The 463,691-nt window shown below is 36.7% G+C and overlaps 7 protein-coding genes across 11 annotated transcripts; 5 read left to right on the top strand and 2 right to left on the bottom strand.

Annotated features, from left to right (window-relative positions):
• Positions 1 to 38,901: 38,901 nt before the first annotated feature.
• On the top strand, positions 38,902 to 43,644 carry LOC149779987 (uncharacterized). The gene is made up of 4 exons (XM_089936712.1): positions 38,902 to 39,274; positions 40,565 to 40,743; positions 41,186 to 41,321; positions 43,024 to 43,644. Exons 1-4 carry the CDS (start codon positions 39,150 to 39,152, stop codon positions 43,262 to 43,264), a joined length of 681 nt encoding a protein of 226 aa, XP_089792838.1. The 5' UTR covers positions 38,902 to 39,149; the 3' UTR covers positions 43,265 to 43,644.
• Positions 43,645 to 45,578: 1,934 nt separating this feature from the next.
• Positions 45,579 to 48,585, top strand: LOC149779986 (uncharacterized). The gene has a single exon (XM_089936301.1). The coding sequence runs from the start codon at positions 46,621 to 46,623 to the stop codon at positions 48,256 to 48,258; it is 1,638 nt and encodes a 545-aa protein (XP_089792427.1). The 5' UTR covers positions 45,579 to 46,620; the 3' UTR covers positions 48,259 to 48,585.
• Positions 48,586 to 54,377: 5,792 nt separating this feature from the next.
• LOC149779985 (uncharacterized) lies at positions 54,378 to 63,456 on the top strand. 2 transcript variants are annotated; one of them, XM_089936711.1, is made up of 4 exons: positions 54,378 to 54,539; positions 59,495 to 59,673; positions 61,431 to 61,563; positions 62,965 to 63,456. In XM_089936711.1, exons 1-4 carry the CDS (start codon positions 54,409 to 54,411, stop codon positions 63,203 to 63,205), a joined length of 684 nt encoding a protein of 227 aa, XP_089792837.1. In that variant the 5' UTR covers positions 54,378 to 54,408; the 3' UTR covers positions 63,206 to 63,456. The 2 variants fall into 2 exon arrangements, with proteins under 2 accessions (XP_089792837.1, XP_089792836.1); XM_089936710.1 differs by lacking the exon at positions 54,378 to 54,539 and adding an exon at positions 57,482 to 57,684.
• Positions 63,457 to 86,780: 23,324 nt separating this feature from the next.
• LOC149779984 (N-acyl-phosphatidylethanolamine-hydrolyzing phospholipase D-like) lies at positions 86,781 to 141,305 on the top strand. 3 transcript variants are annotated; one of them, XM_089936707.1, is made up of 6 exons: positions 86,781 to 86,928; positions 91,563 to 91,806; positions 124,090 to 124,590; positions 127,812 to 127,963; positions 138,906 to 139,023; positions 140,459 to 141,305. In XM_089936707.1, the coding sequence occupies exons 2-6, from the start codon at positions 91,651 to 91,653 to the stop codon at positions 140,594 to 140,596; spliced, it is 1,065 nt and encodes a 354-aa protein (XP_089792833.1). In that variant the 5' UTR covers positions 86,781 to 86,928; positions 91,563 to 91,650; the 3' UTR covers positions 140,597 to 141,305. The 3 variants fall into 3 exon arrangements, with proteins under 3 accessions (XP_089792833.1, XP_089792834.1, XP_089792835.1); XM_089936708.1 differs by having other exon boundaries at positions 86,781 to 87,554; XM_089936709.1 differs by lacking the exon at positions 86,781 to 86,928 and adding an exon at positions 87,609 to 88,311.
• Positions 141,306 to 144,287: 2,982 nt separating this feature from the next.
• On the bottom strand, positions 144,288 to 265,471 carry LOC149779983 (uncharacterized). The gene is made up of 20 exons (XM_089936706.1): positions 264,838 to 265,471; positions 260,684 to 260,761; positions 258,193 to 258,337; positions 246,737 to 246,994; positions 245,958 to 246,222; positions 244,458 to 244,702; positions 242,099 to 242,640; positions 238,327 to 238,389; positions 233,819 to 234,113; positions 214,933 to 215,043; positions 213,299 to 213,482; positions 208,652 to 208,845; positions 201,490 to 201,604; positions 195,752 to 195,908; positions 188,088 to 188,223; positions 183,410 to 183,506; positions 169,943 to 170,072; positions 159,433 to 159,557; positions 157,724 to 157,890; positions 144,288 to 146,176 (listed from the first exon to the last, which is right to left on the bottom strand). The coding sequence occupies exons 3-20, from the start codon at positions 258,245 to 258,247 to the stop codon at positions 145,881 to 145,883; spliced, it is 3,435 nt and encodes a 1,144-aa protein (XP_089792832.1). The 5' UTR covers positions 258,248 to 258,337; positions 260,684 to 260,761; positions 264,838 to 265,471; the 3' UTR covers positions 144,288 to 145,880.
• A 15,828-nt stretch (positions 265,472 to 281,299) lies between these two features.
• On the bottom strand, positions 281,300 to 373,177 carry LOC149779982 (uncharacterized). Its single transcript, XM_089937377.1, has 18 exons — positions 373,050 to 373,177; positions 368,859 to 369,298; positions 363,912 to 364,056; positions 355,360 to 355,623; positions 351,452 to 352,419; positions 350,200 to 350,262; positions 348,457 to 348,751; positions 346,449 to 346,565; positions 337,943 to 338,123; positions 330,176 to 330,369; positions 329,184 to 329,301; positions 319,055 to 319,208; positions 316,741 to 316,873; positions 310,121 to 310,253; positions 309,014 to 309,143; positions 300,880 to 301,004; positions 283,322 to 283,494; positions 281,300 to 282,083 (listed from the first exon to the last, which is right to left on the bottom strand). The coding sequence occupies exons 1-18, from the start codon at positions 373,111 to 373,113 to the stop codon at positions 281,647 to 281,649; spliced, it is 4,134 nt and encodes a 1,377-aa protein (XP_089793503.1). The 5' UTR covers positions 373,114 to 373,177; the 3' UTR covers positions 281,300 to 281,646.
• A 4,474-nt stretch (positions 373,178 to 377,651) lies between these two features.
• Positions 377,652 to 450,568, top strand: LOC149779981 (purine nucleoside phosphorylase-like). Of its 2 annotated transcripts, XM_089936704.1 has the most exons (7): positions 377,652 to 377,816; positions 382,579 to 382,605; positions 408,598 to 408,767; positions 412,787 to 412,890; positions 414,174 to 414,349; positions 416,169 to 416,359; positions 442,992 to 450,568. In XM_089936704.1, exons 1-7 carry the CDS (start codon positions 377,755 to 377,757, stop codon positions 443,192 to 443,194), a joined length of 933 nt encoding a protein of 310 aa, XP_089792830.1. In that variant the 5' UTR covers positions 377,652 to 377,754; the 3' UTR covers positions 443,195 to 450,568. The 2 variants fall into 2 exon arrangements, with proteins under 2 accessions (XP_089792830.1, XP_089792831.1); XM_089936705.1 differs by lacking the exon at positions 382,579 to 382,605.
• Positions 450,569 to 463,691: the final 13,123 nt, after the last annotated feature.

Genomic DNA, 463,691 nt, shown 5'->3' with positions numbered 1-463,691 from the left:
CAGGATGGGCCGGAACTAAAACCAGAAGGGGCCCAGGGTGTAGGGCTATCAGATTTGTTTTTAGCACTGCTGTTTTAGATGAAAGATATGTGGATTGATTGTTGCATTTTGTGGTCACTTACTCGTCCTTCTGCCTATTTTCGTAACTCACACGTTTAACTCTTTACCCAGGATTTAAAATGTCCAAAGGTATGTCTGGAACAGCTCCAACTTTTAGTCTAGGCCTAGCATTTGCGTATCTTTGAGCTGCTATTTTTTCATGATCCCTCTCGTAACATTCCTTTGAGAAATGTAACGAGCACATAGTGCTGTATGGTGTTGCTTTGAAATCGACTCGTTTGTAATAATGTACCCATTCTTTCATGATGCCTTTTTCTTTCGGAAAAAAAATAAATATGTCCACAGGCTTTTCTTAATGTTCTATTACACCCGTAAGCAACGCAAAACGGTATTGTCTTCCACTTGGGCTGCTGGAGTCGCTACTATGACGTCACATCCCGAAAGTAACCGAATAGGCGCGGAAATTTTGCATACGAGATCACGGAAATTCAGCTCCTAGAAGATAGGCCAATATTTAAATATTGGCATTACAGTCGCAGATGATAATTCAGAATAAGGTTTTCTGCTATAGTACTTTTATTATTATTCTATATTTCCATTGGTTTCTGGTCTCCTTTAAGTTTGAAAATCACGATAAATATACCTTTTCCTGCGAATCGGAACCATTTACAGGGACATAGGGAGTTTGCAAACACGGACAGCATAACACCTGTATGTTAGTCTCAGATAATACTATCGAGACTGAACATACATTATGATCGAGTACATCGTGCCGAAATTGAAACGAGGGAAGACAAATTAATTCCGATCGGGGGACCGGAAAAACGTAGATACATACTCACTTTTTCGCGCTTGCTTCCTCCGCGACATATCCCGTCATACACGTATCTCTGATACATCCGGTAGTTGTGGTAGATTAAACTTTGACAAGCTATATGTCGCCTTCACAATTATTACAATGGTCTAGATTTAAACGAGGGTAGGCACATTAATTCCGGTCGGGGTACCGGAATTAATTTTCCTTCTCTCGTTAAATTTCGGCGCGATGTTCACGAACATAGTGTCCGTTCGATATTATTTAAGACTAACATACGGGTGTAAGATTGAAATAAATAAGATATTTTGGTTCGAAAGAAAATCAAAGTCCTCATGCCTGCACAGTAATAAAGTAAATGGTCGGACCTTTTCAATGACCATATTTTAAAGAAAGGCTTAAAAAAGTCATTTATATAACGTCCCAGAGACCGTAAGTAAATCACAACCAAAGATACACATGTAAGTGAATGATACGGAACGTAAGTAAATCACAACTAAAGATACACAATGTAAGTGAATGACACGGAGCATAAGTAAATCACAGCCAAACATACACCATATTAGTGAATGATACGGAACGAACATAATTGCGCTTTTAAGGTCTCAATATTTGCAAGATTTTTATTGATGGATATATTTACGGCTACACGCAGATAAAAATTGCTAGACATTAAAAAGAGTGAGTGTGTGGTATCGTAGTTTACTTGCAAGTTCTATCTAATAACTGCTCCCCTCAGTAGCTGCAACATTAGATAGGGACTGCTCCCGGAGGCAGGGGGCGCCGCGATCCATCATGGAAGCTTATTTCGTGCACTTTAGGATCGCCACCAAACTATATGAGGAAGATGAGACAGTTCAAGTAAGTTCACTAATATATGCAATGGGGAAAGAATCCGAACAAATATTTAAATCATTTGAGTTTGCTAACGACGAATATGCCGACAAGTACGCCCCAGTTTTGCAGAAATTTGATGATTACTTCGTCCCAAGAGCAATGCAGTCCACGAAAGAGCGTGCTTTTCACCAACTTAGTCAAAAAAACAGGAGAGTGTGGATGAATTTGTAAGGAAGATGTATGAAATAGCCGATCATTGTGACTTTGGCGCACAAAAGGACGAAGCAGTATGGGATCGTCTTATAACTGGAATTCTGGATAAAGAGGTTTCGGATGAGCTACAAACGGAGGCCGACCTTACCTAAATGAAGGATAAACAAATATCGAGACAGTCAGAAGTGGTAAAAAGTCAGGTACGCGACCAAAGTCAGACGGTCAAAGATTTGAATGAAATTTCTAAACAGAATAAGGCACCAAGCACTAAACCAGGATCGACCAGCCGAAATGGACAACGTCAGTGGCGAAAACTAAATCAGATTGGTCAAATAATAGCACAACAAACATGTCACAAATACGACAGGAGGCATGGTATAGGTGAGAGATGTCCCGCTAAAGGAAAACGGTGCAGAAGTTGTAACATGTTTGACTACTTTGCCATTGTCTGTCGCTCAAAAACAGTAAATTAGGTCACATTCAATGAAACAGCAGCTATAGATTTTATGCAGAATACCAAGAAGCATTCTTCCTTGACTCAGTAACTATGTGCGATGATGATAATGAGGCATGGCGTGTGATTTTGAACGTTTGTGGAACCTCGGTTCACTTTAAAATAGACACTGAAGCAGACGCAACAGTTATGTCTGAAGCAACATACAACTCTCTTCCAACAAAACTAAAGATGAGACAATCGGAATCCAAGTTGTGCAGCCCTGGAGGGATTCTGGATTCAAGAGGCGAGTTTATGGCACATACTACCTATAAGAAAGTATCGTACCAGTTTCGGGTATTTGTCATCAAGGGACCACGTGCCAACAATCTCCTTGGACATGCAGTTGCACATTCTTGTGAAAAGAGTTGAAGAGATCAACAAAACAGCCATTGGGCACTTTCGCCTGTTGAAGTGTGAGCCAGTAAAGATCATAATCCAAGATGATGTCAGGCCATATAGTGTACCTGCACCCAGGCGTGTACCATTTCCCTTTTTGTCTAAGGTGAAAGAAGAACTGCTCCATATGCAGCAGGAAGGCATCACTGAGGAAGTAACTGAGCCCACAGAATGGTGTGCACCTATGGTTTCAGTCCCTAAGAAAAATGGCAAAGTCAGAATTTGTGTTGACTTGAAGAAGCTCAATGAGGCTGTCAGACGGGAACGATATATACTGCCTACTCTAAATGATATGTCACCGAAGCCGATAGGCTCCACTATCTTCTAGAAACCTGATGCAGAAAGTGGATTTTATCAAATACCTTTACATTCAGAAAGCGCAAAACTGACGGCCTTTATTACACCGCTGGGTCGCTTCTGGTTTAAGCGAGTCCCATTTAGTATTGCGTCGGCACCAGAGCTTTTTCAGAGAAAAATGACAGAGCTGCTGACTGGCTATAAAAGGGCAGAAGCCGTTATGGATGATATACTAATTTATGGCAGAACCTTAGAGGAGCATGACAGACGCCTAAATCTGGTACTGGAAAAGCTCAGTAGGAGTGGTCTCAAGCTCAACAAAGCAAAATGTGAATTTAGGAAGAACAAACTGGAATTCTTCGGTTACGTGATCAGCTCGGATGGCATAAACCCCAGTCCAGCAAAGGTTGCCGCAGCGAAGAGCTACCTGCTCCATTAAATATCAGTGAGCTTCGTCGCACCATTGGCATGATCATCTATCTTGGTAGATTTCTACCTGACTAGTCTACAATAATGCGACCAATTATCGACCTGCTGAAATCAGACGCAGCCTGGTATTTGGGCCCAGACCAGGATTACACCTTCACGAAAGTCAAGGAGATGGTGACATCCACACCAGTCTTAACATTGTATGACCGTGGCAAGTTAACAGTTGTCAGTGCTGATGCCAGCAGTTACTGAATTTGTGGGGCAATATTCCAACAACATGGAGAGAAACTCAAGCCAATTGCCTCTAGTTCCAGAACACTCACCTCTGCAGAGGTTAAATATACACAGAGAGGGAGTGCCTTGCATGTGTGTGGGCATGTGAGACGTTTGCACGATATCTTGTTGGACTGGACTCGTTCAGATTGCATACTGACCACAATCCTTTAGTGTCACTGATCAACACACATGATTTAAATAAAGCTCCTTTGAAGTGTCAACGAGTGTTGATGCGGTTGAGACGCTTCAACGCAAAGGCAGCCTATGTAGCTGGGAAGCTTTTGATAGTTCCGGACACCCTTTCTCTTCGCTCTCTCCTAGTCCAGGAAGCCACATACGAAGATGAAATTGAAGTTCTTATAGAGCAAATAGAGGCACGCCGATTTCTGATATGAAAATAGAACAAATAAAAGAAAGTTACAGGAGTGACCACCATCTGCAGACTGCAATGACTTTCACCAGAATTGGATGGCCGGATAGGAAAAATAGCTGTCCCCTAGATGTACATCCATACTTTGCTGTACGCAGTGAACTCTCGATTCAGAATGACCTATTTCTCTTCAGGGACAGAGTTATCATACCTACAGTCTTAAGGCCCTGAAATCTTGATGACATTCACGAGGGTCATCAGGGATTAGCCAAATGTCGTGAGAGCCCAAAGTTGTGTATAGTGGCCTGGAATCGTGAGAGAGATCCAAGACAAGATAGAGACATGTGAATTTTGTCAGATTAGGAAGTCAGCACTGAGGAGGGAACCACTGAAGACAACCTCTCTACCAGACAGACCATGACAGAATATTGCAATGGATATTTGTGAGGCCAAGCAAGAAATATACCTGGTAGCTATTTACTACTTTTCACGCTATTTAGAAATTATGCATCTAACAAAAACAACCTCTCAGCAGGTAATTGGAAAGCTAAAGAGCACATTTGCACGATGGGGAATCCCAGGAATCGTACATATCAGACAATAGGACCCAGTTCACTTCCTCAGAATTCAAGGAGCTTGCTGAGAAATACAACTTCGAACAAGTATTTACCAGTCCTCACTACCCACAAGCGAATGATGAAACAGAAAGTGGTGTCAAAATAGCAAAGTCCATACTTAAATATGATGATGTATTCCTTGCATTTATGGCTTGTAGAGCCACACCGACAGCTGGGGCAGGTGCCAGTCCAGCCCAATTGATGATGGGACGCCAGATGAGGACTACTTGCCCATTATTGAAAAGAAGTTAAACCCAAAGTGGCCAAATTTCAAAAATCATCAGGCAGAGAGACCTTAAGACTAAACAAAGATATGAATTATTTTACAACCGGCGCCACACTACACACAATTTACCAGATATTACTGAGGGAGACAGCGACAGAAGCAAATGGCATGGAAATGATAACAAGTGGTCAACACCAGGCCAAGTTATTCAAGCTGACAAAGACCGAAGTCGTTACTTGGCACAAACTCCCCAATTGATATACAGGCGCAATTGAATCCATGTACAACGGATGAAAAGCCCTGAGACTCTACTTCTAGTCAATACTAATTCGTCTACAGATATTGCAACAAAGGCCCCAAAGTGTCCTGTCAGGACGCATTTGGGGTCCATCACAAAGTCTCTCAATAACATGGAGCCCGTGCCACCATCTGATGATTCTACCACCCACCGTGATCCGGTGCAGCTGACCCACAGCAAACCAGCTGTACCCAATAGGCCCAACAGTCCGAACACTCCACTGCGGACGTTAAGTGGGAGAGGCGTCCTAAAACCAGCCAGATTCAGTGATTTTGTATTTAAGAAAGTGACTTTTATAAATGTGCCAACGCGTAGTTTAGTATTCGATTTCTGAAATATAGCAATAGAATTGGACTGTTAGGTTTCTATAGTATTAAACTCAGGACTATCCTGTGCAAGTTTACAGTAACCTATTATATAAATCAGTTCCGTCAAATTCTTTCAGTGGACAGTTCAGATACAAAGACAGTAAATTCATTGCTTACTTATTTAATGTTTTCATATTGGCGGAATTAATTCATTTTTTTTCCCTATCTAGTCATAAGCAAAATGCTATGTTCGGATATCTCAAAAGAGGGGAGATGTGTGACATCGTAGTTTACATGCTAGTTCTAATAACTGCTCCCCTTAGTAGCTGCCACATTAGATAGGGACTGCTCCCGGAGGCAGGGGGCGCCGCGCTCCATCATGGAAGCTTATTGATGTGTACTCAGAACGTGTGTGAATAAATACCGTTTGTGTAACAACTTGAAACTCTCTCGTTTTCATGACAATGAGGTAAATTGGCAATTGAACCCAGGGAATCTTGTTTAGCATCTTATCTGGCACCGACGGTTTAAGTCATGGTGGGAGTCATTACCTTAAAAAAAAAAAACAGTCCATAAACTTGCGTGGCCCCGAGTGGCAGAGTATTCTAAAGCGCCCACTGTTACGAATCATTGCCATCTCACCTCTGTCTGCGCGGGTTCGAGTCTCGTGTTCGGCCAATGTGGGTATGTGAGAAAACTTGCCAGTAACTTCTCGTGGGTCGGTGGTTCTTTCCTGGCTTATCCCAGGTTCTTCCTCCACCATTTATACCGGACGCCATGTATAGCCTATCTTGTGCTGAAAAATTGAATTAAACAATACAACAACAACCATAAACTTGCAATGTCTAAACGTTTTGAACACGAAAGTCAAGCAGAGGCTAAAATCATGTTGCACCCTTAGTTTAAGTGTAGTGATACTTTTATTAGTACTTCTTGTACACTACTAATTTCACTAACCTATATACTCCATGATTACTAATTGATTCATGAGTTTATATTCTGAGCTCGAGTTTCTTCCCGAATGTTTGAAGAAAATATACTATTTGTTTTTAGTTTGTATAAGCTATGTTCAACTTTGTATAATGTTCACCTTTTTGTAGTATTCACCTTTGTACAATGTAAAAAAGTATTTATTTTTTGTAAAGTTAACCTATTTATTATGCCCAAATTTGACGGAGTATATACAGTGAATTTGTGCTATTTTTCATGTGTTTGGTCTTCTTTCGCCTGCCTTGTAGTTTGTTGATTTACTGAAGAAGACAGCAGAATATAAAGGAATTTTCAAACAAAGTAGTTTACCGTACACACAACACAAATAGTTTTTTCTTCTAGTGCTGACAATGGATCACTTGAACAGGTCCTTTTTTCAGGTGTGGGTGGGCACTTAACATATTGGAGATGGAGCCTTATAGATCTACAGATACACCCTAAAAGCTGTCCTTAAACTGTCCATTACATGTGCATACTTATTATAGATAGATTAAGTATTAGATAGTTTAGACCTATATACCGTTCTTTTAACGTGTAATTTTATCCACAGCATTGTGGGGCACATTCCCCATGTGAGCCCCCTGCCCAATTTGGCTCTGCCTGTTTACATTATGAATGTATTTTGTGACTTTATTATTCCTGGTATGTAAGCAACAGTCAGGACAAATTGTCATGTAACGGTCTTCTCACGATCCGATGGTGATATTGGGACTACACGGGTGCAGTTTTTTTGCCTTCAATCCCAAAAATATATTTTACTTATATCAGTTTTATTTCATTCAATGTCATTTGTAGTTGTGATAGATCAGGGGTAGAGCATTAGATCTTAACAGTTTGTGACATTGTATGACACTTCATGACGTACGATTTCCAGACTCTCTACGACTCGTTGATGCATTCTTTGAGAGAGTGTATACATTGTCTACCGTTTGATCACTTTTTTAGAATGTCTTGCTATGTGTTGTTTCTTTTAGGACCATTATACAGGGTTGATGATATCGTTGTTATTATTATTATTGCTATTATTATTATTATTATTATTATTATTTTTGCTATTGCTATTATTATTATTATTATTATTACACTTTTGGGACTAATTATTCGCTTTAAGTACTCTAAGTCGTTGGAGTATAATTTCTAAGCAGATATTATGTTGATATGCTAATCCCGATAGAGACAGACGATTATATTATTTAAAAAATTGTTGTTTTTTTAAAATTATAAGTGGTATTTATTTATAATTAAATAATTTTGCATCTGTTAATTCAGCGAGTTGTGCAGCCATAGGTACTGTGAACAAGACTCTAGTTAGTTAGGATTTGAGTTTCTATGATTTACCCTGTCTACACGAGACTATAAAACTGCAATTGTTCGTTCTTCCTTGTGTCGGTCTATCACAGGTCATCCGTAAAGACAGTATAGAGGTACTGACAATATGGATTTTTTTTCTCTTCAAAATACTGCGAATAGTAATATCCCATCACCAGATCGCTAGGAGTCCACAACGTGCAAGTACATCGCTAGGAGTCCACAACGTGCAAGTACATCGCTAGGAGTCCACAACATGCAAGTACATCGCTAGGAGTCCACAACGTGCAAGTACATCGCTTGGAGTCCACAACGTGCAATTACTTGTGGTTTGGCTGTCGGTTGTATTTCTTATTAACTAGTATTTTGTAAAGTGCTTGTTCGTTCGCCTCATATAGAGGTTTCGGAATGTATTCCTGTATAATTGGAGTAAGAAGGGGAAAAAAGGAAATACTTGGGCATCAAACGTGTGACGTTTATAATTTATAATATGCATGATAGTTAGACAGAAATCTCTTCTAACAAAATACCATTATTACCTACTTTGATCAAGCATAACAACTAAGTTGCTTTTTCCCATTAGACTAAGGAACAGACCGTAAGGTCTTGCTCCGGTTATACAGGACTTCATTACAATCTTAACTCGACTATGCCTCGATTGTGTATGGACCAGATCGCAAATCTTACCTGCAGATGATTTGATCCAAAACGGTCAGGTACTTAAACTTCTACAGAAGAGCCAGTTTCGTTCCTATGAGATAAAGTAGTTGTTCATTTGCTTCATGCAGAGGTGTTCTGAATGGAGAAGTTCTATATGCTCCCAGACAAAGTTTAAGTAGTATGATAATAGGGATATTTGGTTTTTGATCCAGTTATTGGTCTACACTTTCTTGCCTCCACGTTTTGTCCTCACATCACACATGCATCGATGCGAGGACTCGCGAACTTGCGGACAAAATTAACATGAGGCGCTTCGTGCCAGAGGATAGTCATGTGGAGTAAAAAGACTTCAGACTTGATACGTAACCACAAAAAACTGCTATTATCATACTACTTGACTCTTTTGTTTCCAAGTCATTGGCTTACACGCCTGGATTATCGAAGACCTGTTCCTTTTCTGTGCGTCATTCAACCACCTTTTTCAGAATAATTACAAATGCAGATCCTGCGGAAAAAGACGCAGCCTCATTTACAACCGCGGAAGCCTCAGATTCTAACAACACTGGAATTACCACCAGGAATAGAAATATTCCACTAGTCTTTTGCATTTGTGCCACCTGTGACTTGGATAACATTAAATTCAACGACGTGTTCTTCTGTTAGGCTGCATTAAGCTGCATACGTTGTGAATGTGTCAACCATGCGGGAACGATTCCAGTTTTCCAGAAAGACTAGAAGTCACTCAGCAATCTTTTTATATTGCCCTATTGATTTTCTCCAACCGCCTTGGGCTAAGGCCAACTTGAACTTCAGGATAGGACATTATTATTTGGAAAGGTAACAGGTTTAATTACTATGTTAGGAAGTTTTTTTTATAGACGCGTCAAACAGTTCGGCCACTGTGCCTCCAACAGCAGACGACACTTAGCTGAAAGGATTACAACACTACATCTTTAACTGAGAAGAGCGGGGAAGGGGGGGGGGCAGCCAGATCATTAACTTGTGCATGAAAGAACATGTCGACCGTGGACTGTCTAAACACCTCCGGGTGTTCTAATGAAGAGTAATAAATCGGGCACAGCATATGAAAGTATTGCTGAGAAATCTGCAGGCTATCAATATTCTGTTGACAGTACATGTTCGACCACATCTTACATATGCAATTTGATTGTCTGCGAAGCTAAGCAAAATTTATCTTCTGTTGGTTCCTGATGATAGTTTAACCGCAGGAAAGCTTCAGACACTCCTAGCCGGTCAAATATCATCGCGCCATGGGTTTGATTGTTAGCCCGAGTTGAATCTTGAAACGCCACAGCACGTGTTTTAGGGTGGTAGTGTCTGAGTTAAAGTTTGTGCCGAGCGCAAGAAACGATAGCGTTGACCGGTTTCCAAACTGCATCGACGACAAGAAATAAATTTATATTGTCAGTGAAGGGTTAGTGCAATAACGAGAACGTAAATGTTTACAACTCAACTTCACTAGCAGTGATACCTCAAACACACCAAATTGCATCATTGCTGTTGCCCTTACGTATGAGCATGACTGTATGTTTGAATCTGAAAATAACGTTGCAAATATCTCAGCAAAACCCAAATTTATGATTGAGATGAATGGCACAAAAGAACGGTAATGAGTTTTCATGATTTTGTAATTGACGCTGTATAAATTAAAGGTAAAAATTGTTGTGTTTACATTTACGTTGGCGGAACCCTATTATTTCGAGGTCGTTTACGTGTGTACATTTTGCAAAACATCATAGACAATCTGGTAGACTTCGCTAATAGTCGCTGTAACAAGCGAGTTCGATAATCGTCGTGACAATGTCAAAGTTTTCGAGAATTGATTCGATTTTCTTTTAATAACATGAAATATAAAACAATGACATGATGTCATCGTTAACAAATCCAATCTTGGTTAAAGTATCGTAATCTTTATCATCGTCTTCTATCAGTTTTCCCTTAAATTCTAAGAAGGTCTAGCATGGCAGAAAATACAGAGACGTATGATATATTTGCAAATAGTTTTAATGACCTATGATAACCTTTGCCGGATACGAATAAAAGTGATAACCTTTGGACAAGCGATCTACTATCCCAGGCTCGGTATTGGGTGCATCTTGGACTTTTGTCATGGTTTTTAACTTTACATTAATAATTTCGTCTAAATTCTTTTGCGAGAAAATCTTAATCTGCTTCCCATCGCAGATTGATGATTTTACTGACCGGAGCTGGCATTGCTGCTGTCGAAAGAAATTTAACGTCTTTTTTAGGTGGTGCTAGAGTACTGATTGTTTCAATCAATCTCGAATCGATTGAACTGCTTGCGATCCTAAATTTTCTCAGCGATCCGCATATTAATGCTATCAACGACTCGCACTGTAACTTCTTTAACGATTGGTGCAGCGCATGAGGCAAGGACCGCGAGCATTTTTGATGAACCTATGAACAATCCCGGAATAACCTCACCAAAATGATTTCCGTAATTTGTCAGGTGAGTCGATTTTGCGCGTTGACAACACGCCGGAGTATTACACTTTCACGTACGACTTTGATTTCATTTAAATGTCCGGTGGATCTTTAATAAACGTGATATTGTAAAGGTTCCCCCCCCCCCCGCAGGTCCAACATGTGCCCGTCTTCATCCATACGGGTAACATGGACGATACGATTAGACAAAGCGTTTGTCATTGATATTAAATGCCTGGAAGCCTCCATCGGGGCAAACTAAAAGTAATATGTAAAACCGCGACGCTTGCACTGTTGAGGATGAGGAATAGCTATCGCCAATTGCGTCAGAGTAACCTGGATCATCGATATAATTCTGACAATGTATGGCACTAAATTGTATTACGTATTTAAGATTCGCTTGTCCTCTTGTGTCTGATGAATATCTTCGTGGAAACCAATAACTGTTCTTAGCGACGACTATGCAATATGAACATCGTATTGTGGAAATTCAGTGGAAAAGGCAGTTCTGAGCGTGGGCTTTAGTTCGCGTCTGTAAATGTTCGAATAACTCATTGTCACCAATGTCATTCTCGGTAGGATCTAATTATTTATTGATTCAATTTTACACGCACCTCTAGGAATCCCGGCAACATTTCAGATTGTGCCCAAGTCCGACGAAAACATGTGGTTATTAGCGTCGAAGCCCCCAAATGACCGCTAGGGAATATTAGGCCAAGTGCGATGGAGAAGCACTGACTCTTGTGTGATTTCGAGTGTGCGGGATTGCCTCGCGGCGATTGGTGTAGGAAAATCACATAAAATTCTGCTTTCGTTGATGAGATTGTTATCATCGAGATAACGATAGGGGTTATGTTTGCAACAACACGCTGAGTCGCTGCATTGGATTCGCGAAGAATAGCATTAACATTCATCATTGGTCTACGAGCTATGTTCGTTACATACACCATCAATGTTTTCAATAAGTTCGTGCATCAACGCACAAAATGCCCCAGGGCCCATGATGTCATTGGTGAACAACCGCGGACAAATCGATATGGACTTACTGACTTCTGATTGATTGTTATACTCACGAACCGACAACACGCGTGCTTCAAACCGATCCGCTAGATCGTGGGTTAATACAGTGTACCAAGGCATACTCCTTCCTTTGATTGTTGTTCCGCTTCTGCTATAAATTATGACTTATATGGTCATATACGTCGAACTCTTCTTTATTTGCACTATATTGGATATTGGGTGCTGGTTGTTGTTCATGTGCGGGTGCATAATGTCCGTTTGCTCCTGGGTTCGGAGTGATATTACGTCTTTGTTTGTGCATAGATAAATGTCTTTCTTCTTGTTATTCGGGCGGAGTGCAAATATTTGGGTTTGGGGTGATACACGTCTTTGTTGTTCTAAGGTTAGGGTCATACACGTTGCTATTGCTGTAGATATTACGTCTTTGTTCTGCTAGCTGTTTATTTTTTCTTGTTCTCGTAGTAATTCTTGTTGTTGCTGAAGATATTGCGTTGTTTGTCTTCTGCTTTCTTTGTTGGTGCAGATGTATGCTTGACTTGGTGTGTGGAAAACTGCATTATTGGAGATCCGTACGAGGTTTCAGGATGTGTGGTGGTCAGATCAAATCCAATAATTCTAAACATTTAGGATTGCTTGTATATATAAGCTATAGCTTTTGCTTCTCTGAACAAATAAAAGTGTTCATCAAACCTCTCCCATTGGTGTTGATTTAATCGCTAGATTAATACTGAAAGTCCTTGTTTTGATATTATGATGACCCTCGCTACATTTACTGTAGGTGTGAAACGATATACCTGTGCCGTGTATCGATACGATTCACGATACATATCGATACACCTATGAACTTTCCAGTATGCAGACTACAGATAGTCATACAGTTATCATATATTTATATGCAATTCTCATTGATGAGAAGTTAACAACGATACTTTCAAACAAATTACCTGTTGGTTGCAATGAGTTTTATCCAAAGTTTTGGGCTATTTGATTGTGGCTTCATTTAACTCCCTTTGTTTTGTACAACATGAATGATTTGAAAACGTAGTAATTCCATTTTCGTGACTCACTTACACTCGGCAGACATTACGATGTTCTTCAAGACAGAAGAAATAATGCAGTTTCCTCGTGAAAAGAAAATGTCATCTAGAACAAATCCGGGCATGGAAATAAGGCTGAATACCAACAAAACCTATCACATTATATTCTGCAGATGCAAAAGACTGCTGCAAACTATTGACTACACCCAGTCCTATTCTACAATTTTCTTGTAACTTACACAAGGTGATACAATTGAGCAGTTTGAAATCTGCCCCATGGCTCATTGAAACAAATTTCATTTAAAAAATTATTGTCATCATGACTATGATCGGCAAGTATTTGCCGAACGAAATTCTAATGAACCATGACGGGAATCAGACATTTAGGGTTTTCTAGGTAGCCCGTATTTTAAACACGCATTTTTAAACCTTTCTTCATGAATGGTTCAAACAATGCCATAATTGTTATTCCTTGGCACGTTGTTCTAATCAAATTCAGTTTCCAAACCATTCATGTCGTGCTTGAAGAACCCAGATGTAAACAGTTGCTACCCGAAAAACAGATGTCGCGTCAAGAACGGTTAAATAAAACTTGTATACTTCGCGAAGCACATTTTCAAATGTGGGACTTTCAAATAATTTGCCGGTGTTCTCGTGTTTCACTGTTTTCGAAGCGCGAATTCGTCAAAATGTTGCACGATTCGCGTAATGGCACATCCTGACAGCATCTCCGCTTAAATACTTGACATATCTTATGACTTTCCTGCGAAGTCTCTCTGTTGCTCTGCCAATACTTCCTGTTTGTCACGCAGAGAATAAGCTACATTGATTTCTGATTGGTGTTTATTTTTTAACCTTTACGGGAACAAGCAATAACCACAAACGAGAATTCAGTGTAACATATTTCAACGTGCAACACGCCGGTAGCGCAGCTTTCAAATAGCCCATTTCATGCAGACTTCGGTGAACTTCGTAATTTGCTCGGAATTTTGATCACGTGGCGGGTGGTCAGCTGACCGTAATAGGTGGTGGGCAAAATATGGCTAACGCTTCAGCATCAGCATCAAGTTATGTAACTACTTCAACATCGTTTATCGAGTTGAAAATTGCATATTCAAGAGCGATGCTGCCGCAGATATTGACGAAATTTAATATTGGAACCATCCTGTCTTATTTTCTGGAAACCAGGGCGGATTTCAAACCCATACGAGAGAGTAGCTTTGAGCTGTTTACATCTGGACATGTACATGTAAGTAAGGAAACGGTGTCGAAGTAAACAAATTTAATCCTGGCAATCAAAAAGCAAGTTGTTCAACCTATTTGTGTGCATCCGAAACGTCACTATAATAAAATGCGTTTCATATGAGTTTATCAGATTTGTTTTTGAAAGTCTGTGGATAATTTACATATAAATTTCAATCATTTAATTAATTTTATTTCTGAAATATTTCTAAACAACAATGGACGCAATTTTGTTATGTACATGTGCCCCCAGCGTTTGATTGGCTGGAGTATAAAGTTACTCGGGAGGTTATTCGGATAATTACGGAGCAACTCGGTTAAATTCGGTATGAAATGGGCTATTGATCAAAGGAGTCAAGATTTAATTCAAAGTAGAAACTTTGTGTGAAAGTGGTTATTAAATGATGAGTAAAGTACTTCATTATACATGTGAAACACATTTGGAATGTATAGTGTATGCTGAACATAACTTCTGGGTTAAGATAATTATAATGGAATGAACAATGTCACTTTGTGTTAACTGGTAGACGGCGAGTTGGTATTCTCAAATTTTCTTTGTCGTTTTTACTAATAAACATGAGTGCTTGTGACTTCAAATGATGTTTCAGATGGATTATAATTTTACAGAATGACAAGGCAACTAATGCTTAGTATTCATGACTGCTGAACACTAATATAATCCAAGTTAACAGCCAAATTTTTTTGGTACTATTTTCAGTTAGTGTAAAGTTGTCAACGTGCAATTTTAGAATGAAATGGTTTACTCACCGAACCTGTAGTGGAACAGATTGTGTATTTTTTTCCTAATATTTAGGTCAAATGCGGAGTGTTACACAGGACTTCCGTGGCAATAATTCTTTAATTTCCAATATATCAGTTATATTTAGAATGTATAATAACTTTAGTATTCGTTCCAAACGTTTCTCCAAATTTTATTACAAACTTTACCCCAACTTTCTCCCTCCCCCCCCCAAAAAAAAATGAGGTTGATGAAAAATTGTTTTACTCTGGATAGCCTACGCTGGAAAGACTAATTTTATGTCCTATGGCTCCTTCCAGCAGGGCCGAACTTTGGCCGAATGAACCGATTTGGCCCAAACAGGCCCCGTTCTCACACAGACCCTGCGCGTTATTAATTTTTAAAAAAAATTATATCCATAGAGAGAAAGTAATTTTAAAGCGATGGAAGAACATTTTAATTTCAATATCATATAAAATTTGTTTAAAAGTTTATTTCCAAATGCCGTGCTCACAGGGGGCCCCGCGCGTAAATCCCGGAGGTCCATCCAAAATGATTCAAATCGGTCCCCTACGTACAATGGGAATTAGCATTACAGGGAACCCTGGGCCACTCTACGTACAAGGGAAATTTAACATGGCGAAAAATCGTGGGCCACTCTACGTACAAGGGGAATTGAACATGGCGAAAAATCGTGGGTCACTCTACGTACAAGGGGAATTTAACATGGGGGAATAGAGTTTGGGCTTGTCTAGGGACAATGGGAAATTTAACATGGGGAATAGATCGTGGGACTGTCTAGGGACAATGGGAAATTTAACATTTCGGAAACCCCTGGGGGATATAGCCTCAAGGGAATTTAACATATGGAAATTGAACATGGTGGATCTGTATAGCGTCAAGGGGAATTGAACATGGTGGGACTATCTAGGGACAATGATGGTAGAGGGTCAAACACAACAGAGACAGAAACATACAAACACTAATACAAGCGTGGGATTTATATATAAAGCGTTACCAAGACCTGAAATCTTGCTGGGGTGTTCAAAAATTTGCATAATTGTAATGATGCTATAAATAGCTATAATCAAGGAAATGCTCAACGACAAAATGGATGTGACTAAAAGTAACGTTAAAATGACGAAATTGTCCCAGAATTTAAAGGAAAATAAACATATCCCCTAAAATTAAGTTACAATGGTTTAGACTAAAATGGATAAAATTAGTAACTACTTACAATATCAACTTCTGTGACGATCGTGGATAAATACCTATGTATCTATAATCACCTGAAATTCCTATGAAATCCCACTATCTATTTATAGCTCCAACTTGTGGGTTTTTCCTTTGGAAAATCCCACTATCTTTTTATAGCCTCAGCTTGAGTGACGTTCCTGTTTATGAATTCTAGTATATATGTATAGCTACAAAATGTGGAAATCCCCAAGTCGATATTTATAGTCTCAAAATTTCCAGCGTCAGTGACGTCACTGTACTGAACACTAGGGGATAAATGGCAACAGTGTTGCAAGTGGCTGACCTGAATACGCGCTACTGTAGGTAGGTAGGTAGAGTGCATCTGATAGGGATAAAGTGAGTTTTATAGGGACAAACAGAGACCAATACACACACACACACACACACACAACATACGCGCGCAGACAGACTCACACATACACACAGAGGGAAGAGGAAAAAACAAACCCCAAATATACTATCCACACTCGGGAGGAAGAAAAAAAAAACAAAAAAACAACCAAATATACGATCTACACAACTGACGCTAACACACACACACACACACACACACACACACGCACACCACAGAGGGAAGAAGAAAACCATTATACACTATCCACACGGAGGGAAGAAATAACCCTTTATATATATATATATATATATATATATACTATCAACAGAGAGTGAAGAAAATAACCCATTATATTCCATCAACACAGAGTGAAGAAGAAAAAGTTTTTTTGAAAGCACCTAAGCCCTCGCCTGCAATGACCAACTCTGCCAAACACCTACACCCCACCCCACCCCCACTCCCAACACTACAAAACCCATTTAACCCGTTATTTTATGGCATCAGTGTGTGCTTTAGGAAACATCAAGACACAAAATGATGGATGAATAGACTGACTATTGTTTACGGACCTGCATGCCTAAAGAGCGTGCGTGAAGGAAAACATCCTTCCATTTCAATTCTAACTAAAACATGATCCAGAGGGATAGAGAGAGGTGAAAGAGCAAAATTTCATAAAGTGTGAGTAAAAACCAAAACACGCCATCCTTATTATACAATGTCAAGACCAAGAGACACTTACGTTTTCTTTCTGGTCTATTCTCTTTTAGAAGGTAGTATAAAATTTCACATCAGGGCCAACGCATCGGCTCACATTGTCAATTATTCCATTTCGATGTCTTTACTGGCGCAAGTTCTTCATCATCTTCAATTTCTTCTTCTTCTGAATCCCTCTTCTCTGTTTCGTCTTGTTTTTGTTTCTTCTCTTTTCTCGTAGGGCACTCTGAATTCCAGTGTCCTTTCTCCTGACAACGATATTAGGTATCTTGACTTTTGTCTCTCTTTCTTAGACGAAGCAGGTATTTTGGAGATAAATACCCATTTACCTTTGCAGATATAGCAAACTTCATTAGCACTTACACACTTTCGTATGATTCTCATCAAATCAACGACCAAAAGAGTAAGTTTTGTTGCCACTTTCGCCTGTGAATTATGTTTTCGTATGACTTTTAGCAAATATTTGACCAGCAGGTCGATCTGTGCTGACTCTTCCATCTTCTTGATCGTTTGAGAGTGGGATGAATACTCTGACGCTAAGACACTCTCCTTATATACAGGGACCTGCTGCGTATGAAACCTAGTCAAATGTAATTTTGCAATAAGATGAAACGATTTCAATGAGGAAGTAAAAGGCAATGATGTACCGTATCGCCTCACACAAAACCTGAAGTGTTAGCTCAGATCCGTGTCAGCGATTTCGAAGACGACATAACTGAGCTTTCATCAATACTCTCCATTTATGCAACAAAACCACGAGTCCTGATTCACGCCAAAAGAAATTTCGTTCGGTCCATAAAAAATAGTATCACATCTGAGAAACGCAAAAACGAACTTCCAGAAAACTGAGAACGACGGCTTTCACCTACAATGTGAAATGTATGAGTTCAAGTAGTGCGTAAAACTTAGTCAAATTAAATTTTTATAGTCAAGACGAAACGATCTCTTTTCGAAGAAGAAAGCAGACACCAAGCGACAATGGCGATCTGTGTCACACAACACTTTTCAAAATGTATATGATCAGAGGTTTGTTCTAGCGATCTGCACGGTTAAATTAAATGTTGATGTATTTTGTAATAAGACGGACACAATTTCCATGGGATCGCCCATGGAACAATTGTTCGTGCATTAGTTTAATTTTTTAAAATATTTTTTTAATATAAATCGCCTATAGGATAGACCCAGTAAAGCATGGCCATTCTCGTCACTGTGTGAATAGCTACTCAAGTCAATTCGAAGTGAACGCGGTAAGAAAATAAGTATAGCCAATGAAATGGCTTACAACGGGTGATGCATTGTTTTTTTCTAGGACTGTGGCATAATAATCCCTATGTTCTTGCGTTGTTACCATTACAGTGCAGACAGACTGAAATGTGAACTTACAAGCCCTCTTTGTGTGTGTTGTACCATTTCTTCTTACCACATCAAAATACTGAGCGTCACAGTATTGGTTCGCGTTTTCAAGCTGACCATTTTTTAATATCTCACTTAAACATTTTAACATAAACACTCACACTCACATCGGTAGAGTCAGAACAGACGTGTTACAGTACTGAGGGGCATGTTATCGTTTTTTTTTTGCTTGTTTGTTTTTTTTTTTTTTTTTTTTTTTTTTAAACTAATAAATTTGGGGTTTGTATGAAGTAAAGAACCGAAAGTACAGTGAAACTCAAGGATGATGACCCAATCTGTCTGTCTATTGATGCGTGTATTTACTTAAGAAGAAATATGACCTCTAAAACACAAAGAGATACGGCAAGCATGATTAGAATGAACACAACGATGTTTTCCTTCACGCCCGTGTTATTTAGAGCTTCAATCCTCTTTGAAGACAAACTTGGTCTCCTTTTGTAGGGCTTGAAATAATAAAAAAACCTGAAAAAATCTTAAGCACTTTGCTATAGATAATTTCATCAACAGACTAAACAACATAAATACCGTTACAACACTAGAAAGCCTTAAATCTTCTATCAAAAAGAAATGCATGAAAAAATTAAAGATTAACGATAACTAACCAATGAAACCGAATTTAACAAAGACAATGACATGTGAAGAAATGGCTCTCACTTTGGAAAGGTAGGCGAATGTACTCTGTCATGCACCATCAACTTGAAAAAAAATTATAAACAGAGAGAAACCTGAATTCAAAATTCAGTTGTTTTTTTTCAAAATTATTTCGTTTCTTTTTTTCTTTCTTTTTTTGCAACAAATCTAAGCACTAATATAGAGTGGAAAAGGGAAAATGCACATACAAGCTTTGATATTTCTGAAAAAATGAGGGGATATTCCTAACGTTCATAACCACATATGGACTTGGACTTGTCTGTGACTTATCCACAAAACAAGATGTACATATTTCTGGTCCAGCTGCAAGTGTGTGCGTGTTTTTGAAAATGGTAAAAATTGGATATACAATTTTCTCGTGACACTTATAAAGTGCAGAGTCTGTGCAAGTGTCAAAAGCCAAAGTCATATAAGTTTTGTATTTTGTACGGCTTGTAAAGATTTCCACTTTAGAAAATGTGAAGTATCACAAGTTATTATCACAAACAGAAGTGGAACATAGGGGCTTGCAAGAAAGAAAATAACCCAGACAGTTGGTGTCATCAAGAGTGCTAGAGACGGTACCCGAACTTGCTTGCTTGCTTACTTGAATTAAAGTGATTTTCGCTCTAATGGAGCATATATCACTGGTTTAATAACGCACCGCGTGATTTTTAATTACTCCTGGGGAAGGAAAGAGAGCCTCATCCCCCAGGCTTTTATGTACTCACAGACTACTTTTAAATTTAGCCACTCAGGTGTAGGACTAACTAGTCCTTAACAACCTGACTGAGTGGGAATAGTCTCACCACGCACTCATTTTTCTGTCCGAGCGTGGTGAAGGAGGAAAAAGGTGCTCAGCTAGACAGCCATGGATGTTAAGTACTCAACAAAACGCTAGCCCGTACTTATTTCAAATCAAGTCCCGTTTTTTGCTAATGGACAGTAAAAAGTACCAATAATGTGTTAACCACTTGTGCAATTAGTTCAAATCTAACGAGTCTGTTAAATTTCCTACTTCGTAACATATCTATCTAATATTAGTACTTAGTGTACATAAAAATAGCCATACTGATCTTATTTAAATTATTATGTCTAAGAGACATATACCAGTTTGGTCACTGTTAGGTTTAAAAAGTTAAGTTTGTTGCGGTGTTCCAATGGGTCAAGTTTGTTTCGAGAATAGTTTAGTCAAGGAGGGATACCAAGCCAAATATGGTTCCCTAGTTAATAAAAAGCAATCTTTTGGAGCCCTAAAAAAGGCTGTTTTTTTCTGTTAGAAGGTAACACGTCTCTCTTTTGCTTTCACGTTCTTTCCCGCACTCCGTGTCTCATGAGTCTTGATATCAGGAAATGCGTAGCCATGATGGGCGGCAATGTAAGCAGCGGCTTCTACCAGTTGACTGAGGGGGTATCCAGTGTAGGTTTGTCTGTAGAATTGGGGAAGAACTCTGACCCTAATCCCCATTGAGAAGGTCTTGGTTTAAAGGTGTCTAGAGATTTGTAGGCAACGTATTGTATGGCTCTAATAAACTATCCTACTTTGTTGACGTCATACAATGCTTGATCTAGTCCCATTTCGGTGTACTTCTCAACGAGGGTCAGCGTCCCCCTCCTCCTCCTCAACCGCCTCAATTTCCTCTTCCGGTTCTGATACTAATTCTTTAGTTGAGGTAGATAGTTTCAAATCCGCTGTTATGGTGTCTGTCGCTGTTATTGTTGATGTGGTTGTTCTTTCAGCTGAGATTGCCTGTAGTATCGGAGTGAGAAAAGAACGTTGTTGTTGTTGTAGGGTTTAACGCCATTTTTCAGCACGCGATAGGCTATACATGGCGGCCAGTATTAATGGTGGAGGAAGAACCCGGGAAAAACCCGGAAAGAACCACCGACCCACGAGAAGCTACTGGCAAGCTTTCTCACATACCCACGTTAGCCGAATCCGAGACTCAAACCCACGCAGACAAAGGTGAGATGACAGTGATCCGTAACGGAGAGCGCTTTAGACCACTTGTCCACTCGGGGCCCCAGAAAAGAACGTAGTGCCTCCGATAATTACATTTGAGTTGGCCTTACCGTTTGTCTAACATAATTGGCCCTTTGTTTTTGCCACCACTCTTTCCGGGGCAGGTTGTTTGTTAGGTATAGTCGGATGTTGACTAGATGTTATTTGTGTTCTCGAGGTGGGTGGAGTGCTAACTAGCTAGGTCTGCATTTCTTGCTCCCGCTACTGCTGTTGCGTATATTTCTTCCCTCCACACCGAGTTCTGGGCCTAATTCTTTTAATTTCGTTGTACCCGAACTTACATTATCAATATTATCACCAACAAAAAAACCCGCACAAACCTAAAAGAAACACTCACTCACTTTTTTACCGAACATTACTATTTTTAAAATTTTGGTAAGCGACGGAAACGAAGGACTTAGAGTCACACTTTCTAACCAAGATAAAGAAATCATGTGCTGATAGACTCTTCTGTATTTTTTCTTCTAACTGACTAACATATCATAGGCAATGGAATGTTATTTCTTTTCGAGAGTATGGGGTAGCCCTGAATTTTTTTTTTTGGAACTTGAAGCTATGGCGGTCGCTTAGGTTATAAGATGGCGACCTCCTCTGACGACAGGCTTTCTCACAGGATAAGGTCTGCTTCTTCGGAAAAGAGAAGAAGAACTCTTTGGTGTCGATACAACTGTTGACAAAGCCTCTGTCAGGTTCATGCTGCTGCTGTTGCTGCTCTCTCTGCTGTTTATGAAGTCGGTACTTCTCCATCCATTCTTCTTTCTCCTTCTTGAATTCCTCCTTGAAGAGCTCTTCCTTCAGGTCTTCAGTGACTTTTAGCATTCTCACATTTTCTATCTCTTCTGGCTTCGGTATCAGACTGTGTCTGACCCTATGCAAATTCACGTAGGCTTCGTTTAGCTTAGCTAGTTTGGAGCACATCTTCGTAGGAGGATAAGTTAACAATGGATGGGCAGACTGGAAACTTCCCCCGGTTCTTAAAGTCAAAGCGCGGACGTGAAGGAAAACATTACTACACGGTTTTCTAGCCGGAACGTTCAAATAGTGTTATGGGAGGGATAGAGAGAAGTCAAAGAGCATGAATCAACATTCCTATAGCCAAACAAACCACAAAGGCATTTTTTTCTTCAAAACACAACATTTTTTATTCATACTAACAAACAACTCTAACATTTTTTTTAACAATAATCCAATACTATAACATCAAACATTTTTTTCAAATACCAAACATTTTTTCAATTCACACTCTACTTTAAACAGGGCTGACAACGTTGTGTATGAAATTGTGATTTCCACTGTTGGAAATCATAAGGCCATTGATGGACACTACGTTTCCTAGCTTGAGACAAAAGATAAGCATAATGGTCACAAAACCATCGATCTACTTTCACATCGTTTCTCGAAGAAGAACCAGGATCAAAATGAGTCACTAAATGTTCTAAGGAATAACCCTGGCTGCGATGATGCAGAAAATACACACAATATTGTCCACACACCAAGGAATATGTGCCTTGTTATTTCACATTATTGAATCGTGTGGTCTGAGCATTTCTTCTCATAAAGTCAATGATATCGTCTTCCAAAGGGGGCAGTCCATAGGAATCAAAATATTCCACACATCCTTCTTGAGGAAAGTAGACGGCTACCCAGTGGGTTCCTGGGAGATGACTGTCGTCCGTGTTGATCACGTAAGCTTGATGGTTTTGAGGTGTGCAATGAGGGAGTTCATCTTTAGCACAGACGACAGGATTCCAAGAAGCAGTGTACAAACTGTGGTTCAAAAGGTAATAAAGTTCTCAGGTATCCATTTTTTGTTTTTTCTTTCTTCTTCACAGGTAATGATACGTGATCAATTCGATCCTGACTTTTTTGCTTGAAAATGTCTGACAAGTAACCGTTTCTTCGCCTTGTCTCCCAACTCTGATCCAACAGAGCTTCGATGCGATGGATCTCTTGAGTTGTTAATGGAGGACAATAATGTTCACGCAAGCCTTTATACCACTGTTGTAACACGTCTTCTTCCGAGATGAGACTCCAAGCTTCGTCCAGATATTCGTCCAATTGTTTCTTCTTGACTCAGCATCAGGCATTTATCGTGTTGAATTTCACTGGGATGATCGTTATGACATCCATAGCAATCTTTCTTGATCAATTCCTTATTTTTTTCTGTCAAGACTATAGCATAACAGGAAACTAAATGTGATTCTTGTTCTGGCCATCTAGACTTCATCATGATGACTTCTTCGTCTTTGTCTTGGGGCTCTCCTTCCTCATGATCTTCACATTCCATGTCCAAAGAATCCCTACTATACAAACATTGATAAAAGTCTTCCATGACTTCTAATAGTCAGGAATGACTTCTCTCAAACTGTTGGTTTATATCGTATGGTCCAATTCAGCATACAGGATGACGTTCACCGTATTATCTGCGCGTAGATTTTCTGCAAACTGAAATTCCACACGCATCTGGCCGGATTTTATAGGGTGAAAATGTCCCTCCTCGCTGTCTTGACTTACAATTCGTTAGAGAACCGTTTTCGAAAATGGAGTTTCACTGTAACTTTCCCTTTGGAGAATGGAATATTTTGTCCCAGATCTCCTTTTATAGCAATGTTGACAGTGTCTAAATACGACTTACTGACGAGCATATAGTGAGGATGTACAAATTCACGGTGTACGTGATAGGTGTTTGCACCTTCCTGGTCATTGTTTGTGGTACTATCCACTTTGAACGGAATGACACGCAGTAACGGAACATAGGTGTGTCCCACCACGTTGTACTCCACCACATCGGAATACACAAAGATCAAATTAAGTCCTTGGTTCAGTTCTACCGGGTTTCCAAAAGCTCTGTAAAAATCCATATTACTTTTGATATTGGGGCTCATATTGTTTGCGACCATTTCTGCATGTCCACCCAAAATTTCAAACAAACTACCATTGAACCTGAGGGACAATGTGTCCGTATCTTGAAATTTGATCACGAGACGATGAGCCACTTTATGGTACTCAATCTTCACACTTTTTTGGGCTCTGTTCAGTGCTTTGCCAAAGGCTAAGTTGAACCTGTCCGCAATAGTGTCCACCAAATGTTCACCACTAAAATAATAACCTGAAGGAATTTTCAAGGTGTAGATAATGAAGGCTGGATTGCTGGCTGGTCTTGTGTCCCCTAAAAACCCGATTTTGTTGATTTCTTCCTCCAATTGGGCATTCAGGATTTCCACCTCGAAAGTGTTTTGCTTTTCGGTGATGTTTTTGATTTGTGTTGGGTGAATGATTTCCACTAAAGCCACTTCCCAATGGGCTTCGTGATCTAACTGGATGGCCTGAGGTAATTTGACCGTGTAACAGCACAACGTGTTGTTGGGAAACACCTCCATGGAACTGTCACTGGGTAAGGTTAAGTAAAAATGGTTGTTATTGCTCATAATTCCAGAGTTTTGTGGCTCTCCGAGGCGATACTGGAAGTTAGAGGAGTGTCTCCGCCCAAAATGGGGTTGTTGTTGTTGTTGTGATTGTTGTTGTTCGACTGGTGACTGGCACTGGCACTGGACACTAGGTTCCCGTGGTACCCGTTCGAGGAGAATTTCAGGGAGGGATTAGGAAGCAGGTAACCGATGTAACTGCTCAATACAATGGTTCACACGTGTTTGTCTCCTTGTTGCAAACTCAAATTGGCAATGGATGCACCGATGACACAATACACCACGAAGGTTTGGCAGAAAAAGACGATTTGCGTTTTAGGCACACGTTTTCCATACCACACCCACAAGGGTTGTGTTTGTAAATCTTGCAGACAAGAATTGGGTGAAGGAGTGATCGCAGTAGCTGAATCTGTGTGAAAGGGCATGATGGTCACTTCTTTTTATAGTGCGAAGCGTCGATGCAAGAATCAAAACTGGGTGGATATCCTTTCCAACGTACTTTGACTTCTTTGACACGTCGTTTGCCCACTTTACGGTTTCTGCGTTTGACAATGCCTTTGATGTCGTACACGTCGTTTTTTTTGGTGACACGACTTGATTTGAAATAAGTACGGGCTAGCGTTTTGTTGAGTACTTAACACCCATGGCTGTCTTTTTGAGCACCTTTTTCCTCCTTCACCACGCTCGGACAGAAAAATGAGTGTGTGGTAAGACTATTCCCACTCATGTTTAAAGCCTTTCAGTCAGGTTGTTAAGGACTAGTTAGTCCTACACCTGAGTGGCTAAATTTAAAAGTAGTCTGTGAGTACATAAAAGCCTGGGGGATGAGGCTCTCTTTCCTTCCCCAGGAGTAATTAAAAATCACGCGGTGCGTTATTAAACCAGTGATATATGCTCCATTAGAGCGAAAATCACTTTAATTCAAGTAAGCAAGCAAGCAAGTTCGGGTACCGTCTCTAGCACTCTTGATGACACCAACTGTCTGGGTTATTTTCTTTCTTGCAAGCCCCTATGTTCCACTTCTGTTTGTGATAATAACTTGTGATACTTCACATTTTCTAAAGTGGAAATCTTTACAAGCCGTACAAAATACAAAACTTATATGACTTTGGCTTTTGACACTTGCACAGACTCTGCACTTTATAAGTGTCACGAGAAAATTGTATATCTAATTTTTACCATTTTCAAAAACACGCACACACTTGCAGCTGGACCAGAAATATGTACATCTTGTTTTGTGGATAAGTCACAGACAAGTCCAAGTCCATAGGTGGTTATGAACGTTAGGAATATCCCCTCATTTTTTCAGAAATATCAAAGCTTGTATGTGCATTTTCCCTTTTCCACTCTATATTAGTGCTTAGATTTGTTGCAAAAAAAGAAAGAAAAAAAGAAACGAAATAATTTTGAAAAAAAAACAACTGAATTTTGAATTCAGGTTTCTCTCTGTTTATAATTTTTTTTCAAGTTGATGGTGCATGACAGAGTACATTCGCCTACCTTTCCAAAGTGAGAGCCACTTCTTCACATGTCATTGCCTTTGTTAAATTCGGTTTCATTGGTTAGTTATCGTTAATCTTTAATTTTTTCATGCATTTCTTTTTGATAGAAGATTTAAGGCTTTCTAGTGTTGTAACGGTATTTATGTTGTTTAGTCTGTTGATGAAATTATCTATAGCAAAGTGCTTAAGATTTTTTCAGGGTTTTTTATTATTTCAAGCCCTACAAAAGGAGACCAAGTTTGTCTTCAAAGAGGATTGAAGCTCTAAATTACACGGGAGTGAAGGAAAACATCGTTGTGTTCATTCTAATCATGCTTGCCGTATCTCTTTGTGTTTTAGAGGTCATATTTCTTCTTAAGTAAATACACGCATCAATAGACAGACAGATTGGGTCATCATCCTTGAGTTTCACTGTACTTTCGGTTCTTTACTTCATACAAACCCCAAATTTATTAGTTTAAAAAAAAAAAAAAAAAAAAAAAAAAAAAAAACAAACAAACAAAAAAAAAAACGATAACATGCCCCTCAGTACTGTAACACGTCTGTTCTGACTCTACCGATGTGAGTGTGAGTGTTTATGTTAAAATGTTTAAGTGAGATATAAAAAAATGGTCAGCTTGAAAACGCGAACCAATACTGTGACGCTCAGTATTTTGATGTGGTAAGAAGAAATGGTACAACACACACAAAGAGGGCTTGTAAGTTCACATTTCAGTCTGTCTGCACTGTAATGGTAACAACGCAAGAACATAGGGATTATTATGCCACAGTCCTAGAACAAAACAATGCATCACCCGTTGTAAGCCATTTCATTGGCTATACTTATTTTCTTACCGCGTTCACTTCGAATTGACTTGAGTAGCTATTCACACAGTGACGAGAATGGCCATGCTTTACTGGGTCTATCCTATAGGCGATTTATATTAAAAAAATATTTTAAAAAATTAAACTAATGCACGAACAATTGTTCCATGGGCGATCCCATGGAAATTGTGTCCGTCTTATTACAAAATACATCAACATTTAATTTAACCGTGCAGATCGCTAGAACAAACCTCTGATCATATACATTTTGAAAAGTGTTGTGTGACACAGATCGCCATTGTCGCTTGGTGTCTGCTTTCTTCTTCGAAAAGAGATCGTTTCGTCTTGACTATAAAAATTTAATTTGACTAAGTTTTACGCACTACTTGAACTCATACATTTCACATTGTAGGTGAAAGCCGTCGTTCTCAGTTTTCTGGAAGTTCGTTTTTGCGTTTCTCAGATGTGATACTATTTTTTATGGACCGAACGAAATTTCTTTTGGCGTGAATCAGGACTCGTGGTTTTGTTGCATAAATGGAGAGCATTGATGAAAGCTCAGTTATGTCGTCTTCGAAATCGCTGACACGGATCTGAGCTAACACTTCAGGTTTTGTGTGAGGCGATACGGTACATCATTGCCTTTTACTTCCTCAATGAAATCGTTTCATCTTATTGCAAAATTACATTTGACTAGGTTTCATACGCAGCAGGTCCCTGTATATAAGGAGAGTGTCTTAGCGTCAGAGTATTCATCCCACTCTCAAACGATCAAGAAGATGGAAGAGTCAGCACAGATCGACCTGCTGGTCAAATATTTGCTAAAAGTCATACGAAAGCATAATTCACAGGCGAAAGTGGCAACAAAACTTACTCTTTTGGTCGTTGATTTGATGAGAGTCATACGAAAGTGTGTAAGTGCTAATGAAGTTTGCTATATCTGCAAAGGTAAATGAGTATTTGTCTCCAAAATACCTGCTTCGTCTAAGAAAGAGAGACAAAAGTCAAGATACCTAATATCGTTGTCAGGAGAAAGGACACTGGAATTCAGAGTGCCCTACGAGAAAAGAGAAGAAACAAAAACAAGACGAAACAGAGAAGAGGGATTCAGAAGAAGAAGAAATTGAAGATGATGAAGAACTTGCGCCAGTAAAGACATCGAAATGGAAAAATTGACAATGTGAGCCGATGCGTTGGCCCTGATGTGAAATTTCATACTACCTTCTAAAAGAGAATAGACCAGAAAGAAAACGTAAGTGTCTCTTGGTCTTGACATTGTATAATAAGGATGGCGTGTTTTGGTTTTTACTCACACTTTATGAAATTGTGCTCTTTCACCTCTCTCTATCCCTCTGGATCATGTTTTAGTTAGAATTGAAATGGAAGGATGTTTTCCTTCACGCACGCTCTTTAGGCATGCAAGTCCGTAAACAATAGTCAGTCTATTCATCCATCATTTTGTGTCTTGATGTTTCCTAAAGCACACACTGATGCCATAAAATAACGGGTTAAATGGGTTTTGTAGTGTTGGGAGTGGGGGTGGGGTGGGGTGTAGGTGTTTGGCAGAGTTGGTCATTGCAGGTGAGGGCTTAGGTGCTTTCAAAAAAACTTTTTCTTCTTCACTCTGTGTTGATGGAATATAATGGGTTATTTTCTTCACTCTCTGTTGATAGTATATATATATATATAAAGGGTTATTTCTTCCCTCCGTGTGGATAGTGTATAATGGTTTTCTTCTTCCCTCTGTGGTGTGCGCGTGTGTGTGTGTGTGTGTGTGTGTGTGTGTTAGCGTCAGTTGTGTAGATCGTATATTTGGTTGTTTTTTTTTTGTTTTTTTTCTTCCTCCCGAGTGTGGATAGTATATTTGGGGTTTGTTTTTTCCTCTTCCCTCTGTGTGTGTGTGTGAGTCTGTCTGCGCGCGTATGTTGTGTGTGTGTGTGTGTGTGTGTGTGTGTGTGTGTGTGTGTATTGGTCTCTGTTTGTCCCTATAAAACTCACTTTATCCCTATCAGATACACTCTACCTACCTACCTACAGTAGCGCGTATTCAGGTCAGCCACTTGCAACACTGTTGCCATTTATCCCCTAGTGTTCAGTACTGTGACGTCACTGACGCTGGAAATTTTGAGACTATAAATATCGACTTGGGGATTTCCACATTTTGTAGCTATACATATATACTAGAATTCATAAACAGGAACGTCACTCAAGCTGAGGCTATAAAAAGATAGTGGGATTTTCCAAAGGAAAAACCCACAAGTTGGAGCTATAAATAGATAGTGGGATTTCATAGGAATTTCAGGTGATTATAGATACATAGGTATTTATCCACGATCGTCACAGAAGTTGATATTGTAAGTAGTTACTAATTTTATCCATTTTAGTCAAAACCATTGTAACTTAATTTTCGGGGATATGTTTATTTTCCTTTAAATTCTGGGACAATTTCGTCATTTTAACGTTACTTTTAGTCACATCCATTTTGTCGTTGAGCATTTCCTTGATTATAGCTATTTATAGCATCATTACAATTATGCAAATTTTTGAACACCCCAGCAAGATTTCAGGTCTTGGTAACGCTTTATATATAAATCCCACGCTTGTATTAGTGTTTGTATGTTTCTGTCTCTGTTGTGTTTGACCCTCTACCATCATTGTCCCTAGATAGTCCCACCATGTTCAATTCCCCTTGACGCTATACAGATCCACCATGTTCAATTTCCATATGTTAAATTCCCTTGAGGCTATATCCCCCAGGGGTTTCCGTAATGTTAAATTTCCCATTGTCCCTAGACAGTCCCACGATCTATTCCCCATGTTAAATTTCCCATTGTCCCTAGACAAGCCCAAACTCTATTCCCCCATGTTAAATTCCCCTTGTACGTAGAGTGACCCACGATTTTTCGCCATGTTCAATTCCCCTTGTACGTAGAGTGGCCCACGATTTTTCGCCATGTTAAATTTCCCTTGTACGTAGAGTGGCCCAGGGTTCCCTGTAATGCTAATTCCCATTGTACGTAGGGTGGCCCCATTGACTACTAGCCACACTGCAGACATCGTAGCGATATGTTGTTGTTGTTGTTGTTTTCGGGTTTAACGCCATTTTTCAGCACACGATAGGCTATACATGGCGGCCAGTATTAATGGTGGAGGAAGAACCCGGGAAAACCACAGAAAGAACCACCAACCCACGAGAAGCTGCTGGCAAGCTTTCTCACATACCCACATTAGCCGAATCCGAGACTCCAACCCACGCAGACAGAGGTGATATGTGATAATGGCAGTGATCCGTAACGGTAAGCGCATTAGACCACTCGGCCACTCGGGCGCCCCCGTAGCGATATGACTGAAAAATTGTTAAAGCTACGTTAAATCTCTCTCTCTCTCTCTCTCTCTCTCTCTCTCTCTATATATATATATATATATATATATATATATATATATATATATATATATATATATATATATACCTGCATGCATACACACATACATACATATATACTGGCTTATTGCCAAACTAATATCCTCTTTAAATGAAACATAACTACATTTTGATTCCAAATTATTTCACAGATCCGGGTTTTGGTACTTCGATATGGCAACTGACTGTCATATCTTGTTTCTTATATCTCCTAGTATTGTTTGAAACACTGCATGGTTTAATTTGGAAAATTTTGACTTTTGTCCTAAAGAAGGTGTAGCTTCCCGGGATGACAACCTTTTGCCTGTGTATTTATTGTCAGTTTTGCGTTTTCTTATGTCAATGAGATCTCGAAGAGTAGACAAGATTATATAACATTTTTCCAACAGTGATGCTACATTCATAAGTATAAGCTAAACAGTGGTGGTGCAGACTTTAACCTGATGAGAATATGCGCAGACCACAATTATAACTCCCTGACATGGTTATACAATGTCCAGTAGGTTATGTCATGCGTTTGATGGGATGCATGGTTATCACACCTGAATACGTCAGCATATGGCTGCTTTGTCGAGTAGTTTGATGCTAAGAAAACGAGTGATCACACAGGTATAATGGCTGCTGTGTCGAGTTGTATTGATGCTTAGAAAAGGAGTGATCACATAGAGTTTAGTAAACTCAAATGTTTGTCCATAACGAGGTCAGACTTTGAATTTTAAAGCTGAACCAAAGGGTTCAAAGATTACATTGATCAGACAGACATAAATACAGACAGACAGGCATACACACATATACATACATGCATGCATGCATACCTACCTACCTACCTACCTACCTACATACATGTGTGCGTAATTTTCGGTTAACTTTCAATCATAGGCGATATGAAAATTAGGGCTCATCTGCGTAGTTCCAGATTTTGACTCACCCTGTATATAGACATGTGACGAGACAACCTAATCTGAATATCATGAGCAAACTGGTTGGTAAGAGTTAACGCTATTAACTTACTACAAGGGCAATGTTTCATACTCGCCCTATTTTCTGTAATAACAAGAATAAACCAGGACTACAGACAACAGATGATCATTCAAATTACACGCTTTCCAACGAAGACACCGATCAATATTACAAGCTCCCTCGGGGGCTAATGCTTCCTCTGCGTTATTCACTAGCCAGGCCCCTAGAGATTCCCTTTGCTGAGGCATTCCATCAATGATAACATGTTTGTAATAAAACTCCTCTTCAGAGACAGCATTTTGATTAGGCATTCGGTACATGACAACCCGAGGGAAAACTAAAATCTGGAATTCAATTATATTCTTGACTCTTTTCTCTGAATATATATTACTGGAAACAGTTTGTAACAGAAGAAATTTTGTAATGTATTTGTCTGGGGGAACGATATATATGAAAATGACGCTGGTTCGAATCTTGAAACTAATCATCAGGTCAGCTACTACGGTAATTGCCCATCCAATTAAGTAACCTGCTGGTATTGCTGTGCAATAAAACACGAAAACAAACCAAATCAAACTTCTATTACTACAATCTGATATATAAGAAAAAATAAATCGCTATAGGGTCATCACCCACCTCACCCAATTCCCCACACGTTTTTTTCTTGAAATGAGGAATTTTTAAAGGTTACGAAAATCGACGTAGGAATATTGAAAGTAAATTGAATGTGTAAAGTTTAGAATGAAATTATTACGGGCGACAAAAGAACAAGCCATTGGCTTCTGTATGTGTCTTTCTACTTTAATGTCCATAATTTATTTGTTGAAAATCATCTCACATGTTTAATTTATTTATAACAGTCTCATATCTTGTTATTTGTTAAAAAAACAAACGATTGTCAGGAATCGAGACGCAAGATACAATATTTTATTTTAATAAAATCCTCATTCGTGTCTATAAGGATAAAGACATGTATCCAAAGTAAACTACTACAATCCATTATTCGGAATAGCATGCAAAGATCAGCTCAGCAATGGTGTATGTTTTTCACGAAAAAATACTCGATAACCGCAACAGCAAGAAGAAAAAATAAACACACACACACACACACACACACACACGATAAATTACATAAACAAGATTTATGCTTTCATGGTACAAGAGGAAAGACCTCTGGTACATCTATCAGACTCATACATATTGTAGATTTTAGCATTAATAGTAGGTCTACCTGCAGCATGATGAAATACAATTATTTATACAAGTTCTTGTGTTAAGCATTTCATTATAATCTTTAGACAAAAATGGTTATTTTGTATTCGACGTATTAGGTCTATTGTATGTTTAGACTACAATAGTTCTTTTTGTATTTGAGCTTATTAGGTCTAATTGTGTATTTAGACTGAAACAGTTCTTTTGTATTCGAGCTGACTGTGTCTAGTCGTGTATTTAGACTGAGATCGTTCTTCTGTGTTCGAGCATATTATGTCTAATTGTGTATATAGACTGAAATAGTATTCGAGCTGACTGTGTCTGATCGTGTATTTAGAATCAGATCGTTCTTTTGTGTTCGAGCATATTATGTCAGATTGTGTATTTAGACTGAAATAGTTCTTTTGTATCCGAGTTGACTGTGTCTATTCGTGTATTTAGACTGAGATCGTTCTTTTTTGCTCGAGTATATTGGTCTAATTTTGTGTTTAGACTGAAATAGTTCTTTTGTATCCGAGTTGACTGTTTCTTATCGTATATTTAGGCTGAGATCGTTCTTTTGTGTTCGAGCATGTTAGGTCTAATTTTGTATTTAGACTGAAATAGTTCTTTTGTATCCGAGTTGACTGTTTCTTATCGTGTATTTAGGCTGAGATCGTTCTTTTGTGTTCGAGCATATTAGGTCTAATTTTGTATTTAGACTGAAATAGTTATTCTGTATTCGAATGTATTATGTTAGTTACGACTCTGCGGTACTAAACTAAACATCAGAAAGAAGCAGAGCCATCAAGTTTTGCCAAACTTAAAAAATAATTTATTCTCTAAGTTATAAAATGAAAGTCCCAGAGTAACTTACAGTATTCTGAATTATGTCCAAAAATTCCTAAAATGTTCTATAACAAGTCCAAAAAGTAGAGCATTCCGAATGAAGTCCGGGTCTCGAATGTGCTGATATACAAGTATCCTTGAATTTGCTAAAGAGCCAACAGTCCTGTTGTAACATAACCGCATTGTCCAAAACTCCACTGAATAAATTCACAAAAATCTCGAAATGTTGCTTTAGTACAGTCAACGAGCACTTTATCATTCCAATACATAGTATACAAAAAAAAAAAAAGAAAAAAAAGAAAAAAAAAGTTTCTCTCTAAAATTAAATATAAACGCATTATTAAATACATATGTAGACTGATAGTAATACAAGAACATAGAAAATAGGAATTAAATAATTATACACCTTTACAACCTATATACACTCTGCGACTCTACGCTGCAATATTCTCCTACTCGATCTATTTTTGCAATGCATCCCACGTGACATATTTCACAACACATCCCCACATCGCAACAGAAACCACTGACTTAATCATCCAATGGGAAATTACCCCAAACTTGTATACAGGTTCATTATTAAGACTGATGTTAAGACTGGAAAACACATATTAATAGCTCATTGCAATCTACAGTCATGCACCAAAAGTAAAGACAATGTAGATATGCATAACAGGTCTATTGTGTACTTAGGCTGAAACCGTTCTTTTGTTTTCCAGGGTATTAGGTCTAATTTGTATAAATTCTATTGATTCTTCTCGAACTTATCGTTTCTGAAAATATGACATTCGAATAGTAAATGGATTTCGTAGGCAAATGGCAGGCGTTGGCATAAACCGCTTCATCGTTCATTTCAAGATATGTTTTGTCAGCGGTCTGATTCAGCTGTTAAGCTTTGATTACATGTTCGAAAATTTTTTCTTTCTTTCCCATGCAGAGAGAGGCTAATGTTCTACTCCAAAATTCAATTTTATATGTTATATTACCAAAGCCTCAAGATGAATTCTTCAGTTGGGTATGCCAGTTTTAAATGCATTAGTCCTTTAATTGTCTCTTAAATTCCTTAACTAACCATGATGAATCTTACGTGACATTTCTTTGTTCGTACCAAAAATATAACATGCATTTGTCTTCAAGTATTTTGTGTATAATTATTTGTATGCTGATTAGCAGAATAATGAAGCTCAATACACACACACACACACACACACACACTAATTTTCTTTCCATTCTGTAAGAAAATGCTTCTCTCTCTCTCTCTCTCTCTCTCTCTCTCTCTCTCTCTCTCTCTCTCTCTATATATATATATATATATATATATATATATATATATATATACAGAATGGAAAGAAACTTTGTGGTTGGGTTCCTTGACGCGCGACTGAAACTGCGAGTTGGAATCGTACGATCGGATCTGCCTGGTTTGACTACCGTGGTGTGTCTTTTAGCACTCAGCCTCGACGGTAAATAATCGGCTTCTGTTGCAGAACTGTAAACACCAAACCAAAATGAAAATAGCGTGAGCTTTGATCGAAATCCAGATACATCACACAATTTTGGTGTTGATCGGCGAACAACCAAAACGTTAGATGATAAATGTTATTTGTATTGTTTGCAATAACTATGTACTTTTCAAGCACCAAATTTTGAATTCATTGGACAGAGTTGGTAATATTATTTGCTGACCAGAAAATCTAATGAAAATACTAGATTTGGAATTTTTATGTACTTGGAAGATAATAATTTGTTTGCTTGCACAAATAGATAGTTTCTCTCTGTGTAAGAAAACAAACTATACTATAATTAAAAAGAATTCGTAGATAACAGTATGAGTAACCATTTTCCAAAAGCTGACAATAATATGATTCCCCCCAAGGCAGTATGTACGGTAATTTTTGCGACGATAGCCGTCATTATCTGGGTTAGTCTCATGTGCTTGTTATACAGGGTCCATTCGCTGACGTACGCACATGCATACAGGGTCCATTCGCTGATGTTCGTACATGCATACAGAGTCCGTTCGCTGACGTACGTACATGCATGCATACAATTTGCAGATATTTATTTTTCAAATGATCATTTGGAAGAAAGTTGGTTTTTTTGTAATGTTGTTTAAGTGCGTGGCATATTAAATATAATTAGTTGAATATAAGGGTACACTAATTTCAATAATTGACCCTTCTATATCCATGTATTCTATATAGATTGTGATTTTAGAATACATACCAATGAAGTCATTATGTACAAAAGCTGCCCTAAGGTAGGTACTACCAGGGCCGTAGAGAGCGGTCACGGGCCCTGGGGTAAGAAACACCCATGCATCTCCTAGTTCTTTTTCAAACAAAAGAATTCTTTTATAAATTTAAAAGTGTTGTTTGGCCCGGGCCCCGGAGATATATCCCCAGTTGCTCGCCCCGTCCCCCCCCCCTTGTCGGTCCTGGGTACTACGATTCATACTTTAATTACGATGCATATCTTAAGGAAATAATTGCTTTTAAAACTAGTTGTCAGATATCGAATGTATTGTATTTCCTTCGGTTTCAAGAGACAATTCCCTTTGATCCCAGATTTTTTACTACCTCCAAATTATTGACTTAAATCTATATTCGTGTCTACTTGTGTAACATGTAGAAACCCCCATTCTTTTCGTTTTGTTTGTGTCAGTGGCGTCGCTAGGGGGGTGCGGGGGGTGCGGACCGCACCGGGTGACACCATCTCAGAAGGGTGACACCAAAATGAAAAATTGCAAATTTTACAGAGCACACACTGCTCGGTCTAGTCGGATTTCATAAGCGGATAACCGATCATAGTTAAATACATGATTAGCAGGCACACAGTGGCGTCGCTAGGGGGATGCGGACTGCACCGGGTGACACCATCAGAGGGGGTGACACCAAAATGAAATTACTAAAGATTCTGTATGGTCTGTTACGGAAGGAGGACCATGGGGGTGACACCATGAGCTACCGCACTGGGTGACACCAACCCGAGTGACGCCACTGGTTTGTGTTGATCCTTCTTAAACCTGATAATAGGATGCCTCATGAACGATGCATTAGGCTTGTACGACTAGTTTCCCTTTGCTACGGAGCGGTCACCCCTGCATGTTCTCTCTCTCTCTCTCTCTCTCTCTCTCTCTCTCACACACACACACACACACACACACGATCGTGTATTGCCTTCTAGAATATTGCCTAGTTACACGAAATCTCTCAGATGGACAATTTCGCCTTCTGACAAATTTAAATATATACTTCTCCCATAACCGCATTAAGCATCACGCTGTCATGTCCTGTAGTTGATGATTTAAATACTTTTTGTGCCAATTACTATTTCCGCACCTTCACAGAATATCATGAATAGATCGATATATTCCGTTCGTTAGTGCGTACGCTTGTGATATCATTCTGTCCTCTTTTCGACTTCAAGCTAGTGACTTTAAATCTGTTTTAGATATGTTGCGATATCTGTCGATCGAACCAATACTTTTGGCATGGGTTCTCTCTCCTGCTTCGTACATTGCACAAGGTTTCATTATTTAAAGAAAATGAATTGGCTATGATTTTCCCCACTGGCAGTCGTGGTTGTTTAAAAACTTTCATGTACACCATCAATAGAAACGGTGTTTTTCAGGCAACATTTAAGTATTTGAGTTGCATTTAAGAAAATCAGAATATTAAAATAATTTTTTTTTAAATCAAGAGTTACCTTCTTCAAAATCACCATTTATCTCTCTTCAGTATGAGATTGAAATATATTAACAGCTTTATCACAGTATGCAAGAACTTGATAAAAGGTCAAGGTCACTATCTATTTATGCATGTATTATTACAGAAAAGGAGATATAAATGACAGAAATTACATAAAATTCCACCAGAACAGATATAACTTAAAGTTAGGTTGCTATAAGCCAATTAAAAAACCAAATATCAAGCTCAACACCATGAACTGAATGAAATTAGTGGGGCACAAAATCATGCGGTGCCATCCCGTTAAGCATCCTGGTAGACACCTAAGTGGTAATATATGATGCATAATGATTATGAAAATAAAAAACATGAAAACATCGCATTGTTGACCATAATTGCTGGCTCCGCTCGGTCATTTTCACTTTCTGGGCTTAAAAGTTAAGTTGTGGTGGGGGCAATACCATAACTGTTTAAGGTATATATATTTTGTAATTCATTTATTGCACCTTTAGAACCTAGTACTTCTGCTCTGGAAAAAATTCATTTTCCTGTTTTAATAACTACTTAAGGTAGTCTGTTTTGGATTAATTAAACCTCATTTCACGAGAACATGGAAGCAGCAATATCAATCAGCTGTTTTGTATAGTTTCAAGTTATACGTAAATGAATATAACGCTTAATTTGAGTCTTTTTTCATGGTATGTATATATATATATATATATATATATATATATATATATATATATATATATGCGCGCGTGTCTGTGTGTATGTGTGTATGTTCACACAAGCGCGCGCGTTTGGTTCCAAACAAGGTCTCCGGATGGTCTAAGGAGCTCATCTTTTTAGTTTTACTGAATATTGACATCTCACCTCTGTACGGACGTGTTCGAGTCTCCTTCTCGGTCAATGTAGGTATGTGAGAAGTCTTGCCAGAGTAGTTTCCCATGGGTCTGTGTTTTTTCTCAGGGTTTTCCCTCCACCAAATATACTGGCTCGCTTGTATTTGATGTGATGTGCTGAAAAAAAGTCATAACAACCAACCAATCAATCGTGCCAAGAAGGAATCGAACCCATGCCGCGAGTGACGGCACCAACTATGCACAAGCGCCTTAACCCACACTGCCATGCTTTTATGTCTAGGAAGAATATAATAACGTCAAAGGTAAGGGGGTCGAGACACACGAGATCTCGCTTGGTAAGGTTACTCGATTTAGATTTTTTTAAAAACCAAACAACTATTCGTATCTATAGACACTTAAACGCTAAAAAAATATGGTTCATCAAAGGATGCGTTATATACATATTGCTAAATACAATAAAAGTACTGTAATGGCTTCGGGAAGAAAATTATGCCATTGTCGCTTCCAAAATCAGTGCAGATATAAAAAAAAATTCTCAACATCCCAATTGTCTTAAATTAATATAAATAATTTTATAAGAGTGAAAAACGCAGTGACTAAAAATGTGAATAATTATATAGTCTCGTGGATACAAAAATGCTCTTCATAATCAAGGATCGATTCCATGAGATAAAAGACTTGATATGGTATATTGCCGATGAAACCGCACCTGTAGATCTCAACTTTTTCACTGCCAGCGTTCCGAAGCTTGGATAGAGCCCGGCCTACATAAATGTCGCAATGTAGGACGTTCTACCTCTATCGATGCAGGTCAAAGACTATGCGATCTTAGACAACGTAAGTAAACTATTATGTACATCAATTGATATATCAGGTTTTCAGTCTGTCTCATAAACCCAAGGAAGAAACAAGCAGAAGTGTGCATTGTACATGACCCAATACAGGAACTGGAGACGCATTAGATAACTGACCGCGATGGAAGGACTGACCGTGGATTATACTGATAAGGGGTTTGCTATTATTACTTGGAATTTGAAGGAAAACAGATTTCGCTTGTCTACGATCCACGCCTGGCATAAAATCCTGGATGAAGTTTTGAGGTAAAAGCTTATGTTCAGTTTTTACCAGATAAGTGTGCACACGGAAAAAGAATTTGCTACGAGTAAACGGCTAAGTAGTCCGAGTTTTGTTCTGACCTTTGCCCTCCCATTTTAAATATTTATACATTTATGCCGTTTATAAAAAAAAAAAAAAAAAAAATCGGAAATGCGGTGGGAAAGGTCAGCGGAAGCTCGGACTAAGGTGTAAGATGTAAATTATCCGGAATAGAAAGTGAGACAACGCAGTTAACTGTGCAACCACATGTCCCTTCGTCAGTTAGTTCTCTCTCCTAGATGATATACTCTGTCTTTTCATCAGCTTTTGTAGGCATGATAAACTCTTTTCATTAATTTTTACAGGATGAGCAAGGGACACATCTCATACTATCACTTTATAAGTGCATGATGTTTTGTAAATCCAACAATAAGTATTTGGGGTCAGTGTTACTTATTTTGTGGGGTACTCGATTTGGATGTTCTATTCCACATACAAGACGGGATTTTACTGATTTTATTCAATGATCTTTTATTTATTTATTTATTTATTTATTTATTTATTTTATTTTTTATTATTAGAATAGTGTTTCTTGTTTTTTTATTTAACAAAATTTATTATTGTATGGGAACGTGTTAAGGTATTTAACCTTAGAAAGCCCTGAGCTTTCACTTTGTGAGAATGATCATAACAAGAAGTAAGCATCTCGGTTCCGAATTTTACTTGCACGTTTTAAGAAAACAACAAACAAACAAACGAATTCAGAAACCTGTTTCGACTATTCAGTATATTTCAACGCCAGACGCCTCCATTTTACCGATCTTAACACCTTCCATAAAGAGCTTTTCCATTCACTTATGGTCATTATTTGAAAACTTTGAATAACGCACGTTAAAAAGTCTCCATTACATTGTCGATTATAGGACACATCCCTCCCTCCTCTCATCGTAAATGGTGTTATTAGGTAATATCATCTGTGACAATAATGCCATTTTGAATTGAAAGTAGTATTGGGGCTGCGTATAGATTTCAATGTTACAGTATAGGTTGTTATCCCTTGTCGATCGCCCAAAAAGGACAAAGGTAATGCGACGTTGTGATCCGTACCCTAGAGGGTGATCGGTTTAAAATTTTACACCTGTAGTATCAGTTAATGAGGCATAGCCGACACATATACACTATCAGTGTGTATTGAGTATGCAAGATTATTTTTGTACACACATGTACACGTACACGATATGGCGATGAATGATGATTCATTTTAGTCAAATGATCCTGTACTGTTGCATTTTCAGTAAACCAGACATCCAGATTTTGATAACGATTGGCTCTGGAAAATTCTACAGCAATGGCATTGATCTAGAATGGCTGGCCACGCAGTCTACAGATGGGGTACAGAAGTACATAGATGCCCTGAACAGCTTAATGCTCAGATTGATGGTGTTTCCCATACCAACTGTTGCCATAGTGAACGGTCAGTGTCCAAGTGTTGACCTTAAGATCTTGGTCTCGATCAAGACCATGTATTATATACGGCTACGTGTCACTAAAGGCGTCTTTATTAGTACAGTGATATTCAAACCTCAGGATCAGGATAAGTATATACTGCACACACGAAAGCAAAAAGAAAAAAGTTAATACATATAAAATCAGTTTATTTCATGCATGTAAATGATACGGGAACTTTCTAGCTTTCACAGCTAGCAAGATAAATTTATTCGAGATAAAATAGGTGTATTACACACAGTAAAGATACTGTAAAAGAAATCGAGCAGAAGTATCGAGAATTTTTTTGTTGGCCAAATGTGGCGCTGTTGCTGCCACTTAATTATTTAATTTTACCAAATTTATGAAAGCTGTTTTATGACTTTGTAAAATGCCTGAAATAGTCGGTAAACGATTTCTCCCCCTCACAGGTCATGCTTTTGGAGCAGGTGCATTTCTGGCCGTAGCGCATGATTACAGAGTAATGAGATCAGATCGAGGCTGGCTCTGCTGGCCGGAAACAAGGCTCAACATGAAATTCCGTCCCATCATGCTAGACATCATAAGGTATATCTTCTTTCTTGTCAATATGCTTTGAAGACAAATATTTAGGTTTCACACACTTCTTCTCATTTGGGTCAGGCGAGGGACTCATATTGTATATCGGTCAGTAACGTTCATTGCTGGAGTAATCCTGTGAAACAGATTAATAGATTTTACACAGATATAGTAACAAGTTTATCTAACTCTTGTAAATACTAGGCGCAAAAATCCAAATTGGTCACAGGGGCAGACACGCTTGCGAATAAATTGGAAAATTTAGACGAACGTGAATTCTGGAAGTAAGTTAAACTAAAACGGCTTCCAATAGGATACCAAAAATTTGCATTCGTGGCACCATAGCCAAAATAACATGTGCAACATGTAGAAATGTCATTTTAAATCGTTACTAAGTAGTGTTAACGCGATTATAAAAACGATTGTTTTCATTCAACATGCAAGTTATATTTTTGTTTTATTTATCTGATCTAATTGAGATCCAACGTGCCAAAACGGAAGAAACGGCGCGCGCGTGTGTCTGTGTCTATGTGTGTCTGTGTGTGTGTCCAGGATCCGACTTTTTTATATGATTTAAAATTTCAGACAGTGAATACATGTACATGAAAAGACAATTAGTAATTGGTTATAGTCCACGTTTGCTATTAAGCCTTTCAAGATGTTACAGTGTCTCTACCATATGTGTAAACTATAAAGTATTTAGTTTTGAAGAATTAATGAGAAAGTATGTGTTTTCATTATGAGAAGAATACTTAATAGTTAGAGTTGTATCTTGAAATTTCTGTGGAATGTGATATTTGTTTTATTTCATGGATTATAGGTAGACGGAACAAATTATCTTTAAATGTCTTACATACGTTTGTTCTTAACATTGACAAACACATTATATAGGTGTAGATGTGTCTGTATATTTGTACATAAGATACCTATGATCTTCCATGTTTTTTTTTTGGGGGGGGGGGCATGTGGTGGTCAGCAATTACGTTTTACGGAAACAGTCCACAACATGTTTAAAGGTTCAATCGTGGGGTGTGTGGGTGATAATCATATATTTGGATCATAAAATTTTTACTTTTGAAGTGCAGGTTATCTGCCATTTCTTTAACCAATTAGTGTATTTCCAGTTTTCATGTGACTCACATGCATCCTGCTTATATGCCATGTGAAATAGTTATAACCTTAATGGAGTTTTTAGAAATGCTTGATTTTATATCTTGATAATTGACCAATTATGTTCCAATAATTTTGTTTTAAAATGAGGTATTATGATACATTACTTATTTTCTATCAGGTATACCTGTTAGGTGTAAAATCAAGTTTCATGACTGTATCTATTATCCTCCATGGCACTTGATATTTTTATTTATTTTATCTGGAATCAATACATACAAAATAAGACAACTCAGTTTCAGAATTCTGTTAGCTGCGATTCAGTTGGCTGATCAATATGGTCACCTTAACATGACCCCAAAAGTGGATATTCTCAGATCTTGCTATGGTGCCAGAAATAGGAGAAATGCATGATTTGAATTATATCATCCAGGTTATGTCATATAATTATTTCATACATGTTAGATAATTTTACGCATAGTAAAGATACTGTAAAAGAAATCAAACCTGGGCTGGAAAAGATTTTACTCAGCTAATTTCCTAAATTTCAAATGCAATGATATCTTGTGCATCATTGACTATTAATTTCATTTCTCTTTAGTGCAAAAATCCAAAGTGGAAAACAGCAAAGGGAAGCCATTATATATGCAAAGCGTTTGAAGGGCCAAGACGCACTTGATCTTGGTCTTGTAGACGCAGTTGGGAATGAAAATGACCTTTTGGTCCAAGCAAAAAGACTAGGGAAAAACGCCCTTGGAAGCGAGGGACTAGACAGAACGACGCTAGCAATGATGAAACGAGATGTTTATGGAAAATACATTAGTTTTGATGCACACTTATAACAAGTGTGACACTCTTCAGAATACGTATTGACTTGCATCTGGGAGCATGTGTGTGTGTGTGTGTGTGTGTGTGTGTGTGTGTGCGTGTAGAGAGAGAGAGAGGGAGAGGGACAGGTTTTTAATATGTTTAACTGATATTATTTAATGCGATGGAATAATGAAAACAGATTGTTATGTTTATGTGATCAATGTACATTATAACGACGAATCTATTTTATTGTCATTAATGCTGTTGAAACATACAATATAACACATGATCCTTGTCCAATGTCATTGAGTTCACTGATATCGAAGAGTTTCGCCTTGTCGAATGTCATAGAGTTCACTGATGTCGAAGACTTTCGCCTATCTACTTCAGTTTAAATAAAATCTCCAATATTTTTATTGTGTGACTGTGGTTCTCCCCACAGATTATCTTAGACGTTTATGTAAAATTGTTAAATATTGAAGAAAAAAAAAAACATCTTCCTATTAATATGTTTTGTTTGTGTCTTTTATGACGATTGTCACTCTTCTTTAGTGTTGAAGCTGAGTTCATTACGAAAAATGCTAAACAAAAAATCGCGTCATTGTTCTGCCAAAGATTTTTCAGCAAGTTCGACGCAATCAATGAGATTGTTAGCATTACACTAAATATTCGACATTTGAAACTGTTTTTGATTATTTATTTTAATATTACCTGTAATTCATGTTGTAGAGTAAACAATTTTAAATAAGACGTAAAAATGTTACAGTGCTGGAAATTCTACGTCTTTATTTCTTTTTTAAATATCAATTTTATTTTTTGTTTGATTTTTGTTTAATCATAATCTGCACTCTGGGCTATTTATCACCATAACTACAAACTAATCCTTTACCTAGGGGGGCACTCTACATATGTCATGAACGTCTGAGAGAGTGATAGGTTTAAGGTGAAGATGTTTGCATTTGCTACATGTACAAAGGAGAGAATGCTGGCATACCTCTATGTTACTTTTATTTACTCTGGCTGAAATTTCTTTTGATATTGTACTTGTGGGAATTATACATGATCTAAGCACACAGCTAAATTGATGCTCCCATGTGCCCCAAAGATGCGTAGATCAGCCTGAACTAGTCTACACTATCTTTAGCAGTTATTCAAATAGGGAAACAAATTTTGCAAGACTAGATAATACCAGTTTTTGAAAGTGCAATGAATGAAGTGCCAAATATATCAAATGCAAAAAAGTTATCTGCTCTTTTTATAGTTTACATCAGAAATCCAGGAAGTGAAAATGACAAGGTGGATTTTAACAGGTTTTATTTAAAAATAGATGTACAACTGACGTTAGGCCAAACTGCATTCTCTATAATAATAATAATAATAATAATAATAATGAGGACTTTGTTTAGCGCCTAATCTTTAGAAGCTCTAAACGCTTTACAACATTAGACAACGCCTATAACATAAAAAAACATATATAATGATATGATTACAAAAACAAACACCATGAAATTAGAAAACATAAAAAACATGCTGAAAATATTTAAGGTAGGAAACATTATTAGGTCTCTAAGTCTGTTCTTGCAGTCGGAATAAGTGAGTTTTGAGAGTACTCCTGAATGGGATCACTGTGTCCTTCTGTCTAAGTTCAGTGTTCATCTCATTCTACGTTGCCGGGCCCTGATATGCAAAAGAACGTTATCCATATGACTTCGTTTTCACAGTGGGAACAATGAGTATACGATTGTCAGAAGAGGAGCGCAAGTATCTTGCTGGTGTGTGCACATGGGTGAGGTCGGATAGGTATGTTGGACTAGAGTCAGTCATTGAAACGTAGCACAGAGAACTAATTTTGTGTTTGATTCTGGATCGAATGGATAGCCAGTAGGGTACAGAGCAGCGGGGAGGTGTGCTTTGATCGTGGTACTCTAAGTATGATCCGAGCAGCTGTGTTTTGAACTTTTTGAAGTTTCTGGAGTAGATATTGAGATGAACCAGATATAACTGAGTTACAATAGTCCAGTCTTGAAAGTACTAATGAACACACAAGTGTTTTAGTGGCATCCACTGAAAGATATTTGCGAATGGAGCTGATGCGTCTCAGATATCTCAACATATGCAGCCTTGCATATGTTCATGACATGTTGGTGCAATGTGAGAGTACTTTCCAGAGTAACACCTAGGTTTCGTACTGATTGTGTGAATTTAATGTTGGTGTTGCTGATATTTATTGTTTGAGGTAAAGAATATGAATGAGAAAGTCTTTGTGTTGTGATCAGAATGGCCTCAGTTTTGTCATCATTCATCTGCAGCTTGTTAAATATCATCCATGATTACACATCAGAAATGCACCTCTCTACACCTTAGATGGTGGCATCAACTTCAGTTGGGTGGCTAGATTTGTATATTTGGGTGTTATCAGCGTACAATTGGTGAGATACTGGATGATAATCTATGACACTTGAGAGCGACTGAGAAGAGAATAGGTCCAAGAACAGACCCCTATGGAACACCACAACATAGATCAACTGGGCTGGAGTGTATTCCATTTGCATACACAATTTGTGTCCTGTTGACCAAGTAGGACTTGAACCACAGTATGGCTGTATCATGAATGCCAAATACATGCGGGAGACGGTGAAGTAATATATCATGGTAACCCATTTACGAGCATCAATCATGCATTCAAATAAAGGTAATTAAACGTTATTTTAACAATACCTAAGATATACAAGGTCTTTTTTAAAGAGCCAGTATAACAAGTGAGGAAAACCCGGGAAAAAATTTCTTTAAAAATCTAACCCTATGCAAAATAGAAAACTGTAGAGCACCACCTAGCCTGTTTGTTGAGTGTACACCGATCAATAGTGCCAAGGTAAATGTGACCAATCTTACGCGTGATTTACACCAATATCCAAAGATCGAGATATAATTATACCCTTTGTTGAAAAACAAAAGATCAGACATCCTTAACGTTTTGAGTTTGTCATGTCTTTTTACTAAATAATCTCAAATTTCTTTATGCACAAGATTTAGTTAAGTTTACCGGCATGCATACATTATAACGACCGAAAAGAAAACGTAATGTTACTTGTGTATTCAATTCATTTGATAACAGTCTAGAGCGTAGAAAGATAAGGACTATTGGGGCTCTTACCCGTGATTATTTTATAACTGATCATGCGTATAAAAGTGTTTGGACTGGAAGGTGAGCGTAACATGCAAGCTTTATTTGGGAATTAAAAGCCATAGTGGAACTTGTTACTCGTTGGTCAGTGTATTTCCAGTTCACCAGGATTTACAAGATTTAACCCAATTTCAAACTCACGAACAGGTACATTGTTTACGGTCTCTTGTATTAATTCATGGGATATATATCTTAGTATGAATTATGCACAGAATGTCATTATCAACTATGAGTTTTCGCACAGTATTTTATGCTTTTAGAAAGAACTTGAAGATTGCGACCTTCGCCGTTGTGATATTGTGCCTTAATGCAGGTGCTTACTTTCTGTATAGCGAAGGCTATCGCAAACAGATAACCAATACAGTGATTTTATCAACAAAATCACGCACGGTCTGGACAACAGATTATATGTTTGTCGAACAGTCTCAGTTAATGCAGTCGTCATCAGAGCCCAATGCACCACGGATTGCGGTATTTGCACAAAAGAACTTAAAAGACACAAAAGTTTATGACTGTAGCTTGGAGTGCTACTCCGCAATTTCCAAGAATAAGACTTCGAAGGAGTTTACTTTTTTCATGCAGAACTTTTCCTTGATATCACCATTATTGTCATGGATGGAGATGTCAAATCAACAAATCTTTTGCGATGGCTCTCTGGAAATTATCAACAGTCGTTTCGCCAAGTTGTCTGATGTTGTGATGTTTCCATATCGTAGGAACCTTGCCATGCCCATGGCAAAAGGGGGAGAGTCTTTTCAACACGTCAGAGTCAATATGAACGAAAAGGAAGTTTACGAATTTCTTCCAGGATTCTGGGAAATTTACTGTAACGAATTTGTCAACATACCGAAGACAAATCTCGATATCCCTTGGCTTGACTTATTAAGGCTGAAAATTCTTGATGGAAACGATGATAAAATCCACAATCGTACAAGTGCACGTCAAGAATATATAATGCATCACCTCAGAGATAAAACTCCCCTTGTCGTAACAAAATTCACGGTTGCCCTTGAAAGAGTGGATTATGACAATATGTACAGCTGTATGAACTACATGTTTAGCATCTTCGTTCTGATGCTGGCATTCCGTCAGCAGCCCAACAATGTCTGTATAATATTTCTGGACGGACACCCTGCATCTGACCTTGACCATGTTTTTGAGACTTTGTATGGACCCATTTTGAGGCTGGGTCACCTTGCATCCCCTGTTGTCTTCTCCGACCTGGTTTGGATGATGACCAACAGACAAAGTTTTCTCAACCAGTATAATACACCCACGATTCCGTATCTCAATGAATTTAGAGAATTTATGTTACAGCAATATGGAATCCAGCAAAATAGAAGTAACAGTTGTCCTTCTTTGAAAATAACAATAATATGGCGCAGAGATAAACCATACTCTTTTAGGAAACTTTTAAATCCGAGACAACATGGAGTAAGGGTGGAAAGAAAAATCTTGAACGAGCAGGAAATATTTAGTGCGATTTCAAGTAATTTTACTGAACATTGTGTTCGGGGTTATCTTTTAGAAACAATGCAGTTTGAAATGCAACTAAGAATTATTCAAGACACTGACATTCTCATAGGCATGCATGGTGCAGGGTTGACACATGCATTGTTCCTCCCTCAAAACGCTGGAGTTTTAGAATTTTTTCCTAAAGACTGGCGGGAAAGTAGGCCCTGGTCTCCACTTTTTCAAGCAATTTCAAGATGGCGACATTTGTATTATTTATCTTGGCAGAATGATAAGGAGACGGGGAATCTACCGTACGATTTCACTTATATTCCCGTAGAAGTGATAATACAGATGGTTTCACAGATGACTAATCTAATTTGTCATTGACAATTTCAAACCTTTCAGATCATCCACTCGTTTCTTGTCTGACCAATATATTTCCATATCATGCTTATCAAAAAGTATTATAAAACAAAAACAAAACATGTAATAATTCACATGCATTTCAGTACAGTAACATGTAATAATTCACATGTATTTCAGTACAGTAACATGTAATAATTCACGTGTATTTCGGTACATTAATTTTTTTTGCTGACATTGTTCTGAACCAGGCTTTCGTAGTCACCATATGTTTCATTCTTTGGATAAATTTGTAAACATACCAATGGATGATTCAGAAATAATGATTTTTCAGAATTTCTCCAAACAATAATAAACATTATGCATAATTCTTACACTTTTTAATTTGGTTTGTTCAACATTTCCAATTTAGATCGCAAGGTGTTCAAAGCGTATGATAATATCATGGCAGTACCATTGTAAAGTACATTTTCTTTTGAGCACCGAGGCTAGAGCTACGAATAATCTTACAGAATTTCTGGTAAAAACCTTGTTTACATTGCCTGCTCTCATTCTAATCCTTAATTTGTCATGTCGTTAGTGCGTGTCCATTTTGTAATGCAGTGAGCTTGACGTCATACTTTTACTTTAAGGCTTACTGATCGCTATCTTTGTAGCATTATAGAAAATGATTGATGCAGTCTGTTTGATTTATGTGTAAGAACTAAAGCTGATAATGAGAAGAAAAAAATAAAACTACGCATTGAATATTTGTAGGTTACTGCATTTGTGTTGGAAAATATATCTGAGCTATACAGGTTGTTTCGAAGTTGGTCAACATTATGAAAAACAACACAAACGTAGAAAACAAAAAAGGATAAAGAAACAAAATCGGAGATATTGTCAACAACAACCTGAACAACCTCAACAACTTAAATGGTGTATGCAACCTAAACAACTCGCACATCCTAAACAACCCCAACAACCTACACAACAAGAACAACAAAAATATATCGCACCACGACGATAATTTATTTAATGATGACCAATACGTAATTTAACTTTTATTACGTAGGAGATAAATTAATATCAATCTAGTTAGTTTTTTGTTATTATTATTTTTAAATCCTTAAATGGTCTTGCGGGTATTTAATCTACGTCTAAAATTATTCATATCGGATAACACCGTCACGAGTTCATATGTTCATATAGATGAAATTACTGTCGAACTGGAACACAACTGTAATTGTACTAATACTGCTTCTCGCTGCCGTATTTCCGCACTGGTTCAGATATGTATATGGAAACGTAATGATGTAAATTTTCCAGTCGCGTTTGTAATATCGGCTGCTTTCAAAATTGCGTTAACTGCGATTTCCACACAATAACCACGGCGGTCATGGTTGTTGCAATTCTAGCAACGCCAAATCCTACTGTTGCTGCTGCGGTAAGAGCATGAAAACTATATCCTAGGTATTCCATGTATAATTATATTTGTTGAAAAGTCCAACAATGTTACCACTCTAGATCTTAAATTGAATAACCGAAAGAAAGTGAAAGAAGCAATTTTGTATAAAAGAAACAAACAATTTGTATAACTCCGAGTTAACAAAGCGAAAGTCTAAGAGATACTTAAAGCATTGTTAATTAAATCCCACATAATCCTAAGTATTATATCACAAGTCCAAAATAATAGAATATTCCAAAAGAATTCTAATAGTCTTGAATATCCTGATGTGTCACAATAATGCAATCCAGAATGACTTTGAATGAATTCTCAATAATTGCAAAATACTGTATTAATCCAAAGTCAATGAACATTGCAACGAATAAATTAAATACATAATTACTCTCGAGTCAACACAGCTGCAAAGGATTCCGACTGATCGCACAACAGGAATGAATCATTTGTTTATCGTATCCCTATTTATGCACATTTTCACTTGACCTATAGCGTAATAAAACGTGAAGATTTCTAGCAACAAAAAAAACCCACAGTGTAACTGTGAGCATGACTGACATTGAACTCTTGCTACGAAAACACGTCTCTTTCTATAATGTATATCGTGTATTGAAATAAAAATTTACGTCTATGTGTTATTTGCAACTTACAATCATGGACAAAAGTAAGTCATGTAAAGATCCTGTTTGCAGATGAGCATTATCTTAAACTACAATCCACAGTCATGGACAAACGTTATGCACACAGTATAGATATACATAACAATACATTAAATAACTTCGTAGCGTAGTTGTACGGTTTCCATGATTTTCGACGAGATAATTTTGAGTGTCAAAACAATATATATATGTTGGTCAGTAATCGGTAAAACAGATTCCTGAATGATGGTCAACTCTCCAGAATCTCTGAGAAGTATTTACGTCTAAAAGCACGTAGTCCCAGTGTGACCTTGACAAAAACCAATCATTTTACTATAAAAATAAGATAGAAATAAAAAGTTGTTTACTTGTCTCAGTGCTTTCTGAATTAAGATCGGGAACAAGGTCGGCTTTAGCTGTTTACAACTTAAGAGTTAAGGTCAAACTATTTTCTGAAAAAATATCCAGTTCATAGTAAATAAAACTACATTATTTTGACGTGTAATGAAATTTAAGAAAGAGATTTTAAAACTTATAAAAAAATTAAATTAAATCAAATATAAATCAAATCAAATAAACGTAACAGAAGATTTAATTGTTTAAATTATTCACTGGAATTACAAAGTGCTCATTAATATTTCTTGGATTAAATCACTGTTTGGAGATTAATGTGAATTCATTCAATGACATTTTGGATTATATAATTGTGATACATCTAGACTGTTGGCACATTAGCACATTCGAACCTATTGGCACATCATCACTTTCAATATGGAATGTATTCCACCTGAATTTAGGGCTGGCCTTAGCAAACGCGAGACCCGATTTAGATCATTTTGGCGGGGCCCTCTGGACTTCCGCCCTCTTTCCCGGTGAGCACGGCTCTTGGATATAAACTTTTAGACAAGTTTTATATGATATTGAACTAAAAAATTTCTTCCATCTTATTAAAATTACTTTCTCTCGAAAAATTACTAACGCGCAGAGCCCCTGTAAGCGCGTCGCCCGATTTTGCCAAATCGGTCCAATCGGCCTAAGGCCAGCACTGTTTGAATTCATTTGGAACTTATACGTTTGTATTTATGATGCAGTTTTTACGACTATTTTGGATTTAAGTTACAATACTATAAGTTCTTTTCTAAATTTGTATTTTGCACAATAAGGAAATAAAGTATTTGTTGAATTTTCCACACTTTCTGGTTTTCACTCTTTTCCGTTGAAGGAAAAGTTCAATTATGTCGGCAATTAATTTGCTACTGGTACTTATTCAGCTACTACCGTAGTGGTGTGATAAAATTAAATATGCTTCGTATATTTCAATCTCGTGCGAACACTTATGCTACAGCAACGTAGATATTAAACGCGTGTGCTAAATTAATTGGTTCTGATATTCGACGAGGAATAGTTGTTATTCTGACAGACTTCTAGCAGTTATTCAACGACTGCCTGGATTTATTTTTGAAAATTCGAGTTAACGTTGATTTACCATATTTTTAACGATATTTCTGCTTGTTTTACTGGTGAATTTCATTTGATTTTATACGACGGCGCAATGACTTTATGAAAAACGGTATAAAAGATAACCCTCACTGGCGAAACCCATGTTGGTGTCACTTGGATAGCTACCCATGATAGCCCCAGATGTCAGAATAACTGCGGTCTTTGTCGTAATCCAGTCGATGGCAGGCGCTTCAAGATAACCCCTGGGGAGGATTCTTTTGTCTACAGGATTTCATTTATGTATTCGGGCCAACCCAATACTGTTCTGATACTTGACATCGCGATATCTACTAGATTTCATCGGTGGCGATTTATGTGGCGGAACGTAGCGTGGCTTCGTTATCGCGTATATATTTTTTGGGTGATTTAATGTTGGTAATAAATTTTATTTTCAGTTGGATTTCTTTATTGATTATTTCTGTTTCGTACGCGCCCTCGGAAAAACCGACAGTTCATTTATTCAGCATAATTTACGACCATATATAACAATACAGAATATGCGTTAAACTTAAAATTCCAAATCTTCCATCAAACTTTATCTGCCCCACTTTTTTGTATATATCGCATGTTTAGCCGTTACACCAATCCAGCATATTTAAGAAGAAAGAAGAAAGAAGACCTCCACTTTTAACAATGTGAGTTTCATACATCGAACAACATTCATTTGTATATCTTTGTTATTACTTTTGCTTATTTCCCATTTTTTACATAATAAATGTTATATAAATTAATTAACACTAATTTCTTTTTTAATAATTACATTAACACGCATTATTAACGCAATGTGAAATGAAATTTATTGATTTCCAAACAATTGTGATAGAAGTTTCTCTGCGGCACGAGAAAGGGTCTACTGGCCCCGCCTGCTGCTATATTTGAAACACAGATCTATGAATTTTTATTGGACCTTATATAGTGACTGAATTTTTGAAAATTAATGTTGTGTCAAATACATAATCAACTACGGTGTTACAAGAGTGATGGAAAGTCACAACGGGTTTAAATTTAAGACATTAATGATGAAAACAATTTTTATTTAATGAGTCTCAAATGCAGTCCAAGCAGCCCTGAAAAAAAGAAAATCTCTTAACAAAATCACACCGTTGCCTTCAAAACATGAATGTTTAGCCATTTGAAAATTTACATTCCCTAGTATTTCCTAGATGCATGGAAATGTTAAGCTGTAATTATAACGATACAATTTTGCTTTTCACTTTTACCTGCTCACGACATTTTAAAACCACCAGGAACTTGTTACAGCTGTATGTGATGTTCTGCTATTAAGAAGTCAGTTATACAAACAAAGATGAGATAATCTTCGGAATGCAGTGCGATAGTGCAGTTTCATTAGCGTAATTTGTAATTGACTTTTTATTTAGTAGCATGACTGTTTAAATGCCAATGAGAAATTATGACGCCATTTAAGCGATGAGCTGAATTGTATTTCACTGATGAAGTCGATCAAGCATTATAGTTAGGTCGAAGTAATCTATATTTGTAAACTTGAGAACACGAGCATAAGAGTTACGGGTGAAAGGTTGCATATACGATCCTAAAAATAAGGTTCTTATGCCAATAGTACTACTCGCACCCGCAACAGTACACCCCGATAATAAACATGTGATGAAATAAAATTTCAAGTTCGGTGACTTTAAATTTTAAGATAATTATACTTTAGCAAGAAACTTAGCTTAGACTGTCATTCTGGTCTTCGTTTGCTTTCAACTAAATCTATCCAAATGTATATTTACGGCTAAATACATAGGTTTCTGTTTAAAGTTATTTTCGAATACTTTTTGTTTCTTGATGACATGTCATGATAGGACGTATCACAAAAATGATAACATATTATTCGTTTAACTTGAATAATATGAGGAAATTAAACATGAACCATTATAGAAATGGGTGACGAAATGTAGCATAAATGGGTCGGGAGGGTCAGGTTTATCTTATTTATAACTGGAAAACAGAGACAATATTTTATAGATTGAATTTCATCTCTTTTACAGACTTTGGGACACTCATTACCGAAATCAGCACCTGATTCTTTAGGTGCGCAATTGAATATATGTTTCAAACACCTACAGACTAAAAACAATGTATTTGGACATATCGTTTTCTTTTCTTGAAGACTGATATATACCGAAAAACATAGCCTTCATCATGAGCATTTAGAAATTTCAAGTTATTGACTATGTAGCGTTGAGTTTTCATAGATTAAGTATACTGAAATAGTACACGAGTCCTGTTAAAGTCTGTACAATCAATACATTTCCACCATTATTGCTTAGTCAGCTCGTTCTTGAATGATATCACACACTATTGCAGTCCAAGCCAATTGACGGGGGTGGGGGTGGGGTGTAATTTTGTACAGTTTGCCTCTACATCCATTGTAAAGTTTATAGGAGAAGGGAATTTATAATTTATGTAAATATTGGTTTAGAAAAGGCATGGAAAATTCGCTGAAGATGTTATCATGTTTGACCTTTAAGTCAAATGTAGGTCAGAGTGACAACATTTGCTTGATAATCACATTACATATCGAGTAGTGATACTATTTGGAGATAAGTTCAGGTCACCATGCCTTAGAGCAAAATGGCCGGGCAAGGCGTTCGCTTAGTGTTTGACAGTGACAATGTGGCGGTAATCACAATGTGCAATGAAGAAAATAAGTTTTCAGTGGATTTTATAGATTCTTTGATGCGAATATTGGATGAAGTAGAAAAGTAAGTTGATATTGACCGCCATGACTGGGCAACGCTGTGGCAGATGATAACTTGTGGATGTTGTATAACGGGTAATTTCGACAATTTGTCCACAATAGTTTTTCAAATGTTGAGAAGGCTACAGAATTAACCCGAACATTAAGACAGAAATATTGGTACCAATTATAGGCGCACCCGAACATAGTGACGACGACGCGGGGGGGGGGGGGAGGCCCCATCCCCCGGATATCACCTCTAAACGTGTTTTGGCCTACATCCATAAAACATAACAGGTGACCACTACATGTTTGCCACACCCACCCCCTAAAAATAAACAACTCTGTGGGCGCCTCTGGTATCAATAAAGTGTTCAAAATGTATCTATGTGCAGCAGGGCCGGATTAAAGCTTTTGCGGGGCTCGTGGCATGTAAGGGGGTGGAGGTTTACAGATCTAAAAATACACCATGAAATCAGTCTTTAAATTGTCCTTTGTAAGTGTATAATTATTAGGCTAAGTATTAGACGTCGATCTTTATCGAGGTTTATGAGAAACCTCTGTGCTAGTTTTGTACCTATGTTTTTTTCTTCTTTCTTTCTTCACAACATTATGTATGCCACTTGTGTCTCTGGTCAATGAGTTTCAGGTAAAGTCGGCCTCCGGTTCATTATAAATCGTGCCCCACCTTCGGTCAAGTATTTACCAGGCACAATTATAATCTAGCTGAGAATTATTTAATTCCCCATAACTTTACAAATTTCACAGCGAACCCCCTTGTTCTGTTAACGCAAGCTTTATTTTCTTTATAAAATACGAAAAATATGGTTGTCAACGGCGAGTGCAACGTTAAAGAAATGCTATTTCTAATAGACGGAACAGCCTAATATACAGCATGGTTGTGACACCAGTGCTCTTGCAAGTAAAAGTAGAAGCCGGTACAGCTATATTGTATACAACGAGTAAAATACCAACAACAATAACCGATCAAAATGAACTAAAGAGGACGCGATTACAGTTAAAAACTGTATACGAATCAGAAAACTGTAATGTAGCTAAATTACAGAATTTATCTTTTTTGTTTTAAATTTCATGCCACACATTCCAAAACAATGCCGTCTGAACAAAAATATTGCTTAATAACATTTTTGATAAATTCATAATTATGTAGCCGCTAAATTGTTTGTGTTTTAACTAAAATGAAAGTAATAATTCAAATGTTTAAATGACAATATTTATAAATTGTTTAAACAAATCGACGCAGAGTACAAATATAAAAGATTGTAAATATTGTAAAATTATGGCAGAGAGTATTGTTGTAATGCGCACGATTGTAACATGGATCTATACTATATATGGAAGATGCCTTTCGCTTAAATGTCTCCGACTATAAAAAAATTTATTTAAATCATAAATATATCATTCTTTAAATTATAAATACTATTATTTGATTACAGATTTTTATCATTTTTATATTTCACAATAATGCAGTGTGAACAAAAGTGTTTTAACCATAGAAATATTCAAATTTAGACGGCATATAGCACGCCAGTAATTTGATTAACATTTAAAAACAATATGTAATGTATAAGAGGTTATTATTATTATTATTATTATTATTATTACCGGTATTATTATTATTATTATTATTGTTGTTGTTGTTGTTGTTGTCGTGGTTACCAGTACAGTACAAATAATTCATAAATGTAAGTGTAAACATCTGATTGATATATAAATTAGTGTTCTTCAAATTATTCATTATTTCAACATGGGATTAAATATCTTGATTTTAAAGTTATAATTCAAAACTGTCAGGCATTGCTTTACAATGTTATGTCTGCTATTATTTGCATTCATCATTGTTTTGGTAAAATATTGTCATTTGACTATTGTAATTCTTACTTATTCTGCATGCATATGCCTATGGTTCTGTTTTCTCTATTAAAAATGTGTGTGTGTGCGTGTGTGTGTGTGTGTGTGTGTGTGTGTGTGTGTGTGTGATTTGGAATTTTAACGTAGCTTTAACAATTTTTCAGTGATATCGCTACGATGACTGCAGTGTGACAGTTTATAGTGATGTCTAGCACTGGGGCATCATGCCGCAGACATGTAGCATGTTGTCCCACCCAGTCACATTATCCTGACACCAGGCCGACCAGTCCTAACACTAACCTCTTAATGCTGAGCGCAAAGCGAGGCAGATGTTATTGCCTATTTTGTAAGTCTTTGGTATGACTGAGTCGGGGATCGAACCCACTACCTCCCGCATCAGATGCGGACTCTCTAACCACCCGCATCAGATGCGGACGCTCTAACTACTAGGCCTCTAATAATAATAACAATGCTAATACATGTAACAACAACAATAACAAACACCACCACCACCACCAATAATAATAATACTAATATACTACTACTACTACTACTACTACTACTAATAATAATAATAATAATAATAATATCAATTTCTCTTGTAATCAAATCACTGAGATTTTAAACGCTACTTTTTAATTTTTACAAATTACAAAAATGTTTGCGCCGACTGAATAAGGTTTCATTTGAAATTTGTAAGGTTTAAAGGAATTAAGTAATGCTTATGCTTGGTAAACACTTTCGAATACCGACTTGATATACGATTCCTAATGGATCGGAGGCATGTGAACATGGATGGGTGTACAGAAACAACCAACCCCGTTCTTTGCAAGTAACACTGTAAATTGTAGCATATTAAAGTTTGTCTTTTTAAAAATAAATAAATAGGGCTTTAGAGCATCCACCGCGTTTTGGATGGGTGAAAATCATTTTGAAGAATCGTTACCAATAAGCATCTTCTGTCTGCTTTCCCATAGAATCGTTACCAAAAAGCGCCTTCTGTCTGCTTTCCCATAGAATCGTTACCAATAAGCACCTTCTATCTGCTTTCCCACAGAGAAACAAACTATTACGTCCTCATTGACTAACCGTAGTTTAATTTTAGTTCAAAGTGTCAGCAATTTAGATACCATGTAGTGAGAAAGCTCAGCGTGAATCAGAAACGAAATGGCTGGGCAAGACGTTCGTTTAGTGTTTGACAGTGACTATGTGGCAGTAATCACAATGTGCAATGAAGAAAATAAGTTTTCAGTGGATTTTATAGATTCGTTCATGCGGATATTGGATGAAGTAGAGAAGTAAGTTGATGTTCATCACCATGACCTGGAAACTTTACTCAGTCACTGTTATGCTATATGGCAACGGAGAAACTTTTTCTAACGAGTATTTTCGTAGTCTTGCGTAACGTATTATTTATGACGTTTATACTTAACTCAGTCTTCAGAATGAAAATTCCGGTATCAGGTATGACTACGTTCTGATTCTTCCTTCTCAATAAATGTATCATTATGAAATTCATATTTTGCACTTATGTTTATATTTTTAAAAAATGGAGCCGCGGCTGCTCAGTAGCTAAGCCAAAAGCTGCTGGTTAGGCCAGCCTGGGTCGGCCGCCTCTGCGTGTCGTTCGGAAAGGCACTTAGGTCCTATTTCCTCGGCATGATGTTTCTCAGAGTGATCCAACTACAGGCCCTCGGGTCATATTTTTGTAGCCCGCGCTTCGTTCAAAAAGTAAGTTATATATATATATATATATATATATATATATATATATATATATATATATATATATATATATCTGTGTCTGTGTCTGTGTGACTAGATAAAATTCATGAGCACTGTAAAAACATTCACTGTATCACTTCTTGGGGGCAAATAAAAAACACACGAGATAATAGCGATTACGTTGTAATCTGTCGCTGTTGGTGACTAGCCGGTATCTCAGTGTTAAATATTGTTTCCTAAGTCTATTAACTCTGAAGTCCGTAATAATGAAAGTGCTAGCAGTAATGTGCCGGACCTTGCTGAGGTTAGCATATATGGAGTAGGGATTGTTTTCTTTTTTCATCCTACTAAAGGGGAGGGATGAATGCACATCAGACTGGATTCATGTTGTTATATTTGGATTAATAATCTGAATATTTCATAAGCAGGGATTTAACTTTCTTTATAAACCAACACTGCCCCTTAGTTATGTCACAGTGTTTGTACTTGCTTTCTGGGAGCCCAGCCCCTGTATCATATATTTGGAAACCATTGAGATATCCACCTTATAACCATATAGACACTATCTTTGCATGAGAATGCTAAGCCGTTTATGGAACCAGCATTGTACATTGTACCTACCCTTTTGGAACTATCCCTGGGTCATAGCGAAACTCTTCCTAGTTCCACCATAATATTACATATAGACATACACTTTATTTTTTATCATTTTTTTCCGTTACTGCCTTTTAATGTAACTTAAGAAAAATGTATAAATCGATCAGTTGATATATTATTGTCACGTGCAATACATATGAAATGTTTTCAAATCCACACTGTAGTGGATTCCATATAAAATGTTTATTATTTAAAATCTTGTCCCTTGCTAATTTTTAGACTCATAAATTACAAGATGTGCAAAGTAATCCTTTGTCAGACAAGGTTTGGTCTCCATGACTACCAGAAAACCATATAATGAAGTACACTCTCTGTTTTATATATAATTTTTCACAAGTGCAAGATCTGAATGTTGATACTGCTGCTGCTAGATAAAGAGGATATTTAATACCTAGATCTCAATACGTAATACCTAGATCTCAATACGTAATACCTAGATCTCAATATGTAATACCTAGATCTCAATTACACGACAAAAGATCAAGATTGTTAATTCAAAAGGATTGCAATCATACAATGAAAGTCTAAAACAATGGGTGTTCATGTGTGTGTCTGTGTACATACATACATACATACATACGTACGTACGTACGTGCGTGGTTGCGTGCGTACGTGCGTGCTTGCGTACATACATGCATGCTCGCTTGCATACATACATACATACATACATACATACATACACACATACATGCATAGTCTCTCATATAACAAAGTATTTTTTTAAAGGAATCCTGATTGTAAAGCCTTGATTACACGTGGAGAGGGAAAGTTTTTCAGCAGTGGACTGGACATCGGCTGGATAAGGTCTCAAGAAAAAGGGACACTAAACCGTTACCACGACAAGCTGTGGTCTCTGTACAAGCGGATCCTCACGTTTGGCGTCCCCACCCTGGCTGTCATCAATGGTAGGGCAATGGTATATTTTGTAAGGATTTGATGTGTGAGTCATCGATATTGCATGCGACCTAATATCGCCCATTTAATCGTTTAAATGCCCTCAAAAGCGAAAGGGAGAATTTCTAATTCGTTTATTCGGGTGAATGGTAGTCAGCTCCCACCCACCCCCAGTGTTTTCTTGGGGAACCGCTAGGAATGGTACATCGGAGCAGAAGGATACCTCAGCTGTCCACACTCTTCTGAACTCACCTTTTTACGGGCCAAGTTCTTATTTACTTTCAAGAACGATCAGTGTATGTTCTCTCCTTTTATGACGTCGTCTGCACATGCTAATTTTATCTAACATGCATTATATCTTCACTGCCCAGTAATGATTGCCTAGCCTAATTAGTTTACATGGCTTCGTAATTATGACTTTGTAGTGGTACTTCAACGTGACAAAAAGCAAAATAAATAACTTAAGATATATTCACTGTTAGTAGTTTTGAATCCAAATATCTAAAATAAACTTCTAGCATTAAAATTAGCTTTGACTCACTCATTGGCGGTTTACTCAGAATCAATTTAGAAGATCTCGGAAAAGTTTGAATGGTTAGAGTGACCGCTTTGCTTTGAGTCTATAGTCGCTAGGGCATGTTATATGTGATTGAGTCTATTGTCGCTAGGGCATGTTATATGCGATTGAGTCTATTGTCGCTAGGGCATGTTATATGTGATTGAGTCTATTGTAGCTAGGGCATGTTATATGTGATTGAGTCTGTTGTCGCTAGGGCATGTTATATGTGATTGAATCTATTGTCGCTAGGGTATGTTATATGCGATTGAGTCTATAGTCGCTAGGACATGTTATATGAGACAGTATATAGTCACTAATGCTCGTTATATACAGTTAACTTAAGTCTATAGTCTATAAGTCTAAGTCTGTAGTCGCTAGGGCATATGCGATTTAGTCTATAGTCACTATAGCATGTTATATGCAGATGAGTCTACAGTCGCTAGGGCCTGTTATATGAGACAGTATATAGTCGCTAATGCATAGTATGTACAAATGAGTCTATAGTCACTAGGGCATGTTGTATGCAGTCAAGTCTATAGTCACTAGAGCATGTTATATGCAGATGAGTCTACAGTCGCTAGGGCATGTTATGTACAATTGAGTCTATAGTCACTAGGGCATGTTGTGTGCAGTCAAGTCTATAGTCACTAGAGCATGTTATATGCAGATGAGTCTATAGTCGCTAGGGCATGCTATGTACAATTGAGTCTATAGTCACTAGGGCATGTTGTATGCAGTCAAGTCTATAGTCGCTAGGGCATGTTATATGCAAATTTGAGGCTATAGTCGCTCGAGCATGTTATGTTTGACTGTGACTATAGGCATGTTATATGCATTTGAATTGCAACATGCATGTAAAGTAAAGTTTTCGCGTCATCCCATATCGTTCGAGGAGAAGAAAAGAGTGAGGTTTTTAGGTTTTGGACTTTCCGTTTGACCAGATGTATGTCTTCTTTAGGCGCTATTCAGAGTTATTTAAGAAGCATCATACAATGTGAACTTATACCTGTTATACGGAGAAAAATCTTGCTTACAGTACTAGCACGGTTAAACGTCTGGACATAAACGACACGAAAGTGATATATTGGTCTTGTGGATCTTACTATACAGATAATAACCCAATTCTTTAATTGACGAGATGAAATTCGCGAAGGAAAGAAAACTGTAAATAGTGTTACGATTTCAGTCATTATATTTTCTCTTCACCAGGTCACGCCTTTTCTGATGGAGCCTTCTTGGCCCTTGTCCACGACTACCGCGTCATGCGCTCAGATAGAGGTTACATCAGCTGGCCGGAAGTGCACTTCAAACTCCCTTTCATGCAGATGATGAACATTTTTATGTACGATGGAATTTTATATATTTATTATGGAAAGTCTATTTCTTCTGTAGCCTGTATTTATTGCAATAATGCTTGTTCAGTCGTTGTGATGGCCAACGTTTTCAAAGGCCTCTCGAAGCAGCTGAATTTTGGACCCTATGTATTGTAAAGACAAGTTTCTCGTTGTCAAGAGGTGCTTTTCTCGAGCATTTATCATGGTGGTTCAAAATGATTACTGTTATATCCTGGAATTCTGTGACAGTAAATGTCACTATTCCCAAAGATATGTTTAATGAGACAGTAAATGTCACTATTCCCAAAGATATGTTTAACGACCGAAGGTTCTTCTTACTGCCTCTTGCTCATATACAGGAAATAAAACGATTTTAACTATCTGCTCATAGTCACTGTGCAATCTTAGCTCCAAGATTATGCAAATATTTCAATGTTTATAATCGGACTAAACTCATAAATTAATTGGTAATGGTCATACCATCGACCGATTGAGCGTCAGAAAATATTCAGTTGAGCCTCAGTCTGAAGATGATAACATGTTAGGTTTCTTATGACTTGGATACTTGACCTAAAACATTTTAGGACAAGAAGACGCTTAGCTCATATAGTATGATAAAATAGATATTTAACCATGTTTACCAAATTCTCACTTCGAACGTGCATTTCCATTTTTACTTATTAAGTTTGAAAACTCTTGGTGTGTAATTCAACCTCTTTGTCACTTTTCCAGCTTGTTTTTTTAATCCTTGAAACAGTTTGCTACATGTCCAGATTTAATGTCTGTATTTCTCGTTGACTTAAGTGATATCAGATAAGATTATGCGTGAATATGTATGTTGTATATACACGTCTCCTATCTCTCATTGCTGCTCAGTCAGACATGAATTTACTTCACGAGTAATATCTTCTCCCTCTCGAGGCTGCTCAGTTAGATACGACCTTACGTCACACGAAATATCTTCTCCTCTCGAGGCTGCTCAGTTAGATACGACTTTACTTCACGAGAGATATCTCCTACCCTTCAAGTCAGGTATGACTTTATTTTTCGAGAAATATCACTGCTGTAATCACAATAAACGAAAGGTGATGAACTGGTCAAATTAAATCTTTAGATTTTAGAAACGTATACGTATAAAGGAGAGCCTTCCGTTTGGTTGTTCAACTGAATGTCTACGGTTAAGATTCCATGCATAACAGAAAGGTTCTTCTCACGGCTTTCTCGTCATAGAATTTTGCGGTGCTTGAAAAAGATTATTGTCTGTGATGATGGTAACTTTTGAATATCTGTACATATAATCACACACACACACACATGCACACGCAAACACACACACGCACACGCATACGCTCTCAGATGTTTACTTCTCTCCTTTACTTGTTTTCTATTTACTTTTATTTTATTGGCAGGGCGAAACTCCCTCCAGGGAAAATTCAAACGGAAGTGATAGTGTATGGCAAACGTTTCGATGCTAAGGCAGCCAAAGAACTTGAGTTGGTTGACGTCACTGCAGAAGAGTCACAATTACTTCCACAAGCTAAATCCATCATTCAGTCAATATTCAAAGTGGGGCCACTCGATCGTAGCACGCTGAGTATGATGAAAAGGGACGTTTATGGCCGTTTTCTTGAAGAGAAATCCAAACTGTGATGTGCTGCATTCCAAATCTAGTGTAGGGACCATACCGTATTTATTTGTTCGAAGTTAAGATATCTGAAGTAGCTTTGAACATGAATCACACACTCATAAACGTTTAGGAATCATCAGGCATTGATAAATGTACTAATCAATAGTTGAAATTTCCAACAGAATCCATTTTTTGTTTGTATTGACGCCTCTTTGCCAAGGCGAGAATGGTGGACACAATTTATACAGCAAAATAAATATACAATTGTGTTAAAGCTTTTCTTTCTAGGTTTTCTCTCTAAAAAGCTTTTCTTTCTAGGTTTTCTCTCTAAAAAGCTTTTCTTTCTAGGTTTTCTTTCTAAAACATCTACAGATCCCCTCTTGAAAAATGTGCAACTTCTACATATATGTCAGTTTTCTATTAAACATTCAACCAATTCGTGGTCCAAGACAAGTCTTGGATGACAAAAACAAGCTTGCAAAATCTAAAATTCCATAAAACAGGCTGTTCCTTCGCACATCATGAAATTGGATAGTTCTTAGCAAGCCGCGATGTCATGTACACTTCCGTTTACGTTTCGTGTTGACTTTGATCGCGTATAATTGATCTCGAGATACGGCAGTTGATACAAGTGGTGTGTGTGTGAGTGTGTGTGTGTGTGTGTGTGTGAGCTGTTTATAAAACTGGGGGCTAAATTAAATATTGGATGCTTTATATGATTTTTTTTCCAGATGAAATAAACATGGCAGTAAGACAAAAACTACTGAACCATTTGTTTTGTTCATTTTTCTCCGACTTTCTCATATCGAATCCGTTTGACTTCGTGTTTCTTCATTAATTGTGTGACGGTGACGTCATCCAGCGTTCTCTTTTTGCTGAGGATCTATCCAAGATAAGGGAATTCTCAGAATGTAAATAGATTAACTTACATCAGACTGAAATCATTTGACTGGTTTCATTGGTTGTATTCGAAAGGAACACAACTGTAGTATTCTGTTTATTGCATCATACAAATTATATAAATATTTTGATTTGATTTTCCAAAACCGCAGAATGATACAGCAGAATGACTGAAATACATTCGGATATCTTGGTCGTTCGGAATGTCCCTTGCATAACGTGTATGAGTAGTGAATGGGGCCACCCTAGCGTCAAGGGGAATTAGCATTACAGAACCCCTTGGGCCACTCTAGCGTCAAGGGAAATTTAGCATGGGGAAAACTCATGGGCCACTCTAGCGTCAAGGGAAATTGAACATGGGGAAAACTCATGGGCCACTCTAGCCTCATGGGGAATTTAACATGGGAAAAAGTCTTGAGCAACTCTAGCCTCAAGGGGAATTTAACATATGGAAATTGAACATGGTGAGTCTGTATAGCGTCAAGGGGAATTGAACATGGTGGGACTGTTTAGGGACAATGATGGTAGAGGGTCAAACACAACAGAGACAGAGACATACATACACTAGTACAAGCGTGAGATTTATATATAAAGCATTACCAAGACCTGAAATCTTGTCGGGGTGTTCAAAAATTTGCATAATTGTAATGATGCTATAAATAGATATAATCAAGGAAATGCTCAACGACAAAATGGATGTGACTAAAAGTAACGCTAAAATGACGAACTTGTCCCAGAATTTAAAGGAAAATAAACATATCCCCGAAAATTAAGTTACAATGGTTTAGACTAAAATGGATAAAATTAGTAACTACTTACAATATCAACTTGTGTGACGATCGTGGATAAACACCCATGTATCTATTTATAGCTATAATCAGCTAAAATTCCTATGAAATCCCACTATCTATTTATACTACAACTTGTGGGTTATTCCTTTGGAAAACCCCACTATCTTTTTATAGCCTCAGCTTGAGTGACGTTCCTGTTTATGAACTCTAGTAAATATGTATAGCTACAACCTGTGGAAATCCCCAAGTCCATATTTATAGTCTCGAAATTTCCAGCGTCAGTGACGTCACTGTACTGAACACTAGGGGATAAATGTCAACAGTGTTGCAAGTGGCTGACCTGAATACACGCTACTGCAGGTAGGTAGGTAGCGTGTATCTGATAGGGATAAAGTGAGTTTTATAGGGACAAACAGAGACCAATACACACACACACACACACACACACACACACACACACACACACACACACACAACGTAAGCGCGTAGACATACGCACACACACACACATACACACACACAGGGAAGAGGAAAAAACAAACCCCAAATGTACTATCAACACAGAAGGGAGATAATACAAACCCCAAATATACTATCCACACAACGTCGCTAACGCGTACAAACCCCAAATATACTATCCACACAAACGGACGCGAACGCATACAAACCCCAAATAAACTATCCACACAAACGTACGCAAACACATACAAACCCCAAATATACTATCCATACAAATGGACGCGAACGCATATAAACCCCAAATATACTATCTACACAACGTCGCTAACGCGTAGAAACCCCAAATATACTATCCACACAAACGGACGCGAACGCATACAAACCCCAAATATACTATCCACACAAACGTACGCAAAGGCATACAAACCCCAAAATATAGTATCCATACAAACGTACGCGAACGCATATAAACCCCAAATATACTATCCACACAACGTCGCTAACGCGTACAAACCCCAAATATACTATCCACACAAACGGACACGAACGCATACAAACTCCAAATATGCTATCCATACAAACGTACGCGAACGCGTGCAAACCCCAAATATACTATCCACACAACGTCGCTAACGCATAAAACCCCCAAATATACTATCCACACAACGTCGCTAACGCACACAAACCCCAAATATACTATCCACACTTGGGAGGAAGAAGAAGAAAAAAAACAACCAAATATACGATCTACACAACGTACGCGAACACACACACACACACACACACACACACACACACACACACACAGGGAAGAGGAAAAAACAAACCCCAAATATACTATCAACACAGAAGGGAGATAATACAAACCCCAAATATACTATCTACACATGGAAGAGGAAGAATACAAATCCCATACCTACTATCCACACGGAGGTGAGATGTAAAAAAATAAACCCCATATTTACAATCCACGCATAGGGAAGATGAAATAAATAAGCCAATATACATTATCTTCAAAGAGGGAAGAGAAAAAAGCCATAATATACTAACCACACAGAGGGAAGAAGAAAACCATTATACACTATCCACACGGAGTGAAGAAATAACCCTTTATATATACTATCAACAGAGAGTGAAGAAAATAACCCATTATATTCCATCAACACAGAGTGAAGAAGAAAAAGTTTTTTGAAAGCACCTAAGCCCTCACCTGCAATGACCATCTCTGCCAAACACCTACACCCCACCCCCACCCCCAACACTACAAAACCCATTTAACCCGTTATTTTATGGCATCAGTGTGTGACTATTGTTTACCGACTTGCATGCCTAAAGAGCGTGCGTGAAGGAAAACATCCTTTCATTTCAATTCTAACTAAAACATGTTCCAGAGGGATAGAGAGAGGTGAAAGAGCACAATTTCATAAAGTGTGAGTAAAAAACAAAACACGTCATCCTTATTATAGAATGTCAAGACCAAGAGATACTTACGTTTTCTTTCTGGTCTATTCTCTTTTAGAAGGTAGTATGAAATTTTCACATCAGGGCCAACGCATCGGCTCACATTGTCAATTTTTCCATTTCCATGTCTTCACTGGCACAAGTTCTTCCTCATCTTCATTTTCTTCTTCTTCTGAATCCCTCTTCTCTTTTTCGTCTTGTTTCTGTTTCTTCTCTTTTCTCTTAGGGCACTCTGAATCCCAGTGTCCTTTCTCCTGACAACGATATTAGGTATCTTGACTTTTATCTCTCTTTCTTATACGAAGCAGGTATTCTGGAGACAAACACCCATTTACCTTTGCAGATCTAGCAAACTTCATCAGCACTTACACACTTTCGTATGACTCTCATCAAATCAACGACCAAAAGAGTAAGTTTTGTTGCCACTTTCGCCTGTGAATTATGCTTTCGAATGGCTTTTAGCATATATTTGACCAGCAGGTCGATCTGTGCTGACTCTTCCATCTTCTTGATCGTTTGAGACTGGAATAAATAACCTGACGCTAAGACACTCTCCCTATATACAGGGACCTGCTGCGTATGAAACCTAGTCAAATGTAATTTTGCAATAAGATGAAACGATTTCATTGAGGAAGTAAAAGGCAATGATGTACCGTATCGCCTCACACAAAACCTGAAGTGTTAGCTCAGATCCGTGTCAGCGATTTCGAAGACGACATAACTGAGCTTTCATCAATGCTCTCCATTTATGCAACAAAACCACGAGTCCTGATTCACGCCAAAAGAAATTTCGTTCGGTCCATAAAAAATAGTATCACATCTGAGAAACGCAAAAACGAACTTCCAGAAAACGACGGCTTACACCTACAACGTGAAATGTATGAGTTCAAGTAGTGCGTAAAACTTAGTCAAATTAAATTTTTTATAGTCAAGACGAAACGATCTCTTTTCGAAGAAGAAAGCAGACACCAAGCGACAATGGCGATCCGTGTCACACAACACTTTTCAAAATGTGTATTATTAGAGGTTTGTTCTAGCGATCTGCACGGTTAAATTAAATGTTGATGTATTTTTCAATAAGACGGACACAATTTCCATGGGATCGCCCATGGTACCATTGTTCGTGCATTAGTTTAATTTTTTTAAATATTATTTTATATAAATCGCCTATAGGATTGACCCAGTAAAGCATGGCCATTCTCGTCACTGTGTGAATAGCTACTCAAGTCAATTCGAAGTGAACGCGGTAAGAAAATAAGTATAGCCAATGAAATGGCTTACAACGGGTGATGCATTGTTTTGTTCTAGGACTGTGTGGCATAATAATCCCTACGCTCTTGCGTTGTTACCATTACAGTGCAGACAGACTGGAATGTGAACTTACAAGCCCTCTTTGTGTATTGTACCATTTCTTCTTACCACATCAAAATACTGAGCGTCACAGTATTGGTTCGCGTTTTCAAACTGACCATTTTTTTTATATCTCACTTAAACATTTCGACATAAACACTCACACTCACATCGGTATAGTCAGAACAGACGTGTTACAGTATTGAGGGGCATGTTATCTTTTCGTTTTCAAACTAATAAATTTGGGGCTTGTATGAAGTAAAGAACCGAAAGCACAGTGAAACTCAAGGATGATGACCCAATCTGTCTGTCTATTGATGCGTGTATTTACTTAAGAAGAAATATGACCTCTAAAACACTATGAGATACGGCAAGCATGATTAGAATGAACACAACGATGTTTTTTTTTTCTTCCTCTTCCTCCCGAGTGTGGATAGTATATTTGGGGTTTGTATGCGTTAGCGACGTTGTGTGGATAGTATATTTGGGGTTTGTACTCGTTCGCGTACGTTTGTATGGATAGTATATTTGGGGTTTGTATGCGTTCGCGTACGTTTGTATGGATAGTATATTTGGGGTTTGTATGCGTTCGTGTCCGTTTGTGTGGATAGTATATTTGGGGTTTGTATGCGTTTGCGTACGTTTGTGTGGATGGTTTATTTGGGGTTTGTATGCGTTCGCGTCCGTTTGTGTGGATGTTATATTTGGGGTTTGTACGCGTTAGCGACGTTGTGTGGATAGTATATTTGGGGTTTGTATGCGTACGCGTACGTTTGTATGGATAGTATATTTTGGGGTTTGTATGCCTTTGCGTACGTTTGTGTGGATAGTATATTTAGGGTTTGTATGCGTTCGCGTACGTTTGTATGGATAGTATATTTGGGGTTTGTACGCGTTAGCGACGTTGTGTGGATAGTATATTTGGGGTTTTTATGCGTTCGCGTACGTTTGTGTGGATAGTTTATTTGGGGTTTGTATGCGTTCGCGTCCGTTTGTGTGGATATTATATTTGGGGTTTGTACGCGTTAGTGACGTTGTGAGGATAGTATATTTGGGGTTTGTATGCGTTCGCGTACGTTTGTATGGATAGTATATTTGGGGGTTTGTATGCGTTTGCGTACGTTTGTGTGGATAGTATATTTGGGGTTTGTATGCGTTCGCGTCCGTTTGTGTGGATAGTATATTTGGGGTTTCTACGCGGTAGCGACGTTGTGTGGATAGTATATTTGGGGTTTGTATGCGTTCGCGTCCGTTTGTATGGATAGTATATTTTGGGTTTGTATGTGTTTGCGTACGTTTGTGTGGATAGTTTATTTGGGGTTTGTATGCGTTCGCGTCCGTTTGTGTGGATAGTATATTTGGGGCTTGTACGCGTTAGCGACGTTGTGTGGATAGTATATTTGGGGTTTGTATGCGTTTGCGTACGTTTGTGTGGATAGTTTATTTGGGGTTTGTATTATCTCCCTTCTGTGTTGATAGTACATTTGGGGTTTGTTTTTTCCTCTTCCCTGTGTGTGTGTATGTGTGTGTGTGCGTATGTCTACGCGCTTACGTTGTGTGTGTGTGTGTGTGTGTGTATATTGGTCTCTGTTTGTCCCTATAAAACTCACTTTATCCCTATCAGATACACTCTACCTACCTACCTGCAGTAGCGTGTATTCAGGTCAGCCACTTGCAACACTGTTGACATTTATCCCCTAGTGTTCAGTACAGTGACGTCACTGACGCTGGAAATTTCGAGACTATAAATATGGACTTGGGGATTTCCACAGGTTGTAGCTATACATATTTACTAGAGTTCATAAACAGGAACGTCACTCAAGCTGAGGCTATAAAAAGATAGTGGGGTTTTCCAAAGGAATAACCCACAAGTTGTAGTATAAATAGATAGTGGGATTTCATAGGAATTTTAGCTGATTATAGCTATAAATAGATACATGGGTGTTTATCCACGATCGTCACACAAGTTGATATTGTAAGTAGTTACTAATTTTATCCATTTTAGTCTAAACCATTGTAACTTAATTTTCGGGGATATGTTTATTTTCCTTTAAATTCTGGGACAAGTTCGTCATTTTAGCGTTACTTTTAGTCACATCCATTTTGTCGTTGAGCATTTCCTTATAGCTATTTATAGCATCATTACAATTATGCAAATTTTTGAACACCCCGGCAAGATTTCAGGTCTTGGTAATGCTTTATATATAAATCTCACGCTTGTACTAGTGTATGTATGTCTCTGTCTCTGTTGTGTTTGACCCTCTACCATGATTGTCTAGACAGTCCCACCATGTTCAATTCCCCTTGACGCTATACAGACCCACCATGTTCAATTTTCATATGTTAAATTCCCCTTGAGGCTAGAGTTGCCCAAGACTTTTTCCCATGTTAAATTCCCCTTGAGGCTAGAGTGGCCCATGAGTTTTCCCCATGTTAAATTTCCCTTGACGCTAGAGTGGCCCAAGGGGTTCTGTAATGCTAATTCCCCTTGACGCTAGGGTGGCCCCATTCACTACGTATATGCTAATCAGCACATGACCCTAAATGTCACCGTAGTGGTATGATAAAACTTGATAGTAATTAATTACGATTCTCTTTAGAAGAAGCAAGTGAGCGTTTCTTTCAAACTTAACCTCTGGTATATCTTTAAAACTTGATTGTTAAATACAATTTTATTTTTAAATACCGCGTAACGTACTGGTTTCGAAACTCTTCGCTTGAAAATGGTTCTGAATCTGCAAGTAGCTGTTGGCCACGTGTTATACATGAAGTTAATATGGTATGCAGGAAATACGTTATCGTACATTTTAAAATCAATTGAAAGCAAGTAAGAAATAAAAATAAATACATAAATACCATAAATCACGAGGAAAACTTTAATAACTGCTTTCATAGTTACTCAACAATATAACCATAACTTTTTATACTCAGCTAGTCGTAAAGCAAAGTGAGTCATGCTTCGTCCGTGCCTGTCACTATTTTTTATTTTAAATTTCTTTTCAAAATCCAAGGACAAATTCACCAACAGTTGTCAGCGAGCATCCTGGTGTAATGACCTTCAAGCCTTTTTACAAATGATGCTGATCCGCCATCAGATATGGTTGCCGTTACTGAAATTAGAGAAACATCTTCTTTTTATCGCTTAACAGAAGGTTGAGACAAGTATCAGGACATGAAGACATTTCAAACCGCATCATGTGATGCCAATCCGCCTTAAAATATAGCTGCTGTTACTAAAAATAAAAATAATTTTAAACGATGTCTTCTATGAGTTTTCAATTTTACACCAATGATTTTGATTCATCCTCGTATATACTTACCGTTACTAAAATAATACAAGAAACGTCTAAATGACTCCTAAGAAAGACCACTAAAAAGAAGCTGTGTAAATGTAACAGAAAATAGATCTGCGCAAATTATGCCAACCCGCAGTCCAATATGATCAACATAACTAAACATAGGATCTAAGGCCACCTTAATTAAGATACCCCCTTACCCCCAACTCCACAACAAAAAAAAAAAAAAAAAAAAAAAAGGGAACGCTTGACACAATTGGACCAACTTTGACCGAAACCATTCTGGCATAAATGTGGTTCAATATTGGAAAAATGACGCTGCTGTGCTATAAACTATGTATGAAAAGACTACAAATTGAGAAACCTTGAAACAACGGTTTTTCGTAGAATTTGCAATGAACAGTATCGGAAGGAATTTCCACAGAAACATGTAACTAACTACTGTAATCCACATTTCTTGTTCTTATATTTAGCCATATCAGCAATAATTGACCCACTTTGACTTCTTGTTTTTGTTATATTTTCAGTGTTTTCATTTTGTCTTGCAGAATATTAATTTTGTCAGAGTGCTATAACAATTGTTTAAAAAGATTAAACAGGGCAAATCATCGAATTCCAAACAATTACAGTTATATCAATTTGGTTATCGCGTAAATGCCATCATCCTACGTTAGTTAAAGAAACAACAGAAGCTGTACTCCCTCGCATAAGCCAATGTTTAACTATAATGATAGGCGTTTTTTTCTTAAAGACTCATAGTTAGCTCGAGAATTTTCCTACCACCAAACACCACCCAGATTATTTAATTTAGCTTCTTTAGTTTCTTTTTAGGAAATCCCTATGTTGTCGACTACATCTGGGGGCTGTGGTGGCCCAGTGGTCTAAGGCGCTCGCTTTGCAGATCACTGACATTTGACCCTGTCCACTTGTGTTCTATTTTCGGCTCGGACAACGTGGATATGTTGGAAAGCTTGCGAGCAGTTTATCGTAGGTCGGTGATTCTTCTCAGGTTCTACCACCACCAAATACACGGGCCATCGTGTATAGCCTATCATGTGCTGAAGAATGATGTTGAGGTTTACGAAATGAGACTAGCTTTCTCTGAGACGCGGGTGGTCGAGTGATCTAAAGCGCTCAGCTTTACCGATAACTGCCATCTCATCTCTGTCCATGTGGGTTCGACTCTCGGACTCGGTCAGTGTGGGTATGTGTGAAACTTGCCACTAGCTTCCAGTGGGTCTACGGTTCTTACCGGGGTTTCCCGAGTTCTTTCTCTACCAGTTATTCTGGCCGCCATTTATAGCCTATTGTCCGGTGATAAATGGCGTTAAACCCAACACAACAACAACTCGCTTTCTCGAGTTGCTTGTTTGCGTTTTCGGTAGGTGTATTTCATATTTTGAGGTAGTACAGGCTGGGCACTGATCATCTTGTAGTGACACCATCACAGTGAAAAAACGTGCTCTATACTTAATTTTACTCAACAAAATATAGCATTGCAAAGATAATTGGATGCCGTTACAATTATATAGCAGTTCTGAGCCCTTAGTAACACCATATGCCACCCAAGAGTTATATAACAGTGGATTTTAGAACTGCAGATGTATTTTCTCTGATTTTAACTATCTCAAAAGTGAGTTCCAGCCATAACTGTCATTTTTTGTAGTCGCAACTTCCCTATTAGTGATGTAAAAAAACAATATATCATTCCACTGTTATTTAAAATAACGGATATCGTTGCAATAAATATAAATACCGTCGCAACGACACCAGTTAAATAAAATATCACTGGAACGGTAAACTTTATCATATCAAAAGAGAAAATTACCGTTACACAAGCAAAATTTATTTCTGCATCAATATCTTGACTACTTCTGTGAGAAAAAATATTCTTTTGACTGTCGTCCAAGTTGCGGTTGTTTCATATGCCATTATAACGTTTTATGATCATAGTCGGGTCATCTTGTATGTTTATGACAAACAGAGATATGCCTTTGATTGAAATAGTTTTCACGATATTCATACATTTTCATTTTGCTCGCCAACAATTTCTTCGTAACCCCATCCCCAATCCCTTTCCTAGCAATCTATTCGGAACACCATGGCCATTTATGCCATGTGATCAGCAAAACTTTCGCAATTTTTCGGTCATTCCTACGTTGAGGTGGGGCCCCGAGTGGCCGAGTGGTCTAAAGCGCTCTTCGTTACGGATCACTGCCATCTCACCTGTCTGCGGCGGTTCGAATCTAGGATTCAGCCAATGTGGGTATGTGAGAAAGCTTGCCAGTAGCTTCTCGTGGGTCGGTGGTTCTTTAATACTGGCCGCCATGTATAGCCTATCGTGTGCTGAAAAATGGCGTTAAACCCCACAACAACAACAACAACAACGTTGAGGTGATCCGAATGCAAGAATAGTTCAATGGTTAGTCGGACTATTTTGGAGTGGAAGCTGTCGGCATACCACTCTGTACCATCATCGCTAAGTAAGCGCATCTGTTATTTGTCGACTTGATGTCCAGTTCTCGATATTATCCCTACGCCGAACGAATGTAGTCCCAGTCTATTTTTAGAGCATTTTTTTCCTGTCTCCTTTTGGTGATGATACAAGACTTAGATTTAGGCATTCTTGGTATGGATTTAAAGGCAATTGATTATTATTTAGAATATGAGCTTATGGTGTGGTTGTCTGTGTGTGTTTTGGCGACAGTGTACAGTGAGTAATAAGGTCTTGGTGATGATGCGAAAGTGAAATATGTGTTCCATTGCATGCTGGTTTGTTTACAGTCCAGCTTTTAAAACAAAAATTCCGTTGAATCTTTGACAAGAACTTCACCGTGAAGTCATCTTTGAAGGTATTTTAGATTAACATGATTTGTATTGATTTTCACACAGTGGAAAGTTCATTACTGAGGAACTAATGAAAAGAATATATAGTAAAATCAATTGTGTTCTATGTTCAGTTGAGCGGACGCTATGTGTGTTAAGAGTAACAAAATAGTTCCAAATACTTGTATCTTTTACTTTGTTTTATTTTCGTTACTTTTTACGGTCAGTCTAATAGATGTCTTGATTGTAAGTTAAGCTAAGTAAAATATTTAAATTAGAAAATGTCTTAAAATCTGTTTTGCCCTTGCTAAATGAAACACTTCCGTTGTTAGATCTTCATTTTGGGAGGTGCGTTGTCAACTTATTCAGCGTCAGAGGAAAGTAAGTCTTGTATGTCTTGTATGTAGTCTGCCTATATAACAGCTGTCGGTTTAAAAAAGAAAATAAAACACAACGCAGGTACGTATGAAGTTTGTCCGCATACATTCGGCGCATAATCTGAAGATTGCCTGAGAAGTTTCAAATTTGTTTGCGCATGCGTGACGAAGAACGTATTCTAAATCACGGAAGCTTACTTAAGTTATGTCGTCTTCGCGAAGAACTTAAGAACTTTGTTTCTCTATATCCTATGATTATTCTTTTTTTCATGACTTTGGTGTACATTTTTGCAAGCTATTCTTCATTACACGTGATCGTGTCATGCCAATATTTCTCATCCTGTCTGAAGAACATACAAAAAAGAAAATCATCCTGTCTGAAGAACATACAAAAAAGAAAACAGTGATCCGAGTATTGGGGTTAGCGTGACATCTAGAGCTATTGTTGTTTGTCTCCGTACGAAGGCGGTCTCACTGAATGCAATGAAGGATTCAGTCTTTACCTGTATATGCGCCAAGATTTTGACAGAAAATACATATACTGCGCTTAATTAAACTTCGTTATCAGGTTGAAATATTGAAAGGTAATACATTCTAGAATACCTTTACAACATTTATTATTACGTTTATAATTTGACTTGTACCGTAAAAGGCCATATACCTTATGACTACGTGAAGGCTAAAGACTAATTTTTCACCCCAGTCGAATGAAAGAGCATTTCAAAGTACCCGGATGAATAAACTCCCATATAGAACAATCGAAAATTCCCAAAATTCAATATGTAACTGTAAATACTGGTGCTTGGGAATGCAGATTTGAAGTTTTTTTTTTGTGGAAATAAAGCTTATTCATAGTAATAAGAACAACAGAACCAACAAAACCAGTATTATAACCAGTGCCAGATTAAACCCTGTGGAGGCCCTTAGGCAGTAGTAATCTTGCCCCCCCCCCCTTCGAAAATTATCTCCTAATACGTTTTATCACTATTATTTTGATCCGTTATCGCCGGGTTCCTAGGCCGGTGCCTACTCTGCCTGTTTGGTAATCCGGCACTGATTATAATGCTGCTATATAATGGTTGTACACGGTAAGTTCTTATACACGGTGAAAGAAACGAGTTTTTGCACAGTGGTTGCCATGCAGTAGACCGATCGATATTTAGCCTTACATAAATGCTCTCTGATGGTTTTAGTCAGTTAGCTGCCTCCTGTATGGTGACAGTCAATAAAAACATCTTATTTTTGCGTGATAAAACGTCCAAGCGAAATTAGAGTATTCGATCGTAATCGCGTCTGTTTGCCCTACCCCTCTCCGCTTTTAAAAACGCAACGCTTCAAGGATATAAAAATGTACAAAATTTAGTCATTTCATTCATGGATTTTTAAGTTCTAATCTGATTGTCCCCGGGGTTGGGGTCGAGGGTGTCCCAAATGCTGTAAACTTGTTTGTGTTTCTAATAAAATGGAAATTTCTTTAACAACCAGGTCGCTAGTCCGATAAATCAGCCCCGCAAATCTGTCTTGATACTGATGGACGATATGTGGGTCTGGTGTGCCCTGTTAATTAAAATGTGCAATTTTGCTGCTTGAAAATATTTCCGGAACAAACCTGCGTACACTTTAGCTCTTATTGTTAATTGGTAACAGCCATATCAAGCGCGAAATTCAAAATGGCCACATGACAGATGGTTGTACTATTCCAGGTGGATTTACAAGTCACCAAGCTTATGATTTGCTCCAGAAATATAATGTACATGTCACCAAAGCAGACGGTAGCTGCACAGCCACGAAAAATACAGGCAAGTGTATACAATGTACATCAATGTGTGCAGTCAAATTTGAATGCAGATAATTGTAGCTTTAAATGAATAGGTGATATCATCCTCTCACATGAAAATCAATATCATCACAGGAGATGGGCTGATTTATCGGCCCACATGGTCGCCACATTTGCATGAGCAAGTCTATGTTTTCAGCAACAAGCGTGATTTAGTTAACCGTATTTGATAATGTCAATACTTTCGTATATTTTGGAGCTACAGTTCTTTGAACTCATGTCTAGAATAATTCTTTCCTTTTACTCGTTCAGTTCGTTTTAGAAATTTTAAAACTAGACACTACACGAATTGAACCCAGAAACCACAGTTTTTACTAGAATGGACTGTTCTTGAAACCAGAAAAGGAGAGTGAAAAGTCTGTCTGCTTGTTTACCTAAAGAGCTTCCATCGACAGGACTCCATGGCGACAGCCAAGTTTCAAATTATAAATCAGTGAATGAAATAGTGAGGTTCTGTTCATTTTTTTGTTATCCTGGAAGCCTATTGTTTTTAAAAACGGTAGGGGATACAAACAATCGGGTGGATGTGCGAATATTAGAATACATTCTCTTATTTATATGAGTACCACCTGAATCTATAAAATATAAAAAAATACTTGTATTAGTTGACTGGTCATTGCGCTTGCAAAGATCTGAGAGACCTAAAATTATTATTTCAAGAATATGATGCATGATTACCATTACACAGGACCATGTATGGATATGCATTATAATGTCATAAAATATTAATTAAAATGGCGTATTTTCAATATTAACATTTTATACAAAAGGATAGGTGCCTCCGCGTATTTCCCATCAGCCTCTTAACTTTAAATATGAGTTTTTCATCTCTTGGTAAGCACAGTCTGACGCTTTATCTGTCTCGGCCACTTTGAAAACAATACTGCCCGTTCGAACCCGGCTATAACATATTTTCTTAATACTTTTTAGCATTATTAACAATGCCATCATCTACAATCATCAAGACACGAGGTATGTTTTAAGAAAGGGTATACACCGATACAGAAATGAAGCCGCGCCTGCACTTAAGGAAATGCGTAAAAGCTAGTATTAGAGACAAGAAACCAAAAACTATTGAGGAAATTTACAAACGCTCAAGAACATTTAATATTGCTGGATACACATGTACAACATCTCGCCATATTCGAGTTGGCATAATACTCTGTGATGGGTCATTTGAACTTATTTGGGCCAACTCATTTTTGAAATAGTTATCTAACGCTGCAAGGGAATTTTATGATGAAGACCCGACAATAAACAAAAGTATTTATTTCATTAGGGCTGATTTACAATACACCAATTTATGATCAGGATGGACTCTTGACAGATGTACGGTAGTTTAAGTACATATTTCCCCATAGCAACCATTTAAAGAATAGATTTATATACCAATGCCAGAGTATATTTCACGCGGTCAGTGATAAATATACAGAACGGTGATGATAGATATTTTGAATGGGCGTTACATGCAGCGAGTGATACTAAAGATCAACCTCGAAAATATCGGCAGTACATGAGTGAATTCAGTTTTGGTACTACAGATTTTCCTGTGAAGGTTACTAAAGCCACACCCCCAAAAACTTTAAACACTTAACCCAGGTACTGATGTCAATGTGTTTATCGAGAATAAAGACATTTATTCGATGCCACTGTTCCAACATAGACAAAGGAAATAAAACTTGATCTGTTCTTGCTGATTCGTTCATTGTCGTTAGTTCTTCATGTATGAATTAAGAATCTTGCCTAACCAACAGGGTAATTACATGGGGAATTTTTTTCCTAGCTAACGTTTCATGAATTTAGTTAACATCCAACAACTACTTGACGACCATGACTTTATTAAGATGGAATCAATCAACAAACACAGCGTACAATTATGCCTGAACCTAGAAGAAACATTTTGAAGTTTACAGCGGTGCAGCTACAACTGAAATAACCCTATATCTTATATGCGGATTCTGACTGTCAAAACATTGTTATTGATGGTTCCAACGACCATGCAGTAAATAAAACAAATACAACACAAGTTGCTGAACATTTCACATGAGTTTTTCTTCTACTGTTCAGATGTGATGGACAAACTGAGCCTCCAATGTGGTAACGATTCAGATTATGTATTTCTTGGATCGCTCGAGGTGACAGCGAAATGGATCAGACAACAATTTTATTTCGCTGCCAATATGATTATGACCAGTGATGATATTATTAATGGGTTTTCTACGGACACTCATTGCTCGATCTGTTATACTGAATTCAGCGAGACGTCCCCGTCTTACAACGATTTTAAAGTTCATGATCACTGTCATATCACTGGTGCGTATAAAGGAGCAAATCTCATCAATTTGCAGTTACGCATTAAGCCAAGTCAAATATAAAATTCCTGTAGTGCTTCATAACCTGGGTAGGTATGATGGCCATTTAATGATACAATCTGGCGCATCATCATGAAAGGCGTTAATAAGTATTACTTTTTATTTTAAAAAAACATGGAGAAATACACGACGTTTAAACTCGGACAATTACAGTTTATCGATTCTTTTCAATTTTTGAATTCTGAATTAATCTTGGACAAGTTAGTGAGCAATTTAGCGACAGAAATCACAAGTCGATCTTGTACCACTCACACTGACCTGCTCACGAGAAAAGATGTGTATTCCTACAAGCACATGACTGATTCTGACAACTTCGCCGAAACACAGTTGCCACCGATTGGAGCATTTTATTCGTCACTTGAGGGCAAGTAAAGAGATTATGAACATGCAAACAAAGTGTGTCCGTGTTTAATTGTAAAGCCACAGGTGACTATCATGATTTGTATCTGGGCAACGAAGTGTTGTTTCTGGCTGATGTCTTTGAAACATTTCGTGACAATGTCATGCAGGTGTTAAAATTAGACTCTGCACATTGCTTTTCGTCATCTGGTATGGCTTGGGATGCACTTCTATTAGAAACCAAAACCAAGTTGGAATTGCTTACCGATGTCGATATGCAGCTGTTTATCGAGCTCTTATTTCGTCAGGAATATCAACGACAAAACATCTATATGCGCGTGCAAACAACCCAAACATAGACAGGTATAATTCCTCTGTCCGAAACGGTTTCATCATGTATCTGTACTCCAATAACCTCTAAAGCTAGGCAATGATGCAACAGCTACCTATTGGTGGATTTTCGTGGACTGATCCAGTACACGTCGACATACAAAGGCACTTACACGATCATAATTGCTGTTGCATCATTTGACAAATGAAAGGAAGATTTCCATTGGTCAGAACATAAGCATGTGATCAGATCCTATTGCGTTTATTTCTGTACAAACTGCACGGATAACTACTTTATAGATTCTTCTATTGAGTCACGTGTAAGGTAACTAACGTAAACACTGAACCGGAAGGCATACACACTGCATGTCTTTAAAACGAAATGAAAACGATGGGTTTATATTTTATTGAGAAAATTGAACAACTTGTTGTGACAGAATCAAATAACACATCTGTGCACTTTCACTGCAGTTCGATACAAGTGAATTTAAAACAATAGGTAAATGGATATAGGGATTGGGAGGAGGGGGTTAAAGACTAACATTATAACAATCGGATTCACAGTCATACAATATAAGACGTCGACCTTGACAGTTACAATGTGGGGCTGGGTGGGTGATCCACTACACCTCCGATCGTTACTTTCAGTGTTTGTCTCTTGCGCTGTTTGATTATTGGACCATATCACTATTACTATTTACCGATACTCTTAATTTTATTTGTAAGTAGCCCCTGTAGATAGCCTAAACTACTAATCAACATGAAAATAGATTTAAAGACGCGAAAATCGGTTACTCACGTGTCTGAACAATAACGATTCGGCCAAGTCAAAATAAATTCGTGATATTATTAAATCGAAGAGTTATTTGTATGTCAAACAAAACAACACATCTTTTGATTTGAATATTGAACTTCTACTCAGATCACGTATACTAATTTAGATCAAAGATTAAGGTCAATCTGTGCCAAGTTCAAACCATAGATCGCGTACCATTGGTAGAATTATTTTTTTTTTATATTGACGTAGCTTTTACGTTGCAGATGGAGAATCCAGTGTTCTATAAATATCAACGCAGCAGACGCCTCAACGAGAATCCATACACTTAAACTGGCTCTAAAACTTATAGGAAATAACAATAAAAAATTAAAATTATAAAGAATTGCAATTATAAGGGTTTAACATTGCTTTTTTTCTGAGTTTATTGTGGTATAAACTGTCAATTGCCGACTCACACAGCTTAGATAACGTTTTTTTGCTGTGTGATTCGACAACTGACAGTTTATACCATGATAAACTCAGAAAGAAAAACATTAGACTCTTAAATAACGGCAACAGTGATAGCGGAGTCTTTACTGAGGTTTATTTAGAATTCCCTGAACAACTTCACCACTCTCATAACTATGATCTATCAGCACCAGCAGCGTTGTCAGTTCCTGGTGGGTGGTTGTCCTCCTATCAGAGCACAATCGTTGATGAATCAGGACGTAAAGTTGCTGAATGCATCAAGTTTTTTCCAAGTCTCAGAACCAGCAACAATTATGTATTAGTTTAGGCTATCTACAGGGTCTACTTACAAATAAAATTAAGAGTACGAAATCTGCTTTTTGTTGTTATTGTAGGGTTTAACGCCATTTTTCAGCACACGATAGGCTATACATGGCGGCCAGTATTAATGGTGGAGGAAGAACCCGGAAAAACCCGGGAAAGAACCACCGACCCACGAGAAGCTACTGGCAAGCTTTCTCACATACCCACGTTGGCTTAATCCGAGACTCGAACCCACGCAGACAGAGGTGAGATGGCAGTGATCCGTAACGGAGAGCGCTTTAGACCACTTGGCCACTCGGGGCCCCACGAAATCTGCAGTTGTACTTCCCGATAGTGAATGCGTATAAGTCCATTAAGTGGTTGGGTCTCGCCAAAGCACTTGAATCCCCCCATACATTAAACTGAATACGGATCTGACAACAAAGGCCACCAACAACTTGGGAAAAGATTTCATTAGGCTCATGAACAATTCCGCATTTTGCAAAACAAATGAGAATTTACGAAAACGAATTTTAGTCGACCTCGTTTTTGATAGTGGACAGGATAAGTATTGGAGGCTTATTACAGATCCAGCATTTGAATCTCGAAAGATCTTTTATGGTGAACTTTTTACTGTTCATAGTAAACACGTAAAACTCAAGTTGACAAAACCTATCTATGTTGATTCGTCAGTACTTGATTTCTCAAAGTTGCTCATATATAGTTTAATTACGAGAAGATCAAACTATTCTACCATCATCGTATCAAGATGCTTTATACCGACACCGACTCGCTGCTAATGCATATAACCATCGGTAACGTGGATTCAAATATCACTTCAAACATACTTGCGAACGAGTTTGAGACCAGCGATTATCCTATAGAACACCCATTGTTTAGCAATACCATTAAAAATATCTGGCAAATTTGAAGACGAATGTTCGGGTACACCAAACGAATAATATGTGGGACTTCGACCTAAAATGTATTCGATTGTGATTGGAGCGAAAAAAACATTATAAAGACCAAAGGTTTTTGTTATAAAAAAAGGATCTCAGGTATAATGTGTGTGTGTGTGTGTGTGTAATATCTTCGAGAGTGACGCGAATTCAAACACACAGCAAATATGATACGGCATCGAAAACATCACATGGGCGTATACTAATGCACCAAACTGAGCTTGCCACCGTTTGATACCAAGCTATAGCTATTTTCCGATGGAATTACAATTAAAAAAGCCACACGAAATAAAAACGAAGTCAAAGATTGATCATGATAAGACCCAAGAGAAAAAATCTGAACTAATGAAACCCGAACCATTTAACACGACTGAAGCAGATACCGCATACCATACGAATCAGCTCACATAACAAACTAGCAAAAAATACCCCAAGACCTGAAGATCCCGATATGCCACCACCTAAATTCTTTACGGATGAAGCTCGAAAGGTGATTTTGAATAACCTCATACGTATCGCTGTTAACATATCTTTCAAATGGGAAACAATATTGCGGAACCTGATCACAAATAAGAAACAAAAAAAATCTGGACAGAATTACCTAAATTGGTATTTTGGGAGATTACGGGACAGCAAAATACCAGCATTAAGAAGAGGAAAGGTTTTGTAAATGTCACCGAAAAATCTAGGACGGGAGATACCAGTAATGCCACCATAATGTGGTAAAAGCATGTTGACAAATACCTTCAAAGAAGACCCTCAATAGAGTATTCTCTGCCAAGTTCATCAAACAAGTATAGGGCCTTGATGGACTGTTTCATTCCCGGCCATAGGACAAGGCGAACGAGGCAACCGCCATGGGCCCCTCTCTTTCAGGCAATGCAACTTTATTGCTTGGGGCCCCGCGCTCATCGCTTGCTGCCCAGGGCTCCGCACATTCTAGGGCAGGGCCTGGACTGTTTGACCTAACTTCTTTGCCGATCGATTAGAAACACTTGCAGTATCAATTCGCGCTGGCAATAATACATCAGAAGTCATTGATGTGGTCACATCGATTAGTCAGCGGTTGCTTACCTGACATATCATGGACAAAGAACATCTCGCACACTGGTGCGTGAGATTGCTGAAGATATCAGCGCTGTATATTACGAAACTGTTGATGAGTTCTGAGGCGATTGAAACATTTCGAGTGTTGCGCAAGATATATGCTGCGTAGCAACATGTTGCAAATACAACCTAAAGAATTACCTCAATGACCACAATCTCGTCATGAAACTAAAATTTAATGCGACATTGTCTATACCCATTACCGCTGGGGGATCGCAGTAGCGTCGTTGCGAGTTTGTTACAGTCAACAGAATATCATATCGCAACCGTTTAGTGTTGACACGCATGACTTGCCAATATTTTCACCAGATGATGGATCAACTTGAGGTCTATCTATCTATCTAGCTGATGACGCAGTCACATTTGATAATTAAGCAACGGGTTGTGCGTGGTCAAATATGAAGTAAAGAGGAAAGTAATAGGACAGTCAGAAGAGTAATGATAAGAAAGGCAGAAAATAAGAAAAAGAGTGTCAATGTAAGTTTTCGTCCCTCCATCTTCAGACCAATCCGGCTACCATATCGGCGACGAGATAAGGAACCTCAACCGGAATAGCACTAAGAATCACTAGGTCTTACTTGTAGCTGACTAGTTCATTAAAATGTGATTTTGGAAAGCTCCCGATTGTGAGATACCAAGTCAGTAACTTCTGTAATTATTGCTGTTCCAAGTTCCTATTGTACATGGGAAGAAGTTGAACTTGAAACAATTTGTGGATGCTGACTTTAGATGGAACTTTTTCTAGTGGCTTGCCCTAGTTTGGCTATATGCCAGGGTTAGGTATTTGTCCGCTGGTATTTCCACCAGGTTGTTCGCAATCTTGTACAACATGGTCAGCTGAGCCTTGGTTCGCCTGGAATCGAGTGATTCCCACTGGAGATGGTTCAACATTGCACTGACACTGCTAGTGTTACGATATTTATTTGTGGTGAATCTAGCAGCTCTCCTCTGAACCATCTCTATCTTATTTATTAGATCTTTATTATGTGGGCTCCACACAGTCGAGCAGTACTCAAGACCTGGTCGAACCAGAATGAAATACGCTGCACTTTTTAAGTCTTCATTGTTGCTTTGGAGGTTGCGGCGCAGGAAACCAAGGTTGCCGTTCCCTTTTTTCCCTATATTGTCTATGTTCCTTTCCAAGAGAGGTATCTGGACAATTCAACCCCGAGATATATTGTTACCTGCTCATTGGCTAACTTGTGCTCCTTAACAGTATATTCGGACAAGATTGGTGATTTCTTCCTGTAAACTCTTAGGATACTGCATTTTTGTTTCTGGGCCAGTTGGTTCAGGTCTACTTGAAGGATCTCACAGTCCTTGGATGCATTTATTTCCCGGTAGACTATACAGTCATCTGCAAGAAGTATCGTGTTGGATATGACACTCGCAGGTAGATCATTGATGAACACCAGGAAGAGGATGGGACCCAAAACACTCGCTTGAGGTACCCCACTAACAACTGGTGCTGGGTATGACGTTGCTCCGGCTACTGTAACTCTCTGCGATCTCTCTGTCAGGAAATCTGTGGTCCATTTCTGGGTATTACCCCTGATGCCATAGTAGTCCAACTGACAGAGGAGTCTTTCATGGGAGACACGATCGAAAGCTTTACTGGAGTCAATGATAGAAAGTTCATACTGCTTCCGTCTGTCAAAGGATTTGGCGAGCTCATCACTAGGGTTATGAGCTGTGTTTCACAGCTTCGTCTGGCACGGAAACCATGATGCCATCAGTCTGTTAGAATTTTGAAGTGATCTAGATGTTGCATCATGTTGCTGACTATGATGTGTTCAAGAATTTTCAGCAGATACATGTAAATGAGACGTGTCTATAATATCCGGCCTTGACTCTTTCTCCATTTTTGAAGATAGCTGTAACGTTTGCTGTTTTCCACACATCAGGGACATAACCTGTTGAGAGGCACTTCTGGTAAATATAACTCAAGTATGGTGCACACTCTTCTGCTAGATCTTTCAAGATCCTTGCTGGAATCATATCTGGTCCTGTGGCCTTCTGTGGGTTAATATTCCGCATCAAGCTGTTTTCACCTTCTTCAGTAACTTGGATGTCAGGAATTGGTGGGTAACGATCTCCATGTAGACTTAGTAGAACACTCTTATCATCTTGTGTGAAGACTGACTGATACTGACGATCCAGTATGTTAGCCTTAGTAGAACTTCCCATAGACGCGTATGATATTACAATTAGTAATGAGAAAACCAAATAACAATTTGAGACTTTCTCCTCTATCGAGGCTAATATTTCTCGCCAAGATTCGGTAAAAATTTCTCTGAGTCACTTGGACTTCATGCTAAACTTTAATCAGCAAGTCACTGAAATTTGTCGGAAAACAATCAAATGTGCTAAAAGGATTTGGAAAATACCTTACAAACGAAGAAAGGTTGGTTGTGTATATCTCTTTTCTAATGGCAAACTTCAACCTCTCTCCTCAAACCTGGCATTTCAGCAATCTCACTAACATAAACAAACCTTAAAAGCCCCATGAAGGAGCTGTGAGAGTTGTCTTCAGTAATTTCACGAAACCTAACTCGGAACTCGTGGATTATGCAAATGTATCACATCTCCACATCCGAAGGAGGAAGACTTGAAGCATTCCAGATTTTAAACAAGAATGTTCATCATGCTTCAATGATCTGGCAGTTTTAAAAACAACTTTACTCTTTTAGGTTTGTAAACACGAGAGATCCCGAAAGTAAAAACATCCAGGCACGTGTTACAATCTTGTAGGTGTGCAGCAGGAAAATTATGGAAGTCTCTTCCCAATAATTTACGAACACCCTCAGATTTTAACAATTATAAATCTTCTATTAAAGACTTGGTCTGGGATCTTACTGCGTAAATGCTCCATATATATATATATATATATATATATATATATATATATAAGTTGATGCTGCTACCTTAATTGGCTGCATGCTTAGGATCTAAGTTTGTATAATGCTTGTACCAAACGACTGATTTAAATGTTGGCTTGTGTCGCCTACACATGGTTATGGATTTTGTATCGTATATGTGTACCTAGCATGTTTTGCATAGTCTTTCCTTGTCCTTGTATATTTAAAATCGGTATTCATTTAAATGCTCTCGTACGGATGCATTGGCCAGCCATTATTTTACCCAAAATATTTTAACACTGTATGTAAGCGTGGAAGACATTATATTGATGTACACTGACTTATCTGCGTTTAATTTTTAATAAGAAATTATGAGGGTGGTGGTGGTGGTGGTGATGGAGGTGGAATAGCTTTTGTTGTGTAATGGCCAGCCATTACGTGTATTTTAACACTTAAAAAAACCCAAACAATAGGAACATCACAATTTTAAGTAAGTACCATATGATTATTAAATGAATGGTCGTTTAAAGTCGACAAGTTAGCTCCAGCAAGCTTATGGTTCTTATTGTGTAATGCACAGGTGCTCGACGCGAGCTTAATGTTAAAAAAAAAAAAACAAAAAAAAACTAACAACCTGTGGGAAATAAATCATACCGAGTAACGAAATTACCTCAGATTACCCCCATGACCCGTTCTGACAAAAGACTATGTTAAACATACTATGGGAGTCTCTTAGCTTGCGTCGATCACCTGTGGTGTAATGCAACTCCGACTTAAAAATAAAATTTCTTATTCGGTTAGAGTTATGTCCCATGACGGATTGTTTAATGGAGGTTTAAGTCTTACAAGTCGAATGTACATGAAAGATTCATGGTTGGTTGCATCTATTTTGCACAGACTGACTTGGATGTTCAGCGACTGTGTACCTGCCGGATACTCCAAACTCTCATGACAAAGTATTACTCTGAGCGCGAACAAGAAACCGATGAACAAATTGCAATTGAAATGTTAATGTTACAGTTAAATTTTTCTTTGCCACAGATCCTTGATTTTGTCCGAGAAACTAAAAACACCCTCCCCAACTTCCATTTAGCACGTGATATAATCGCCTACCTAAACAAACCCCCTATCAGTTTTAATTTTGATATAACAAAAGTGAAATCTGGCCATTGTTCGAGAATATCTAGCCAGTTTAATACCGTAGATCCGAAGGCACTTGATTGATTCACTAAGCCTAATTGGACGTCCCTATGGTGACAAAACTGACCAGTCTGCCTAGGCTCAGAAGCTTACATAGGATCTGATAATAGGTTGAGCAACTGGTCACTCCTGTTTGCTTGAAACACCTGCTTCTGCCTGAAGCGCCTCCTCGTTATTCTTTCTTGTGACTTACACGGGTAGGCAAACCCCTCTTTGGTGACAGAAGTAGCCCTTTTTTCCACACCACCAGTTCCTTCCTGATGTACACTGTGTAGGGTTGTATACATGCACACACCAGTTGAGTTCCAAGATCCACTGTTGTCTTCCTGGATCAAACCAATCCAATTGGTTTACACCCTACATGATCCAAGCCTTTCGAGCAGTGAGTTTTATTAACACAAGTAATAACAAGATCTTTTTTTATCAAACCAATGTGTGTTCACACTGCTAACTGCTCAGACTGTAAAGTTCTATCAGTAAGCAATATAAAGCAATGTCAACATTTTTATAAAGTCTAAATGATTCCTATTGTATTTCATTTCCATTGAGTAAAACAGATTTTTTTTTATAACATGAGATAAGAAATCTGGGACTGCATATCCATACATATGCACAACATTGACAGGGATCAGTCATTCTGAAATTGCAACTTTTGGCCAGACTGTACCTTTAGATTCTGAACCTCCCAGCTTGGGGGTGGGGTGGGGTGGCACTACAGATATTACAGAATGAACTTCTGAGAGTGGCAGATGTAAGGTGAAGTTGTTTACATTTGCAGCAAACACAATGGAGAGAATATTGGCATACTTCTGAGTTAATTTTATGTACTGTGTCTGACATTTCTTTGGATATTTTACTCGTGGAAATTGTACATGATCTGAGCATACAGCTAACTAAAATGACTGCTCCCTTGTGCTCAAAACGTCAGCCTTAATTAGTCTAAAGTACGCTATCTTCAGCAGTTATTAAAACAGGGAAAGGAAATTTTGGCAGACTGGGAATACCGGCTTCTGAAAATGTAATGAATGAATGCAGAATGTAAAAATGTTATTAGCTCTTCTTTTTACAATTTACCTCCGAAGTCCAAGAAGTGACAATGACCAAGCAATGCTGCAGTTTTTTAAAGGTGCACATCTGAAGTAAGGGCAATCTGTATAATCTATAACCCATATTACGCACATCAGTCATACACCAAAATATTGGGAATTAAAAGTTCTTTCAACAATACTTATCTATATAAGTTTTTTTCTAATAGCCAGTATAACCAGTGAGGAAAATGGAAAAAATTCTTTTTCTTTAAGAATCTAACCCAGGTGCAAAACATGAAACTGTAGAGCACCACCTCAGTAAGTCCTCACCTTTTTATGACAGGTGGCTGAAATAGTAAATAGAAACAAACTAATCATTTTGCAGGCTACAGGATACGGCTTGTCGGTCCACATGTGGCCTGCAGGCCACATGTTTGAGATCCTGTATTGATGGATGAAATATCTTATTACTGAGTTGGATGATTATAGATTGTATGACTGCAGACTTTAAATGCATATGCGTTGGTATTTACCAGCCTTTAAATTTTCTTGCTTAGGTATTTACCAGCCTTTAAATTTGCTTGCTTAGGTATTTGCCAGCCTTTTAATAAACGTGGTTTGGTATTTACCAGGCTTTAAATTTGCTTGGTTTGATAACATATTTACCAGCCTTTAAATTTTGCTTGCTTTGGTATTTATCAGTCTTTAAATGCATATAGTTAGGTATTTACCAGCCTGTACATGTTGCTTGCTTTGGTATTTTACCAGCCTTTAAATGCATATGGTTAGGTATTTACTAGTCTTTAAATGCATATCGTTTGGTATTTACCAACCTTTGAATGCAATTTGGTTATGTATTTACCAGCCTTTAAATGCATATGGTTAGGTATTTACCAGTCTTTAAATGCATATTGTTAGGTATTTACCAGCATTTAAAATTGCATGGTTTGAGACTTACCAGGTATGTAAGGTGTTTCATGTTCCATTGGTCCTTGAGAAGAAAGAATGTGTAAGTCTGTTTTTGACTGGAGAATACTCTGCCTTTCAGTTCACCTTTCGGTGATAAGGATGTAAGAAAAATATAAATTTTGACAACTTTATTTCTAATTGTATTGAACATACAAAGATATTATATTTTGCATCCTCATGTGTTGATAGCCTAAACTTGTCTAGCATAGTACTTACAGTACTAGTGTTATAGTAGTTGTTAAAAATATCTGACAGCCCTATTTTAAAACATTTAAGTTTGGGGGTGTTGTAGTGGGTTTGTCAAGGTCTGCTACATAGGTACTTGATTGTATCACATATTTGATGATAATGTTTCTTTTGCCATGGATCAAAAACAGTGGATGGATACTCTAGAAGAGGTCTTACATATGTTTTATATGCTGTTTCATTTATCTTTGTTTTTCTTTTCTTGTTTTGATATATCTCTTGATGACTGTTAGTGTGTTCTTTGTTGTGGTTGTAATATTATTAGTAGATGTGAATGGTATTTCTGGTATACTGGTTTATGGTGGTATTTTTCCTGGTGGTAGGTACCATGGTACCTTTTCATTGTACCTGTACATTGGTAGTTTCTGTCCATAAGGAATGTATGGAAATTCCTGAGGAATCTTGTTATGATGTAAATGATATTAAGTCTATTTTCATTATTCATGACAAAGTAGTTCAACAAACTTTACAGAATGGTTGTTTCTGTAGCAAATTTATGTTGAATTTTACAAATATAATTACATTTATGAGCCTTTAATCACACGCTTGACAATATAATTACCGTTATGATTGTTTAATCACACATTTGACATGTGTCATGCCCACACAGTGGGCAAATGAAATGTGGTGAAACATATTTGAACCAATTGAAACTTTCAGATGTAATAAAGCAAAACAACAACAGCAGTAAAAACCCACATGTCATCTTTAAGCTACTTACTAATGTACGTGACTGTGTTAAGTATATGTATATTTTTATTAGTGTATTTTATTCAAGACAGGTTGTTGGAGATGTAATTATTCACAAAAACATGACTGATTGAGATGATGTCAGGGTAGTGTAGTTTAGAAGATGAGAGGTTGAGAGGGATGAAATTGACAACTGTTATGTAGTACATGTATGGGTATTTGCACTGTGCAGATGGTTGTTGTTGTAGTGCTTTAATGCCATTTTTCAGCACACGATAGGCTATACATGGCAGCCAGTATTAATGGTGGAGGAAGAACCCGGGAAAACCCTGAAAAGAACCACCAACCCACGAGAAGCTACTGGCAAGCTTTCTTACATACCCACATTGGCCGAATCCGAGACTCGAACCCAAGCAGACAGAGGTCACTGTGCAGATGGATCTAAAGGAATATAAATATTTGTTGTAGTAACTAATGTTAAGAGGACACAATAAAAATGTTCCTTTTTAGCTCTATACTGATAAGAAGACACTAAGTGATGGCCCGTTGTCCATCTGACATTTATCTCTCAGCACAAGTTTGTTATCACTGCTCCATCTAAACTACTTGGAGAGTTGCAATGACATTTTACACATGCATTCATCCCAAGGTCAAGTTTTTCCAAATTGAAAATGGTGTCAATTTGACATCCAATGTTTTCTATACAGCAGTCATCTTGAAAATCTTATTATCACTATGACTCCTGAATGGAAAGTCATATTGACACAGGGGTTTTCCTAAAAGACTTCTTGTGATGTCTAGTTGGTCCTAGATTAAAATGGTTGCACTCAGATATCCCAAATGGCTATCACAATGACCATCTTGAAATGGATGGATATATCTGATAACCAGTGTGGCTATTTGAATGGATGGTCCTATCAACATGGGTTTTCACTAAAGGACTTCTTATGATGTCTGGTTTGTACAAGATGAAAACTGTGCTGATCTGACAACCAGTATTACCACTATTGCAGCCATCTTGAAAATCTTGTTTATGCTACCCCTGAACAGAAAGTGATATTGACATGAAGTTTTCACTGGAAAACTTCTTATTGTGTGATGTTGATCTTAAATAAAAATTTTGTAAATCTGATGTTAAGTAAGGACACCACAGCAGCTAGCTTGAAAATCTTAGTTCTACTTCTCCTAGATAGATAGTCATATTGACATTGGATTTTAACCAGAAGACTTCTTATGATGTCTAGTTGGTACTTAATGAAAATGGAGCCAATCTGACATCCAGTGTGGCCACCATGGCAGCCATTTTGAAAATCATGTTATTGCTGCCCCTTGTAAATGGAAAAGAATTTGTTGTAAATGGTTACTGTTTGCTGGCCAGAACAAGTTGTTTCTTCATTAAAATGTAATGAAACCAAATAATTTATTATTATTATTATTATTATTTTCTTTGCTTTTAGTTCCCTAGCTTTACACTTTTATATGTTGATGAAACAGTAACCAAGTAAATGAAACAGTAACCAAGTTGATGAAACAGTAACCAAGTTGATGGCAGAAACAGAGGGAGAGTTGTTTCAGGCAAAGAAAGTGAAGGGCTGCTGGGAAAATCCATGGGAACCATGGCAACGACCTGGTGTATGGGCTTTCATGAGGTGGCTTCTCAAAGAGAAGGATAACAAAAACATTCCTCTGAACAATGAACAGGTTTGTATGTAATTATACAAAAAGTAACTATATTGATGAATTGATGTAAATAGTAGGATGAACTACACATTACAAAACTGAATTCTTGGGTAAAGAAGATGCTTGTAAATGTGCATTGAATAAGTTTATTTTTGGGAGACTTCTCTATACTTTTTAAATTTAAGTGTCATTTTAGTTAGACCACATAATTACTAATTTAAAAGGATTAAAATTACTGCCATCAAGCTTTATAGGTACAATAAATGAAAGTTATCAGCAATGATAAAACTTTCCTTCCAAACACATAAGATATTAAAAAATTTGTTGGTATTTTGTTTGGCAGGATATGGGAGCTATTATGACCATATTAAAAATTCTTAAACTGTTTAATCATATATACTTAGAATCATTCGAGTCCATAATGAAGCATAAACAAGACTAAAAATTAATTGGTGAACAAATATGTAATTGCAGTACAGTGTATCTCTTATTTTAATATCATTTATACCTGACCTGTTGCTGTTGTGTTACTTACCTTTCCAGGATGGAAATTACCATCATCAATTAAAAATTCCATTCTGCCATTACATGAAAAAATTGAGAGGTCCAGTCCCCCCCCCCCCCAGGCCCATGCTCCAGGGGTCATGCTACCAGGTGAAGTGGGTGACTTAAGTCGCCTTCTTCTGTTAGGAACACAAAAATGACTTTATGATTGTTTCTTAGATGTACATTGAGCAACAGTAGTTCATGGCTTTTGAGATGCTCTCTTGACCTAGCCAGGTAGTTTCAGTGTTGTGTTGTAGCCCAAAGCAAAATGTATTGCATGCATCAAATAGCTGGTGTTGATATAATTTGCATCAACAAGCTCTTGAAGATTCAAAGGAATGCATTTTAGTAACTGATTGACTATTAACCCTTTCCTGAGGAAGCTATCACTGCCTGATTTCATTTGATGATGAAAAGGTACCAGCTTGTGTCTTGAAACTTAAGCATCAATATGTAAATAGCAATTTGTAAATAGCAATTTGTAAATAGCAATATGTAAATAGCAATATGTAAATAGCAATTTGTGTTTCAGTCAGTGAAAAGGACTTGATAATTTGTACAAATATTAGCAGTTTTTGACATTTGGTTTGCATGATTTTCTTCATAAAATCAGATTGAAGTCAAAGACAAATATGACAGGGCTTCATAGGACTCAGGAGAAGATAATCGTTGGATCCCAGTAGGAATTGGGGTCCATCTCATGAGAAGATTATTTCATCACTGGAGAAGGGCAGTTCTGGATCCCAAAAGGGTACAGGATCCAGGCTGATCAAATCCCATAGCCTGATATCTTGAACTATACATTTTCAGTCAGACAAGTAAAATTTTCCATAGTGCTTGTCTTGACAAGTGTTTTGTTTTCCTATTTTAAAACAATTTGGGCAAGTGCTGTTTTCATATTTTAATCACTTTATCTGCCTTTTCCAGGCCATTCAGAGAGGGCATAATGAATGTTTGAATGTTTCTACATTTATTCATTCACATCCTAAAGTCAGTGGTCATTGATAAATGTGAAACAAGTTCTATTACTGCTTGACTGCATATTGGGCTAAGTGACCAAATTATCAGCCAGTTAAAATAGTTAAAATGAATCTGACATGATTACTTAGCACTGCTTTAAATGATCATTTATATTGTGTTTACTCAACACTGATACCCATGAGCAGATTACTCTTTGAGTCAATGCAGTGAAATTAATAATGAAAGGCCCTTTATCAGCACAAGTGTCTGGTTCATTTATGAACTGATTAAATGGCAGTAATGAGTCTTTAATATTTTTTAATTGATTATGCGGAAGATTTCAGCATGAGGTGTTGCATTTGAAGCAAAACAATTATGCTAAAGGAGTAGTCTGTGCTTGCATTTAAATAACAAAATATATGTTTTGATCACTTTAGTAGAAGTACTTGTCAAATGAGGTTATCTGTTCTGTCTGGATGAAATATTTCTGACCTCAGCCAGTATTTTTAACTGCAGAAACTAGTGTCTCATTTAATAATGCCCAGATGGAATCTTCTGTGCTTATTGTGTCTTTGTCATCCCCACCCCAAAAAAACTGTTGGGTAAAGCTTGTTTCATGAACCTTACCTTTAAAACTGTTTTGATGCTCCCTTTAATGTCCAAGAGAAGAAAGAGTGAACTTCATGCCCTGTCTATAGAAAAAGAGTGAACTTCATGCCCTGTCTATAGAAAAAAGAGTGAACTTCATGTCCTGTCTATAGAAAAAGAGTGAACTTCATGCCCTGTCTATAGAAAATGGTGAACTTCATGCCCTGTCTATAGAAAAAGAGTGAACTTCATGCCCTGTCTATAGAAAAAAGAGTGAACTTCATGCCCTGTCTATAGAAAAAGAGTGAACTTCATGCCCTGTCTATAGAAAACGGTGAACTTCATGCCCTATCTATAGAAAATGGTGAACTTCATGCCCTGTCTATAGAAAAAGAGTGAACTTCATGCCCTGTCTTTATAAAAAAAGAGTGAACTTCATGCCCTGTGTATAGAAAAAAGAGTGAACTTCATGCCCTGTCTATAGAAAAAGAGTGAACTTCATGCCCTGTCTATAGAAAAAAGAGTGAGCTTCATGTCCTGTCTATAGAAAAAGAGTGAACTTCATGCCCTGTTTATAGAAAAAGAGTGAGCTTCATGCCCTGTATATAGAAAAAGAGTGAACTTCATGCCCTGTCTATAGAAAAAAAAGTTGTTTAAGTTCAATGGATATTATGAATCTGCTTCTCTCATTTTTCAACTAGGTTTTTGCCAGAAAAACCTGCTTCTTTTGGTAACTCCATTCCCTACCGAGATCCCCAGTCTCAGTTGTATCTCTGCTGGGGATCAAGATCGACTCTTGTGCCATCCCCAGTCTCAGTTGTATCTCTGCTGGGGATCAAGATTGACTCTTGTGCCATCCCCAGTCTCAGTTGTATCTCTGCTGGGGATCAAGATCAACTCTTGTGCCATCCCCAGTCTCAGTTGTATCTCTGCTGGGGATCAAGATCAACTCTTGTACCCATGTAGAGCTTTACAGTTCTAGTTGGCTGCTTAAAGTGAGAAGAAGGTGCAGGAAGTGTCTGTTCTCTCTTTTATTGATATTTTTGATTCCACTATTTCTAGGTGGCTTGTCCTCACAATCAAGAGGAGTTTTCTGTCCCTTAATGAGAAAGACCTTCCTTTCATGAGGATTAATGCCAATGAGGTTCAAGCTTTTGCTACCTATGGGTCCATCTGACTCATTCATCACTGGGTTATATTATGAAAGTCACTCTTTGGTGGTCCCATCATCACTGGGTTATATTATGAAAGTCACTCTTTGGTGGTCTCATGCTCATTTCTCCTTCTGCTTTCAGTCTTTGGTACACTATAGCAAAGACATATTTTCTTTGTGGTAAATGGCCTAAGTTGACACCAACTTACAGTAGTGGACATTCATACAGAATGGTTGAGTACATCCTATTTTATACCAGTTTTTAGGTCATTAGCCTCCCATTACACCAACAAATTCAGCAGTTCATTAGTGACAGGTAATGTATTATTGATATAAAAACTGTTTTTGTAAAACTAATTTGAATGATATAATACTTACCTGTTGCTATCGCCATGTTCCATCCTTCCATCCCATTGTTATGTTCCATGAGGGACTGCTCCAGTGGCCTAAGTGGTTTGAGTGTCCACCTCGGATGCAGGAGATTGCAGGTTCGAACCCCAGCCAAGTCATACCAAAGATTTATAAAAATGGTACTAACATCTGCCTCACTAGGCGCTTAACATTAAGAGGTTAGTGTTAGGAATGGTTGGCCTGGTGTCAGGATAATGCGACTGGGTGGGACATGATGCTGCATGCCTGAGGCATAATGCCCCAGTGCTAGACATCACTGTAACTGCCACCATGCAGACATCATAGCGATATGACTGAAACTTTTTTAAAGCTACATTAAAAATTCAAATCACACACGCACACATGTTCCATGAGTAGTCTGTGTTCCTAAGGGAGAGGATGGCTACTGTGCTTGGGCCTGTAATGTAGCAGACAGATTGTCGGTGTTCTTTTTGATTTTGAACTTTTAGAACTTTCCATATGAGAGGATGGAATATTTTTTATGGATGAGGGTAATATAAATCCTGGAAAGGTAAGCAATAGCAACAGATAAGTATTACATAAGTAAAACCACTTTTAACATGACTACATGACTGTTTTGACTCAAAATGCTGGAAGCTGAGATCACTGCATCTGTGTGAATGATTTTCTCTCTAGAATGTCAAACTTCTGCTTCATGATACTTAAAGTCATTGAAATTAGTGGAAACTGACCATTTATTGATACATTGTAAGAAATATTAAATGTAATATTAAAAATTAATTTTTGCTATATTTGAAAGACATTTTTTGGAGTGTTTTTTTAAAATAATAGCAGCCTTACATGTGACAAAACACATAAGTCAGCTTAGGACAAATTGGGAGATTTGCAAAATGTGGTTAGGAGTTTGACTTTAAAAGAGGGAGTACTTCTAATGAGAATGGCAAATATTTAATTGTGGCATATGTCTGTAATTTTCTTATCCCTTTGAGGACCCAAAGACTGGGTCACTAAGTGAGTAGTGTTTGTCTGTATGCAAACTTTTGTGTGATTTCCAAGTCAGAAATCATTATTTGACTGTACCTGAAAAATGATCTACTGCAGTAAATAGGAGATTATGTTTGGCTATAAAGTTGTCAGACATTGTCTTGGCACATACATCATGATCCACAGTTGATGCAGATTCTGCAAACATGGATTTCAGTGATGGTGTATTTGTTGTTCAATTTATTATGTTTTGATGATGATGAACTTTCTGTACGATGTGGAATGTCATTTTTACCATCATAGCGGACCTATAAATTAGCTTTATAGGAAAAACAGAATGCATATTCATGTCCTGTGAACTAGATTCCAACCACTCAAATTCATGTTTCCTTCCATCACTGAAATTTGTGTGATATTTCAAATTACTACTGATCAAACACAGGATAGACTCTAGTCCATCTCAACAACTTTAAGCACTGACACAGAACTGACCCTGCAGAGAGAATCAAAGTAATGCTAAATATTTTATGCTGATTCAGTGCTTTAGTAATCCAACCACAATCAGTTAATGTCTTTAATTGGTTCAGAATTACTTCTGATCACACAAAATAGTCCACATTGACAAACTTAAGACAGTGAAGCGAATCTGACTCAAAGAGATGTTAATTGTTTGTTGCTTCTTGAAATTAGCAGCTAAATTGTACTGCCCTTCTTATGCCAGTTCAGTCATGTGAACACAGGCAATATTACCATAAATATACGAGAAGCAAGGTGAGAATTTTTTTATAAAAAAATACAAATTTTCAAGAATAATTTTGCATATAAGGGAGATTTCTGTGAGTGATGGGAGACCCTCCTGACTGGGAGGTTCATTTGTATGAAACATTATTATAACTTATCCTTGGGTCTTATCATTTGGGGATAGAAGATCTACATATAAGACCCATGGAAAATTTGGGGATAGAAGATCTACATATAAGACCCATGAAAAATTTGGGGATAGAAGATCTACATATCAGACCCATGAAAAATTTGGGGATAGAAGATCTACATATCAGACCCATGAAAAATTTGGGGATAGAAGATCTACATATCAGACCCATGAAAAATTTGGGGATAGAAGATCTACATATAAGACCCATGGAAAATTTGGGTATAGAAGATCTACATATCAGACCCATGAAAAATTTGGGGATAGAAGATCTACATATAAGACCCATGAAAAATTTGGGGATAGAAGATCTACATATCAGACCCATGAAAAATTTGGGGATAGAAGATCTACATATTAGACCCATAGAAGATCTACATATCAGACCCATGGAAAATTTGGGGATAGAAGATCTACATATATGACCCATGGAAAATTTGGGGATAGAAGATCTACATATAAGACCCATGGAAAATTTGGGGATAGAAGATCTACATATATGACCCATGGAAAATTTGGGGATAGAAGATCTACATATAAGGCCCATGGAAAATTTGGGGATAGAAGATCTACATATAAGACCCATGGAAAATTTGGGGATAGAAGATCTACATATAAGACCCATGGAAAATTTGGGGATAGAAGATCTACATATCAGACCCATGAAAAATTTGGGGATAGAAGATCTACATATAAGACCCATGGAAAATTTGGGTATAGAAGATCTACATATCAGACCCATGAAAAATTTGGGGATAGAAGATCTACATATAAGACCCATGGAAAATTTGGGGATAGAAGATCTACATATCAGACCCATGAAAAATTTGGGGATAGAAGATCTACATATAAGGCCCATGGAAAATTTGGGGATAGAAGATCTACATATAAGACCCTTGAAAAATTTGGGGATAGAAGATCTACATATATGACCCATGGAAAATTTGGGGATAGAAGATCTACATATCAGACCCATGGAAAATTTGGGGATAGAAGATCTACATATAAGACCCATGGAAAATTTGGGGATAGAAGATCTACATATATGACCCATGGAAAATTTGGGGATAGAAGATCTACATATAAGGCCCATGGAAAATTTGGGGATAGAAGATCTACATCTATGACCCATGGAAAATTTGGGGATAGAAGATCTACATATAAGGCCCATGGAAAATTTGGGGATAGAAGATCTACATATCAGACCCATGGAAAATTTGGGGATAGAAGATCTACATATATGACCCATGGAAAATTTGGGGATAGAAGATCTACATATCAGACCCATGAAAAATTTGGGGATAGAAGATCTACATATAAGACCCATGGAAAATTTGGGGATAGAAGATCTACATATCAGACCCATGAAAAATTTGGGGATAGAAGATCTACATATCAGACCCATGAAAAATTTGGGGATAGAAGATCTACATATAAGACCCTTGAAAAATTTGGGGATAGAAGATCTACATATCAGACCCATGGAAAATTTGGGGATAGAAGATCTACATATCAGACCCATGGAAAATTTGGGGATAGAAGATCTACATATAAGACCCATGGAAAATTTGGGGATAGAAGATCTACATATATGACCCATGGAAAATTTGGGGATAGAAGATCTACATATAAGGCCCATGGAAAATTTGGGGATAGAAGATCTACATATAAGACCCATGAAAAATTTGGGGATAGAAGATCTACATATCAGACCCATGGAAAATTTGGGGATAGAAGATCTACATATCAGACCCATGGAAAATTTGGGGATAGAAGATCTACATATATGACCCATGGAAAATTTGGGGATAGAAGATCTACATATAAGGCCTATGGAAAATTTGGGGATAGAAGATCTACATATAAGACCCATGAAAAATTTGGGGATAGAAGATCTACATATAAGACCCATGGAAAATTTGGGTATAGAAGATCTACATATCAGACCCATGAAAAATTTGGGGATAGAAGATCTACATATAAGACCCATGGAAAATTTGGGGATAGAAGATCTACATATCAGACCCATGAAAAATATGGGGATAGAAGATCTACATATAAGGCCCATGGAAAATTTGGGGATAGAAGATCTACATATAAGACCCATGAAAAATTTGGGGATAGAAGATCTACATATCAGACCCATGGAAAATTTGCGGATAGAAGATCTACATATCAGACCCATGGAAAATTTGGGGATAGAAGATCTACATATAAGACCCATGGAAAATTTGGGGATAGAAGATCTACATATATGACCCATGGAAAATTTGGAGATAGAAGATCTACATATAAGGCCCATGGAAAATTTGGGGATAGAAGATCTACATATAAGACCCATGAAAAATTTGGGGACAGAAGATCTACATATCAGACCCATGGAAAATTTGGGGATAGAAGATCTACATATCAGACCCATGGAAAATTTGGGGATAGAAGATCTACATATATGACCCATGGAAAATTTGGGGATAGAAGATCTACATATAAGGCCCATGGAAAATTTGGGGATAGAAGATCTACATATCAGACCCATGGAAAATTTGGGGATAGAAGATCTACATATCAGACCCACGGAAAATTTGGGGATAGAAGATCTACATATCAGACCCATGGAAAATTTGGGGATAGAAGATCTACATATAAGGCCCATGGAAAATTTGGGGATAGAAGATCTACATATAAGGCCCATGGAAAATTTGGGGATAGAAGATCTACATATAAGACCCATGGAAAATTTGGGGATAGAAGATCTACATATCAGACCCATGGAAAATTTGGGGATAGAAGATCTACATATATGACCCATGGAAAATTTGGGGATAGAAGATATTCATATAAGACCCATGGAAAATTTGGGGATAGAAGATCTACATATATGACCCATGGAAAATTTGGGGATAGAAGATCTACATATAAGGCCCATGGAAAATTTGGGGATAGAAGATCTACATATAAGACCCATGGAAAATTTGGGGATAGAAGATCTACATATCAGACCCATGGAAAATTTGGGGATAGAAGATCTACATATATGACCCATGGAAAATTTGGGGATAGAAGATCTACATATAAGGCCTATGGAAAATTTGGGGATAGAAGATCTACATATAAGACCCATGGAAAATTTGGGGATAGAAGATCTACATATCAGACCCATGGAAAATTTGGGGATAGAAGATCTACATATAAGACCCATGGAAAATTTGGGTATAGAAGATCTACATATCAGACCCATGAAAAATTTGGGGATAGAAGATCTACATATAAGACCCATGAAAAATTTGGGGATAGAAGATCTACATATCAGACCCATGGAAAATTTGGGGATAGAAGATCTACATATAAGACCCATGGAAAATTTGGGTATAGAAGATCTACATATCAGACCCATGAAAAATTTGGGGATAGAAGATCTACATATCAGACCCATGGAAAATTTGGGGATAGAAGATCTACATATAAGACCCATGGAAAATTTGGGGATAGAAGATCTACATATAAGACCCATGAAAAATTTGGGGATAGAAGATCTACATATAAGACCCATGGAAAATTTGGGGATAGAAGATCTACATATAAGACCCATGGAAAATTTGGGGATAGAAGATCTACATATCAGACCCATGAAAAATTTGGGGATAGAAGATCTACATATCAGACCCATGGAAAATTTGGGGATAGAAGATCTACATATAAGACCCATGGAAAATTTGGGGATAGAAGATCTACATATCAGACCCATGAAAAATTTGGGGATAGAAGATCTACATATCAGACCCATGAAAAATTTGGGGATAGAAGATCTACATATAAGACCCATGGAAAATTTGGGGATAGAAGATCTACATATCAGACCCATGAAAAATTTGGGGATAGAAGATCTACATATATGACGCATGAAAAATTTGGGGATAGAAGATCTACATATAAGACCCATGGAAAATTTGGGGATAGAAGATCTACATATATGACCCATGAAAAATTTGGGGATAGAAGATCTACATATCAGACCCATGAAAAATTTGGGGGTAGAAGATCTACATATCAGACCCATGAAAAATTTGGGGATAGAAGATCTACATATATGACCCATGGAAAATTTGGGGATAGAAGATCTACATATAAGACCCATGGAAAATTTGGGGATAGAAGATCTACATATATGACCCATGAAAAATTTGGGGATAGAAGATCTACATATCAGACCCATGAAAAATTTGGGGATAGAAGATCTACATATCAGACCCATGGAAAATTTGGGGATAGAAGATCTACATATAAGACCCATGGAAAATTTGGGGATAGAAGATCTACATATAAGGCCCATGGAAAATTTGGGGATAGAAGATCTACATATAAGACCCATGGAAAATTTGGGGATAGAAGATCTACATATAAGACCCATGGAAAATTTGGGTATAGAAGATCTACATATCAGACCCATGGAAAATTTGGGGATAGAAGATCTACATATAAGACCCATGGAAAATTTGGGTATAGAAGATCTACATATCAGACCCATGGAAAATTTGGGGATAGAAGATCTACATATATGACCCATGAAAAATTTGGGGATAGAAGATCTACATATCAGACCCATGAAAAATTTGGGGATAGAAGATCTACATATCAGACCCATGGAAAATTTGGGGATAGAAGATCTACATATAAGACCCATGGAAAATTTGGGGATAGAAGATCTACATATAAGGCCCATGGAAAATTTGGGGATAGAAGATCTACATATCAGACCCATGGAAAATTTGGGGATAGAAGATCTACATATAAGACCCATAGAAAATTTGGGTATAGAAGATCTACATATAAGACCCATGAAAAATTTGGGGATAGAAGATCTACATATCAGACCCATGAAGAATTTGGGGATAGAAGATCTACATATATGACCCATGGAAAATTTGGGGATAGAAGTCTACATATAAGACCCATGGAAAATTTGGGGATAGAAGATCTACATATATGACCCATGAAAAATTTGGAGATAGAAGATCTACATATCAGACCCATGAAAAATTTGGGGATAGAAGATCTACATATCAGACCCATGAAAAATTTGGGGATAGAAGATCTACATATAAGACCCATGGAAAATTTGGGGATAGAAGATCTACATATCAGACCCATGAAAAATTTGGGGATAGAAGATCTACATATCAGACCCATGAAAAATTTGGGGATAGAAGATCTACATATAAGACCCATGGAAAATTTGGGGATAGAAGATCTACATATATGACCCATGGAAAATTTGGGGATAGAAGATCTACATATCAGACCCATGGAAAATTTGGGGATAGAAGATCTACATATAAGACCCATGGAAAATTTGGGGATAGAAGATCTACATATATGACCCATGGAAAATTTGGGGATAGAAGATCTACATATCAGACCCATGGAAAATTTGGGGATAGAAGATCTACATATATGACCCATGGAAAATTTGGGGATAGAAGATCTACATATATGACCCATGGAAAATTTGGGGATAGAAGATCTACATATAAGGCCCATGGAAAATTTGGGGATAGAAGATCTACATATATGACCCATGGAAAATTTGGGGATAGAAGATCTACATATAAGGCCCATGGAAAATTTGGGGATAGAAGATCTACATATCAGACCCATGAAAAATTTGGGGATAGAAGATCTACATATCAGACCCATGAAAAATTTGGGGATAGAAGATCTACATATCAGACCCATGAAAAATTTGGGGATAGAAGATCTACATATCAGACCCATGGAAAATTTGGGGATAGAAGATCTACATATAAGACCCATGGAAAATTTGGGGATAGAAGATCTACATATATGACCCATGGAAAATTTGGGGATAGAAGATCTACATATCAGACCCATGGAAAATTTGGGGATAGAAGATCTACATATATGACCCATGGAAAATTTGGGGATAGAAGATCCACATATATGACCCATGGAAAATTTGGGGATAGAAGATCTACATATAAGGCCCATGGAAAATTTGGGGATAGAAGATCTACATATATGACCCATGGAAAATTTGGGGATAGAAGATCTACATATAAGGCCCATGGAAAATTTGGGGATAGAAGATCTACATATAAGGCCCATGGAAAATTTGGGGATAGAAGATCTACATATAAGACCCATGGAAAATTTGGGGATAGAAGATCTACATATAAGGCCCATGGAAAATTTGGGGATAGAAGATCTACATATCAGACCCATGAAAAATTTGGGGATAGAAGATCTACATATAAGACCCATGAAAAATTTGGGGATAGAAGATCTACATATCAGACCCATGAAAAATTTGGGGATAGAAGATCTACATATAGGGCCCATGGAAAATTTGGGGATAGAAGATCTACATATATGACCCATGGAAAATTTGGGGATAGAAGATCTACATATAAGGCCCATGGAAAATTTGGGGATAGAAGATCTACATATAAGACCCATGGAAAATTTGGGGATAGAAGATCTACATATAAGACCCATGGAAAATTTTACATCTTCTCTTTAACGACTTGAAAGCAAATCCCATAAATAAATATAAAATGCATGAAGCTGATTGAGCTCATTCATTGACTGATACTTGTTGATCAGTTGAATAGACATTTAAAAATAGTGTTGTCATAGTTTCATCCGCCTAGTCTGCCACTTTGTTGGATACTGTGACAAGAATAATGTGTTTTGGTTCATTTTCATTTCCCATTAGGAATGTATATGTTTCTTAAATCTGGCCCGGCATTGTTAACAGAGGCTGACTTTCACATATTTGAAGCAGCTGGACTGAGAACATTCTTCTGCTTGGACATCCTGTGCAGAACATCCCATTGTTTTGTTGTACCATATATACTCAGTTATAAGAAGAGTCCAACTGCAAATTACACAGACCAAGTTCTGCCATCACATAATGCACTGGCAGATCTTGGACTGTAAAGTTTGTTAGAGTAATCAGTAGAACAAACAATAAAGACCCTGATCTGCAGGAGCATTATGCTTTGGAAGATCAGGCTTTTTGTTGTTTGCAGTTTACCTTGACTTATAAGCAAATATATACGATATATCAGCCATGAGCACTGGCCCAGTTATTTGCTGCTGAGACTCCTTAACTTGATTGGATTAAAGTTATCATTCTGATCATCTCTCTTTCTCTTATTCGTAAAGGTTAATACATGTTATGTGTATTGCACATTGTGACATCCATGTGCAAACTAAATTAAAGGTTGATACATGTTATGTGTATTGCACATTGTGACATCCATGTGCAAACTAAATTAAAGGTTGATACATGTTATGTGTATTGCACATTGTGACATCCATGTGCAAACTGAATTAAAGGTTAATACATGTTATGTGTATTGCACATTGTGACAGGCATGTGCAAACTAAATCCCACAGGCCTGCAACCTCTTTTTATCTGTTTGTTTGTATCATAGGCTGTAGCCTTAAAAATTGTTCATCCAGACCATGCCCTGGGGGAAGTTGTACATATCAGATCTAGGATACTCCGAGGAAAATAATAGTGCTGTGCCTTTCCAGTGAACTTATTAATTAGTAGGTACTTATTCACAGGGAATTTACCATAAACAACCTGTTTTATTGGCTGTTGACTCTGTGAACAATGTTAGGAAAGCATGGATAGGATTTATGTTTGCTTGATTGATTTTTATTATGCAGTTATTTTTAGTATCATTACTTTTATTTGAAACAAAGCTTCAATTGTATTTCTTGTAATAACAAAGCTGACAAAGTGGAGATGCTTGAAAGTATGCCATCAGTATAGATGGGTCTCCTGGGCCCAACAGCGTGTTGCTTAATCTGCTTTTTTCTGGAATTATGTATGATTAAATACAAGAAAAAGAAATATTTTGCAATTGGTCAAAATATACTGTGAAACATGCCTGGCATATATAAAGGTTCTATATATGTATCTATCTATTTATATACATATCTATCTATGTATCCGCCTGTCTCTCTCTCTCTCTGTCCCTCTCTCTCTCTCTCTCTCTTTATATATATATATATATATATATATATATATATATATATATATATATATATATATATTCAGTTCACTCAAGGGAAAAGGCAAAAATGAGCATTGCACAAAGGTGTCCATTGTGCACATATTCACCATTTAAGATTTATTTATGAACAAATACCATGCACCGAATATAGTTGTTGTTGTTATTATTATTATTATTATTATTATTATTGCATTATCAACATTGCTTTAAGTGCAATCAAAACAGGAAAGTCATAATTACAGGTATATGTTGTTCTCTCCCAAAATTATATTCCACACAAGATTACTTATTTTAATCCATCCTAGAAATAAAATCAGCATTGACACTGATCTTTGTTCAGGCTATAAATCATCATTGACACTGATCTTAGTTTGTTCAGGCTATAAATCATCATTGACACCAATCTTAGTTTGTTTAGGCTATAAATCATCATTGACACCAATCTTAGTTTGTTCAGGCTATAAATCATCATTGGCACCAGTCTTAGTTTGTTCAGGCTATAAATCATCATTGACACCAATCTTAGTTTGTTCAGGCTATAAATCATCATTGGCACCAGTCTTAGTTTGTTCAGGCTATAAATCATCATTGACACTGATCTTAGTTTGTTCAGGCTATAAATCATCATTGACACCAATCTTAGTTTGTTCAGGCTATAAATCATCATTGGCACCAGTCTTAGTTTGTTCAGGCTATAAATCATCATTGGCACCAATCTTAGTTTGTTCAGGCTATAAATCATCATTGACACCAATCTTAGTTTGTTCAGGCTATAAATCATCATTGGCACCAGTCTTAGTTTGTTCAGGCTATAAATCATCATTGGCACCAATCTTAGTTTGTTCAGGCTATAAATCATCATTGACACCAATCTTAGTTTGTTCAGGCTATAAATCATCATTGACACCAATCTTAGTTTGTTCAGGCTATAAATCATCATTGACGCCAATCTTAGTTTGTTCAGGCTATAAATCATCATTGACACCGATCTTAGTTTGTTCAGGCTATAAATCATCATTGGCACCAGTCTTAGTTTGTTCAGGCTATAAATCATCATTGGCACCAGTCTTAGTTTGTTCAGGCTATAAATCATCATTGAAACCGATCTTAGTTTGTTCAGGCTATAAATCATCATTGACACCGATCTTAGTTTGTTCAGGCTATAAATCATCATTGAAACCGATCTTAGTTTGTTCAGGCTATAAATCATCATTGACACCGATCTTAGTTTGTTCAGGCTATAAATCATCATTGACACTGATCTTAGTTTGTTCAGGCTATAAATCATCATTGACACCAATCTTAGTTTGTTCAGGCTATAAATCATCATTGACACCAATCTTAGTTTGTTCAGGCTATAAATCATCATTGACACCGATCTTAGTTTGTTCAGGCTATAAATCATCATTGGCACCAGTCTTAGTTTGTTCAGGCTATAAATCATCATTGACACCAATCTTAGTTTGTTCAGGCTATAAATCATCATTGGCACCAGTCTTAGTTTGTTCAGGCTATAAATCATCATTGAAACCGATCTTAGTTTGTTCAGGCTATAAATCATCATTGACACTGATCTTAGTTTGTTCAGGCTATAAATCATCATTGGCACCAATCTTAGTTTGTTCAGGCTATAAATCATCATTGACACCGATCTTAGTTTGTTCAGGCTATAAATCATCATTGGCACCAATCTTAGTTTGTTCAGGCTATAAATCATCATTGACACCGATCTTAGTTTGTTCAGGCTATAAATCATCATTGACACCTATCTTAGTTTGTTCAGGCTATAAATCATCATTGTCACCGATCTTAGTTTGTTCAGGCTATAAATCATCATTGACACCGATCTTAGTTTGTTCAGGCTATAAATCATCATTGACACCGATCTTAGTTTGTTCAAGGCTATAAATCAGTATCTGGAATAGTCAGTTGCCCAACTTGCTAAGGGCATAAACATTTGGCTTATGTGAGAAGTCTAATGAACAGAAAATCAAAAGTAGCCATATGTGACTATTCTTTGCGACTCATAAACTGAAACTTCACCTGCCTTCATGAATATGTTTTGAATATTGAATGACCCCTGACTCTGTTGAAAAGGGATGTAACTCATATTTTGTTTTCAAAGAAGAACATGTTTTCTTCGTAGATAGCTTTAAATTACAGGTAAATAGATGAAGATATCTATGGTGACACTGGCACAAAAGATGACTTCCATTTCTGCTGCAATAACTCAGCTATATGTACTTTTTCCTTCATTCAGAATTTCTGTGATCCACTTCTGTAAGAATAATAATCACATTGCTTTCAAAGTCAACATGTTGACAATTTTGAGTTTGACTGACAGTGTGACTGGAGTACAGTAAATACTATCACAACATGAAATACAGTGCCATGCTCATCAAAGAAATGAAGACTTTGAATTTGCATACTTGGAGCGCTCACTGCTTATACACCCCAGTAACTGCGTAAGTCAGCGTAAAACCAAGGCTGCTGATCACCAAGGGCAGGTTATGTTGAAAACATGGTATTTATATAGGAATTTTGCCTGGGAAAATTGTAATGGCTCTTGTGACAATGTGATCACTGAACACAGGTAACCGTATGTATGTATGTGTGTATTTATGTATGTACGTACATGTGTGTGTATATTACATACGTACGTATGTATGTAATATACACACACATGAACACCCATTGTTTTAGACTTTCATTGTATTATTGCAATCCTTTTGAATTAACAATCTTGATCTTTTGTCATGTAATTGAGATCTTGGTATTACATATTGAGATCTAGGTATTACATGTTGAGATCAAGGTATTACAGTTTGAGGTCTAGGTATTAAAATATCTGTTAATCTAGCAGCATCAGTATCAACATTAGCAGCAGGGGGGGCGAATCAGACATTTTGTCCAATCGTCATTTGGTTTAATTGATACTTTCTGCACTCAGCGGATCCGGTGTCGTCAGCGCCCGGTAAAAAAAAAACGACACGGTCGTCGGGGGATCGTCCAATCGTCATTTGGTTTAATTAATACCTTCTGCGCGCCGATCCCGGCGTCGTCAGCGTCCGGTAAAAAAGCGCGACGACCGCGTCGATGTCATCGCCCCCCCTGCTGCTAAGAGTTACAATGATCTTACAAACAGAGTGATCACTAACTCCTCCTCTTGTAGATCAATTAGGTTATTTGACTGATCGGTAAGTCTGAAATTAATTCTCGTTAAAAACCGATTATGGCATCGCATATAGACCGGATTAATCGGACTCTCAACGATTAAAAATCCCGGAGGGGCTGTTGGTGAAAATGAATAAAGGATATACCCCTGTTGAGTCTGGTTTGATTGCTTGGTATCCACCTGGTAACTCCCTTCGATAACATCACACATTAGATTGATTGCTATCACCGATGCAATATTTACGTTGTATGGAGCAATATGCCTACCACCCTCTCCGTTATCGTGTCTGAGGATAATTGATGGACCGAGAAAATCATTAAGAGATTTTCTTAGTTCTGGTGCGTTGTATCCTGGAAACTCAAGATCGGGTAAATCGTCTTCTGTGATATTATACTCGGTTAAAAATTTTTGTTTATTATCATCGCTGTTAGCGGATATTGTCTCAACGATTCGCTTATTAATATATTCCATGTCTGATATAAGTTGATTTAACACCTCAGCGTGTTTTTGTGCTTTTGTTTTCCGTAGCTGTCCTAGTTGTGATTGGTAAATATAATTAATCTTGGCAAACGCACCAGTGATATCATTTAAACCAACTGTGACCACGGCGGATGATTCAGGAGTTTCCTTATACGGAAAATACCATTGCATGGTATTCCTGTTTTGAAATATAAACCTACTGGGTAATAACGTGCTTTTTATAATAGACAAATCATCTCGATAAGTGGGATCAATCTCATGATACGATTGCGCACTCGTGTGCAAGTCCTCGGGGATTCCATGAGGTGGATTCTTAGGCCATCCTAGTATGGTTCTTATTGAACTGTTATAAATATCAACCATATACCCCGGTGTGCTTATTTCAATCGTCGACGATAACGTCGGTTCATGAACCGTAATAGCGATTTTTGATTCTTTTCCTGTGATTGATTTTATCCTGCGTTGAAATTCTTTATTGATTTGTTCTATTTGGTATGACCCAGTTGGTATTGTAACCTCCTTCCAGTCTAGGGTCCCATCGGGTTTATTTGTCCATGCAAAAACCAGCGAGTTATTAGGTTGTTGTCCGTTAAATGCATCCGCTCGGATATTAGGCCAACTGTGATATACTCGCAATTTTGCCAGCGCTATTTCCTTCACTGGAAGCCAATGTGGGCATGTGAGAAAGCTTGTCAGTAGCTTCTCGTGGGTCGGTGGTTCTTTCCAGGGTTTTCCGGGTTCTTCCTCCACCATTAATACTGGCCGCCATGTATAGCCTATCGTGCTGAAAAATGGCGTTAAACCCCACAACAACAACAAAAAATCCTTCACTGGAACCGGTGATGGGAAGTTCACACTGAATTCGGGTTTCGTTGACGTTATCGATATCATACTTGTTTGTACCAGAGTGGTGTTCTCCGCGATCCGTTGAAGCAACTGAAACCCTTCGGGGGTTAGTGACATTATTATTATTCGTTGTTTTTAGTGTCTAATTTTGACAACCTGCTTGTTTTAAGCCCATTGAAGTGTTTTCGGCTTCCAGTTGAAAATTTTCGATTTTTGACATCACGGAGCCATACAACTGGACCATCGTGGAGAATTCAACATCAGATATGAACGAATTATCAATCGACAACGAGATTAACCTGGATAATTTTGAGTACGCGTCGGATACTATTTGATGTTTTACTGTATACTCGTTGAGTTTTTTCTGAGAACATGATGATATCTTTCTAGCGATTGCGTTGGCGACTCCAGCAATTGTTGTCGCCGCGGAGATAGCGATTGAAACGGTGATTGGAGCCATCATGGTCATCGTGGATGAAATGACACCGGCACTAGCTACTATACCGGACACCGAGTATACGGCCACGTCGATGGCGGTCATTTTACGACGGTATTTTTTTATTTTTGCGCGGTATTGTTCGGAAAGCGTTTTCAAGTTCGCGGAGAATTCTTTTGCGGTATCGAATCGATATTGATGTGACATCGGTAATACCTCTGATTCAATTGCTTTGGTGGTCATTTTTATTCTAAAAGAACTATTGTTTTCAATTACTTACTTAGATCCACCACGAATTCCACATACCATGTAATGTTTGCCCTGACTAAATTTCTATCAACGGTCATAATTGTAAACGGTTCAGTTTCGTCCTTGTCCATAATTATTGATATTGTATTGTTAAACCCGAATGAACTCGACGATAATATATTAAACTGCATCATTGAAACCAGTGTCAATCGATAAATGCCCTTAACAGTTGCGGTGATATTTACTATATTCTGTGTAGGAGTCCAATCGAATGATCCATGCCGAATTGTGTACACTGTGTTGATGGCGTTCTCATGAGGGATTTTTATTTTTTCGAGTTGCTCTGTCATTCTAGGTAGTTTGTCTTTAATCGCTGTAACATAAGTTTTGATTGTTTCTATTTCCCGTGTATTCTCGGTCATACTTTTTTTGTTCGCTGCAACATCAAGTTTTATTGTTCCTATTTCATATATATGCACGTCTATACTTTTTTTGTTCACTGCAACATCAGTTTTGATTATTCCTATTCCCCGCCAATACGCGTCTACATTTTTTTTGTTCGCTTCGACATCAGTTTTGATTGTTCCTATTTCCTGTGTATGCGCGTCTACACTCCTTTTGTTCGCTTCAATATCAGTTTTGATTGCTCCTATTTCCTGTGTATGCACGTCTACACTCCTTTTGTTCGCTGCAACTTTAGCTTTGATTGTTCCTATTTCCTGTGTATGCGCGTCTATATTATTCTTGTTCGCTGCAACATTAGCTTTGATTGTTCCTATTTCTTGTGTATGCGCGCCTACACTCCTTTTGTTCGCTGCAACATCAGTTTTGATTGTTCCTATTTCCTGTCCACGCGCTTCTATATACCTTCTGTTCGCTGCAATATCAGTTTTAATTATTTCTATTTCCTGTGTATGCGCGACTACACTCCCTTTGTTCGCTGCAGCATCAGTTTTGATTATTTCTATTTCCTGTCCATGCGCTTCTACATACCTTCTGTTCGCTGCAGCATCATTTTTGATTATTTCTATTTCCTGTTTATGCGCGTCTATATTATTCTTGTTCGCTGCAACATCAGTTTTGATTGTTCCTATTTCCTGCCCATACGCAGTGATATCATTTATAGTTGTTGTAATCTCATCCAGCTTGATATTTTTTTTACCAAAGAATTTATCAAAGTTGTCATCGATCCTGTTAACATTTTTTCGTAACGTGTAAAATTGGCCCAACAGTGTTGTAAACTCCGAAATAGTATTTTTTATCCCCGCAAGATTCGGTTCGGTTACCGTCGGGGTCCCAAAAAAACTAGCGGTAATGAGTTGTATACCGGCGATAGATTTTTCACCTGCGCGTCAAGTTCGGTCACCGATCTATCCAACCTTATAAAACCGTCTTGGATTGATGTTATCGTCGACAGATGTTGACCTGGTTTGAGTCGTCCGTCGCCGGTATACAGCGCGATAGCGTTCTCGGCGGCATCACGCTGTCGTGTTAAAACGTCATCCAGCGACACATTACTGGATTTCAATTTACCCTGGCGGTCTTGAAATACAACTATTTCACCTGGGTCAACACTTGTTAAGTTCAACGTATCAGCGATTTCATCCTCGATTAGTTTTTTTATGTCGGTGGCGGGCGTTTCCGTGGATTCTTTCAGCGCCGAAATAGGTCGTCCCCAAATATCAATCATCGTTATTGTAAAAAAAAACGGTGTTTTTAATTAACCCGCCGGGCCTCTACGACCCCACTAGTGTATTCGTTTACAACCACATGAGGTGGTCTCCGCGATGATGAAATCGCCGCGAGTACGTTCAATACCTCACGGCCGCATATCGGCGGGTCACTTAACTGCTGTGTTGGCAGCGTGGAATAAAAAACCGGGGCTGAACACGCCCGGATATACCGCATGAACTCTTTCGGCGGGGCTAACCCATATGAATCAAAATAGACGATCGCACGCGGATCAATCGCGTACGCAACCCAATGAGTTCCCGCTCCGGAGGACCCATCGAGGTTAATTATGCCAGTTTCAGTATTCCTTGGTGCCGCCGGTAATTGATCCCTCATAAAAACACCCCTGAAGTTTTTTATCGCTAACACGTAGGCGGCATCTATTAAATCAAAATTAGACATAGGAGTCATTAAACGGTTCCCGGTAGTCTTAGACCCTTTCCCGAGTACCATGAATACGGGGTTCCCGGTAGTCTTAGACCCTTTCCGGCCACGGATCGTTTTTTTTTATAGCCTTTCCCGGTTGCCTTTTTTAGTGCCATTCCCGCCGCGGTACCAACGGCCCCCAACGCCGCCGCCTTAGCCACTGCTGGTGCGGCCGCGGCAATCAACGCTGGAATCGCAGCTAACAGCGGAAATATCCCACCGGTCTTTTCCATGTTTTTAATCGCTGCGGCCGAAAAATCTATTTGAACACCCTTTTTATTCTTCATCGCATCATTGAAATGTTTTATTTGACGCGCCGTTAACGATATCTTATGATTACCACCCGCCATCTGCGACGGCTTCAGCGTTATTGTGGTTCCGCATTGTTTAGCCGACTTTGATCGTAATTTTTTGACTTGACCATCGGTCAACTCTACACTGACAACACTATACGACATTTTATTGTAAACGCGTTTGTGTTTTCAATTAAATGTTTTCCACTGGCGCATCAACGATTCTCATTCGTCCACCAACACCTTCTAGCAGCATTGATTTATCGCTGAGAATGACAGCAACCGCTCTATAATCAGTACCGCCGGGGGCTATACGAGCTCGGAAGTGTATATCAACGACGGATTGTCTCGTTAAATCAAGATGTTCCAACGAAAAATAATAAATCGGATACAGTTTTTTAAAATCAAGTTGTGATATTTGCAAACCAGTGTCGACGTTTTGATCACGACCCATGTATGACAGCAATCGATGATACACACGTGCGACATGGTTGTCGCCGTAATTAAGCTGTATATCCTCGGATGGTTCCTGTTGTCCATTTATTCTCAGCGAAACATCCCTGACTCCTAATTGATCAAATATCATATGGCTGCGTTCTTGATTACCCAATCGTTCCCTATTCTGTAGCGCTATGAATATATGACGCGGGGATGAAACACCCTGTTTTGATGCCAAGTGCCATGTAAACGTATCGGCGACGTTATCCTCTTTAGCATCAGTTGTTACCGCTAGCCAACTCAACAACGATTTCCCTCCCTGTTCCATAAATGATAACAATCGTGCTTCCGTGGTAACTGATGGAGTCAACACCGGCATCCACAATGCCATTTTAGTTAAAACGACTTTACCGTTATCGACGCCAGCAGCACACCATATTGCATTGTTATCATCACCCCTTCGCGTTAGCGCGATTGTATGCTTAGCCGCATAGATAACTTTTCTGACATTTCTGCAAAATCCGAATATGTGATGGAGTGGAATCGCGCATGAAAACTGTCGGCGTTGTCCTTGCAACATCCCTACTCGTGTTGCGAATCCTAGATTGTAATTATCGTTGGCACTTTTTATAATATTGAAATCAGCGCCTGGTCTTGCTCTGCGATCTGGATTGGCTGCTTCAGCCTGTGGGTCAACTGCGTTATCTCTTGCCGTCAGCACGTTAATGTACTGAAGATGATCAGCGTTATTAGTGGTGTCCTTTGCGAACATCATAGATGGGCCCGCCGATCTTGTATAATCATCCGAGTATCTCGCTAACCCAATTATCGTTGTTGATGTTATCAACATCAACCTCGCGTTCTATTGATTCAATTTCTCGCCAGTCAATAAGATATCTGGCGCTCTCAAATAACGCCATGATACCGTTGTTGACAAAACCAACTCAAACACGATTGTCATCTGCGTACGGTGTATTAACGGCAACATTTGTCACGAGTTCTCCCTCAATTTCGATAAACGCTTCACACGGCAAAAAGTATTTACTGGTATCTTGGACTTGAAGTTCAATTCGCGATCGTAGGTCGGCTTGTGGTGGTTGATAGGAATAAAATTGATAATCACGGACAGAATCATCCCTGCGCACTGGGGCGTCCATATCAAACGCGGGGTCAGCGGTTCGCGCAAACATTTTATTATTTATCATGTTGATGTTTTCAATTGCGATTTTTTCGTCGTAAATTCTTTGAATTCTGTTTAAGGCCACTTCCCGCTATCGCGTTCATGAGCGCGTTGGTTGCTGCATCGGTAGTGAACAGAGCCGCCAACGACTCTAGTTTTTCTTCCACGGCGTTATTTATTACTTTACTGACATTCGCAGGCATCACTGTCGTTGATGGCATCACCGGTGGTTTCTGTTTTTTTCTTCTCACCAACGACATTAGTTTGTCCTTTGCTGCAGAAAACGCCTTTCCGGCAACATCGATTCCCTTATCACGAATAACATCAATAGCCTTCATTCCTAATTGTTTGGCTAACGGTGCCACTTTTGGAGCCATTCTTGTAAATAACCCCGCAATGGTGCTACCGAGACCATCTCCATAGTACGCGCGGTAAACAGGCAATCGCGAGTTTACCACGTAGACGAGTACTGGTTTATCATGGTTGTAGTGTATGATCATCTTTATTATAAAAACACCAGTTTTCCAATTAGTGATTGATCACCCCCCTTCCCACCACCGAATTATAAATTTTGTCAAAAACATCGATTTTCTCTAAACGATTTCCTGGGGTTTTCATCGGCGGTAAAAATCCGCGTTTTTGGTTGGTTTTTGTCGATTTTTGGTTGGTTTTTGCCGGTTTTTGGTAAAAAACATCGATTTTCTCTAAATGATTTCCTGGGGTTTTCATCGGCGGTAAAAATCCACGGTTTTTGTCAATTTTTGTCAATTTTTGTCGTTTTTTGTCAATTTGTGGTCGTTTTTGGTTGGTTTTTGCCGGTTTTTGGTAAAAAACATCGATTTTCTCTAAATGATTTCCTGGGGTTTTCACCCGTAAAAACGACCAAAAAACGACCAAAAAACGACCAAAAACGACAAAAAACCAACCAAAAACGACAATTTTATAATTTTTTTAATCATCCACTAACTCGTCAATGAGCGTTCGATATGCATTAATGTCCATGATACCGCCTGTAAATAAACGCCTGCAAATATCAGCGGCCTCATTGATTATTTCCGGAGAGTTATTTCCGGCTCGTTTTCCTCCGATTAGTACTTCCAGCCGTGATATATCACTGAGAACACTATCAGGACAAGTAACAAAACCGTAGGATTTTTTACCAACAGAGTATCCTTTTCCTTTTTTTGATTTTTTACTTTCAACTTTCTTGTGGAATGCGTCGTAATCGGGATCACCACGATGTGGTAATGCATTCTCATGTATACTCGCTAAATACACTATTCTTGTCCAATCCTTTAACGTCTTTATATTTTTCTCGTAACCGCTATTGATATGCTTTTTATCTCGTATGCCCTTAGCAAAATTTGTATCAGTAAAATCAACTAATTCTTCATTGCTGTCGAAGGCTCTAATTTGATCTATTGTGCCCTTTTTAAGTACATTACGGGGTATATTCTCCCCTCTTTCTTTTTTTTCCTGTATTTCTTCCGGTATTTCTTCTTCTGGTTCTCCTGCGGTAGCACCTAGTTCTTCTTCGTCGGCCATTGTAACATAAGGTTCTTGTGGTTCGGTTATAGCGAGTGGTGGTGGCCTCCGTGTTGTAGCTAAAGACCTTTTTGTTTGTTCGGTCTGAGCCGCTATCTTTTCAAGTACGCCAAGCAGTGACGCCTTTTTCTTTCTTTCTTCGTCGGGAATATCCCCGTATATCGCTGTTTTCACATCCCTAGTCGCTTTAGTTACCGGAGCAAAGAGTTGTTCACTTCCAACAGTAAAATCAGTTTGTAGTTGCTGCCGCGTTTGAAGTTGTTCTCGGACCCTGTCTCGTAACGGTATGAACTTTTTAAGCGCCGCTAGCCGCTCTCTGGCTAGCCGAGTAGTAAGTGATTCGCCTACCATTATTGCAATTGCACCGCAATTTCTAATTTCCCGCCGAGTGTGGCGGGGGGATATGTGCCATCGGGGGCTCCAGGGAGTTTTCGTCTATAATCCTTCTAATGTTTTTGATCTTACTAGAAATCTCCCGGCGTCGCTCATAAACACGTCCAAGTTTTTTTCGTATTATTTCAACGGCAGTAAATAGTCCGATGAATGCATTTACGTCATTGTGGTACAAGTTCTCATTAATCGCATGTTGTAATCGTTTTATAAAAAAGTACTCGCGGGCCAGGGTAAAACGCCCCCGTTTCGATTGTTCGTTAATAATCTCATAATCGGATAATATTTTTTCGCTGTCGAGACTATCAGATAATTCAATTCCTTGATTTTTCAATTTTGAAATCTCGGCTAATATATTATTGATGTCTTCGATATTCATATTCTTATAAAACATCTTGTTTTTAAATAAAAAAAAATGAACTCTGCGCAGTGTGTTAACATTCGTTTTCTTCCGGAATGGACAATTTATTGTCATGGCGACTTTGTCAGCGCCATAGGCGCTGGTGACTTCATCACTCGCTGATATTTGTGTACGAAAATCGAATTCTGTGTCCGGTCCTTTTTGAGATTGCTGTTTGATATACTCGTTCTGCTACTTTTCGTATTGAGGCGATACAAATGTTAAAGTATCTACTGGCTTCATTCATCGACTGAAAAGTTTTTTCTTTGTGAGTTGTTGTATCAAATGACTTTACGGGTTTTGCTTTCATTGAGTATTTACCAGTTTTGCCTTTTTTGGTATTCTGACTTTGCGAGATAGCTTGCAAGTTTATAAGAGAATTATCAGTCTTATTATTATTAATATGATCAGTCACAAGTCCATTCTCGATTAATCCGTTGAATACTTCAAATACCATCCTATGAACATAATACTTCTTCTTTCCGGCACCAAACATCAAATACCCCTGATTATTTACGGTACCAACTGGTTTTTTTAGTCTACAATTTCTAACAACACCGTCGCGAGATGCCTCGTAATTAACGAGCACAGGGTGAGGTCTGAACTCTTGGTCCATTTGTATAATAATACTACTTGTCTAATTCATTATTTGGTTTAATTATGAACCTTTCAACGTAGTCTTGAGGAGTTTTGATGACGAAGTCGGCGGTGGGGTCAATGACGGCGTTTTTAATTCGCTTGTCGTAATAACGTTTTAACTCTCTGTATCGCTTTCCGCCACAATTGATACACAACTGCGATTTTCCTCTTACACCAACGTGGCAAACCAAGCACGGGAGGGGGCCAAGAGAACCATTACGAACGCTTTGTAAATGATACCCGCAGAATTCACCTCTACATGATTTATTGCACGGGGTTATCGACCCAATCATCAACCATTTGCAGTGATTCATTATACTATATTCTTTTATTTAAATACTTGTTTTAATTATATGGATGAGTTCGAGAGATTAGCAGCAATTAAGCCCTGGAAAAATATCAAGTTCAATCTCGAGAGAGTCCTCAAGGACGCACCAAAAGCGTTAATAAACGATAGAACCCTGTTGAGCAAAATACGTGATTGTATCAATGAATTCAAGCGTGATGGTGCATCTCATAGTTGGTCAACATTTTGAATTGATGGCGTTGTTGATGCTACCATGAACGACAACCGCGCAGCAACGATAATATCACAACTTGACGGTAAAAAGTATTTCTTCAGAGTAAAATTCATTGTCCGGGTGGAATCAGGTAATTGGATCATACGTGATAAATTTGAACCAGTTCTCAGCGACAAGAAAACAGTTATTGTTAGCCGCGACTCCAAGCCGGGGCTGTTAACCAGAATTGACAGACCATACTATGAACGAGCGTATCCTGAAACAGCAGTTGTTTATGGAATATACCCGTTAAATAAAAAACCTGATATCGGAAAACTAGCGCCGATGAAACAGTCAACGGGGATAAATTGTGTAGCAGAACGAATAATAGAGCATTTTACAAATGCATGTCGAGGAAACAAATTGACTAATTTACGACGTAGCAAAATCAACCAGTGGGAGGAGACAGTGCGCGAGCGAGGAGCAACCATCAGCGACATAGCGAGATTAGAAACGTCGTTGAGATTTCCAATAACCGTTACAACGATAACCGGTGAAGTATTACACGAATCAAAGTATAAATCAAAGGGAGCCCCAATCAAAATTATTGATCATAACGAACACGCGTGGACGCCCGCGATCACAATATTTCCACGGGATAGAACAGTAAAGTATATCCCGGGGGAATTCCTGGGAGGGGACGGTTTTCTCGCGGAGAGGAAACTATTTGATGCTATTGCTTGTTTGTGTAAAAACGACCCTGTATCAATGTGGTTACTTCGCAGCGCTGAAAACGATGCGGATACCTTTGATCAGTTTGTAAGACCAAACGGTGAATTATATCGCACTGAAGCGTTTCACAACAAGATGAAAAAAACCGCCATAGAATTTGAAGAGCATGATGAACAACTGCTAACAAATTGTTTTACGATTCCATCGGTTGCGGCTCATGTTGCAGCAAGGAAAAATGCGTGGAGTCCAACACGCAAGGAATTTCTACCGGATGTACAATCCAGTTGTTTGGAATACTATCACAGTGGGCTGTGGAACACTGAATACAACCGCGACGCTATGATTTCCGTTGATATGGTTGCCTGTTATCCAGCGAGTTTTCTCGGGTATGGATCCGCCGCTAAGTATTTCAAACGATTTGGACACCCCAGACATGAAATGACTCGTGTTGCTATTAATGGACCACTGCCTGATTTTGATTTAACCGGATTCGCTCGCATAGTATCATTTGAATTCGCGGCAGGACTTCATCGCTGTTGCTATATTTGGATCGGTAGACACATGGCTGAAAAGAAGTGGTTGCCAATAGCGCTGCTACGGTATATGATCGATTGTAAAATGCTAATTTCGTTGATTGTCAGTGACGCGATTATATCATACCAGGCGCAGACTGAAGTCTGGTTACCAGAACCGGAGCGTCTAGATAGCATAATTGACGAGTCCAGAAAACACATTGATGCCGACGAGGAATATATCATCGGATGGTCCAGGAGGATATTCAACCAACGAAACAGAGAGGCAAAAGATCTCGGTAGAAAAATAATTGGTAAGTTCACACAAGGTGGAAAAAACTACAAACGATATTGCTCACGGCTGATTATAGATGACGCAGAATATGATTTCGTAATCAAGGACGCAGTGGCGAAAAATAGATACGTGAACTGCAAAACAGCTTTCTTGTCCAATGGAACAAGGTTGGGTACAGTTGTTACCTACAGCGATGGAGACAGCCCGGCATACCCGCATTTGAGGGCGTCTATGCTGGGTTACGCCACTATCAATTTATTCTCGATGATAAATAGATTTCCTGACACCGCGGTTAGAGTAGCCGTTGATTCATTTTATGTTAACGTAAAGTATAAGGAAAACATAGCCGAGTTTACTAGTCCGGACGAGAGTTGGGGTACATGGAGAATTAAAAATGAAATACGACGCGATTATTCCCCGTCAGCAGATGTCACCGTTGAGAACAACTACTTACGCGGTGATAAATTGTCAGAATGGTCTAATGCACCACCGTGTTCTGATCCAATTTGTAGGCACAAAACAGTTTATTTAAGCGGCTGTGGCGGGTCAGGAAAGACGACTCGGGCAATTGAATTATTTCGAACGCGGGCAAGTATAATCGTGCTTACACCGACCCATAGACTAGCGCGAGAGATAAAACAACGAAATGTTGACGCCGTTACTTATCACAGCTTTTTTCGATACAGCGGCGGTGAGTGGACTCCTGATCGAAAAATTTATTCCTGGGGTTATCATCTGGGATGAAATATGTACTGTTTCGTTAGATGTTTTACAAATGTTTCTTGATTGGTTGCTGCTCGCGAATACAGCGGTGATCATGTGTGGCGACCATGGTCAACCACCACCATTTGTCGGCGAGGGTCCACATGATTGGTTAAAGGGTTTTGTGGACTATTATGAAGAAACCGATACTGATTACCGAGCACTTGATGAACAACTGCGCGAGGTTAAAAAATTAATCAGATTACAGCCGGATAGAATTCAATGTGAAATAATCCGCGAGGTGATTCCAGAAACGCCGTTAAATGAATTCTGGGAAACATGGAGACCAAACGATTTAATTGTAGCGAGTAGAAAGATAGTCAGAGACACACTTCAGCGGAAGTTGTTTACGTTGCATAAGGAAAAGTTTCCAACGCGTCCAGTGCCGTTATGTTATAGACCCGCGGATACACGGCGGCAAAACATTGAAGTTGAAATCCCGGCCCCAACAGCGTCAGGGACAAAAAAACAAATTCTCGTGCTGAATGATATCGTGCTCGTTGATATCAGCGTCGTCGAGGACGCGCTACGCGCTGATAAATCCCCGTGGACGCTAGGATACGCAACAACAATACATTCCTCGCAGGGACTAACCATCACGGACACAATTGTTTGGATGGTTGATAATCGCATCGAATGGTCGAATCTAGTCTATCTTGCAGTGTCCCGAGTACGGAGGATAAATCAGCTTCGAAGAATTGTTATTGACGGAGTCACCGACGAAGTCACTGACGGAGTCACTGACGGAGTCATCGATGCAAGCGTCATTGATAGAAAACTCTCGGGTTACCGCCAACAGGATAAAAAAAAACAGCAGCATTTTGATATTGATGCCGAATTAATAATTTCGCTACGACAACAACAGAATAATCACTGCGCGAGTTGCAATTGTATAATGAGTTGGCGTTATTCGGATAAAGACGCTCGCCAATTTACCGTGGACAGGATCGATAACAGTCTCGGTCATGTCAAAAACAATGTGAGATTGACCTGTCTTGAGTGCAATAGACGCAACGGCGCTAGTTAAGACCACGCGGGGGTAATTGAGTATCGTCAGGTATCACTTGTAGTTGCTCGCGTGTAAACCCCCGCTGTGGGGCAGTTGAATCCAGTCTATAGATCGGCGGTCTACCAGTTGATCGTGTTATCGTTGATATGTTTTGTGTGGTAACACTCCAGATAGGATCAGTAGCTCTTTTTTTACCGCCTTCAAGCTCTCCTGGTTCATACAGATATCTCATGGTAACATCGCCGAGAATCGGCTTGGAAACGCTATCTATTTTTGATCTTCCGGGTATATACTCGTGTTTAATCGCGTCGCTGGGCTTCATGTTGATTGCTCGGGTAATCTTGTTATTTAACGCTGCAATTACGCCTGGCAACCTTTTGACCCATTCACGAGATCGTTTTTCTTGGATGAATTCCTTCGCGTACTGATATCCAAATAACCGTTCAGCGACAGTCCGATTGAATCGTTCAACAATTGCCTGATCACGATGTAGCGCAGTATGACCTCGTCGTATCGCGACGCTATGATGTTTCAGCGTTGATAGAACAGCGCCGCGAAATTCACTACCAGGATTAACTTGTAATAGATTTGGCCAGCGCAGAGGACCTCTTCGATAAATTCGCCCAAACGCATCGGCTACTTCAGTTGCTGACTTTGTTTTTAACGGTTCCGCTTGTTTATATCGACTCGCAACATCAACTACGGTTAGCGCGTATTTGTAACCGTTGTCATGCGGCAGAAATAGTATATCAGCCTGATGAACTTCATTAGGTACGCTGACATCAAAGCGCGAGAAGTTGATTTGATGGGGCGGTGGTAGATAAATTTGCCATATAGCCTGTCTGGATAACCAATTAGCCGCAGTGGCCCTCGTTACTTTTGCAGCGCTTGCAAGCTTACCAATTGCGGCCTTCCCCTTCCAGTATCCTCTCGGAGAATAATAGATGGATTCCATGTTGTTATTATAAAGGCTAGCGTTTTCAATTACCAGCGCGAGAAGCTCCGCTTCCAATCATTAATTTACCTTTCATAGCCGATTTTACCAACCATGAGGCCAATTTTTCTTTGACGGATTTATCAGGAATATCATTTAACGCGTGAATTAATTTTACGTCCGCGATATGACGCTGTTGCAGATCGCTACTTTTGTAGTAAGCAACATCATGAGCATGACACGCCTTATCGATAGCGTTTATTGGATACTCACCGGGTTTGGGCTGATTTTGATCATCGAGTCTGATATCTAATCGTGTTCCGGGGCCACAGTAGCTATATCCTGGAAGGTGCTTTTCTCCTGGATACTTTGCCCACGGGGTTCCGGGGAGTTTTGATAACTTGGCTGCAATGTCACCTCCTCGCTTTTTTTTAAAACATCTCCGGGTCTAATAGAAATAAATCTAAATTTCTTTATACCGCATTGTACACACTTACCAGTAAGGGCCGATCTGTTATTTCTTGTTGTAACGGTTGTCATATCATTTGTGCCAGTACGCACTCTACACTTCACACAATATAGATCCATAATTTATGTATAGAGATATGAATATAATTGACTTTTCAGCGACTAAAACAAGAGAACCAGTTAAGCATGTTGCAGCGTTACTGAACTCGATCCGGATGATTATCATCGGACCATCTGGATCCGGCAAGACACAATTGTTACTCAATTTAATAATGAGATGGATGAAGTGGGATAAGTTGTATTTAATCGCCCCTAGCGTGGATGATCAACGATGCTACGAGGTGTTGAAAGATTTCAACGAGAATGCATCAGCGATCGCTAAAAAAAATGTTATTGAGTTTATTACAGATATCAATGATGCACCAGGTATCGATGATATTGATGGCGACGTTAACAATCTAGTTGTGTACGATGATGTTATGTTAGACAATCAAAAAAACCCAGCTAGGATATTTTCCAGAGGCAGGCATAAAAACACTGACGTGATATATGTCACTCAACGATACACTCAGATTCCAAAAGTAATCAGAGACAACTGTAATATTCTTGCTGTATTCAACGGCGTTGATACACACACGCTATGAAATATTTGGCAGACATGGTGCGGCGGTGACATGGACTTTAATGTTTTTCGAAACTTTTTTAGTCATGCTCAGTCGACCCCACATGGATTCGTAACAATAAATTTACATGATCCTCGGACACGATATCGTATCGGACTTGACCAAATATTCGGTTAAATTGTAAATAACCACTTAGCAGCAGGGGGGGGCGATGACATCGACGCGGTCATCGCGCTTTTTTACCGGACGCTGACGACGCCGGGATCGGCGCGCAGAAGGTATTAATTAAACCAAATGACGATTGGACGATCCCCCGACGACCGTGTCGTTTTTATTTTACCGGGCGCTGACGACACCGGATCCGCTGAGTGCAGAAAGTATCAATTAAACCAAATGACGATTGGACAAAATGTCCGATTCGCCCCCCCCTGCTGCTACATTCAGATCTTGCACTAAAATTGTGAAGAATCATATATAAAACAGAGAGTGTACTTCATTATAAGGTTTTCTGGTAGTCATGGAGACCAAACCTTGTCTGACAAAGGGTTACTTTGCACATGTTATTCATGAGGCCAAAAATTAGCAATGGACAAGATACGAAATCAACCATATACCATTTTATAAAGGGAATATTTCTCACAAAAAATACTGAATTTCAGGAGTTGAATGAAACCTTGCCGGTGCAGACACCTGAGTTTGACAGACTACTAAACAAGAGTCCAGATGGAGTTCTGGTGATGTGGATAGGCCATGCATCTCTCCTTGTACAGTTTGATGGCGTTTCCATCCTGACAGATCCCATATTTAGCGACAGGTGTAGTCCAGTTTCTGAGTATCTTCCTATTGGACCTAAGCGTTACCGTCCTCCACCTTGTGGTGTGAGTGATCTACCAGATATAGACATTGTAATCATTAGTCACAACCATTATGATCACCTAGACTTGCCGACAGTACGACACCTAAATGAACGATTTGGATCAAGTCTGAGATGGTACGTTCCCATGGACATGAGGTCATGGTTTCTGGCTGTGGGGTGTGAAAATGTTATGGAACTTGTGTGGTGGCAGGAAGACACGGCTTGTATCAACCGAAATGACTTTAAAATTGTCTGTACCCCATGTCAACACTGGTGTAGAAGAGGAGTCAATGACTACAATAAGGTTAGTGGAGAAATTAATTTTGACAGATAATTTTTGTTTGGTAAAGTAAAATAAAATCACACCAGAAAACTAACAGCTAGTAAGAGGGAGTTTGGATTCAATGCCAGTCACAAATGAAATATATCAAGTGAATTCTGTCTGCATTATTGCAGAGACATCTGTAACACAGAGATTCACAACTGACCAGAAGATCTCAGTAACATCATGATGCAGTGCATGATTAAGTGAATGCACAATGGAGGCAGTTATATTCTGAATCAGCCACTAGAACATGACTCTTCATATTTCATATCAAGATGTAGTTTGATCTATTATGATTCTGTGATATCACTGAGATATATCATTGATATTTAAATCACTGAGATATATCATTGATATTTAAATCACTGAGATATATCATTGATATTTAAATCACTGAAATATATCATTTATATTTAAATCACTGAGTTATATCATTGATATTGAAATCACTGAGATATTGATATTTAAATCACTTAGATATATCATTGATATTTAAATCACTGAGATATATCATTGATATTTAAATCACTGAGATATATCATTTGTATTTAAATCACTGAGATATATCATTGATATTTAAATCACTGAGATATATCATTGATATTGAAATCAATGAGATATTGATATTTAAATCACTTAGATATATCATTGATATTTAAATCACTGAGATATATCATTGATATTTAAATCACTGAAATATATCATTTATATTTAAATCACTGAGTTATATCATTGATATTGAAATCACTGAGATATTGATATTTAAATCACTTAGATATATCATTGATATTTAAATCACTGAGATATATCATTGATATTTAAATCACTGAGATATATCATTTGTATTTAAATCACTGAGATATATCATTGATATTTAAATCACTGAGATATTGATATTTAAATCACTGAGATATATCATTGATATTGAAATCACTGAGATATATCATTGATATTGAAATCACTGAGATATTGATATTTAAATCACTGAGATATCTCATTGATATTTGAATCACTGAGATATATCAATGATATTTAAATCACTGAGACATATCATTGATATTTAAATGACTGAGATGTATCATTGATATTTAAAATGGTGATAAAAGGGTATTATCATTTGTGCATTTTCTTTTAAATTTTGTGAGAAAAGGATTAAATTATGCAAATAATGAGTCTAAGGGGCAGGCATGACCTTGACATTCACATTAGAATGGTTGGATAATATCTCTGTTGCCTGTTTTATGCATTTATTCATCTTCCATGAAATCAAGTCATTCTTGGTATCATTTAAAAGCATAATACATTATCTTTAAACTGGACAAGCTGTTTTAAAAGTAATTTAAATTTTTCAGTGGCTGTATCCCAGGTCTGAACATAAGTGCATTCTTTGATATAATTTGAACCACATTTCTGCCACAGCAATTATCAGATACACACCAGTTGCTCAAAGTTATACATTTATTCATCTTCCATTAAAGCAAGTTATATTTGGTATCATTTAAGAACTAAATAAATTTTCTTAAACTTATTAATTTTCAAATCTTATTACCGGTATTCATTTTGAGACATTTTTGAGTGGCAAAATTATGTATAAACTTTGTATAGACACCAACCACTACAACTTTTTAAAATCAGTGTTTCATTTCTTTTTAAGTTACAGTTCTCAATTTGTTTTTTAAATAATATATTTCTTTGCTTTTTGATTAAGTTTCTTTTTACTGTTGTCTTTTTTCAATTGACCAGCAATTAAGTAAAGAAATAAGACAGGCAGCACTTTACTATACTAATAACTCTCTCTGTCTCTCTCTTCTCTCTCTCTCTCTCATTGATAATGATCTTCAACTTGAAACTCATCCATTTTTTCATTTGTTTTGTATCTAATAAAGGTTACATTGTCAAAATTAACAGCTAGTCAGACAGACAAACAAATTTGATTGGCCTGGAAACCTTAGTTTGTAGTGATAACCGCCAAATGTGTTTTTGTGCAGGTGTTGTTGCTTAATTGACATCACAATTTGGTAGTTGGAGTGATTAAGTTTGAAGTACATTTTTAAGGAATGATTAATAAATCCATAGATATAAAAAAAGATGTTGCTTTCAGGAGGTTTGCCTGCTCAAGTGTTGATTACTGTGGTTTAAAAGTTATGTTTTCTTGGAACAGTCTGACGACTAGCACCAATAACACACACTGGATGAATATAATAATTTCCTCCAGGTCAGAACTAAATTTAGATACATGTATAATACATGACATGAAATTTATGAAACATCACTTTTCTGGCTAATGATAATGACATTTTGATGTTGATATGTGAAACAATTCCACAACATGTTATCCAAATCTATATCAACAGGCTTTACATCATTGTTGAAACCACCCTGGTGGCCTAAGTGGTTAGAGCATCTGCCATGGATGAGGAAGATGGTGGGTTTTGAACAACAGCCAAGTCATACCAAAGACTCATAAAAAGTGGTACATGCAGCTGCCTTGCTTGGTGCTCAGCATTAAGAGGTTAGTCTTAGGGCTGGTCAGCCTGGTGTCAGGAAAATGTGACTGGGTGGGTCATGATGGAACATGTTCATTGCATGATGCCCCAGTGCTAGAAATCACAATAAACTGCAACACTGCAGACATCATAGTGATATGCTGAAAGAATTGTTAAAGCTACATTAAAATTCCAAATCACACACACCATTGTTGAAATGCCCTTGTCATGAATTGATGACTTAAAAACATATGACTGATATATATTGCTCTAAAAACAGCCAAAGTGTTATGAAGATTTTACTTCTATACATAGAGTCATTGGATTTTTCTATCTTCTGATTAGCTACTGTACAAGCATAAACAGGTGCTAACCTAGATGCTTACCCTGTAGACACTCTCATTTGCATATGAAAGGTTGCCACATGATAGTACTAGGGCATTGTTGTGAATTAATGTTTTTATAGATGTCACTGATTAAAGTATGGATATTTTAACAATAAACTGCAATAAGTCATTGATTAAGGGAGGAAAGAATAAATTAAAAATAATTTTCAATAAAGTGAAAAAAGCATGGGAATATTTTTCTTGTTTGGCACATGTGATACAAGTATAGTATATTATTAGTTTTTATATGTGCTAAACTCCATTTATTCCTAAAATCGTAAGCATTAAACCCTTTTCAACTTTATTAATTTATCATTTTATATTTTAGGCTCTCTGGTGTAGTTGGGTTATCAAGGGACCACAAAACAGTTTCTTCTTCGCTGGAGATACAGGATATCAAAGTCAGGTCTTCAAACAGATTGGACAGAAATATGGACCATTTTCCATTGCTGCCATTCCCATAGGAAACTATGAACCCAGGTACAGTGAGTTAGATTGTTTTCCTTGTCAAGCGTGACCTGAATTGTTTGTTAGATTGTTTTCCTTGTCAAGCGTGACCTGATTTGTTTGTTAGATTGTTTTCCTTGTCAAGCGTGACCTGATTTGTTTGTTCAGTATTATGTTCTGAATGTTCATATCTGTCATCACACAGTCTCACTCCTTGAGTTCACTTTCTCAGATGAGATAGTTTTCTTTTCAGATGTTTTCCTTGTTACACATATGACTGTCCACATTCTGGATCAACCACAGTGTAAAAGGTTTTTACTTTTTCTTTCATTTGAATTCGATTATGTTCCGTCCATCTCAGATTTGGAATCTAGTTTCATAATACATTTATCTTTACTGTGTATCATCCTGGTTCATGGTTCATCCCTTGGGTTGAGGATTTTACCCTCTTTTTCACAGTCATAGCACATTATGCATGAGGTTAATATTTGATGTGAAAGTTTTCTACTTAAGTTTCTCATGTGCTGTTGGCCACACTTAAACAATCATGTTACTTGGTAGATGGATACCGATTGGTTTGTATAACACCCATAAGTAGTTCAGTGTGACCTACATTCATGCTTCTCAGACTTGGGATAATTTCTTATGTATGACTGATATTGGAGTCATGCAGTTCAGTTTGTGAATGCACCTTTTTGGTCAAATATACATTGCCAAAAGCAACTCATTGTGACCTAGATTTCATATTTTAGTAGCTTTAAGATTTCCATTTTGTTTGGTTTCTCATGCACTTTTGGTCAAAGACTTATGGAAATTGATGTACAAGTGTATCTTTGTTGGTTTCACACCTTTCCACCCAAAGTTGGTCACTGTGATCTATATTTCATGTGTCAGTTTCAAGCTAACTATTGGTCACAGTATCATACCATTTAGTGTGAACATGCACTTGGGTGATTTTAATGCTATTCTTACAAAAGTAGGTCACTTTTACCTGTTAAGTTTACCTTGGCAGCTGTTTGACCTTAGCAGATGTATTCATATATCTGCATCTTTGCAAAACCTAGACTAAATTTAAGATGTTTTACTTTTATTTCAATCCCAATTTATTTCACTCTTTTTTGGATTGGCAATATTGCATAGGAGCCAGTTCAACATGCAGGTCATGGCCATCTTATATATTCCTGTCAAATGTATTGCCTTTTGATGCAAAAATCAAAAGTTGAAACCACATTATTGTACTGTGCAAGTGTTTTAACCGATTCGGCCCCGATCCCGTCTGTAGGCGTGATGAGGCTGTACCCTACTTCAAAGCCTTGCAGCATCGAGGCCATTTAAGATAGACCAACGTGGGTGGTATTAAAAAAAAGCAGACAGATATAGCTCTAAAATGGTATCAAATAATCTGGAAGTTCTAGTTGCACTACAAAATACAGAGAGAAAAAGCTCATTTTTTGGACCCGTTTTTTTTTTAACCCAAAATTCGCTAGAGATCGGAATGCGATTTTGTGTCCGGATTTTAGACCTTTTGGCCTCAGATCTAAGGCATACCAGTCTTAACTGAACACAGACAGGTAAACCTTTGCAAAAACTAGGATAAGGTGGACATTTGGAATAAATTGCGGTCTCCATACGAAAATAATAGAATCACTTATGACATATTTAACACGGTCTGTTGCATATCAGTATTTGGTTAAATTGAAACGAGATGACATTTTGTTTGCATGTTGATCAGTGCACTTGATAAAACTTGGAAAAAATGTATGAAGTTACTAAAATGCCACAGAATAGTTTCTAAGATGTCACAGGCAGGTACTTTGAAAGTGATTCAGTGGTGTGCAAGCCAAATAATTTAGAAAAAAATAAATGCCTGGAAGAAGGGTGTCGGCTTATCCGCGGGCCAATGAGTAAACTTGACAGCTTTTAGGTCTTTTTGTTGACTACTGTAATGGCTGTAAATCTTGGGACATGAAACAATAATTTTTTCCGTGTCCTAAGATATAGGCATGTAAAAAAAAGTAACTTTAGGTGACCCAACAATTTTTAAACTGTTATAAATTACTATGATTGATTTTGTTATTATTTTCCATGTTCATATTTTCTTACTTTTCCAACACAAAGGTAAATAAAGGTAAATACAGACTTCATAATTCGCGGGCTGGTTGACTTTAGCAGGGAGACCATGCTGAACTATAATGTACAGTACCTACAGAGTGCAAAGCATGCATAGCGTCATTTAAATCCTTATGTATTCCCAAACATAGATGCAGATTTTGCTTTATTCATTGTTTCGACCAAATTGCATTCTTCCAGATAACATTTCAGCTAGTCCTTAATAGCTGTTTCATTTACGTTGAATCACACGCTCACGAGTTACTTATTTTCAATGATATAAGCGATCCTAGAAATTGAGGTAATATTTTAAAAAAGATATGCATGTTTTTTTTTGTACTAGGCACATAACCATCATAATTTACATGTTCACGAAGAGTGTTAATAATAAAGGCTAAAATTCCCATAGAGATCAACTAAGATCAACATCAATCAATTTTAGTTTTGTGTTTTAGCTGAACAAGCATAACTTTTCACACAATGGAATGCTTGATGTTTCGGTGTCTCTTATGTTGATAGTCGGCGAATTCGCCTGTCATTTTGCGACAGCAGTATAGGCCAGTTAATCGTTAAAACCCTGAAACTGGCTTGTAATAAGAGGGAATTTTGATCCTAACTATACCAGTTTAACATTGGTATATATGGTATAAAATTGCTAGGTGTTTACTCGTGTAAGTTTCTTTTGTGGGAATGGAGCTATAGCATTTGGAGTTACAGAATTCATAGTGATCATTCTTGGGATTGAAATTAATTGTGGACGATTGTATTGTTGTGGTTTATCTTTTTGTTGTGGTTTATTTTTTATTTTTATATTATTGTAGAGGTAAAACTAATCATTAATTTACATGAATAATGTTCAAATTTAACATTCTATTTAGTGAAGAAGCAAATGCTTTAAACTAAAATAATTATTTCATCACAACAGTAATTCACAGGTGATACAACAGAACATGTAGGACTTCTCTTGTTTAGAAGAAGTGAAAATCGAAGACATAATGTAATAATCAGGAGTTCTCTAAAAAAATCAGAAGATATTATGAAATCAGGAGGTAGGCACGGAGCAACCCCGAAAATCAGGAGGTTTTCTTCCCTTCCGGCATGAAAGTTGACAGGTATGGTGTAAGGTCACTTACATCAAAGCAAACTAGAACTCAGCTTTTACGGTATTAGCATAATTTTCAAAGCATTATTTCTGAAACTTTATAAGAAAACAGAAAATTAAATAAATTACTTTTCAAACAAGTTTATACAATTTCTTTTTAATAATCATGCATGCCAGCCTCAAAATAAGTATACATGTAATTTTTGAAATACAAGATTGTCAAAATAAATGCATTTGGAACTTACCTCGTGCATCTTGAGATGCCTCGGAGTTGTAAGTCGGCTTATATGCGGGTCATGCACTTTTTAGTGTTTATACCTGTTCAATTTGGGATTTGGGGGTTTGCTTATACACGAACGGGCTAATGTGCGACACACTGAAATACAATACAGGGACTTAAAACAGTTTGATGAGGAAATGTTCTTAAATGATTTAGTTTGCAAACCCTTCCAATCAGTCTGCAATATAGCTGATATCAACACTGCCTTAGACAAATGGTATCAGATGTTCAATGCAGCCTTAGACAAGCGTGCCCCAATTAAAGCAAAAAGGGTTAAACACCAAATTACACCCAACTGGATTACTCCTGAGATCAATGAGGCTAGGCACCTACGAGATAATTTCCACAAGAAAAAAGACATGAAAAGTTATAGAAAGTGGGGGAATAAAACTAAGCACCTGATAGCCTGATAGATAAGGCAAAAGAGAACTACTATAAACAGGCTATTAATGAAAGTAAGAGTACCAAAACATTGTGGAAGCATCTAAAAGAGCTGAACCCACCCAAGAACAGTTGTCTTACCCCTAGACTTAAGCAAAATGATGATATAGCAACATCTGTACGTCAAGACATTGTGGAAATGTTCAACAATTTCTTCATAAGCATCTCCAGTAACAGTATTCAGAACCAGACTAAAATCCCAACTGAACTTGATGCTCTTCTATTATTTATAAGAGCTAAAATTCTGATGATAATTATATTTCAGCAGCTAATGTTAGTGAAGCCGATGTTTCTGATATGCTAATTAAGGTGAATATTAATAAATCCTCTGGATTGGATGGGATTGGTCCACAAATTCTTATAATTGCTGCACCAGTAATAACAAAGTCATTAATGCATATCATAAACTTAAGTATAATGAGGGGTAATTTTCTAGAAACAATGAAATGTGCAAATGTTACACCTATCTTTAAGAAAGGAGAAAAGGAGGATCCAGGAAATTACAGACCAATATCAATTCTACCTGTATTGTCAAAACTGTTTGAAAAGCATGTAGCCATTCTGGTCTATACATTTTTTGAAACATACTCTTTATTTCATAAAGCACAATCAGAATTTAGAAAGTACCACTCTGCCAAACAGAACTTACCAAATTAATTGATCTTTGGCTGAAGGAAATGGATAATGGACATATGACTGGGATTGTTTTCCTTGACTTCAAGAAAGCCTTTGATCTTGTTGATCATGAAATTCTGCTGCAAAAGTTGAACTGTTACAGATTTGACAATCCTTCTTTAAACTGGTTTAGATCATACCTAAACCAAAGGTCTCAACAAGTAAGCATTGGCAATATTAGCTCTCAAACTCGCACTATTCATTCAGGAGTCCCTCAAGGCTCAGTTTTGGGCCCTCTCCTCTTCCTTATCTGTATCAATGATCTACCATTAAATAATGAATCCACAAACACAGATTTGTTTGCGGATGATGCAACCTTGTATACATCTAGTTCTGATACTGAAGTTATCCAAACAAGATTAAACTCAGACCATATTAGAGTCCAAAACTGGGCACAACAAAATAGGATGGTAATTAATGAAGGTAAAAGAAATGTATGATTCTGGGGACATCACAAAAGCTAAACAAGTCAGGGAACCCAAAACTATCTCTCGCAATAAATAATAATCCATTAGAAAATGTCAAACATGAAAGGCATGTAGGTGTGTCCCTAGATAATAATTTATTATGGAATGACCATATTTATAAGCTTTGTAAAACACTGTCATCCAAAATTGCCCTTCTCGGCAGAATCAAGAAATATTTACCTATGGAAACTCGCAATCTATACTACAAGTCATATATTCTTCCAACAATGGATTATTGTTCAAATGTATGGGGAAACTGTGCTAAATCTGAGCCTAACAGGATTTATAAACTTCAGAAACAAGCAGCACGTGTAATTTTAGATGCATCTGTTGATCATCCCTCAAAAGCATTATTTACAGAACTCAAATGGTTCTATCTTTTAGTTCATTTTAAATGTAATCGTCATAAATGCAATGTGTCTTCTTGTAATTAAACGCAAAATGCGTCAATCTACCGTAACAGCTATGTCCGCGAGCATTTCTCTGAGAACCTAATTAGTGCTGACCGTGTTTTGATAAATGACTTACGGAAGTATTTGTTGCATTACCACGTTAATTATGTCTTTTGAATCAAATAAAGGAGGTGGAATAAAAGAAAAGTTAAAAGGCACAAAAATCTTACAAAGTTAAAATCTAGCAGCCCTGGTTGTATGTCGGGTGAACTCACTTCATTTAATCAATTGAACACTTATAAATGTTATTATGTATGTAACATAAACTACCTTAAATTAACCAACTCTTTCATAACTGTGATAAAGATGAGGCAGCCGAGCGAAATGAATACTTTGGAAAATATACAGCTTGATTTCACAGATACAGCTCATTGTGGGCAAGTGAGTTTCAGAGAATTCTTGAACTGGCACATAGAGATATCCTCAAGGATGATAAGAAGTTTTATTATTAATTCCAATGAAATTACGACATCAATATTGTTCTGATTGAAAAATAAAAAAATTGAGTTTCAATGTAGATGATTGTCTCATGAAATAAATGTCATGTGTTTTTGAAAAAAAGGAAGCTTGCTTGGTGGTGTATCAATAGTTAGTCTAGTTCCCTGCTCTGTTGAATCCCGATTTGGCAGGATAATATTAAACATCAATACGGGAACCAGACTCATCAAGAAAACAAAAAGCAGTGATGTAATACACAGATTTGTTAGTGTACATGTGATGGTTGTTGAAACCAGTTGGAATGATCTTTCATATGTTGGACATTTTGAAATAAATGTTATTTAAACAGAATAACGAACAACTTCATTAGAAAAAGCACGTTATTAAAAATTATTATCGACGTGATTGTAAAATGAGGATTCAGTCAATAAACAGCCCAGTTACCTAATGCCACTCTTTCCCCCCATGGTTTTCTAGAGGTCAGTGATTTTTTTCAATTTTTGGAGGTCTCTTGGTAACTCGTGTCTCGCTTATAGTGCGGACTCTGTTTGTGGACCCTGTTTGTGCGTGAGTTATCGAGGGAGAGGTGTATATCCAAATTATATATATATATATATATATATATATATATATATATATATATATATATATATATATATATATATATAATAAATATATACTTTGGATATTTTATCAGTCATGGTGTAGACACATATTCTGGTAATTTCATCCCCAGTTACACACTCGACATAAATAGGATTCCGATGTATTAATATTTTGACAGTGTATTGTACTGCTCCAATGGCCTAGTGGTTAGAGCATCTACCTTGGATGCAGGAGGTCATGGGTTCATTCCCCTGCCGAATCATACCAAAGACTTATAAAAATGGTACTAACAGCTGCCTCGCTAGGCGCTCAGCATTAAGAGGTTAGTGTTAGGGCTGGTTGGCCTGGTGTCAGGATAATGTGACTGGGTGGGACATGCTATGTGTCTGCAGCATGATGCCCCAGTGCTAGACATTACTGTAAACTGCCACACTGCAGACATTGAAGCAAAATGACTGAAATATTGTTAAAGCTACATTAAAAATCCAAATCACACACCCACAGAGTATATTGTAACCATCATTGTACAGACATATTCTAGTTATTTAATCCCCAGTTACACACTTGACATAAGGTATCACGGTACCAATTGTTTTTCCATATACCTCAATGCTAATGTTTTGTGAAATAAATATACTTTCTGTCCTACTTGGGCATGCATGTCACACACTGTCATATAGAACAATGCTAGATTGTCAATTTGACAATGACATAACCAGGTACTCCATTGCATTTAAGAGAGATAACTCTACTGGAACTAGACAGGGGTAAGAGTTATCTAGTCACAACAAGCACATTTTCAGCCATGTGTACCATATTTTAAAAAAATCATAAAAAATACAAAATATGATCTAGATAGAAATTAACACAAACTCACATGTTACCAAGAGGCTCAACATTTTTTTAAGCCAGACAGAAAGTACAACTCTTACATAATGCACCAATCACAGCTAGTGTTGTTCTTTAATTCTGAATACAATGTTCCATACACCTTAAGCTCCGCCCACCTGGACTTGCGCAGTTGGTACTGTTATACCTATAGCAAACCTTAATTTTTCCAGTAATCTGTGAAATAGTTCGGGACTGTATAAGTAACAAATATACTTAGTCTCACTTGTGAAAAACAATTTGATGAGGTACTAACCTATGTCTTATATGAATGTATATAGAAATGTCATTGAGCTGTTTGAACTATTGTTTTCATACTTTTGCTTCACCATCAAAATCATCTTTTGAAATAAAATGAATTCTTTCAACTGTGAGTTGTATCTTATTCCTATCAGCACTTATTGAACTTCACATAGGTGATATGGAATAAATCACATTATGTCATATTATGTAATAACTAGGTCAAAGGTCAATGTACCAAATAGTATGTACCTGTCCTACTTCAAAATGTACAATTCACCTAAAAGAAAGGAATTTATATTTGTTTGGTAGGTGCAGAACTTAACATCAGAGACAGGTGGACATGACCCAATCTTATTATAAAGTATAAGCTTTGACCACTTTACACTATCTGCAGATACAAGAGGTCACTAACCACCAGTCCTCACACAAAGGTCCACCTACCCATCCTCTTTGTAACAGAAATAGTAAGCTTTCCTCCTTTGTAATGTGAATAAAATTGTTTCAATAAGCCAATCAGTCACCAAATATAGTAAATCACAGCTTCTAAGTGGTTATGTTGGATTGGGAGGTGAAATTAGGGGAATAAAATACAGAAAAATGCCAAATATAAACACTAAGTATAGCACATCAAATGGAGTTAAAAACAGGAGGAAAGTGTTGATCTAAAAGGGAGAGGTAGCTTATGATAAAGGAATTAAAGGAGGCAAAATCAGCAATGTGAAAAATGAGAAGTGAAAGTTTGATGACCTTACCTTGGACAAATATATGGGGCAGGGCCCAACAGGTCCAAGGACAGCCCAAAGGCAACTGTGCTATAACATCCCTTACAGGTACCCAAATTTCAAGTGAAGTTGTGTTCATTTCCATCTAATATGAAAGGGTGAATAATTTAGATAATATAGATACATATAAAGTATATTTCTTCTACATAAGAATTTAATAATAATTGGCATCAGATAGAGAGAAACTTATCTCAGATCCAAACAGAACATACCTTATCAGTTTTTAAACTTGTGAACTTTACTGTGAGAAATTATTAAATTGCTTCTACTTACATTTGCATCAAGATAGAGGGCTAATATAATACTTCACAAATCTTCTCTTTATTTTCATAACCAGTTACTGAAAATGTGAGATTTTATTTCCTTGAAATGTTATGACTGGTGTAAGGGAGATAACTGAATGATATACATAAGGTGTGGTAACCTCTTATACAGTATCCATGTAATATAGATGAGTTCATCAACAACCTGTATTAACTTCATTGCAATTAAATTATCTCAAAATACATTACTGATAAAGTGAGAACCTAACATTTAAACTCCTATGTTTAGTGGAGACCTCAAGAGTCATGTAATTTTAATTTCTAAGATGACGCAGCTCTTTCATATCACATAGTTCATATTTTCTACAATGCCAGCATGTAGAGTGCAGCCTTCCATAACCATGCAGATATCATCTCATGCCAATTTGGATTCTTGCGATGGGATGCAAAGTTTCAAGAACAGTGTGGATTTGAATACGTACTGTGTAACTAAAATGGTTATCATTCTGTAATGTTGGACCAAACATGGAAATTCCACAAGAGCAGCTTGACAGAAAGAAATAGGATTAATTGAAAGTCAATAGTAGGTTATAATTGGGCTTATACAAGTGCCAGTGGGAAATGCTGACTTAAGGAAACTGTTCTTGTTTGTTGGTATTCACTGCTACTTCAACAAAAGGGAATGCAAGAGAACTGAACTAACTACATGAACAATTTCAAAGCAGGAAAGTGTAAAAAAAAAAAAAAGGACAATTAGAGCAGGACAATTCAAATCAAAGTGGGAAGAAATACCATATCCTTAATAAATTACCTAAAAATTACTCATGCCAGAACATCCCACATGGTACAAGTGATCTATCTACAAGTGTACTTAGAGTGTTCTCTATCCTGGTTTATGGCATGCCTTACAAGAACAAGATAGCTGTTTTTGTACACATGATTTTTCATCTTTTGCAGGTAAAATAGCCAATATTTGGCCAAAATCAACTATATTATGTTTACATAACTTATTTTGTTGCATGCATTCCAATCTAGGAGGTAACAGCACATACATAAAGGTATCAGGTAACACAAGCCTATATCTATCATAGCTATAGTTTCAAAAGTCCCCATCTAAAGCCAACTTGTGCTATTTTCTGAAGATTTCATACATTTTATTCTTAGAGAACTTTCAATATTTCACCAAAACTGTTCAGCATACATTTGTTTTCCTACATCAAACTAGTATAGTTCATAAATGCCGCCCACATGTATGCGTTTCTATGGATACACTGTGAGGCTATTCTTTCCTTTAGGTATCACAGTACCAATTGTTTTTCCATATACCTCAATGCTAATGTTTTGTGAAATAAATATACTTTCTGTCCTACTTGGGCATGCATGTCACACACTGTCATATAGAACAATGCTAGATTGTCAATTTGACAATGACATAACCAGGTACTCCATTGCATTTAAGAGAGATAACTCTACTGGAACTAGACAAGGGTAAGAGTTATCTAGTCACAACAAGCACATTTTCAGCCATGTGTACCATATTTTAAAAAAATCATAAAAAATACAAAATATGATCTAGATAGAAATTAACACAAACTCACATGTTGCCAAGAGGCTCAACATTTTTTTAAGCCAAACAGAAAGTACAACTCTTACATAATGCACCAATCACAGCTAGTGTTGTTCTATAATTCTGAATACAATGTTCCATACACCTTAAGCTCCGCCCACCTGGACTTGTGCAATTGGTACCGTTATACCATAAAGAGAATTATCATGTATTCATGTTGCAGATTCTGTCCACATACCATATTGTATTCAATCACTACACTTTAAAAAGTTCAAAATATTGTATTACAGGTGATTGTACTATGCATTTAAAAACCTTTCACTCATATGAAACAAGATAAAACTACAGCTTTCATTGAAAGCATTTACTTACAAAATTGGCTGTATTTGATGATTTTGTTCTGTTGTTTTTTATATCTTTTCACAGCGTATCTTGTTTTTGATTGATTGAAAATTGTTTTTTCTGACATTTCACCACTTAAGTGGATAAGTTGGGTACACAAATGAGTATTAAAAGAGAATATTTGTCTTTGATAATGGCACGAAATGCAGTTGTCTACATCCATCTATTTCTTTTGGTTCTTTTCAAATACAGGTATTTCAGCATTGACTTAGCATGTAAAGTAGTACTCCTACTAGATATAACATTTTTGTTTTGTACAGGTGGTTTTTGAAATACCAGCATGCAAATCCTGAAGAGGCAGTTCAGATTCATCTAGATGTTAGGGCAAAGCAGTCTGTAGGAATCCACTGGGGAACATTCAAAATGATTTCAACAGAGGTGAGTTGTCCCAAAGTTAAGGCAAAGCAGTCTGTAGGAATCCACTGGGGAACATTCAAAATGATTTCCATAAAGGTGAGTTGTCCCAAAGTTAAGGCAAAGCAGTCTGTAGGAATCCAGTGGGGAACATTCAGAATGATTTCCACAAAGGTGAGTTGTCCCAAAGTTAGGGCAAAGCAGTCTGCAGGAATCCACTGGGGAACATTCAGAATGATTTCCACAGAGGTGAGTTGTCCCAAAGATAGGGCAAAGCAGTCTGTAGGAATCCACTGGGGAACATTCAAAATGGTTTCCACAGAGGTGAGTTGTCTCACAGTTAGGGCAAAGCAGTCTGTAGGAATTCACTCACTGGGAAACATTCAGAATGATTTCCACAAAGGCGAGTTGTCCCACAGTTTGGGCTGAGATGTCTGTAGGAATCAGCTGGAGAAAATTCAAAATGATGGTTTCCACAGAGGTGAGTTGACCCACAGTTAGGGCTGAGTAGTCTGTAGGACACCCCCCACCACCAGCTAGGGTACATTCAGCCTGATGGTACCAAAGATATATGTGATCATGTAGTTAAGCCAGTAGAGTCACTTGGAATCTGATGGAGCACATTTAACATGTATAATTAGCCAAAACAGTTGGTTGAAAAACACTTGGGCACATTCAAAATTATGGTCTTCACAGATTAATGTGGCCCTGTAGTTAAGGTACATAGGTCTATAGGAAAAGTTTGTATGGGTTTTGGATGCTTTGAACATAATTTTTGGCTGTATTATGCTGAGGAAATTGGAGCTAAGTGTCTTTCCCCAGGATATCATGGCAGCCAAGGATTAGAAGCCATGCACTCTGCGACTGAGCTACTATGACTACTGTCTCTAGGTTAACATCAGAATGCCATTCAGCTTGATCGTATCTGCAGAGATGTTTATCCTGTAGTTAACTTCAGCATGCCATGGGAAAACGCTGTCACATTTCAACTGGTGTTACCCAAGTTTCAGGCCTGTAATTAAGGCACAGCAGGAAAACACTGAGGTACATTCATAATTGATGGTACCACAGAGATTGAAGCCATCTCTCCTTCTCAAGTTTATTCAAGGAGAAATATTACTAGGTAAGAACATTAGAACCTTGTCAGATGTGGTACATTTTAACTGGTCATTTCAAGACCAGTTGAAGACTGATCTCATTATTTTCTATAGTATTAATTCAGAATCTACTTATATCTTATATTTTATATGGTATGGTGTTATACTGTTATACATGAAGGATAGAAGTATCAAATTTAAGGATATTGTTTGCAGTTAATTTTGCAGTTCCATTAACCAAACTAATTTGAGGAAAAAGTTAAGCTAAATGCAGATTTGGAAGGCTAAGTGTATGTTAAATTTTATGAGATTCCTTAGTAAATTTTGTCCAATAAATGCAGTAATAATTATATTCATTTCAGTTTTATTTGGAACCCAGGTCTAGACTTCAGCAAGCAGTCAAGGACAGAAATCTACCAAGTGACTGTTTTTTCACTCTGCAGCATGGAAAGGTGAAGCATCTGGGGGAGAAGGACCCATCGAGCAATACACAAAATTGATCAGGATTTTTAAAAAAATTAATTCTTTAGAGACATCTAAGATGAAATATCTGAAACTTTATAGAATTTATATAATTCTTTGCTCATTGTTATATGTTTGAAAATCTGTAACAATTATTTAAATACCTTATTTAGAGTAAGAAGCTTGCATAGCAGTATAAACGACAAAGGGCAGTATGACACTTCTGACACTATTAAGTGAATTAAAAACATGATGGTTGATGACCATATAGTCTGAATGATCTCTTTATACATCTACCAAAAGGCAGTGCATCTTTTCTAATACATTTCATGTCATTCTATCAGCCTGTTTTTTTTGTTGCACAACATCTTTTTTCTACATCATCCAGCTTGACCAAACTCAATGGATAGCTTACACTTAGGATGTGGAAGAAACCTATTGCTTTGAGGGGTTCAAAGGTCAAACATCAGGGACACTGTGACTGAATGAAGAATAATAGTTTCTGCACAATAACATTAATCCTACAAACTTTGCCTTGCACTTTGGGTAAGGATGAAGCCTAACTTGGTGTCAAAAGGTTAAAGGTCAAGGTTAATATGACTGAAAGAAGAAATATGGTTTCTACACAATGCCATTAGTTCTGTAATGCCTCAGTTGATGTAAAAGTTATAATTTGACTTTCTCAAGTTTTATGTGTTGGGTAGAAGACGTCATTGGTATATGCATAAATAAAAGAACCTGACTTTTTATATATGTTATCTTATTATTACACTTTCAGCCATCCAATACTTTTATATCTGTTTCATTGCTTCGACAATGTCGCATTGGTAGCTGTTTCCTTAGCATATGACATCATTCAGTGCTATACAGTGTGACCCCGCTATAGCACATTCTGTTATAACACAAATTTGGATATAACATGGTTGTGGTGTGGCTCCCGAAATTTCATATACAGTGGAACCCCGCTTTAACACAATAAGTGGGTAAAAAAAAAATCGGATCGTGCTAATATTGGGGTCACATTAATGCGGGGTTTTGCAGTATTTTACTTTTTTCAGAGAACAACTCATTGGCACATGTACATGTATTCATGTCTAATGTATATGATCAATAGGGTATCAAAACGTTTACTATCGTGCCATCCTGGTATGCAGTTCATCCATAATGCATGTAATTCCATTGAAAAATAACACACAGATTTAAAATATTCAATAATTTTTAATTTTGTCCCAGATCATTGTGTCTGAATTCAGTGTCTAATATATAGATTGAACAGAGTATTAACACCATTCACTTGCCATCTGATATTATACCATCGGGGCTAGCAATTAATCCATAATACTTGTAATTCATACTGCTAAAATTTTCTCATATGCATTTCTGTGTACATTTATCCATTGCAAATTTCCAATAATTAACACTTGTATGCCTGTTCATTTGAACGACTACAGTAAGAATAATTAACAATCAACACACGCATTCAGCGTGCATATAACTTTTACTTCAGATTTTGGGAATATCAAAAGAAGCGTGTGAAACTACTATACTAGTCATTGCATAAAGTGCAGAGAATGACTTGCGTTTGTGAACATGCTTTTCCATAACAGTTAAATATTTTTTATAAAAAATAGGAAAATAATAACAAGTTCATAAGCAAATACCATACACATGTAAAACCCAAGAACTAAATGCAGTAGGCCTGCAATGGTCACAAGTCACTTTTATTTTAAAAAATTAAGCTGAATGCATGTACAATTTCATACCCTTCCAATTTCCAGCTAATAAAGCGGACATTACTGGTCAACTGATTGCGTCTAATAACACTACCAAGCCCAGCAAACATGTTGACGGCTTTCGTTTTTTTATGTTTGTTAAATTGTGAGAATCTTTTGTCAACCACCACATTATCTGCTGCTTGGTTGTGTATGCAGTTAAAGAAGAAACACATGTTGGCTATTGTTTGAGCAATGATTGTATACAGAATTAATTGAAGACAATCACAAAGACGACTTACTGGCTTACTCATGGATCAGTAATAAGTAACATTTCTGATAATGTTTATTTTGACATAACACTTCAAGAACCTGGTGAAATTGTTAACCCTTTCATTACTACTATGGACTGGTTTTCCAGTCCAGGGGAAGTAAGTCCGTAAACACTATGGACCGCTTTACTGGTCTGGGACAGTGTTCTTCTCTAATGTTATAGTATCCGACTATATAAATTTTGGGATACCTCTAATTACTTCCTACTTGTAATGTAGGTATTATATTTGGATTATCTCGTGAGTTTAGCTTGTATACAACTGGAAATATCGAATAAAGTAGGCACTTTTAACGATTTTTCTGAATGGTGAAATTTGTATTCAAAATGGTGGAGTTCAAAGAAAGTGAGTGAAGTGTCAGATTTTGAATTATCAGAGGATTTTACCAATTTCGACCTAGTAAAGTAGGATGAAAATGAGAGAAGGTGTCTGGAGAGGCAATGGAATGCGCTTGTGGGTGACGGTGATGACGATGAAGAGTTTTCTAAGAAGTAATTAGATAATTACTTGTATTTTACCTGTTGTGTTACCTGTTTTCACCTGTATTTTATAGATATGCACATTTTAGTCAATTAGTCATAAAATTTGATTTTTAACCTTGATTTTGACACCTAATCCAGCCAGATATCATTAAAATTGGCAAAGTTATTTTATTTAAAATTCCACAAGTCATTTTGGTTTACAACTCCAAAGTTCTTAGTGTTTAGGACTCTACTTAGTGATGAAAGGGTTAAATTTCAGAAGCTATGCCATTATCATATAGTTAAATTCATATGTGAACTCTTCCCCAAAATGATAATAAACATTTTACACACTATTTCTCATACTTTAAAAATATATTTTTTCCCAATACGAGAAAAATACGCATACATGTATTTAAAATTTCAGGAACCATGCCACAATAATATTTTATTCAAATTCAAATGCAATCTCTTCCCCAAAATGATAATAAATTTATTATACACTATTTCACGTACTTCAAACAAAAAATATTTTTCATGTGCCCTAGTGGTTAGAGCATCTGCCTTGCAAGCGGGAGGTCATAGGTTCGAACCCCGGCTGAGTCATACCAAAGACTTACAAAAATGGTACTAACAGCTACCTCACTAGGCACTCAGCATTAAGAGGTTAGTGTTAGGACTGGTCGGCCTGGTCTCAAGATAATGTGACTGGGTGGGACATCATGCTACATGTCTGCAGCATGATGCCCCAGTGCTAGACATCACTATAAACTGCCATACTGCAGACATCATAGCAATATAACTGAAAAATTGTTAAAGCTACATTAAAAATCCTAATCATGCACACACACACCTGGTCATACTTGTCCTAAGGGTTTTCCAACTATACTCTTCAAGCTGACTCTTTTGTTCTTAGTGACATGGCAGCCATGTGGAATTTGAAATTTACTATTGCTTCTCACTCATCAGTGGTTGGTCATTTTGACATGGGGGGTTTTGTTTTAAAAAAACATATAAAATATTGTTGATGCAGTAAATGTGGTTGCTATCAGATGCATAGACAATGCCTCTTTATAACTGCTGTAGTCACCAGAATCAAATTTAAATCAAACAAATGGAACAAACAGATGGGTTGATGCTGGATTGGTAGCTAGAGTGTATTCAATGGAACAAGTAGACAAGGGTTGACACTGGATCTGTAGCCAGTGTGTATGGATTGGAAGATGTAGGCAAGGCTTGATCTGTAGCCACAGTATTCACTGGAACAAACAGACAAGGGTTGACACTGGATCTGTAGCCAGAGTATTCACTGGAAGATATAGGCAAGGCTTGATACTGGATCTGAATACAGTGTGTATTCATTGGAACAAACAGACAAGGGTTGACACTGGATCTGTTGCCAGAGTGTATTCAACTGAACAAATAGATATGGGTTGACACTGGATCTGAATCCAGCATGTATTCGTTTGAACAACTAGAAAAGGGTTGACAGTGGATCTGTACCCAGAGTGTATTCATTGGAACAAATAGATAAGGTTTGAAATTGGATTTGTAGCCAGAGTGTATTCATTGAAACAAATAGATAAAGGTTGACACTGGATCTGAATCCAGTGTGTATTCATTGGAACAAATAGATAAGGATTGACACTGGATCTGAATCCAGTGTGTATTCATTGGAACAAATAGATAAGGGTTGACACTGGATCTGAATCCAGTGTGTATTCATTGGAACAAATAGATAAGGGTTGAAATTGGATCTGAATCCAGTGTGTATTCACTGGAACAAATAGATAAGGGTTGACACTGGATCTGAATCCAGTATGTATTCATTGGAACAAATAGATAAGGGTTGAAAGTGGATTTGTAGCCAGAGTGTATTCATTGGAACAAATAGATAAGGCTTGACACTGGATCTAGATCTGAATCTAGTGTGTATTCATTGGAACAAATAGATAAGGCTTGACACTGGATCTGAATCCAGAGTGTATATCATTGGAACAAATAGACAAGGGTTGACACTGGATCTTTAGCCAGAGTGTATTCATTGCAACAAATAGACAAGGGTTGACACTGGATCTGAATCCAGCATGTATATTATTGGAAAAAACAGACAAGGGGTTGACACTGGATCTGTAGCCAGAGTATTTATTGGAACAAATAGACATGGGTTCACATTGGATGTGTAGCCAGAGTGTATATCATTGGAACAAATAGACAAGGGTTGATACTGGCCAAATAGTTAATGGAAAAAAATGAAAACAACATTTATACCTCATTGCTGATGGAACTATATGATCTTAAAGTATTGTTACAAACCATAATTTGACATGGGCACTCAAGATGAATCTCAATTGGGTTTAGAGATATAAACTCTGCTCGGCTATTTAAGAGGAAATAAAGTAAAAAATGTTATTTAATGCAGAAGACATTAAAGAAGACATTAAATATAGCCTGTAAAGTAGACCTACATGATTATTCTTTTTCTCAGATTAACTAAAATATTCATATAGCTCAATTTTTCTTAAATAAAAGCAAACTGTGATTCTGTGAATCTGATATGTAATGATAGTAATGACAAAAGGCATTTAAATATTGTTGTGCGTAATGTTACAGAAAAGAAGGTCTATTTATATCCTACAATGGAAGTTAAAACAAGGAATACAAGTTTCTCAAGCTGTAAAAAGCCAGACTTGATCTTGAGATGACATGTCAATCTTATGATTCCTCTGGTTAAGTGAACACACTTGAATATTCAAGCCAAGCAGCATTTACAATGCTTCCACAATATTCAATGCAGAAACATGTCCAGTCTCCTTGTTATGCTTGCGTAACTAGGACTTGAACTTTTCCATTTTGACTTTGGGAAGACTTGATCTGAAGATTAGTCTTTGAGGATTGCCTCTTTTTGAGATATGGTTCCTTGAAATCATTTTTGTCCTGGTCCAATGTAGGGAGCTTACCTTCTTGCTGCACATTAAAGCTTTCAGATGAAGTTAGTATTGTACTGACTGACCTCTGAGTTTTGTCTTCCTTTGACCCCTGCTTACTCCTTGAAAGGGAATAAACATACCTAACCCCTTCCAAGAAGGAGAAAGTTATCTTCATTTTTTCCTCTGAAAAGATATAGTAGTTATTACTCAGCATGTACAACACACTTGAAAAATATGACTGAAATGCTTTAAGAAATTTCTTCAGACATAAAATGACACCACTAAAAAGTTTTAAAGGGGTTCATATTTCTTCAGGCAAAAAATGACACTACTAAAAAGATGTAAAGGGGTTCATAGTTCTTCAGACAAAAAAATGAAACCCTAAAAGGTTTTAAAGGGGTTCATATTTCTTCAGACAAAAAAATGACACCACTAAAAAGTTTTAAAGGGGTTCATATTTCTTCAGACAAAAAATGACACCACTAAAATGTTTTACAGGGGTTCATATTTCTTCAGGCAAAAAATGACACCACTAAAAAGATTTAAAGGGGTTCATATTTTTTCAGACATAAAATGACACCACTAAAAAGATTTCAAGGGGTTCATATTTCTTCAGACATAAAATGACACCAGTAAAAAGATTTAAAGGGGTTCATATTTCTTCAGATATAAAATGACACCACTAAAAAGATTTAAAGGGGTTCATATTTCTTCAGACATAAAATGACTCTACTAAAAGATTTAAAGGGGTTCTTATTTCTTCAGACATAAAATGACACCACTAAAAAGATTTCAAGGGGTTCATATTTCTTCAGACATAAAATGACACCACTAAAAAGATTTAAAGGGGTTGATATTTCTTCAGACAAAAAATGACTCCACTAAAACGATTTAAAGGGGTTCATATTTCTTCAAACAAAAAAGGACACCACTAAAAAGATTTAAAGGGGTTCATATTTCTTGAGACATAAAATGACTCCACTAAAAAGATTTAAAGGGGTTCATATTTCTTCAGACATAAAATGACATCACTAAAAAGTTAAAGGGGTTCATATTTCTTGAGATGGAAGTGTATATTTATGAAAAAATTTGACAGAAAATAATGAGTGATTCAAACTGTCAACTTAGAGAAGAAAACAGTTGAAATCACATTCCAATGCATATTAGTTAGACATTGAAATTTGTGGTAGAAAAGTTCACAAATGTTGAAAATGTTTGCTTCCTTTTGGTGTGATACAACACGTGCCAGTCTAACAAGTTTTTCACATGATTTATGCAGATTTGTCATACTGTACATAACTTGCATATAAGTCAAATCCAACTGCAAACAATGTAGACCCTGATCTGCCATTGCATAATGTGCCAACAGATCAAGATCATTGTTGTATTTTCTAGTTCTAACAAACAATGTAGACCTCAGATCTGCTGGTGAGTCATGCACTAGCAGATCTGGGCCTGTGCAGTTTGCAGTTAGACTCGGCTGATAAGGGAGTATATACTCTGTGATAGAATGGGAATATTTTTTTAATATCACCAATACGTTATTGGTCACCATTGTCAAGCTTACTCTTTCCATGATGGAAAAACCTCACACAAGGTAGATGCACCACCCTCCTGTTATAGAAATGGCGGTGCTCACCATTTATTATGTACTTTTGAGAGAGTGACACATGTAAGGTGAAGTTGTTTGCACTTAAAATATGCACAGTGGAGAGATTGTTGGCATACCTCTATGCTACATTAATGTAATGTGGCTGACATTTCTTTGGATATTCTACTTTTGGAAATTGTACATGATCTAAGTTCACTGCTAACTAAAGTGACTGCTCCCTTGTGCTAAAAAAATCAGCCTGAGTTTGTCTAAAGTACACTATCCATAGCAGCTATTAAAATAAGGAAAATAATTTTGCCAGACTAGACAATACCAGCTTCTGAAAGTGCAATGAATGAATTACCAAATATATAAAATGTAAAAAAAGTTATCAGCTCTTTTTTATGCAATATACCACTGAAGTTCAGGAAGTGAAAATGACCAACTGGAGCTTGCACTTTTTTGAAAGGTGCATATCTGGAGTAAGGCCAAACTGTATACTCTATAACCCATATTAAACCCATCAATAATACACCAAAATAAAGGGAATTAAAGGTTCTTTTGAACTATACCTAAGATATACAAGGTCTTTTTTAAATAGCCAGTATAACCAAGGAGGAAAGCCAGGGCAATTCTTTTTCATTAAAATTCTAACTCTATAAAAAATACAAAACTGTAGAGCACCACCAACTGCTATATAAGCTTAGTCAAACCCAAGACATCATCCCACAAGCAATAGTGCATCCTCATTCTTTTTTTTGGATGATATCTTAAGTCAAACATGGAAACAATACTCACATGAATAAAAATGCCTACCAGTGATTTTCATGCTATATTGGGATTTGATTATCATATTTCTTTTTAGTGAAAAGTTAACCCTCCGTCCATGTTTATCACAAGTATTATTTGATAGTCCAGTGATAATTGTGCTTCTCATAAAATGCCACCATTCCTTCTGCACCCCTCATAGCTTTGTGAATTACTTGATGAATATGTATGATTTCTAATGAGTCATAAGCCTTATGCATTCAGTGTTTACACTTGGGTCTTTACATGTTGTGCAGGGATTGTCTATTAGTGTCACATTGTTATAATGCATTGAGTGTTATTAACAGCAGTTAATCTCCTAACAATACATTTTAGCTATTATGCGTTCGTCATTTTTTTAAATTATGCTTTTTGCATTAATATAATTCATACATAATGTTTCCATGTATTTAATTTGTGTAGTGAAATATGAATAAATTTGGATGTTTTCATTTAAGAAAGAGTAAGTAATAAGGATAAACACTGGTCAACAGTTGAAGAGCGCTGTTCATGTTACTGGTCATTTGCATCAAGAACACATGCAAAATCTTGATATAGGGTCAGGGATTGGATCAAATTCCCTACTGCATCCACATCAACTAATTACCCAACCACGGTCTTAATTTATGCACAGTACTGGGAAAGGAGACCAAACAAATGTCCATTCCTTCCCCATGTTCCTTTTAACCCATCTAGGATGTGGAGTTCACCCTTTGAATGGAGAGATCATCCTGTACCATAATGGATATCTTCTGTATGTCCTCCTTGCTTGTATGGGGGTTGAGGTTCGAAGACCACCACAGGAGCAGTCATAAATGAAGGCGACTGTTAGTCCCCCTTCCACTGAGACATCGGAAGGGCGAGAAAAATCTTCATCCTTCAGACAATGCACCAGTAAAGGACAGTTCCGTTTATCCCCATAAAAGACCAAGAACATCTATTTCCTTATTTTCTGGCTGTCACAAGGTCTAATACTCTTGTTGTTGTTGTTGTTGTTGAACACACGATAGGCTATACATGGTGGCCAGTATTAATGGTGGAGGAAGAACTCGGGGAAAACCCCGGAAAGAACCACTGACCCATGAGAAGCTACTGGCAAGCTTTCTCACATACCCACATTCGCCGAATCCTAGACTCGAACCCATGCAGACAGAGGTGAGATGGCAGTGATCCGTAATGGAGAGCGCTTTAGACCACTCGGCCACTCGGGGCCCCCTAATATTCTTACATCCCACCAAAGTCTGGAATAGGAAGATAGTAATGCCTTGTCTGGCATACTGGATTGATTTCTCAGGAATCTGCCAATGATCAGGAAGAGAGGGTACACGCTCTCCTAAGATCTCCATACTTTCCTACAAAGCATCTCATGTGTTTGAAAAGGCAGACACTTGGTCCTTCAGCAAGGCTGCAAATGAAGAATGCTACATGTATTTCCTTCCCCCTGATATGTGCCTGAAGCCAATGTGCTTACATGACACGAAGATTTTTTCTGACTTAGAAATACTTTCAGTAGTCATTGAATAAAACAGATCTTTACTTCCTCACTCATCCATGGTTAGAGAACTTTTGTACAGAGGATGTAAAAAGGACATTAATTGGAGAGGAAAAATATGGGGTGGCTTGTCCCCCTTTCTGCTTGAGACCTTTATTATTAGCCTCCAGTAGTGTTCATTCCCCCTCCTGGCACATGATCCCCACCACTTTGACACACAGCTTTGCAAGGGGGTTTTCATGGGGGATGTTTTTTCACCTCAGTGTCAGTTCATTAGAGGTTTTAGAGCTGAAAGCTGGGTCCTTAGTGACTATAGTGTCATATACTGATCTGTTCTCAGTTACTTCCTTTAGTCTTCTGAAGTAAGAATCGTTGTCTGCTGAGCATTTAGTTGGAGGCTGCATCAAGGCACACATTGTCTATGACCATAGCATTACCGGCAGAGTTTTCTCCATCTCCACAGAGATGTAACATTGGACACATCTGAGGGCTTCACCCCTGGAATCTGACACTTAATTCAACAGCTTCATTCCTGCCACCAATATAGCTTCCTTGTGTCTGTTGCTGGTCCATCAACACCTAGCAATAATTGAGCACAGCCTGATTGGAAAATGAGGTAGACTAATTACCAAAGAAGGTAGGCAAGAACTACAGGAAACCTCCTATAAGCCTCCTATTTGTATCAATCATACTTGGAATCAAGAAATGAGAGAAGCAAGGGCAAGGTTATAAAGACTATCAGCTCTTCCCCCATTCCCATGAAATAGGGGTTGTGGAGAGTCTCTCCAGAGACACCTCATCTCCTACAGTGCACCCCTCTTTGATACATGTAGGTGCTTATTTGGCCAGCATTACAAAAGATTGGTGGATCCTTTTCTGAAGGACACCCATGCTCTTCCATCAGTCAGATACATCAAGTAAAGGAAGGGTGCAGTTGAGAGGTTTTAAATATCCAATTCCCTGCAGTCTGCTTAATTATCTTAGTCTCCCAAAAAGGGCAGGGAACTGAAGTCTGTTATTCATATTTGCCTCTAAATAATTTCTGTGAGAGGAAATCTTCCATTGATGTGTATTCCATTATCTTGTTCTTTCTACCACAAAAAATACTAATGCTTTTTGAAAACTGACAGGAGGCATTCATATCCAATACATTACATCGTATGAACTATTGTTGCTCCTTAGTGAACTGGGACTTATTTCCATCCAAGAGAAATCAGATCTCATTCCTTTTGAGGATTTTGTATACATGGGAATGACTTTCTTTACCTTTCTGGGTAACATTTGTATTCCCCCCAAGAAGGATACACATAACCTTGGAATTGTTGAGAACTTTACAGACTAAAACTACCTTGCCAGTTCACCTTTATCTCTGGTTTCTATGAACCTTGAATTCCATGGTAGACCTTGTATCCCAAGATAGAGTCTACACCCGTTGGCTGGCTGGAAACCATACAAAAATCTAGGCTAGACTTGTCAATAACACATTAAGTGAACATTCTGATGGTAGTTCCTCTGCATCCCCCTGAACCCCACAAATATCTATTCACTGACATATCAGAGGTGAGTGTCTAACTTAGAGTCAGAATTAGTACTTCTCCAGGAACATTTGTCCCTAATGAAAACCTCTTACACATAACAGCTTGGATTGTGTTCTTCACCCAGAAAGGGTGCATAGATCAGACAACAGATTGGCAGTTGTATATCTCATATGGCAAGGAGGTACTCATGTGCAAGTCTACAACCATCTATCAATGGAGGAGTGATATTATGGTTCAGTGGGAATTAAGATTCAGTTTGCTTGGTTGTGTCAGCCAGGTTTTCTTGCAAAATACCAGTCTCAGTCACATCTGTACTGGGAATGATCAAGGTAGACTAATTTGCACAGTTAGGGCACTGGCGTTCTATTTAGCAGTTGCTAATGTAGAAACAAAGTAGGAAATGGTTTCATTCTCCCCTTAAGAAGCTCATCTAGCATTTTCAGCATCCACCATCACTAGACAGAATTCCCTCAAGAGAGCTCAATAGGCTCCTACTGAAAGAAATTTAAAAGGCTTTTGCCAATGAAGTTAAGTGCATCACTGCTTTTTAGGCTTATCTCAATTACCTATCTATAGATGATGGTATGCAGGTCGCGTTTTGGAATGACACATGCCCTTCTCATTTTACGTTTGGCCATTATTAAATGACATCCAATGTATTCATTTCTTGGTGTCCAGTTGTTGCTACACAGTGTTCCAGATTGCTGCTTATAACAGCAGGCGAATGACTGGGTACAGGGTAACTTTTAAACTCTAACTCCCTTCTAACAGCAGGCGAATGACTGGGTACAGGGTAACTTTTAAACTCTAACTCCCTTATAACAGCAGGTGGATGGCTGGGTACAGGGTAACTTTTAAACTCTAACTCCCTTATAACAGCAGGCGAATGACTGGGTACAGGGTGACTTTTAAACTCTAACTCCCTTTCAGTATATCAGTCTCCTGAAGAATAGTCACAGCATATTAACAATATTAAAATACAGTTTGTTTTGGGGGTAAAACTAATTTTAATTATCTAATACTGGGCATTCACTATTGGGTGCCCTCCTCCACCCCACTCTAATGTCCTTCATTGACCAAACATACTTCAATAGAACAAAGATGCTGGCCAATGACGTCGGTCAGACTGAGTTGATGCATGTATTCTTGGACTTTTTAGAACAGGAGGAGGAGGTGGCATCTAGTACAGATGAGGTTTTTCCATTACGGAAAGAGTTTAACAATAGTGACCAGTAAGTATTACATAATTATTTATATATATATATATATATATACTGGCAAAACATCACAGAATGTTGCATATAGTACTTTGAAAGTATTGATGAGTATCTAATGTGGGAAACATTGCTTGAACAATGAAATGTTTGAAGATTTACAGAAAAGATTAAATTGCTGTTTCACTTAAAAGCATCATACATATTTCTAAGAGAGGCTTAAAAGATGTATGATTTTTCAAATACATATCTGGAGCCTCTTGATAAATTGACTTGAAGGATTCTGTTGGAAGAAGACCTACGTAAACTCAGTGCAAATTCGCAAAAAGTGTGAAAAGTCAGTGTAAGGTATTGTGCAAGAAAACTTAAAGTCTCTGACAATAACTGAGTTGTCAGTGAGTGAACCTAGCGATGAAGACGTTGAAGGGAGTAGTGAAGACAGTAATGAGGAAATGAATGAGAGGTTCTCTCAGCCTTATAAAAACAATAGCATCCACACTAATGAAACTCTGGAAGAAATACAAAAAATTATAAAACAACTGAGGAGACTCTGGAAGAAATATGAAAAATTATAAAACAACCGAGGAGCAAAACTGCTGGCTTTATGCAATAAGTTTACTTAGGCTATATTCAAATAAGTAAAAAAAACAAAACGGAGCACATCTACAAGTGGTACGAAATGTTTGAGATTATTGGATCTTACTTTATGACGGATTAGGGGTAATTTATATTGATCCTGACTTGGAAGAAATTTTATCTGAGGTGTGACCATACATATTTGGCTGAGATTGGGAATCGGCTCAGGCAACTCATGTGAGAGCTTGGGATATGAATACAAAGCAGTATGTGAAAGGCAGGTATATTTGTAATATGAGGACTTTCTCCAGAGGTGCAACAGCTGTTTGAAGTAAATCCATGAAATAGCAGCACATCTGCTTACCGATATTCCTTGGCTGGCCAAGCAGGCCGAAATAATGCAGGTTGATGGTGAGGAACAAAAGCGTTGCTGCCATATTGCAGCTATTATTGCCACTGAGGCTGTTGCCAAAGCACAACAACTGCAAGATTATCTGGAATTACCCCCATCAAATATGAGCCAGATAAAGACATGGTGAAATTTCCAAAGACGTGTTCTGGTATTATATTAACATTACAGCGCACATGCACTTCCATGGCTAAGATGGAGATTGTTCTGCTGGTGCATTTGATTATGCTGCTTAACCATAAAAATGACAATACTTTAAAAATCACAATCCCATGGATTCATAGTTGTTATCATGTAACCCTGAACAGCAAAGACTGAGACCATTAATAAGGAAATTGACAAAGCTGTTGAAAAGATTTTCAAAATGCTGGAAAAATTCGCCAACAGACTGCATATTTTCCCATTAAAGCTCTTTCTGTGAGTCAAATTATATTGCAAAACCAATATATCCTCTGCATTTAGCTGTGATCAATGTAGAAAAAAAAAACCAAAACAAGAGCAACTGATGTTCTGAATGAGCACCCTTGTTTGTTCTTCATCCCCTGAGTGATAACAAAAATCAAAATACAAACAATACCAGCGTGAACTTAACTTTGCTTACACAGAATTTCCTGCACAAGTTACACAGAATTTACTCTACAAGTTTGAAGAACTGAGCACTGTTATAGCTTGGGACAATGATTTTTATGTGCCTGAACCATCCCCAATTCTACAAAACAGCAATTTTATGGGTGGATCCAGATTGATTTCCTAATGTTGAACAATATGGGCAGCTCGATTCCATTATGTTTGGATAAAACACCATTCCTGGTTTTACCAGAACAGCAAGTATGATGGGAAAAAGTTTCCATCTACATGTTACCTGCATTTTTTCACAACATAACAGAGGCTTAATAAGCGTAACTTTTATTGCAGTGGACTTGGAGAAGAAAAAAAACCTGCAGTGAATTATCATGTCAGAACCCGGTATAAACATTCTGAAATTTACCGTGGTGCAATGGAAGATGAAAATTTCATTTGTTATTTATGCAGACCTTGAATGCTTGAGGTTCACTTAGAGACCAGAGAGGTCATCACCAGACAATCAATCAAATATGATGCAAGCTGTTGAAGAAGTCCTGTGCAGGTTTTGCTACAATGTAGTCGGATGTTATGGAGTAACTGAGAGTGTACTGGGGAGCAGTGTACTGTGCATGTAATCTCAAGCTGCAGATTAATCCAGGTAAAATAAAAAATTCCACTCATATGGCATAATCTGCATAGGAATGATTGGCATTTGATGATGCAATGAGTCTCCAGTTTACTGACTGTTTGCATATTTTAAATTGCAGCCTAGATAAGCTAGTTAGTAACCTGGTGACAGACTGTATGGAAAGAATCAATTCAAAATCACCAGTTTATATGGTACCACTAACCCTGACAAGCTGAAGTTGATAACAAGAAAAGGAGTTTATCCATAGAAGTACATTAGTGATATAAGTGATTGGGCCAATTGTAATCAAACCCATTTACCCTTATCAAATTTTTTTTATTGATCTCTGACTCGGGAAGGTGTCAGCACTCAGCACTTTTTGAATAAAAGTGGAATCCATGGTGGGATTTCCATGTCCAGCCATATATACGCTTGCACGAATAATCCTAATATGGGCAGTTACAATCTGACTTACATCATATACCCAGCTGTCAATGGCTTGTATGGCTGGCAATGATGCAGCCCATGCATGTAAATGGATTGATCCCACACACAAAGACATTGACAAATGCATACGAGAGTATGAAACAACAGTGATAGCGGGTACTTCGATGAATTTAGCCTGGAGTGCCCCATACAACAAGCAAAAGGCCGCACATCCAGTAATCTTGATTTACCCAGTATGGCAAAGTCAGTAAAGCATTTCCAAGGTGTCTTTATGCGGGCCGAAAATTCAACCCATCAAGGAAACGGGGATTGTTCTCCTGGATTCTTCAACAAGACCTGGAAATCATTAGGTCCAATATGTGTTACTGCCTTGATATTTATTACTTTTTTATTTATACGGGCTTGCACTGCCACCTGAAGTCATTGATTATTTGTATAGTTGCTGAACCAAATGAATGTCAAAATCGTTTACCACTGCCATTAAAAAATTCAGCTGGATGGGCCAATAATGTGGATATCTTTTTGCTGAAGTATTAAGTTCACTTGAACGTTCAACACCACCATGCACGCTTGATGATTTTATCTTGTCACTTAAAAAGTATGCTTAATGGTATATGAAATGTCTATTTACGGATGTTACATCGCAAGGACCCAGTGTGACACTAATGTGGATCTGACCAGGTTTGCCACCAAAATGTATCTGATTGAGTTTTTCTTGTTGACACCGACCTGGGTGAGCTTGTGATCAAACTGGAGAACTTAAAAATCTAGCATAGACATTTTGAAGCTGCGAGGCATTTTTGTGAAAAACCTGGTCAAAATCAATGACATTAGGAAAGTCATAGACTCTGTTGTGTTGGTTGCATTTATTTAAAAAAACAACAGAGACAAATAAGGTATTGAAACTCAAAAGTCTGTCAGTGAAATTGAATTCAGCTGATTCAAGAGCCTGTATATGATAGTGATACCACAAGAATAGAATATGCGGATGTAACAATTGCAGAGATGTCCTCACCACCACACATAGTAACAGCAAGGGGATCAATCAATGAAATATTAGCTGTTGAGAGACGGGCACAACAAGTAGTCAATTTATATTCAGTCTTTGTGGGCAGTATGACTTTGGACAACCTATATGGCACAAGTCTGGATGATATTTATTTGCCTTAAGAGTATTTCATCATTGGTGGAGTGTGATTAACAATATTGATAAATGATTCCAGGCATATCGGACCATTCATAACACATGGCTCAGTCGATAATGTTAAAATATATTTTACATATGCCATATTATCAACATTAAACAATGGAGATGAACTTCAGTTCGAAAGACGTCATTCCAGATGGATGTTTAACTCTCTTTGGTTTTAAAGTTAGCTTATCATTAGATAAAAGTGATGGACCCTGGCTGGTCATGAAGTTGCAGAATTGTTTGACGGAGTACTGGATCAGCTGGCAAGTTATGCCAACATCGATAGCAACTTTGTTCCACTTGTTAACAAATACCTGTTTCAAAAATGTGGAATTAACATACCCAAGTATATGCTCAGATATAATGGTTTCAGTGTCAAATAATTGTCTAGAATTAATCTGATCTGTAACATATCTTTGACTAATGTCCTGTAAGCGTTTCTTATAGGATTCTCTTGTCACTTTTGTAAAGGAAAGAAGATGATATTTATTTAAATTAAAAAGGCATTATATTGGGCTTATTACCCAAAGATAAGTTGCTGAATGAAATTATCACAAGAGCCAAATAATAAATGTATATTGGTCTAAACTAAGAAAATAGTCTTCTCTGTTAGTGTTCAGGAGGCATTTGAACGATTAAGATAAATGTTTAAATATATGTATACTATTGTTCAGAAGCATTTGATGGATTTATATAGTGTTTAAATTTTTATTTATAGTGTTCAAGAGCATTTGTAGGGTTATACAATGTTTAAATTTATAACTTCTTTACTTGTCTTCAAAACGCATTTGAAGGATTTATACAATGTTCAAATTAATAACTTCTTTACTTGTGTTCAAGACACCCTTGTAGGATTATACAATGTTTAAATTTATAACTTCTATACTTGTGTTCAAGACGCCTTTGAAGGATTTATACAGTGTTGAAATATATATCTGCATAGTAGCGTTGAAGAACCTTTGAAGGATTTATGCAGTGTTCAAATATATATTTTGTACAAAAATGGTGCTTTTGATAGTTTTACAAACATTATGATGCAATGAAAATACTTGTAGACTAAATTTAAAAGAATTATTCCTCTCCTATTTTAAATTTTTTTTTTATCTCCTACTCTACATTTTCTAATAACGATTTTCAGGGTACGATTCCCCTTGAATTTCTAAAAATGATTTCTCTCCAATTATTCACAAATTTCCACAGAGAGAGAGTGTGTGTAAGGATTTGTAAGCAGCATCATGACAATGGATATAGGTATGTGTAATACAGTCCTACCTAGCAAAGGCATGGTCACTGCTGGTATACTGTCTACTGTTATGTTCAGGTAGTTGGGTATAGTGATGTTCGCGTGTGGGGTGTGCGCAGACCTGCCCCCAAGTTTCTTTTTTAGCCGATGATAATACTCCATGGACAACAATTTATCGGACTCATCCTTTCTGAATCTGAAAGAAAAGAAATAGGGAATGTGACAAAATAGTATGATATGTACAAACCCGGAGTGGTTGAGTGGTCTAAAGCGCTTTCCGTTACGGATCACTGCCATCTCACCTCTGTCTGCATGGGTTCGAGCCTCGGATTTGGCCAATGTGGGTATGTGAGAAAGCTTGCCATTAGCTTCTCATGGGTCGGTGGTTCTTTCCTGGGTTTTTCCGGGTTCTTCCTCCACCATTAATACTGGCCGCCATGTATAACCTATCGTGTGCTAAAAAATGGCGTTAAACCCTACAACAACAACATCAAACTTATGATACCTTACCATAACGTTTTCAAGTACATGACTTAATACGATACTGTCAAGGTCATGTTTTACATTATGGTTTAAGGCCATATTCTTCGCACATAACTATGCATGTATATTTTGGTAGAGGAAGAACCCTAGAAGACCCCAGGAAAAAATACTGATTCATGGGTAGCTACTAGCAAGCTTTCTCACACCCACATTAGTTGAGCAATGACTTGAACCCATGTAGGTGAGGCATGAGTGATCTGTCAAAGGCGTGTACCTTAGACCACTCAGTCACACAGGGCCCCTTTTAAATTATGCTGAATTGCGAGAAAGTTTTGATGTATGACTTGAAACGCCTGTACTCATTTGTTTGCTTGTGCTTTCTCAGCCAATAATACACCTCATGGATTAATCTCTTCGTCATATGGAAAAGTGTTCATTATTAAGTGCTGTTATAATAAAGGTGATACCCAATTTTAACCTCCCATATCCTTTATAGTTAGAAAGAAACAATGTAGAAAGAATTTGTTGGGTGTAGTTTCCATGGAGATTGGATGAAAAAAACTCTGTCATGCATAAAAATGGTCTCAACTACCGGTATATGACACCAATATTTTCTCCTAATTGAGTTACTATTTTTAAAATCCAAATGAATTAACTCAACTAATTTTATTTAAATCAGCTTTTTATGATTCCACTCACAAGGGAAAACTTTTATTATGATTTGCACAAAATCTAGTCATTAAAATCTTACTTTTTATGTAAAACTAAATTGATTCTTTTGACAAACAGGTAAAACTAAATGGATTCTTTTGACAAACAGGTAAAACTAAATGGATTCTTTTGACAAACAGGTAAAACTAAATGGATTCTTTTGACAAACAGGTAAAACTAAATGGATTCTTTTGACAAACAGGTAAAACTAAATGGATTCTTTTGACAAACAGGTAAAAATAAATGGATTCTTTTGACAAACAGGTAAAACTAAATGGATTCTTTTGACAAACAGGTAAAACTAAATGGATTCTTTTGACAAACAGGTAAAACTAAATGGATTCTTTTGACAAACAGGTACAACTAAATGGATTCATTTGACAGACAGGTAAAGTCTGTATTTAGTTGTGGTTTCATCTTAAGACCTTTTTTATAAAATTTATTTGGAGCTACGGTGGCTCAGTGGTTATTGTGCTGGCACCAATAAACTACTTGTGTTGCTGTGACCTAAAACACGAAATCAAAACAATCTATTATGACTTACTTCTTCCAGTAGTGGTAGAGAAGAGGAAATAGCAACATGAGAGCCTCGTGAAAGAGAGCCCTTGTAGGACCAACATATTCTAGGTTAGTAGTGATGACATATGCCATTTCACTAGGAATGTTCACCTGCAAGAAAGAGAACGAAAAACAGAATAAAACACACTAACTATATCAAATATATTTATATCTCAGGGGTAGAATGATGAAATATAAAATAAAATTGTGAAATGATTTAAAACATATGATAGTCTTCTCAAAGTAATTAAACAATGTCACTTTCCTCCATACCAGATTCATGTGAAATTTATATTACAATATAACCTATCTTGAAAGACCACCCTTTATGCCAAAAAATTATGGTCTCTCAAGGTAGGTGGTCTATTATAACAGGTCACAATGCTATATAATATATACATTTTTGCATTGAGGATATGGTCTCTCAAGATAGGTGGTCTCACATAGCAGTGGTCTTTCAAGACAGGTTTCACTGTACTTAATATTTTACTCTTTCTTTCCTTGCTGAGGAAAATATGGAAGGTGGCAATTATTTAGAAACAAAATGATAGATTTTTAGCCTTAGAATTTTCGTCCCATTTTTAACCCCCCCCAGCTAACATTATGAGCAGAAGTATTTATTTGACACGAAAGAGTAGGTCACAGCTTCCTTTGTCTGGTGCATTAAGCATTTCATCCAAAGATACAACCGCCTTGCAAGTTCAGTAGGAATATGCAGGTTTTCGATACCATAGATAGCTACGATGAGCCAATTCCCTTAACGTGGCCACCAGTCGTTGTGCACATATGATAGAATGATCAGTAGCAGTGTTTCTATTTATAGGTGAGTAATGTAATTATAAGGCCACACCATGCTATTGATGTGCCAGCATTTATGATTTTGCCTGGGACACATAATGCAGGGATTAGCTGGATGTTGTTAAAAATCATTCCACATGTCTACATTATTATCATCTAGTTCATTTTCTGACATTTATACATGAGCGAATTAAACAAGCATGTGTATAAAGTGGATAGTTGTAAATGCATATACTCATTCAATGATCAGTAAATGACTGCTGTTATATATTATTCCAGTGATTAAAAAGTAAATGAACATTGCAAAGCCATTTAAAACTATATTTTTGTTTTTAAAACTCTAAAAATCAAAACAAAAAATTAGCGAGGATGTACGTTTAAGTAATGTCTTAAATTTGGCACCACCAACTGATGAATCTTAAATATGGGGCAGTCTAGTTTTAAAAAAGCATTGGAATACGTTATTTTAAATGTAATTAAACACACATTTTCTTGGGGGCAAGCCTCCTTCCCCTCATACAAAATCGACTCATCAGTTTGCAAGAGAAAGGCCATTCCACTTCAGAAATGGGCATGTGCTATATACCTATACAAAATTACAGTGACTTGCTTGTTCTGACAGTAAAAGGACCTAATTTATTGAACAAATTTTTACTGAAAGTATAGGTCATTTGTTGGTAAAATTTGTACTTGTCTTCCTTTTTGATAAATGTAAAGATAAGATGTAATGTCCAAAAGTATTACATTATCTACTCACATATAAGTTGAGTTCAACTGGAAACAACATAGACCCTGATCTATCACATAATGCATCAGCAGATTGGGTCAGTGTAGTTTGTTAGGAGTAATCTGTAGAACAAAACATGGATCCTGATCTATCGGCACATTAATTTCACTTTCTTACAAGTATATTGTCTACCTGAGGTTAGCTGTGAGAACTGCTAAATGCTGGAACATTGTCATCTTTTGCAATCCAGAATTAAAGTCTAGATGATGGTTTTATCATTTTGGAAATTAGAATTAGTTTGTAGCCATTTAAGTTCAGTTAAAAATGAGCAGAAGTTCAATACTTTTGCTCTGTCCCTATTCGGACAAACTAATTCTTAAAATAGATACACTCCTATGAGATTTGAGTAATAGTTTGCTTTTCTACAGACAAAATTTGAATGAAATCTGAAAGGTTAACCTTTTCTAGTTTCATCTAAAAATCTGATACATATTTGCTTCTTAAAAGCGAGCATTTCACTCTGAGGACATGTGTATCTATTTAAACTGGTAAACTTACCAGTAAAGATACCAGGCAACACCAAGTAAAAACTGGATGCTTATATCAAACTGATTCACATTAACACCAGAAATTATGGATTCTTCTTTAATAACCTGATACCACAGGTAAAAATATGTTGGGATTGACAAGTTATAAACTCCTTTGTGCAAAGTACAAAAATGTTGATTGAAACATCAATTCTGTGTTTGCTACCTGTGCAAACTAAAATTGTTTTCAAAAAATATGCAAAGAAGGATACTGCACAAAGAACCTTTATGCGATTCTTAAGCAACTCTAAAAAAACACAGTAGATTAAAGCAATGCTGTTCGAAAATACTGATCAAAGAAACTGTTTTTGTGCATGACATATCTTTATCACAAGAAGCATGACATATCTTTACCACAAGAAGCATGAAAAGTGCAATTTTGGTTGCAATATGTGACTAGGTTTGACATTAGATTCATAACATTCTTTGAAACAATGTTAACACATTCATAAAATTAGATTGCAGCAACCAAGTATTAATATGCAGTTCATCTTCATCCAGATAATGCACTCTAGTTATGACCATGAATGCTTCATGCATTGTGCAGTGCTTTGATGACAAAACCATAGGAAGAACTTTTTCAAGTTAACTGAAGAGGATAACAACTGCAGTCACAACAGCATGTTTTCCACTTAAATCTCTTTTTTGTCTCAGTACCAAATTTAAAAAATAAGACTGCCTCATCAGCACTCCTCTTGTGTCTGAAATCATTTGTCACATATGAAGATACATTGCCAGTTCTTATTGTCAAGCCTGCCAGTAGCTTCTTGTGGGTCTGTGGTTCTTTCTGGGGTTTTCCCGGGTTCTTCCTCCACCATTAATACTGGCTGCCATGTAATGCCTATCATGTGCAGGGAAATGGCGTTAAACCCTACTTCAACAACAACAACAACTTCTTGTCAAGAAACCCATACCTAATGCAGGTCAATAAATACTGGAATCTGAGATTTCTCAGCATTTTGAAATAAATCCAGAAAAGTAGATCACAGTAACCCAAATTTGGCATGTGATGTGTTAATCATAAGATGTACCTGTATTTGAAAATGTAATGATGCATAAGAGTTATGGCATAGAAAATGGAGGAAGGATGGACAAAAGAAAACCTGTTTACAATAAAACTTTTCTAAGCGAGGTTTTAAAAAGTGTGGGAGAATTATTTATAGTGTTTTAAAAGTGACCCAATATGGAATTATACTGAGGTGCCTGCCCAAAAAAACAAACCATAACTTCATCTTTTCAAATCATCATTTTTTAAAGAGGCATGACAAAGAAATGCAGATCTACTTTAGGCAGAAGTGTACTCAGACTAGTAATATCCATAAACCTTTTGTCGTTAAATAGGTTCATCGTTAAATAAATAAATTCATCATTAAATAAATTAAATAAATTTGTCATTAAATAAATAAATTCATCATTAAATAAATTGGAAACACTATACTCATCATTAAATAAATTGGAGACACTACACTCTTGATTAAACTGTATATATTATTATTAAATTGGATCTTGACCTAAATGAGAGGTCTTTACATCATCTTATCTATTTCCTACGTCCTGATTATTAAAAACTTTGCAGAGATATGTCAAACTATATCATCTCTAAAAATGAAATAAAATTCAAGTCACCATGCCTGAAATAAACCAACAGCAACTTTTTATGCAGAACGTGAATAGAAGTACTTTGAAAGTAATGAAGGCACTTTGAAACTGATTGGAAAATTTTCTTAATTGGTCGGGTATACATGACACGGTAAGGTATTCCTAATTTGGAAATGAATTTGTTTAGTAAACTAATTTACAGCGTGCTTGAATTTGATTGCATAGTGACAGCTTATTCTGTCAACATGACATTTTCATTGATTGTTCTGCTCTACAGTCAGAGAGATCTGGGACATGTATAAGATGATTTCTTTTTGCATAGTGACAACTTATTCTGTCAACATGACATTTTCATTGATTGTTCTGCTCTACAGTCAGAGAGACCTGGGACATGTATAAGATGATTTCTTTTTGCATAGTGACAGCTTATTCTGTCAACATGACATTTTCATTGATTGTTCTGCTCTACAGTCAGAGAGATCTGGGACATGTATAAGATGATTTCTTTTTGCATAGTGACAACTTATTCTGTCAACATGACATTTTCATTGATTGTTCTGCTCTACAGTCAGAGAGATCTGGGACATGTATAAGATGATTTCTTTTTGCATAGTGACAGCTTATTCTGTCAACATGACATTTTCATTGATTGTTCTGCTCTACAGTCAGAGAGATCTGGGACATGTATAAGATGATTTCTTTTTGCATAGTGACAGCTTATTCTGTCAACATGACATTTTCATTGATTGTTCTGCTCTACAGTCAGAGAGACCTGGGACATGTATAAGATGATTTCTTTTTGCATTTGCAACAAGCACAATGGAAAGAATGTTGGTATATTTTTATGCTATTTTCATGTACAGATGACTGAAATTTCTTAATTTGTTGTAATTACAGAAACAATGTACTAAAGCAGCCAACTGAGGAAAATGGCTGCCCCCATATGCTCAGATGTATGGTATTTAATTAGTATAAATACATTAACTTTAGCAGTTATTTAAAATAAGGAAAATGTAATTTGTCAGAGTAGGTAATACCAGCTTCTAAAAGTATAATAAATAAATTAGAACATATAAAATGCAAAAAATATATACCAGCTAATAGTCTTTTGATAGGTGCAAGTCTGTTGAAGACCAAATACTGGAACAAAAAGCAATGTAATCCCTAACAATCATGCAAATAAATACACCCATCAACCATACATCAAAATACACCCATCAACCATACAAATAAATACACCCATCAACCATACATCAAAATACACCCATCAACCATACAACTAAATACACCCATTAACCATACAACTAAATACACCCATTAACCATACATCAAAATACACCCATCAACCATACAACTAAATACACCCATCAACCATACATCAAAAATACACCCATCAACCATACATCAAAAATATGCCCATTAACCATACATCAAAATACCATCAACCATACATCAAAATCCACATCAAAATCCACCCATAAACCATAGACCAAGATAAAGGGAATTGAAAAATTCTTCTAACAACACCTAAGATATACAAGGCCTTTATTTAAATAACCAGGATTACCAGTGAGGAAATTTGTTGGGAAATTCTTTTAAATTTCAACCCTATGCAAAGTAGGAATCTGTAGAACAGAAGAACCTTAGGAGATCCATTCAACTTATTACAATGTGTTGTGAAGTGATTTGTCTAACTTGAAATGATGCTAAATACCAGCAATTGCATATTACCCGTATGTACTTGCTTATAAGTATAAGCCAACTGCATCTTACCCGTATGTACTTGCTAAGTCAAACTGCCAACAACAAAGATCCAGAACTGCTGTAGCATAATCTGCAGTCTATGTTGTCTTTTTGTACAGACTCAGATCTGCAAGCGCATTATGCGACAGCAGATCTGGGTCAGTACAGTTTCCAGTTGAAGTCGACTTATAAGCAAGTACAGATGGCAGTTCGTTTCTGTATGAAATTACTTCTGTTAATTTACAAATTTAAAATATTTATAGGTTACTGCACTTTTTGCATGGGAAAATATGAACGAGTTTTCCTGCAAAATACTTCATGACCTTGAGGTGTGAAGTATTTTGCAGAAAAAAACTTGTTCATATTTTCCCATATAAATGCACTAACCTTTTCATTATATGCTCATTTTGTTTAACTACTTAAGGCTTAACAATGAAAGACATTACAAAAAACAATGTAATTGAATTTATGCTTTATTCCAGAATAAATTCACAACTGTCGATTCATCAATATATAATAACAGTATTCATGTGCACATAGCTTTGCCCAGTGACCTTTTAACTTAGTCGCACACTGTACATCAGTTTAAAAAAGAATTTGTCATTTTAGTCTACTTAAAATTTAAATTTAGAGTCATACTGTGAAAGAATGCACATGGATTTTGTTTCTAGTTTGATCCAATTCTATTCTGCTTTTCTTATTATGAGGGGTTGGATTATTGGGACAATTCAGTGAAATAAGGTAAATAAATTGCAGTTGAAAATTCCAGTACAGTTTCTGTTTGCATCAGGTTTGCAGGACATGTCTGTCAGATTTGAAGAACTAAGAAAGTACAATTTGAGGAAATTCAAGATGTATAAATGAAAGTATATTTATTACCATTCTTATTACCAGCTAACAAAAACATGCTTATGCCCTGTCAATTGCATTTCGCTGTGACATGTATCATACTGTGTGTCATCAATCGCTAGCCTAACATTGTATCAAAATAGTTACATGGCGAAAATTGAAAAGCAGCTGTTGCGTGACACTCCATTTACCCAGCAGAAATAATTTCTTTGTTGTCTTGGATTATTGGCTCTGAGGCTTTTCATTTCCTACCAAAACCTTCACTTGCATTTTGTTCTAGTATTTTTTGACAGACTTGTAAAATGGTACGTCTCAGACATGTGATAAACGCTTACCTCAGTATGCTTTTCTATGCTATATATTTTTTAGACTCTAGAGAGCACTTATCAGTCTTAACCATTCTATTTGAAAAAAGATATGAATATTCTCCTTAAAAGCTATTTCAATGATCAGAATGGTATTTTCAGTTACTGCATCTCTTTTGTTTGTTGTTGACATTGTGAATATCACATTAAATTCTTTTTGTTTCTTTGAAAGTTTTGTTTCTGACTTGGTGATTTTGTCCACATCTTTAACTCATATATACTTTCAAATGGACGAAACAGCTGCTTTAATTCATTCACAAACAAATTTAATCAACCAAAGCCTAAAGTGTCTACTATACAAGTGTACATGGTTTGTTTACAAAGTAGTTCCTAATACACTATACAATCTTTAGGCAAGCATGTCTTACATGTGTGTGCAATATGAATGTGTTCAGTATTGTAAAATACTGTGCAATTATGACAATGTAAAGTTAATGGAGACAAAAATGAGCATATAATAATATTTTGTTTTTACTAATATCCAAAAACCTGCTTGACACTAGTCATCAGTTATGGTACAGTATACTAAGTCATCAGTTATGGTACAGTACACTAAGTCATCAGTCATGGTACAGTACACTAAGTCATCAGTTATGGTACAGTACACTAAGTCATCAGTTATGGTACAGTACACTAAGTCTTGGCTTGATAATGCCAGGAGTATTTGGAGATATTTGTCTGGAAAGAATATTCTCTGGTACCAGGCCTAAATTTGCAAGCCAAAATTATGGACTGTTAACTAGTAAAACCACTGTCTCCTGATTGGATAGCCAGCGACATCATTGAATGGTTTGTACTTTGCATAGCTTATTCTTTTAAACAGCATCAGTGTTAATATACATATTTGCTGAGAAAATAATGCATGTATACTGATATAAAAATAATAAAAATCAATTGCACAAATTTTCATGTTTGTTTTAAGGTGGTGCTCAACAGTTTTGTACTTTGCATAGGGTCTAAGGTTTTTGATAAAGATTTACCCAGTTTATCCTGGATATTTTACAAAGACCTTTTTTTTTCTTAGGTACTGTCAAAAAACTTTTAATTTCCTTTATTTTGGTGTATGAATGATGGATGGAATTTGGGTTACAGAGTATATAAATTGACTTAACTTCATCGATGCATGTATAAAAAAAACTGCAAGCTCCATGTGGTCATATTCATGTCCTGGACTTCAGATGCAAATTGTAGAACAAAGTGTGGAAAACTTTTTCAAAATTATTTATATATTTTATAATTCTTTCACTGCATTTTCAGAAGGTGGTATTGCCTACTTTGGCAAAATTTATTTTCCCTCTTTTATTTCCTTCTAAGGTTAGTATGTTTGGGACTAATTCAAAAACTAATTTTTAATGACATGATCCAATATGTGCTTATATTGTGGTTTTAGATCCCTGGGTCATAGAAACCTTAGTACATCATATAAGTGCAATGGTATGCAAGCATATTGACTGAATCCCACCTATTTTCTCCAACCACAAATTGAAACCCAATAAAAAAAGAAGGTTATGGAACCAGACCATGTTAGATGCTTGAGATTCACTTCATTCACTCTGCGCCATAGTTGTTAAGGTGGCAGTGGATAGTTTCATAAATTGGCCCCCAAATGTCTTAATGCTGTGGTGTGACTTTTTCAGCCATTATTGTTTATCAACTAAATGGATGGATGTATTTGTGAATGAGGTGTTTCAGGCTTGTGATGTTCTTGAACTGACATGAGGCATGTAACCTCCCATGGTTACTCTGATAGGAATCAGATCACAATTAATATGTTCTGGTTCAGTGCCCACAAATGAAGTCCCAGTCTATTTTTAGAGCCTTTCTTCCTGTCTTCTTTTGGTAGTGATACAAGAGTTAAATATAGGCATTCATGGTATGGATTTAAAGGTAATTCTTTATTCTTTAGAATATGAGCTTTTATGGTATGGTTGTCTGTGTATTTCAGCGACAGTGCACAGTGAGTAATAAGACCTTGGTGATGATCTGGAAGTGAAATCTGTGTTTCATTGCATATTGCTTTGGTTTACAGTCCAGCCTCTCGAAGAAATGCAGGTGAGCCTATGACAAGAACTTCACTGTGAAGTCATCTTTGAAGGTATTTTAGACTAACATATGATTTATATTGATTTGGACACAGTAGAAAGTACTGTCAAACAAATGTAGAGACTATTTAGGAAAGTACTGGTAAACAAATGTAGAAACTATATAGGAAAATTTATTGTAGCCTATGTCCTGTAGTATGTAGATAGTGAAATACCAATTGTCGACTAGAAAGAAGAGCTAGCCCCCACCCCACCCCGTTCCTATTAGTCTGGTCCCTGCTTTGTATACCTTATAGTACATCGTTACACAACTAATTAATCAAAAGACAGATTTTACTAGCTAACAGGCATATTATAATTTGCAGAAGATGAAAGTATCAACTCTCTTTTATGAGGGGGTGAGGATATTGTTTTGCAAATATTGCACATTTCTCCTTGCATCATCTAAAATATTCAATTTGTAATTGATTCCTTGATTGTTAAATCAATATTGATATATCATTCTACATGCTATTGATCAAACTGAAATTAGTGATAAAGTTCATGTGGTGTCACTAACAAGCAGAAGATTAAAGGAATAAATTTGCCATGGTTTGATTACCAAGATTTCTCCATATCTTCAGATGCGGTAATTTTGTTCTGATCACATGATATATTGGCAGCAGCATTCATCTGACCTTATTTAGTGGAGTTTATATGTATGTTTACGTCCAAAAGTGGAATCAGTCTTATTGTTTTGTTTAATTTGAGAGGATTTATTTATTTAAATTATTTACTGGAGTTACAAAGTGCACAATACCTTACAGGCTAAATCTTCATTTTGGGATTCTTATGAATCCATTCAAGAACATTTTGGATTATATCATTGTGATACATAAAAACTCTAAGCACATCACTACAGTCAATGCTATTGCTATGTCAGAATTCATTCAGATCACCAATCAAATTTATTTTGGAACTCTATACATTTAGACTTGTGATAGAACTTTTAGGACTATTTTGGAATTTAATTCACAATACTAAAGGCATGATGGGTAAAAGGTTCAAAATGGCAGTTAATAGGTAAACAATGTCATTATGGCCTGCAGAGATCATTTAACTCAGAGGTCAGCCACCATCTGACCCATTATCTGTCATTTCTGAGCTGCATTTTGTTAAAGAAAAGATGAATAATTATCAATAGCCATGGAGAATTTGCTGGCTCGATGCTTAAAATTGATATATTTACTATATACGAGCAGAGAATTCACTCAACACTGTTGTAAAACAAACATTAATTTTGTCAAGAAATATTTTGCAAGGGGATCAGCTCACCAAAACAACTAAAATCAGCAAAAAGACCATTATGCCAAGAAATAAAGAAAAAGGTGTAAGTGGATGCAAATTAAGAAAATGAGCAATAATATAAGATTCATGCAATAAAATCTGCAGTAATGCCATCTTTGTTCGTACCCATTTTAAATTATACTAAAAGACGAGTGAGTGCTAGTTACTGTAAAATCTGTACCCATTTTAAATTATACTAAAAGATGAGTGAGTGCTAGTTACTGTAAAATCTGGTCAGTAAATAAGTTCCTTTCAAAACCATGGAGTTAATGTTATTCAGTATAAGTATATATCAGAAACAAATACCTGCATAATGTTTCCCAAGTTTTATGCATATTATATTTTTACTTACTTGCGAAGTCTCACAAGGACTGCAGTGGTTCAGTCCTAAGAGTCCACATCTGACCAACCTTTATAGATAAATCCCTGAATAATATTAAATAAGTCGTATAGATCTCACCTGGACTTTAGGTGGAAACTCTGAATTCAAATAGCAGATTATAACAGATCTGGCTTTGTCAATCAGAATACTGGCATCCTCTTGAGTCACACAGACTGTTGCATATACGTTGTCCACCAATGACATGTATCTACAAAGAAATAGGATATTGTGTAAAAAAAATAGCATTTCCTGGTTTAAGTTGGGATTTTGGAACTTTATTGTTAGTTTCAGTGCCCTTTATTCTGATGTCCATGATCTAGTTATATAAAGAAAACAGCGAACACAGTTAAAGACAGTAGCTTTTGGGATGTTATTGTCTGCAATCCATTTGAGTGCTTCGTTGATTGCCCAGAATTCTGTGGTGAAGATTGAGCAGTGATCTGGTATGATTGCAAGCTTTAAGTTAATGTGGATTCAGGGAACTATTTCTCAGGAATAGAAGGATGATGCGAGCTTTCACTTGTGCAGTCAAAAATGGCAACAGACAAGTTTGTGTCGGGGCATCTCCTTACTTGCTTGAATTCTACTGAATCATTTTGTCCATTTCATCGATCAAGAGCTCCTACCAGAGAATCTTCAGGAAAGGATAAGGGACTAGAGACATGTTGTTTGCAGCTTGTCAAATCCATGAGAAATGAGTGTGAGGAAACTGTGAGGATAAGATGGCAGGACAGGATGCCAGACACTAAAGTTCTCAAACATTCATGCCCTGCTGATGAAATCACAGTGGAGATGGGCAGGCCATGTCACCAGGATGTCAGACGAGTGACTAGCAAAAATGACTTTTATGGCTACCTTCAAGACATCCTGAAACACTTCAACATTTACCTCAAGTTTTGGGATGATCGAACACAAGACCACACCAGCTGGTGGAGTCTCATCCATATTGGATTCACATACTTTGAACAGAAGAGAATTTCAGAGGCAGATCAGAAACATGAGCAGATGAAATTTCAGTTCTACAGTACATCCTTTATTGCTCTATTGATGAAGCAAATTTAAGTGACAGCTCCTGTACAATGTGCCCCAGACAGTATTGCTTTGTAAAATTTCTGTTAATTACCATGACCTTTTAGAAGATTTATCAGTTTTTAATTCTGTCTCTACCCACCCACCACTCATGCACATTTTGTACTGGGCTTCGTATTTGACCCTGGTTTTATTTGTGTGTTTCATTTTCAAGCAACCTTAAGATAGCTATTATTCACAAATCAAAATTTCACCTTGTTTTCACATCTCAAAATTACACACTATTTTCACTACCGTATATATTCGCATATAAGTGGAATAATTTAGGAAAAATTAAAGGCCTGGAAGAAGGGGGGTCAGCTTATCCGCAGGCCAATGTCTACACTTGACAGTTTTTAGATCTTTTAGTTGACTACTGTAATAGCTGTAAATCTTGGGACATGCAACAGTAGTTTTTTTCCGTGTCCTAAGACATAGGCATGTAAAAAAAAAAGTTTCAGTGACCCAACATTTATTACAGTTATAAAGTACTATGATTGATTTTGTTATTATTTTGCATGAGCATATTTTCTGATTTCTCCAACACAAAATTAAAAAAAGGTAAATACAGACTTCATAATTCGTGGGCCGGTTGAGTTTACATGGAAGACCAGGCTGAACTATAATGTACTGTTCTTACACAGTGCAAAGCGTGCATATCGTCACTTAAATCCTTATTTATTCCCAAACATATTAGATGCAGATTTTGCTTTATTCATTGTTTCAACTCAATTTCTTTCTTCCAAATAGCATTTCAGCTAGTCCTTAATAGCTCTTTCATTTACGTTGAATCACATGCTCAGGAGTTACTCATTTTCAATGATATAAGCGATCCAACAAACTGAGGTAATAATTTAAAAAGATACGCATGTTTAATTGTACAAGGCATATAACCAGCATAATTTACATGTCGAGTAAGATCAACATCAATCAATTTTAGTTTTGTGTTTTGGCTGAATAAACTTCATAACTTTCCACACAATGGAAAGCTTGATGTTTTGGCATCTACGTTGATAGTCAGCGAATTTGTCTTTCATTTTGTGACAGCAGCACAGGCCAGTTAATCATTAAAACCCTGAAACTGGCTTGTGTTAAGAGAGAATTTTGACCAGCAACTATACAAATACATTGATGTGTAATTGCCTTTTATTCCAAAATATTAGCATGATTATCGTAATTTTGTAAAATGGGATGTAAGGCATACGTATGAACTTTTCAAAAGCCAAGTAGGGAGACTGAATAACAAAAAAGAGATTGGGACCTGAAATTGGGAGGTTTTTCATGGCATTTTTAAAGCCTTGTTTTCACTAAATATTGATCGATCTTCCTGGTCCATATATGCGTGAAAATTCGCAAAAAGACTTGTTGTTTCTCTCTGTGACGCACCCTATTTTCCTCCAGGTCGTGCTCTATTTTCATATTCTGGTCAGCTGTGATCAAATTGCACAATAGCTAAAAATTAGTCTTTAATAAAGAAGCAAGAAAGCTACCGTGACTAATTAAAAGTTAATCCTTATCGATGCAACTATGTTGTGAAAACAACTGGCCATCTGTCGTAATTCAAAGAAACCATGTTCTACATTATTGTGCATTACGCAAGCACCAGCAATTGATTGGCAAATAAAGGATTCCCAATTTTGTTGAACTAAAGGTACCAAAATAGCCACCCTCATGGTACCTTACATGTGGCAACTATTTTCCCCTCTTTGTATATCCGACCATATTCCCTTATTGTCAACTCGTAAAGCATTTAGTATTGTTTATTATAAAACATGTATTCTTAATTAGTTTTTTGATGATGCATGTTCTGCGTGGTATTTATTTTCATTCCTTCTTTTAATTTAACCATGGTAATTAACATTGGTATATACAGTATAAAAATGCCAGATGTTCACTCGTGTAAGTTTCTTTCATGGGAATGGCGCTATAGCATATGGAGTGACAGCATTCGTAGTGAGAGAAAAAAAATCATTAATTTACGTGAATAATGTTTAAACTTAACATTCTGTTTAGTGAAGAAGCGAATTCTTTCTAGTAAAGTAATTATTTTGTCACAACAATAATTCACAGGTGATACAGCAGAACATGTAGGACTTTTCTTGTTTAGAAGGAATGAAAATCGAAGACATAATGTAATAATTGGGAGTTCTTTGCAAAAATCGGAAGATATGAAATCAGGAGGTAGCCATGGAGCGACCCCAAATATTGGGAGGTTTTTGTTTTCCTACTGGTGTGAAAGTTGACAGGTATGATGTAAGGTCGCTTACATCAAAGCAAACTACAACTCAGCTTTTGCGGTATTAGCATAATTTTCAAAGCATTATTTCTGAAACTTCATTATTGTATTTTGGAAATATCATTAAAGTTTAGCGCAATGGTGCCCATGATTGGACTCCAAGGGATGTACTTAATCCAGCGCGCAATCAAACCTACAATGTACGTGCAGTGGCACCATTTTATAAATATGTTCAGTAGCCTAATTGCAAACGTTGAATCGAACCGTATTGTCATTCACTGTGTTGTCATACTGGGATTACATTTTAATGAGTTAGGTATTTACAATTTCAAAGCAAAGTAAAAACATAATTACCAGTGCACCGATATAAATGCCCAATGTAATAATGCATTAACAAAAATTAATCGAGTCAAAAGGGAGAGGTAGTGTCACAGCAACTTGCGATTGCTAAATTCTTGTCATCGTTCGATCAGATTATACACAAATCTAAATTAGATACAATAAGAAAACAGAAAATTAATTAAATAAATTACTTAAGTATACATGTAATTTTTGTTAAATATAAGTTTGCCTAAATAAACGCATTTAGAACTTACATTGTGCATCTTGAGATGTTTCGGAGTTGTGGGTTGGCTTATATGCGGGTCATGCACCTTTTAGTGTGCATACCTGTTCAGTTTGGGGGGTCAGCTTATATGCAAATGGGCTTGTACGCGGGTATATACGGTAATCAAAATTACACACTGTTTTCACTAATCAAAATTACACATTGTTTTCAATATCAAAATTAAAGTTTTCATTAATCAAAATTACACACCATTTTCACTAATCAAAATTACACACTGTTTTCCCTAATCAAAATTACACACCGTTTTCAATATCAAAATTACAGTTTTCACTAATCAAAATTACAGTTTTCACTAATAAAAATAACACCTTGTTTTCACATATCAAAATTACACTGTTTTCACTAATCAAAATTATACATTGTTTTCACTAATCAAAATTACACACTGCCTTCACTAATCAAAATTACTGTTTTCACTAATCAAAATTACACACTGCCTTCACTAATCAAAATTACTGTTTTCACTAATCAAAATTATTGTTTTCACTAATAAAAATTACACTGTTTTCACTAATCAAAATTACACATTGTTTTCAATATCAAAATTACTGTTTTCACTAATCAAAATTACACTGTTTTCACAAATCAAAATTACACACTGCCTTCACTAATCAAAATTACTGTTTTCCCTAATCAAAATTACACTGTATTCACTAATCAAAACTACACACTGCCTTCACTAATCAAAATTACACACTGTTTTCACTGATCAAAATTACATGTTGTTTTCACTAATCAAAATTACTGTTTTCACTAATCAAAATTACATAGTGCCTTCACTAATGAAAATTACACATTGCTTTCACAAAGTATAGTGAAAACAAGCTGTAACTTCTTCATCATGGCAGTCCTTACTAATGTTCAATGACTGCCAACAATGACCTTATGATCTATACATTATGTCATCACCATATTTTCTGATAACAACCACATTGGCAACTTGCTGTTGGTCAAGAATAAAGAAAAGAAAAAGTTCTTCCTATTTCTATTGATAGTTCTATAATGTAGTGGTGGTGGTTGTGGGGTTTAACACCATTTTTCAGCACATGATAGGCTATGCATGGCAGCCAGTATTAATGGTAGAGGAAGAACCCGGGAAGAACCACCGACCCATGAGAAGTTACTGGCAAGCTTTCTCACATACCCACATTGGACTCAAACCCATGCAGACAGAGGTGAGATGGCAGTAATCCATAACAGAGAGCGCTTTAGACCATAATAAAACATAATATAATATAATATAATATAATATAATATAATATGATATGATATGATATGATATGATATGATATAATATAATATAATATATTATACCATATTATAATATAGTATAACTTTTGTTGTTACGTAAACAATAATCCCACTGTGCAGATCAAAATTAACATTTGAAGATTGCATAGTTTGTTGTTCCAGTAATTAATGTCTCTCATTTGCAAATTTATTTCAATACTGCATGTAGTTCAGCCTTTGCAAATGGACAATTTACTTCAGTACTGCATGGGGGCACCAAGTGGCCGAGTGGTCTAAAGTGCTCTCCATTATGGATCACTGCCATCTCACCTCTGTCTGCGTGGGTTTGAGTCTAGGATTCGGCCAATGTGGGTATGTGAGAAAGCTTGCCAGTAGCTTTTCGTGGGTCAGTGGTTCTTTCTGGGGTTTTCTCGGGTTCTTCCTCCACCATTAATACTGGCTGCCATGCATAGCCTATCGTGTGCTGAGAAATGGCGTTAAACCCCACAACAACAACAACATCAATACTGCATGTAGTTCAGCCTTTGCAAATGGACAATTTACTTCAATACTGCATGTAGTTCAGCCTTTGCAAATGGACAATTTACTTCAATACTGCATGTAGTTCAGCCTTTGTAAATGGACAATTTACGGGTACTTCAATATTGCCAATATATAACATGAATAGCACAACTCCCACTAAAAATAACCAAAGCTATCATTGCCACAATACAAAATAAAATTATTTAATGTCTGAATTGAAAGACTGCATTATTGACCCCAGTGATTACGACTGGAGAATAACTCCACTAATTATCCAGAAAACAATACATCCACAGTTAAATATAATGAATTTGAAAGCAGTTCCAAATTTGCAAGGTTTTGCCATTTCCTGCTCATGTGATAGAGTTTACGTATGTGGATGCACTGACTTGTTCTCTTGTTAAGATACATACAGTCCTCAAAGTCCACAAGATAAATCCTCTTATCACTTCACCACATTCCAAACTGCATTTACATATAATAAATTACTCAGGTCCATTTGGCGAAGTCAAATAATAGTTATAATTGGCCTCTAGGGAGAAAAAGAACTTTCAAATAACTGTATAATTTCTTTTAAAGAATAGGATAAATTTTAAATTTGTAATAACTGCTACATTAATGGATCACTATACATATTTTTTAATACAGTCGACTCCACCTAACTGCACATCGGTTAACTGCACACTCCGGATAACTGCACGTAGTCACGCCGGTCCCGTTTTTTCCCAATGCTTTTCAATGGGAACAAACTTTGGATAACTGCACTTCACTTAAATGCACACTCCGGATAATAGCACGATAAATGTTCTGCCCGTGGCAGATTTTTCATTACAATTTTACTCCGGTTAACTGCACAATATATAGTCAGGATCCGTTATTGCCAGTCCACTGCTGTAGCGCTTCAAATAAGCTGACAATTAAGCCGGTAAATGTGACTTTGTAAATGATTGACATGTAAAGGATGCCATAGGTGGTAGATACATGTATATTCCCACCCACCAGGCAGCAATAGCGTGGGGACAATCATATGTTGCAATAGATGACGGTCTTCACACAGAAGGTGAAATCCACAACTTAACCATCATTGTAGCTCTTATAGAGACAAAACAAAAAGAAAATGATGAAAGAAGTGATGATGACGATGCAGTAGATGACCAGGTTTCATCTAAAGTCGCTATTCAGTCACTCCAAAATTTACGAAGATTCATGGAACAGAGAGAATGTGAGCTGTTTGAACTGTTTTACAAAATAGATTCGGCAATTCACCAACTTATTAGTAAAACTTGTGTGCAGACATCAATTGCTGATTTCTTTCGGAAATCGTCAATTTCATTGTGTTTGATTTAACAATATGACGTTAGTGCTGTTCATTGTAGACTCTTGTTTCATTTAAGTAAATGTTGAAAGTGGATTCTAATCAACTTTATACGATATTCTTCACCTATATTCGTGCCGTGCTGATTTAAAGCTGTACTGTACCATACTTCGGTTAACTGCACACTCCATTTAACTGCACAGTCTTGTGAAGGGCCCGAGGCTGTGCAGTTAACCGGAGTCGACTGTAGTGGTTCAAACCACATTCTGAAATTTTTAAATAAAAGCTCATAATAATCTATTCTTTATTTGTGTCAATTCTTCTGATTCAGTTTTATTAATGGTTCTGAATTCTTTCATCACTTTGAGACAGTTTTGTGTTGGTCATTGGCAGTGTGGATCAAAGTCTATGATCAGTATTTGTGCAGGAGATCCAATGCCTTGCTCTTGTATTTCTGTGCTCAAGAATAGCCCTATTTATGTTTGCGTTCCCACTCAACCTTGTTGAGGATTCTATATTTGTACAGTCATTTCTGCTAATCCATTTAATTGTGGATAGTTAGGACTGGGATCATAAGTGGTTACAATGATGAAATTTATTTATTTTTGTAAATGAGGGCGGCTGAGTAACAGTAGTGTGATACAGTTGACATATATTATTGGAAGATTGCTTAGCGCAATTTATAAATCGTGCAAATTGAAAAATATGCAAAATATTGTTTTCACTGATGTCTTCTGTGCCTTATTTTTTGATAAAACAGACTGAAGTTCTATAAATTCTAACATTAAAAAAGCACTACTGCCTAATATGAAAAGGTATGAAAATCCTGAAAACTGTAAGGAATTGTATTTTTTTGTAAAAACACAATTTTCTGATTCATAAAGTACTGACAAACATTTCGGTATACAGTACAGGTAATCAAAGCCAAACTTTCAGATTTTGAAAAGTGTCAACATCAGTTTTAGAGTTTTTAAATAGTGTACAGGAATAAGGTATACACATCTGAACAACTGCGCCTTGTACCGTAGAAGCTGATGATTCATTGTAAACATTAGCCTGGTGAAGACTCACAATCCAGAAGAAATGTGTTTTGTGGGGGAAAAAACGTCTGTACAAATGGAATTATAAATAATAAATAACAGAAAGTACAACAGATAACAATGGAGCAACACGCTTCCCTATAGAAAATGACCTGAAGTCATTTGATATAAGAGAAACATTGGGCATCACCCTTTTGACCTTAAACTGTTGCATAATTTCATATCGGCATAATCTGTCATTGATATTATTTAATTCAGAAATCTGTTAAATTAATTAGCTTTACTCAACATTTCTTGGGATTGCATTTAGTATAGATGCATTCAGCAGTGCACTGAACTATTTGAATTTGTTTTAGTTTATAGTCTGTATTCATTTGTTTTTGTTTTGTTGGAGGGGGGCAGGGTCACCTCATATAAATGACCTTTAAAACCAGAAGTATTCATATATAAGAATCCACATCCCTTTTGCCTGTTTAGACTCATTTTGAACTTAGCTTACACTGAGCAGAAGCTTAAATGTGATGGTGGAAGATTCTTTGAATATTCTTACCTTGATTAGATCTATAAGGATCATTGGAGAATCTCCATAAGACATCACAAGTAAGTGTAAGCAAAGCTCTGGTTAACAGAACCACGAAGTAGCGAGACAAAATATGATGCAAATGTATTACCAAATGAAGTGCATGCTAGCTGCATGTAAACATTAAATGGCATTAAAGAGTTATCAAAGGTTGTCTGTACTTCATAAACTCGGATCTAAATTGATTTTAAAAAATTGTCATATTCATGTGTTTGGTTATTGTCATGTATATTATTTGCATAGTGATATTTTCTAATTGCCATTTGGCATTTAGTTCTAAACCATGTTATTATTATTATTATTATTATTGCAAAAAAGATTGTTATTATTTATCATAAAATATTCTGAAGAAGTGACATTAAATAATGATGATAGCAATAGCATTCTAATATATGGATTATGTGCATCCAGAGTCTTTTTTAATATGTCCTCTAGTTTGCCTGTATCCATATTTTTAACAAAATTAGCCTTTGTGAATTTTGACATCTCGGTTTTTGTGATAACATTGTTATCAACAGGTAAAATGTGTTTAGTTTTGTGGCAGAAACTGAAACTAGTAATTAACAATTTATTGACCAACTGTAAAAAGCCGGTCAATTTCATGTATGCAGAAATAATTACCAAATTTGAGAGGGTTGCTAGAAACAATTGAAAAGTAGTAATATTCCATTTAATATAATAATATTATTATTGTTACATATTCCTCTCAGTATTTTCACAGTGGTATTAATTTCCTAATATAGCGTTACTCATTTTTTAGGCAATTTATATGGCCTACTCGTCGAAAATTTTTGTGGTATTATTGATAAAGGCTTAACATAATTGATAAAAGTGACGTCTCTGAGAAGAAACTTTTATATTTTATATTCTTGATTTCATGAATTCTGGAATTAAAATTTCCCATTAAAATTGCATGTTTATTTTAAGTACACATGATAGTAATTTAGGATCAAAATGTTTTAGTATAAAACCTTGAATCTAATTTAGTAACATAGATGAATCCAAAATAAATGTGATCATCAGTTTCAGAACCAGTTTTCTTGATGTTAAACCAAAGTACAAAGTTAGACTTAACAATATTTACAGAATAAGAGATACAAAATTCTTTCGACAATATTGCAGTTAGCCATCAAATGTCAAGTAAGAGGCCTGTCTTCTACAAATCAGACCAGGAAACCACCCCACGTGACCATGCCCAATGATGGAATGTCAATGATAACAATACTTTACATACAGTACATCCAATGATTTGAATTAGTTTCTGTTTACAAAATGCACTTAAATTTGTGTTGTTGGAAAGAGGAAAATGATGGTTTGTATGAATATTTGCTCGTAAAACAGTGTTGCTGTCCAATATCATACATAAATAATAATTTCAGCATCTTTTAAAATTATCATCTGAAGGGAAGAAATCAAAATTTCTTGTTGCCAAATTTAGTTAACTTTTAATACTTAATAATTACCTATCACAAATTACATGAAATCACCTAATGAAGGCTTTATTTTCCTAATAATAATAATAATAATACAGACTTTATTTAGAGAAGGTAACTCAATTAGTTACGGAACTAATCTACCTTGAGGCCTTCTATCTGTTATGTACAATATATACAGTATATACAACATGATGTGAAGAGTCTGGCTTGTCACTAAATAATTAAGTAATTTTGAAATTCAAAGTATCAAGCCTGGAACACATTCACAGGCATCAGTGAAAATATAAACATATATAAAACATAAAATATCATCCTGCATTGACAAATTCAACTATGAAAATGATGTAAAATTACAGAAAAGCAGGTGGTATTTTTTGTACTAGAACTGTTCAATTTTCTAAAGATTTCATCCATTTAAGACATTGATTGTGAAAAGCTGAAATGCTAGGAGCCTGCCTTATGTCACTGGGAATGTTAATCCATACCAGTGGACCAGTATATTGAAAACTTTTTTTAAACAATTCCTTCTTTGGCCTTGGTATAATGTAATTTCTTCTTCTTATGGACCTTAAATTTCGAGTGCCATCAGCATCTTTTTGGTGAAAGATATTGCTTAGATAGACAGGAATGTCTTTTCTGGATACTTTATACATCAATTTGGCCTTTCTAAGAAATATTCTTTCATGTATTGTTAAAACCTTTATATTATTCATTGCTTCCTGAAAATTGTCTATACTTTGATCTAGACTTAAATGGCAAGCTCTCTTTTGGAGTCTTAAAAGTGTTGTTATGTTTGAATTAGAGGTATTACCCCAAATTACATTAAGGAGGCCAGATATGGCTGAATATAACTTTTATAAAAGATGACCCTATACTAAAGAGGAATGTATGTTTTGATTTTCTTAAGTAGCCAAAGATAAGAGTTAACCTTTTTTGAAATATGTTTAATGTGAATAGACCAAGTAAGATTGTTATCCACGAATACACCAAGAATTCTATCTTGAGAGGTCATATTGAGGCTCACTTTGTCAAATAGAACCTTGATTTTGTCGCTATTTAGCCTTGCTCATTTTTGTTGTGTTGTAACTAGTAGGGCTTTCATTTTTTTCTGTATTTATGATCATACTGTTTTCCTTGCACCATACTTGAAGTCTGTTGAGAGCATCTTGTAAGTTATTTTCAAGTACTGTTTTGGTTTTACTAATCTCAGACAGTGTAGTATCATCTGCATAAAGGTCAGTGGAAGAAACTGAAGTTCCAATCTTAAGAGGTAAATCATTGATAAATAGTATGAATAAGAGAGGCCCAAGGATAGAGCCTTGTGGTACTTCACAATTAATATTTTTACTTTGAGAAAGTTGACCATTTAAAGATACTTTTTGCACTCTATCGGTTACGTAAGAAGTAAACCAGTTTAGGGAGTTTTCACTGCATTGATAGATTTTTAGTTATGAACTTGAGGTAATAATAATAATAGTAATAATAATGATAATAATAATAACAACAATAAACAACTGTAACGTGCGTAGGTGGTTATTTGCAGTTTTCCTTTTCCCTTCACTATTTGTATGTACTTCACAACATTCCTTGCACAGTATTGACAAATGAATATAATTTTTTTACATGTTTATTATTCCCCACTGATAGGTTGCAGTAGGTCAGGGAACCAACCCACTGCCTACCTCACAATTCAGTAAAAGTACACATTACTTTACAGGAATAGAATATAAAATTCATATATGATGAATAATTCAAATATTCAATTATTATGTTAGATAGAAAATAATTTTGAGTTTCTCTTCTTCATAGTAGTATAATTAAGTAGGGAACATTGAAATAAAAATCTGTTTGGTATAGTATATATGTGTTGTCATTAGTTATGTAAACCAACACATTATCTATAAGTATCGACAGTATCTGAAACCTTTTCATAATTGTCATTGACTGTCATAATCTGATCATGTTAAAATAAGTGTAAAAAAATTAAAATGACTGTAATACCCATGCAACAATTAAAAAAGGAGGGAGACTATGTTTCCATGTCTGTCCGACTGTCTGTTCTTCCATGAGTAATGCAATTTATTTTGCACACTGTTGTACACAGTAACTTTATGATGAGTAGTCATTAGGTGTATGTAGATATTTTATAATTTGCATTATAACTCTTGAGATAGGACCAGTTTCTGTGGGTAGTTATTGTTTGCTAAAATCTAAACATTTAAAATCCTATAGGTAGAGATCTGAAGTTGAGAGAGAGAGAGAGAGAGATAGAGAGATGAGATTTGAGACACTTTCAGATGGCCACCATAATCCAGTTACACAAGAAATTTACTTGCTTATCCACACTACCAAAACTGTATAAAAAGTGCTTTAGCTCCAGGAGAGTATGTTACTATGCATTTAAACTCTTTCATCCCACGGTGACAGCAGTATATGGTATTATCAGAAGAGTACGTTAATATGCATTTAAATTCTTTCATCCCATGGTGACAGCAGTTAATGCTATTATCAGGAGAGTACGTTACTATGCATTTAAACTCTTTCATCCCAGGGTGACAGCAGTATATGCTATTATCAGAAGAGTACGTTAATATGCATTTAAACTCTTTCATCCCATGGTGACAGCAGTATATGCTATTATCAGGAGAGTACGTTAATATGCATTTAAAGTCTTTCATCCCAAGGTGACAGCAGTATATGCTATTATCAGGAGAGTACGTTACTATGCATTTAAACTCTTTCATCCCACGGTGACAGCAGTATATGCTATTATCAGGGGAGTACGTTACTATGCATTTAAACTCTTTCATCCCACGGTGACAGCAGTGTATGCTATTATCAGGGGAGTACGTTAATATGCATTTAAATTCTTTCATCCCATGGTGACAGCAGTTAATGCTATTATCAGGAGAGTACGTTAATATGCATTTAAACTCTTTCATCCCACGGTGACAGTATATGCTATTATCACTTAAATTAATGTTTAAGTGTAAACATCAACTCACATTGTTTGTGCCTTAGATTACCAGGTTGATTTGTCAATTGAACATATTTACGTGCCAACAAACTCAAATTTTTGATAAGGAAAGCCCTACATATGTCCAACATTGATCATCTGTAAACAAGATTTTCAGCCATTTTAGATCGAACACAAGATTCATTTCAACATTTTTCGTCATTCTGAATCTAAGTGGAAACAAATGAAAGCAGAGTAAAAAATTTGAAAATGTATGTAGTAGTGCTTTTTTAGTTCAATTAAACTGTATTGCTAAACTATTCAGAAAGCAAAATAAGAAGCATCTAATTATTACAAAACCACATTCCTGTTTCATTCCTAATCCTGAGAGACATTTTGGCATATCCTAAGCTGGACCAAAGTTACTCTTTCCGCTGGATTGGAAACAAACAAAGAAAGTGTAGTTTTGTATATTAATGGCAAAAATTTATCTGAATGTCATGGCTAACTTACTTCAGAATTTCCACGTAGAACCAGAGATCCTGTGGGAGCCGCGCAAGTATTATTACTCTGTTTCTCACCACTACTCGGGTCGGGGTGCTCCTCCGACCTAGGAGCAAGTACAAAATTCAAATGAGTCAAAACATTTTTGAAAAAACATTAAATCAGATTTCAGCATATTTCATCTTTTATTTGCCATCAACATATTTGACATGTCTACCTGACTGGGTCAATTATGGATGGTTTAACATGCACTAATGTTTAACGTAAACTATATTTAAGACAGCTGTATTGCACTTGCTTATATGATACAATTTATTTTGTCATCTTCTATATAATACTCATATTGGAAGTATTTGATAAACATAACTTCTTGCATTGATCATGCAAAATTAAACTTGAACTTGAACTTCACCCATAAGCTCAGAAATATTTGTGTTCTGGTAAATGTTTGAACATAGCAAAGTACATATCAACCTATTTGATATATATTTTACTGGTAGTGTTGTTCGCCACTAAATGGAAGATCATCAGTTTGAACGTAGCAAAGTACATATCAACCTATTTGATATATATTTTATTGGTAGTGTTGTTTGCCACTAAATGGAGGATCATCATTTCTTGGCACCAACATCATGGAAGAACTATTCCAGTTATTTCTGTGTAAGAGAGATGTCCAAATTAAACATCAACCCTTCATGACTATTCTAGTTATATTTGAGTAAGAGACATGTCAGTGCAGTCATATCCGTGTAAATGAGATGTCATAACTTGATACCAACGTCACAAAATGACTATTTCATAAAGAGAATCTGAAACCAAAACTAGGCATCTACACAGCAGAGCTCTTCCAGTTACATCCATGTACTACAGACATCAGACAGAACTAGACATCAACAAAATTAACTTTCCATTAACTTCAGAAAGATAACTTAACCAGAATTCATATACTCTTGCTCAGAAGACACATATGACTTATGTACCATCTGATTAGGAAGACCCCTTCTGGACTTTGCAAATCAATAAATTCACACGATTTAAGATTTACTAGTAGAGATAAGTCATACAAAAGACCTACTCTCAACTAGTGATGATAAGTCATACAAAAGACCTACTCTCAACTAGTGATGATAAGTCATACAAAAGACCTACTCTCAACTAGTAGAGATAAGTCATACAAAAGACCTACTCTCAACTAGTGATGATAAGTCATACAAAAGACCTACTCTCAACTAGTGATGATAAGTCATACAAAAGACCTACTCTCAACTAGTGATGATAAGTCATACAAAAGACCTACTCTCAACTAGTGATGATAAGTCATACAGAAGACCTACTCTCAACTAGTAGAGATAAGTCATACAAAAGACCTACTCTCAACTAGTGATGATAAGTCATACAAAAGACCTACTCTCAACTAGTAGAGATAAGTCATACAAAAGACCTACTCTCAACTAGTAGAAATAAGTCATACAAAAGACCTACTCTCAACTAGTGATGATAAGTCATACAAAAGACCTACTCTCAACTAGTGATGATAAGTCATACAAAAGACCTACTCTCAACTAGTAGAGATAAGTCAAACAAAAGACCTACTCTCAACTAGTGGGGATGTATCTTCTTTATTATTTTCACTAGAGCTTTATATTTGGATATAGACTTATTAATATGGCGCATAAAGTCACAAATTCTTATCTACTAAAAACTTCCAGATGACCCTGATCCAAGACCAATTTGATACTGCAAAATATTTGACTCAAGCAATTTTCTGTGATGACCAGTATGTAAGCCATATTGAACACCAAAGACATCATTTATATGTAATAATGTAATAATGGCTCAACATCATTATGAATATTGAACACCAGAGACATCATTTATATGTAATAATGTAATAATGGCTCAGCATCGTTATGAATATTGAACACCAGGGACATCATTTATATGTAATAATGTAATAATGGCTCAACATCGTTATGAATATTGAACACCAGGGACATCATTTATATGTAATAATGTAATAATGGCTCAGCATCGTTATGAATATTGAACACCAGGGACATCATTTATATGCAATAATATAATAATGGCTCAGCATCGTTATGAATATTGAACACCAGGGACATCATTTATATGTAATAATGTAATAATGGCTCAGCATTGTTATGAATATTGAACACCAGGGACATCATTTATATGTAATAATGGCTCAACATCATTATGAATATTGAACACCAGAGACATCATTTATATGTAATAATGTAATAATGGCTCAGCATCATTATGAATAGTGAACACCAGAGACATCATTATATGTAATAATGTAATAATGGCTCAGCATCGTTATGAATATTGAACACCAGGGACATCATTATATGTAATAATGTAATAATGGCTCAGCATCGTTATGAATATTGAACACCAGAGACATCATTTATATGTAATAATGTAATAATGGCTCAGCATCATTATGAATATTGAACACCAGAGACATCATTATATGTAATAATGTAATAATGGCTGAACATCATTATGAATATTAATCCAACTGGACTGACACGTGTCCATGGTAGTCATGATGAAAGTCACAGGAACGCAATTTTCTTGAAAGAAGTATTGCTTTTAGAATAGTGAAGCCAGCAGACAAATTTCAGGTCAAAGGTTCACCATTATCATGACCATGAATGTGGCTTCATTGTTAACAAAGACTGGCTACAACAAGTTTTCAAGAGAGCAGTTATTGCAACCATAATGCATTTAATATCAGAATCATTCTTATACAAATAAATCTCAAGGTATATTTTTATTTTATTTAAAAAATGTTTATAATATTAGTCTGTTGTATTTGCTTCACAGTCATTATGACCAAGTCTTTTCTTTTTGCTTGTATTTGTTTCATAGGTAACATAGTTACAAATGATCTCATGTATTTTATACATGTATGTCAATACATCTATATAAGCGTTAATAGTGAATGTCAGAGTTGCATACTTTTTAAATTTTTTTTATTCTTTGGCAAGATTGCTTTAGTGTTTGCCAAATTAAGCGTCATAGAGGCAGCATTTTATTCAGTATCCAGATCTAGAACTTGAAACAAATTTTAGAATCATCTTCCAAGCTTTGTAGAATACAAAAGTGATCAAAATATTTGTAAGATGGCAACATATTAAACTTTGGACAGTATCTATTTAAACTGAAAGTCACACAACTGATATTCTAGGCAGTGTTTCTGTGACCCCATTTATCAAAACAACCATAGCTGGAAAAGTGTAAATATGGTTGCCACATTGAATGTTGGGTGGGTGCCACCTCAGTTGTGGACCTATATTCATACACGCAGAAAATGTGCATGCAAGATATTTTAAAATTATTCTCAAAGCAGTGTAAGAGGTGATAACATGACTTTCAAGTTTGCTGCCTTAGAAACTTTCTATTATGTCAGAATAGCACCATTTTCATTCAGAAAGAATTTTTTTAGTGGAGTAGGGATAAAACAATTTTAGCAGCAGCAGATATTTGTCAATACCAGATCAACACTATATGTTTTTATATTAGCATTTTAGCAGTAGCTATTCATCAATACCAGATCAACAATATCTGTTTTCATATTGGCATTTAATGGACCAAAAGAGGAAGTGTATCTATTTGTTTACCTTCCATGAGATGTCATCAGGGTGTGGGAATAGTTCATTACAAGCTATTTGCTATACAGGAACAGACAGACAGATGACTGACAGCAAGCCAACAGCTAGAATAACCTTCACAAAATACATGAAGATTCCATTCCTAGATGCCTGGTAAGAGCAAGGAGGTAGTGGATTTGACCGTAATTCTTGCGCCCGGTTGGTTTGGTTCATTGCTGGTCAGTAATCTGAGAATACAAAACTCCCTTACAGGCGAAAGATTGTATGTGATCGAACATTTGGTATGTTAAAGAAAATGTGCTGACAAAAAATTAAAAAAATTTATGCACTGAGTACCGGTAGTTTGAATATTGTAGCTCTAATACTTTTGGGGAATTCGAGGCTATAATCTGGCATCCATTTTTTATTAATCCCACAATAATGGGAAGAGAGACATATAGCAGTCACTTTTTAGGTGCCAATCATCAACAATTTATTAAAGTGTTTTCTACATTTTTCATTTGCAAAAATGTCCAAAACCCTTTGAAAATTTTTGATCATACTCGGCATGATTCATTATGAACCTATGCTTGCTCGCGCTTATACACTGGGGTCAAGGTCACTGATATAAATTTATGTCCAGGTTTTGTTTATAAAAAAAATTCAATTTATTTTATTTCCTAAACCACTGACAGAGTTTCTTCATACTTGGGACAAATCATTATGAAACTAACATAATTCATTCCATGACACACGTGCTTGCCCTTTTTGACCTTGGGTAATGTTACTGTCATATCAAATTTGCATTAAAGGTTTGGCTAATGATTTATGTTGTATTTATATTTCCTAAAGTTCTTGATGGATTTTCTTCACAAATTTAAGGCAGTTCGTTCTGTGCATGCATACGTCCTGCTTGCATACAAGTCTTGGCCTTCTTTATATTTGAAACTAACAAGATATTGGAACAAGCGCTCGAAACAGTTTTAAAACCATTATCTTAGCAATACAAAAGTCTCAAAGTGATACAATTTTTAGAGATCCTAGTCATAGCAGCATTATTTATGTACCTAGCTTTAGTTCTTGCTTTTGTGATTGGTCTGATTCACACTCCAGATAAGTCTCCAGTTTGGTTAATCCTTCTGTGTTACTGATGGATCGCTGGAACTCGCACAAATTGTGCACGAACCACCTCCACGTCTGAATCTGTAAGTAAAACTTAGTATTAAATATCTTAAGTATGCTCATGATAATATTATACAGGTGTGTGTTTTTCTTCTTTTATTCAGAACTCGAACCAATATAATGGTTGGTATTTCTATAATTAAATTTATTCAATTCAGCCAAAACGAAGATTTTCATGGATTTCGGCCTACAAATGGTGACTATTTTGGACTGTTTCAATTCTCTCATCAGTGTTAAATTACTTAAAATAGGTTCCATATTTTGTTGTTAGATTATGGTTTCACTTCATTTTATTCCATTGAAATTCACATTTCATATACACATTTATGACTGTTTTCTTTAGTTGCTTCTGTACTTCTTAATTTCCTTATTTTATTTAGATGCTGTACAATTTGCTATGCATTTCATTCATTCATTTAGCATTGAGCCTGTTGCAACTTGGCTAATTTCCTTCTTGTTGCAAATCCATTTAGAAAGTCGAGAAAAGATGAACTGGAACCAAATTTTATGTTTTATAAAGGACGACAAAAAGCACATGGTAGCTCAGTATTTAACTGTTCACTGTTTTACAAAGGACACGAGTTTTACACAAATATCCTCTGCAAATAAATTGTTACAAGTAAAACTGAGAAGGCTATCTTCCTTGTCATACAGGAAAAAGTCTTGGACCCATTATTGTTGCTGGTCCACATTAGCGAAATAGCTGAAAACATTACCTCCATTACCGATTATTTGTAAACAATTGAGCTTTGTGCAGAAATATAAATAAATCTGAAGATTCAAGTGAATTTCAAAAGGATGTTTGATTTTTTTATGATATCCTCTTTGCGAAACACATCAAATGATAGCCAGCAAAGCTAATACAATGTTAGGCCTACTCAAAAGGTATCTAAATTACTGTAGAAAGAAGTTTAAGAGAAGACAGGCTAATACATACTCATTGGAATGTTCATTTATAGATTGGGGTTCACAACCAAAATTACAGATACAATAAATAAAATTCAGGGAAGAGCAGATCACTTTTGTATTTGGTGAGTATAAGAGAAATACAAGTGTAACTCAAATGTTGGAGTCACTTCAGATAGAACAGAAAGAAGACATCACATTTTATCCAATTATACATGTCATATTTGCAGCTACAATCCCTCTTTGTATAAAAAAAATTATAAAACAGTCACAAAACAATACCCCAAGTTATACATTCAGATCTGATGCCGCATAGGCAATTATAAGTCCAATTACTTCACTAGAACCATCAGGAATAAGCCAACTTTATCAATAGCTTCAAAAGAAAAATTAGAAAATAATTACACAATCACTCCTAAACACTGATCTTCACCCAACATTGTAGCAGTATGAAGATTGCTACCATTTGCACTCAGTGTTGCTAGTGTGATAGGACACGATGCATTTAAAATTCACATGTCCAGTATCCCCCAAAGAATATAACCTATATTTAAATCTGAGATATTACCATAATTTTGGTTTCAATTACTTTTCAGTCATTAAGCATGTAAGGCTCTGAGACACATGATAATGCAGTCTCTTTATGTGACAGATTATTAAGAAAAACAAAAGTGCTAAAAGACATGACACTGCTCATCTGGCTGAACATCTGCCTCATACCCAAATGCAAGAGCAATGAGCTAATAAGTGTTGCCTCATACCCAAATGCAAAAGCAGTGAGCTGATAAGTGTTGCCTCATACCCAAATGCAAGAGCAATGAGCTAATAAGTGTTGCCTCATACCCAAATGCGAGAGCAGTGAGCTAATAAGTGTTGCCTCATACCCAAATGCAAGTGCAGTGAGCAATAAGTGTTGGTTTATAGGATGCTTATTCACTGCCTATGTTATAAATATAATTGTTGCAATTTTTATAAAAATAATTTGAATGTCGTCACCCATCTTTGACGGCACATCCTGTATGCCAGAGTGCTGTTTGGTCCAGAGTCTTTGTAGGTTTTTTGTTGCTTTTGATAAGAACTTGAAAATATTAAATCATCACACATGATACAGGGCTACATCATTTTCTCACTTGTCTGGATGTCAAAATTTGCATCAATAACATCAATGATATTCTGTCAAAATTTTGTACACGATTGTGACGATATGAATTATTGTTACCTTGGAATCAATGATATTCTGTCAAAATTTTGTATGCAATTGTGACATTGTGATGTGGTACCATGGAATCAATGATATTCTGTCAAAATTTTGTATGCGATTGTGACTTTATGATGCGGTACCATGGAATCAACATTTGCTGTTTTTTCAACTAAATGTCAGAAATGTGCATTTAATGGATCCATCTGTGCATCACCAGTAAAATTCAATTTATGAAAGAAAAACCAAAATATTGAATTTTTCATCTGTAATACTGCTATCCCAATCGAAAGGTCCTCTGCCTTTTCCTTAGCAAGCTAAGAGAAACCACCGATATATATAATGTCAGTTAGGAACTGCCTTCAAGCAAGTGGATGTTGTTGCATCATAATATCTTGATAACGTAACAATGAATAGATGGCTTGCATATAATTGAAACTGAATTATTTCTATTTTTCATTTCAAATTTGTGGGAATAACATTGCAAATTTAATATGCAGGTATTTAATTGTGAAGTGTCGAATTTTGAGTTGCAGCAAACTTTAAAGTTGAGTGCATTGAGAATTAAAATTTTATTGCATTTAAGCCAGAAAAGTCTTTGTGAAGGGTCACTTCGACCTTTCTTCATTCATCTCCCCCCATGTCAGTGTAAACTTCAAAGGGACAGCATTCCAACTCAGTGCAATTGACCGGGGTATCTTAATACGGTCCTTAGAAAGTAAACATTTGAGCTACCAACCCTAACCACTTGGTAGGAACTTGTGTCCACTTATCATTTTTTCAAAGGGAAATTGTTTAACTCCATGATAAAACGTCTTAACTACACCACAACATTCAATTTCGACCACACATTGTTTGAACTAGTCCAAACCACACTCACACTGGAGCAAAGGTCAGTCCATTTTTTCTGCCTATACCGCCCTCCTCCTAGTAGAAAAAACAAGCTGGCTGACTCTCTCTTTTTGGAGCAGTTTCCGAATCTCCTGGACTATGGAAATTCGATAGGTGGCAACCTGATTATTCTTGGAGATTTCAACTTTCACTTTGACTCAGTCCTGGAAACTCAAATACAACAAAACTCTTAGATTCCATTAATGTTTTCAACCTCAAACAGTCAGTTAACCAACCCACCCATAAACGTGGTCACATTTTAGATTGGATTCTTCATAGACCTGATGATAACATTCTATGGTCCTCCCTGGTATCCCATGACCTTGCATCAAATAACCTCTGCATTATATGCCATCTTGACATATCAGTCCCTCACCCTCCACCTTTATTTGCTATGAAGAGAAACCTCCGTATGATAAATAGAACCAAACTAATGCACGCCATCCAAGCTAACTTAACAACTTGCTTACCTCCTACCGCAGAACAACTCGATAACTGTCTGTGTTCATTGCTTGACAAACATGCCCCAGCTACCAAGTGCAGTTAGTATCAATTCAAAAGTGTTCTCCATGGTATAGCAGTGTTAGGGACCAGCTTTGCACTGCTAAAAAAGACCGCCGTAAAGCTGAGAGGCTCTGGTTTTCCACCAGACTCACTATTCATATGCAAATCTATGAAGTCGCTAAGAAGAATGTCACAAATATAGTCCATGCAGCGAAATCAGCCCACTGCACTATGAAGATCATGGAAAGTTCCAGCTGCAAAGAGCTCTTCGAGATTACTAACAAGCTAATATCAAGGAACAAATCAACACCACTTCCAACTACCTTCTCTCCAGTCGTCCTTCTGGACATGTTTGCAAATTTCTTCCATGACAAAGTACAAACCATCAGAGATAAGCTTGACACCACAATTTCAATTGACTCGTCACCATACAGTTGGGATACAGAATTTGAGCGGCAATCATTAGCAGCATTTGAACCTGTCTCTATGGATTTTGTACGTATAATCCTGATGAAGAGTGCACCAAAGTCATGTGAACTTGATCCAATTCAAACATCACTGCTGCTTGAGTGCTTAGATCCAGTATTGCCTTCACTAACTGATGTTATTAATACCTCTCTCTCATCTGGGGAATTCCCATCATTTTTCAAAACTGCCATTGTAAAGCCTCTGCTTAAGAAACCAACACTAGACCATAACGATTTAAAGAACTACTGCCCAGTTTCTAATCTCCCATTCATATCAAAAATCTTAGAAAAGGTTGTTCTATCCTAACTTGTATCTCATCTAAATTCAAACAGTCTTTTTAGTAATGTACAATCTGCATATCGCCCTTGCCACAGTACTGAAACTACTCTTCTAAAAGTAGTTAATGACATTCTCTCTGCATTGGATAGCAGAACAATTATAGTCCTCACCCTCCTTGATTTGTCTGCAGCATTTGACACAATAGACCATGATATATTACTTCACCGTCACCAGCATGTATTTAGCATTCATGATACAGCCTTACTGTGGTCCAAGTCCTACTTGGTCAACAGGACACAAATTGTATCTCCAAATGGAATACACTCCAGCCCAGTTGATCTATGTTGTGGTGTTCCACAGGGGTCTGTTCTTGGACCTGTTCTCTTCATTCTGTACACTCAGCCTCTCTCAAGTGTCATAGATCATCATCCAGTGTCTCACCAATTGTACGCTGATGACAACCAAATATACAAATCTAGCCATCCAACTGAAGTTGATGCTACCATCCAAGGTGTGGAGGGGTGCATTTCTGATGTGAAATCATGAATGACATGGAACAAGCTGCAGATGAATGATGATAAAACTGAGGCCATTCTAATCACAACACAAAGACTTTCTCATTCACATCCTTTACCTCAAACAATAAATATCAGCAACGCCAACATTACATTCACACAATTAGTACGAAACCTAGGTGTTACTCTGGACAGTACTCTCACATTGCACCAACATGTCATGAACATATGCAAGGCAGCATATCTTGAGCTGAGATGCATCAGCTCAGTTTGCAAATATCTTTCAGTTGATGCCACTAAAACACTTGTGTGTTCATTAGTACTTTCAAGACTAGACTATTGTAACTCAATTCTGTCTGGTTCATCTCAATATCTACTCCAGAAACTTCAAAAAGTTCAAAACACAGCTGCTCGGATCATACTTAGAGTACCACGATCAGAGCACACCTCTCCGCTGCTCTGTACCCTACACTGGCTAACCATTTGATCCAGAATCAAGCACAAAATTTGTTCTCTGTGCTACGTTTCACTGTCAGACTCTAGTCCAATATACCTATCCGATCTCACCCATGTGTACACACCAGCAAGATACTTACGCTCCTCTTCTGACAATCGTATACTCATTATTCCCACTATGAAAACAAAGTCATATGGACTTCGTTCTTTTGCATACCAAAGCCCAGCAACGTGGAATGAATTGCCCACTGAACTTAGACACAAAGACACTGTGATCACATTCCAGGGGGCTCCCAAAACTCACTTATTTCGACTGCAAGAACAAACTTAAAGACCTAATAATGTTTTCTACCTGAAATATTCTCAGCATGTTTTTTATTTTTTAATGTTTTTCTAATTTCATGGTGTTTGTTTTTGTAATAATATTATTATATATTTTTTATCTTATAGGTGTTGTCAAATGTTGTAAAGCGGTTAGAGCTTCTAAAGATTAGGTGCTATACAAAGTCCTCATTATTATTATTATTATTATGCACTGTCATCACAGATTCTGAGTTGTCTAAACCTGATGAAAGGAATTATTTCTTTGGGAAAAATTAGGGACTGCTGCCTATGATTGGCCAGAAAAATTAGGGTGTACACTTTCAAGCAATCAGACTTTAAAGTGATGACCTTAGTCAAAATTCTTTAGTCTGAAAATCTCCTGGAAGAGGAAAGAGTCTTGACTTTGTGGAAAGCCTAAAGAGAATAGTGCTTTCCTCATTAAACAAGACAGAGATCAGGTGGCCATCTTGTAAAATGAAAGACACTTTTAGTGCTAGGATACACAAGTTCTGAAAGAGAACATCAATAAGGAAGTTCTGAAAGAGAACAGCAATAAGGTATGCAATTTTAGTTTCACGTAATATTCTATTATTGTTTGTTTTGTGCAAATGTGTTTGCTAAGACATGGTTTCCATATTATGTATCGTTTATTCAATTTTATGGAAATGTGTTGATGCTAGAGTTGTTATACAATTTATTTTTATTCAATTTCATGGAAAGTGTTGATGCTAGAATTGTTATGCAATTTACCTTTTAATTCTACAGTTATAAGTTCATTGGTAGAATTGATTGCATGTGATCCAAATGTTCATATGTGTAGGATTTCATATGGTCTTGTAAAATAACTTCCTTTGTTTGTTAGGATGTTACAGATTATCATGAGTTAACGATAATTACCTAATTATATCTGATTTTGTAGTGTTTGAATAATCTTGTAGGTTAAGGATTGCTGTGAGTTACAATTTGTGAATTTCATGCAATAGTAATCGAACATGTAGTAGCATGTAGAAGAATATGGTAGTATTCAATATATGCTCACGTGGTAATTTAAGACCTGCCACTGGAAGCGAGGTCAATGTATTACCATACTGTCAGAATTTATGTAGTGTGTGGAGCCAACATGCTCTGATTAATGTAAGTGAATTGTTATGTACCTCTAGAGAGTGGGGTATACAGAATTATGGGGTAATTTTGTCCTTTAAGAAAGATGGGACAATCTGAAGACAGAATTCAGAGGGAAAGAAGGATGAGGTCAGAATAAAAGGACCAGGAAGTCCATGAAGGGACAAAGCATAGAGCTTAGGAAGGATAACTAGGAGACATTGATATACAGTCCAGACAGGAAGGTGATGCAAATCAGTCGTGGAGATTGTGTTCTTTTCACCTCTTGTTATGATGATGACATAAATCCAAATTAGACACATCTGTTAAATTCTACTGATATAAATCTAACTTGAATTGGAATTGCCATTATTAATTTGTTCTAGTTAAATTTGCTATTTTCTTGTCAAAGAGGGCTTGTATTGGTTTATTTCTTCCCAGTAATCTTGCTCAGTTCTCAGTTGAAATTCCATTCTTCTTTCACTCCTGCCAGTCTATAATATCGAGGAAGGTCATCCTCTAGATAATGCCAGCCAAATCCAATTAACCACTCCTCTTACTAAGAGGGCGACGTTACATTCATTGATTGCTGAAAAGTTATATTTGTAAGACCTATCATATTATAAGTCTATTCTACACACATCTAGCTGGATGTTCATCTGTCAAAAACTTACAAAAAGTTAATAAGTGTCGCAGCGATTACCTCGGAGTCTCCTTCAGGGAGTCAGTTTAATTGATTTGCATAAGAAAGAGACCAGGATGTTCTGAATGACTGTTATCCCTTAAGAATGAATTAATGAATTAAATAATTAAACAGCTGATTTCAATGGATAATAGACATATTCTTTATATTTATACTGACAAAGAATCGTTGTAATTTTCTATGAGTCTTTAATATGATAGTTACCACTCTTATTTTCCTTCCTTCAATTTGTCTTTTGGGTTTCAATGCTGGCAACAGGTCCACAACATCCTTCACAGATTCTGCCTTTTCAGACTCTTCTTGGAACAACTTGGACAAAAAGCTTTCATCACGTGGAAACGTTTCAAGGTATGCACAGAACCTTTATACAGGAAAAATGATTAATGCTTTTTATGATGAAACACTGGTAAATTTTTATTAGAATTGGCAGATATTAGGAACCAGACGAAGTACCCAAGAATAACATCGAACTCAATACAAGTGATGAAATCAAAGTTCATATTATCAAATCTTACTAAGCACAGCATTCAAGGTCAACATTCAACTATAACGTGATTCAGATTAATTTTATAATGACGGAATTCTCTGAATAATCTTATTTTCGATTCTTCTACTAGCATTTTAATTAAAATCTTTTTTAACAGTTGAATTTGAGCTTGAGTGTTTTGCAAACACAAGGCCTGGAGATCGTGCCATTGTAAAGACTGAGTTTAAGATTTTTTCATTTGCAAATAAGATTTGGTACTGCAGAATTTGAGGTTCTTTCTTGGAGAATAAGAATTGATTGGCATTATGAAATTTAAGGTTCGTTCTTGGCAAATAAAATTGGCATAATAAAATTTGATGTTTTTGTTCATGAAACAAGAACTAACATTACATAACTTTGATGCTTTGTAACTAAATTATTACAAAACTCTCAAGATCACATTCACTGAAGGCCAGGTATATAAAGCTCAAGGCCAGGTATATAAAGCTCAAGGCCAGGTATATAAAGCTCACATTCAGGTGTATAAAGCTAAAGGCCAGGTTATAAAGCTCAAAGCCAGGTATATAAAGCTCAAGGCCAGGTATATAAAGCTCAAGGCCAGGTATATAAAGGCTCAAGGCCAGGTATATAAAGCTCACATTCAGGTGTATAAAGCTAAAGGCCAGGTTATAAAGCTCTAGGCCAGGTATATAAAGCTCAAGGCCAGGTTATAAAGCTCAAGGCCAGGTATATAAAGCTCAAGGCCAGGTATATAAAGGCTCAAGGCCAGGTATATAAAGCTCACATTCAGGTGTATAAAGCTCAAGGCCAGGTTATAAAGCTCTAGGCCAGGTATATAAAGCTCAAGGCCAGGTTATAAAGCTCAAGGCCAGGTATATAAAGCTCACATTCAGGTGTATAAAGCTAAAGGCCAGGTTATAAAGCTCAAAGCCAGGTATATAAAGCTCAAGGCCAGGTATATAAAGCTCAAGGCCAGGTATATAAAGGCTCAAGGCCAGGTATATAAAGCTCACATTCAGGTGTATAAAGCTAAAGGCCAGGTTATAAAGCTCTAGGCCAGGTTATAAAGCTCAAGGCCAGGTTATAAAGCTCAAGGCTAGGTGTGTAAAGCTCAAGGCCAGGTTATAAAGCTCAAGGCCAGGTATATAAAGGCTCAAGGCCAGGTATATAAAGCTCAAGGCCAGGTATATAACGGCTCAAGGCCAGGTATATAAAGCTCACATTCAGGTGTATAAAGCTAAAGGCCAGGTTATAAAGCTCTAGGCCAGGTTATAAAGATCTAGGCCAGGTTATAAAGCTCAAGGCCAAGTTATAAAGCTCACATTCAGGTGTATAAAGCTCTAGGCCAGGTTATAAAGCTCACATTCAGGTGTATAAAGCTCAAAAGTCAAGATTGGATAGTACACATTCAATAAAATCTTTATTTCAACATTTATTTCATTTATTAGATCTTTAACAGTACTATAGAGACACATTTACAATTATTCATATAAATATGCTCATTTTATTACTTACAGCATTCCTTTATACTTTCATTAACTATGGGCATGAATATACTATGAGAACACCAGAAGCTGAATGACGTCGCAAAGTCTCAATGTATGACCTTATCTACGACATATATTCCACATGATGACTTGGACGGAAAATAATGTTAGTTACGGGATAAATTAAACGTGAAAACAATTTGTGTTGATTTACTTTCATCGAGCTCAATACTTCATATCCAGTTGTGAAAGTGATTGTCTCTGTCCATGATATCAGAGTTTGGTGTCATATAATTATCATTTTTAACTGTCTTTGGAGTTTTAGATATTAATTAAAGAAATTATAATGTGTCAGTTTTGAGACCATAACACTATAAAGTTTGTGTATGTTATCAAACTGGGTGCTATAGAAAGGACAACAGACCTTAGTGTCAAAGACCATTCCTGCTCAAATTGAATTTTGAGTCACTATTCTAATGATTAATGACGTAATGGTCTGACCAGAAAATTGCAAATACTTGTAAACTCCATATTTTGCCTCTGTCTATGCCCAAAGTAGAGATGAGTCTACCACACTGTCTTAAAAGAAAGCTACGAGTCTAACTGCACATCAAGAACTCATAAAATATCGTAATGATCGGATAATACGTACATTTCATATGTAGACAGTTATATCTTTCTAAAACATTGAAACACATCACCGTAACTGTAAGACTCAATGTTGTCGAATATTGTCATGTATTACATCCATTTACAGGACAAAATAGAACTTTTCCAAATATTGCGGGGGTTCAGTACTTGGTCAGCATTTACTATAACTTAATACCTATCAAGTACTGGGACAGAAATTCATTTGCAAGATTAGTATTCATATTCTGTCATTTATTGCATAACAATTTAATCATAAATGACTGATTTGCTGTCTTTGTTTTTATACCATTGACATTGCACAGCTAAATTATTATGGACATGCAAAATGGAGAGGGAGGGTATTAATGAATACAAAACCGCATTTGTGTTTTGAGTCGAAGGAAAGACCTTGATTGATAAGGCGAATGAATATGTCTCGGTACGATGGTCTTGATGTATCCCTACACCTTATCATTATCGTTCTTTGTGCTGGCTAGGAATACATTAGGTATATAGTGCAATGTCTATTGTGTCTAGTGGTATTTATGAATTGATAAGGACAGTAACTTACAAATATTGCAGAAGAATATTAACTGGTCATTTGTGCATCTACTGATTTTGACCAAGTTTCAGAACAGGCCATTGAAAACTGTGACACTAGGTGTTTTCAAAACACTTATACCAAAATTGCTTTCATCGGAAAGACTAAAAGTGCAATAGACTAATGAAAACTGTTGCAAGTGTGGCAATTGTAGTAATAACCATAATAATTATCAAATTTCACAACAATCCATCAAAAAACGTGAGACAACTGGCATTCAAAAGAATATATCCTATACTACAACTGTATCCATGAGATCTGCGTTATAGGAGGCTTGACAAAAAATATGCTTCTGAACAATGTTGCCAATAAATAAAAGGTGCTTCTGGAAGACTTGTGGAAGCTAAATTATAAAGGCACTCTCCCAATTTTAAAACTTTAATTAACATTTTTCAGATCAAAACAATATTTATAAAATTAAATCAACATAATGTAACACCACTACCAATGCAGGAGGCATGTAAATCGATGAAAACACCCATGTACAGGTGAAACCCGATATCATCTTGTCAACAACAGATGTAAGATAACACCTAATCTTATCAGCCAATGAAATCTCTTATTTTTGGGAAACCTTGATCTGGTGTTAGTTGACCTTTGCTGACAATTACGTAACATGTCTGATGTTCATGAAACTGCAGATTACTTTCAGCCTCCATCTTTGTGAAAGTACGGAATCACTGTACTGTTCCCCCTACCCCCATGATGAACTGTACCGATCTGAACCTACCGATCATACACTGTAGTTCAGGAGAAAGTTTCCAAACTAGTTGTATTGGGAATCATGTTACTGTGTACAAATTATATCACTGACTAACCAAAATGGAGAAACAAGTTTTGCAGGTTACTACATTCGGACCAATTTGGTTACTTCTGCGATACGAAACGATGCATCAGTTATATGCCAGTACAGTAATTTACAGAATAATTATGCACTTTGTTTGCCAGAAACTTTCTTCGGAAAAAGGAAATCTATTTTGGATTGTTTTTATGATTTGGTTTTGATCACAGGATTGACTGATAAGTTTCGAAAAAAATGATGTATTTACATCTTCTGGGTCAATCTTTGTTTGATCAAAAGCTGTGCTGGTCCAAATGGCAGATATCGCCATGCAATCGAGGTATGAGCTGTATAATTGACATAGAAGTTGCGAATGTAGTTAACGGATTATAGTACTGGAGCTACGTACTAGTCCGACTGAGTTACACTATATATGCGATGGTATGCAAAAAAAGGGATATAACTCAAAATTGAGGGAAAACAATGCTGTGTCAATATACATAACTCATTATGGCTGGCAATTTGTACATATCCTGTTTCATAGTAATCCATCAAAACCAGCACACTGGTTTGATTTACAGTCTAATGGATAGAAATCGCGATTCCTTTATATATCCTTGCCTCACAGAAGCAGCATTACGTAAAGGTCAGTGTTGAATTGTGTCCACACTGAAACTTGTTCTGCGATGGTTATGATTCCTTCATGTAGTAAGACATCTTACAGATAAGATCTTGAAGATTTGTACTTTCATGCAGTAATTTTAAAACAAAATGTAAGATATGCGTTTAAATACATGACCATAAATCACAGTATGACATAACACAAGCTTATGCTATTATAGAAAAGACAACAGTATGACATAACACAAGCTTATGCTATTATAGAAAAGACAACAGTATGACATAACACAAGCTTATGCTATTATAGAAAAGACAACAGTATGACATAACACAAGCTTATGCTATTATAGAAAAGACAACAGTATGACATAACACAAGCTTATGCTATTAAAGAAAAGACAACAGTATGACATAACACAAGCTTATGCTATTATAGAAAAGACAACAGTATGACATAACACAAGCTTATGCTATTATAGAAAAGACAACAGTATGACATAACACAAGCTTATGCTGTTATAGAAAATACAACTGCTTCAAGTCCTCCATATCTCACACCAACAATTCCACCAGCTGCTAGAGAAACTGCATGGGACATTTGCGGAAGTTGCGATGGAAGGAAATTTTTTCAAATTCTTCATGCTCAACATAGGAAATTGGCAACTCAGTTAATTGATATTTGCTTAGAACAAATATTATAATTTGTTCACCTCTCTGATGGTGTGGACTTGTATAAAGTATATAACACTTATCTTGCTGGTGTTACCAAACAACACATTGAATCGTTTCAGTCTCTGACACCTTATGGGAATTAGGTTCTCAGTACCATTTTGTATGGTGATATCTAAATCCCATATTAATAAAAATATCTGTATTTTGATGAGACTAATTAATATATTAAACCATGACAGCCACATGTACATATCTACTCTTTTCTTTGGTCAGTCACCCCCCCCCCACATAATATCTGACAAATATTAGTTAACCGTTGCTCCCATTCTGTTTCTTTCTTTTCTTTATTCTCACCCTGTAACAGTATTGTCTTTCATGTTGCGTATTTCCTTGGTTAAATACTAACACTTCACTTTCAATTTTCAACGATTTGTTCTCATCGAACTTCAATATCATTTGCCTCATACATGTATTCGTATATACATGTATTTACAATTTTCGTAATAAGCCATTTCCTTTCTTCTAGTGTGCTATCTTCCATAGTGTTTGTATATCTTAAAATCTCCAACTACAAATTTATCAAATAAAATATGTTTAAATTAAAAGTGAAATTTTTCTCAGGTTTGGTTCTAATAAAAGCGTAATTGAAATTGTCTCACATACCATTTTTTCTCCAGCGACCTGACTACAGCATTCTGGGCGACCACAAGCATGGCAGGAGTCACTTTTTCCAAAACAGGAATCTGCCAAATTATGTCATCATCGCAGTCCAACATTACTAAAAAGATATTGTTCAGGCTACTTAAATCCCAAACTGAGCTATTCTGTCTGAATTTCACCAACAAAATTTCAATTTTGACGTCAACCTTGGTCTAAAAATAGCATTCCTGATAGATAAATTCAGACTTACATTTGACTAAACATCTTTCAGACCTAAAAGGCATATATTGATTAAATCAAGGCCCTAAATTCAAATTTAGGTTCTAGTCACAAAAACTTGAACATTATATAACATTACTCAGGAAATGGATAAAAATATAATGTAAACGATTTCCTTACTCTCTGTATCTTTACTTGCATGCCAGGGTTCTGGGGCTTGACTTTTTGATGATCGTGTCATGTACAGTTGTAGAATATGACACTTCAATACATGAAAATTGGGTCTTACCTAGTTTCTGTCAGTCAAATCGCTCAAGCTTGATATAAACTTAAAAAAAGCTTCATCTGCTTTAGTTTCCCAATGGTGCATGATTAAATTTAAAACAAACATATGCTGGGTCTTCTTCAAAGTTACTTTTAAATTAAATTGTAGATAGTTCTGTTACAGTTTTTTTTATCATCTAGCTGATAATGTGGATGAAATGAGCATGGATGAACAAAACCTTAACATTGAAGAGTATGATACATATTTTTGATACACTGTACGCATAAAAGTAACGACTTGATATACTGAAAGTATAGAAGTATAGGCTTGATACATTGATATGCATAAAAGTATGGGCTTGATATACTGAAAGCATACAAGTATAGACTTGATATACTGAAAGCATACAAGTATGGGCTTGATATACTGAAAGCATACAAGTATAAGCTTGATACAATGTACGTATAAAAGTAACGACTTGATATACTGAAAGCATACAAGTATAGGCTTGATACATTGTATGCATAAAAGTATGGGCTTGATATACTGAAAACATACAAGTATAGGATTGATATACTGAAAGCATACAAGTATAGGCTTGATATACTGAAAGCATGCAAGTATGGGATTGATATACTGAAAGCATACAAATATAGGCTTGATACATTGTACGCACAAAAGTAATTACTTGATATACTGAAAGTACACAAGTATAGGCTTGATACATTGCATACATAAAAGTAACAACTTGATATACTGATAGCATACAAGTATAGGCTTAATACATTGTACGCATACAAGTAATGACTTGATATACTGAAAGCATACAAGTATAGGCTTGATACATTGTATGCATAAAAGTATAGGCTTGATATACTGTATGCATAAAAGTATAGACTTGATATACTGAAAGCATAGACATTTATATACAAGAACTGTGAAAATCTATCCTGTCATATATTGTATACTGAAAGCATACAAATATAGGCTTGATACACTGTTTGCATAAAAGTATTCGCTTGATACACAGTACACATAAAAGTATAGGCTTGATACATTGCATGCATAAACATATACGCTTAGTACAGTGAAAGCATCAAAAGTAACGGCTTGCTACATTGTACAAATACAATTTTAGGCTTGATACATTGTATGCGTAAAAATGTAGTCCTGATACATTGCAAAAATAAAGGTACAGGCTTTGTAAACTGTCTCTATATAAGTACAGGCCTGATACCAAATTTAATCATGATCAATGAACTTAGACAATCGTGTTTTCTCTCTTACCCGAATGTAAATTGGAGTAGGGCTGGGCAGTCTGGTGGAGAATTTGATGACATGTTTTTGTTTTGTTTGGTTGGCTTTAAATGGCTTTTTTTAACATAATAATGGCTTTATCATTCCGACAAATTAGGAATACAATGTCACACCCAAGGGCAGATCAACGCAGCCACCTGGTTTACGAATCAAATGCTCTACTAAGTGAGGCTCCTTAGATTGAATTTCAGTACTATGTATACACTTGAGACAGGCAGAACTATGAAGTCCTATATTTGTCTTTAATGCAAACAATAACATCAAATTGGATTTAGCAAGTTGAAGCAAGCAAGGGACTTAACTTCGTACTCAAGAAAATAGGGGCTAGTCAAACATCTATGGCTAAAAGCCACTTCCATGCCAAAATGATTATGCTGTTTGCTCTTATCACTGTAGTTCACATAATACTCGTCATTCTTGCTGCCATTGTAACTCTTGTTCTAATGCATATTCCAATGGGTATTCACATGCCATTGTAACTCTTGTACTAATGCATATTCAAGCAGGTATTCACATGCCATTGTAACTCTTGTACTAATGCATATTCAGATGGGTATTCACATGCCATTGTAACTCTTGTACAAATGCATATTCAAGCGGGTATTCACATGCCATTGTAACTCTTGTACTAATGCATATTCAAATGCGTATTCACATGCCATTGTAACTCTTGTACAAATGCATATTCAAGCGGGTATTCACATGCCATTGTAACTCTTATACTAATGCATATTCAAATGGGTATTCACATGCCATTGTAACTCTTGTACTAATGCATATTCAAGCGGATATTCACATGCCATTGTAACTCTTGTACTAATGCATATTCAAGCGGGTATTCACATGCCATTGTAACTCTTGTACTGATAGAATGCAGATTCAAATGAGTATTCACATGCCATTGTAACTCTTGTACAAATGCATATTCAAGCGGGTATTCACATGCCATTGTAACTCTTGTACTAATGCATATTCAAATGGGTATTCACATGTCATTGTAACTCTTGTACTAATGCATATTCAAGCAGGTATTCAATTGCCATTGTAACTCTTGTACTAATGCATATTCAAGCGGGTATTCACATGCCATTGTAACTCTTGTACTAATGCATATTCAAGCGGGTATTCACATGCCATTGTAACTCTTGTACTAATGCATATTCAAGTGGGTATTCACATGCCATTGTAACTCTTGTACTAATGCATATTCAAGCAGGTATTCATTTGCCGTTGTAACTCTTGTACTAATGCATATTCAAGTGGGTATTCACATGCCATTGTAACTCTTGTACTAATGCATATTCAGGTGGGTATTCACATGCCATTGTAACTCTTGTACAAATGCATATTCAAGCGGGTATTCACATGCCATTGTAACTCTTGTACTAATGCATATTCAAGCGGGTATTCACATGCCCTTGTAACTCTTGTACTAATGCATATTCAAGCAGGTATTCATTTGCCGTTGTAACTCTTGTACTAATGCATATTCAAGCAGGTATTCACATGCCATTGTAACTCTTGTACTAATGCATATTCAAGTGGGTATTCACATGCCATTGTAACTCTTGTACTAATGCACATTCAAGCGGGTATTCACATGCCATAGTAACTCTTGTACTAATGCATATTCAAATGGGTATTCACTTGCCATTGTAACTCTTGTACTAATGCATATTCAAGCGGGTATTCACATGCCATTGTAACTCTTGTACTAATGCATATTCAAGCGGGTATTCACATGCCATTGTACCTCTTGTACTAATGCATATTCAAGCAGGTATTCACATGCCATTGTAACTCTTGTACTAATGCATATTCAAGTGGGTATTCACATGCCATTGTAACTCTTGTACTAATGCATATTCAAATGGGTATTCACATGCCATTGTAACTCTTGTACTAATGCATATTCAAATGGGTATTCACATGCCATTGTAACTCTTGTACAAATGCATATTCAAGCAGGTATTCATTTGCCGTTGTAACTCTTGTACAAATGCATATTCAAGCGGGTATTCACATGCCATTGTAACTCTTGTACTAATGCATATTCAAGCAGGTATTCACATGCCATTGTAACTCTTGTACTAATGCATATTCAAATGGGTATTCACATGCCATTGTAACTCTTGTACTAATGCATATTCAAGCAGGTATTCACATGCCATTGTAACTCTTGTACTAATGCATATTCAAATGGGTATTCACATGCCATTGTAACTCTTGTACTAATGCATATTCAAGCAGGTATTCACATGCCATTGTAACTCTTGTTCTATTGCATATTCAAATGGGTATTCACATGCCATTGTAACTCTTGTACTAATGCATATTCAAGCAGGTATTCACATGCCATTGTAACTCTTGTGCTAATGCATATTCAAGTGGGTATTCACATGCCGTTGTAACTCTTGTACTAATGCATATTCAAATGGGTATTCACATGCCATTGTAACTCTTGTACTAATGCATATTCAAGTGGGTATTCACATGCCATTGTAACTCTTGTACTAATGCATATTCAAATGCGTATTCACATGCCATTGTAACTCTTGTACTAATGCATATTCAAGCAGGTATTCACATGCCATTGTAACTCTTGTACTAATGCATATTCAAGCAGGTATTCACATGCCATTGTAACTCTTGTACTAATGCATATTCAAATGGGTATTCACATACCATTGTAACTCTTGTACTAATGCATATTCAAATGGGTATTCACATGCCATTGTAACTCTTGTACAAATGCAAATTCAAATGGGTATTCACATGCCATTGTAACTCTTGTACTAATGCATATTCAAGCGGGTATTCACATGCCATTGTAACTCTTGTACTAATGCATATTCAAGCGGGTATTCACATGCCATAGTAACTCTTGTACTGATTTTTCTGATTGAACTCTTCCATATATAACACATATATCAATTGATGCTTCTGATGACAGTCACTGTTTACACCATGGTTCTGTAGAAGTGTTGCATTCGAAATAAAGTTAAAATGAGATAATAATGATAGAATCACAATCTGTTTAAGAAGTACTGGTACTGCCATAGTGAAGCCTTTAGTGATGCAATACTCTGTTTGAAGCACATTGGTCAGTTTTTTTGACAAATTCATCCAAGGAGCACTACATGATGTTTCAAATCAATTCATCAGGGAGACAGATTTGAATGCAACACAACATGATATACCAGGGAATACATAGCAAACCCATATTTTGATATTAATAATAATACCTTTTCAATGTAAAGCTTGGTGAAAATATCAGTATAAATAATGTTTGCTGTTGGTACTTTAGAAAGTCGATTGTGATGTAATTACCTTCATTATATTGCTAAGTTCTATATTGCACTTAATGACAAATATATATGTCATAAACATTTATCTTAAATGAGATGACAGTAGTAAAGAAAAATATCACCGGAAAGAGACTGACAAATGAGGTCACTAGTATGAATGAGTTTAAATAAAGATACAGAAGCAATTTTGCGACCTCTACAAGTTACAAGTTATACATTTCCAACGGTCCTTCATAATAAAAGGCCAGCTTCATTAGCAATAAAATTAAGGTCGGCTACATTAGTAATAAAATTAAGGCCATATTCATTAGTAATAAAATTAAGGCCAGATTCATTAGTAATAAAATTAAGGCCGGCTTCATTTGTAATAAATATAATAATAATAATAATAATGAGGACTTTGTATAGCGCCTAATCTTTAGAAGCTCTAAGCACTTTACAACATCAGACAACAACTATAAGATAAAAAACATATAATGATATGATTACAAAAACAAACACCATGAAATAAAATTAAGGCCAGCTTCGTTAGTAATAAAATTAAGGCTGGTGTCATTAGCAATAAAATTAAGGCCAGATTCATTAGTAATAAAATAAGGGCTGCTTACATTAGTAATAAAATTATGGCCAGCGTCATTAGTAATGAAGTTAAGGCCAGCGTCATTAGTAATAAAATTAAGGCCGGTGTCATTAGTAATAAAATTAAGGCCGGCATCATTAGTAATAAAATTAAGGCTGCTTACATTAGTAATAAAATTAAGGTCAGCATCATTAGTAATACAATTAAGGCTGCTTACATTAGTAATAAAATTAAGGTTGGCGTCATTAGTAATAAAATTAAGGCCGGCAACATTAGTAATAAAATTAAGGTTGGCTACATTAGTAATAAAATTAAGGCCAGATTAATTAATAACAAAATTAAGGTCAGCATCATTAGTAACAAAATTAAGGCCAGATTCATTAGCAATAAAATTAAGGCTGCTTACATTAGTAATAAAATTAAGGTCGGCATCTTTAGTAATAAAATTAAGGTCGGCTACATTAGTAATAAAATAAAGGCCAGATTAATTAATAACAAAATTAAGGTCAGCATCATTAGTAATAAAATTAAGGCCAGATTCATTAGTAATAAAATTAAGGCTGCTTACATTAGTAATAAAATTAAGGTCGGCATCTTTAGTAATAAAATTAAGGTCGGCTACATTAGTAATAAAATTAAGGCCAGATTAATTAATAACAAAATTAAGGTCAGCATCATTAGTAATAAAATTAATGCCGGCATCATTAGTAATAAAATTAAGGCTGCTTACATTAGTAATAAAATCAAGGTCGGCATCATTAGTAATAAAATTAAGGCCAGATTCATTAGTAATAAAATTAAGGCCGGCATCATTAGTAATAAAATTAAGGCTGCTTACATTAGTAATAAAATTAAGGTGGGCATCATTAGTAATAAAATTAAGGCCAGATTCATTAGTAATACAATTAAAGGCAGATTCATTAGTAATAAAATTAAGGCCGGCTACATTAGTAATAAAATTAAGGCTGCTTACATTAGTAATAAAATTAAGGCCGGCTACATTAATAATAAAATTAAGGCCAGCTTCATTAGCAATAAAATTAAGGCCAGATTCATTAGTAATAAAATTAAGGCCGGCTACCCTCACCCTGAGGTTAATTCACCAAGTTGAACATTTCAGACAGAATCAAACTGCATATCACTCTGTTCAATATCTTGCATATAGAAGAGGCGTGTAATGTTAAAGGTTTCATATGTATTTCTGATTATACCAGTATACATATTTCTAATGAGGAGACAAGCAAATTTCAATATATACGTGACATACCCCTAAATAACTGGCTAAAATACTTTATAAATACATGTACACATTTCCTCGCCTTTTCTCCATCTGTTTACCTGCAAATTTAATATACACGAATCATAGAATGTATTATCCCTTGTAAAAGAATCACAGCTTCCAATGGGCTGAAACATGATTTACCAACTCTAAAGAGCTATCTGGACTGAAATCTTCAATAAAAAGTGCAAAAGTACCAATTCTTCCATGCCGCCCGAAGTACTTTTTTACAATCTGCTTAATCTTCATCTGAACGGTCTTGATATGGCTCAGCTGCTTAAGGTCCTCTATGTTACGCCAAAAATTCAGCGGTGTCAGTGCATTGTTATCTATTAAGTACCTCTTGAAGTAATCATACTGGATCGGGGAAGACAAAACTTCTTGCAGGGATCTATGGGAAAATAGAATAAAGTAACATACAGAGCATTTTGCAAAGAAACCACAAATAAATAAAAATGAAACAGTGTTCAATCACACAAGGCACTCACAAAGGTAATAAGTAAATATATCAGCGATGCATCATTGAATTACATGTCTGTTCTAGCCTTTGATGAATAAATGGTCGAAAATGACCCCAAAAATACACTTCTATGGAAGGTTGTTGTTGTTGTTTTAGGGTTTAACGTCATTTTTTCAGCACAAGATAGGCTATACATGGTGGCCAGTATAACTGGTGGAGGAAGAACCCTGGAAAACCCAGGGAAGAACCACTGACCCACGAGAAGCTACTGGCAGGCTTTCCCACGTACACACGCTAGCCGAGCCTTGGACTCAAACCCATGCAAACAGAGGTGAGATGGCAGTGATCCGGAACAGTGAACGCTTTAGACCACTCGGCTCTATCGAAGGTAGTGTGTATATTAAAGTTGGAGTTCATTCATAGTCAGACACTTGAAGTTTCTAGGAGTGCGAGACAATAGTGACATTTTTTCTAGCAAGTTCTTTTTTATTATGCACATTCACCAACGTGTAAATTTAAAATGCATCAATAAATTTAAACACGATTGAAACTTACGATACTCTCATCCCATAATTACTCAAAGTACCATCAAGTTCTGGACCACTCAGATTTTCATAACTACTCAAGATATATTATTTTCCCTGAACGTCATTATTAGCTTTTCGTTGGGCATTAAGAAAAAGAAGAAAATAATCACAGTATAAAGAATGGCACAAACCTCTCTCGTGATATATTCAACAGTTTTCAGAAAGGTGATATAAAAATACTTCAGTACATGTAGTTACAATGAAGCAACAATATAAATATCAATCATTATTGTATATCTACTAACAAGTTTGGATGGGAGAAAAGTGTCAAACCTAACTGTGTTAAACAATAGCATCTAAGAAAATAAAATGCAAAATTTTCAATATAAAATATAAAATTAAAAAAAAACATGCAATGATTTAGAAGTGTGCTTACGGCTCATGCACAGCAGAATGTCAGGCATATCACAATATGCTGAAATCACACTATGTGAATGAACTGAAACCACGTAAACGGAACAATCTATTTTGATATGGAGTGGTATTAGCTGGCTTTTGACATCCTGTTCATTTGATCACAAAGTGAAGTCATTTCTGCACAGATTATCAAATATGTAGTCGTTAAAGTTTTTAAATTTTCATTATGAACATTCAGTCAAAGCAAAGCAACAAAATACAACCGTCTTAGTATCTTAGAACCCAGAAAGCCTGTGTGCAAGTTGACCTACTCTTCAATAAAAAGTATGATGTCGAATGAAACTAAAATATTATCAACACAATTTTTTCAAAACGTAAAAAAATCTCTACTCATAAGATTGCAACGACACTCATTTTTAAAAGCTACCGAACATCATATTTGGTACAACATCAGCAACGGACATTTCATTTGTCAATTGACTACCTGATAGTAAATGAATTATTCATGAAATAATTATGCTACTATTTATATTTTCTGTACAAATATTCACGAAAATCAGCAGAACATAAGTGAAAAACCGCGCAGAATCCAGTAACAAATCTGCTCTACCCTCCAGATTACTAGCCAATTCGTTTAAGCATAAAATAAAGAAAAATGTGCTTGCTCCAAGTGAATATTGGATATATTTCATTTCATGGGTAAATATCTAATTACCAACTCGATCAAATATATCCGATGAAATATATCGTTGGTAGAAACTTAAGTATGTCTACTTATAGCTTCGCTACTCGTGAAAATACTCTGAAATTTTTCTACCCACAAGATGAAGTTTATCCGTTAGTCACTCATTTCAAGCAAATTTCCGTAACATATATCATTACCAAATAGACCAGTATTGATCACACTTACAAGGACGGTTGCCAGAATTGCATCCGACATTATAGTATCTTTATGTAATAGTCACACATTTCTCGGTGTATTCGGATTAAATGCATGACGCCACGTCATACGCATACAATTATTCGTCAGTTGATACGTGTGAATCCTAAAGTGTCAGGCCCAGCCTTAGGGCAAGGCAAACGAGGCAACCGCCTTGGATCCCGCGCTTTCAGGGGCCCCACGCTGTTGGCTATACATTTTTTTTTTACTGTGGTGAGATTGAACAGATTTTTTTTTGCTTGGGGCCCCGCTCATCGCTTGCTGCATTGGGCCCCACACATCCTAGGGCCGGACCTGTAAAGTGTCGAGTGAAAGGTTTTGTTCAAATGCATAGATGTTTTCACCAAATCTATCAACAGTATCCAGGCATTTGTACGCATAAACACCCTTTCGCAAGAATAATTATGTTACTGTAAATACAGCGCAAACTTTGTAACACAACGCCAGCATGTCACCCATAGCTTGAGTGTTTGTGTGAGGTTATCATTAATTAATTCTTGCTGCGAACTTTTCAACTGACGGTCTCCTGAATCAAAAGTTATGTAAAATAGAATCATATTTTGTTAATCTTGCTCTTACCATCATCAATGAACCTATAAACTATGAAATCTTTGATGAATAAAATATATTTCTTGTTGTTATTAAGTATCACTCCTGCTGATCATGTTTTGCAATTATCTTCGCAAATAGAATACTCTTATGGCGGGGCAGGTTAAGCATGAACAGAGAAATATATGTTGGGTATGTGAACGTATTCGGTATGTGCAGGCCCTTCATGTTTACCGGTTACGTGATCATGCCATCAAAGTTTGTCTCTAAATATCTCACAGATATGACACTTACATGTTGACTATAATGTTTTACGAGCAGCGTAATTTTGTTTTCTTTGACCTTAATTCCTCATTAACTATTTTTGCGATTGTTTCCCACCCAGTTTAAAAAGACACAAATGCAATCAGTATCTTTGTAATTAATGGCATGTAATGTTTATTAATTGGCTGTAGGCAAAGTTAGACCCTGAATGATTGCGCTTAAATGTTCGTATTATCCAGTATATATCTAATTCCTTCATAACACTATGCCGATTTTATGCCGCTATAACAAATTCAAAATCAAAACACACTGAACTTTTAAAGGATGCTAACTATTTTTAACTTTTACAACTGAGCCTTTCTTCAGGAATTATATCAACTTTGTTGTCCACACTTTAACACAGTATGCTGTGTGCTGATAACTTTTCTGATCTATGGAAAATCGCGATAACACCAATTTGGATCAGTCTTTTATTACAACGTACCTTCCATTAGGACCTGCGCTTCAAGCCAGTCATTTGGACAGATGTGACAATCAATATACGGTCTCTCCGAATCGATACCCATTTATATAGATATAAAACTCAATTTCAGTTTTTCGAATATAATCGATTTCAACCAAATATTTTTAAACTAATGGCTGTGTCTATTCCAACGACATTTTCATGGTTTATTTAGATGATCGTTTGGTGTATTTGGCACAGATTCAAAGGCACGAAAGAAACATCAATCCATTATATGCATGATTTTTTGGGGAGAAAAGGTGTATTTATATATTTGCAATGTCAGGTATTTAGTCCTGTAAAATAACCGTGTCAAATAGGAATCCATTATCTATTAACCTGTTTAATTACTAACTGTTTAGATTACTGAATACTGTGCATATGTTATTATATGTAACTTTGTCATAAACAATGCAAAATGTCCACCACATTATCAGGAGCCTCCATTTCCAGAGGCAATTATATAGGAACACAATCCTTTACCAACCCCTAAGGGGAGACGAAATTTCCTTCTGCATGTCCTTTTCTATGCCTTTCGATCCAACAATGTGCACCGTTTTTATTTTGTACATTCCAAATACTGTATTAAGTTTATTCTATGTTAGACATTAGAACAATTTTTGTGTATTGTTTGCGTACACTACATTCCGTCTACACACTTTGGGGAGAAAAGGTGTATTTATATATTTGCAATGTCGCGATTTTCCATAGATCAGAAAAGTTATCAGCGATTTTTATATATAAAAAATACATTTTTTCACATACACTAGTTTATTGTTAGTATAATTAGTTTTAATATAATTTAGTAAAGGTGTAATAAAGCTAGTGACATCGGAACTAAACAAACAGTTTTGGAATGTTTATTTATTTCTCTTTGGGCATCATATCTTAATCTATGTGTGCTCTACTTTATACACAATCAAGTGATTATAACGTGCTCTAGGAATTCCACTGTATTTTCGAGAAGTTTTATAACAATATGAATGGATCCAAACTTAAAGGTGTTTTCAGTATTTAGGGGATGAGAGTGCTGTAACTTTAATTGCTGTACATTACTTATTCACTTTAAATGTACATGTTGGCAAACACGAAAGCCTAGAATTGTTATTTAAATTTTAACTACCGAGACCCTCTCTTCCCCAGTGCTTTTCCTGCAGTTCAGAGGAAACTGGAAATTGTACTAACTTTGGTTTGGATGGCCTCTCCATGAACACGCCCTCCCTCCTGAGGTTATATCTATCTCCTCGCCTGAACCGCTCCTCCTCTATAGACATGCAATGTCTCAAAGGTGTATCATCGATCAGCTTCCTTGAAACTCTCAGGCACTTTATGTCAATCTTTGGCTTAACGACTAAATCACGAAGCCATGCTGGAAACAGAATTGAAGATAAAATGTAAATTCTCTTTTTCCATGCATTTTGTGGGCCTTTCTTTTATAAACATACAACGAGGGTCAAAGTAAATCTGTTTTACCAACCTACCAACTCACCTTTCATATATTCGACATGTAGCAAGATTTATGTGACCAATGAGTAAACTTGTAAAACAAACTGTATTTTATTTTATTTGCTTCAGCAGTAGAATCTCTGACTAATTAATAAGGACAGTGACGCTAAGTAATTACATGCATTTGATTGTAATCATTTGTGAAAACTATGGAGAAATCAGACATGGATTAGTATAGATTGCAAACCAAAATTAAGTGACAAGTGAAATTCGGATGCAGTATCTGTAACCGAAATAGACTGCAAGATTTCCAACACACAAACACCTCTGAATACAGAAACGTTGAAACCAAAATCCTTACAAGTAAACGCAAGCATTACCACCATGCTCTGTTGGAGCATTCCGTCATGTTTCTATAGCTACCCCACCCCAACAAAGTTGACTATATAATTTTGCGCTAAAATGTGTAACCGAAAACAAAATATTTTTGGTAGGAAAAACAGGCATTAATTTAACATGCACAAAGTGAAACATTATATGTACATTTTCAAAACCTTGTTTTGCTACAATTGTAGTAAAATTTCTGAACTTCTTTTTCCAATATGCTTAAGAATGTTCCCAGTCCTACAAAAATAAAACTGTGCTATGCTTTCTTCGTTCACTTTAAAGCTAACTTTAATGTAGACAGTCTGTTTCTATGTAGGATCGATCTGCAGCAATATATCAATGTTCGAAGTCCGTTTCCTCCCTTACAGTTTCGGATAACGCCAAGTTAACTTAAAATCTCACAGAACTTGCCAAACGGATTAATATTAATTGAACGGATTAATCGACTAAATGGATTAATATCGACTGAACAGATTAATATCGACTGAACGGATTAATATCGACTAAACATTGCTTTCAAATGAATTTGTACAATATGATGGATTAATATCGATTGAACATTGCTTTCAAATGAATTTTTTACAATATGATGGATTAATATCGACTGAACATTGCTTTCAAATGAATTTGTACAATATAATGGACAAAAGAGAAAATGTAATGCTACCAAAATCAAGATTGTCATGTTAAATTTATCATTCCTTAAGTGAAACCTTAATTCGCTAAAACTCGTTTAAAACAAGTCTACTAATGTCCTTATCCTCTTCATCGCGTTCTGTACAAGTCTGTAATTGGGGAGTTTTCTGTACAAGTCTGTAATTGGGGAGTTTTCTGTACAAGTCTGTAATTGGGGAGTTTTCCGTACAAGTCTGTAATTGGGGAGAAAACTCATGCTTTTGAGAATCTGTTGGGGCTATAAGATGCTACTCACTGATGTAGGTAAAATGTAAAGATAACCATCCATAATCCACATATAAATATCTTACGTTTTCTTACTGTTTCTGTCTTCCTTATGTGAAGACTTCCATAATATTCTTGCAAAGCGTCCACTAGATCATCAAGGTTGAACATTGTCTGTGTGTGCATCTGACAATTACCTATCAACAAAGAAATGATTTCAGTTGGCTTTTCTATATATGTTGAATATCTTATTCTTTTTCTCCAGACTGTAGGAAAGGCGTGAAGAAACACAATGTTAAAATCTTTTTACACGAAATTACCAAACAACACACATAAACACATCATGAGCCACATTCAATCCTGACACAAATCAAACACTTCGAGGTTTGAATGGCAAACGATTTTGTTTTCCTGACCTGCTTGTGACTTAAGACATAATCATACCATATTTATTTGTGTGAAGTGGAATGAGCTAGCGAGGGTCATCAGGCCACAACCATTCAGCCCTGGTGTCCAGGGTATTAAATAAATTTTTACGCTGCATCCACAAAGGTAATATAGCTGGAATTTTGCACAGATGCATTTTTTCCAGACTGGACGATATGACAGTAGTATATAGGGATACCCTAGGGACAATGGGAATTAGCATTACAGACCCCCCCTGGGACAATCTGGGGACTATGTAAATTTAACATGGAAAAAAATCGTGGGACACTCTAGGGACAAGGGGAATTAGCATTACATGGGAATAGAGTTTGGGACTGTCTAGGGACAAGGGGAAATTGAACATGGTCAATAGAGTTTGGGTCTGTCTAGGGACAAGAGGAATTGAATATGGGATTTTTTTTTTTTTTTAAATTTTTAAAATAAAATTTTTTTTAAAAAAGGGGTAGGCAATGGAAAAGTCATTCTCTTTTCGAGAAATATGGGTGGCCCTGAAAAGGGCCTTTGGGTTTATGTTAATGTATCCATTAACATAAAGGGCATCTGCGGCATCTTCTTGTCCTCAAGCTGCGTCTTACTCGAGGGCCATAAATCAGTGTCCTCTTGAGGCAACCTTGTCTTTCTACGTATACTCTTCGTATCCACAGACTGGTGTCTGACTTGTCGACCACGGTCCACTTGGACCGGACATACATGAGTGTGTCCGTCCTAAACATCATGGAAGACACAAGGGTGGATGATTCGACTGTGGTCCACATCTTGAAGCGACGAGAACAGGTGAATCAATGCAGTGAACTGCGCTTATTTATAGGTAGAGGAAGGATTGAAACGGATTGAGTTCATTCACCAATCCGAACACGCGTTACAAAATTCAGTCAGCCCACATCCAATCCGAAGAGAGCAGTCTGTGACGTCACGTAGTCTATATAGATTCGCTAGCGCTTGTGTGCAGTCAATCTATGCGACAGTGATTTAACATGACGGAAACTCAGAAAACGATCCATTGGGGTGCACCAGCAGGGGAGACCGCCCAAGGGAACCCGGACTTACTTTCAGAAGAGGTACATTGGGATTTTGTGGATTTTCTTACCTCGCAAGAATTTGTTCCGGAACCTTCGTTACCTTCTTCATTACCGCAAGTGGAGAATTTTAGACAGAGGCAGAAAGAAGAATTGGAGAAATTTATACAACGACAAAAGGAAGCGGAACAAGCTTTTCTCCTACAGCAACAGCAGCAAGAAGAAGAAGAGGTAAGAAAAAAACAACAACAAGAAGAAGTAGCGGCAAAGAAACAAGAGGGTGAAAATCAAACGGTCACGGTACTGTTGGACATTTTAGCGGAGTTAAGAAGTCTGAAACAAATGTATCAGACTTCTTTATTACGACCAAAGAGAATACGACCTTCCTGAGCTAAACACGTCAACCCTGTGACCAAGCCTACCGTACCACCCTTAGTGATTTCAACCAAATCATCATCATCAACAGTACACAGTCCAGAAGTAGGCCTTGGCCGTGGCAAAGGCTTAAGGCAGTTAAAGTTGATTGCTTAAACTCACCCTACACCAGAAAAGGCCCTTTTCAGGGCCACCCACATTTCTCGAAAAGAGATAGCCTTTCAATTTGCCAATAACTCAAAAAAAACCCACCCATTTTACCCTTATAGTACGTGTCTGTGTATGAGTGCGTGAGTGTAGCTTCTTATTTTAAAATCAAAAACTCAAAGACACTTACCTTGTATCATTAATTTATTCTTTTTTCCATTGTTACAATCCAATTCACAATTCACAACATAACACTTTAATTAAAAGTTCATTGACTTCTTCTTTCTCTTTGTTTAGTCTCTCTGTTTTTTGAATTTCTTCACCGTCACACTCTTTTCCTCTTCTTCCTCGCTTTCTTCCCTTCTTCTTTTCTTCTCCTGTTTCTTTTTCTTCACCTGTCTTCTTTCTTCCTCAGAAGAATCCCTTTCTTCCTCTGAAGAATCCCTCTCTTCCTCTGAAGAATCCCTCTCTTCTTCTGAAGAATTCCTCTTTTCTTCTGATTCCTCTTGTTTCTTTTTTGGGCAATCTGGAGACCAATGTCCTTTTTCTTTACAATAATAACAGGTATCTTGACTTTTGTCTTTTGTAGCCCCTGTTTTTTTTTCTTTTTTGACGGTCTGGACACTCTGAAGACCAATGCCCTTTCTTCTGACAGATATAGCAAGTATCTTCACTTTTATCTCGAAAGGAAGGAGAGTAGTCCGTGGGCTGGTCAAAAGAGAATTTTCTAATGACCCCTCGCAAAGCTCTGACGAAACGTTCGATTTGGCTAGTCTCTTCCATCGTTGTGCTCGGCTTGAGAATGAAATGAATAGTGAAAGGACAAGACACACACCCTTTTATATACGCTGGTCTGCCAGGACTATAAATTAGTCATTGGTGTTTAAACTTGAGTCATTTGACGTTTTTCACTCAAGATGAAACGATCCTATTCATTCGAGAAGAAAGAAGAAGAAAGTAAGAGGCAGAAACGTGATCTATCGCCTCGTACCAGGCCTGAAATCTTGGCACAAATTCATGCCAGTGATTTTGAAGAGGACATGAGTGAACCAGAATCCGAACCCTCTAAACTAAGTTCACCACCCTTAGTCAACCCTGAAAAATACTATTCCATTCGAGAGACGGAAAAGCGCTCCTCTAGAAAATTTAGAACCACGGCTTACAAATACACAGTGAAGTTTAAAGATTTCAATGCTGAAGTACCGTTAGAGAAAGCAGAAGTGTTCATCACTGGGGTGTGGGATTCTTTGCTCACCTCACTCAAGCGACAATGTCAACCCAAAGAAGACGATCGCTTGAGACTTTCCATACAACACGACGGTTTGAAATCCCCTGTTTGGATCGAGTTTAGCACCCCTGCAGAATTGACTGCTTCCAAAGTCATGGACAAGATTCAACACGTGCAACAATCTAATGATCAGTTTGACATCACCGATGGTAAAGCCACACTGGACATGACCCACGTCTCTCCTCCTCAAGGGACTGGACGCAAAAAGATGTTATTGGTGGACGACCTTCGCAACACCAAAAAGAGTCTCGTCCGAATTAACAACACTCATGACCAGATGTGTTTAGCCCGTGCTATCGTGGTGGGACGAACCTATGTCAACAAGAACGACACGGTAGAATGGAAAAGAACCTGGGAGAACATTCGAAAATCGAACCGAGCCAAACAACGAAACGAAGCAGAACTCCTGTTACAACAAGCCGGACTGTCCAAAGACACACCCTGTGGCATTCCTGAGATGCAAAAATTGCAAGATGCCCTAGCTCCACGATACACCTTGAAAGTGCACCCTCAAGAAATGCGCGGGCCTCTGTTGTTTCGAGGCCAAGATTTTAAGGATGGAAAATACATTCATGTTTATTATCACGATGACCATTTCGATACCATTACCAGTATCACTGCATTCCTGGGATACAGTTATTACTGTGAGAAATGTGACCATGGTTATAACAATCGAGAGCAACACAAGCATTGTGGATTGAAATGCCCAGGATGTTTGGCCTCTCCACCCTGTCTGAGCGAAAAACCAGTGCCTTGTTCAACTTGTCTGCGCACGTTTGTCAGCCCTACCTGTTACCAACAACATTTGAAGACGCAAGGTTCACAGCAGAAATGTGCTTGTCAACTCCTGAGATTGTGCCTTACGTGTGGACAAGGCATATGTACCAATACTGCCAAGGCACACGTATGTCGAGGAAAGAAAAAATGTCACATTTGTCACCACATCGTGGACTTGGAACACCAATGCTACGTGCAAAAATACCAACCCCCACCAGAGAAAGAGGACGGTCACAAGAAGAAAGGCAATTTCATCTTTTTCGATTTCGAATGCATGCAAGAGACCGGCATTCACATTCCTAATTTCTGCGTGGCTCATCGAGCGTGCGAGAAGTGCATTCAAAACCTATCTTCAGTCATTGCCCTCACTGCAGCAAGATTCCTGGAGGGCGTGAAAAAATCTTTCGGGGACCGAACACGCTAGCCGATTTTGCCCAATGGGTCTTAGACCCCATCGACCAGACGTGGAGCCAAGAGGACATCGAACGTTACGGAGATTGTCATCGTCATGCCACGGTGATGGCTCACAATTTCTCCGGATACGATGGACAGTTTCTTTTGAGGTACTATACGGAACAAGGCACCGAACTACCTAAAGTGATTTTGAACGGAGCCAAAATCATTTCCATGCAAGTGGGACAAGTACAGTTTAAAGATTCGATGAGTTACTTGGCCATGCCTTTGAGTCGAATGCCTAAAACATTTGGAATGACAGAAATGGCTAAAGGGTACTTTCCACACTTTTTCAATATGGAAGCCAACCAACATGCCGTTCTACCCCATTTGCCCGAGGCTAAAGACTACGACCCCGACAACATGCGTACCGAACAACGAGAAGCTTTCTACGCTTGGTACCAAACTCACGCCTCAGACCCTTTCGACTTTCAGGAAGAAATGCTAAAGTATTGTCGTTCCGACGTGGACATTTTACGGCGTTGCTGTGGAAAATTTCGAGAACTGTTCATGGAACATGGAGGGGTCGATCCTTTGAAAGAAGCTTGCACCATTGCCAAAGCGTGTTCCTTAGTGTACCGGCAAAGATTCATGCCTGAAAACACCGTAGCTGTCATCAGCCCTCAAACGGCCAACTATGTCAAACGTCAATACTCGGTCAAAGCCCTACGCTGGTTACATTACTTGTGCGACAAGGAAGACAAGTGGATTCAGCATGCCCGCAATGGAGGGGGCGAAAAGACCATCGGAACATATTCGGTCGATGGCTGGGACTTAGAAAACCCCAAGATTGTGTACGAGTTTAACGGTTGCTTATTTCACGGATGTCCCGTCTGTTACCCTGATCGTGACACTAAAAATCAGTTTTTACAACGAACCATGGAAGACCTGTACCAGGTCACTTGTCAGCGACGTCTAAAGTTAGAACAGGAAGGATACCAAGTGGTGGAAATGTGGGAACACGAATACGATCACCGTTTGAAAACCGATCCCGAGTTTAAACTCCTCGTGGAAAGTTACCAGTTCATGGACCCCCTGAACCCGAGGGATAGTTTGTACGGAGGAAGGACCAATGCCACCTGTTTGCTGTACCAAGCCGATGAAGAGAAAGGAGAAGAAATCAAATACTTGGACGTGTGTTCGCTGTATCCCTACGTGTGCAAATATTGTCGCTTTCCTGTAGGGCACCCGCAATTGTTCACGGAACACATCGACCTGAAAAACATTCGACAATACGAAGGCTTGATCAAGTGTAAAGTTTTACCTCCCACGGACTTGTACCATCCCGTCTTACCTCACCATTGTCAAGGCAAACTGATGTTTCCATTGTGCCGTACTTGTGCCGAAACGTGCAACCAAGACCAACCTTGTTAGCACACCCAGGAAGAATGGACCTTGACAGGGACGTGGGTCAGCGTGGAATTGTTCAAAGCTCTGGACATGGGATACCAACTGTTAGAAGTGTACGAAATTTGTCACTTTCCCAAGACACAACAATACCACAAGAGTGACCCCATGCAGAAAGGCATTTTCGCTGACTACGTGGATGCTTTTTTGAAACTGAAACAAGAAGCCAGCGGCTATCCGTCCTGGTGTCACACTCCCGAAGACCAAATACAATTCAAAGAGAAATACTACGAACAAGAAGGCATCTCTTTAGACCACATCGAGAAAAACGAAGGCAGGCGATCGTTTGCCAAAGTGATGTTAAATTGCTTGTGGGGTAAAATGGTACAACGACCGTGTTTACCCAAGACGGAATATTTGACAGAACCTTCCCGCTACTTCCAGATGATTCACGACAAAACCAAATACATGAAACGCGTGGACGTCGTTCGCGAGGATTTGATCTTGGTCAATTACGAAGAAGATCTGGACTTTGTACAAGACGACCCTTTTGGAAATGTCATCATTGCGGCTTACGTGACAGCTCATGCTCGCTTAAAATTGTACGAAGCTTTAGAACTGTTAGGGGAACGCGTCCTGTACTTTGACACGGACAGTTGCATTTACATCCATCACCCGAGTCAACAGCACCCTGACATCGAAGGAGACCGTTTAGGAGCCTGGACAGACGAGCATCCCGACGACAAGATTCTAAGTTTCGTCAGTGGCGGTCCCAAAAATTACGGCTACGAATACCGGGACAAACAAGGAGACGTGCACACGACGTGCAAAGTGAAAGGACTGACTCTGAATTATCGTACCAGTCGAGTGGTCAACTTTGGGGTATTGAAAGAAGCCTTGCAATCCGGAGAGGATGGAAACTTTAAAGTGACCACTCACCAACCGAACAAGATTGTACGTTTACCCACTCAGAGAATATAAAAACAGGCTGCCATGCCACGACTTATGTCACATGTCATTGAACAGATTCCGTGGAAGGAACTCAATGACCATATTCAAACCGTGGATCATTACCATCGATTATTACAAGAACTGTATCCATTCAATTTGGGATGACAAGTGGTGCGTGTCTTAGTGACTTGTTTTCTGGGATTTCGTTTACCAGCCGATTCTTTGTGGACTCTTTACGATCAGTACTTACCACCTCAATGGCCTTAAATGGTCACGAAAAACTCCTTTTGCTCAAAGCCTTGCGGTTTCATCTGGATACTTCTCGACCTCTACGGGAAAAAAAGATTCGTCAACTTTTAGCTACCCAAGACGTGTATGACGATGTGTGTGTAGCTTGCGACTTACATCCCCATTGGACAGATGTCCGTGCCTGGAAAGAATGGGATTTTGAGGCTTGGACCCAAGAAATGGCCCAGGATGCACGAGAGTTGTTCAAGGAAAAAAGTTACTTTTCAACCCGTGTTAGTGATGGTGCCAGAAGAACCCGTCACCCAGGACAGGACTGTCGTGGACAGGCCTGAAAGACCCTTTCGGGAGGACACTTGTGTGACCTTACCCCCTACTATAGAACTGGTTAGAACATTACCCAAAACATGTTGTACAGACACTTGTTTTTATTCCACGTTAATGGTTATCATGTGTCTTTTATCCTTGTACTTAAGCCTTTGGCTTTTATGTATTTTTGTCTTTCGTATTCATGTTTGAAACATTCAATAAACGTGTTCTGAAAAAAGTATATAAACTCTTGTCTTGTTTGTTTTCGTGTCACAAGTGACATTTCTCACACTATGGCTACCTCTGCTGTCTCTGCTCCCTCTTCCTCCACTGTCAAAGTCATCGACGAACACTTAGATCGTGCCAGTTGGGAGGCTTTGTATCTTCGCCATCCCTTTAACATGCTCATTGCTGGACCTAGCGGTTCAGGCAAAACCGAATTCGTCAAACGTTTGATCGAACATAAACATCATTTGATCGATCGACCACCTCAGCGGATCGTGTGGTGTTACAAAGAGTGGCAATCGGCGTACAGCCTCTTGCGAGAAAGTCCAGGCGATTCCATCGTGTTTGTGGAAGGCATTCCTAAAGAAGACGATGGCATCGTCTCTGACTCCCGTCAAACGCATTTGGTCATTTTCGACGACATGTTAGGAGAAGACGAAGAAGAAATTAAACTGTGGTTCACGCGCAAAGGGCATCACCGTAATGCCAGTGTCGTTTACATCACCCAAAATTTGTTTCAACAAAGTAAAGCCCATCGCACCATCAGTCTCAATGCGCATTACGTGGTCTTGTTTAAAAGCCCTCGAGATAAATCGCAAGTGCAAGTCTTAGCCAAACAGTTAGGAACGCCTTGGTTGACTCAGGCGTACGACGATGCCACTCAAACTCCACACGCCTATTTACTCGTCGATTTGAAACCTACGACCCCCGAGGATTTGCGATTTCGTACCCACTTGTTTCACCACTGGGGTCAAGACGGAGGGCATGTCCTGTACACGTCTCCGTCCTCGACTTGACTTCACTTCACAAAAAAATCTTTAAAAACCTCAGACCCTTTTCGTCTGTCTCACACAGTGTGAACATGACATCCCTTCAATGACATCTCCCCGTCAAATTGATTCGTGCCTTGTATGGCATCAGTCGAGAAAAATATCCACAAATACGAGCTCGTGTCTTAGAAGCTAGTCTCAAAGAAGTCTTACGATGGTTCACAGTGACAGCACGTTAATTACTCCAAGGAATCATTCAGATTCCTCATCAAACCAAACGCTTTTTCGATCGAAACAAAGTCGCTTTGACCCAACTGACCGATCCCCGCATCGACACTCAAACCAAAAAACAAATCATTTTGAAACCTGGAGGGAGCGGTACTCTAGGAGGGGTCATCATTCGCTCTCTCTTAAGATGGGATCCTAATGCCCCCAAAGTTCTCCCCAAGAAAAAAGTCAAACGAAGCTCCAAGAAGAAGAAAAAGACCAGGTCCCCAAGGAGACCCGTGTCTCCAAGAACTTTTCCAGTGGCAGGACCCTCCTCTTACCAGACACCACCCCGGAAAAAGAAAAGAAGCCCCCAGAAAAAGAAACAGAGAAAAAGTCCCCAGAAAAAGAAAAGTCCACAGAAGAAAACTAGTCGCAAGAGAGGCATTTCGGCCAGGACGCAACCTTACACTCGCAAACCACGACCTGCAAAGGCGGTGACCGCGTCTCCGGCAGCCTCAGGTTCATTCACTTCTCCATTGATGTCACCAAGAACTGAAGAGTACTTGGAGACGTTGATCACACCAAGAACTTCTCCGTTGATGACCCCAAGAAGAACTTCCCCAGTGGCAGGACCCTCCAATTTAGTGGCAGTGGCTGCTGCTCATAAAGTACCTTCTCCCAAAATCAAAGTTCAAGAAAGATCGGGCATGTTACAAAGTTTACTGGATTTGTCCAAGCAAGAACTGACTCGATTTAGTCCGTTACGTACCCCTGCACGACGTGTCATGCCTGTCCTGAAGTTGATACGACGTAAAGACAATCAGTGGCGACGTGTTCCAGTATAAAAAAGGTGTGTGACAAAGTCGGGTATCAGTGTTTTTGGTGTTGAAGACTCAAAGATGTCACCCTCCAGAAAACATCCCTCTTCTAAACAACCCCAAGGAAAGAAAAGGAAAGGACTGCCTCCTCGTTTAGTCAAACATGGGGACATGTTATCTGTCTTGTCCAAAGCTTCTCCACCCCTACGAAAAAAACTCATTCAAATCAGCCTCCAAAGAGGTCATCGATACCGTGTGCGAATGTTGTTTGAACGTCTTGAAAGGCACGATCCCTTTGTCCAAACACCAGAAACAATGCTTAGGCAAACATCGTCACGTTCTGCGTCAAATGGTTCAAATGAAAATCCCCCTCCGACAAAAGAAGAAGATGTTGGTCCAACGTGGAGGTATTTTACCCCTCTTGCTAGGCCCCTTACTGAAAGGAGTCTTGGGAACCATGTTGGAAGGACTGATGGGAGCAAGATAAAAAGGCCCTCTGGAGTCCCAAGATCTCAGAATCGACCCTTGACATCCCATGGAAGGACGAAAACTAGCTTTAGTGCCTTACAAACGATGGATGGAATACCATCGTTGGCAAGAACAACGCACCCCGCATTTACCTCCCAATCCCCATTTGAGCGAAATGTCCCAGTTACAACACGAATTGCAAACCTTGATGGATCGTCAAGATTTGTCCGAAACAGAAAAATCGCAAAAGTACGGTCAACTCTTGCAAGGACTGCAACTCTTTCACCAAAAAGCTTTAGACGAAACAGCTCTACCCACTCTGAAAGATTTTAAGACCTTGATGAAAAGTCCAGCACCATCATCACTACCACAACCACCACCACTACTACCATTCCCAGGGGTCAGCAGAGATGCTACCCCACGAAGACCTGAGGAAGAAGAGATGCGAGAAGTGTTTCAAACACCGTCAGCAGCTCCCATTTCGAGTAAGATTGCAGCATCCTTGTTGACCCTGTCCCCCACACCCCAACGAGAAGAAATGAAAGCTTGGGTTAAAAAGATGATGTCCACTCCTCCTTCGACAGAAGTGAAAAAGAAAGAAGGGAAACCAGAAGTGAAAAAAGAAAAGAAGACCAAAGCCATTCCATTGCCATCTCCACCACTACCTTCGACTTCTACTCCCGTAGCCCATCGGACACGCAAATCCGTTTCCAAACCACCCTTTCGTCCCACACAAAGTAGCATCACCGAAGAGTGGGTGACTTATTAATACACCAAAAAAATGGAAAAAGTCTTAGCCAGCATTTACTACGATCCCTCCCATCCTGCAGGTTACGCAGGAGTTCAAAAATTGTATCGTGCTGCCAAAACGCGACTGAAAAGTCTCCGTTTACCTCAAGTGCAACGATGGTTACAAGAACAAGCTACCTACACTTTACACAAACCCATTCGACGCAAGTTTGCCAGAAGTCGCACCCGAGTGGAAGGCATCGATCATCAATGGCAAGCCGATTTAGCCGATGTCTCTCATTTGGCCAGCTACAATCGTGGCTACAAATATTTGTTTTGTGTCATCGACGTCTTTTCCAAATTTGCATGGGTCGTGCCCTTGACTTCCAAATCGAGCAGCGAGTTAGTGCGAGCCCTGCAACGAGTGTTGAAACAAAGCGGTCGTCACCCTCTTCGATGGCAAATGGACAAAGGCACCGAATTTCTGAACCAAGCTTTCCAAAAAGAATTAAAGAAACGTGACATTCATTTTTTTACCACCGAGAATCCAGAAACCAAAGCCAGCATCGTGGAACGTTTTCAACGCACTTTGAAAGAACGCATGTGGAAATATTTTACGCATCATCACACTCTGAAGTACATCGACATCTTACCGCACCTGGTGCAAGCGTACAACCAATCTTACCATCGAAGCATCGGACGTGCCCCGCAAGAAGTGACTCCCGACAACGAAGTACTGGTATTTGAGCACCTGTTTGGTACGTCCCCGACGAGGGCTGTCCCCAAGAAAAGTGGAGAGTTGACCGTAGGAGATTGGGTGCGCATTGGCAAAACCAAACGCACTTTCGACAAAGGTTACTTACCTAACTGGACGACCGAATTGTTTCGCGTCACTGGACGTCATCCTGCCGTCTATAAATTGGAAGACATGAACGGAGAAGTACTCAAAGGAACGTTTTATTTGCCCGAGTTACAACGTGTCACCAAAAAAGAAGACGACGTGTACGACATCGAAAGCATTTTCGAACGCAGAACCCGTAAAGTGGGCAAACGACGTGTCAAAGAAGTCAAAGTACGTTGGAAAGGATATCCACCCAGTTTTGATTCTTGGATCGACGCTTCGCAAGTCATCGACTATAAAAAGAAGTGACCATCATGCCCTTTCACACAGACGCAGCTACGTCGACCACTCCTTCACCTAGTTCTTCTCTGCAAGATTTACAAAAACAACCCTTGTGGGTGTGGTGTGGAGAACGTGTGCCTAAAATGCAAATCGTCTTTTTCTGCCAAATCTTCGTGGTGTATTGTGTCATCGGGGCAGCCATTGCCAATCTGAGTTTGCAACAAGGAGACAAACAATTGTGGACCATTTTATTGAGCAGTTGCATCGGTTACCTGCTTCCTAATCCCTCCCTGAAATTCTCCTCGAACGGGAACCACGGGAACCTTGAGTCCAGTGCCAGTACCAGTCACCACTCCAACAACAACAACCCCATTTTGGGCGGAGACACGCCTCTGACGTCCAGTAACCCCTCGGTCAGCCACAGAACTCTGGAATTATGAGTCACACTAACCAATTTTACTTAACCTTACCCAGTGACAGTTCCATGGAGCTTTTTCCCAATAACATGTTGTGCTGTTACACGGCCAAATTACCTCAGGCCATCCCCTTAGATCACGAAGCCCATTGGGAAGTGGCTTTGGTAGAAATCATTCACCCGACTCAAGTCCTCAATGTCCTTCCCAATCAAAAATTTTTTTCAGTGGAAATTCATGACGAGCAAATGCAACAGTACTTGAATACCCACGTCAAATATGATCACAAAATATATAACCCAGAAACTCAAAAGACGACCTATCGCTTGATCATTCCCCCAGGCTATTATTTTAGTGGTCAACATTTGGTCAGCACCATAAGCTCTAGGTTTAATGTCATGTTTCTGAAAGCTTTGGAGAGTGTCAGAAAAAGTGTCACCCTGGAGTACCACAAAGTAGCTCGTCGCTTCCTGATGAAATTTCCTGAGGGGCACAAAATGTTGTCTTTCTTATTTTGTCCTGAATTGTTTGACATGTTGGGCGGGACATGGACATGAGGATGGCCATGATGAAGAAAAATGAATTGCCAGTCATTTCCGACAACGATTCTTTTAGCAAGTTCTTTCGTACCCCAGTAGAACTGAACCAAGGACTGAATTTGATGTTTGTGTACTCCGATGTGGTGGAGTACAACGTGGTGGGACACACCTCCGTGCCGTTACTGCGTGTCATTCCTTTCAAAGTGGATTCTGCCACGAGCGCTGACGAGGAAGGTGGAAACACTTATCACGTCCACCGCGAATTTGTACATCCTCACTATTTGCCCGTCAGCAAATCTTATTTGGACACGGTCAACATTGCTATAAAAGGAGATCTGGGACAAAATATTCCATTCACCAAAGGGAAAGTCACAGTGAAACTCCATTTTCGAAAACGATTCTCTCACGACTCGTAAGTCATGTATCCAGTGTATCGAGGGGTTGCTCGACAGCGAGGACACGGTTTAGGAGATATGTTAAAATCAGCCTTTCGTTCGGTGGCCCCAGTCTCGAAACCGATGGTGACACGCGGATTGCACGCCTTGAAAGATGCGGCATTGACACACGGCAAAGAATTTCTCCAAAATGTCATCATCGACAAACAAAACCCCAAAGAAGCCTTCTTGAGGGCAGGCAAAAATGTCTTGTTGTAAACCGGCAAAGACCTTTTGAGCGACGAGAAACACCTATAAATGCTCTGCACGCTACCGAGTCAGGCATTCAGCAAGGACAAGGCAGAAGGCAGAAAGAGACGACGAAGAAAACACCCTTTCACCAGACTTCACACGTCTAAAGCTAGAAAGGCAAAGAAAAGAAAAACCGTTCGAGACTTAGACGTTTTCGATTATTGAGACACAAGAAATGATGCACCGAGAGTCTTGCGCCTGTTCCAAGTCGGAACTGGATCTGTTTGCCATGCCACCCACCATGATGACCATGCAAGAATCCCAATGGGTGGAATTTCACCCTGTATCCTCTTTGACGGATTCCGCCGGCTAGCGTGGGTACGTGGGAGAGCCTGCCAGTAGCTTCTCGTGGGTCGGTGGTTCTTTCCTGGGTTTTCCAGGGTTCTTCCTCCACCAGTTATACTGGCCGCCATATATGGCCTATCTTGTGCTGAAAATGGCGTTAAACCCCAGAACAACAACAACAACAACAACGACGACGGATTCCGCTCCCATCGAGTTTGAAATCAAAGGTCAGCCCGAAGATTACATCGATTTGAACAGCAGTTACTTGTACCTGAAAGTCAAAGTTCTTGATAAAACAGGCGGTGTAATAGATGACGAGCCAGTAGCTCCCGTCAACAATTTCATGCATTCCTTGTTTAGCGGAGTGGACTTGTACTTGAATAACAAACTAGTCAGTAGCAGCATGGATACTTACCCTTACCGTGCCTACCTGGAAAATCTCTTGACGTACGGAATAGACGCCAAAAACACTCATCTCAATGTTTGTGTGTTATGGGAAGCTGACGATGCAGGCGAGTTTGACAAATTGGAAATTGATACAAAAAAAGACTACAATGAGGGATTTGTAGAACGAAGAGACAAAATCAAAAATGGCCAGAGTTTAGAACTGATGGATCGTTTGCATTTGGACATGTGGTTGCAAGAAAAGTATTTGCTGAACGGGGTGAATGTTCGCCTGAGACTGAATCGTAGCAGCGTCACTTTCCATTTAGTGGCTCATAGTGACAATTACAAAACCATCATCCAAGAAGCCAGACTCTACATACGTCGTGTGGAAGTGTTACCTAAAGTGGGAAACGACATTAGTCAGACGTTGAGCAGAACGACTGCCAAGTATCCCATACGACGCGTGGAAGTGAAAACCTTCACCATTCCTGCTGGACAGCGATCCATGATCGAAGATCATCTGTTCCAAGGGCAGTTACCCAAACGTTTAATCCTTGGTATGGTCGAGAATAGAGCCTTCAACGGAGTCCACGATCAAAATCCTTTTGAGTTTAAACATTACAAAGTGTCCAAGATTGAAGTCAGTCGCGATGGCAAGACCTTGTGTACCCGACCTTTCGAACCTGACTTTGAGAAGAAGAATTACTTGAGATCGTACTTGTCCCTGTACGAAGCCACGGGGCAGTTAGGAACCAACACCACTCACGGTATTACGTACGAGGATTATGCAGGAGGCTATGCTTTGTGGGCTTTTGATTTCACTCCAGACCAAGGCAGCGACGAGGGACATTTCCAGCCTATAAAATCTGGTCAGATTCGTGTGGAACTTCAGTTTGCAGAAGCTCTAACTGAGACGGTGAACGTCATCCTGTATGCAGAATTTGACAATACGATAGAAATCAACAGTTTGAGAGAAGTCATTCTAGACTATTAGAAGCCATGGAAGACTGTTATCCCTCTTTACCTAGTGGAGAAACTTTAGAGATGAAATGTGAGGAGACTGTGGAAGAAGTGATCATGATGAAGTCAAGATGGCCAGAACAAGAAGCCCATTTAGTCTCCTGTTTTGCCAAACACTTGGTCAAAAAAATGACGGAATTGATCAAGAAAAATTGCTATGGATGTCAAAACGATCATCCCAGTCAAATTCAACACGATAAATGCCTGATGTTGAGTCAAGAAGAAAAATTGGACGAGTATCTGGACGAGGCTTGGAGTCTCATCTCGGACGAAGACGTGTTGCACCAGTGGTATAAAGACTTGCGTGAACATTCTTGTCCACCATGAACCACTCAAGAGATCCATCGTATCGAAGCTCTCCTGAATCAAAGTGAGGAGACGAAACGAAGAAACGGTTATTTGTCAGACATTTTCAAGCAAAAAGTCAGGATCGAATTGACGACTTATTATTACCTGTGAAGAAGAAAAAAACACACAAAACAATGGATACCTGGGAACTTTATTACCTTTTGAACCACAGTTCGTATACGGCTTCTTGGAATCCTGTCGTCTGTGCTAAAGATGAACTCCCTCATCGCAAACCTCAAGACCATCTAGCTTATGTGATCAACAGGGACGACAGTCATCTCCCAGGAACCCACTGGGTAGCCGTCTACTTTCCTCAAGAAGGATGTGTGGAATATTTTGATTCGTATGGATTGCCCCCTTTGGAAGACGATATCATTGACTTTATGAGAAGAAATGCTCAGACCACCCGATTCAATAATGTGAAATTACAAGGCACAGATTCCTTGGTGTGTGGACAGTACTGTGTGTATTTTCTGCATCATCGCAGCCTGGGCTATTCCTTAGAACATTTAGTGACTCATTTTGATCCTCGTTCTTCTTCAAGAAACGATGTGAAAGTAGATCGATGGTTTTGTGACCATTATGCTTATCTTTTGTCTCAAGCTAGGAAACGTAGTGTCCATCAATGGCCTAATGATTTCCAACAGTGGAAATCACAATTTCATTCACAACGTTGTCAGCCCTGTTTAAAGTAGAGTGTGAATTGAGAAAAAAATGTTTGCAATTTGAAAAAAATGTTTGATGTTATCATGTTGGATTATTGTTAAAAAATGTTAGAGTTGTTGTTTAGTGTTAAGTGATTTTTAAATAAAAATGTTGTGTTTTGAAAAAATGCCTTTGTGGTTTGTTTAACTATAAAAATGTTGGATTCATGCTCTTTAATTTCTTACTATCCCTCTCATGACACTCACTGAACGTTGCGGCTCGAAAACCGTGTGGGGGATGTTTTCCTTCACGTCCGCGCTTTGACTTTAAGAACCGGGTTGTTTCCAGTCTAACCATCCATTGTCGACTCATCCTCCTACGAAGATGTGCTCCAAACTAGCTAAGCTAAACGAAGCCTACGTGAATTTGCATAGGGTCAGACACAGTCTGATACCGAAGCCAGAAGAGATAGAGAATGTGAGAATGCTAAAAGTCACTGAAGACCTGATAGAAGAGCTCTTCAGAGAAGAAGTGAACAGGGAGAAAGAAGAATGGACAGAGAAGTACAGACTTCAGAGACAGCAGCAGCAACAGCAGCAACAGCAACAGCAACAACAGCAGCAGCAGCAACCTGAAGCTGACAGAGGCTTTGTCGATTGTCGTATCGACACCAAAGAGTTCTTCTTCTCTTTCCGAAGAAGCAGACCTATTGCCAAAAAGTCTATCCTCAGAGGACATCGCATTCTTAGAAACTAAAAAAGATTGCCATAGCAAACAAAAAACAAAAAAAAACAGCCCTTTTCAGGGCTACCCAATACTCTAGAAAAGAAATAACCATCAATTTGCCAATGTGTGTAGGTAGAGTAGTGTGAATATAAACACTAACTCTTTTTTAAAAAAATGTGAGGGTATGTGTTTGTGTATAAGATTGTGTGTTTGTAAGTGCTCACGTACGTTGGTATGGATAGTAGATTAAAATGATGTCTTTTTTTGGTGTTTGAGGTGTATATTTGGGGTTAGATTGGATTGCTTTGCGTATGTGGATAGTCTATTGAAGTGGTTAATAACAAAACATTTTTAGAATAGTAATGGGTAGCATAAAAAGTGAGTGAGTGTTTCTTTTAGGTCCGCGCGTTGTTTTTTGGTCATGATCTAGGTAAGATCAATTTTATGTTTTTTAGGGGGATGTTTTCCATCACGTCCGCGCTTTCAGTATAAATTGAAACTCGCTCGGTAGTCTAGCTACCCTTGCTGATTGATCAACACCACCAGAAGAATGAACACCAGAATTGTGAAACTGCTAGAACTCCAGATGCACCTGGAATATGCCAGGCGCATAGTAAATGAACTATCCGCGGAAGCCATAGTAGAAGAAGCAAGAATAAAGAAGGAAGAGGAGGAGAGAAGAGAGAGGGAAGAGGAGGAAAAGAAATAGGAGAGAGGATGACTTACAAGATACCAGAGACAGAGGATTGGGGTGCTGAAGCCAATCATCCCGCCTCTGCACTCCCAAGAAGAAAGGTGAAAGGAGACTGGGGAAGAAGATGCGTGTGTGGCGCCAGGCCAGGAAGGTGCCATCATTAGATAGGTGCATCTGGAGTTGAAGAAAAAAACCAACAGCCCTTTTCAGGGCTACTCAATACTCTAGAAAAAAATAACTATAGATTTGCCAATGTGTGTAGGTAGAGTAGTGTGAATATAAACACTAACTCTTTTTTTTAATAATGCGAGTGTATGTGTTTGTGTGTTAGTGATTGTGTTTGTAACTGCTAAAGTAAGTTTGTGTGAATAGTAGATTATGGGTTTATTTATTGTTTCTTAGCGTATGTGGAGAGTATAGTTTGGGTTTTATTATATGAAATGAGAAAAGTGGGGGATGTTTTCCTTCACGTCCGCGCGTTGTTTGGTTATGATCTAGGTAAGATCAATTTTATGTTTTTAGGGGGATGTTTTCCTTCACGTCCGCGCTTTTCGTATAAGAACCCACAGTATTCGTCGTTCAAACCATTCTACAAAGAAGATGGCTTCGAACCAACTTGACAAAATGCAAAAATTACAAGACGTTTTAGACAATTTAGGAATGATGGAGCAGATGTTAGTGAGACTCAATGAAGACCAATATTCCTATAGTCCCCATCGTGTAAAGATGGAAATTAATAACGTAAGAAAAGTAAAGGACATAATAAGTGGTGTAATGAAAAAGATAAAGGAGGAGAAGGAGGATGAAGAGGAAAGGATAAGGATACGAAAATGGAATGAAAAAATTGAAAAAGAAGAAGAAAATGAGAAGAGGAAGAAAGAAGAGGAGGAAGAGAAGAAGAAAGAAGAGGAGGAGAAAAAAAAGAAGAGAAAGAGTGTAGGAGAGAAAATAAGAAGTTGGTGGAGAAAAAGAAGAAATTAGAAGCAGAAGAAGAAGAAGAAAAACCAAAGGCCCTTTTCAGGGCCACCCATATTTCTCGAAAAGAGAATGACTTTTCCATTGCCTACCCCTTTTTTAAAAATAATTTTTATTTTAAAAATTTTTTTTTAAAAAAAAAATCCCATATTCAATTCCCCTTGTCCCTAGACAGACCCAAACTCTATTGACCATGTTCAATTTCCCCTTGTCCCTAGACAGTCCCAAACTCTATTCCCATGTAATGCTAATTCCCCTTGTCCCTAGAGTGTCCCACGATTTTTCTCCATGTTAAATTTACATAGTCCCCAGATTGTCCCAGGGGGGGGGTCTGTAATGCTAATTCCCATTGTCCCTAGGGTATTCCTATATACTACTTATGATCCTTCCGATAGACTTACGGAGGTAAAAATAAAAGAGACTCTTAGAACAAAAGGAATTTGCAAATACCCACATCTGGGGTAGCGCCAATGTGGCTACATAAATGTGATATGAATTTTTTAGTTGGATTTTCACTTAAGTATAGAGCTTTATGGAGCCCGAATAATTACTTACCATATTCAGTGCACAAAATTGAGAGTTCCATCGCTCTCCACAATTGTGGCTCTAGAATTTCAGATTTCCATTGATTACTAGGAGACGGCACTTCTTTTTGGAATGGGAACTTTTTGTGTGATGGCAAAGAGCTTTCATTATCACTTGGATTATTGTCTGAAGGGCTGTCATTCAGCCTGTTTGTCATCGTGAAGGAGTACATTGGGTCGAAGCTGTCATAGGTAGGGTGGTCCAGTGACAGTCCGGCCTGCATTTTCACCTTACTTTTGTATGGCACAAACAAGTGGTTGGCTTGCTATAAGTGTGAGGGATGACATTTTTATGAAAGTTTCATTCAAATTAAAGTCGCATGCAATGACACATTTAAGTGCAAGATAATTACAAAATATAATTTAAAAAATGTAGACTGTCTTAAATATAGACATTATTAATTATTGGCATATTCACGAATGAATCTGATGTCATCTCTGCTAAATTAAAGGTTGTACTTTTGGGATATATGGTGAAAGCTCCGCATTGAAAATTCATGATCCAGCTGCTGGTGTTAGTTATTGTACTCAATAACAATCTGAGTTAAGGGGCAAGAACAACTTCCAGATATACATATCAACCATAGCTACCTCGTGTACAAATATTTTTATGGAACGATTAAAAATCTATATTATGGTTTCTATAAGCTATAACTCATACCAATAGTAATAACATGGAAAGAATTGAATGGGAACAGGGTGGAGAAATGAATTTATAAAGCAAACCAATCATTTGTAACATTTCATCAAATTCACTACCAAAAGTTTGACCACTAATTATATAATTCTGGACACAAAATCTAACAGATTTTTACAAACACACTTCACGTGGACACTTCTTCCAGACCTACAGACAAACATATGTACCTTCTTCTATCCAGCTGTCACACAATGCACTACTCCCAAAATATCCACCGCAGTCAAGCCGTTAGAATCGGGAGAATATTATATGATGTGCAACTTTCAAAGAGGGCGGATAGCTAATCCAGCAATATTCTGACCAAGCGGGACTGCAAAAAGGATCCAATAGCAGAAGCCATGCAAAGAGCCAAACAAAGAAACCTTGCCTACCTCTTATGAAGCTAGTGCAAAGTAAACATGAAACTGATATTCTTCATCATGTTCCACCGAATATCCCTCAAGTAAGTCGCATTCTTAAAAAATACTGGACAACCAATGAATCGGGTAAACCGCTTAAACCAGTTGTAGCAGTCTATACACCTCATAGTTTTAGAGACATGCCCATCAAGACAAAGTTAAACAGGAAAGCAACGCCTGGTGGAACCTCATAGTTTTAGAGACATGCCCATCAAGACAAAATTAAACAGTTAGGAAAGCAACGCCTGCTGGAACCTCATAGTTTTAGAGACATGCCCATCATGACAAAGTTAAACAGTTAGGAAAGGAACGCCTTGGTGGAGCCTGATAGTTTTAGAGACATGCCCATCAAGACAAACTTAAACAGTTAGGAAAGCAGCGCCTGCTGAAACATCACAGTTTTAGAGACATGCCCATCAAGACAAAGTTAAATAGTTAGGAAAGCAACGCCTGGTGGAAGCTAAATATGCAAGACGTGCTTTTGTTGTTGTTGAGTTTAATTATAGTGGCGTGCGCACAATTGTGCATGTGCCACTTTTTTCTGACTGCACTGCAGCCTGCTAGTTGTTCCTGGGGAAGGGGATGGTACCACCTCCCCCAGGCTTTTATGGATTCAAGGAACCCTGATAGTTTGGCCTCAATCTGTGGGTCCATAAAGGTCCCTACAGTTGAATGGTTGACTGTCATTAGTGGGAAGGAGAGCTTGGGAACGGTCCTGCTTGCTTTACATCGCTGGTTTCTTGCTGCATTTGCCTGGTGTTTCTTGCAAAAAAAAATTTTTCGATTTTTTTTTCTTCTTCAAAATGTTCTAAAAGGAGGTGGGATGTTTTATGCTGTTTATAGAGGTTCTTAGTAGAAATCATGTATGAAGAGAGATTTTCAAGGTTATTATGGTATTACTAGTCGAGGTGTTTAGGGTGTGTTTCCTACGTTATGTTATTTATAAGTTTTTAGATATTACCTCTTTAAGTTATTTATTAATTAATGTTTTTAGAGATTGAATGTTATTTATATTTTATTTAGCAAGAGACCGGAGCCCTAGCCGATTACACGGTTCGTTAAGGACATCTAGGACTGGAATCCTAGCTGATTACTCGGTTCGTTAAGGACATCTAGGACATCCGATTTTGCGGTTTCCTTAGTTTTTTATAGGTGCTTCGTAAGTGAATTATTTATTAATACTTTTATAAAATTGAATGATATGTTATGGGTTTTTTTGTGGTGGCTTCTAAATTTATTTAGCTAGTTACTGGGTCTTTTGGTTTTGTGGGGATAGTAATTATATTTTGTTCCTAAGTCCTGCTGAGTCTATGAATTGATTTATATTTTTATATGCTGAATGTTTATTTTTATTAGAGTCAATAAGTAACTCTGGGTATGTGTGTGGTGATCCAATCTCTTTTTGGTTTTTGATAAATATTTTCCGAGCGGGTTGATATTTTGGGCATATATTGAATACGTGGTGTACATCTTCAGTGGTGTGGCAGTTAAAGCAGTTAATGGTTACTGGTTTGGGTCCTATAAACCTTCCAAAACTGCTTGCTAGTTTAGTTTTCCAGTTATTATCCTGTTTATGGTTTTCTGTTCTAAATAGGTACCCTTAGGTAGCTGTATGTTCCTATCTAAGGATTTTTGGGTTTCATGGTGCTTTTTACCTTTTGTGGAGGAGTTCCAAAAATCTTGCCATGTTTGGTCTATATATGTTTGTGCGAAGCTTATTGCTTCTGTAGAGCTATAGTTAAGCTTGATAGAGTTTTGATCTCCTAGTTTGGTTTTTGCAACTTTGTCTGCTGTTTCGTTGCCAGAGATTCCAATGTGCGACGGTATCCACATGAGCTCGACTAATTGATGTGCTGTGGTGATATCGTCGATTAATTGGCATGCTCTGTCGAGGAATTGTTCCCTAGAGTGTGTATTGCGATTTTGGATCGATTTGATAACGCTTAGGGAATCGCTTATAATGACTGCTTTAGGTATTTGGTTGTCTTTGATCCATTGTAGTGATTCAAGTATAGCCCATAATTCAGTGGTGTAAATGGAACAATAGTCAAGTAATCTGGATCCCGTTTGTATATTGAATTCAGGGATGACTATTGCTGCTGCTGTTCTTGGTGGGTTGTTTGTTTTTGATCCATCGGTATATATTTTAACATAGTCCGGGTATTTTTGGTTGATTTCGTTTTCAAGACGTGCTAAAACATGAAAGAAACATGCATATATTTAGGCGCATTCACAGGGGAAAAGTTAACGTTCAGAGCCAGTCTATAACGTGGAACACAGATAGTGTAATCTGTTTCATTTCATGCAAGGCATGAGCGTCCAAATAAGTAGATTAAAAATAAAAATGACTCATTACCAATTAAACCTGAAAGTAAAATAACGGATAGAAGACCATTGGCGGAACTTTTCTCTTGGCCCGACCACACAACCAATGCCATAATTCTGACTGGAATTGTCGACAACGCAAAAAAGGTAAGAAATCCAAGAAATATTAGATTCACTGTCTGCGAAAATTCAAACACAATGGCTTAAGTTGGGAGAAAGTCTCCCTTGCACAGATGACAAGAAAATTTTATACAAAAGTTAGCAAAATCTCATTTTCCTGCCGTTAACGATAGCTTTTTCAAAACTATGATCTCAACTTCCCTTCATCTGTTATTGTTTGAGTCAAACATAAACTCTGCATGTATCTTTGTTTAGCCAAAACACAATATTGTAATATTATTTTAGAACAAGACTTTGTCCAGCCAATGTAATCACAAGCTCAAACAAAACAGGCCTACTACAGCAGGGCATAGAGATCTTCCGTCGCATGATGAGCTGGCAGATCTGGGTCTGTACAGTTTGTTAGGAGTAATTAGTATAACAAACAGCATAGACCAAATCTGCTGGCACACTATTCCAGAGTGAAATCAGGATCTTTATAGTTCGCAGTATGACTCGACATAAGTGAGTGTCTATGGAAACTGGACAGATGTAAACAACCATATATATATATATATATATATATATATCGCAAATATTTCATTTATGACCTGCAGTAACTAAGGTCATCAATTTTATGCAATTATAATAGTCACTTTCCACCCTGGGAGTAGCGCAGTGCAATCTTGTTACTTTTATATTTTTATTATCGTTTCTGTAAATACCTACAGCCTAACACATGTAAAGTAATTATGCTTTTTGTTTTATGTACTTGTCGAAACATTTCAAATGCGTTTCGGCTGGTTTCACACCAGTTTCGCACTGTCACACACACAAATATAAATATAAATAAATAAATAAATAAATAAATAAATAAATATATATATATATATATATATATATATATATATATATATATATATATATATATATATATATATATATATATAAACTTACGACTCTCTTGACAAAAGAGCTCCTTTCAGATTTGATATAAATTTTCATGGGTTTCCATAAAGCCTGAAATGTACAATGAATATAGAAGCCATTAGTAAATATCCAATTATATTAGTCTGGGACAAATTTGGAAACCAGTATTATCGAAATAAAAAGGCTCATAAATATAAACAATCTGTCACAATATCGATTTATATCATATTTTGGAGATAACATTTGAAGATATGAAGCTTTTGATTCCTCCATGATGTAAGCATTATTGATAATGACTCTACATGACATATTTGTGATGTTCATGTATTACTATTATGGCGCCGTAACAAAAGCTCGCCGACAACTGCACGCAGTGATAAACAACCCGACAAATACGCGCAATATATAACGCATGTATACAAAGATAAGGTTGAGAAGACAATAAAAAACGTTAACTGAGAAGACAATACAATAATGTTAACTAAGAAGACAATACACACAAGTAAATTTTACGGCATCTAAATCAAAGTACGTTTGTCTTAATCGTCGTCTTCAGGCTTTGGTCCCAACATATGTAACAGTACCGGTAGATTATTATATGTTCATGTTTTCCCCATTAACTTTATATTGTCAGAATCGTGCAGTATTACCCGATAATGAACCTGCGCGCCAATACACATATAGCATTCACGTGCATAAAGGAACTACTTTCTATTGTAAACAAACAATGGACGCACACGCCAGCACTTTTGATTTGTAAACAAATCATGTACACTCGCGTAAGAGGCACTTTACGTTGTGGTTGTTTTAATTCGTTTCTGAATGAACTAAAACAGATGTTTCGTGGACTGCCACATACCAGCTGGTTTGGCACACTCCGCGCTGATACAATGTTTCGGATTTAGGCTAGCTACAGTATACAACAGACGCAAGAAAGGGTCCTTACAAATAACATACAAGTGACAAGCCATATAATGTCTTCTTTAGCTGGTGATAAGAATGGCAAAAATATATACTTACAGTTTTACATCCTGAATTTAATAAAAATGTACTTTCTTAATTCTGCAAATCCGAATTACATGAGCCATATCATAGGTTCTCAGCCTTGATTACACATTTCGAAATTGTACTGTAATTTCGATAAGTGCAATTACATCCTCCTTACTACACTCAAAATGAAATAAGCATTAAATTCCATAGCATCTTTTTGATAATTACAATTGAAAGACTTAATATTTTTCCCACATTATGATTTCAAACATTCAATGACAGAAACAGAAACACATTTGCAGATGTCAACACGCTTCTCTCTAGCTTTTTCAATCCCATGTATTTCATGTGGAATTGTCACATACAAATCCAGACCATAATCAAGAAATTTCGTAGAATCGAAAAAAATACCAAAATCTATTCATTCCAGATCAAATGGAAAAGTTGTTGCAAATTTATCTGGGCGGAGTTATGTGCGCAGTAATAATGTTGTTGTGTTATTACAATTTCGAAATGTGTAATCAAGGTTGAGAACCTATGACATTCATTTACGTTGTTTCTTTTAGTGTATTTTGTTTATATAATTAAGCCTTAGGTAGAATAAGAAAATGAGCTTATAATAAAAAGGTTGCTGCAGTTGTATGGGAAAATATGAACTCGTTTTGTCAAATAGATATGCTGCACTCCCAAGGTCGTGTATTATTCCATCCAAAAAACTCGTTCATATTTTCCCATACAAATGCAGTAACCTATAAAGATTACTTGCGAGAAATTAGCTCATAACATTAACATATAACATTTCTACTTATGATTTATACATAAATCAGGCTAGTTATGCACAATATTCTCCTTTTTTAATATTTTAATAAGTCAATAATAGGTTTGTTAACATTTCACAACAAGCGTGTATAGGGTGCCAGCCGTGTATAGACAAATAAACATTCTAAGTAAATAAACCAACATTTTTTAAAGCAGATTTATATGTTTTATTTATTTAATGCATCATATTGTAAGAACATTTGTTCACACGTTCTTTTTGTCTGGGTGCTTAAGTCCTGCGCACATTTGTCTGGTCACCTACTATTATATATTTGCGCAAAAAGATTTTTCTAGTCCATGCAGTAGTTGTAATTTTACAAATATGCAATAAACTTTAAACATTGCGAGAAAATAAAATCAATGTCTGTATGAACCATGTTTAGACAAATATAAAGGGGCCCCGAGTGGCCGAGTGGTCCAAAGCGCACTCCGTTACGGATCACTGCCATCTCACCTCTGTCTGCGTGAGTTCGAGTCTCGAATTCGGCCAATGTGGGTATGTGAGAAAGCTTGCCAGTAGCTTTTCATGGGTCGGTGGTTCTTTCCTGGGTTCTTCCTCCACCATAAATACTGGCCGCCATGTATAACCTATCGTGTGAAAAAAAATGGCGTTAAAGCCTACAACAACAACAACAACAAATATAAAATTTTCAGATTCTTTAATATTAGCACGATTTTATAAAGGATTAAGTAATCATGGTTGGGTAAAATTTGCAGATGTGTAAATTTTACCTAATCATTCACAAAGTACATGAAGTCAGAAGTATTTTATGTTAACTTTGTGAGTGATTAGGTAAAATTTGCACATCGACAAATACCCTGCCATCATCATTTAATCGGTATAATTCCAAATGACTTCCTCCTTTCTGTCATCAAAACAGATTTCATCAACAAAACATTCATATTTAGATAGCTCGATCTTTTCTTTCATTAGCCTCTTAACTTCAAATAAATACATCGCTCGATCTTTGCTAGCCCAGATTCGTGTAAAGTGTCAGAGCGTGTCATGCCACTCATATAAGGAACTTGTTATTATCATTATTTTAATGAATAAAAATTGGTTCATTCTGTTTAAACCAGTGATATTACTTCTTTTCTAAGATTACACTTGCTTATGGCACGTGTTGTAATATCATTCGTTGTTCTTGCTTTCTACAAATTTTGAGCTTTCGAAAACACAATATTGTTCACTTTTAGTACAATCTCTTGCTTTCTACACATTTTGAGCTTTCGAAAACACAATATTGTTCACTTTTAGTAATATCCCTTGCTTTCTACACATTTTGAGCTTTCGAAAACACAATATTGTTCACTTTTAGTATGATCCCTTGCTTTCTACACATTTTGAGCTTTCGAAAACACAATAGTGTTCACTTTTAGCATGATCCCTTGCTTTCTACAAATTTTGAGCTTTCATAAACACAATATTGTTCACTTTTAGTACAATCCTTGCTTTCTACACATTTTGAGCTTTCGAAAACACAATATTGTTCACTTTTAGTATGATCCCTTGCTTTCTACACATTTTGAGCTTTCGAAAACACATCTTGTTCGATATATAACACTGACATTGAATAACAGCTGGTGAAACATTGCTGAAGTAAAAATGCAATAATTTCTCAAGACTGACTTGTAAAACCTTTCTTTGCAAAAGGGGTCAGTGTTGAAATGCATGAATGACTGCAATTACATTGTTTTAACTTCTAATAAGCGATTTTAATCAGGGGTCACACATAGGTTGGACATCACAAAGGTGAGTGGGTGGGGCTTGTTGTTATTACGGTGTAAGACGATGCTTTAGATAAAGCTTCACATAAAATTACCTGGTTACTGGGAACCAAAAGTAGTCCGCGGAAATTACCGATGTGTAAAAAATTATTGATCAGCATGACGTGATCGTTTTTTTTCCAATCAGATTGCAAAAACTTCGGTCCCTTGTTAACAAATTCAATTATTAAAGTATATTTATTAAGGCTTGGTTTTACACTACCTGAACTGCAATTTCTTGAGCCGAGAACATCAAAGGAGAATCATTGTTTGTGGAGAGGTCCCTACGCAGAGACTCCCGGAGACTTTCACTGAAAATGCTGCTACATTCACCTCCAGACAAATAGTTTCTTGCAATTTTGTTAGACAAAACCTTCCTGCATGATTCTCCACAAATGTCAATGCAATGTTCATCGGTGTTTAAGTAGTCTCGAAGATCCTTCCAGAACTCGAGATAATGAAGACCTTGTGAATATCCAGACTCCATAAGGAACTTTTGGAAAGGACTTCCCGCCAAAATGTCAGATGCCAAGGACCATGATATCCGGTAGTAATCACCTTGAAACATGAAGGTGGGTGTCGTTTTTCCTGTCATGAATGATCGAATGGCTGATGGGATGTAGGTCTCTGCCAGCCTTGGGGACGTGAGTGTGGACCACATGCCCACATCTTCCTCATCGTCATCGTAGACCGTGCTTGTATCATCTGAAGAGTTGTTTAGTGGAGTGTTCAACTCAGGAGATAACTTAATACTCTTACTAGGTCCTAAAGAAAGAAATAATATAGAAATTTAGAGATGCTATGTGAATATGCAAACGTATAAAGAAACAGCGTTCTTTCTTTTTTCTGCTCGTCCATAATTACGCTGTACATATTTCGATTAATATGAAGATTTGATAATGACAATTTTATTCATGTCAGTCTCGTTCTGTGTTATACCGCATTATATGAACACATTAAGCAGCTTTGGTACGTAATTTAGAAACGACAGACTTCCATTTAAGCAGATATGAAAATTGGTTAAGGTGTTTAGACACTGGGTTATCCTTTTTATCATGGTTATAACTAAGATGTTGGTTTCTTCTCAAATTGAATTTTCTTTTAGTCTCACCTACATATTGTTTGCCACAGAGATTAGCAGGTGGGTAAGCAAATGATATTTTGTGTCGCTTTTTGTGTCACACCGTGACTTCTTAATTCTGAAGTATATTTGAGGTTTATAGATGTGCTTCTAAATATGTTATATTTATCCATTTTCATGTAAAGCTGCATTTAAAGGTCTCGCAGTCTTGTACCTTGTTTGTGAATGTTTTGCTCGTAAATGAATCAACAAGATCAAATTCATCTGATCAGTTACAAAGATAACGAAATTGCGGGAGAGGTGACTAAGACCACTTCAACTGATGAGAGGGAACGTCTCCACATCCCATCCCAATCTTTAGGCCCTAATGTGCACATGTTGCCTCTTCTTTGCCCCCGTCTTTTATCCCCCCAAAAAACGAATGGAGTGCGTTGATTCCAAATTTAACAGAAGAACGAGGACTCCTCGTTGGTGTTTTCTAGATAAAAGAACTGTAAAAATCTAGAACGTAAAAGTGCAGCATATTTGTCGATTATTTTGAAGTACTGACAATATTTTAATTATTTCGTTGTTGGAAATTATATAACAACACTGAATAAAGAGGGGATATTACCTTGCTCTGAATGAATCATGGATGAATTTTATCCAGTGGGTGAAATATCGGTACTTTCATGAGTAACGAAGCTATAAATGAAAATACTTTAAGTTTTTCACCCACAAGAATTTCGATATTCACTAGAAGCAAGTTCATTTCCTCTCAAACATGGGGATTTAAAACACAAAAAATTAATTCCTGTTTTATATCAGTTTGTTGGAATTACGATCAGAGTTTGCAGTTGTATTATTGACAGCAGATATAATTCGAGAGGTCACTTATTTAAAATATTCATTGGAATTACTAAAGTGCTCATTAACTTTTATATTTATATATACTACTTTGGAGTTACTGTGAACTCATTCAGAAGCATTCTAGACTACATCATTGTGTGACAGCAGGACATAAAACTATTGGAATTCATACAGAACATTCTATCTTTCTGGAGTTGTGATTGGACATTTAGAATTATTTGAGATTTAATTCACAACACTGTTTTGTTTCTCTTGAATTTTCACATTGTATTATATATTAATAAATTGTTTCTTGATTTTACTTAAAATTGTTGGTTTCGCTTCTTTCTGTTAAATATTTTAATACCTAAAGTTACAATACATATTTTAAAATGTACACGATCTGAAATTGTCAAATCCTGCTCCCATTTTATTAATCCAGACACGTACAGTATCTTAGGAATTAAATTCTCTATTTAACTTCTACATTAGGCGAAGACATTTGAATATCATTTAAATGACTGAGCAAGCATGCTTTCTAATATAGCTATGGTGCTGTTGTGCGCAGTTGAGACAATCCATACAATGTTTAGTTCCAGTCATTTCTGCTTTCTTGGTATATTTTGTTTTGTCATCAGTATAATGTACATATATGTACATAATTAAAACCTACCTGTCCACAAATTGAAAAGATTCGTTGGGCTGACATGTCGTGTCTCCCACTCCATCTCATCTTCCTCATCCAAGTCACTCTCGGCCAAGTTTCCCGAGCTGTGTCCATTCGACCGTCCGCTGCTATACAGCCTTGTGGTTGAGCCGTCCACAGAAGGGGATGAAATGGATCCGGTGATAATGGTAGACCGAAGAGATGTATCTATCTCCTCCTTCTCGTACACAGAAGGAAACATCATGCGACTCCTAAAGGTTAACAATATATTGAATGACGTCTATAAATAGGTCAAGGTGAAATATTTACAATACGTGAAATATCTTAAGGAAACTGAATGGAAATTTATTGAGCTAATTACAAAAAAATGTATTTGTATTTTATATGAAACAGATTCTCTGGTATTTGTATGAATTTCTTTACAAAGAAATGCAATATCAGTTTGCATGAAATAAATTCATTTTACATGGTAACAATATTTTGATGCATACATATTTTTAATGTTTGATATAAGTATGATTATCTATTTTGTGTTTCACGGACAACAAATAAAGCTAACATTCTTTGTGATTAGCAAAATAGCTCTGAATATAGCATATATATTTATCTTCAGTAATGGGTACACTGATATACTGTGTGTACAGACTGAACGCCACTAATGGGTACACTGATATATTGAGTGTACAGACTGAACGCAACTAATGGGTACACTGATATATTGCGTGTACAGACTGAACGCCACTAATGGGTACACTGATATATTGCGTGTACAGACTGAACGCCACTAAATAAACGTCAGGAATGTGTGGGGAAAACAGCAATAATGCATGGTGTCCTGAAAATATTTTGCACAAGTTCAGGAGTTTTAGCGCTGCTTGGAATATTAATTTATTCCATGAACGTTGACAATTTATTTTAAGTCTGAAATTTGAATTTGGAGATTAGTATTTTCTGCTATCTTTGATTTCCGTTTTCGACATTCTACATTCACTCATACAGACAAAATCCTGAGAAATTCAAATAGAAAACCCGAATATTTTTTTAAAGCTGGACTACAATGCAGCTAATAAGCGCTATTATAATAGCTCTCTCTCTCTCTCTCTCTCTCTCTCTCTGCAAATATCCACGGAACTGTTACTTCATTACACAATGTTTTGAAATATGGTAACAATTTATATTTCCCCGCCATATTGTTTCATCGGTACAGACGACTCTGAAATGTACTTTCAGATCTTTATTTTACTGTCTATACTCTCTTTTAAGTCCAGTCCATAATGCGCCGGTAGGTCTTGACATGGGCAGTTTGTTAAGAGTAATCAGTAGAACAAACAATATAGACTGTGTTCAGCAGGCGCATTATGCTATGACAGATCATGATCTTTGTTGTTTACGCTTTGACTCGACATATAAGCGAATACAGACGCTAATTTAACCGTCTGATTTCAAAATATATAGATGATCTTGGAGGGGAAAATACCGAAAGACAAATATAATGTTGGACTGTACCTTAACATCCTTTCCCGGACCTCATTTGCATCCTCACCAGCAGAACGTCGTGACAACATTTTCATCAGTGCAAATGGTGTGGTGAGTTCTAGGTGAAGTATATATTTTTTGACCCAGTATAACTTCAATGCAAGCAGTAGAAGCTTTTGAAAGTACAGAAAGCTCTGCTCTGTCTCAAGCATTAAACGTTTCCTCTCAAAACCTGTTGTCTCCAATATTTCCACCAGAATTTCCTCATCCGGAAGTAATTCGTCATTCAAGGAACCTTTCAAGATAAACACAATCTTATGTGAACATTATTTCAAAGTAAAAGTATCATCTTTGCTTTTGTTTGAATCACAAATAAACTTTCGAATCAAACTATACAATGACTAATTTTATCACTAAAGCACCACAGAGGCATATTTATCTGGGCCATAATGCGAAATAAATTCCGACAAGATTTACTGCTTCTACCAATATTTAATTAATTATCCCTGTCCTTGGGTTAAAATGAAAACATTACCAACAAATCACAAAGTAACAGAATTTGTGTGCATATCAATTATCTTGTTACAGGCTAATTTGACTGAGTTAAACATATTGTGACAGACTTGTCTGACTGCATTAAAAATCTTGTGACAGACTAGTCTGACTGCGTTAAAAATCTTGTGACAGACTTGTCTGACTGAGATAAACATCTTGTGACAGACTTGTTTGACTGCGTTAAAATTTTGCGACCGACTAAATCCTGTAATATACTGATACGTTATTATTGTAATAAAGCACGTGGATTATACCTTGGAAGATTAGCACTTTTGATCTTTTGGATATAAATTCTTTGGCTGTATCGGAGATGTACGTCATTTTGATCCTGTTTTTAAGGTGAGCTTTCTCGGGATCACTGTACTCAAAATGGCGCCACCTTTCAATCTCCCTCCAGCAGCTGAACACACTCTCGCCGCAAGTGCCGTGGAGAAACTGCCGAAACAACAGAATCCCGATGACAGAACCAAATAGATTTCTGGACAGATTAGACGTATTTTCGGTAGCCGCATCTGGAAGAATAAAAGATGACACTCATCCAGGCGACTAACCAGTAAGGTCAATACCGCTGTTGGCCCCGTAACTGTATTAACTGAGCCCGGTTTCATTAAACATCTAAACTTTGAAGACTTCCTCAAATCTGCCAGTAAATTTCAACAAGGCAACATCCTATACAATTAACGCTGTAAAAGAACTAAATTCATATCTCGGAAGAAGGAAGAAAATATAACACAAAAGACAAAATATTACACAAATTGTCAAACGATTTTAGAAACAAGTCAATAAAAGGGACAATGCTAGATTACTGTACATATGGCACACATTTGTCCAGCAACAATTAATACATAATAAAGTAGTGTATTGCAATATCAACATGGCAACTGGAATAATCAATTATGCGAATCTCCTGAAGCAGAACTTAGATGGTGGCCCTATCTTGTAACCAACTAGTTTTTGCAGAAGCTTCTGGAATTGTTTCGTATAAAATATTATGTTCATTAGCTGCACAATATTGACATAAATCTAAATTACATTATTCCTTTATCCTGCTTGAGCAGCTTTGAAAACAAATATGCATTCTACTTTACCTATCTTTGCACACAAACACGCTATTAATATTTATTTTCTTCTCTCCATCCAATAAACTCACAAAACAATTATCTCTCTCTACACACACACACACACACACACACACACATACAGATAAATTAAAATGATTACTTCGATATTTTGATACGCCAATGGAAAAACGCAGACTCCCTAATAGGCGTTCTCTAAATGAAGTTTACACAAAATCATACAGAAAAGACAGAGACCCATTTAATCGTATTGTAATGAATATACCGTATATACACGCTTACAAGTATATTCAGACTGCAAGCGGCAAAGATGATGATTTGCTGTAACATGATCAGGGTCTTTGTTGTTTATTCTATTGATTACTCCAAAGAAACTGGACTGCCCCAGGTCTGCATGCGCATTATACGATGGCAGATCTGGGTCTGTGCAGCTTGCAGTTGCACTCGTCTTATAAGAGAATAGACACGGTATATTTAACACTGTTGACTACAAAGAATGGTATGAAGTTTTCAATGATACTACTATCATCCGTAGAAAATTCGACAATTTAGTTCTTTAAAAGCTGAGTTAGCCTTAACAGTTAGATTTATGAAGAGATCGCTCAGTTAGTCTTAATATTTAGACTATGAAGAGATCGCTCAGTTAGTCTTAATAGATTTATGAAGAGATCTCTCAGTCTTAATATTTAGACTTATGAAGAGATCGCTCAGTTAGTCTTAATAGTTAGACTTATGGAAAGATCGCTCAGTTAGTCTTAATAGTTAGACTTATGGAAAGATCGCTCAGTTAGTCTTAATATTTAGACTTATGAAGAGATCGCTCAGTTAGTCTTAATATTTAGACTTATGAAGAGATAGCTTAGTTAGTCTTAATAGTTAGACTTATGAAGAGATCGCTCAGCTAGTTTTAATAGTTAGATTTATGAAGAGATCGCTCAGTTAGTCTTAATAGTTAGATTTATGAAGAGATCGCTCAGTTAGTCTTAATAGTTAGACTTATGAAGAGATAGCTTAGTTAGTCTTAATAGACTTATGAAGAGATCTCTCAGTCTTAATATTTAGACTTATGAAGAGATCGCTCAGTTAGTCTTAATAGTTAGACTTATGGAGAGATCGCTCAGTTAGTCTTAATATTTAGACTTATGAAGAGATAGCTTAGTTAGTCTTAATAGTTAGACTTATGAAGAGATCGCTCAGCTAGTTTTAATAGTTAGACTTATGAAGAGATCGCTCAGTTAGTCTTAATAGTTAGACTTATGAAGAGACCGCTCAGCTAGTTTTAATAATTAGATTCATGAAGAGATCGCTCAGTTAGTCTTAATAGTTAGATTTATGAAGAGATCGCTCAGTTAGTCCTAATAGTTAGATTCATGAAGAGATCGCTCAGTTAGTCTTAATATTTAGACTTATGAAGAGATCGCTCAGTTAGTCTTAATAGATTTATGAAGAGATCGGTCAGTCTTAATACTTAGACTTATGAAGAGATCGCTCAGTTAGTCTTAATAGTTTTACTTATGAAGAGATCGCTCAGTTAGTCATAATAGTTAGACTTATGAAGAGATAGCTCAGTTAGTCTTAATAGTTAGACTTATGAAGAGATCGCTCAGTTAGTCTTAATAGTTAGACTTATGAAGAGATCGCTCAGTTAGTCTTAATAGACTTATGAAGAGATCGCTCAGTTAGTTTTAGCATTGGGACTAGTGAAAAGATTTCTCAGGAAGGAGAACAGGTTGGATAGGGGTTGCGATATCACAAAAACTACTTGTCAAACATTGTGAACAGTAGTGAAATTTAAATATTGAGTGAAATTCTCCTTTAAATACTTTTAAAGTATTTGGATAGGAATCGATCGCTGAGATGAATTTGATATATTGATTTGTCTAATGGGTTAGACATCCGCCCACCCACCCATCCCAAAAGAGCCACATTAATGTTACCGATAAAGACACTATGGTGGCGCTCACCAGAAAATATGTACTTTTGAGAGAGTGACATATGTAAGGTGAAGTAGTTCGCATTTAAAACATGCACAGTGGAGAGAATGTTTGCATACCTCTATGCTGCATTAATGTAATGTGGATGATATTTCTTTTGGATATTGTACTTTTGGAAATTTTACATGATTTAAGCACACTGCTAACTAAAATGACTGCTCCCTTGTGTTAAAAATCAGTCTGAATTAGTCTAAAGTACGCTATACATAGCATCTATTAAAATAGGGAAAATGAATTTTGCCAGACTAGACAATACCAGCTTCTGAAAGTGCAATGAATGAATTACCAAATATATAATATGTAAAAAAAGTTATCGGCTCTTTTTTATACAATTTACCTCTGAAGTTCAGGAAGTGAAAATGACCAAGTAGAGCTAGCACTTTTTTGAAAGATGCACATTTGAAGTAAGGCCAAGCTGTATACTCTATAACCCATAGTACACCCATCAATCATACACCAAAATAAAGGGAATTAAAGGTTCTTTGCATTATACCTAAGATATACAAGGTCTTTTTATAAATAGCCAGTATAACCAGTGAGGAAAGCCGGAGACATTCTTTTTCTTTAAAATCCTAAGCCTATGCAAAATGCGAAACTGTATAGCGCCATCTATATACTTCAATATGATGTGGAATTCTTTTTAATTACTCTGAGGAAAGGCCCCCATAAACTATGAGAACAATACAAGTTATATAAAACCGCTTAAAATAACTAAATTGGAAATAGAAAAACATGTTAACAAGTTATTCATATTTCCAAAGGGAGGCCTTAATTACAACAAATATGGAAAGTAACCTCACATAGGAATAAATACTTGTTTTGGATTATAGTCGTTGCAGATAAACAAATATTGAAAGAGAAAATACTTTTGTAAAATATCATGTACGAGTTTTGTAATATGCCATTCTGAGAGCAGTATCAGAATACAAACGGCTATGTAACAACGTTCATAATGAGATTGGCATAAGGCCTGAAGAAAGTCAATGAAAAGATTACAAAGAACAAAAGCAAACTATAAACATAAATTAAAGGTCAAATATTTATTTTATTTTCGAACATCTAATTGTACCAGAAGCAAAACCTCGTAATCAAAAATCTGACATTATACTGTATAAAGAAAACAGACAAACATATTACATGATAGTTTTGTCATTACACAAGGGATTCATACCAATACCTTACATGCGATTGTATTAAAATACTTTACGATGCATTGGCTAACATTTGAAAGCAAGTTGATAAACGATTATGGACCAAGCAATTCTGTAATATCTTAACAGGCAAAGGTGATGACCATTTTAATTCAGCAAATACATATTATATTCGGGAGGGAAAACAACAGTTCAAAAGGTGGATGACCATGATCATTTATCAGGCATGTATAGGTAGGTACAGCACATAAAGAAAATCATTCATCAGGCATGTATAGATAGGTACAGCACATAAAGAAAATCATTTATCAGGCCTGATAAATGATTTTCTTTGTGTGCTGTACCTATCTATAAATGCCTGATAGATAGGTACAGCACATACAGAAAATCATTTATCAGGCATGTATAGATAGGTACAGCACATAAAGAAAATCATTTATCAGCCATGTATAGATAGGTACAGCACGTAAAGAAAATCATTTATCAGGCATGTATAGATAGGTACAGCACATAAAGAAAATCATTTCATTGTACAAGATACAATATGAATAAAACAATTTTCTGAGTAGGTATGACAAACTCTTTCACAAGTGAAGTTGAAACTTTCCATTGTCACGAGTGAGGAGTTGTACCTTTGAACGATCACCCATGCAGACATTTTAAAATGGCTTTCACTAAAAGTTATCTTTCTTAGGTTCTTTGTTAGAAAATCAGAAAACAACCAACCTAACTTTTAGAGATAGACATTTTAAAATTTGTTTTTAACTAGACAGATATCAAGCAGCATTTCTAACAATTTACATTACTTATCCTCAGGATCTACCATAGTGAATTTCAGTAACCAACGTCTATTATAAGTGATGTTGTAAAGAAAAGTTAAACAGAAGATATAGATGTAGCAACAAAGCATTCTAGTTCTAAAGCAAATCTAATTTCCCACAATATTTAATTGCTTCACCAATTGTCATCATACGAGGCTCCATTAGAGAATATAATCATGCCTAAATCATAAAATATTCCAGTTGATAGTTTTGGATGTTTACCTGAGCATCAGGTTCAAACTATATACATATTTTGTGGGGATCTGTATTTTATTTTTCTAGTAGTCGGACACTTTATTGAACGTTCGAACGACCACTGTCGTGTAATTGATTATCATTCATACAACTCAGATCAGTACTGGAAAAATTATTGTGTGTACAAATGTTTAACACGATAATGATCTATATTTGGCACACCTTCTGTTACATCGTTTGAAAACAACGATAATAATCTATATTTGGCACACCTTCTGTTACATCGTTTGAAAACAACGATAATAATCTAAATCTGGCACAACTTCCGTTACATCGTTTCAAAACACGGATAATAATCTATATTTGGCACACCTTATGCAGTAATTGAGCTTTTATCCTATTACTGCTAAGAAATAAATCACTGTCTATACTTTTATCAAAACACCATTTTTTACCCATTCTGAGAGCGTCATGTGTGTGATATGTTAACTGGCTGCGATAGCAATAATCCTCTATCTCTTAATATAGTCATGCAATGCCATTTCTGTGTTTGTCATTTGCTGAATATACAAATGGTTCTAAAGCAGCTGAATCAGGTTCAAGACAAATGTTTATAATCCTAGTTCACAGCGTGTATCACTTGTGAGCATTTTGCAAGTGTTAGGTTAAGTCTGATATCCTGGGAAAAAAATCAAGTATAGAATCTGAAAGTCTAATGGTATAGAATTAAAGGGTGGACAATAATATGTTGGAATCTGAATGTCTAACGGTATTCAAGTATGGAGTGGACAATAATATGTTGAAATCTGAATGTCTAATAGTATCCAAGTATAGAGTGGACAATAATATGTTGAAATCTGAATGTCTAACGGTATTCAAGTATGGAGTGGACAATAATATGTTGAAATCTGAATGTCTAATAGTATTCAAGTATAGAGTGGACAATAATATGTTGAAATCTGAATGTCTAATAGTATTCAAGTATAGAGTGGACAATAACATGTTGGGATCTGAATGTCTAATAGTATTCAAGTATAGAGTGGACAATAATATGTTGGAATCTGAATGTCTAACGGTATTCAAGTATGGAGTGGACAATAATATGTTGGGATCTGAATGTCTAATAGAGTAGACAATAATATGTTTGAAATCTGAATGTCTAATAGAGTATACAATAATATGTTTGAATCTGAATGTCTAATAGAGTAGACAATAATATGTTTGAATCTGAATGTCTAATAGTATTCAAGTATAGAGTAGACAATAACATGGTGTAATCTCAATGTCTAATAGAGTAGACAATAATATGTTTGAATCTGAATGTCTAATAGAGTAGACAATAATATGTTTGAATCTGAATGTCTGATTGAGTAGACAATATGTTTGAATCTGAGTGTCTAACGGTATTCAAGTATGGAGTGGACAATAACATGTTGGAATCTGAATGTATAATAGTATTCAAGTATAGAGTGGACAATAATATGTTGAAATCTGAATGTCTAATAGTATTCAAGTATGGAGTGGACAATAATATGTTGGGATCTGAATGTCTAATAGTATTCAAGTATAGAGTGGACAATAATATGTTGAAATCTGAATGTCTAACGGTATTCAAGTATGGAGTGGACAATAACATGTTGGAATCTGAATGTATAATAGTATTCAAGTATAGAGTGGACAATAATATGTTGAAATCTGAATGTCTAATAGTATTCAAGTATGGAGTGGACAATAATATGTTGGGATCTGAATGTCTAATAGTATTCAAGTATGGAGTGGACAATAATATGTTGGGATCTGAATGTATAATAGTATTCAAGTATAGAGTGGACAATAATATGTTGAAATCTGAATGTCTAATAGTATTCAAGTATGGAGTGGACAATAATATGTTGAAATCTGAATGTCTAATAGTATTCAAGTATAGAGTGGACAATAATATGTTGAAATCTGAATGTCTAACGGTATTCAAGTATGGAGTGGACAATAATATGTTGAAATCTGAATGTCTAATAGTATTCAAGTATAGAGTGGACAATAATATGTTGAAATCTGAATGTCTAATAGTATTCAAGTATAGAGTGGACAATAACATGTTGGGATCTGAATGTCTAATAGTATTCAAGTATAGAGTGGACAATAATATGTTGGAATCTGAATGTCTAACGGTATTCAAGTATGGAGTGGACAATAATATGTTGGGATCTGAATGTCTAATAGAGTAGACAATAATATGTTTGAAATCTGAATGTCTAATAGAGTATACAATAATATGTTTGAATCTGAATGTCTAATAGAGTAGACAATAATATGTTTGAATCTGAATGTCTAATAGTATTCAAGTATAGAGTAGACAATAATATGTTGGAATCTGAATGTCTAACGGTATTCAAGTATGGAGTGGACAATAATATGTTGGGATCTGAATGTCTAATAGAGTAGACAATAATATGTTTGAAATCTGAATGTCTAATAGAGTATACAATAATATGTTTGAATCTGAATGTCTAATAGAGTAGACAATAATATGTTTGAATCTGAATGTCTAATAGAGTAGACAATAATATGTTTGAATCTGAATGTCTGATTGAGTAGACAATATGTTTGAATCTGAGTGTCTAACGGTATTCAAGTATGGAGTGGACAATAACATGTTGGAATCTGAATGTATAATAGTATTCAAGTATAGAGTGGACAATAATATGTTGAAATCTGAATGTCTAATAGTATTCAAGTATGGAGTGGACAATAATATGTTGGGATCTGAATGTCTAATAGTATTCAAGTATAGAGTGGACAATAATATGTTGAAATCTGAATGTCTAACGGTATTCAAGTATGGAGTGGACAATAACATGTTGGAATCTGAATGTATAATAGTATTCAAGTATAGAGTGGACAATAATATGTTGAAATCTGAATGTCTAATAGTATTCAAGTATGGAGTGGACAATAATATGTTGGGATCTGAATGTCTAATAGTATTCAAGTATGGAGTGGACAATAATATGTTGGGATCTGAATGTCTAATAGTATTCAAGTATAGAGTGGACAATAATATGTTGAAATCTGAATGTCTAATAGTATTCAAGTGTAGAGTGGACAATAATATGTTGAAATCTGAATGTCTAATAGTATTCAAGTATAGAGTGGACAATAACATGTTGGGATCTGAATGTCTAATAGTATTCAAGTATAGAGTGGACAATAATATGTTGAAATCTGAATGTCTAATAGTATTCAAGTATGGAGTGGACAATAATATGTTGAAATCTGAATGTCTAATAGTATTCAAGTATAGAGTGGACAATAATATGTTGAAATCTGAATGTCTAATAGTATTCAAGTATAGAGTGGACAATAACATGGTGTAATCTCAATGTCTAATAGTATTCAAGTATAGAGTGGACAATAACATGTTGGGATCTGAATGTCTAATAGAGTAGACAACAATATGTTTGAATCGGAATGTCTAATTGAGTAGACAATATGTTTGAATCTGAATGTCTAATGGTATTCAAGTATAGAGTAGACAATAACATGTTGGAATCTGAATGTCTAATGGGATAAAACTCTCCTGATCTTAACTTTCCCAAATTATAATTCACGATACCTTGTTATATCCTGTTTGCTCTAAGTCAATCAGGAATTGCACATTTTTAATGTCGTGACACTGCTGCGGTCATTCAACTGAAAATTCATAATTTCTATGGGATATGGCGACGTCGTTGACACATGTTCTACGTAAAGTGTTTGTCATTGTAATATAAGCGATTTCCTTTAACTTCTTATCATAAGACACAAAGAATTTTCCTGTTTTCGGTTTTAATGTATCTCTATTTTGGTATTAATGTATCTTTGTATGTGCCAGAGGTCGCGGGTTTGGATCCCTGCCGAGGCATTCCAAAGACTCAGCATTAAGAGGATAGTGTTAGGACTGGTCGGCCTGGTGTCAGAATGATGTGACTGGGTGGGTAATGATGCTACATGTCTGCGGCATGATGCCCCAGTGCCAGACATCGCTGTAAACTGCCACACTGCAGATATCGTAGCGATATGACTGGAAAAGTGTTAAAGCTACGTTAAAAAATGCGAATCACATACACTCTAAAGGTTCTTAAATGAAAAGACGCTAATTTAGTTCGAGATTGTGTTGTTCGCACAACTTTCATGGTTTCCAAGAAAAGCTGATTGTTAACTGATAAATATCATTAAATTATCATATATATTTCCTTTATAAACTGTATCTCTGATTTGGCTAATGTCACAAACACTTAATCACAGAGTTTATTAAATTTCACGATGCACTTTCCTCTTTCATGATTTGAAAAAAATAATTCTATCAAAGGAAAGTAATGATACAATTTGTAACTGATACCTATATTAGAAGAATGAACGAGAAGTTGAATATCTGCCCTAATTATGATATAATCCAATCGACTTATTTATTATAAGGTTCTCTTCACGTACACTGCATTTTGTTGGGGGTTCCTCTCTCTCCAGATGTCTACCAAATCATGCTTTTAATATCATTGACTTCGTAACAAGATTACTCAGGAATTTAAGTTTTTTCCTTACTAAAAGAAACTACCGAAGTACCTGTACAGTGAAAAAGTACCGTGATACGTAACACCGAAAAAAAAAACCCAGGTTAAACCAGTAGAGTACCTCGCACCTTTAATGGAATATGAACAGTCTTTACCTACTAGGCTTTCCTGATATTGTTTACCTTTGCAAAGCATTGATATATTTGTTCGAGACTAAGCGTTATGAACCAAAGATCCCGGACTACCTCATAAAATGTGGAGACAAATATATGAATGAACGAGTATGGATGTTTGTGAAAGAATACTTTTGTCATATTAAAAGGCTGATTGACCGCTTACGTGCACTCCATCTCAATTAGCCACCATTGATTTTCTTGAACCAGCCTCTAGGAAAAGTATTCATTTTTGGATCTACCATCGAAATGGATGCAAAACTTGTGAAAAAAATGATATGGTTTTTTGTTGTTCTGATTCCATTTTAGCACTGGTCCACCGTGCATGTACCAATGGCGATGCTGATGCATCTTGGAAGAGACACGAATCTGAGTACCTAAGTAGTCGAATAATTATTGTCCGGATTCACATTAACGTCATTGGTGATGCAACATAAACAAATAAAGAAACATGTGGTGAGAAAGGTGCTCTGAAGGGAAACATTAACTACAAGTGGAAAACGTAGATAGCTAATCATACAATAATGTGAAAGAAAAGCTGATGTTGTTCAATAAACGAGTTAGAAAATACTACCGCATGTGATGCCGCGTGCATCGGAAGAAGGACAGTTGGGCAAGGCTATTTATATGAAAGATATATGGTACTATAGGGCCCTCTATTTATCGATCAACACCATTTTCGTCACAGCACTCTTTGATATATCAGCTATCCCAATCTCACATATTGTCTAATGCATGCACATATTTCCACGGTTGTCTGCCTTTGAAATGAATCTAAAAATACGCTTATCTCCACCAATATCTGCCCTTGAAATGAGACTTACTGTCACAAAATACAGATTTTAAAAGATCCATATTTTGCCCTAGTCCGAGTCACTTGCATCGCTCCGCCGACACGTGACGTCAGAAAAAATTGACAACTGAAAAGTCCACATTTTGCCGCTCAAAACAGACTGCGGCATTTACAGGCACATAGTTCGTAACTACGAATCCTAGAAAGTGCATGACTGGCAGAGGTCAATAACTTGTGTATTCATCTTCACGTCAGCTCATTCACACACGTAACCCGCCCGCCGATACTTGTCATAGTAATGTCGTTTCCCATTTACCCTCCGCAACCACTACTCCAAACCAATACAAAACAAAAACCAAACAACATAAATAAATTTTAACGTTGGAGACAACAGTCGTGGACAAAACGGAAACACGTGAATGCGTTAGTTCGTAGTAAGTACCTGACATAAAAGAACAAATATTTGAACAAGCTACCTCTGCAAGACACCCATTTTCTTGCGTCCCTGGTCAGGTAATAAAGACCAGCAAACTTCGTCCATTGTTTGGGGCGGAAAAGTTAGACTTTCCAATATGCAGTTGGCTGTCACTTAGCTCATCGTCGCCAGATCAAATGTCATAGGCGGAGTGATCATGATTTGAATATAATGAGGACTATGATTTGAATATAATGAGGACTGTGATTTGAATATAATAAGAACTATGATTTGAATATAATGAAGACTATGTTTTGAATATAATGAGGACTATGTTTTGAATATAATAATGACTATGATTTGAATATAATGAGGACTATGTTTTGAATATAATGAGGACTATGTTGTGAATATAATGAGGACTATGATTTGAATATAATGAGGACTATATTTCGAATATAATGGGACAGCAAAAATGTTAGTGTTTTTGATTATGTCATTTCATAGGCTGCATTATTATTATTATTATAAAGGTGACCTACCATTGTCTGAGATTCCTGTCAAGTTTATTTTAGTAGTCTTCAGTTCCTCTGCCATCAGGTATTCGCAATGTAAAGCTGAACTCTGGAATAATTTATACCTCTCTGTGTACAGCCAGCACAGCACTTCGTGCTTATCTACAAAGATCTGCACGAACAGAAAGTGTATACATTTTGTAGAGTGATGCCCCTTTCTAAAAAATACTGGCTTGACCATTCGAAAGATACATTTCTTATATATTTGAAGGAAGAAAGAAAACCACAATGTATTACAAAATCAGTTATGGAGGTTTATAGTCACCGCCTTTTTCCTAAAACAAAATTGGTGAAGCTGATAATTCAATTTGATTAATATTAAATCTCTGCACACGCGGAGAATTTACAAGCATGCATGATGGGTCAAGTTCTCTGACAACCTCGTAAACTTTCATTTGTTTTTTTAGAAAGTGAACGCCTTATATACCTCAGCCACTCGAGACCCCTAACTTTTAGGAAGGCAGGTGTATATACCATAGCAACTGAATCATCAGGTGTATATACCATAGCAACTAAATTTCATAAATACATCCAAAGTGCATGCACATGCAAATGTATAATGTATCCAATTCTTTGCACGAGATGTAGCACAAATAAATTTTCTTGAACGGTATTATGAGTCAGTGAAGTCTGACCCATTTTAAAGCCTTCGTTCAATCGTTTAACTTAGTAAATACTTTTTTTTTTTAAATATTCAGAAGAATTATTAGCCCTTTTTTCAATATTTTTACATATTTGATCAAAATTTCCATTAAAACGAATGTTGAAATGGTAAAAATCTCTCTTGGACCCACCGATTCACGCCAAGTTACATTTTACTGAATACATTCAAATACGTAATCATTATCTATCGTATTAAAGTTACAAAAATAAATAAATAAATAAATAATAATGATAATGAAACTCAAGTGGCAAGAGGTGTTGATTTAGAAAGAAAATAGTGTGGAAGTAATCCCTTTAACACACTAAGATAACGTTGAGAACAACTAACATATTTTAACTTTAGTTTGAGTTTATTTTGACTGTTGTTGATGTAGAGGCTTGGGTGGCCAAATGGTCAAAAGCCCTCACCATTGCCGATTACTGCCATCGCACGTCAGTCCGCGTGGATTGTAATCTCTAACTAGGTCAATATGCGTCTGTGAGATAGCTGCCAGTAGCTTCCCTTGAGTCGGTGGTTATTACTGGGTTTTCCCGGGTTCTTTTTCAACGAGTTATACTGGCCGCCTTGTAAAGCCTATCTTCAGCAGAGAAGTGTCGTTCAATCCAAATCAACAACAAGAAGAAGAAACTCTTGACGTGATTGCTCAATGTAAATAGTAAAAGTCACGAAGATCATCGAAGAACATATTAAAACGCATTTAGTATTCTTCTTGCAAGATATGTGTGTGTTCGTGTGTGCATGTGTATGTGTGTGTTTCGACACTGCCAAAAATGGCAGGTGCTAGAGACAACAGCAGCTATTCGTACAGATAATATTCTCCAATAAAAGGAAGACTGTAATCGGAGTTTTGTATAATTAAACATGTGTTGTCAAGTTTAACATAGGACGAGGTTTCCATACATTAATTTTTAATTTTAAAAGTTCAACCGTTGACTTTAGGTTGACGGAATTAGACAAAATATAAATATTTTGCTTTTAAAGGTGCATGTATTTCAATTTGTACAATACTATACATCGAATTGCGCATGCGTTTAAACGTGATGGATCTTTGTCTTATCGTTTTCGTCGATGGAGCGACTGGCCTCAACATAATTCCATATTGGATTTGCCGACAGCAACGCAACAAGAAGGTAATCCCTGATGTGTGCCATTAGGTCAGTAGAATGCTCTTTTCGTTTCTGATGTAGATGCTGACATTTCTACCATTTGTCATTCATTTTTATTCGAAAGAGTAATGGCGAGTACCTACATATTTCTTAAATGAAACACAGAAACAACAAAAACAACAACAAACAAAACAAAACTAAAAACTCCAAATAAACAAAACTTATTTAATTTGCGCATCGTAACATTTATTTGATTTTGTACATGCCTACTGTAATGAAACTGTTCCAAAGAATCTAAAATTCTTATAATCTTTATTTTATCTTTGAGTTGACCTTTATGTTCGCTAATGAATCATTTTATTATAAGGATCTTGCACGGGTCAGTTATTACGAAACAATGTGTTAATAACATTTACTAGAATTATGTAAAATATGTGGGGAGCCGCAGTAGCTCCTTTGGTAGAGCGTCTAACTCGTAATCCAGGAGTTGCGGGTTCGACACCCTTCCAGGTCAGCCCTGATTGGCCGCCTCATTGTGTCCATCAAAAGACATTTAGCTCCCGTTCAAACCAACAAAGCCAAATCAAAACAAACAACGTTTGTCTTGTATATTTGCATCCAGAGTAGTGATTATTTCCATATCCGTATGTTAATATGTCTATATTAATGAAAAGAATAACAAACTTACATTGGTCCTTTCTTTCACCGCTGGTTCAAACTCGAATGTTCTCTTCAAATAGTTGTAGTACACATGCTGACCGAACACCTTCCGACGAGAAAATAGCAGTTTATATGTATATAGAAAGTTATAACATTATAATATACATACAATTTGATTCTTTGATTTATGTACCGGATTATATAATTTATAGATTTTAGTAGTGCTTATATCCGCCTGTATGAGAGAGAAATTTGAGTATGTAGAATGGCTAATGACCATCCATTATTTCGTATCTACGGATGAATAGACACACGCAAGTTGTGAAATTGAGGACTTTAAACAATGGGCCACATTCTATAATCTGAGTTCTACACCATCCATTTGACTCCTCATTGTGGCTTGATGCGTTACAGCACTATGCTCAAATTTACTCTTGCTAGTCCTAAAGGGACCCCGAGTGGCCGAGTGGTCTAAAGCGCTATCCGTTACGGATCACTGCCATCTCACCTCTGTCTGCGTGGGTTCGAGTCTAGGATTCAGCCAATGTGAGTATGTGAGAAAGCTTGCCAGTAGCTTCTCGTGGGTCAGTGGTTCTTTCTGGGGTTTTTCTGGGTTCTTCCTCCACCATTAACACTGGCCGCCATGTATTGCCTATCGTGTGCTGAAAAATGGCGTTAAACCCTACAACAACTAGTCCTCAAGTGGGATAGCAGCACGTCAAGAAAAACACGCAATCACAAACATAACATCTCAAATTTCTTTACCTAGGACCAGTCAGGCACTTACAATCGTCGAAAATATGACAGAATATTATTGGGTCTTACTTTATGCTAGGCAGTAAGTTACTGGATTTTCTGAAAGAAATAATCTTGATATTTCACGGAGGAAAAAAGTTAATTTTTCACTGACCGTCAGCAGACGCAAATAACATTATAACTATGAAATTGGAAGTTATTATTAGACGCTTACGGAATCGAGACTTTAATATAGCCGCCTTTCGACACCCCTCTACATTACGCATATCACGTGACCGTCTCCTCTCCTTATTTATAACACATGTGATTGTCATAGTACGCGAGTTTTCCTGATTGTACAGACTTTATGTACTCTCTGTATAAAGCAAATAATTACGCCTTTAACACAAGCAAGGAAAGGCTTGTTCCAATATTTCATTCCAGTGTATAGCCTAGAATCGACCAAAATTTCATTAAAAAATAAAACGACAGGGAGTGATTATGTGTAAGAAAGAAACTTTTAAAATACCTTCATTTTAATGTTATGTGATGGGAATTTATCTTGTAACAAACGCGAAATAAAATCTTCGATTGTTTTTAAATTGAATATTTTATGCATAAAGTTTCATGGTAACGGAAAGTTAGCTCAAAGCGGCGATCTAGCGTTATACAGATCATAGCTGACTAGCGGGGAAGGAAAACGTGGAGGGGGTGGCTGGGTGGGTAATATAAGAAGACAATAGTTCTTCTCTATTAACTGAAAATGTGTATTTCATTGAAGGGTTGAGTGTCTGCTACTGTCCCGCACTGCCATTTCGAAAAGGTCCTTAAATTTTTTAAAACTATAAATGCAAATGTATACGCCACAAAAACGTCTTTTACCTCAAGACATTTCATGCATTGCAAAATTTTTATATATCAGGAGATTAATTTACTTACCATGCTTATTTGGAACACTGTTGTACCGAATATTAAAGGCATCTCGTTACCCCTTCCGACCATTAGAGAATTCTCAGAACAAAGAGGCTGACTGTGGTTCCACCTGTACCTGGTTCGGCTAAATTCCTACGTCTAATCCACGCTCGACTCAGTTTTGCATCAGTAGAATGGCAATGGAACTTTCTGACGTCATTACTACACCGTGTGTCAGTATGCTCCAATTACGGTAAGTTGTTAACGGATTAGCAGTTCAGTTGCATTGCTTTCAAATCAACGCAAAACTTCGTCCAGCTTGGATTAAAGTCATAAAATCTTCATCCTGTACACTGACCCACCAAACTAGAAAACTGTCTGTCAGTCTTTCCGTATTATATATTATTTATTTTATGGTGTTTTTTTTCTTTCTTTTTTCTCAGATATTCTGACATGTTCATTATACAGTGATTAACAAAGGTCGGTAGCATTCGTTTGTGAAAAGCAATTACATGCTTATAGAAATATCTGCTGGCATCTTCCTCTTTGCATGACAGTGTGTCAATAATAATTCTTGAAAATATCGCCGGCCTGAAGTAACTGTAGCATTGCCTGAGAAGACAAAAAGTCACACACAATTTGAAATTCCCCGTCTCTTAAATTTACACATATCTGGCACATAAAGATGCTTTTTGAAAGGGAATCTTTCTTCAGACAAAATTGACGACTAAGTATTAAAAGGTGTGACTGTACTGGGAGTCCGCTAAACTCCTTTTTTGTGGTGGTGGTGGTGGTGGGAGCAAATATGTAATGGTCAGCTATTAAGTTTAGCTGATGTAGGCTACACCATTAATAGATGTGAAATCAGGGGAGTGGGGGTAGGAACAAGTGCTCCCTCTATTTCCCCTATATGCGTGCGCCCAAGTCACTGTAAATGCAAACACCATTAAGAAATTGAGTGCTAAGTGTAAAACTGCAACTCAGTATATTAAAAGTTACCAATTTTTCATCAGGCTTACATTAGATACCTCTGTACCCACCTCCACAAAGTAGTTTCCATTGCAAAAAAAATGTTCTAGATAGACATCAAGCAGGCAGATTAACCGTTGACAATCGAAGCACTTCACATGTCAAGATATGTTTCGGTGTTTGCTTCACGGCAAAATATTCTCAATGTGTGATTCTGGATCTACTTGGTCCAGTCAATTTTACTTGGTCAGAACGAGTGGACGAGTGATTTTCTTGACCCTAGTCGTTCACATTTTATTGGAGAAGTGTATAAGAACTTATTGCTTCACATGAAAGCTTCGAAAATATAATTCCTAATTTTGCCCCCAATCACCTTATCCAAATAGAAATTTTTGGTAAATTTAAATATATTTGGTTTAATTCTAATTTAGACAAATTTTCAGTAAATTTAAATATATAAGCGAACGTCAGAATATAAAGAACATTCTAAAACAAAGCGGAATTCATCTTCTTCCACAGAGCACGCATTCTTTCAAAATAGAGCAATGGTGTAGGCTAACGGTCAGGTTTGGAATGAACTAGGAGGCAAAAGACTCAAAGTAAGACCATATCTTTCTGAACTTTAGGATTATTAAGATACAAGTTAGGATCAAAACAATGTGAAATACCGCTCCGGTGGCCTAGTGGTTAGAGCGTCCGCCTCTGATGAGGGAGGTCGTGGGTTCGATCCCCGGACGAGTCATACCAAAGATTTACAAAAATGATACTAACAGCTGCCTCGCTAGGCGCTCAGCATTCAGAGGTTAATGTTAGGACTGGTTGTCCTGGTATCAGGTTAATGTGACTGTGTGGGACATCATACTACATGTATGCGGCATGATGCCCCAGTGCTAGACATCACTATAAACTGTCACACTGCAGACATCATCGCAATATGACTGAAAAATTGTTAAAGCTACGTTAAACATCCAAATCACACACACACAAAACAATGTGAAAGATATATATATACGAACTCTTGTTGAGATATACATATATACGAACCCGTGTTGAGATTTACATATAGACGAACACGTGTTGAGATATACACATAAACGAGCTTGTGTTGAGAAATACATACATACGAACTCGTGTTGAGATATACATATAAACTAACTCGTGTTGAGATATACATATAAACGAACTCGTGTTGAGATATACATATACACGAACTCGTGTTGAGATATACGTACTGATGTAATCGTAGTGATAATGACTGAACTGGTAAGTTTTGGGCGGACTACAAAGAATACATATCCCTAATGAAATAAAGAAATTGAAAGTAACATTTGACAACGGTTCATGCATCAATGAAATATCTGCGCTCTTAAATATGTAATTTCTAGAATTTTTTTGTATAGAAAAAGGACTGTTCTTGGTCATTATGTACATCCGAGATTCATTTCTAACATGCGACAGAGAGGGCGGTTAATTAAGAAAAAATCCATAACTTTATCAAATTAATAATCAGAAACTCGTGCTCCTCTCTCTCTCTCTCCCCCCCCCCCCCCCTCTCTCTCTCATTACCGGTAGACTCAGGAAGACATTAAAATAGTCCACAAAGGTTTTGTTTTCCAAACGCAATATGAATCGGTCCAGTTCATGTCTTGGCGGTTCAGGAGTAGCTGGGATGAAAGGTGGGGGTCGCAGCGGGGGTAGTAATTTGGTGGGCTTCTTATTCTTGACCTTTTTTCCCTCTATATCTTTTCTCCTATTTAATATGCCAATCAAATTGTCGATTTCATTTGTCGGCACTCGAACCGTGCGTCTGCCATAAAGATCTGGTAAGGATATTGATGCGCTTGTAGGTAAATGCAGAGGACGTGGAAACTGGTAACACTCATATGACCTTGACTTTTCTATGCGCTTTGCTAAGTTAGATTGACATGGCTCTTGCGTAGAAATGTCCAACAAAGGTGATGGTGATGTGTATACTTTCGTATTCTGTGGTCGTTCAGTGATAGCATGTTCGCTAGAACGTAATTTTGCTAAGCTGGTTAGCGACAACGACGTCCGACTTGGAACTGTGGATTTCGACAGGCACAATGTTACTGCAGAACTTGACTGCGCCGTTTCATTCTGTTCATTTTCTATCTGATCGGATGAAGTCCAGTCAGTTTTGAATTGTTTTGTGACGCTGCTGTGTGCAGATGTCTGAGAAACGTTCTCTGAAAGAAAAAAAACAGTGAAGGAACGTGTTCACCCTCGATTAACGTTATATTACTTTTACATGATTTACGTGAAGCTAACAAAGCTACATGAGAAGAGAAGAATAAGTTCCCCATTTTAATAATCCAAATTAGTAGATTTTATTCTTTTTCCGCCCAAGCTGTTCATAAAAAGGAGAAAATGTAATTGAATTTGCGTCGTTCCGCTTATATTGATTCAGATATACGTCCTAATTTTATTGTAGGTATCTGAGTTTTTTTATATTTTCTTATCACAATGTAAATGAACTGAAAATGATGTAAAACCTGGTGATAAGAGCATTCCCGATCATTCGTATTTTTTGCATAACCATCTTGTAGAGGTATATAAAAAACAAATAAATTCATAATTTAAAAATCAGTTGACCAGTCATAGTCTGCACATTACAGTCACAGTAGTAAAATACATAGTTTGAAAATTACTCCACTAGGCAGACTTGGAGGCGGGTGTGGGATGGAGAGGGGTTACAAAAATCTTTTAAATTACTATACCAATACTGGTCAGACTGCGGTTTTAAATTGCTATACCAGACTGCGGTTTTAAATTGCTATACCAGACTGCGGTTTTAAATTGCTATACCAGACTGCGGTTTTAAATTGTTATACCAGACTGCGGTTTTAAATTGCTATACCAGACTGCGGTTTTAAATTGCTATACCAGACTGCGGTTTTAAATTGCTATACCAGACTGCGGTTTTAAATTGCTATACCAGACTGCGGTTTCCTTGATAATCATTACAATGTACTCCACTAGTCAGACTTAAATGTTTTATTTTACTTGAAAATTGTTAATAGAAAAAAACAATATACCCCATACATGAAATGAATTTATAGATGAGCTTACCAACTAAGGTAAGCAAAGAAGCATCTTTCAATAAGAAATTGTTTAAATATAATGTTACTTATATTGGTGACATGCTTATAGTTCAGGTGCCCCTTTCCGCTAAAGATCCCAAATTTTCTTCCACAAACTGATACCTTTTAAATATTTTTCTGATTGCTTATTTGGCAAAAATGATTTTATTTTCCAAAACCATTCTGCAGGATTAAGGGCTTAAGATTATCTGGAACTTTCCTTAAAGAAGTCTTGCTTTATCTGTGTGGACAATTTAGGGACTAACGTCAGTTTTAGGTTTTCCTCGACTATTTTTAGCATTTACTAATTTCCACATGTTAAAATTTAACTAAGAAGTAGTTTTGCATCGTCTCCACTATCTCTAAATCTGACAAACTATTTATATCGTCTGAAGTATTACAAGCAAGAGCTGAAAGTAAAGTCTCATTTTGGCCAGAAAGTTTCAGAATGTTGGTGAAATTGGGGTCAGGGGATTATTACTGATTTCGATAGATGTAAATTTATATATCTGTCTTTAAAAGTAAAATTCAGGCGTAATGTCCGTATGTAAAATGTTAAATATATGTACATATGCCAAACCATTTATCCAATTAGAAATTATTTCGAGTAGCAGTTGAGAGCAGAAGGTTTTAATAAACTGCTTTTGAATTTTTAGGTAAATTTTACTAATAAAAAGAAATGGCAGTAAATTTTCAATTTTAATATGAATCGTTAGCCAAAACTATATTCTAAAGTTTTTTTCAATATAAAAATTAAAACAAAAAGCAATCAAAATTACAATTATTTTAATATCGTGATATTCATAGTATTGTAAAAGACATTTATATGTGTACGAAATAAAATTGCTAAATACTGAGAAAACTTGCAAAATTTCCCTGAAACAATGTTGCATTTGTCTGGGAACTGTAATGCGATTAACAGGTGATGCAAGGTTTTGTCCCATTGGATTTGAGATAATCGGAATGAATACGATGTGTCCCGTTCGATTTGGAATAACTACACATGTTGTCCCTGGCATTATTATGATTTTTTTTTTACATTTGGAGATACACATACATATAGGCTTTATAATCGCCTTCCACCAATCTTGGTTACTTTATTTTCCTTCTTACCAAATATTATATTCATATAAATATGTTTCAGCCAAATCTAAAAAACACCGGGAATTTGCGAACAATGGGGACCAATATTCTAATTTTGTTTAAAACTTGCGTATCATTCACAATTAATAGCATGATGCTGACTTTACTGTGTGTGTGTGTGTGTGTGTGTGTGTGTGTGTGTGTGTGTGCAATAAACTGACAATGAACAGCGCGAAACTATAGTCTGACTCTACATCCCCGTTTGTTTGTACCCCCCACCGATTTCAAAAACGAGAATGTTTAATGTGATAAAAAGTGCACAGAACTAAGCCAATTGAATCACTGATTTATAATTTCTAACATGACTGTGACCAGAATGGCATTAATGCTGGCATCCCCTGCAACATTTCATGCTTAACGGACTTTCCATACTAACACGGCGCCATATTGCGTACACTATAGGCTAGTTTATTTCCATCAGACAACATAATGACAAAGTTCATTCTGTTCGGTAACTGCTGAATAATATTGCGTAAATTACATAGCGTTGAGAATTTGGAATTATATCCCTCTGCATATATGAACATAGAAATTAAACCGCTTTTTAAATCCACATGAAAAGCAATTTTGTAGTTGTCATTATTTTCCTTTGCTTGATTCGACATTGTAAATATCGGAAGCAGACGACTTATGTATGTACATCTGTAGTCGTGATACACCCCTTTGCTGAAAATGGACTTGTCCAGAAACTGGAAATGAATCCGAGCATGTCCGTCTGTTACACTGAAAACTTCCGTTAAGCATGAAACGCGCATAAGATGAAGTGTTAGTGCCACTCTGCTCAGTCAAGTTAGAAACTATAAACCAGTGAATGAATTGACTAAGTTCCTTGCACTTTTTATAACATTAAAGATTTCCATTATTTAAATCGGTAGGGGGGTACAAACAAACGGGTTTGTATTATTAGACTATATTATATAACAAGCCTGAGCGCTTTCGACTCTTTCGTGAGTCTTTTTCAGAATTAAATACAAAACATAGACAAGACAAACGAATAAAATATAAAAACGTGGCGTAGAACATTGAAACCAATCGGTTTAAACCAGGAAGACTAGAAGAAGAAAAAACAGCCATGCACAAATAAAATTATCTTTTGCAGCCGACACATTTTCGTTTAAATAATTCTCTGAATTTGCTTAATAGCCTATAATGACTACTATAACAATGAAATATCCGGGATATAATTTGCGCTTACATAAATTTACATCAGATAACAGATGTTGTTACGGCTCATCGATTTCTAGGTCAATAAAAATATTTTCCAGTATCAGCAACAAGTTGAAAAAAACTAGCAGAAACATTTTCATATATAACTTTGCTAATAAAATTTGTTAAGTTTTACAAAACTTTTTGGTTTTGCTTCTTTCTATCACTTAGCTTATCACTATATACTCCTAGGACAGGCCCCAGGTCTGAATATCTCTAGATTCTGTTGCTTGCCTGCCAGTGTTTGCTTTATCTGTCATCACCTTGTTATCAGCAAGTGTGACTTTCACTCGTGTCAAATATAATTGCTTTCAGACTCCCAGTTAACTGTCCAGTTATAATGCCCCTATTTCAGTTCCCTGTGTTTGAAAGCTAGCTTTAAATATGGGATTTCTATATTTATTGTATTGGGCATAATAAATGGTAGGTCTATATTTTGTACCAAAATAAGATTAGCTGACTGTTGTTGTGATGTATTTGATTGACAGATGCTTCAAATACATTGTCTAAATAGTTTTGTGACTTTTTACAAGAATACTTACAGTTTTATCTTGAAGACACGGAGTATGTAACATCATCAAGAATTTGAAGAGGAAGAAATGGTAAGAATTCTATATTACCTGCATTCAGTAATTTGTATTATCACTTAGTGTATCACATACATAAACTTTCTATTGTGAGTTTCTATTTGAGATACTTTATATATATATATATATATATATATATATATATATATATATATATATATATATATATATATATATATATATGTGTGGAATTGTAGAAATATAATAGCCTTATACCACGGTCATTTGCAAAAGTTTATAGAATTAATGTATCAATCCAGTTTAAATTCATTGACAGTTCAATAATAATAAGTTAAGTTCAATCTCCAAAATCCACAAAATCAAGAAACCCAGAGTTCATGTCGCTTTAATTTTCATGTTGGTCATTTATTTGTCTAATTGCAGCAAGAAGTAATTAAGGCATAACATTGTCTATGTCGGTAAATTAGAAGTGTATCATCATTAGATAGTAGTACTTTTTTGCCTAATGTATATTATAAGTAGCATAGATAGAGACTATGGTAATTAGCATATATGTTTGTAAATGATCATGGAAGTGTATAAAGCCTTTAATCATACATTGGATCATAACTGACACCAGCCTTGTGTAAATAGCATTCAGGTAACAAATTGAAGCAATTGATATATGGTCATATGTGTTTGTAGTTTATATTTCTATCAATCTCTCATATCACTGATCAATCATACTTGTAACCTTTTATCTTCCAATACATAAAATCTAGTACCAAAATTCTAACTTTATATTTTATTATCTAGTTTGACAGAATTGTTGACATCAGATAGTTAAATAATTTCATTCTTCAACAGGTTTCCATCTGTATACCATCACTCGAGTCTCTACCTTTCAATAAAATCGAAGATGGAACTTTCATAGCCATAGATGATCTTGTAAAGTTCCTTAAATCTAACCATTCGATTCATGACAAGAAAAAAATTGTGAAGAAAGAAAATATTGTACAAGAATTACAGCGACATGATACTGGGATAATCCAGAGAGAAGAAAAGAATTTGGTTTCTTTGTCGTCTTTCTTTCGATATATGTTCCATCACTATGATGACTTCCAGGTTTGCAAAGTGGTATGTGATGAACTCTTAGAAAAACAAACACAGTCTATATCTTCAAACAAATGGAATAAATCAACATGGAACCTTTATCAACAACTAGTGTCTGTTGAAATTTTAAGTTTGGGTCTGTATGAAGAAACAATTAATAAGCTACAACTTGAAGGGCTGAAGATTCCATCTTTAATTATTGATTATAAAACACAGTTCACCGACAGCGAATGGAATAAAATTCAATTGTTCGAATGGCATTATAGTTCCTTTTGTAAGAAAGAAGCATCAGACTATGAAGATGAGCAGGAAAGTAAATGGGAATTCTTTAGATTATGTAAAGAGTTGGCAGAAAAAGGACAAGATCTCAATCAGTTGTGCTTGAAGGTATGTCAGCGGAATGTTGCTCGAAAGTTTGCTGCTGATGCAATAAATGGAATTACTATCCATCTTGAAAGTATCCATCGACCTGAGAAAATAGAAACCGACACAGAAAATGCTCTTAGAGATATACCTGCTCCTCAGTTTCAAAATATTATTTGTTTGCAGTGCACAAATGTGTGTGCACATAAAGCAGGAGTACACATTGGTATCGAATTGCAGGAATTGCAACATAATGTTGAAATGTATGACGATATGTCTCTGATAGTTCGTGCCTCTCTGAAGAAAAGTCACAATGTTTATGTGCCTGTCATACTCGTCTTTCCCAAAGGCTGCCTTCCGCCTGGTGAGGGTTTTCTTGCAAGAAGTCATCTAAAATCTGGAAAACTCCAACCCCATTATGTGTCACTTTCATCTTGTCTGGATGACCAAGATCTCCCAGAGGAATATAGAATTCTTGACTCCTTTTGCTTTCAGTGTTTTAAAGAGGAGAAACATTGGCTTGCTGATCCCTTAGATATGAACCACTTTCAAATAATGAGAGAATGGCGCTTGCACGTTCCTTTACCATTCCAGTGTTTATTAGAACAAACACTACTGAACAAAGACAGCCTCAGGCGTCGATCATCAGATGATTTCTACACATCAAAACTATCCTCTTTATATTGCCATTTCGATTCATCACTGAACATACTTAACAGAAATTACAGTGGTCTCATACAAGATATTGTCACAGATGAGTTGTTCATCAACTACTATAACATCACATCTGTTTTTTCCATCACATCAGCTACCAATATGAGTCAAAGTCTACGAAATGGAGACAGACGTCTTAAGAAAGCTGCAGATCCAGAACTTTGTCACTTTAAAACGTATCTGAAACCATATCCACTTTGCTATATAAAAGCAAGTGATGTCTCATCTTCTGAACATTTGGTTTGTCTCAGAGACTGCCATCTTATATTTTTCATGGACAATCTGGTCCAGCTCACCATGAAAACTGACCCGCAACCTGGTGAAAGGAGAATAAATCAACTATGCACCCTGCCCATTACAATCAAAGGCATTCCAAAAGATTCAAACGATGTATTAACATGGCATCTTCCACTGTGTGAAGAAAAAGAAGATTGTGCATGCAAGGAAGCACCACCACTGGAAAAAGAAGATCTAGAATGGGTTCTACTAAAGATGACCTCTGATGAAGAGTGTGCTTTTGAACGTTTTCAGCAGCAAGCCAAATGGGGCCTGAAATACATATGGACAAGACTTACATCATTACAGCCCTTCACAAACATTCTAGGCAAAGCGGCTTCGACGGAAAATTCAGAATTTCAGGAAGAAAACATGGATCTAGATGAAAGCTTTTCATCCTTGGCCATTCATGATTTGGAGAAAATGGATAAAATTGGTAATAATGATAGAACTGAAAACTTCCCACTAAACATCTCCAGTGAAGATACAGATCGCATTAATGGAGCCATTACCTCCATTAGATCAGTTGACAGTAATGGGGATACAATCGAGGATATGAAAAACATCCAGGATGATCCAAATGTATCTTGTGATTTGTTACCATATATTGATGTCAGTGATATAGATGAGGAGGATGTACATCCAATGTATAAAGATAAAATGAATAAAAAAGGAAAAGAAGACGAAGAGGAGGAGGAAGAATATTCAAATATTAGGATAAAAGTTGGTGCTAATAAAGATATTCTCCAAGATGTTCAAGCCCTCCTTGAAGAAATACAGATACGATTTATGACAAACAAAGATGAAACTGTTGTCTGCAGTACTGATAGTAGCATACTAGAGTATCAGGATCTAAACAACACACCATCACCGCCACTATTATGTTGCCATCCTCCACCCTCCAGTGGTAGAGATGACGACATAACCACATTGAAAGTGGTTCTCGATGATTTTTTGGAGAAGGCTGAACTGAGTGAAACAAATGATAAGGTTCTGTTTGCACCTGACTACAAGATTGCCAGAAATCTTTTTAAGCTTATAGATGGGAACAAAAAGTATGCAACATTTCTTCCAGAATTTCCAGTACTGCACTTGAGAAAGTCTAAAATCATGAATTTAATATCAGCTTATGAAACATCAGGCCTCATTCATATACTGAAATATATGAGAGATGATGATATTGAAAAAGACTGCAATAAATTGGTAAGTATCGAGAACATCGAGACAGCCACGCGAAATGTTTGGCGATTGTCAGCAGCTTTGCATATCTCGGTTATCATCACGTTTATCAACTCGCTACCACATTCACATGCAGAGGAGCTGGAAAATAATGTGTGTGATCAGGAGTTATCCGTCAGCCAGCTTGAATTGAGATGGGGACAAATGTTGAAAGAATTCATTAAGAAAACATCCACTGAGAATAAAATGTTTTCCCTGCATATTGATATAATGAGGCATTGTGACGAAATTGTAGCCATCGCCGTTGCTGAAAGACTAGGAGGAAAAGATGGGTACAACTTACTACTGGCCGGTGTGAAGTCTTCACTTCCGTTCTCATTCTTAAATGGAGCTTCCAGTTATGCTGGATTTTGCACACGGCTTTTGATAGAACATTACAAATCAAGTCACTTTCACAGACAAAGAAACATGCTCTATTCAGTACCTCTCACAATGGTAGTATTGTCAGGTTTGGATTAGACACTGCTCGAGAGATTGACCACAGAGATGCAAAGAAATGTATTCGACCAGGGGCCACACTAAGCAATGTAATGATAAGGATGTCCACAATAGACGAGCAGAGACAAGTCCATAAAGTAATCCAGTCTGTCATCTCAGGAGAGGATGCTTCAAAGATTAAGCAAGATGAGAAAAAAGATGAAGAGATAGCATCCAAAATTTCAGAAAGGTACATGGGAAGAAAAGCCAGTGATAATGACTTGGGCCATATTGTAAGAACAGTTGGTCTGATACATCGAAGAAAGGGAATGTCATCAAGTTTTGATCCCATTCTAAGAAATGTATATCACAAGGAGAATCTAGAGGTTCAGCAAGAGATGTTAGATTCAACCACAGAAGAGATAGGAACATTCATGATTCACAGATATGCAGCAAGAGAGTGTCTATTGGGTATGACACTTAGTGATTGTCCTAACATTGAATTGATAAACGGACCCAAACATCTCATTAACAGAATAAAAAGATCAAAAGGGTCAACAATCAAGAGGACTAAAGGCGTACCAAAAAATAGATCATGTAAGAGCATGAAAGGAAAAAGCGAGGAGAAAAGAAAAAGGACAGTAAAGAAGATGACAACGATTGTGGACTGTCTAAGCTCTTCCATGAATACTTGTCAGTCAATCTTTAAGCCAGATGGGACAAAATCATCCACAAATAAATCAGCTGGTGTGAAAAGAGCTCTTCTCGAGTTGATAAAGAAAATATCTGATACCAGAGCTACAAGTGAGCAAAAGGACGATTTGCCAGACTTAGATGAGTTCATCCTAATAGATTTCAAAGCTGTTCCACCGATCATAAAGGAACAAACGAAAGCTTCAGTTGTAGAATTTGCCGGTGTGAAGTTCAAGACATCAGCTTCGACTGGAGACCAGTACTTAGAGTACGTATCAAAGGCAATTCTTCACAAGCTGATAGGACACCTTCCAAATTTACGTCACATTGTTATATGTGAAGAAAAATATTCCTTCACACCAGACACACTAAAAGCACATACGAGAAAAATGCGGGATTCTAAAGGAAAAATATCTATCTTACATTTGAAGGAAGAAAAAGAGGTGATCAGTGAAGATACATTTCACAAGCCCTCTGTTGTGGGAACAGCGACCGGCAAGAAACTTGTAAGTTCCTATTTAGGCAATCACATTGATCAGCTTCTTCTTAAGCAAAATATTATACTGGATATAGACAGTGAAGCTCTGCTGACAGCATGTCATTGCCAAGAGGTCCCCTGCACATGTTGTCCTTTCACAACACCACTGAGAGTTCGATTTACTTCCGAATCAGGAATTGTTGGTATGGAGAAGCTGTCTAACATCAGGCAGAGAAAGGGAGAAGCAGAAATGGCTCAACTTGATTGGATGAAAGAGCTTGATGCTGAATTGTCTGATGGAGATTCTGTTGTCAACTATGTATCATCAGCTGATATCGGCACAGTCCTAATTCACCTATTTGGTATCAGTCTCCACTGGAAAAGAAACCAAACTGGAACCTTTATACGCCCTGTTTATGTTTGGCTACAGAAACAAAAGCCTGAGCTGTACAACATTTCCAAAATCATAGAAAGTATTGAAAGATACTTCAATAAGAAGTATTCGGCGGCTCTGATTGCCATCATTTTGTGCATGGGAGGAAATGACTTTTTGTCACGACATTATGGAATTTCACACGAAAAGATTTTAATGAAAGCCATTGACAATCAAGGTCTTGAGCTTTTCAAACTTTTTCACATGGAAATCCATGAGACAGATGAGTCAGTTTCATCCATAATGCTAAATATTGATGCATACATGTCCTTTTTAAAGGATTTGTACTGTCCAAAGATCTACAATGCAGCTGCATTGTCCTTTGAAGGAGTAAGGCAAATGACAATCAAAATGCCTGGGAAAGAATTCCGACATCCACAAACATGGATGCCCCCGGAAAGTGCCCTGAGGAATTTAGGAAGCCTTATTCAAGTTCAGATAGATTATTTATTGACTATATGGTGTCATGAGGCCGCTTTGCCAGATCTTCTTCGATACTGTTGTATTTCCATGTGTCCAGACGGTGAAGTTTATTACAGTTTTGGAGATGATGTTCATGTATCTGACAAAGAACAATTATTATCAATACCAGAGGAGCTACTCCAGGCTCTCTTCCTGTGTACACCTGAAACACGTGCACATCAAAGAAACGTGCCTTGCATGATACACCATGCAAACAGAATCCGAGAAAACGACAGCCTCTAATGTCAACTCCAAGGTAAGCATACAAACATTTTTAACTCAACAAATTTCTTTTTTCTCTCTTTCTCTTTCTTTTTGGGTTCTCTATGAACAAGCTGTGCAGTTGAATTTGAATTGTAATTAAGCACACCACACATGCATACATGTACATTGCCGTTATACACAGTTTAAATTATTCTATTTGATCATAAAATGCTTCAGTAAGGTTTATCAGATTCATAAAATAAACAAAATTATTTTAAACCATTTTAAATGTATAGCTACTTCTCATAGATTTCTGCTTCTCATTTTTCCTGGCAACATCTTTGAAAGAAAAACTGTTAACTTAGCCGCTAAATATCGGGAAAATTTGTACTGGATTGTTTTGGTCAAACGTCACATATCAAATGGCCAATTGTAGATCAATTTACATTTTATCAACATCAGTACTTATTTTCCTCAGTAGATACATTCTTCTTGGGACAAAAACTTTGCATGCATCTATGTGTTAATTATCCGTATTAAACTGATTTATATACCTTACCGTGGTGCATCTATATATACAGTTTTGAGGAACCCATAAATCGCATTCCATCAAGATCTATTTTTGAATCTAAGTTTCATTGTTTACCATACAGCAGTGTACTTGGATGAATTTGTGTTCTTTTCCAGAAAGATGAAGTTTTCCTAGCGATCAGCAACCAGACGTTGTAAAACACAACAAATAATGTACTACAGGACTTAGAAAGGAATGATGAAAATATTGAATGGCCATTAAAGTCCAATGCAATTCAGATAGGATAACGACTCATACCTTAAAAAGGAATTCATATAAAATGGAAATAACACACAATGTGGACAGTGTACCCCATAGGGCAGCGTTTTGAACAGTTGTAAATACTATGCTCAAATAATTCTAGGATCTTGTAATAAGCATGGATAGACGCATAGTTGATATCGTACCATAGATGTTACCTCTGATGTGTTCTGGTTCGGATGTATGAAATGTTTATGTAAACTTTGACAATACTTTTAATTTACATATCATCATTTGGAAAATAAATATCAAGTTTGTTCACTGGACTTTATAAATTTACAGTGCAGTCTGCAATAGATTTTAAACATATTTTGTACAAAAGTATTACAGTAGAAGAGTCATATGTAAAAATGGGGCATAGCAAATGATTTTTTCATAAGTTCATGTGTTTACCATCTTAGAATTTCTAAAGTATTATGTGATATTTTTTTTAAAAATGCACATTCATTGAAATTAAAAAAGCAGGTGCATTATTCTTTGAGACCGACAAATTACAATGTGGGATGTAACAACATTTATATGGATTATTCATAAAACCATATAGAATGTTTCTATGTGGCTGGAAGAAAAAAATCATATGAAGTAATAAGCCTTTATAGTACAGTAATGAAATGCATATAAAACGACACTCATTATATTGTCCAAACACTTGCTTCATTTGCAATATTTGGAGGTTCTGTGAACTAATAACCGGGTTCATACAGCAGTTTACACCAGCCTGGAAGAACTCATCAGGCTCACACAGGCATGGGCTTGGGATCTTAATAGCAGAGGGCCATTCAGCTGGGGTGTCATATTACCTTGGATAGAAACTATCCAAATTTTTGGGGCCTGTCCTATGAGTATATAGATTAGTAACAGCTGTAAGTTTACGTCGGATATCACACACACATATACACACACTGTCTCTCCAAATTTATGTTTCACTGTTTAATAATTGGTCAAATATTTCTTCCGTATTACAATACATATTGCGTTTTACTCAGTAAACATGTAATGCTTAAGAGAAAAGGAAGAATCTGATGACCACTGAAATGAAATAAAATCCTTCAAGTGTCACTCAGTAAACCGAAGTTCCCTCATAGATTTGTGACACAGATTTTGACAAAGGTCACAAATTCTTACCTTCTAGACTTTCAAATGAATCATCATCGGTGATTTGTTGTCTTATCATTGTATCATTTAACTTGCTGTTCTTGTAGATATACTGATCACTCTATATTCTTCAAAGAAAAAGTTTGCCAGAAATCCAAATTAAATGACCTCTGTCGACATGAATAGTCTTCCATGCAAGCCTTATGCCGCTTTGAAATGAACAAAATATATTTCTTCTGTGTATCTAAGCGGTTTGTTCATCCACGGTTGCTGACGTCAAATATATGACGTCATCGGCAAACATAATTAATTATAAGAGAACTATTTGCCAAAACTTGACTGTCCAGTGTGTCTCTTGGACCGCAGCGGCGATGAAAATGGTAGTAGTATTAGTACTAATAGTTGGATGTTCATCCCACTTAAATTCGTTAATGTTGTCAATGTCGTGTACATAATCATCAGCGGCGTAGTCGTCATCATCATCATCATAATCATCATTACTGCCACCAGCACCATCATCATCATCATCATCATCGTTGTTGTTATTGTTGTACCTCTTTTATACTGTTGACGCAATTGAAATGTTATTCTCTTTATTCCACCATCAAATCCTGCTATCGAGGTGAAGGGATATCCAGAGGTGGCGTTAGGAGTACGCGGGGCATAGAGCCGACCATGACCGCGCGGGGCCAGAGTATCGGTATATCGATTGGTATGCTACTGCAAACACTGATTATGTCTAGATTAGATCAACTTTCGCGATTTGGCGCACGAATTTACTTTTTTCATTATTCATTAAAAAAAATCATGTTTGTGGACAACGGGTTTTTTTAATCGAAATAATAGCATGACGATAATGCCTTTGGCCTAATAAACTGATTATTATTGTCAGTTTTCAAATAACATGAAGACACGAATTAACAACAGTTTTATCAAATTCTTCTCTTCTCGTTTCTTAGCTTTTGCTGCACATGATTCATACTTGCGAAATCTATATCGGTCCCTTCCACTCATGGCATCGACGGCGAAATGGCGAAACCACTTTGAACCACTATTAGAGACCGCCGTAAAGCTGAGAGGCTCTGGCTTTCGACCAAACTTACTATTCATAAGCAAATCTATGAAGCCGCTAAGAAGAATGTCACAAATATAGTCCATGCAGCGAAATCAGCCCACTACACTACTAACATCATGGAAAGTTCCAGCTGCAAAGAGCTCTTCGAGATTACTAACAAGCTAATGTCAAGGAACAAATCAACACCACTTCCAACTACCTTCTCTCCAGTCGACCTTCCGGACATGTTTGCAAATTTCTTTCGTGACAAAGTACAAACCATTAGAGATAAGCTTTACACCACAATTTCAATTGACTCGTCGTCACCATACAGTTGGGATACAGAATTTGAGCGGCAACCGTTAGTAGCATTTGAAACTGTCTCTATGGATTTCGTACGTTCACTCCTGATGAAGAGTGCAAAAAGTCATGTGAACTTGATCCAATTCCAATATCACTGCTGCTTGAGTGCTTAGATCCAGTATTGCCTTCACTAACTGATGTTATTAATACCTCTCTCTCATCCGGGGAATTCCCATCATTTTTCAAAACTGCCATTGTAAAGCCTTTGCTGAAGAAACCATCACTAGACCATAACGATTTAAAGAACTGCCGCCCAGTTTTTAATCTCCCATTCATATACAAAATCTTAGAAAAATTTGTTCTATCCCAGCTTGTATCTCATCTAAATTCAAACAGTCTTTTTAGCAATGTACAATCTGCATATCGCCCTTACCACAATACTGAAACTACTCTTCTAAAAGTAGTTAATGACATTCTCTCTGCATTGGATAGCGGAAAGATTACAGTCCTCACCCTCCTTGATTTGTCTGCAGCATTTGACACAATAGACCATGATATATTAATTCACGTCTCCAGCATGTATTTGGCATTCATGATACAGCATTACTGTGGTTCAAGTCCTACTTGGTCAACAGGACACAATTTGTATCTGCAAATGGAATACACCAGTTGATCTATGTTGTGGTGTTCCACAGGGGTCTGTTCTTGGACCTGTTCTCTTCATTCTGTACACTTAGTCGCTCTCAAGTGTCATAGATCATCATCCAGTATCTCACCAATTGTACGCTGATGACACCCAAATATACAAATCTAGCCACCCAATTGAAGTTGATACTACCATCCAAGGTGTAGAGAGGTGCATTTCTGATGTGAAATCATGGATGACATGTAACAAGCTGCAGATGAATGATGATAAAACTGAGGCCATTCTGATCACAACACAAAGACTTTCTCATTCACATCCTTTACCTAAGACAATAAATATCAGCAACACCAACATTAAATTCACACAATCAGTACGAAACCTTGGTGTTACTCTGGACAGTCCTCTCACATTGCACCAACATGTCATGAACATATGCAAGGCTGCATATCTTGAGCTGAGACGCATCAGCTCAATTCGCAAATATCTTTCAGTTGATGCCACTAAAACATTTGTGTGTTCATTAGTACTTTCAAGACTGGACTATTGTAACTCAATTCTGTCTGGTTCATCTCCATATCTGCTCCAGAAACTTCATAAAGTTCAAAATACAGCTGCTTGGATCATACTTAGAGTACCACGATCAGAACACACCTCCCCGCTGCTCTGCACCCTACACTTGCTATCCATTCGATCCAGGATCAAACACAAAATTTGTTCTCTGTGCAACGTTTCACTGTTGGACTCTAGTCCAACATACCTATCCGACCTCACCCATGTGTACACACCAGCAAGATACTTACGCTCCTCTTATGACAATTGTATACTCATTATTCCCGCTATGAAAACAAAGTCATATGGACAGCGTTCTTTTGCAAACCAGGGCCCAGCAACGTGGAATGTATTGCCCACTGAACTTAGACACAAAGACACAGTGATCACATTCAAGAGGGCTCTCAAAACTCACTTATTTCGACTGCAAGAACAAACTGAAAGACCTAATAATGTTTCCTACCTGAAATATTCTCAGCATGTTTTTGTATTTTTTAATGTTTTTCTAACATCATGGTGTTTGTTTTTGTAATATTATTTTGTTTTTTTATCTTATAGGTGTTGTCTAATGTTGTAAAGCGCTTAGAGCTTCTAAAGATTAGGCGCTATACAAAGCCCTCATTATTATTATTATTATTATTATTATTATCATATGCAGGTCATATATACGTTCAATATCGATTATTTTAGTAATGGGTGTCATTATTTAGAATTGAATTCTCAATACCTTTAAATGGATATTATTAATTTATTTGGATCCTCATATATCCATATTTATTTGGAAGGTCATTGTTTACAAGTGTCGAGAAGTACCTACTCTAAAATCAATGCTAAAGTACGTGGACATTTCTGGACGAGATCAAGTTGCAGGTGTAATCAAGTAAAATCTGGAATGCATGTCGCGCACTGTGATGTCACAATGAAAGCTACGTATGCTGATAAATAAATTCATACTACCCTATATTGTGATAATTAGACTCGATGCGCCCTTTTTCTTGACACGGTTTTGTACCTGACCACTATTGTAAAAGTCCATTACGATCGATCATTTTCGTTAGAAACTTTGATGATGATAGTTACGGTGCAGTGCTGTCATTAAGTAGAATTGAATCGACTTAGGTTAAACAAAATAAGACTTAAATTGTAAAACAACAATGTATATTTAATTTAAGACGTGTAAATGTGCATACATGACCTGTGTGAATTTTACTATAATACTGGCTGTTGATTCTTATATTAGAGAATTCTAATTTCATCACGTTCAGTCATAAGTGAAATTGTGTGATCTTCAAACCCATACTGTATCTAAGGCTAGGCATAACCTACACATGGAACTTATAAACAATATTTAATGGATCTCTTCTTGGATTTTCATTTATAACTTTCAAACCGGCTTCTTGGATAAAATCAATAAAACAAAATGTACCAATAAATATTCATTTGAACTGTATTAACGATGGCCATTTGGTCACCAATTGTGACTGGAAGTCCTGTTTAATTTAGCTATTGCAGATTCATATGCGTCCATTAGATTTTGGGTTTGGAAACACTTCGGTTCCCTCGCCTCTTTTTTGTTTCCTTGACACCGGCTGTTTTTTCGTTTGGAATGTCATCAAGCAGCTTACTCAGTCTTCGAACTCTGGGCTTCTCCCCTTCAACATGACCTTCGTTATGGGAATATGAATCTAGTGCAGTCTGTGACGATGGTAGGCTACTATGCATTCTCTTCGATCTGTCTTGTTCCCCTACGACCAGAGAATCTGCACGGGTGAAATGTTGTAATCGGCCATCGCCACTTTGTTTACGCGATCGCATTGGTGACCGCAAATGGGTGGGACTCTCCTTCTGTCTTTTAGCCATGTGTGTCTCTTCTCGTTCTCGTTCTACATCATACGCATCCTTCGAACAGATGAAATATCGTATTCCCTCCATAATGCTGAAAGTTATTCTCATGCTTTCTTCCACTGAAATATAGAATATTTCAAAAGTGGGGACAAGATAACCACTAACACAAACTCAGTCGAGGCAGTTAACAATAATGGCCAAAACAGTCTTGTAGTATTGAATTCTAGTATAAGGGAAAACCAGTCTAACATAAGACGTGTCTGCTAAAAGTTGCGTAATTTTCTATTTTCAGGTGAAATTTGAAAGGCGAATGTTTTATTTCATTACAGTATACTGTCCAGTCATAAATTATAGTTTACATGACATGAGGTATCTGACCTTAATTGTATAATACAGTTGATTTTTGTGTGAAGACATTTGAATCTTACAACAGTCTTAACACGGTGCTTCTCGATCTAGCGTTGTATAAGGTACCGAAAATACAGTTTTAATTACCTTAACTATAAAAAGCATGTATTTATCTTAAAATAAAATGCTATCTACCTATCTTAATTCATTCACTAGACACCATTAAGCTTTTCTGTAGGACTTAATTTTACTATAGTAGGAGCAGATTAATTGCAAATCAAACTGGATAAAAATTCGACACTTTCTTCAATCCCGTAAGAAAGAAAATTCTTAATATATCATTAGACATGATTAATTATACATTACCTTTAATTTGGTCTAAAAAAAACCTACATGTGTATGGTACTGTGCAATAAAAACAAATTTCACTCTACCTCCCAGCCGTTTCATAATACTGGCCAATTATTCAATACATCTAAAGATTTTCCACCCTAAGGATTAAAAAAACACAGGCATTTTTGTATTATCTCAGAAGTATATACTTCTTCATTCGTGCCAAGTTATTCGTCTATCGCGTGAAGAGAGCTGTTATTAGTATTCTATGTCTAGCTGATGCGTGTGCATTGCCAAATTAAAGTGGGACACAGGGAGCACGTGTCCCTGGTCCCACTAGTCACAGTGACCCCAGGTTGCCGTCGATAAAATTACATGTGTTGGATTAAAACATATATGTCTCTAAACATTCCGCTAATCAGCCTAATATAGCGAAAATAATTATAACCATATAAAGGAAAGTTTAGAGACTGCTTTTTGAGTGTATTTGCAGATGAATATCTTAAGTGCCCTAGCCACCCTCCCCCAACCGAAACCCCGCTCCTCCACCACTAACCTTAATCTGCGTCTGTGCGTGTGCATCTTCTAACCTAATAATGCAATGAAATGGTAAAATTGCTCATATGCAGCTTATAAGAAATTTTCGCTATTGTCCTGAAAGAAAATCGTATCTCACATGAAGTGACGGCGCCATGTATTATTGTGACGCAATCATCCTTGATATGGAGATAATCGGGGAAGGATTCATTCTTATGAGGCGAAATGGTTGGTAAGGCTCTCGTTATCTTCTTGTATAAACGTAGGAAATATTCCTCTGGAAGAGTACCGGCAAGCTCCTGTCGACAGAATCTGCAACAATAAATGATTGACTAAACTCGGGTATTTAATCCAACTGTTTCAAAACTCTTGAATTTCGGGGTTTATTCTCCATTAGCAGCAAGTGCTATTTCCTTGCTCTTCTGGTTAGTCTATATAAGACATTGTACTGTGCGCACAACGTCATCTAACGTCAAGAATAGTCTTTATAAAACAATGTACTGTGCACCACAACGTCATCTAACGTCAAGAATGGTCTATATTAAACAATGTACTGTGCGCCACAACGTCATCTAACGTCAATAATAGTCTATATAAAATAGTATACTGTGCGCTACAACGTCATCTAACGTCAAGAATAATCTATAAAAGCAATGAACTGTGCGCCACAACGTCATCTAACGTCAAGAATAGTCTTTATTATATGCTCATTTTTTCCCCGTTAACTTTACATTGTCAGAATCGTTCAATATTCCCCGATACTGAACGCGCGCGACAATACACATATAGCATTCACGTGAATAAAGGAACTACTTTCTATTGTAAACAAACAATGACGCAGACCCACTTTTGATTTGTAAACAATTCATATACACTCGCGTAAGAGGCTATTTACGTTGTGGTTGTTTAAATTTGTTTCTGAATGAGCTAAAACATGTTTCGTGGATTGCAAATAAACCAAGTTGTTTTGGCACATTCCGCGTTGATACAATGTTACGGATTTAGGCTAGCTACATTATATAAAAGACGGAAGATTATAGGTCCTTACAAATAACATACAAGTGACAAGGCAAATACTGTCTTCTTTATCTGGTGATAAGAATGGCAAAATAAAATATACTCACAGTTTTACATCCTGAATTTCCTCAAAATGTTTTTTCTTAATTCTGCAAATCCGAATTACATGAGCCATGTCATAGGTTTTCAATCTGCATTACACATTTCGAAATTGTGCTGTAATTTCGATGATAATTGCAATTGCATCCTCCTTACTGCACTCAAAATGAAATAAGCATTAAATTCCATAGCGTCTTTTTGATAATTGCAATTGAAAGGCTTCATATTTTTCCCACGTTATGATTTCAAACATTCAATGACAGAAACAGAAACACATTTGCAGACGTAAACACGCTTCTCCCGCGCCACTTCAATCCGATCTATATTATGTATAATTTGCACAGATGAATCCAGTCCAAAATCACAAACTTTCGTCGAATCGAAACAAAATACCAAACTATATTCATTCCAGATCAAATGGAAAAGTTGTTGCAATGCGCATTCATTCACAATATGACTGCAACTTTCAATTTAAACTAGACACGCCATTTTCTTTCGAAAGTTATGTCGAGCGCGCGACTAAGTTCAAATTTATCTGGGCGGAGTTATGTGCGCATTAATAATGATGTCATTGTGTAATGACAAATCTGCGCTTGTGTATTTAGTTTGGAATACGGCATTCATTCATTTACGTTATTTCTTGTGGTGTATTTTGTTTATATAATTAAACCTTAAACTCGTTTTGTCGGAAGGATATACTGCACTCACAAGTTCGTGCAGTATTCCATCGCAAAACTCCTTCATATTTTCCCATACTAATGCAGCAACCTATAATTATTATATGCTCATTTTTTTCCCCGTTAACTTTACATTGTCAGAATCGTTCAATATTCCCCGATACTCAACGCGCGCGACAATACACATATAGCATTCACGTGAATAAAGGAACTACTTTCTGTTGTAAACAAACTATGACGCGGCGCACTTTTGATTTGTTTTGTCGAAAGGATATTCTGCACTCACAAGTTCGTGCAGTATTCCATCGCAAAATTCGTTCATATTTTCCCATAAAAATGCAGTAACCTATAAATATAAAACAATGTATTGTGCGCTACAACGTCATCTAACGCCAAGGATGGTCTATATAAAATAATGTACTGTGCACCACAACGTCATCTAAAGTCAAGAATAGTCTATCAAAACAATGTACTGTGCGCTACAAGGTCATCTAAGGGCAAGAGTAGTCTTCATTATATGCTCAATTTTGTCTCCGTTAACTTTACATTGTCAGAATCATTTGAGTATTACCCGATACTGAACTCGCGCGCCAATACGCATATAGCATTCACGTGCATAAAGGAACTACTTGTTTCTTGTAGTGTATTTTGTTTATATAATTAAACCTTACTTAGAATTTAAAAAATGAGCATATAATAAAAAGGTTACTGCATTTGTATGGGAAAATATGAATTCGTTTTGTCGGAAGGATATACTGCACTCCCAAGGTCGTGCAGTATTCCATCCCAAAACTCTTTCATATTTTCCCATACAAATGCAGTAACCTATACTTATAAGCTAAAATAATTATTCTACCTAATGCTTAATTATATTAACAAAATACACTACACGAAACAAAGTAACTGAATGTGTGCCGCATTCCAAACTAAATGCACAAGTGCATATTCATCATTACACAACAACAACAACATTATTACTGCGCATATTACACCACCTAGATAATTTAGAACTTAGACGCGCTCGACATAATTTTCGAAAGAAAATGGCGTGTCTAGTTTAAATTGAAATATGGAGTGATATTGTGAAGGAATGCGCATTGCAACAACTTTTCCATTTGATCTGTAATGAATAGATTTTGGTATTTGTTTCGATTCTACGAAATTTCGTGATTATGGGCTGGATTTAAATGTGACAATTCCACATGAAATACATGAGATTGAAGAAGCGAGGGAGAAGCGTGTTGACCTCTGCAAATGTGTTTCTGCTTCTGTCACTGAATGTTTGAAATCATAATGTGGGAAAATTATGAAGCCTTTCAATTGTAATTATCAAAAAGACGCTATGAATGTAATACTTATTTTATTTTGAGTGCAGTAAGGAAGATGTAATTGCACTTATCATCAAAATTACAGTACAATTTCGAAATGTGTAATCAAGATTGAGAACCTATCACGTGGCTCATGTAATTCGGATTTGCAGAATTAAGAAAATACGTTTTGAGGAAATAAAGGATGTAAAACTGTAAGTATATATTTTTGCCATTCTTATCACCAGCTAAAGAAGATAGTATATGACTTGTCACTTGTATGTTATTTGTAAGGACCTTACATTGCGTCTGGTATATACTGTATCTAGCCTAAATCCGTAACATTGTGTCAACGCGGAATGTGCCAAACCAGCTGGTATGTGGCAGTCCAGGAAACATCTGTTTTAGTTCATTCAGAAACAAATTTAAACAACCACAACGTAAAGAGCCTCTTACGCGAGTGTACATGATTTGTGTACAAATCAAAAGTGCTGGCGTCTGCGTTCATTATTTGTTTACAATAGAAAGTAGTTCATTTGTACACGTGAATGCTATATGTGTATTGTCGCGCGGATTCAATATCGGGTAATACTGCACGATTCTGACAATGTAAAGTTAACGGGGAAAAAAATGAGCATATAATAATAAAAAGGTTACTGCATTTGTATAGGAAAATATCAACTCGTTTTGTGTATGGATATACTGTACTCCCAAGGTCATGCAGTATTTCCATTCTAAAAACTCGTTCATATTTTCCCATACAAATACAGTAACCTATAATTATTATATGCTCATTTTTTTCTCCGTTAACTTTACATTGTCGCAATCGTTCAGTATTTTACGATAGTGCATGTCTTCATATTGCACTCACGCGGAGGACACCTGTGCCCAGTAGTGTATTAGGGACTACTTTTTTTAAACAAATCATGTACTCTCGCGTAGCAGACGCTTTACGTTTTGGTTGATTAAATATGTTTCTGAATGAACTAAAGCAGCTGTTTCGTGGACTGCCAAAAACCAGCCGATTTGCTATATTCCGCGTTAACTTTTTTGATACAATGTTTCGGATTTTGGCGATAGACGCCAGATTTTATAAAACTGCTTGGTGCCTACAAATAACATGCAAGTTATAAAGGCATAAATTGTCTACTTTAGCAGGTAATACGAATGGTAAAAAATATACTTACAGTTTTACATTCTGAATTTCCTCAAAATGTACTTTCTTAGTTCTACAAATCCGAATTACATTAGCGATGTCATGAGTTCTGAACCTTGATTACACATTTCGAAATTGTACTGTAATTTCGACTATATTCCAAGTGCAATTGCATCCTCAAAATGAAATAAACATTAAATTCAATAGCGTATTTTTGATAATTGCAATTGAAACATTACATATTTTCCTACATTATGATTTCAAAAGTCAATAACAGAACAAACACACTTGATGATGTAAACACGCTTCTTCCGCGCTGCTTCAATCCGATGTATTTCATGTACAATTTGCATAGATGAATCCAGTCCATAATCACGAAATTTCGTAGAATCGACAAAAATACCAAAATATATTCATTTCAGATCAAATGGAAAACTTGTTGCAATGCGCATTTATACACAATATGACTCCAACCTTCAATTTTAAGTAGACAAAAACGCCATTTTCATTCGAAACTTATGTCTAGCGCGCGACAAGTTCAAATTTATCTGGGCGGGGTTATTTGCGAATTAATAATGTTGTTGTGTAATGATGAATCTGCGCTTGTGTATTTAGTTTGGATAATTTATATAATTAAGCCTTAGCTAGAATAAGAAAATGAGCATATAATAAAAAGGTTACTGCATTTGTATGGGAAAAATGAACTCGTTTTTTCGAATGGATATACTGCACTCACAAGTTCGTGCAGTATTCCCTCGCAAAATTCGTTCATATTTTCCCATACAAATGCAGTAACCTATAAATATAAAACAATATACTGTGCGCCACAACGTCATCTAATGTCAAGAATTGCATATATATATATATATATATATATATATATATATATATATATATATATATATATATATATATATATATATATATATATAATCCATGTTGGGTTTTGGACCCAGACGAAAAAATCCCAGTAAAGGGGTTACATTATTTGTCTCTCCACGATGCTTGCTTCGTGGGGAGACATATAATGTAACCCCTGGATTGGGATTTCCATATCTCGATCCAAAACGCAAAATAGTTTCCTTTAAAATCAAAAGAAGTCTTCACTAGTGTAATATAGTTCACTTCCAGATGTTTACATGCGGCTCATTAATACAAATATCTTAATGATGGCTGTGGTGTGACCGTTGCATCAGGAGTACACAGTTTATACGCGTGAGCAAAGAAAAATAACAACATAGAACGTCGCATAGTAATGAGGTATTTTCACATTTAATGTATGGATGTTATATTAAATTAACAATAAATAATTAATATTTATGACAAGAAACTGTTTTATTTTCATCAGTTCCAATTGTTAAAAGTTGTATTGTAAATAATGAAACGATACTGGGTACTCAGCTCTACTGTATTTGTACTTAGTACAAGCTTTAAAGAAGAGTAACATGTTGCATTAGATTATTCATAGGTAATTAGTGATCTGTGTCACTATCGTATAGAACTCCTTTTCTTTGGAGGAGGTGAAACTGTTTGTGACATAATTGTGTTGTCCTTAATAATGATAGTAAAAATAACCCCGTGTATAAAAGACCCTCCAAATACGGACCCTAGCGGGTAATAATGTGCTAAACTTTCAAGTTCACGGATTCTTTGAAAAATGACTTTTCTGTCTTGGAAATATGGCAAGTGCTACAGTAAAATTTGCTTATGGATTAATGTTTTGACGGATAAATGATTCATTCTTGCTGGTAAGTGCATTATTTGCCATTAAATATTGTAGGTATATTTTTGATTCAACTGGGGCACAATGGAGACGCTTAACAAAATTAGACTAAAGCGTGTTTGACATAACACATTTCTGGCTGTTACTAAGTTTTCTGTAGTTGTTAAGAGAGTTGGGAGGCTATGAAGTGTATAGGTCTATAGTCTATGTGCATGGATAAGTGTTTTCTGTCAAAGTTCATTTCACACAGCAATGAGAATTTTATCTTATCTGTAGCACAGTCAATTTTCAGGTTAGCGTCATTAAATGTAGCTAACAGTATATAATTTGTTTCACAATAAGTATTTAAAACCAATTAGGTACCTTTAGCTACATTTAATGACGCTGATTAAAAATTGTATTGAGCTAGGCCTGCATATAGATAAAATTGACCATGCTGTGTGGAACGAACTAACATAATACCAAAAAGCTCTACATCGTGTGCGTGTGTTTCTTTCTCTCTCTCGAGAAATGTTTTTGAATGGTGTGTTCTCAAAGATGGATTGACCTTAAGCTACTATGTTTTTGTTATATATTTGTTGTTGCTGTTTGATTTTAGAACAACTACGTCAGGTACAGCAGAAGACATCAAGGTTTTCTTTTTTAAAAAGTAGTTCTAAGCGCGTGGATATCTTGACTGAGACGACTGGTCTGAGATGACTAGACTGAGATAGCAAATGTAAAGTTAGCAAAACAGCTAGATTTCTCTGTCGCATGGGTGGGAAAAACAATGGACTGTGCGCCACAACGTCATCTAACGTCAAGAATAGTCTATATAAAACAATTTACTGTGCGCAACAACGTCATCTAACGTCAAGAATACTGTATGTAAATTTAAAAACTTATTTTCTTGAGTAATCAGCGTAACATAAATAGAACGTTAGCAAATTCTTACAATAATTTAGTTCTGGTCATTAAAGATCATTTGATCTTAGATCCGTCAACGCATCGATAATAGAGACAAGTACCAGTCTAATGGAGCCTATATTTACAACACAGACGTGGAATCAGTCTGGTAAAGAATAGGCCAGAAAAGATGTCACAAGTATCAAACAGCGCTAAACCTAATGTTGTTACATGAAAGAATAATACAACATTTTGTTTCACACATGGCATAAATGTGACATTTGAGGTTGATATATTTAAAAGCACAATACAATAAAAATGCAAACTAACATATTATTAAATATTGTTCAGGGATTAAAACGTGTCATGTGTAATACTGATAAATTTGCACTGAGTTTGAACACATCAAATATATTACAGCCTTAAATAAATAACTCTTAGAATTTGCATGGAAGCTGAGAGTTATATACGTTAGACGAACAAGTCTTGATGCGCCAAACTCTATTATTTTCTGACATTACTTGCCGTGGCACAAAACGACCATGCAGAGAAAAGTTCCGCTATAAACTTTCTGCATGAATGTGTTTGCAGTTCCACAGGAGTTCATCATCCATTGGACTAATCTCAATCGAGTCAGAGGGGAATTACTTATAAACAGTAATTGTTTGAAAAGACTTGATTCAATAAAACCAATGAAATGGAATCAGACATCCGCTTCAAATAATTAAATCTTCCATTTGCCAATGCTATGTATATTTAATTTGCATTGTTTGTTATTTTAGTTTTTGTATAAATTATTTTTATTTCATTATCTGCTATTGATAATGTAACCTTGTCCAAAATCAAGTCCATTTTTCTACCTGACCTAACTCATTGGTTTTGGTTTCGTAAACGATACGTTTATCTAGATCTAAATCTAGAACTTTGGAAATTCCCCATGAAATGCCGGGTCTATCTATTGTTTGCTGCATTTTACATTATAATTTTAGTAATAGACTTCTAATTAAAACTAAGTGTTCTTTTGTAAATATTATGAACCTTCCAGGAGGAAAGATTCCGCAAGGTAATAGGTGTTTTTTATATCGAAAATGCCAATTGTGACCTGAGGTCAGATATAGGTCTATATAATCTTTTCTGTCTTTCTAGAAATCAGTTATTCGTGTTATAAGATCTTGAGGTAGAATCATTTGTATTATTGGTGTGTTCAGTAGTTCATTTGCTCTGGAATTCATTTTCATGAAATTATCTATTCACTGGAATACAAAGTGCTCTTAAAATGACATTCTTGGAAGTAGATACTTGAATTTATACTGTATATGTAATTCTAGGACTATTTTGACTACAATTCGCCATAGTTCATTTCTAAATACATTTTTCAATTTGAATTCTAGGGAAATACATTATTTTTTTACTTTTAAAAAGCTTGATGCTCTTCTCACTCTTTTCTATTACTTATTTTAAGGCCAGAAAGTTGCAATGCATGCCGTGAACAATCCAGATTTCTACGGGCAGGAACATCTTGCATCGAATATGTCGCTATACAGCTTTTTCATTGTCAGTGAACTTAATGTCAGAAAATAATTATAAGCGACCGAGTACGCGTGCTACAGTCCTTGCCTATTCTATATGCATAACTCGGCTTCACAAGAAATAACGAAGGCAAACATTTACAACGGACTATTTCTCAAAGATAGCCAAAGACTAATGATGAATTGGTCGATTATATCATATAACTTAAAACTTTTCAACATTTATTGCAAGCCATACATTTTTGGTTTACGCATCTTGGAGTCATCCCCGCGGCAAGGACTGATCGAAGTATGTCAAATATTTATCCTTTTTGTGCCGAGATTATATTACTACAAGAACCGAGTGCTGTCTTGCGAGTATTGGACAAGATTATGGGGTATGTTTAGACACTAATGAATGTACCTTATATTTGTTTACGGTGATAAATACCACGGTCGTTTTTCACTGTATCGATACTTAGATATTGCAGTCAGTATGGAATGCACGGAAATGCCAGAGTAATCTTGTTATAAATTTAATTATTTTAACAGCATGTTTACATTTCCCATCACAAGAAAATAAAAACTATTATCATTTTACAATACAGTTGTATTTATCACAAATTAGTTTTGAATATTACAAAGACAATTATATTTATGATTCTTTAGTCACATGTTTGACACGTGTCACGTATGCCAGCCTGTTGGTCAAATAGGATGCTGTGAATGATATTCTGGCGAAATCCAACTTTTGGAAATGATCTGGATTTAAATAAGATAAAAGTCATTTATTGTTACTTCCTATCGTATCTTAATGTGTTAAGTACAAGTATTACTTTGCAAGAATTAAAATAATCCTATGACTTTTGGAGAGCAGATTGTTCACTTTTTGAAACTCACCTAATTTCTCAAGAACATAAATTTATTTTCTCCTTTTTCACTAATCTCTTCTTGACTTTCATCAAACGAAGAGGAAGAATATTCCAATTCTGGTTCATGTTCGCTCTGACTGTCACAACGAGTAGCCATGTTGCTAGCCAACTGCAGATTCCTCTTGTGACGTCACAAGCTCGCGCGTGCGTATGGGGTTGTTTACGTAAAGTCGCTCGGTTGTTTCCGTAGAAGTCGCGTTTTGGTGATATTAAGATGGTCATATCTCCCAATCCAGTGAACGAATGTATGTCCTGTCTTCGCAGTGTACTTGAAATGTCCATTTAAATAAGATTACCGAAAGCAGTATATAGCATTCAGGTCTACCTTTAAGTGAGTGTGCTTTATTTTGACTGTCATTCTCTGAGAAATATCTTGCCCGGGTGTTGGTTTCCCACTCAGTTTTCTTGTCTATACAAATGTCAATAATGTAGCTAGTGAATTGCAGGCTATCAGTGTCAACATTTTTTAAAATTATTATTTATAAGCTGTCTAATGTCAGCATATTGACGTTTATAGGGTATCAACTATAATACAAGCTTAATCACCCCACTTCAAGTTCAGTTTTAGATTAAAAAGTATACAACATTTAACATTAACATAGCAAATTAATCTGCTATAATGTACAGACCATTTAAATCTCACGGAAGGTTCTGCGATTTTCATTTGAGCTGAGCGATTTTATTTTATTTTATCTGAAGATAATTGTTTTGTTTTTTTTCTTTAAATAATATAATGGATGCAATATGTCGTGATTCTGCTTTAAATCAGAGCAAAATAATTTTCAGCTGTTGACAGAAATTTTAAAAACACGGGTCAGGTTGGTACCTATCGCGGTGTGCCTACAAATACCGCTGCGCCACGCGGTACAAAATTGTTCGTGGCACCCAGCTCTAATGACTACAATGGTGTGAAGGCATAGTGTATGTGCTCATTGTATTTATGGAGCTGGTTTAACATAGCGTTAAAATGTCATTGTTGAGTGAAGTTTTGGAAACTAATTAAAAGTAAATTATTTGTCAAAGTGGCAGTTTACATAATATTGATACCTATAAGTAATTGTCTTGAATATGATAACCGTGTACCTTATATGCTATTTTTCCTCATTTTTTATTGCAGAAATTACAGTCATACTTAAAGCTTTGTACTCCATTTACATCTGTCATAAGCAAATTACAGCCATACATAAAGCGTTTAACTCCATTGAAATCTATCATAAACAAATTAAGCCATCTTTTCATATTGCCCTTCCATGTTAAAAGTCGTGCAGAATCTTACTTCAGACAACCGCTAATATATCCCAGATATTAAAGAAACATTGTGTTTTCATACAATCTGGGTAAAAGTATTCAGTGCTGTTGGCTGCATAGACACATTGATATTAACGGTAATAAAAAGTCGGATTAAGCATCCAGAGTTACCCTGCACTCACACATATCCAACGTAAGACTCCATACATTGACTTTAAATAATGCATAATCAGCATGGTCGTCATTCTTGGCAAAATATTTTGAACAAAAACTAAACAAACAAACTTGAGAACGTCAGGCCCATTATTGAAGAGCTGAATCCCTCGCATAGAAGAAATCGGAGAGATTATGTGATATCGCGTATCGGACACACATATCTGACGCATGCATACCTCCTCAATGGTGAAGATCAAGCCGAATGTGTACTCTGACGCACGCATACCTCCTCAATTGTGAACCTCGAGATAGTTGTGTACCCTGACAGTGAAACATAGTCTAGTCAAATGCGTCGATCTACACATTGTCAGAAAAAGTATTTTAACCCGGGCTGCTTGAAGAAACTGTATGAGGATGTACCAGCAACAGTCCTCCAGCAATCCCTGCGTAACTTGCATCTATAGATATTTTGAAGGATTTAGTGAAATCTAGAGCTGAAAGAACTGCTGCACTTTTGAGTATGGCCGTTAACTTATCAAAAGCCTCCTGACATTTGTCTGACCAGTGAAATTTGGCCTTCTTACTTAACAGATTGGTCAGGGGCTCGGCAATATTGGAAGAATCAGAACAAAATGGCCGATAATCACCACTCATACCCCCAAAATCGCATCAGTTGCTTCTTTCTGATAAGCACAGGAACTCATAGAAATGGCCTTAACCTGAACCTGTATAGGTTTTTATATACCACGCCTAATAAACTGTCCTTAAAAATTAAGACAAACATGGGAAAAGCCACTTTTACTGAAGCTGATTTTCAGATTTGATTCTCTGAGCCTTTCCAAACACTTAAGGATAATTTATATGTGGTTGTTCGAGGTGTCGTTGTAAATGACGAAGTCGTCGATGTAAGCATGAAAATTTACTATACCGAATGTTATCATGGTCATCAAACGTTGGAAAGAACTTGAGAAACCCCTCATCCCAAATGGCATAACTTTGTATTGGTAAAGAACATCTCGTGCCACGAATGCTGATATCCCTTTGCTTTCTCCGTACGCGGAATTTGCCAGAATCCCTTCAAGAAGTCAAACTTTGTGACGTATTTGGCATATCCACTCCTGACAATTAACGATTCTAAGTGACACTTTTTACTTTTCTGAAATCACCACAAATACGGAAAGTCTTATCTGGTTTCGGCACCAGAATACAAGATGAACTCTAGTCACGTTTACTTAGTTTGATGAAATCATTCTCCAGCAATTACTGAACTTCATTCTTCAGATGGTCTTGTTTGAGATGATTCATCCTCTAAGGATGATGCTTTACAGGCGTTTAATCCACTATTTTAACGTCTTGAAAGATCTTATTTGTTCGTGTTGGAATATCTGGAAGTGTTCATATTATTTTAGTGTTACAGTTCACTCATCTCTTGTGGCAGCAGATGTGACAGTTTCCGGTCCAGAATGTCCAAAATTTCAAAAATGCAGAGATTAATCGCTTCAAAGTCATCGATATCCGATTTCTCATCTTATCTTCACATAAATCCTCAATGTAGAAGTGGGACAGGTACTACTAAATTGAATGAATAATTTACAAGGCTATCTCTAACTATATACTTCTAAAATATTACTGTAATTACTAAGACAAGATTATTCCTATCTTCTCACTTAGAAGTATGGATACTCCTTCTTAAGTGACATACTTTCTTTTGAACTTGATATTAACCAGAATAATACTCTAAAGAGAATCTCGAACAGGTTCCTTAACAGGAAAACAAACAACATGTGAACTCTTTTGTTTGCTTCCTTTCCGTACTCTCAGACGGCCAGAATATCTAAAAAGAACTTTACCAAACTTCTATTAAGGTCTTAGTTTTAACATTACTAATATAAAGAATATTCTTCTAGAAAACTTGTGGACGCACACATTATCATTAAGTATTGTTTACCTAACTCGGTCTTAAATGGCTAACACAGTCTACCATTATTCTGCTATATGGTTTGTTAAATGCAATAATATGTGACAGAGGAGATTTGGGTATCTTATGATTGAGATTTCCTAACATTTGACAAGTGTATCAAGATCTACAAAACTTACAAACATCAGTTTTAAGTTTCGGCCAATTAAATGAGTCAAGATTTCGTGATAGGTCGTACTTATTCCTAAATAACCAGATAACGGCGTTTCACGTGCTAGACTAAGAATTTCCTGTCGATACGATTTGGAAACAAGAATTTGGTAACTTACTGACCGCTTATCGAGTACCACAGATGGCCTCCATTTCTTCATAAGGACCCAATTCTTCGAGAAGTAACAAGTTCCGTTTTGTGTGGTATGAGTTTCACTTATAACCCTCTTAAACAAACAGAGATCCTGGATCTTCATCCTGTAAGACAACTAGTGATTGACTTTAATCACATTGATTAGATTTAAGAGAATATGAAGCCGAAAGTGTATCACTTTGGTCAATACGAATTGACTAATCCAAACTAGAAGCAAACATCTGACCCCATTAAAAGTCTGATCTAAAAAGATATCCGCTAAAAGAATAACATCCTGTTCGACAACATCATTCTCAAGAGAATGCTTCTCCATAGCTCTAGTAACTCTTCAAGCTAAATATGCACCAGGGATTTCCGCTTCAATAGGCCCAAATCTTCCATCCGATACAAGGCTTGTCAGTTACAAGCGGATTAACCACTACCTTATCTGCAGCTAGGTCATTACCTAGTCACCAATGAACGCCCTAAATAGGCAAAGAAAGCACAGATCCTATTTTCACTGGTCCCGAAGGCAAGTCTGATGACAAATTAACACAACATAAAAGCAGATTAATATATCCATATTCTACTCTCTGTATTATAACACTTTCACTTGAAGAAGATTTCTCGGCAACTTACTACTTACTAACAAAAGACATAAGCAGCTCATATGTCCTTTAATAGGAGCAGCCTTATCTAAATCACCAACAAGTGACACTCAACCCTATGAAATGAATGGCTGCAATTCCCTATAATAAAATCAGACTGGGGTATGCAAGCCCCACTCTTGTATTTCTTTCCATGCATGACAGTGACCATGACTTCTTAGAAACAAGAGCTTATGGGACTGCTCTGTAATAATTCTGTTTTGCACCCTTTCGCAAACAGAAATAGCATGTTCTTTCCTCTTACAATAAGTGCACCTCAGGGAAAATAATGATTTCGTATCCGTCTCAACAGAAATTGGATTCTTCACAGCTGTACCAGTTTGAGATTTGTAAGTACTTAAAAGAGACTGAAATGGTTTCTTAATAAACACCTGTTGAGAGGACGGTTTATTTACAAATGCAACCTGGTGAATAAAAAATAATCGTCAGTTGTACTAGCTGCCTTCTCTAAAGTTTCAACAACTTTCTCATCAACGTATGTTCAAACTTCACCACTGAAACAATTATTTAACTTTTCAATCAATACGAGTTGTTTAAGATTATCGTAATTGTTGTCAGCCGTCTTGGCTCTACACCGTCTAGTAAACAAACGTTCTTTTACCAATGCAAATTCAAGATGAGTCTGTGTTGTCTCCTTTCTACAAATGCTATAGTTTTGCCGATAGATCTCAGGCACCATCTCATAAACCTTCAAGACATATTTTTACAGACATCATAATCAACAGTTTGTTCAAGTGTAAACATCACTAGTCTTTCTAGTAAACACACTCTGCAATAACAAAGTCCAATAATCGTTCGACCATTTCAAATTCTCAGCAATTTTCTTAAAAATGAGAATATTTGTCTACCGCCTTTTCTCTAAAGTGGTTCCTGATTGATATGTTTGGGCAGATCAAAATATGAACCTGTATTTAAATTAGAGAGTACATTCTACTGGTCAGTTCAAATTCCTTTAATGTAAATTCTCTGTTTACGTTTTCTTTCTCTCTTTCTCTTTTTCCTCCTTTCTGTCTTGCATGAGTATTTGTCCTCTTCCTTCCATTTTCCTCTATTTTTCCTTTCTTTCTAGCCTATCTCTCTCTTACTGCTGCATTTACATTTGTTCTTTCTGTATGTCTCTATATCTCTCTTTTTCTGTCTAACCGTTCTCTCTCCTCCTTTCTTTCTTGCGTTAGGCGATCTTTCTTGTTTCCCAATCTTTGTAGCATCTCTTGCCTAAGCCAAGTATTTCTAAGTCTATTTCCCCCGATTTCCTGCTCCAACCAGAGGAAGTATTCCCTATCATACCATAAACATTTTTATCAGAAACGTCATGGTTCACTAAATAATCTATCAAAATATTCTTGATTTCCTGTTTCATCAAAGAAGACTTTGCTTCAGGAAGATCATAATATTTGGCAAGTTCAAGTAACTTTAATTTTGTCCTATGTATGATCGGCAATGAAATTCTTAAATTTGGATATAATGATGAAAGCTTGTTGGTTTCACCATTAATATCCCAGTTATGAAATTAAAATACCAGCCACTACTAAAATTTCAAACAATTAGATTCAAACTTCAAAAAATAATCTTCTAAAATATAAAATTCTCTGAAATAGTAAAATTTTGAAAATATTCAGAAAAATTCAAATCCTGAAATTATTTAATGGAATTAAAATTCCGAGACGAGCTCATATTAATCGTGTTAAGACTAGTGGCTTAAGCTTAAGCCACAACACAATCTACAACCCAACAAACTTTCAGTTTTCTAAAATATAAATTTATTTCCCAAAAGTATGAAATCAAATAAAAAGTAAGAATTAAAAATATCGTACAGTGTATGAGTTCCTAGAATATCCCAAATTGTACTGTCAATTTCACACTAATCCAGAAACTGTCCAAAGGTATTTCAAATGAAGGCTCTAATGGGTTTATGTGCTAACGTTCTGGCACCATTGAAGAATCACAGTTCTAAATTAAAAAATTTTTTTTCTTCAAGTTAACCCCGTGATAGCAGAATAACACTGAAGTCCTTGAAAGTTTCAAATAATTCGACAGAATTATTTAAATCTTCATGTCCTTTAATAAATTCACATGCTCCGACTGTTTAAATTAAATGTTTTCCACTCTGCTATTTCAACAAATAATAATAATAAATAAATTACGTCTCTCTCTCTCTCTGTCTCTCTCTCTCTCTCTCATAAGCTAACATAAACTGTAGAGTAACATAGGCAGTGATTGTATTCGCCTGTATAGTCCCTATATGCGCACAAAATAAAAAACAAATCTGAATGACTTAAAGATTGTCAAACATTTTAAAATTATTTTAAAAAATGACTTAACGGTCATGATCTTACCATCTCATTTATTGAGACAAACATCAATCAGGGCGTGCATGATACCTCTACGGGACGAATGCTCTCCTAGTTTCACGTGATACTTTAGTGGCCTCCATTCAAACAAAGTACGTGGCGTACTTGACCGAAACAGGTGACTTGACCTTAGCAACCGGCTTTTATTTATGAATGAAATTCTAAACGTGTAGTACATGTACTTTTAGTATCAAACAAAACATCCACTGAATTTAAAGAATCCAAATATAAATATCATTAGCCCTCCCCCCCCCCCACAAAAGAAAATAATAAAAAAATGGCCGTCGCCAAAGGATTCCTCACGTCAGGACCGTCGCGTCTAAATTTATTTTAAAGAACGACCATTTTCTATCTACAGTGGTAGGCGAGTGAAGAAATCCATGAGTGGTAAACAATAAAGGACCATGCAACTACTTCGACATCTATACAGAAATGATTTGCATGCTTGAAGTTGATTTAGAGGCACATTACCCATTTAAATATATACATTTACAATGCAAACAGTGGTGCGGATTTGGCCGCACAGATTGCGACGAATATTAAATTTTGATGGCTTGCATCTCTGCAGTGAATATGTAATTTTATCGAATAAATACAAAGATACGATAATGTCGTTATACGAAAGGGGTCTCACACGGAGCGAATCAAATACCCGCGTGAGTGTCGTTTGATAGTTCATGATTTCCCCTATTTCCAAGGACCTCAATATACAGTCGTTGTCAAATCAAAGGTTTAAAACGCGAAAATACTAGAGGAAGTTTTCCCTAATCACCTAATTGACCACACATCACGAAACTCGAATTTCACACTTACATGTTGTTTATTTTTTCATATTAGTGTGATTCACCCCATACCATTTCCAATCCGAATATTAGTAATTCATGCCATGTAATACAAAACACGACCCAAAGACCTAATGCAAACTATTATTTCTATCTCAAATTACTACACACATATGCCTAACAATATCCAGATAATTCCATACGTTAGGAAATTAGGTAGGGTCAATTTTATGAAAGTTATCTATCCTGTTATAAAGTCTCGTGAATACTATACATTATGACAACTGCTTCCAGAAACTGGCTAATTACTCGGGTTGAGAAATATTTTTCTAACATCCCGATAGTCAACAAATATTCACTTAAATTTAATAAAGTTCTGAACGAAGATGTAAATGAAAACAATACATACTATAAGTTTGTTATATACCCTAAGTTTATTACACTGCATATATGTTAACGTTCAGTTGTGGAGGTTATGCTACTTTTATCAAACTGAATATCCGTTACTTTTGTAAGTAGCCAAAATTCAGTTTGAACAAATTAAGTTGCCTAACCCTTATCATAAACACATTTGTGGATCTGCACCTATCAAATATCAATGCTTCATTATTTATCTAATGTTATTAATTAATATTAATTGATGCCGCATTGAACTGAGACCAGAAAAAATGCACCAACATGGGATACTTGTTTTGAACTGACGAGGAACCGAGTTTTCCTACTTATTGAGTATCCAGGTTACTTGCATTGTTCTAATAAGCTTTAATATAAAAACCTATTCAACGTTTTGGGAGGAGATGACCCCGCAGGTTTGGATTTTTGGAAAAAGAATTTGCTTCTTCTCTATCATTCAGGTTGTACATCAAATATAGCCATGCTGTTTGCGCTTTCACTAATGTTAGATCTCAATTTACAGATGCAACTTACTTTTTCCAGGAAATATACAGCAATGGGAAGAGGTGCATGACGGCGTCGTGAAAAAGCCCTCTCGTTGGCCCAGCGGTTTCTAAACTACTGATGATGACAGACGCCATATCTTCCGAGATGTTTACCTAAAAAAAATACACTGAAAATGATTTTGTTTAAAAGTCACATGTGTGAGATCAGCCAGACACTACATTGTACAAAAAGCACTAATAAGTTTTACAGAAGGTTCTCTGACATAATGAGGTAAAGGGGTGAGATGTGGTGCTTTCATCCACTCGGTAAAATCTACCTTACTCGATAGAAAACGTAAGTGGGGGAATCTTATACACATAATGAATGCCCAACATCTTGTACTTTTTTAAAATTAAAAATAACTCTTTACAAATGATTATTGCTAATGGGTAGAACACACGAGGCAATCGTTTACACCAAACCAGCCTAGATCATGTGGTATATTTCTTTCCATGGGTATAATAACAGCATCCATCATAAATTACTTAATGCATTACTTTTTATTCTCTCTCTCTCTCTCTCTCTCTCTCTCTCTCTCTCTCTCTCGTACTGATGCTGAAAACATTATGAAGGGAAAGGGCTATATCTATATTGTACAATTTTTTGCCCAAAGACAATACCTTCATTTTGACAAGAATATTATTCAAGCAAAACATTATCTTGATAATGGTACCACTGGGGTTTCGCTAATGCATATCACATGACACTGGTACAAGCATTGTATGCCCCTGTATTACTTCTAAATGACATGTTCTGAATTCCTAATGTTGTATCTACCGAAAATGGTCTTGAAAATACAATAAGAAGTTCTGAAAGCATAAATAAGTGAGCTTGGTAGATTTCATTTGTTGTACATTTGCTGAATCGACAACGAAGAAAACCATTTCAACAAAGAACATAAAATGTTATGTATATGAAAATGACATTTTGAGGCCTCCCGTATTATCCACAAAATGATGACAAATTTATTTTTCATTTCATCTGTTCAAAAAAAAGTATTCATATGGTACTTCTAAAATTAAAAGTTATGTTCCATGAGAATAAAAATCGTATATTTTCCTGAAAAGTATAAAAGGATCTTCTTAACAAAACGTAAAATTTGGTGATAATTTTGGTCAACACAGGCGATTACATTTTGTGTTTGGCCTGGCTGGAAGAGATGGAGGTGTATGTACATATATGTATGCGGATAGATAAGGACATATATCGACGCAGCTACAATCATCTTCTCTGTATGTCTGTCTGTCTGTCTGTCTGTCTGTCTATTTATTTATCTACATGCATATTTTAGCTATGTCTTACATAAAATATAGTACTAGATATTTGTTTACAACTAACTGTGTCCGTTTACATAGTTCATAATCCTGGCACGTACAATTAATCCGGTCCATTTATAGGGCTATAAATGAAATCTAGAAACAAAGTAAAGAAGCATTATGTTTTACAATTACTAGAGAATGTCATTACTTTTTGCACCTGATACCACGTTTATAAACCAATTAATCTATATTTAGCAATCATGTGGTCAGATCACGCCCCACAGCAGTTTTCACAGAATTTCAGGTTCTGGAACGTTTGTCGTCTGTTTTTGCTGTGTAAATTATCAAAAGGCTGGGACGTTTTCATCGCATACGATCCAACAAGACATTCCCCATTAGTGTAGATCGTGAATGTATGTATTTTTACTTAAAACATTTTCTGCACTAATTTGATCTCAGCTTGTTAACTAGCAAAAATGATTCAGAAAGAGAGGAATTTCATGTTTCCTTTTGCATTGTACCTGACATGCCAAACGATTATTTCTACACATATTTTCATGTGGAGATTCTTAAAGTACCCGAATTTGCGTTTCTCAAGACAAAATTTAAACAAAATATGACGGGATAAACTTGATAAATTTCACTCCAAATATTAGGTACACATTTTTGTTTCATAAAACTGGGGTGTTCAATCTGAGTGTATATGTTTGCTTTCAAACACTGTGGTAATCACACCGAACTAGATATCCACATCAGTTTGCTTTCAAACACTGTGGTAATCACACAGAACCAGATACCCACATCAGTTTGATTTCAAACACTGTGGTAATCACACCGAACTAGATACCCACATCAGTTTGATTTTAAACACTGTGGTAATCACACCGAACTAGATACACACATCAGTTGCCTTTCAAACACTGTGGTAATCACACCGAACTAGATACCCACATCCTCTGGCATACTCAGTGCTTAAATGAAACTGATGTACGCCAACATGCGAGTTCCATGATTCTTCGTGAAAATAACATATGATGGGATTCAATACTTCCTTAAAATGTTAACCATGTACAAAATACGAATATGTGGAACGAAACCTTAAGTGTGTCATAAGCCTTAATGTGTTTTTATTCTTCTTTTGTAAATGTTTGTTTCGTGTGTATTAATACAATTCTCACGTTCTGGTGATAAGTCTACTTCATGCAAAACATACTATTCATCCATCTATTAATGGCTTTGCTACATTGAGTAATTTTGTACTGAGAAACGTATAACGATGCCCATGCCTCTCGGGATTAAACATGGGGTGACAAACGTTCAATAATCACAATTATTATGAACTGACCGAGTTTTCTGCGATCTCGTCGTATTTAAATGGTCCCGTTATAACAGATTGCATTTGTTTACACATCGCTAAATTCTGGGGACTACGTTTGGTTCTCAATCCGGATCCATGTCACATTATAAGAACCTTTATATCTACCAATGCCGTACACCATACAAATAACAATAACCTCCACCTTCACCCCAGCAATTTCCTTTCAAACTTTGCTACCCCCAGCCCTTCTTGCACTCATAAAGTATTGCATATTTCTTCTACATTATTTTCCACCAGTTGTTATTAAAGGTCGCGGTCACGTGCTGAGCGGGAATCTCACTAAAATGTATCCGATTTTGGTTTTGTAACATCGAAATAAGGAGAAAGGAAAAACAACGAATGTTAAAATTACATGTGTCATACGCACGCTTTAAGTTGAACACCACCGAGCAGTCGCCTCGTTTAGAAAAAAAAAAAATCCTGCCGAGTGACAAAAACCATCAGATCACTGCCATGACCCGTTCTGACTCTCTACCCCACTGGTCTCAAACACGCGGCCCAACAAGCCGTATCCTGTGGCCCGCAAAATGATTGGCATCACAAGGTGTCAGGAGAAATAACCAAACTGGTGTGGCCCTTGGGCCATCGAAAATGCCCTCATGCGGCCCTCAGGGTGGTTTGAATTTGACACCCTTGCTCTTCCCAATGCTATACGAGTCCACCACCACCCTTGGATTGAGAAGACGGGGCTAGGAATTCAGACGCAGTAAAGAAGATAATGAAAGAAAGCTACGAGCACTCTCAAATCGATTTCATTGTTGATTAAATTCACAGGTAGGATGAAAGAAAAGAAAACTATGAGCACTCTCAAATCGATTTCATTGTTGATTAAACAGGTAGGATGAACGAAAAGAAAACTATGAGCACTCTCAAATTGATTTCATTGTTGATTAAACAGGTAGGGTGAAAGAAAAGAAAACTATGAGCACTCTCAAATCGATTTCATTGTTGATTAAATTCACATGTAGGATGAAAGAAAAGAAAACTATGAGCACTCTCAAATCGATTTCATTGTTGATTAAACAGGTAGGATGAACGAAAAGAAAACTATGAGCACTCTCAAATTGATTTCATTGTTGATTAAACAGGTAGGGTGAAAGAAAAGAAAACTATGAGCACTCTCAAATCGATTTCATTGTTGATTAAATTCACAGGTAGGATGAAAGAAAAGAAAACTATGAGCACTCTCAAATCGATTTCATTGTTGATTAAACAGGTAGGATGAACGAAAAGAAAACTATGAGCACTCTCAAATTGATTTCATTGTTGATTAAACAGGTAGGGTGAAAGAAAAGAAAACTATGAGCACTCTCAAATCGATTTCATTGTTGATTAAATTCACAGGTAGAATGAAAGAAAAGAAAACTACGAGCACTCTCAAGTCGATTTCATTGTTGATTAAATTCGCAGGTAGGATGAAAGAAAAGAAAACAAATGGATGACATGAAAGGAAATATTACTGCATATGATCAATCCCCAAAACGTTACCCCAAAACAACCGATGAATATTAAAATCAAATAACATAATTACAAAATAACATCACCAAAAAGCATTAGTTTTAATACACAAACACTGTGGTGAAAATACACTTATGTTTATGCTCTCATGTACAATTATGGGATTATTGCAAACATATTTTTGAAATCCTGTGTCATTTTTGGTGAGGTTTCAGAAACAACCAAAAATGAATCACATATATAGTTTCTGCAGTTCACATTTACAACTTTGTAAAAGATACGACATTTATGTAAAATGCGTGACCAGGTACGATATCAGTCATTGTAAGGCGTAGTAATCCTAAGCAGAGGAAATTCTTCTAATTGATAATTTGAACGAATTAAAAACAGAATTAAAAAAGATTAAATGCCAGTAAATTGAATAAGATATAATAGCATAATGTAGTGTATGATTATGTCATTTAAATAGATAAATTTAAAACCAAAGGAGCACAAAAAGAAGAGAAATGTTTTCCTGAAGTTACGTAATCGATGCATTTGTTGTTCTAACACTGTGTAAAAGTTGTCGCTGTATTTACTATATATTTATACCATATAGATCAAGATCTGTAAAAGAATATCAAAAAGATATAAAAGGGAATATGAACTATAATATGTAATGAATTATACATCTATCAGTTTAATATGGTTTCCCTTTGATATTGCAATGGTATTTTGTCATTTTAGACTTGTTTTCACATCTTATATATCTTGTGTTTGACTAGAGAAAGCATGTATTTGTGTTTGACTAGAGAAAGCATGTATTTTGTTTTTGACTAGAGAAAGCATGTATTTGGGGTTTTTTTTGCATCAGGGTAATCAATATATGCACAAAAATAAAATGATCTAGATTTCGTCATGATCAACTTTAAACGTTGGCCAATTTAACCATCTCCTAATGAATTAAAATGAAGGAGTGCCAAGTATTTGTAAAGTTGTATCAGATTTAATGTTTTATTTCATGAACACTGACGTTTGCTGAGTGGGATAGTTTGTGCTTTTCGTCTTTGATTCATGTAATTATTTTTTCTCTTTTTCTCTAATGTATAAAATAATTATATATTATTTTCTCTCCAAATGTTTAGATATGGCTTGTAACAATGCTTAGAATAATTTGTTTTTAAATTTGGTAGTGACTTTTTTGCTCTTATTTTGGGCATGTTTTGTACACCTTTCTTGCACTATATTTTCATTCGTATTTTAATACAAACATTGATTTTTTAACATTTCAGCATGACTGGAAAATTTGCTAAAATGGAAGAAAGTTCAGTTAAAGAAATTTGCTGCTATTTTTTATAACCATATTTACAATTACTCTTGATATTTTTGCAAAACAATGAAAGTGGTTAAAGTAAAGACTGTTGAGCAAAGTAAGACGGTAACTTCATAAAGGAAGAACGATCGACGTAGAGCAGAAACTGGTAAACAAATATCAACAAAACTAATAATTACTTGCATGAAGAAATCGAATATTACAGAGATGTCAGAAAAAAGTATGAAACAAATATAAGTAATTTTTTTTTTATAACTGGCTCGAGATTAGCATGACAACTGCATCAGGTGAAATGAGTTTACACATTTTGGTTTATAAGTTGCAGGAATAGCAACGGGTTTATTAGCCCTTTAAGTTCAGCGGGTTATATGTAACGTTATTCAGATTTGCAGCAACAACATTCAGACGCAAATTGTATACGACCGCGTTGTTAAATATGAGATTGCGACCTCTGCTGCAAGTCTAAAAGTGTTGATGATATGGTAAGTGCAGTAAGCGATATTGAAATAAGTCATAAGGAATTAATATGATAGTTACTGAGTATAATAATTGGAAAGAGATAAAATACAATTATAAATAACCATTGGTAATACAGAAAACAAAATTATTAAATGGTCTCCTTTTTATTAATTTTAGAAGAGGAGAGAAAATAAAAGAGAAGACATTTAAAAGAAACTTATGGTACGCTAAAGAAGGAAAAGTAATACCATTCCACGGCATGACAGCAACATACTGTTATCTCGTAAATCATATTAATCAGCTTGGTGTTGCACACTACGTAAAGAAAGTGGTCAATTAGTGACACGATGATCGACATATTTAAAGAGGTCATGGTGATCGTATTTCAAATCCTCAGAGAAAAATGTACATTGATGATGCGTTTGATTAGTCAATACACAATGACATAAACTTGAACAACCACCGTATTACAAATTTAAGCGATTCTGAAGTCTTTAATCAAATCTGTCGTACTGAATGAGGCACCGCGCAAACAATTCTGTTGTTCAAAATTTGTGTATACGCGTTATAGACGTACTTGCAAATAGCATTTTTGTTTTTGAAGATCTGTCTCAACTTTTCTGAAAGCAGACAACGTTGCAATCTCTACACCAAGTATAATCAGAAGAACTGGATTTAGGAAAGCGCCAGTACTGGTAACACATGCAACACTTAGCGCCATCGGTATTGCTAGCAACACAAACAAAAACGCCTTAAGCAGCAAGACAAAAATAATTTTGACGGCTTTGGAACACCCTGGGTCGCAAGTGTAAACAAGCCAAGTGAGATAGAGTATTTTGACTCCTTTGTGATGCTACAAAAATATATTTCAGGCAACAATCAAAGTTGTTGTTATAATTCATCTCAAATTCAGTCTGTGAACAGCTCAACATTCGGCAACATTTATATTTATTTTATTAGATCACGATGCCAAGAAAACTCTGTTTTGGACATGTCACTCGAAGTCAGATCGCTGCCAAGTTTAACAAGTGTCAGTCTAGTTTTGAATAAGCTCAGTAAACAATAAGCTCAATTATAACAGGTCATGTATTCATCATTGGTCCTGCATGCCGCAAAAATACCGTTTTGTCAAAGCCATTGTTGGCAGCGTCTGTTCCAAGCAGCCTGCCCTGGATATATATATATATATATATATATATATATATATATATATATATATATATATATATATATATATATATATATATATATATATATATATATATATATATTTGGAATGGCAGGATAACGATGGTATTTTAATGAACTTAGAAAATGAACTATTAATATCTCAAAATGGCTTTTTTGATAGCTGAGACAACATATATCAACGGGCTGCTGGAAATTGTTAAGCTAGAAAGCGAAAAGGCTTAATAATTGATGTTGTATAAACTCTCGCATTGATATTTATATTTTCTTTAATTTGATATGGATACCTATTGTGGAACGCATATAGCCAATATATTTTTATCGTGTTGGTGTGGATTTATTAGTTCATTTTAATCTTTGAAAACTATTGTGAAGAAATGAAAAGTTTTGGTCGTGACTTGCACTCATAGTGTTTGTTAAATTAGTTTTGTCCCATGGGTGGAGGGATATTTTTTTTTAAAATGGAGTTGCTGATTTGCGTTTGAGATGGAACCCAATCTGTTATTACTAATTATTTACTTTATTATTTCAGGTGTTCATTGTATTTCTATTATGTAAATTAATAATGAATGAAACATCGGCAATAAAAAAAAAATTGGAAAAAGTTTTCGCATCTAAAAATAAGCATGAAATTAAAAGACAGAAAAACTTAAATAAAGTATATTTTTGAAAACTAAAATGTTACTCAGAAATATAGAATAAATTACATATCGAATCTCCTAATTGGTATTTCAAAATACTGAAACAATACTTCTTGTAAAGTAACTAATATTTCGAAACAATAATATTTCTTTCCAACTAAATACATTCGTTACAAGGAGACATAATCTGTATTTAATGCACAGCAACTTAAGAGTCTTCCTAATAAACAAAGCAGGGTACATAAATAACTGTTGAAATTAAACGAAGAAGTTAACTCTGCATGCACTGAAGGTTTTCAATAATGCTGATTGTGCTGATAAAAAAGTTAATCAATCTGTATTTGACTTGAATGTAAATAAAGCATATGATAAACTTTGCAACTGAATCGGTCTTTATCTAATATGGCTAAGTAAATTTGCATTTTACCTGTACTTTAGGCGGTACCTCCGATACCAGGTAAACGGTGACAATAGCAGTGGCCTTGTCAATCAGAATCTGGGCATGCTCAGTAGAGGTTTCTCCAGAAGCTTTCACACTATCAACCAAATCCATGTATCTGAAAGACAAGGTCTGATTTGATTTTATGGGCTTTACGACATGGCTGCCAGTACGTTTCGTTGAGGAAGAAACCAGGGACACTCTTGAGAACCACTGACCCACAGGAGGCAACTGGCAATCATTCTCACATACCCACGCTGGCCGTGTTGAGAATCGAACCCCACGCGGACAGAGATGAGATGTCAGTGATATGTAATGGCAATTGTCTTAGACTAATGGGAGACCCGATGCCCCTATTTTCAAAAGAAAGAAAAGTCTACGTGATTTTGTCTAGCCGAAGTTCTTTTCAGTATTTTCAGAGTTCCTAAATCAGCCAATTAATCAATCAGCGAGTTAGGCAGTGACTTTACATACGTTGAATTTTTTCTTCAAATGTAATATAAATGAAGACATCTTTTGTAACTAGTATATTGGCAGTATATGTGCATAAATAAAGTCATGTACTTTATATATGTACGAAAGTATGCATTGTCATCTAGATACCTAACAGGGTAGAAACCAAAGGCTTACCAATGGATCTCCATTACATATACGCACCCGAATCAAAGAAATGTATATAGAATAAAACCAGCATAATCAAACATGTTACAGAGTTATGATTGGTTCCAAATAATATTTGAATCCGTGCCGCGGTTAACGATTCAAGGTCCACTATTAATCAATCGTTGAGGAAACGAAAAGTAGCAGGGATGCGAGTCCAAAATCTTAATTCGACTATTCTAAGATTTGGGGTTTCGCGAGAGGTAGCTGAGACGTGAAATATGACACACACTTACTGAGAAAGTCATTTGAGTGTTGCAGCTGAGATACCAAATGGTACACAGTTAACTGAGTAAGTCATTGAAATGGTGCAGTATGTATGTATGTATGAATACACACACACACACACACACACACACACACATATATATATATATATATATATATATATATATATATATATATATATATATATATATATATATATATATATACCTCAAGATTTCCATCCAAAAGCAAAGATCCTGGGGCAGGCGGTTTTTTAAAACTGGTACAGTTCTTTTCCTTACCACTGGTGTGGTCTGAAGGATAGAAGCGGTTCTCTTTCCGTCTCCAGTTTTCTGAAAACCTGGCAAGAAAAGGTAATAAATAAAAACGTTGTTTCAGATGATTTACAAGTCAAAATGACCATTTCACGAACTGATAGTGAGATACAATTACTCAGACCATTATTCTGTGATCAAAATTATATGTAATCCTCATTTTAAAGCAATTTCCAATAAGAGATTTTTTTCTTTCCAACCTTAGTGTTTAGATAAGGTTGTTGTTTTAGTGTTTAACGCCATTTTCAGCACAAGATAGGCTATACATGGCGGCCAGTATAACTGGTGGAGGAAGAACCCTGGAGAACCCCGGGAAGAACCACCAACCCACGAGAAGCTACTGGCAGGCTTTCTCACATACCCACGTTAGCCCAGTCTGAGACTCGCTCACATACCCACGTTAGCCCAGTCTGAGACTCGAACCCACGCAGAGAGAGGTCAGATGGCAGTGATCCGGAACCGTGAGCGCTTAGATAAGGTTAAAACATGTCAGAAAGGGTCTTTGACCAATGCACTGATGACTGAGGACTGGACTGGGTTACCAAAGGAAGACTAACTGAACTGCTCATTTTCTATGGAGTTGAACAGACCTGTGAAAAGACCCCTGTTTTGTTCATTATGTGCATGATAACTTTGATATACATAACGTTTCATTAATGAAGCTGCATACACCAGGTTTCAGAACTCTGTTTTAATGAAGACATATAAATACTGGGTGTGTAACACTAGCTCAGCTCCATGTAGAACAATGATGTTCATGGACTATTCTACCGTTTATTTCGGTTCTCTTCCCTCCTGTATGTAAGTGTTTCCATGTTGTTTGCGTGGGGATGAAGTATCAATTGACAACATTTTATTCGTGGTTGTGGGATTTGTAATAATAATTATGAGGGAAACGATGCCCTTTAAAAGTCTTTTCTTCATTTATATCAGCTCCATCTTTATACAAGTATCGCCCTTGTTTTGAGGTTTTATGATACTTTTATTATGGTCCTTGTAAAGGGGACATATGAAGATTTTCTCGCCCAGGGCAAATGATGGTGCATGGGCCGAAGTCCAAGTGGAGCATGACTTATGGTGGGTGAAAAATAATTACCACATCTTCTCCAAAAACTGGCAATCGATGCTTGATTATACTGTATCATATATGACACGGAAAACCGTATCATTCTTCTGATCATATATGACACGGAAAACCGTATCATTCTTCTTATCATATATGACACGGAAAACCGTATCATTCTTCTTATCATATATGACACGGAAAACCGTATCATTCTTCTTATCATATATGACACGGAAAACCGTATCATTCTTCTTATCATACTTGACAGGGAAAACCGTATCATTATCTTGTATCAGATATAATAGAGAAAACCCGTAACATTACGCTGTATCATTGTATTTACCACCGTCTGAGACTGGGTGTATGAAATAATATTCCTAGGTGATAGGCCGATCAAAGTTCGAAAATTTATTTTTTAAAAACTGGGGATGATATCATTTATACGAAAATAGATCATACGCGTTTGCATTAGAATGATTAATTTTCTTTCAGATCAAAAATTTAAATACTGCCATCATACGATGCCTATACGTATGGTCGAAATGTTTGTAGCCACTTCCGTTTGTATGTGACACTTTCCTTGCGCGTATCCCCTTGATGTATACAATCGATACTGGTACATCATTAAATGGATGGGTCACACTATTGGAATTAAGAATGCGAAATCTTACAAATTTCTCGATCCGCCTTATATAACAGGGATATAAATAATTTTAAAAAGAGAAGTTGCGATAGTTTTGAAAATTAGCGGTCTTCTCCCAACCATACTTTTAATATTATGAATGGTAAAAACTTATAAAAATATACAGGTTTTATAGAATCATTTTTCTCTTTTTGGATCACGAAAGAAGATTGACTAATGTAAATGCAGTGATTGGATCTCCAAGTAAGCAATTAATGGATATGACTATGGTATGCATCTGAGACGGAATCAAACATAATTTTTTTTATGCATTTGAACTACTATGCTCAATAGGCATACCAGTCTGCCAGAAGATCGTAAATTGTTTACCTTGCTTTTTACAATGTGTTAAGACTGATGGGTAATGTGGTGTTTTGCATATGGACTCTAACAAAAGTAAGAATGAGTCAAAATAAATTTTAAGATGCGAAATGAGAACAAAATGGCTGATGTTATTATCGCAATGCTGAAGAGCTCACTACCTGCAAACATTATTCTTAAGGCATTTCCATTCGGAACTCTCTCACTAACTGCATACATTATTCTTAAGGCATTTCCATTCGGATCTCTCTCACTAACTGAAAACATTATTCTTAAGGCATTACCATTCGGAACTCTCTCACTAACTGCATACATTATTCTTAAGGCATTTCCATTCGGAACTCTCTCACTAACTGCAAACATTATTCTTAAGGCATTTCCATTCGGAACTCTCTCACTAACTGCAAACATTATTCTTAAGGCATTTCCATTCGGAACTCTCTCACTAACTGCATACATTATTCTTAAGGCATTTCCATTCGGAACTCTCTCACTAACTGCATACATTATTCTTAAGGCATTTCCATTCGGGACTCTCTTGCTGGAAAGTGCGGGTAAGTATTATAACCAACAGTCCGAAAACAACACTGCAAACACACTAGCATCGCTGCAAATGAAATTAACACCCTCTTCCATGTTGCTTTAAATAGGTCGTCATTTCCCTAATACATATCTAAATGCACTTTAAATACATTAAATACATGCAGCATACAGGTATGTCAACTTTTTCTTAAATATAATATATGAGAATCGGAAACAAATTGAATATTAACAGCTATTAACCGTAAGTTTGAGTTTCTTCTTTTAAATTAACCAAATCTTTTGATGACATACCATCAATCATAAAATGGTCTAATGGGAGCATGGTGTTCAGAATACCCCATCAATGTGACACAGAAATCTGTCTCTACGCAATAAGAGTATGGAATGTTGTAAAATTGTTAAATACATTGTCACTTTAAAAATAACATTGGTCAAATGGTTTTGGTTTGATTTGATCCATGATCTGCCTGTTGGTACCACTTTCATTTTAAGTATGCGTGTACTCATTATCTGCCTGTTGGTACCACTTTCATTTTCAGTATGCGTATATTCATGATCTGCCTGTTGGTACCACTATCATTTTAAGTAAGCGTATATTCATAATCTGTCTGTTGGTACTACAGTCATTTTCAGTATCAGTATTTTCATGATCATCTGCCTGTTGGTACCACTTTCATTTCCAGGATATGTTTATTTATGATCTGACTGTTGGTATCACTGTCGTTTTCAGGATGCGTATATTCATGACCTGCCTGTTGGTATCATTATCATTTTCAGTATGCGTATATTCATGACCTGCCTGTTGATATCATTGTAACTTTTAGGATGCGTAAATTCATGACCTAACTGTTAGAATTACTGTTATTTTCAGGATGCGTAAATTCACGATCGGCCTGTTGGTATCACTATCATTTCTAGTATGCCTTTATTCATGACCTAACTCTTAGAATTACTGTCATTTTAATTATGCGTAATTTCATGACCTGCCTGTTGGTATCATGTCATTATAAGTATGCGTATATTCATGATCTACCTGTTGGTACAACTTCGTTTTCATTATGCGTAAATTCATGATCTGTTTGTTGGTACGAATGTCATTTTCAGTATGCGTATATTCATGATCATCTTCCTGTTTGTATCATGTCATTATAAGTATGCGTATATTCATGATCTGCCTGTTGGTACCACTTCGTTTTCATTATGCGTAAATTCATGATCTGCTTGTTGGTAAGACTGTCATTTTCATTATGCGTAATTTCATGATCGGCCTGTTGGTATCACTGTCATTTTCAGCATGCGTATATTCAAGACCTGCCTGTTGGTATCACTGTCGTTTTCAGTATGCGTATATTCGTGATCTGTCTGTTGGTATCACTGTCATTTCTGTATGCATATATTCAAGACCTGCCTGTTGGTACGACTGTCATTTTCATTATGCGCAAATTCATGATCTGCCTGTTGGTACGACTGTCATTTTCATTATGCGTAAATTCATGACCTGCCTGTTGGTATCACCTTCGTTTTCATTATATGTAAATTCATGATCTGTATGACAATTTGCTACTATATGCTTCTGTTTAGCACGATGACCTTGGAATTTTGTTTCGTTGATGAAAGGCTTATACCATGATTGATCTCTCTACAGCCAGTCTGGTAGAGCACAATCTGAGAAATACACAGAAATGCTGTCGAAAGCCTCTTACAAGGCAAAGCCCCATTCAGCCTTATGTAAAATACACAGAAATTCTGTCGAAAGCCTCTTACAAGGCAAAGCCCCATTCAGTCTTATATAAAATACACTCGACAAGATCATGCGAGAGCTACTGAGAAAATGAATCCAGTGGTAGCCACTCTCCGTTCTCATTTTGTCGTACTTAAATTCAATCGAGCTTCAGTTTTCAATCTCAACGATTTCTGAATGATACTAATTCACATAGATGTCTACCGTACGATTTGTTATGTTACCATTACATTTTCTTCGTAATACATTTTTTTTATTTCAAATAGTCTAGTGACCAAGTCATGGAAATGATTCCATGGTATTATTATTTGAGAGATAAAAAGCAATGGTCATCAACGCATATGACGAGTTGAAAACGAGGCTAAAAGGAGACGAAGGTCATGCTGAACGCGTTCCGCATAAACTTGAGCAATGTTTTCTTTACTGGATAAAGAAACCAAAGTCAACCTACGCAAAAAAAACCCGCTATGTATGCTGCCCGTATTATTTAATCATATTATATTATACGACTAATAAAAATGAATAAAGAATAATGTTCCACGGAAGGGACTATAAGTCCACCAAATCGTAAAAAGAGACTAAAGTGAACCTGAGAAAGCTCAGCTTGATAATATACACCTAAAATCCAAATGCAAGGGTAGTTATAACTAAAATCCAAATGCAAGGGTAGTTATACCTAAACTCCAAATGCAAGGGTAGTTATACCTAAACTCCAAATGCAAGGGTAGTTATACCTAAAATCCAAATGCAAGGGTAGTTATACCTAAAATCCAAATGCAAGGGTAGTTATAACTAAACTCCAAATGCAAGGGTAGTTATAACTAAAATCCAAATGCAAGGGTAGTTATAACTAAAATCCAAATGCAAGGGTAGTTATAACTAAAATCCAAATGCAAGGGTAGTTATATCTAAAAGCCAAATGCAAGTGTAGTTATACCTAAAAGCCAAATGCAAGGGTATTTGGATACGAAATCTGTAGAGTAGTGCGCTTCATGTCAACATTTTTTCCCGGTTCTCTTGGTCATGAAATAAAGTTGTTTGAAAGTTTCTAGGTTGTTAATATCTTCTGCCATATTTTAAGGAATATCAGCAATGAATAAATATTAAAAGTTTGCATTTCATCAAATGTGGTCAAATTCATAACAGCCATATTTGTTGCAGAAAAGCACTATTCCTGTTATTTTGAAGGCACTTTATAAAAGAATTCTTCCTGTCTAATGCGATAGAATATGTTGATAAACTTTTAAGAAAAATTTATATAGGTGTGTTCAATTTTTATTAACAGGTGGTCTTATTCAATTATATATTGGTATTTTTAGTATAATTTGGAAAGAAGTTGATGCCAGAATGCTCTTCATCAAATTGTATTAAAGTTGGTCTGTGTTTCATTAAGAAGTATTTTAAAGAGTTTACTATTTTCTTAACGACGGCAATATTTAACGGCAGATGTCCATAAATTGCATCACATAAATAGGTCCTAATGTGATATGCTCGTTGAAGAAAATTATTTAAATTCGGTTGAGATATTTTTAAAGAAGTAGTTTTAAGGGTCTTTATGTTTTTATTTGTGATACATGCTTGTTTTGGAACGGATCTCCTCTGCAAAGAATCATATGCGCACTTGTGGCTGAAGTCAAATATCCAATCAAGCTACGACACGGTTTAGAAGAATCCCTTCTCAAAACAAATAGTGATGAAAGAACTTAAATGGTGGTTATGAGAGTAAAGGTGTCATCGTTCTCTGCACTTTCCGGCCTGCGGTCGATAGGGCTATGTAAAGCGATTGCCTTTAAACAGTATTCCTTTGCGGCTCTGTTGCAATAGAGTTTGGTCTGACAGACATGTACGTTGGCACGCGTGTTATGCTTGAACTTATTTCCTCAGCAAAGCTTAAAAGTGTTTCTTCCTGTTCTGTGATGGCTACGGCAACCAAGAAAGAGCCGGACCTTTTTCGACAAATAGAACCTATAAACACTGAACAGTGGTTTCTTCCGGTACGAAAACCTTGTATACCTTGCAACTGGAAAACCTAATGTAACAATCAGTTGTGCTGATCTTTACTTTGTCGGACTCGCGCTGGTTGAAAAGCTTTCGGAGACGCACATATCTGGTTGAAAATGGCTAGATAATATATCAACGAAATCAAATGAGAGTACTCACCCGCCACTTTCTTGTTTTGTTCTTGTTCGGCATCCACCTCCAAGTAGGTTTGAAGCTTAGTGAATGTCTCATGATGATTCAGTCCCCTTCGGAACTTCAGAAGGATACGGCAGAAACTTCTCCAAAGGTTCATCTACACGTTTAGATAGATGGACAGTTATGCATATGTGTACATACCTCCTTATAAATATGTAATGGATTTTTTAAGGTGGTATCGATATCCATCGATGACTTGCATGCATTGAATAATGTATGTATCTCTTTTCAATACGGACAATTGACATTCAGTAGAATATATATATATATATATATATATATATATATATATATATATATATATATATTTGCTGAAACGTTACTTATCAAGCATGGCATGAACAATTTTCAGGAAGATTTGAAAAAGATGGCTCGTACATTCCATTGTTATTAGTGCTAATTGATAAAATATGTAATAAACCAGAATTATGTCAAGTTAGCTAAACTGTATGGCAACAGCGCGGTTCAGTCTTTTGTAGAAGAATAAAATAATTTTGACCACTAATATACAGTCAGATTAGAATTATACCAATGCTCTTTGTCAGCCTTCAGGTCAATTGTTTGAGAAGGCTCTGCAAACATTCTTCAGCATTCGAGAATATTTTCCAAGTCTAATTAAGAGACCGCAAGTTTCATAAGTTTCCTTATCAAGAGGAGAAAATGGCTTCTCAATATCAATATAAAGCGTGAAAACTTTTTCTTGTGGAATTGAAGGCCTCTCGTGAGCCTGGCCGCACCATGCCACTGCTTCCATTGCCTGGACCTGAATTATGCGCGAACCAATGTTATACCTCGGCATGATGGCTTGGTAAACACGGCACTCGATCTTCTTGCGAATCGAACCTTTTCAACTATTTCAATACAAGCGTGTCGCACTAACGAATATATGATTTTAACAGACGGTTTGGTGCTTGTATTCAGCTGTAGATATCAATTTCAACCTATGCCCAAACATCTCTGAGGAATGATGGTTTAATGAAACAGCGACTGCGCTTCTACATTGCCAAGCAAATATCATGGCAGCAATCTTCCCCAGCCCACGCTCAGGGTAAGTTAATAAAAGTGATATCCTGCATCCTCACCTCACGAGAAACAGCTCTCAGAGAACGATATGGATTCCCAAAATAAATGATGACTTTCTATTGTGCAAAAACCGAGCTATTAACTGAACTGAACTTGAAGAACTCGGCTTTGCAAGCTAACCAAACTTATTGGCAGTTATTTCCCTTCAATTATTATTCATGGGTGCCGTTGTAGATTAGTGTTTGGCATACCGGACTCACGGCCGAAAGGATGCGAGTTCAAAAATTAATATTTGACCAGCCAGAGTCGTCTACCGTGGTGCCTCCATGGGCAAGGGATTTTATTCCTATTGCCTCGGAACTAAATATTCGACTTGTGCTGCTCTGTTGGCGCTCACCAGTTTTGTATTTTGCATAAGGGGTAGAATATTAAAAAAATAGAATCTCCCTGGGTGTCCTCACTGGTTATACTGGCTATTTAAAAAGGACCTTGTATATAATAGGTATAATTCAAAGAACCTCTAATTCTCTTTATTTTGTTCTATGATTGATGGGTGTAATATGGGTTATAGAGCATACAGCTTGGCTTTATTTCAAACGTGCACCTCTAAAAAAACTGCTAGCTCCGCTTGGTCATTTTCACTTCCTGGATTTCAGAGGTAAATTGTAAAAATATACAGCGGATAACATTTTATAAAATATATTTTATTATTTGGTAATTCATTCATTGCACTCTCAGAAGCTGTTATTGTCTAGTATGGCAAAATTCATTTTCCCTAATTTAATAACTGCTAAAGATGGTGTACTTTACACTAATTCAGGTTGACTTTTTTAGCACAAGGAAGCAGTCATTTTAGTTATCTGTGTGCTGAGATCATTTACAATTTCCACAATGAAATTTCAGCCACACTACATGAAAGTAACATAGAGGTATATCAACATTCTCTTCGTTGTGTATGTTGCAAATGTAAACAACTTCACCTTATACCCACCACTTTTTCAGAAATTCAGAATATTTGTAGAGCGCACCCTATGTCTTAATGCACCAAAACCAGACGTTTGAGTTATTCCTCTTTACATTAGCATAGCGAGTTCCGTGTGAGAATGACTTAGTAAGACCATTAATTCCTAAGTCACAGGCTAATTATTCCACTTGATAAATCTTTTGCATGCAACAAAACAAATAATCACTGAAATATATCGAATTTACGAAAGAAGAGAGAAATACAAATGTAGTTCAGACAAATATAAAGTACCGGACTTCTGGAAGATCTTTTTTTCTTTCCCTTCCGTGGTCGTCCCAAGAGCATGTCCTTTTTGGTTGCATCTTGACTCTGTTCGTCTTCTGGATCCGGGATTCTTGTCTCAGCGACATCATCCGGCGGAAATGTGTCCAAATAGGCACTAAACCTGGAGAATATTTATGAATGAATTCTGTTTTTACTTATACCCTGCAAAGGCACGGTCTAAGATGTAACTCAGTAGTAGTGACTATATCAAATTCTATTGACGAAGTGTATGAGGATAGAACAAATAATACTAATTTAATTTACCCCCATTGCATAGGTATCGGAGAGACTGTTCTTAAAATAATAGAAAACAATTATCAAGCTAATGTAGACGATACGTCAGTAAAATCTTCCAGAATTGGGCACAATGGAAATGAATACTTTCGGACCGATTTTTACTTTTTTGTTTGCTGTTTTAATCAGTTTTCTTTACAGATGATTTTAAATAGTTTGTCTCCGGTATGGTCCCCGAACAGACAGATTAAACAAAGGATACACAGTTTTCCTCCATTCAGTATCTTTTTGTCTTCCAAACTACATTAATGTTTGATTACTGTGATATCTTTCTAAGCAAAACTTCATCGGATTTGGTATTGGTGGAAATACACAGGAACTGAAAATACCCGATGTTCGTTGTTATTATTTTATTACTGTCGCATCACACATTAATATATCTTTAAAATACATTTCAAATACGAGCAGCACTCTAGGCCAGTGGACCTATCGGAAAGTGGGTAGGTGTGGTCGTACGCGTATGCGTGTTAGTGTACCCCCCAGTTGGGCTGACCACGATTTACGAACGAGGAGGTACTGCAGGCTTTGCGGGTTTCTACGCTATTTTGAATGAATATACGAACGTACGTGTGAATGCGATTCTGAAAACAAGCTCACCACCTTTATGTGACCAGGGGGTGTCTTACTTGTGTGGGTGACCGGGAGGGCTCTTAATAAAAAAAATAATACAAAAAAACAAAACAATTTATTTTTTTACGAACGAATAAAAATTGAACGATACTATTGTCACACATCACACATTACATATTGCTGGTGTAGCTCGACGTGTTATTGAGCTTTTGGCAACGTGCATCGAGGGCATGGATTAACTGAACATCGATGTACAAAGAAGGGTACTGGAAAGAACGGGTCCACAGTAGTGGTGCTAAACTCATAGAGTTGCCGTGTTAGAGAGTGTAATGAAGCTGTTATCAAAACGATAACGGGAAATATTTTGCATAATTCGGGTAAATATGCAAATAAAAAGCGTGATCGCCTTATTTACACTTTCCAGTTAAACGCACAGTCAGATTCTATCGCCGTGATGTTTCTCACACCATCGATGATATTGTCGCGTGCGACCCAGCGTCAGTAAGGCTATCTGGCAGCGATACCAGGTCTGACAGCATTGATTAGTTTGTGTTACCCTCTGATTTTCGTACCGAAGATTTTTTCATGAGGAGCAACGAAAAACAGCATCGAAATGCTCAAACAACGTCGATGCAGTTACCAATAATCCGTTTACGATCGCATATATGGCATTACATTTTGCACAGCAAAATAAAAAGAACACACCCCAAAAGAAAACAATTGGAGACCCACTCCAAAATGTTTTCTAGAGGGTGTCCAACGATGTTTTGTAGAATATGGGCATACTGGTTATGGGAATACCAGATATAACCTGGATGACGATGCCGGAGTTGACATGGTCGTGTGTTATCCAGTTATTTCACTCCTGTGTGGCGAGTGAAAACCATATTTTGAGCGATTTGTTCACCCCCACATATGAACTTACACGCGTGTCCGTGAACGGACTCCTTCCCGACATGGATTTAACTGGATTTGCTTGAGATCAGCAGTTTTGAGTTTGTCATGAATTTTCATACGTGCTTAGTAATGACGTCATTTTGATCCAACGTGCCCGGGGGGTACCACTGAAGTATCCAGAAACGGACGTGTGTTGATTCAAATTGTGCTACTGCAAAATACTAAAGATTTGAACATCACAAAAACAGGTCTGGCTTCCTAAACCACACGCCGATGCAACGCGCGATGAAGTTCACACGCAAAACATATCAGACAAAAGAATGTAGATTTACAGCCGAGGCGTCCGAATATTGAAATTTCTCATGAATGATCAACAAATTTCCTACAACAGTGGTCAGAGTTGCCAGTGATTCATTTTACATCAAGTCAATTATCACCCGTGTTCCAGATGGTGGTGTTTTGACCATTCATACTACAACGACAAGTTTAAACAACACAAACCCGGAGACAAATTAAGAAAACACCTCCAAATACACTATACGGCCACTGGAGAATTAGACAAAGCATTTAAATGCCGAGAATCCGAGATAAAAACTGTTGTGCAAGAACATGACGGCAATAATTAGCTCGTGACGATGACACAGCACCATCGGTCAACTATCCACTTGCGTGTCATCGACTTTTGTTACTTAAATAGCTGTTGCGGATCTGGTAAAACCACAGGTGCAATCACGCTGTTTCACAACCAGGATTTAAGCGTGTTAACCTCCACGCACAGACTCGCCCAAGAATTTAGAGACCGAAAAGTAACCTTAGAACTAGTATTTTGCCAATGATAAAGTTCAGGACTTCCATTCACAGACTCCTCGTTGAAATCGGTCGCTGCGATAATACGTCGTCTGAGGAAAACAAAGTAATTTTGTCATACAAATGACGTCGGAGATGAATAAAATTACTTGTTTATTTGTCCCAAATTTCACAAAGAAATTGTATGTTTCTAAAACCGTTTTATTACCACAAACCATCCTTTTGGAAAATTACAAGCCTTATTTGCCACCAAAAATCGCCAAATTTTCCAAAGTCCTGCAATTTTTTCAAAATGTAATAATGAAAACAATATCATAAACTTGCTGCTATCTGTGGAAGTGTTATATTTCCATAATTGACAACAATATATTTCTATCAATCCCTCTCTCTGAAGACTTTTGTACACTACATGACATACATTCTGCTGTACGAAGATAATGTTACATGCACGCACCCAAATGATGTCACAAACGCCCGAATGTTTAATTTTGCTATGATTGCAAATATTGACCTATGACATGATTTGTATCTCCATATGTTAGTGACGTCGCCTTACAATACTGTAACAGTTGTGGTATTCTCATATGCCACCTATGTGTGGCCGGGGTTTTCTTTTTATTAATAAAAGGTTTGTTCTGTTCTGTTCTGTCAATGCAATTGCATTGTAAAAGAGCTTAAATATGGCAACTGGTGTCTCTGATATGCAGTAACAGTTCACAGTTCACAAGAATTAGCGACATCGCATATAAAACACATCTGAATCATCGATTATTGTATTGAATGGTCGAACTTAGCGAAGATTGCCATATCACGGATCAAATACGCAGTTGTCCATGGTGCTTGTTCCAGGACACATTAGTAGATATCAAAGACGTACTTGCGCCATCGCAAAACAAAACGTCAAAATCGAATGCGATTCACGAACTTGTGATTTCAGACAGTTTACCAAATATCGTATTGATAATCAACTAGGTCATCAGCGCGGCATGAATGTAACTGTAGCAGGGGTGCTGATACGTTATCGTGTTAATACTCATCTAAGTGGCAATTGTATATATGCATGTATCACTTCCAGTTCCTCACGGACAAATCCAAGTTTGGACCAATGAGCGAACTAATATATTGTTGGTGCGCTGTTTCAACGGGTTACGTGCGAAACTGTATGAGTAGTCAAACTCTAAATGGGATCAGTAGCTCTCCGTGCTTTACTTTCGAATTCATCAGGCGCGTACAAATATCTCACAAAGACATCGTGTCCCAACAAGGGTTGCATACAGAATGTACTGACATTTTTCTTGCATCAGCAGTAATAGAATTCTGCCGTAATACTTGAAGCGTTAACCACGCATGAGCAACTCATCTTTATCGACGCGTGTTGAACTAGCAAATGTACTGATTGCCGTGGTGTCAATCCAATAATGACTTGGGATGCGACAAGCAGATTCCATGTCGTTTTATAACTCAGCTGTTGTCAATTTACTGCCGACCAAAATTTTGATTTCCATCGCGGTGTTGACTAACTATTTCGCAATTCCATCTCGTACGCTGCGATCCTTGATCACACCTAATTCATAATTCGTAGATCAGCTGCACGTCAGCTACATGCCTGTCAGAGTGTTTGCGATTCCCTAGCACGTTGTTGATCACGGTCGTTAAATCGCATATCCAATCGCGTTCGTGATCCACAATAACTATATCCAGGAAGATGTTTTTCGCTAGGATATTTGTCCCACGGGAACCCGGGCAGTTTCCCTAACGCAGATCTAGCGCTGACGCATGAACTGATCAATGACTTGTACAGTGACACTCGCGCGACTGGGTCATTAATGACCAGCACAATTAACTTAGCACGATTACAAAAACAAATTATACAACAGCGTCACTATCAGAAATCAACGAAGCAATGCGACGTGTGGTCACGAATACAAACATGAAGTACGTACCATCACGATGGTGCCCGCCAGCATGACCAAACCCAAATCTGAAATTATATTTCACCACGCAATCTCAGTCCTGCCTGGCCAAGCACTCTTGGGCGCAAATACGTGTATTTTACAGTGGCCAAACATTCTTTTGGAAGTCTGGCTGCGAATAATTCGCTCGTGTTCGTGTGGAGAATGAAAACCATCAAGCTCGAACAAGTGCCTGATTGGCACGTGGTAAGTGTCACCAGTGGCACGTAATGAAATCGAAGCCTTCAACGATGAATTTCAGCGGTGAATCTCAAATATCACAGACAAAGAATACAAAATCGCCTTATCCACGAGCCATCGAAATATCCACCGAGGAATAAGAGGCTGAAATTTTGCGCGTCTTCGATCATAATAGAGCTGGGTTGGCCCTAAGATGCATGCCCACCTATTAATAAGAGATTATTTTTCAGCAATCCCGACTACCACGCATTTAAAACCGAAAGTATTGAACCCCAATAAGTGACTTTATATCTCTCCGGTTATAGTTAATATCACGTCGACGACCGTGATCAATCTAACGTGTGATGCTATTCAAGGTAGTTATTAGTTATCACACGGACATCAAGGACACATTTTATAGTTTTGCCCATCAAGCATCTCCGATGGACCGGATTTATGTCGTGGTGCTCAACAAGGTTTATTATACTGATTTATAGTTTTGCCCATCAAGTATCTCCGCTCAACAAGGTTTATTTACTTTGCAACAACAACACGTTGTCGCGGGTGAGGTTATTGCTAACGGACCAAGGTGGACATGTGCTTGATTTGCGCGGCCAAACGCGTACGATGACGATCGTTCATCATTACGCAGCTAAACCAGTAAGAGAACTATATCAACACACGCCTGTATATCGCGCCGTTTACAGCAATGACTGAGATAATGTTATCATGGGTCTGTTTGGGAGAATGGTCTTGGAAGCGTTGCCGATTGCAAAACATCTTGGTATAAAAGATATTGATGTTGTCAAGGAAAAAGGAAATCGGGATCGTCGTTGACATGACTGGATAGGTGAGATGATTACGACATCGACCAACGTCGGTCAAGGTTGAATTGCCAAGCACCACTGACATGCCTACGGAAATTAAAAAATTAATAACCAATTCAGCAATGAAGCGACTGTGTGCACTAGTGGCTAGCGATCCGGTCCCTTTTGATCCAGTGTCAGTCAAGCCGCGCACTACAACGTGACCGTGAATCTAATTATTGAGGGTGGAATAGTCTGACAAACGTGCGAAAAGTATAATCTGTGTCCGTGCATGCTTATCAATATTATTCTTATGATGCTACATTTCAAAATAACCGATGGAGAATACAAGTAAAGGTTCAAAATAACAAGCAGATACTTTCTCCCGGTTGAATTTTTCATTGAAGTCGAAGGGGCCCAGCCGAAATCCATGAGTCAACGGAGCATAGTGGCTTTGTCAGCAACGAAATAATGACCATTTTCAAAAACGCCCGATACATCATCCATAAAAAAGAATTTGAGCGTTTATAAGGTATGTCGATTTGTCCACGACGATGCTCTAATTGGCTAGATACAATGATGATTATTTCCTAAGTAAACGCTCGACAACGACGTTCGCCAAAGATACATAATATTATGCAAATAATAGACCCATTTATCAAAGTAACAATTCGTGGAACAATACAATGACCGACACGGATACGGGCAAGGCTGCAGGTCTGTTCACGTGGCAGCATGGAGTTTCAGTATCACGACACGTGTTAATAGCGTTTCAGGACAGAAGACGGTTGAATAGTCAAAACGGAAATCCGATAATGTTTGGCCGACAAAACCTGTCTGAAGTATCAATGTGACTGAACGGTCATCGGGAACAAGATGTTCTGATCTGATTTTAAGCAGAACCACGCCGCACGAACATATCACAGACTGATGACGTTCAGGGAGAGAGATCACAACGTTGACACAAGACTGCAGATTTCTCAACAAGATTTTGAATCGTATTACCGGATTTATTAATTTTCTCTGAAACAGCTGGATTTATTCAGACAGTCTGTGGTGGATATACATTTTCTGAACCTCCTTGGGTGCACTGCCGGCTGGTGTTGTCGCATACAAATGAATCAACATATTATTGGACAAAATACTGATGATCGAGGAGGTCGGTGGACAAATGAAGGTCGTTGACATCCCAGTGAAAAACATGAAATTGTGATTTGCACCCGAGATTAAACAAACGCTCGCGCAGACGAATATAATATGTCATGCAAGAATTTCACAGTTACGCTGCCAGAGTCAACATAGATAATTGAAATCCGCCACGGAAGAAAACAAGAAAACACAGTAGTATTTTTCAGACTGTCCAGAACCGCAGTGGCGGGCTGGACACATAAACTGCCATCGATGGCAAGGCAAGTAAAGTAAATCAGGTTAATGTGGAACGGAAGGACAGCTGCGTAGTCGCAATAACATTATGCGTGCATGAATTTGCCAAGATAGAAAAACACGGAACATTTAGATATATGGCGGCAATACATCATCATTGCCTCACCCACGGTTGCCAAAGCAGTCGCGCTGGGTGCTGTCGGAACCGACGAAAATGTTATGGAAAACGGCAACTGAAGGCCGTGTTGAAACACGACGACGATAAGGTGGTTGTCTTCCAATTTTATCAGCGTCTATGCCCGCGCCTGCTAGTACAAGTTTATTACCCTAAAATGTAAAGGCAGGAGTTTGTCTGATCCTTCAACGCGGCTCATGAGTCATACTAAATCGGGTGTGAACCGCAATCGACAATCAGTGACGTTGCCGTTGTGCAACTTTGATTTGATCTAGGTGGCGTAGCTGTGAATTATTGTTGATGAAACCATATGCGCTCGAGATCGGAAACAACAACTTAGTTTCTTATGCAGGTCCAGGCACTCACTGGGTCGCATAACCGAGAGCTCCTCACGGCAATATATACTCTGATTCATACGGATTAGCACCTACGTTTGAATTTCTCGAGTAAGTTGCGGCTCCATTGCGAGGATCACGCACGCCAATGTGGTATTTGATGCTATCACCACAGACTTACTGATCTAGTTTAGCCTGTTAAAAGGCATTGTGGTGCTTGACAAGATCAGCCGACCTTAAGATCCTATCGCAGCCACATACGAGTAAGTGTACTCTTTTTCGAGAACGGGAATTAACAGCTGACTAATAAAATATGCCTGTGGATAATTATGAATGATCGTGAAAATAAAACTCTTATCGCCACGTTCGACCCGTCACCGTTTGTCACAAAAACTGATTAAACTGATTTCATGAATCTCGCCGGATTTGGCCTGTTTGAGGTTGTTGTATTTCATACTCAATTTGGTTAGATGAAAACCAACCATATAAAATTGATCTTTATCGTCACCGGACTGCTAGGACTTACGTGAGCAAATTTTTCTGAGATCAAACCGGTTGGTAAACTCAAGGAGCCTGATATGTTCTTTAGAACCATCTGGGATGAAATACAACGCAACGTTGCATAACACGGCAACACATTGGCGGCTAAACTCAACATGAACAATAACTGAATTGTACTCGTGCGGTATCCCATCAGTGACCTTGATGCCGGGAAAAAAGTACGTTGATGACAGGGACACAAATATTACTACGCTCAGAAACGAATATGAAGAAGACGTAAAGGTATTCACGCATGTGCGTAATAACGTCCGTGAACTCGATAAAGCCGCTGATGACTTAGGGGGCAAAACACAAGGAAATCAAAATAAAAATTGCCGAGATTGCTATCAAGCTGAACACGATAGACGATTTCCATAGTGAAATTATTAAGCGGTTGTGTGTCGTCCACGATGACTGGTTAATATCTGACCGGAACGAGTGTCTTCTTGCAGGTTTTACTACGACATGAATTGGTTAACAGAGATACGCAACAGTGAACAACTGTTTGAGGATGAACTTGTTGCGATTAAGACCGGGACGGTCGGACTAACCGCACTGATAATTCCTTGAGTGATTCATTTTGGTCATTTTAAAATGTTACGAATCTATCATCATTAACAAAGTAACAGAAATAAGCAAAACCAAAAGGTTTTGTAAAACTTAACAAATAATTTAATTATCAAAGTTATAAATGAAGATATGAGAGGAACATACAGCATTATGAAGTGAATTAAAAAAATAACCCTGAAACAATTCTATTAAAGTTAAAAAGAATGAAATGTTCCATATACATTTCAGAACAGAAATGCATAGCTTCGCCAAGAATCGTAACATTGTCAAAATTGCGTTGTTCAGAACTCCTTTGAATAATTCACAACAGTCCCAAAATATTATTTAGTCCAATGAGCACTTTCTATTTCCACTGAATAATCCAAGCAAATGTTTTTGCTCTCAAATAATACCTAGGTACGACATAGATAAAAAGTTTTCAGAGTTGATGTTACGACATAAACCTAAAGGATGATTCCAAAATAGGGATGAATCTGATTACTCATTTCTCTCCTTATGTACACTTCGAGAGTCTAATTTTAATGTTAGTAACTGTCAACACATACATATGCATCTATTTATAATTACTATGTTTGATTTTCCCATCACGATATTTTCTCTCAGATTATTTTAGGTTCACCATAAATAACAATTCTTATCATTTTATATTTAACTTCTATTTCTTGTCAGCAATATTTTTACCACACTCACTCACACGAGCGGGCTTTGTCACACAAATACAAGATGCCACCCATGCTCATTCAAGCGTGTCAATTTTTTTCTCTCCAGAATTGCACTTACACGCGAGTTCATATATTCAGATAAAATCGCATAAAACCCCGCAAAACCCACAGCACCTGCTCATTTATAAATCATCATTGGGCCAAACTGGGCGTCACACGCATACACATACACGAACAGCAACACCTACCACCGTCCGCATAGGTCCGCTTACCTGGGGTGCTGCTAATATGTAATACCTGTAACCTCAGGACCGCGCAAATAACATCATAACATCATGAAAAGGAAAGGCATACCTATCATGGTATTCGAATATATTTAAAAGTCAATTAACTAAGTATTCTGCAGACTGGTAAATTTATATCTTATTTTTCATCACTCAAATAAATAGTATTTTACATTTATACTCATTTCAAATTAAGTTTATTAAACTCGTCGAATGATTTGAAGCATTTGTTCTCAAAATCTTTCAAAACAGAAAATAGTCGACTAGTTTCTTAAATTTCATTAGCAATTAGGACTCATATACAAACCTCAGTTCATGTCCAAAATAGTCTCAGTATAACTATTTACTCCTGACATGTAAAGAATACAATTCTTCTGTGAATCAACGTATACTGCTGTAATCTCGCGCAATAATGACTTCAGGATCAACACTCGGGCATGGATCAATATCTACATTCCAATAAATCTTCCTCAATTAAAAATTATAACATGCTATTTGGTCCCCATCGCTTATGACGTGAAAAGCGTTATGTGACAGGCAAGTACGTAAGCACAGGATGACAGAAAATCCTTGCTAATTGCAAAATCAAGAGCGTGGTAATTAAGACTTGCCCATCATGTAAACTGATACAAACAACTTACCATTTCCTCTCCAGGACCTCATACACTGCATTCTGGGCACAAAACAGTAGTGCGGGAGTAACTTTATCCATGAATGGAAGCTGCTTAATTATCTCCTCGTCACAATCAAGCAGGGCTCCTAAGGGATATATTTCCATAGGTAAAAGAATGTATGTATGTATGTATGTATGTATGTACGTACGTACGTACGTACGTACGTACGTATGTATGTATGTATGTATGTATGTATGTATGTATGTATGTATGTATGTATGTATGTATGTATACAGAGAGAGAGAGAGAGAATTATAAATATACACCAGATAGAACGCTGGCTCAAGAGTGCATATAACACTAATTAAGTAACATCATTTTTTGGTGATGTGTGCTTAGTCGTGAGGGAATATGGGCTCGCGTGTGCAGGCAAGGCGATGGGTGCCGTATACTAGCGGACCTGGGTTCGAATATCCGTAGAGTACGAATTAAAATTCTCTAACCTATATATATATATATATATATATATATATATATATATATATATATATATATATATATATATATATATATATATATATATATATATATGTGTGTGTGTGTGTGTGTGTGTGTGTGGCTACTTAAATGAGAATTAGTAGGGACTGCACGCGATCGATCGATCGATCTATCGATTTCCATAAAGTATGGATAAGGAAGCATTGAGCATAAGCCGAGTTTAAAATGGTACAACGAATTTGATCATTTTTAGATTTTCATAGAATAGATCAACAAAGAACGTGAGGGAGACAGTATAAATATATTAACTTCCTTGATAGTAGGAAATACAGAGGGAAATTACACAAATTTCTTGGCTCATTCTACTCCTTACACAATATCTCGTCTGCAATAGACCCATGAGGTATTCATCCTGTAACTGATTTTCAAGGAATTTAACATTCAATCACAACACCAGCGAAAGCAGAAAAGTTATATTTTGTGCTGACGGGAGAAAAAATTAGTATTGCTTTGATACATACCATATTGTGTACTTTGTCCAAAGAACTTTCTGAAAATACTGAAAACTCTCATACGGCGGTTTTTAATATAGGGCATATTTTTTAGCTCCTCTACTTCTCGCCAAAACAAAAGTGGTGTTAAGGCGTTCTTTAGAGCCATGAAACGCTTGAAAAACTCGTACTGGTCCTTTGATCTTAAAACGTCCTGCAGACTTCTGAAATCCATAAAAAAATATGTCCTGTTGAAATCTTTATTAAAAAAATACAAAACAACTCCATTAATCATTTTACTATTTTTTGCATAAAAAGTTTCAAATATTCTGATTTGAAAATGGCAATATATTACCAATTATTGGAGTGATACGACGCAAAAGGTGTTGGTAAACTTTAGTTCATCCCAGACGGCAGTCGCCATTTGGCGGAATTTTCAACCCCCTCCCCACCCTACCCCACCCCCACACAAAAGAAAAATACTAGCTAAAATTCAAAAAACGGGTAAAAATACCAACTTGACAAAGTTGTCCCTGCTCCTATCATTACCCCAAAATATAGTGCTAGCGCACATGACACGCACGTGACACGATAATATAAAAGTACTACCATCCTAGAGCTCCTCTATATGTATTTTGAAAAACACTAGTCCAATTAAAGGAAAAATTGCAACCGATAATGTCTTAATCAGAGCTGTCCGATAATGTCTTAATCAGAGCTGTCCGATAATGTCTTAATCAGAGCTGTCCGATAATGTCTTAATCTGAGCTGTCCGATAATGTCTTAATCTGAGCTGTCCGATAATGTCTTAATCAGAGCTGTCCGATAGTGGCTTAATCAGACTTGTGATTTTGCTAATGAACTTAACCTCTTTTTCATTGAAAAGTCATTGAAACTGGTATTTCAGCTCTTCACTATAATATCCTAGATAGAGGTCATATAGAGGTCAGGAATCGTGGACTCTTTAAACGTTTACAATCAACATTTCTATGTAACACATTAGTCTTAATTAAGCATTTTTCCTAACTAACTAAATTACATTATAGTTTAAAGACCGTATTTTATTCTCTTTATTATGCATCGAGTCGAGCGAAAAATAATATAAAAAGTTGTGCCAAACATAAAAATGGAAAAAGCTATATTTTGATAGCTCCAACTGATTTCAGAGAGGTTATATAAATATGTCAGTAAGTAAATAGCAACACTCTTAATATCAACTGATAATGATTATTTGTTCAGAAAGTTTGGATTTTTTAAAATGTGGTCAAAGCTAGATTTGTACTAACAAAAAATACATATTTCATAATTCATAAAAGATGTCCTGCGATTTTTTTTGTAGAAAAGATGGAGATTTACAAATTACATCGAATGGCGATAATATCGAGATAATCATCCTCAACCCTGAAAGCAAGATTTTTTAAACCAATATGGTATGAAGAAATATATCACATATTTGATGGGACCAAATACACAAATTATAGTCGATTCAATTTCCGTTGCAACTATTGCAAAATAAACAAGATTACATAGATTCAACAAAGACAGAGATTGAATAAGTGAAAAGAAGGATAGATTTTTAAAAAGCACATTACAATTCTGCATATGAAATAGTAGTTTCTGAATTTAGCATAGAAATGGCAAGGTTAGACTTAAATTTACCATGGACATGGCAAGGTTTGGCTTAAATTTACCAAGAAAAGGCAATGTTAGACTTAAATTTACCACACAAATGGCAAGTTTTAACTTAAATCTGCCACAGATATGGCAAGGTTTGACTTAAATTTATCATAGAAATGGCAAGGGTAGACTTAAATTTACCATAGAAATAGCAAGGTTAGACTTAAATTTAACAAAACAATATCAAGGTTAGAATTAAATTTACTATAGAAGTAACAAGGTTAAACTTAAATTTACCATAGAAACGGCAAGGTTTGACTTAAATTTACCATAGAAATGGCAAGGTTAGACTTAAATTTAACAAAACAATGTCAAGGTTAGAATTAAATTTACTATAGAAATGACAAGGTTAAACTTACATTTACCATAAAAATAGCAAGGTTTGAGTTAAATTTACCATAGAAACGGCAAGGTTAGACTTAAATTTACCATACAAATGGCAAGGTTTGACTTAAATTGACAATAAAAATGGCAAGCTTAGACAAACTTACCATAAAAATGTTAATGTTAGACTTAAATTTACCATAGGAATGGCAATGTTAGACTTAAATTTACCATAGAAATGTCAAGGTTAGACTTAATTTTACCACAGAAATGGCAAGGTTAGACTTTAATTTACCAAGAAATGGCAAGGTTAGACTTAAATCTGCCACAGATATGGCAAGGTTTGACTTAAAATTACCATAGAAATGGCAAGGGTAGACATAAATTTACCATAAAAATAGCAAGGTTTAACTTAAATTTATCATATAAATGGCAAGGTTAGACTTAAATTTACCATAGAAACGGCAAGGTTTGACTTAAATTTACAAAAAAAATGGCAAGGTTAGACAAACTTACCATAAAAATGAAATATGACTGCTTGGTACTGATCATCTGAGTAACATCAACCCTTCTCCATGGAAATCTTTTTGGGGGTTCATTTTGTGTAATGTGTAAGTAGACAGTCGTATCAACAAATCTTTTAATTTCAGAATATGCCATAAGTCTTTCCTCTTTATTTTTCTTATCAGTTAAATTTATTTTTAAAAGCTACCGGATGTTTTGCTTTTAATCAGGTGTAAACTAGTACTTGTGGAGGGGTGGGAGGTGTCTTAAGGAATGGCTGACCGAAATGGGCGGATTGGTGTTTACAGAAACAATTTGTAAAATAGATACCTAAATAATTCCTCCAATTATAATAAAATGAGTGTACCAAACAGACCGAATAGATAGATAGATAGATAGATAGATAGATAGATAGATAGATAGAAAAAACACACGAACGTTTCACTTTATTCTTGAAATATTCGATTTGTATTTAAGTATCAAATGCATATATTTCTATTCTCTCAATAGTAACTGCTTCTTGGGAATTTATACAACTATATACATTAATTATAACTTTCCTTTTTCTTAGCATATGGCTATTTTACAGAATCTTGTACAGTGCAATTAATTCTTAAAACAGAGGTGGGCAAACTTTCCAGTGCAAGTGCCGCATACACAAATTTACACCTTGTCGCGGGTCGCATAGTTCCTTAAGTAAAATAATTAATATTTGAAATAGCAAAAACAAAAGGTTTTTCTAAATAACATCTCATTAATTTTCAGTTGTGAATATGTTGCTAATATTTGAAAACTTAAACTTAAACTTCAAAAGAAGCACATTTATTTGATAAACAGACTAACATAAACGGAGTCAGCGCGAATGATCACTTGTTCCTAGGCCGCATGAAAACCCTTGGCGGGCTGCATGAAAGCCCTTGGCGGGCCGCATGCGGCCCGTGGGCTGTAGTTTGCCCATCACTGCCTTAGATCATCATAACGCGACCCTATACAACATCACTCCTCATAACTACTTTCATATCTCTAATATTAAACCAAATGGTATGCAAAACATGCTTATAATTTGTTTATCAAAATCAAAAGTTTGAGTCAGATGTCCCTGCAAGCGAAATGGGCCAAGTTTATTACAAACGTAATTGAGTCGATGTTTACTTTACAAAATCAAACGCTTTAAAGTTAGAAGTCCCTGCAAGCGCAATCGGTTTTGTTTATTACAAACTTAACTGAGTCGATGTTTATTTGTCAATATCAAAAGTTTAAATGTTTTTAAGCCAGCGGTCCGTGCACGTGAAATCGGTTACGTTTATTACAAACGTGTTTGAATCTATGTTTACTTTTCAAAATCAAACGTTTTTAAGCCAGAAGTCCCTGCAAGCGCATTGTGTACTTGTTTATTACAAACGTGTTTGAGTCGATGCTGTTCGAATTGAAACGACTGTATCGGGCTGAGAAGATGAAAGTTGTATGCTACTTTCTGTAAACCATGACAGTTTGAAATCCCCGTATGGATGGGATTTAGCAGGCTTCAGACAGTTTGAAATCCCCGTATGGATGGGATTTAGCAGGCCTTCAGACAGTTTGAAATCCCCGTATGGATGGGATTTAGCAGGCCTTCAGACAGTTTGAAATCCCCGTATGGATGGATGCGATTTAGCAGGCTTCAGACAGTTTGAAATCCCCGTATGGATGGGATTTAGCAGGCCGTCAGAATTAATAGCTTACTAGATCCCTTACAAAATGTAGTACATGCTAAAACCCAACGAAGACTAAGACATCACTATGGAAAAGTGAATGTGCGTATGACTCAAGTTTCATTTCTTTTAAGCTGTGGAGGGCAACGTTGCAGGGTGTTATCAATGGATCAAATCCTCTCAGAAAAGTATGGTGAAGATTGACGACGATCAAGATAACAGGTGTGTAGTTCTACCAGTCTTGGTAATTAGAACCCGGGCACATAAAATTACATTGAAATTTAAGCGATTATGGTAGCATATTATAAAATAGTATTACCCGAAACAAGGAAAAGAAGTAGATACACTTTTGGAACAAACCAAGATTTATAACGAAAACGTGTGCCGATCTTGTGAAATACATACAAATCCCTAACACAAAGATATCTTTACGTCTATCATCACCAAAATCAGTTTGATGCTATTAAAATTTTAAAGAGCATCTTAGATACTTAGAGCAGTATGAAGACTGGTCTTTACCCAGTCGATGGTTACAATTTAGAAAAGCCATAGATCCTGTACGAGTCTGAAGGATGGCAAGGCAAGGATATGAAACGAGTTATCTGAAAACGAGGGGAAAAAATCCATACACTGTGTTTCGATGCCGCAAGTTCATACACTAAATTACTCTCCTACTACGAGAAAAAAAAAAATTTAGCAAAAAATCGATTAGGACGACATAGTCAGATTCTTTGAAACGTGAATAAAGAGAAACATTGAATCAGTCAAAAGAAGAAAAAATGCCCGATCAAGGTTATTGGTCAAACTCACTGTTTCCATGTGAGGAGCGATAGCGTGTCCATTTTTATGTGGAATTTTAAGATTTTTAACAATCGTCAGTAGGGAATGACGAAAATTAACATCAGTCGTTAACCTATGCTGGATGGAAATCAACAGTCAGACCCTGGACAATTAAAATCTCTTTAATAGATGATGCAACAACAAAATCGCTATGTAGGAGGAAGCAGGAAAAGTAGGCAAAGAAGGAGAAGAGAAATAATACGTTTTAACGCCATTTTCAACCAATATTGACTCTCACCAAGACAAAGCACGTTGAAATTCTTTTGCTTCAGAACGGTATCCCGTCGTTAGCATGCAGGTTAAAAGCGCACCGACAAATGTGCGCCAACAAAAGCGCTCACTGACAAAAGCAGGTAAGGCATAAATTGTAAAAGTTATTATGTCAAAAAAGGACAAATATTCGCTATTTTAAAAAATGTTTAATATTATTAATATGAGTTTCAGCGTATTATTTCTATCACTGTTCAAAATCAAACGTTATATGCATAATCAAGACAAACAAACAAGGCAGAACAATTATAAAAAATAATATGATTTTCATTTTCTTATGTCTATCATTTTTCAAACTGCAACGTTATGTGCGATTCCGCGCAGATATTCGATGAATGGTACCATACCGTATTTTGGATCAGTGATTATAAGATTAGTTTATGCTGCGTGTTTTTGTCGGCGCGCTTTTGACCTGCGCGCTTACGACAGGGTGCCATTCAGAACACTAAGGACCTGACTGATTAGAATAAAGAAAAATTCAAGTTTAAAATCATTGCCTATAATCACATGTGATCCCTGTTTATGATCTTTGAATGAATACATGGGAACATCATCGTTACATCATCCAACACAGTTTATATATGTCCCCAAAAGTAGAATCTCTCTTCGAAAACCGCAAAATATTCGAACCTATTTCATCATTACCTACATACCGCCACCACTCTTTTTTTAAAATGGCGACATGGTGGAATGGTTCCAATCACGTCCGCGTACGCACTAATGATATTTTTCTTTCACCTCAGTATTCCGAAGCGTATAAAGTGGCGAGCTGGCCGGTTTTGTCATTCATTGTTCCACTAGCCAAGATGAATGCGTCACAGTGTGAATAATCATTTGTCCGAGAGCTTGCTCCATTTGGACAGTGTAAGTAGCGTCCTAAACCGGATGGAAAAGCTACGCCTTTTTTCGGGGATAAGATCATTGGTAAAGAATGGTGGCTTTTACTTCAGAATAAGCACAGACCAGGTGAGAGATGTCATGGGAGAGGAGAGAGAAAGGAAAACAAATGGGTTGTAGAAGCATGAAGCTAAAGCAACTGCAATAGTATCATGAACATCATTTCAAACAGAAGTTACGGCAGCAGTGTCCGCAGAAATATCATCAGCAGTCACAGAATTACAATAGGAACCCTTGATCCCAAGAGTGGAGGATTCGGAGAGAGAGGATAATGAGCCTGTTTGCTGCGCCTGACCTGTTAGGTACCAACACTAATGGAGGTGATGTCGTTCAAACAAGCCCTTCCTAGGGCTACCCAAATGTCCTATTCAGGTCCACCCATGTACACAAGAAAAATATACTATTCACTGACTATCAACTTCTCTATGTTTGAGTTTCTCTGTGTATATGTGTTTGTATAAACTTAAGTGTGTATTTTTTGTTATAAAAAGCAGATTCTACCACATTTCATTTGGGTACGTGTGGTGATTTGGTCGAATAATAAAATAGGTGTATGCGTGTATAAAAATCAAATAGACCCTACTCCACTCCCTTTATGTACGTGTTTTGTTATGTGCGACAGTCAGTAAGTGTGTTAGTGGCCCGCACATAGCACATTTCCTCTAATCTGTTTTGTTTGTAAAAATGGGTGCTGGATAGTAAAGTTAGGTGTTAGATTGTAATTATGTGTATCAGTGACCCTCACATAACTCCCCTTACCATTATCCGTTTGTTTCTATGTGTTGATTTTGATTGTTAGGAATGTATGTGACACAGTAATAATAAGTGTTAATCCTCACAACTCTACCTATACTTTAAGCATAACTTACCTATAAGTTTACATATGGATGTACACTTGTGTGTGTGTGTGTGTGTGTGTGTGTGTATTTCTGTTGGTCAGTAAGGAGAAGTATTGGACAGCAAGGATGTATGATGGTCACTAATACAATGTTAGTAACCATTACCTATTCTCTACCTTTCCTCTTATGTTTGTTTTTATGCATATGTGTTTATCATGTTCTATTCCCGTAGAGTCCATTCTAACAACATTTTGAATTCACGGAATAAAAGTTCTATAACGTCTGTACATACACTATGTTCCATTCCCAAAAGGCCAGTAGTGAGATCCTAATGTTATATTTCCATAAGGCTAACAGCGACATCCTTGTTAAATGTCCATACTTGCCCATAGTGATATTCTAATGTTAAATTATCAAAAGTTCTAAAGTGACGTTTTGATAATGTTAAACTCCTTAAGGTCCATAGCGACATGACCTGTGGTGACCCCATATACTATTGCTAATGCGATAACTTGTTTGACGCTTACACTTGATATTTAGATATGACCAGTTCTGAGATCTTTATCTCATTAATAAGCTTCGAAGTCAAGTCAGGTCATCTTATACGTTTAGATGACCTTTAACACATGTTGGAATCTTATATAGTTACACTACCCAATGCAAAAACATATACTAAAGATGCAACCGATATAAGTAACCGTACATATTTTTGGAGAAAGTGTTTGTGCTGAAAGTGAATTGAATGAAACTCTAACCTTGGTCTAGGTGGTCTCTGTAGTAGCATCGCGTTCCTCCGCTTCAGAAGCAGTGCCGGGGTCTGCTGGTTCCTGACAACCTTTTTGGGCACGACGAGGAGATTCTCGCTGATCGCCTTCCGAGATACCTGGATTTTTTGGATGTCGATTTTTGGTTTTTTTAGCAGCCAGCACAACCAGTCTTCGGAAGAAATTTGTCAGCAAACAAGAAACAATACACGCAGAGATGATTTATGGAAACGGTTATAAAATGCATTTCTTCTAAAACGGTGTTTTTCTATTACTATCCATTATTCATAATTATAGACTTCTGCAATGTCATTTTTTAGGAAAAAATGAGTGGATAAAGCTAAATTAAGCTACGAGAATCGGAAACGAAACATTTTTGAAAAGTAGCATAAAGATGATACATCCATCACCAACAACAAAATACCTTTCGTTCATTTTTCAAAAAGGCAACAACACAGCACCCACAATAAATATTGTTTAGTCGTCTGCGCCCTAGATCAGCCACAAATAACATTATTTTCATTTTAGAAACCAATACTCCTAACAACAATGAAGCAAGAGCCACTGCCAAGACGTCTTTTTATTTTCAGAATCCTTCAATTATACAAGAAAACGAAAACTTTGGTGCGTGCGTCACAGCTGAGGATATCACATAATTTTTTAAAATAAAAGTCCAAGACCTAAGCATTAAAAATTCCATCGCTGATATTATAAACCTGAGGACATAAATTATAAAGCACTACCGCTCTCCCGTCTAGAAGTTCGAACGCAGCGCGCTCTGAATAGCGTCGCAGCTGGCTGTGAATAAGATTGCAGCGAGTGGTGAATAACATCTCAGCGAGTGGTGAATAACATCTCAGCGAGCGGTGAATAACATCGTGCTTATATTAAAATACTCCCTAGGTTTTTAACTGCTATGCTAGACTAATAACAAGTATAACAAATATCTAACATTTGCTAATATATATTTGGTGTCAATAAAGAGTAATACTTTTTCTCACACACACACACCAGTACCAACACTTTGTAAACTGTCATATAACGCATAACTTTTAATACATTTTGAATATTAAAATGGACTAATTAATGCTCACATGCTATTATACTGAGGTAAAGACAATTCGCTAAATTAAATCTTAAATAGTATAACGTCTGCAAATGAACAACAGTTCAATGTAGTATCGAGTTTCAAGGTCTTACGACTGTAACTTGTGATTCTATTTATATCATCTCATTGTTGTAATAAGAAACCAGTCAAAAGCATAGTACAGTAGCGAGAAGCACAGTACAGTAGAGAGAAGCACAGTACAGCAGCGAGCACTGATAACTGTAAGCGAACAAGAGAAGAAGCAGACCCTAAAGTTTAAACTCTTTATGTGCGTATCACATTTCAAGATTTTGACGAAATATCAAACACTCAAAATGAACCTGTACAGTCTGTAGACAATTGTGAATTAGATTGCTATTTAAAAAAATATACCGATAACCTATATTCTGCTATGATCTATAAACTGTACAATCAGAATATGGAGCAAACATTTTGTACTTGCAGGGGTATAATATGGATGTTTCTTGGGCCGATCCTCATATTAGGATGGGACAAGCAATAGGCATATAAACCGATTTTAATCAAATTGGTTTTTTTTCTTCATTTGAGGTGGATAATAGCTACGTGCCAACATTCTTCATTTATATATATATATATATATATATATATATATATATATATATATATATATATATATATATATATATATATATATATATATATATATATATATATATATATATATATATATATATATATATATATATATATATATATATATATATATATATATATATATATATATATATATATATATATAACAACCTTGTGTGACGATAATACACGAACAAGTTATTATGTCTATCCTTCAGAAAACCAGAGTGCTTCGACTTAATTCCAGGTTGTGGACAGAAGATGGAAAGACCACGTGACGAAAAATCAGTTGTATCTTTTTTTAAAAAGGATCAAAGAAATTCTATCCGGTATAGTAATACATGGAGATTCTAAAAGATAATGGGCTAGAATAATAATAATAATGATAATAATAATAGTAATAATATGTAATTACTTGAGTATAAATTATCACAAGATAAAAAATGATGACTGGCGGTAATTTCGATAAGACTGCAATGATAAACTTCGATGTCATCATCGAAAGTAGTAAATGGGTATCAGGTATTTTTCTTTTTAAAATTATTAATATTGTATGTTTAGGTGTGGTTTAAATGTACTAATACTGTACGTTTAGGTGTGGTTTAAATGTATCAATACTGTACGTTTAGGTGTGGTTTAAATGTATCAATACTGTCCGTTTAGGTGTGGTTTAAATGTATTAATACTGTAAGTTTAGGTGTGGTTTAAATGTATTAATACTGTAAGTTTAGGTGTGGTTTAAATGTATTAATACTGTAAGTTCAGGTGTGGTTTAAATGTATCAATACCGTACGTTTAGGTGTGGTTTAAATGTATCAATACTGTACGTTTAGATGTGGTTTAAATGTATCAATACTGTACGTTTAGGTGTGGTTTAAATGTATCAATACTGTCCGTTTAGGTGTGGTTTAAATGTATTAATACTGTAAGTTTAGGTGTGGTTTAAATGTATTAATACTGTACGTTTAGGTGTGGTTTAAATGTATTGATACTGTAAGTTTAGGTATGGTTTAAATGTATTAATACTGTAAGTTTAGGTGTGGTTTAACTGTATTATTACTGTACGTTTAGGTGTGTTTTAAATGTATTAATAATGTACGTTTAGGTGTGTTTTAAATGTATTAATACTGTACGTTTTGGTGTGGTTTAAATGTATCAATACTGTACGTTTAGGTGTGGTTTAAATGTATTAATACTGTAAGTTTAGGTGTGGTTTAAATGTATTAATACTGTACGTTTAGGTGTGGTTTAAATGTATTAATACTGTACGTTTAGGTGTGGTTTAAATGAATTAATACTGTAAGTTTAGGTGTGGTTTAAATGTATTAATACTGTACGTTTGGGTGTGGTTTAAATGAATTAATACTGTAAGTTTAGGTGTGGTTTAAATGTATTAATACTGTACGTTTAGGTTTGGTTTAAATGAATTAATACTGTAAGTTTAGGTGTGGTCACAAACAACTACTGGTGTGCTAATACATGAATTTTGTTACTTTTGGAAGTATGATAAAAGTTTTAAACTTTCTGCCTTTACAACGGATGAAGATGATAAAATACTATTCACGGGAATTAAAATAAAAGCAGTTACTGAAAAGAATTAAAACTTCGAAATACACAAAGATTGGTGAATAAACCGGAGCATACGACGAATTTAATTAGATCTAATCGTCACGAGATATACAATACGACGTAAAGCAAATCAAGCATTCGCCATGTTTCTTATGTTCTTGTTTTTCTCTGCCATTCTTGACTGTTTATGTTAAATCGTTACTTTTTGTAATTTAGACAAAGTGTTAGTTTTGGCAGTCAGTTTAGTTTCCAACTTAATCACACTAGCTTAAAAAAATACATCAGCTTGAGTTTCAAAACCCATGAAGTAAAATATAATGTTTGTGACATACCTTATTAATTAATTATTTTTCCCATTTATTTATCTGCAATCGTTATTATGTGAAATATGAAAATATTCCACATTATGCTACTTTTTCTTACATCTGTACTATGATTTTCCAGAAATTCCCATCACACTATGCTCTATATGGTTACAGGTAACTAATTTTTCTATGAGCAACGGAACCAGTCTATGTGTGGTGGCATCTTAAATACCGTATTTAAAAAGAATAAATGTCCCTGATTGACTGAACATAGGTACCAGAAAAATTAACGCATCTTTTTCAAGGAAACTCACTATTGGGTAAACAATTCGTAATAATAGGTTTGAACTTAAAATCATTGTCATTCTATCACTTTCGCTTCACATGTTGTAAACGGGGAAATCTCAGAGGTATTTATAGTGAGCACCCACATGAAAATCAACGAGCCATTCAGAATTTCATTTCATCATTTTAAACGCTTCTTATTGCATAAGTAGTTCACATGGTGTCAATGTGATTTGCAGATCTTACCACAAAAGTATTGAAATATGTTCAGATGCTAACATTACGCAGTGTGGTAATCAAATTACTTGGCTGTGTCCATATATGTTCACTGTATCATCATTATCAATAATGTTTAATGGTCTAAGCATAAAATAAGTTTATATGTGGAGTATATTTGCAACTCGGTTTATTAATGTGCTGTATTAACTTTGTATAAAGCTACGTACCCAATTTAATGTGCTAAAATTAGATGCCGGATGTCGGTAAGGCGTGTAGCTTGTTATTTCTATAAATCTTAAGTCTGCTTTTCATTTGTGTAAAGCTTACTATTTTATTTTAATTTCTAAATCTTATCAATTTTGAACTATATAAAAATGGCTGGTAGACATTCATCCATAAGTCCAGTACAGATTAAGAACCTTACGATTATCTAAATTAAAGGGACACATGCGGTATTCGCAGCAGACTGTGCTCATTTCCAGATAGGAAAGCGGTCGGGCTAAATAAATTATATTATAAGGGGTATATCCTCAGAGCTGATTGCTATTCAGGTTCATTGAATGTCGTTTAAAATTTAATATACGTACCTGAGCTAAGATGCATACAGCCAACAATTTCATTTTATTATGTGCTTGAAACTAAAACAAGACATGTTTGTTGTCTTTGGTTCATTGTTATTGGGGTTTTTTTTAATTATCTTGTTAGGTGATATGGTGTCGGTTTTTGAAAAATGAAAACTAAGGTGATTTGGGGATTACTTATAATCTCTACAATATGTATAGTGGGTGCAGTGGTGATGGGTTTTGAACAAATTATGTTGTCTCGTGGATGGTAGAGTAAAGATTTGTAATGAAAATGTGTTTTGTGTCTGATCTAGGACGCCTCGCCTCCAATGTACACTTGGGAGTGATTTCTGTTCAGCCCCGATTTACCCGCGTAGCATTTGCATGCAATTAACTTTTTGTCAGGTCACAACAACTACATCAGATGACGCCATCCCCATCTTTAATATATTCATGGACATTTTAGGTAAAATAGTTATGACATGTCACAAGGCAAAAATTGCTACATGTCTCAAGGAGAGGCGAATAATGATTTTGTGCCATTTTTCAGAATATTGTTAACAAATGTTAAACATAAACAGTAATAAAACATAATAGGAGGCCTAAATTCGTTAGAGTAGAGTTAAAAGACAATACATTTTTTGTTAGAACAGGGTTAAAAATAAAATGAAATATTTCTTATAACAGTGTTAAAAGACAATAATATATTTGTTAGAACAGGGTTGAAACATAATGCTATATTTTTTTAGAGAAGATTTAAACCTTAAATCAGATTCAAGTTGCTGCACTCTTCTCAGTTTTTCAACAGACTGATTATATTCATTTATAGCAATTTATCTTGTATACAAGGCTAACTATATGGTCAGAAGTCTATAAATTTGCTCAAATGGACCTTGGTCTCGAAAGAGGTGGGTACTATAATTTGGACGTGAGTAGAATGTTTTCAAATTAAACAAGAGTTCAAAATGTTTCTGGTCTATCTCAGCTGACTTGGATAAGAAGAGTGTTACATTAAGGATATAGTTCATAATAAGATTCATCAAGATCGGAATAGCTTTAGAGATACGACCTCTAGCATGGTAGCAGGAGCAGCCAATCAAAAGATTAAAACTTCATCACGTGTGTATGTCGTTCTTCATCGAACACATTCAAGACCTTGAAGATATAATCCGCTTAGTAAGTCTAATTTACAACCTGACCAGTAATGCACCTCTAGAATCATATGAAACTTGATTAAAAACCTGACCAAAAATACAACCTCTAGAATAATAAGCCCTTGATTAAAAACCTGACCAAAAATACAGCCTCTAGAATAATAAGCCCTTGATTAAAAACCTGACCAAAAATACAACCTCTAGAATAATAAGCCAAGCCCTTGATTAAAAACCTGACGAGTAATGCACCTCTAGAATCATATGAAACTTGATTAAAACCTGACCAAAAATACAGCCTCTAGAATGATAAGAAGTTCAGACAGACCGAAACAAGAACACACCATTGCTATGCGTAATTCTCACTAATAATCAAAACAGCCATACATCTCTGTGAAATAAATTTATATATAAACTTTAATCAAAATATGATCAGATATTTGACTTTAGAGTTGTAATAATCTCAACAAATCCGATACAAGATTACATTATTAATATGCAGGGATGCTACTAGTCACCAAATTGATCAAAGGTGATACAAGTCGATATAATTCGTTTGATAAAATTATATAAAACACAACCTCCAGATTTGTCTGATAATAAATCCAACTCGCACTCGAACACATCAAACCTCGAACTCGTCACCTATCATAATACCGTTAGTATGCCTAGATCTCGATCATAATCAGATTTGTCTGAGGTTCTAATAAGGTAAGCTTACATATCAAGTTTGATCTGACTCGGATCAAAATATTGACTCCAAGTGGCTAAAGGCTCAGGTTACAATCTACAGTTTGTATTTTCTCGAGGGGTGAATTTCTAAACAAAAAGTGAATCCCTACAATAACAATAGAACCACGTGTTCGGATCAAAATATGGACTCCAAGTGGCAAAAAGTTCAGGTTACGATCTACAGTTTGTATTTTCTCGAGGGGTGAATTTCTAAACAAAAAGTAAATCCGTACAATAACTATCGGACCACGTGTTATTTAAAGTAAAATTCAAGAACACGCATGTGGGAGTGAAGCGGTTTTATTTAAATATACAGAATATACCATGTGACGATGATATTTAGGTCAGATGGTAAGCACGGGATTGGAATGCAAAACTATGGACTAACGGTGATTGTTTTCACAGGTATTATAAAGCAACAATTTGTATCAAATGTTTGAGATGCAAATGACAAAGATTAACTGTTCAAATGTTCTTAAGAGTTTGTATCCAAACAGGATATTTCAGGTACTTCAATTTGCGTGTGAGCGTTATGTGTGGTAACATTCGTTTGTCGGAACAGTGACAGAAAAAAATACAGAATTTCAGTTATTTTCCACGTATTTAAAGGACTGAGGAATAGGTTTTTACTTGAAATTAAGATTAAACCATAAGCCAGACAGATAAAGAATTATATTATGGATTGGAAGAGACAGAATAAGCCGCCCAATATCGGACAATTTTCACCGGAATAGACTGAACGTTATATAGATGACTTATGAGCAAGGAGTGACATTTTCTGAAGTCTGAGGAGCGAATCAGATGACTATTCACCTCATTAATATGCACAGGTGGCGCTCATCACCGAACTCGATTAAAATCTTAATGATATCAGCAAGCACCACTTTTGATCTGATGACACGTCGCTTCAGCAATACGTATAGTTTTCCCCCGTTATGAAACATATTCAAAATCAAACAGAACTTGGCTACCATACTAAATTTGATCCAAATGTTATCAGAACTAAGGCATCTAGAGTGTTACGAACGCAGCCAATCAGATGCATGAACATTAATATGCCGGGATGGCCTCCATAAGTTAACTAGGTATTAGCATTGATCAAATTTGATCTGAAATGAAGTTTCCGTAGTGTTCGTGAGCTCAGCCCATTATATGCAAGGATGTCTAGCTAATACGCGTATTGCAGGGTCATAATCCATCACAGCCAACTAAAAGCAAGGATGCCTCACTAATACGTGTAGATCTTAGCCATAATCCATCACAGCCAATTAATAGCAAAGATGTCTCACTGATACGCGTACATCTTAGTCATAATCCATCACAGCCAACCACATGTAAGGATGCCTCACTAATACGTGTACATCTTAGCCATAATCCATCACAGCCAACTAAAAGCAAAGATGCCTCACTAATACGTGTAGATCTTAGCCATAATCCATCACAGCCAACTAATAGCAAAGATGTCTCACTAATACGCGAAAGTCTTAGTCATAATCCATCACACCAACTAAAAGCAAGGATGCCTCACTGATACAAGTACTTCTTAGTCATAATTCATCACAGCCAACAATATATAAGGATGCCTTACTAATACGAGTAAATCTTGGCCATAATCCATCATAGTCAATCCGATCAGATATGACGATTCTGGACTGCTTACAAGCAAGTATTTAAACACGGACGACCGACGCAGGACCATACGTGAAGCTCACTTGGTCCATGTTAATGTGAGCTAAAATGCAGAAGAGTCTTTTCTGCAAAATGAAAGGAGCGTACGAGGATATGTTCCGTGATCGGATATAATAATCCGTGAAACGGCATTATGAAAGGTATCGAACCGCTGTCCACAATGAACGTTTCCGAAACAATGCATGTTTAGTATTTGCCTGATTAGGCTTACAAACAACACTTATATCCGATCACTGCCGTCAACTTTATGTAACTTAAAATTGCAGGTAGACCTGACATTACCGTTTCTGACGGCTGGTTGTTGTTTGCGAATATGTAGACTCCCACCGTAATCGCCATGAAGAGAGTCCAAAAGAACATCGATGCCAGGGACGACCTGGGGACCCATGCCTTTGCTTCCTAGATACGAAATGGATAAATACAAAAATAAGATTGGTCCATTATGCTGAAACGACATCATATTCCGTCACATATGCAATGAATCAGATAAATAAAGTAGCGGAAAGGAAAATTACTATATGAACAAAATAAACACAGAAATCGACTGCATTTTACAATTACTCCTTATATGGTGTAATCATGCGAACCACTAATTTGTGCTAGTTCTTGGCATCACCTGAGTGGGAATTTCAACGTGTATTCTTCGGCAACAACTAACCCATCACCTGGATTACTGATCTGCTTACATTTTATGAAATGCGTATGATTATAGAACATTAACATGAAGGCTGCAGTCCGTTTTCCTGCATGAAAATAAAACAAGAACAAAGTAAAGTGTGAATTGTTTTAAATATTTGTTATTGGAATAAAACTTCAAAACTATAGATGGAGACAATTTCCGAAATCCAAACTTTTATATTCTCTGTGAAAATATGAGATTTGACCTTCACCTATTCCGCCGCTACCAGAGATCCGAGATCTGAAAGGTTCGTTGTCATGAATATTGTAATATCTATCATATATGATCACGTTGTTAAATCGGTGTTGAAGAAGACCAGGTTACAAGTAAATACATCGCACCTCCATCCTCCCCAATTATGCCCTAAAATTTCCCCACCTACATGCAATGTCTAGGATCCGAAACATTCGTTGTCGTCTGCTCTTACTTGTAAAACGCCATACTGGATATTAGAGGTACACGGTATTACCGGTATACCTATTGACCGCGGTATTTGTTTTAGGTGAAACGTTCTACGGTACTTTTACACTTTACCGGTACGCCGGTTGTTTCCGTCAGTAAGGAATTACGGAAATTCCCAAGGTACCTTGTTATAGCCAGTAGCGTCACTAGGGTTGGTGTCACCTAGAGGCGGTAACTCATGAAGTGACCCCTATGGACCTCCTTCCGTAACAGACCATACACACTCCTTAGTAATGTCATTTTGGTGTCACCCCCTCTGATGGTTCTCACCCGGTGCGGTCCGTACCCCCCGCACCCCTCTAGTGACACCACTAGTTAGACCATCATGATATTAACAGCGCATTTTCATTATTCATGACGAAATTGTTCAAAAAGGCATCTTTCTCACAAAATGATTTATCTATCACAAATTAATGGTGAATATCACAAACACAATTATATCATGATCCTTTAATAACAAGTTTGACACGTGTCACGTATGCCAACTGGGGGGCCAAATAGGATGTTTTGAAATATATTCGGACCAAATCTAATAATCCATATATGTTGTTATTTGTATCTGTACTTAGCTTTATTCCATGAATGTAGTTTGTAGTTTAAGCTAATGGTCATTTGTAAACAAATGTTTATATAGCTAACTTTCGTCCTTGGTTGTGGGTTGCACTTTAAGATTATATTTGTAAACATGCTGACATGGACTTTTGTCCTTAGAAAGTTCAGGATATGGCTCACATCTTTGTCCTGTTAATGTGTCCATACACGTATAAGGTTCTGATAAACACATTTATTCATTCCTATTTTAATATTAATCTAGTGGAATCATTTTGTTATATTCTTTTATATTATTTCAAGCATTCATTTGGATTATAACGTCCTAAATAACTTTTATTTGGGATCATTGAGGACTCATTCAAAGACATTATGGATTATATCATTGTGATACATCAAGACTATTGGTACATCAACACATTCAAGATTCTTAGAATTCATTCGGAACATTCTATATTTTTTGGACTTGTGACAGAATATTTAGGCTTATTTATTATTTAATTCAAAATACTCTTAAGTTCCTCTAAAGTTTTCACTTTTCAACTTAGAAAACTAAATTATTTGTTTATTTTACTTAACTTGTTGGCTTTGCTAACTCACCATACTCCGTGCAAAGAACAGCAAATTCCAGGGCTCTCCACATCTGCTCCTTCAACAGATCGGTGTGGTCCTGTTTGGAGGACTTCGTTTTATTAGGGATTCTGGAATTGTCACTGTCGTAGAATCCATGGGAGAGATGGCAACTAGGAACGTCTGTTCTCCCCTGAGCACGATTTTCCACGTTGAAAGAGTACATTGGATTGGACACATTGTCTGCAGTCTGGTCTACCGATAAACCCGCCTGTTGCTTTTGCTTTTGTTCGTAAGTCAGGATAGAGGAATTTTCCGTTTCCCGCTGATAGAGAGAGACACGGATATATCACATTGATCGGACTTGTAGAAAACAAACTCGACACAGAGATCTAGTGAAGTCAAGTCATAAAAAAGGGTATCTGAGGAGTTGTTGCGACATTTATTGAATCAAGGTTACTATAAAATAAAATACGCGGCAATGAAGGCCGAACTGAAATAAAATGCAATGACCTGTTAAAGATAAAGATAAGGAAAAGATTGACCGAATATCGGTTATCCTGACATAACATGCAAACCCCCCCCCCCCCTTTAAAATCATTCAGAAAGACTGGCCCATCGAGAAATTGTTTGACACGCTAAAATTAATCCTCCTAAACAAACTTGTACTAGACAACCGAAGATCGAAAAACCGAAAACATCACAGTTTTAGCATACTTGGGCCCTGTGGTTATAAAAGTTACAATTTTTTTTTAGCATATAGAAGGAAAAAACACATTTTCTAACACAGTGATGAGCGAAAATAGCTGAACATACGTGGTATAAAATAAATAAAAAACATGCATAATATAGAAGGTAAATTAGTCCCATCAAATATTAGATTTCCGGTCTTCAGTATATCTACATTAAATGACCAATGTTCTGAGATCTCCTTGGATGACAAAGAAGTTGGATAGAAGTCCATTATTAGAACAATTCTCTTCCCAATCTCCCACACTAACTGCAATTTTCCACAACCGCAAATGTAGCTCCAAAACCAGGAAAGAAAAAGAATCATACTGGATACTCCACCTTAGAATACTGAAGCCAATCGACTTAAAATATAAAAAAATGCTCCAAACCGGCACCACAAGCAAATAAAATAAAATAACATCATTATATCTTTAGAGCCAAAATTTGTCAATTACATAATTAGTTCGTTTTGCTCGTAATTCATTCAGTTACCTTGAAATACTACTTTTAGTAGTTCCTGTTGGAATTATCATTTTCTTCTGGTTAGTGTTAATAAAGAGACAATGAATTATCCAGGATAAAATCTACGGCTACATCACTTTAAATTCTGAACGTCCTCAGGAATTATTCCGGGGGGTGGGGGTATAATCGGGGAGAGCAAAACCAAACTTCAAGGGATATATTTTATACTGCAAGGTTGGCTTCGTTTAATCTGATGGTGAGGGGCATGGGTAGATGAGGCCGGTGTTCTAGAGAGGAAAAGTGTTTCATTTCTCACTCTGTCATGTCCTGGGATTATAAAGAGTTCTCACATTCAGACTCAGTCACAGCTCATGGTTCGTCACTCATCTGATGATAGCTAATAAAAGGTGAAAATTCGGAAAGGAGTCTGATTGAGAATTGTAATATTGGGGCCATGACTATCCGCAAATAATCAGGTATCATACTTGTATTCCTTACTCCTTTACTGTCCGCCACCTTAACTGTCTTTCCTACGTGAACACTTTCACAGAGATTCCTATGGCATGACAATATACGTACCAGTCTGTTAAGAAATGTTTTCCTGTCTGCCTTTATGTAGGATTGCATTGGTTCCCAGAGTGCCTGAAGTCAAAGATAATTGGGAGAGGATGTTTAATTTGGCAATGCATACATATCTCACAAAAACAATTTCAATTCAAACATAAATATTCTGAATTATACCTCTATATAATTAGTTTAGTAAAAGTTAGAATTTGATATGGACGCATGATTTTGTATGAACTATTACGATTCAACGTACACACGGATTGATATAGACACGTGTTTTTGTATGGACGGTTAGAATTCATTGTATACACGATTTGATATCGACGCGTGTTTCCGTATGAGCGATTATGAATAAATTTTTACACGATTTGATAATGGACGCGTTTTTCCGAACGAACGGTTTGGATTCAATGTATAAAAGATTTCATATGGACGTGTATTTTCGTATGAACGGTTTGGATTCAGTGTATACACGATCTATGGAAGTGTATTTTCGTATGAACGGTTTGGATTCAGTGTGTACACGATCTATGGACGTGTATTTTCGTATGAACGGTTTGGATTCAGTGTATACACGATCTATGGACGTGTATTTTCGTAAGAAAGGTTATGAGTCAATATGTACACGATTTGATATGAACGCGTGCTTTCGTATGGACAATTAGGATTCAACATATATAAGATTTATATCACTACCACTAGTTTTCAATTGAACTCCAAAGTCGCTAGATCCCCCTGAGAAAAGACAATTTAGACTGCAGAAAGATCCTTTAAGCACAGAAAATATATTTAGACTTCTTATTATATAAAGAAGTGATTTCAGAACTTTTACTTTTGACACTTATATGAAAATTACTTTCCTTCTCTTTAATTGAAGATGTATGTTCTATTACTTTGTTCTGAAATGTAAATTATAGTCCCAAGTCGACTGCCCTTGTGTGCCCTTATGAAAGATAGTAGGTCCCATTGTCAACTATGATATAGCTCATATAGCCAGTACTAATTTAAAAGTCCCGTTGAAAGTTATGAATATATATATATATATATATATATATATATATATATATATATATATATATATATATATATATATATATATATATATATATATATATATATAAACACTTTATTCAACAGTAAGTCCAGGTTTGTGCGAAATGTTTCTTCTCTGTTTCTAACTTTAACCACAACAAATTTAACAAATAGTACAAAAAACGTAACGAGACAGGAAATGGTTTTTGGTGCATTAGAATATCCATATTACCTGAATGACGATATCGTTGGCCACGTGCATCAGGGAAGTATCATTGTGGTTGGAGAGGTCCCAAAGCAATGACATCTTAAGACTTTCAGAAAATATGTCACTAGCCTCGCCTCCTGACATTAGATAAGTTTTAGCGATTTTATAAAACAATAAGTTTTTTGCTGAGTTTCCAATGACATCACAGCTCGAATCGTCGGCACTCAAATAGTTCCGCACGTCCGTCCAGAACTGTAAGTAATGAAGATCCAGCGCTTGTCCATATTTCTTCAAATACGTTTTAAATGGACCCCCCGACAAAATGTCTGATGCCAGCGACCACATGATCCGGTTGCAGGGGTAAGGATATCCAACTGAAAACATGTTCCTCGTTCCGGTCATAAAGGTAGATACTATGATCGGCGTGCTTGTCTTGTGGGACTGACGGCTAGTCAGGGTTTTCCACATCGCCGATTCTTCCGCGTCGATAAGTTCGTGTCTCCGACAATCGCTGCTTATACTCTCCTCCGAACAGACCAGATCTCTATGCTTCGAAAGTTCCTGCGTTATGTCTGATATGGCATGCGCATGCACATCGTCTACTGGTTCACTAATTTTCTGTTCTGCAGCTTCCTCTGCAGTTTGAGTGGAATTCAAAACTTGGATAGAAGTCAGAGATGCATCAATGTCCGCCTTTAAGAACACAGAAGGGAACATCTGCAGACACCTCAACTTCCTCTCTCGGGCAACACTGACCTCTTCCCCAGGAGGGGGTCGGAACAATAACCGTAACTTTTCCAACGGCACAGTTTTCTGAAGATGGGCGACGTACCTTTTTACCCAGTACATTGTCAGAGCGCACATCATAATATTCTGTAACTTCGTGAAACTTGATTCAGAGTCCAGTACGAAAACTCTATCTTCGAATCCTGTTCTTTCAAGGACATCCAAAAGAAGCTCTTCATCGGGAAGTATTTCGGCATTAATTCTACCTAATATGAAGAAGAAACCACGTCATGACTTTCTATAATTTGTTACACAATCAGTAGCGTTAGGGTCTAAAAAATGTAATTTCCTACCTAGATTTATTTGAAAGTATTCGAGCAAATGTTTTGTGCGCAATATTGTACTCTGCCGGGCGCTATTTATACAATGATAAATGAAGTAACAGTGTCCGATGACCAAAGACATTATGTTACGAAGTTTTCACAAAAACTTTAATTCAAACAAGCTTCAATTTGAATAATTTGAATGACAAGAGTTAAATCTCACCTTCAAATATCTGATTATTCAATTTTAAGCTTGAATTAAATATCATTCTTTCAAAACGATAGAGTGTTAACTTAAATTTAAATCTAGACCCCATTTTCGTTGGGAATATAATGGCCCAATTTGTCAACTTTAAGGCTTCGAAAAGAATAGACTCTGAATTAACAAATTAATGTATATAATATTCGTTATACCTATGAATTCAAGCAATCAGCTTCGAACCAAATTTGCTAGCGCATTATCTGACAGCATACATAGTTCGTGCTATTAACAGCTGGTTGCGAATTACACAGGAATAATTACATATTCGTGATATTAACAGCTGGTTGCGAATTACACAGGAATAATGACATGTTCGTGATATTAAACAAGAATAATGACATATTCGTGATATTTCACAATAATAGTGATTTATTCGTGATATTACACAAAAACGATGACCTAATCGTGAAATTACACTTACTGGTCATATTATACAATAACTTTTACGTATTGGTTATATTACACAAGAATAATGGCATAATCCTAATATTACACAAGAATTATAACTTAGTCGTGATATTACCCAAGAATACTGTCTTTATCATGCTATTACACAAGAGGAATAATGCCATATTCGTGATATTACACAAGAATAATGATGTTTCGTGATATTACACAAGAATAATGACGTTTCGTGACATTACACAAGAATCATGACGTTTCGTGACATTACACAACAATAATGACGTATTCGTGATATTACACGAGAATAATTGACTTATTCGTGATGTCAAACAAGAATAATGACTTCTCAGGGATATTACAGAAGAGTAATGACGTTTCGTGATATTGCACAAGAATAATGACGTTTCGTGACATTACACAAGAATCATGACGTTTCCTGATATTACACGAGAATAATGACTTTTCCTGATATTACACGAAAATAATGATGTTCCGTGATATTACTAGTTTGATACTTAACGAAGTCTGAATGGCACAATACGTCATCTGCATCATTTTGTTAATGTTAAAAATGAGATAGCTATTTATTCTTCAGATTTGGCTGTATCTCTTTTTATTAAGTTGAAGCTTACATGATGAGTGTACTGCAAAGTACGGTTATAACTTAGGTAATGCGCCCATTGTGCGTAGTCCCTCCATCAACATTTCCCATTTTCAACTTTTAACAGACCACTGGACCAATTTTAACTTTTTACTTGAAGCTTGCTGGCCTAACAACCTTTCAGAATCCTACAAAAATTGCAGTCCGCCGTCAAATATAGCCGTTATTACTAACAATAGAAAAAGAAAACCAATTTTTAACGACTTTTTTCGTAAAATCTACTCGATATACTGTGACAACATTTGATAGCAAGAGTTCTTTCATTAAAGCCGTCAAAAACGTATACAAATGATGCCGATCGGCTATTTAATATGGCCTCCATTTCTAAACTTATATATATTTTAGCAACATCTTTCTGAAAATCACTCAGCTGAATTTCACCAAGTGATACTTGATGGAAAGAGTTTTTATATAAAGGTCTTTCATATTCGTACTTGCGATGTTGATCTGTCATCTAATATATCTGCCTCTAGTAAAACAAAAACAAACTAAAAATACAAACAAAACATTCATTCAACTTGTCAAAAACCGCCATGATGAATTTGTTTGGCGGACAACACTCACCCACACACCCACACCCACACCTACACACACACACACAGATATATATATATATATATATATATATATATATATATATATATATATATATATATATATATATATATATAAAATGACTTGTCCGGTTCCAGTCAATAAACTAGTTTGACCAAATCTAACATAAAGCCTTGAAGCATAAAACTGTATTATCCATACAAATGATGCCGTCCTGTTTAGCAGTATGACTGCTGTTGCTATCAGTACAAAACCTTGCCATGAATTCTCATAAACTGCTAAAAACAATAACAGTTCACCAAAAAGCACCCTGGGGTAAATTCGGTGTAGTACCTTGCACAGCACTTGGTGCAGTACTACAATCAAATATGGATTAAGATGCAAAAAATGGATAGTCATTGAAACGATTGTTTTTAAAATAAAATAAATATAATTCGAAATTGACAGAAATTATCCTACTAATCCATATTTCTTGGCCAAACGCTCGTGTATTCAATTATTAGGCAGATGTCAGCCAAGTGAGTGACGTCAGACCCATGTTTCTTGGCCAACTTCTCGTGCAACTAACCATTAGGTAGATGTCAGCCAAGTGAGTGACGTCAGACCTATGTTTCTTGGCCAACTTCTCGTGTAATTAACCATTAGGTAGATGTCAGCCAAGTGAGTGACTTCAGCCCATGTTTCTTGGCCAACTGCTCGTGCAATTAACCATTAGGTTGATGTCAGCCAAGTGAATGACGTCAGACCCATATTTGTGGCCAACTGCTCGTGTAATTAACCATTAGGTAGATGTCAGCCAAGTGAGTGAATTCAGACCCATGTTTCTTCTCAAGCTGATTCCACATTAGTTGTAATTCATGTTTAGTAGGCATATGTGTTGCAACAAATTTACGATCTTTAAAACAACAATATCAAACCACCGTACCTCAAGCAACTGTACTGCTAATCAAAGTAAGCTATTTTATCCACTTATTGTATTAGAAAAAGCAAATAATATTACCTTCTAGGACAAGCTTTAATGACCTTTCTGGTAATAAGTCATTTGACCCATTAGAAATATATTTCGCTTTAATTTGGTTTTTCACGGAAAGTTTTTCTGGATCATGATCCTCAAGACAACGCCATCTGGCGATGTCCCTCCAGCAGCTGAGCACTCTCTCACCACATGTATTTCGGAGAGACTCCCGGAAGAGCATCATCCCTACGACAGAACCGAAGAGATTCTTACACAAATTAGACGTGTTTTCTGTATCCTTAGTTCCATCTGCAAGAACGAACAAAAATCAGATCTGCATAGTTTTTACCTCTCATTCAAGCAATTAAAAACAAAAGCGAATGACTGGGAAATTTGTTTGAGATAATGTTATTAATATCGAATCGATTATAGAGGAAATTGTAACAAATTATAATACGAAGTCCTTACGATTGAGATGTTAGAATCAATTTTGTCGTATAGAATCGTGGAGGAAACTACCAACCTTGAATGGGCGACCGCAAACACTGCACGTGTGACTCTGTGAATGAATTTCAGTGCAAAAAAATTCAAAATCTGTCGCTTTACTAGTTTGCTATCTAGGTCTACCATCCAGTCTTGTGTTTTGACAAACATTTGCTTAGCTTAGTGTCTTCTCTCCTAGTTCTGGAGAGAAGGCATCTTTCAGTGGCATCATAACCACATCCTTTGATTACAGTTGTCAACAATGATCAACGTGGATGAAACGAAAGATGTGTAGATCATAAAAATCATTGTTGAATTTACCAATAATTCGTAAGATTCTAATGAAGTATTGTCTCTCATAGCAGAATTCGTCTTAATGATGAAATTGTATTGACAATGGAGGTCATTTTGTATCTTTCTCTCTGTCTCTCTGTGTCTCTCTCCCTCTCTCTCTGTCTCTCTCTGTCTCTATCTATCTATCTATCTATCTCTGTATATATATATATAATATATATATATATATATATATATATATATATATATATATATATATATATATATATATATAGTCATACGGGAAAAATGTGAACCGTTCGATATATATCTATATACCTGCTTGTGAAAGGAGAGTGGTTAAAAAATAGTTTCTTAACTAAATAATTAGTCTCGCCTTACAAGACCGAAATTTTTCAGAAATTTGTACCTTGGACTTGAAATTGTCTGCTGTTTTAACTTAGACATTTTAGAATCTATAGTTTTCATTTAATGCTGAGTTTTACGATATAGTTTCCAAATCATAGTTGGACATCGAGCTACGATTATTTACATGCAGGAGGAAATAATATACCGCGATTAAGTTTTAGGAATAAGCACCTTCACTTGATAAAAAACAAAATGTTTACATTACTTCATAACATTACTCTTACACAGACCTACTATCGCGCCAATTAAAATCGTGCTACCTCATTCAATTGGTATGACAAATTACTTAAATTACTTAAACCTGACTGATTTCACCGAATGATCACTAACGCATGTACCTCCATCCCCGTGTTTCACTACTTAACATTATGTGCAGTACTTAACAGACTTGTTTTTAATGTGTAAGAAAATAGATATTAATCCAACTTCCATATATCATTCTTAAGGACGGTAATGTTGCCATTTTTACAGTCGATATCAGTGTCAAAGTATAATGGCATGAATTAATTATACCAGAAATGGTCAAGATAATTTGTAAGACTAAAACTTTGAAGTTATTAACTATGTATTTGTCAACACAATGAGATAATAATAGTAATAATAATAATAATAATAATAATGAGGACTTTGTTTGGCGCCTAATCTTTAGAAGCTCTAAGCGCTTTACAACATTAGACAACACCTATAAGATAAAAAAAAAACATATAATAATATTATTACAAAAACAAACACCATGAAATTAGAAAAAAAAAACATTAAAAAAAATAAAAAACATGCTGAGAATATTTCAGGTAGGAAACATTATTAGGTCTTTCAGTTTGTTCTTGCAGTCGAAATAAGTGAGTTTTGAGAGCCCTCTTGAATGTGATCACTGTGTCTTTGTGTCTAAGTTCAGTGGGCAATTCATTCCACGTTGCTGGGCCCTGGTATGCAAAAGAACGCTGTCCATATGACTTTGTTTTCATAGTGGGAATAATGAGTATACGATTGTCAGAAGAGGAGCGTAAGTATCTTGCTGGTGTGTACACATGGGTGAGATCGGATAGGTATGTTGGACTAGAGTCAGACAGTGAAATGTAGCACAGAGAACAAATTTTGTGCTTGATTCTGGATCGAATGGATAGCCAGTGTAGGGTACAGAGCAGCGGGGAGGTGTGCTCTGATCGTGGTACTCTAAGTATGATCCGAGCAGCTGTGTTTTGAACTTTTTGAAGTTTCTGGAGTAGATATTGAGATGAACCAGACAGAATTGAGTTACAATAGTCCAGTCTTGAAAGTACTAATGAACACACAAGTGTTTTAGTGGCATCAACTGAAAGATATTTGCGAACTGAGCTGATGCGTCTCAGCTCAAGAGATGCAGCCTTGCATATGTTTATGACATGTTGGTGCAATGTGAGAGTACTGTCCAGAGTAACACCTAGGTTTCGTACTGATTGTGTGAATTTAATGTTGGCGTTGCTGATATTTATTGTTTGAGGTAAAGGATGTGAATGAGAAAGTATTTGTGTTGTGATCAGAATGGCCCCAGTTTTATCATCATTCATCTGCAGCTTGTTACATGCCATCCATGATTTCACATCAGAAATGCACCTCTCTACATCTTGGATGGTAGCATCAACTTCAGTTGTATATTTGGGTGTCATCAGCGTACAATTGGTAAGGTACTGGATGATGATCTATGACACTTGAGAGCGACTGAGTGTATATAATGAAGAGAACAGGTCCAAGAACAGACCCCTGTGGAACACCACAACATAGATCAACTGGGCTGGAGTGTATTCCATTTGCAGATACAATTTGTGTCCTGTTGACCAAGTAGGACTTGAACCACAGTAAGGCTGTATCATGAATGCCAAATACATGCTGGAGACGATGAAGTAATATATCATGGTCTATTGTGTCAAATGTTGCAGACGAATCAAGGAGGGTGAGGACTGTAATGTTTCCGCATTCCAACGCAGAGAGAATGTCATTAACTACTTTTAGAAGAGTAGTTTCAGTATTGTGGTAAGGGCGATATGCAGATTGTACATTGCTAAAAAGACTGTTTGAATTTAGATGAGATACAAGCTGGGATAGAACAACTTTTTCTAAGATTTTTGATATGAATGGGAGATTAGAAACTGGGCGGTAGTTCTTTAAATCGTTATGGTCTAGTGTTGGTTTCTTCAGCAGAGGCTTTACAATGGCAGTTTTGAAAAATGATGGGAATTCCCCGGATGAGAGAGAGGTATTAATAACATCAGTTAGTGAAGGCAATACTGGATCTAAGCACTCAAGCAGCAGTGATGTTGGAATTGGATCAAGTTCACATGACTTTGGTGCACTCTTCATCAGGATTGTACGTACGAAATCCATAGAGACAGGTTCAAATGCTGCTAATGGTTGCCGCTCAAATTCTGTATCCCAACTGTATGGTGACGACGAGTCAATTGAAATTCTGGTGCCAAGCTTATCTCAAATGGTTTGTACTTTGTAAGATCATATGTGTTGAGTATTATTCATAATTTAAGCTTGGAATTTCTAAATCGAGAACTATATTTTGTAGCCTTTTATTATTATCAAATAAACAAGAGTTTTGTTTTATAGCTGCGATACAATTTCAGCTTTTTAATCAGAGTTTAAAAAGATTATAAGTGTTTAATTATCTGAGAAGAAGCCAAATATTCAAAGGTATGAATGCAATATTGTATCAAAATTTTGCAGCGCCATGAAAGCTTTTATACCGATAAATGACGTCACACAGAAAAAAGTGAAATTGAGAAAATAGAATAGAATTATAATCATATACCAATATGTGATTTCCAATATACGGTAGGTGTGTATGGAATAGAGAGGAAGACTTTGATAATCTTTTAACAAAAATGTTGAGGAACCTGAGAAAATCTGATGAGTCAGCTATTGTAAAATTAAATGTACAAATTAAACCAAATTATATTAGACAAATGCCTTCAATGACACCTGTTTAAAATGAATACCAGCTTATAACGGATAAATAGATCATGGATTAGATATGCAAGCAGAATGATATAAATACAGATTGCTTGTTTTAACTTAAAGAAAATGTTTCTTATATTCCTGCTATTTTTCCACAGAAACAAATGCAAACATTATTTACCATATTTTCTCGCAGTGCATCAAAAACACATGCATAATAAATACATATATACTGAATTATTTCCAGTTAAATAATTTAAAGAAAACACTGCAATACTTTAAATTCAAATACCAAATACAGCTTATAATTTTACGACCTTGAAGAATCTATGTTAATAACTCCCGAAAGATCTCCAGAAACCATCGAATTACATTACAATATGATAAATATTGTCATTTGTTTAAACGGTGTATTGCGAAAATAGTGGATATTTAAAACTTCCCATCAGACTGTATACACTCATTGGATTACAGAGATGGAACTATTTTGAATGTTAACAAACAACACGGTGGGCCTAATTGCTATATCGAAGGAAGATACCAAGACCATCGAATAAAAACATTTGTCATACTTGATAAACAGACATGAAAAAGGAAATATTTTCTTTTAAAAAAATCCTGAACATTTTTGACACACCAAACCAATATCAGTGCAGAACGAATTATGCTTCCATGTAGCTACGTTAATAGATGTAATGCCTGAAGAAGGCTGCGTAACAACTTCCATATAGATACGTTAATAGATGCAATGCCTGAAGAAGGCTGCGTTACAAATTTAAACCTCCCATGACAATTAAAAGTTCCAGATGTTACATAATATGATTTGGAAAGTATATTTTATCACTAACTCAAACTTTTAATCGTTTCGAGACAATAAGCGCAAAACAAAAATGCAAATCAGCAAAATGAAATATCAAGAACAATCAAAGCAGTCAACCACATTCCATCACTGTATTGATTTATGCTGCTTTTTCATTATTGCATTTATAAGAAACAAATGATCTCGTTTGCCTTAAAATTTAATTGAATCATTATTATGGAAATTATAATGGCAGTTATTAATCAATAATTGGACGTTTTACAACTAAAATTAAAATAATGATCACTTCAAAATAATATTTACGTGATTCATTTACACTACAGAGATTGTTTTCTTTTTCAAGTTAATTGTCTAAACTGAACATTTGCCTTGATTCCCATTTAAATTCAATCTCAATTTTTCCTTTAATGTACAAATTCAACCATGATATATTAATAGCAGATGACTTCTCTTTTGGCTCAGTTATTCGGACGAGTCTGTATTCAGAAAATTGTGACGGCACATATATAAGTCCATAAATATGATAGGTAGAGTTCATTGAAGACCTTCCACGCAAGAATAAACTAAAAAAAATGAATAACGAAACTAACAATGTCATTAGGACACAATATTTGGTTTATGCATACGTATATAACTTCAGCACGGATGTCACGAAATTGTGTGCACTTAATTCTTTGCTCGCACTCTTGTACGGTAAGAAATAGAGACTGAAGTTAATATATGATGGCACGTAAGCAAAACTTTTCAGTAACATGTTTCAGAACAATTTAGTCTTTTCAGTGTTTGAAAACGTGAAATCATGCCTGGAGATCATACAGCTGTCCCAGCAAAAAATTTAGAAGATTTGCACTTGATTTAAGATTATTTACAAATCTAGTGGAGATAATTGCAAGAAAACGTGGAAGGTGAATTTACTTATTTCCTGATTAATAGAAGCTACAGAATTGATAAAATGTCTACATCTGCACCGTAAAAATATAAATTATTAGCAAAATAATTTTCATATGTTTTGTACTCCTATATTTTCATATGTGAAAAATATATCCTTATATTTTCACATGTGAAACTTTAAGGTTTCCCACGATTGCATGCGACGCTTGATTGTGTATGCCTACAAAAGTTGTACCTACATCAATAAAAATGAGTACTTTGTGAGTTACAACAAACAAAAGAATCTTCCCTACATTTCAGACATGGAAATTAATATTTGATAAAGAAATCTGACCAGATGTCGTACGTGTCTCTCTGAAACTATTTCCCCTACTTCCTAGACAACAACGACAAACCCGTTGTGAAGCAATGTTAATTTGACTTGAATTGTTTTCAAATAGGGTCAAATAGTTTTAAAATGATAAAATTGTAATTTACTGCCACAGATTAGTTCAACCCAGTTTTACCACTTTCTTAAGTCACGTAAACGTATATAATCAGGCTAAAAAGTGAAGTGAAGAGGGTGGGAGTGAGCGTGTTGTGTCGAAGAGTGAGTTTAATCTTCAAAAATTAGATTGCGGAGCTAGCTTAGTATATGAGTGATTTATAGTTGATATTTTCGGTAACCACTGGTACATGATTGTATAAAATAATTATTTTTTTAAATTCATAACCGTAACTTATAAAGAATATCTTAGTTAATTTTGACTACGTGACCTGAATCTGTTAAAGGTATTGTATTGCATAGGAGCTATCAATATATACTTGCATATGTGTTGATAATTCATTAATAATAGTCTTAATAATCTTGATAATACGACTTAAATGGAGCTTATGGCTTAATTTCTCATTGGCTGATGGGATATCGACGTCTCTAGAATAATTCTGTAACTTCCCATTGGTTGGGCTAGGTCACATGAATATGCCAATTCGACGCAAAACGAGTAGTGTATTCTGTCAAGAGTAGTCTATTGCGAAATACAGCCGCCATAGACGGTGTATATAAAGAGAGAACTATTCACTCAGCTTCATTCCCATTTTTTAGTCATTCACATTCCTTGTGTCCTTGTTTTAAGTATGCATACGTCTTTTATGTTGTACTTTGATATTATTCGAGAGGAAAAATACCATTTGTTTAGAATATTCAGTGGCAAAATAACGTGCTCGTTATTTGGACCATAAATTTATTCTGGAACTGTTATAACTTATTCGAAGGAATTCAGTAGAACGCCATCTTGACAACATCAGGTTCCCGGAAGACCAGCACATTTTCGGTTTTGAAATTTGTAAGGATCTTTTCCTTCATTTAAGACCCTCATAGACCTTTTCAAGGATAAGTTTGGATTCACATCATAATACTTAAGTTCTTCTCATAATTTCAATTATGACTTTGATAATTAAATCCTTTTTTAGGTTGTATAGAACATGTTGGTTTTGCTTCTTTCCGTTACTTAGCTTGGGACCATAGAGTCGTAACATATCATAAAAAGAAACTGTTTCCTACGTTAATACCGGATATATTTGATATTGTGGTACCGGAATATTTCATCTCGTGGCTTTGCCGTTCGTTGAAAATATCATGTTTTTAGTACGACATGATGATTTATATTAACTTAGGAAAAGAAAATCTCCTCTATGTACCAAGCTGAAACAGCAGTTTAATATTGCATGATAAATGGTATCGATACTGTTGTTTGTTTGTTTTCTTAATTTATCGCCTTTGTGGTCGTGTCCTCTTTTTTTTTTTTTTCTTTTTTTTTTTTTTTTTGATGTTGTTATTTAGTCAGCATATGTCCACATGAAGTCAATGTTATTTATTAGCCCAAAAAGTTAAGATAATTAGCAATGTAAATTTGATTCTGTTTATTTTTATAGGATATTAAATATTTTCCGGTAACATTTCATGTGCTAGCAAGTAATCGATTGTGAACTAAATGAAATTAGAATAATTAGTTTTGCCGTTTTTTTCCAATATCCCTGCTTGATGGTAGACCCATTAGCATGTTAAACTTCATTTAAAAGCACTTGATAGGCAGCGTAATGCTCAGCAGCTGCGCTAATGACGATTCCCTTAAATCAATCAGGTTTCATGATTCTCCAGTGCTACAATTATATCACTTTGTCGTCTCAATTCATTGAAATAGGAAGACTTCAATTAGTAAGTTAATGTAGTAATCTCATGCGTTGCATGAGTTTTGTAGACATGAAGTTATCAAGAAAAATGAGGTGAAGCTGTAAATAACATTTTTAAGTACTTATGCGTGCAATCAGCAGAAACGTTCTACGAAAATGTTTTGGACCTTTCACCAAATAGCGATTATATATATATATATATATATATATATATATATATATATATATATATATATATATATATATATATATATATATATATATATATATATCCACCGGATATGGTGTTGGCAAGTGTTTTGTCGTTACCATTTTCCTTGTTAGGCACTTTACATCCAGGATTATACTGATGTGCGATTATACTCAACAAATACATATATGCAAGAAATTTCAGGATAAGCTGTTTTATATGTAACTTTATTTGTTTATGGTGAAAACTTTACTTTATTTGTTTATGGTGAAAACTTAACATCCGATCTTTAAATGCACGATAACATTAGGTATAAATATAAGTTATTCTTCGTATAGAGTAACATAACTATCGCTTTGTTGTGTGAATGTGTCAGGATTAGTTTACATGAAAACAAACCTTTCTCGGGAATGCCCTGAATGCATATATTAGCGGTTTTCAGTTCAGAGGTCATAAGAAACTCGAAATATAACGACGTCTTCTTGAAAAACTCAAATCTTCTGTTGTACAACCAACACAGAACCTTATGCTGATCTGTAAATATCTGTAAGATAAATCAGATTTCTTTAAGTCAGACTGGTTCAACCTTTTTAACTCATTTATTTTAAAGTCAGACTGGTTTAAACTTGTTTGACAGCGATTGTGCATTCCATCCAGTTTTAAACTTATGAATTTCATCCACAGTTTGAGCAGTTTGTATCATGTATACTCGTGTCGTGTGGTATAATTACTATAAAGGCCATACATTCTAAAATTACAAACAAGAACAAAACAGTGATTGTTTGTTTTAATTTAGCTGTTCCTTTTCATATGGCAACATTGAGACAAATGACAAAATACTATCGATGGTCATATTTTGAATTAACCTTTATCAAATTACGGTCGCAGACTTTTCGATGAAATACAGAAAATTGTCATTTTATGTAACACACACACACACACACATACGCACACACGCACGCATGCACACACTTCTCGAAACAGAAACCTTTTTAAAAACTGTTTTGAATCCCTTCCTGAACAAATAGTAATAAAATGAATGACTCGCCTAAATCAATACATGTTCTTAAAATAGGTTTCACGCATTGCTTAGTAATGCTTAGGTCCCACTCCACAGACTGTATTTTGCATCAGGTTAAATTTCTTTACAAACGTAAGTCCAAACCTTCTTTCCTATGGGATCATATGTTACTTAAAGACGAGTACTGTAATGTTTTGTTGGAGTGAGTAAGTTATATTTTACGAATACTTTTTCTGTGGTTATCTTGCTCAAGGGGTTTACCGCATGATTCGAATGCGAAATTATGCGTTCAGAATGAACACTAAGTCGTAGGAAGAAAAAAGTTGTGCCAACATTTTAGTATAAATTTTAACAGTTTAGTTTCTCTGATTTTATTCGAATTTCGTGTACAAAATGGCAAATTAACATACTTACACCTCATACGAGTGTAAATGTATGAGAAGTCGTTTGTTACCACATGATCATGGCAAAAATACCAATTATTTTCAAATATTTTTTGCTTCTTTTTCACAGGCTTTATTTCAACTGGTATAGAAGAAATTAGCTACACTAAAAATATTATTTTTATTTCAGACCGTATGAGATATCGAAATGCCCGTTTTGATCGTTTTCACTGCCAAGATTTACCTCAAGACAACATACGCATCATAAAGTGAAATGTTTTGGACCATGAAGATGTCTGTATGATCAACTCGAGTAAAGTAAGAAAATATGTGAACTTACAAAATAAATAAACAACTAAACAAATAAATAAAATTGACAATTTACTTACCACGTTTTCCTGCAGTATTGGAGGTTCGAACTCAAACGTTTTCTCTATGAAGTTGTAGTATACATGCTGACCGAATATCTTTCACATAAGAAGAAAAAACACATTTGTTGGTATACAAAATAATTTTAAATACATATGGAAAAAACCCACAAAATCTTTCCATTTATTGGTATACAAAAAACAATTTTAAATACATATGAAGAAAAACACAATAACTTTTCATTTATTGGTATACAAAATAATTTTAAATGCATATGGAAAAACACAATAACTTTTCATTTATTGGTATACAAAATAATTTTAAATACACTCCATTCGCAGCTGGATGATTACACTGGTCAACAGTGAAATCATTACTGACTTGAAAAGGCCCTAATCTGTAGTATTTTGGTGTGCCGAACACGAATATAACCGTGAAAAATTTGTATTGGCTCTCGTTTTGAAGATATTCATATACCTCATTTTCTGTGTTTCACTGTGTAAATTTCTCCAGTAGGACTGCAGCAACATCCGGAATAATGATGTAACATTGCATAATACCATCATGCTCACATCATCCACAGTTGATTGCATCATTTTCTGATGCAATGCAATACTAATGCCATGCGGCTGCTGAAGTAAGTTGACGTCAGCAGTGTACTATACATGTGTAGGCCTATTATACTAATGCCAGGCGGCTGCTGAAGCTGACGTAAGCAGTGTACTATATAAAGCCCAATCAGATAGGTTCAGCATTTAAAATATTTTAGACGTTGTGCGAGACAGTTCAAGCTACTGTTACATAAAACTTATTATTTTATCCATTTACGTACAATAAAGAACAGTAATGCCTCGAAAGTGTGTTAATACCGCGGACAATTTTTGCTATATTTGTGGGGAAGTGACATTTGCCAACCAGAAGAAAAGTATCAATTCTCAAGTGAAGAAGGCATATCATCTTTACTTCGGATGCAAGGTTGGTGACCAAGACAAGCCTTGGGCTCCGCATATATGCTGTGCTACATGTACAACACAGCTTTCACAGTGGTTGAATTGCAAAAGGTCATCAATGCCGTTTGCAGTCCCAATGGTGTGGAGAGAGCCAAGCAACCACCTAAATGACTGTTACTTCTGCTTGGTTCCTCCTCTTTCCGGCGGAATAACGAAGCGAAAGAAGTCTAGAATAGTCTACCCAAACATTCCGTCTGCATTTAGACCAGTTCCACATGGTGAGGGACTTCCTATTCCAGAACCTCCAGCAGAATATTCTCTTGATTCATCTGACGAAGACAAAGGTGAGTCGACCTGTTCTTCTCCTGGTCCATCAGCATGCAGTGATCCAGATTTTCACTGTGGTGCATCATCAACCCCACACAGAATAACACAGGAAGAACTAAATGACCTGATTCGTGATTTGGACTTATCAAAGAACAAGGCAGAATTGCTAGGATCAAGACTCCAACAATGGAATCTTCTAGAAGAAGATGTCACAATTACTGCATATCGAAAGCGCCACCAGCAATTGGAGCCTTTCTTCAGAAAGGAAAGTAATCTGATATTCTGTTCCGATATTGAGGGCCTCATGAATGCTTTAAAAATCACTCATGACCCACAAGAATGGAGACTATTTGTGAACTCTTCGAAACTGAGTCTCAAGGCTGTGCTTTTGCACAATGGAAACATTCTTCCATCTATTCCAGTAGCGTATGCTGTCCACATGAAAGAGACATACGATAACTTAAGGCAGCTACTGAATTCCATTGAGTATAACAAGTACAGCTGGCACCTCTGTGGTGATTTGAAGGTAGTTGCCCTTTTAATGGGACTGCAGCAAGGATATACAAAATACATGTGTTTCTTATGCGAGTGGGATAGCCGAGCAAGGGAAATGCACTACATGAGGAAGGAATGGACTCACAGGCAGAATGTAGCCATTGGAGAGAAGAATATCCAACACCCAGCTCTGGTTGAGGCTCAGAAAATCTTGCTACCACCCCTTCACATCAAACTAGGTTTGATGAAGAACTTCGTGAAAGCCATTGACCGGACTTTGCCAGCATTCCGATACCTGCATGAAAAATTCCCTCGACTCAGCGAAGCAAAGATTAAAGAGGGAGTTTTTGTGGGTCCTCAGATTCGAGAGCTTTTCAAAGATGACCGGTTCAACAACTTGCTGGAAGGTGACGCGAAACAAGCATGGAATGCTTTTCGCCTAGTTTCTACAAACTTCCTCGGAAATGTTAGGGCAGAAAACTATAAGGAACTAGTAGAAGACATGTTGATGAAGTATAAGAAACTTGGCTGCAATATGTCTCTAAAGATTCACTTCCTTCATTCCCATTTGGATTTCTTTCCTAGCAACTGTGGTATTGTTAGTGATGAACACGGCGAACGTTTTCATCAAGATATCGCAACAATGGAACAAAGATACCAGGGAAAATGGTCCACTACAATGCTGGCTGACTACTGCTGGACACTCCTCAGAGATGCTCCCGAACAGCTGTACAAGAGACAGGCGAAGAAATCTAAGATGTAGTCAATGACTTGATTTTTTATAGGTAGGCTATTACAGTTGACCTTTTACTATTGGAATGCATTTCGTTATGTAAACATTAATTTCTTGCAGATTACAAAAAACTAGAGCCAATTTTGCAATTTGACTGTCATATTCGTGTTCAGCACATAAAAATTGATAAGAATTGACTAATTTTATTTCAGTAACATGACTTTTGTAAAAATTTGTTGTCCAGTGTTATTATTGGATAACAATATCCTGTAGGTATACATATCTCATGTACAACAGACTAGTGTTGCTAACAATATCCTGTAGGTATACATATCTCATGTACAACAGATTAGTGTTGCTCACAATATCCTTTAGGTATACATATCTCCAGCACAAAAGAATAGCGTTGGTTAACAATATCCTGAGGGTATTCATATCTCTTGTTCAAAAGATTAGTATTGGTTAACAATATCCTGCAAGAATACATATATCGTGTACAAAAGATTGTACATTACAGTACAATTACAGTGCTATTTAGACCAATAGCATCACATTAGGTGAAGTTTAATTGAAGGCATAATTATAGATCAATAGATGTAGAGGGCATATAAAAGCAGAAACTTAAGGGAGCACCCTAAGGTTGAATGGAAGAAGTTGAATGTAATAATTAATAAAAAAATGGAAACATGAAGAGCAAGCCACGCTTTTATGTTTTATGTATCACCAGACAACATTTTATTTCTGCTCAGACCAATCCTTCTGAAATATTATATAATCGTAATGATTGTATTCTATTCATTTTTTAACTAGATTCTGTCAGACACAACCTAGCTCAACACTTGGCTCAAATTTTTTCTTCATTTTCCAAACATATATTTAATTTACATCATCAAGCAGAGAAACTCAGCTCAAACATAAATAGGATTACCGAGACAGATTTCAAGAAGAACTATCTTTGCTGTTACAAATATATAATATATGAAAATGTTTGCTAGCACACTGTAATTAGAATTTAAAGCTGCATTAATTTAAATAACGCTCTCTTTCTCACTCATTCATTTTCCTTACCGGCAGACTTAGAAAGACATTGAAGTAATCCACGAATGTTCTATTTTCCAAAAGAAGGGAAAACTTGCTAAGTTGTACAAATGATGGTTCTTTATCAGGAGAGAAAACGGATGTCAGCGGGAATGGTGGCGTTGGCGTTGATGGCCGTGGCGATTTGTCTTTTGCTTTTCCTGGTGTAACGATAGATGCCTTCATTACTGCAGAGACAGAATCCGTGGGTGGCCGTTTTACTTTTCTCGGTTTTGCAGCAATTTTTTTACGTTTTGTCGGAGAACTTTTATCAGAGTAATTTTGCTTCGGGGCTGGGACAACTGGTGAGGAAGGTTCTGATGGACTCTCTAGTTCTGCATTTTCGACCTTGGACTTCGACTCACTAGAACCTATTGGAGCCTCTTCTCCGGGTTCATCGGTAGCACCTTCTGATTGTGACTTCATTATTTCTAATAGTAAAGTAAACGTAAAAGAAAGTCGAGATAAATTGCATCTTGATTTAGGTTTGCTATACTGTGGTCAATCTTGGACTTAGATTTGCTACCTTCCATGCTAGCCGAAATATTTCTGAATAAACATACAAAAAAGCGGACAAAATCATCAACAAATCTTTATTTTTTTTTGACCAATTGTCTAAATTTTCTGTTCGTGCAGCTGGAATAATCATCAATAAAACCAAAATGCAATTTGGAATCAGTACAGTAGACAAGAGTATGAGAACAGGCCTTAATATTACAAAAGAAATCTAACACTCAAACCCAGGATCAACTCGAAATTCTCACGTCTGATTAGTCAATGAGTTAACTTTGAATAGCCAGTCAGATTTACGGATTTGAGTTGTGTTTGAGCTTGTGCGTGAGCGTGAGAATTGTTTATTAAAAGTTAAAGCAATTTGCAACAACGATTACTACCAATATCTAAGCTCTTTGAAATAAGACAGAGATGAATAAAAGGTGACATGAAACAAAATGAGACTGGAATAAGAGTCATACTTTTGGGACAACCAAATTACTGCGAAGATCGTTGGAAGAAGGAACTAACATTCAAAATCATATTTAAAGTTTCAATACCATTGCAATTTATTATGTACGTATCAAATCAAACAGAAAATCCTTACAATTGTTATGTAAGCATAAATTCAAAAAGAGAATCATTAAATTATTACGCAAGTATCAAATCAAACAGATAATACCTAAATTTATTATGTTATCATCAATATAAATACTTAGATCATCCCCAAATCTAATATGTACGTCTCAATTTCAAAACTTTCATAATCTACAAACGTAATTTGCAAGCATCAAATTAAACACTCAGATAATTCACAAATTTATTGGATTATTGCATTTGACAATAAGATCTGTTTTGTCCTAGGACTAATTCGTTGTCACCTGAGTAGATTTATGGTGGGAGGCACAACTGGTTTAATGAAAGTATGTGTAAGACTGTAATAATAATAATAATAATATGGTATAGCAGCCAAACACACAGCTACTCCGTTAACTATGGAGTTTTCATGAACAAACCATTTGTCTTAAACAAAATTAGCAATTTCATCAAATCTTCAGTCACAAAGAATTACCGCAGAATTAACCAAATTCAGATGATTAACGAAAGGTTACCACACCATAAAGTTGAAACAAGTGCACTTTTCATAGCGTGTGGCCATATATATTTTAACGACCATGTTTTACATAAATCCATTAACAATTGTTATTTAGTTACTGGAATAATTAGAACGATTAGATGTAGTAAAACTTATAGTGGCTGGCGGATGAAGTAAAAAAAAAAAACGAAGTACCATTTATTAGAGATGTAGAGATTGCGTAAAACAATAAAGTCGTTCGGTACAGAACTGCATGTAAGTGTGGAAAAAGAGTAAATAAATTATCCAAGTATTTACCAAAGAAAAGATTACTTACAATTATAACCGTTCATGTTAAATAACTGACTTCTGATTGTGTTAGGCACATACAAACTTAAATATAAATGTGGAACATAAACTATTGAGTATTGCCAAAACATTCTACGCCAGGCAAAGAAGAGCTAATAGACAGATTAATTGTTTCTTCTAGACAATAATAGCCTGACGACAGACGATGGTATAACTAGACTGAATCAACGTATCACGTCATTAGTATTATGCATTTTGTGTGCACAAAACTGAACAGATGTTATTCGGTCACTGGTGACGGCATTAGACAGTCATAACAAAAGTCATATTACCTTTAGCAGTGTTGTGTGAGGGAATGTTTCCTTTTTTGTGTTATTTAAATATCGACGAAATTGAATAAGTCCTATTTGGAATAAGAATGTATCGAAGTCATAATGGATTAATTTATCCTGAAGCAATGCCTGAAATTGAATAGCATACACTGGATTGAACATGGCTATTGCAGTTGGAACATATGAAGAGATATCACACACTGGAGTGAATATGCCTATCTCAGACAGAACATAAGAACAGATAGCATATACTAGACTGATCATGGCTATTGCAAATGGAACACATGAAGAGTTACAAGGTAAAAACATGACTGAAGAGAGTTCGAGAAAACGAGAAGATAAATGAGTCAAAACGACAGATGAATTAGTTTTAAAATGCCAGAGCTGCAAAAGTCATTTCAGATGGACAATTTGGACATTTTAAAAATGAACTGAAAGATGACTATGTGACATCAAAGTGAACTTCATATTTCACCAAAAATTTTTAATTAAATCTAGGTCAAATTTATTCGAGTTAAGTGCTATTTTGAAAACGTTTAAACATTTAGATTTTAATCAGACAACAGAAGCCAACATGGAAATAAAATATTTTTAAAAAGACAATTGACAATTAAAGTGTGAGATGATTCCTTAATTAATTAATTAATTAATTAATCTGTTCATTTAGCGATACATGTTATACTAGTCATGCAGGATTTGTTGCAGTAGAATGACAATGCTCTATTTAGTTCCATTTGTGTAATTTTTGGACGACACCTTGTTTCTTCATTACAAGCACCATCGTTTCTCCTGGCGCTCCGAGAAACAGGCTACCTGAGTGACACCTGAGACGGTGGGGGCCATGGCAGGGTTGTTTGTTTATGCAGCCATGGCGGCCGCATTTTCCCAGAGGATAGTGTTGGCTGCTTCTTCCACCCTCCCTTGCAGGTTACCTCGTCCCACCCAAAGACGTGCCAGCGAAGTAGATAATAATGCCACTATTAAATGCTACTCTCTGCTGGAAGGAAACATGGAGAAATGCATAATGGGTATGTTTAACGGTGTGGAATAACCACGCCATTACTGAAGTGTTGCAAAAGCATGGTCGCCAAACACCACTCGCTGAATCTTGTGTGGATATCCCGTGCAGAGAAAGCTTGTTCACACAGAAGAAAAATAAATCAGAACAAGATTCGCGAAAGCAGCAAATAATTGTCACCTCGGTTGAAGAGGTCAATGAGCTCAACACATCGTTTACGGAGAAGGAAGAGGTGGCAAACCAGGTGCCTGACTCACGCTCGGTAATGAGTTATATGTCCATTAGCAACGGCAGAGTTGCGATCACATAATCAGTACTGAGCTTTGCCGGTATTGTGCCGGTAACCTGGACTCACGTGGTGGCAGTAATGGCGACCTGCACGCTAGTAGAGGTGCCAATGCCAACGATGATGTTTCCGAGCAATAGTGGAGACTGTCGCCGCCACGGTGAATAAAACGTTGTTGACAACCCGCACCTGAAATACACCACCATCGGCGTAAACACAGTGCCAGTTTTGCCGCTATAGTTCCATCTGTCGCTGGTGCCCACGACGAGTGATATTCATCCGCTAGTACCAATGTTGGTCGACCCGATCGAGAGCCCTGTGCTGGTCGGCGTAGTAAATGCGATGCTGCCCGTCATTTTGTCGTCAGAGTGCTGGAGATTGGTCAAGCTATCAACATAGAATTTGGTGGCGGCGTTCCTTGGCGACAGCTGGTTTAAAGACGTCTATTTGCATTCATCGAAAGCGCGATTGAAATCAACGCCCCCGATGGCCTTAGAGAGATGTAAGAGGTAGTGCCAGTAGCGGGTTCAACGACCAGGGCATCGCTGTCGGATATGGTGACAGGCTTGGCCCCGCCATCTGACCTCCTGTAAACATAATTCAGTGATGGACCTGCGTCTAATGACGTAAACGCAACGTTTGCCTGCCTATACGAGCCAGTTATACTCGCCGCGTCGGCAGTGTTCGATCACGAGGTTGCCGGGGTCGTTGTTCCGCCTGAGAGATGCAAGCATTAGGAGGCGCAGACGGAGGTCCCGTCGATGTCATTCCCATAAGACTTTGAGGCAGCGTCCGTGCCGGAGGCTGGTGCGTCCAAGTGAAGTTTAGTGGGTTAATAAAACTGAATTGAAAGAGGTGTTTTCATGTTGGTATAGATACTGAGTCAGTCGCTGTGGCCCAAGTCTAGCTGTGCAGAAACTCAGTCATGCCTCAGACGTCGGTCAGAATGCTTACCACATCAGTCACTTCTTACAATTATTATTTCTTGCAATTACAATTATTTTATATATTTATATTTACATTGAAAACCACCTATGTCCAATCGAAAAAGTTTTCTCTTTTCTGTTTTACTATTAATGATAAAGAGAAACAGGTTTAATGGAAGGGGGAAGAGGTCCATTGGTGGGGGGTGGCATTTCATAAATATAAGAATGTTGAAAGGTTCAGAACAAATAAAAGAAATTGGGTTCAGTGCCCCATTTTTTAACACAGCTTAAGATAATCGGAGGTAACTACAAGTTTAAGATAAAATGACTACTCCTGGAGAGCGCTTAAATGATGTTCCAAATGCGTTCCAAACACATAGATAAATGTCCCTCAAAGATAGGTTTTGGCTCTTTCCTTTTCTAATATTTATACTTTGTAGAAACGTTTAAGCCCACGTGAAATGCAACTATTTCCAGAAAATACAATATAAGAAATATAGTCTTGGTGCATCTGAACTAATAACTGATAAACTGGATTTCAGATCAAATCATGAAAAAATCAAGAAATATATAAGGAGCCTAATTAGTGTAGTAGTAACTGTTAGACCTTGGACAGTCATCCTAAGTACAAAACTACTACTACTACTACAACTAATAATAATAATAATAATAATAATAATAATAATAATAATTAGAACAGCTGGAATAAAGCCATTTTCAAAACCATTTTTTTGAAAATATTTATCAGGAGGGTTCGCAAAATATTTTTCAGAACGCTAGAAATATAGCACCCTAATTTTGTTTTTAAATTACAAGTACTATCGGAAGACGATGAGTGAACAGAACACAAATTTTAATAAGTTCAAGCATCAAAAAGTAACGTGCTAACTAGATTTATGTTTCAAAATACGTTAATTTTTATTATTAAAAAAAAAGCGCAGCTTAGAATTTGTTTGATGCCACCCATACTGTACAATAAAGATTGATCAGATAGTCTTCTTTGTATGTGTGGGTTATTTTTCGACCTATACTGTATGAGTGTGGTTAGTACTTGCACATCACTGTGATAAACGCACAAAATATTGAAGAAATATATAGTTAATAGCAATGGAGCATATTTAATGATATTTATTTGATGATTTTGAAAAATTAAAGATTACCTGAAATGCTATTTTTTTGTAAACACAAGGAATAGTTCTTTTGAAAATATTTAATTTTTTTATCTGTATTCCTGGCGTAAATAGTGAAAAGTATTTATAAATTTGTTAATTTGACAATATCGTTAGTAAAGGGCCATCAAACATCCTCAAAATTTTTAAAAATATGTTATACTTTCCATGTATATTCAGCATTGGAGTAGTTGAGACTGTGATTTATAATCATGGGAAGAAACTGTATGAAATCTGAAATTAAGGTGAATTTTTTACATAATGGCTAGTGTAAAAACCACCATATTTTATGACAATCTACTTTTCGGAGACCAGCGCGAATGTAGTGTTCCGTGGGCTGTAACTCTGTACAAAGTGGAGAAAAGAGAAGAAAAATGTATTCTTACTGATATTTAAAATTTTGGGATTAATTTAGAGCATATTTAGTAGTCTCTGTCTCCTCGTCGGCTATCCCCAGTGATGGTATTTAGGTAACTTAGGTAACTTTCATACATATGAAGACTTTGATTGTTTGCCTATTACTTTTTTTTCTTTTCTGCAAATTCTCATGACCGTATTATCTCTTTTCCATACCTGGTTCTTCCTCTATGTCCATCATTTTAATTGCTTTCTTTCTTGACAACAAGTTCGCTTAACGGATATGCATCATTATAACTTGGTTATTTACTCCAAAGTGATCAGCTAGGTTGGCGACGGTAATCTTAGAGACTTCTATGACGTCAAACCTCGCAGCGAGTTGAATGTTTTCCTCGGATTCGTCATTACGTCACATCACGGATGCTCCGTAAATGTGACTCTATAGACCTGCAAGGAGCATTACCCAGCTGTCAAGCACTAGTATAATGGTATAAAAAAAATCATCTAGTACTCCAATCGTTACTTCTAGTTACAAAACCCTAGACCCTTAAGGGTTAAATATATGTTTGTATCTTAATTGTTTTCAGATGTGCTATTTGGTATCTTTCTGATTTTACCGTCAAGATGTAATGAACAAAATGTACATATTCTTATAGCTTACAGTTTGCATCATGATTCGTAGGTCAAAAGTAAAGGAAGGAAAGTAAAACAGCAAAGAATTGATTTTCTAGGAAATTGAGCGTTTGTTGATATTGCATATATGTATTGTTCTATTTTCCTCCAGCATGGTGTCTGGAAATGGCTGTCAACAGAGTATTCAATCACAGAATGTGGCAGGCAGTTTTCAGCACTTGTTCTTATTAATAAATCGTCAGGCGGGCTAAAAAGACAAACAAAATGTCTACAGATTTTAAAGAAAGAATGGGTGAGTGACTGTATGATTTATATGTAATCAATAGGCATACCAATGTATTGGTGTGTTATATACTGTATTATTTATATGTAATCAATAGGCATACCAATGTATTGGTGTATTATATACTGTATTATTTATATGTAATCAATAGGCATACCAATGTATTGGTATATTATATACTGTATTATTTATATGTAATCCATAGGCATACCAATGTATTGGTGTATTATATACTGTATTATTTATATGTAATCAATAGGCATTATATACTGTATTATTTATATGTAATCCATAGGCATACCAATGTATTGGTGTATTATATACTGTATTATTTATATGTAATCAATAGGCATACCAATGTATTGGTGTATCATATGCTGTGTTATTTATATGCAATCAATAGGCATGCCAATGTATTGTTGTATTATGTACTGTATTATTTATATGTAATCCATAGGCATACCAATGTATTGGTGTATCATATGCTGTGTTATTTATATGCAATCAATAGGCATGCCAATGTATTGTTGTATTATGTACTGTGTTATTTATATGTAATTAATAGTCATACCAATACGTTGATGTATTATATGCTGTATTATTTATATGTAATCAATAATCATACCAATGTATTAGTGTATTAAATGCTGTGTTATTTATATGTAATCATAGGCATACCAATGTATCGATGTTGTGCATGCTGTGCTATTTATGCTGTGTTATTTATATGCAATCAATAGGCATGCCAATGTATTGTTGTATTATATAATGTGTTATTTATATGCAATCAATAGGCATACCAATGTATTGTTGTATTATATACTGTATTATTTATATGTAATCAATAGGCATACATGTGTATTGTTGTATTATATACTGTGTTATTTATATGTAATTATTAGTCATACCAATACGTTGATGTATTATATGCTGTATTATTTATATGTAATCAATAATCATACCAATGTATTAGTGTATTAAATGATGTGTTATTTATATGTAATCATAGGCATACCAATGTATCGATGTTGTGCATGCTTTGCTATGTTGGATATCAGATAGGATAATCGATAACCAATCAGATAGGATAATCGATAACCAGTCAGAATCAGATATTAATCCATTTTTAATATGAATTCATAATTCACTTGTAGGCATCGATACTCAGGGCCGTAGAGAGCGATCACGGGCCCTGGGGTAAGAAACACCTAGGCCTCTCCTTGTTCTTGTTCAAACAAAACTTTTCTTTTATTAAATTAAAAAGTTGTGTTCGGTCCGGGGCCCCGGGGATATATCCCCGGTTGTCCCTCCACCCCACTCCCTCCTCTCGGCCCTGTCGATATTTGATATTAATCCATGTATTAATGACAATATTCGTCACAGATCCAGTACTGAAAGATTGCAATGGCTGTCAATATTATACTGGAAGAGAATATAGAATGCAAAGTTTTCTGAATTTTGTTTTACCTCACGGGAGTCAACGCACATTATTTCTGTACATATAAGAAAGATCCACTGTCGAACTTTTTATTTGCTTATTTAATCGTAATATTGTTTAAAATCTTTTTTGTTTTAGAAAAGAAAAGGCCAGGCTAACCCCGTTTATTGCCTCCACCCCAATCCGCCTCGTGAGTCTTGCTTATTCGTCAATTAAGCCTAACTACAACTCATTCATTTTCAAGTACGCTTGCATATAAAATATAGTTCCAAATAATACATTCTCATTTTAATCTACAGTCCTTCAATTTTAAAATAAAAATACGTTAACTAAAAAGCTAGAAAGTATTGAAGTGTGACTGATAATTATTTAAACAATAAAGAATAATTTTGAAGTGACCACCAAACCGTGAACAACCACTGTTATGTATCATAGCGCGAGTTGTTGTAAAATTGATCTCCTACTAAGTAGAATGACATAGTTGAACTTGAAGGTCATCTAGAGTATATGATATACATCCATGAAACTTTATACTTAATTGTAGCAAATACATTATTAACAAGAGAAGTATGAATCGAGAGATCCTAGCAAGCGGTTTGTCAGATCTCAAAGGAAATAGCAACATTGAACAGTAAGTAAATCCGATGGGAATAACATAATGTTTCGATTATTATGTGACATTTTCGCGGGAAGCCGGGATGCTGGGTCATGGCTGAGTGAATAGTACCGGGTATATTTTGTGTAGCGTTTACGTAAAAATGTGATATATGCAATAATAGTTGGATTATAGTCTATTCTTATTTTAATTTCATTTGCAAATATGTTTATATCATTTTTTGGGGGGCGAATTAATATATCGGTAATGAGTAAGTACACAGCTATGGATTGCATCATCAATACGCCAGCGTTGAAAATATGGGTGGATCAGTAGGGCTTCATTAGAGTAAGACAGATTTGGCAGGGCCAAATATGGTTTTAGTTCAGAAAATATACAGCTGCAGATGTTTCAGTATTTTTCTTCAATTAAATTGATTTCATGACTATGGCCAACGTAAATATCTTGATGTCATGTATACTGTATTGGTACATGTATACTGTATAATGCAAAAGTATAAACAGAAAGTATATTTTCATCTGATATGTTCTGGCATTGGCATATTCACCTACATAATAAAGTAACTTGAGAAAAGCCTGGTTAATTTTCAGGCAGCAAAAGTATGGTTTTCCTTTTTTTTTTACTGGGGGATAATTTTACATTCTGCCTGACAGAGTAAACAAGGTTGGCAGCAAATTCCATGGAAGAAAAGTGGAACCTGTACAAGTTGACAAATACATTACAACTTAAAGGATAAAGTCACTAACCATCCACTTTGTTGTGTCACTACTTTTGTACTGTACACACACAAGGTACTTGGAGCATGTTCATTTTAATTTTCTGTTTATTACATCCATATAATATAGCTTATTATCAATCCTTTGTGTGTCAGCATGTTTGACTATGTACATGTACTATCAGTGTAAATGATGATGTTTGTCCATCGGTGTTGATGAGGACTATTCAGTATTATCGATTCACTGGGGTTGGGTCCGGAGATGGCTGATCAGTCTGATCCGTACCCGGAAGAGCCTGTTGCAGTGGGGACATGATGTACAGGTTGCTGACTGGGAGTTGCAGAACTACTGTTCCTGGATTTGCACAGATCACTTTTCTCAGCTGTGTCCACTAGTCTTTTCTGCTCAAAGGCTGCTGCACCAGCATTGACTTGACTGCAAAGCAGATTGATCAACAGCTACACTCTCCCAGCTGTCAGGGTAAATGCATCAGTTCTAAAGCAAGGTTTTGAGGGTGTCCTTGTACCTCTTTTTTTATACCACCGTGAGATCTCTTGCCTTGCTGTAGCTCTCCATAGAAGACCTATTTGAGGTAGGCATTCTACCACCATGCGGACAACATGGCTAGCCCATCGGAGTTGTGCCTTACACGGCATGGTGTGGATGCTTGTCATGCCAGCGTGAGTGAGTGCTTCTGTGTTCGGTATCTTGTCCTGCCATCTGATTTTCATTAATATTCTCAGGGAGCTCACATGGAAGTGGTTCAGTTTTTTAACATGGTGGCTATACACAGTCCATGTCTCGCAAGCATAGAGGAGGGTGGGGAGAAGAACCGCTGTGTAGACTTTGAGTTTGGTGGCAAGCTTGATGTCTGTCCTATCCCAGACATTTGAGCGGAGTCTGCTAAATGCTACACAGGCTTTGGCAATTCTGGTGTTGACCTCATCGTCTATGTAGACTGCTTGTGAGAGGGTTCTGCCGAGGTATGTGAACCTGTTTACATTTTTGAGCTTTTGGCCAGAACCTCAGCCTTGCTAGTAGAGATCGTGAGTCAAAAATTGTTGCATGCTGTGGAAAAAAAGGTCCATGCTCTGTTGCATGTCTTCCTCCATGCTGGAGTTGATGGCAGAACCATGTGCAAACAGGAGGTTGCGAATGTTCTCAACTTGGACTTTGGTTTTGGTTTGAAGCTTCCTTAGCTTGAACAACTTCTCATCCAGACAGTATCTGAGACCTACTCCCACATCACTATCCTTGAAGGCATCCATCAACATTGCGGAGAACATGAGGCTGATAAGAGTGGGGTCTAAGATGCATCCTTGTTTTACACCATTCATAACTGCAAAGGGTTCTGAATAGTTACCCTAATCCTGGGCTCTGGCAAGCATGCCATCATGACAATGCCTCACCATTTCAATGAAGACTTCTGGACATCCCAATATGGCCATGATCTTCCAAAGTTCTTCTTGGCTGACAGTGATGAATGCCTTTGTCAGGTCCATGAAGGTGGTGTATAGCTGGACATTTTGTTGAAGACACTTTTCTTGTATCTGCCTGGCAGCAAAGGTCATGTCAATGGTGCCTTTCTCCTTTCTGGCAGTAGGCCATGATCAAGGTGCTCTTGAGTCTGTTCAGCAGTAGCCTGGTGAGGACCTTGTCCGCGATGCAGAGTAGAGAGATATTTTTTGGTGTTCTCACGATTTGCGATTGCCTTTGTGTTTGTAACTGTGGATGATGGGTGTATCATTGAATTCCTGAGGTATGCATTTCTGCTTCCACATCCCACAGAACATCTCTGTTAGTCTTTCCACTAGCTTCGGCCCACTTGTAGATCTCAGCTGGGATGGAGTCTGCTCCTGGAGCTTTATCACTTGAAAGGAGCTGAATGGCCTTGCGAGTTTCCAGCACTGTTGGAGGGTCAACTAATCTCTTGTTGATCTTCATCTGGGGTAGATGGTTGATCACCTCGTCATTGATGGAAGAGGGTCTGTTGAGGACACCATACCAGTGTTCCGTCCTTCTCGGTTATGAGAGTGCTGCCATCAGAACTCAAAAGTGGGGCTGTGCCTGCTGTTACTTGACCATAAACATCATGAAGACCACTATGGAAATTCTTTATGTCATTTCTGTCAGCAAAGGACTGGATATCAGCAGCCTTTTGGCTCAGCCATATGTCCTGTATCTTGTGCAGTTTCTTCTGCACAGCTTGTTGGACTCTGCTGAAGGCACCTTTCTTTGCAGCGGACTTCTGGTCAATGTTGTACGCACGATGGATGGAGACGTTGCTTCTCCTCTACCAGGGACTACAATTTCTTCACAGGTCTCATCAAACTAGTCTTGGTGTTTTTGCACAGTGATGCCAAGGCTTTCAGATGCATTAGCATACACCAGATGTTCGAAGACCACCCAACATTTCTTTATGTCATTGGTGTCAGTCTGTGTTTTCCAGCTGGCTTGTCAGAGCTTCATACAGAGCTTGCTCAGTGTTGCAGACTTTCAGCCAATAGACAGTGAGTAGTTTTGGGACTTTAATTCCCTGTGGACTTCTGGGAGGTTGAATTCTAAGATTCATCTTGGAAATCAGTAGCCTGTGGTCTGTCCAGCAGTCAGCACCAGACTTGACCTTGGTCACACGGACATCCTGCCTGTCATTCCTATGAACTAAGATGTAGTCGATCAGATGCCAATGCTTAGACCGTGGGTGCATCCAAGTTTTATTGCAGTTAGGCAGACGGAAGACAGGGTTTGTGATCAGATCATGTGATGTGCACATCCTCAAGAGCAGATGTCCATTGCTGTTGCAGTTGCTAATGCCATGTCTACCAATAATTCCCTCCCACGAGATGTGGTCCGTGCCAACTCTGGTGTTAAAATCACCAGGAATGATCAGTTTGTCTGACTTTGGTACTGAAGCAATCAGAGCTTCCAGATCCTGGTAGAACTTGTCTTTGGCTTCCTTTGAGTTGGTCATGGTTGGTGCATAAGCACTAATGAGTGTGGCTTGCTTTTTTCCATGTTAGGGTAGCTTCATCATTATTAGCCGGTCATTAATTCCCTTTGGTAAGATGGAGAGCTTATTCACCAAACTTGACAGCAAAACCAACTCCAGACTCAGACGTTCGTCGGTGCCACATCCACTCTAGAAAGTGTAGCCACCTCCAACTTCAGTCAACTGGCCCTCGTCAGACAAGCATGATTTACTAAGGGCTGTTGTCTCTGTCTTGTAGTGAGCAAGTTCTCTTGCAATCACTATGACTCTACCCCCACCAGAGGTACTACCCCTCCATAAGTACCCCTTACACCACAATGTCAATATGCATATTCTAGAGGGCCACATGGGTGATTGGTTCCTTACAACTAATTGTTTCTGTTATTATTTATGTTTTTATTATTATTATAATCATTAATGTCTTGATTAGCTGTTGTCATGCCTCAAAACAGGTAGGAAAAGTACCTCTTTCAGATTTTTGTGATGTCATTGCTTTGAAATGTTTTTTATTTTTGGGACAGACGATTTAATTTGGTGGGGGGACTGGGAGGAGGTCTGATTTTATATTTAAAAAATGACCATCCTAAAGCAACAAATTAAGAAATACGCTCTTGCTCCGATTTGTAGACAAAAGGAACTTTTTTTTGATGATCATATTAGTTGGGGAAAAATAAAATAAAGAAGTACCCTGTTTGCAAAGGAAACCACGTACCATCCTGGAAAATAAAACGATCAGGAATTGAGTTGTAGTTTGTGATACTGTCAAATGCAATTATGAAACTACATGGGTTCATTCACTTGAGAATTAGTCACTTAATCTATTCAGTGAAGCTAAAAAGAAGGCATCCAAGCATGCACACATACATATTTTGTGAGTGGATGATTAAGTCCTGTCTGAATGGTTATAATTATTTAAGAGATATGAGTGGACGATTAAGTCCTGTCTGAATGGTTATAATTGTTTAAGAGATAACAGCATTAGTGTATAAAACCCTAGAATGATCACATTAATGGCTTCAATTTTGTAAGCTGTTTAATTTTGTTTGTGTCTTTGAATTTTTTGATTTTTCAGCATGAAGACTGGTTTGCCTATTGCTTGGTGATTACTTTTTAAATTACATTTAATAATCAGAACATCAAATCAGTAATTATACATGCACTGTTTGAAGACTTCATGACAACGATTACAATTTGTACTAAACTATATTGCCTGCATATTGATAGTATTTCCATCATACATGTGGAGCGTCAGTTTTTTCTTTTAATCCTTGGAAAGCATTATTTGGCTTCAAATGAAAGTTCATAGAATCAAGTTTAACCCATTTCAGGGAAAGTTTTATTTAGAATCAGACTTGTTTAATGCAGTATGCAATGAAATGTCTGCTGATAAATACTGATTTGATAGTTTTAAAGCCACTAGCAACTGTTGATGTTAACAGCTACTACTAACACCGGTGTGACTAACATATGAAGTTTTTTTTTAAAATTATTAATCAGTTAGATGTGGAATTATTTATTCAGACACCTGTATCAAATCTAATAAATCACAAGTTTATATACCTTTGTACCTATATATGTAGAATACTCAGTGTGCACTTTTCATTGTTTGGGGGTGGGGGACATTGGAAAATATATTATGCCTTTCTGTTGAGATTGTCATTTTGACTCTTGAGATTTTGGTGTCAAGGGACAGATTACTTCAGAGTTTCTTATATCCATTGAGAACTCAGACACAACATTTCATCAGAATAAAAAGAAAAAAATATCAGACACTCCAAACCTAGAAGATGATGCTGTTTTGCATTGTTATTTCTCCTTTATTTTATTGTTATGTAGTGAAAATGTTGTAATATACAAGCACTTTATCTGGAACCAATTTATTTATAAAATTAAATCATATCAAGCAGTATAGGTGGTTAATGTTAGGGTATAACACAAAAAGAATCACTAATAAATAAACCAGATGAGACACGAGTTAATCTAAACCACACATATCTCCTCGCTTTGTGCAAATCTTGTAAATACAGATGATGTATTGGTTGATCCAAGACTACCTCAGTGTGCAAAACTTGTAATCCAGATGATGTATTGGTTGATCCGAGACCACTTCAGTGTGCAAAACTTGTAATCCAGATGATGTATTGGTTGATCCAAGACCTCCTCATTATGCAAAACTTGTAATCCAGATGATGTATTGGTTGATCAGAGACCTCCTTTGTATGCAAAACTTATAATCCAGATAATGTATTGGTTGATCAGAGACCTCCTTTGTATGCGAAACTTGTAATCCAGATGATGTATTGGTTCATCCAAGACCACTCAGTGTGCAAAACTTGTAATCCAGATGATGTATTGGTTGATCCAAGACCTCCTCATTATGCAAAACTTATAATCCAGATGATGTATTGGTTGATCCAAGACCACCTCAGTGTGCATTACTTGTAATCCAGATGATGTATTGGTTGATCAAAGACCTCCTCAGTATGCAAAACTTGTAATCCAGATAATGTATTGGTTGATCCAAGACTACTTTAGTGTGCAAAACTTGTAATCCAGAGGATGTATTGGTTGATCCAAGACCACCTCAGTGTGCATTACTTGTAATCCAGATGATGTATTGGTTGATCCAAGACTACCTTAGTGTGCAAAATTTGTAATCTAGATGATGTATTGGTTGATCCAAGACCACCTCAGTATGCAAAACTTGTAATCCAGATGATGTATTGGTTGATCCAAGACCTCCTCAGTGTGCAAAACTTGTAATCCAGATGATGTATCGGTTGATCTAAGACCTCCTCAGTGTGCAAAACTTATACTCCTGATGTTTTATTGGTTGATCCAAGACCACCTCAGTATAACTTGTACATCCAGATGAGATATTGGTTGATCCAAGGCACAAATCACCATAATGTTTGCAAATTTGTTACACCCAAATAATGTATTGGTTGATCCAAGACAAATATCTACAGCATTTGTAAATTTCCAAATTGTGCATTGGTTGATCAAAACCCCACACATCTCGGTGCATTAGTTAATTAAAACCACACACATCTCCTTAATTTATGCAAATTTTGTACATCCAAAATAATGCATTGATTGATAAAAAACCACACACATCTCCTTAATTTATGCAAATTTTGTACATGCCAAATAATGAATTGTTTGATCAAAAACCACACTCATCTCCTTAATTTATGCAAATTTTGTACATCCCAAATAATGAATTGGTTGGTCAAAAACCACACTCATCTCCTTAATTTATGCAAATTTTGTACATTGCAAATAATGCATTGGTTGATCAAAAACCACACGCATCCCTTGAAACTGCAAAAGTACATGTAAATGATGCATTTCCTCCCATTTATGCATATTTTGTACATCTAAAATGATGCATTGGTTGATCCAAACCCACACATCTCAGTGCATGCAAATTTTGTACATCCCAGATTATGCACAGGTTGATCCGAACACAAATGCAGATTTTGTATTGGCTCTTTCAGGCACTACATAACATGGTTATGTGATTTTTCATTTTGATCCAACCCACGATGGAAGAGTTATATTAACTAGATATATATAATTGCTTAAATTTATCAGTTGATAAAATATTCATTCCAATTTGATACTATACAAGATTTGTTGTTTCTGTGGGTTTGACACCATTTCTCAGCACATAAAAGGCTATACACAGTGGCTAGTATATTTAGTGGAAGAAGAGCCAGAAAACTATGGGAAGAACCACTGACCCACAAGAAGCTAATGGCAAGCTTTTTCACATACCCATGCTGCCCAGGCTGCCATACTAGTAATATGATGCCATTCCAGATAGTCATGGAAGCAGCAGTATATCTTTATTATCCACTTGCCCAAATATTTTATGTCCCCAGATGAGTTTTGATTCAATAGGTTCCACTTTAGTGGATTGCAATAGTCAGGGCTGGAGCTTTTATTTTTCATTTATTGATAAGTTAAGAATTTAGACCATACATTCTGGAACTAAAATGATGAAAGTACTTACTGGTGAAAGAAAAGAATAAAATGGCATCTCATTTAAACATCAAAATATTGGAAAGTGTTTTTCCATATTCTTAAGTAAAAAAAGTAGACCCATTTCAAACAAGTGTGAAATATGCAACTTGTATTAATTAGAATACAACCTTTGTTATCTGTGGATTGAAATGCTTGGAGAATATTATGTATGTGCTTGTTGCAACTTTGATATTCAGATTAAACAAAAATTTACTTTGTACATGGTTGAAGATTGCAGTGATTATGACACATTAGTAATAGAAAATACTTGCAAATATTTAATTTATTTGAAAGTTTGCATAAATTTCACTTGGAATGAGCACAGACCTGGGATTTATTCATTAAAACAACAAAATATACTACCAATGGATGGTATAAAGCAATAATTATTTTGTGTTACGCATTTCTTATATGCCTATCATGAGGCAGAGTGTAGTCTGCCCATTTGTGTCTGCATGTGATCAGTTTTCATTTCCAGACGATAAGTTCTTTACCATCTGTAGTTAACAAACTGTGGAGGGCTTGCACTTGGAGTGAGGGAGAACACTTGATTTTTAGCTCCAAGGTCAAGATCCTGTGACTGAAAGAAGAAAAATGGATTTTGCATAAAACTCTGCCATCTGCCACCAATTCTGTGATGGTCATTGTGTCTGAAAGAATAAAAATCGTCTCTGCACAATAAAATTAGTTTTTCTTGACACACCTCAACCAAGTGTTTTGATGGCTTGCACTTGGGGTAAGGAAGAAGGTTATTGAATTTGGTTCAAAAGGGCAAAGGTCAAGGTCATTTAATGAGGGGAAAAATTGTTTATGTGCTTGCATTTTCAATAAGAAGGAAGCCTATTGATTTTTATGGTCAGTCGGTGGAAGGTTATTATCACACAGCAAACACTTATAAAAATGGTATTAACAGCTGCCTCGATTGGTGCTCAGCATTAAGAGGCTACTGTTAGTACTGGTTTGCCTGGTGTCAGGATAATGTGATGTGGGGATGATGCCCCAATGCTTGATATCACTGCTGCCACACTGCAGACATTGTAACGATATTACTGAAAAATTATGAAAACAGTATTAAAAATCCCAATCACGCACACACAAAACACATTTTATTTAGGTTTATCTCTTTGTACTTCTGTATAAGATTTTTTTTTTAAGTGGATTTTAAGTCCAAACAGTAGTCATTCAAGGTCAGATTATGGGGTCAAGTTTCGTAACCATGTTTGTAGTCATCTTTTGCACCTGATTCAACTTGGCAATGTCTTACGTTAATTACATTAATTCAAGGAACACACTAAACTATAAACATTTCATATGTCTAGATGGAGTTAGAATGATATCACAAGCTACTGTGTTGGTCTTGTATAACAAGGAGTATAACATCAAAGTTATTAATGTCATGAATTATAACAAGGAATACTAACTTTTAATATTAATGTTTGGTCACTATTACTGACACTATTCCCTAAATAGCACTTAACAGACTTTGACAGAATGTACTGTGATATAAAAGACTTTACATAGTGGAAAAATTGTGTTGATGTGTTGTGGAGCATTATTGTGTGTGTGTGTGCACTATTTGGATTTTTAACATAGATTTAACAATTTTTCAGTCATATCACTAAAATGTCTACAGTGTGACAGTTTATAGCATCGTGACAAAAACATGTAGCATGATGCCCCACCCAGTCACATTTTCCTGACACCGGGCTGGCCAATCCTTGCACTAACCTCTTAATGCAGAGCGCCAAGCGAGACAGCTGCTTGTACCATTTTTGTAAGTCTTTGGTATGCTTCTGCCAGGGTTCAAATCCACAACTTCCCACATCTGAGGAGGTTGTTCTAACCACTAGGCCACTGGATCGGTAAGAACAGTATTGAAACAGTGATTTTTCATAACATGTGCAATAAACAGCATTTTTTTAAAAATGTAGACAGAAAACAGCCTTCTTGCCTCAGGTTACATAGCCATTGTCCTTCACTTTAATTAAAAAAGCAGACTTGTGACCTTGTGATTTACCACGTATACACATTTATAAGTCTAGTCCATAAATGCGAACCAAATAATGTGCAGCCAATACATTTTGTGAATGGACTTTTAAGCAAGTATATACAGTAAGTAATTAAAATAACTTTCTATTTTTACAGTGATATATTCAGGAGATAATGTTTGCTTGTCTCACAGTCATGACAGTCAAAACATTAACCTGATTAATTTTGATTGTCTCTCTGAAGGGCCTGGTCCACTTAATAAAGCTATTAAATGCAAATACTGGCACTAAACATCCAAGGCAATATCTTGTAAGTAGATCATGTTGCTCTATTGTCTTGTTTAGAGCTTGAAACTAGATAGAAATATGATTAAGAAATATCCTCACAAGGTGAGTCCATCTTGAAAATGGACAGATCTATATCTCTTGTTGCATCATGCGCTGTCAGATCTGGATATATGCAGTTTGTTAGTAGTCAGTGGATCAAACAATATAGATCCTGATCTCATGGTACTTTTTCTGATGGCAGATCAGGGTCTGTGTTTACAGTTGGAGTTGGTTATGAGTGCATATGTTTAATAAATACAGTAAAACCCGTCTTGAAAGACCACCTGTTACTCTGGGACCAGAAATTTTAGGAAACAAACGCTTGTATATCAGAAGCTCTGAGAAGGTCAGCTTTTTATATATACAAAATATTACTCTGCTGGGGGGGGGGGGCGAGTGGTCTAAAGTGCACACCATTACAGATTACTGTCATCTCACCTCTGTCTGCGTGAGTTTGAGTCTCGGGCTCGGCCAGTGTGGGTATGTGAGAAAGCGTGCTGGTAGCTTCTTGTGGGTCAGTGGTTCTTTCTGGGGTTTTCCCGGGTTCTTCCTCCACCATTAATACTGGCCGTCATGTATAGCCTATCTTGTGCTGAAAAATGGCATTAAACACTACAACAACAACAACCACCATGCTTTTTTTGCAGCTTTTTTCTTACACAGCCAGAGTTTGTTTACCCAGTATTCTTTCTATTAATCATTTGTGATTTCTGGAGTTTAATGCTGTTTTTAGGATGTACATTGTTGCCAGTAATGAATGTGGAGATCAAGCCTCTACCCCACGGGAAGACAATGGGTAAGCTTTATTACATACCCACATTGGTCAAACCAAGACCAGGACTTATATAGGCAGAGGTGACATGTGACTGATCTGTAAAGGCTCCCCCCCCCCCCCATGTCTTTCTTGGTTTTAAAATTAGGGTAGGTACATGTGGGTAGGCATTTGATTTTTTTTTAAACATATATATTATAATGTTGTATATATAGAAAGGACTGGGCTAAACCAGCTCAGTCAGATGCACAAATCAATTTCATGAATTTTTCTTCAAAAATATAAAAAATTTGTTATTATTGTTTAAACATTGTATATATTATAATAATTTGTGTGTGTATATATATATATATATATATATATATATATATATATATATATATATATATATATAGAGATAGATAGATAGATAGATACACATACAAGTACTTCAGGTACTGGGCTTAACCAGTTCAGTTAGATACACATATCAATTTCGGGAATTATATTTAACCTGTGGCAGGGGAAGGGGGACTTGCTAGGGCTGGCAAGGAAAAACAGGGACATTTAGTTGCCTGGAAACAATTATTTATTTTAGTCTTAGACCACTCTGTCACCCAGGACCCCACATTCTATTAAAACAAAACCAAGTGCCATGTCATAACGGTTTTGTATCTAGATTAAATGATCTCATCATGTCCATAATTTATGTTTCTGAAGTTGTCCACACAGTTCAATCACAGAGAAGGCCATTGTTTCTGATTCAATTTTAGGAACTATCTTTAGAATGTTTTAGTGTTTCCTTTTTTATATTATATGCATTTTACGGCATTTTAACATTTTTATGTTCCTTATTTTGCCTTGTGATGCTTTATATTGGCATTTATTTGGAAGGGTTTATCTTCCTACAGTTTATGTGCAGATCTTTAGTTTCCATTTTTCCAAAATTAGCTTTATTTTGCATCATATTTCCACTGCTGTGCTGATGTATCATACAAACTACTTAATGCATTTATACCATTTTAGTTAGAAGGGAGATACAGTTCTAAGGGATATAAATACTAAAATTTAAATGAGCTCATGACATAAATTTTTCCCTGAAAATTATACAGCAGACAATCTGACATATTTGTGAAACTTAATATAAAACATCAAACCAGATGCAAAACATTGTGACAAAAGAGAAAACTGGGATAAAATACAACAGAAAATGTCATTTTCGGTTCAGAATTTAGTATTAGTGTTATCCTTCCATAACTAAATGGTTTCCTCTCAAAATAATTATTTATAAAATTTGTTTTCTTCTTTGCTTAGTTGCCAACATCTTTGTTGTTGTTTATTAAAGAAATAATCTGTAAACTAAAGTCATTGTACTTTTGGAATTTTCTTCATTAGGAAAAGTTTTTTTTATTTGGAAGGATATAAACAAATAGAAGGCTAGTTGATTATACTTGAAACATCTCCAGCAAATACAGGAGTTTTGTGATCTCTGATAAATACATGTATGCATATATGTATATGTTTGATTATATATGTGTGTGTGTTATCTTCCAAAACACATTTCGCAACTCAAACAAGTACAGTTTTGAAAGTACATTTCAATTTTTCGAGTTTTTTATAGAAGTTTAAATAAAATGAATACATACAGTTGATACTGTACAGTGTAGGTAAGATGTATATACTTTTGAGAGTGTGACAAATGCACGGTGAAGTTGTTTTGCATTTGAAACATGTACAATGGAGAGAATGCTGGCATACCTAGATACTATTTTGATATAATGTGGCTGACATTTCTTTGGAAATTGTACATGCTCTAATCACACTGCTAACTAAAATGACTGCTCCCTTGTGCTAAAAAAAAATCACACTGAATTAGTCTGAAGTACACTATCTTTAGCACCTATTAAAATTGGATAAATGAATTTTAGCAGTTAATACAATAGGGACAACGAATTTTGCCAGAATAGAAAATACCAGTTTCTGCAAGTGCAATGGATAAGTTACAAAATATATCAATTGTAAAAAAAATAAGGTTATCTGCTCTCCTTTTTTATATACAATTTACCTCTGAAGTCCAGGAAGTAAAAAATGACCAAGTGGAGCTTGCAGTTTTGTGAAAGGTGCACATTTGGAGTCAGGCCATGCTGTATACTCTACAACCCATATTACACCCATCAATCATGCACCAAAATAAAGGGAAATAAAGGTTCTTTGAACAATACCTAAGATATACAATGTCTTTTTTAAATAGCCAGTTTAACCAGTGAGGAAAACCGGGCAAAATTGTATTTTAAAAATTCTAACCCTATGCAAAATATGAAACTGTATAGAGTGCCACCTGTTGCATCTGTTAAATGGATGGTCATACAATATTAACATGAGGTTTTCAGAGGAAAATGTCTGCTTAGTCCCGAATAAAAATTGTCCCAATCTTACATCCAGTATGAGCACAGTACCCATCTCGAAAATCTTGCTTTTCGTATTCCTTCAGAATAGAAAGTTATCGGGATGAGGTTTTCACTGGAAGACTTCTTAAATTGCCTGTCAGTATGATATTCCAATATGGCTACCATAGGGCCAGCCTGAAAATATTATTACTCCTCCTCCTTGAGGGAAAGTTGTATCAACATTGGTTTATACTAGAAGACTACATTTTTGATGTCTATTCATTATTAAATGAAAATGATGCTGATTTGACATCCTGAATGGCAACCATCTTGAAAATGCTTTATTTTTACTCTTCATATATCAGCACGAGATTTTCATCAGAATAATTATGATATCAAGTTGGTCTTGAATGGAAATGGTTCCAATTTGACCTCAAAAAGTTCAGTCATTCTTCAGCATGGATGGTAGGTCACATCAACATGGGTTTCACCAATGTTGTCTAGCACATATGTCCAAAAGGAAAATGTTATCAATCTTACATCTACAGCTGCCACAGTAAATAATTAGAAAATCTTGTTGCTTAAGAATGTCATAGTTGGTAGCACTATGCCGTTTAAAAGAAGAAATGATTTAATATTGAATTCCTGGAGATCATTTACAGATGATGGTCAAGTATCACTGCTTTCAGTGTACTCTTGTTTATGTTTTACCATGGTAATGAACATTGTGCAGGAATACCTTTCCAAGAAATGTAGATTCTGCAACATATTGTTTTGTCATAGATTAACTGCTCCCGTGGCCAAGTGGTTAGAGTGGGTTCGAACCCCAGCCGGGTCACGCCAAAGACATTAAAATGGTACTAAGAGCTGCCTCGCTAGACCACTCCGGTGGCCTAGTGGTTAGAGTAGTCCACCACAGATGCGGGAGGTCACGGGTTCGAACCCAGGCCAAGTCATACCAAAGACTTTAAAAAATGGTACTAACAGCTACCTCGCTTGGCACTCAGCATTAAGAGGTTAGTGTTAGGACTGGTCAACCTGGTGTCAGGATAATGTGACTGGGTGGGACATCATGCTACATTTCTGCAGCATGATGCCTCAGTGCTAGACATCACTATAAACTGTCACACTGCAAACGTCATTATTGATATGACTGAAAAAGTGTTAATGCTATGTTAAAAAACTAAATCACACACACACACTGCCTCGCTAGATGCACAGCATTAAGAGGTTAGTGTTTGGACTGGTCGGCCTGGTTTCTGGATAATGTGACACTGCAACGCAAATTTGTATTGCAAAATAACCTTGAAAATCTCTCTTCATACATGATTTCTACTAAGAACCTCTATAAACAGCATAGAACATCCCCCCCCCCCCTTTTAGAACGTTTTAAAGAAGAAAAAAAAAATCGCAAGAAACACCAGGCAAGTGCAACAAAAAACCAGCGATGTAAAGCAAGCAGGACTGTTCCCAAACTCTCCTTCCCACTAATGACAGCTAACCATTCAACTGTAAGGGACCTTTATGGACCCACAGATTGAGGCCAAACTATCAGGGTTCCTTGAATCCATAAAAGCCTGGGGGAGGTGGCACCATTCCCTTCCCCAGGAACAACTAGCAGGCTGTGGTGCAGTCAGAAAAAAGTGGCACATGCACAATTGTGTGCACGCCACTATAATTAAACTCAACAACAACAACAAGTATTGCAAAATAGCAACTTCTGGAAAACAGTATTCACTACATTGTGTTTCTTATACATATAAAATATAAGTAAACTTATGAAAATATTGTCTTGACAACCATTTAATTTTCTGAATGGAGGGTGATTGTTTGGAAAGAAGAAAAAAATCCAACGCACAAGTAACTTTAAAAAACATATTCTTGCAATGATTTAAATAAAAATAAAACTATGTTAGCTATTGGCTTAGTTGGAAAACAATTTGTTAAAAATTCCAGCTCAAAAGAAAATTCCAAGTCATTCACACAGAAGCTTAAATGGTTGACATGGTCTTAAGCGGGTATCGGTGAATCCTCTACCATATGATTAATGGCAGGGCTCGTGGATGCTCTACCACATACTGCAGACACTATATGATTGATGGTAGGGCTCGTGGATGCTCTACCACATACTGCAGACACCATATGATTGATGGTAGTGCTCGTGGATGCTCTGCCACATACTGCAGACACTATATGATTGATGGTAGGGCTCGTGGATGCTCTGCCACATACTGCAGACACCATATGATTGATGGTAGGGCTCGTGGATGTTCTACCACATACTGCAGACACCATATGATTGATGGTAGTGCTCGTGGATGCTCTGCCACATACTGCAGACACTATATGATTGATGGTAGGGCTCGTGGATGCTCTGCCACATACTGCAGACACCATATGATTGATGGTAGTGCTCGTGGATGCTCTACCACATACTGCAGACACCATATGATTGATGGTAGGGCTCGTGGATGCTCTACCACATACTGCAGACACCATATGATTAATGGTAGGGCTCGTGGATGCTCTACCACATACTGCAGACACCATATGATTGATGGTAGGGCTCGTGGATGCTCTACCACATACTGCAGACACCATATGATTGATGGTAGGGCTCGTGGATGCTCTACCACATACTGCAGACACCATATGATTGATGGTAGGGCTTGTGGATGCTCTACCACATACTGCAGACACCATATGATTGATGGTAGGGCTTGTGCATGCTCTACCACATACTGCAGACACGATATGATTAATGGTAGGGCTCGTGGATGCTCTACCACATACTGCAGACACCATATGATTAATGGTAGGGCTCGTGGATGCTCTACCACATACTGCAGACACCATATGATTAATGGTAGGGCTCGTGGATGCTCTACCACATACTGCAGACACTATATGATTGATGGTAGGGCTCGTGGATGCTCTACCACATACTGCAGACACTATATGATTGATGGTAGGGCTCGTGCATGCTCTACCACATACTGCAGACACTATATGATTGATGGTAGGGCTCGTGCATGCTCTACCACATACTGCAGACACTATATGATTGATGGTAGGGCTCGTGGATGCTCTACCACATACTGCAGACACCATATGATTGATGGTAGTGCTCGTGGATGCTCTACCACATACTGCAGACACTATGATTAATGGTAGGGCTCGTGCATGCTCTACCACATACTGCAGACACTATATGATTGATGGTGGGGCTCGTGCATGCTCTACCACATACTGCAGACACTATATGATTGATGGTAGGGCTCGTGGATGCTCTACCACATACTGCAGACACCATATGATTGATGGTAGTGCTCGTGGATGCTCTACCACATACTGCAGACACTATATGATTAATGGTAGGGCTCATGGATGCTCTACCACATACTGCAGACACTATATGATTAATGGTAGGGCTCGTGCATGCTCTACCACATACTGCAGACACCATATGATTGATGGTAGTGCTCGTGGATGCTCTACCACATACTGCAGACACTATATGATTGATGTTAGGGCTCGTGGATGCTCTACCACATACTGCAGACACTATATGCTTCATGTGTATTGATTTCTTTTATCAAACCATCACATTAAAATTTTTGACACTTTACAGAAGGATATGAGTGTGTGTGTGTAGGATTATTACAGTAGCTTTAAAATACTTTGTCATATTGCTACGAAGTCTAGCACTGGGGCATCATGCCACCGACATGTAGCATGATGTCCCACCCAGTCATATTATCCTGACACCAGGCTGACCAGTCCTAACACTAACCTCCTAATGCTGATCACTAGTGAAGCAGCTGTTAGTACAATTTTTATAATGCATTGATAGCATGAGGACCAATTTACCCTAGTTACAGCACATGTAACTCAACAGTAATTAATAAACTTTTGCTGCCATTATTAACTAAATAGCATGCTAATTTGCCAAAAAATGCATCCAATCCACTCAGCTGTTCTTGATTGATTACAAATTGCATTTACTCAAAGTCGTCACTTTGTTGCCTTAGAACTAAGTTGCGTGTAAAACACATTCAGTGTTATGTTATTGTGGCACTTATCAGAGAAATAAACATGCAGTGTTACTGAGTGCATATGACTTGTTAAAAGGAAATACATGTAAAAAAAAAAAAGTGAATTGATACCGGATAATTCTGGCTTGAGCATCTGTGACAGATGTTGTTTAAGATAAGAATTGCAAGAATAACAATGTTTTATAAAATGATCAAGGAGCCGCAAGGGACAATATAATTGTTTATACCACCTGCCTGGCAAACAAAATACTCTTAACATTTATCAAAACTTGCATAACATGTATGACCTCTCCAGAGACCTGGTGGTTAGAGGGTCTGCCTTGGATGTGGAAGGTCGTGGGTTCAATCCCTGACTGAGTCATACCAAAAGACTTACAAAAATAGTACTAACAGCTGCCTCGCTAGGCACTCATAATAAAGAGGCTAGTGTTAGGACTGGTCGGCCTAGTGTCAGGATAATGTGATAGGGTGGGACATCATGCTACATGTCTGCGGCATGATGCCTCAGCGCTAGACATCACTATAAACTGTCACACTGCAGACATCATAGTGATATGACTGAAAACTTGTTCAAAATACAATTCATACACACTCAATTCCATCCTAACAATTCCATACTGTACATTAATCTTGAATATTAATAATTCACTATATGCTACATTACGACATGTTGATAATTCAGCTATACATAGAAGATTAAATTTCTATTAAATTAAATGCACATAGCGTATAAACCATACAACATCTAGTTAAGAAAGCAAGACAGATTTGGGCAAAGATACCCTACCTCACAAGCTTTTGTTCCAAATCTTGTCCAAATTTCCTAGAACTCCCTTTTCCCCATCTTTTTTACAAGTGCACAGTTTGCTCTCAGAGTATCGTGATGCTTCTGTAGTCTCGTCAAGACCTGTACTTATTCTTCCAAAATGAATGTAACAGGACAATGTCTGGCTGTGTGAGAAACCCACCCAAAATTTTACTATCCTAGTTCTGAGTGGATACTAGTGGTCTCTAAAAACTAACTGGGGTAGTAGCACTGGCGTGTTATTATGTCAGGTTTTCCGGTCTCTAAGCATAAGCCGACCAGTGACATCACTGGTTGACTGCAAAACAAATGGAGTTTTTCACCACCGCGGCAAGGTTCTCTTGAATTAACCGTGAACTTGACTGTGATGTAGTGGCTAAGTCACGGATAGATAGTTTTTTTGTTTCAGAATCAGTCTAAAGTTGCAATATTATGTAACATATACTGACCTTACCCAAAGTACTTTGAATTACGAATTCTATCAGAAGACATTTGTAAACTGAGGCAGGAAATGTTAGCAAATTTTCTGACACAATGTGAAGACCAGTGGCTTTGATTTTTTTTTTCTTCATGTTGTACGGAGAGCATTTCTCATGTTTAACATGGAGTTGTTTATATTTATCTGTCATGTAGCTTCCACTCAGACTTGGCTTGTCTACTTTGGAAAAGCATTTAAAATCATCACTAGAATGATCTGGCTTGGCTGAACTAATTAAGTCACCAATTGATCCAAGCTCATTGCTTAGTTGTAGTGGTTCTGGTTCTCTAAGTTTTGACAAACATTTTCTTTCAATTTTGAATTCACCTTTTGAAATGTATTTGAACACAGCAAAGGTTACTCATCTGTGACCTAAGTGGCCAGTTAATGGTTTTAATACAGGATTATTATGATGTGAAGATGTTTGTGGATTTGCTGGTACATGTACCTGGCCTAAATTGGCAAGATAGTATCATAATCTGGCAACTAGTACAATCATTATCACCCGATTAGTTAGTTATGTAGCGGAGTATAGCAGGGATCATATTAATCAGGGGACCAGGCTGATGGACACAATGCATCATGGGGGATTTTAAAATGCACGCAGATATAATACTTTCACTAAAGATGGAGGGTGGTAGTTACCTGCAGTCACATGAGTACTGAACGTGTAATGCAGTTTGTTAAATTTGTGGATTTAATCACATGTAAATTTATAGGGGTTGTTTCAAAGTAGCTTTGAAATATTTTGGACTGTATTTTGTTTGAAACTTGAAAACCTAATAGCAAATAAATTGTTTATTCTAGTGACAGTTATTTAAATAGTTTTATCTATTAGGGACCTATCGTACCATTTTATTTCCTGGGATCTTTTTTAGAATGTCCAGCGTCCCAAAACAGTTGAAATAAACATATCTTGCTTGATCTATTAGTTTATTTTTTTTAATTTTGTGAATTAAAATAATTCTGGTCAAAAAGAAACTCCCAGTCCCTCCACCCCAACCACCACTCCACTCTTGCCATAATGTTTATCTAGGTAGCTTACTAGATGTTAAAATAATTTAAATTGTATAGGGTTATGCTTTATTTCAAGTCACAAATGAGTTCACATGCAAAAGCATTTGTATCGGAGGGTGAAAGTCAGTAGACTTGATAAGAATGTGTCTCCTGCTCAGTGGACCCTGGCAAGGTATAAACACCATTGGATGACAACTCTTCAGGAGGCCTGCATGGGTCAGATGTATAAACTCCATTAGATTACAACTCTTCAGGAGGCTTGCATGGGTCATATGTATAAACTCCACTGGATGACAACTCTTCAGGAGGCCTGCATGGGTCATATGTACACTAACTGGGCACTGGCAAGGGTGTGTGTTTATGTGATTTGGATTTTTAACGTAGCTTTTTTTTAAAAAAAAATCAGTCATATCGCTATTATTCTGCAGGGTGACAGTTTAGAGTGATGTCTAACACTGGGGCATCATGCCCGCAGGCATGCAGCATCATGCCCCACCCAGTCGCATTATCCAGACTCCAGGCCAACCAGTGCTAACACTAATCCCTCAGTGCTGAGTGCCTAGCGAGGCAGCTGTTAATACCATTTTTATAAGTCTTTGGTATGACTTGGCTGCAGTTCAAACCCGCGACCTACTGCATGACAACTGCATCTAACCACTAAACCACTTGAGCATTCCAGTGGCAAGGTATACATTCGGTCAATGATAACTCTTCGAGATGTGATTGTGTCAGCAAATTAATTAACAAAGAATGAGTAAATTACTTGTTGTTTTAGAGCTTGAAGTTGATTGCATGAGCAATCTTCAGCTTTAAAACAGGTGACATCTGATGCATACATTGCCTCTGGTTATCTCCACGGAAGGTTTAACTGAATCAGTTTTGACTTATTCAGTTTATCATTTGTGATACTACCACTGTTTGAATAATGAAACCTGAAAGTTCTACCTAACAAGTCAGATATCTGATTGTTAGAGTTTCTTTGTTAATATTTTGTAATTGGGGGTTTAGTGCCATTTTTTAGCGTAAGATAGGCCATACATAGTGGCCAGTATATCTGGTGGAAGAAGAACTACTAACCCATGGGAAGCTACTTTTTCACATATACATGTTGGCCGAGCTTAGCATACTAACCCATGGAGTCAGGGGTGAGATGTCAGTTGATCTGTAAAGGCGATCACCTTAGAACACTCATCGACTCTGGACCCAGACCTTTGTAAAAATTGACATTTGTGTACGTCTTGACAGACACATCTACAACACCTGGTTTGATCTGACAAAGCTGATTTAAGTTTTGAGTTTTTTTGCAAAATACCAGTACACAAATCCACCCTGCTTGTTGAGGTGGACTTGACATACCAAAAATGTTGCTTTTTACATTGTGATAGGGGAGACAATGAAAGCTTTCTACTTAATCTCCAGATATCGCATTTTCAGTTAAACATGAAGATGTTTTCTTTTTAATATTAGTTGACCAGAATTCTAAATCCAAGCACTGAATTGGTCTTTTCTCATTCATTTTTGTATTTCTGATTGTACAGTTTGTTTGAATAATTTTAACCCTGTTCAAATCATGTCATTCACCTTTCTCAGTACCATCTGGTATGGCAAGTGCTAAAAAGTTAGGTTGATCATTGGTCTGCAGGTGAGAAAATAATCAGATTTTGAAAGTTTGTTATTTATATAAGTAATCCCTATGCTTAAAACTGTCAAAGGATATTAACTCAGGGCAGTGAATTTAACAAGGTGCAGCCTGTTACCTAGTAATATTACTACTGAGGTCCGTTATTGCATCATCATTCCCCATGTTTTAATACACTTGAAAGTTGTGTACATGAACTCCTTTGGGTGTGTCAAGGATATGATAGTATTCTTCATTCTGATTGTGGAAGGTGTGTCTACTCAACAGGAAGGGTGACTTGTTTGTATATTAGAGCAAACAAATGGGGATCCTTTTGGGGACTTGTGATAGCTTATATACAACACTGAGGGTCAGTGCTTGTGATAGCTTATATACAACACTGAGGGTCAGTGTATCCCATACCTTTGTACACTGACAGCTTGTAAAAGTTTAAAGATTTTATAGGATCTGTTCTATAACTGAAAACTGAGGCAATGAATTTCCAATTTTTACAGGTGATGCTGGCCTTGGTCTCTTGTAGCTAAGGAAAAAAAGCAAATTTTCAAAGCTTGTTGTTTATATAAGTGGTCAGAAGACTAATACCATAATTGACTGCAAGAGGTATGTTTTTAACAGGGTTTGGTCAACTTGGTTTTTTTTTAAGCAATACAGTATACGATTGCATCATCATTCACCCAGGTTTTATGCACTTTAAAGTTGCATACATGTACTGGTGTGGAGGTGTGTTGAGGATATATTAGCTTGCAATTTGAAATCACTTGCCAAAACAGGTTTGTTGTGGTGTTTTCACTTTGATTTACCGGTACATGCCATAAATCTCCAAGGCATGTAAATAGTTTTAAGAATTGTTACATGGGGGAAAAAGTGCTGTAATGTAAATGTCATTCAAAGTGATCATGGTAAGATTTGTGCCTGACATTCTACAGAATTTAGTTCAGTCACCATGATATATGAGTTCTTTTATTTTTTATATAGTAAGTGAAGCTTTAAATATTTGACATTTGACTTTTATTAAACTGAACAAATGCCAAATATATTTTCTTAAAAATCTAAACATGATAAAAACAAGGTGACATTTGTTGCCTTTTTTATTATTGTTTCTTAAGTTTTAGTTTGACCATTAGTCAGAAACCAGAACAGCTTTTGGGATGGACTATCATCTTTTTGTCTTTTGTCCATCCGTCCATTAGTACAGGTTATCATTGCTACACCTCCCCAACTATCTGGAGCTTTACCATGAAACTTTTCATGTACTTTCCTCCCTAGGTTATAACAGTTGGTCCTAAATGAAAATGGTACTACTTTTATTCAATATGGCTGCCACAGTGGCCATCTTGAAATTCCTATCACCACTCCTCCTGAATTGATGGTCATATTAACACAAGGTTTTTATTAAAAGACAGCCATCTTAAAAGTCTTGGAGTTTTCACAAGAAGATTTCTTATGATGTCATTGATATTCGGGTATGTCAAAAAGGTATTGTCATTAATACACTGCATTGTAGTTGATCAAATTACTAAGAAACTTTTGGTGTGGATATGCAAGAATTACTGTGTGCAACAAATACAAATATTTCATTATCATTTCTCTGAGGTAAATCAGAACTGTAAAAAGCACTTAAAAAATGTTTTGGTTTTTATTTTTTGTTTCTTAAATGAATATTATTTGCCATTTAATAACATTATTTTTCAATGATATAAATTACTCTGGGTAAAATGCTCCATTGGTTATGCTGCGAACACAGTCTAATAGGGCTTTCCAGGTAATACATTGTATTTCAAGAATTCTGTCAGACCTCTGGATAGAAACTTGAATATTTTACTCCTGGTTTGGAGGGACCACTCCAGTGGTTAGAGTATCTGCCTCAGATACGGGAGTTTGCAGGTTCAAATCTGGCTGAGTCATATCAAAGACTTCAGGTTGATGTCTGTGGCATGATGCCCCAGTGCTAAACATCACTGTCAACTGCCACACTGCATCATAGCGATACGACTGGAAAATTGTTAGAGCTACGTCAAAAATCCAATCCCAATCACACATACACACACTCCCTGGGTTGGAGCTAATTTAAAAAATTTGATAGGGTATTTTGTGAAGACTGCAAGTGATGAACTTGAGATACCATGCTGAGATGTTAATCATATTTTAGAATGCGTGAAATGTACTATTTAGTGACCAAGACAAATTCATAATGTGTTCAGTTAGATGGCTCTGTTTGAGTGAGTATTCTCACAAGGATGAAGTACTATCTTATCAAACCTGCTTGGAATATAGCATAGTTTGTATTTCTTGAATACATCATTATAAGATATGGACTTTACTCACAGCACAAACAATATGCTGACAACCTGGCTTTGACAAAATATTTAAAATAAACATTGTTTTGCATAATGTAAATGTATGCAAATTATCTATATGGAATTTAATTAAATTGGTGTAAAATATGCTGCTTATATTGCACCATGCGCAGTCTTTCATTGAAATTTCCAAATGACATTAATCAAATTCATTGTTGTTAGTTTAGATATCAGACTCATGAAAGTCTTACAACATGACATAAAATAGAATAAGCACCAAGGAGACAATCATAGCAGTATTACACATTAGGAGTCTTAATAACTTCATTCAAGATGGAACTTTATATACAGAAATATAGTTTTAATAGCAGTACTACATTAATTGCTTCAGTTGCATTGCTTTTCTTTTGTGGGACTTGTGGTTCCCACATCCAAACATGTACAGCTAACTTTTCAATTTCCCACCATTTCTATGCTCACATCTGTGGGCATGGTCACGATAATATTTGTGTGGTTTGCTGTTTATGACCCCATCAAGAAAGCTTTAAAGAAATTGAGGAAGAGGGGGAGCACCAATTTATATATGTTATCTCTTTTTGGAAGCAATTCGCTTTTTTATACTGAAAAAAGGGCGATCATTCATTAATAAAAAACATTTCCAAGTTCAAACAGATAATATATGGAATATCATACCACTCAAATCTAATGACAATGCCTTATAATTGTTTTAATATTACATTGCAGGCAATGAGTGATCTTTTTTTACTACTTGTTTATTGTAATCTACAATACATTCACATCTTTATTCCTGTTGCAGTTTGTTCAATATACTTTTGGAATGATCACATGAAAGTCGGTGAAATTCTATTCCTTGCCAAGAAAAAAAACATCAACGTGGAACAAATTAATAACAAAATTACACTCATATCTTCTTGAAGTTAAACAAATTTGGACATGTTGAAATGGTTACACCATGCTTGATTTGTCATTAACATATGTATGATTTCTTCAGAGAAAACATAGTTTTGGCAATTGCTGCATGAACATACAAAAAGAAAGCATTATTAAGATTTAATATCTTTATTTTAATTTAAAATTTACTATTTTGTATTAATTATCAAAGTAGCATTTTTGTAAAAACAGTTGAATGGTTGCAAAAGACATCCAAGATAAAGTTGGGTTCACCCATTCAATTTTTGAAGAGAAATGCTTATGTGCAAACTAATTAACCTATAGTAGCACAACAGAAGCAATCAACATGTTAATTTCATGTGTGAACTGACAACAGCTCTTCTTCAGGATTATTTTCTTTGCCATTACAATGACAATAAACAAAATGCTTGGGGATAAGTGAATCATACTGTTTAACCAAGAACTTTTCCGTTGTTTGATTATGGTAGAAGAAAAATCTGTTATAGAAAGAAAAACTTGTAAATTAATCAATACATTTCATTTATTTTCTTTTTCTTGAGGGGCCCCAAGTGGTCTAATGCGCTTTCCGTTACGGATCACTGCCATCTCACCTCTGTCTGCATGGGTTCGAGTCTCTGATTCAGCCAATGTGGGTACATGAGAAAGCTTGCCAGTAGCTTCTCAAGGGTCGGTGGTTCTTTCCGGGCATTTCCCAGGTTCTTCCTCCACCATTAATACTGACTGCCATGTATAGCCTATCGTGTGCTGAAAAATGGCGTTAAACCCTACAACAACAACTTCTGTTTCTTACATCAGTTAAATCAGCTAAAGTAAGGATGATTTGTTAAAGAGGAGAGGGAAAGGGACAATACCTAAATACAGAATGACTTAAGTGTTTTGGAAAATAAAATTTCTGAACATCTGAGATATGACAGTTCTCAACATTACTATTCAATTCAACAGTAAGTAGCGTTCAGATCAGCTACGAACAGTTATCAAACCTGATTGGTCTAAAGTGCACACCTTTACCGATCACAGTCATCACACCTCCAATGTAGGTTCAAGTCTTGGGCTTGGCCAATGTGGATATGTGAGAAAGCTGTCATTAGCTTCTCGTGGGTCAGTGGTTCTTACTGGGGTTTTGCCCTGGGTACTTTCTCCACTAGTTATATTTCCTGCCATGTATAGCCTATCTTAAACTGAGAAATGGCATTAACACCACCACCACCCTATTTTTTTTTATTTATATCAAACTTGTTTGTTAATGACTGGGTCATAATTGGGGTTGTTTGTAAGTACATGTACAATGCGCCAAGTAATACGGCTACTTGTGATAGAAACATGCTTTTCCCAAGCTGAAAATGATGCTAACCCTCATTAGTACATCATAACTGATCACAATCATCATTGCCTTCTGTGGAATATGCGCTGAAGTCTTTTTTCATTTAATTCCAATAGGAAGTACATTGTACTTGCCAAACTCGTACATGCCATATTCCCTGAAAGTGTTGGGTTTTTTGACAACTCGAAAAGTGTGTTTTGATGTCCCAGGATGGTCAGTGTGTGTGACCCGAAAAGGTGACATTGTCCAGTCGAGAACAGGCTAACTTTTCATAAAAGTTTTTAGAAAGTGATTGGAAATTGAAATCTGAATAAAACAAAATGTATTGTCTTGATCTTAACATTCAGTACACTTGCAAAGGAAAACACAATTCATGGTCTTAATATTGTCAGATATTATCACATTACACATACACCTAATGTGCAAACACTTACATATTAAGAAACACACTGACAATAAATAAAAATATACACCAAGTTTCAGTCTTTAAAATCCAGAGGATGTCAGAATAAAGGCTTAATTAGTCATTGCTACTTAGATTAGTTCAGAAAGGGGGGGGGAGTGTAATAAAAGTATCATTTAGTGTTCATTGCTGCACTCACTAGAGAATGGATTGTATGGTTGGTAAAGCTTCCTTGGATTTCTCGGAGTGAATCCAGGGCAGAACATCGTTGTTCCTGAGGACCATACCTTGGCATTGTTAGAACTTTATATGATGCAGTCTGATCAGCACGAGATATATGTTATCTCTACAGAAAAAGGAATATTCATCACATTTGGGACTGACTATTTGATTGGGGGGGGGGGGGATACAGTATTTTCAAGTTTAATGGGGCTTTGCAGGTAATTATATACATCAGTAATAGATTCCTATGTCCAGTACGATTGTTAAATCCTAATCAGCACAAATCAACTGTGCAAATACAAGTGTGTGTTTATACTGTATATTATTGTCTTTCAATCAATCTATCTCTTGCTTACCTTGTAATGAAAAGAATGGGTCAATTAATAGTTATTATTTTAACAAGATTAATGTAATGAATAATAATAATAAAGAGAACTAATCCGAATGTTCAATTCAGTGTGTCAAATATGTCTCATAAGATGGTGCTTCTAGTAAACTCCAGAGTTATTTATGTCAATATGTCCTTTGCAAAGATATTAAATTATGGCCTTCACAAAGTAAACCTCCGTCAACCAGGAGTTCTGAAATTTATTTTTCCTTTGCTTATTGCTTCCCAAGTTGCCTTCCAGAATGAGTCATACTTTAATACTATTCCAACAGCTGAAATAATTGTGCTTTGCATTTGATATATGGAGTAAAACCCTACTTCAAAGAAACATTGCCAAAAACTTGCCAATGATCTTTCATACAGATGGCTTTAATATTCTCATTCAAGGCAGTGACGTGTTATTACTTTTGTTATTCAACGCACATCGAACATCGCTTTCATTTACATATAACTTAAGACAAATTGGGTTGTTCCTCTTCATGAACTTTACCTATGCAAATTAGCACATTGGGCTTACCTACAACAGTCTTCAAAGTACTTAATACACTAGCTTTGTCAGCCAGTTAAGTAATGTGTGAAATGGTGGATGCCTTGTAATTGCTGTTTTTTAAGCTGCTCCAAGGATAGTTTTACTTGAGCTTTTACTGTTTATACATGCTACGTGTTAAAGGCATATATGACAGTGGTGTCTTTTGTCCTAAGATAACTGAAAAACATATTTTTTAAAACAAGACCATGTGAATGGGTTTGGGAATAAAAGAATCATCCTTTTTGCATGACACGTGTTGTGGCAGGTATAAATGGGGTGGGGGGATGGGATTGACATCCACCCAGTTCCCTTATAATCCCAGTGGGATTCTGAACTTTACAGATATAATCTTTACGCAGGGACAAATTGTTTCAACATAATTGAGTTTGAGTGCTGTATCCAATTTAGCAGAGCTGCCACAAATATTAAGCTTCCTACTTTCATCTACTTTTGGGCATATCAATGCATTTTAATCAATCCGTACTTTTGATATAACCTTTAAAAAGATAATCAATTTCAGTACTACCTTTTCTGCAACCACAACAGCCATAATGTTAATTTTGTTATCACTACTTCTCCAGAATAGATGACATGAACATGGGATTTTCACTAAAATCTGACATCCAGTTTGGCCACTACAGTATCCATCATGAAAATCTTGTTATCGCTACTCCTGAACAGAAATTCACATTGACATGGGTTTTTTCCTGAGAAGACTTTTATATCTCGTTTGTCGTAAATGGCAGTTTGATATCAAATATTGTTGCCATGGTGACCATTTTGATTTTTTTTTAATTACAAGTGCTCCTGAATTGATGGTCATATCAACATGGGTTTTTAGTAAAACTTAAAAGACTTGGTATGATATCTAGTTGTACTAATTGAAAACTGTGATGCTGACATTCAAGATGGCCACTGTAGTGGCCATCTTGAAAATCTTGTTATTGCTACTTCTCCAAAAAGAATGCTCATATCAGCACAGAGTTTTCACTGAAAGGTTTCTTATGATGTCTGATTGGTTGTAAATGAAATTGGTGCTAATCTGACCTCCAGTATGACTGCCTCGATGACCATCCTGAAATTCTTGGCTGCTTCAATATAGCTGATCATATTGACACTGCTTGCATCAGATTTCTTGTGAGGTATAGTTGGTCCTAAATGGAAGTGTTGAGAATCTGATATCCAATATGGCCACCATGGCACCATCTTGAATATCGTTTCTGTTTCTCCAAAAGAATGGAAGCAATATCAGCAGTTTTTACTAGAAGACATTTATAATGTCTTGTTCCTAAATTAAAATGGTGTTGATCTGATGTCCAATATAGCCAGCATGGTTGCTACTTTGAAAATCTCTTGTTACAGCTACGTTTCTTGAATGGAAAGTCATTTTGGTGTGGGGTTTTCATCAGAAGAGTAGTTGGTATTCAATGAAAATAATGCACACTGACTATCACCATGGACATGTTAAATATATTATTTCTTCCTGTTTCAGATTAAGGGTTATATCAGCATAGGGTTTTCAACAATAGACTATAAAACTTATGATACCTTGTCTAATTGGTTGTAAATGAAATTGTTGCTAAAAAAAATAATGAACATGAAGAAGGTGTGCAAATCCTGTTATCTTTATTTCATCACCACATTCTTATGTTACGTGTTTAGGCTCTAATAAACAGTAAACAAGGAGTGAAATCAACAAGCTTTGAAAAATATAACAAATTTATTTCCCTGGAAAAAACTGTAAATGTTTTTTAAAAGATAAGAATTTACAGTTTTAAGAATCAGATCCAAGAAAAATCCACCAATTAATTTTTAGAAGTCCTGATAAGGAAATGTTCTGATGAATTCAAGTTCGAGTCCCGACGAAAAATCCAAAATGGAAGGCGATGACATATACTGTAGTCAGTATGATATTGAGGTGTCTACAGTACTTTGCTGATTCACAAACAATATTCCGGTGTTTGAATTTCCAAATAAAATTTAAAGAAATGTCTTTGTCCAAGAATTCTGTATGAGCACTCAAATATTTCCAGGAAAAAGAATTAATATTTTAGAAATCCAAATAATTTGAATAAAAATTAAAATATAACTCCAAACTGGTCACAAACAATCACTTTCCAGTGTAAAAGCCCAACTAATTAATTTCTCTATAGACATCAGTATAAAACATGAATACTGCGCAATTTGGAAAACCCAGAATTGCAAAATAGAGGCTGTTTACATATAAAATCAAGTACTCAACATATGACCTTGATAAAAACCAATCATTCTACTTTGATAATAAATTAAAAATAAAAAGTTGTTTACTTGTCTCAGTGATTTCTGAAACAAGGTTGGGAACTAAGTCAAAAAGCTAAGTCAAAAATAGAAACAGTGTTTCTATTATTAGGTATATATGAAAAGATTCAGGTCAAACTGACATTGACATATAAGGAAATTAAAAATAAAAAATTTAAAACTTACAAACAATTAAATTAAATCAGATATAAAGTAAATCAAATAAACATTACAACATCAGTTCATAGTTCTGCACACAAAAAGTATGAAAAAAATCCCAGATCACCTGAAATTAAAGCAATATTTTCATCTTATGTTTACTAGTCTCATTATCTCATAACTGGTGTCAGCTTGTAGCATTTAATTTGACTGAATTAAACATGAATGCCCTTTCTAATATAATGTAAACAAGACTTTGGAAAATGATGTTTAGTGATGGATTGTGAATGCTGCTCATGTGCTGATCAGCGGCAGGATGAAAAGTAATCAACAACATTTGCTGAGTAATTTGTTTGAAAGATTGGCAGTATTGATGGGTTTTGTTTTGGGACATGGGCTAAATGATTGACACTTTTCATGGCCATTATTCTTCTATTTGTCTGGGACATTCTAAGTTCTTGGGAGCCAAAATTAGGCCCTAATCCAAAGTAGAAGCCCCCAAACAATTCCAAAATATAATACATCAAATTCAGAAAACATAAAGATGGGATAAAAATATTATATATAAAGTTTGGACAGTATCAATTCCATCTACTCGGTTCAGGCCTCATTTGCAGAAATTCACTGGCTCCTTGATGAGTACATCGGACGCATGACAAGAGGGTGCTGCTTTTGAATACTAATGACAGATCAGACCACGTTGTGTCCCAGGTCAATGCATTGTACACCAGTTGCCTTGGTACTATATGACCTTCATGTGTTGCTGTGCCTTAAAACACTGAATAAAACCATTCCAAATCACAAATTCCATAACTTGTAGGAAGTATTTTATGTTTTAAGATTTCTTATAATTTATGCATGCAGTGCAGCCATTAAAGATATCTACTTGAGATATTACTATTATGATTGTAGATTTGCAGTATATGAAATATAGCCTAATCTGATTATGTGTTTGTAAAACTTTTAAGTTCGACTTCATCTCTGCATCTGAGAAAAATTTTATGTCCTTGTGTTTTAGAACTAAATTCCAGACGAGAATTTAAAACCTTTAGCATCATCCCTAATAGTATGTAATGCATCTTCCAGCCACACCTATGAGGAGGTGGAGACCATAGCGAAGGGTATTCTTGAGAAGGTGAAATGCCGACCCCAATTTGGAATTATCTGTGGCTCAGGACTGGGTGGTCTTGGAGATCTTGTTAGCAACACAGAGATCATTCCGTATGCAGAAATTCCAGGGTTCCCTGTCAGCACAGGTAGGCTTACACATGTAATTATAATCTTCTAGCCATACTGTTACTAGATATAGATAGCTCGACAACAAGGCATCATCTGTGAATTATATTCTCATGTTTTGTCTAAAAGCAGTTAGGAAATTTGGTCCTTATTCTATGCTTTCCAGTAATTGAGAAAAATAGCCACGAGAAAGAAACTTGCATGCTACTTCATTAAATGTATGTAGAACAAATTACAAATATCAATTGTAAATATATCTTAAACTGTCTAACACTATTATGTTTTGTTGCATAGATACTAACCAATCTGTACAAATTTTTTGACTGCTCTGGTGGCCTAGTGGTTAGAGCGTCCGCCTCGAATGCAGGAGGTCGTGGGTTCGATCCTCGGCCAAGTTGTACCTATACAAATGGTACTAACAGTTGCCTTGCTTGGCATTCAGCATTAAGATGTTGGTGTTAGGACTGGTCGGCCTCGAGTCCAAATAATGTGACTGGGTGGGACATCATGCTACATGTCTGCGGCATGATGCCCCAGTGCTAGACATCCCTATAAACTGTCACACTGCAGACATCGTAGCGATATGACTGAAACTTGTTTTAGCTACATTAAAAATCCAAATCACACACACACACACACATTATCTTTGAACCTTTGTAGCTCTGTGTTTGATTGATTCTTTGGCACAAGCAAGGATTCTAAGACTTTGTACCTTTACTTGGTCTTTGATTTCTTCCAGCTCCAAAACCTCTTTAAATCAATATTGAGCCATCAAGAGTAAATAATTTATAAAAGCTGTTTTGCTTTAGTATTCGATTTACCATGACCGGTCATGAACCTTTAGATATCTAAATCTAACGTTTGGTCAAGGAACCTACTCCAGAACAAATGTTATTTTGAATTGAGACCCATTGGTTAGTAGACTCCATAGTCATTTGTTTTGCAATTGATTGTAATACATGTAATATAAATAAAGATTTAGTTCACAGTTTGGCAGACAACTTTAAAGCAAGAAACTCTCATTTGCAAGTGAAAGTTGCATTGGTATCAGAACAACATTCTATATACCTGCCTTAAGACAACAGTGGAAGAGGCCTGTTCATTTTGGAATCAAAAGGTCAAAAGTCAGGGTCATTGTGACTCAAAGAAAAATGGGTTTTGCAAAATTAACATTTGTTCTGGAGTAGGTTCCTTGACCAAACGTTAAATTTGGATGTCTTAAGGTCAGTGATCAGTCATGGTGAATCGAATACTAAAGTAAATACAGTGGTTCCTTGACTTACAAGTTTAATTCATTCTGTGACAGAGCTCGTAACTCAAATTACTCGTATGTCAAATCAATTTTCCCCATTGAAATGAATTGAAATGCCATTAATCCGTTCCGGATCCCAAAAAACACCGCAATTTTTTTGTTACATGTTTTTAAATAAGAAAGATGTACTTGTAAATAACGAATATTGTATAAAAACACAATACAATAGAATGCACTGCAATAAACTGGTTTTATTAAGTATAATGTACAGCATTTACCTTGGAGATCAGACGACTTGAAGATGCTGACGGAGGTGGAGGAGAAAGGCTGAAGTGAATAACTGAATCTTATTCGCTGATTTTTGCCCTTTTCGCCACGCTTTCATCTGCAGGGGTTTTTGATAAAAACCTATCCAATGAGGTCTGTTTCATCCTCTGTTTCAGAATGTTTCTGAAATGAGTTAGGCAAGTGTCATTAAATAGCGCCATCACATGCCCAGTTGCAACTTTTTCTGGTTGTTTCTTTTGAATAAAGTCTGAAAGCTTCTCCCACATTCCCAACATTTCCTTTATCTCACTTGTAGAGATAACCTCCTCCGCGTCACCTATTTCCTGCAAAACCTCCGTGTGCTGCTGCGTCTGTAGCTCCTTTAGCTCCTCTGTTAGTTCCTCGTAGTGCTCCTCGATGAGCTCATTGATGTCACCTTCATCCATGTCCAGGCCCATGGACTTGCCGAGGGATACAATCTCCTCCACCACTGCCGCTTCGGGTTCGAGTCTTTCAAAGTCCGTTTCAGACACAACCTCAGGCCACAGCTTATTCCATGCAGAGGTCAAGGTCCTCTTTGTAACACCATATTGATAATTCTGAGGCATATCACGATGTTATAGTGGTCCTTCCAAAACTCTCGAAGGGTGAGGTTGGTGCTCTCCGTCACCTCAAAGCAGCTGCAGAACAGGTGCTTGGTGAAGAGCTTCTTGAAATTAGAAATCACCTGCTGGTCCATGGGCTGCAGGATAGGGGTGGTGTTGGGTGGAAGGTAGAGAACCTTTATAAACTTGAACTCTTCGAGGATGTCACCTTCGAGGTTAGGTTGGTGAGCAGGTGCATTGTCCAGGATGAGAAGGGCTTGCAGGGGTAGGTTATTTTCCAGGAGATATTTCTTAACGTCAGGACCAAAGACCAAATTCACCCACTCCACAAAGAACTGCCTGGTGACCCACACCCTCAGGTTTGCCCTCCACATAACCTGCAGTTTTTCTTTCAGAATCTTATGTGACTTAAAGGCTTGGGGGTTTTCCGAATGATAAATGAGCAGCGGCTTAATATTGCAGTCGCCGCTCGCATTGGCGCACAGTGCGAGGGTTAGCCTATCCTTCATGGGTTTGTGGCCTGGCATCCTCTTCTCCTCTGCCGTTATATAAGTCCTCCTTGGCATCTTTTTCCAGAAGAGTCCCGTCTCGTCACAGTTGAAGACTTGCTGGGGGATGTATCCTTCTACTGCTATAATTCCAGCAAAAGTTCTGAAATAATTCTCATCTGCCTTCATATCCGCGATTGCTGCCTCACTATGCCTGACAACAGAGTGAATGCTGGTCTTCTTTTTAAAATTCTTGAACCAGTCCTGACTGGCTTTAAACGGCTCACCCGATGCCTCATCCGTCAAAGTGCCTGGGGTCTGCCGCAGCAAATCAGCGTAAATAGCTTGTGCCTTTTCGCAGATTATAGCCTCCGTCACTGTGTCTCCTGCGAGCTGCTTCTTCGTCAACCACACCATCAGCAGCTTCTCCATATTTTCATGGATAGATGTCCACTGTTTAGAAATTATTTTAACGCCCCTGGCTGGCATTATAGCCTTTATCGACTCCTTTTGCTTCAGTATGGTGCAGATCGTAGAAGTGCTACGCTCGTACTGCTTCGCCAAGTCGACTAGACGCACACCTTGGTCATGTTTTTTTGATAATTTCTTTCTTTAATTAAATGCACATCATCCGCTTCTTCTTCTCAGCACTGTCCTTCGCACTCACTTTCTTTGGATCCATGGTTGGAAAAACGAAGTTTTGCAAAATAACTGCAAGCACAAATGCGAGCACAACACTGATGCGTCCACTGCGAGCTAACCGCTTAAAGTGAACGAATGAGACACGGGATGCTGGGTGGATGTTGTGATGTTCGCTGTGGCGTTCGCTGCACCAACTAGCGGTGTTGTATCTGAAGCTGGCTCGTAACCCGAATTTTAGCTCTCAACTCAAAGCAAAAAATCGGCCGAGAGACGGCTCGTATCTTGAAAAACTCGTTAGTTGGGACACTCGTAAGTCAAGGTACCACTGTAATGATTTCTTCATCATCATTAGTTCAAGACTGTATACCTAAATTGAGACCCATTGGTTGGAAAACTCCGTAGTCAGTCATAGTCTACTAGTAACCCTACAGAGGACTGTTAAAAGCGTAATGGACACATAATTTACCATTAATTGTAAATAAAAGGCCATTTTCACTCTTCTATTTAGTTACTAAACTTTTCTCCAAGTCTGTAAAGTAAGTTGAGCATTGAAAGCTCTATATTTTAAAATTCTTAAGTTGTTTTACAGTTAATTATTATCATGTTGTTAGAATTGCAAAAATAATGTCGATTCAACATAGATTTAGGAATTCAACATTACTGATTTTCGACTTTGTGTCATATATTACTTTATTTTTTGTTCAAATTTAGTTTCCTTGCACAAAGTATGAAAACATTATGCCTGCTCATATTTTTTGATTAACGATATGAAACTTCTATTCCAGTGCCAGGTCATGCAGGGAAGTTGATATTTGGAGATCTGGAGGGTAAGAAGGTGGTGCTAATGCAGGGCAGAGCTCACCTGTATGAGGGATATGCTGTACAGAGGGTAAAAACTTTCATCATCTCATTTGAAGCTTTTTTTAAAAACCTTGTTGAAACCTTAATGAATTGGATTTAGTGTTTTCACCTCTGTATTACAAAACAATATAATTTATGAGCATAGTAACTAAAATGACATTTTCACTTTTCATTTATGGCCAGCTCTTGTATTATCCTTTTGTTAAGCAGCCATAACACTTTGTTAACAGGCACATTGTTTTACATTATATCTTCTTTCTGTTTGCTATGTGATGATACTGCTAGGTGCAGTAGTATGAAAATAAATACTTGTAGCAAAGAACTTTAATTTCATTCGTAACTTAGAGTGAAAGTTTATTTGAAATAATTGCTTATTACACAAGAATAATGATACTATTGGTATATTGGAATACTATTGGTATATTGGTATACTAATGGTATATTGGAATACTATTGGTATATTGGAATACTATTGGTATATTGGTATATTGGAATACTATTGGTATATTGGACATAAACAAGCTGTGAGATGTTTCACAAAAGCATAAAGCATAGCTATAGATACAGAAAGTTCTGCTTCAGTCTGCCTCTGTTTAGCAATTAGATGAAACCTGCCCACAATAGCAAGGCAATTCTTAAATGCTTTGTAGACTGTTTATGCACCTTGGTTTGTAATATTTAATTTGATAGGATACAAAGCGTGCTGTCAGGAATTTATCCTGGTTTGTGTCTGTTACAGTTAAGTTACGTGTACGTAGACATGCTGCCAGGGCATATTGAATGTGGGAATTGCAAAGAAAAATTATGAATTTTGCATACATGGTGAGCAGTAATGTGCTATTTCCAGTATACAATTTTTATTTAACTCTTAACCCTGAAATTGCTTTTCACAACTCTAGCTGGCTAAACTAGTTTTGCATAGGCCCCTTCAGACAGCAGACTGAAAGGGAGATCTCAACAGAAACATTATTCATTGACTCACACTGATAAGGAACAGATTGAGTTCAGAAAAATGAACATATTAATTCTTATATAACTAGAGCCAACTTTTTTTGAAGATTTTGATTTCAGTAGACCTCTAACATAGTGGAGCAGGAAGAAAGAGAGACATATATTGAAGTGCTAGGTAAATAGTGAACTATGGCTATTCCTTCTCTTGCCTTTTTTTCTACTTACCCCCCTTATTTTTGTGACAAGGGAGGGGCTTTAGATAAATCATGGCATGATCTCTGCACATACAAGACATAAAAGTTCTAGTGAATAAGAGACATCTTAAACCTTGATAGCTAAACTTGGTTTTTGTGATTGCAGATCACATTGCCAGTCCGTGTGATGAAACTGATGGGAGTTTCCGTCCTGATTGTAACTAATGCTGCAGGAGGAATTAATCCTGATTACAATGTCGGGGACATAATGATCATAAAGGACCACTTCAATGTGCCTGGATTTGCTGCAGTCAACCCACTTGTTGGACCCAATGATGAAAGGTGAAATTTAACAGCCTTTTCCAAAATGCTTTCATTGCTATCTTTCAATAATGCTTATTGTGCTAAGTCAGTAATAGGCTACTGGAAATGAAAGTTAAACCTAAGAGATTCTAACCATAAGAAAAATGTATTATTTATAGATTTTGTTAAAAAATAGTCTTCTTTAAAATATTTGCTAAAATTTGAAGAATAACACTTTTGAACTTTTTTAAAACCTCACGATCAGTTATGACAAAATATTCTCATAATTTCTTCTGTAAATACACCACCTTCTTTAAATATGGCAATGTCTTGCAAATCCAGCCCTCCCAAACTTGTTTTTGCAATAAAGTGCTAAAACGTCTGCATGCCAAGGTGGAAAGTTAGATGAGAGTGATCTCAGCATTTAATTCCATCAGTTCATCGGTTACTACTTCTGCTTGTGCTAGAAAGCATGCTATTTCTCAAGGCTTCATAGATTGTGAATTCGTTTGTTCCTGTTTGTCGATTTGTCGATTAGGCAATTGTGAGTATTAGTTTAAAACCAGGGAAGAATATTCCAGTTTTCTGTGTGTCTCATGCTGTCCATTACTGGTTTAATTTTTCATCCTGGAAAAAGCCTGGAAATTTATCTTTAGAAAAACATGGAAACCATGAGACCTGGAAATATTTGTTTAAAAACAAGTGGGAACCCTGTTCTAAACCTATGACCTATGGCCTGATAACCAGTTTTCCACATCCATCGATCACTGCCAACAAAGAGCAGCCATTCCACGGGTAGCTACCCCAGGTCTGGTCAACCTGCTTCCATAATTTGATGCTTTGAACAAAACCCATGGTGTCAACAGTCCTTTACTTTGCACTGGCAGATGCCAGCACTTTGCATGTCGCACCTCTTGCCATATTTGCCCAGTGTTCTATGATTGGATAATGTATTTGAATAAACTTTATTTTCAAGTAAAACGTTCATTTGTTTCCTTCCCATGTCCTAGGTGCATTTACATCCTAAGATAAGCATACACATCAACTCAAGTAGTAACTGATAAATTGATGTTGTTTTGTACCAGTCTCTATCCAACAAGAGACCTCTCTTGTGACCATTTAGCACTTTTGTTATTGAAACCAGGGAGGGCTGGATTTGCAAAGTGGTTAGGCAAGTATTATCAGAGAATAATTATGAATGGGTAAGTATTAATGAATAAACATTTTTTGTTCTAGAATCAGGTTTCTTTGCTTTCCTGAGAAGCACATTGCCATTATTACGCAAACACCACTGACCTCTTCACTGGCCTAAGTGGTTAGAGCCTCTGCCTTGGATGCAGGAGGTTGCGGTTTAGAACCCTGACCAAGTCATGCCAAAGACATAAAAATGGTACTAGGAGCTGCCTCACATGGCACCAAGCATTAAGAGGTTAGTGTTAGGACTGGTTGGCATGGTGTCAAGATAATGTGACTGGATGGGACATGATGCTGTATGTCTGCAACAAGATAACCATTTTTTTTTATATAGTCATCATAGCGATATGACTAAAATTGTTAGAGCTCCATTAAAAATCTAAATAACACACACACACATACACTTGCAAACCATGCAATATAGATGAAATTTGGCAAGTATTTTTTTTTATTGACATGTAAATGACCTGATTAGAATTTACTTTTCTGTGTGGTTTTAAACCTTTCAGACTTCAATGTTGTTTTAGCTTGATTAAACAAAAAGCACTTTAGATCATTATTACAAATTTATTAACTTTTGGGACTCAAATTTTAGTCACCATTGGCATGTGCATGTGTTTTACAAACACAGATCTAATTATGCTTTTGTCCTCAACTTTAACAGGTTTGGACCAAGGTTTCCTGCTGTATCAGGTGCATACGACAAAGAATTCAGGCATCTAGCCAAGCAGAAAGCTAAAGAGCTTGGTTATGATAGCTTTGTGCGAGAGGGCGTTTACTGTTGTTTGGGAGGGCCTTCCTTCGAGACAGTCACAGAGTGTCGTTTTCTCAGGCTTGTTGGGGTAGACTCTACAGGTATCTTGCGAAATATTAGGAATGAGGAATGTTTGCTTAATGTCATACTGTTATAAATTTATTCTTTATATATGTATTTTAGTTGTGAGACCAAAAGTGGATGTGACAGTTTTTATGTACTTACTGCATGCAGCAAGCATCTTGATTTTGCCGTCTTTCAGTCCATCAGTCCAGTTTGTGAAACTTGTTGGTACAATAATTGCACAAAAAAATCTCATAATTGTAAACTGAAATTTGTCATGCATATATATATATATATCCTTATATATTTTAATCCCATTGCACAATTTTAAAATTATTATTTTTCCAGGACTTGCAGCAGGGTATATTAATATGGATTTTTCTGTCTGTACTTTTTTGTCTTTCTATCTCAAGAAGCTTGTCTATAGGATAGTGCAAAAAAAGGGAACTAAAGGTCGTCAAATGAAATTGAGCTAGTATACCTTTAAGCATATCTTGATGAACAGAGTGGCAGACATGCTGAGTGTTGTATGCTCTAGAATTACTGATGTTGATACAGTGTTTTTATTCTGTGCAAAGAATAAAATGCTCCCCATGTTACTGTACTTTACAAAGTCCGACTTGATGCAAGAGCTTAGAAATTTTGTTTTGCTTGGCTTTGCTTATTTTGCAGATAGCTGATCTTTTGTTTAATCATGCCTGCATTGGGAATACCCATCATTTTTCAAAACTGCCATGATTGTAAAGCCTCTGCTGAAGAAACCAGCACTCGACCATAATCATTTAAAGAACTACTGCCCAGTGTCTACTCTCCCATTCACATCAAAAATCTTAGGTTGTTCTATCCCAACTTGTATCATTTAAATTCAAACAGTCTTTTAGCAATGTACAGTCTGCATATCGCACTTGCCACAGTACTGAAACTACTCTTCTGAAAGTATTTAATGACCTAGCTGCTTTGGATAGTGGAAAGATTACAGTCCTCACCCTCCTTGACTTGTCTGCAGCATTTGACACAATAGACCATGATATATTACTTCACCATCTCCAGCATGTATTTGGCATTCATGGTACAGCCTTATTTTGGTTCAAATCATACTTAGTCAACAGGACACAAATTGTCTGTTCTTGACCTGTTCTCTTCATTCTATACACTCAGCCATTCTCAAGTGTCAGATCATCATCCAGTGTCTCACCAATTGTACGCTGATGACACTCAAATGTACAAATCTAGCCACCCAACCAAAGTTGATGCTACCATCCAAGGTGTAGATAAGTGCATTTCCAATGTGGAATCATGGATGACATGTAGCACGCTGCAGAGACCGCTTCGGTGGCCCAGTGGTTAGAGTGTCTGCCTCAGATGCAAGAGGTTGTGGGTTCAATCCCCAGTTGAGTCATACCAAATACTTATCAAAAATTTACAGCTTCCATGCTTGGCACTCAGCATTAAGAGGTTAGTGTTAGGATAATGTGACTGGGTTTGACATTATGCTACATGTCTGCAACATGATGCCCCAGTGTAACACATCACTATAAACTGCCACATTGCAGACATCATAGCGATATGACTGAAAAATTTTTAAAAGCAATGTTACAAATCCAAATCACACAAGCTGCAGATTAATGAAGATAAAACAAGCCATAATGACTACAACCCAAAGACTTTCTCATTCACATCCTTTACCTCAATAAATATCAGCAACACCAACACAGTCAGTATGAAACCTTGGTGTTACTCTCAACAGTATTCTCTCATTACACCAACATGTCATGAAAATATGCGAGACTGCATATCTTGAGCTGAGACGCATCAGCTCCATTCGCAATTATCTTTCAGTTGATGCCACTAAAACACTTGTCTGTTCCTTAAAACTTTCAAGACCGGACTGTTGGAACTCAATTCTGTCTGGTTCATCTCAATATCCACTCCAGAAACTTCAAAAAGTCGAAAATACGGCTGCTCTGATCATCCTTAGAGTACCACGATCAGAGCACATCTCCCCCTGCTCTGTACCCTACACTGGGTATCCATTCAATCCAGAATCAAACACAAGTTTTTTTCTCTGTGCTATATTTCACTGACAGGCTCCAGTCCAACATACCTATCCGACCTATCCATGTGTACACACCAGCAAGATACTTGCACTCCTCTTCTAACGTTTGTATTCTCATTCCCACTATGAAAATGAAGTTATATGGACAATGTTCTTTTGCATACCAGGGCCTAGCAGCGTGGAACAAATAGCCCACTGAACTTAGACACAAAGACGGTGATCTCATTCAAGAGTGCTCTTAAAACATACCTATTTTGATTGCAGGAACAAATTTGAAGACCTAATAATGTTTCCTTACCTTTAATATTTTCAGCATGTTTTTCTGTTTTCTAATTTCATGGTGTTTGTTTTTTGTAATCATATCATTAGATAGATGTTGTCCAATGTTGAAAAGCACTTGGAGCTTCTTAAGATTAGGTGCTATACAAAGTCCTCATTATTATTGTTATTATTATTATTATTATTATTATTTCAACATTTTGCCATAAAAATTAACTGTACTTGTACACTATCCTGATTACCAAAATAATCATGTTTTGTGCGTTATATTTTATGGAGTCATCAAAGAAGTGCTTGCTGCTGATCACCGCTTGCCAATAATCTTTAATAATAAAGGCATACACATTCTTATTCAAGACGTTGCTGTGTAATAACTTTTGTTTTTCAACATGCATTTCTTTGACTGTACCTAATCCAAAAGAATTGAGTTATCCCACTTAGTGTATTGATGCAAATTAGACAGATGTATTCTCTTCAAAGACCTTGACACGATATCATCATAGCTATTCTTACTCAGTTAGGTACTCTGTGAAATGGTGTTTGCTTATCTCTGACTGCCTGATCTTTTACTTGACTCCATGATAAACAGCTATATAAATTGCCCCAAGGATAGATTTACGTGTTTGAAGTGGGACTACATGCTTCAGACTTTTATAATGGTGGCCAAAATCCATCTCCTTTTTTTTCTCCCTCTAAGATTATTGAAAATCATGTTTTTTTACATATGTTATGGCAGGTTTGTATGTGTGGTTCTTAATCCACCTCTCCCTTGATAACTCGCGCACAACTGGGTCCACAAACATAGACCGCACTATAAGCGAGGCACGAGTTGTTAGTGAACTGGGCAATTTATTGACTGAATCCTCATTTTACAATCACATCGATAATAATTTTTAATAACACGCTTTTTCTAATGAAGTTGTTCGTTATTCTGTTTAAATAAAATTTATTTTCAAGATGTCCAACATATGAAAGATCATTCCATCTGGTTTCAACATCCATCATGTGTACGCGAAAAAATCTGTGTATTACGTCACTGCTTCTTGTTTTATTGACGAGTCTGGTTCCTGTAGTGGTGTTTAATATTATACTGCCAAATCGCGAGTCCACACTGCAGGGAACTAGACTAACTGTTGATACACCATCAAACAAGATTCCTATTTTTCAAAAACATGCAATATTTATTTTGTGAGACAATTGTCTATATCGAAACTCAATTTTTGTATTCAATTAGTACAATATTGATGTTGTGATTTCATTGGAAGTAATAATGAAACTTCTTATCATCCTTGAGGATATCTCTTTGTGCCAGTTCAAGAATTCTCTGAATGTTGCTTGCCTACAATGGTCCGTATCTGTGAAATCAAGCTCTTTATTTTACGAAGTATTCATTTCACTTGGCTGCCTTGTTATCACAGTTATGAAAGAGTCGGTTAATTTAAGGTACTTTTTGTTACATACACAGTAATATTTATAAGTGTTCGATTGATCAGATGAAATGAGTTCATGCTACCGGGCCGCTAGATTTTAAGTTTGTTTGATTTTAGTGCCTGCTAACTTTTCTTTTATTCCACCCCCTTTATTTGGTTTAAAAGACATAATTAACGTGATAACATAAAGGAGGCCAGCTTTTAATTCAGTGCAACAATACAACAAATACTTCCGGAAGTTTGTTATCAAAACATGGTCGGCACTTAATTAGGTTCTCAGAGAAATGCTCACGGACAATCTGTTAAGGTAGATTGACGCATTTTATGTTTACTTTCAAGAGGACACATTGCATTTATGACAATTACACTTAAAAGGAACTAAAAACTAGAACTAGAACACAAATTTCAATTGATAAAAAATTATTTTATTTGTATTTATTTATTAAAGTACTGTCTCCACTCTGCGCTGCGTGACATTTTCATTGATCGAATTTTCTTTGCATATCGTTAATTGCAGCGCACTAGGAATGTATTTTGGAAAGAAATGTACAAAATTGTATGATCTATTTTTAAATTTGATATTTCATAGTATTGATTAAATTGTCCAGGTCCTATCTATCTTTTTCGACGATAAAACAAGTGATACATCAAAGTCTCTGTTAACAATTTTGATCGCGATTTTCTTCAAGTTCAACAAAAAAGAATCAATTTTGGGGGTATTTTCTGGTATAAAAGACGGGATCTATGCCTGACCACACGTTATAAGTGGGTTCGTGAGTTATCAGGGCTCGAGTTATCAAGGGAGTGGTGTACTACTTTTCACATCAACTTGTGATTTTCTTGTTGGTCCCAAATGAAAATGACGTCCATTATGGTCACAATGGCAGTCATCTGAAAATCTTGCTGAACAGAAAGTCACATCAGCATAGTCATGTCTTGAATTTTTGGAAATTCCCTTTAGCTGGTAGAGGGTTAGGCCCTTTGAGGAACTCGTGCTCAATATGTTGCACATTTTTTTACTCTTTGGATTTAGACTTTTTGACAAAATCCTTTATAGTAAGGTTAGGTACAAGCCACTAGAGGTGGACAAATGAAATTTAGTATGCCTATGTAAATTACCTGATTAATTTATGGTCTTCACAATCATTTGGCTAATATTAGACATGTATTCTAGTTAAAGTGGTTGTTAAATATAAATAATTCGTCAGTATGTTTTATGTTTGTATTCTGGATTTTGTCCATTTTTACCAAGTATTTTTACCTGCAGATCCAGGTTAGTAGCAAAAATAAATTTACATTTTTCTTACATTGTACTGTAGTTATGGCATGTAATATATAGATTGCACTTTTATGCTCAGATTGCACTTATTTTGCCACCTTTATTAGCAAAATTTACACTTACATCTCACTTGAGGTTGGCATGTATGCATCTAACATGACATTGTTACAGGGACAAGAAAATGGATCTTTCCACATTGCCTTTCAGCTGGACAACCCACTTTTGCAAACCATGCTAACTGTCCAAGCTTAAATGACCCATATAATTGGTCCATCCCGTAAAATTCTTCATATTAACACTTGACCACCCAATGATTCATCTACCTAGCCATTCATGCTGATGATTCAAAATGTTGGTTACCCATCTGCCAAGTTCAGTCAGTTGGTCTAATATTGATGGCATATCCTGTGTGTACATACAACATTATTCTTGTTGAGGATGCTGTTTCTTCCATTCTTGTTGAGGATGCTGTTTCTTCCATTCTTGTTGAGGATGCTGTTTCTTCCATTCTTGTTGAGGATGCTGTTTCTTCCATTCTTGTTGAGGATGCTGTTTCTTCCATTCTTGTTGAGGATGCTGTTTCTTCCATTCTTGTTGAGGATGCTGTTTCTTCCATTCCATTGGGTAGGAAACCTACATGGACTTGGAAGCCATGCCAGTTGGAGGATAACTCAACCTCCCTCAGTGTGGGCAAGATTTTGTTTGTATGGCTTCATCTGATCACACGATGGCATGGACAGATTTCAGTTTTAAAGAAGGGATTGAAAATTTATCACATTTTATCTGCTGGCCCCATGTACCCACAATTGCTGATTACTGCCTACAAGGTCAGGGCCTTGGTAGACAGTTGCCAATTCTCCAACTGGTGTTGTACCCACTCCGACAACCTATCATGGAGAGGTCTCAAGTGGACATGACCACCACCTTAAAGCAAATTCCTTCATTATGCATTTTTGCATTCCTAAGGTCTGAGTACTACCTTTGTACTCACCCATTTGTCTGAGAGATTCGCCCATGGGATTTCACAAAGACACTTACATCATTGCACTTTTCAGATTAACCTTGTCAACTGCTACCACAGTGTACCAGGATGAGATCCTGCAGAACATATGGATCTTTCTGTTGTAGTTCTGGATATGAATGATTTTTGCTTTCTTTTATCTCTTCAGGTTTTTCTTTGTGAATAGGTAGAAATCAGCTCTTCTCACCAGCTGAGTATTTCATACATCTTGAAACTTATTATTTTACTCTTCAGTCCTTGTTCACCTCCTCACATGTGCATTGCACAGATTGTTTGTAGATGTCTTCCATCATGATGTGGGTTTCTAAAGTTGAGCTTTTGGAATTCCTCACTTTTATACAGTGTTGTGTCAAACCCATTCCACCTCAGCTGCCTCTTCATGTGCCTGCTGATGATGACACTTCTTCTCAGGTCATCTATATCATCAGTGGTGAAATAGAACCCTGGCTTAAAGGAGGAATTCCTGTGTGAAAACCTCTTGATGGATGCCAGTTCATAAGATTGTGGATTCCACCTGTTGCACATTTCACCATGGTCAGCGCTACCAGGGGATTAGAAGACAGAGTCCTTAACATAGAAACTGGAAATTTATGCCATAATAAACACCTGGAAGGATAATTATTATGAAGTGATAATGTTCACATTATTTAACAACTCACTGGTGGTGTCCTATTTCCTCAAACAAGAGGAACCAAATGCTAGTCATTGTGTTCTTGTCTGGGATTATGGTCCAGATCACATTCCTAGCAGGCTCACTCTCTTGATGACTATCTGTTGTCAAGAAGAGGCCAGACTCTACACAATGAGAGTTCTTTTCACCCATAGATTTTCATCAGATTTGCACTTTGTGATATACACCATGATACATCTCTGCTTCAAAGTGTAACCACAAACTGCCCATCTTCATCTCTCTAGTTGCTATAACAGAGGCCTAATGGGGCGCTCACCAGTTAATATGTACTTTTGAGAGAGTGACTTATGTAAGGTGAAGTAGTTCACATTTAAAACATGCACAATGGAGAGAATGTTGGCATACCTCTATGCTACATTAATGTAATGTGGATGATATTTCTTTTGGATATTGTACTTTTGGAAATTTTACATGATTTAAGCACACTGCTAACTAAAATGACTGCTCCCTTGTGTTAAAAAATCAGCCTGAATTAGTCTAAAGTACACTATACATAGCATCTACTAAAATAGGGAAAATGAATTTTGCCAGACTAGACAGTACCAGCTTCTGAAAGTGCATTGAATGAATTACCAGATATATAAAATGTAAAAAAAGGTTATCGGCTCTTTTTTATACAGTTTACCTTTGAAGTTCAGGAAGTGAAAATAACCAAGTAGAGCTAGCACTTTTTTGAAAGGTGCACATCTGAAGTAAGGCCAAGCTGTATATAATCCACAGTACACCCATCAATCATACACCAAAATAAAGGGAATTAAAGGTTCTTTGAATTATACCTAAGATATACAAGGTCTTTTTTAAATAGCCAGTATAACCAGTGAGGAAAGCCGGGAAAATTCTTTTTCTTTAAAATCCTAACCCTATGCAAAATAGGAAACTGTAGAGCGCCACCTTAAAGCAAATATAAAAATGTTTGCAATTATTTTTTATATTTTCATATCATTATGTATGATGTTCTGAATAAAATGGTACATTCATATTGATGTTAAACATGAAAGTAAGCTAATTATGCTCATTTTGCTCTTGCTTACATAATTTCCATGAGGCATGTTTGTGTGAGTAGTGACCTTAATTATGGGGAGATTAGAAGTCTTAGAATATAGGAATAGAGTCAACTTAAATTTAAAACTGTTGCAATAAGTGACAGAAATATATGGTGAAAATGTTTCTTTTCATTTATTTGCAATGAAATAAAAAATAAATGATGAGAAAGTGAATTTGCTTCTTGCATATTAAACAGTAGGCAAATATTTTACACTTTGACCTTTGACCTTTATGAACCTGATGAGTTACCTCCCTTTTCAAATTGTAAAATTCATTGTTGATATCTCAGAAATAATTCGGGCTAGTTTTATGTTCCTGTCATTCAGCATAACATTAGTTGCTATGTTTACAAACTAATGTGCAGTCTTAAAATAGCTCACTTTTTATCATGTGGGGTGGGGGCTGGACTTGTTAGAGACTCTCACACTCATAAATACTGTTCTGTGGGGGGAAAGGCAGGAGAATTATTCAAAAGGATTGTTTTGATGCTTGCAACTTAAATGTTTCAGCCATATAAACATAATTAAATCATACAATAATAATACATATATTCTCTTTATGGGGGCGCTCACCAGTTAATATGTACTTTTGAGAGAGTGACTTATGTAAGGTGAAGTAGTTCGCATTTAAAACATGCACAGTGGAGAGAATGTTGGCATACCTCTATGTTACATTAATGTAATATGGATGATATTTCTTTTGGATATTGTACTTTTGGAAATTTTACATGATTTAAGCACACTGCTAACTAAAATGACTGCTCCCTTGTGTTAAAAAAATCAGCCTGAATCAGTCTAAAGTACACTATACATAGCATCTACAAAAATAGGGAAAATGAATTTTGCCAGACTAGACAATACCAGCTTCTGAAAGTGCAATGAATGAATTACCAGATATATAAAATTAAAAAAAGTAATCGGCTCTTTTTTTATACAATTTACCTCTGAAGTTCAGGAAGTGAAAATAACCAAGTAGAGCAGCAGAGGGGGCGAATCGGACATTTTGTCCAATCGTTATTTTGCTTAATTATTACTTTCTGCACTCAACGATCTAGTGTCGTCAGCGCCTGGTAAAAAAAAAACGACGACGTCGTTGGGGGATCGTCCAAACGTCATTTGGTTTAATTAACACCTTCTGCGCGTCGATCCCCAGCGTCGTCAGCGTCCGGTAAGCACATCGACGACCGCGTCGATGTCATTGCCCCCTCTGCTGCTAAGTGGTTATTTACAATGATCTTACAAACAGAGTGATCACTAACTCCTCCTCTTGCAGATCAATTAGGTTATTTGACTGATCGGTAATTTTAAAATTAATTCTCGTTAAAAACCGATCATGGCATCGCATATAGACCGGATTAATCGGACTCTCAACGATTAAAAATCCCGGAGGGGCTGTTGGTGAAAACGAATAAAGGATATACCCCTGTTGAGCTTGATTTGATTGCTTGGTATCCACCTGATAACTCCCTTCGATAACATCACACACTAGATTGATCGCTATCACTGATGCGATATTTACGTTGTATGGAGCAATATGCCTACCACCATCTCCGTTATCGTGTCTGAGGATAGTTGATGGGGGGGTGTCCGCGGGTGGATTCTCAGGCCATCCTAGTATGGTTCTTATTGAACTGTTATAAATATCAACCATATACCCCGGTGTGCTTATTTCAATCGTCGACGATAACGTCGGTTCATGAACCGTAATAGCGATTTTTGATTCTTTTCCTGTGATCGATTTTATCCTGCGTTGAAATTCTTTATTGATTTGTTCTATTTGGTATGACCCAGTTGGTATTGTAACCTCCTCCCAGTTTGGGGTTCCATCGGGTTTATTTGTCCGTGCAAAAACCAGCGAGTTATTAGGTTGTTGTCCGTTAAATGCGTCCGCTCGGATATTAGGCCAACTGTGATATACTCGCAATTTTGCCAGCGCTATTTCCTTTACTGGAACCGGTGATGGGAAGTTCACACTGAATTCGGGTTTCGTTGATGTTATCGATATCATACTTGTTTGTACCGGAGTGGTGTTCTCCGCGATCCGCTGAAGTAATTGAGACCCTTCGGGGTTCAGCGACATTATTATTATTCGTTGTTTTTAGTGTCTAATTTCAACAACCAGGTGGTTTCGGCTTCCAGTTGAAAATCCTCGATTTTTGACATCGCGGAGCTATATAACTGGACCATCGTGGAGAATTCAACATCGGATACGAACAAATTATCAATCGATAACGAGATCAACCCGGATAATTTCGAGTATGCGTCGGATACTATTTGATGTTTTACTGTATACTCGTTGAGTTTTTTCTGAAAACACGATGATATCTTCCTAGTGATTGCGTTGGCAACTCCAGCAACTGTTGTCATCGCGGAGACAGCGATTGGAACAGCGATCGGGGTTATCGTGGTCACCGTGGATAAAATAACACCGGCGCCAGCTACTATACCCGACACCGAGTACACGACCGCGTCGATGGCGGTTATTTTACGACGGTATTTTTTTATTTTTACACGGTATTGTTCGGAAAGCGTTTTCAAGTTCGCGGAAAATTCTTTTGCGGTATCGAATCGATATTGATGTGACGTCGGTGATACCTCTGATTCAATTTCCTTGGTGGTCATTTTTATTTTAAAAGAACTAGTGTTTTTAATTACTTAGATTCGCTACAAATTCCACATACCATGTAATGTTTGCCCTGGTTAAATTTCCATCAACGGCATAAATTGTAAACTGTTCAGTTGCGTTCTTGTCTATAATTGTTGATATTGTATTGTTAAACCCGGATGAACTCGACGATAATATATTAAACTGCATCATTGAAACCAGTGTCAGTCGATAAATACCCTTAACAGTTGCGGTGATATTTACTGTATTCTGTGTAGGAGTCCAATCGAATGATCCATGCCGAATTGTGTATACTGTGTTGATGATGTTCTCATGAGGGGTTTTTATTTTTTCGAATTGCTCTGCTACTCTCGGTAGTCCGTCTTTAATCGCTTCAACATCAGTTCTGATTATTTCTATTTCCCGCCGACTCGCGTCTATATTATTCTTGTTCGTTGCAACATTAGTTTTGATTGTTTCTATTTCCCGTGTATTCTCGGTCATACTTTTTTTGTTCGCTGCAACATCAAGTTTGATTGTTCCTATTTCATATGTATGCACGTCTATACCTTTTTTGTTCGCTGCAACATCAGTTTTGATTATTCCTATTCCCCGCCAATACGCGTCTACATTTTTTTTGTTCGCTTCAACATCAGTTTTGATTGTTCCTATTTCCTGTGTATGCGCGTCCACACCCTTTTTGTTCGCTTCAACATCAGTTTTGATTGTTCCTATTTCCTGTGTATGCGCGTCCATATTATTTATGATCGTTGTAACATCAGTTTTGATTGTTTCTATTTTCCGTCCATGCGAGTCTACATTATTTATGATCGTTGCAACATTAGCGCCGATTATTTCTATTTCCCGTTCATGCGCGTCCACACCCTTTTTGTTCGCTTCAACATCAGTTTTGATTGTTTCTATTTTCCGTCCATACGCAGTGATATCATTTATAGTTATTGTGATTTCATCCGGCTTGGTATTTTTTTTACCAAGGAATTTATCAAAGTTGTCATCGATCCTGTTAACATTTTTTCGTAACGTGTAAAATTGGCCCGACAGCGTCGTAAACTCCAAAATAGTATTTTTTATTGTTGCAAGATTTGGTTCGAATACTATCGGGTACCCAAAAAATCTATCGATAGTTGCTTTCACATGCCCTTCGAGTTCGATTATTGATCTATTCAACCTTATAACACCGTCTTGGATTAATTCTATCGTATTCTCTATCTCCACTATATGTCTACCCGGTTTGAGTAGTCCGTCGCCGGTATACAACGCGATGGTGTTCTCGGCGGCATCACGCTGTCGTAATAAAACGTCATTTAGCGACACATTACCGGATTTCAATTTACCCTGGCGGTCTTGAAATACAACTATTTCATCTGGGTCAACACTGGTTAAGTTCAACGTATCAGCGATTTCATCCTCAATTAGTTTTTTTATGTCGGCGGCGGCCGTTTCCGTGGATTCTTTCAGCGCCGAAACCGGTCGTCCCCAAATATCAATCATCGTTATTGTAAATGTTATTCTCTAAAATCCGTTGAGCTTCTACGACCCCACTAGTGTATTCGTTTACAACCACATGAGGTGGTTTCCGCGATGATGAAATCGCCGCGAGTACGTTCAATACCTCACGGCCACATATCGGTGGGTCACTCAATTGCTGTGTTGGCAGCGTGGAATAAAAAACCCGGGCTGAACACGCCCGGGCTGAACACGCCCGGATATACCGCATGAACTCTTTCGGCGGGGCTAACCCGTATGAATCAAAATAGACGATCGCGCGCGGATCAATCGCGTATGCAACCCAATGAGTTCCCGCTCCGGAGGACCCATCGAGGTTAATTATACCGGTTTCAATATTCCTTGGTGCCGCCGGTAATTGATCCCTCATGAAAACACCTCTGAAGTTTTTTATCGCTAACGCGTTTGCGGCGTCTATTAAATCAAAATTAGACATTGGAGTCATAGACTCGGGAGTCATTGACTCAGGAGTCATAGACTCTTGCGTTAATAAACGGTTCCCGGTAGTCTTAGACCCTTTCCCGAGTACCATGAATACGGGGTTCCCGGTAGTCTTAGACCCTTTCCGGCCACGGGTCGTTTTTTTTTGTAGCCTTTCCCGGTTGCCTTCTTCAATGCCATCCCCGCCGCGGTACCAACGGCTCCTAACGCCGCCGCCTTAGCCACTGCTGGTGCGGCCGCGGCAATCAACGCTGGAATCGCAGCTAACAGTGGAAATATCCCACCGGTCCTTTCCATGTTTTTAATTGCTGCGGCTGAAAAATCTATTTGAACACCCTTTTTATTCTTCATCGCATCATTGAAATGTTTTATTTGACGCGCCGTCAACGATATCTTATGATTACCACCTGCCATCTGTGACGGCTTCAGCGTTATTGTGGTTCCGCATTGTTTAGCCGACTTTGATCGTAATTTCTTGACTTGACCATCAGTCAACTCTACACTGACGACACTATACGACATTTATTGTAAACGCGTTTTGTGCTTTCAATTACATGTTTTCCACTGGCGCATCAACGATTCTCATTCGTCCACCAACGCCTTCTAGCAGCATTGATTTATCGCTGAGAATGACAGTAACCGCTCTATAATTAACACCACCCGGGGCTATACGAGCTCGGAAGTGTATATCAACGACGGATTGTCTCGTTAAATCAAGATGTTCCAACGAAAAATAATAAATCGGATACAGGTTTTTAAAATCAAGTTGTGATATTTGCAAACCAGTGTCGACGTTTTGATCACGACCCATATACGACAGCAATCGATGATACACACGTGCGATATGGTTGTCGCCGTAATTAAGCTGTATATCCTCGGATGGTTCCTGTTGTCCGTTTATTCTCAGCGAAACATCCCTGACTCCTAATTGATCAAATATCATATGGCTGCGTTCTTGATTACCCAATCGTTCCCTATTCTGTAACGCAACAAATATATGACGCGGGGCTGAAACACCTTGTTTTGATGCCAGGTGCCATGTAAACGTATCGGCGACGTTATCCTCTTTAGCATCAGTTGTTACCGCTAGCCAACTCAACAACGATTTCCCTCCCTGTTCCATAAATGCTAACAATCGTGCTTCCGTGGTAACTGATGGAGTCAACACCGGCATCCACAATGCCATTTTAGTTAAAACAACCTTACCGGCAGCGACGCCAGCAGCACGCCATATTGCATTGTTATCATCGCCCCTTCGCGTCAGCGCGATTGTATGCTTAGCCCCATAGACAACTTTTCTGACATTTCTGCAGAATCCAAATATGTGATGGAGTGGAATCGCGCATGAAAACTGTCGGCGTGGTCCTTGCAACATTCCTACTCGTGCTGCGAATCCTAGATTGTAATCATTGTTGGTGCTTTTTATAATATTGAAATTAGCGCCTGGTCTTGCTCTGCGGTCTGGATTGGCTGCTTCAGCCTGTGGGTTAGTTGCGGTATCTTCTTCCACCAGCACGTTGATGTACTGAAGATGGTCAGCGTTATTAGTGGTGTCCTTTGCGAACATTATAGATGGGCCCGCCGATCTTGTATAATCATCCGAGTATCTCGCCAACCCAATTATCGTCGTTGCAACATCAACCTCGCGTTCTATTGATTCAATTTCTCGCCCGTCAATAAGATATCTGGCGCTCTCAAATAACGCCATGATACCGTTGTTGACGAAGCCAACTCGAACACGATGGTCATCTGCGTATGGTACATTATCGGCGGCATTTGTCACGAGTTCTCCCTCGATTTCGATAAACGCTTCACACGGCAGAAAGTATTTACTGGTATCTTGGACCTGAAGTTCAATTCGCGATCGTAGGTCGGGTTGCGCTGCATAATAAGAATAATATTGATAATCACGGACAGAATCATCCCTGCGCACTGGGGCGTCCATATCAAACGCGGGGTCAGCGGTACGCGCAAACATTTTATTATTTATCATGTTGATGTTTTCAATTGCGATTTTTTCGTCGTAAATTCTTTGAATTTAAACCACTCCCCGCTATCGCGTTCATGAGCGCGTTGGTTGCCGCATCGGCGGATGGCGAAGTCGCCAACGACGGAGTCGTCGCCAACGACTGAGTCGCCGCCAACGACTCTAATTTTTCTTCCACGGCGTTATTTATTACTTTACTGACATTTGCAGGCATCACTGTCGTTGATGGCATTACCGGTGGTTTCTGTTTTTTTCTCCTGAATTTCACCAATGACATTAGTTTGTCCCGCGCGGCTGAAAACGCCCTTCCGGCAACATCTCCAATAGCACTAATTCCCTTATCACGAATAACATCAATAGCCTTCATTCCTAATTGTTTGGCTAACGGCGCTACTTTTGGAGCCATTCTTGTAAATAACCCCGCAATGGTGTTACCGAGACCATCTCCATAGTACGCGCGGTAAACAGGCAATCGCGAGTTTACCACGTAGACGAGTACTGGTTTATCATGGTTGTAGTGTATGATCATCCTTATTAAAAACACCAGTTTTCCAATTAATCATCCACGAGTTCGTCTATGAGCGTTCGATATGCATTAATGTCCATAATACCGCCTGCAAATAAACGCTTGCAAATATCAGCGGCCTCATTGATTATTTCCGTAGAGTTATTTCCGGCTCGTTTTCCTCCAATTAGTACCTCTAGCCGTGATATATCACTGAGAACACTACCAGGACAGGTAACGCCGTAGGATTCTTTACCAACAGAGTATCCTTTTCCTTTTTTTGGTGTTATACTCTTAACTTCCTTGTGGAATTCATCGTAATCGGGATCACCACGATGTGGTAATGCATCTTTATGTTTACTCGCTAAATACACTATTCTTGCCCAGTCCTTTAACGACTTTATATTTTTCTCGTAACCGCTATTGATATGCTTCTTATCTCGTATGCTCTTAGCAAAATTGTTGGCAGTAAAATTAATTAATTCTTCCCTGCTGCTGAAGCCTCTAATTTTATCTATTGTGCTCTTCTTGAGTACAATACGGGGTATATTTCCCTCTTTTTCTTCCGGTATTTCTTCTTCCGGTGTTTCTTCGGGTATTTCTTCTTCTGGTTCTTTCGCAGCAGCGCCTAGTTCTTCCTCGTCGGCCATTGTAACATAAGGTTCTTGTGGTTCGGTTATAGCGAGTGGTGGTGGCCTCCGTGTTGTAGCAGCCGCTATTTTCGCAGGGAGTGTTTCTAAAGACCTTTTTGTTTGTTCGGTCTCTGCCGCTATCTTTTCAAGCGCACCAAGAACGGGTACAGTTGCCGCCGTAACATCTTTGGTCGCTTTAGTTACCGGGGCAAACAGTTGTTCGCTTCCAACAGTAAAATCGGTTTGCATTTGCTGCCGCGTTTGAAGTTGTTCTCGGACCCTGTCTCGTAACGGTATGAACTTTTTAAGCGCTGCTAGCCGCTCTCTGGCTAGCCGAGTAGTAAGTGATTCACCTACCATTATTGCAATTGCGAAGCAATTTCTAATTTCTCGCCGGAGGCTCCGTCTATAATTCTTCTAATGTTTTTGATTTTACTAGAAATCTCCCGGCGTCGTTCATAAACACGTCCGAGTTTTTTTCGTATTATTTCAACGGCAGTGAATAGTCCAATGAATGCATTTGCGTCATTGTGGTACAAGTTTTCATTGATCGTATGTTGTAATCGTTTTATAAAAAAATACTCGCGGGCCAGGGTAAAACGCCCCCGTTTCGATTGTTCGTTAATAATTTCATAATCGGATAATATTTTTTCACTGTCGAGACCATCAGATAATTCAATTCCTTGATTTTTTAATTTTGAAATCTCGGCTAATATATTATTGATGTCTTCGATATTCATTATTCTTATAAAACATCTTGTTTCTAATATCAAAAATATTAATAAAAAGAAAAATGAAACCCCGTGTATCAATCCCGAGGTGTTTAATAATTCGTTAGACGTGACCTCGTCAGCGCCATAGGCGCCGGTGACTTCGTATCTACATATGAAAATCGAATTCTATGCCCGGTCTTTTTTGAGATTGCTGTTTGATATACTCGTTCTGCTACTTTTCGTATTGAGGCGATACAAATGTCAAAGTATCTACTGGCTTCATTCATCGACTGAAATATTTTTTCCTCGTGAGTTGTTGTATCAAATGACTTTACGGGTTTTGCTTTCTTTGGGTATTTACCGGTTTGGCCTTTTTTACTATTTTCACTCTGAGAGATGGCTTGCAAGTTTGTAAGAGAATTATCAGTCTTATTATTATTAATATGATCAATAACAAGCCCATTCTCGATTAATCCGTGAAAACATTCATAGATGATTCTGTGACAGAGATATTTCTTCTTTCCGGCACCAAACATTAAATACCCGTGATTATTTACGGTACCAACCGGCTTCTTCAGTTTGCGGTTTCTAACAATGCCGTCGCGAGACGCCTCGTAACTGACGAACACAGGATGCGGCTGAAATTCTTGGTCCATTTGTATAATAATACTATTTGTCTAATTTATTATTTGGTTTAATTATGAATCTTTCAACGTAGTCTTGGGGGGTTTTGATGACGAAATCGGCGGTGGGGTCAATGACGGCGTTTTTAATTCGCTTGTCATAATAGCGTTTTAGTTCCCTGTATCGCTTTCCGCCACAATTAATACACAACTGCGATTTTCCTCTTACACCGACGTGACAAACCAAGCACGGGAGGGGGCCAAGAGAACCATTACGAACGCTTTGTAAATGATACCCGCAGAATTCACCTCTACATGATTTATTGCACGGGGTTATCGACCCAATCATCAACCATTTGCAGTGATTCATTATACTATATTCTTTCATTTAAATACTTGTTTTAATTATATGGATGAGTTCGAGAGATTAGCAGCAATTAAGCCCCGGAAAAATATTAAATTCAATCTCGATAGAGTCCTCAAGGACACACCAAAAGCGTTAATAAACGATAAAACCCTGTTGAGTAAAATACGCGATTGTATCGATGAATTCAAACGTGATGGTGCATCTCATAGTTGGTCAACATTTCGAATTGATGGTGTTGTTGATGCTACCATGAACGACAACCGCGCGGCAACGATAATATCACAACTTGACGGTAAAAGATATTTCTTCAGAGTAAAATTCATTGTCCGGGTGAAATCAGGCGATTGGATCATACGTGATAAATTTGAACCAGTTTTCAGCGACAAGAAAACAGTCACTGTCAGCCGCGACTCCAAGCCGGGGTTGTTAACCGGAATTGACAGACCATACTATGAACGAGCGTATCCTGAAACAGCAGTTGTTTATGGAATATACCCGTTAAATAAGAAACCTGATATCGGAAAACTGAAACCGATGAAACAGTCAACCGGGATAAATTGTGTAGCAGAACGAATAATAGAGCATTTTACAAATGCGTGTCGAGGAAACAAATTGACTGATTTACGACGTAGCAAAATCAACCAGTGGGAACTAACCGTAAAAGAGCGTGGAGCGACCATCAGCGACATAGCGAGATTAGAAACATCGCTGAGATTTCCAATAACCGTTACAACGATAACCGGTGAAGTATTATACGAATCAAAGTATAAATCGAAGGGAGCCCCAATCAAAATTATTGATCATAACGAACACGCATGGACGCCCGCGATCACAATATTTCCACGGGATAGAACAGTAAAGTATATACCCGAAGAATTCCTGGGAGAACAATTCTCCCGGGATGGTTTTCTCGCGGAGAGGAAACTATTTGATGCTATTGCCTACTTGTGTAAAAACGACCCTGTATCAGTGTGGTTACTTCGCAGCGCTGAAAACGATGCGGATACCTTTGATCAGTTTGTAAGACCAAACGGTGAATTATACCGCACTGAAGCATTTCACAACAAGATGAAAAAAACCGCCATAGAATTTGAGGAGCATGATGAACAACTGCTAACAAATTGTTTTACGATTCCATCGGTTGTAGCTCATGTTGCAGCGAGGAAAAATGCGTGGAGACCAACGCGCAAGGAATTTTTACCAGATGTACAATCCAGTTGTTTGGAATACTATCACGGTGGACTATGGAACACTGAATACAACCGCGACGCTATGATCTCGGTTGATATGGTTGCCTGTTATCCAGCGAGTTTTCTCGGGTATGGATCCGCCGCTGAGTATTTCAAACGATTTGGACACCCCAGACATGAAATGACTCGTGTTGCTATTAATGGACCACTGCCTGATTTTGATTTAACCGGATTCGCTCGCATAGTATCATTTGAATTCGCGGCAGGACTCCATCGCTGTTGCTATATTTGGATCGGTAGACACATAGCTGAAAAGAAGTGGTTGCCAATAGCGCTGCTACGGTATATGATTGATTGTAAAATGCTAGTTTCGTTAATTGTCAGTGACGCGATTATATCATACCGGGCGCAGACTAAAGTCTGGTTACCAGAACCGGAGCGTCTAGATAGCATAATTGACGAATCCAGAAAACACATTGATGCCGACGAGGAATATATCATCGAATGGTCCAGGAGGATATTCAACCAACGAAACCGCGAGGCAAAAGATCTCGGTAGAAGAATAATTGGTAAGTTCACACAAGGTGGAAAAAACTGCGACTACAAACGATATTGCTCACGGCTGATTATAGATGACGCAGAATATGATTTCGTAATCAAGGACGCAGTGGCGAAAAATAGATACGTGAACTGCAAAACAGCTTTCTTGTCCAATGGAACAAGGTTGGGTACAGTTGTTTCCTACAGCGATGGAGACAGCCCCGCGTATCCACATTTGAGGGCGTCTATGCTGGGTTACGCCGCTATCAATTTATTCTCGATGATAAATAGATTTCCCGATACCGCGGTTAGAGTAGCCGTTGATTCATTTTATATAGACGCGAAGTATAAGAAAAACGTAACCGAGTTTACTAGTCCGGACGAGAGTTGGGGTACATGGAGAATTAAAGAAGAAATACGACGCGATTATTCCCCGTCAGCAAATGTCATCGTTGAGAACAATTACCTATGCGGTGATAAATTGTCAGAATGGTCTAATGCACCACCGTGTTCTGATCCAATTTGTAGACACAAGACGGTTTATTTAAGCGGCTGTGGCGGGTCAGGAAAGACGACTCGGGCAATTGAATTATTTCGAACGCGGGCAAGTATAATCGTGCTTACACCGACCCATAGACTAGCGCGAGAGATAAAACAACGAAATGTTGACGCCGTTACTTATCACAGCTTTTTTCGATACAGCGGCGGTGAGTGGACTCCTGATCGAATGGGGGAAAAATTTATTCCCGACATTATCATCTGGGATGAGATATGTACTGTTTCGTTAGATACTTTACAAATGTTTCTTGAGTGGTTGCTGCGCGCGAATACAGCAGTAATCATGTGTGGGGACCATGGCCAACCACCACCATTTGTCGGCGAGGGTCCACATGATTGGTTAAAGGGTTTTGTGGACTATTATGAAGAAACCGATACTGATTACCGAGCACTTGATGAACAACTGCGCGAGGTTAAAAAATTAATCAGATTACAGCCGGATAGAATTCAATGTGAAATAATCCGCGAGGTGATTCCGGAAACGCCGTTAAATGAATTCTGGGAAACATGGAGACCAAACGATTTAATTGTAGCGAGCAGAAAGATAGTCAGAGACACACTTCAGCGGAGGTTGTTTGCGTTGCATAAGGAAAAGTTTCCAACGCGTCCAGTGCCGTTATGTTATAGACCCGCTGACACACGGCGGCAGAACATTGAAGTTGAAATCCCGGGCCCGACAGCGTCAGGGACAAAAAAACAAATTCTCGTGCTGAATGATATCGTGCTCGTTGATATCGGTGTCGTCGAGGACGCGCTACGTGCTGATAAATCCCCGTGGACGCTAGGATACGCAACAACAATACATTCCTCGCAGGGACTAACCATCACGGACACAATTGTTTGGATAGTTGATAATCGCATCGAATGGTCGAATCTAGTCTATCTTGCAGTGTCCAGAGTACGAAGGATAAATCAGCTTCGAAGAATTGTTATTGACGAAGCCAGTGACGGAGTCACTGACGAAGCCGGCGACAAAGTCACCATCGATGCAAGCGTCATTGATAGAAAACTCTCGGGTTACCGCCAACAGGATAAAAAAAAACAGCGGCGTTTTGATATTGATGCCGAATTAATAATCTCGCTACGACAACAACAGAATAATCACTGCGCGAGTTGCAATTGTATAATGAGTTGGCGTTATTCGGATAAAGACACTCGCCAATTTACCGTGGATAGGATCGATAACAGTCTCGGTCATGTCAAAAACAATGTGAGGTTGACCTGTCTTGAGTGCAATAGACGCAACGGCGCTAGTTAAGACCACGCGGGGGTAATTGAGTATCGTTAGGTATCACTTGTAGTTGCTCGCGTGTAAATCCGCGCTGAGGAGCAGTTGAATCCAGTCTATAGATCGGTGGTCTACCAATTGATCGTGTTATCGTTGATATGTTATGTGTGGTAACACTCCAAATAGGATCGGTAGCCCTTTTTTTACCGCCTTCAAGCTCTCCTGGTTCATACAGATATCTAACAGTGACATCGCCAAGAATCGGCTTGGAAACGCTATTTATTTTTGATTTTCCGGGTATATACTCGTATTTAATCGCGTCGCTGGGCTTCATGTTGATTGCTCGGGTAATCTCGTTATTTAACGCTGCAATTACGCCTGGCAACCTTTTAACCCATTCACGAGATCGTTTTTCTTGGATGAATTCCTTCGCGTATTGATATCCAAATAACCGTTCAGCGAGAGTCCGATTGAATCGTTCAACAATTGCCTGATCACGATGTAGCGCAGTATGACCTCGTCGTATCGCGACGCTATGATGTTTCAGCGTTGATAAAACAGCGCCGCGAAATTCACTGCCAGGATCAACTTGTAATAGATTTGGCCAGCGCAGAGGGCCTCTTCGATAAATTCTTTCAAACGCACCGGCTACTTCAGTTGCCGACTTTGTTTTTAACGGCTCCGCTTGTTTGTATCGACTCGCAACATCAACTACGGTTAGCGCGTATTTGTAACCGTTGTCATGCGGCAAAAATAGTATATCAGCCTGATGAACTTCATTAGGTACGCTGACATCAAAGCGCGAGAAGTTGATTTGTTTAGGCGGTGGTAGATAGATTTGCCATATAGCCTGTTTGGATAACCAATTAGCCGCAGTGGTCTTTGTTACCTTTGCAGCGCTTGCAAGCTTTCCAATTGCGGCCTTCCCCTTCCAGTATCCTCTCGGAGAATAATAGATGGATTCCATGTTGTTATTATAAACGCTATCGTTTTCAATTACCAGCGCGAGAAGCTCCGCTTCCAATCATTAATTTACCTTTCATAGCCGATTTTACCAACCATGAAGCCAATTTTTCTTTGACGGATTTATCAGGAATAGCATTTAACGCGTGAATTAATTTTACGTCCGCGATATGACGCTGTTGCAGATCGCTACTTTTGTAAGCAACATCATGAGCATGACACGCCTTATCGATAGCGTTTATTGGATACTCACCGGGTTTGGGCTGATTTTGATCATCGAGTCTAATATCTAATCGTGTTCCGGGGCCACAGTAGTTATATCCTGGGAGGTGTTTTTCTCCTGGATACTTTGCCCACGGGGTTCCGGGGAGTTTTGATAACTTGGCTGCGATGTCACCTCCTCGCTTTTTTTTAAAACATCTCCGGGTCTAATAGAAATAAATCTAAATTTCTTTGTACCGCATTGTACACACTTGCCAGTAAGGGCCGATCTGTTATTTCTTGTTGTAGCGGTTGTCATATCATTTGTGCCAGTACGTACTCTACACTTCACACAATATAGATCCATAATTTATGTATAGAGATATGAATATAATTGATTTTTCGGCGACTAAAACAAGAGAACCAGTTAAGCATGTTGCAGCGTTACCAAACTCGATCCGGATGATTATCATCGGACCATCTGGATCCGGCAAGACGCAATTGTTACTCAATTTAATAATGAGATGGATGAAGTGGGATAAGTTGTATTTGGTTGCTCCTAGCGTAGATGATCAACGATGCTACGAGGTGTTGAAAGATTTCAACGAGAATGCATCAGCGATCGCTAAAAAAAATGTTATTGAGTTTATTACAGATATCAATGATGCACCAGGTATCGATGATATTGATGGCGACGTTAACAATCTAGTCGTGTACGATGATGTTATGTTAGACAATCAAAAAAACCCAGCTAGGATATTTTCCAGAGGCAGGCATAAAAACACTGACGTGATATATGTCACTCAACGATACACTCAGATTCCAAAAGTAATTAGAGACAACTGTAATATTCTTGCTGTGTTCAACGGCGTTGATACACACACGCTACGAAATATTTGGCAGACATGGTGCGGCGGTGACATGGACTTTAATGTTTTTCGAAACTTTTTTAGTCATGCTCAGTCGACCCCACATGGATTCATAACGATAAATTTACATGATCCTCGGACACGATATCGTATCGGACTTGACCAAATATTCGGTTAGTTGTAAATAATTTTCATTGTAAATAACCACTTAGCAGCAGAGGGGGCAATGACATCGACGCGGTCGTCGATGTGCTTACCGGACGCTGACGACGCTGGGGATCGACGCGCAGAAGGTGTTAATTAAACCAAATGACGACGCGACGATCCCCCAACGACGTCGTCGTTTTTTTTTTACCAGGCGCTGACGACACTAGATCGTTGAGTGCAGAAAGTAATAATTAAGCCAAATAACGATTGGACAAAATGTCCGATTCGCCCCCTCTGCTGCTAGTAGAGCTAGCACTTTTTTGAAAGGTGCACATCTGAAGTAAGGCCAGGCTGTATACTCTATAACCCATAGTACACCCATCAATCATACACCAAAATAAAGGGAATTAAAGGTTCTTTGAATTATACCTAAGATATACAAGGTCTTTTTTAAATAGCCAGTATAACCAGTGAGGAAAGCCGGGGAAATTCTTTTTCTTTAAAATCCTAACCCTATGCAAAATAGGAAACTGTAGAGCGCCACCTAAACCATGAATGATGTGTCAGTCTTGGACGAGTTTTGGGGCTTCCCTTTCCCACCAACAGTTCTGATACCAGAAATAATCTAGAAAAAAGGACCCAGACCTTGATAATGTCTGTGATAACTTCTCTCAAATCTTGGGTGATCTACTCTGTCTTGTGCCAGATGCCCCCAGGAAAATCCCAGCAGTGCTGTCCTTGCCCAGAAAGGCTTCTCCTACATGCCTGGCTCTTGTTATGAGGCCTTAGACAGATCCCTTCAGTCATAGAGAGAACTGCATGAGCTAGAAGGCACTCCACTTTCAGGGCATAGGAGAAGTGTTGGTGTGATTTTTGTGGCTGGTTCATGGGCAGCAACATTTTCCCCTTGTAAACTATGTTTTGTTCAATTTGCTAACTTGTATCTTTTTGAGGAGACATCTTCAGCTCTTTGCCCTATGAAATGTTACTGCTTCATGCTCAGTTCTGATCCTTCCTATAACTTTACTAGTGATGATATCTTGCAAAATGTATTTTTGGATAGCCTTAACTTCTCATGCAGAGCAAGTGAATTAAATTCCCTTTCAGTGGATATGGAAAATTAGCTCTGGTTTATATAATTTATTTGCCCAAATGATGTATCAAGGCTTCTTAGTGAAGAACAGGTTACCCTTGGTCATTCACTTGTTTTCCTCAATTAATTATGCTATGGGAGGCAGAGCTTCAAGAACCATTTATACTCTCGTGTACAATTTGAAATGCACAGAAAAGTTATGGACCCTGACAATGCCTCATTCTGGTGTAGGTTGGAAAACAACATAACCCCTCAGTCCATAATGTCTTGGCTTAAGTGGGTGATACATTCAACACAGTGTGTTGAGAGTTTTTGGTGACCCTTGCATTCAGACTTATTCAGGATATTATTGAAACCATAAGCTGGCATACATAGTCAACATTATCAGGTATCTAATTGCAAGACCAATTAAAGCAGAGATGGAAATTGAATCTGGTTTGGTCCAGGCCCAGGTGACCACCATACCCAATAAATGACAGCACAACCTCCTGACAGTGTGGGTTTATAGCTGTAGCGGGATTCATCCAGAATATTTCTGATTAAGAAAATTCCAGTCATTCATTACTGTGTATTGACGTGACATAACCTTCGGTTATGCAGCCTTTACATTAGAGGAGTGGTTTTATCCATATTATAGAGTAGGGTGGTCCAGCATCTTCAGCACCATGGGGCACATAGTCCAAAAATGTAAAGTTTGTGGGCCATAGATAGGTATATTATAGTAATTATACTATAATCACAAAATTGATGTGAACCACAAAAATGTATCCTCAAGCCAGTAGTTGGACCACTCTGGTATAGAAGTACCAGTCATATTTCCTTGAAGGGTATCCATGGTAGCGGCTGCATGCTTATCTCCTTATATCTATTCTCCTAACATTAATATGGTCAGATGACAGTAGTATAAAGCCAAGCCTCTGTGTAGACGTGAACATTATCGTTGATGTTGTGCTGAAGCTTAAATGGAGTAGCATCTGTTCACCATGCAGGCGCAAGGTAAGCCAATCTGAAAGAGTTTCTTTCTCTGATATCAACATGAATAAATTTTTGTCTTTTGAGAAGGGCTGCATTCAAGAGATAGCAGTGGGGTTTTTTTTCTTCTTTTTCTAATGTGATCAGGTAAGTGCTTTCATTGTAAACTTTCTATTGAAAGTCATTCGTTACCCACCCACCCCAAATTGATACCGGTGAAAATAAATACATTTACTATAGGTTGATTGACATACTTTGTGTCCAGTGAAACGTCTCCGATGTTATTACACATAAATAGTAGTAATTAATACCCTGACACTTTTAGGGCATATATTGTTTCCACTAAAAATCTGTGTGGAGTGTGAAAAAGGTCAAGATTGCCAGTTGCATTAGTATTCACATCTTGCAAAATTACGTTTTTGGGTGCAATAACAATTTCTTAAATTACAGTAGTGAAATTTACTGCTGCAGCATTTTTAAACTGGCAATGGCATATTTAATTATTACAGTAGTTTTATTTTATCATTGCAATGGTAAAATTTAATTTTAGCATTGTTAGCATGAAAAGAACTGCTACAACAGAGTAAAAAAAATGCCACAGAATCAACAAGATTTAGCTTGTAATGATAATTTGATTGCATTTGTATACCAACCTGCAATAGGTACCAGCGGTTTTGTACATCGTAGTTAATGAGAGCTTTAAGGTGATTTCATTATAAAAGTGAGGTTAACTTATACTGAGATGTGCTTCAACAAATCCACATCACAATAATACATTCACTTAATATAACAACAATAAAGTACTTTGCAGTGTGAAACCAAATTATAATTACAAAAGGGTCACTGGTATATTGAATGACAGTTGATATACATGAACCATACATGCATTATTTAAGGGCAACGGTATACTGTGGAAAAGTGTATTGAGGTTCACATACATACATGCATTCTTAAAGGTCAATGGTATACTGATGGACAGCGTCTTGAGGTCATACATGTATATGCATTATAAAAGGGTTATGGTATAGTGAGGGACAGTGTATTGAGGTCCGTAAACATTCATGCCTTATAAAAGGGCAATGGTATACTGAGGGACAGTGTATTGAGGTTCATGCACATAACATATGCATTATAAAAGTGGTATACTGACAGACAGTGTCTTGAGGTTCATACACATAATATATGCATTATAAAAAGGTAATGATATACTGAGGGACAGTGTATTGAGGTTCATGAACATACATGCATTATAAAAGGGTAATGGTATACTGACGGACAGTGTATTGAGGTCCGTAATCATTCATGCATTATAAAAGGGTAATGGTATACTGACGGACAGTGTGATGAGGTCCATAAACATTCATGCATTATAAAAGGGTAATGATATCCTGAGCGACAGTTTATTGAGGTTCATACACATATATGCCTTATAAAAGGGTAATGGTATATTGAGGGACAGTGTACTGAGGTTCATAAACATAACATGCATTACAAAACGATAATGGTGTACTAATGGAAAATTGATTGAGGTCCATAAACATACATGCATTATAAAAGAGGGAGTGGTATACTGAGTACTGAAGGATTGTGTGCTTAGGGACCTATGTATGTAAAATAATTTACATTGTTAAAATTAATCGCTTAAATGTCATTGTTTTATATATTTCTATGTGATGTTCTGAATGACTTATAACCCTTTCACTCTGTCAGGTATGAGCACAGTTCCAGAAGTTTTGGTAGCCAAACACTGTGGAATGCGAGTATTGGGCCTGTCTTTAATCACAAACAAGTGCATTGTGGAGCATGATTCTAAAACATTTGCCAATCATGAGGAGGTGCTAGAAACTGCAAGGGTGCGGAGCAAAGATCTCCAGCAACTAGCTGCTGCCATTGTTCGAGCCATGAAAATATAAACAGATCTCATTTAGTTAGACTGACTATTAATCTGAAAGCATATCGCGGAAAGTTGTTTCTTTTGTTTTAAAAGATCGGCTTTGTATAGCCATAGCACATGGTGTTAGAATCTAGAATCTAGTAGAGTTACTTTCACCTTTTGTCCCATTGGTAGAAATGCATAATAATTTTTCCTAAGATGTCAAGACTTGCTGCTTTTAGAGTTTCTCTTTTTTGCTGTGATAAAAGTAGTGACTGGTGCCCACCCCCAGGAACCTTAGTCATGATTTCAGGAGTTTTGCAAAGAGCAGCCTTTATTTCAAGTTTAGATAATGTAATCTATTTGGGATTTTCAATCTCACTCGTGCAGGACTTTAGTTGAGTTTTAATGTTGATGTTCTGTGAAATGGGTCCAGTTTAAATTCTCAACCTCCATGCAATTTTTACAGTTGATCTCCGTCATCCAAATAGATAAACTTAATGTTTTCAAAGGAAAATTGTCTCAGTTTCTTTAGCAGACTTCATGAAAAATAATGTTTTTTTATTAATGTGCAATGAAGAAAGTGTTGGAGCTGTTTATAATCTCAAGTTGCTTTTTTAGTCAGAAATGCACACACCTAGGCTTTGCTCAAAGTTTTTAGGTGAATTTGCTTCAAGATGGCGTCAGAGCTTTTATTCAGATTTATTTTCCTTAAAATGCACAAGGTTCGCCTGATGCTTTCTTCACAATAACTCCAGTTGTGCACATCTACAGTTACCAACGCTGTTGATGACATGCTTTTAAGCTATGAACAATCTAGTTGAATAGTAAACACTAATTGGGCAAATAATGTGCAGTTCATTCTTGTACTTGGTCGACATGCAATGTGCTGTTCGTAGTACTTCTGTTCATTATAATGTTATGTTAGTCTTCTCTAAAATAAGCGGCTCACACTTATCTAGACATTTAGTTTTTAATGTTCATATTGTATATTACAAGTAGGTTTACATGGTCTTTCATAAAAGTTCCACAGTAATGTTGTACTAAGTAAAATGTGTTCTCTTTTGTAATGGAGTATTGAAATACAGAATTGTATTATTTATTTACTTATTGTTAAAGTGTTTACAATGCATACACTGTTGGACTTAAAGCAAAATGTTTTCATTGTGATAATGCAACATTTTCAATCAAGTATTTGATAAAAAAATATTATGAGTGTTTAAATATTTGATTTTGCTTGACCTCTGATAATATTTATACTCCTAGCAGTGTCTCGAAAAACATCCTCAGTGTCTGTATTGCAAAGCATTTGATAAATTGAGTATTGACTAATTTATTTTTTCAAACTGACTAGCAAACGTTACTATTTGAAACTGAATGTCACTAAAGTTGTTAACACATTAACCCCTGGAGCTTTTTGTCATTTTTGCCTGAAAATCGAGTAGGAAACTCATTTTGAAAGCTATTTCTGAATAAACTCGAAAATACCAAATCCCCGGTCATCTTTCACTAACATACTGCCTAGTTGTGTTAGAAACATCGATTTTCATTGGCTATTTGACTCCCGCATGAGCAGAAGGGTAAAAGTTGGAGTTATTTTAATTTTTTAATTTTTTTTGCTAAACGGAGCCATTATTTTTGTATGGAGACCACTCTTTATTCCAAATGCCCATCTTATCCTACTTTTTGCAAAGGCTCATCTGTCTGTTTGCAGTTCATACCGGTTTGCCTTAGATCTGAGACCAAAAAGCCTAAAATCCAGACACAAAATAGGATTCCGACCACGGGCGAATTTTGTGTTAAAAAAAGTCTGGTCCAAAAAATGAGGTTTTTCTGTCTGTATTTTGTAGTGCAACTAGATATTCCAGATTATTTGGTATCATTGTAGAGTTACATCTGTCTACCTTTCTATAATACCACCCACTTTATTGTATCATGCATGATCATGACGCTACAGAGCTCGGCAGTAGGCTACTACCTCCTGCCCCGTAAAGTCGTCGCTAGGGGTTAATGTGTTAACACAGTTTGTATCTCCATGAAAAGAATACCTGTATCAGGTGCAACCATCATCCATAAATTGTAGAAAATGTTACCATTGTTCCTTGGCAGTTTTATAAATTTCCAGTGATACTGTTTTCATGTTCTGTGAAATCTGACCAAAATAAATTCCATATATACTTGTCTCTTTTGAAGTTGCCAACACAAATTTTAGCTAATTAGTTGCTGTGTCTAGTATGTTTTATCTATTATCCATCAGCAGTTGCTATTTTCAGAAATATTTTACAGATAGCTGCCAGATTAAACAATAGAAAAAATTTTATGTTAAAAACAATTTTGGTAACTAGTATTATCATAACTGCCATCTTTCCTGGTGTTTTGGCTTTGAGGTATATGACATGATAGGTGAGTGATTTCAAGGTCACTTGGCCTGTCATTGCCTTGATACTTTGGATTTCTGCTGCTCTTCAGGCCTTAATTAACAGTAGGGTTTTATTTCCCTTCAATACCATACCATGCCCCTTAACAGCACACACTAAGTTTTGTCACCAGAATATGTGCAGCAGCTGTTCCTGCAGTTCACAAGTTTGTTTCCAACCTGGAGATGATAATGTTTTCTGTATAAACTTAATTGCCATAAAATAGTTGAATTTTCTTGTTCAGACCAATGCACATGAAAGATTCTGTTTATTATTCCATGCTGATCAAGCTTGAAGAGATATTAGCATTATGTAGATTAACTTGTGTGTTGTTTCATTAAGCACTTATATCTTGGACCATATTTTGTTCACTCAGGAAAATTGGTATGTTGATGCATCGAAAAAGGGATTATTCTCGGTGGTTCTTTCCGGGGTTTTCTCGGGTTCTTCCTCCACCATTAATACTGGCCGCCATGTATAGCCTATTGTGTCTGCAAAATGGCGTTAAACCCTACAACAACAAAAACAAATAAAGGAGTAACTCTGTTACACCAAAAGAAGGTTACTATAATCTTGCTGCAAACGTGTTTTTGTATTTCCAGCTATCTGTTCATTTCATAGACACCAGGGGTACAGATATTTTGTTAAAATCAAGTCCATGGACAAGTAAATTAAAAAGTTTACTTGTCCTTACAAAAAACCCACTTGTCTGTAAAGTCATTGTTAAAATGAATAGTGGAAAACAGAACTGTTAAAATGTTTACTTTTATTAAGGAGATCCGTTTAAATGCATGCCATATAGATCTGTGATATGTAAAATATACTGGATATTTCAGCTTGTCTTATTTTTGGAGTATTATGGTCAGGGTCCACAAATCTAACAAGAACACATTCTTGAACTGTTGAATCAGTGCTAGCATCTGAAAGGATGAATATGAATTTAGCTCTGGATATTTTATCCTTTACATTTTTCAGTAGGATGTTAGATGTAACTGTTGATGAAATTTGCAGTGCTGTTCAAAACTTACTATACAATATATGATTGTTGAATCTTTGTTCACCTCCGGCCAAAGAAACTCCTGCAGTTAAGAAACTCTGAGCTCCTAATTTCTTTTTTTAAATCCTATTCCCTGTCATAGTCAAATTTAGTTTTAGCCTGTTTTTGTTGACTTTTCATTCAACTTTTTGTCTTTCAACCCAAGCTTTATTTAAAAATGAACCATCCAGATGCATTCCCAGGAAATTTCATTGTAGTCACTTGTAATACAAACTTCACACAATTCATATAATAATAATAATAATAGAGACTTTATTTAGAGAAGGTAACTCAATTAGTTACAGAACTAATTTACCTTGAGGCCTTCTATCTGTTACGTACAATATATACCAATGTGGGTATGTGAGAAAGCTTGCCAGTAGCTTCTCGAGGGTCGGTGGTTCTTTCCGGGGTTTTCCCGGGTTCTTCCTCCACCATCAATACTGGCCGCCATGTATAGCCTATCGTGTGCTGAAAAATGGCGTTAAACCCCACAACAACAACAACGTACAATATATACAGTATATAACACATGATGCAGATATCATCCATAATTTTAAATTATTTACAATCTTTACCAGAACTGTGTAGTATAATTCTTGTGAAAGAAACATAAAAGTATGTATAATCTGCTACATAGTGGAGAGTGTTTTGCTTTCCATGAAGACTTCTGGTTGCATTGAGAGAAGGGAGGATGGGGTGGGGTTAGTAATGTGTGCAAACATGCAGTGCACATGCTATCATGATGAACACTTGTATCTTGTCAGACATATTCTGCTACACATAGGAATGGCAGCTTATATAGACTATTTTCCACTCGTCAGTGATATTGGTAGCTTATACAGACCTGTTTTCCACCCATCAGTGATATTGGCAGGTTATATAGACATGTTTTCCACCCATCTGTATGAATGGCAGCTTATATAGACTATTTTTCACTCGTCAGTGATATTGGCAGGTTATATAGACCTGTTTTCCACCCATCAGTGATACAGGCAGGTTATATAGACCTGTTTTCCACCCATCAGTGATACTGGCAAGTTACCTGTCTTCCACCAGTGATACTGGCAGGTTACCTGTTTTCCACCCGTCAGTGATACTGGCAGGTTATCTAGACCTGTTTTCCACCCACCAGTGATACTGGCAGGTTACCTGTTTTCCACCCATCAGTAATTCTGGCAGGTTACCTGTTTTCCATTCGTCAGTGATACTGGCAGGTTATATAGACCTGTTTTCCACCCACCAGTGATACTGGCAGGTTATCTGTTTTCCACCCATCAGTGATACTGGCAGGTTACCTGTTTTCCACCCGTCGGTGATACTGGCAGGCTATATAGACCTGTCTTCCATACATCAACGTGCCCAGCCATCACACTTGTATACAGAGCATAACTTCAAAACCATTCAAGATGTATCTGAAACTTGGTACATGTATTATACTAGTGGTATAGATGAGCTTTTTCGCTGTTCACAATTAGTCAGTTTCAATACTTTTATTTTTATCCATTTGACTGACCATCCATCCATTTCATTTCCAGACCATAGCCTCTATAATATTTGGTACACTATTGGACTAGTTGTGTAGATGTGTCTCCTGCTATTCACAATTTTTCAGTTCAATATTTTTAACATTTTCATTTGTTTGTTTATCCATCTATCCATTATTTATACTTTCTGAAGCAAAACTCCAAAATCATTCAAGACATCTCAATGAACCTGTATACATGTAGTAGACTAGTGGTCTACATGTACCTTTTTCTGTTAGTAATTCTTCAGATTAAGTTTTGTGTAGGTATCTATGGTTCCTCAAATCTATCCATCTGTCCTTCCATCCAGCACTTGTTAGTGTCCTCAAATCTATCCATCTGTCCTTCCATCCAGCACTTGTTAGTGTCCTCAAATCTATCCATCTGTCCTTCCATCCAGCACATGTTAGTGTCCTCAAATCTATCCATCTGTCCTTCCATCCAGCACTTGTTAAGTGTCCTCAAATCTATCCATCTGTCCTTCCTTCCAGCACTTGTTAGTGCAACTAGTCCCACAACTTGTGATGGCTTGCCATGAATCTTTGAAATTATTGTGGCAATCACCTAATGATGTGCATATAGACAACTGACTGCTCCTGCAATTTTTGTTATTTTGCCTTTTTTGTTAGGCAACAGTGCTGGATACTATCTGATTAACACAACCAGTCCTGCTGCTTTTGATTGATTGCCATGAAGCGTAGTTAAAATTATGGTCATGACTTTAAGATGCGAATATGAACAAAATTATTTAGATCTTGCAATTTTTGTTTTAGTTATTGTCCATTTTTTTGCATTTTATCTTGTTTCATTGTGTGGCACAATCAGATGAATGCAACTACCTCCTGCAGTTTGTCTTGCAGTTTTGTTATGGATTTATGTTTACGTATTATAGCATTATCTCAAGATTCACATATTGACCAATTGTGTGCATATTAATTTTGTTGGGAGTTGTAGACCTTTTTGACAACTGGATACAGTGTGACAGAATTTTGTAGTTTTTAGTGGAATGTCGTAAAACTTGATAAATATTTTAGTCTTCATCAAAAGATATGCATGCTGACCAATCATTGTTCTTGACACTGTTTTCACATTTCATTGTCAGATTTATCTTGATTAGAGGGCAGAGGTGGGATGTGGAAGGGGTGGGGACATAATTATAGGAGCAAATTGCTCACCATTTTTCATTTTTTCATTTGCATATCCAGCCATCTTTCCATCCATCATGCACACCTTAGTTTTTTTTGAGAAAATGTTAGCTAAAATATTATTAGTATATTGGCCGAAATTACACAGACTCGTGCACATTGTCCAATACATCCCTGTCTACAAATTTAATATACAGGTATGTGCAAATTTCAACAAATCCTTTTGTCTCCTAGCAGACATTTTGGTTAGATGAGTCCCATTACATTGTTATGTAATGATAGATAAGACCAATCTTATACATGGTTGATACCATTCTGTTTTCATATACAGTGGACAATACTAGTAGGACAATCCTTAGTATATAATGATGGATAAGACTGGTGGACACCAGTAGATATACTCTTACATATATACAAGGAACAACGTTTAAATTCAGTCAGCACCCATTATTTATTTTGTATTAATTTGTATACAGCCTTTTAAAACTAGTGAATAATTAACAATTCAGTTTCTATTATATATATCTTGTATTAATTCTTCTCGTGCTATCACCATCTTTTACTATATCCTCCATGTTTCTAGAATTCATACTTGCATATAATTTATTGCTCTGTTATGTGTTATATTGTTTTGCAAATATTTCCACTGCAGTGTTTATTGCACCCATGATGCAAATATTTCCATTGCAGTGTTTATTGTACCCATGATGCAGATATTTCCACTGCAGTGTTTATTGCATCCATGATGCATATCTAAGATATAATTTTTGTTGTCATTGATAATATTGATACCTACATGAAGTATTTACATATAGCACCATTTTTTTCAAAATGTGCTACATGATGTACAGTCATGAAACTTAAATAATATATTTAACTCGGGTAGTACCGATCTCCACTTAAAAACCTGACATAGTGACCTACTTTTCATGTTGTTTACACAATGATGAAACGTAATAAGAGCATTTATTTTTTGCATCAGAAAGATTTAATTAAAATCATTCCACACTTGCCAACTTTTATGGCTGTAGTACCTTTGTGAGTTTTAAATTGTATACAATTAAAGCATGTTGGATATACAATTAGGGCATGTTGGATACATTATGTAGAAATATTCATAGCAATATATGTTTTAAACTTGTTATAAAGATTGTATCTTCAAATGTTTTCTTTTGTTAATTATTAAAATTAATTTGCATGGACATTGTTTTGCCAAATAATTATCCTGTTGCTTGCATGCATATATTTGGGTCTTTCTTTATGTGAAAAATAAACAGAACTTTTACTGTATCATTTTTTGTGTACAACAAATTAGACTACTGCTGATTTAGTATTTTCTGTTGGGTTCCGGTTTTCTTGGATCATGTGAATTACCATTCCATGGAAATAATAGGGGTCTTACTCCAATCCACTCAGTGGATATAGTATGGGTCCACAAGTAAACAAAATAAAAATAATGAAACCAGGACAATTTATATCCACATAATTATCTGTGATAAATGAATTCCTCACCATTATAAATACAAACTCATGCTTGAACATGGCTTCTCAATTTAAATGTTTGTTTTTTATCACACTTTGACTTGAAAATTGTAAGATATTTTCCTCACTAGGCACTCAGCATTAAGAGGTTAGTGTTAGGACTGGTTGGCCTGGTGTCAGAATAATGTAATTGGGTGGGACATCATGCTACATGTCTGCGGCATGATGCCCCTATGCGATATGACTGAGAGAAAAAATAAGTCCAAATCACACACATGCATATACATCATGCTACATGTCATGCAGCATGATGCCCCTGTGCAATATGACTGAGGAAAAAAATTTAAAGTCCAAATCACACACACACACACATAAAGAATTTTCTTACTACCGGTACTACAGTTCAATTGAAACAAATGAACCTTTAAAATTGAGCAGATAATTTTGTTAATGCCTTAAATTACAGATGACTTTATAAGAGAAGTTCGAAGAAGAAAAAAATTGTGCTAAAGCAAAAGATACTGGCAGTGCGAGATTAGGACTCAATTGAATAGTTAAAACCTGAAATTGAAGAAAATGTTGAAAATTTGCATAACTATGACATCAACATAAAAGGAAACCCAAGGGCAGATTCAAAATAAAAATTTTCAAATACATACATAGCAAAACAAAATTAAAAAATTAAAGACCCTCAAGGCATTATGCAATTTAAGACGGATACCAAATTAGTAGAAACACATGCAGATCAAGTTGAAACACTGAACACTCAATTCTGCATTATGTTTAGCAGCATCAGTGATATGGCTTCAACCTGTTCATTTCCAAAAGTACCAAAAATTAATATGGTTAGGTTATAACATGTTTAGGAGTTTAAAAGTTGGTGATTTTGATAATGTACATCCAAATTACTTGAATAACTATCTTTAGGGTTGGCACCAGTGCTTACACACCTCTTTCAGTAATCTTTGGACATTTATAACATCCCAAAGGACTGGTCTCTAGCAAATATATGTCCATTGTTCAGAACTCGATCTCATTCATCTATGCTATTGACAAAGTGCAGGAACATAACATCTGCTCTAACATCTTGAATCAGTTGAATAACTTTTCAATCCGATCTGATAAACAATACGTCTTCCAAAAGCTTGTATTGGACTTAGCAAACAATTTTACACTGTCCTCCATGAATTAAAGAGTAAACTGCAGGCAAAACTCAATGCTGGACAGACTCTTACTTTTTATGTTCCAAGAAAATTATGTGTAGGTAAATGGTTCCAAATCTGGTTGACCCAAAGTAGTTTGTAGAGTCAAAGTAGTTTGTAGAGTACATCAAGACAGTACTTGGAGTGGTGCTTTTCTCCGTGCACATCAAAGACATCGTGAATGAAATTATCTCAGAAATTCGCCACACTGCAGATGAATGTATGCTACAGATTAATCAAAACACAGCATGATATCATGACACTACAAAACAAAATGACATCACTGTACTAGGAACGTGGGCACTAAAAAGGGAACATGTCGTTCCAGCCGAAAAAGTAATAAAGAAAACATTGCAAATGACAAAAACTAAATGACATAAAACCATTATGCCACCGTCATTGGAAGGTACTTTTTTGAAAACCTGAAATAAAATATTTAGGGGACACAATTACTAGTGATCTGAAAAAGAAACCTTCAAATTCAAGAATTAACCACCTAAGCAAATGGTATATTAGACCTATTAAGACGATACGTGTTATCTTGCCCACAAAATGCAAAAAAAAAATATTTTTCAAACGCTTAGTTATATCTATTTTGGAATATGCATGTGGAGTTTGGGACCACCATTTAAATTGACAAAATGTACAAAAAAGCGAGCGGCCAGATTTGTTCATCCAATTATGAATATGCCCCAAGAATTATGACCTCAGTATGGAAGTTGTCATGGAATCATTAAAAGACGTTGACTGTAAGACAGACTATTATTTTTTATAAAGTAAAAATACTCTGCTAAAATTTAATGAAACCAGAAACAACCAGTAGAAATCAGCATGATTTTACTTGTGTAATACCATACACACGAACTGATAATTAGAAAATCATGATACACACACACACACACACTCTCTTACAACCGAAGACTGGAATTCGTCAAGACAAATATTAATCACAACTGCTGAATCCTTAGAAAACCCAATAGAAAATTTTCAAAATTAGTACGGACACACTTTTTTTTAAAAATAAATTCGTTTAAAGTTGACGTTGCACGGTGAAAAATGGTATTACAATGCAGCGCCGAACTAAGTAATATCAAGCGAAAAATTTATCTGAGGAGGAAGATCTTGGACCAGTTTGGAAATGTTTCACAAAGGTTGACTTGGGTGTGTAGGTGAGATTTCTAAGGGATAAATTCCTTTAGGGTTTCTTTTTCTTCGAGCTACTTGCCGCATCTTCAACTTAGGGGAGGGAACAAAAACTACACGTTACATCTAAGCAACAGATTTTGCAAGTTCATGAACGTTTTCTACCTTTTGTAAGTGTGGTTTACATCTTTTATCAGTGGATTTCAAATAATATACGAAATATTAATTAAGGAAACGTGATTTTAATCTATTGTAGACGAAAATCAACTTTCTTCGTGTACGACACTATTATTTGAATGTCAAATGGGCGATAAAATAAAATTTAAAACGAGAAATGCCAAACCTAATTTACCAGGACCAGTTTGGGATTTGTCACTAAAGAATAAAATTTACATAATTGTTTTGTTATTTTATTTTTTTTTACTTTAGTAGAGTTTGTAATTTGTGCATGAACATGCGCTCGAAGAACAATTGACATAATACATTGCATGTATGTTTAAACACGCACTCGACAAGCCCTGGCCGTGCATTGCAAATACTACAGAAGCGCACGTGGGACATATTTACCTGGAGGGGTTTTTCTTTTTTCTCCACTCCTACACGCTGATACAGTGGAAACAAAAAGCTGTATTCACTGACCTCGTGAAAATATTAAATTGTATAAAGTCTTTCGTGACGTTCTACTCTTCATCGATACGAATGATACAAACATTACTCTCTGAATTATAGGAAATGATATGTAAGCGATACTTAGCAAAACTTGATCAATGAAGATTCTCCTTCTGTGGAGATAAACATATTGTAAATATAAATATTAGAGAGATCCTTCCAAAACTTGTGAGCATAAATCAACGATTTTTACGTATAAAATTATTAACATGCATTGGTCTGTGTGACGCATTTTAGAACAATTAATTGACAATTTCTTAGCTACTATTGAAGGTTATAGTTTGGAGAGAAAAGTTCGAGTACTGTACACTGAATCGGCGGTGGGATAGTTGTTTATATTAGCAGTTATGGATGGGTAAAATTGCTAGGTATCTTGACGGATATAAATCTTCATTTTTGACACGTAAGTTAATCACATTTGCCTTTACTGAGGGCAAAGATTACGCTTATGAACAATCTTTATGTCTTTCTGAAATTATTTTAATGTATGTTATAATAATTATATTCTGCAAAATCTTAGATTGTGGGTGCACCATTGGAGCAACTGCAGTACGGTTCAAACTGATAAAGTTACTAAATAGAAAGAGGGGCTACCCGAATAAATCTCAAAAGTGATATTTTCACACCATATTTTCAAATGTTTACGATATTATATTGGCCACCATTTTGTAAACGTGTAGCATCGTTAAAAGAGTTTATGCTGTACGAGATGGGCAATGGTCTTGTACCTTATCTTACTTCACAAAGCCGCTAATATATAAAGTGTCGAATTTTGAATAAGTATTGAACCTCAAAGTTGAATGCACTGAGCATTAAAATTTTATAACATTTAATCCAGAAAAGTCTTTGTGAAGAGTCATTTCGACCTTTCTTCCTTTCTACGACTCATTGAGATTTGTCCGGGCCACTGCAACTCTGTCCTGAGAAAGCAAACATTTGAGCTACCAACCATAACTGCTTGATACGAACTCATGTCAAATAGTAATTTTCAAAGGGAAATTGATATACAACGGAGTTCAGAGATTCTAGCTGTCCAAAATCTGACGAAAGAAATGATTATCTTGGGATAATTTTGGAACTGCTGCTTACGATTGGTCAGAGTAAATTAAGGCGTACACTTTGGAAGTAATGTGAATTTAAAGTGACGACCTTGATCAAAATTCTTTAGTCCGAAAATTCCTGAGAGATGAGAAGTTTGGCTCCAATGAACCTTAAAAAGAATAGTGCTTTCCTCGTTAAACAAGAAAAGGGGACCAGGTGGCTTTCTTGTAAGAAAAGATAGGTTTTAGTGCTAGGACGTACACTTTCTGAAAGAGAACAGCAGTAAGGTACGCAGTTTTAATTTTTCAAGTAATTTTCAGTTTTTAATTGTTTGTTTTATGCAAATGTGTTTGATATGACTAGGATCCATATTATGTATCGTCTAGTTTCATGAAAATCTATTGATGCTAGAGTTGTCATGCAATTTATCTCCGAGACTCGAACCCACGCACACAGAGGTGAGATGGCAGTGATCCGTAACGGAGAGCGCTTTAGACCACTCGACCACTCGGGGCCCCTATTGTAGGGAAATAAAGTTATAGTTTGGAAACCTTAATGCCTGTTGGATTTTACCATGTCTTCTTACTTAGTTTAAACCCAGGAGCCCCGAGTGGCCGAGTGGTCTAAAGCGCTCTGTTACGGATCACTGCCATCTCACCTCTGTCTGCGTAGGTTCGAGTCTCGGATTCGGCCAATGTGGGTATGTGAGAAAGCTTGCCAGTAGCTTCTTGAGGGTTGGTGGTTCTTTCCAGGGATTTCCCGGGTTCTTCCTCCACCATTAATACTGGCCGCCATGTATATCCTATCGTGTTCTGAAATATGGCGTTAAACCCTACAACAACAACAACAACAGTTTAACACACGTACCAAGCGTTTTCTTGTAATTATTAAAATCCATTAGTCCAGTGTTTTCTTTATTTTTGATAAGCAACTGGCCAGCGGATATTTTTTCCTTTAATAGTTTAAGGCCACTGGCTTATCTTTTGCATAAATGTTTGAACAGTAGTGTCCCATTTTTAAAATATTTTTTTAGACCACTTTCTCAGTGTTTCTTCGTACATCTTTGAAGATCACTTGCCCAGTTTGCTTTTTTTGGTGTGTTTTTCATAATTTTTCTACATCATTGTCTTAGCATTTATTTATACATGTTTGATACCACTGGCCTGGCGTTATCTTTTTTGATAATTTGTGAAGGCCATTCGCCCAGCATTTAATGATAATTTTGTTAAGATGGAGGCATACCCTTCTTCCCGGCAAACACTAATGTGAAAACAACAACCTCCTATTGTAGTTAATTTTCAACTGTACGGTCGATTTTCAACTGTACAATCAATTTTCAACTGTACGGTTTTCGACTGTACGGTCGATTTTTGACAAATATTCTCAAAAATGTACCAACTCTTGTTCAACTGTGCAATTCATATTACATCTGTCACACTTACACCAAAAAATGTCTCCCTCCGAAATCTCAAAATGCAAAGTTTAGCTGAAAGTGAACAATTTAAAATATCGATTTTATTTTGTTATTTCCCCGAGCATCAGGCAAAAAATAATGATACAGTTTGTCGGGGTCTACGTTATCATTTGCTGTTATCTTCATGGTACATATCTTGTTTAACATTAGTTAATCATACTATACCAGTCATTCCCTCGTTCTGTAATGTAATCGTCAAAGTTAGGAATGAGTTTCCTACGCTTTTCAGTAACGGAATGGGCCATTGAATCTGATGTAATTGCATACGATTGGGGTTAATTATGTTCCCTTCGTAATCAGTGTTAGCATCTTCAATGACTTCAGATGCTTTGTCAGTACAATGGTAAATCTAAAGAACAAAAGTTTACAAAGATATATCAGTATCGGGAAGTCAACTGATATTTTAATCAACTTTCCGTAAACTAAAACCTGAACAGCTAGCTGTAACAGTATTTGATGCATTAGTTGTTCCTAATGTTAATTAACTCCAGTTTGCACATTTGATGCCATGCCCTTTTATGTTCTATATATCAGAAAGTAGTAACCATAAATCCATGTACATCATGAAAATGCTGAAATCATTTATGTTGAAAATATCATAACCACTGAATCAAATGGTTATGTCTTCAATAGGCATTATACATACATTGTTTTACACTGCACAATGTCACCCTTACATCGTAATATATAAAAAATACAAATGATACTCATAACATTGGGTCCCAAATCGAGGTATTACCACTTGCAAATTCAATATTAATTGGAGTATGGGTTATGATGAGTTGAATTCAGAATTTAATACCACGTGGTATTATCTGCAGGAAGGTTTGTATTTTCCATATGTTGCCAATCTTGTGTGCTAACTCTTTTCGCTCGCTAAAATGTACATATATCTGAAACTGACATGAACAATAGCACAAATGAATTGACAATAAACAGACGTTCATATGCGACATGCTTATCTGAGGGCTGATAAAATAGCTAGTGATGATAGGTATATATATATGATACAAATGAGATCCAAAAAGGAAAATACGATAATGAACAGTTGAGACTTTCAAAACTGTCAGCTTTATCAATGATACGATTTTGGATCATATGTGTTTTGGTATATTTTTTTTGTTTCTCTGCAACATTGAAATACGTAATATATAGACACGCCAGTGATAACAGCGGTTAGTTCAACTGCTATCAAAAGAAAAAGTGAGACGATAGCAATACAGTCGATAGCAATACAACCGATAACAATACAGCCGATAGCAAAACAGTCAATAGCAATATAGTCGATATAAATACAGCCGACAGAAATACAATCGACAGCAATAAAGTAAAAAGAATACAATCGACATAAATACAGCCGACAACAATACAATCGATAGCAATACAACCGATAACAATACAGCCGATAGCAATAGTCAAAAACAATATAATCGATATAAATACAGTCGACATAAATACAGCCGACAACAATACAATCGACAGCAATACAGTCGATAGAAATACAATCGACAGAAATACAGCCGACAACAATACAGTCAAGATCAATACAGTCGATAGCAACACAGTTGACAGCAATAAGTCGATAGCAATACAGCCGATGTCAATACAGTCGACAACAATACACAGTCGACAACAATACACAGTCGATAGCAATACAGTCGACAGCAATACAGCCGATAGCAATACAGTCAACAGAAATACAGTCGACAAAAATACAGTCGATATAAATAATCCATAGCAATACATATACAGTCGATAGAAATGCACATCTATGTAACATTATTTTCTTTTATGTTTTACACAGTTTGTAACTTTTTTTGTGTGCAGAATGTTCGACATTATGTTTTTCCTCTGTTGACTTTTTATAAATGATTTTCAAAGATTGTTATCAATCTTGCACTCCAAGCAGTTATTATGAATCCCAACCTAGAATGATTAAAACCCATTAAAGCATATAATACCATTTGATGTTTTGTAATATTCTTTAAATTCTGAAATTCGTTTACATCAGCATTGGATGAAAATTTGTTATTCAGAGATGTTAGTGCTAGAATGAACATTTGACATTGACCTTGATAGTTTGACTGATGATTTCCCATTTGCTTTTCATTCTTTTGCTTCCGATTCCTTGGCAGATAAAGTGTCTATATTTATCATTTTATAAGTCACATTTGCTATACTAATATTCAATTCATGTTCTGTATTTTTTTTCAGTGCTACTGTAATATGTATCTCCAGTTAAAATCAATTATATTTGAAGTTGCTTTAGTTTATTTAAATACTGCACAAATTATATATGCCTGGGTGGGACATCATGCTATATGTCTGTTACAGCTTCGATAAAAATCCAAATCACAACAAGTTTTTTGGGGGGACAAATTCAGAATATATTGTTAAATCGTTTTTATTTCGTTGAACCTGTTATTAAATCTAAAGCCTATCGATATACAAAATATCGTCCTGTAAAATTATTTGGATCTGCACGTGCAGCACACCGATTAACCTGCAAATAATTGTCTGTTGGAGAACGAGAAACAGTTCTGTTACTGAGCAAAGAGCACATTATAAAGTCCGGTCACTCTTTGGGTACTCCGACTATTATCAAGACAGACTTGAATAAAGCTGACGGATGTCATTCTCTGACATATCCTGCAATTTTGAAGTGGTTTCATCGTTTTAAAGATGGTCGCGAATCTATGGAAGACGACCCACGACCTAGAAAACTTTTGTTTGGAATTGGTGAGAATGACGAGGCTGCCATGAAAGAAGCGATTCATGAAGATGTTCAACATCCAGGGAAAGATATGCTTATTATCACAGAAGTTAATTCGTCAGCTGATTTTAATATACTGAGGAATCAATTTAAGCCCAGAAAGGATTGTGCAAGATGGGTCCCACATTTGTTGCCTGCTGATAAAAAACAGACCAGACTCGGTTGGAAATTGCCAAACAGCTTCTCGCCAAATATAAACATAGTGGCCGGAGGCGTTTGAATGAAATTGTCAAATTTCCTTTTATAAACCCGACTGACGAGAAAATAATAGTTTGGATTAAAAAAAAATGAGCAGAGACTTGTCATTGAGTAGTCGACTTGTCAATGGGTAGTCGACTTGTCAATGAGTAGTCGGCTTGTCAATGGAGTCTTATACGCATTGTTGTTCGATGCAAACGTCCTTGCATTCCAGGTACATGCGCCTGACTCCGCTAGTGTCAAGGACATTTGTATGCCTCCAAAGTGTTGTCAAAAGTTGTGGAACACTGCCGAACGTTCCCTCCGTGCACGGTTACCAGAGACATCCAACTTTTCCTCGTCAACGCACCGGCACCAAAATTCACATAGATGGAGTACGGCTTTACAAGTTGCCATATCCTCCATACAGAGCTGATTTAGCTCATAGTGACTTTTGGCTGAATCCCTAATCAAAGATTAACTGAGGGACAAACGAATTGAAAGCCGCCAGGCAGTTGGAAGTGTAGTTTATCTGCCTATGAACAACATATCAAAAGTTGAACAGGAAAATTGCATTTAATAATTGGATGATCAGAATAAGAAAGAGTAAAAAGGTGCATAATGAGTACTTTGTGGGGATGCAATGGCACCTGTTCATTAATAAATAACTTTCTTGTACAGCGAACTAATACTCAGAACGTTTAAAATACCCCTCGCAAAACACCCCCACCAACATTGTCAAATCCATACAAATACAAATGCTCTATAGGACACCCCCTTTCCTAGCAACAGTAAGAATATCTGAATGTATTTCATTTATCTACTAAAATTCTTTAAGAGACAGAATTTTTTTTATTAATTTTGCTTTATATCCCGATGCAATAATAATTTTGCATTGATAGTTGTCTTATGCCGAAGTCTTATATCATGGCTACGAAAATCCGTCAAATAATTTTGTAATAACATTCTCTCAGAATTTGATCAAACTTATCCTGGTATTAAGGGCTTTCAAAGTAAAAGTAATGACACCTTCCCTTAAATACAACCGCTGTTTCTAAAACTTTATATATATATATATATATATATATATATATATATATATATATATATATAGAGAGAGAGAGAGAGAGAGAGAGAGAGAGAGAGAGAGAGAGAGAGAGAGAGAGAGAGAATGTGTGCGTGTGTGTGCAAGTTTTGTTCTATACAAATTTGTTTGCTTCACTTATATCATGTACAACCCTTACTTCTGACTTTCACCAAGGTACTTGTACATGTCTATTTGGGTTAAAAGTCATTATAAGTCATTTAGTTAAGGAGGCAGCTTTAAGTCTTGTGAGATAAGTAATTCAAAAACTCGCTTTTGTTCAGTATTGTTCCATTATGCTTGCTTGCTCATTTGCAAGTGTCTGAATTTGATCGTGACAAGCAAAACTTAAACCCGATCACTTTCTTCCAAAATATTATCTGCTATATCGGTCAAGGGCACAGTGACACTAAACATCGGTAGTAAACTTCTTGATACGCAATTGATTATAAGGTACAATGACACTAAACATGGAAAGCAGACTGCTTGATATGCGTATAACTGGTTATAGGTACAGCCCGATGCTGTTTTCTTGTCTGGAATTTAACTAGATGGAAATTTGGACTAAGAAATATAAATAACATAAATTTAAGGACAGCATGGATAGCTCACTATGTAGGTTGTTAAAAATGGTATTGTATTACAACACCACATTTCTACAGCTACCGAAGGCCCTGTTTATGGAAAACTTTATAACATTTTACAATCGGACAGTCGAGAAAAGATTCTGAAACTGGAGATCCAGGAATCAGGGAGTTGCACCACAGACCGCCTTGAGAGTGCCCACTTTTAGATCTACAAACTATTACCTTTCTTGTGGCAGATTTTGCACATAAATTAAATTGACTATGACCAGAGCTTGTTTAATCACCATTTTATTAAAAAGAACATAACATCACATCATAAATACAGACTTCATACAAAAATTTATTTTAAAAAAATAGACCTTGAGTACTGAATGTAAATTACGTTACTTAATGGATGGAAAGTATTTTTGGTCGAAGATATTTCACTATTCGCTTCTTTATGTAGTTATGTTCCCTTTACTACCCTGTCAACAATGTTAAAAACTGGTGTGCTGCATTGTTCAATCGAACTTGCTTTGTCCTCGGACAGGGTTAATTATTTTGAAGATTGTGAAAAACACAATTTAGTGCAACATATTCCTTCACTTCTTAAATCGCTAATATAGCTTATGTTCAGACTATGCATAGAACTAACACTTATCAGAACTAAGAACAGAGGTATGGGGTGATGAAGAACCAGTTTGATCTTCTAAGTTTCGCTGAGAAGCAATTTGGATAATCGGCAGCATAGTTGAACTCGTGGCTTTGCAGCATAGTTGAACTCGTGGCTTTGCTTCATAGTTCAACTCGTGGCTTTGCTTCATAGTTCAACTCGTGGCTTTGCCATTCGTTACAATATCGATCTTTTAATGTTACATGTTGAAACATACCCGGTATTGACGCAGGAAGAAAAACTATTATCTATATCAAGAGTTGAAACAAGATTTTTTTTGGTCATAAATTTGATCCAGTCAGGCTTGCTCGCGATGATACTTAAACGGCATGACATATAAAGACTTTTTTCAAGATAATAAAACATTATCATCATGCATCCTTTTATAGACATGTAAAATACATAATCCATCTTACGAAAAGGGGTTTATACATATATACAGATATGCAGTTCTCAAATCGACTTGTCTGCCGGTTTCAATAAATATACCTAATAGTCTGAAGGAAACGTACATTTGCATGAATTGACAGAAAATTAAACTTTCTTTGAAAGGAATGGCAACCGGCTTGTAAACTTTAACATGACACGTATTGTATTTGCACATCAAAAGAATCCCAGACATATATGGGATTAGTGAATTCAAGTTAAAAGAGATTGTCATAATTTTCCGACATAAAATAGTGTCGACACATGGATCCAAGCAAAAAATTTTGAACCTGAACCGTCTGTACATAGAGGACCAGGATAATACAAAATCCATACACCCCCACCCCCACGCAACCATGTTTCCTCTGCAAACTCACCATATGGGTCCCGGATAATACATACCCACACACGCAACCTACCCCCACCTCTTTTTTCTTATAACAAAATAGAATACTGAAAATGTATAATTTCTGGTGTACTTTGCGTTCATGTGGCAATAATCCTTGCAGTAATGACCAAAGTTTGGACATGAACCTTAAAGGAGTTCATATCAAAGAACTTCCATTTCGCAGAGTCAACCAATGTGACAAGAATGTGTTCTACTGTTTGTTGACACGGGCAAAGTATGCATTCTGATCAGTTCGAAGCCCGGCCGAGTCATGCCATAGCCTTATAAAAAATGGTACTTACAGCTGCCTCGCTAGGCGCTCAGCGTTAAGAGGTTAGTGTTAGGACTGGTCGGCCTAGTGTCAGGATAATGTGACTGGGTGGGACATCATGCTACATGTCTGTGGCACGATGGCCCGGTGCTAGACATCACTATAAACTGCCACACTGCAGACATCGTAGCGATATGACTGGAACATTGTTAAAGCTACCCCCAGATGCACACACACTCTGGTCAATGATGACCCTTCAGGGGGCACGAATGGGTGATATATATATATATATATATATATATATATATATATATATATATATATATATATATATATATTCATTGTTAGAGCTATATTTAAAAAATCCAGACACACACATTTTGGTCAAGTATAACCCTTCAGGAGGCACGCATGTTTCAGGTAGGGACGTCATTTCAACTTTTTCGGGGGTGGGGGACTTGAGTGGGGTACAAAACTTGACGGGCTTGTTAATTTTCGTATATGGGCAACAGTAATTTTACATTTTACAGCACATGCAAATTCGGAGGGGGGGAGCGAATGACCCCCTGCTACCCCCCCCCCCCACCATGGCGTCCCTGGTTTCAGGTGTATATATACCTGAATATATAACAGAGATCGAATCTTAAAGCATGAGCAAAGTACGTATTTGTTTGTTTAGACCCAGAAGTTGTTTGCATAAGAAATATTCGACTTTAGAACAGGTTGTCTCCAGGGGAAAGTTCTACTCGAATAAATCAAACACTGAATCAGTACTGACTCAATCGTTCTTTCAGTTGAGACAGAACCTTTGAATAATTATAACCTCTGGTCCAATCCTTGTATCATTCAAAATTATTGAGTACTCAAGCACCCACAGCGGTGTTAACAACTTATGTTGTCCTTAGTCTGTTGTACGTGAGAAAATAAATCAGAACACATTTTCAAAGCTCGTTATTTATGTAAGTAGTCCGTACACTAATTTAAGATAACATATTCACTCGGACAAGTGGTATGTTTCATCGGGGTTTAGTCGGACTGTTACCG

This window comes from Sinohyriopsis cumingii, chromosome 16, assembly GCF_028554795.1.
Source record: "Sinohyriopsis cumingii isolate HCF-2022 chromosome 16, ASM2855479v2, whole genome shotgun sequence".
Taxonomy (NCBI): domain Eukaryota; kingdom Metazoa; phylum Mollusca; class Bivalvia; order Unionida; family Unionidae; genus Sinohyriopsis; species Sinohyriopsis cumingii.
Note: the sequence above shows the minus strand (reverse complement) of the source record. Positions and strands in the feature narration are given on the sequence as shown.

Excerpts from the sequence above, each read along its gene's own strand:
- LOC149779987 (XM_089936712.1), top strand. The coding sequence starts at position 39,150 with ATGGAAGGACTGACCGTGGATTATACTGATAAGGGGTTTGCTATTATT. Across the intron at positions 40,744-41,185 it reads AACTGTTGCCATAGTGAACG|GTCATGCTTTTGGAGCAGGT; the intron begins GTCAGTGTCCAA and ends TCCCCCTCACAG. Across the intron at positions 41,322-43,023 it reads ATCATGCTAGACATCATAAG|TGCAAAAATCCAAAGTGGAA; the intron begins GTATATCTTCTT and ends ATTTCTCTTTAG.
- LOC149779985 (XM_089936711.1), top strand. The coding sequence starts at position 54,409 with ATGGCCGGGCAAGGCGTTCGCTTAGTGTTTGACAGTGACAATGTGGCG. Across the intron at positions 59,674-61,430 it reads CACCCTGGCTGTCATCAATG|GTCACGCCTTTTCTGATGGA; the intron begins GTAGGGCAATGG and ends TCTCTTCACCAG. Across the intron at positions 61,564-62,964 it reads CAGATGATGAACATTTTTAT|GGCGAAACTCCCTCCAGGGA; the intron begins GTACGATGGAAT and ends TTTTATTGGCAG.
- LOC149779984 (XM_089936707.1), top strand. The coding sequence starts at position 91,651 with ATGGCAGAAACAGAGGGAGAGTTGTTTCAGGCAAAGAAAGTGAAGGGC. Across the intron at positions 127,964-138,905 it reads ATAGGAAACTATGAACCCAG|GTGGTTTTTGAAATACCAGC; the intron begins GTACAGTGAGTT and ends TGTTTTGTACAG. Across the intron at positions 139,024-140,458 it reads TCAAAATGATTTCAACAGAG|TTTTATTTGGAACCCAGGTC; the intron begins GTGAGTTGTCCC and ends TATTCATTTCAG.
- LOC149779983 (XM_089936706.1), bottom strand. The coding sequence starts at position 258,247 with ATGGCAGAGGAACTGAAGACTACTAAAATAAACTTGACAGGAATCTCA. Across the intron at positions 238,390-242,098 it reads CTCAAGAAATTGCAGTTCAG|GCTTTATGGAAACCCATGAA; the intron begins GTAGTGTAAAAC and ends TGTACATTTCAG. Across the intron at positions 170,073-183,409 it reads TTCTACGTGGAAATTCTGAA|ATACATGTCATTGGTGGACA; the intron begins GTAAGTTAGCCA and ends ATTTCTTTGTAG.
- LOC149779982 (XM_089937377.1), bottom strand. The coding sequence starts at position 373,113 with ATGCTTGCATCTCTCAGGCGGAACAACGACCCCGGCAACCTCGTGATC. Across the intron at positions 364,057-368,858 it reads ATGTCTTTCTAAGTCTGCCG|ATATTTACAGATCAGCATAA; the intron begins GTAAGGAAAATG and ends TTTATCTTACAG. Across the intron at positions 348,752-350,199 it reads AAACATTTCTTAACAGACTG|CGGGAAACGGAAAATTCCTC; the intron begins GTACGTATATTG and ends TCTCTCTATCAG.
- LOC149779986 (XM_089936301.1), top strand. The coding sequence starts at position 46,621 with ATGCACAGAATGTCATTATCAACTATGAGTTTTCGCACAGTATTTTAT.
- LOC149779981 (XM_089936704.1), top strand. The coding sequence starts at position 377,755 with ATGAATCGAGAGATCCTAGCAAGCGGTTTGTCAGATCTCAAAGGAAAT. Across the intron at positions 377,817-382,578 it reads GGAAATAGCAACATTGAACA|CATGAAGACTGGTTTGCCTA; the intron begins GTAAGTAAATCC and ends TTGATTTTTCAG. Across the intron at positions 416,360-442,991 it reads TGTTGGGGTAGACTCTACAG|GTATGAGCACAGTTCCAGAA; the intron begins GTATCTTGCGAA and ends TCACTCTGTCAG.